The sequence below is a fragment of the Harmonia axyridis genome, chromosome 6, assembly GCF_914767665.1.
Source record: "Harmonia axyridis chromosome 6, icHarAxyr1.1, whole genome shotgun sequence".
Lineage (NCBI taxonomy): Eukaryota > Metazoa > Arthropoda > Insecta > Coleoptera > Coccinellidae > Harmonia > Harmonia axyridis.
The window spans coordinates 28,374,930-28,951,645 of record NC_059506.1 but is presented as its reverse complement, the minus strand read 5'-3'; the positions used below and the strand labels follow the sequence as shown (position 1 = coordinate 28,951,645).

Sequence of the window (576,716 nt, the reverse complement as noted above, 5' to 3'; positions counted from 1 at the left end):
ATCGGTTGCGTCACTGTTCGAATCGTGCCATTCGCTCTTCTAAGTTGGAAGAATCGTAGTCTTGCTTCAATTACAGAATGCCTTTTTTTCGTGCCTATTTTTGTCTAACTGACCGTGTGCGAAATTGAAACCATATGAGGATCAGGCCTATTTGAAACGAAAAATTAACAGAAACTTATTCTCCTCCTCGCTATTATATTATTTACTACTACTAACTGAGCTATTTGCTATTTTTTTTATTCTATGGTAGATAGTTATTCGATGCGTGCGTTATTAGCGGGACCAATTTTTCCACTTTATCGGTTGTGTCACTGTTTGAATCGTGCCATTCGCTTTTTTGTACTGGAAGAATCGTAGTCTTGCGTCAATTACAAAATGCCTTTTTTTCGTGCCTATTTTTGTCTAACTGACCATGTGCGAAATTGAAACCATATGAGGTTCAGGCCTATTTGAAAGGAAATATTAACAGAAACAGAATATAATCTTCTACTACTAACTGAGCTATTTGCTATTTTTTTTATTCTATGGTAGATATTTATTCGATGCGTGCATTATTAGCGGGACCAGTTTTCTCACTTTATCGGTTGCATCACTGTTCAAATCGTGCCACTCGCTTTTCTATGCTGGAAGAATCGTAGTCTTGCGTCGATTACAAAAGGCCTTTTTTTCGTGCCTATTTTGATCTAAATGGCTTCAATCTTATTTGAAACGAAAAATTGACAAAAACTTTCATCCTCCTAGCTATGATAGTATCTGCATACCAATGGGCTATTATCTATTTTTTCTGTGGCAGATAATTATTCGGAGCATACGTTATAGTTGTGCCAATATCCGAATCGCATATTTGCTATTTTACGCTAAAAGTGTGGTGGTCTGGGTTTCACATAGACTCCTTATTACAAAATGCCTTTTTCGTGCCTATTTTTTCTTTTGACTAACCGTGCCTAAAAATTGAAACTGGATGAGTTTAGTTTCATGCCTATAAGAAGCAAAAAATGAACTAGATATTATTATTCTCCTTAAAATCATGACATCAACATAGTAATTGAGATTTTGCTAGTTGTTTTGTGAGAGATATTCATTCGATGCGTGCCTTATTAGCTGGTCAATTTTTTTGGTTGCGCTACGATTGGAATTGAACCATTAGTCTCTTTCCTCTGATATATTGGTTAACTTGCATCGATAAACCTCTTATAATGAAATGCCTTTTTTCATGCCTATTTCTGTGGCTGACTGGCCGTTCCGATCCTTCATTATTCGCCTTAAGGCTCAATTCGCGAGTCAAGATTTCCACTTTATTGATCGAATCGAGGCTTTTTGACGATGATCTTTCAATCTAAGCCTTTTTTTCGTGCCTATTTTCGTGTCTTTATACCAAAATTTTAAGCGAAATAGGCATGCCTCTATATTTAATTTGTATGGAATGAGGCAATTTCAGAGTTCTTGTTGAAATTCCTACACAATTTCAATATTGAATACCACATAACCACCAACTAGAAAAGACGAATTGTTCGAGGAATAGTATATTGTTTTATTAGCAGTTGAGTGATTTTTTTTCTTGCTTCAAGACTGAATTAATTTCATTCTAACCTCAAAAAGGGGTAGAATATTTTGGATAGTTTTTGTATTATATTTTTAAGACCTGATCATTCTTCAAAGACCTTTGTTTTGAAAATATAATATAAGTTGTAGTAAGCTTTAAAATCGAAGCTCTTCTAACGAGCCCGGGTAGCTCAGTCGGTAGAGCATTGGACTTTTAATCCAAGGGTCCAGGGTTCAAGTCCCTGCTCGGGCGAAACGTTTTTGTAGGATACCTTGAGAATCAAAAATTTTCAAAAATGAAAATGGGTAGCAATAGTGCAACAATCGGTCAATACAAAATATGCTGAAATATAGAAACCCTTGACTTTGGGCATAATTCGATCTAATTCACTCTCATTTTGATTCGAAATTCATTATTATTATCTTTTAACAAGATAGAATTTTTGGGAATTTTTTGTGTTGCTCCATTATTTCTTGGAACTGATCTATCTTCAAAGACCTTCGTTTTAAATAGAATTTATGTACTTTCCAAAACAGAAAGCTTTGAAATCATAAATCTTCTAACGAGCCCGGGTAGCTCAGTCGGTAGAGCATTGGACTTTTAATCCAAGGGTCCAGGGTTCAAGTCCCTGCTCGGGCGAAACGTTTTTGCAGTGTACCTTGAGAATCAAAAATTCGCAAAAATGAAAATAGGTATCAATAGTTCAATAATCGGTCAATACATAATATGCTGAAATATAGAATCGCTTGACTTTAGGCATAATTCGATATAATTCACTCTCATGTTAATTCGAAATTCATTATTATTATCTTTTGAGAAGATAGATTTTTTGTAAATTTTTTGTGATATTCCATTATTTCTTGGAACTGATCTATCTTTGAAGACCTTCGTTCTGAATAAGATTTATGTTCTTTCCAAGAGAGAAAGCTTTGAAATCAACGGTCTTCTAACGAGCCCGGGTAGCTCAGTCGGTAGAGCATTGGACTTTTAATCCAAGGGTCCAGGGTTCAAGTCCCTGCTCGGGCGAAACATTTTTGCAGAATACCTTGAGACTCGAACTTTGCAGAAATGAAAATGAAGAGCAATTCTGCAACAATCGGTCAACACATAATATGCTGAAATATGGAATCCCTTGACTTTAGACATAATTTGATATAATTCACTCTCATTTTGATTCGAAATTCATTATATTATTTGAGGCAATAGAATACTCTGCATATATTTTTTGTTATTTCCAGATTTCTTGGATCTGATCTTTCTTCAAAGACCTTTGTTCAGAAGATATAATTTATGTTCTTTCCAAAAGCGAAAACTTTGGAATCAAAGCTCTTTTAACGAGCCCGGGTAGCTCAGTCGGTAGAGCATTGGACTTTTAATCCAAGGGTCCAGGGTTCAAGTCCCTGCTCAGGCGAAGCGTTTTTGCAGAATACCTTGAAAATCTAAACTCAGTAAAAACGAAAATGGGTAGCTATTGGAACTGCAAAAATCTGTCAATACATAATATGCGGAAATATAAAATCACCTGACTTTTTCCATAATTGGTTATCATGGGACACAATGTATAATTGACTAAGAAATGGAAATTCAAAGTGAATACATCGAAAACAGTTACAATCTACTTCGGAGGAACAACAGTAAAGAAAGAGAAAGCAGGAAACGTCAAAATAGAAAATCAGACGATAGAATGGAAAAAGAAAGCGAAATATCTAGGAGTAATACTAGATGAAAAAATGAAACTGATAGAAAAAAAAACAGAAAATGGCGAGACAATTGCACGGTAGACTGTACCCGCTGATCAATCCAATCCTTTCCTCAGAAAACAAGATGAAGATAATAAGAATAGTGCTAATGCCAAGCATTACGTATGCAGGAGTAACATGCTATAATACGAAAGACAATCGTAATAACATAACAAACATAATAAAGATCAGTTGTAAAGTACACTAAATACAGTAATCAGAACAGCAGTTGGCGTCCAATGGCAACCAACAAATCAGAGAAGGATCGAAAATTGTAACTATTGAGGAAATAGTTAAAAAAACAAAGAAAGAAGATAATAGAGACACTGAAAGAGCATGAGAATAAGGAATTAGGAAAAATACTACGAAACGAAATAAGAATTACAGATAAGAGGAAATAACTCTTTCAAAGAACCAAATAGAAGAAAAAAGTGGCATGCAGTAGGGAAAAAAGCAGTCGGACCATCTATAGTAGAAATCTACTTTTTTAGTAGATTTCAGGCGATCTATGGTAGATAAATTTTTCATAATAGATTTTGGTAGATTTCAGACTCGTTTGACTGTTAGGTCCAAGAAGGTACTATTTGCAATCCAAGCCTTCAATGACTTGATTAAAATTGATTGTTTTATCAAGTCACTGAATCTAAGCCTGGTTTCTGTCTAGATTCAGATTTATTTGTGATTTGTGTTAGATATTTGAATAGTTCGAAAAATGAAACAAGAGATGTGTTCATGTTCCCCAAAGAAGAATGGGAACAATTCAATCTTTTTTTTGACAGTAACAAGTACCTCTTTACTTATAGCCTTCAAATATGCGAAGACCTCTGAGCTTCTGAGTATGCTCAAAGCTGAGAGTAGATTTCTTAATTCGTGAAGTAGATTCAATTTTTGAAAGATGGTCACACTGGAGAAAAGTCTCCCACTTGGACAACAGTAGTAAATTGGAAAAATTAAAGTAGAGGCGTTGGGAATAAAAATAAAATTCTAGTCTTTGTACAGAAAGAAGACCTGACATTTTCCGACAACCTTATCAGCAAGAAACCTAGCTGAACGTCACTCCGTATGCACATCTTCACTACCTCAACAAGCTGAGGAATTGTCTCCAATCCGCCAACCGCCAACATTTCACAGACCAACATCATAAAAACTGGTAAGTCACCGATCTAAAAGACTTAACCGTACCAGAAAAAAACGAACCCACGTCTATCCGCGAGAATGTAACCACATCCTCGCCTCCTCTATCACAAGAAACCGATCTAGTAGCAGAAAGGAGCGGAAGCAGGGACATTTAAGAACGGTACAAGGCATAACCAATAACCAAATAATCTGCAAGGTGTTATGGGAGCAATTGAGCGTGTTGTTCGATTCGTATTCACAACCTACTCCAGATATTCCGGCTATATAGCAGGTGCATTGTAAGCACGGACGATTCTCATCCCAGGAGGCGTCGGACTCGGCATACCGTAACAAAACACACTCGTTTGACAGCGCGGCAAAACGTCCACGGCCGACTTGATACGCGTTCACGGATGGACGAGTCCGAGATGCCTGCTGTTTTCTGATAATCTTTCTCTCATGTTGCGTTTTCTGGATTTTTTTTTAAGAGTGACGGTGGCTTCGATTGGGGGATGGTGATTGAGGGTTATCGGAAGGAGCAGCAGTCGTCACATACTCGTCGGTTGATGTGTGGTGGACGTTGAAGGATTTGAAGGAACGACTGGATTCGATTGATTGACGGTGTATCTACAATTGAGCATCTTCAGATTTTTCGGACTTTCAATGTTTCCTTTTTCATGTCATAGAAGATCAATGTCCTGCTTATTTTTAGATTTAATTTTTTTTTTCGGTATACATTGTGAATCTATCAGCACCTGCTGTAAAGCCCTCTTTAGGCAAACTGCTGCCCTAGGCAGGGATCCAATTTGACGTCCTAACAGAAATCAACCCATTAATATTGAGTAATCGGGGTCTTCTACAGAAAGATGAAAAAATTGAAAGTATCTCTTATCATAGGGGAAAAATTCATTAACAAAAACCAGCAATTTCAAACAAAAATTAAATCCATTTTAGGATTGGTAAGAACAAATATACCTTTGTCCTGCCCATCATATTACTTGCATTATCGTATCCTTGTACTCTCATAATCTTGATTGGTAGAGACATTTTTTTTGGTTCAAAAGCACCTTCGGCCGTTTTTCCTCAAGGATCGAATCCTAAAAACTACTGCCTGATTTTCATAATTCCTCAACCTCCAATATTGAAAAAAAAAAGATTTGTGGAACACTTTGTTGGCATATCTACAAATATTTTCATAAATGCCATCTTTTCTACGTGGGTATTACCAAAAGCCGAAAAAAATTCTTGAAAAATAAAAAATTATAGAGCTAACTTTCATTTATACTCAATTCGAAGTCCTCAAATTCAAGAATATATTGAAAAATTAAGAGCATTCATTTTGAATAAACATACATCAAACGATATTAAAAAATTAAAAAATATTATAACTAATACTAAAACTTATATTTATTAAGAATGATAAGATGTAAATAGTGAAATGGAATCGTTTTTACAATGTTTGCATTCCACTGAAGAATCGACATTCTTAATGCAGAATTAAAAAAAACTATTCCTAAAACATCAAAGAGCCGCCCCAAAAACGAAATAAAAGGCGGTAAAGGTTATCAAAGAGAACATTGACACTGATGAGTTTTAGCGTCAATAATAAAAAGTACTATGAGGGGAATTACGCGTCATTTGAAATATTTATGGGTGTAATGCCACCTTAGGTAGTTTTTGATGTTAATAGTCAATAGCAAAAAAAGTGAGGTAATTCAAAAATTCGACCTTGGTACTGGATACCTTACCAAACCATAGAGTAATAAACACAGATACAGGAAGTACACGAAATTTTTACACGTCCTAACATGGTTAGATTAGGTCTGAATGTGATATATTTTCAAATCCACAATTTACCATATCAATATGAATGTTCATTATATTGAATAAAATATATTTATCGTAGAGATTCCCGATTAAATATGCAAATCGGAATATTTGGAATCCGATATTTTTTCTAATTGTCGAATTTATAATAACCAGAATATTAATTATTTTCTGTATCTACCTGCTGAAATCCAAGGTTTGGCAACTTTTACTCTCCTAGTGTCATCGGTTTTTTCACGTCGTTTGGCGCGCTTGCAGTTTGTTTTCTAAATTTCTGATATATTTAGGTATTTATTTCAATATATTTTGAATTAATATGGGACGTTGATTCACTATGGGACATACGAAGTGCGTTCTTTGTGGAGAAACTCGCGAATTGAGTGAAATATCGTATCACTGATATGTTTTCAATTCCGCGCGCTTCATGTCAAATTTGATAGTTCATGTTGGGGACAAAATTTGCTTACTGAAAATGACATATGCTCCCTCTATCTATGTTTACTACTCTGAGTACCAAACCTATGATCATAGCGCTACTAACTGATAGTGTGAGCTTGACAACCAAACTACTATGTAACTTTTCGCATTGCATTTTGTCAAATAATTCTGTTGTAGGGCAATATACGTTAAAAAATGCTAGGGCCTGTTGAACAAAACTATTTTGTAACTTTCCTTTCACTTTCCACAACGCACTTTCCATTTCTAAATATTCTGCGTGCAACTTGATTTATTTGAAAAGAATCATTCTGGTAGCCATCTCAATAACTGTTAACCCCGTCAACAAATCTGCCAGTAACCAAAACCATTGCATAAACATTAATCTTCATACAACGCCCAAACTATTCTTCACCAAACAACTACCCATGGTCAAAACAGAACAAGCACATATTTTGCATACTCCCCATAGACAAGCCACCTGTTCCCAAATCTCAACAAGGCCATCAATCCGCAAACACAAAAATTCCCAAAGACGATTCGCAACATTTTCAAATACCACATTAGTCACGTACATATCCACCTCAGGGTTCCAATAGACAAAAGGATGCCAATAAACTTATGAGGTACGACCCTCTAAGACCTATCTTTCTACAAAATCCCATACGCGGTACCTGTAATGTGTAGAAGTTGGTCTACCTGATGCCAGATAGGAAGGGAAGATAACATGCCCAAATACAATAAGAAGATTGCACGCTTTTTCTGCCACCTATTATGTGAAGCTGTCGGCGCCAGTCATGTGACAGCAGATAATTTGTTGCGTTTTGGTTAGAGAGGATATAGGGGATTTTGGGACACCGTGACATGTTTGGTTTTGGTGATTGAGATTGACTTGTTACGTTGTCTGCGTATGTTATTATTATGGACTGTAATAAATTTTTGGTATGATTTGGCTGATAAGTGCTTTTCTTTATATTTCGCAAGATATTTAATGATTTACAAACGTATCATTGTATTAATAACATTAAAGTTAAGACTTTATAATTGACTATATCTATATTCACCGCGATGGCCTATTAGACGTTTTTGGAAAACTAATGATAATTCTGAGCTGAATTTGCATGTTGGAGTTCAGTGACGGCTCGTGCCCTCGAGATGTGGGTCGGCCACACTCCGGAAAATTACGAACGTATATATCAAATTTATTAAAATTCATTAGTTCCAAAAAATGAAGTGATGAAATGTCTTTAAACCTTATTTCAATTTGAGTTATAATTAAATCCAGAATTTCACAAAAAGCCGTTTCATTGAGGAATTATCCGTGAGCTGAATTTCGGAATCTATTTTACGTTTTCGACGTCTAGCACTCGGTGGCATTACTTCTGGGAGTTTTTCTACTTCTGAATATAAGCGAATGAAATACTCATCTTCTGTGCGAAATTTTTTCAGAGTCGATAATAAAGAAGTGATTCTGGCGTTGCAATAAGTTATATCTGATAACTTATGCTGGATTATAGAAAAAACGGGATCTGTGTATGTAAAATCAAATTAAAAGAGTGGAGAATGAACAAAAATTCGAAATCATTCAACATTTTCCTCAGACCGGTAGCTTCACGTATTGTAATATCATCCCATTCATCTAAATTGTCGCTGATATGATCAAAAACTTCAATTAATTCTTCTCTCTTATCGAATATTGTTTTTACAGCGCGAGATTTGAAATTCCAATGAGTTTCCGAGCTAGAGGGTAATCTTTTTTTGCAAATTTCGTCTAGAATATTAGTGCGTTTACTTGATTCGACCTTTTACTAACATCGAAAAAACCCCAAAATCGTTCGGATATTTTACCTTCTCGAACGAAGCGGAAAATTACTGACATCTGACAAAAACATTTAACATCCGTTGTTTCGTCTATTTCCCAAGAAAAGCACGCAGAATTATTTATTTCCTCGCGAATTTTCTCCCTCGAAATTACAGAACTTTTGAAATCAGGATGTTTTCGGAGTTAGGAATATATTAATTATATTTTCATGATCAGAAAATCAATACCTAACTACTATTGAACGGCATAAATAAGTTCTTTTCTGATTGAGACGTAATATCCCATAATTAACCATTCATTTGAATATATTAATTATATTTTCATGATCTGAAAATCAATAGCTACTATCGAACGGCATAAATGAGTTCTTTTCTGATTAAGACATAATGTCTCATAATTTAATAAAAATATAAATAAATACATAAATTAACCATTCATTTAATTATCAAATATTTGAAATAAACTGTGAAAAGTTGCTGCTTGACGCTCTGCAATACGATAACCGGCCAGCCGACCCTGTGTATTGGGAAGCGACCTTACATCGAGTTGTTGTGCCGTTCTATTGAGTGGTCGTATTCTGGGCGTATGTCGTAGTATCTTTTCCTTTACGTAGCGCTCTCGGTAGCGCTGGTTCCGCCATCGGCTCTTGGCCGACCTAACGTGATGAGATGCTTTCAGTGACATTCCAGGGGTTGCAATTGTATAATTGTAACATTTGTGTTACATTTCAGACCTAATGTTACGGTGTTACGTACAATTCTGGAATAACCTGTTTGGGGTGATGTTACGAAAAGTAACCATTTACGATTGTGGTTTGTTACAATTTATGAAAGGGAATAACAACGCTGGATGCTTTGGAAATCGAATATTAGGTGGGTCCGAAAGAAAATATTGGCCGGTATAAGCTATATTTTCCTGTTCTGAGTGGAAATATTCATTACCGAGGGAATTTGGATATCGAAATCGATAACTCCGATTGAGTTTGAATGAATTGAATATCTAGAATTATTTTCTATTTCCCGATAATTTTTGGGTCGGCCCGGCCGACCCTGCCGACCCTGACGAGCCGTCACTGTTGGAGTTTGAGACAACGATCTGTCTTCCTCAATTTTCTTCAAATCTTCCGTTTTACCGGAAACAAACTACTATTTCCTCATTTCAAATGGCACACTCAGTATATTATTGCATCATTAGATAGCTTCTTTATTTCCACAATATGCCATACCTCGGATATAAACTCAACTGTTCATGAGTTAATAGGATTTTTATGAAAAAATTAGAGGCGACGTGACTCACAAATTTTTGAATATTTCTGCAGAAAAAGTTTTTTCGGAAAAGCCTTTTTCATTTTCGATTCTGCAAATACGTAGTATTATAAGACTGCGATTTGGACCAAAAATGTACAGGGTGTTTATCAGAAGATCATGAACTTGGCCAACTCAAATTCATCAAAACTCAAGATTTTCAAATAACCTATATTTTTATCATTTCATACAATTCTACTTATAAAAAAGAGGGGATTAACTTGAACAAACTCTATACCTAAAACGAAGCTTAAATGAGGAAAAACCGCAGATTCTAACTGTGGAGTAGTCTTTGACTTCCGGAAAACACAGAAAGAAACTTAAATTCGATGTTTTAATAACTGAATTTGATTTCAATATAAAAAAACACTCAATATTTCCGTGAAAACAAATCCATGTAGATTGAAATTTCGTGCTCAAAAGCAGAGATAACAGTAAATGATAAGCCATAGTGTAATATGTAGTTTTTTTGTCATTTTAATGTCTTCAGAATATTCAGGATCACATATCAATTCCAGTCATCTTCGATTTTGGGATGATTTCACATTTTATATGTTTCTGTGATTCTCTTTCGTACTTTTTTAAATTTTTCCATACATTCCTGCATTACATTTTGGCGAACATAACAAACAGATAAAGATAACAGATGGACACCCCGTAAATTGTCGGATTAGTTCTTCCTTTCAATTTTGGGTCATGAACTTCCAAGAAATTGTCATAAACCTCAGAAACTGTACAAACAGCAAGGATATCTGGAAGGTTTACCCTCTAGGGCCCATTATTTTACATTCCTCATTTCAAACAAGTCGAAACTCGAAACACCTCGATACCTTTTCAATATGGGTATATGATGAAGGAACGAATTAGACCAAAAGAGCCTATTTTGGGGTTCTCTGTACATATTCTGTTAGAATAAGTTGTGAATGGATACCTGTTCGATATTAGACAAAGTACTGACCAGATTTCGCCGAAATTTTTAGTAGGCTCCAGAACTTGGTGGACCAGTGGTAGTTTGAAAAAGTTAGTTAGTTTTGGTATATCTGCTACTGATTTAGAGACAAACATTTCAAATAATTCTCTCGAAATCCTCGGGAAAATTCAAATTAACATAAAAATCCAATCAATAAGCTGTGATGAGTTTTGGTACTCATTATCCAATATGTAGCAATGATTCATAAATATTCGATGTCTACACATCACAAAAATGTAGCACTACAAAAAGCACCCTGTATCTCAAAAAAAGCTTTTTCGGGCCCACGTTTGTAGGTCATTTCATTCTTAAAATTGTCCAAGGCATCTTTCATTCTCGTTTTCACCTCCAATTCAGAAACATTCTGTATATTCAAAATCAAACAATTTCACATGAAGCTCTCTTTTATTTTTCACAACTAAATTCAATATTACTTTCAAATCGAATTTGCAATTTGTAAAATTTCAAGTTTGTATGTATTTCCATTCGAGAGTTATAGTGTTCACGGACGGACGAACAGACAGAATCGAATTTGATACCAGAGTCGTGATCAGAGAATTGAACCTCATCGTTTGAGTCTCAAAATTAAAAAATTACAAACATTTTCACGAAATTATAGGGTGATTTGTTCAGGGAACGAGCGCTCAAAACGAGGAACCATAAAAAACTTCTACTGAATGACTTATTCCGACTTTCGATTGTCTCCACCCATTGGTTAAGATAATAACGATTATATGAGGTTTTGATTGATTCAACCTGTATCACACCTGTATCTGTGACATCAATCACCCTGTAAATCCGCCGAAAAACCCCATACCGATCACGCACGCAACCGAGACCTCATTATCTAGAATCGATTCCTTAATCGAAGGCAGACAGGTGAAACCTTGTCCACCGGTGCACAAAAAATCACCAGATCATGTAAGAACATATCCAGGGAATGAATGAACATACAATAGTGTCTCACCGCAAAAGGATGTACGGCTAAAGTCGGACATACGTGACTTCAACGATACTCTATGATGTGTGACGACCATTTACCGGTCCGACTCCTTTTTCCAGAGAAGTCGCTGAAGAAATTATCAAGAGATTTGTGTACGGGAGCGCCCGTGAAGATTGATTTAGGTTTGGTATGTTTTCGTCATTCAAATTGTTGCAGGAAAACACTCAAGGGGTTATTATATCCTCAGATTTAACAAAAAGTATCGATTCAAATGAAAAAATATACAGGGTGTCCCAAAGTCGATGGTCACTGGAAGCATCTCGAGAACTATAAGACTTGGAGAAAAAATCTTTAAGGTTCTCCGATCTCTTTTTTCGAAATAATAAGAAATCAGGAAGCAGATCATAGATATCTTGTTTCGTTCTTGAGTAACTGGGTGTTTCTGAAAAATTTCTGTTTCAAATATTTCGTTATATCTTGGTTTGTGTTTGAGACATTCGAGGAATTCTTAAAGGTTTTTTCAGTAATTTCATGATTCATATGATACTCATAGCAGATCATATAAATTAATAAAAGTTTTAGATATACGAAATGTTCCACATTTTAGGGCAATAACTTTGACATCAGATAGAACATCTTTTTTCATGAAAATAAATTGCTATTAACATTCATACTAACAAGCTTTGTTTTCGAGACAGGGTGTTGAAATTCGAAAAAAAAAACAGTTTTTCACTTATAACTATAGTATTATTATATTCATTGTTTTAATTTTTAGGTATTGTAGTCTTGATTATGTAATTATGGTGAATTAGGTGAGTGTCTCTGACCAAATTCATCCAGTGGCATAGATATAGCGGTGCGATGATCCTCTTCTCATTGAAAATCAGTCTTTTCTTCGAGAAAAAATTGTTTCCTTTCAGAAATGAGCAGATTTCCATAGAAATGAAAGGTCTCTTGGATGTATTTCATAGAATGTACCATTTTCGAAATAATACAAGTACAAAGCAAACATTATCCACGAAAATCTACAAAATTAATTTGTCAAATTTTCCCATTAGTGATAAAAGACGTAGTGTATTATAACGCTTTCAAATGACATTAAATTGAACATTTCAGAAGAAAATTTTGTCAGACACTCTAAACAACGAAAAATTTTTGCGAATATTTTTGATTGTATGTGTCTGATGAATGTTCTTTCTAAGATATTTAATTAATTGCCATCTTACTGCGTTAAAGGCGTGCAAAAAAGAATATAATGGTCTGATCAGTAACAAGTGCTCAAAAAAGCATCTAAGCCAACTGATCAATTTGATTCAAATTGGTCCGAATGTTGAAAAATAATTTCTATAATACATAAATCTAAAAATTCAGAACGTGTAAGTAATGATATGAGGATAGGCATTCAAATTAACTGCCACCAGTCCAATGAGTAATATGTAGATAAAATGATTGATATATCGGAATATCCACACAATTGAATCAATAAGCATAGTCATTACTTATAATCATTAGTAGTTATCACTACGCTTAATACATACACATGATTTCTTGTAGGTTGCGATAAGATAAGAATATGAATGTCTCATACAACATATTGTTAAACAAGACCTCACTTAACAATTGCAGTTGATGAATATCTTTCACATTCCAGATTTGTCAGATGGCTATCAAAAATTTTACACAGATTGTATTTTATTCTTTATGGTACTAAGGATTCTTCCGAAAAATAATCTTATGAACATCGATGTAATGAAATACAAAAAAATGCATACAAAACGAGATTTTATTCTATATTTGTTATTCAAGTTGTGGAAAGGTATCATTATCTTTTAATTCGATAGTAAAAAATGAAAGCGTGGCTACACGTTCAAGGCATTTCTCAAAATGAAGGTGTAATTTATCTAATTTGTCACTGATTCCATTTCGTCTACGTTGAATATCATAAAAATGACGAGTTTTGAAATGACGATGAAAAATTTTTCAAAATGATTTTAATACTGACTTTGAATTATTTTCAATTGCTTCTTTTTTACTTATTTCGTTTAGTTTCATAGATCGGCGAAAATATAACTTAGAAACCATTATAATATGACATAAATCTATAGTTGAATTTTATATTCAACTTTAAGATTTTTGGGGAATTATACAGAAAAATTTTTGAGAATTTCGTAGTTTAAAAATCATCGAAATTTTCATGGAATTTGAGATTAACTAATTAATTATTCAGTGAATACTTGAAGCGTGTCGGTTAGCGAAAGCAATAATTTCGTGACCTCCCTTACATCGAACTCATCTGACTATATTGGAGTAGATCGAGTGTGGAATTGAATCTGGATTTTTTTCACGCTGTTTTTAGCTTAATTGCTGAAGGATGACATTGAAGTTTCGCGGCGTATATTCGGTTTGAATTAACTGTGTTTTTCGATAATTCTTTATCTATCAATGAACTCATTGTTTTAGTCTCAGTCAATGGAGTATAATTTGTAGAATGTGTGGAAGAAATATACTAATCTGAATAGAAAAGTAAAGAATTTTACTAATATTATTTCGTTCTTCATTCTATACCGGTTATTCATTACCTATGCAGATAATAATAATAATAACAGTACTTTACTGCATATGCAATTGGCCATCGATCAAGGGTCCTTCAGCCTGTAATTTAACAACCTTTGGTACATTCAATTATTGTTTAAGATGAAAGGTTATTTCAATTTTTATATCAAAATTTTGATTTTTGCTAATAGTGGGAGTTCTGAATGTTTTCTTTTAGATGTTTTTCTTCTGTCTTCCTGGTATTGAGAAATCACTTCATCCAACTGAAGGACCTATTATAGAATGACTCATTTAGCCTGCTCATTCTTATCTCAATAAGCTCTATTCTGGTATTAAGATAAAGTAGACCGTTTGGAGGATTATAAAGTGGATTTTTAGGATGTCCCATTCGAGTTTTGGTTCTCAAAGCTGTCCTCTATGCTACTGTGAGATTTTTAATTGCTGGAGGCTCACAATTGCCAAACACTGGGTAGACGTATTCTAATAAAGGTCTACAGATAAACCTAAATATTATTGATGCCCTTTTGATGATAATGTCTTGCTTTAAGTAACGATGCAGATATATTACTGGAAAAAATTAGGGTAATATCGATGAAAATATAAACAACTAGAGCTTGTCAGGAACTACATTTTTTGAAAAATTGCCAAAGATTGTTTACCCTTTCACTAATTCACAGTGAAAGAAAATGGTAGGGATATTATTTTCTGGTTTTCATGAAGCAAAAATTGCTAAAGTTGGTATATTCCATAAGAAAATCTGATCTCTACCATCTTGTTTTTTTTTTAACTGATTGTCCCTCCAGAGCGATAAATGCATTAGAGGTGTAAATCGATGCCCTACAGAGGTTCAAATACAGTGAAATGGTTGAAATGCTCCCAAATTTTGTGTCAAGAATTACGTATTCGTGGTCGAATTCAATTCTTTCCGTCAAGCTATAACCACGATAAATCGCGAACAGAAAAACCAATGAACTCAAATTTTCAGGGTAGATTTCATAAATATGGCAGTTCTGAAATTTTGTTTCCCTGAACCAGAGAAAATTAAAAAAACATATCGGAAAAAATACTAAATATTTAAATGACAAAATCCTACTAAGTACAGATTTTGCGTGTATACAGGGTATTCCCAAATTGGAGGTACAAATGAAAATGAAAGATTCATCGGATCATTTGGCGAAACAAAAGTCCTTATACATTGGCCAAAAAACCCTTCGTTTTCAGATACAGAGTGATAAAGTCATAGATATTCCGATTCAATGTTTTCATCATGTGATAAGCTAGTTTTGAATGTAAATCTACAGCGTGATATTTTTTCTGGAACAGTGCCTGCTTCTTGTGGAACATTTTTTGAGGGACTACTGGTAATTGGAAAAATGTGAGAATAAACTGATCTAGTACTACACTTTTTGGTTTCTTGTAGTTTTGTTATATCCGCTACCGATTTCGAGAAAAAAGTTCCTAACAATTCTATAGTAATCCTCAGGAATATCCAAATTATTTCGAAGATCCAGTTTGTTAACTGCGATGAATAAATTCCCAATTTGATGCCCAATCTGTAGCGAATATAAGTAAAGATTCGATCAACTGGTTTAATCATCACAAAAAAGTAGAACTACAAGAAACACCATTTACTCGAAAAAAAGCGTTTACGGACCACGTTTATAGGAGTTTTTTTCTTAAAATTACCCAAGGAATCTTTAATTTTCGTTTATACCACCAATTTACTCTGAATAGTTCTCGATAATGTATTCAGGTGAAAATATTTATTTTTTTTCATCTGAAAATGGCGCCCCTTACGGGACAAAGTCATGATATTATTTTTAGAAATTGCACAAGAAATTCAAAAATGCTTTTTAGTTTGGAATACCTCAGTGGAATACCATTTTTTCCTTTCGAAAATATGAGAGTAATGAATCAATAGTCAGTATTAAAAAAAAATACTCCGTATCTCGAAATAGGAAGCATTTGCGCAAAAAGTTTAGGTCATCATTTTTTCTCCAAGTAGAATCGCCCTCTGAACAAAAAATACAGTTGTGCTCGTCAATCCCTTCAAACGAATTTCCCATATCAACACTCATTTACAATTCAAAACCGTATTTCACCCATGTCGATATCACATAAAAATCCTTGTCGACAAAATATCCATCCATCGACTATCTCCCTCTAAAATCAACGTACCTATATAACACCACGTGCCATCAAGGTCACGCAAACCGGACCCTAAGCCCTGCAAAATTTCACCTGAAGAATGTCAAATCCCACATATCGCCTTCGGCTCCATACGCGTTGAAGAAATGCAGGTAAAATCGCCGTACGGCTAACGCGCGAGGGCGCAAAGCCCTTAAATCTACCGTAAACAAGCGAGACATATTGTTATGTGACGTCATCAACTACGTAGGGTCGTGGCGCCACTTTCGCAGCCATGCATCAAAGAGACAGGTGAACATATGAGATCTTAAAACAGGTAGATGAGACATGGGATGAGGCATAAATAACACACGATGGGACACTCGTATATGAGTGATTTCGGCATCGGCCTTATCGGGAAGTAAATTGACAGGCACAAACTTGGAGGTAAATTGGAGGTACAAACGAAAATGGTAAAATCTCTGAAACATTTTAAGAAAAAAAGTCCTTCAAACGTTTTGTTTTCGACATAAATTGTGTTAAAGTTTGATTTCTTTCAAGTTATTTTGTCATAGCACCATTCCTTCACAAGATAGGTATTTAACTTAAATTTGGTATGGATATTCCAATTTAATGTTTTCATCATGTGATATGCTAATTTCGACTGCAAATCTACAAGGTGATTCTTATACCTTTCTTCCAGAACTTTTTTTGGTGGACCACTGGTTGTTAAGAAAAATGTAAAAAGAACTTGGATCCAGTAAAACACTTTTTAATATATTGTAGTTTTGTCGTATCTGCTACCGATTTCGAGAGTATATTTGTAACAATTCTCTTGTAATCCTCAGGAAATTTCCAAATATTATAAAGATTCAGTTTGTCAGCTGTGATAAAAGTTATTTATTTTACTAGGCAGCAAAGTAGTAGATTGACTGCCGCGGCTGATGGTTCATAGTCGAGCGTAGCGAGGCTAGGAATTCAGCCAAGGCAGTCACTCTACGTCTACGAGTACTTTGCTGCTGAATTAAACATATAAGATTTTCTGCGATTGTTTATAATGATACATGTAGGATATTGTGTTTGCAAATTATTACAATTCCCACAATCTTTTTATTTTTCCTGTAGTGATGAATTAAAACGAAATTTGATAGAAATCGAAATCGTTGGAATGGTTGGTTGCTATGAAAATGTATATGTCCATGATAATTATAGTTTCACAACTTATGAAATATCTGACAGTTTTTTTAAAAAATTTCGGATATATTCATATAATGGACAGAGACAGCGACTTAGAAGTACTTACTCGTCCAGAAATAAGGAAGGTAGCAAAAAATATTGATTGTCAGAAAAAGTCGAATGTTTTATTCGCATTGAGAATAATCACTTCGCTGCCTAGGCAGGAAAAGTGATACTTTGCTGATTGATATGTGTCTGCAAAATCGAAATTTGCTGTCATTCGGAGAAAAATAAATTAATTATAATAAGTTTTAGTAGTTATTTATCCAATTTGTATCGAAGAATAATAAAGATTCGACGAACTTGTATAATCATCATAAAAAGTATGACGACAAGAATGTATCTTAAAAACAAAGCATTTGCGTTGAAAGAAGTTTTTTCTTAGAATTACCCGAGGAATCTCTCATTTTCCTTTGCAACTCCAATTTAGTAACACGCTGTATGTAAAACTCGAATGTTCAATATTGATATTGATTTATTGTTACCTTCAATATGAGGAACAATGCTGAAAGTGGAATCGAAAAGAACTTCCAGAACATACATTTTATCCTTACTGACAATACAATCTCGAGGTACCTGGAAATCATAATGCATTGGTTGTGACTGAATTAGAGTAAGCATTTCTCATATTCAACTTGAGTCTGTCGAGTAAACAACAATGATGAATATACATACTGCAAACTGGGTTAGAGTAACATCAGATATGGAATATCACGTATCCGGTGGTTGATCTTCAAACCATCGGCATATGCTAGTGCTGGACAACCAAAAGAGACCAGGAGATCGTTCGAATAAATTATGAACAATAGCGGTCCCAAATTCGATCCCTGTGGCACGCCCCGTGAATGCTCAAATTCGTATGATCTAAAATCATTGTAGAACACATAAAATTAATTATTCCTCGTAAATAGAACTATCCAGAAGGTGGTATTAAAACGGGTCTTTATCATCCCAGCTACAGCTAGGAAACCATTGATGTAAACACATGAATGGGAAGAAAGAAGATGTAAATGGATGAAAAGATAAAAAACTGAACCTTTATATCGCAATAACGCATGAATTGATTGCAATATCCATCAAAATATAACAATTTACATCATTTCCATTTCAGCCAAAACCGGCACATAAAATCGAAGTTTATCAACAACGCAACCCATCAAAAACGTTCAAGAACGTCGTCAAGCCCTTTAGCATATCAAAAACAAACATCGAAAAGCAGCCCAGAACGCGAGCTTTCAACGGCCAAATGAAACTATTTCGTGACGTAATAAATTAAAGAAAAATTAACATAGTTGCAGTCCCGTAACGTAATCAATAGCATGGTTGTATAAGTCACATATAACTTTTTAAATATATGCCAGGCCTTAGACGGAGGTCTGGGTTTTCTACACGAGGTGCCACTGGGGCCCTAGCACCGTCTAGCTAGTAATTGCATGCCTCGGAAGAATTTGGGCTCTGAACTAATTTGAACTGTACGTTAAGGATCTTTAAACGTCCTCGTTTCTGGCTATAGATTTGTTATCCTATGAGCTTGATTAGTGGCTGTCCTTATTATCAGGGTTGTATCGTTTATGGTTCGATCAAAACGCTGGTGTTGATGGGATCTTATTTATTATGATGGAAGGGTTTTAGAAGAAAAAAAAATTTGTATAGGGTGTTTTTTTTCGAGGTATATAACTTTAAGTTGGCATTACTGTTCAAGATGGCGACCGATTGAGCAGCTGTCAAGTGATTTACTCTCAGTTCGGTTTGGCAATTCATCATGAATAGACTCACGCCTGAAAAACGCTTGCAAATAGTGAAATTTCATTTCGAAAATAATAGTTCTGTGCGGAATACGTATCGCGCACTACGTCCATTTTATTGTCGACAAAATCGTCCATCAGAGCAGTTAATTCGATTAACCATGGAACGTTTTCGCACCACGTTTACTCTTATTGATAACTCGCATCCCCAGAGACGCCGTACGGTGTACAGAAGAAGCTATTGCTGCTGTAGAGCGGAGCATTGAGGAAGACCCGAATGAGTCTATCCGCTATCGAGCACAGAAATTGGATCCGTGTCCATCCACTTTATGGAAGATTTTGCGGATCTTGGTTTGCGTGCTTACAAAATCCAACTCGTGCAAGAATTGAAGCCAAACGATCATCAAGTAAGGCGTAGATTCGTCGAATGGACCCAAAATGAGATTGCCGTTGTTCCCGATTTTCATAAGCGAATTTTGTTTAGCGATGAAACACACTTCTGGTTGAATGGCTACGTCAACAAACAAATCTGCCGCATTCGGAGTGAAGCTAATCCTCAAGTATATGTCGAAACACCGTTACATCCAGAAAAACTGACTGTTTGGTGCGCTTTATGGGCTGGTGGAATCATTGGTCCGTACTTCTTCAAAAACGATGATGGCCAGAACGTTACAGTCAATGGTGATCGGTATAGAGCCATGATTACCAACTTTTTCATTCCTGAATTGAACAACCATGATGTCCAGGAGCTGTGGTTCCAACAAGACGGCGCAACATGTCACACAGCTCGTGTCACAATAGATTTATTGAAAGACACGTTTGGTGACCGCCTAATTACACGTTTTGGACCTGTGAATTGGCCTCCAAAATCTTGTGATTTAACACCGCTAGGCTACTTTCTGTGGGGCTATGTAAAGTCATTGGTCTATGCGGATAAGCCACAAACCCTTAACCATTTGAAAGACAACATTCGCCGTGTTATTGCCAATATACGGCCACAAATGTTGGAAAACGACATCGAAAATTTGACGTCCAGATCGGATTACATCCGAGCCAGAAATCATATTTAAAATGTAATGCCACAAGATTATCTTGCGGATAAATAAAATTCATGTCAATCGAATAATCCATCGTTGTTTTATTGCAATTTAAAGTTCTATAGCTCTAAAAAACACACCCTTTATATTGCATTTTGACTTTGGAGTAGCAGGAAGAGGAGACTGCTGTCTCTCTTCCTCCTCTGGCGTCACTCAAAATATAGTCTCGACGAACTAGATGTACAAAAGTTTCCCGTGACATTTTCAATATTGGATGTTCACTTGATGAAAATTCAATTTAACCGAAATTGAATGACATTTCTTCTATTTCCACTATTTTATGATTTAAATATTAGGTGTACAACATCCGCCGTTTTGCAAAATAATGCTGTAGCGGTAAGTGGTAGTCGAAATAAGTAGATGGTAGATGTCATAAAATGATGTTAGGTATTTGAAAACATAACTCCATCGAAATAATAATATTCGATTTGTACCTGCCGAACAGGTTCCACCAAATACTCAGCATGACCTTGGATTCTTTTTCCTTGTCCATGTCAATACATGTCCTAGTCAATACAAATATACTAACTATTTGTCTTTGACATTTTTGAGTTCATTTTGTTTCAATGATGTTCTTAATCTCAGAATTTCGTTAATGGTAATATAATAAGAACTATAAATACATCGTAATTATCTCGTAGCGTAAAAATATATGGTATTACAGTAAAACAATTAGAAATATAATATAAAACAATACTCAAAGATGAACAATATATGTGATTTCTATTTCAAAAATCCAACCAACAACTGGCTTTAACAAACAAGTCTTTCTTACTGGCTTCAATTTTCCTCCTCCTTTCCTCCCAGATTCATTCTATAAATAAATCCAATTTTTCAACGTCAACTCTCGCGAAAAAAGACCAGACCACAAGCGCAATCCGAATAATAAACAAAGTCAATAATAACTTGACCTGTTAAACTGTTAACCCGCACTTCTTTCCCACCACGCTACCAATAAATAACATCTAACGTTAACTGCGAACGCAAAAAAAAATCCAAAGAGATTTACATCTCGCGTAGAACTAGTAGATTATATATCTAACAGTACCCTCACCATAAGGTACCTGCATCCAAGAGCACATATGCACTCCATCTCCTTTGTGAGCACAATAACGACAAACAGTAAATGAATGCAGAAATCATATTTCGCAGATGTTGATAATTTAATTGGTAGTTAATGCTATGAACCAATTAATCACGTGGAAAACTGTTATATGCCTTGTTGAATTGGAAGCTCGGCTATGCTGTAATGGATGGACTAGGCGAGGTAAGGAAGTAGGCTCAGTGCAAACATGGCTTAAGTCACGAATAAGTCATAACTTTTGGAAATTTCAGTGGGAAGTGGAGATAACGGAATTTCGAATTACATATTATAACAACTAATTAAATTAAACCCTATTTCACTACTACAAAATTGAACTGTTTTCAAAAGATGTGTCTCCGAATTTCTCTCCTTAACAATCTTAAAAGAATACAATTACTATCATATCAAAAAAAGCTTGATTATATTCCACTCGCTCCTTCGTCGCTCGTTTTCGAATTTCACATTCGTGTTGGAATTGCCTTCTGCAACGAGTATTAGACGATATTTTCTCTATTTCAGTGAAATTTTTTGTAATTGTGTCGAAATTCAATGAAAAATTCAGATTATACATCCTAGTGACTTTTGTATTGAATCTTGGCAGTTGGTGTGACTGTTACGAAAATTGACAGAATACGGAATTTGAATTTGTATCGTACGTGAAATAATTTACAATTACGCATAAAATTCGTGAATTACGTTTGACAAAATCGTTTTAACACCACCAGAATTCAGAGAAATCGCGAATTATGTTTCAAATCATTTCACCATATCCAAATTATATTATATTGACAATTGACGTGTGTTGAAATTTGATAGGATCGGAAGTCGGTGTAGACAACCAAAAAAAGAAAAATATAACTAAAAACAATGCTGTAATGAGTTCATTACAGCACTGTTTTTAGTACTATAATAAACTCATTAAGATACTGAAATAAAGAATAGTTATTTATAATACAAGTGCAGAAGGCATTGATATTCTTCCACGAGTTCAAAATTCAAAAACGAGCCACGAAGTGGCGAGTTTTGGAATGAACGAGTGGTAGAATGAGCCTTCTGTACGAGTATTATACATTATTTTCTCTAATTCATTGCATTTTCATTGAAAGTAATGAAATATTTCCATAAATATAATTTAGTGATTTTTGCATTGAAAAATGTTGGTTGGCAGAACTGATTTCTTTAAGGCAAATTGATGAATTGACAGATAAAGCCGTGGCGGAAAGTTCGGAGTACCAACATAGAATAATAAAATATAACCATGAAAACTGTGCGTTTCTGATATATTCTCACACGATTTTGTTCTACAAGATGTGGAAGAATGAACGGAATAACCACAGAATTAGAGAAATAACTATTATTCAACGATTCCGTTTGTTTTTAACCGAAAATAAAGAACCCAAAGTTCGGAAGAGTAGAACATAGGTGGGACCGAAATACCCACACACATTTCGCGAATATCTCGAGATGGAAATAATCTCCCCACCCCCTCCCAATTCTCGTCCTCCGCTTCTGCCATCCTCATAAGCGAAAGTCTTCTGGAATAATAATCAAGAGCTCTTATTCTCAACCAATAAATACGACTGTAGGATTTTAAACTCATCCGCAGCACAATTATTCAAGTTATAACATATTCCGCTCTTAATCCCCCACTCCCTCTTTGTTTATCAAGCGATGGAAATGAGTCCGTTTCTTTTCAACGCAAGCCAAAACTTTTAATGACCCGGCGGAGGAAACCTCTCCCCCCTTCGTCCCACGGCTCTGCCTGCCTCTCGGCCCCTTCCACCCCCTCTACGTTTTCTTGTCTTTACTTATTGCATGCGAGTGGAATAAGGAAGAATCCCAATCGATAATTGTCACGAGGTCCCCCGCTTTCATTCTTATTCATTTTCACATACTCTGCCCTGTTTTGAACTTGAGCCCCGCTGATTATTTCCAAGGATCCTGGATTGGGCCGAGGCTGCTGCGATCGAGGTCGGAAAATTCGCCACCTGAATTTTCAATCCGGTGTCGGCTCGTGGGTGGAGGAATTGGGGGAAAGAAAGCACTGGACATTTTATACTTCAGGTTTTTAGTTTTTAGTTTAGTACCCTTGTTACTTATAAAACTCACATAAAAAGATGAAAAACATAAAATTGATAAATTCGTGCCTTAATCGAAATAATATGTAGATATTCATTTTTTCATTGGATGTCATTCAAACAACCAACCACCCTCAGTGCTCTTCTGCTTTGTTTGTACGTCTCAACAACGCCATATACCGACACCTCTATGCTCAGGTATTTTCACTTCTGCAGGAATCATCGGTAGGTTCAACACCCAAGAGATATACCCTTGTCAATCTCTCCAGAAGAACATTGATAAAATTGGAAAAGCCAATCCTTGAGGAGTAAAACAACTCCATTTGAGCTGAATATAATTTGCAGAATTGAAAAGGGTTTGTCTTTGAGTTAAGTTAGAGAGATCTCCACGAGCCTATGGTATCCCCAACAGCGATCCCCTTAGACCACTCTTGATTACCATGCTATCGCCCACATATGACCAAGCTAAAGCCACAACATCAATGCTTCTACATTTCTACATGTAGAAAATCCGAAAAGCATCGTCAAGGATAATACATACTCTTAAAACTGAATCATATAAAACTGGAGCCAAATAACAAACTTGTGATCTTCGAATCACTCTCACACTTTTCTCCAGAATATATCAACTCTTCAAACTTCCTCTAACATCCAGTTCTTTCCAATTGGATGGAGTCGCTATAGGTTATTTCCTACGTCCTGCCATTGTCATTTAAAGAAGATGCCATACAAACAACTCAAGAGTGAAGCCTTCAACATGATGGATACGGTATATGTCATGCACATTTTGAAGGACAGTAGCAAAACTGTAGGCTAAACAAGTTCATTTAAGCATATCACCAAATTTATTCAACTCGGCAGCTCTAAATCTTTGTTTACTTCGTTTTTATAGGTATATAGAATTAGAAAGAGATGAATGGGAAAAAATAGATATGAAAATTTTGCTTTGGCAAAGTTTTATTACCTCATTCACCAACGTCTTTACCATCAAGACTGGATGAAGATCTTTTCCAAGGTACATTTGGTACATAAGTAAGAATGTTCAATAAAAACTTGAAGTATTCAAGAATAAATACTATAGACGTGTTGTAGAACAGTTTGAAGTCTACATGGTAAATGTTTGGAAGAAGTACAATTCACCAACCAGGCAACATAAGAATAAATCATATCAGATCACCAAATGCGAAAAGACAGATACTTCTATGGTCATATAATGGACAATACTCTCAAGAATCTGAGTTATAAGATTCTCTTATCAGTAAAAACCGGCACATCCAATGAACATATGGCAAACTAGCAATAACAAGCAATTTGTGAAATTTCAAGCAATTCCCTCGTTTGAGGTGGCACTCCTGCAATCAGTGCACATCTACTAATTTCGAATTCACCTGACCATGCAGTATCGATCACTGAAACTAATCGAATAACAGGAACCAGAAAATAATGTTGCGTTTAACCTGCAACTAAGAAAGTCCTCTCTATGCATTCAACCCTAAATCCATTCAAAATCTAGAGATCGTGGCCTATCGAGCGGATCCAGAGTCGAAGGACCTTGACGTCGACGGCTACTTGATACCCACATGTAATCACCTTGACAAACGGAAGGTTTTCGCTTCGTTCAACAAGAGGTGATTATATGATTGGAAAAAGTTGACCACAAAAGTGTTTGTAAATAGCAGACAATCATTTCGATTTCTACCTGGAGAATGGACTGGGATTTTTCGATCTGAATTCACATATAGGTACTTTGATAATTGTGTGATCAACAGCCTGTGACTCTGTGATGTCGGGGATAATTTTTTTAACGAGCGATGTATTCGATTAGTGAGGGATATCGAAGAAACCATCAGAAGGCAAAGCGTCGGAGATAGTTAATTTGGTCATCCATCCAGGGCTTTAATAATAAAGCTAAGTATATGTATGATACGAGTATGACAATCATTGCAGGTATTTGGACCTTTATGATAATAATTCGACAATACTTACATTTTGCAGTCTTGAAATGAAAATCGTTCAAAGGAATGATGATCTTGAAATAGTTATTTGTTTTACTAGGCAGCAAAGTAGTAGATAGGCCGATGATAGTTCATAGCCAAACGTAGCGAGGCTAGGAATTCAGCCAAGGCAGTCAATCTGCTTTGCTGCAGAGCTGAACAAATTATTTTTTTCTTCAATTGTTTGCATTGATATATCTAGGATATTGCATTTTCAATTATATTATATTGCTCATATTATTATATGATATTGCTCAATTGTATTTTCAATACTAATTCGACAATACTTACAGTTTGCAGTCGTCAAATGAAAATCGTTGAAAGGGATGATTATCTTGGAATAGTTATTTGTTTTACTAGCCAGCAAAGTAGTAGATTGACTGCCGCGGCTGGTGATAGTTCATAGCCAAACGTAGCGAGGCTAGGAATTCAGCCAAGGCAGTCCAATCTGCTTTGCTGCAGAGCTGAACAAATTATTTTTTTCTTCAATTGTTTGCATTGATATATCTAGGATATTGCATTTTCAATTATATTATATTGCTCATATTATTATATGATATTGCTCAATTGTATTTTCAATACTAATTCGACAATACTTACAGTTTGCAGTCGTCAAATGAAAATCGTTGAAAGGGATGATTATCTTGGAATAGTTATTTGTTTTACTAGCCAGCAAAGTAGTAGATTGACTGCCGCGGCTGGTGATAGTTCATAGCCAAACGTAGCGAGGCTAGGAATTCAGCCAAGGCAGTCCAATCTGCTTTGCTGCAGAGCTGAACAAATTATTTTTTTCTTCAATTGTTTGCATTGATATATCTAGGATATTGCATTTTCAATTATATTATATTGCTCATATTATTATATGATATTGCTCAATTGTATTTTCAATACTAATTCGACAATACTTACAGTTTGCAGTCGTCAAATGAAAATCGTTGAAAGGGATGATTATCTTGGAATAGTTATTTGTTTTACTAGGTAGCAAAGTAGTAGATTGACTGCCGCGGCTGATGATAGTTCATAGCCAAACGTAGCGAGGCTAGGAATTCAGCCAAGGCAGTCCAATCTGCTTTGCTGCAGAGCTGAACAAATTATTTTTTTCTTCAATTGTTTGCATTGATATATCTAGGATATTGTATTTTCAATTATATTATATTGCTCATATTATTATATGATATTGCTCATTCTTGATAATTCTGTAGTTGAATTCAATTATTTGCAGCTGGCCTACAAGAAGTATGATAATTCTCGAAGAGTATTTTAGGGTAGGTTCGGATCTCTAATGCCAATATTAAGTTTGTTGGTGACAAATGACTAGGAGTTCAGAAAATATGAACGGATTTCGATCTTTACACAGATTTCCATTGTTATTCTACCGCAAAAACTAGTATATGAAAAAAAACCCTATATTTTTATGACAATAGATTTGACTAAGATAAAATTATAATCTTATCACTCTAAAATGCTAGTCTTGAGTCTACCTACAAGTTCAAAACATTTTCCTAACACAAAATGATCAATTTGATTAAAAATTGAGGTATAACTGTTTCAAATTAATGTCTAATGTCTAATGCAAATCAAATAAACCTTAAATTACAACGAATTGCCTCCTGCAACATGAGACAATATTTTCACTCTTTTAGTCAAGTTTTGTGAAATATTGAAAAAAATCCAATGAAAAATTCAGATTATACATCCTAGTGACTTTTATATTTTATCTTGGCAGTTGGTGTCACTGTTACGAAAATTGACAGATTAGGGTATTTGAATTGTACGTTTCGAATTTTTGAAATAATTTATAATTAGATACGCATTAAATTCTTGAATTTTGTCGGACGAATTCGATTTAACACCATCAGAATTGAGAGAAATTGCGAATAATGTTGCAAATCATTACACTTTATCCGAATTATATTATATTGACAATTGACGTATGTTTAAATTTGATAGGATCGGAAGTCAGTGTAGACAACCACAAAACGAAAAATATAGCTGAAATTGATGCAGTAATGAGTTCATTACAGCACTGTTTTTAGCACTAAATTGAACTTATTACGATACTGAAATAGGTAAACGACTTTTTATAACATTTATTCACAGAATTGGCAATGTGAACGTGATAAATCAACAGTGCGAAATGTAGCAACAGGCTTGAAATTGTTATTGCTCGCAAAAACTCAACTCCATCGCTTCGAAATGGGCACATCATGATTTTCATACGTCCTATTCTTGCCCACAGAAACTTCTCTGACTGGCAAGTGAAGGCTATTACGGCATTTATTGAAATCTTATCAAAACATTCGCAGCACCGTCCTCTCCCATCAAAACTGGTTCTGTGGCGGAATCACGCATTCACACCACCCTTGCACAAGGAAGAAGAAGAAAGAGCCTCGGTCGTGATTGAACCGCGTATGGAAACAAGGCAGTAAATCCCGAAGCCGGAACACAAAATCGCATTTGTGCCTCCGTCCGAGAAGAATAAGAATAATAAGTCTGTGCACCGTGTACACTTATCGGACGAACAGTCGTTTGGTATCGGTACAATTTGTTAGATTTGCATTCACATGAGCATCGAAGACAAATTGCATGTTATATGTCTACACATCGTATTCTATGGTCCGCTACTTAGGAATTATTGCCAACTTCATGTTATTATGCATTGTGGGGTAACGTGCATTTAGCCTGTTTGCAAATAACCAATTATGTCCTAGCTGACTTGCATGTTCGAGTGCAATAATTTTGATGTATTACTGAAATTTGATCGTTTCAGATCTGCAACAAAACGACGAAATTTGACCTATGGTCATTTGATTTTATCAATGTGAACTAATGAGGAATGGGTTGAAAATTTCGACCTACATACTCAAAAAATAATTCTTACATTATAATTATTTATACTGATTTTTTTCACTCCGTCGTGACAGCTCCAGGAACTTTTTACACAACAATAATACAATTCCACAAACCGAATGATTCTGGAGAACTAATAACTTTTGATAAAAAAAATTGAAGAATATACAATATAGTTTCCAGTTATATTTCTAATTTATAATTTTCTCGAAGAAATAAAATGTTGATTAATCAATATACAGGATGGACGACTATTGAGTAACAATTAGACAATCCTGGAGAATAAGAGAGATTTGACATCTGAAAATTTGGATTTTAATATTCATTGTGGGCACTGGATATACTGTCAATTTGGATATATGGGCAATGTGTATCTATGGACAATGTGGATCTATTCGCATTGTGGATCGACTAGCAATGCGGATCTTCCGAAAATGTAGATCAATGAGAAATGTAGATTTATCGGCAATACAGATCTATGGTCAATGTGGATCTTTGGGCATGCAGATCTATGGGCAATGCGGATATATGGGCAATGTGGATATATGGACAACGTAGATCTATGGGCAATAAGAATCTATGGACTTTATTGATCTACCTACAAGGTAGATCTATGGGCTTACTAATTACAATACTAAAAACAGTGCTGTAATGAACTCATTACAGCATTGTTTTCAGTTATATTTTTTGTTGTCTTCATTGACTTACGATCCTATCAAATTTCAACACACGTCAATTGCCAATATAATATAATTTGGATACAGTGAAATGATTCGCAACATAGTTCGCGATTTCTCTTAATTCTGGTGGTGTTAAATCGATTTCATCAAACATAATTCACGAATTTAATGCGTAATTATAAATTATTTCAATATACGGAACTAAAAATTCAAATTCTAATTCTGTAGTCTGTCAATTTTCGTAACAGCCACACCAACTGCCAAGATACAATACAAAAGTCACTAAGATGTATAATCTGAAGTTTTCATTGAATTTCGACAATATTTCACAAAATTTGACTGAAATAGAGAAAATATCGTCTAATACTCGTAGCAGAAGGCAATTCCAACACTCATGCATTCGAAAACTCGCACTTTCGTCACTCGTTTTCGAATTTCACATTCGTGTTGGAATAGCAGCCCATTCTGCAACTTATTTCAGAATATACCATTGTCAAAATGAGTTGAAATTTTGCGCCTTTATGTAGAATAACAATTCCAAGCTTCATGCAAAATTTCGTGATGATGATGTTCAAAATCTTAGAATATTAAAGCGTAATAACGAAAAAAAATGGGGAAAGCACTGACTTATTTTTGCGTCTGTGTACCTACGTCTACAAAAAGTAACGACTCATTTTGCCTAACTTTTGCATAAGGTTGACACTAAAAACTTCATTCAAATATGAAATATGTAGTAGAAATGAAGTTCGAGACAATTCATTCTATCTCACGAAATAAATTCTTGATGTGGCTCATCATTCATACTCAAACAAATGCAATTGTCGAAATCTATCAAATCATCATTTCCAACCGATAGGTATCATCAAATTCAAAGGGAAACAGCCCACATCTAACATCCAATCCTCTAGACTGCCATCAACGTACATTCGATAATCACAAAGTACCTCAAAAAGACACGTTCAATTTTCCTAATGAAATATCTATAAATTTAATAACGAGCATGAACCCTAATATTCCTACATGACATACACTACGACCCAATACTGGAAACCCGACCAACCCTATCATTGCTTTCTGTAATTCGTCAGAATTATCCCCACATGGCATATGACGAACTAAATGAGCTCCTGAATTATGCAGTTATGATGATATAATTGAACGGTATATATTTTCGGTAGTTATCGGACTTCTTTTTGTATACGTCATGTCGAAATCCACGAGAACCGCTAAAGAAATTAGGTACAATTTGTTCGATAGTGGTGGGAGTTTCATTTGTTCGAGAAGGGTCAAGAAGTGGGTAGATGTGATAGTTTCAACGTGTTCTAAAAAAGAAAACTACCACTTTTACAGATTGGACCACTATATTTTACTATTTTAGTAGCTTCTTCATGTTGTGCCTTCTATCTACCATTGAAGATCCACAATGTGAAGATAGATCCACCTCAGTAGGTGGATCCATCTTCACATGTTGGATCTTCAACGTGTATTAATAAGGGAAACTACCACTTTCTACATAAAAATAAAATAACCTTGGATAATCTTAAGTACCTTCCCTGTGTTGTACCTTCTATCAATCATTGAAGATCCACCATGTGAGATGGATCCCCCTAAGTAGGTGGATTCATCTTCACACGAAAAGCAACTGTTTTCGAGGCAGAAATAAATTTGATTTGATGGATTTGAGTTGAAATCTTAGTGTTCAGTTCATTGAAATAAACAAAATTTTGTAAAGAAGTTCATTGGGTGATAAAAAGCTTGAAATAATATCTAGGTTTCCACAATGAAATGGTGAACGGAATAGTGAAAAGCATAAAAGGTACCTTATGTTCCAAATTTGACCATAAAATCCTAAAAACTATGGAGAAAAAAAAATTAATGCTATGTAGATTGTTAACATGTTAACGATGTACACAAAAATACACAAAAGTTTAATTTTAATTTTTAAAATGCATTTTTTTTATGTGTTGAAGAAATATAACTATCTTTTATTTCCTTTTCATCAAAGAATGACATTAAAGCTAATGATAATAATATTTGATTGGCGCTCAAGCTTTAAATACATTTTGAATTATTTCTAAAATTTTCAAAATAAGCTATGAAAATTTAGTTTTCGTTTATTTTGTTATATGATATGTAATTTTCCTGAATTTCCTCTAAATGAATTTTATCGACGTTGTGAATACGAACCAAACAGAACACTAGTGAGTGAAATTCTTCCACGTTTTTTTCAGCCTCATAACAAAATCGGTTTTTCTACAGAATGATGAATACCATTAATTATTGTAACAAGGAGTCGCTGGCTCTGGATTCACAACGGCAGGGAAGGGAAATGTAAATGAAAAATCCCCCAGTTTGGACGTAAAAAATCTCATATATAACCTTCAGACGGTAGCGTGGAAATGCACGTCGGAAAAACCACACGTTTTCTAAACTGCGAAACTTTACATACCAATATAGCAGTCGATAATTCATGTTTGGATATTATCGGAGAAGTCGGAAAAACTCCATTGGTTTTCCTATTGGCGAGATAGGGAATACTCTATTTTTGTAAGGAAAAGGGAAAACTTCGGGGTTTTCACATTTTTCGCTTTGGGGTAGTTCAAAGATTAATTTATCTAAGTGAATTTTAGTTAATTGTAGTTCGTAGATTTTGAATAGTTAAATATGTTTCGATTTCATTGATTTGTTGTTTATTTTATTTGCTTTTTACTTTTTCGTCTTGATGAATATTTTACACTGCAGAAATAACACAGTAGTAGCTCGTCTTTTAGTGGCAACACTCTCAATATTTACACATGTTTTTTCAACAGCAACATTTTGACAGATGTAATGACTTTTAATTCTCGTAAAATGAAGGTTTTTATTGAAAAATCTCGTCGAATGCTACTATAGGAGGCACTAGTGCCAAATTGGCAATAAAAAGATATTTGACAATGCCTACAAGCCTTTCAAATGATCAATTGTCGGTATTTTTTTGAATACGTCGTAGCTTGCGTACCTAACCTAACTCTTAATTCAAATACTTTACGTTTGCAAAGTGAACGGTTAGATGACCGAGTCCATAAAAGCTTCTCATTACACGTGAGTGTAATCTTCTTGTCCTTTTTAATACTCTTATTTTTATCATGCTCAAAAGCAGCGAGCATTTGCGACCTAGTACCTTGTGTTATTTATCATTCTATTGTAGGTGTATGTGAGTGATCATTTCTCATGATAATGGAGCATTCTCAACCCATTTACGTCAGGAAAATATCTGGTGTATAAATTGGTCAATTTCTTAAATATACGTAAGATTAAATCTGTAACGGGATCCCAACAACTGAAACCAGAAACCACAACAAACAGACATCTGGGTACTTATTGAATTGTATAACCTATTTTCTAGGTAATTCAGTGTATTTGTATAATATTAGGATAATTATATGATTGGGTTATCGGTTATTTGACCAGAAAGAAACTAGAGTGTATCGAAAGAAATAACAATTTAAATTTGTGTGTTGGTTAGAAGATTTTACAATTTTAGAATTCTCATGGAGTCACCTCATTGCGTTTCAAGAGTCATTTATTGACATTAAATTAAATTATGCCAAATTTCACTTGGTTTAATCATAGTTCAAGTCTTTCAATTCCACGTCTTCATTGTTTATTCGATTAATCGAGGCTGTGACATTGCCGCAGTTTTTCGTATTTCACTTACATCGAGAAGAAAATAATCCAATACAATATTTTTCGCAATTTAGATCAGTGGATCATCAGAATCAGATGATTTCGAGCTTCTTGGTTCGAAAAAAAATCGAATAATCTCATATTTATGTCGATTTTTGAATTAAATTTTGAAGTAAAAATTAGAATTGTTGCAGTTGATTCTTTGGGGATAATTCTTCTCCTCTCGATCTGATCCTGAATCTAGAACAGATATATAAAGCCAATTAAAAAGTCCCCGGTCTGATACACAGAATTGAATCTATATGATTTCTAGTTAGTACCAACCTTCAAACGATACGTGTCGAAATTTGACAGCAGTCCGACCATTAGGTTGTGAGATAATGCGTTGTGAGTGTAGCTACTTTTGCTATTTCAAAAAAAAATGGAAAAACAAGAAGATAAAATATTGCTCTTTGATGGGAGAAATACAGTTGAACCAAAATCTTGGCTAGATGAAGAGTATCCGGGGGCTGCAACAGTAAAATCAACCATCATTGATTGGAATGCTAAGTTAAAACGTGGTGAAATGAACACCGAAGACGGCGAACGCAGTGGACGCCCAAAAGAGGCTGTCACGGACGAAAGAATCAGAAAACTTCACGAAATAGAATGACCATAAAGTGAAGTTAATCAAGATAGCAGACATTGTGAAGATATCATCTGAACGTGTACATCATATATTTCACGAATATTTGTACATGAGAAAGCTATGTGCAAAATGAGTGCCGCGCGAGCTCAAAATCGATCAAAAGCAACAACGTGTTAATGATTCTGAGCAGTGTTTGAAGCAGTGTAAGTGCAATGAACCTGAATTTTTGCGTTGATATGTGATAGTGGATGAAACATAGCTCTATCATTTCACTCCGGATTACAATCGACAGTCAGCTGAGTGGACTGCACACGATGAACCGAATCCAAAGCGAGGAAAAACATAACAGTCAGCTGGCAAGGTTATGGCATCAGTATTCTCGGATGCGCAAGGAATAATATTCATTGACTACTTCCAAAAGTGCCAGACCATCAACAGCGATTATTATATAGCGTTATTGGATCGTTTAAAGGATGAAATCGTTAAAAAACGGCCCCATTTGAAGAAAAACAAGGTGCTGTTTCATCAAGACAATGCGCCGTGTCACAAATCAATGAAAACAATAGCAAAATTGGATGAATTGGGCTTCGAATTGCTTCTGCATCCACCGTATTCGCCAGATCTGGCCCCCAGCAACTTTTTCCTGTCCTCAGACCTCAAAAAAAGCTCGCCAAAACTGAGGCCTATTTTGAAGCGAAAGACAAATCGTACTACAAAAAAGGTATCGAAAAGATCGCTATAACTGCTGTATCGCCCTCGAAGGCAACTATGTTGAATGATTCAAAAAAAAATGTGTTTCACTATGGTAGACCGGGGATTTTCCAATTGACCTGTTATACTTATGTGGTCTCCAAGGGCGCAATAGGCACAAGAATTGAATAACCATCAAGTGCAACTCATTAGAGTTCCACCATCAACATTCGGAGCAAAATAACATCAAGTGGCGCAATTTAATGGAAAATCAAGGTACCTCTCTTATTATACATTCCATATGTACCTGAATCGTCTAAGATAAAAGATCATATCGTACGTACAGCGGGAGGCAAACGCGAACATAGAGAATACGTCGCCATCATCCCCGTCTGTGCAGTGGCTGAGACGCCTTAACTGCCTGAAATGAAATCGGCCAGATATCTCGAACTGTATAAGATTCGCTACATATTATAATGGAAATCGTTCGGCGTTGAGCACGCCGCATGTCATTCTCCTCGTCTCTAGTTTTTCGCCGCGTAGATATGCCTTCTCATGCGTCTCCTTACCTCCAAGCTCCCATTGTTAGCGATTTAGGGTGTGCTAATGTGTATTGTTGAGGCTTTAAGTGCCTGCCTGTATGCACCATTATGACTCCGACTTTATCTATTTATTGGTTGTATAAAACGGTTAAAATGTATCGGAGAGGCTTTGAGACTGAGAGGGTTTCAGAGATAGATGATTGCCATTATGCGCTTCGGATTGATACACGACGATATGTTCGTTGTGGAACGCTTTACACGATCTATTTCGCATTGTTTTGCTCTCGGTTTCTCCCAGTGATAATGGGCCCTTTGAGCACATACTAGACATTATGGGCCCATAGCTCATTCGCGGGATAGATCCTAATTATTTTAACGGAAAGAAGACACGGAGCGATACCTCTCGTCGAGAAGCTTTAAGATTGACTGTGACTTTACACTTATCTCATTAAGTTACGGGCCCAACTACTAAAAATTTTTTTTGGTGATAATCGACTCTATTTGTCAACATAGAGAGATATTCGTCTTTGCTCTCGAAAAACGTTGTAATTTGGCAATAAATTCATCATTACAGCCAAATTTCTTTCCTTGGAGTACCATTTATTCGTTTTTGATGGAGCAAAGTCTGAATAACACTTATTATTAGGGATTCATCAAACCAAGTATCTTGACATTTCAACCAGCTACTTGACTTGAAAGTCAAGCTCTGGCACTCATATCCATTTTTATATTAATGTTTTTTTAATTTAGTATTGCGAATTCCAAGAAAACAATTTTACAACTTTTATTGATAATGGTTACAGATGCGTAGCAATGTCATATCAATAAGTTCATAAACAAAAATTCATTTCATATTCCACAATCCACCAGTGGCGAACAAAACACAAAAAAGTTTTTGGGTGTAGACAAGGTGGTTGACCCCTGAAACAATATCTATCTGTAAATTTTTACAATCACTCGATATGGTGAATGATCCCTTAAAACGTAACATATGGAACATCTCAAAAAAAAAAGAAATACGAATAAAAAATAAAAAATTATTTCGTCAAAAAAATAAGCATCTATAATTTAAATAAATTCAATAAAATCAACATATAATGGAACATAGACGACAAAATAAAAATTTTTATACTCGTCGGACAAAGCCCAAAATACACATAAGCAGAAAGGTGGGTATTTCTTTTTTCTGGCACTATTTCGTTATATTCATAAATAGAAATCAGCTAACATCACAAAAGAAGAAACCCATTAACATTATGCGTTATACACCGAAAGAGACATTCCATATACATTCCTAACGGACAAATTGTGCATCTACTAACTACCTGTATACGGTATGTGCGCTGTTGACAAGTTGGTATCCAAATTATTCATTATACTAGTTCCACGAAGTAGAGAACACATGTTAATAACCATTGTACGAATATGTCCCAAGTCTTCATTGGAATAATTGCTTATCTGAAATATTTCTCTACTTCAGTCTGTAAATTGACGATATCATTTGGAATTCATTATCTATAAATTGTAAAATTTGTTAAAATAGTCATTTATTCTGCTTAAGACATATTTACAGACAGTTCTGTTGGAATAACATTAGTTAAACATTGCACTATGAATTAAATTATTATTCATTCCAAAACAGTCAACAAAATATTCGTTAGGTAACCAACATAAAATTCAAAGACTGTGACGGAATTTGAAAATACATAAAACAGGGTGTTTTACCACTTTTGGACCAACCTGTACAAACCAATAATTTAAGCTTATGTGCTGAGTACTGTCGATTCTGTCTGACAGAATGAGAATGATTTGAATTTTCTGATCATTCTCCTAGCACAAAATTTGGATGTGAATGTGGATTTGAAAATATATCACAATTCGACAACGTAATCTAATCTTACCATGTTGGGGACATGTATAAATTGCTTATACTCTCTCTATTTTTATTACTTTATTGGTCTCATGAAATAGTCTTGTCAAATACCATTCGCAAATTTAATTTTTCCTGTGAAAAAATCGAGAAAACACAATGCAAAGTAATATTTTTTTAACAAAAAGCATTCGTGCAGGTGCATTAGCACTCGTGCTTCTTGTTGAAATATAACTCAGCAACGTGTTTTTTCGATTTTTTTTCGGAAAAATTATATGCCCTTATGATATTACTTACGAAAAATCGGACCTGTAACCTGTAAAAGTTTTTTACCATAAAGGAATAAACATAGATAGAGGGAGTATACACAATTTTTACATGTCCCCAATATGGTTAGATTACGTTGTCGGATTGTGATAAATTTTCAAATCACTATATCATTATGACTGTATATTAAATTGGACGAGATATATTTATTTCAGTGATTCCCGATTAAATTGCAAATTTGAATATTTGGAATCCGATATTTTTCCTAATTCTCGAATTCATAATAAGCAGAATATTTATTATTTTCTGTACCTACCTTCCGAAATCCAAGGTCTGGCAACTTTTGCTCTTCTAGTGTCATCAGTTGTTGAACATCGTTTGGCCCGCTTTAAGTTTGTTTTCTGATTTTTTTTTATATTTAGGCATTGATTTCAATATAGTTTGAGTTCATATGAAACGTTGATTCACTATGGACATAAGAAGTGCGTTCTTTGTCGAAAAACTCACGAATTGAGTGAAATAGCGTTCACTGATATGTTTTCATTTCCGCGCGCTTCATGTCAAATTTGATAGATCATGTTGGGGACAAAATTTGTTCACTGAAAATGACATATGCTCCCTCTATCTTTATTTCGCTGAGGTTAATACCTACATACAGTTCTGTGGTCTCAAATGAACGAGCGTTCGATTTTTCCAGTTCAAACCTCGACGTTCTCGTCGAATGTGTGCTCCTGAACGATCCAAAACTGTCGTCAAACTGTCCTGGGACCCACGTCAGTTGTCCAAAAACCCAAAGCAAGGCTGGCTCCTCTTTCCACCATATTCGTCAAGTTTGTCTGCTCCGATATGATTTACGACCAGGACTGTTGATTTCTGAGTTTTCACCGTTTAATTTATGTGGACATCTTCGGTAATCACGAACACCATAATAAAAATACGCTTAGCGTGACTCGACGAAGTTAGGCGGTTAGGTTAGGTGGAGCAGTTTTAGATCAAACGTTTTGATATTATCCCATTATGTCTAAATATAAATACAAGCGGGCCGTGATGAGTATATAACAAATAACTGATTACTTTCCGTAGAAGGGTTATGTCGTCAAGATGAATTGATACTTGTGGGGAAAAATTATTTCACTAGTTAGTATTTCATTGTCGTTTATGGGGTGCTGTTATTTCAACCTGATGTCTTGAATATGCAAATTTATAGCTGAAACATTATAACAGTATAATTTTCAGTTCAAAATGCACCGCTACTCGACAAAATCTGCTCAATGGTTTCGAGGTTATGCCAAATGGGATTTTTTTCTGGAGGAACGGAAGGCTATCCTTCGCCCAAATGTCTGTAATTTTCGAAATATTAGCCAAGAATGGTCTTCAATGGTTGGGCTCGACTCAATGATAAAAATTTTGTGGTTAAAATAAATTCTGTCTGTCTGTGTAAGCAAAAACTATAGAAATAATTCTGCTAGAAGTAGTGCATTGATTAATGAAAGCTTTCGACTTTACGTCAGTGCTTCTTCATTTTTCTTTCTAAATTCTCATCAATCATCAATAACTAGACCGAATCAAGCAATTTATAAAAAATGTTTGCGCCAATTCAAAACACATAATATCACTAAACATTGAACGTTGAGTTGTTTGAAATTATAAGTCCCTCTTAAGATGAATAGTTATTTATAGAATATGTTCAGTTTCAAACTTCAGCTTGCGGAATACTATCAATTTTTTTTCGAAAATCGGAACGATACGTTCAAGTTCACTATCACGTCATTGTTCACTCAAAAAATGAAATGAATCCGACCTGTATTTTGGAAGTTCCAAATGTTGTTGATTAGCACTGGAATAGCATCGGTATGAACAAGGTATCGAACACCCTTAAGGAGTGGATCAGTCGAAGTGTGACCTAAAGAAGCCTCAGCGAGGGGCAAGGGGGCTGCCCCCTCTCGTGAAGGCAAAAAAAAATCGTTATTGAATTTTGTTACAGATATTAATAATTTAAGATCTTGAAATAACTATTTAAATGATAAAAAAATATTATCTCCAATGAAAATTATAAAATAAGGGAAATTTATTGTTATTTAATAAAATGTCACAACCATGTTGATCTCAATTTTGATCCTGGGTATGCCTTTGGTTGTAAACGTAGTAAGCATTGAAAGACTTTTGGCATGTGGCAATTATGGACTCGTTTTATTTTGTTGTTATTTTGTTAACCAAATTTTCAAATCTTCAATATTCGATTTTTTTTTTATTCTGCTTAGATTTTCAATAGTGCTGATGACAACCCAACAATTTGTACGAAGCTTGAAGGTGTTTTCAAGGAAATAATTATTCTTTTTTATTTTATTCTGGAATATTCTATGATTCTTATGATGATATCAGCTTGAAATGTCTCATGAGCCTTGAAGTTGTATTTTATCAACACAAAAAATCTCAACTTTTTTCTGGCTGAGAAATTTTCCTGTATTGCAGAATTCAGGAGACGCAGCATTCATTTTCAAAAAATTTGTCAATTTCAAAGAAAAAATCGATTTCATTCAAAATTACAGTCCTAAATGAGGAATATCCTTTTTCCTACAACTGCTATGAAAAGTAGCGTATTCTCCACAGCTTACTCAATTCCAAAACTATGTATTGCTCATACTGTGGGAAATATTATTCCCCACGGCACTTTGCCAACACCTCGCTTGGTAGACCAATGAAATTGGGCATTTGAGTCGTTTCTATAGAAACGAAATAAATTAGCACATACTGTCAACGAAGGCCATTTTGATTTGAATCAAGTCCATTACTTGAATTATCGAAATTTGTGCAGTTGTAGGAAAAGTATAGTGTGCAACATGTGGAGAAAGTCCATTTCTCGCTCGTGTGTTTGCGGCACTCGCCTTTCAGGCACGTGCCACAAACTTCCACACTCGCGAGAAAAGTTGGACTTTCCCCACTTGTTGCACAATATACTATTCTCTATTTTGGTACCAATATAATATCATGTCACAGACTGAATGAGAAAAAAATTAATCCTTCTTAGTTTTCGTTCCTTCGAGAAAATTATCACAAAAATTTAATAAGTAACATTGGCACAGATATACACTCCGAAAATTTTAGATGTGAATAATAATTTTAAAGAGCATGCAGAAGCTACAGCTTCACGTAAGTGCTTTTCTTATTGTTTTTTCTATATTTCGACAAATACGAATTCAATCGATTCAAAAGTCGAAGGATAGTATATAGTAAAATATTTCGAAAGCAAATATTTTTCTTCTAATTTCTACATCTCCATAACCATTCATCAGATTTGGCAGGTTTTGTGTGTCATCATCTTACATAAAAAAATTCCTGGTATGTATGTAGTTCCACCATTCTTGTCATGCATATCCAATTCTTGAAGTATTCGACACACTCCGACTTATTTTAATCTCTTACACTTGTGCGTTCATTGTATTCATGTACCATTTGTCTGAGGTTTCTGAGAACTCATGAGATCTTTATCAAAAACTTGGTTTGGTTTGTGCAGTAATTTGCATGAAGCCCAAAAGTGAACCTTGACGCTGCATTAGTCACAATGTTAACTTCTCTCGCAGTCACAGTTCATTTCAGCGGATTAGAGGGATCTTGCTTTTTCTGCTAAATAATATTATGATGGTATTATACTATTCTAAAAGTTCATCAAAACAAAATATAATTTAATTTGTATTTCATTTGAAATAATCGAAAAAAAGAGGAAGCAGGTGCTTTTGTTAGCCCGATCATTCATGCGCCAGTTGCGCCCTTTTTAGACCAATGAACTTTAAATAGGTATATGTGATCTCTTTTTGGCACATGATTGAAGGAGCGCTCGAACGCTCCCGACTTCATTTCAGTATTTTCCTCTTTTTTTTTCTTTCCAAATTCGTCTGATTCTGCATTCTGAAATTGTGCATTAAAAAGCTTGAAACTTTTATTTTTTATTCACTTGTTAAATTTCATCTATGTTGCATCCGTTGTGACAGAATTACTGGTTATTTTCTGATATCTTTCTTGAATTTTTATGGTGCTGATTACGCTTTTCCAACACAAAATTTTGCACGAAGGTTGAAATTATTATTTTCACGATACAAACAAAATCCCATTTCAATCGAATCTGTTGGCACAGAAATATTGAAATTCCTCTTCCAAAATTCTTCTTGAATTTCGGAATTGAAAAAAATTAAACTGAATACCTTCAAAAGAACACGATTCCCATACAAATATTGCCATATTGGCATTTTTAGCAATACAATTAGTCCCTGAAGTTAAAGGATTTTTTTTGAGAGGATACCATAAGCCAGACAAATTAAATCGAGATATTAAATTTGTTCAGAAATGAATTAGAATTTCAAAAATACTTTTTAATTCGAGAAAAAGCAGTGTCGTACAAATTTTTTTCTTCGAAAATATTCAATTAAGAAGCCATACAGACGCCACTGGAGTAAATAATAGAATCGTTTGTACATCAGAAAATGTTTCTTGATGCAGTGAAAACGTGTACCAAATTCTATAAAAATATACGCTATAGCACAATATTACTTATAAAAAAAATTTAGTGGAAACTTTTGCACCCTGTATTTCAAAAGTTAGCAACGAAGTTATTTTCTTAAAATGTCTTCAAGAATCGTCCCCTTGAATACTACAGCAATTATATGGTCTTCAATGACAAGGAGTCATTTCTGCCCTAAAATTTTTCGAATCTCACTTCATTGATCAGAACATTCTGACACCAGAACAAAGCTTCCAACCTTGACATCATCAAATATCGAGTTAAAACAATCATTTTTCCCTCCAATTCAACTAAACGATCCAATTCTTCAACATTGAATTATTCAAACGGAAAGTTTCAAACCCGAAACTGAAATAAAACTTGAAAAAAAAACGACACCCCCCTCTGTAATCATTATCTTCCACAATTCCAATTTTCTGTGATATATCACCGTCTATAATCATTGTGACAGTACGTGAGTCTCTAATTTCGGACCACCTATAATTCCAGCCTATTACAAGAGAACCGTTCAATTTGTTTAAAAGACATGAAGTTATTTGAACTGGTTTTCTTTGTACGTACGTATGTATTGCAGTGGAGAATCATCCATATCCTTGCCTGACCTTTACACCGAGCTGGAGTGAAAGGCGCAGCCAGCTTATGGAAAAATAATAAGAGAATATTGCGATTTGTCGATTTTAACTCACATGGTAGCGGTTAAGCCGACCATACACCACTATCCAAACAAAATTGATTCTATGTAATATTTTTTGATTAACAAATCGAAGCAGGCCTTTGGATATAGAAAATATTAATCAAATTATATACGATTCTCTGTGCTCTGGGTTCGGTGTGTAGGTATATTGAAAAATTAGTGGTGAGTTGAGCTTTAGATCGTGATGATTCAATTTCGGTACATTATTTATGGTTTTTCATTTAGTTTGTGAGATGGCGCATCATGAGAAGAACGTTTGATGGAAGTTGGCGGTTTAAAAGTCATTTTGGTGTATGACCGTTATCATTACACTTGGAATTTATGCTTAGGTTGGTCCATGGGAGAAGATGCATGGGAGATTATCGAAGGAATCAATCGATGAGATCTCGTGAATCTCATTGTTCTCTGTCGATATTACTCAATACTTCCAGATCTTATAGTTATCAATAGTTATTTATTCTACAGAAATATATCTCGTCTTTTATGGACATACGTGAAGAGCCTTGAAAAAAGTTATAAAGCTTAAAAGAAAATAAAAAAAATATATATAAAATAAATACTATTCACAATTCCAAACAACCATAGATTTTTGTTTCATTTTGGATATCAGAGTAACATTAAATAATGTAATAATAATAGATATTACAATGAAAGTTATAGAATTTCTGTAATTTTTTAATGTTTTTTATTATGTGAACTATAACATTTTGTACCGGTTTTTGGAAATGAGGTCAGGTATTGCCTGAAGGAATAGTGAAACAATTCGACTCTTTTTTGAGGTTTACCAGTATAGGCAACAGGTATCTTGTTGATTTCTGGCCAGATGTTGGGATTGGTGTTCTTTAGGTATTAAGAGGGGTTCATACCAAATGACTTTCTCGTGATCTGCCAAAGTTCAACTACTCCTCTCTACTCACCGTTTTTGAGATCTCACCACTTTGCAGGTTGAGTGAAGCAATCTCAAACGTTCCTCTGATTTACGTCTTTTCTACCACATGCAAGAATTCTAAAGATGGTTTTACGTCTTTATTTTCAATTTTAGAAAAAACGCATTTTCAGCCTTCGACAAGACTTTTTATATTACCTATATTGTTATGTGAAAATTCTTTACAAAATAAATGTTTGTAAGGAAAGTTACTGCAAGTATATATTTCTTTTCCTAAAAAAAAATCTTTTTTTTTCCATTCCAAAAAAAATATAAAAAGAACTTTCCCCAATGAGGATTTTTGAAATGAATAATAGTGAGATCGATGGTCTTCAGCCTAAAATAAAGCATTTAATTTTTGAACTGATCGCTGAATATAATCAATGATTATTATAAAGAAAGGAAAAGTTGTTGAAAATAAAGGATGAATATGGTCTAAACTTCGATTGTTCAGGATGTTCCTAATTTATAGGTACAAATAGAAATGACAGAATCCTAGGATCGATTTTTCCAATTCCAATTCGGAATATTTGTTATGTGATATGCTAATTTAGAATGTAACTCTGCAGGTTGAAAGCGAACACTATCCACAAAAATCTAAAGATAATAAAATCTTCAAATTTTTCCATTGGTGATAAACGTAAGTACAAATATTCATGTAGTGTATCATAAAGCTTTCAGATGGCATTCAATTTAACATGTCAGAAAGAAAATTCGTCAGGCACGTAAGCAATAAAAATATTCACAAAAATTTTTTATTGTTTGAGTGTCTCTTAGAAATTTCCAATCAAATGCCTTCTGAAAGCGTTTTTTTTTGTACTTTCATTCATCACTAATGGGAAAATTTGAAAAATTTATTTTCTTGTAGATTTTTGTGGATAGCGTTTTCTTTATACTGAATTATCTCGGAAATGGTATATTCTATGAAAAAAAATTCAAAAAACCTTCTTTTCGATGGAGCTCTGTTGATTTCAGAAATGTAACAATTTTTTCGAAAAAAAAGACAGTGGTGAAGATATTCAAAAGGAAAAGGATCATCGCACCCCTATATATACGCCACTGGATAATTTTGGCAGGAAACACTTACCTAAACTGAAAAATTACATTATCAAGACTATAATATGTAAAAATTAAAACAATGAATGTAATAATACTAGAGTTATAAGTAAAAACTGATTTCTTTTCAAACTTCAACACTCTGTATCGCGAAAACGAAGCTTGTTTGATATGAACTTTTTTTCATGAAAATAGTTGTTCTATTCCACGCTAAAATTATTGCACTAAAATCTAGACCATTCTTGATATATAGATTTTCAATTTGTAGATCGAACCTCATTTTATCATACCTAATCTAACCCAAAATTCAAAAATTACATAGTGACGAAATGAAAAAACACTTTGTTCAAAAAACGAACCCTAAAAGATTCGAAAAGCGATTGAATTACTGGCAATTCATTCTCCACAAAAAGATATGACGTATTTATTCGAGACGCCTATAAAAATTCCCCTGAAAAACCAAAAATAAAACACACATGGACTAACGTTGCCAACCTCTTCTGAGGCAGTATCACGAGGAGTGAAATATAACACGAAAATTGAGCACACAACACAATTAACTACCTAATTCGAAAATAATTGGGCCAATTTTCCCTCAACGACCGTAAATTACCCTCCAAGTATGTGACTTGTGCAAACACTTCTAACAATATGATGATCTTGAGACCCGAAGCCCATTGTGTTTTTCTGTTGATATTAAAACGAAGATTGAATGCAGAAATATCAAGTTTGACTTACAGAAATTTCCCAGTATGTGAATCCGTTGGTAATCTGGGCTGAGAAATTACAATTAGTCATTTATCAAGTCCTGAATGACAAGCCTGGTGTAATACAGGTGCAATTTTCCATTTCTAGAGGTTCTGATTATTTTCAGCCTTCATGGATCTTCTTATTGCATGAGGAGTGGAATTTGATTCCCTTCGCCTCTACTGTTTTTTTAATAGACATAGTTAGAGAGAACTTTTTCTTCTCTTCTTGTCATGATTTTCGTCATTTCTAATTTTTTTTATAGCTGTCTTTTTTTTTATTCTTATTATTCTTCTTAATTTGCTCTTATCGTGCTTCTTCAGTATTTTTATTAGCTTCTTCATTTTTTGTTTACTATATACTCAATAGTTTCAATTCTCTGTTTTTCTCTGATTTTCTGGTTGCTTATATGGACCATGAGGCACCAACCGCTGTTCTTATTGCTGCGTTTAGAATACCTTGCAATAATTCCCTTCTTAAGTTCTTATTATTGTACCAGGTAACTCCTGCATACATAATTCTTGATATAACACTGTATTTATGATCTTTTTTGACATTTTTCCAATGATAGTTTGGTGTTAGGGTACAGTAGCGGGTAGAGTCGCCATTGTCTCGTCTTTTTTCTGTATTCTTCTATATGTTTGCTAAAGTTCAATTTTTCGTCTAAAGTTACCTCCAGATATTTTGCTTATTTTTCCTTTTCATCGTCTATTTTTCTATCTTTTTTTTTGTTTATGTTTTTTTTCAACATATTTTTTCTTTATTTACTGTTGTGAATCAGAGGTAAAGTGCAACTGTTTTTGTCGTACTCACTCTGAATCTTCATTTCTTGAAATATTCCATTAGTTTATCTATGTCTATCTGTATCTGCCTGGTTATTGATTTTCTTGATCTACTAGAATAGTACACAGTGGTGTCATCTGCAAACTGGACAATCTAATATCTTTGAAATGTATATGGCTGAACCAAGATGCTCCGTGTCAAAGGTAGGATTGCAAACCTCTTCGTAGGTAATGACAAAAATATTAAAAGAAAAATAGTGGTATTCATAACTGCAAAAGTAAAATAAGTGCTAGGAGTTTGTGGTAAAAAATATTCTATTCAGTATCATTGTAGGGATACATAATTATAGGTTTTTATGTTTTCGAAAAATGTCTGTTTAATTTTGTTTTCTTCATTTTATTCTTTAGAAATTCATAGATCATGTTCATGAGCTAGGAGAATCAATGAAATGTAGAGCAAATGATCTTATAATTCCCGAGTTAGAAGAACTATGGGGTAATGGTTCCCAGTACACCCCCATATGAACGCCCTTGGGATCTATTCCAATCAGTTGCGGGATAATGATACTTCAAAACTATATCAACCAAAATCATTTGCAGAAAATTTCCACCTGTAAAAATGGAGTGTTAAGTAATTTACTCTTGAAAGATCTTTCAGGTAACTTCTAATAATCCGAAACTTTCTATTTTCGCAACCACAGAAGTCGTTTCGGGGCGCATGGTCATAGAAAGTGTTGATTATTAAAGTGGGAACCTAATTGGTCTCAACAACATTTCGGATTACTCCGAAAACAATTCATATTTCACACTTTGCTTTATTATTCATGTTTCAACAAGAAAAATCTCGACACTTGACTAAAACAAGGAGAATATCGATGTAAAAAAGGTTATTGAATATCTATTGACCGGATGAACCCGTGGTCATCATCCTAAAACAATTTTCTAATATTCATAACTCTAAAACTATAAGATGTTTGACTCATCGGTTGAAAATATTGTCTTCGATATCATATGATGATGATTTTTTTTACTTGATTTCTTGATTTTTTTTTAGTTCAAATGAATCGTTTTCTCGAGCTTTTGAGACTTTTTCTATCGTTTTTTTTTATTTTACACTTCAAATAATGAATTGTAAATCGACAGTTATTATTTTGCCACTTTTCATTTAATAAATTACAGTTGTTTTGCTACACAATAGCTTGTAAAGATTTTTTTTTTGTAATATCTCTAAAATCCGAAGGAGCCAATGTGTAGCCAAGAAATTGTATTTCATAGAATTCAAAAGTACAAAAATACCTAACAATTGTCATTTTATTTTTAAATTCAATAAATTGCTATTGTTTCATTACTCAGTAGCTTCATCAGATATTTCATTTACTCTTAAATCTAAAAACAATTGTAAATTATAAAATTAAACAATGGAAATATAATAATTGTCATTTCATTTTCGACTTTATATGAATTTTCATCAAGTAAAAACCGAAACAATACAATAGTTAATTGTAAACATTTTAAGAAAGATTTATCGTTATTTATTGAACAAGTCCAAAGATTTATTTATGAGTATACTCAATTAAAATGAGATGAATCAACACATTCTGAATATTAAATTTCAGAGCAATACTCGGTGCAAATCAGGTATGTGGAAAAATATTCAATTTTCTAGTAATGAGTTATAACTTTTCAATTGAGAAACATCTTATGAAATCTTGAGAATAGGTGAGCAATTAAGTTAGTAATTAAGGGGACTGCTATCTTAGAGGTACCTAACACAATTCGCACAAAAAACAATGATTTATTCTTTCCTCTTTCGTCATGGAAGGTCTCTGCACCAATATTTCAAAAATCTGAAACTATTCGCACTAGGACAATGCAGATCTAGAAAAAAAATTCTAAAAATTAGTTTGTTATTCCATTCACTAAGAATCTAAGAATCTTCATTTTGAATATTATCTTATCATCAGGAAATATCCTGTATTTGAGTTCACATTTACAAATTCTAATTACTCAAAATGTCGTGAGAATTCTATTTTCGTTATTCGAAAAGAAAAAATTCCTCAAGCATTCAAAAATCGCCATATTGCCTAACTCAAATTTGTGTACACCTATTATAGGTACCTGCATGGATTTGGCCAGTATTTGCAAGTACAGAAGGTATGTCGTGAAATATACACCTTCCTAGAAGTACAGAGGAGATAAACACCGTATTTGCCTATCTGTAGTATTTCTCTACATACCTATATCTATTTGTGAAACTCATGTTCTTAATTACAATGTACGATGTTATTGGTGGTGATTCACTGATTGTTATTTGCCTACTAACGAGTAAAGTTTTTGTAATCGACAATAGATCTGTTAATAGTAAATAATTTTAAACAACAAATAAATTATAATAGTTTTTTCTTTGACAACTGAATTTGAGATATTCGATAACTATGCTCTATTAATTTCATGAATTCCTTCATTTAAACATTGGAAAACATTCGAAACTAAGGGTTTATCATTATAAATAATAAGCCTTTGGAAGAGAATCAAATTAACAGCATTGAATACTTCAATAATGATAATGAAATGGATACTCATAATATACAGTGAATTTTCGTTTCTAGACATTTTGAATCGCTAAAGAAAAACACAATGATTGACCCCCTCAAAATTTTACAGCTCACGTTTTGGAGTTCATAATAGTGATTGAAAAAATTGTTCACATCAAGAGATACTCACAAGAAATTTGGTGAAAAATCAGTTATACTCCTAGTTCGAGAAAAAAAATCTGTGAATAAAATAATGTAATAAAATTGCAAAAAACCTCTCAGAAGCTGAACGACATTAAATCGAAATAAATACATTATTTTATTACATACGTTGTGACATTTTAAAAATTGAATTCGGATTTCAGAAAGAATGACACTCAAAATCGGCCGCAAGTTTTACAAAGTTTATTTTATGATTTTTCTCTAGTTATATTTTGCGATGAAAACTAAATTAATAACACAAATTATGAAATTTGTCGTGTTTTTCATTCAGACTTGATTTTTCATTTTTGAATTATTGTAAATTGTATTGCTAACGAATGGAAAAAAAGCATATTCGACCCTTGCTGGGTTGAGCTAGTGGGTCCAAAATGCTGTGGTGGGGGGTACAACAACGAGTAGGGATAATTGCTGAAAGTACGTTGACGTATCAGTCAAAGACATATATGCTTCAGTTGGTGTCTACACTAGCTAATAGTGTGTCTTGTGTTATTGAGTTTAATCAAGTGTGTGTTCGTTTTGGAGTACAACATATAAAATTATTCGTAAGTTCTCATTTTTTATTTTCATTCTATTTATTTTTTATTATCTTTTATTTTATGCTTACTTTCACCTCTTAATTTCATATTAGATTTTATTTTATTGCATTCAATTCATTATTGAGAAGTGTCAATTAATTGCCACTAAAAAATCTTCACATGTAAGAGAGGGTAGAGCATGGAAGTAGGGGGTTGATTCTCACTCTCTGATTATTGGTCAAAAAATCACTCATGTCCACATATGCAGACTAGAGTGGTGTCGACATTGTTGTTACTTTATTAGTGTGTAGATGTGTCTCTGTTAATTGCGTTTGTTGAATTCGGATTATGTGAGTTTACATTTTATTTATTTAACATTTTTCTGTTCATTCCTGTTTTTGTCACAATGGGTTTTAATTTCAGGTGATATTTAATTTCCATTCATTTCAGTAGATATCGGATTTAAATTTTATTGAAAATTTTCTGTTGAATAAATATTGGCTCAAAAAATTATATGTTGAATATTAGAATACGGTGATATTACATAACGGGTGAAAACAATTTATATTAACTTATTGGTATCAACGTAATAATTGAGTTTATTTGTCTTTAACTGTTTGTCTTTTTATGATAATCAGACCATTTTGTTCCGAATTTCAATACATCGCTTTTTCATTCGAAACACGATTGTACACTCACCCAAAAATGGCTGATAGGTTAATATAAAGATCGCCCAATTTTTTTTGTTTGTATTTCTTGAGTTTCTTGTCGCCAATACTATATCGGAATCACAAAATGCTGGGTTTTACTGGCACCAAACAAAATTTTTCAGAATATGACATGAGTAATTGACCGAACTACCTGGAATTTCGAAATTCGTTTGTAACCGTCACAAAATATCTTCTCACTCATTATACTAACCGAGTGTAAAATATAGCAATAACTCAATTCTAAATGTGTGTTCATTTCGGCTTCAATTTATCTAAATGGTTATGTGTAATTAGGTTTGATGATAAGGAGAAAGTTTCATCTGAGAGGCAATGCAAATTCAGAATTTTTGGATAGTTTAAACTGTTTCCTACTTATACTGTCTTTTCTGTTTAATATCATCAAAAAAATTGTATCTTCAAATCTCTCGCCAAAATTGAGAAATTGGTCACAAGATCTTGTGACACTAACGATGTTAATTGGTGTACCTAATTGTACCGCAATACCTCCAAAGTGGTCTCTCAATTTTGGCGCGTAATTGAATAATTTTACGACGCTTGTTGTATTTTGTCATAAAATTCGATTTATATTTACTGAATATTTCAAATTAATTTAATGAAAAAGATTCAATTCCTCGAGAAGATGGTTATCAAGTAATTAACTTTCAATTATGTTATTTCATATTTTAACTGAGCATGGCATATTATTCATAATCGCATGAATGGACATTTAATTGTTAGATTTGAGCAATAATTTCTTAATGCAGAATTGAATTGTCTTCATCTGTTCAAAATTTTTTGACAAAAAAACTCAAAACTACGTTTTAAACAGGTAATACACAAAAAATTATTACTTCTTCATACGAAATACATAAAATCCAAAAATTGTTCATAAAATCGGTCTATTTAAATTTGAAGTTTCTTCCTAGAATAAAAAAGCTATTCATATGAAATTACTACGAATATTTCAAATACCTGTGATTATCTCGAATTTATTTCGAGGGACGAAAATAACAATTCAAATTTGAAATAAATAATTTTTTGATATCTAATAAATTACTCAAAAATGATGGACTGAATATCGCATTTCTCACTTCAAACTTCACTTCACTTGTTTTGAATTGGAATGACAGTAGAGAAAAATTTTTGGATGTTCATTTATGATGTCAATTTTGTTGATATATTTTGTTATAAAAGGTGGAATAATGAAAAACCAAATTATCAAATTAGCAGTATTTTTTATAATTATTGTATGCTACTCTGTTATCATAACAATCGTTGAAAATAACACAAATACATTGATATAACAGACATATATTATGTAAGTCTCTTCTTTTTTCAATCATTTCATGCTAAACAATAGTATATCCTATCTAAAACTTCTCTTCTGATCGAATAAATATAGTATTGTTATTCAATATCAGAAATGAGGAATATAAGGCTCTAAATTGTTACATTCAAATTAAACCGGCTTAAAAATGTTTTGCTCATGGATTATGATTGTTATCTTAGTTATTTTGAATTACTGAGACAAGTTCACATAAACATGTCAAGAGAATAAGCTATAATAACAAATTTCACCCTCGTTTATCTGGGCTGAAACTGTAGTACCTAAAGTAATTATAATACATACGGGAGTGGAGGTAAATTGTTTACTTTCTTCATAGTTGATAAGAGTAGGTGCGTATAAGTAAAGCCATATATGCCCCAGTCTACAGTCAAGGCAAGTTAGTTGTGCATTTTGTGTTTCTAGTTTGTTGGTTTTGGACCTATACGATTATTTGTAAGTTTCCTTTTTCTTTACTTTCACTTTAATGTCATGTTATGTTTTATTATGTTCATACATGCTCCATTGTAGTATCATTATTTTCGTTGATGTGTTTTATGCTTAATGCTTAATTTTTATTGTGCTATCGGACTATTTCATCTTCAAATATCATTCTTGGGGTGAAATAACATAACATAAACAACGAGTGAAATCAAAATAAATTTATTTATCGGTGTATCTTGAGTGACTGAGTTTATTTGATTGTTTGTTGGTTTTGGACTTATACGATAAGTAAGTTTCCTTTTTCTGTACGTTCTCTTCATTTTTTTTTATGTTATGTTGTATTATGTTTATACATGCCATTGTAGTTTTATGCTTAATTTCTAATTGTGTAATGTGTTATCAGACTATTTCATATTCAAATATCATTCATGGAGTGAAATAACATAACATAATAAATAACATAACATAACAAGGAGTGAAATCAAAATAAATTTATTCATCGGTATCAACCTATAATTGAAAGTCTTACTTACAATTTGTTTTTTACGATTATAATAACATTCGGTTTCGAATTGTCGTTTATCTAGGTAGAGATTCTATTAGTGTAATTGTTCATACGCTAGGGGCATAGCGATAAGTGGGGATGGAATGTTTACTCTATAGTTAATGGTTGAGACTAGGTACGTATCAGTTAAGGTCATATATGCCTTAGTGTTAAACAGTCTCTAGCTACAGCTACTTGTGTATCTTGCGTTATTAAGTTTATTTGAGTGTTTGTTGGTGTTGGACTAATAGGATCATTTGTAGGTTTACGTTTTATTTTCGTTTTCTTTATTTATTATGTTAGGTTGAATTATTATTGTATTATAGTATATTATTGTTTATACTGCACTGTCAATTCTGTTTTGGGGCTATTTCATCTACCATTATATGCGAGTTTACTTCTTAATTATCCTATGCTTCACATTATTCCATAGTTAATTTCGTTCTCTTTATTTTTTATGTTAGATTGTATGTTCTTATACTTTCTAGTGTAGTATCGTTATTTCAATTTTATTTTTTTCCACTCAATTCTGTTGTGGGGCTATTTCATCTACAAGTAGATGTGCGTTTACTCCTTCATTATCTTATGCTTCATATTATTCCATAGCTTATGTTTCGACTTGTATTTATGAGATGTTATATTTGATTTTAATTTATTTGAACGGTTGATATAAATCATGCGAGAAAGCACTTTGGAGAATCAAAATTTTCTTCGCATTTAGAAACGAATGACGCATAGTTTTTCTATAGTTCTAGTTCAGATTTTCTATGATATAAAATTTATCAGTTGACCATAGAATAAAATTAGCATTCTTCTTTCGAGAGTGGCATACCAACGTATGATGATAGTTAATCGATGTCGTCTTCATGAAAAATAATCAACCGTTCGTCGAAGAATATTTTCACAGTTCCGGATGGGGATATTTGCATTCACTTAAGGTCTAGAAACGCCCCACCTCCCAACCTAAAAGTCTTATCCAGCGCCGTACCTCGCAAATGCAAATTACGGACTTGTCTTCGCGCTGGAGAAATCCAAGATCCTATACATGTCCACCGCGACTTGATGAATTCTTCTCCCTTTTTCCAGTGACGTCACGGGCGCCCCCACCCCTCCTCTAATGAGTGCTAGACGGAGACGGCCGGCTTTCATTATCCCGTCTCTGTCTTACCCTGGCATAAATACATGCAGAATCATCCACGCCACGGCGTATTTTCTTTTTTAACTAACGAAGAAGCTCCGGCTCAGCCTTGCCTTCTTTTTCTCACACACTCGCGCTTTTCTTTTCTCTTTTCTGCCCGGGGGGCTTTTCTTATTCTTATTTCGCGCTCTACGGCTACCCCCACCACTGGGCTTTGCATACACTGGGAAAGAGTTCGTTCATTTGCGTTCTGCCGTCTCTGTCGCGGCCGACCCTCCGTTTTTTCCGTCTCTGTCTGGTTTATGGCGCGTTTTCATCTTTCGATAATTATCTTTTAATATTGACGTTTTCTTGGGTAGACGTCCTGCTAGCAGTTTTCCTTCGGTTTTCTTTCAGGGTATGTGTGGGGTTTCTGCAGGGACGTTATCGCGATGCGGAAAGAGGAGGATGCTTTGTATTGCTAATTAGAAAGCATGGATGGATTTTTGAATGTGCCTGTCTTTGGGAGGATGAGGGAGATGAGGGGGGAAGGGGGATTTTTGACGGGGAGGATGTTGATGGTTGAAAATTGGCGATGAATAGTTTTTTTTTCGCTGTGGGATGTTCGAAAAACCTCATTAAAATTTAGATATTGCTGGTGGAATTTTGTTGGGTTGTTGTGATGAAAATGTCAAGGGTTGAATATTAGTCCTTACTATAAAATAAATAAAACGGCTGATATTTGGAAATGAATGATGAAAAGAAAAAGAAGTACAATTTCGTACAATATCGTATGATATTATTACTCTATTGGAAATTGTACTTCTTCGTCTTTTAGTCCTTACTATATTTTGCTTCATTATACAAAAATTTGAAATTATCATCTTGATTGTATTTATCTTATTTTCGTTGTGAAAAATCAATTGTTTCCTAATTCGATTGATGATTTATATATTTCTATTGCGAGCATATTTTTTTTTTGTTTTCCATAATCATTCTGAAAATATTTTCCGTTTTGGTCATTAAAAATGGAAAAACAATCGGTGTGTGAACTGATTGGCAAACCACATTCGCTTTTATTATTTTTTATCAATATCTATAAATGATTATATGATTTCATTTAGTTTTTTCTGTTGCGATGAATAGTTTTTTTTGCGGGATGTTCGAAAAACCTCATTAAAATTTAAATATTCCTGCTGGAATGTTCTTGATAGTTGAAGGCTTCTGTCTTTATTACACACAAAATTGAAATAATGATCCCAACCTATATATCTTATTTTCATTGTGGAAAATTAATTTCATTTTTCAGTTTTTTTTTTAATCTTTGAATGATTTATATATATTCTTTGTGGAATATATTCCTTTTCTTATTTCTTCTCTTCCTGAATATTTTTTTCGTTTCGACCATTGAAAAACATGGGAAAAAAATAAGGAAAAAGAATTGACTTATTCAATAATTTCTTCAATGTGAATTACAGTGTTTATATTGTTGAAAACCTCTTTAAAATTCCTGCTGGATTTTGAGGATCCTTAATATTATTTGATTGGTTCAGTCTTTACTATAGAAAAATTCATTTGAAACTATCGTCTTGATCTATACATATATCTAATTTTCGTTGTGAAACTTGTGTTTTTAGTTTCCTCCTAATTCTTTCGATTTTTTATTTATTTCGATTAGGGAGTATAGTCTTTTTTTATCTATACTCTTTCTGAAAATATTTAGCGTTTTGAAAACATAGTAATACTATTGGCGTGATTGGCTCAATTATTGTCGTAGTTTTTTTTTCTTATTTTGTATCAAGAACTATAAATGATATTACTACTTCATGTAGTTCTATCTGTTGATTCGAAAGTAGACATGAGGTACTTTTTATTTGTGAATTATACTAATTTCGAAAAAAAATGACAAACTTGACAATTTCAATATGGAATACAGTATCCATATTGTAACGAGATGTAATTTAATGCTTTTATAAATCTAAGCACTGGGATAATTGCGCTATAAATTGTCTCCAAATATTGTAACTTTGATGCCTTCAAGATTCAAAAGATTTTGTTTTCTCTAATTATAGTTAAATTCAGAAAACCTATTGAAAAGCAACTTCTTGTGCAATTTTATTCCGTAATTATGGGAACAAGAATTATCCATCATTGATTCTCAAAAACGAGTTTAATTCCATTATTTATTTATTAATGATAAAATATGTTAGTAAACTGTATCCTATAGTTCTTATCGATTATAAAATTAAAAGAATTGGAGTTCTCTGAAACCAAAACTCTTCCGAATATCAACAGTATTTATTTACCCTGCAACATCTGTTTCTTGCAATATACCGATGGTCCAATTCAATCTCGAATCTCAATTTTTCCTAAGAAAAATTTCTTCAAATTTGAAATCAAAACATCGGCAGATACTTTGCGATACGTTATCAAAATTACCAGAATATTAACAATCCAGCACGCTTTCTAATATCTGAATACACATAACACTGATATTATCGACAAGTAAACCAAATAAAGTTGTTGAACGTGGCGTAAGCATTAGTGATACTACTATGGAATTCCGAATCAACACATCATCTTTGTAAATACATTACGGAACATACATAATGAAACATATTGACTTGGTCAGTGTTCTGAATTTTTATTGCTCATCTTTTCAGATGATCAGTAATTTTCCGTTGATATAAATTGTTCAGAGTTCTTTGAATATATTCGTCTCATAATTAATAGAATTGGCTGGTTTCTGTATTGATAATAATTATTTATGCAACAAGAATATTAAGCGATTTACTTTGGAATTTTAAGTGTTCATCTTGCTAACAGATCTCTTTATCATTTTGTCACAATATTTGGAACGGAAGGACCTAGCATCTTGAAATTTTCAGGGTAGGTTAAGTTCTTGAATGGGTATAATCCGTCTAGGGGTTCCGTAAATCTTGCTCTTCAAAATGTTCTTTACCTGTTCATTTCAAAACAGAGTATTCGATCGAGAAAAGCATTTGCATTTGGATGTAGAATGATATATACTTCAAGCATCGCGCGTAATTTTATGTTGAACGCTTCAACAGAATCGTAGAAAATTCAAGAGGAATATAAAACAATTACCCCAATCATCACGATACCGATAGCATTGTGATTTTGGGTGTATTATGCATAATAATAATTCATGGTGTTGTTATCAAAAAAATACTGTGGAAATGTCAACATCCAAAGATACAATAATTCATAAAATATTAGAATAAATGTATATTTTAAGACGCTCATTCTACAACCTTTAATTTTAAAAAATTACCTATGGGCCTTGATTCAAATAGTTCTCTATTTCTATATTCTCTATTTAATTTTTGCGACACTCTGTATCGGTTTTATAAATATTCTCAAAAAAAAAATTCCCTTGGTAACACCACCACGTGTCAGCTCAGTTCAAAATGAAATTAGAGATAATTCTTATTATAAATTTTTATGGGATTTCTACATAATTTCTTCAAACAATAATCAACATTGTAGTATTTCAATATTTTTAATTTGCGAATAAAAATTTAGTTTTATTTGCCACTTATGAATTGGTGGTGAATAAAATTGAATAAAATAATAACAAATAATAATTATAAAAATAACAATTTTAGTAACTATTCATTTTTCGAGAAGAAATTTTTGATTTGGTATACCTACAAAGCACTGATATATTTCAAACATATTCCTGAAAAATCCTACTAATAATCATAACTAAAGAGGCAAAACTCTAATTTTGTGAAAATTTTCAAAAACACTCGATGATAGTTGGAACTATTGTAAAACTCCTAACTTCTACTGATCATTCAATCGTTCTGGCAACACCGGCGTTATTTTTGTCCCACATCCTCTTAGGACATAAGAAGAAGAAATACACTCAAGATATAAAATTATTTAACCAAGTGAATTTGAATCGCGGTCGCAAAAATAGCTTTAATCCTCTCATTAAAACGAACTCGCAGCCATCGGGCCAGATTTCTAACAAGTCCAACTAAAAATAACCTCTCGGTCCTGGCCGATTTTCTCTCGGTAGTCTCTCTATTAAGAAATAATATCGTTAAGTCAAAATAAAAGGCGAATTTTGAGGAGAACTTTCCTTGTACTGCTTCGCTCATAATTGTGAGGACCCCGTGCAGGAATTCAAAGGGTTCCAATAGCTTTGATCGTATGAAACAATAGCGCAGAATTTTAATTATTTATCGGGCACAGTGCGCCTTGATAAGTACCAATTACAAGTGTTCCTAACGGCATTGTACAGATCTTTTGTTGGCCATGTACGGGCACCATGCTCTGGGTACTCATTAAAAGTTGTTTTTGCTGCCGTTTCTGCAGAGTTTTGAGCATCGGTCCTAGCGAAATCTACATGCAGTCACAGGTGGAATTGATTGTGGAAAGGTGCTTTTTTTTCAATCCGCAAATTTTTTTTTTTTTTTGTAGTATGGCGAATTTTTCGAGTTGAGGTGACGCGTTTTGAAATGAAAAATTTAGAGTTTTTCGGGATGATCTATGGTTCCCTTGATGTATAAAAGTGCGTTCATTTTTCATTCATATCTTCGTGTAAATTGGCAGTTTATATCCTCGTGTATGTCAATTCAAAATCCGACATTTGTAGTTGCATTGAGAGATATTGTAGTGGTTTAATATTTTTGGCAATTGATTTACGTTTTGATGAACACTTTTCTTAATTTTTGTTTGAAGAGGTATACAATCAAAAAATTAGTCCATCTGCCATCCTCAACTTTTCTTCTCTGAAACTATAACAGTATTTTTTATTTGAAATTTTATATTTGATATTCGCTCCTAACTGTAGTATTAAATCATCGGATTTAGGGTAATAAACAAAGGTAGAGGGAGTATACGCAATTTTTACATATCCCCAACATGGTTAAAATACGTTGTCGGATTCTGATATATTTTGAAATCCACAATTTTACTATATCAATATGAATTTAAAATTATTCATTTGAGTGATTTGCGATTAAATATGCAAATTTCAATATTTGGAATCCGATACTTTTCCTAATTGTCGAATTTATAATAAGCAGAATATTTATTATTTTCTGTATCTACCTGCTGAAATCCAAGGTTTGGCAACTTTTGCTTTCCTTGTGTCATCGGTTGTTTCACTTCGTTTGGCGCGCCTAAAGTTTGTTTTCTGAATTTGTGATATGTTTGGATATTTATTTCAATATATTTTGAGTTGATATGAAATTTTGATTCACTATGGGACATAAGAAGTGCGTTTTTGTGGAGAAACTCGCGAATTGGGTGAAATATCTTGTCACTGATATGTTTTCATTTCTGCGCGCTTCATGTGAAATTTGATAGTTCATGTTGGGGACAAAATTTGCTTACTGAAAAGTACATAATCTCCCTCTATCTATGTTTATTACTCTCAGGAGTTAACTAATAAGAATAATGACAACTAGAGATGAAATCGCAAACATATTCTCGGAAAATTCATTATTTTTTTGGACAAATGCTTTGATCAAATCTCGCAGCAAAATATCTATCATAATACTTTTTAAGTTAAAGTTAAAATTGGCCTTTTCTATGATCAAATTCTACCATTGTTTTCAACTAGTTCTTCAGACTTATTTTCACTTAGCTTGATAGAAATAACTTTTCAGTTGTCGAACTTTGTTGAAATGTCACAGTCAGCTCGGATTTTTTGAAATACTGTATATATACCGTTATATTCTGCTGTCTTAAACGTTGATTTTTTTATTCATTCATCCATCCATATGTTTCTTTTTTCCGTTCTAAACCTCAAGGAGTACAGTAAACATAAGTTTCACCACCCATTCATAATAACCGACGCCTTCACCATTTTGCAACCTATTTTGCATTGCAAAAAATTAACTTTATTTAAATATTTCTTGCGGCGAAATTCGATCAAATATTGTACATGAATCTGTTTAGCTACTATACACTAAAAATTCATTAATGAAAAATCAGTAAAACGTGACTGATACAAAATTAATCAAAACAATTCAATTATTATTGAAGTCAGTATCACTATTTTCAATAGCAAAGAAAAAGTCAACTACAAATCCATCGTGATGAAATGCTAATTTTATAGTGTATACACTATCATCGAATTGATGATGTATTCTCAATTGTTCTGTAATCCGGATCACATGAAGCCTCAAATATCAATTTCATCAATTAAAACCTAACTACACTATAATTTTATCGAAATCGAAAAAGCTACACTATAATTATTCAAGTGTATGTTGCTTTCGCTATTTTATATAAAACGTGAAGTATCTAATACTCACCGAATTATAACTACATAATTATATGAAAAAGTGTTTGGTACCTATAAATGCTACACTATAATTAACATTCATATATGTAGCGCATTCGCCATTTAGTATGTATCCTATCGAAAACTTTTGGGGGTCAGTTCAAATCGTCCGTGAACCGATACATGTCAGTTCCACAAGTGTCAAACCGAATATATCCGTGACAGCGGTTATATGTTAATCGCAAACGCCAGTCGGAGACATGCAATCCAAAGGGAATAAGATATCATCCCGATCATTTATGCATGCCCTTCTCTCCCAAGACAACATACCAGGACTTCGCTCATGTGGCCGAAGACAGGTTACCTTAGCGAACAGCCCGGCTGACCTGTGCAATAAGATATCCTTGCATTTATGCAAAACCGGGAAAGAGAGAGCCGCCGGGTGGCGCCCTCTCTCTGTCTTCGGTAATTAGTGGTCGCGCGAGAGAGAGAGGCTAAATTTCGTGTGTGTGACTCGAAGTACAGGCCGCCCCTTAATTTATATCTAAGGGTAAAACAGTAAGAGTAAAGAACGGACCGTGGTGGGGGAAGTCTTACATGAGGGGAGTCCTAAGGAGAGGGCAAAGGCGCAAGCGTTCTTGCATCTTAGCAAGCTTTGTCTAATCGGATTCATTAACAGGGATCCAGGAATTATGCTTCCATTGCCAGTCGGCATATTTTTGAAGGCAGTCGGACTCGTGGACTTTGCAAGTAAACTTCCTGCGGAACCCCAAGCAAGGTGTGTATGGGCCCACGCGGTCCCCCTGTTTGATATGATATAGCGCGCGCCTCTCTCATCGCATCTAGTGTGCCATGTGTGTGAGTGTGTGAGGACCGGCGCTCAGCTGTTTCGCAGCCGACTGTGTTTTAGTGGTTCCGTGTCTTTCCAGTCACTTTGTAGTTTGATTTTCGCGCTCTCGCGACTTTACGTTACTGAAATTTCAGAGCGTGTTTCGTACGCCACTTTCACACGCATAATGTGCAAGCTCGACACGCTGTTTCGGAAACGTTGGACGGTTGAGGTTGTTGCTAAGATGGAAAACGCGCGTTTTTTAACTTAGCTGTTGTATAGGGCATGTTTTTTTGTTTGTTAACGGGGTTTTTGCGTTATGTTCACGGTTGGGTATGTGTGCTTTTGGTTGGTGTGAGAGTTTTGAGAATGTTTGCTGTGGAAATGGTAAGCTTTTACCTTTTTTCGTGAGATCTCCCGAAAGTTCTTTGACGAGTTGAAAAAGTTTTCTTGAGTCTGGTTTGACTCGTAAATATCTTAAACTTGCGAAATAATATTGACTAAATCAATTTTTCAACAAGTCTCCACTGTTTTTCATCTTGAAACATTCATCAAATTCGATTTATATTCTAAATAACGCCTTGGAATCTTCAATTCATCTTGAAAAACACCTTGTAATGAGTTATAACCAACCTAGATTGAAATGAATTTCAAATTCCTTAATTTTTTCCCTTATATCTTCTCTTTTCAAAAATAAAATCATACGCAAATCAATCAATTGAAGAAATGAATCCTAAATAATTTCATTATGAAATACAAGCAATTCTCTCAAATTCAGTTTATATTGAAAATAACATTTTGAAGGCTGGAGAAGAAATTCCAATATTCATGTAGAATTCCATTTCGAAGAATGACAATTCAAAATTATAATCCATACCTTAATTGAGATGAAAACATTATACTGAAATCAAAAAATGTTAATTTTCATTTCCTAGTCCGTTGTTTCCACTGGTAGTGTTTTGTTTTGGCGAATGTTCCATACCACGTGCTTTATTTCGGCATCATCAAAAGTGCCAGATAATTTGAAACAGAAAAGGAATTATTCAATTCAAAAATGTCAAGTCTCCTTGAAATTATGCTTAATCCGATATTTTTTTGTATTATAGGTATTGGTATATAATGTATATTCGAAAATTACCAAATTCTTGAGAATTATAGCAAAACTTCAAGACAGAAAAATATTTTCAACACGTATCCCCAAATTGTTTTCATGATCTGCATAAAATTCATAATGTTAATTTTATATTTATTTTTTATTACTTAGCTTCAATAACAAAGGAATTCGTCGTCGAATTCAAGTTCAAGTATTTTTGTCACAGTAAAAATCAAATCGTTTGCAATTTTATTTTATCTGAAAGCGTAGTCATTTTTAAAAAATTGCAGTGGAACTTTTGACAAACGCTAAGGGTTGTAGTAACCAATAAGATACATTAACATACATTTAGTATTCATAAAACGTATGCATCCTTGATTTGTAAGATAATAAATTTTTATGTGTCCTTATTCCAAATTTCTTTGGAAGAATTGAATCTAAATATTTCATTTCAATTAAAAATAACTTAATATTAACCAACAGAAATAGTCTCTCATCGTGAATATTGAATGAAAAGTAAATAATGTCCCATAAAAAAATTGTTACATAAAATGAGGCAATAAATGAAATTACGTTGATGTTAATTGTATGACTCTTTGGAATATTTTATAAAAATATTCCATGATATTTCCACAGTGGGCAATGAAGAACGTATCTGAATCCGAAAGACGATATCCTTGAAATTGAAATGATATATTTTATAATTAGCTTATTTCATCAAAAATTCAAGAAAATTTTCGTGTTGACAGTAAAGCATGCGACAACCTGTATACCCTAACTTCTGAGTAACGCTAAGGGTTGTAGTGACCTGTAATATACATTAAAATAATAGTGAATCAGTAGTAAAATAACAGTTCTGTATATATTATCCATTCTCCGATTTCGTAATCCGTTTTAGTGACTAATATGCATTTTCCCCGCAAGTGTAAATCTTGAAACGAATTCGCAGGTATCATTTCTGCATCTTCTAGTGAACTTTCTTCAAAACTTCCCGCTGTCATTAATCCCAGAGTCATACATCGCTCCGGTTAATAAAACTACGACAATATCCAATCCCAACCAATTCGTACTAAATCTCTCTAAAGTTAATTATGTTCCTAGATCAACTCCGATCATAATCCACCCACTAAAGCCCAGAGCACACGCCAACTATCCCCCGGAAAATCTAGCAATTCGCGGGCTAGTTTGAAATTTATATCAATCACTGAATATTAGCAAGACAACACGAAACACGGGAATAACAATAAATTATCTTGCCATAAACAGTAGCATATAAAGTTAGCGACCTGGATAGATATCATTATTTATATTATACGAATGCCCGGGAAAATGTTACATGTTGCCGGTGTCTGCAGCAACAAATAATTTAATAGTTTTGCGGTGTGAGAGAAGGTTGCGTCCTGTTCTGCACTGTTGCAGAAAACTAATGACAACATTATTATAAATAAAATGCGTAATCAAAGACACCTTGGATTGTTCTATACGTGGCGACAATTTATAGGTTAGATAACTATTAGTGATCCATGCAAGGTTGGGTCATATTATGTGAGTGTAACCTCCAAGGTTTCCTCAATTTATATAAAAATAAAAACCATATATTCCATCTGCCAATTGCAGCCAATGAAGCGACATATTTTTTTTTCGTGGGCGATCATGCGAAACTTGAATAATTTTCGGCGATGAAGAATTGGATAAGGTTGAAAAAATTTGTGATTCATTACTGAATCTGTTTGGTGCTTTGCTTGCTTTTTTGTTAATCGGTTAATTCTGTTGATTAGTCTTGAAGATTGAAGGTAATTGATATGTATAATGTTTATCGATGAAATGTATCTTTTGCCGCAGTTTATTTTCATTTAGATGTAGTGGATCTATGTCTTTTTTTAATCTTAAGAGTATCGTTTTTATAGAATTCAAAGACATTAATGACGTGAAGTGGATTCAATATTGATATTTCAATGATAACATCAACGATAATCATGAGGTAAAATTTAAATATGTTGAAAATAAATAATAATAAACTGCTAATTTCCACAAAATTTAAAATTTTGTGGAAATTAGCAGTTTATTATTATTTATTTGAAATGAATTTCCATCAAGTGAAGACCGAATCAATCAAATATTTAAATATATTGACCCATAAACTAAAGAGAGAATAAAATGATGAAAAGCGGTGTAATGACAATCACATATTGACAATCATTTGGCTTTTAAAAGTTTTCGAATATCAATTCAATGGTTCAAAGAAAAACATTCGTTCAATGTTTGGACAGTAAACGTTCTATTTTCTATTTACTGTTCGAATGTTCCTTATTGAAACTAATTTTCAGAATGAAATGTCTACTGTGTTTCAATCAAATTACTGAGATTTTTTGGAAATAAATCATGGTAACACTAAAGAACTCAAATCGAGACGTTTTCGCTCAACGAAATCAACTTCTTCTCCAAATATGTCAATTCAAACTGAATTATACAGGGTGATTATTAGCTCACCATGTTAATAAGAGGACATGTGGTTTCAACAAAAAAGCATTATGAGAACATATGTCTGATTTCAATTATTTAAGAATATAAATAGCTTCAAAAGTGTAAATACACTTGTCTATTCATTGCCAGTAGGTATTCTGATTGTCGTAGTCTGTTACACTAAAATTGTAGCAGAAATTTAGGACTTGGTACTAAGTTAATAAGTTACACTTTAAATGTAGCCTTACAGCAAGGAAGAATATGCCAATATCACATTCTTTTATGGTTATTGCAATAAGAATATCTGCTGACAATGAACTGACAAGTAAATTTACGCTTGTTGCTGAGCATACTTTTTAGTTATTGATGAATCATATCAATAGATATGAATGAAATTTTTGAGACCATTTATTTCCTGAAATATTTGAAAACAGGCATATGTTCCCATAATGTTTTTTTTTTGTTAAAAATTACATTAACTTTCATATGGCGTAATTTTTGGGTGAGCTGATAAATCACCATATGTGTCTAAACCTTAACTCTCTGATTAAGTCCCACATTATGCTCTTTATATTTCCAGAATATAACTATTCTTAAAATGTCTTCATCCTTGGTTTGTATGATAATTAGTGATTATGTGTCTTCACTTCAAAATTCTTTGAGAGAATTTAATCTAAATATTCCATTTCAATTATAAATAACTTAATACTAAGCAACAGAAATAGTCTCTTATTTTGAATATTGAATAGAAAGTAAATAATGTCCCATAAAAAAAATTGTTACATAAAATAAGTTAACATATAAAATTCCATCGGTGTTAATTCTTGTTTTGACCCTTCGGAATATTTTATGAAAATATTCCATAATATTTCCACAGTTGGTTATGAAGAACGTATCTGAATCCGAAGAACAAAATGCTTGAAATTGACGATGACTAAATAAATAAATAATGAATTTTATGAGGCAGCCTTTTTCGTCGATTAATCAAATGAATTTTCGTGTTGGCAATGGAACATGCGACACCCTGTATACCCTTCAAACCAATATTCCGATTAAATTAAATGAACAACCCCAAAAAATCACGAAATTGAAGGTATTCACCTACAAAACTCCACCACCCCGAAACCAACCCCTAAATTTCGAAGAAACACGCGTCCCTCATACACGACAAAGTAACAACCCCTACGAGCACACACACACGTTCGCGTATCGATCCCCCAGCCCCAAATCAACGAATGTGCGACGAAACAAAATCCGTATTCATTAGAGACATCTTTCCCCCCCCCTCTTGGCGTATTTTAATTTCGACGATGCATATACGCGCTTCTTCTTATTTGCCCTAGCCCCCCCCCAACCACCCCGCTACAGCCCTCACATGCCGGCTTGTTTTCCCGTCATTTCTCGATCTTCGAAGGAATCGCATCTCCCCTTTATGTGTTACTTTCCAGGTTGTTTCTCAGGGAGTTTTCTTAATCGCAAATTGAATGCGAAATCCGAGACTGGCGGACCAATATTTGAGATCTAAGCGAGAGGAGGGGGTGGTGATGTTGATGAGAATCGCGGGATTCGAGTCGAAAGGGTTGAAAAAAGTCGCGGTGCGAAATGCTGGTATAAGGCACGAGTGTCGGCCAATAGCGCGTCGGTACTCGAGTGGCTTGACCAATGAAGGGACGGCCGAGTTATGTCACTCGGCGGTCTGGCCAATGGAAGTGCGAGGAGCAATGACCTTGTGTCACATTGATAAAGGGACTTAAGTCGAAGTACGATCAATTAATTTCGTTTTCTATCGAAGCATCTTTTGAATGAAAATGTATCAAGTGTGAATTATACTTCTTACAAAAGTTACGTTGTAATATGACGGTTCAATTACAACATCAACCCTTCAGCATATAAATATGGTCTTGAATTATGCTAGTATAGATACTTAATCATCGAAAGTTACTCAAGAATATTGGTTAAATATTTGCTATGATATAATCAAAAGCACAATGATATCAATCACATATGTATACATTACATTACATATACATTATATTCTTGCTTCACGTTTCCTTTTTTTACCTCTGTCTTCTTCAGTTTTTTTTATTCGATCTCTTGTTGTTCTTTATGTTTTTATTTCAATTGTTCATTAGCAATTCCGCATTTCTCAATCTCTATTTTCTTCTTTAGTTTTTTCTTTGAATTTCACCTGTTGTTCTTTTTATCTTTTTTTCATTTTTTTTTGCACTGGCTTTTCTCGATCACTAGATTATAACCCAGCCACAAAAACTACCATATTCGAACCAAAAAGGGGTTTTTGATATGCAGAAACCCTACGATTACTTTCCTGATTATAATCAACGTATCAAGACTTCTAGCGCTTTCCGTCATTAGGACTAAAGCAAATGCGAAGGGTCGATTTTGGTCCTTTAAAACAGCTAACCGATAGAAAATACTCATCGTATACTTGGAACGAATCTGAATTTCATATATGAAATTGAGCACGAATGTGCAGGTAGCATGCAAGACGTTCAATCCTTTCGAGAACAGCGTGCGCAGGGCCGTATTAAGAAAAAAGTTGCGAATGTGGTCATCCTGGATCTTCCTTCATATTTCTGCAAGAAAAATATTCATTTGATTCTCATATCTAAATAATTGAAATATTACGAGTTATTTTTCTTAAATTATTCTTCAACTTCAAAAGCTTCTCTAAACCATATGAAAACATTGAGAATATTTCAAAATAATCCATCAGACTTCAATAAAATTGACATTCTATTGATTGCAATATAAATTAGATTTGCTGTTTACGTGAAAATGACATCGTTCAACATAATAGAATTATAACACTGTATAACTGTTTTGATTGTTATTTTTTTTTTTAATAATAATAATATTTATTTGCCAAAAATTTGAAATTAAGTATACAATATATATAATATAACAAATGGTGAATAAATATAAGAAGACCCACAAAAGTAAAACTTGTGCGTGGGTAGAAAAGTAAATTTAAAAATGATTATATTCTTAGTTGATGTAGCATGATGAAATTCATTATTAAATCAAATAAAAAAGAAAGTTAATAAGAGATTTATCAACTTCTGAATAACTATTCTAATCTCTCCATAGTTAATTATTTAATAATATAAAAATTGAAAATTAGAAAATTGAAATTTATATATCATTGAAATTATTTACACATTCACATTCATTAAATATCAAAATAGTACAATTATTTTTGCTCAACTGATCTCAAACAATAAATCAAATCATTATCTTTGATCAGTAAAATATGCTTATAGGACTTCTTACTTGATAGATACTCTTTTGGCTTATTCATCTATCGATATTAATATAATTATTCCAACAATAATAAAATTATAATATCAACTCAACGAAAAAATCAAATAATTATGCAGAACGACTATTCAAGAAGAAGTATATGAATGTTTTTAATTGTGTTAATTTATTTATCCGGTTTATTGAATTTTTTTTTGAATTGCAGTTTAGTTTAATTTTATTTTTTTCTCATTTTTAACATTGATTTTATTCCTTATCACTTTACACATTTTCATAATTCATTATTTGCTCTTAATTTTTTTGTCAATCAAAGCATCCCCAATCCAATAAAAAATAGTTAAATCCCTCCTGAATCCCTATCTGTGCCGGGGGGGGCCAGCGGATCGCGTGTGTGACATATTCAAGCACGTACATAATCGCTTAGTCGATTTAGAATAGCAGGCGTGGAAGAACAACGAACAACAGAACAGCTTGCCCCCCCCAGTCTTAATGGGATATGAGGGGGTTCGGTAAATGGAGGGGTGGGGAAACGTGGGAGGTTGGAGGCTAGAAATGCATAGGTGGGATTAGAATGCCTACGTGGGGAACACTTTTCTCCATTCGTTTCTTAATGGATGTATCCTCGGCAAGCACGGGTCCTGAAGGATTTAAATCAGTGGTATATACTCGCGTTTTAAACGTTTCCCACCTGATTCTCGGGTTTGCTCCCTGTATCAGTAATCTTAGGTTTTTAATTATTTTTGTTTTATTATTGTTCATTATTTTTTGTTTGTTTTTTTTTTCAATAAAAATCTATCACTATAATATTCATAAAGATCAATAGAACTACTCGTTAATCTTATAGATTTATAAAAACCAAAAAAAAAAGACGCACATAATCCGAAAATCTTTAACGAAAAAAGAAACTACCTCCAAAAAAACTCCTCAAACAACTACTTGTTTGTGAGTCACAGCTACTTTGTGAACTTTCAGGGTTTTTGATACAGAATCAAGTTTTCTATTATCAATTGATCAATCAAAATCAGTAAAAAAAATGGCCGAAATATCCCCTTGATTTTCTGCGCTTGGAATTATCGTAATGAACCGATTTAATGTCTCCAGTCACAATATGATGCAGAAATTCCTTTCGTCTTTACCTTGCAAGCAGCTGTTCGCAAGCAAACAAACGCCGTTCAACATCTCTCGGCTTCAACTCGTACAGCACCTAATTTCTTTGTTTCTGCATCATTCCCATGATTTTCAGGATTTTGAAGTGGCTTATTGCGTCACTCCCAACGATTCTGCCAATTCTTGTTGCGTTTGTTCGAGACGAGTCTTGATCAAGTAATGCCTCCAAATCTGCATCTTCGAAAACCTTCTCTCTTCCACCGCCATGCTGGTCTTCGACATCAAAATCACCGTTCTCGAAGCGTTGAAACCACTCTCGGCGCGTTCTTTCACTAATAGCGGCCACACCATAGATATTTGAGAGCATTCGAAGATCCTAAGCCGCAGATAACTCCATATTAAAGCAGAAAATCAAAACCTCCCGCAAATGACGATAATTTGGCACGTAAGCTGACATGTTCAATCGAGAATAACTTCGTGATGCAGACACAAATCTACTAATATTTCGATGGCCTTATGTTTACAAATACCTTAGCTAATTTTATGACATTTACGATCTATTTATTTCGACTACCACTTACGGCTACAGCCATCTGTTGCAAAACGGCGGAAGCGAAGTTGTACACCCAATAGGAGTAATAGAGAGCTTGCACTTGAATCCATAATAAAAAATGAGCTAAATCGCCTTTCCGTCAACATACGTTACAAACCACTAAAACAAATATCAAGCACAACTTATCTTCTTAACGCTGTTTTGTTCTTTATCATTTTTTGTTCGATTTCATTCTAACAAGTTGATTTCTGTTACAGAAATTCAAAATTCAGAAAGAGGAATATGATACATTCCTTCTGACCTTCGGCAATAAACAATCAAGACAATGTCAGACGCACCTGACCAGCAATATAGTCTCAAGTGGAGCAATCACCCCGACAACATCCTGAATGCGCTCGATACCCTCCTACAATCTGAAAACCTCGTAGATGTCACCCTGATCTGCGGCAAATCGTCACTTCGAGCCCACAGAGTAATACTGAGCGCCTGCTCCCCCTTTTTCCAGAAAATTTTCGCTGAGACACCCTGTAATCACCCGGTCGTGGTTCTGAACGAGTTCCAAGGAGCAGAGGTCCAAGCCTTGATCAACTTCATGTATAGAGGAGAGGTAAGCGTTGCCCATACGCGACTAGACGCTCTCATGAAAGCCGCTGAGAGCCTACAGATCAGGGGATTGGCGGATAAGAAGAATCCCGATCCCGTTCACGCTGTGATCTACGAAGGTGACGAGAGTGGCTGTGGTAGCAATTACCTGAATCAAGCCAGCGGTTTGGGAGCCGCTGCTGCTGTGAGATCACCTGCTGAAGGATCTACGCCAGTGAGAATAGGTAAGTTCATGAACTATTCTACCAAAACGGTTTGCAACTGGGTTAGAAAGTTCCGGACCTTCACCCTTGGTTTTGGTGCTCTTATCATAGAGAACTGCGAGTCCAGAACGTATCTTGGCCTCACTAAGAACATGCTACATCTCTGCATTGCCTTACTGGGCATTGTCACCTCAAGAGTCACCTTAGGAGAATATGCTTATCAGAAAGATCAGCTGGTCTAAAACCTTGTAGAAATGAAGATGTGAACTCTTTGAAGTCTTCCCAGATACTCAGAATTCATTGAAGCTCTGTGAATAGAAGGCTAGCTGTAGGGTGTGAATGATGATGCTACAATGTAGCCCTTACATAATCATCAAAGCTGAAGCAATTATTAGGTCTCTAGAAGGGGCTGCAGCTGAAGAATTAGGATCTAAAGCTTGCTGCATCATCATGGAACGCAAACCATCAAAGTGCAACTAAAAGGAACATAATTCTTCTAGTAGATAAGAGCAATGGAACAGTAATAATGGATTAATGTTGAAAACATGAGGAAATTCATCGAACCATCTAAATTCAGCTAGGAGTCTATTTCATCCCAGCTTCGACAAACTAAATCCTTGCTTCTTCGTGTGTAAGGGTGAAGCTATGATTTTCGAATCTCTATTATTCATAAGATTTATGAAGACGGTATTCATCTGAGTCTAGCTAAAGCCACATGGAAGAAATTCATGAAGTTTCATTCTAAAACTGAATCCAAATGGCATACTCGTGTTCCACTCCTCAAAGAATCTTAAGATTGCATATTATCTAGTTTAGAACCCAACTCTTGCTAAGAAGCCCAAAATTTTCTAACGCCGTATAAGTCTTTAGCATACGGTTTTCATAGTTCGCAAAGGGTCCTCTAACCTGTTCTCTATTCTATAGGTTCCGTATCACCATCTACATCATCGACCTATGACCATCCGTCAAAACACGTAAGGCAGTCATACATGGAGGTTCCTACGACAAGGGCGGTAGATTGTATATCGCCAACACCAAGGAGGAAACAAGCAAGGCCACGAAGGCGTTCTGGAGATAACTGCAGCGTGCAAGACCTGTCAACTAGCTCGCCCAGGTCGCCAGTACAGCAGGAAGAAGTAGCAGAAAACTTGTGTATAAAGAAAACTGAAGAGAGGCCTTTCCAATCGAAGAGAGAAGTTATCGAAGTAGCTGCTTCGTTGCCTGACCCACCACAGGCAGATGTAGAAATGAGAGATTACAGGACTTCACCGATTGTGCTGAACCAACCTCCGATGGGTCTTAATCAGGACATGGATAGTCATCCTCACATGCCGTTTCCACCAATGCCGTCTGTATCAGCTCTGGCTATGACCCCACCTCATGGAAAATGTGAGTAGAGAATTTTAGTCGATACATTTGTTCTTCAGAAAATAGCACAATCCAGGTTTATGAATTACATATGTCGACTAGACGGTAACTCTTGGTTACTGGTTTCTATACGAAAGGGGTTGTGATTTTACCAACTCCTAAATAACTTTCCGACGTTTCCATTAAAATACTTCAATCTTCAAAAAATCAAATCTAAAAATTTTCTATAATGGTATGATTTTTTTTTAGATTTTGGAATGGAGCCTCAGCCTTTAGGCCTGTTTCCTCCAGGTTTAGAGAACTGCAGGAATCCGTTGTACGAAATGGACCACAGGGCTCAGGATCCTCATGGGCTCGTCAAGAAAAAGAGTAAGTCCAGTGCAAACGATCTAATAGCAGGTTTAGAAAATTTATCGATCGGAAATAAAGATCCAAAAGATAACCCAATTTTGAAGAAAATTGCGAAAGTCGCACCCAAACGAAAACCCAGACCAAGGGTTGTTTCCAAGTTTGATAAATGTAGGTATTTTTTTCTTTTCTTTTCTTTTCTTTGTTTGAAGTTTTGCACCCAGACTTGCAAGACGCTGAGGCTCGAGACTCCAAGGCATATCTTGTTTGTTAGTAGGTGTTCAAAACGAGGTTATTCATTTCGATTTTGCAATATATTGTTCCCAGTTATGATATTTTCACAGTTGATTACTTTGATTCATATCTATTAAACTGTTTCAATTTTAAAAACTGAAAATATTCAACTTCAACCCGATAATTTAATGGATTCAGTCCTTACTTGGTGGAAATTCATATTGATTCGGTAAAAAAAGTTTCACTTTTGAATGCCAATTTTTTTTTATTTTTAAATATACATTTTTACAAAATTGGAATAAGATCGAACTGGATAACCTGAATTTACTTCTTTTTTCTATTTTATTTCTCTGCTTGATTCTACTTTTATTTTCTATTTTTATGCTAGAGTGTATCAGTTGAGAGTGCAAGGTTCATTTTAGATTGTTTGCCTGTCGGCCTTAATTGGTAACTTCCTACAGCCAAAAGTCCAAATAAAAAATGACCAAAGCGCGGTGATCTTGTCACCAAACCGCTCAGAAGTAACTCTATTTCATGGCATAGCAAGGAATGTCATTTTTTAAGTATTTGATTGACTTTATGGTTACTTTTTGGAAATCCGTTCAAATACGAGTTAATCTAATTTCCACTATTTTATAAACTAAATAGTGGACATCAGAATAGTTCTTAATCTGCTGAAAACGATTTTGTGATGAGGTCAATTACAGTTATTTCGGAATGGTTCGTTCATACAGGGATACGATCTAAATCTTGCATTCTTATCGACACACCCTTCTTTCTTTTTTTTCTTCCTTTTTCTTTCAATTATTGCTTCGTCCTATTCTGAAATTAGTTTTGTATAGGCCACAAATCGTCATTAAAGTGATGCGTAACTTCAATTGGATCTCCATGTTATAACAAAGAATCAAAAGCGGATTGAATAAAATAAAATTCAAAATAACCCCAAATACGAACTTCTCCATTCTATAACGACGTTTTTACAGTTGGTAGACCTAAAGGACAACACTCAGCACCGAGAGGAGGGCCCCCAAGGTCGTGGACCAACTCAGAACTGACGAATGCCCTTCAGCACGTGTGGAACAAGAAGATGACCACGAGCCAGGCCTCTAGGGTGTTCGGCATCCCTTACAACTCCCTCCTCATGTACGTCCGAGGCAAATACGGCAAGAGTCTCAAGCTGGAACAGCTGCGCAAAGACTGCATAGGCGCATCAAACCAAACTTCAGATCTGATGGCGGTGAACAGCACGAACAACAACAACACAGTCGTGAAGACAGAGAGGGAGGCAGAACCCATGCAGCCCAACACCAGGCCATCCAGCGTGGAGAGCCAACCCCCACCGCCAGCACATCCACATTTCTTGAACCCATTCTTGAACAACTTCTACCCCGAGTTCAACAATTTTCCCCTTCCCTTGATGCACCAGTTCATGCCGCAAAACGACAGGAGCAGGGAGCATTTTAACCAGCCGCAGCAACAACCACAAGCTCAGCTTCCTTCTCCTGAGGTGGATAACAGCAATTCTGAAGCCCTCGAAGAAGACACTGAGCGTTTCAGGTCGCCCACGCGATCTATCGACGAACGTCAGCAGAACGGGCAGGATTAGGAAGAAACCTGCTTCGACGCCAGGTTGGTCTCGTCGGGGTCCGCCAGATGGGACTATCATGTAAATTTGCTTCGTTTGTACAGACTTTATTTTGACATTATTCAAAATTGAGAAAATTGATTTTATTGTAATTCTGATGTTAAATTGGAGGAAGAGAGTAAATTGGGGCAATATTATTATAGTGACTGATATAGGTGAAAATTTTTAAGGAAGTTTTTAAACGTTCTCTTGTTGAACCGTGAATTTATTTGTGTGATCACTGCTAAGTGGCTCGTTGTTCATAATATGTTATTTAGGCTAAGGATTGTATGTGCTTCCTAATTTCTTTGTTCTCAATACTAAATATCGACTCTTGCTCTTGGAGCGAGCGTCGACTGTTGATGAAGTGGGGAAGAAACACTTCCTACGATTTTAATTGAAATAAGACTGATATACTAATTGCAATGCCAACATGATTCGTTCGAAATATATTTTGTTTATCTCACAGTAACAGTTCCTGAAGATATTTTACAGAAAGATTTCTACAGATTTTTTAACAGATATATCTACAACGATACGCTATATACAAGTTTTCGTTTTTACATATCCAAATATACAATATAATGAAGTTAACGTTGTTAATACTCATTTACAGAATGATCCGGTTTTGTTTCTTGATGGGAATTTTGGGATAATTTCGATCACGTGGTCACTCTCTAACGAACAGTTTACAATATTTGTAAAATCTCGATTCAAATGAATCGAAATTATACTGAAATATCCCAGAAATATTTCCATAAACAGTGGTACTCAAATCTTGATATTTCCAATATCAATTACGAAGCGAAATATCAAGCAATTTTTTTTTTCGTATAGAGAAACATTTTTAATAAACGATAGGATTTTTCACAGATTGAGATCGATATACCAATATTATTTGGCAATAGCTCAGATATTTTTGTACCTACCGATTCTAATGCAACTTAGCTATTTACATTCTTCAGTTATGGCGACCATTTCCGATTCTCTGATGTTCATCATTCATAAAAAAATTTCAAAGCGGTTTAACAACTTTCGACGTGAAAAAAAATTGTACAAAGTCTATGTTGACGCAAATTTATGTAAGAAATACAGGTTCAAGTAAAGTAGTTTCGATGTAATGAATATACAAATTGAAGAAATACAGGATATACGTGAAATTGTTGAAAAAAAAATTTGTAAAAATTATATTAAGGCACCCATTAGGTATACGGTCAACTTGTACAAATTTCGATATGATCGAAGGATTATATTTCTCGGAGTTCTTCGGATATCTGTAAATATTCTCTAGTTTTAATCCGGAACTGTTTGAAATCTACGGTTTGATCATATTTTTGGCGCCAAAATATAGCCGCTTTTTCACTCTTTGAATTACGGAAATTCTGATAGCTTTAGGATAGACATATGGTAACTCAATTTCAGTGCTTTTTTTTCTCACCAATCTGTAACGAACAAATAAGAAGACACATCACTAGTATAAAAATTTCTTTCTGGATCGTCTCAAGAGTACTAGAAATAATTTTTTCGACTCATTCAAGTGGAACGTTCAACAATGATTTCACTGTGAAAATGTGTTTCTACTCTTGAGATGACTCATCGAAGGCCTTTTCTAAAATGTTCTTTTGACAATTTGGCCCATCACTAGGCTGGAATTTTTCAGTTGGAAAACTTTCTCCTCATTCCCGAAATGACGGAGAAAATTTTCCATGGAAAAAGGATTCGATATCAGGAACATTCTGATGGCTGTTGTAACAGTATTTTTATGTCTATTTTGCTATACCTAATATTTTTAGGATTCTTGAAATGTGATAAACTCATCCCTCCTTGGGATGGACACTAGATACTAGATTTAGAAGAACACATTGGTTATTTTTCCTGTCTGAATCGTAACCAATGTTTTCGCTATAAGTTCAATATGTGTTACCAATTTGTTCTTTCTTTTAAATTATTTCACCTCTAATTCTTCTATATATTTTTGTACATTTTTCAATCCATAGACTGGTTGTGCTCATTTTGAAAGTTTTAATGACAGAAAAACAATCATAGCTCATACAATAGATCCGTACTATATATTTAATCACCTGAGAGCCACCTGCTTTTTTTTTTGTTCCTCGTTATTTTATTGCCAAACTCTTATTCTGCCAAATAGTTATCATTCTCAGCTTTAGTTTAACATAGTTTGAAAGATGTGGCAGGTCTGGCTCAGGGTCCAAGTTCCTTTTGTACAATTCAAAACTGCAAGGATTCACAACACTTGACACTCTGTTTTGTTGAAACTGAAATCATCGAGAGAAATACCGTGAAGAATCGATTTTATCAAGAAGAACTGCACAAGTCACTATATCTCAATATAGCACCTAGAAAATCTAATCAAAACATAGATTATTTCTTCTGTTGTTATTTCTCTGAATGAATTCGGATTGTTTTGGTTCTGCCTGTTGAAAATTTTCTAAAGAGTTATGAATCTTTGCCTTCATATTCAACAAAATGGTGCTGGTAAATTTTAAGTTGTACATAATACTAATCTAAACAGAGACATTCCTATCAAAGTATTATTATCATTAATTATGTTTTTTCCACACAATTCAATGTGTGTAACTGTATTTTATTTCTGTCAAGTTCCTCAATGTTATTTTAATTTGGAAAAATTAGAAACTCCGGTCCTGGATATTATTCACCGCTTGAAAATTCACAAATCAAAAATAGTTTATTTAATTGAATTGGCTACATAAAATAATATGTAATAGTGAAATTTTAAAGTTGTACTAACCACCGTTTTTTTTATTGTTTTTTGAGTTTTTGATTTTTCCAACTATAATTTTATTTTTGTGTTTTAGCACCTTGTCCTCAAATAAAACTTGTACACATATAATAGACAATATCGAACAGGGTATATTTTTACATTGAACCAACATAAGGTATACCTTTTTTTTCGTCTACTTTTGGTGATTATGTCTGTCTATAGTGCAATAAAAAAAATTAATTTGAAAAATTTGGATCTACGCGTCGGAGCTAGAAAAAATTATCACGATGTTTTCGAGAACCGACGCCTTGTAAAAATATATTTAATGTAAATTTCGAGAATTTTCAAAATTCTGAAAAAAAGGAACGTTACCCCTGGCATAATGTAAAAATTCAATGTTGCAAATCTTATAGGGTGCAATTTGTAAAAATAATTAGCTCTAGGTTCATAACGAAGGCGCCTCGTACCTCAGTTTATTTCATCAATCTGAAAAACAGGGTAAAATGAAAAAATATCCATAGAATTTATTTAGATAAAAATGCAATATATAAAGTATACAAAAAACAAAACGAAGAGAATACAGTATACAATAGAGTGCAATCATAAAAACGAATTAGTTTTTCATCCAACAAAAAAAAACAAATGGTGAAGAATTACTTCGTTTTAATGTACGAGGTGGCAGAAGCGTAAAACGCATAATGAAATTATATTAAAAATATTGTAGGTACTTACATTATTAAATTAGATATTTGATATATAGGTAGTACTAGTTTTTGAAGATGTTAAAATAAAATCGAATAAAGCTTCGTGAAAAAAAGCAACACTTCTATTATTTGTCTCAACCCTTATAAATAAAATGAATAATATTATATAATAAACATAAAAAGATTACAAAATCTACAATAAGTATTTTTATGTTTTCTATTCTTCAAAAATTTGAGTTCACCCCTGCTCATATTATTATTAGATTATTAATTATTATTATTATTAATTATTATTACCCCCTACAACATAAAATATCTGAAATCATTGAGAAAGTTGTCGAAAAATTGAAGAAATCTTAGACCTTCATTGATTTGAAACTAAATTTCAGTACAACTATTTGAATATTCTAAAATTCAAAACTACAAAGGCAGGTACTCAAAGGTAAAAAATTTTGTTTCAAGTATCGTAGTGTAGCAATACCTACATACAATAGATTCTAATATAAAGAGTGCGAAAGTTTTCCGGAATAGAATCCTTATCGAAAATTGAAGGGGGTATTTCTTGTAATAAAAAGCTCGTAATAGGCCTATCCTTAGAAAGTTATACGCTTCAAGAGAAAAACAATTCATTTCTTTAGTGGAATTACTGAAGAGTTGAAGAAAAATAATTGCATTTTGTAATCGTACCTACAAATATACAGCGTGCCAAAAAAATAACGTACCTCGTCAATAATTCTCGTACGAATAAATATAAAGCAAAATCCTCGCAACCTTCAATTTTTAAGTTGAAAACAATTTTTACTGTGCTTTTTTGAATTTGATATTTCTCACCCCCTACGCCCTGGACCCCTTTACTTAATGTTTTCAATCGGAATTTTCCTGAATAATTCTTCGTACAAGAATTGTTGACTATAGTTACTTCACTTTTTTGGCACGCTGTATAACAGGGTATATAAATTTCCATCCAACTATAGAAATGATCGAAAGTTTGAGTTTCATACGGTAAATCAACCAAATGCCTGTCTATAGTAATCTGTGAACTTCAAATAATTGAACTATTCGATAGCCAGATTTAACACCGTTAGATTATTTTCAATATTTCAACATTTTTGAATTGATAAATGTTGTTTTTCAAATTTGACCAACGGAAAAAAATTTAACGGTGTTAAATCGGGAGACCTTGGTGGCAGATTATCATAGATAGCGATTTCAAGCTGTTTTCAACCTTCCATGTTGATCGCGTCACCAGAACAATAGAAAATTAAAGCAAAATATTTCTTTTTAAATAATGACACTATGTGTACCTATTATTATCAAAGGTTGTAGTTACACGAAATGAAAATTGACTAGAATAAGATGAGAGCAAGCAATCAATGATTAATACTTTCGAAATAATATTTTCATGGCATTTGCAGAGCAACTAGAATTCTTCAGTTATCGATTGACTTACTGTTAGATCTGTATTTCACTTATACAGATCAATCGGTTAATCTATAAACCAGTATCGATAACCAGGTCCGTATTCGTAGTAAAGGTGAAATTTTTATATAAGATGTAACAACTTTCCACCTAATGGTGATGGTGATATTTCCAATAAATAAATTTAAAACATAAAATATTAAAACTAAAGAATAAAAATAGTTTTGCAGAATATGATCGAAATATAAAGACCATTAACTAAATTAATTGAAGGTTGCAGTCATAAATTAAATTAAAAGCATTCAATTATCCGAGAAATATGCTAATAAAACAAGAAAATGGAAAAATAGAAAATTTTATTTGTTTTATTGGAACACATGAAAATAAATATTTCAGGCCTGTTATTAGATATTATTTTATCATTTTATAATTAACAGTAGCCAACTACATAGAAAAAGATGAAAGAATTAGTATTTTTTACGATCTATTACATTGTTTTTCTCCTTTAAAACGATGAAGCTCCTAAAAAATCTTGGTATTTATCGCCTTGATTTATCAAATGATAAATCACTAGATTTGATCCAAATTGAAGAATACAAACCAATAAAATCACAACAATAAATCAATCAAGCATTCGTTGGCAATAAGATAAAAGAGATAAAAATTATTCAGAAATAATTCGACGCATCTAGTGATTTATAAGAAAGAAATTTATTGTGTGAAGGTTGATTGTGCATGCACTATATCTTCATTAATGTTGAAAATGACCATAAAAAAAAAACCACCGAAAATCTTAGGATAAGTTGAGTAAACTGAGAAAATTTTGTAGTTACTTTATATGTTTCAGTTGAAATATTTTTCACTTACTTTTTGTGTATTGAAAGACAAGTGCCCAATTTCAATATGTTTCAATGTGGTTTCATTTGCTTTATTCGAAAAAGTGAGATATTTTGATTCTCTACTTAAGAGAAAAACTTGAAGAAGAATTATAGGAAAATTTCAAGTCAATTACTACGTACGCGTAACAAGCCAAGAAACAAAACCCTATAGAATTTTTGTACAATTAAGCCATCCTATAAAACAATAATAAATATAGGTCGATAAGTTCAAATAAATCAGATGAAATGTATATTACAAATAAGGTATGTACAAGAATACACCGATTGCAATAAATAACACATATATAGTTTATCTAGGACAAATAATAAATAATATAATTCAAATAGAAGAAAACAGCTAGAATTGATTGATCACTCAGGTATTCTCCAACACTGTAAGTAATAAGCTTTCTGCAAAGGTCTTGATTTATAATTTCGTACATAGATGGAAAGTGATTATAGAGTATTATTCCATGATATAGTACTTCACTCCATAAGTCACTAGCCTAAACAGTAAATCCGCATTTTTTTCTTTAATTCAACTTTATTCGTCAACTTAATCACTTTTTATAGTGCTACACGTACTGCAACGGTCGTCTAACTTTTCAATAATGTTTCTGAAGAAATATTCGGTCTTTGCCATCATTGGAACCAAATTCTTCTTTCTAAAGCATTTTGTAAAAGGCCAGAGCTGGTGGTCAAGCCTTCAGAATGAGCTGGGTGGTCAAGCCTTCAGAATGAGCTGGGTGGTCAAGCAGTTGGAAGTTCAATTCGTTCAACTTGAGTATGTTTTTCATCGAATTATGGCAAGCAGCATTATCAATTTTGAAACTCGATTTATTCATTTTTCAAGCAACAACAAATGAATCGTCGCTTAACCTTCAATATATGATAATATATTTTTAAGTTTGGTTCCAAGGAGAAAAAAAAGTGATGTGGCACAAAGAATAGTTATTTATTTCACTAGGCAGCAAAGTAATAGATTGACTGCCACGGCTGATAGTTCGTAGAAATTCAACCAAGGCAGTCAATCTATTTTGCTGCCGAGTTAAACATATAATTTTTTCTTCGATTGTTTGAAATGATACATGTAAGATATTGTATTTGCAAATTATTACAATTCCCACAATCTTTTTGTTTTTCCTGTAATAATAAATTAAAACGAAAAATTTGATAGAAATCGCAATTGTTGGAATAGTTGGTTACTATGAAATGTATATGTCCATGATAATTATAGTTTGACAACTTATGAAATATCTGACAGTTTTTTGGAAAAATTTCGAATATATTCATATTATGGACAGTGATAGCGACTTAGAAGGACTAACTCCTCCAGACATAATGAAAGTGGCAAAAAATATTGATTGTCAGAAAATGTCGAATGTTTTATTCGCATTGAGAATAATCTCTTCGCTGCCTAGGCAGAAAAGTAGTTACTTTGCTGCCTAAGCAGATAAAGTATTAGTGTATCTTTTCTGATTGATATATGTCCGCAAAATCAATATTTGCTGTCAATCAGAGAAAAAATAAGTAGGGTAAATGCACTGGTTCTCGACCAGTTAACAGAAACATCGATTTCGAGCACGATTTTTTCACACATAAACTTATCAAATTTTAATGGTGTTGGTGTTCATCGATTCTTTGGCGAGTTTTAAATGATTTGTCATATAATTTTCAGCGTTCTTTCCGCATTTAACCTTTGAAATGTGAAAACATATAGAAAATCTCAATAACCTTCGGTTCTCGACCACGCCGCAGAGTTCTCGACCATTTTTGTGTTAGTTTTCGACCACTAATAATAGTGGCCGCTCCACTTAAAAATTTTATAAAAAACTTTAGAGCGAGATGAGTGATTAGTACTTACTTTCGTACTGTACTATCGACATCACTACCTATCACTCAGATGGGTTTCAGATGAGGTTATCAAGTAAGAAACACTCGGAACGTAAAAAAAAATTATTTTGCGAAAGTTTCCACTTTCTATAAATATTTCAAAATAGCAACTCATGCAACATTATTTGGTTATTTTGCTCTTAATATCTATTTAGAAACTAATGAGTAAATAAAATATAAAACACCGACCACCAGTGGTCGAGAATTAAGTGCAATCAAATTGGTTCTCGACCACGAATAAATAAAGGGTAGAAATAAGTGTTTCAACGTTAATTCGGTGGTCGCAAACTAATATTCAGAAAGTAGATATATAAATGAATCAGGGTATCGAAAAAAAACCGAATGATCCGACAGAAATATATTGGTTGAAATAAACAATTATTGGAGAGACTATTGGTTCTCGACCACTTTGGTCGAGAAATAAAAGATACAAATTTTTCAATACTAGTTCGCGACCGCTGAATATTGAACAAAAAAATATACATTTATTTGCTTCTTGATTGAAATACACTCAAAAATATATCTTATAGTTGATATAGAACAAAATATACACACATACTTCATTCAAAATAAGAAATAATTACTATTTTCTGGTCATATATCACAAAGCACTCTTCTAAGAGAGGACGAGAGAGAACCCTTTTCTATGATAGCCGATTATAAACTAATTTTTAGCGCGAAAACTTTGACCTATACCATAACTATGCAAACTATTTTGGAAGGGTAGAATGGTCGAGAACACTATATATTTTGCACTACATGATATATTTTTATTATTATTTTATCTCAAATCACGGAATGGTCGAGAACCAGTGCCGGTCGGCTAACCAGTGCATTTACCCTAGTTGATTAATGAAAAATATTCTTCAGGGTGAAGGTCTGATAAATAAACAAAACTCAAGTCCTGTCCTGCGCCTTGCAAATTTTCAACAATCATGACATCTGATTTATGGAATTACCCAAAATACGCACTGCACTCGATCAAACTTTTTATTGGGCATAATTTAGCAATGGATGTAAGGTAGTAGACGTATCAATCAAAGATGGTCCTCCACAATAAATAAAACATGGATTGGACGAGCTGAACGAAATATTTGACAGTAAAGATGGCGGCCCCGATGGCCAGACCACACACGGTAAACCGTTGAAGGCTCTGACTTTCGAGATTATAAGAAAATGCAAGAGGTTTTGCTGCATTTCATGGTGGGAACCACTATACTGGCTAAATTCGAAAAAGCCCAAGGGAACATCTGCTTGGGACGAAGACAATATTTCTCCTGTCGAGATGATTTGGAAGATGCACTAGTATCACTTCGAGCTCAACAAATAAAGGGTGTTTTTTTTAGAGCTATAGAACTTTAAATTGCAATAAAACAACGATGGATTATTCGATTACTTAATTTCTGACCTGTCCTATATAAATGTAAATTTGTCTTATGGGATGCAATAAATGATTATGATTATGATTATGATTGACATGAATTTTATTTCTCCGCAAGATAATCTTGTGGCATTATATTTTAAATATGATTTCTGGTATATCACCGCCACAGCTGGCTCGGATGTAGTCCAATCTGGACGTCCAATTTTCGATGACTTTTTCCAACATTTGTGGCCGTATATCGGCAATAACACGGCGAATGTTGTCTTCCAAATGGTCAAGGGTTTGTGGCTTATCCGCATAGACCAATGACTTTACATAGCCCCACAGAAAGTAGTCTAGCGGTGTTAAATCACAAGATCTTGGAGGCCAATTCATAGGTCCAAAACGTGAAATTAGGCGGTCACCAAACGTGTCTTTCAATAAATCGATTGTGGTACGAGCTGTGTGACATGTTGCGCCGTCTTGTTGGAAACACAGCTCCTGGACATCATGGTTGTTCAATTAAGGAATAAAAAAGTTAGTAATCATGGCTCTATACCGATCACCATTGTCTGTAACGTTCTGGCCATCATCGTTTTTGAAGAAGTAAGGACCAATGATTCCACCAGCCCATAAAGCGCACCAAACAGTCAGTTTTTCTGGATGTAACGGTGTTTCGACATACACTTGAGGATTAGCTTCACTCCAAATGCGGCAGTTTTTTTTGTTGACGTAGCCATTGAACCATAAGTGCGCTTCATCGCTAAACAAAATAAAATGGACGTAGTGCCCGATACGTATTCCGCACAGAACCATTATTTATTTTCGAAATGAAATTGCACTATTCGCAAGCGTTGTTCAGGCGTGAGTCTATTCATGATGAATTGCCAAACCAAACTGAGAATAAATCACTTAATGGCTGTTAAATCGGTCGCCATTTTGAACAGTAATGCCAACTTAAAGTTATATACCTCGAAAAAAAACACCCGTTATTTTTCGAAAATAATAACGCATGGTTTATTAGAGAAAGTGGCCCTCATTCAAAATGGCTGAATTTTTGATATGTTATAGTCCAAGTCATTTCAAACAAAAAGTTCAATAGGCACAAGTTTTTTTATAGGCTAATTTTGACGATAGAGGCCCCTGAAAACTCTCGTTTATTCTACATTGTTAAACAACACAAAATCTTATCCTGGAAAATCATCACAATTTTGAGTAATCAATATGTGAACTGTCATTAATATGAGATAATATTAAGAGCATTGTTCTTTGGTGTTGGTACATTTGGTCAATTCTCAGGGAAACAGCTGTTTTGGTGTCCAGATTTTTTTGGCTGAATCTATATCAATTTGATTTCCTGAATTCAAACAAAGTTACATTATTTTACCTCAAATCCGTAAGTGTAGTAAGCAGAAGTGGATACGTAGATTTTATTCTGGTTTTTGAACTCCAGCAGTAATCTGCCATCATGTGCATGTCCCATCTTCCTTGGTAGCGGTCCTCCATAACTTTAATATCTTGGTGAAAACTTTCACCTTGTTTCACACTCATGTATCCTAAATTTTCTGGAAAACGGTTTAAGTAGCTGTGTAAATTAATGAATATATAATAATTTTAGAACTCTCATAAATGAATCTACTGAATGAAACCTACATTGGTAGATAAGTTGATGTATCTAAAAAAGTAGAGCTGATAGAGAAAAACGGATTGCATGCACAGATTTAGCGTCCCAAAATATAGTTGAAATCAGCTCTAAAACCTCAGCACCAAAATAATTCAAATTAAATATCAACCTGGGATGTTTGAACTTGGAAATACCTAGTGAAACAAATATGTATACAATATACAACTTCAATAAGTCAAAAATTTAATTAAACATTCAGTGAAAAATTAAAAATCTTTCAATATGGCATACACATAACATCATGATCTATATGCCTTTCAATAAAAGTAAATAAATATCGTGCAATTTGTGTTTCTCATTTACAATTACAAGAATTTCAATTGAAAATTCAGTAGACAAAGTACTGATCCTCTGACAGTTTGAATTTCTCAATTTATAAAATGGCAAACGTAAAATCGAAAGTTTTTGAAGTTACTCTCATTCGATTGAAATAATTAAAATGGTCAAATTTCGTAAATGATTAAAATTTCATGATTCACAAAAATATCGTAAATACATCAAAGGAACGAGTCTAACAATGAGAAAAATTCTCGATACGGACCTGTTCCGACACCATCAAACCTTTCGTCAACTCTGCATCGATTAAGATGAATCTGTTCCATTTGATTTGAATATTTTTCTAATTAAAATGCTTTGTTACCTTTCATAATTTTTATGACAGCGGCGCGATATATTCGTAAATTCGTAAATCTGTTCACTCACTCAATGAGGTCCAAAAAACCCGTTGGATAATAGAGGGTATTAAATTGGCTTTAACTGGACCGTAAATAAGATGCTGTTTAGGGAATTGTGGAAGATTCTGGGTGATGTACAGGTGTTCGTAAAGACAGTCATGCCGTTATCCAAGTTTTATTATGTTGTTTTCATATTATATTGAAATGTTAACCCTTGACCTGAAGCATTACTCTCATAAATAACTGAAGATTTCAGATCTTTCTTCACAAGTTAACCAAACCCAAAACAATGATTCAATAATGATGAGATCATTCCTGGGAAATTATAGAATCGCCATTTTTGCTAATTTATTTACAACTGAGTTATCAATTCAAGATATTTTAAAGACCCATTGACAAACACCTCAAACGCTGGAAAGACTTCTAGATGTCTACATCCACTGAGGATTGAAATAGAATTTACAAGTCTCAGGCTTAACATAAGACGAAGAAGGAGAAGAAGATATTTTAATCAAGATTTAATCAACACTTTTATTTGTCATTTAGGTACATCAAAATTCTTTATAGCACAATGAATAGACTGAATGAACAACTCTGTATTTTCCACAAAAAAAATATTCCTTTATAAATATTTCACACTTCATTCAGAGGAATAGGCCAGCAGGACATTTCGAAATATCAATTTGCGCTGTTTGAATGCATTTGTTTTAGAAATATTTTGAAATCAACCGTTAGAGTTCACAAAAAGATATCTTGCCAAATTGTTTAATTCAAGGGCATACCCAGGATCAAAATTGGGGGGGGGGCAAACCATGATCGTTCAGGTTGTAGCATTTTATAAATAACAATAAATTACCCTAATTTCATAATTCATAAAGAGTGTAATTTTTTTATTATCAAAATAGTTATTCCAAGAATTTTAATGACTTCCTGCAACAAAATTCAATAACGATTAATTTTTTTGCTTCCAGAGGGGGCAGCTGCCCCTTGCCTCTTGCTGGGAACGACCAGGCTATGGTTGATTTTTTTCTTTCAACGCAAAATATCTCGACACGTGACGAAAAAAATCAAAAAAAATATCCATATAAAACAAATTTAAATAATTATCCAGCGACAGAAATTAAACCAATCAATTAAAAATTTCAATAATTCACATCTCCGAAAATAAATATGTTTTAGGACAATGCGGTGAAAAATATAATACATAAAATCATCATAGCAATTTCCAGTGCCATAATTATGTTTTATTTATTTTTTCCATGCGTTTTTGCTTCAGAAATTCATGCGATATAGAACCAATTTTTGTACCAAAATGCATCCAAATTGTGCTCTTATCATATATTTCCGAGATTAATTCTGAACGTCGAACGGACAGCTTTTTGTTATTAGATTATATAAGGGGTTGTCCATTAATCATGTGAGGCTTGAAAGGGGGGGGGAGGGGTTTGATAAAAATCACGAAAATATCACAAGGGGGAGGGGGGTGTAGTAAGATATCACGTGTATTTATTTTTTCGTCAAACGCGCGATTTTTAAACAAATATTAAGCGGCACGGCGCGGCGTGTAGTGACCTTGACTAAATTAAATATATTCATGTACTAGTACAATACATGTTTTTCCTATGATTACACTCTTCGTTTATTATTATTGTTATGGCAATCAAAAAAAACTTGCAACCTGGTGTAGACATTTTTATTATGGTCCTTAATTTCAGAATAAAATAAAATTATAGTTTATACCTGTATTTAAATTAAGATAATATTCAAAAAATTTTAAGATTCGTTGTAGGTACTAAAAATACACGTGATGTTGAGAAGGGGGAGGGGGGTGCTCTTAAACCTCACTACGTATCACCAATGGGGGAGGGGGAGTTAAAAAATGCTAAAAAAAGATCACGTGATTAATGGACAACCCCTAATATACAAGAACGTAAGAAAACGTTGAACGGGTTAATCGGTCTGTTCGTGATGATCCCGATCTTTCCATTCGGAAGTAAGTATGTACTTTGAATTTGATGCCCTGAACTTCCAAACTTAGCTGGCTATAACCAAAGAAAATGGTCCCGACATTATTTTCAAGAAATAAATGACCAAATAATGTATTTTTATTATTATTATTTTTTCAAATCGCTTTTTTACATATGAAATTTTTTTAGACACCTTGTAGGTACATTTCAAAACGTAAACTGTAAATTTCAGGGGAGCTGAAACTTTTTTTCGAACGATTCCACAGGTTAATTAAAAAAAATAATAAACCAACGCACGAAGTTTTATCGTTGCAAAAAACAACTTTAAGATTGAAGGTCACAATTATGACATTCGTTTAAACCCAACAAGCTAGCAGGTTGCCTTCCCATATTTCGGACCAGCTATACAGCCCGCCTAAGGGAGATATCGTTGTCAAGAATAATTACCTAATTTCTTACTTAGTTTGATGGTTTTGGACCCATAATTACGGAACCGACTCTACAATTTTGTCGAATAAAATTTAAGCACACTCGAAAGATATTATAGTATTCGAAAAATCGTTGCGAATTTCCGAAGGCCGCTTTTATTGGATGACAAAATTGGCGATCACATTCTGCACACCGTAATGGATATATCTTGATCTCGTTTATGACGCCTTGAAAATGCCAATTTTTGTTATTCATTTTTTTTTTTTTTTTGGTTCACTTTCGAACCACCGGCGACGTTGTGTTTTTGATTCTTGCAAAATCGGTGACAGTCAGACGGGTTGATCTAATTTTGACTCGAAGAAAGTTGGATAGGTGTGCCCCAGGAGGCGGGTTCGGGTCTCATTAAATTTATCATTTTTAGGATTGAAACAGAATTTTTCAAATTTTCCAGCGATTGCTCTCCTAGTAATATATGTTGTTGCGCGTCGTTTGGAGCACTTGAAGTTTGTTTTCTGAATTTCTGAAATATTTAGGTACTCATTTCAATATATTTTGAGTTAATACGGAACATTGGTTCACTCTAGGACATTAGAAGTGCGTTCTTTGTGGGGAAACTCGCGAATTGATTAAAATATCATATCACTGATATGTTTTCTTTTCCGCGCGCTGGGAAAAAATCTGCTTACTGAAAATGACATTTGCTCCCTCTTTCTTTGTTTATTACTCTCAGATTCGAACCAATAGCTTTCCATACTGATATAAAATTTATGAATTTTGGACCGAATCTAAAAATGAAAATTTTCCAAGAACTGGAGAAGCCCACAAAGGCTACCCTGTGGCGCTCCCGTCCTACATCGTTATACCTTGTATCAAAAAGGGTCAATCTCCAAAACCCGAATGTTAGTCGGATGTCCTGTGTAAATTCTGCAAGTGGCGCTGTTCAAATTTGTATTCCTTTACATTCCGATCCTTTTTTTTCGATACGATTTATATCTGCCAATGGAAACTTGTCAGCCACTTCTAAGAATCCAACCCGTAATGACCTTTTGAGATCCACACGACACCTACAAAGGTTCATTCAGGTTTGGAGCACGAAAAAACATATCGGCTGTTGAATTGAAGAACAAGAGTTATTTTTAATATTTTACCGATGGTATTGTGAATTATTTCCCGGCAACAAAGAGAAACTAAGATAAACAACGCTGCTTGAAAAAGGGAAACAGAGGCGGTTCAATGGCAAGGTGGGAAGAAATTTTTAGACATAAAATAAAGAAATATAGTATTTAATTCTCAGAATTTTCTGAAGAAGAATCCAAAAATGCATGTGGAGGTTCACAATTTAAAATAGCCATAATATACTTATTTGAAAAAAAAAAATTTGTTCAATTTGATCCTCCTACTGGATCCTAGAGACTTCGCAGAATCGATTATCAAATAAGGATCATAGATGCTGGATAACAACTGCAATTAGCAATTAATTTTTATAGTTTCGGAGAAGAAATTTAGAAGTGAACTGGATCATTTTTAATCGATTTTTATATTCAGCTTATATCAAAATATTAAACTAAGATAACGATTCAGAAGTTAATCATGAGAAGTACACGAAATTGAATAATATTTTTTTATGAATGCTTCCCGTAGGCAACACTAAATTATTTGGTCACGATGTCTGTATTTTTCGAATATCGAAGAAAATCCTGACATTAGTTAAAATATAAAAAAAATATAACAATTCCAAGGTTTATATGAAATAGCATGTTTTAATATGACTGGTTCTCCAGAACCATTCAAGTAAGAATAATGTGAAAATCATTGAAGTCAATGGCCAATTGCACTCTTGGAGACCACATATCTATATATAACTGGCCAATTGAAAAGTCCCCGATCTACCATAGTGAAACACATTTATTTGACAAAATTCGATTTTATTATTCAACATAGTTGCCTTCGAGGGCGATACAGCGATTATAGAGATCTTCCAACTTTTCGATACCATTTTTGTAATACGATTTGTCTTTCTCTTCAAAATAGGCTTCAGTTTCGGCGATTATTTCTTTATTGGCGCTGAATTTCTTTCCAGCGAGCATTCTTTTGAGGTCTGAGAACAGTAAAAAGTCGCTGGGGGCCAGATCTGACGAATACGGTGGATGCAGAATCAATTCGAAGCCCAATTCATGCAATTTTTCATTGATTTGTGACACGGCGCATTGTCTTGATGAAACAGCACCTTTTTTTCTTCAAATGGGGCCGTTTTTTTAACGATGTCATCCTTTAAACGATCCAATAACGCTATATATTAATTACTGTTGATGGTCTGGCCCTTTTGGAGGTAATCAATGAATATTATACCTTGCGCACCCCAGAATACTGGTGCCATAACCTTGCCAGCTGACTGTTGTGTTTTTCTTCGCTTTGGATTCGATTCATCGTGTGCAGTCCACTCAGCTGACTGTCGATTGGACTCCGGAGTGAAATGATGGAGCCATATTTCATCCATTGTCACATATCGACGCAGAAATTCAGGTTTATTGCACTTAAACAGCTTCAAACATTGCTCAGAATCATTAACACGTTGTTGCTTTTGATCGATTGTGAGCTCGCGTGGCACCCATTTAGCACACAGCTGTCTCATGTACAAATATTCGTGAATGATGTGATGTACACGTTCAGATGATATCTTCACAATGTCTGCTATCACGATCAACTTCACTTTACGGTCATTCAAAATTATTTTGTGTTATTTTTTCGTCGGTGACAGCCTCTTTTGGGCATCCACTGCGTTCGCCGTATTCGGTGCTTATTTCGCCACGTTTAAACTTAGAATACCAATCAATGATGGTTGATTTTCCTGGTGCAGATACCGGAAACTCTTCATGAAGCGAAGATTTTGCTTCAACTGTATTTTTTTCCTTCATAAAGCAATATTTTATCAGCACACGAAATTTTTTTCCGTCTTTTTTCAAATAACAAAAGTAACTACACTCACAGCGCAATATCTCAAAAACTAATGGTCGGGCTGCTGTCAAATTTTGACACGTATCGTTTGAAGGTTGGTACTAACTAAAATCCTTATGGATTTAATACTAGCACCGCCATCTGTGCATCAGACCGCGTACTTTTCAATTGATCTAATGTAATGACACTCAATACTAGTATGACAACAGATAATTTTGTTAACAAAATACTTCAGTTCACGTCAATACGATTCCCTCATTATCAAAAACCGATCCAAAACAGTTGAAGATGCGAGCGTGCGCCTATGCCTTGAAGATATTCCAAGATTACGAAGGTATGGGTGAGGTGTAACAATATTATATTACATTTTATGTCTCCTACTCTATTTCCAGCTTTCTGCGCGGTCTTTCGCTTAATCGTATGACAAATAAGACCTGTTTCAAATAAAAAATTTTACTCAACGTATGGACAGGAAGAGGAATGATCATGGATTCCCGATGCCGTTGTTCTCGGTGGAGTTTTACGTTATCGGGCATACTTTGTGTCCTCCAATTCTCGCACGAAGGGAAATTTCAGTGGAATAATTTTTTTACAATTAAAAAAAAATCGTCATTAACGTCGAATGTGTGTAATGTTAGGATTTTTGGCCGAAAATGGTTTTCAATGTTTGGGTTGGAAATAACTGATGAATAATTCGAGGTACAAATCAATTCTGACCGTCCATCTGGCTAGATACATTGTACATGATAACTCTCTAGATGTTAGATACTTCAAATTTTCAAGGTAGATTCAATATCTGAATTTAGCTCGTTGATAGACAAAATCTGTTATATTAGTCGCAGTTATACTGATATGAATTTTTTCAGAAATCTAAGATCGAACGAAGATTCCCGAAATAAGTAATTTTGTAAGGATCGTATCATTGGAAGATTGAAAAAAAAATTGTGAAATTTTATATCTGGTGAATCTCTCTGGCAAATTTCACTTTAATTTTGTGTGTATTCAAATGAAGTGAGTTATCCAAAAATTCCCATTTTCCCAATTTCCCATGGTGAATTGTAATTAAGTTTTTTTGATCTCATAACTCTCTTAAGCACAGACTATTTTTCAGAAAACGAACTGCTTCGTTTCGAATTTTTCATTAGTTGCTTGCAGAAAGGGTCAAAGAAATGCCAAGATACTGGTAGATACAAGAAAGTTGGAACTTTCCTGGAGTTCCGAATGCCCCCAAAAGGAACGCTGCATTTATTTTCAAAAAACTTGTAAATTTCAATAAAAATATCGATTTCATCCGAAATAGATAAATTGAATGCAAAACTTCCCACAAATTTAATTTGTGGATAGTAATTTTGTTTTATTTCATTTGTAAAAATTGAAAAATCACATTTTTTCGAAAGTATTATCACGTAATTGTATGTCTTCATGATATGACACTATGCAGTTTTATTAAGTAGTTGTAATTGTATTATTGTTGAGGTTGTTGATAAATTATATTGAAAACTAAGATCAAGAAGTTTTAAGACGAGATTGATGTTCATCAGACTAAATTTGCTTGTTCAATGACGGTTTGAAGATTCATACAGAATTTCGCAAAAAAATTGCGAATTTTAAAAATTATGCAAAAACTCCTCACTTCACGTTGGTGCTCATTTGTTTCATTCATCACCTTCAAAAATTTGGAGGTCAAATAGTCGAATAGCACCTTATTTTCATACCTACCGCAACCCAATAGTTCACAAAATAATCCATGTCAAATGAAAAATATTTGAATTTAGTGAATTGTGATAGAAATTACGAAATATTAAATTCTCCAGAACTAAAGGTACCCTCACACTCTTCCCTGTGGTACTCCATTTGCCGTTATTCTCGTGTAGCTATTAATTGATAAGGCACTTTTATAATTTTGTGCTGTAAATCCACAATCCACATTCTCTTTCTTTTTCCTTAGATACTATTGGCATTCCATGGATAAGATTTGAAGAACGTTTCCAGGGAAATTCACAGTGTTTCTTCCACTCATCCTTCCATCAAAATTAATCTAAAAATTGGATCAAACACTTTATCCTCCAAAGTCAAAAATAATTTGTTTGCATTCCATAATTTCTACATCTAAGTAACCACTATAATTTTATAACTTATTGATGAACTTAATTCTATCAATAATTAAAGTTGGTACGTTTTTTTTATATAGTATCGTCAAATTTAGTTTAGTTATTTGAAGATATTTTCAGGAAATTACAAAAACAAAAACCTGCTCAAGGTAATTCTATGATACAAATTACAATAATGTTCTCTTTTTATCTAATAATCACATATTTTCACAGAATATGTACATATATACAATTATACGCAACAGGTAGCTGGTTCATGGAAAATGCAGAGAAATTTGTATGGTAAAGGGTGATGACTCTGAGAGCTTATTATCAATCCTTGTTTTAGTATTTTTTTTTTTGGTGAAATTGTTAAATGACACTGATATTATATTGGTCAAAATTGTTTCACATATATGGTCTATAAATTCGCTTATTGTAGTGAACTTGAAGTTTTATTATGCGTGCATATTTATTTAGGTTGGTAATTAAACATTTATTTTGAAAAATTCGGTGTTGATGGAGAATCTGAGGTCGAAGATGGCAGTAGGTAGGTGCAGCATTTGTAATTAGAGATCTGATTATTGATTTGTTAATGAGGATTTCATTCTTTTGATTCAAACGACTTTTTCTGTATAATAAGCAGAAAAGAATTTATAATGCTGCGTAACTGTGAGCAAAATGAAAAGTTAAATCTATTATCTAGCTCTATACCTAGATAATTGAAAGTGTTTTTAGGAGTGATTTAATGATCATTCATTTTGAGTTTGTTGAGGTGTGTTGTAATGAGTGAACTTTCTGCTAAATACAATTCACTCTGTTTTCGCTAAGGTAAGGGTAATTTGTTACTTTTTATAATAATCTGCGATATTGTTTTTTTGCAAGTTGCCACGCAACATTTCCACATTTGTCCCAAACTCACCAATAGAGTCTTTATCGGAAATCCAAGTTTGATGGGCATTTTCGGAACATAAGTTGGCTATGAATGAATGCGAATGAAACGGGTAGGGAAGTCCATAGAGTAAGCGTTTTGTTGGAGGTGGGGGATTTAGGAAAGGAGAGTTTGAACACTGGCTTCTGAGATATAAGATTGTTAAAGCTCTCTCGGTTTCCGAAGCTCCGAAAGCTCAGTGGTTTGTTCCTCAGTGGTGTTGTGTGATAGTGCCGGACTAGGGAAAAATTTGAGGTACGTAAGGGTGAAAATATTATTCCATTTTAATCCATAGAATTTTTTTTAATTAAAACCGATCTAGTTGAAATAATATTCCAAATAATCAATGATATATTACAAGAAGTTATTTTTTTCATTTACAAGTATTTAATTTTCGAAAATTCACGAAAATTTCGATTATATGATTTATAGAACAATTGAAGAATTGAGTCTCCCATAATTCGTTGATCAATTCAATCAAATATTTAATTTGCAGATATACTTTCCCAAGATTGGAACTACCTTGATTCAAGTGCGTTAAAAACATAATTTGTAAGAAAAATAAATCGGTTCTTCAATTGTGTGTTCGAGCACTTTATTCCACAACAATTTTAGATAAAAATGAATAGTTTCTCAAATACAACATAGTTCCAAAACGCCCTTAAATGAACTTAATAAGTCTGTAAAATATAATATATAACTGTAAACAAAAGATAATTAGTCAATTTCTTCCAAATTCTTCAACAAATATAAGACGACAACTGAATGCAAAATCATAATACTATATGAAAACATGAAGCAGAAAAAGCTACAGAAATTTCGTCAATAAAATCCACAGTTAAAAAGACGATAAATCTTCGAAATTGTGCTATTTCAGATAATACTGTTTTTTCCTATGCTCGAAGAATTTTAATGTACAAATAGATGTTTATTCAAAAAAATTACTACCCAAACCAAATTTCACGAATATTCTCTTTTATTTGAGAATATATTAGTTATTTACAGAGAGCTGCCTATAAGGTTCTAAAATACCCAAATAACATATTTGTACCCATTCTTTACTGCAGCGTATTTAGGGTACCTTACCTAATGAAGTAGGTCCAATTCTTTATTTAAGTCTTCAATCAACAATTGAACGGAGTGAACACGCAAAGTATTTAGATGACTTTCATATATATTGTTTTTATTCATGGTGCAGAAAAATATAGAAATATCTTTGAAAAAAAAATTTTAATGAAATACGACTACAAATTTGCAAAAATCCGAAACTATGAGAGCTAGGACTTTTCGAAAAAGTAGATTGTATTCAATAACACCTTAGTAATACATGTTTTAAATTTCAGGTTGTCGAGTTTCTAAAAAAAGATTTTCTCGTGTTTTTTATGTTTCTCAATTCAAAACTCATAAATCATGTTCTCGAACTAGGAAGATCTATGAAATATAAATTTCGGTATGAAATTTTACGCAAATTATAGTAGAAGAAAAGTTATATAAGGTGTATAAACCAAAACATGAGTTTTTGGTAAATTATCTTTTATAAGTGGACATCAAATCTATTCCTTGAACCCTTCATTATTCCTTTCTCATTTGTTCATTTTTGCACACAGTTATAAATTCGAATTTTTCTCATCCTTCAGTAATATGCTTCGAAATTTTCAAACAATTACACTAAAACGGTAACAGTAATAACGAACTATACACTCTAAATTTCTCTTATTTCACGATGACTATTCATAATATCCAATTTCATTCACTATACATTATCTTGAAGACCAAACTGAGTTGATTTATTTACAAACAAATTTTCATATTGTTTGCTATTTTCTCTCCTAATTCACACAATATTTCAATAATATTGGCATGATCTTAATGACTCCGATATATTTCTGGAATTTAAGTTAAACTTCCTGGATGTTAATCATTGTTTATGAAGATATACAAAACGAAGGAATTCCGAATGAAATAGAGAAAGATGACAATAACAATCATTCCTCGTTTAGAAGATATACTTGAAGGTTTTGCTGAAAGGAAAGGATGTAAGAAATGGAAATGAACAAATTAGTTATTTGGTCCTTAAATTTTTAGGGCAATATATATTCGAATAAAAAATTGGACTTACTGCAAATTTTACTCAAGGATAGGTGAATTTTTCTATCAAACAAATCATCCCAATATTAGATATATGTACATAAAAAAAATTGTGTTAGGTTATCGAACATCATCGATATCACCACCTTTTCAATTTAAGTCTTGTAGATTCTGAATTCTTTTGAATATTAAGTTTTTCCTTATGGATCTAGGAGGATAAATACAATGCAACAAATTATTTTGATTGGAACTGCAATTTTCGAGAAAAAACTACATGTCTGATGAATGGATTTTTTTGGATTTGGAAACAGAAATGTTTGAAGATGAAAAAAATATATCTGAATTCCAAAGGGTCATCTGATAAAAACATCTTCTTCTATTTCTCGTCTGATTCTGGGTTTTCTTGAAACAAGCGCACATATCTCAACAGAATACCAGAAGCAAGTGCAAGATTATATTCGTATATGAACTGCAGTGCGAAAACGAAAATAATACTGAAGGATTTTACATTCCTATGTTTCGTATCATTATCTCAAACTCGTCAATCTTGTAGTCATTTGTTGAATAAGATCCTCTTTGTTTTAGGCAACAAGTGAATTTCTGGACTGTTAGTATGCCTCGAGATTAATTAAATTAATGCTTTTCACGTATGATAATTTTCGCGTTTTCAAGTGGTAAAAGTCAAAGAGTACTCATATAAAATAGTTCTTAGGTATTTCATCTTAAATGTAGATACGTCATGAATACTGTCAACGTTTAAGGCTTGTTTTTGTGATACGTTCAAATCAGGGTTAGAAGAATCATTGCCTATACCATAGGGTTTTCCAATAAAAGGTTTCATTTTGAATAACTGAGACACCAGAAAGTTTAGACTTCCAACTTGAGTTCAGAAAGCATACTAGAATATGTATATTGAAATATCTTGATGTAAGTGAACATTGAATCCTAAACACGATTTCGTTATAAAATTCAGAAATAATCAAAAGACAACTATAGGGGTGTTTCATTAAAATAGTACTTTTTGATATAAGCGATAATAGAGCAGAGCTAAAATATAGGGTTTTCCAACAGGCAGTATCATTTTGATATTAAAAAAAACGAGTTTATTTTGAGAGAAATCAATGGTTGTTTATTTCCTTCTGAAGAGAAAGGTATGTCATTGATGATGAGAAAATATATGAGCCAAATAGCTGCCACGGCTGCAGTTGCAGTCCCATTTACTTTTTATGAAATGTTCAATGACCAATTCGTACATTTACTGGTGTTGGTCCTCAATAACTTGACGAATTTCATCTTTAACGTCTTGAATCGATTTTGGACCATTGGCATAGACCTCATCTTTTACATGGACCTAAAGAAAAAAGTCTTAAGGTCTTGAATCACAAGATCTTGGCAGCCAATTGTGATCACCTCTTCAAGAAATAACACGTCCAGGAAACTTTTCTCGCAAAATTGCGATTGTTTCGTTGCTTGTGTGGCACGTAGTACCATCTTGTTGAGAATGAACCTCGTCTACATCAATATCTTCCAATTCCGGCCATAAAAGATTTTTCGAATGAGTGAGGTCCAATCATATCGCCATCTCAAGAACCGCACCAAACAGTGATACGTTGAGGATGGAGAAGCTTTTCAACAATCATTCTTGGATTTTCTGAGACCCATATGCAACAATTCTGCTTATTATGGTGAAAATGGTCCTCATCACCGATGATAAGTTTTATATGAAAATCCGAATCATTCTGATGCATTTCAAGGGCTCAATCAGCGAAGATACGACGTTACTGGTGATCGACCAGATTGAGTTAACTAAAATTTAAAAGCCTTAAGACCTAAGCATCAATCGACAAACCTGGGGCAACTCTACAACGTTGCTACAGCAGCAATATTCTCAGTTGTTCTTGAGCAAACCACAAGGTTACAATTCTTCTCTTCACTAACTTGCAACATTAGCTCAAATTTTTTCACCTGTTTCACTATTGCCGGCCAAGCAGGTGCTTCACGACGACCCAAAAGTGCTGTAGTTTCACGAACTGTAACTGCAAAATTTTCACTATTTTTGTAAGTAAATTTTAACAATTGCGTTTTTGGAGCGTATACCGTTTAATTTTTAGTAATGGCGTAGTTTGTACTTGTCAATGGTCAAAAGATGATAGCTTCAAAAGTCACAGCTACCCAAACAACAGTCTATTCAAAATGAAACCTCTTATTGGAAAACCCTATATTCTAGATCTAGAGAGCATTGGTCTAGGGCATAGAGTAAGTATATATATTTGTTCTATGATCTAGGGTACCATCAACCACGTGATCTCGAAGGCACAATTAGCGTATGAATAAACGAGCGCTCAAAAGCTCCTGACTTCATGAAAGTACTTTCCTAATTTTCAAAGTTTAACTGTGCAAAATGACGAATCTCCTAGATAAACACTTCCGATAACAGTTAATAGACAAAATAGACAAACACATTTGTATGCCGGAAAGGCAGATTTCTGAATAGCTCCTCATTAATCAAAGGAGAGCATTTTTCCCACAACACTCAGATGTAGATCTCTAAATCTCGCAGCGCATTCAAAACCTACCAAATGGTGTTATTATTGCGTATAGTTGAAATAAATTACATGACGTGTAGTCTAATATTTTATTCTTAAACGATGGCCGTTTGAGAAACGCTACCAACCGCTGGGACATTTCTATAAGTCCTCCATTTTATTGTGGATCTTTGTACAGATATTTTTTGTTGTTGTAGGCATCTACCACCGTATTTCAAGTTCGGTTGGTGACGGTGAACTGGATCTTGTTTAGTAATTTTGTGTGTTTATAAGTGTTTATAAGTGTTTATAAGTGTCAGTAATGGGATTCTGTATTTTTTTTTAAGATGCGCTGGGATGTTCACTGCTCTTTATCATGCTGGGAGAGATTAAAAAAATGAGTATGTTTGAGAGCTCCGATTAACCTAAAGTTTGGATTCGATACAGAGTTATAGAGCAAGAGCCCAAAACGGCCAGACCTTCGTTTAGGTGATACAGTTTCTTGTAGTCCTACTCTTTTGTAATGATTATACAACTTTATTACTAAACGACAGATTGGGAAAATAAACACCAAAATTAATAATCAATTTATTCATCACAGCCAGGGCCGGCGTTAGGGGTGAAACAGTCGAGCGACTGTTTCAAGCGCCTCTTTTCGAAGGCGGCAATTCAGCCTAGTTTGTGACCGCCCTATTTCTGAAAAAATATAGTCTTGATTCTTTAAAACAACATGGAGTTGGTCCGCTTTGCTGCGTTTATTAACATTCCCTGCAATAAAAGTCTTTACTAATCCGCCTGTTCAATAAATAACACATGGCAACCCAACCAATATAAGCAGCATTGCCTATTACCCTAATTGAATGAGGGATGGAATGTATTTCACAAAGACGAAAAACAACACTTCGAAGTGCTTTACACATTCAACATATGGAAAATTCTTACGATTCTGCATTCGGAACTAGTTACTGATAAATGCTGAATGTTTTCAGTGGAACATATGTTTTTAATCCCTTTTAGTTTTCAAAGCTTTGCATGCCTTACCGCCCTTTGTATCTTCTGGTGTGATAGGTAATCTTTCATCGATCTTGTGAATTTGAGAATCGAAAAATGCCAAAAAAAAAAGAAACCCAGTAGAAACAAATTTAGAAAGAAACGATAAGCAAAAACTTTAGAGAAATCAAAAATGGCCAATTATCATCGGGGCAGGTGATGTTTTTTGTTGGAGAGAGGTGGTATTTATTGATACTTTTTCAGCAGGGGCGCCAAAGAATTCTCTGCTTCATGCACCAAAATTGCTCGCGCCGGCCCTGATCACAGCTTGCTTACTAGATTTTTATGTTAATTTGGATTTCGAGAGATATGTTTTAAATTTTGACAGAAACTACAAAAAACGAAAAATTTCAATACTGTTTCAAAGAACCCTCCTATATTTTTTTAAAATTCTAGTAGACCGCCAAATAATGTTCTAGAGGAAAAAAGAGGGCACTGTTCCAGAATATCACCCTGTAGATTTGCAATGGAAATCCGCATATCACGTGATGTAAACTTCAAAAAAGAATATATATGCTAAATTTCAGTTCAATATATCTCGTGAAGTGTAGAAGCTATGAGAAAAAACTAGAACATCAGCCTGTATCTGGAAAACAAAGCGTTTGCGAGCCCATGTTGAACATAAATGAAGATTGTATCATTCCTTTTGAAAAACCATTTGGACAGAAAAATATTTTAACACAAAGCGAATTTAATTAAGAGAATTTCAGGCTTCCGAACTGCAGCATAATGCTACGTTATTTTATTATACAAGAGCAGAAGGCATTTATTGGGTGATATTCTTCCACGAGTTAAAAATTCAAAAACAAGCCTCGATGAAGCGAGTTTTTGAATGAGCAAGTATTAGAATGAGTATAATACGTTATTTCCTCCTAATCCTGAATTGTTATTGGAATTAATGGAAGATATCTTTTAGTGATTTTTGCATTGAAAAATCTTGGTTGTCAGAACTGTATTGTGCATCACAAATTAAACAGATAATAGATTAATTCGTTACAGGAGAGTTACCATATAATAATAAAATCCATGAAATCCGTGAGAAACTGAGATATTCCCGAACGATTTTGTTCTACAAGGTTTAGCAGAATGAACGGATTTGCCACAGAATTAGACAAACATTTTTCAAGATAATTCTATATGATTCTCAGCGTCTAAAATGTTGAAACTAACGTAGTTCATCCCAACGTGAAAAGAAATCAATGAATTTCCACCGGAATACACAAAATCTCTTCACGGTAATTTTGGTACTTTGAATAATTCTCATTTGAATATGATTAAAGGTAGGCTTCCCAAATTGAGCGCCTCACACACGGGGTTAGAGGGCAGACAGCACAATTTACCGTTTCTAAAAACGGTCTAGTGACAGCGTTAAAAATAGAGTGTAGCATAGATATACCGAGGTACATCGATCTTTCAATTCGACCTCTGCCTTGAAATTCACAATGGGATTAACTAAAATCGAAATAGGATTAGGATTAAACAGGAGATAAGGCTTCGATAATTCAACATTGTAGCACTTATTTGGGGTGTTATATCGGGTGATTGTCCTACGATTCGCAACGCTCCATTAAGGGTTTTTCAATAAGAGGTTTCATGTTGATATTTAAAGATATGTTTATTTCATTTTTAATAGGAAGGTATGCTATTGAGAGGAATTGCCACCACGTGGCTTTCCACGTGCCAGTCAAACCTAAGGTACCCTTATTTCCCCTCTGGAGCTCCTGCGATGACCAAACTTTGTACGGTATAGGAAGTTTATCTTCTTTCCCTTTACGAAGCTTATATGTAGAGGGCAGCACTGTACGACGGTCGATTACTTTTTCCCAAATTCACAAAACAAGTTTTGTTCATTGCTAATTGATCTGATTATATCTGAATAAGAACTTTTTTTTTTCAGATGATGCTGCCATACTTCAGAAAAAAATATATACTGATATTTCTACACCTTCTTGTTTTATCGAGTAGTGCCCATAGGAAAGCGAAGAAAGCCAGAGATTTAAAGATATCACCGCCGAAATATGAAATATACTCTAGTGATAAGTTACCTAGTGATGTACAAGTAACGAAGTATCTGCTCAAGGATCAACAAGAAACGTAAGTGTAAAGAAATTTTCTTTTCTGTGTCTAAAATTCCCCATATATTTGACCTCAATTATTTTTTGTTCAAAAATTATGTTGAAATAATATGGCAAATACAAAAAATACAAAATTGATAATTATATTTTAACATCTTATGAAGTTTATTCTTTCTGCTTTTTTTTTGTGCAGTTCTTCGCATGTCGGTCTATCACTTCGTGTAAAGTCTCCTTCATCGAATTAAAAAAACATATAGTAGTACTCATCAGTATGTAGTTTCATTTGAAGAAGCATATAATACAAAATTCGGTTCAAATTTCATCGTATATAATTTGTTCATCATTATGTTGCTTGGTTAAAGTTTATTGTCCAATAAACAATAAACAGATTCAATAAACGCCAGTCATTTCGAAAATTCAACTGAATGAACAGATGTTGTGAATCTTGTCCATATCAGATTTGTTTATAAATTTCCTCTAGAGTAAACTACTAAAGCGCCTCAATCAGTTTAAAGTAAACTGTGAAAAGAACCAAGAAGATTGAATGATGCGTAAGTTTGAAGTCAGTTCTTCAAATAAGGAGGTGAAACAAATGTAGTAAATGGATAAAAGAATGAGAATTTCATTTGACTTCTTTATTATCTCAATAATTGCACTTTCCTACTTACTCTTTTAAAGCACAAAAAAATGGAAACTTTATGATCCTCTAGAAGAATATAACCCAATATTTTTCAAAACTTCCCAAGGAAGTTCGAAAAACTTATTGAATAGTAAATGGATAGTAAAAAATAAAGAATATGAAGATTTATGTCCCTTCCGCTCATAACTTATGAAAATAAGATCGACAAACCCAAATGTTTTTTCGTCTACATTCCAAATATTGAAAGATGAACTTGGTACAATCAGTCATTTCAGGATTTTTCCAAAAAGTAATTATCGAACTTAAGTTGAATGAAAATCCAGTGCACACGTCTTAGAACCATATCTACAACTAGATGCAAAGCATCATTCGAAACTTATAAAAATCTTAGAGAGGACAATAATAATAAATATGCTGCTTATCAAAATTCTCATCAGATCATTCATCACATAAGTTGCAATCTGCTGTAATTAAGAGGACTAATCTCCACATAATTAACTGCAACAATTGTAATTTCTACTTTGAAAATTAATTAAAAGAATCAATGTTCCTATTTGAAAACTCTGAACTTAGTGTCCCCAGGATAGTTATTTTTATGGATTTTAAAATCATTATCAAATTATTTCGACTAATTTTCTCTTAAAATACTTAGTCATAACCAATAGGTAATACTCAAGAGAGTATTAGTAATAGAGGTATTACATAAGATTATTTTTCATCGAGAAGCTCTTATGTTTACAATTTGAAAATTATTTCATTCCTTAAATTAGATTCCAATTCATCTAATTTTAGTCTTCTTGTTTGAAGATGTTACAGAATACTGAAGTAAAATAACAACACAACAAACATTAGGGACACCTGTACTCAAAAAATCACTTCCCTCTTCTAAAATAGTTATGTTACTCTAAAAAGTCCACAAATGATGTGTTGAATGGATTGATGAATATCAACAAACTCTTGGCACTAATCGTAACAGCGAAATTATGCCAAGAAGAATCAGAACTAGTTGATTTCGTTTTCGTTTACTCTATTTCCAATAATAAACTGTCAAGATCATTCGAGGAAAAAATGATTCAAACTTTTCAATTAACGTTATGGGTTTTTATCTTCATTCATTTTTATTTTTAAGAGAATATATATAGTGGCATGCACGGCAGACAATTTTTAATTTTTCCCATAGCACTTTTCACAAGATATTCAACTCAAATTTGGCATAATTATTCCAATTTGAAGTTTTCATCATGTGATATGCTAATTTCAAATGCAAAACTACAGGGTGGTATTTTCCTAGAACAATACCTGTTTCTTTCGTCTAGAACTCTTTTTTGGTGGACCATTGGTGGTTTAGAAAAATGTAAAAAAACTTTGATCCACTACTACTCTTTTTGGTTTCTTGTAGTTTTGTCACTACAGATTCTGAGAAAAAAATTCTCTAGAAATCATCAGAAAAATGCAAATTATTATAGAGATCCAGTAAGTGAGTTGTGATGAGGATAATTATCAGTTTTGGTCAGCATGAACTATCAAATTCAACATGAAGCGCGCGGAAATGAAAACATATCAGTGATACGATATTTCACTCAATTCGCGAGTTTCTCCAAGAAGAACGGACTTCTTTTGTCCCATAGTGAATCAAAGTTTTATATTAACTCAAAATATATTTAAATAATTACCTAAATATATCAGAAATTCAGAGAACAAACTTCAAGCACGCCAAACGACGTGAAACAAGCGATGACACTAGGAGAGCAAAAGTTGCCAAACCTTGGATTTCAGCAGGTAGATATAGAAAATAATAAATATTCTGCTTATTATAAATTTGACAATTAGGAAAAATATCGGATTTCAAATATTCAAATTTGCATATTCAATTGAGAATGAAATAAATATATTTCATTCAATATAAAATACATGGATAATGATATAGTAAAATTGTGGATTTGAAAATATATCACAATCCGACAACGTAATCTAACCATGTTGGGACATTCAAAAATTGCGTATACTCCCTCTTTCAATGTTTATTACTCTAAGGTTCTGGGACCGTATTCTCGACAAGTGTCAAAACGTATACGTTCTTTCAGTGCTAAGATCACTGAATGAACGTATACGTTTTGGAAGATCACTTGTCGAGAATACGGTCCCTGATACTTATTCACACAATTTGTAGCAAGATTAATAAAGATTCGATAAACTGTTATAATCAACCCAAAAAGTAGGACTACAAGAAACACCATGTATCCAAAAACAAAGCCTTATCGGGCCATGCTTACATGACTTTATGGGCTTAAAATTATTCGAAGAATCTCTCAATTTCCTTTTTACCTTCTATTTAGGCACACCCTGTATATCCTTTGATTTCTGAGGTAGTAGATTTTCGGTTATTGAATAAGCAGACTCAATAATTTCAGGTGGAGTATTTTGAAATATGTTACAGTCCATTCAGGAATTATTGACATCCCGGGAGGCTTTGGAAAATCGAAATTATGTTGGTACTGGCTCATTCAGTAACATTTTGAATTGCAGATTTCGGGTTGGCATTGGAAATGTCATTGACAGGACGTTAGATTTCAGTTTGTGTTATTGGTTTTGATCGAAGAAATTTTGAAGCTTAAAAGTTGTATCAATTTCAAACATACATTGATTAGTTTATTTGAGTATTTCTCACAGTACTGTTTGAAAAGAGAAGAAGGCAAGTCATTACAACCTGGATTATTAGTGGAAGAAAACCTGTGCAATACGATTTCACCTTCAAAGAATCATTGAATGATTTGATTGTTACCAAAAGCAACCAATATATCAGTCTGGATAAAATTTGACCAAAAAGCATCTGGATTTTAATCAATCAACGTCAATATTACATAAACTTAATTGATAACAAATTCAAAACAGTTAATAAAAGGAAAATTCTTATTGATGAACAGAAAAGTTTTTCAAGTATATTCAAGGGTAAAAGTGGAAGGATTATTATTTTGAATGCTGGATATTTGGATTTTTACCTGGATGTTTTGTTTTGACAGTGGTGATCATGAGGATTATGAAGGGAGAATTATTTTATAATTCGGTTGCTAAACAAAGTTTTGGCATTGCATCTATAGTTTATTCATATTCTATATTGAAATTGAGTATTGTTATATCTGTGTTTTGTTCTTCAATGAGTAATCCAAAAATCTGATAAATTCCAATTACTTTATAGAATTTTTACTGAGTAATTCAACTGAGAGTAACTTCAAGAATTTCTTCACCTCTTACCCACTTGAAGATAATAATAGAATGCAATAAAATTTTGAAATTCACAAATTAAAAATAATTTCATGCAAAAATGCTTATAGTGAGTGAGTTAAAGCTGTTATGGACAAAATACTTTATGTAATTTAATAGTAACTAGCATTTCAATAAAAACAGAAAACTTGAGTACAAATAGTATCTATATTTTTCATACAAGTTTAATCAATCATTCATGTCATGAACAGTTTCAATAAATAGTGACTTTAGAAAGTTCCAATTTTGAAAGTTACAGTACAACTATGATGTCAAAATTTTTCATATAATAAATGGATTCTTTGAATTTTATTTCTGTCTTATTATGATATGGCTCTTCCATTCACTAAGCTACACTATTTAAATTTATCAACCAGTTTTTTCTGTTTTCTTCACCAGTTTAGACACCACAGTTAAAATGATCCATAAGAGTTATTTGATAAGAATTTTGCAAGCAGGTTGGTATCCAGTGTCCATCAGTAATGCAACAATTTTTGAAGAGCCTTTGGTGAAAAGGAATATGCATATTTTAATGATCTTCAATGGGATCTTTCATGGGCGACTCTTAAATGAATAGATATCTCTTCATTGGATTTCCTTGAAATGAGATAGCATTTCACTATATTTTTACGTTATATAATCTGAATTTCAATTTATGAAATCATTACTGTATGCGTCCCTTCGTAATAATCGTAATTTCGAAAATTCAGGATCTTTCGGATACAAAAATGATGAAAATAATTTAAACTGGTTATTTCTATGATGAACCATAGCAATTTTTAGTGATATTTTTGTAACCAGAAATGAAGCCGCGACTAGACGTTCATGGCCTACTTCGATGTCAATAATTCCTGAATGGACTGTATATGCTTTCGCAGTCATAGAGAAATGAAACTTCCGAAGACAATAGAAAAGTAAATGATCCAAAACACTCCAACATAAATCTCATATACCACCGAATATATATCCAGTAAATCTGGATATGGAGTAAAACACAAAAGCCTCGTCGATACTCTATTTTAGTATGTTCAGACCGAGTCTGAAAGTAATGATATATATGCTCATATAACGCCAGAGAAAATAAGTTGAAAACAAACAAAAGTAGTGAGCATCCCAACATATGTTAACCCAGACCTAGGACAACGAATTTTATGTTATTTTTAAGTACTCCAACCGAAGTTTTACTGTTAAGTAATGATTCATGTCATGCTTGTCGGCTTTTTATTCTTTAATCTCCTTTTTGATCTTGTGTCCATTCTGTCTGCGAATCCTGCTTTTTCGAGGTTTTCGGTCTATTTCTGTTTGTCTAGACGGAGAGATCGCCTCATTGGAAAAACTAGAACGATATAAAAAGTAGGTTCGTTCATATATCGACGATACGCCCAGATGAAAACTTGTTTGATCACTAATCCATTCTATATTATGTCTCATTTTAGCTGATATCCGCTAATAATCTGATATTTTTGATCATCAAGCGATATAATGGGTTAGATATCCAACAGCGATGATACAATTTAAAAATAAAAAAGAAAACAAGCCCAAATTATTTAGTGAGACATGAATTTTTTTTTATTTGAAAGGCCGCATTATGCCATTATATCTGGAAAATAACATCTTTCAAATATCCACCAACTTCTTCTATATATATTTATTCACTTCTTCTTCTTCAAAGGTGCTGCTTTTATCGGAGTTGCCACAGACTTGACTGATTTGGGTTTTGGAGCTTTCGGTTTCTTAGTTGGCGATTTCGCAATCTTCTTAGCTTTAGAAGGGGACTTGGCGGCTTTGGGGCTCTTCTTCTCGGTTGTTGCAACTGCTTTCTTCGTTTTCGTTACATGATAGTGTATTTTAAATAGTACATAGGCTTACAACTTTGCCTCCGCCGTTTTTTCCGTTTTACTGTAAAAAACCGCTTATACATTTAAGATTCAAAGTATTGTTCATCGCTGGCCACTACTTTCTCTCATCTTTCGGGCAGCGTACGAATCCTGCTTTGAAAAAACTGATCATCTTTTGAAGCGATCCACGAATCGATCCAAATTTTTACTTCTTCATAAGACCGGAAGTGCTGGTCAGCCAGGCCGTGTATCATTGATCGAAACAAGTGATAGTCCGTGGGAGCAACGTCTGAAGAAGACGGCGGGTGGATTAAGACTTCCCATTTCAACGTTTCCAAGTATGTCTTGACCACTTTCGCAACACGGGTTCGAGCATTTTCATGCTGTAAAATCCCTTTATCATGTCTCTCGTTGTATTGCGGCCGTTTTGTCTTTCAATGCTCAGCTCAAACGCATTAATTTGTTCGATAACGATCGCCTGTGATTGTTCCAGTCGGTCTTAACAACTTGTAATACACTACGCCGAGCTGGTCCCACCAAGTTCTGAACATGACCTTGGAACCGAATATTCGGTTTGGCCGTCGACGTGGAATCATGGCCGGAATATCCCTATGATTTTCTGCTCTTGAGATTATCGTAATGAACCTATTTTTCGTCTCCAATCACAATGCGATGCAGAAATCCCTTCAGTCTCTACCTTGCAAGCAGCTGTTCACAAGCAAACAAGCGCCGTTCAACATATCTCAGTTTGAACTCGTACGGCACCTAATTTCCTTGTTTCTGAATTATTCCTATGAGTTTCAGGCGTTTTGAAATGGCTTGTTGCTTTACTCCCAATAAACATTCCAATTTATGTTGCGTTTGACAAGAGTCTTGATCAAGTAATGCCTCCAATTCTGAATATTCGAAAACCTTCTCTCTTCCACCGTCATGCTAGTCTTTGACATCAAAATCACTGTTCTTGAAGCGTTGAAACCACTTTCGGCACGTTCTTCCACTAATAGCGGCCTCGCCATATTTATTTGAGCATTCGATGAGCCTCAGCCACATATTTCTTCATATTAACGCAGAAAATTAAAACCTCCCGCAAATGACGAGCATTTGGCTCGTAAGCTGGCATGTTTAATCGAGAATAACTTCATGATGCAGATACAAATCGACTAATATTCCGATGGCGTTATGTTTACAAATACCTAAACTTATTGTATGACATCTACGATATATTTATTTCTACTACTACTTACCTCTACATTATTCTATTGCAAAACGGCTAAAGCAAAGATGTACACCTAATACGTTCATTGTTCAGTTGTTGTGAATCAATAGAAAGAAATCACAATGACAGGTGAAGCCGTCTCGTTGAAACCACTTTTTTTCCAGATTATTCTCAACAACAGCATGAACAGAAAAATCATTCGACATTGTTCTGTATCAATCTCGATTGATTGTTACTTCTCGACCATTTTCTTCAACCAGTTATCTTTTTTGGGCCAATTACTCCTCTGACTCTTGGATGTAATGGTATCTCAAAGGTTTCTTGTGTATTTTCATCACTGCAAATTCCGTCTATTTATTATCATTTTCACTTTGTTCATGAATAAAATCAGAACATAAACGAAGTTTATGATGGTTTAAAGGCTTGAGTTCTTGAACAATTCTATAAGATTGTAAACTCAACTATTTTCTTAAAATTCTAAAAAGTTTCTTGGTCTTTCTATTCGAGCATTATCGTGTTTACGGACGGACAGAATTGAAGTGGAAAAAAAACAGACATCGGGACTAAATGATATAGTGATCTGTTCAAAAATAGACTTACTTCAATATGTAACTATATAGATATACCTTATATGTAAATGCTGTAAATGGGTAGGAATGGTTCCTACCTGAAATTTTCAATGCCTAACCAAACCCATGACTCCTCATATATCGAAGATGTGGATTCAGCAGATTACTAATAGAGATAAAACGCTATTTCAGCTACCAATCGACAAGACGTAGATTGTAGGAATGTAGGCCGACATAATTCTAACTAAACATTTTGAATTCGACAGATGTACCCGCATTTCTAAAAATAATGTTTTTTTACTTGGAACCGACCGCCATATCACGTTCAATTTCCTTGAAAAATCCTTCCGCAGATCGTTAACTTGTCACTCCAATAAAATATTGACGATGTTTTACACATTTGAGAAGTCATTAAAACAATATATTGATGTTTGATGCCAAAGCGCACGCTGAATACTGGTTTTATTTTCGGCATTCGCCGATGACATCGGCATCCATTCTTTTTGATCAAAAGGAGCGTTCATCTTCCTTTTGAATTTGATCGGGATTAGGAATTCGTTTCACAAACGGTCAAAATAATCCAAAAGAACAATAGGAGCTTTATTTACAAGAATGCATCTCCGGGAGAATCTCAAAATAATAATGAGAACTTTAAATAATAATACAAGATAAAAATATTATTCAAATGAATTTTTCATTATAATTAGATGTTGTAAAATTATTTTTCAATAGATAATTTTGGTTATCTGTATCTCGCGTTGTATGAGTCTGATCGGGTTCCACTAGATGGCGTTGAAAAGATTAGATTCCGTACTACAAAAACTATTCTGACAGTTGTGTGATTAGTTCACTTAGTTCTGTTTGAGCGTGCGTCAATGATGGACACTAACAAAGAGAAAACTCACTATATTTCACAGTTTCTCTTCGGTAAAGAGAAAATGCAAGCCAGAAAATGTGAATAGTGTTTATGGTCCTGATTCTGTAACAACTAATCACCAGTTATTTTGATTTTGTCGATTCCGTACTGGTAATTTTTATGTCAAAGATGCACCAAGCAGGATAAGGCCAATTATCGAAAATGGGCCAAATTTCCATCTGCGAATCGAAACAAAATAGACCTATTTTAAAAGCGGTTGGTGACTGATGTTGAAAAGAAGATCACTTACGACAACGTCAAGCGAAAACGGTCGTGGTCGAAACGAGGTGAAACGATGACCAAGCTAGGATTGACGGCCAGGAAGGTTTTGCTGTGTGTTTGGTGGAGTTGGCAGGGGATTATCTACTATGAGCTCACCTCATCACAGCTCACTAACTGGATCTCTATAATAGTTTGAATTTCCCTGAGGATTACTAGAGAACTGCTTGAAATTTTTATCTCGAAATCAGTGGCTGATACAACAAAACTACAAGAGACCAAAAAGTGTAGTACTGCTCCAAAGTGTCTTTTCACATTTTTCTAAACTACCAGTGGTCTATAAAAAAAAAGGTTCTAAAAGAAAAGGTGGAGGCTGGTAACCAGAAAAAATATCACCCTGTAGATTTGCATTCAGAATTATAATATCACAGGATGAATAGTTTAAATTGGAATATCTATGCCAAATTTAAGAAAAAAAATTAAACTTCAACACCCTGTATCCCGAAAACAAAGCGTTGGCGACTCAATGTTTATGGTCAGAAGAATCTGTCATTTTTGTTTTGTTTTGTTTGTTGTTTTTGTTGTTGAATCCATAGAGTAATAAATATAGGTAGAGGAAGTAGGGAGCAATTTTGATATATCCCCAACATGGTTAGGTTACGTTGTCGGATTGTGATATATTGTCAAATCACTCAAATCCACAATTTTACTATGTCATTATTAATGTACATTATATTGCATGAAATATATTAATTTGAGTGATTCCCGGTTGAATATGCAAATTTGAATATTTGGAATCCGATATTTTTCCTTATTGTCGAATTTATAATAAGCAGAACATTAATTATTTTCTGTATCTACCCTCTGAAATCCGAGGATTGGCAACTTTTGCTCTCCTAGTGTCATCGATTGTTTCACGTCGTTTAGCGCACTTGAAGTTTGTTTTCTGAATTTCTGATATATTTAGGTATTTATTTCAATATAATTTGAGTTAATATGAAACGTTGATTCACTATGGGACATAAGAGGTGCGTTCTTTGAGGAAAAACTCGCAAATTGAGTGAAATATGGTATCACTCATATGTTTTCATTTCCGCGCGCTTCATGTCAAATTTGATAGTTCATGTTGGGCACAAAATCTGCTTACTGAAAATAATATATACTCCCTCCATCTATGTTTATTTATCTGAGGCTGAATAGAATTTAAAACATAATTATCGTTATATTCTGCGATAAGTCAAAGGGAAACTGAATGTTCCTCAAACCATCGAATTCACAGAATCCGCTCACGATTCTTCTTCTCGGTACGGACTCCACCGATCAACCATCTCACACTCGTCATCGTTCTCGACATTTTTCGACTTGACAGAAGGTGTTTAGATCGTTCATTCGAATCGCGCTAACGTTACGAAAGGTGTTGTGTTTTATATTCGTATTCTTTTTATTTTTTCTGCGCTATTTTTCGATTAGTTATGCTAAACGCCGTCAGCGTAAACTGCAGGCGAAATTGGCGTTGGTGGCTCGAATAATTGTGTTTTGGCTTTGACTGGCAGGCCAACTATGTGGCCTGGGCTTTCCAGGAAATGCAATGAAATCGTGAGAACCTAAACAAAGAAAGCGAAATGGAAACATTGTTGAACTTGACACGGTGTGCGCGAGCTACAGCGCCCATATGCAGCCGGGCCGAAAATTAAGATTATACAGGGTGTTCCCAAAAAACGATCCATCTCTAAACAAGAGAATTAATTTATTATTGTTGTCGGTGATTTCATCGAGCTAATATTTTGTACAACTTGAAATGTAGAAAATTATCTATCTATCTAGAAGAGGGTTTCTAGTGATATAATCATCCTGAAATTCAGTTCAAACATTCGACTTTTCCATACAGAGTGTTCTTAAATTGGAGGTACAAAGGAAAATGAGAGTTTTCTTGCATACTTTCAATAAAAGAAGTCCTATAAACGTGAGCTCGCAAATGCTTTGTTTTCGATATGAAGGTGTTTCTCACAGTCCTATTTATTTGTTATGATTATACCAGTTTATCGAATATTTATTAATCTGAGCTGCAGATTGGGTAAATAAATACCAAAACTTATAATTAATTTATTCATCACAACTTATCATGCAACTGGATCTTCATAATAATTTGGATTTTCCTGAGAAATGAAGGGTGTTTTTTTTTAGAGCTATAGAACTTTAAATTGCAATAAAACAACGATGGATTATTCGATTGACATGAGTTTTATTTATCCGCAAGATAATCTTGTGGCATTACATTTTAAATATGATTTCTGGCATATGACCGCCACGGCTGGCTCGGATGTAGTCCAATCTGGACGTCCAATTTTCGATGACTTTTCCAACATTTGTGTCCGTATATCGGCAATAACACGGCGAATGTTGTCTTCCAAATGGTCAAGGGTTTGTGGCTTATCCGCATAGACCAATGACTTTACATAGCTCCACAGAAAGTAGTCTAGCGGTGTTAAATCACAAGATCTTGGAGGCCAATTCACAGGTCCAAAACGTGTAATTAGGCGGTCACCAAACGTGTCTTTCAATAAATCGATTGTGGCACGAGCTGTGTGACATGTTGCGCCGTCTTGTTGGAACCACAGCTCCTGGACATCATGGTTTTTCAATTCAGGAATGGAAAAGTTAGTAATCATGACTCTATACCGATCACCATTGACTGCAACGTTCTGACCATCATCGTTCTTGAATAAGTACGGACCAATAATTCCACCAGCCCATAAAGCGCACCAAACAGTCAGTTTTTCTGGATGTAACGGTGTCTCGACATACACTTGAGGATTAGCTTCACTCCAAATGCAGCAGTTTTGTTTGTTGACGTAGCCATTCAACCAGAAGTGCGCTTCATCGCTAAACAAAATAAAATGGACGTAGTGCGCGATACGTATTCCGCACAGAACCATTATTTTCGAAATAAAATTGCACTATTTCAAGCGTTGTTCAGGCGTGAGTCTATTCATGATGAATTGCCAAACCAAACTGAGAATAAATCACTTGACAGCTGTTAAATCGGTCGCCATCTTGAACAGTAATACCAACTTAAAGTTATATACCTCGAAAAAAACACCCGTTATCTCCCTTAATAAGCATTCTGGGTCATAAGTTCATCCATCAAACTATACTTATTTCTCAATGTACTATCACCCCCAGAAAGCTTGGTACATATTTTTGACTCACCCTGTATATTGATTTTGTTTTGAGGGTAATAACCTCACCTTGTAATGTAATAAATCACTCTAATCTCTTTCCAAAAATCTTCTCTTCTAATTCTTTTCAAATAATCAGATATAGGTTTTTGAACTCTTTCAAATATCTCACGCTATTACGTCGAACTAACTGTGCCTATATTTTTTTTTCGTAATTATGTATTAATTCTAGTCAAGTTTGTTAATGAACTTCGCATATTTTAAACTGATTATTGTTTCTATATACAGATACACAGATAATAAGTCCCAATTTAGAGCCAATTCTATTCGTTTTGTGCTGTAATTGGAAAATGGAAAGCAGAAAAAAAACTGCTAACAATATTTCACAAATATTTTGACGTAGAACTCCATTGAAAATATTCTGAATCAATTAGAGAAACTTGGGATATGCTATATTCAGGAAATTATAATACAAATTAATTCCTCGGAGATATAAACTTGAAATGTAGAATTGGATTCCTTTTATCTAATTACTGATTCGCTATCTATTTGCCGAATAAAGTGAAACATATTTTCGTGAAATTGAAGATGCAACATAGAAAGCACTGACGTATAGTTAGGAGTTTTCAAGAGTTCCTTAATTAATGCGCAAATTGTACGTTTGGAAACAATGAACAGTATTTCCTTTTTTTCGATATACTGGTTGAATATTCTATGGTTCTTACGTCGTTATGAGCTCGAAATTTTGGACGAAAATTGTTATTGTAATTCTTGAAATACATACAAAATTATATCGCTGGAATATTAGATTTTTTTTCGACACTATCCTTGAATTTACAATTTTTTGTGTTCCTTCCTCCGAATGTTATCAAAAGGATGGCCAAAATCGAATTCGAGTGAAACTTTAACGTTTGAGACAATTCCCGGCTCGAAATTACAAAAAATATGACGAATCTGACAACAAGCTCTCAAAAAATCACAGGCAAAATTCTCATTATGAGGATGATAAAAAAAAATTTCTACTTATGTATCTAGTAAAAAAATTTTTTGTTCAACTTTTAATTATTCATTTCTGTTTTAGATTCTCGTACTGGTCAACGTTGGTAAATGGTACCTTATCGATTAGCATAATTCCTTGCACCTCAATAATCCAATGGAGTTTCAAATATATCGGCGAAAATCCAAAAGCAGGTAAAATCTTTCAATTATGGAAATATTTATATTATTTATAAATTTATATTGCATGGAATTTTTTTCAGGTAGATCAAACTATGGAATCGATGATGTTTCCACTGATAACATCACGATGAAAAGTTTTTTTTCACAACAGGGTGCTTATGAGTTGAATCTAAAAGCGTTAAGAAATGATACATATGTTCATATTTACATAAGCACTGAAATTGGAGGTCCCCAAGCTTTGAGGTCATCACATGCTGACAATTTGAGGTTACATCACAAGGAGAGGAGAAAAAGTGCATCACTGAAATGGAACCAAAGGTGTGATATTATTTTTTTTATTTCAGTGAATAAGAGGAAACTATCAGAAACTAGCAGCAGAATTGTCGATATTATATTGGATTGTGTTAACAAAGAGACGTGAATTTAGTATATCGAGACTTTAGAGATACTGCCTCTATGATACCAACCACATTTTTCTAATATCTAAGTCTATTCATTAAAAACTTAAATTAGATATCTTCATCCAACATCAATTCATTATTCTTAATCTGCGTATTTTAATGTGAATTGCGTATTTTTTACTTTATAAGTTATGACCAAATATGAATTGCAATATATCAGTACAATTAAAAGAGTACAAACAAAAAACGGTTAAATAAAAAAAAGAAAGTAAAATTAATGGAGAACTATGCTACTTATTACCATAAGATAACAGAGAATATCCCATAAAAAATATCAAATTATTCATTTCCCTAAATAATGAATATTCTATCATTATTTCAAAATTTTTTGGGTTAGCAGTTTTTTTTTTGGATTATTTTACAGATGCGCGGATTTTTCCAAAATTTTCAACGGTAAATTGAAGCACCATAGATAATACTGATTATTTTATTATGCATCTTGCCTTCATGTAATCGAATAATGAGCTCATCGAATATATTCAAATACTTAGTTAACATTTTTTTTTCGCAAGATTCATTCTAGGCTATAATGTGTTTTATGGTTTATCAATATCGTTTTACTGCATAATCTTTTCATTCATTCCAGATGTAATTAACATTTTATTGAGAAAATTGCTGTACTAACCATGCAAAACGTTAATATTGTTAGAGAATGAATTATTAATTATTTCACCAGTTATCTCAGTAATAACCTTACTTTGTATAATAATGATTTGATATGATGACATTAACGCCTTGACAGTGTATGAGTACGGTAACTCCTGCATTTTCATGAAGAATATAGCATTCAGAAGGATATTATCGTTTATAATACTATACCAATAATACAGCACAGCATCTGGAATTGTTCAATCAACGAGAAATATGTTCCAACGTTTTATTCATTCCATTTTATTCCTTCAAGGAATAATAATCTGTTGCCATCGACCGGGTTCTACAAGCTCTATAACAAACTCTGACAAATTCACTCCTTCTGCAAATTGTTTTCCAATTTTTTCGTTCATAATCAAATACAGGGTCTTTCCAAATTAGGCGTGAACCTTGGAGGATGTGTTAGTATGACTCATTTGCTGTTGTTTGAGCCATATTCAATGATAACCAAAAATCAACAGTTTACGAGATTATTGAGTTCTTGTGATTTTTAAAAGATTTCTCATCTTACTTCATATTATGTCAATTTTTTCTACGTTGACTAAATTTGATTATAATTTTGGATTATCTTCGTGGCCAGCGAGAAGTCCGGATCTAACACCGTTAGAATAGACGAAGCAGCAGAGCTTTTTAAAATTTACAAGATGATAAAAAGTTTAACTATTTCAGTATCGTAATGAGTTCATAACAGTACTAAAAACAGAGCTGTAATGAACTCATTGTTTTCTGTTATTTTTTCTTTTTGTGGTTGTCTGCACTAACTTCCGATCCTATCAAATTTCAATACATGTCAATTGCCAATATAATATGGATGAAGTGAAATGATTTGCAACATTATTCGCAATTTCTCTTAATTCTGGTGGTGTTGAATCGATTTTGTCACAAATAATTAATGAATTTGATGCGTAATTGTGAATTATTTGAAAATTCGAAAGGTATGATTCAAATTCCGTAATCTATCAATTTTAGTATCAGTCACACCAACTGCCAAGATACCATACAAAAGTCATTATGATATACTCTGAATTTTTCATTGAATTTCAACAATATTTCACAAAACTTGTCTGAAATAAAGAAAATATCGTCTAATACTCGTTGCAGAAGGCAATTCCAACATTCATGCGTTCGAAAACTCGCTCCTTTGCGCTCGTTTTCGAATTTCGCATTCGTGTTGGATTGAGAGTCCATTCTGCAACTTGTTTTAGAATACACTATTATTTAACGTAAAATTCACCCTCCTCTCAAATTCAAACTCTTTTTCTTGCAACTGCGATATCTCAAACGCTTGCATCTCAGAAGCTCCCAGCATCCGTCGTAGCTGGACCCAAAAGCCGCTACTAGGGGAAAGAACTGAACTCCATGTAAGGCCGTTGGATAAAAACTCACTTGATAAAACTCTCGCATCGCTTCCTATAACAAATAAAGTCGCCTTTTTCGAACAAGAACTAATACATATAATAAAAAAAAACGTCTCCATAATAAACTAATTTCGATTCAGCGAATAACTGCTTTAGAATCGTAAACATCTCTACCACATTGACGTAGAATGCTGAAGGGCAAGGATCTTTGAAATAGCGGAAATTTTACATGAAGTTTGATTTTTTTTAATGCATTCTGTTTCTAATCTGCACGCAACACAATGATTTATCAGACTTCTCAAATAATATTTGTAGTGTAACATTTAATTTTGTATAATTACTGTTTCATTCAATGTATGCAACTTATCTTGCAATAATTTTATTACCATTACCCGATCAATTTGAAAAATGTGATTCTGAAGCGATTTACTGTTGTTAATCGATCTTTTCAATTTAAATGATCAATGATGAATTATACTGCTGGCTCCTATTCAAATACCCTCTGTTTTCATTTGATTGTCATCGATTTTATTTTATGCGATACTGATGAGCTTCAAAAAGGGCAAAATCTATCTATCGCTACTCACATTGATAGCAGCACGTTTCTTCGTGGTTAACATTCAGCGTAAATTTGGACTCGTTCGATTTTCTTGTTTAAATAAAGAACCATAAGCTAACTAAATAGCAAAAGTCCCCATATCTCTAAAATAAAATGTAGTACCAACTCACAATTTTGACAATCCCTTCATTCGTTTTTTTATATTATCAATTTTCGGTAGTTTCCTGGAACAAAATAAGTATACGAGGTGTTTGAGAAAACAATCGAAAATGGATCATTTCAAGATAAAAAAGTCGAATTAACATGAGCCCTCAAATGCTTTGTTTTCTAGAGACCGGTTGCTAAAAATCTGTAGCAAAGATCAATAAAGCTGTGTTAAACTGGTATGTCACAAAAAATTAGGACTACATGAATCACTCTGTATCTCGATAACAAAACATTTGTGGACCCATGTTTATATTGTTTGTAGGACTTTTTCTTAATTATCCAAGGAATCTCTCATTTTCCTTTGTACCTTCAATTTTTTGGAACACCCTATACTTAGTGCTGTTTGAAGTCAATGGACTTCAATTTTATCATCATTATTATCATCAAGAAGTTCATTCGAACCTGTGAATGTAATATAAAAAATGAACAAAGAAGCAATGACTCAATGAAAATACAAAATAACATTAGTTCATAAAAACAGAAAACACCACACAAAGGTAATAGAAAAACAAGCTATATACTGCAAAAAGGTGTCTGAAATAGTATAGCCTAGAAGTCTGGTTCAGGCTATAGAATATTCAATAAGTTAACTCATCAAATTTCAATATTTTCTTACCAACCAATCATGTAGACATATCAATAGTTTTCGTCCATTATACTTCACAAACTACGCCATTGGTCATGTTGAGCCATATGATGCTTCCAGTTCTTGACCTTCCTCAAACACACTAGAACACGAGAAATACGTGAAAAGAAAGAAACCAGGATCATGTATATCTAGTTGGCTTATAAATTCAATAAATTACAGATTTCGCCTTTTTACACTGTTAATCTCTGCGTATTTCTTGTCGCAAATGCTCTCAGTGACGGTGTACTTCTTCATAGACCGGCCTGTTGCACAATTCGTACCATAAATCATTGTTTGCTTTTCTTCAGGAAATGAGTGAGAGCCTATCTTCACTTGGATGTATCGGATATAAGGATAAGAGGTTAGGTTTTCGCTATTTTGATCCATTTCTTCTTAGAGAGACTCAAGTTTGTGACAAAAAATAATTTCCGAAAATTAAGATTCGTATTCTGAAAGCAACAAAAAAAAACTCTGTATTACTGTTGAAAAATCCTCGAATACTACTATTGAAAGAAAAGAAAAAATGCCTTTTTGAACCATCCACCAAGTAAGTCAATTTTGCTCTCATTCTGTCTCAATCCTCATAATTTTTTGATTTTGAGCTGAATGGAATGAATAATAAAAGAAATAAAAACCTCTGGCAACAGGAAAATCACTCAATACATAATAGTAAATCAGTTCCAATTATTTTAAAGGAAGACTCAATGGAAAAGTCTACATTTCTAGGTCATATTCTAGGTGATAACTCTCAAGGAGTGGTAATTTCCCAATATTATTGCACACATCATTACTCATTACATTAAATTTCTAATAGGTAGATTAGGTAATGGCCCCCGCGATCTTCTGACTTAACACCACTTGATTATTTTCTCTGGGGTCATCTCAATCTCAGTGAATGCTGTATGAGAAGCCAACCAATAACAGAGAACAACTTAGGTCTCGCTTAGACGGGGTTTGTAGGGAAATAAAAATGATTCCAATTCAATTCGAAGATCTATTACAAATGTGTCCAAAAAGGTCAACAAATCCATTGAAGCTGAAGTCAACATTTTGAGCATTTCATCATTTCATTAAGAATTTAGAATGAAATAACAAACTGAAAAAAAGTCTTGATGAAAGAAAATGTGTTGAAAATACAGATGTTCTAAACAATGGAGTAGACTGGTCCTCACTTCCAAAAAAAAAACAGTGATTTCAGCAATATATAAAGTGCTGTTTTTATTGCTTTCAGATAAAATGAAATTTCTGATTACAAACCTGGAAACGGACCTGGAAAGAAATTTAAAATTTCCATAATTTTTCGAAGACACTCTGTTTCGCAAAAAAAATAGTACCCAACTCACATAAATGTCTTCAGCGTTATACTACTGATCACAAGACACCCTGTATTTTCTTCTTATTATGATATTATTCGAAATATTCCGTTATTCGATAATTTGTCACTTCCTTGCTGAATATCTCTTTATATATTATATATTTATTTATTTATTTATATTTTCTATTTATTAAGAAATTACTTCTTTATTTTTCAAATTTTTACGCTTTAAAAAACTCTTTCTTTTTTATGAAATATCGATAATTCTGCTGTTGCTAATCACTTATTGATAACTGATTGAATACCTTCATTAAAAAAAGCATTTTGATAAAAGATTAAAGATTATGTTATTAAATTGGTTCAACCATTCTTAGTTATTAGTGGTAACTCACCTGATTTAATTTAATATTATTTTCATGAAGTAAAATCGGGTTAGTTGCCATTTATAAATCGATTTTGATGATCTTTGTTTCCGAATATCAAATTAAATGGGATATCACAAAAAATTAAAAAAAAGGTGGTAAATTGAACCACTATAGTCTCATTTATTTCTGAATAACATTCAATTTAATTTTGAAACTAAGATTCACTCCTCAAGATTAACCCTTATAAGATTTAAAAATTAAGTATTTTGTGTTATTCATAATTTCCTAAAAAAAATTGTTATCTTTGAATTTCATTGTTTTTCAGTTTAGTAGATCCGCAGTCCACAGATTACTGCCTAGTCATAAGTACAAAGAAACAGTTCAATTCGTTATGCTCAGCTCAAGCATCTAGACTCGAACTTCCTCCTTCACAAAATCAGATAAATCGAAGAGAAACTACAACTGAAATACAAACATTGAACAGATGGAGATCTAAGGATAAGTACACCGGTAGGTGTGTATATATGTATTTTTATTTCGTCTTATTAATTTATCTTGGGAAGTTACCTTTATGTGGCTGACTAAGGTGAAAACAACAAAAGCTTCAAGCCTACAATCCTGCAGAATCTTAATTTCACCTAAATCAATAATATGACTTAAAACTTGCACTAGTTGAGCATATTTATCCTTCTTTTAGTTCTTTTCCTCTCAAATTTCATTCTAGTATTTTATTCTGATAAATATTCTATTCATCTTTCATTGAAACCTAAATAGATTAACCAATTCTCGGTTTTGTAATAACAATAATTATTTCACTAGCAACTACTTTGCTAACAACTGGAAGACATAATCACCAAATTAAGGAAAATCAAATAAACATCTATACATCAGCATAGTAATCAACATATTATTCGTTTTACAGAAGAGACAGATCCAATGATTGCATGTACAGGAAAGAAAACGCAATACACCATATCGAATCTTAAAGAAGGAAAAATGTATTATTACAATCTGTTCGCTATTAACAAGCAATCAAATCTCACGTATCCATATGGATCAGTAAATAAAGTCTTCAAAGGTCAAATAAAGCCAGTTTCGCTGAAAAATGGATTTGGTCAAGCTGTTTTGAGGGGCTCTGAAGAAGAAGCCATATTCAGATACAAGGTAGGAATACTTTTGGATCATTTTATTGGGGTTTAGTATTGGAACACTAATAAACTAAGATATCTACCTTGCCTGTAGGTGAGCTAGATCAGCTAGCTTCTTTGTTTTCCTTACTATGTACATTTTGAAATAGGTGTCTTAAAACCGCTTATTTGAAGTTATGTTTATTGTTTCAGATTGATAAGAAGGCGGAAAATGATTTCAATATATTTGTAATACCTTGTGGAGGACCTGTAGACGTAAAATTATTGCTGAAGGGTGAACCTGTACTGAATGCTAGAAAAATAGAAAGTTTTCGAAAATTGACAGTGAAAAACTCGAGTAGAGGTGCGAGATACCAAATTAAAGTATTCACTAACAGCGGTGAAGAATACAGAAAAACTTCAGGAGTTCAGGTAATGATCTTTCTACCTCTCTTAGATTATAGAAGTTACATACAAGCATTCAAAATGAGCACAATTCTTTAAACAATCATTTTCTAGATTTACGCATCCAAGAGAGCCATATCAAAGATACCAATGATAACAGTACCAAAACTAGAAGAATACGAATCACTAAGGGAATGTCATAGTGTTACAGTTGGATGGATCTTGGTATCTGATCCAAAACCACTTCACTATTGTGTGAAAGCCAAAGAAGGAAGACTGAAAGAAACAGATAACTATAGGATTCCAAACCAATGTGGATTGGATAGAAGGAGAAAGAAGTCGGATGACTTTGAAACGAAATATTGTATGAATATCAAACAAGTTGAAATTGGGTAGGGATATTTCCTATATCTCTTCCTAAAAATTAATGAAGAAGGAGATCAAAATACTCCTCTTCCTTCCCTCCCCTCAATTATTCTTCAATTAATGACATAATGGTCAAAAATAGTCAAAAATTTACTCTCAATATCACCTCTCAATCTCAAAATGCTTCAGGTCAAGTTCACAGTATAACTCACAAGAGCATAAAATACTTTACAATGGACTTCTTTCGTTTTCACCCTTTTTTCATTTATTTTATTTAAAATTGTTATTTTCAACAATTGAGTGCTTTGAAAAATTAATTTCATTGTGTTTTTTTAGGAAAGTCAACACCTACAAAATAAGGGGACTTGAGTCAGGAAAAACTTACATTATACAAGTCACCGTCCAGAAACAAAGAGGAAAAACGTTGTCATACGAATTGCTCCAAGTGAACACTAAAAAATGTTTCAAACGTCTGAATTGAAGGAATATCTTAAATTTCTTGAGAATATTTTTCCGATCCAATATCTAAAACAGGGATTTTTGTCTTGATTTCATTATCATATAATGATTTTTTATTTATTTCAGTATTTGATAGTTCTTACTTATTGTTTTGTACTTTTATACTGTTAAGGATTTACTATTTATGAATAAAATTTGTTTCAGTTAATTGCGATCTTTCCTCTCTAGACATGATTTTCTCTTCATTCGTTTAATCATTAGTTCGATATCATATTCGATTTATAATTTTCCTAACAGTAAAACAGCAGTTTTTAACATTTTTTCAGAACCGAAAGCTTTTTGTGTCTGAAGAAAACAAACTCAGTAAAGGAATTATAAACACCGAGAACAACTAAAGGGTGTTTTTTTTAGAGCTATAGAACTTTAAATTGCAATAAAACAACGATGGATTATTCGATTGACATGAATTTTATTTATCCGCAAGATAATCTTGTGGCATTACATTTTAAATATGATTCCTGGCATATGACCGCTACGGCTGGCTCGGATGTAGTCCAATCTGGACCTCCAATTTTCGATGACTTTTTCCAACATTTGTGGCCGTAAATCGTTAATAACACGGCGAATGTTATCTTCCAAATGGTCAAGGGTTTGTGGCTTATCCGCATAGACCACATAGCCCCACAGAAAGTAGTCTAGCGGTGTTAAATCACAAGATCTTGGAGGCCAATTCACAGGTCCAAAACGTGAAATAGGGCGGTCACCAAACGGGTCTTTCAATGAATCGATTGTGGCACGAGCTGTGTGACATGTTGCGCCGTCTTGTTGGAACCACAGCTCCTGGACATCATGATTGTTCAATTCAGGAATGAAAAAGTTAGTAATCATGGTTCTATACCGATCACCATTGACTGTAACGTTCTGGCCATAATCGTTTTTGAAGAAGTACGGACCAATGATTCCAACAGCCCATAAAGCGCACCAAACAGTCAGTTTTTCTGGATGTAACGGTGTTTTGACATACACTTGAGGATTAGCTTCACTCCAAATGCGGCAGTTTTGTTTGTTGACGTAGCCATTCAACCAGAAGTGCGCTTCATCGCTAAACAAAATAAAATGGACGTAGTGCGCGATACGTATTCCGCACAGAACCATTATTTTCGAAATAAAATTACACATTTGCAAGCGTTGTTCAGGCGTGATTCTATTCATGATGAATTGCCAAACCAAAATGAGAATAAATCACTTGACGGCTGTTAAATCGGTCGTCATCTTGAACAGTAAAGCCAACTTAAAGTTATATACCTCGAAAAAAAAAACACCCGTTATAAGTAAATGCCAATGTGCCTCTTACCGTTATTCTGTATGAAATTGTATACAACTTCTAGACAACTTTTGTAATTACGGTCGCCCACCTTAATATATCACCCTGTATAAGAGCAATAACAAAAAATTGGTTCCACGTACGATTTTTTCAATTACAGGGTGAATTATGAAGTACACAAATTTCTTTTCGAATAATGTTTGACTCACCCCGTATATTACAATAATTTTTATTAAAGACCAATCTAAAATTATTACCTCAAGGGTAAGCAATATTTGTTGCGCAAAAGTATTTCATTCAAGATGTTTTCTTATGAGGAATGTTACTTTAAATAAATGCCACTTTCCAACTTCGATACCTAGTATCTCCAAAACTAGTCATAGGATTGAGTTGGACCCTTAGACTTTCTTGTTCAGCAGGTCATATTCTACAACAATTCAGAAGAATCAACCAAAAATCTAAAATTATAACATCAGATGTTCCGGAACATTTAGAACTATGAACTCATTGAAATAAACAAAAATAAACTACCGAGCTTCTGACTAGATAATTTTTATTATCAACGTATATCCTCTCTGGATTACAGATATTTGTAGGAAACACCGTAATAATTAGTGGGTAATTTGATTGTACTTTCTAGATAAAGCAGATATTAGGCATGCATCCTAGTGAAGTGATAACAGCATATGGCTTCGTCATGGTTCTGATAATTAATCTCATGTGTTCTTTGAATTGACACACTCAGGGTGATACCTTCGTGCATTTTTGATGCATAAATCAAGAGCATTACCTTTTTGTACTCATTTCTGCCAAACACTTCAAGAACAAAAAAATGGTGTATCGAAAGTTGTTGAATAAAATCAAAAACAAAAATATGATGTTAGTGGAAAAATAGTAATTACACTTGATAAGCCTTGTTCACAAAAACTAATCAGTGATCAAATATGTGCACAATACTTCAATCTTCCATCAGAAGCTAACTCTTTTCGACCTTATGGTGATCTATTTGTCTTCGGTTTGTGCTTTTGTGCAGACAAGATGTCGACTGATTACATACTTTCACATATAGAAGAAGAAACAAGAGTAAGATTCCTTATCCACATTTGAACAAAGCTCACAATATTTCTTATTTCAGAGCTTTCGTGAGGCACTGCTAAATTCTGATGCAAACAATTCTTCAGATGAAATTGTCAATATCATCTCTGACAAATCAATAAGGACTTTGACCGATACTGATAGACAGGTTTTCACAGGATTGTTTAGTGTTATTCTGATCATCTCAGTGATACTGAATTTGAAAGCTATAATAACGGTTACTAGAAGGTAAATAACGTAGGTCTCAAAAGTTTTGGCATACATTTCTTCATATGGCAATTTTTCAAACCCTACCAAATTAAGTTGGTTGTTATGTTCCAAACGATGTGGATCAAAGAATCCATTAACTATTTCAATCTTCTGCGTTTCAATTATTATTCAATTTTTTATTGGTGGGGCATGCCAACAAATTTCAATATTCAATTTTTCAGGAATTATAGATTCTTCCAGAAAACATGCATCATTTCTCTAGCCTTCTCTGATCTTCTCACAGTCATCGCATTCTCAACAAACAATCTAGAAACTTTTTCTCATCCGTTTATAAACTGGGTAAGTTTCAACAGAAAGCATACCAAAACGTTACCTCAATCATTATTTTCAGACACTCGGATCATTTATGTGTCATCTACTGCCCATGGCACAGTCTTTAGGAGTTTTTTCTAGCTCTATGGCTCTATTGCTGATTGCAATGGATAGATATAGAACCATTGTGAAAGCCATGAACAAGAGATGGGATCCTAGAATGATATATTGTATTTCTGGAGGCTTCCTCGGTTGGGTTTTATGTGCTTGTAAATATTTATATCAAGTTAATTCAATGATTTTAGCAGCATCTTTTGCACGCTTGATTCACACAACAGGCCAGCTTATACGCTTTCTGAAAGATTTCAGGGTAAATTTCAAGAAAACAAGCGTGCAAAAGTTCCTTACTTCAAGCAAGTTATCTCTCGAATTTTCCAGGTTTAAGCGTTCCCATGTACGTTTATTACACACATATATTGGTTCTGGTGATATTTCTAGACGAGAACGGAAACATACCAGATAATTACCAACAAGAAGTGCTCTACATGTGTGTTGTAGTAGACAAAGAACCATTGAGGAATTCGTACATCATAATGATCGTCTTTGTTTTTGTCCCACTTCTTGTGGTGTTCTTCTGGTTCTACTACAGCATTGCACAGCTCATTTGGCGTCACAGAAAACCAGTAGAAGCTGCAGCTACCTCAAGAACAGAAACGTCTACCACGGAATCAACTGTTACAAAAACTGCTGACAAAAATGGACAAAATGTGCTAACCACCAATCAAAATGAACAGATGAAGAAGAAACTGCGTACCTTCAAAGTGATTCTAGTTCTCATAACCACGTTTGTTGTGTGCAGATTACCTTTTTGGGCTTTCACTACGATAAAACTTAGCTACGTTGTTAAGGGTTATGCTGTCTGGAGAATCAACTGCTTGATCAGTGCCCTAAATTTAACGAGTACCATTTTGAATCCTTTATTGTACACCTACCTTAATGTCACTGTAAAGGTGGCTTCTAAAATTGTCAAAGAATTGAATACATTCTTATGTTGCTTATTTTCTGATGACGAGTTTGATGAATTCGAGAAGAGGAAAGTCATCCCTGAAGAAAAAAATGTGAAAGTTATACAACTGAAGAAATGTTGAGCTCAATACAATAATCATGAAGATGAAATGTATCTGTTATATCCTTCATATCAATTAGGAATACATCAAAGTGGAGTTCCTAACTAAGGGGCAATATTTATTTCTCTTTCATTTCAGTCAGAAGTAATAAAAGTTGACAACTTTCGAAGTTTTATTATTAACAAATTATTGTTTTCTTGATATAGGAGCTATAAGAAAATGCATGGTCAAAATAAACAGTTCGATAAATAGTTTTAATCATTTCTTTAGATCTATTTTGTTTCTTTCGATCCACCTATTGAACTCCTGAGTTGAAGTGGCTATCAATTTGTTCAGTTTTTCACCAGGTGGTGTTGTGAATTCATTTCTGAGAACTTCTTTGGCTTCAATCAGGCATTGGTTACACTCTTGTAAGAGTGTTATTATACCTTTAACTCTGGTTTTCATTCCAACGTCCCATTTCCTTTTTATCGCTATCATGTTGGCCAGATGGAGCTCATGAAGGATAACACCAGTGTATAAAGGCAATCTGCAACAAAATTATTTCAATGAAATACTTTTGCATACGAAATCTCAAAGAGTTTTTATTGCATTCATTAATTTTGCATAAAACCTCTTGGCTTCACGTTTTGCTTTTTTAGAATATTTGCTCAACTCAAACCAGCATTCTCCATTGGATACTATTCTCTGGCGAAGTATATACCTAGTGTCTTAAATACAGACCTTCAAATGGCGTCAAAAATATAATTTCAAATTAGGTGATCTTAGAGACCATTCAATAGGACCTCTATTTCTAATACTTCTACTACGTAAATATTCGGCGTTAGGCCACTCTGTGAGAGATGATTTAGGAAGATACCTAAATCATCTCCGTTTCGCCGACGACATTGTACTCATGAGCACTAATGCAGGGGAGCTTAGCAGTATGTTACTTGACCTGAAGGAAGCGTCACAAATAGTAGGCCTAGAAATGAACCTGCAAAAAACTAAGATCATGAGCCCAGACAATATCTGTGTCACTGTCGATAATAAGGTGCTTGAAGTTGTAGAGGAATATATTTATCTTGGTCACAACATAATGCTGGGAAAGAACAACCAGACAGCCGAAATAGGGAGAAGGATCAGGCTGGCTTGGGCGGCTTTTGGGAATCTGGCACATATCCTCAAAGAACCTAAAATGCCAATTAATTTAAAACGAAAGGTATTTGATGCTTGCGTGTTACCAGTCATGTTGTACGGACTCGAGACAGTTACCCTAACAAAGAAAAGCGCACAACGACTGCGAGTCTGCCAACGTGCGATGGAACGAGCAATGCTCGGGATCAGCTTGAGAGACAGGCAGACAAATGAAAATATCAGGGCGAAAACCAGAGTAAGTGACGCAGTAGAACAAGCTGCTAGAAGTAAATGGCGGTGGGCTGGTCATGTCGCGCGGAATGATGTGAAGTGGACGAAAATTATCATGCAGTGGAGACCACGACTGACAAAAAGAAGTGTTGGCAGACCCCTGTTAAGATGGCGAGATGACATTCAAAGGCGAGCAGGAAAGAACTGGATTCTCACAGCACAGTGTAGGACGACATGGAAGCGATTGGAAGAGGCCTATGTCCAGGAGTGGACTCAAACGGGCTGAAGAAGAAGAAGAAGAAGAAGAGGCCACTCTGTATTACCAAATTAAAAACTCTTACTCTGTACTTCAGCAACAAAGGAATTTATTTCAAAAAATTTCCTTACCTGCTGTTACCTGGATCTAGCTTCTTGGTGACATTTAGTAGCTCCCTACACATATTGGCTTTTTTGGTCAAAGTCTCATCAGTCAACTGAGCTGGCATATATCCTTGCTGATATCCATAAAGTTGAATCAAGGAATGTTTCACGGCATAACAATGATAATGGTTGGGATGCAAGAAAGTTGACATTTTTGTTAAAAGTGCATCCAATTCTCTAACTGTTGGACTTGATAATTGAACGTTATCTACTTCTTCACCTATTTTGTTCACCAAGAAAGCTATTTCGTTGTTTGTGAGTTTAACATCGCATTTGTTGCAAGACCATTCTGTATTGTCGTCCAGAGGATCTATAGGTTGATGAAAACCTAATAAAATGTAAGAGAAACGGTTCAGCCTGAGACTTTTGAGTTGAGTGTTATATCTTCACTTACCATCACAAGATTTTTCACTGGTCCCCATACAAAGAAAAGCACTGAAGTATGTACCAAGCTCAGTTGGATCGGAGCATCTCTTACATGAACACGAGAAGTACTTTGTCTCCTTCAAATGCTCCCTTCTAGCCTGCGTACCCCACAAAGCATGCGTATACATGGTACTTATGTGGTCGCCTTTTTTAATAGGCAAAGCTGCTCTGATGGTGATCTTGTAACCATCCGAAACGTTCTGGAAGGAGTGGTAAGTGTTAGGCACACAGTTGTGCTCCATAAGATAGGCTGTCGGGTAGAGTGCTGATATTTCTGCATCTTGGTTGATCTCTAGGGCGTTAACATCAATTATACCGCATATTTTGTGGATGGTTTCTTTGGCGGTATCTGGAAGAATGTTTTTGCCAGTTTTCATCTCCATACACTTCAATGGACGGAAGAAATTATCGTCGAGATAGTTGAAGATTCTGTTTTGCACATCACTGTAATATATTATGATTTTGATAAGACTACATCTCCTATAAATTTCTTTTTTAGATGATGAAGCTTTATATGTCTTTTTCAATGTAGGTACTTCGAATTAAGTTACTTACTCATATGCATCCGTACCTCTTCCTCTTCTTTCAAGATGTCCTTCCATATCCATAAGTTGTGCATACTTCTTAGGATGACGTTTTTGTAACAGCAAACATCTAAGAGCTAAGAGGGCATCTTGCCTGAAAACATTATCAAATTTTAGAGTGCTGCAGAGTTAATAATTTTTGATTAGGATGATTTTTTGATGTGTTGCTGAGAAGAGACGATAGAATTAAGAAATAAGCAATTGTGAAGAATATTTGTCGAATTAAAGTTAAAATTGAACACAACTACAGACATTATTTGATAAGAAGACGACGTAACAAAGTCGAAAAGTGAAAAATAGTATTTTATTATTCTTTAAGGTTTTGATTGGCTTATGGAGTATTGGCATAGACTTTCACGTGGCACCAAAGCAAAAAATCTGAAGGTATTTAATCACAAGATGTTGGTCAATTGTGATGACCTCTTGAAGAAAAAACCCGGCCAGGCAAGTATTCTTGCGAAATGTTTATTGTTTCGTTTCTTGAGTGGCAAGTAGTGCCGTCTTGTTGAAAATAAACGTCAATATCTTCCAATTCCGACCTAATTTCCAAGATCGACTAGGAATCGTCAAACCTGGGTTTTCGTGAATACTACAGGTTATAGCAGCAAAATTTTCAGTTGCTCTTGAGCGACGCACACCGTTTCGATTCCTCACGTCACTAACTTGTCCCAACAGCTTAAATTTATCCACCAGTTCCAATATATCCGGCCGAGAAGGTGCTTCACGTCTACCAAAAGTTACCTCAAAATATTTACCATTTTTGTAGTGAATTTCAACAATTTCAATGCATTTCTGAAGAGTATATCGTTTCAGTTTTAGAAATGGCATGATTTTTACTTTTCAAATGTCAAAAGATGATAGCTTTAAATGTGACAACTGTCCAGATAGCTGGCTATTCAAAATGAAACCTCATATTGTAAAACTTCTTATAATTTTAATATTCTCATATTTACCTATAGAAATCATGGAGTCCATTGATAGCACTTATATCTCTCAATCCTAGAATCATACATTCATGTCCATGTTTCTCCATATCATCCAGACCTGAACACGCTGGATCACAAACAGGAAACTCGCAATTCGGGCATCTTGGAGATTTTTCTCCTATTATGAGCCTGTGAATTCAGATAATTCATCAATATAATTGATAAAAATATCAAAGAACAAGTATTGAATACAAAATTGATTGTTTATTTTTATGACTTCAATAAGGCATAAAACAACAATTTAAATTATCACGATGTTAAATCGCGATCATCAAATGTTGATATGTTGAATACGTCAACCTCAAAGAAAATAAAAATTACGACTGAGAACTAAAAACTTTATTCAAATAGATCACGTTTTAGCCACTAATAAGTATTATTTGTTTGTTTGTTGAAACGTCGATATTAATTGAAATATACGAACACTACTCAATTCGACCACTGTTCCAAAGTTGAAATAAGAAATATTCTCATTCGAAATAAATTTCTGTTAATTCCATCCATAACTAAGAGATGATTGACGTGCTATATTTCACAAAAGATAATTAATTTTTTACAAATATTGGAGCTAACAATATTTACTCAGTGGATTGTCAAATTTAGTTTGAATGGCTTATGTGAATTTTTTTTTAATCGTCTTGTCAGGTTGGGAATTGCATTGTTTTATGCATTCTAAGAATTTTATTGTCAATGATTTTATTATAACATGAATGATTTGTATCGAATTATACCGTAAAAAATTCTAGGTAAATCGATTTAGTCAGTCTGCCTGGCCAGGGTCCAAATATATGGGTTGAATTTGTTAATGGGCAAAATTCGTATAATGGTTCAGAAGTTGAACCCATATATTAATATAATTTCTCGATAATTTAAAAAATAGCAATTTGATCAAGCTGAAATTTAAAAATTTATTGCAGAATAGTGAAACAAATGCTGATGCGACATTCATTTCCTGAGAATCTTACCATTGGAATATTAAAAAAAAAATCACATAAAATATAGATATCTCAAGGACTATACTTCAGATTCCACTGTATTTTTGTTTGTATAAGGGGAGAGGAACAATAGGGGGTACGAATGAAAATGACAGTTTCCTCGAGATCATTTCAAAACAAATCTTATAAACATGCGCTCGCAAACGCTTTGTTTTCGAGATACCTACAGAGGGTGTTGAAGTTTGTTTTCTTATTCAAGTTTTCTTTTCATACCGCTTTCTCTTCACTAGATATTTAAATCCAATTTGGCAAACACATTCCAATTCAAAGGTTTCATCATGTGTTATGCTAAATTTCATAGCAAATCTACAGGGTGATATTTTTTCTGGAACAGTGCCCGCTTCTTCAATACAGAATTTTTTTTTGGTAGACCACTGGTAGTTTAGAAAAATGTAAAAAGGAAATTTGGACCAGTAGGTACTACACTTTTTCGTTTTTTGTAGTTTTGTCGTATCTACTACCGATTTCGAGAAAAAAAATTCAAACAATTATCTAGTAATTCTCAGGAAGATCCAAAATATTATAAAGATCCGGTTAGTAAGCTGTGTTGATTAAATTCATAAAAATGTACCCAATCAATTTTTTTTTTAATTAATTATCCAAGGAATCTTTCATTTCCCTCCGTATCTCCAATTTAAGAACACCCTATATAAATTCTATCCATGCATAATAGTTATATATGTATAATACAAGTGCAGAAGGTGCCTATTGATATTCTTCCACGAGTTCACAATTCAAAAACGAACACAAGGTGACGAATTTTTGAATTGAACGAGTGTTAGAATGAGCCCTCTGTACTATCAATAATAATAATTATACATTATTTTCTCTAATTCTCCAAATTTTCATTGAAATTAATGGAATATTTCCATAAAACTCTTTTAGTTATTTTTTCATGGTAAAATGTTGATGGGCAAAACTTCTGAGAAAAAATGAAAATGATCGCTGAATTGACAGATAATAAATGAATATAACTATGAATCTATGTAAAACTGAGATATTCCCGCACGATTTTGTTCTACAAGGTATGGCAGAATTCCACTCGCAAAATGCAATTCAAAACATACTGAACAACACTGGTTTGGTATTTGTCTGTCAGTCTGTGAGTCCGCACATCCTTGCAACAGCCTTAACTTCTACAATTCTTATCTGATTTTCATGAAATTTGATATGGTCATTCAATTTGAGCCGTGAAAGGTCCCATAAAAGATCTTTCAAATAAAAGCATGCGCAACCGGGCAATTCGCGTAATTAAAAAAAAATGGAGTCTCATTATTTTTGTGTAGTGAAACATATTGTAGCAGATAGAGTCAATGAAAACACCCATACCTGCAACAACCTGGGCATGGTACAGGTCCTTCCTCAACCATATGGGGCCTAGGACCATAAACAAGGGGATGTTCGACTAATATCAAATCTCCTGGACTCAAATCTCTTGTTGCAACCAAGCATTTTCCCAATCCTTCATCCTCCTCTATCTGAAACGTAAAAAACGTAAAATGAACGCCAATTAAACCATGCTCGTGCCTTAATTAGGTCATTATGATTCATGCACTAGTCTATTTTAAACTTTACGTCGTCATATTCTCTTAAGATTTCTCCAATCGTTATTTTTACTTACATTGAACGGTCTGCATAACCCCTTATGTTCCTTCCAGTGCTTCTTCTGATGGTCTTTGCCGCAGTACCAAACAAGCTTGCATCCGGAGCACTTCAAGTCAGCCTTTTCTTGACACACAGAGCACTTGTTTTCGCCCATATTAAAGGGAGAAAGAGAAGAACTTTTTTTTCGATTTTGATATCTTCAAAAGGTAATATTTTCGGATTGTGTATTTTAACCTACATCTGAACAGGAGGAGAGGAACCGATCTCGTGGACCACGAATGAATGATGAATTTTATAAATAGAAACTATGTAGTGGGGAATGTAAACAGATACATCATGGAAAACTGCGAGTTCGTATAGATATTACGTAGTTATTTTGGAGAAATGCCAATGAAGTGAAATTATTACAAAGGGCTTAAAACAATCTGAAACACCCTGATTTTGGCAATTCTTAATTTGGTCCTGTATTCACAGAAATGATAAATTTCTTGGATAAAAAGTTCGACAAAATTTTCTCTTCAGCGCTCTTTCATTTCAGACCACAGAACTGAATTAATAACGGATATGAGATGTGATTTATTACGATTGTATTATTGTCATTTTGTTTGTCTATACCTTTCCAACTTCAAATTGAGACGAAAAAGAATCAAATTGGAAATTAACAAATTCAAATTGGGACTTAACACATTCAAATTGGGAATAATCAATTTATTCACATTGGAACGATATTTATTGCTTTTTAATTTGATTTATTCTATGAAATTCACACATCTTTATATGTCAAAAAAAAGGAGAGAACGAATCTATACCAAAGTTTACTTTTAAAAAAAGTTCTATATCAAAATGAAAGATACAGAATATTTTTCACTTATACAAAAAGTGATATAATGAAATCACATAGAAATGAATTTTGTCCTAATTTCAATATGTTCATTCTCAATTTGAATTTGTTAAGTCTCAATTTGAGGTTGAAAAGATTTTGATGGGAGTTCCAAATGATACTTTCTGTAGAAATTTTGCATGAATTTTGAAATTGTTTTTTATAATCACATAGAAAATATCAACTCGATCGGAACTGGGGACAGGGTTAAATTTACTATTTTTAAAAACATCCTGTATTAGAAAATGAGTAAAAAGACCAGAGGCATTTGCTAGAGTACAACAAAAATATATTGCAACAAAAAATCTCGAATATTACATAAAATATATAATCTCCACATCATATATATAATTCTCAAAAAATATTTCAGCTCATTCGCAGAAAAATTTGGGTTTAAAAAATTAGTTTTTACAAATCTACCATTCCATTTTCTTTCATCCATCCTATAAACTTAACCTTATTCAAACATATCACTTCATTCATCTTCTGACCAGTTAAAGAACCAATTTCATATTTCAGTGCATCAGAAGCTTCTTCCAACATTTTTCGCATAGCATCAACTTCTTCCTTGAAAACATCCTTAGATTCTTTGTTGAATCTCTTCTGCAGCAAACTAAACTTTCCCAGAAATAACTCATTCTGGAGCACTGCTAAATAAATACTTAACCTGAAATTAATAAAAAAATAGAAGAAACGAATTAATAATATGTTGGAAACTCTCAACCAAAAATCATCTTACATATAACGTAACAAGCTAACAAGCAGCAGTAGATGAAATAAGGTCTTATATGTATAAGCAACAACATTTATCTAATTTTTACCTGGCATTTCCAGGATCCAATTTTTTAGTTATCCCAATCAAATCTTGGCACATTTCAAATTTTTTCGTGAACTCTTCATCTGATACATCACCTTCACTTCTGGCATACAGTTGCACCAAAGAATGCTTCACAGTATACACATGATAATGATTAGGATGTAGAAACACCAACAACTTCTTCAAAATATCCTCTAGATCCTTCACACCAGCATCTTTCGCCAAAACTTTGTCCACCTCATTCCCCAAATGATTCACAAATTCCATCACATCATCGTTAGGGAGAGAAATCTTACATTTATCACAATTCCATACAGAATTCAAATCTGTCGGGTTTGACGGCAACTGCGAGCCTCCACAGGGTTCCTTTTCTGTCCCCATGCATTTCAAGGCGTTGAAATATGTACCAAACTCTGTAGGATCTTTGCACCTATCGCAGAAGCATTGTAAATATTTTTTCTGCCATAAGTTTCGTCTTCTTGCTGTGGTTCCCCAGAGGATATGTGTGTACATTGTGGTTATTTTCTCGCCTTTTTTTATATTTGTTGAAGCTCGTACGATTATCCTGTATTTGTTATCTGCATTTTCAATTGCTTGCATGGTGTTTGGTGTACAATTATGTTCGATAACACTACTTTTAAGGTAAAGTAACGCGGCATTCATTTGGCCATTAAGTTCTGTGGAGTGGACGTCTAGTATTCCATAAATTTTGTGCAATGTTTTTGTGTCTACCATAGGTATTATATTGTTTTTGGTTTCTTGTTCGTATGATTTTAAAGGGTTGAGGTAGTTTTCTTGTAAGTACTTCACTTTTTCATCCACAATTCTGCAGCAAAAGAACTGAGTAATATTAAAATAAGAACACTACGTGAGTACTAAATGAAATTTTGTAAAACGTATTATTTAGCTCAAAATGAGTATTTTGACTAACCTGATCTACCATTATCAAAATATGTTAGTGTATTTTACTGGATGATCTTAGTTAGATGGAATTATTGAAGAAGTTTCTAACCTGTGAATTTTAGTTCCCTGTCCTCTTTTGCCAAGATATGCTTCTAAATCCATCAATTCATCCCATTTTTCTTTGTCTACTTTTTGAAGAAGTAAAGTTCTCAAAACAATAAGTATATCGAATCTGTAAGTAGCTTCAATTATCGAAAAAAAAAATTATAGAAATTTATAGACTCACCTGAATTTTTTGTAGAACGATTCGTTAGAATTCAAGCCACCTTTGCTTAATCGAAGTATTTTACATTCTAAACCATGCCGTAAATTATCTCCAAGTCCTGGACATTTTTTTGAACAACAGGGCCACAGACATGCTTCGCATTTGTCTGAAGTTTCTTGGTTCAACAACCTAAATAGGAAATGTTTTAATTTACATTCATACAGGGTGAATTAGAAGTACAAAAGAAAGTGGGAGATTCCTCAAATTATTTTCAGATTAAAATTTTTTTCTCTTAACATTTGCACTTCAAATGTGATGAATAAATTAATTAGAACTGTTGGTACTTATTTTCCAGATTTGTAGCAATGATTCATGAAGATTCGATAAACTCTTAAAATTTCCATGAAAAAGAAAGGCTACAATAAACATCCTGTAGGTATCTTGAAAACAAAGCATTTGCGGGTCAATATTTATAGGAATTTTCCTTCTTAAAATTTTCCAAGGAATCTCTCATTTTCACTTGTACCTCCAATTCAAGAACATTCTGTATATTTTGTCATATTGAGACAGAATTCAAGTCCTTCACAAAATTGGATATTTCATGAATTTTTTACCTTTTTCTACTTTTTTTTTAAACTTATCTACTTATTATTTAGATCTTTAATAAACTGAACGTAAATAAAAATAATTAATCGATAACATTTATATCAATCATTTGTTACATGCAGATGATGAAGTTGTTTCAGTTATTTGGAACTGATAAAAAGTATCAGATTTTCAGAATTTTTTTCAGAAATATTTGGCACTTACTGTGAACATCCTACACAAGGGAAAGGTCCGTTATCTATCGGAGTTGGCTTTGGCCCAAATAACAAAGGGACTTCTGAAAATATCACTTCACCTCTCTCTAGGTCTCTCCTTGCTATCAAATGTTTCCCAAAAACATCAGAACTTTGTACCTGTAAAACTCAGAATATTTAAAAATTCAAATTTATTATGGCTTTAATTTTTACCTCATAACAAAAACAATTATTCTTGTGCTCGTCCCAGTGCTGCTTCTGATGTTCAAGAGAACAATAATGTATTACTTTGCAGGATGGGCACTTTTTTTCACCTGGATTATTACAAACAGCACACAGATTTTCTGACATCATTTTCAGAGGATTTCTTCGTTAATATCTGAAGTTATAATATTTTATATTATAACGATAAGAAATAAGATTTGAAAAATTGTTCATGTTATTCCTTTCACTATTATGAACACTATTATTTAAAATTATAAAATGAGGTTTGAAAATGTTCACTAATCATTACTTCCACCACTATAATCACTGTTGTTTATGAATATGAAATTTTAGAAAGCATGCAAGTACGAATCTAAACATTTTCAATCAACAAAGAACGTATAGATTTAGATATTGAAAATCCTCTCTGTCTTATTTCGTTCAGTGTGAGTATATTTTTATTCTGAAATTATAATCATTCCAACAACAGAAATTCCTCACATTTTCAATGGACTGAATTATGAAATATTTTGGTAACACAAAGGCTATTATTGTTGGGAAAGTTAATAAAATAAAACTTGAAACATGAAGTTCTGATCTCTGGTACATTCCTTCACTTTGTCTGTTCTTTTTCATCTGATTTATCTTCCATACTATTTCTATTCAAATATTAGAAAAAATATGACTAATAGGCAGTGTTGGAATGTCAAATGATCAACAAGGGCATTTAAAGATTTCTCGTGAAAATTTAATTTTTACTTAATTTTTTGTAAATCCTTTTTATCATATAGTGAAGTGAAAATCTTTGTTGGAAAAGCTGTGAGCTTTATTAGTCATAAAAAAAGTGTGTACTCATAAATTTTTTGGGTTTTATTGTATCTTATGATACAAAATCTAACAATTAAATAAATTGCATTTTCGATAGGTTGCTCATATTATAAGGGAATTAAACTTAAAGCTACTGATTTATTGATGACGAATTCCAATTTATTTGCATAAAAGCTTTAATTTACCTACAATCTCAGCGTTATTCAAAATTGGCAACCTCATCAGAACCAACCAGGAAAATTATTTCACTTTTCGTTATCCCTAATTTAAACCAGCAATCAATTCGGAATGACCTGGAAAATATCCAAAAAAAAATGGGATAATACACAATATGATCACATATTAATCAACTCTCTCTTCGTGAAAAATACTTTCAGGTTACAGCATGCGTTAAAATGAATTATTAGTGTGATAAATGTAAATTACAATTAACGTAGGTCGAGCACAAAAAATTGATACCTAATTGCACACTGTATTAAAGAAAAAAATAAAAGGAATTGGGAGTTAGGAACCAGTATTGGATCTCATCTAAAATAGATTTTATTTATTCCCCTCCAAGCTTTGCGCACAATCAAGTATGAACAACGGAACATTCTCAGTTCTAAAAATGCTCACACCGATATAGTCTATGTTGAAAATTTAACTAGAGCATCATCAAAAAGGTCATTTTAAAATGAGCCAATTTTGTGGTGTTTGTAAGAAAAGTGCCGTACAAAGCTGTTCAGCCTGTAATTCTATATATTATTGTGGAAAGGAACATCAAAAAGCACATTGGAAACACCACAAAGCTGCTTGTGTCCCGTTCAAGACTGTCAACGAAGAAAATGGTAAAATTTTGGTTGCCATAAGGAACATTGAACCCGGAGAAAAAATCATCACCAAGCTTCCTTTAATTGTTGGACCCATAACAGTGAAAGATGTTATTTGCGTCTCATGTTTCCGAAAATTAGATGAAAATTCTGCAGAGAAATGCTTAATTTGTGATCTCAAACTATGCTCGAAAACATGTGTATCGAAACAAGAACATTCCAACTTCTGCAATTTGTTCAAACAAAAAAATGTAAAGGCTGGACAGTGTCCTAACCTATTCACACATTTGGTTCCTTTGAAAATACTCATGTTAAAATCGATCGATTTCAAGACCTTCGATTCCATCGTGAGTAACTACGTCTACGATGAACCAAAAGAAAGACTCAGTAGCGTAGTTTTGGAATTGTCGAAATTGTGTGACCAACTCGGTCTTGCAAGTACTGATGAAGAACTTTCAAAAATACTGGTGATTTCCAAGAAGAATTTCGTAGGGATAAATTCTTCCAAGGATGGTAATATCAAAGGACTTTATCCTACCGTTCCTTTACTTAAACAGAATTGCGTTCCTAATACCAAAAATGTTTTTGTCGAAGAAGGAAATCAATTGAATATCTACGCTACAGTGCTTATAAAAAAGGGTGAAATGTTGAAGACTAACTTTTCTGAACCTTTGTGGGGAACTCTAGATAGACAAACCTACCTCAAGACTATGAAATACATTAGTTGTGCATGTGACAGATGTAAGGATTCTAAAGAATTGGACACTTACATCAGCTCAATTTACTGTCAAAAATGCAAGGATACTCTTCTAGAAGACATAAGTCCAAAAGTTGTGAGTTCAAACCCGCTGGATACTGATGCTGATTGGTTTTGTGAGAAATGTACAAATAGGATTCCAGGGAAACAAATCGCTTTTGGTAATAAGTCTTTACTTAGAGAAATAAGTGGCCCAAATATGAACCAACCGAAATCTTTGGAGCATTTCTTGTTCAAATACGGAGAAATATTGCATCCCACTAATTCTTTTAGTTTGAGGGTGAAATTTAGTCTGGTACAGCTTTATGGAAACACAGAATCATTCGAGTATAATGGTGAGATTTTTTTTTCAAGTTGCTTTTTACTCCATGAATAACAATGATATCTGAACGCTCGATATTATTTTCAAATCCACAATTTCACCATATCTTTATGAATATTTATTATATTGAATGAAATATATTTATTTGAGTGATTGCCGAATAAATATGCAAATTTTAATATTTGGAATCCGATATTTTTCCTTATTGTCGAATTTATATTATTTTCTTTATCTACCTACTGAAATCCAAAGTTTCGCAACTTTTGCTCTCCTAGTGTCATCAGTTGTTTCACGTTGTTTGGCGCGCTTCAAGTTCGTTTTCTGATTTATTTAGGGATTTATTTCAATATATTTTGAGTTAATATGGAACGTTGATTCACTATGGGACATAAGAAGTGCGTTCTTTGTGGAGAAACTTGCGAATTGAGTGAAATCTCGTATCATTAATATGTTTTCATTTCCGCGCGATTCATGTCAAATTTGATAGTTCATGTTGGGGAAAAAATGCGCTTACTGAAAAAGACATATGCTCCCTCTATCTATGTTTTATACTCTGAAGGTTTTTTCGATTTTCTGCTTCCACATTCTATGGTTCATATGATCCTATCCACATAAAATTTTGGACAAAGCTCGAAATAGTAGTTCTTTACATAGAAACAAAATCTCTAACTGAATTTGTTATCAAGGAAATATCAATATTCTTCTTCAATATCCATCATATCATATGAACATTCAAAAACTGAAACACGTCGATTTTGTAATCCCAGAAATATTGTGTAATTTTTTTCGATATTCTTCTTGAATTTTCTATGGTTCTGGTTATGCCATCATTATGAAATGCAACAAAAATCTTAAAGTTCCCATTTTTGATCAAAATGCAAATTTCACATCGAACCAATCTGCAGTTTTGAAAACAAAAGGAAAACAAAATTTCAAAAGTTCATTTTTACGGAACCCCTAATCAAATTTTGCTCATTAACAAATTTGATCATAGCATTGGAGATCTGAACCTACCCTGAAAATTTCAAGTCTCTAGGTCTTTCCGTTCGCGAGTTTCCATATTTTTTTTTTCATATTCATAAAGACGTTTGAGACCATTCGCGGCTCAAAATTCGAAAATTATTGATAGAGCAATCTGTTCGGCGACGAGCGCTCAAAAATAATATTCACAGAATTTTGTCGTTCCCATATTCTGCGTAAAATGGCATTTGATATCATAATATGACAAAAATCATTGTAATCGTTGAAATTATAATTTTACACATTTTAATCATTATCAATTCTTTCGTGATTATAGAATTGTACTTGTACCTTTGGGATGCCTGTCCCCCAAGGCCTTTCTTCACACTAAAACAGATTAGAAGATGGAGATGATAATTTTTTTCTAAGAAGAGGTGAACCGTTATTAGTGATATATTTTTGCAGATATGCCATTGGAACTTTTGGAAAGGAAAATATATCTTTGTAATGAATTATTGGAGATTGCAGACAAAATTGATCCTGGATATTCTCGATTCAGAGGAATTCTTCTTCACGAACTACAGACATCGATGGTTTTGCAAGCCAAAAAAGAATACTGCGGAGACCTCATCACCAAAACTGAAGCAGAGGTAAGATTTGAATTAAGTTATTTAACATTGTGTTAACATGTTGTTTTTCAGGACAAATTGAGAAAATCTCTGGATATCCTACAAGAATCATGTAAAATACTAATGGTAGAACCAGAATTCAAAGAAACTCTACAAGAAAAAATGCAAACATTGAACACCTTGCTCGAAATATAAATTTCAAATTATTCGATTTCTTCAGCGCCACCTCCTGGAGATACATCAAACTATAAAAAATTAAATCGTTTATATTATTACTGATTGATCACAATTATTGTTTTTATTACATTTAGTGATTAAGAATAAAAATATAGTGAATTTTATAGATAAAAATTAAGTTTGAAAAAGAATTCTTTTTATTTCTCGCAATTTATTTTCAGAGAAAACTTTAATGAGATTAAAGACATCTATACTAATCACTACCAGTAGTTCAATCTATTGGTTACTTACTCTACTCAAATTCGCGAAGTGACCTGTTTATATCGTAATTGTAAAAAAAATAAGTACTGAAGATGTTGGAAAATATCCTTAGATGAACTGTCCATTCATTCCTCTGTCGGTAAAAAGACATTGACAATAAGTGATGTTTCTTTCATTGACAAAAGTTGTGATGTGATTTGACGTTATCATCAATAGTTTTTAATCGTTTTATCTTAATTAATATAAAAGTATAATAGTTGAGGTGAGTATTAGAATATCAAGAACCTATATTTTTCAAAAGTTTAATTAAGTGCACCGACGATAAGACCTCTTGTCAGAATTTTTCTTTTAGGTATATCACCATGAGGTTTTAGGTCAAGAAAATTGACAACAATTTAGATTATCTATATAATTTTCTTCGCTTATTTCAACTGAATATAAAAGAATACCAAAAGAACTGTTTAAGAGTCAAAGAGTAATTTGTCCATTGTTGAAATGATATAATTCACCAAGAAAATCAGTGGTCAATATCAGAAACATATGATATTATTTATAGCCGAATTTTGCGGTACTTTGGGCGACATCTCGCAGATCCTAATACTAAAGCGACTCGATTCTGATTGGAATCGATATTTCATCTGCACTATTCTGTTTAAAATACAGGTAATAAATTACATTCTTTCAGGTTATAGGAATAACCTCAAAATTTGAAGCAAATATTGTCATTGTTCTCATTGTTTTGCAAAATCTACACTATCCATCGATTTCAATATGAAACGGTCTTTATGAAATCTATATTTAAATTTTCATCATGTGCCAAAACGATGATACTAGGTTTATTTTGTATGATCACCTTCACAAGTTCTAATTTTAACCTTCGTAGTTCCTTGCAAAAATCAGGTGTCATTTCCAGTCCCTATTTTCTTAGGACAAGTTCAAGAGGTATTCCGAAAATGCCTTTTCAGCCTTTGGTACTATGTAGTAAATTATTTTAACATTGCCAATTCTTGAATATACCTACAAAAAAAATTACTTCTCTAAAGTATATAACATGTACGAACATTGATACTCAGGTTTTGATTGTTTTATACTATTTTTGCGTCCTTATGTTTTTATTCAATTTGAAAAGTAATTCTCAATGAGTATGTGAGTTTTGATGGTGAAATTTAGATTGCTTTTAAAGCTCAAACTTCTGATAAGCCTTGACCTTTCACTATCTAACAATCATCTCATTATATTCGAAATCTAAACAATCATTAGTTATGAAATCTTTAGACAAGAATTTCAATATTTGAGCTTATTAGATTGCATTATTATCAAATTATATTGTTTGCATAGTCTTCTTGATTTGTAACTACTTATTAGAAATATTCAAGCTCTTCCATAAACTTTTTGAGTTTTATTATTTTTTTTATAGTGTTGTTGGAGAGCAATGCCAAATTTAAGCCCCGAAGGTCAGTATATGTCCAGCAACGGGGCAACGAATACCGAGAAAGTGTGTGTACTTGATGCTGGTGCCCAATATGGTAAGGTGATAGATCGTAAGGTCAGGGAACTCAATGTTGAGTCCCACATCTTGCCGCTGGATACTCCAGCGTTCAACATCAAGGAGGGGGGTTACAAAGCCATCATAATATCCGGAGGTCCAAATTCAGTCTATGCACAAGATGCACCAAGATATGATGCTGATATTTTTAGGATAGGCTTACCAGTATTAGGTGAGTCATGAAAAATTATAAATTATTCCTTTTAAAATAACAAAGTTGAAATTTGAGAGAAATCAAATATAGGGTGAGTCTTAAAGTTGTACATTAAATTCAGCCATAGATTCTTAGGTGAAAATATACAGGAAATTAAAATTTACAAATATAGTTTTTCCTTTGTACTTTTTTTAGTGTAAAGTTTTCTATATTCTTCAATTATCATCTTTTTGCTACTTCTAATGGTTTTCAAGCTTAAGCAATGTATGCCGTATTTTTTTATGGTTTATTATTGCACTTTATCTTAAAATTAGGAGTTTTTTATGTGAAAATAATCAATGAAGCACATTCTTATTTTCCATTTTGAAATTCTGAGGACTATTCTCCTCATTTTTTTGAATCTTTAAGAAGGTTACTTCAAACAATAATATAGTGAATAACTGATAACTCTTATACTGCAAATTCAGTTCAACTTTTTTTTAGGCATATGTTATGGAATGCAAATGATGAATAAGGAATTTGGTGGAACTGTAGTGAGAAAAGAATCTAGAGAAGATGGTCAATATACTGTAGAGGTCAACACGAAGTGTTTATTATTCAAGTAAGAAAAAACATGATTAATGAAATTTTGCTAGTAATTCTCTCAATTAAGTTAATGTTTTATTGTTTTACAGAGGTTTGGATAAAGTGCAATCTGTACTTTTGACTCATGGTGATTCAATCGACAAAATAGGTGACAATTTTAAATCGATTGGTGAGTACCATTAATTTTCATTTATAATCTTTGAGCGGTCTTCTCTGAATCGATCGCTTTATCATTTCTTTACAGTGTATGTATGTTATACATATTCGAATTTTGAGCCAGGACTGGTCTCAAACGATAAAGTTCCAATCACTAATGACAAATCTGTCTTTAAATTGGACAAACAATTATCGAAGAAAACATCTAGAAACTTTAAATTTTCCATGTGGGTTTGGTTCCCAAATTTGTAATTAACTTTCTAATAGACAAAATCCAAAACTTCTTACTCCATATCATTAATTTTCTTACTTTTTTTCTAAAGTTTATGGAAAAAATATTACTTAAAAAGCTAAAATAATATCCTAAAGAACTTAAAAAAACTATAAGTTCTAAAATCATTTCCAGGTTTATTCTGGTTGCTTAATAAATCTTGCTAAACAATTGCACAACTCAAAACTTTCAATTTCAATGAAAAATCATTGTAATATTCAATTATACCCATAAGTAATATCTGTTTGTTTTTTGTGATTTCATTTGAAATTCAGGTATTTATCTTTATAGTTTCTAAAAAACTAAACAAATTAAAATTATGACATCAAAAACATGTTATACAATACATAATAATGTAGTGTAAAATCTTGCCTCTAATAATTCTAAAGTTGTGAATCAAATTTGAAACAGATGTCATCAGCAAAAGGACAAGGACTATTCTGCATATACAGGGTGTTACCAAATAAGTGCATAAGTTTTTAGATGTTGAATCCTTCTCGAAAATTAAAGGGTGTCTTTTATGTAAACGAAAGCTCTTAGGCCTTTCCTTAGTATTGCTTACAAAATGAGAAAAAACAATTAAATTTTCGTTCTTGAATTTGCTGAATAGTTGAAGGAATAAAATTTTGTGATCATGTTTTACCAATGAAAAAGCTTGCTATGGAATATTTTTTATTTCTATTGTGATACAACATTGGATATGGTTCGTATATCTCCTTGGTTAGTATGGTTAGTAAGTTGGTGGTCCGTACATGTCAAATTCCTCAAAAACCGGTGAATATTTCTTCAAACTGCGGTGAGTTATCTGTCACCAGAGCAACCATACTTTTATTCTATTTAGGTTCGGTAACCATGCCCACTCGGCTTAGCAGTTGTCATTTTAATTTTCAGATTATTGTTTATGAACATTTTCTATGACTTCTAACACTCAAAAACTTTTTTATTTTAATTATGAAACAAATACCCTTCAGAGCCATTAAGAACTTTTAGTTGTTTACAAATTTAAAGAGATCAACCATTTATAACCTCCAAAATTCTGTCAAAGAGAAATTTTGTGACCAATGACAAGTGTCAAGCGGTCCGTAAATACGAAGCAGGTTAACTGAAACATTGAAAACCACTAGTAACCGCTCTGAAATTATCGGCGATATACGGACCATCATTGCTATGCATGTGTACGTCGCTGACTAGGTTGCTATTAAAAACGTAGAGAAATATAACGAGGAAACTGAAAACAATAGTAGTTTTGATACATATATTTCAAGAATAATAATACTGAAGACTCTAGTTTATTATGCTGTGTGAAATTAACAATTAAACGGACAAATTATCGAGTTTGTTATCGGAGGGAAATACATTTGAAACAGAAAGGAAATACATTGTTTACGATCGAGATTCTTATCTGTATAAGATTGGCAACAATGGCGACCGGTGGTGATTATAGTGGTGAATTGAGCAAGTTGAAAAAAGAAGTTTTAATAGAGATTATAATGTCAGGAGAAGTGCCAGAGGGAGTAGCATTGAGTAATAACCTTCGAAAACATATAGATTCAACTAGAGATCATTTTGTTGACTCCTTGGCGGATGTCTCGGAGAACGACAACAAAGTCGACAATGACTTGAATAGTTACTATTATGATTATAAACTAACCAAAGTGGAACTCGAAGCATCAAGAAGACTTTTGAAGCAGTTAGAGAAAACTATAACCGATAAAAACTATATAATTGAACTTCTAAAATCCAAAAGAGGTTATGTAAACAATGATAACGTAGGAAGTGGAACTAGCGGTGTTGCCGCTTTTGAAAATGTTACGGACTCAGAGGGAAAGAGTTCAGTTACTGACCGTAAAGAAAATAATCGTAATTCCAGACACAATCCAACGCGAAGAAAAGAGCCCACTGTGGGAACTTGTGACTCTTTACCCAGTACTGCAGATTCCGGCGCCTCTTTTAGTGGAGCTATTAAACGTGCATGGCTTTATGTAGGAAGAGTAGATCAAAATGCAACGGATAGTAACGTTAAAAATTATCTAACAATGAAGTTTCCTGGTAGAGATTTTTATGTAGAGAAGCTACCTAAGAGGGATGATGCTAATAGTGTGGCCTTCAAGGTTGCAGCGGACTTATCACTGATGAGTGAGTTACACAGACCTGAAACTTGGCCCAGTGGAGTTATGGTAAAACAGTTTAGATTTTTTCGGAACTGGAAAGGAAATAAACCAGGACAAAACATCACAGGTAACCACTTTACTGAATATTAACATAAATGGCATAGGGAATAAAACAAATAAAATACGAATGTTCTTGGAACAGAACAGGATTGATATTCTATGTATTACAGAACATTTTGTGCAGGAACAAAATGTTGATAATATTTTTTTACACGGGTACACAATGGGAGGTATTTTTGCAAGAGCTAGGTATATACATGGTGGGTCAATGATTTTGATTCGGGATGATATTAAATTTATTGAGATTGAGGAAATTAAATATTTATCTGTTGAAAAAGATATTGAGCTTGCTGCTGTTGAAATAAAAAATAAAAATTTAGTCATAATTTCAGTCTCCAAATGGTGACAGTAAGAAATTTCTCAATGTTATAGGTGAGGCTCTTTCTGTGGTAGACAATGGTAAGAAGATAGTTCTAGCGGGAGATTTCAACATAGATTTCAGAGATAAAAGAGAAAGTCATGATTTGATAGTTTTATTAGATACGTTTAACATGAAAATTACAACAAATGAGATCAATCGAATAAACAGCAAAAGATGTATAGATAACATTGTGGTTAACTGCGGAATGGCTGGATCTGCAACAAGAACAGTGAACATGCACATGGGAGATCATCTAGCACAAATAAGAAACTTACCTATAATAACTCTGCATGGCACAAAAGCTGAATTGGTTTTCATGAGGATATATGATTCTGTTGCTTTAGGTGGTTTTCAGGAGGCGTTGTCAGGTGTGAGGTGGAACGATGTTTTGTCTGGCCTCTCTGCTGAGGATGCATATAGAAATTTTCATAGCTATTTTTAACAGGCTTTCAACGAGTATTTTCCTGAAATTAAAAAAACAGTTCGATCATCTGGTTGTGGCGACGTAGGATACAAAAATTTTGAGTATAGCGAGAATCTGAAAATATTGAAAATTAGACTGGATGCCTTAGGTATTATATCTCAGGTGACGAAAGATAATTTGATATATCAAGGTTACGTTGACCTTAAAGAAAAATTCTTCAAAACGGTGGATATGGAAAAAAGGATTAAAAATGAGCAGTTCATAAATAATAGTGAAAACAAACAGAAGGCTGCTTGGAAGGTAGTGAATCGGGAAATTAGATCCACTAAAGCAAGAAAACAGAGAGTAAACTGCAGGAATTATCATGGTAATGCGGATGATTTCAATGATTTCTTCTTGGATGTCCCCAAACAGATACTTCGCGGCATTGATTGCAATTCCCTTGATGCTAGTATATATATGAAAAACTTCAGTTTGCGTAACAGAACTATGAATTCATTCTTTCTTAAGCCTACGGATCATTCTGAAATCAGCAGTATTCTGGCGAATCTGAAAAAATCAAAATCTGAGGACATATATGGTTTATCTAACGATTTCATCAAGCGACGCGATATATCCAGTATAATACTTGAACCTTTGGTGATAATAATGAATAAATGCCTTGCTGAAGGTATTTTTCCTAATGAGTTGAAACATTCAAAGGTTGTACCAGTTTATAAAAATGGTGACACTGAAAACTGTAGCAGCTATCGTCCTATCTCGGTTGTTCCAGTTTTTTCAAAGATTTTGGAAGTTATTATTAAGAAGCGTCTGGTGAACTATTTTGAGAGTCTTAAGTTATTTGTAGAAGAGCAACATGGCTATCTAAAGGGACGATCTGTTATAACTGCAATCAATGGTGTGGTTCAGAGTGCGATTATGGGCCAGGATGAGATGGAGTAGTTGATGGTGACCTGTCGAAGGCATTCGATACGGTTGATCACCGAGGTCTTCTTGAAAAATTATCGTTTTATGGAATCAGGGGGTATACCAATGGATCTTATGAAGTCCTACTTGGAATATAGAAGACAGACTGTGAAATGGAAGGGAAAATATTCAGATACAAAAGAAGTATTGTGTGGAGTTCCTCAAGGGTCAATACTAGGACCCATACTTTTCATTATATACATAAATGACCTAGTTTGTAATTTGGAGAGTGCTGTTGCCTACCTTTACGCTGATGATACCACACTGATTTTGAAGGATACATCAATTGATAAATTGCAGAAGAAAAACGAAATGGTTATGGAGAATACAGGCTTGTGGATGTCGTCTAACAGGTTAAAATTAAATAATCAGAAAACTCAAAGTTTGATCTTCAATCAGAAACCTGAGAAATCGATTAAATTCCTCGGTATGTACATTGATAGTGGCCTAAATTGGATAAAACATATTGAAGAGTTAACTAAGAAGCTTACCTCCGCAATTTTCAGTCTAAGAACCATCAAGACGGTTGTCACTGTGGAAGCTCTTAAGTCGGTCTACTATGCCAATTTTCATGGCCACGTCAACTATGGCATAATGTTCTGGGGGACGACATCGGGGTCACAAAGCATCTTCATCCTGCAAAAAAGAGCCATCAGAACTATGTTCAACATGGGTTATAATGAGTCCTGCCGAAAGGCATTCAAAGATAATGGAATACTTACAGTTCCATCACTTTTCATCTACAACGCGCTATGTTATGTGCATCAGAACCTTAAGGATTTTCCATCCAATTCTGAAAATCATGAATATGAAACAAGAAATAAAGACTCCTTGCCAGGGCCCCCGCAAGGGTCATCAACGCCCGCGTGCCGAAAATATTTTGGCGCCCCTTGAAGGGGGAAGTGGAGAAAAACGTCGCAAGATAATCGGCAAAAAATGTTTCAGTTTTTGTTAGGAATTTATTTGTAGAAGGGTTAAAAAAACTATCAGCAACCTTTATTGAATGCCTTATGAACTTTATGCTGTCAGTTGTTGCATAATACATTTTTTAAATGTTTCATTATTTTATTCAAGCATTCGATCAAAACCGCAGTTTATTTTAATTTTGTAATGAAACTGCAGAGTTTTCAAAACCTGAGCTTTATTCTTTTTTAAATTATTCATAATATTATATCAAAAGATTAATATTATTATTAATAATTATTAAATATGATTCCATACTCCCAGCCATCTTCTCCCTTTGTTGAAGTCTAGCTTTTTTTTGCTTTCGAAATTTTGCACCAGAAGGTCGTTTTCTCTTGTATGGCTCCTAGAATTTAAGAAAAACTTGATCCAAAATTGGTAAGGACATTCACCCATGATTTACTTTGCGCCATCCCTTTGAGAATAATCCATATGTTTTCATTTTTATGAATTTAAACCTTAAATCCGAGCCTTTAAACCTAAACGGAATTAATATTAATAATAATAATAAGTTAAGACCGATCTGAAGCACATACCCTGTTCCTGTTATAATAATTAATTTTTGGCAAAGGTGAAATATAATTTTTTTAGAATGTCAAACGGCTACGAACATCAAATAAATAATACAGATCCAGGGTGCATATTAAAAAAAAAATTAAGTATAATATGATGGTGGCCCCAGGTAACAAATTCAAAATATCAAAGTCGATTCAATTTTTTCACGATTACAAACAATACTTCCCTATTTGAATCAAATAAAAATAATATTATAGTATATGTATAGGTATGGGCTAATTTAGGATGTGCACCATTTTAAACAGAAAAAAAAATATCGAATTTTATAGATTAATAGAAATGCTAATACTGTAGGTATGTGGATAGGTACTTACCATTTCTTAAAATTTAATATAATCACAACAAGAAACAGTAAAACAAACCGCAATTACACAAAATACAAATCTTTCCAATTATCTGAGTATTTTAATTTTTTGCGTCTTGACCTCAACCCCTAAACGTTTCGAAACAAAATAACTATTCTTTGGATAGGTTTCTGCTGTTATAGCATATCAAGCAGATTTTGGTAGTTCAGAAATTCTCTGTAACATGTAGTATTTTTCCTACAGATGGTGGCGAAAGTTTCAGTAATTCCCCTGGCTAAAAGCTATCGCTTCGGTATTTATGATTGTTTATGTGTACCATATGCGTTTTAGTGATGATCGAAGAAATGGTGCCCGCCGTCCGGTGCAAGGTGGTCCATAAAGAAATCCCGTACCGACAAAGGGATGATTATTTATGATTTGTTTACTAGAAAAGAATCGTATAATTGCAATCTGTGGCCGAGGTTATTTTATAGGGATTGTGACGTTCGGGAACTTGTTTGGATGTGTAAAAGATGTCTTTGCACGTTTAAAATTGTTGAAAAAATAAAAAAAAAACTTTTTCAAAAATCTTTGGTCTTTCGGATTTTCATGCGGTCTATAAGAGATTTTGGCGCCCCTTAAGAGTGGCGCCCGCGTGCGGTGCACGCGTTGAACGCGCGGTTGCGGGGGCCCTGCTCCTTGCAGATTCCAATGCATCGTCTGAAGCGCATACAGCAGGGCATTGACTTCTGGGGCCCCAAACTATATAATAAACTTTGTTCTGAGTTTCATGGCAGGCCCCTAATGAACTTCAAGAGAGAAGTCAAAAGGTTGCTTTTGGATGAAACAACATATTCCATAGAAGAGTACTTGCTAAGAAAAAAAATGTGATACCTAGTGATTGTTTTATGGGTTATTGTGTTTGTTTGTATATTGTTACCACTGTGATATTTTATATTTATTACTGTCGACACCATTTGTAATTTTTATTGCAAATAAAGATCCATCTAATCTAATCGATTCTTGGATGTGGCGTCTAAAGGATTACATCGACGGTCCGAATTGTAAATTATGTCAAATACAAGTGAATTAGTCAAAGTGCTGAAACAAGAACTTTCCACACAAACCTCTATTCTAAGAAAAGAGTTGGATGCAATAAAGGAAAATATACGATGTGAAGGAGTGAGTACTAGACAGTGCATTGGTCAGATTGAGGGGAGAATGGGGAGAATATCAAAAGTTGAGTTAGACATTTTGGCTTTAAAAAGAAATATCATAAAGAATAACATTTATATTCAGATCTTGTGAAATAACATTATAGTTACAGGTTTACCTGTGGAAGCTGGAGGGCTGGTCGAGACCACAATCTCACAATTGAATAGTTTGCTAAACATTAATTTAACAATCAACAACATTAACGATTTATATAAACTTGGTAAGAAATCAAATTCACCAATAAAGATCGAGTTCGTATCATATATTGTCAAAAAAAAAAGGTAATAGAAAATAGGAGTAAGTTGAGGGGAAAAGAAATATTCATAAACGACGACCTATGTCCTGAGGATAGAGCTAAACAGAAAGTCTTGAGCGAGCATTTGCGAGAAGCTAAAAGAAAGAACTTCAATGCTCACATAAAAAACCAATTACTGTTCATAAATGGAGAAAGATTCACTTATGAAGATCTTAAGGTACAGAGTGATGAAATTGACATAGATGAGCAGGGGGAAGGATCAGCTGCAAAACTATTTATTACGGTTTAGTGCAGTCACATTTAACATATGGGAATGTTGGTTGGGGAGCTGCACACGCTGTTCATTTGGAGAGACTACACGTCATTCAGAGGATGATTCTCAAAACGATGTTTGGAAAACCATATTTGTTCCCCTCTGTAGAAATTTACAGAATATCAAGAGGTCTGAACATACAACAACTTTACTTTTTAAAATTGACTAGTCTTCTCCAGAAGGGAAAGATAAGACTACAATCAATCGATCACGAGTACCCTACTAGACATAAACTCAAGAATTTCAAGACGATACTTACCCAAAAGACGATTGGTCAGAGATGCTGGTGGTATTTGGCACCCAAAATGTTCGCTTTCCTTCCTATGGAATATAGAACACTAAAAAATCGTAGATCATTCAATAGGAAGGTAAAATTGTGGCTACTGAATGGAGATGCGAAGGTATTTAATGATTTGGGAATTCAGTGAGTGTTGGTGTGGATTTACTTACCTTATTATTAATATCCATCATGTCTAAACAGAGAGTTATTAAGTGCCCTCAAGAATAGTGACAAATATTTACTCATGATTAAGACCTTTTTACCCCGAATTGGACCGAACTAAGAACCAGATTTTGACAGTTTCAACCCGATAATAGACTTTTAGATTTTATATGATTCCATTTGTGTTATTGTTCATACCCAACGAAATTTTTTTTGTATACTGTTGTCACGGCGTTCAAGGAAGAGAATTTTTGTATTTTTTTTCAGAACTAACAGCCTCTGTTCATCGTGTTTATTTGCAATATTTATTAGAGTTGTGTTGAAAGCAAATAAACTTTATTATTATTATACCCTATGTGCATGAATGGATCTTCTCTGAATGCAATCACAAAAATCTAGTAAATGTCGGCCACGTTTTGTTTTCACAACCTCATGCTCGCAAAATTCCTTCAACTCTGCAGCAAGCAATTTCAAGAAAAAGATTAAAAAATTCATTTTTTCTCCTTTTTGGAAGCGTGTAACTTTTGAATAAAAGACCTAAGAAGATTTGGTAACACCCTGTATATAATCTTTGTTTACGTATTTAGCTTAATTCGAATACAGTCTCATCACTTTTCCTTCAACTTACAACAAACCAAACTCACCAAACCCAATTTTTTTTCCACGCAGCCCAGAGCAGCTCGTTTTGCGCCGGCATCTTCAACGAAAAACTCCACCTCTACGGCGTGCAGTTCCACCCGGAGGTCGATCTCACGCCCAACGGCCTCACCATGCTGAGGAACTTCCTCTACGACATCGCCAGCCTAACGGGCAACTTCACCATCCAGTGCAGGGAGACCGAGTGCGTCAAGTACATCAAGGACACGGTGGGCAGTAACAAGGTGCTGCTGTTGGTCAGCGGAGGCGTCGATAGTACCGTCTGTGCGACGTTGCTGCACAAGGCGCTCAAGCCCGAGCAGATAATCGCCATCCACATAGACAACGGTTTCATGCGCAAGAACGAGAGCGAGAGGGTACAGTTGTCGCTGCAGAAGATCGGGCTCGACCTGAGGGTGATCAAGGCGGCGTCGATGTTCGCGGAGGGCACCACGGTGGTACCGCTGGACAAGCAGAACGACAACTATCGCACAAACGTCACTAAGATGCTGTGCATGACCACCGATCCCGAGGAGAAGAGGAAGATCATCGGGGACGTGTTCGTTAGGATATCGGAGGAGATTGTCAACGATCTCAATATCAAACCGGAGGAAGTAAGTACAAGTTTAGTTCTATGGTCTTTAAAAATTGTTGTTACGTCACTACCAACTTTTTGGTAATACCTACTGAAGGGTTTAGCCATTTTGTGGTTACGAAAGTAAACGTGAATAAAACACAATATAATGCTTGTACCTTGCCGTTATGTGTGGAATACAACATAATTTAAATGTCCTCTCACAGGATTCGATCCTTGTGAGGTAACTTTCTATAACTCGCCGGCACATTTCTGTCAATATCTTACCAATAATTTGACGGATGTTGGATTTCATATTGTCACATGATCTTGGAGGCCAATTCACAGATATTGCTTTTCCTGCTAATTTCTCTTGCAATAAAGCCAAAACGGGTCGTGTTGTGTGGCTTGTTGCACCATCTTGCTGAAAGCACATCTCTTGCAATTTCATATCATGAATTTTAGGCCAAAAAATCTGTAATTGTTTGGCTATAGCTCAGAGTAATAAACATAGATAGAGAGAGCATATGTAATTTTCAGTAAGCAAATTTTGTCCCAAACATGAACGATCAAATTTGACATGAAGCGCGCGGAGATGAATTCATAACAGTGATACGATATTTCACTCAATTCGCGAGTTTGTCCACAAAAAAACGCACTTCTTATGTCCCATAGTGAATCAACGTTTCATATTAACTCAAAATATATGGAAATAAATACCTGAATACATCAGAAATTCAGAAAACGAACTTCAAGCGCGCCAAACGACGTGAAACAACCGATGACACTTGGAGAGCAAAAGTTGCCAAACCTTGGATTTCAGCAGGTAGATTCAGAAAATAATAAATATTCTGCTTCTTATAAATTCGACAATTAGGAAAAATATTGGATTCCGAATATTCAAATTTGCATATTTAATCGGGAATCACTCAAATAAATATATTTCATTAATATAATATACATTCATAATGATATAGTAGAATTGTGGATTTGAAAATATATCACAATCGGGCAACGTAATCTAACCTTGTTGGGGACATGTAAAAATTGAGTATACTCCTTCTATCTATGTTTATTATTCTATGGGCTATAGCTATGAGAATTGACGGTTTGAGTGACAAAGAAGTTGCAATATGAGGATCTTGATTCACCCATATACGACAATTTTGCTTATTAACATAGCCACCTAGTAAAAAATGTGTGCTTTGTCACTGAAGAAAATTCTATGTGAAAAATCGCCACCTAGCAATTAGCACATATTCTACACATTCCAAGGTCAGCTTTAGTTATTGTGTCATCTGAACCTTATAAGGATGAAAATGTAAAATACGCCAAAGCGTGCCGTAAGAGAGGCCCAAATGTTCTGCGCGCCGAGGAATGGATAAATTTGGATCTTCTCCAACACTAAAGACTGGCTTCCACATCCTCCATATTCCCAAATAGTTCTAAAACAGTATTCAAGTTGGCTTTCCAAAGATAACTAAAAACATTTATTTTTGTTCTAGATCTTCCTCGGTCAAGGCACCCTACGACCAGATTTAATCGAATCCGCGTCGTGTCTGGTCTCCAACAAGGCGGATAAAATCAAAACGCATCACAACGATTCCGAACTCATACGAAAACTGAGAGAGGAAGGTCGAGTGGTTGAACCGCTGAAAGATTTCCACAAGGATGAGGTCAGGATGATAGGAAGAGATGTGGGATTACCAACGGAATTGGTAATGAGGCATCCTTTCCCTGGACCGGGTTTGGCCATAAGAGTCCTTTGCGCCGAAGAGCCTTACATGGAGAAGGACTTCAGCGAGACCCAGGTCTTGGTCAAGATTATCGTCGAATTCGACCAAATGTTACAGAAGAAACATGCTCTTCTGAACAGGGTGGAAGGGGTGACTAGCGAAGATGAGAGGTAAGGATGTGGAGAATTTAATCTTGAATTTATACAATTGTCGAGTTTTTAATATTCATCAATGAAAAAAATTCATTATAAATTGTGTTTTTTTTTTGTATACTCTGTTAATTTTTATGACGGAAATAATATTGCTCACAGTTAATCAATGGTATACAATATTTATTTCACAACTAACTTACCAATATACTTTAACATCGATTTGACAAAAAAATGATTAAATATGCATAAAAACTACACTATTGTGTACAATAAAATATCTTCTTGTTCTTCTACAAAGATCATCGAAAACTCAATTAACAAACTAGCCTAAAACACATTCTTTAGATGTTGTGAATCATAGTAATCTTTGCGATTGAATACCAACCTAACCACACTTAACCTTTAACGTCCAATCTCTATGCTGCAACAAAGACATAAAACATTTTGATTTCAACATGTTCTCTCCACTTTCAGGAAAACTCTACGAAAGATATCTAGTAAACAAAAACTTGCTGCCACCCTCCTGCCCATAAGAAGTGTTGGTGTTCAAGGTGACTGCCGATCGTACAATTACGTTGTAGGTATTTCAAGTGAAAGAGAACCGGATTGGAACGACTTGTCCTTCCTGTCCACCCTTATACCTAGGATATGCAGAAATATCAACAGGGTCTGCTACGTATTTGGCGGGCTTGTAAAAGAACCCATTCCGGATGTTACACCAACGTTCCTCACAAACAATGTACTGAGTACACTACGACAATGTGATGATATTGCTACGGGGGTGAGTAGAATTTTAGCCGTAGATTATAATTTCAAGAACGATATACATTAATTTGAATAAAAAAATTTGTTAACTATGTAAAAAAGGTTACAAAAACTCGCCTTACTAAAAGAGACCAACTCACGATGATGTCAATTTTTAGTAAACACCAGCGGCATTTGCATATTCGTTCTTTTGTGTTTTGTGTCTTTCTGGGAATTTTGACAAAATGATAATATGCTGCTCATAATGACACTGGACAGATTATTTTTTTCTATAGAAAGGTCATTGAAAATTTAGTATATTTGAATTCTAACCTCAAACTTTATTACTTTTATATATGATTTTTCATCACTGTACTCTAAATAAATTCCTAAACGCTCTCGTTTATACTTCCAAGTGACGTCACCTTGTGTAAAATTGCATTTGGCGGCCTCTTTAAAATTTTAGTTTTCTTGTGCTGATTGAATAATTTGCAAAATTTGTCGAATAGGGGGAAGAGCATCCGTTTTATTCTTCTGTTTTTCAGGTACTGCATAACAGTGGTCACTCCCAGTCAATAAGTCAGATGCCTGTGATTTTGATCCCTCTTCATTTTGACAGGGACCAAGCCCTTAGAATTCCCTCATGTCAACGGTCAATTGTTCTGAGACCTTTCTGTACTCAAGATTTCATGACAGGTTTACCTGCTATGCCAGGAAAACAGTTGCCTTTAGACGTAAGTAGAATTATACAAAACAAAACAAAAAAAATAGAAAAGTCAAAAACTGCGTTCTAATTTGTATTTATGTAAAAAAAAATTACGAAATTTCGCGTGGAGATTTTTGCTTCGATTGAGTTTACTAAATACAGATCTGAAATAAAAAAAAACTTCGTGGTCTGTGACATGCCACTAAAACATAGGGTATGGTCCGTATATCGCCGAGAATTTCAGAGCGCTTGACACTTGTCATTGGTCTACCAAATTTTTCTTTGACGGAATTTTGGAGGTTTTTGGTTGATCTCTTTTAATTAGTAAACAACTAAAAGATCTTGATGGGTATTTGTTTCATAATTAAAATAATAAAGTTTTTGAGTGTTAGATGTCATGGAAAATGTTTATAAACAAGAATCTGAAAATTAAAATGACAACTGTCAAGCCGAGTGGGCGTGGTTACCGAATCTAACGAGAATAAAAGAACGGTTGCTCTGGTAACAGATAACTCATCGAAGTTTTTTGAGGAATTTGACATATACGGACCACAAACTTACCAACCATAGTACCTAACCAAGCTGTTAAACGGACTATACCCATAAAATGGCTCGTTTGAACAATTTTCTTGAGAAAAAGTAAAAAACATTTATATTAATCAAAATGCATGCTTGAAAGTTTCAACTTTCCACATTCTGCATTCAAATTTGTTCATTTTTGATAAAAACTTATCAGATCTTATTGAAATTTATAAATTCTTGGAAAATTATTTTTATATCTTGGCATTTTTCACCATTTCTGCGAAAAACTGACAAAATTCGAAGCAAATCAGTTCATTCTCCAAAAGATTTTTTTTTGACTCGGAAGATCCATAATCGAAAAGTGTTTCATAGTAGTTTGGTGCAATAAGCCCTGGATCAGATAAACTTTATTATTTTTTCCTGTGTAAAAGCTGCATAGCTGAATTTCTGGATAATTCATTTTTATGATGCACTTTATATACCAACTAAATTTCAGTGAAATCTTACAAATGGATTCTAAGATATCAAAAATTCATAAAAAAAATTATCTTCCTCGCAAAATTTTTATCTTGCAATCTAACCCTGTTTTTCATTTTAGGTGGTCCTTAAAATGGTCACGGAAGTTTTACAAGTACCTGGTATATCAAGAGTACTATACGATTTAACGTCCAAACCGCCTGGAACCACCGAATGGGAATGAGAGCTGTAAATTATTACCGATAATTGTGTAATTCGTTAGAAAAGAAAAAAGAACAGACTTTGAAAAGAGGTTTCTTGTTTTATAAATTGTACATCTCTGTTGTTATATTATACAATGTGTAACAATTTTGTTACTATTTTTCCTTTTTCTGGAATATTCTGGCACTGTTGTAGCTCAACTATTTATTATGCATTTTGAATTGTAATGATCCGAACGATCGATAATCGAAAATCTGGTTTTAATTTTGATTTTAACTATTCTTTATTGAATTTCACAGTCGCTATCAGGCTATTTTATATGTTGTATTTTTTTCAATTTGTCAATAAAAGACAGTTATATTATTAATAAAATAATAATTTCTCCATTTTATACCTCATTCTGTAAGTTCAATAAATAAAATACACGATTTAACAAAGAATTCAAATTTTGTAGTGCTAATGGAATTTCGAGTGATGAAGGACTACGAAATGTAAAATAATTCTATCAAAAAAGACAATTTATCCACATGTTAAGCCACTTTTTTTTTAATTCAGATTTTTTCTTCATTAATTAGAAAACAATCGTGAATAAAGTTTTTTTCATTAGATAAGGAAAATAATCAACCATTATGTAAAATTTTCAGTTTTTTTTAATTTTATTGAAACTATAAAATTGATGAACCATATTAACATGAAGTTTTATTTTCTTTATGACTCAAGTTTGCACAAATTTTTAGATAGTTTTGCACATTACACTAATAAGTTAAGAAGTATACTCTAATATTCACTCCCATCTACTCTTTTTTCGGGTAGGAGGAGCTGGCGGTGGAGGCTGATCTGCGCTTGCAGTAAACTGAAATGATTTAATCATAATTTATATCTCAAAAATTGGTTAATCGGTAAATCCGTATCACACTAGGCCTTTTTAGTGTTTTATTCCTGCCACAATTACAATTTTGACATTTGTTTCAAAACTTATTGCAGTGCTGCAAACCTTGAAATTATTTTTGAGGTTATGTTAATCTTTCATTTATAAATATTTGAGCAAAGAATATCACATTTTCTGTATTCATACAATCAACATAAAGTTTATTGAATGTATTTTCATGAATAAACTCTCTTATTATTATTATTATTATAACAAAACATGAAGTGAAATATCTCTTCTAATTCAAGTTATGTCACGTCAAGCAGATAAAAATTTGTGTTGGTCAACCTGCATTTTGACATTTCAGCGGATATGGACGCAAAAAAGGCCTAGTGGAATAAGAGGTTACAATCACATACTTGATTTTGATATTGTAATCTGAAAGCGGCTTTCATGGCTGATAAACGGTCAGTTGCGGGACCTCTTGGAGCACTAGTTGTAGATGAAGGAGTTTCGCTGCTGCTGCTACTATTGCCCCCCGCTGGGACAAACCCTTTCATAGGTTGACTTGATTTTTCCTTAAACCCTAAACCTATGCCACCAACGTTGGCACTTTCACCCTTCTTGCGGAACCTGAAAAAAAAAATTATACTCTAAAACTCTATTTTTATCCACCACACTAATTTTTTTTTATTACCTCTGTTTTCTATACCAAGAACTCTGCAAGGCCAAATCCAATACTTCCTGGGGCACATTCTGGTTAGCCATTTCTAAATTCTTAACGATGTGGCCTGCGAATTCTTTATCTTGCGGCGTCAGTAAGGTATACGCTGTACCTTGAGTACCTGCTCTTCCTGTCCTACCTATTCTGTGCGTATGTGTGTCTATGTCGCGAGATATATCGAAGCATATGACTGTTCTCACGTGTGGTATGTCAAGACCTCTAGCTGCCACATCGGTAGCAACCTGAAAAAATTCGTAATATCATAAATCGGTAAACCATCATTTCGTTCCAATTTCTTACCAAAAGTGAGCATTCCTTCTTTTTGAAAGACATAATAACCTGACTTCTATCACATTGTTCCATGTCACCATGCAGAAGAAGACATTCAAACTCCTTAACTTTGAGATTATGAGCCATCTAAAAAAAAAATTCAGATACTCAATATGAAAAAACCGCTAAAATCGATAGTACTCAATGGATTATGCCCCATACCTGCTCTGCGTCTAATTTTTTCGTAACAAACAAAAGAACTGATCCTGCAGATAACAGTTCTACCAATATTCCATACAACCAGTTTCTTTTTGCTTCTTGGTCTTTCAAAAGGAGAACATGCTGTGTAACATCTTCATTCGCCTGGCCCAAGATACCCTGTGATATCTTAACAGGATCTTGCAGAGCATCTTTTGCCAATCTTTCTACTTTCTTACGGAAAGTGGCACTGAAAAAAACTTTTAAGTAATTATGCCGTAACAAGTTGAAAAAGATCTCACCTGAAAAGTAATGTTTGTCTGTCTGGACGAACATGGTTACAAACTGACCTAACCTGAGGTTCAAAACCAAGTTCAAACATTCTATCAGCTTCATCGAGAACCAAAAATGTTACTCTTTCGAGATTTGTTGATCCTGTTTTGACGTGATCGATTATACGACCAGGAGTAGCAACTACAATATCTGCCCCCTCTTTCAGAGCCTAAAAGCAAAACTCAATTCACTAAAAATTCATGACTAAGCTATTCAATGTATTTTTCAATTATAAGAAAAAATTGAATATTGGCATAAATTTTTTTAAATTCTTACCAAACTCTGCTCCCATTTGGAGCCTCCACCATAAGTACAAATGACCCTTAAATCATAAACTCTAGCAAACTTCTTAGCTTCGTTGTATATTTGTAACGCCAATTCCCTGGTAGGGGCTAATATCAAAGCAATGGGTCCTTCTCCTTCCTCTACAGGAGTTTGTGCAGATACGTGTTTCAGAAGTGGCCAAAGAAATGCTGCAGTCTTACCACTACCTAAAAGTAAGAAGTTAAACAACCACAAATATTCATTCATCTAAACCTTACCAGTTTGAGCAATTCCCAGAACATCTCTTCCCAAAAGTCCACAAGGAACAGCTTGTGCTTGAATAGGAGTGGGAGATGAATATTCTGCTTTGATTATGACTTTTAGAAGTTTTTCATCAAAATTGAAATGGGCGAAAGAAGAGACAGGTTTTGGTGCATTATTTCCTGTTACTTTGATACCTAAAATAGTCAAATATTAGAATTGAATATAACTTGAATGCATCAAAATTTACCTAAAGCTTCTCTCAGTTCTTTCACCTGATCTGAAGATAAAGAAGATATTTCTGGGTGCTCATTATAGAAATTTTTTTGGAATGGCTTATATTCTATTGTAGAATGGTCTATAGGTGATAATGGATCAATAATCCTTTTTTTATCAGGAGCAATAGGGTTTCCATCTTCATCATATTCTACCTCTGGATGGTCTTCATCAACTGGAACTAATCCAGCATTTGGATTTTCTTCCATATATCGGTAATATGATTCTTCATCATCTTCCTCTTCTAAATCATTTCTTACCTGCCTTCGAGAGGCACTATTTGAAGCTTCTCTTTTCATCTGAAACAAAAGGAATTTTAGAATGAATTTTATATAAGAAATTTATTTCTTAATTTTCAATAACTCATGTTTTCAATAGAAAGCTTACCTGGTACTCAATACCAGCCATATACGCATCAAGAGGATCATCTTCTTCTTCTTCTTGCTGTTTCTTCTTTTCCATTTCAATTCTCGTTGGGCTGTCAGGAGCTGGAATATACGCCAAGTCTGGCACTGTTTCTTCTTCATCATCCTCAAAATACCTACAACATACATTTTCAAGGCGCCCTAAACTCCAAATCTCAAAACGTACTCATCTTCAGTAGCAGCTCTTTTCTTACTGCCACCCCAAGCTGCAGATAAAGCGTTTTGGCTAATAGCATTCATTGTTGAATAGCCCTGCTTACTCAAGCCACTTATAGATGAAGAAGGGCCACTTATCGATGAAGGAGGTGGCACTGCATTATGTCTTGTAGTAGGAGCTTTATTCATATTAAAGCCGGAATAGTTAAAACCACTCATTTTTTGCTTAATTACATATATCAATTTTTATCTTATTCACTATATGGTAAGGATTCTAAACTCAACCTTGAAAATTACTGAAGGAAGCCTTAATTCAAACACCAAATATATTCCCAATTTTGCTTCAATACAACCCCGATATTATCAATTTATTTATACAAAATATAAATGTCAAATACTCTTCAGAACTTACGATCTACCGAACCAACATGGTTAGAAGATCAACTGAACAACTGGTGAACTGATCTACGGTACTGTCATTTTATTGGGAAATGTCAGTCATCTACCGATTTATTTATAATTTGTGTTCAATATTAATAAATATTGATATTCTATTCTATGCCCTCAAGGCCTCAAACCTCAACCTAACAACGAAATCGAAGGAAGGCGTTTGTTGAAAATATTGAATATCTTACCTCATAAAAACGGCAAATTAAATGAAAAGAAAGCGGCAATCTTTACTAACTCAAAATGCGCACTCTTTTCATAAGTTTTTTTATCTTCGTTAATTTGAATGTTATTACTATAGGTGATAATATCAAAACAGAGGTATCACATTTTTTGTTATGATTATGCACCATATTTTAATATATAAAATTACAGCAAAAAGGTGATAAGACAACTGCTGTTGCCCCGGAAAATGATGATAGATTGTTACTTATTGCCACCTTAGATGGTTCTTTAGTCAATGTTGATCGAATAACAGGCGCTATAAAATGGAATGTGAAAGATCGTGAGTACTTGCGAAATTTGATAAGAAAATTCAGGATTTTTGCTGAGATAACAGATAAATAGATCTGCTAATTTTGTGCAATATGATAGCTTTCCTCGGCACATAACAGTTGTAATATTCTTCATAGAATTTCCTTTTTAAATAATGGAAAAGAATAAACTGCATAATCTATTGGAAGATTATAAATTCTTATTTTCCTTCAAATTTTTAACCCTATTCTCATTTTTAAAGGCCCTATAGTTGAAGTGCCTTTGAATGTTGAAGATGCAACAGTTCCAATTTTCTTGCCTGATCCTAGAGATGGATCACTCTATTTACTGGACAATAGCAGAGAACCAATTAAAAAATTGCCTTTTACAATTCCCCAATTGGTGGCTTCTTCTCCTTGTAGAAGCTCTGATGGCATTTTGTACACAGGTAGCTTGAATATTTTCCATTATTTTGGAGGAATGATTACTGAATTTTTGTTTTCCAGGAAAGAAAAAAGATGCCTGGTTCAAATTAGATCCTTCTACAGGTATGAAACAACAGATCATTGGATGGGACACTTCTAGTCCTACTTGTCCTGTAGAAACATCTTCATTTGTTTATGTTGGTAGAACAAAATATAATATAGCCATGGTTGACAGTCTTAATCCAGAGAAAAAATGGAATGTGACATTTTTTGACTACTCTTCAAAACCAGTAGCAATGGAAGATATGACTAGCTTCGGTATGTTATTCTCTATTCTTTTTTATCAAGCAATATTCAAGCCAACAATGATTGAACAAAGTTTCTAGATAATGGTGAAACAAATATCAAGAAAGAAAATGAAAGATCTTATCTTTTAATTTTCAAGGCTAAAAATCTATAAACTGTAAATTTCTTTCTATGTGACCTGAATTATAATATTCAATAATTTCAAGGGTTCAATCAAACTTTTTCATATTCAGCCTTTTTTCGTTTTTTATACAGAAGCTTGGAATTTTACACAAATTAAATTCATATCAATTTCAATAAATCATTAATACGCAACAATCGTTTATAATAATCACTCTTTTCAATGATGGTGAACTAATTAATTAACTCTTTTATGTTTTTATTTAATGTTGAATGAAATTGCAGTAATAACTATTCAACTTCTACGTTAGATGAAATTGTGCTTATATGCTCCATTATATTTTTCATGTCAACCAATTGAATAATAAAACACTCAGATATGCTTCACTTATTCTTGTAAAGAAAATAAGTCTCATTATGTGTTTATCACCTATCAGCATATCACCAATTATTATTTATTATAAAAAGAATTGGTTGATAAGAAACATTTCTTGAAGTTTTTTATGAGATAATGGCTAAAACCAAACTGTATGAATTAGGATAGTAAAACATACAATTTTGAAACTTTAATTAATGCAATATAATTTTCTTTATCAAACTCTCCCATCCTAAAATATTATAATTTGAGGATTTTATAAAATTTGCATTTTTATTTGGCATTCAGCTTATCTTTAAATTATTTCTGAAGGAAATGTTGATATATGCATGTATATTGTGAAATATTCATGGTGACAATTAACTTCTTTAAGTAGAAAAATGTAATTGATAATTATGAGGAGATATAAGAAATATTCAAAATTCTCATTAGGGTTTGAAACTAAAGAAATACTGTTGTATACAGAATTTTGATTTGCTTTTAGAAAATGATGTTGTCATCTTCAAAAATGTATGGGGCAAATGAAAATACTATCTATTTTTCAGGACTTGTATTATTTGCTTCGAGTTCAACTGGTAAAATTATAGCTTTGGATAGAAGGAGCGGGCACTTCTTTTGGGAATTAGAACTGGAAAGTCCAGCAGTTGGAATTTACCTTCTAAATTCCGAAGGACTTCTCACCGTTCCTTACACAATACTGGCAAATCATACAATCACATATCTTTCATCTGAACTATCGGTTGACCACATTTTCGATCAAAAGGGCCGTATAAAATTATAGTGAGTGTTTCTTTTTCAATTTCTTTGACATTCTGCACCCAAGCAATGATTAAATATATCACTTTTTTGTGTGATTAAATGAGACCTCAGTTTGACATGTAACTTCAAAATTAATGAACATAGAGCCATAGTCATCAGTTCGACAAATGTCTTATGTTCTGGAAATCTTAGAAGATTAGAATATTCTTCAAATTAATCAGTAAAGTTTATCAATCAAAGTTATGTACCAAAAAGTAAAATGAAATGTTTCTGATCTAGAAGCCAGACAGCACTGAGCACGGTCAGTATCTGGAGGTGTGGCCACTCTCTGATATGTATTTTCATGGAAGATTTTGTGTTTAATGAATGAACAACTGTTGACTTTTAAGCAATGCTTTCACCAAATTATTCAGTTAATAATTACAATTGCTTGTTTCAGTCCAACGTTATACATCGGCCAACACGAATCAGGACTATATGCTATACCTTCTTTAGTTGACCAAAATGTGGTGACAATAACTGCATCAGATGCAGGAAAACTACTTTTAACAGGTCCTTATGGCTCTGACGAGCCACAATCTTACCCTGACTTACCAATACCTGGCAAAAATTACCATCTGCCGTCTGGTAACATATGCTTTAAATGTTACAAAGAATGAGTATTAATGCTAAATTTTCAGATACAAAAGATGCCAACTCGTTTACTTTCCAAAGCATACCTGGCCTATCAAATCACATTTCAATTTATACAGGTCATTATAACGTTCCAGAATTTAGCAAGTTGCGTTTTATGCTCTTGGGGAAAACTGAACCTATAAAACTGATATCCGATGCGACCATTTCTAAACGCAAAGAAAAAAATTCAAATAAATATGGCATGGAGGTTGAATCGGTTGATATGGAGATGGAAGATGATGATGACGAATATTGTAATGTAGCAAATGATTCGATGAAGCATTGGACTGTCATGAAGTATATCAGGAACTATGCTGAAATATATCAAGATATGAATGACTTACAACGAACACTGCTAACCGTATTATCGATGCTTGTAGTTTCCTCTATATATATTATTGTAACGGTATGTTATTCTTTTTTATACTACATACACGTATGAATGCACAAATAACAAAAACAATCTTTATTTACAAATAGTAAAATTGAGAGTATTGAAGATAATAAAACATCTTTGAGGTTAGGCTATTTGACAGTTATAAAAAGAATTGTCATATTTATTGACATCTTCATAGGTTAGACTTTTAAGAAAACAAATTCATTTGTATATGATACTCGATTGTTTAGATATTGTGACATCATTGAAATTGTATTGTGGCATCCTCTTCGAATATTATATTTATGATTGTGCATTTCAGGTGTTCAATAAACATCACTGAATAATCTGAGAGCATTTGAAGAAATTTTTCAAATATGCATTTCAGTTTAAATTGATCTTGTCTCAATATGTCTGTTCATTCAAAACAATACAATTCTAATAAGTCTTTCAGTGACTTGTCCAAATATCCATTTCAACATTGTTGTTTTTAGGTACAATATTTAACTCGTAAGAAGCAGGACAAACATATTGAATGTCCATCAAAAGAAGGAATTTTGCAAATTGGTAAAATAAAAGTACATCTGAGAGATATCCTAGGTAGCGGTTGTGAGGGTACTATGGTGTACAAGTAAGTCTATTATATTAACTGTTTAGCACACTATGCTTCTTTCGTACCTATTTCTGACAATGGTGCTTGAAATGCACATGTCTTCAGGCCTAGTTTTGACTCTTGGAAGAAACATGAAATTCTATTGAACTTTTCCCCTGAAATGTCAAAATGCAGGTCGACCAACACAACACATCTGTCATAGTTTCAAGGCATAAACCATTAACCTTTCAGGGGAGTTCAAAAAAATTTCCTTGCTTCATTTATTTGTTGATTATGTCATGCATAACAGATAAAAATCGTGTTAGTGGACTTGACATTTTCAATTATTAAATTACTTCAATTTCCAGCATAGCTTCACTCCAAGAAATAACCCTGAAAAAATTGTATATTGTAACAGATTAACAATTTGGCAAAATGATTTTGTAATAATTTAACTTGCACAATTTTGGATCTATTTTGTTATTGTTTTCAGGGGTGAATTTGAAGGAAGATCTGTAGCTGTAAAAAGATTAATGACGAAAGGGCCTAAACAAATAGAATTAGTAGAACGGGAGGTAGCTTTGCTGAGAGAAAGTGATGATCACCCAAATGTTATAAGATATTACTGTACAGAGGAAGATGTGGCTTTTCGATATATAGCCCTTGAAATGTGCCAAGCTACTCTTACAGATTACATTGAGAACTCTAAAGGTCCCTTACCTATATCACCTTTACAGATTCTCCAACAAACCACACAAGGATTGGCACATCTACATTCCCTTGATATAGGTAAGCTTTCCGCAAGAAAACATGAAAAATCATCGTATTGTGTAGGGTTACAAAAATAATTCCGCTCTATATGCAAAACTTTTCAGTTCATAGAGATCTCAAACCACATAATGTGTTGATTTCAATGGAAGACACGTTAGGAAATGTGAAGGCAATGATTTCGGACTTTGGTTTATGCAAGAAGTTACAAAGAGGACGGACTTCTTTTTATTCATCTCGCATCGGAGGTACAGAAGGTTGGACTGCGCCAGAAGTTTTAGAAAAAGAACCTCAAAGGATGGTGAGATGTCAATCTGTGGACATTTTCCCGTAAGCTAATATTTGTTGTTTCGTTACTTTTTAGACTTCGTCGGTGGATATATTCTCTCTTGGTTGTCTTTTCTATTACGTTTTATCGAAAGGTGAACATCCATTTGGTGAGTTGATCTATAGAACTCCTAACATTGCCACAGGACAACCATGCAATCTGGATCGCCTACAAGGAAGTCAATGGGAAATCCATACTCAGCTTCCTTTAATTAAGTGTATGATTTCAAAAAATCCCAACGAAAGGCCAAACTGTAGTGCAATATTGATGCATCCGATGTTTTGGGACACAACAAAAATACTTAATTTTTTTCAGGTAATCTTTCCATATATTACGTATTCTGGTAGAGTCCATCATCAATAGATATTTGTTTATGACATTGGGAAATTTAAATTGTTTGTTGTGCTCAAGAAAATCTTGACCTCAACCTAATATACACATCAAATATTCAACAAAATAATGCTCATAACCCATAAAATCATATCCTGAAAATAGTCAGGTGTAATTAACGCTAAAGAATTGATTAATCTATATTTCTCTATTCGTACTTGAACAGTATAATGTTAGGTCATTTGAGGTTAGATCATTGTAGAAAGATTATATTTAAGATGTCTAGACTGGGGGGTCACCTCACTTTTGAAAGAGTTTCCTTTCGAATGGATCAGCCTTCTTGGATTCTATTGATATTTCCAGTACTTCACTTAATTTCCGCATCGATTCCTATATCGCTCACAATCTCAGAGTAATAAACATAGATAGAAGGAGCATATGTCATTTTCAGTAAGCGAATTTTGTCCCCAACATGAACTATCAAATTTGACATGAAGCGCGCGGAAATGAACACATATCAGTGATAGGATATTTCACTCAATTCGCGAGTTTCTCCACAAAGAACGCACTTCTTATGTCCCTTAGAGAATCAACATCTCATATTAACTCAAAATATTTTGAAATAAATACCTAAATATATCAGAAATTCAGAAAACAAACTTCAAGCGCCCCAAACGACGTGAAACAACCGAAGACACTAGGAGAGCAAAAGTTGCCAAACCTTGGATTTCAGCAGGTAGATACAGAAAATAATTAATATTCTGCTCAATATAAATTCGACAATTAGGAAAAATATCGGATTCAAAATATTCAAATTTGCATATTTAATCGGGAATCACTCAAATAAATATATTACATTCAATATAATATTCAATTAGGGAATATTGTATTGATAATTGGTCTTAGATTTAAGCTTCTATATGTGTTTATATATTTTTTTGTTGACTTATCCTATATACCTTTTGTATGGTGTCTTAAAGGATGAATAAACTTATTCTATTATTCTTATACATTCATAACGATATAGTAAAATTGTGAATTTGAAAATATATCACAATCCGACACCGACAAATATATCACATAGCGCCACCTACGGAGGAAAAGGGAAGTATCGGGAATGCCATCTGAAACAAAATCTAATCAGTGGACACACCAGTATTTTTACCTTCCAAATCATTTCTCTTTCTAATTTAAAGAAACTCATGAATGTAAATTTTTTTCTCTTCACCGAAATTCCACCTATTATTTTCCAGGATGTTAGTGACCGTGTTGATATATCCGAAGTCGATGAGTTTGTTCTGAAGAATCTTGAGCTTGGAGGAGATGCAGTCGTTTTAAATGATTGGGGAGATCATATTGATCAAGATTTAATCATTGATTTGAGGAAATTCAGGACGTATTTTGGTAGATCAGTCAGAGACTTACTTAGAGCTATGAGAAATAAGGTTTGTTACATTTCTTTCTTTCTAATAGGGAGGATATTGATTGTGTTCCTTTCAGAAACATCATTTTAGAGAATTAACAGAAGCGGCACGAATAGTATTGGGGGATATCCCTGATAGTTTTACGTACTATTGGGTAGAAAGGTTTCCATCCCTTTTAATTCACACTTACGTAGCTATGCAATGTGTAGCCGATGAAAATGTATTCTCTGTGTATTACCAAGAAGACTATACGTATCCTATGGAAGACGTCAGAGCACAAGCTTTAGATTATTGTCAGTCGAAAGGAGTGGTTATCGATGAGTCAAAACCACCCATGGAGCTCAAGCTTCAAAAAAGCCCTAAGAAAACCAAGAAATGCTACAAAAACGCGGGTCCACTTAAACCCAGAGCTAAACAAAAAAAACCAGCATTTAAAAAAGACGAACCAATACATTGGGATGTCAGCAATGCATAAGCCAGTTAAATATTATTTGTTGAAATTCTGTATAGTATGTTTTTAAAGTAGTAAGGGTATGGATTTGGTACTACCTATTTTCAGGTTGGTAATTTTTAATAGTCGTAATTCCAATTGAAAGTCTTTTGGAAGACCAGAAAAACTGCAAACACAATTGTGTTATTTATATTTTATTTGTAGACTGTAGATTTGTAGATTGTCTGGTGATCAACAGGACAACACACAGGTAAAGATTGAACGCATCTGTTTGAGTTGGGAAATGATATTTTGAGTCACCTCAGGTCTCTTGTTTCGAAGATACAGGTTATTTTCAAAAATTTTGAGAAATTTCAAACGCCTCTAACTCTAACAGGAAAATTAACAAGAAATTTTTGTCAAAAACTCAAATGTACAGTTTGGTGAATCATTCTCTTGATACACTTTCAACATATGAACAGAATTGAATTTTAACACAAATTCTTCAATAGTGATTTTAACCCAATCTGACCATTTTCAGCAAAAATACTGGCATTAATCTGATGAAATGGATGGATCTGCAAGTTTTTTCTGCTTTTTTGATGCCTGCATTCCAATATAATTCAACAATAACACAAAAAGTGTTGTTTTTTATCATTTTCAGAAAAACATAAATTCCTGATTACAGACCTGGAATTTCGGAAATATCTAACAAAAAATCACCAAAATCGGTGCTTGGAGCTGCTTGAAATTTCTCCACATTTCCGTAAAAAAGTAACTTGAAATAATATTTCCCAATTTGTAAAGATGCCCTCTATCTTCACCTGAACGTTGTACCACTGGTCACCAGACACCCTGTATAGTGAAGGTTCATTTTATTTTATTCGTTGGACGTGTTTAGCCCAAATATTAATTTAAATTATGACAATACGGTTTTTGAAGAAAGATTTGAGGAAAATCCATTTATAGGATAGGCTATTTGACAAATTTTTACAAAAATTGGATATATCTAGTGATTATCTAAATATAAATTTTACTTTGTTTACATTCTTACTATAGCAATCTATTTGCTAGAATTCATTGTTGTTTTAAATGTTTTCAATAACTCTTTTACGGGAAAAAAACCTGTACCAACTATAAAAAATACTTCATTGTAGAAATTGACAGTGAAAGCAAAGGAACGAAAAAAAAGGCAACAAACATGTCGAACTCAAATTGACGTCATCGTGAGTTCGCCCAATCCTGTCATTTGTCATCACGTGATAAAGGATATGAATTAATCAAGTTTTCAGAGCTTTTTTGTTGATATAATAAAAAAAAATTGTTTTGTTGGCTTAATTCCAATCGTTTTTGGAAGTCTAATCTAGGATGTAAACAAGAGGGTTCGATATTTTATATACTGTCAAATAGTCTACCACGACAATTTTTTAAGAAAGTAGTGAGGAATCATCATTAATAGAATAATTGTAAAATGAACTTAACACTGGTGTGCTCACTCTTGAAAAACCTTAAGATTGAAGTGGCGACTTTTGAAGGGACCAGTCTTCTTGGATTTTTAATGATATTGGTACTTTTTCACTTGATTTCCGCATCGTATCTTATGGCGCTCACGTCAATGACGTTTTGAGGTTAAATCAAAAGTAGAACAACAGAACAAATGAAAATTTTAAAAGGATGCCGATGATTGGTCAATTCTTTGTATAGTGCCACCTTAAGGAGAAAAAGGACCTATGCCGAGCCGAGTCGCCTGAATTATATTAAACGAAATCAAATCAGTGAACACACCAGTATTTAGACAACTTAAATAAACGTTGATGTGAATTTAATCTGTAATTAATTTTAATGATTTCAGTATTAAGTGTGTGGATGTTTGGAAATTTTTTATACTGTCATTATTTAATTGAATTAAATTTAAAAAATACTTTTCGAAGTCTAGCGATATAATTTGATTGTAAAAATATTTTTTTTGTCAATTCAAAAATATTTACTAACACATACATCCTTTTATTTTTTCACTATGCTAGTGATTAGATTTTATAACATAGATTTATGAAATATATTTCTTAGGAGATGATTATTTTATGTACAGAACTGATTTTTAATAATCAATAAATATGGGGGAAATTTTTTCACTGTGATATTGTGAATTTTTGCACTTACATTAGACAGGAAATGAAACCATGTAACTGTTAATGTTTAAAAAATATATTTTATAAGAGTTGATTTGTGTTTTTGCAATGAAGAAAATTCAATAAATTCGATACAGGTAGTATAAGTATACAGGGTGTCCCAACACTACGTGGCATATTCTTAGGTATGAATGAAGTATACAAAGACGAGACAAGAATGCCCTAATTTTTGTTCGAACAAACCCCCTCCCTGCGTAGATATGTCCCGATGCTATGATACTCCGAATTAGTTTTTTTTTGTGATAACTTCCGAGCGATTCTGCTAATTTTTTGAATAATATTTTGAGTCAATAAAAATAACACTAATGGTTACCTCCCTCACATAAATCTTCAAGACCGCCAGGAACGAACTTGCCTTAGCACTTGATGGTCAGATTTTTTTCATATCGGCGAAATTCCTTCATTTATTTAATTATTAATTCTGCAAAAAAAAAAAAAGGTGCAACATATAAATGATATACTTGCATCTGCACGAGTTTCCCTGATATCCTCTGTATATAATCAATGCATAATTGAATTTATTTTTTATCAGTAAATATGAATAATTATTAGTTTTTATATTGTTTTTTGAATTTTATATGTTCATAGACCAATTTCTCTTGAGATCATAGAAATGTGTTTCAAAATAAGAAGGAAGATCGATAACCTCTAAATTCCTTAAATTAATAAAAAGATTCAATTTTTATATAGCGTAATGTATATAGCAGGAATCTAAAAAGAGTTATTTTTGGTATTTAATCCTGACCCAAAAGCTGTAAGGGATCATGTCGAATACAGGCGATGGTAAGTAAAAAGCAATTTTTTTTTGTTTGCATTCAAACATTTTTTTTCTAGGTAGTTTTATACCTGCATCCCAAAGGCCAGATGGCACTTGGCGAAAAGCCAGACGTGTTAAAGATGGATATGTCCCCCAGGAAGAAGTTCCTCTTTACGAGAGCAAGGGGAAACAGATCTTGAATAGAGTTGCGAAGTCTCAAACTATTGTCTTACCTACAGGCCAAATAGCTCATCAAGCAATTCCTGGATTGTTTATTGTTGAAGATAAGAATAAAGACAAGAAAACTTCGAAAAAGAAATCGAAAAAGAGTAGGTATTTGAATTTTTAAAATTGATATTGTTACTTATAAATATCACTTTTAGATACCGAAATTGATAATTTGGCTACTAAAATAAGTAGTACCAATTTGAATGGCCAGAAGAGTAGCCCCAATAAAAACAATAAAGACAAAAAGGATGTAGAAAAAGTTGATACAGAAATATCAGTTGAGAAAAAAATCAAAAACTTGAAGAAGAAAGTCCGGGAAATTGAGGCCCTGGAAGAAAAACTCAAAAGTGGTAGCATAACAAAACCGGAACCAGAACAATTACAAAAAATAAAAAGAAAAAACGATTTACTCATGCAAATCCGTGAATTAGAAAAAACATTATGATTAAATATGGGGTGAATGCATTTTGTAATTTTTATAACTTAATAATAGTTTTAACTAGATATTTTGCCATTTTTTCAAAGTTCATTAGTTACTGAATTATGTTAAAACAAATTTTTAAGCAATAAACTCATGATCCTTGCAATTTTTTCTTTCATAAATTTTCTTGAAAAAGGTACAAAATTTATTTTAATCTACCATAATTTACAATATGTTTTATTTACAGTATCACAGTGAAAATGTTTATTGAAGTTTTCATTATTCAATGTTCCCAATACTCTGCTTTCTGCTGGCGCATGCTCATCAGTAAGGAACATCTCATTTTTTTCTTGAGTTTCACACCACATCTGAAATGTTTGTGGATTACATCATATTCAGTATTATGAATTTAATTTTTCTACCTGTGAGTAAGCTAGATAAAAAAGCTGTTCTTTAGAAAAAGTTTCTAAATGTGGAATCAATGTAATAACTTTTTGATTTTTCAGCTTTTTGAATGCCAAAAAACTGATTTCTATGCCAATATTATCAGCAATATTCTCTCCAATTGTTGAACGACCATTAACATTGAGGGAATCATATAAATTCTCGTAACATTCTACTTGTTTCTCATATCTCTGTATATCGTCTTCTATCCACCATTTTCCTATAATTCCATGTTTGTTTGCTTGTCTGCCTATGAAATCAAATTCACTCATGAATAATCAAATAATATGTGAAAAATTCCAGAAGAATACATTTTGACTTTATAATGGACTCTAGAAGTTTTTCTCAACTCAACTCTCAATTTTTTCAAAGTGAAAATTATTATCCTCTTCATCCTTCAAAATCACAGAGAGCATTTAATGATCAATCTGCATGAATTGCAGTCCATTAATCGGAATAATAGAGATAGAAATCAGCAACTTTCATTCTTAATTTGCTGCCCTTGATTTTATTGAATTTCTACTGAAATATTGAATATCTTACCGGATATATCCAGTGCATGTGATATTTCATGTCCAATCAAGCTGCCTAAAGCTCCATAGTTTAAAGCTCTATAAAAAATATTATTAATTTACTTTTTTGAAAATAAATGTGCCACAGTTTGAAGAAAAACTTACTCTGGTACGTTAGGATTGAAAAACGGCGGTTGTAGTATTCCTATAGGTATAACTAAAAAAATACAATTAAAATTGAAAGTACATTTGGATGAAGTACCGAGATATAATCATTTGAAACACCACCTAGAGGAATTGAAGATTTTTTTGTTTCTAAGTTACCACACCTTCTCTCTGTATGGCTTTGGTTCTTTGGTATTTTGTGTTTCAGTGATCAATTCCCATAATTTTTTTGAAATAGAGGTATTTGTAAAAAAATTCAACTTACAAATGGCATTTTGGAGTATGCTATAAAATGCATTAATCTCGAAGGATCCAGAGGGCCAACTAAAAATTCATTTGGTTATTTTATTATCAAACTTTTTCTACTATTATCGAATGAACAATTGTGTTGCTAATTTACTTACATTGGTTCAGTCAAGTTTGTTTTATATTTCAACAAAATTTTCTCTTCTAAAAAGTTTTTCATGTTAACCACATTACGAAAATGATTAGTAGTTACATTGACCTATAAAAAAATATTGAAAATTCCATTATTTTCGGGACTGGTTTTACCTACTTTCTCATAAAATTCATTGATTTTTGTTGAATTCTTCGCCCAGTTAGGGTAACCAATATATTCTTTCATGTATTTTATCTTTTCTATCGCCAAATATCTAGTTTGTTCGTTTAGCCAATGGCTTTTCTTTATTAATTTTATATATTCTGATTTGATGTTGTCCACCATAGTTTGAACACGTTGAAACATTTTCTCTGTTGAGTGTTTTTCTAAATACGTCGGCAATAAAGCATTTTGAAAATACTTGATGACACCATTCAAGCACTCATTTTTTGGTTCAATGTCCGATGTTACTCCTAGAACCGACCTATCTACCAAGAAATTCAATTCCCGCATTTTAGATCCAGTGTCTCTGGATAAATCTTTGACAGTATACCACATCAAGTAATTAGCTGAAACATATTTTCGATCAAAATTTCACTTTATATATTTTTTTGAAACTCACCGATCAATATCGGATCTATCCTCTGTAGAAAATTGAAAACATTCACGAAATACGAATAATTCTTTATAACCAAAGTGTCGTTTTTCTCAAATTTCATCCCTTTATCCAAAACCCATAATTTTAACGCACTCTGCCAATTGAAAGGAAATTTCTGATTCAAGCTGTCGAAAGTAATTCTCTCATTTTTCGATCTCTCAAGTAATTCAGCCAGTTTTGTTTCGAAATATATTATTCTCGATACATCCAATTTTACATTCCTATTTGTTATGTTGCCATACAAGTATCTTATCGTTTGGAGTATCCAGAACTTGTAGGCTTTCATTTCTGTAGGATGTTTTTTCGGTTCTTTCAAAATGTATGTTGGATAGATGAGATTTCCTGGTTCTATCTGAAAATAAATACAATCCGATTATGGTAGAAACTCCTAAGGAACTCTGTAGAGACATCTACGTGCGACAGAAGGTCGAATATTATTTCCAATAAACTAAAACTACATAGGGTTTTTCAATAAGAGGTTTCATTTTGAATAGCCCGCTGGGCAGCTGTGAGCTGTCATCTTTTGACATTCTACAAGTAAAAACCACGCCATTAATAGATATGAAACGATACACGTTTCAACACCTCATGGAAATTGTTAAAATTCACTATAAAAATTGTGAAATTCTGCAGTCACTGTTCCCAAAACTAAAGCATTTTTGGATCATCGTGAAGCACCATACAACTGGCAATAGTGAAACTTGCGGAAAAATTTGAGAAGTTGGGACAAGTTACTGATGTGAAGACTCAAAACCGTGTGCGTCGCTCAAGAACAACTGAGAATATTGCTGCTGTAGCACGTAGAGTTGACGAAAACCTGGGTTTGTCGATTCCTCATCGATCTAGGGAATTAGGCATTCTGCAAACACATTACACCGTATTTTCCAGACTCAAGGCTTTTAAAGTTCAATTAAAACCAATGGCGACGCCAGCTTTCAAGAATAGGGGGGGCCAGGATTTTTTGAGGAGGACCAAGATTCCAGGTCCATCTAGTTGACGTTGTATTAATGTTGTATTTTTTGCTCATGTGATATTTCAGCAAAACCACCCCCTTGGCCCTCTTCTAGCGCCACCACTGGTTAACATAAGAACCTCTGAGATAAGAACTCAAGCCGGTCGATAACCAGCAACGTTGTATTTTCACTGACTGGATCACTAAAATCTATCAAAATGATCCAGATTTTCATCGAAAATTCATCGTCTGTGACTTTTCACCTCGGAGGCTATGTTAATAAGCAGAATTGTCTCATTTGGGGCTTGACGGTGTGATTGAACCTTACTTTTTCGAAAATGAGGCTGGTGCAACTGTTACGTTGAATGGATTTCGCTACCAAGCTATGAAATATTTTTTCATGACCGAAATTGGAAAATATACTGATGTGACCGACGTGTATTTTGAACAAGACTGCTCTACGTGCCACACAAGCAATTTTAATAACCGTCTAATTTGTTTTCGATGGTATTTTGATTCGTTTTTAATGAGCGTTTGATTTGTTTTTAGTGACCTTTTAATTCGTTTTTAATGAGCTTCTGATTTATTTTCAATGACATTTTGATTTGTTTCCAATGACATTTCGATTCGATTTCAATGACTATTATAATGATGACGATAATACATATTTTGATTCGTTTTAATTAAGCTTTCGACTTGTTTTAAATGACTTTTTGATTCGTTTTTGTTGAGCTCTTGATTTGTTTTCAATGATCTTTTGATTCGTTTTTAATAAACTTCTGATTTGTTTTAAATGACATTTCGATACGATTTCAATGACATCTTAATCTGGTTTTAATGACTATATTTGATTTGTTTTCGATAATACATATTTTGATTCGTTTTAATTGAGCTTTCGACTTGTTTTAAATGACTTTTGATTTGTTTTTGATGAGCTCTTGATTTGTTTTCAATGACCTTTTGATTCGTTTTTAATAAACTTCCGATTTGTTTTAAATGACATTTTGATTCGTTTTTAATGAGCTTTTGATGTGTTGTTAATGACATTTTGATTTGTTTCCAATGACATTTCGATACGATTTCAATGACATCTTAATCTGGTTTAAATGACTATATTTGATTTGTTTTCGATAATACATATTTTGATTCGTTTTTAATGAGCTTTCGACTTGTTTTCAATGACTTTTCGATTCGTTTTTGATGAGCTTTTGATTTGTTTTGAATGACCTTTTGATTCGTTTTTTAATAAACTTCTGATTTCTTTTGAATGACATTTTGACTCGTTTTTGATGAGCTTTTGATGTGTTGTTAATGACATTTTGATTTTTTTCCAATGACATTTCGATTGGATTTCAATGAAATCTTAATTTGTGTCTCGATAAGATTTCGACTTTTTCTCAATGACTTTTTGATGAGCTTTTGATTTGTTTTGAATGACCTTTCGATTCGTTTTTAATAAACTCCCGATTTGTTGTAAATGACTTTTCAATGAGCTTTTGATGTGTTTTTAATTTTGATTTTTTTTCAATGTCATTTTGATTCGATCCTAATGACCTTTTGATTTGCTTTTTATGACCTTTCGATTTGTTTTTAAAGACCTTTTGATTTTTTTTCGCAAAGAGATTTGCAACGCAATTTCGCAAGAAAAGTTATTTGGGCGTGGTATAGGTGATCATAATTGGCCACCGAAATGTTGTGATTTAACACCTTTAGACTTTTTCTTTGGGACCACGGGAAAGATAAGGTGTTCCACAATCAATTCAAGATGGGATTCGTGAAGTTATCGAGGACATAGGTACAGCAGCAAATATGCGAATTGACCATGAAAATTTTCATGAAAGGTATTTGGTGCGGCAACCGCAAGTATGGCGGCCATTTAGCTGATATCGTTTTCCATCGTTCAAGCCATACCTTCCTCTTTACAAAGTAATAAACACCCATTGATTGAAACCTCTTATTGGGAAACCCTACATCATTATTATTATTTCCAACAAAAAAAAATCTTTTGGCAGATATGGTTAGTCTTTTCATAGCAATTTACTATTGGTAAAAAATATATAATGGTGAAACTCACGTATAAAGTATATAGAGATGTATTTTTGTAATCGATATTGACGCTAACTTTGAATATAGGATGGGCCCCTAAAAGCCTTGTTATTTTCAGGATATCCCTAAACCAGTTGTAATCCTTCAAGTTCACTTCATCATGGGCAATGGGCCAACCTCTGAGGTCTTTCACCAAGAGTCTCAAATCGTGGAGATATTTATCTTCCCTCGAATTTATATCTAAACATGCGTTATAAAACTTTGCTGCCTTCATCAAACCTATATTCCCATTTTTGGCTTCACTGTTCAGTATTCTTTCCACCCTGTCGTTTATTTTGGATGACAGTATTTGCCAATGGCTCCAAACTGGTTCAGAGTCCGGTTTTTTTGTGTTTGAGGCCCAACCATCGCAAGAAAATCTGTAGAAATTCTCACAAGGATCTATGGATTGGTTTAAATAGCGGGTGATCGATCTGCCTGGAAATTGTAAAATTTGGTCCTATGAAATAACAGTCTAAAAGGAAATTAATTTGGGGCTCAGTACCACAGTCTATAAGTCATGCAACATCTGGGCTTATGATAAATCTCGCAGAGGTCAAGAAAAATTCGAATAAAATAAACATTATACAAGCATTATCTCAATTATCTTCACGTATAAAGCTTTTTTCTACAATCGAACAGATTTGTAGTGTCCACCAAAATTGTGCGATTTAACAATGTTGGAATTATTCTTATGGCATTTTTGAAGAGTGAATTTTTGCATTTGATCATCAAAAAATAATGTCATATACATATAGTTAATATCATTAATTAAACCACAACCGTTTTCACTATATGTAAATATGATTTTGAATCAAGAATAAAATCTTAATGATTGATGCACTGATGAAGTAATAATGCCAAAATCTATTTTGTAGGGCTGCCGTATATGTTATAATTTGCGAGATAAATTTGCCAAAGACTGAAATTTTTAAGTTTGGCGATGATTCTGGAATTATTTCCATATGAAAATTTGTTTTGTAAATAATTGAAAAATATCAATTCGATCGAACGGAACATCTATAAATTAATTGTAAAAAATTTCGTGAATACTATCCTACACAAATTGGAGGGACCAAAAAATATTTTTTGTGAAAGTTTTTTAGTTATATTGACTAAAAATTCAGCTATGTAGCTTTTTACACGAGAAAAATAATCAAGTTTTTGTGATCTGATTAATATCTGAACCATAGAATATCTTTCGGAGTTTGTTCCAAATTTTTTCGGGTTTTGCAAAAAAATTCGAAGAAATGAAAAAAAAAAAATTAGTATCTATATGAATACGAATTTGAATTACAATATGCTATATCTTTACATGAATTTGTTAAAGAGTACTTACCTATTTGTTTACATTGCGGCGTACTACAATAATTTATCCTAAGAAAAAAGGGAATTTTGCACTCGATATGGGCCAAAAAAAATAGCAAGCACAAAAAACTTCGCGTAAAACCTAGTTCCAACATTTTACCGAGAATGCCTGTTTGAAATGAGTTTAATAACCCTATTAGATTATATTTTATCTGCATTCCTTTGTGTAGGCGAAAAAATGCGTTCTATAATGCCCCATTTCAACTGATAAATCGTCAGGATAAATATTTTTTCAGATGCCTCATATCGAAAAAATGAAAAATCAAGTGCAATCATATGATTGAACTTTTCCTCTTTATTGTTATGTATTTATATAAGTACTTGCGATGGATTGTGAAATGTTATATCCTTTATCAGATTTGGCAAAGGTTTATAGATAGATGCAAAGCGCATCTAACTCAAATAATTTCACACAAGTTCGATTCATCATTTTCCTCAGCAAATAAAAAACTGACGGAGTAGTTCCAAAATTCGAGCTTCTATAATAATACGATCTTTTCGATATAAGTACTGTAAAAAACGCTTTGTCACTTAACTATTTATCTTCATCAGAAGTCTAAAAATATTTATGTTGTTATGTTGTTCCGATTTCTGTCTCAAAATTCGAAAACATAGACTCTTTTGTTCGAGAGCTACAAATATAAAAATTCAACAGTGGCAATAAATATGAATCAATTCAAAAATTTTATTCCACATCGCTTTGAAACAACATGAATTAAAATATTCTTATATTATGACTCTTCTTTCAGATTATTGACTGCTTTCGATTTTGCTTCCAACCTATCAATAAAGGTCTTCGGTAATCTCGGAACAATTAGGGTAGGCCTTCCTCCATAGAACTTCGCCGTTGTCTTCTTCTTCTTCCTCTCCCTGGGCTGCTTCTTACTCATGACCATCTCGTAGGCTATATTCTTCCTCAGATTCCGAATTTGTTGGGTCTTTTTGTTGTACTCGTTCTTCACCTTCTCCAGAGTTTTTTCGTAGAGTTTTACCTCTTTCATGGAAGTCTCCATGTCTTGCAATAGGTTCGGTTTCGTCAGCAGACCAGATTCAGCCTTTAGTTTCATGGTTTTATTCCTTATAACGTCTCTTTCGGTTTTGTAGAAGTTGAGACGCTCTCGAATCTGAAGAAATTCACAAATGAAGGGAAAGGAAAGGAAACGTGCCTCAAAAAAAAAACAACTTATTGGCTTGAATATCTTCTGTTCAGCTCACGTTAACCCTTAATCGGATTGAAAAACCAAAATAAAAACCTACAGTCAGGATTTTTTACAAATTTCTGGTACTTTTTGACATAAGACCTGTGTACCTCTATATATTGATAGTGGACCTCTTCAAATTCTTCTTTCAGAACGTCCATGTCTGCATCCAGTGCTGCAGATTTTTCTCTAACGTGAGCCATTATTTGCACTGCGTTTCTACATTTTACTCGTAGTTTTGTGAGTTCCTCTTCTTTTTCTTCTAACTTGTCCGAATGTGCTCTGTGTTCCGAATTTCAGTAAATCACATTTAAGTCGATAATTTCTGCTCTTAGTCTCACCTATTCTCTATCTTAAGCTGTTCATAGTCCATCAGGGATAGATCTTCTCCTATGTTATCCAGTGCCTTCAACTCGGCTGTTTTCTCAGCCAGTTCGTCTCTCTTTGTTATAAATTTTAATCTCAGATCGGCTATCTGCTTTGTGGCGTTGACTTGTCTGCGTATGAGTTGCTCTACAACCTTTATGATAATAATTAATTTGATAGTGTTACAAAATCCCCAGAGAGTATTTTAACAACTGATTTAAATTTTAGAAAATTCATACACTCATTGAAAATTTAAACATTATTTTGATCAAGAATACAAGTAACTGGCCTTAAAATAATCATTATTTGAAAATTTCACCATATTATTATGTTACATAGGCGTACAACTTTGCTTTCACCGTTTTTTCCAAAATTCGAGGCTTTATTGTAAAAAACATTTATACATTTTATACATTTATGATTCAAGGTATTATCCACCGCTGGTCACTACTTCCTTCCATCTTTCGGGCAGCGAACGAATCCCGCGTTGAAAAAACTGGTCATCTTTTGAAGCGATCCACGAATCGATCCAGTTTTTTACTTCTTCATAAGACCGAAAGTGCTGTTCAGCCAGGCCGTGTACCATTGATCGAAACAAGTTATAGTCCGAAAAAGCAATGTCTTAAGATTACGGCGGGTTGGATATAGGACTTCCCATTTCACCGTTTCCAAATATGTCTTCACTTTCGCAATATGGGGTCGAACAGTGTCATGCTGTAAAATTGCTTCATCATGTTTCTCGTTGTTTTGCGGCCGTTTGTCGTTCAATGCTCGGCTCAAACGCATTCGATAACACTCGCCTTTGATTGTTTCAGTCGGTTTTAACAACTCATAATGAACAACGCCGAGCTGGTTCCACCAAATACTGAGCATGACCTTGGAACCGTGAATATTCGGTTTGGGCGTCGACGTGGAAGAAAGACCTCGATGTTTTTCTGCGTTTGGGATTATCGTAATGAACCCATTTTTCTTCTTCAGTCACAATGTGATGCAGAAACCCCTTCCGTCTTTGCCTTGCAAGCAACTGTTCACGAGAAAACAAACACCGTTCAATATCTCTCGGCTTCAACTCGTACGGCATCCAATTTATTTGTTTCTGAATCATTCCGATGACTTTCAGGCTTTTTGAAATGGCTTGTTGCATCACTCCCAATGATCCTGCCAATTCTTGTTCCGTTTAACACCAGTTTTTGATCAAGTAATGCCTCCAATTCTGCATCTTCGAAAACCCTCTCTCTTCCACCGCCATGCTGGTCTTCAACGTCAAAATCACCGTTCTTGAAGCGTTGAAACCAATCTCGGCACGTTCTTTCACTGTAATAGCCGCCTCATCATAGGTATTTAAGAGCATTAGAGTCTCAGCCGCATATTTCTTCATATTAATGCAGAAGATTAAAACCTCCCGCAAATGACCAGAATTCGGCTCGTAAGCTGACATGTTTATTCGAGAATAACTTTAAGATGCACAAATTGACTAATATTGCGATGGCGTTGTGTTAACAAATACCTAAGCTTATTGTATGACATCTACGACTACCACTTACTTACCGCTACAGCCATCTATTACAAAACGGCGGAAGCAAAGTTGTACACCTAATACATAACCCTAAAAGTGATCTATTTAGGCGAGGAGTTCTCGCCTATTTCGAAGGTGTGAATCTTTCTACAGAAAAGGCATTGAAATGTTAGAGAAACGTTGGAGTACATATATCACTCTTGAAGGTCACTAATGTGTTTTTACTGCTTAGGCTCGGCACTTGAGTGAAGTGTTAACGAACAGACTTAGAATTTCTCTCATTAACCTTATCCGGAATTTCCTTGCCAGTCTTCGTGCTGATCAGACCGATACCAATCTCCCTCTCCCTATTCACCGCCCTCTGGAAAAGCTGATCTCTCTCCGAGTATTTATCTTCTTTCTCCTTCTGCTGTATGTCCAACTCTCCCTGTATCTTCGAGGTCTCTGCGCTGTACATGGCAAACAAATCGGCCAAACGGTCCAACTTTTTCTCGTACTTCTGGAGAGCCTCGGTATGTATCTCATTTTCCTCCCTAAGGGCGTGCTCCATCTAAAGTGTTGGAAGACGAGGCAATGAGACAAAAATTTCAAGATGTCCTTCATCATCGAAACCAAGTACTTTACGCTTTTTGAAGAAATCGGCCATCTTGCGCTGGAGGTATTTATTTTTCATTCGAATGTAAGCGAGTTCCGCGGTCAGTTTCTCGTGGAGAGCATAGTTTTCTTCTCTGGTTAATGGTACCACTACGGCTGCGATTTCTTCCTCTTCTTCTTCTGCGACTACAACACGATGTTGCCAAAAATGAGTCTTAGGTGCTCCATCAACTTTTTCGATACTCACCCTTCTTTCCTTTCGCCAGATCTGAAAACGATCACGTAATGATTGAGCCGACTATAAAAACCTAGAAAATTTTTTACCTCTTCTGGCTCTTCGTTTTTTCTCAGCTGCTTCTTCTTCCGCCATCAATTTGACAGCAAGTGACGGTCTGGCGCTTTTTCGTCTAGATAGATAAAGGTCATCTGAAAATGTTGTATTCATATTTTCAACTACTTTCATGAACTAATATTATTGATGGCTAATAAAGTTCTCTCCAGATATATTCAAATATATCAAAGTTAACATAATGGTATTGGAAAGATTCCGTACGAATAGTAACAATGAGCACTTAAGAGCCACTTAAGATTCCTAGCGTTCTCTATATCTGCTTCCAGATGAATTCCTTCATGAGTTTCTAAAAGTAGGACCAGTTACTAAAGTAGTTCACGGCTAAGGACAATTCAGGGAAATAAAAGAACGGGATAAAAACACTTATTCAATTTATTTCCAACCCACTAAAAATGTGTGAAGAAGATGATAATTTGTCTAATCGATTCTTAGGGTCGCTGGTCACTTGGGTCGTTGCAGGTACTTTTTCGTCGGTGTGAAAATCTTTAATCTTCTCGTTGTCGGTGAAAGTGTTGAACATATGTTGTAGTTGTAGACTGGCCTGAACTCAATTGAATTATTCGCCCTGAAATGCCGAGTTTTATGGGCATTCAGGCTGTTTTCCATTCGATCGTTAGCAAAGCCTTTCTACGGATCCCTTAGGGGTGTGGCTTTGATAATCCTAAGTTTGTACACCGAATTCTTCAGTTCTCGGACTTAGAATATTTTCGAAGGAATCGATAGATTCCCTACACAGTAATGATGTCATACAAACAGTTCAAATGAAGCCATCAATTTGGCTGAGATATGTGAATGATATCTTTGTCATCTGGTCTCACGGTGAATATCATTTGAACGTCTTTTTAAACCATCTCAAACATTCTAACATTCCATTCACCATGGAAATTGAAAAAGATTTCTAGACGGTTTAGTAACAAGAAACTCAAAAGGTGAACTATGACACAGGGTCTGCAGAAAACCAACTCACAACCTGCACAAGGATTCTAACCGCATCAATCTTTATTGTACCTAAATATTAAGATTAACTGAGTGTTGAGAACGCTCGAAAACGAACATGCATACCACATCTCTACCATAAATTCGATATTAAATATACAATACCAACTGATGCTATTGAATAACCTGGGGACAGCTTTTCTAGCTATCCCAAACACTTACACATACACTTTTGGTTAACCTGAATGCATGGCAAGCTTATCAAATCGAAGAACGGTGATCACTGGTCACATTAAATTAATTTTTTAATCTCCAGTGCGTTTACTAAACTGTCACTATATACAGCTTACCGAAGGTCACATCCTTTTGTGAGTCATCCGGGGACTCGTATTCGAGTTCAGCTAAACCTCTTATTTCAGGAAGATCGTCTGGGTTGAGCGTTATATGGGAAGCCTCAGTGTCTAATACCACATCTAGAATATTCTTTTCATGAGAAGATTAGTAAATTCGAATAAACCCCAACTATCAGGAGATTTTGCGCGTTTGTTCATCAGCCCATTTGCCCTTGGAATTTTTCGTGAAAATTTCAATGCATAAATTAGCGGTCGCCTGTCCAGATATGGGCCCTGTTCAACGCTAGTCTTTTATAAATATGTATTAGGTGTACAACTTTGCTTCCGCCTTTTTCGAAATATTGGTCGATTTGTGTCTGCATCATGAAGTTATTCTTGATAGAATATGTCAGCTTACAAGCCAAATTCTCGTCATTTGCGGGAGGTTTTAATTTTCTGCTTTAATATAAATAAATCTGCGGCTGAGGCTCATCGTTTGCTCTCAAATTCCTATGTTGAGTCCGCTTTTAGTGAAAGAACGTGCCGAGAGTGGTTTTAACGCTTCAACGATGATTTTGACTTCGAAGACCAGCATGGCTGTGGAAGAGAAGGTTTTCGAAGATCCAGAATTGGAGTCATTACTTGAACAAGACTCGTGTCAAACGCAACAAGAATTGGCAGGATCATTGAGAGTGATGCAACAAACCATTCAAAACGCCTGAAAGTCATGGGAATGATTCAGAAACAAGAAAATTAGGTGCCGTACGAGTTGAACAGCGTTTGCAAGACAAAGACGGAAGGGATTTCTTCATCGCATTGTGACTGGAGACGAAAAATGAGTTGCATTACGATAATCCCAAGCGCAGAAAATCATTGGGGTATCGCGGCCATGCTTCCACGTCGACGTCCAAACCGAATATTCACGATTCCAAGGTCATGCTCAGTATTTGGTGGGCGTTGTGAACTATGAGTTGCTAAAACCGATTGAAACAATCACAGACGATCATTTTCGAACGCAATTAATGTATTTGAGCCGAGCATTGAGAGACAAACAGGCGCAATACAACGAGAGACTTGATAAGGTGATTTTACATCATGACAATGCTCGACCCCATGTTGCGAAAGTGATCCAGACGTACTTGGAAACGTCCTACCCCAACCACCGTATTCTCCAGATCTTGCTGGAGTCAGCCGGGCTAACCAACACTTCTGGCCTTATAAAGAAGTAAAAAATTGGATCGATTCGTTTATCGCTTCAAAAGATGACCAGTTTTTTCAACACGGGATTCATACGCTGCCGGAAAGATCGAAGAAAGTCAGGGCCAGCGATTGATAATACTTTGAATCAGAATAGTTATTTCTCTAATTCTGTGGTTATTCCGTTCATTCTTCCACATCTTGTAGAACAAAATCGTGCGAGAATATATCAGAAACGCACAGTTTTCATGGTTATATTTTATTATTCTATGTTGGTTCTCTGAACTTTCCGCCACGGCTTTATCTGTCAATTCATCAATTTGCCTTAAAGAAATCAGTTCTGCCAACCAACATTTTTCAATGCAAAAATCACTAAATTATATTTATGGAAATAATTCATTAATTTCAATGAAAATGCAATGAATTAGAGAAAATAATGTATAATACTCGTACAGAAGGCTCATTCTACCACTCGTTCATTCCAAAACTCGCCACTTCGTGGCTCGTTTTTGAATTTTGAACTCGTGGAAGAATATCAATGCCTTCTGCACTTGTATTATAAATGTATAACCAGTTTTTTACAATAAAGCCTCGAAATTCGGGAAAAAAACGGCGGAAGCAAAGTTGTATGCCTATGTAGTAAAAATGATAGCGAGGTTTTTTCTGAGAACAAATGCGCAAAAAAGACTTAGGTTGATTGTATTACGACGTTGGTAGTCTATTTCTGTGTCCGCCTCTTCGATAACTTTCGTTGTATCTATTTCCGCCAGTAGTTTTTCTCCTTCTGTGAGTTCTTCTTTCTCTGAAATCATAATTAGCTGGTCTGAGTATTTTTTTCAACTTCACAATACCTTCTGTTAAACCTTCTTCAGCTTCTCCTTCCTGGGTAGCATCAACTTCTTCTGTCGGTTCTCCCTCAATGGCTTGGTCTCTATCAGCTGTAAATTGTTATAACCTACATAAAAGTACCTAACTACCTAACCTAACTCATAGGAAGGTAGAGAATGGAAATTATTAATGAATGCCACAATATAAAAACGAAACTAATATTTTAATCCTACCTTCGTCAATTTCTTCTGCAATTTTCGTTTCATCGAAATCTACGTCTTCTGATTCAATACCTTCCACCTAGAAAGGGAAATATAAACAAGATCTTAAATTTGAAGTTGTCATTATTACTGAAATTTTTTTTTGTTGTGAAAAGATTTTGTGTCTGCTACAATTTTTGCAACCAACTAACCGAAGCTTCCACAGGTTTTGTTTCGTCATCGGCAGCCTCTACAGGCTTCTCTCCAGCTTCAGCTTCAACTTCAGTTTCACCTTCAGCTGTTTCGGTTGTTTCTTCAACTTTGGTTTCTTCACCTTCTTCATCATGAGTTTCAAGTGATTCTTCAGGACCTTGCTGTATTTCATCAGGTTCATTCGCTATCTCCTGGGTATCAGTAGCAGTAACCTCTGTTATTTCAGTTGTTGCTTCAGAAATAGGTTCATCGCCAGTTTGGTTATCTATACTTTCTGTATTTTGTGACATTCTCAATTTCTTTCAGAAAAAAAACCACACTGACATTCTCAATTCTCGTGAGAGCTTTCAAAATTATTTGACAAGATATTTTTCATTGATTTTTCTGAGCCCACTTGGAAAAAAAACTAATAATTAATCGAAAAGAATAATATTAAGCTTCTACTATCTCAAAAACTTTTAATCTGAGGAATTTTATGTTTTTTGAAAATTGTTATTCTTTTGGATAACATTTTCTATATTAACGTGATAAACTGGTTAGATTATTTTTCCTCGGACAATAAATTTTATTGAAGCATTAAAACATAGAAATTAATCTCCAGGCGTCTCTGGCCCAACCTAACCTAAAAAAATGTTTATACATAATGCTGGATTCAATTAGTAAAAAGTATAACAAGAAATTGAATGAATTCTAGAAATTGAATATGAGTATTAAACTCATTGTAAGTAGGGTAAATAAAGACAATTTATTATTGGTTCATATTCAACTTGAATAGAAATATTACAATAAAATTAGTTAATACTCGTCTGCATAGATGCCGCTAAATATGTTATATATACAACATTTAGATGGCGTTGACGATTGTAATTTTCCCATAAGCAGGTTTTTGAAAATTATTAAAAAAAAAAATAAATGTTGCAGATGATTTTTTTACCCAGATTCGTTCAACGTTTTACTATATCTACAAGAATAGGATTATCTTCGAATATTCAATTATTCTATAGGAAATGTGGTACAAAACCAGATGACCAAAATCGTGAAAGCAACTCCGTAGTGGAAGGATATAAAGCTATATATAAATTTCCGGCTATAAGAAACTTATCAGCTTTCAATAGGCTGAAGATATATCATACTGTTGCAACATTTCTAAGTGTTCCTGCATGTTTTATATTAGCCTCAGAAGGTTTAATAGATCCTGAATATCCTATGGCCGCAGCTCAAATAGGTATTTGCTTCATAATAGTTTATGCTCATTTAAAATTTTTCTTCTTTAGGTTCTAGTATAGCAGCATTTTTATTCATAACAAGTATTGTTACCAATAGATACGTTGGATTTATTTATTTCAATGAAAAAAAAGATACTGTAAAGATAGCATATGTAGATTACTGGGGTAACAGAAAGGAAAAGGAAGTTAAAGCGAGCGACATTGTACCTCTGTCTGACTTATCCACGAGTTTTATTCATCACGTATACAAACCAGTTCTACTGTATTCAGGAGAAAAACATTTAAAAATAAGTTCTAAGTATGGTGTAATTATTGATAAAGAGAAGTACAATAAGATATTTCTATTAGAAATAAAATAAAAATATCAACTGAGGAATTTTATTGAAGAAAATCCTAACACTTAACCCCATCTATAATGAGCATATGCTCTATTTGCTTCACATTGCCTATGTAAATCTTGTTTCTTCCTTACTACCCTTCCAGTATTATTAGCACCATCTATCAATTCTAGAGCCATTTGGTAACTAAATCTTGTATTGGCATCTTTTTCTTTTGCAGCATTGATAAGCCAATTCATTGATAGGAACTGTGCTCTTTTTGCAGATATTGGAATAGGAACCTAAAAATATTTTGTTTTATGAAATGGTTAACTGATGAAATAAAACAAAAAAACATAATTTTTTCCTGATTCACACTAACTAAAAATCAAGATCACAAACCTGATATTTAACACCTCCTCTTTTGACAGGTGTTAGGCACATGATTGGTTTGCAATTTTCTACAGCCTCATGAAAAATTTTCTTTGGATTCAACTCGATGGCTGCTTTATCTTCTTCAGTTTCACATTTGTTATATTTTGTGAGTTGAATCTTTTTTATATTTTTAAAAGCATTTTCCATTAAGGTCCGTGCTAACGTTTTATTGCCATCTCTCATTATATAGTTCACCATTAAACTGAAAATCAAAATACCACCTTGATATTTGTTTTGAATATTTCAAATTTATACATACTTCACTTTTTCATCATGTAACTGTGAACATGTTTGGTCGACAAGTGCTGCTCTTATAGGAACATGTACTAATTTTTGGATTTCACCAGTTTTGATTAATTCATTTTGAAGTGAAGAGTTATAGACTGGTTTCTCATAATATTTGGGATATTGTGACATTCCATTCTGTAGAACTAATGAGATACTGAAAGAGGTTTTTCTTTAATTGAAAAAATTAACTGCAAGATATTTTGAGATAATTTTTAGGTTAGATCTAATAAGAATAATCAAATGTGAGTGAATTAATCAAAGAGAGAAGATAAGGTTCAGTTCTAATATAATAAAAATGAATTTACGGTGTTCTACGGCCAATCCATTTGGTTTTACTCAATATATTCTGAATTGTGGCCATAACGTCCTATTTATTCCCTATTTAATATTCACACTTTCACAGGTTATCTTTTTTGTTATGTTCCAATTTTCAATTAACGATTGACAATTTTGACATCAACAAATGTTTTCACTGCGTCTGTACCTCGCGCTGACATAAGACAAGTTCCTCCAAAGGGAGTTCAAAGAAGTATTTTTATTTATATTTTGAAGAAATACATTCATTTAAGAAATGTTTATACTTTGAAAGTACATAATACTTCAGTAAAAAAGGCACTGATGTTGTATATACCACAAGGAAGTTGAATATTTTGACTGAGCAAATATATTTTCTTTTTGTGCAAAATGGCAGATTCTCAAGCCAATCAGTCAAACCAAAATCCAGGTAAATATAAAGGATTGTTCTCTTTTTCCTTGGTCCTGTTTTTAATCTATTATCATTCAATTCTCTGTTAACTTGGTTTTAACTTGTTAAAGTTATTACATTAATAGATAGATTTTTTAGGAAGGAGATTTGTAAAAATGGAATTGAATCTTCCCATTTCATCACCTCAACATCAGCATAATAATTTTCAATTTCGTCCTCTACCAACAACTTTAGGATCCACTTCCACCGACATTGGTTTTGCTACTAGTTCAAATAAACCAAATATGAGCTTACCTTCTATTCAAAAAACAACAAAAGATCCCCTGCAAGATAAAACAAGGTACCAATTAGTCCTATTACATTTTTTTTCTTCTATATATCCTCAGCTATTGATGATACTATGATTAGTTTAATTGTTCTACTAGTAGATAGTAACTTGCAGCTGATTTTACAATTACAGATATCGCCATAAGCATAAGACAAAGTCGAAGTCAAGGTAAAGCTGAGTGGAAAAAGTAAAACCTTAATTGATTGTTCTAAATAGTTACATAACATATTTTTTTGAATGTTTTTACTAACTTAGACTCTAGACATTTGTGCAGTATTAGAGTTGGCAACCTTATTGTATTATGTTATTAAAGTCGAAGTTATTAATAATTCTCATAATCATAATAATTTTCATTCTGTAGGATTTAAATGTTTATTTGGTTGAATTTTCATATCTCTGAAAAATCAGTGGAGTTCTTTTATAGATCTAGTTTTTAAATAAAATTTCAAAAATTCTAAGGCATAATCAAATTTTGAAAATATTTTCATTCTATTACAGTGCAGCTCCACCTGAAAATATTAAACCAAGGTAAACTGAAATATTCTAAATTTTCTCAATACGCCTTTTTTTTAATATATAAGTATTGTTTATTTTTGTATGAAGTGTAAAATTTATAAATATACCCTTACTCCATGTACAAACATTTTTTTTAATTCGCATCCAGCTAATATTCTAACGATTTTCAGGGATGCAAGATTCAAAATATGTCAAAACATGCATTCTACAGGAAAATTAACTTTTGACGGAGTAACTTATGATTTTACGTCGGATGATCTTCAGGATATGGGTGAGATAGGTAGAGGAGGCTTTGGAACAGTCAACAAAATGATTCATAGAAAATCTGGAATTGTCATCGCTGTGAAAAGAATAAGATCGACTGTTGATGAGAAGGAACAGAAACAGTTGTTAATGGATCTTGATGTTGTAATGAAAAGTAATGAATGTAAATATATAGTACAATTTTACGGAGCCTTATTCAAAGAGGTAATCATCTTTTGGGATTTGTATTATGTTATCTAGGGTCAACGGAGAGGATGTACTAAATTTCGCTTTTAGGGTGACTGTTGGATTTGTATGGAACTGATGGATACATCCTTAGACAAATTTTACAAATTTATCTATGAAAAATTGAGAAAACGCATACCTGAAGCTATACTTGGTAAAATAGCGTTGGCTACTGTGAAAGCTTTGAATTATCTCAAGGAAGAATTGAAGATAATCCACAGAGATGTCAAACCTAGCAATATACTACTGGATAAAGGTGGCAATATCAAACTATGTGATTTTGGTATATCTGGACAACTTGTCGATTCTATAGCAAGAACCAAGGATGCAGGTTGTCGTCCTTATATGGCGGTAAGTCAGTTGTGGAAGCCCCAAATTCAATGCAAAATAGTGAAAACGATTGTTCGTGCAATCGTATCATTTTAATTATTTTTTTCGATAAGTGTGTCAGCAATCAAAAAACCTTATACTCTATAAGTTTATTGATTAACAGAGGGCTTCAATACACCCTGTTTAGCTTGGTGGGGACTCTTCGTATACTGAATTGTTAGCCTGCATGCAAAATTTTGTGTAAAAATCCCATATATAAGAATTTGAACAAGCGCGCTCCTGATTTTATTTCGGTATTTTCAATTATTTTTTACAGCCTGAAAGAATTGACCCACAAGTGGGATCCAAGGGTTACGATGTTCGTAGTGATGTGTGGTCTTTGGGTATCACGTTAATGGAGGTAGCGACTGGTAGGTTCCCTTACCCTAGATGGAATAGTGTTTTCGATCAGCTACATCAGGTGGTTAATGGAGAGGCACCACGTTTGACCAATAATAGCAACCACAATTCTTTCACAGCCGAGTTTGTTAACTTTGTAAATACATGGTAAGTATTCTTTTATGCCAATTTCTAAAGTTTATTTTATTTGAACTATATTTTCTTATCAGAAAGCTATAGTATAAACGTTGAATTCTATTCAGTCGAAAGGTAATATTGTTTTGAGGTTATCTGAAGTAATCAGAAATTAGTGCTACCAACTGCAATTATCTTGGTTCAGCAGAACTGAGCCTCAATTTACAATAAACAAACTGTCTATTAACATGTTAATTTATTCAAAAGGATATTTGTCCTATAAAATACCATTGAATAAAAATAGGTTTATAACTTGCATCAAAATCATCATCATAAAAGTCAAACACTTTTATATATACTTCTTTGTTTATAACATTTTATTTGAATTCGTGGTCAAGAGTGCTGTGGAGAATTTAGAGTTGATTTTCTGTAATCACAAGTAGCGCTTAGCTTGTACCATATCACTAACATTTTGTTTACATCTGGGAAGAATATGGTACAAGCTAAGAGCTACTTGTGATCACAGAAAATCAACTTTAATTTCTCCACAGCACTCTTGACCATGAATTTTAATGAGCGCTCGTTACTTTTGTGTATTTTGCATTTTGTTGTCCTCTTTGAATGTAATTTCTTCAGAAATAGCCTATTCAATATCAATTAAAATGAAAGAATCTCTTTAATAAACTGATTATAACTATTTTCATAGCTTAATCAAAGACGAACACCTCAGACCAAAGTACAATAAATTACTACAGGATCCTTTCATTCTACGATCACAGAAAGAAGTGGTGGACGTTGCCGCTTATGTTTCAGAAATAATGGATGAGATGGCCAATAATGGAATAAGTGCATACACTACAAATCAACAATTTTAAGGTGGGTGAGTCTTTGTTTTGGAATCAGCTGGATCATTACTCAGGTCTCTATGAAAAGGTATATTTGGTTGCGTCAAAGTGTGAATTATTAGGTTTTCGATGATGATGTTCCATTTCGACTGGAGTTTCCCCTTGTTTCATTTCGCAGTGCGACAATATTACCAAGTTTTCTACTATTGTAGGTTAGAGATAACTGTGATATCAGCGGTTAATGATAAACCGTTTTTGAAGTTGTTGATTCGTTTATTTTTCCAAAACATTTTGTGAGATTGCATATGTTGAGCCATATTGAAGTAGTTCTGAAATCTTCCGCATAATTCCAGTCCTAATGGATATTAAACTTAGTTATTGGAGGTAATGTTGCATAATGTAGGAAAGAATATTTTGCCGATCACTATTGAATCCAGTTCGTTGTAAAATTAAGTAATTGATTTGCAATGAATATTTTTAAGAACAGCCTGACTTAATTCTGATTGAATAAAAAGTTAATTCAAAATTATTGATCGGTGAAAAGGATTATAATAATCAAGGGAAAAGAATATTGTTCCATGTTGAAAAATTTAGATTTACTTTCCAAAATGTAAGTCGAAATTGGTTTCATTTTAGACTTACAGGATATGAGGAGTTGAATAATACACCAATAATATTAGGAATGTGAAAATATATGTATAATAATTTATATATAGATTGTGAATACCGTTTTCAATCATAAGCCTATAAATATTCAAAAACAAATGAGAAGTGATAAAAAGAGAATTATGATTTATTTCTTAAAAAAACTATATTTGTTTGAAAGATTTGTTATTCTTCAACTCAGTTTTCCTGTTAGACTAATAAAACAATAAACTGATGAGTTCTTGACTAATGCAATATGTGAACTCATGAAGGTAAAAAAACCTAATCTGTACATGATGAATCTTTCTTCTTCTTTGTTTTTGAATGTTTTCTCAATCAGGTTTTTGTAATAATATTGTTTATTGAAAGAACTTCCTAGCATTGAATAGTTGAATTTACCTCAAGTAAGAAAAAAAAAGTCCTTTGTGATTTCTTTAGGCATTGTGATTAATATTTTAGTCATTCTCATTATTTCTCTTTGAGGATTGGAAAATGATGTGTTCCTCAATTGAATAATTTCAAGGTGCTTGTTATCCACATTTTCTTGCAGGATGTGTTTTCATAATTTAACTTATTTATTGATTCTAAAACTAGCAATATTCTTATATAAGTGTCATTGATATTCTATTCATTGAACTTTTATATAAAATTGGAAAGTATTTGTGTGCAAACAATTTTAGAACGTCCTGTAAATTTTGAATTGATCTAAAATTTAACTTGTGTCTTAAAAAGTTGCTTGTTGTATTTTATTGTACATATATTGAGTGTATTGTTAATATTAAATTATTTTGTACTCAATTGTTTTAGTGTATTGTTTGTTTATCAATAAAAATGTTGGTAAACTTGTAAAATAAACAAAATTCTCAGTACTATTTCTTTTCAATTAAGCATTCCACTTTTAATTTGATTCCTTCAACCCCCAATTTCAGATTACGATTGTTCAGTGTATAGTTTTATTAAACTATAATAGCTTTCCATCAGCTTCCGATTACTAGGCATTCAAGAATTCTGATTTCTTTAATAAATACTTGTGAGTATTCTAATGAGCATGAACAAAAGAATTTTTTTTGAAAAAAATTTTGATCATTCCTTAACCATTTGAAAGGCCTTAAATATTGTGTTTGAAACTAATACTACCAGCAGGATATTTTTAAACTCTTTGGATAAGGGACATTTATGAAGAGAAATTTATAGGGAACTTTGGTTAGACTGGTTCTAGAAATAATAAATCAAAGGTTTTCTTAAGAGAATGAAAGATATAAATTTTAAAAGTTTAATACAAAATATTGATTTGCTGCTGTACATATATCGAAAATAATTGTTTATATCTTTGTTACAAACAAGGACAATAAATTAGTATACTTAAATATTTAAAGGATTGTTTTGCACAGTGGCGCCATTCTCACATACTCTCTTGGAAATAGTTTCCATTTTGCTAAAATTGTCAAGATGCTTTCCGGAAGAAATTGCTTTGAGATAATTTGCTACTCTGTCTGAAGCCTCTAAAGTCCATGTTTCTGCCATTAATTTTTCATGTTGTGCAGTAGGAACGTTATTTTGGAGAGCTAAACTTGCTCTTGATATCACAACTGCACTGCTATAGATATCGAAAGTTGCGTTGGCTAACCTATTCAAGATAAATTGTTCATTCACAATTCCTTTACCGTATTTGATGAGTACCATTTCTACAGCTTGACCAAAAGTATCAATGTCTTTAGCTATCAAATTAGCAGATTTTGCAAGTTCTCTGTGTACAAGATGATCCATTTTAGGAGGTGATGCTAGCCCCACTTTTCTTACAACTCTCTTTGATGCTTCTCCAAAGATGAGCCCAAGATTTGCTGTTGGGTTCTTGAAAGCAGCTTGTAGTTCCTTTAGATGTGCACCTGCATATTGGATGCCTGTCAAAGCAACGAATAACCTCAAAATATCATTTGTACCCTCAAATATTCTGAAAATTCTCAAATCTCTCATGACTCTTTCAAGTCCAGTGTCTTTCATGAAGCCCATGCCTCCCATTATTTGAATAGCTTCATCACATACATTCCATGCTGCTTCTGAAGCAAAACATTTGGAGATGGCAGCTTCAAGATGGTAATGCTGTGATCCACTGTCCATATTTCCTGAAATCATGTATGCTAAGGATTCAGTCACATATTGCAACATTGACATTCTAGCGATTTTTTCTTGAATAGCACCAAATGAATCTATTTTTTTGCCAAATTGTGTTCTGGTTGTTGCAAATTCTACAGCTTTTTTGGTGCAAGCTTTCATTGTTCCAGATAAACAAGCAGCCATACCAAATCTACCATTGTTCAAAATATTCATAGCAACTTTGAAACCATTACCAACACCTCCTAAGACATTTTCAATTGGTACTTTAACGTCTTCATAATAAACTTCAGCTGTATTTGAGCATTTGATACCCATTTTTTTTTCAGGAGGGCCATTTGTTACACCTCCAAATGATCTTTCAACGATGAATGCAGTTACTTTATCTACTACTTTACCAGTTTTTGGATCATTTACAGGAGTTTGTGCAAATACTGTCATGATTTCAGCTAATCCACCATTACTGATCCAAATTTTAGAACCATTGAGGATATAATGTTTACCATCAGGAGAAAGAACTGCTCTAGTTTTAATAGATCCTGCATCTGAACCAGAGGAAGGTTCAGTTAAGCAGAATGCAGCATATTCCCCAGAGGTGACTCTTGGCAAATATTTTTTCTTTTGTTCTGGGTTGCCAAAGAGCAAAATTCCTTTGAAACCAATTGATTGATGGGCTCCTAGAGTAATACCAACTCCCAAGTCATGTGCCCCAACAATCTCTACCAACCTAGCATATTGGGTGTTTGTGAGTCCCAATCCACCTAAATCTTGGGGTACTTGTAGTGCAAAAGCTCCTAATTCCCATAAACCCTTGAGAGAAGTTTCTTCAATTTTTTCATCTTGGTCATTTTTTGCTGGATTGTTAACTTCTTCGAAAAATTTATTTACTGGATCCACCAACATTTCCAGTGTTTCTCTTTGTTCACTATTCAATACATTTGGATAGGGAAATAGCTGTTTTGTTTCAATTTGACCTCTGAACATATTCATAACAAAAGAAAAATCCTCTTTCACCTCCTTTGCTGGTCTTTCTGCTTTCTCCAATGTCTGGGCCTGAGCAGCTTTTAGATGGACCGTAGAAGTCACTAGCAGTCTTTGGGCACATAATTGGATACGATTTTGGTTTAAAATTACTTGTCCTACTTTCAACATGGCTTGAATATTAAAAAATTCAACACTACACTTGGAAGGTTATTCAGAACGTATTTGACGAGTGAAGGTTGAATGTGAACCTTTTTTGTTGGTAACGTAAATAAAAATATTTCTATAAATATTGGCGAATTATGAAAACAGAACTTTGTACTCTGTTTAAACCCCAAATTCCACTTGATGTTTGTACTTTGACCAATTTAACCCAAATAAGATGACGTTTCTAGATTAGTTCTAATATGACACAACATTTAATTGAAACATGAAATATTATTATGCATTGTATTTATTATTAAAAAATATGAAATAAAGAATTCAATTATTCTTATTTAATTCAACATGAATTGATGTCACTATTTAGGTTTATGAATGAAAAAACTGCGTAACGGAAACATTTCACAAATTTTTACTTCTATGATTCATTTAAGAAATCGATATTTTAAAAAATAATAATTGCAAATTCATTAATGAATATTTCAATTTGACTATAGATTGTGAATAATCTATTATATTGTAGATAAAATATTAATTAGAAATGTATTCTTTTCCATGTTTTCATTAGTATAATTTCCAGTCTATGCTATACTTGACAGTAAAGTCAATTTTTTTAGGTTGAAGTTATTTTTATTTCGTTTTTATACAAATTACTCTAATATAATTATAAAAAGGTTTCTGAAAACAACGAAATATCTGTTATTTAAAATTTCTTACATCATAAAAACATTGTATTATATTTCTTATATATTTCAATGATTCCCAAAAAATTAGAATTTAAATAATTTAATAGGAAAATTGAATTTATTTACAAGTTCCATATTAAAATATATTATGTACATATTTCTAGCATAAGAGAACAAGAAGATCATCATTGAAGGTTGGTGTCAGTTGTAAAAGTCTGAATTGCAAAGTCTAATATTGGGTTATCACATTTTATGTTCAAGTTTTGTAAATAATTATGGAATCTATTGTGTCTCTTCACATTGTTTTTGGCACGAATATTTTCTGTCCTTGCAATAGTCCTCAGGCATGGAAGATAGTCGAGTACAACAGATTTATTATCCAAAAAGTTAAAAATTGGTACAGGATTGAGGAGTTCTTCTTCATATTTGTGGTTATTTTCTACTATTCTGAAAATAGAATAAAGTACAATTATTAAAATTGGGAAATATGCCTGGTCAACGAAGAAAATGACATGGAGATATTTTAAACATTTACCTTGCTTTATCTAGTCCCGGAACAGCCATATTGCATAGTCTTTGGTTTTCAGAGAATTCATAAAGAAATTTCTTTTTACATAAATTTAAATAACCATCAGTCAAGTAGTGGTTCAGTTCGAGGATATCCTGATTGGTTGAAACTCCGCGAGATTTTTCCTCCACCTCTAGACTATCCTGTAGTTGACTATGCCATCTTTTCTTACATACCGGATCATCACATTTTAATTCAATTTTTCTATATAACACATCAAATCTTGCTGCACTATCATACATATTTGAAACTAACTTCAGCCTCCTTTTGATATTCTTGTTTGATTTCTTAGGAGATTTTGTTTGAGGCTTAGGTTTAACAGGGTACAAAAACTTTGGTATATTCCACCAGAGATTTTTTAGATCCATATTTGATGAAATATTATAGAATCTCTCAACCTGAAAGATCTCGAAATCTGAAAGAATGTTTGAATGCACACGGTAATTCTCAAATTTTTCATCAAACTCCTTCAGTGAAATGAATCGAGTCTCATCGGAAATATGAGATAAGCAGCTTTCATTATTCAAACTTTCAAGTTCAAATATTGGACTCAAAAAGGTTTTTTGTTTGTTCACTTGTCCACCACTCTGTACCCAATATTGAAGTTCCAGGATTGTCTTACGAAGGTCACCTCTGTTATATTCTAACAATTCACCAATAGAAGATAGGTCAACAAAAATACCTTCAAGAATGCATAAAATTTGAAGCCAAATCCCTAGATTGTTAACTGAAAATGAATGAAATCCAATTGTTTTGAAATCGTTCATAAACTTTTGAGCATATACTGAATCTTCATTAGTCGTTGTAAGGATTATGGGCCTCTTGCTAGTAGCAGATATTTGAGTGATGGAATTTATAAATCCTTCATCTTGATCAAAAACTATATCTATATCTTCAATCAAAAGTACGCACATTTTTTTCGATTTATTTTTTCCTTCATCTGGCATAAGTTTCGATTCGATCCCCTTTTTTGTGAATGAATCAAGTGCACCTTTATTTTTTCGTACTTGATGGGACTGGGTGGCCTCCTGAAGTTCTTGAATAACTTGCTTACCTTTAAAATAATATGAAAAAATGTGTTAATTAATTTTTTAATGGCCTAAAGTCTGATCTATAAACAAGCACACAAAAAAAGTCTAGTTATAATGTGAAATTTGTTAAATATATGGTAAAAAGCAAGTATTTGATAATGTTGAATATTTTCATTTGATTTATTGATTCAAAGTTTGTAAATTAGAAAAAATCAAAATACTATAAACTTAAAAAATACGAGCCAGAAATGACTTGCCTGTTCTTCTGCTGGAAGCATTCAACTCTAGAACGTTAAGACCCAATTCATTACAAACAGCATAAACAGAACTGGATTTTCCTGATCCACAGGGTCCAGCTAGAATAATTGTTGTTGATAGAGAACGATCATAAACACTTTCAGCGTCAGATGACATGAATTCTGAATCACTATCACTTGAACAATGTTTTCTTTTTCTTCTGCCACTTTCAAAAACATCTTTCCACTTCTCAAGCCATTTTTTCATGGTAGACACAGCTTCAATATTTCCAAAAAAATCTTCAGAGCTTCTTGGTTTGTATTTTTCAGTCCACATTAGATGCTTTATATTTTCTTGTAAGTCTATGTTTGTACACATGTCCCCTTTTTTCTCCAGCGATTTTCTTGATTTTCGTCCTTTCCTTGGAGTTGTTTTGGTGACTTGTTCTGTTATTAAACCATTTTTTTCTTTCAGTAATCTGAATGCTTTAAACACAGGATAACTAGCATATTTTGACTTAATATCCCTCATGATTATTTTCGTATATTTAATAGGATCAGATTCTTTATATCTTGATGATTTTACCGCAGTATTGTCTATCAAAGACTGACATAGGAGTTTACTTGGTTCATAAGAGAAAGGAGTATTAGTTATTAACTTCAAGTTAGCATCAGGGAGATTGAATAAAGGATGATTTTTCTCTTCTTGGTACACATGGCTCATTTTAGGGAAAACATTGAATTCAATATCAATTACTTCATTACTGTAACAAATAAAATCTTACATATTCTGAGAATTAAAAAGAGAAAAAAATAAACCAAATATGATAGAAAAATATAAACCACCACTTTTGAAGAGCTTCAATTATTGAATTATTACTAAAACTGAAAAATGCTCAATGGAATTAAATACAAATGAAGTTGTTAATTAAGTTTGATTATCTAATGTAAACCACCAGTCTCACCTTGGGTGTTTCTCAATTTTTTTCCTCAAAGAGTCTGGCATATCACTCATTAAAAATTTTCTTCTAGCTTCAAGAACTTCAGGATCCATTTTTGGTTTTGGCACTGCTTTTGCAAAAACTGGGGCCACTTTAACAGACTTATTACTTCTTTTTTTTTTTTCATCATCACTTTCATCTGATGAGTATACATAATCTATGTTTTTATTTTTGTTCAAAGAAGTCCTATTCCGCAGAATTCTGCTACAAGTGTTGTTTTCTTCAATTTCTTCATTTTTTTTCAGGGTATCTATAGATTCAATATTATTAGGTTCATTTTGACATTTTTTTCCATTTTCAGATGAATCTCTGATAGAATTTTCACTGTCATCTAAACAAATAATTTCATCTTCTAAATCTTTTTTTTTATTACCATCATGATCAACCAATTTTATTTTCATTCGCCAGGTAGATTTTGGAGTTGATGTTTTAGGAGTCCCTTTAGAATTTTTTTTGATTCTATCATTTCTAGATGCCTTTGGAGTACTAATTTCTATATTGTTTTCAACTTTTGTTTCAAAGTCATCTCCACTACTAAGACTTTTATTTAACGTGTTTCCAACTATTTTTGGGTTAACCTTATCTTTTCTTACAGTTTCATCTGGATTGCTTTTTAATTGCAATTTACTTGAATTTCCAGGATTTCCATTCAAAATCTTTACTTCTGTAGTTTTTGGGGATGGTTTTATTATTTTAGCTTCAGCATTTTCTGCCCCTTTTGCTACATCATCTATATTCAATAAGGATTTCAATCTTTTTTTTCGAGTATCCAATTTAACTTTTATCACTTTATCGATATCATCATCATTTAATTTTCTTTTTTTGGACTTAATAGAATCAGACCAATTTTGTAACAATCTCTTTCTTGCCAATAATTTTGGGGGGGATATAGAATTTGACACTTCTTGTTCAGGCAATTCCTTACCAGGGGAATTAGATCCTATAACTTTATTTCTGCTCATCATTAAAAACTGAAAGGCATTCAATTTTGTATTATCACAACCAGGTTTTTCCAAAGTAGCCTGTATTTCGAACGAATTTTCATTATCTTCTAACTCTGGAGAATTTTCGGTTTCCATTTTAGTATTTGTTTGTGATTTAGCCTCTTCTAACTCTGGAGAATTTTCGGTTTCCATTTTAGTGTTTGTGTTGTCTTTCCCTAGAACAGCATGAAATAAAATTTTGAATCCTTCTAGTGGGCTTCTTTTTGGAGAAATTTTTTTCTTACGTTTAGGAGTACTTTTGTTTCTAACTCTCTTCGACTTCGGTGTAGCTGGCGATACTTTACTTCCGTTTTTACATGTCTCTTTTGAACATCCAGTATTTGGAATAGGGCTCTTTATTATATTTACATTTTCTGTGGAATTTTTGAAATAGTCCGTTATATCTTTCATTTCACCAATAAGTACTCATTTTAAGAACTTTTTTCCTAAATAAAAGCACATAATAAAACCAAAGGTAAAATATCACTTCACATTTCTAAACTACATTGCCGTTGCCGCCAAACGAATCGAACTACTTTCTAAAAGACAGGTGAAAGCAGAGCACAGAACACTATATTGATTATTTGAACTATATGTTTTCCTACGTTGGCAAGAACACTGAGAAAATATGTTTTAAAGCTTTCCATTTTTTTGATAATGGGCGAGTGTTAAAAAAAAAATTTGCTGTGTATAGTAGGAGTATAGTTTGGTCATTTTGACTTTGCAAATTAGTCTTCAGTTTTATTTCATAACATCTAAATCATCAATATCTATGATCTATTCCTGAACTGTCAGTCGTTTCGTTAACCAACCATTAGCTGTCAAAAAGTCAAAACAGGAAAATTCATTTAGCTTAGCTTTTGCATAATTAATTTATTGGGATTTGGATTATATCAGCTACGTTTTGTTTATTTCATTTCAAATATGATAAATATTTTATACCATAAGATGTAAGTAGCTAATAAATACCCATTCAACTTGATTTAATAAAGCTGCATACACGTCAGTTTTACATTGTAGATAAATAATGGATTCCGAATTATCCAATATTGATATATGTAGGGTCTGTAGGTCTGAAGGCCTACCAGACAGACCTCTTTTTCATCCTTGTATATGCACTGGAAGTATCAAATGGATCCACCAAGAATGTTTGACGCAATGGATGAAGTATTCCCATAAGGAATATTGTGAACTATGTGGTTACCGATTTTCTTTTACACCTATATATTCTCCAGATATGCCAAGACGTCTGCCATTGAAAGACTTGGTTTCTGGTTTACTTTCATCTATTCTTACTACTGTAAAATATTGGTTTCATTATACTTTGGTAGCAGTTGCTTGGACAGGTATTGTACCCTTAACAGCCTGCAGAATATATAGAGCTCTATTCAAAGGATCAATAGATGGAATACTTTCTCTACCATTCGACATGTTGTCAACTGAAAATCTCACATCTGATACATTCCAAGGTTGTTTTGTTGTTATCTGTACTCTGTTTGCGTTCGCTGGATTAGTTTGGTTGAGAGAGCAAATCATACATGGAGGTGGACCAGAATGGATGCAAAGAGAAGATGACGATGTTAGAGTTCGATTGGCACCACTGAATAATAATGAGGCTGAACCTTTGGCATTGGTACCTGAACAAAATATAGCAGGTGAGCAATAGAGTATCTTTGGTAGATATATTCTAACATAAGATCATAAAGGTTGGTATCTGTACTTTGATTTATCTATAAGTTTTATCCGCATTTTTCAATTTTGATTTTTTAAGAAAGGGTTGTATGAATATTTCAACCTACTTACAATCTAACTTAAATGTGATCTTTCATTTGAGTTCCTTCAATAGGTTATATTTTAAATTATTATTTAATGAAAATGTACATCATTAATTTGATCTTTTTCAATGTTTTGTAAAGTTTCGGTATTGTTCTCAAAATAATTTCTTATCATTGATGATTATTTTGATTGTATTGTATTATTTTCTAGAACCTGAACCTGTTGCTGTAGCTCCTGAAAATCCTGAATTCCCTGAGGATGCTGAAATGAATGCAAATGAAGATAACAACTGGATACCAATGGAATGGGATAGAGCTGCTGAAGAAATAACTTGGGAGCGACTTCTAGGCCTAGATGGTTCTTTGAAATTCATAGAGCATGTATTTTGGGTTATATCCCTCAACACATTGTTCATTATAATTTTTGCTTACTCCCCATATCACATGGGTCTTTGGACCTTGCACATTTCAAACATGACTGAATATGCTTCTGCTAGTCATTTTGAAGGCCTTCTTACCACACTCGTCGGATATTGTTCTGTTGGATTTTTATTCTTGTTCTTTCATCGTATTGCCCATTTCTTAGGGTTTCAGAAGGCCAAGCGTGTGCTAGCATTGGGATATATAGTCGTGAAGGTCTCATTATTATCTGTTCTGGAGATAGGAGTACTACCCTTAGTTTGTGGTTGGTGGCTGGATATTTGCTCATTGTCGATGTTCGATGCAACTTTAAAAGACCGTGAGAGTAGCTTTTCGGCTGCTCCTGGAACATCTGTCTTTATCCACTGGCTAATCGGAATGGTATATGTCTATTATTTCGCCTCTTTTGTTCTCCTATTAAGAGAAATCTTAAGACCTGGTGTGTTGTGGTTTCTGAAGAATTTCAACGACCCTGATTTTAGTCCTGTTCAAGAGATGATTCATTTACCCATCTTACAACACATAAGAAAGCTGCTAATTTCTGCAGTTATCTTCGGAAGCGCAGTGTTATTGATGTTATGGTTGCCCATCAGAATCATAAAGTGGTTGCTACCTAATTTCTTACCATATTCCGTTTATCTCAACAATGAAACGCAAGTTAATGAATTATCCTTGGAACTCATGCTACTTCAAGTTATTCTTCCTGCTCTTCTGGAACAGAGTCACACTAGAATTTGGCTGAAAGGCTTGGTCAGGAATTGGTGCAGAGCTGTTTCATGGATTTTGGGCATACATTCTTATTTGCTCGGAGAGTCTGATGGTGTGGTCAACAGAGATCAAAATAATGAACAAAATAATCCCAATCAACAAGATGGTGGACTTGGCGCTGCTCATCAGGCTTTGTTCATGATGGAACCTCCGACAGGTGAGAAGAAACATTTTCCAACTATGAGTTTTGGTATAGTATCAGTCATTTCGATTTTTTTGGTTTGAACAGTCAATATTTCAGAATGTATAGCATCCAAAAGTCAAATAAGAAATTCTAGTGTAAAAGAGAAACTTATGAGATGAATTAAATCAAGAGTAGAATTTCATTAGACTATTTCACCAAGAGAAAGATAAAACATCAGAAATTCAGCAGAATTATTCTAAAATATACTAAGTGACCTTAGAAAGTTGAACACCCAAGATGAATGATTTTATTTCATTAATAATTGACACAAATATTTAGAATGGCCAATGATCTCTCAAAGCTAGCAATCTTAGGCAGTGGTCTTGAAGAGGTATTGTTCTGCCAACTTGTCTTGTACCTTTTGTTCTTTGTGTTCAGCCTTTTTGAAGCCATCCTGACATCTCACCACAATATCTAAACTATGTCTAGTACCAATATCGTTCTTAATCCAACTATTCATCATTGTTCATACTGTCGATTGGCGGTAATTCGAATCTCTTTGCACTCTGGGCATTAGTAATACTTGCAAACAATGTTTATTAACACGATTATCGACAACCCTAGCCATTCTGCTCTTTCAAATGCTATTTATTAGCTGTAAAATATTGAAAAATAAAACATAAAAAAATTACAAAAGTGACAACATTTTTTCATGTGCTGTTTTTTTGTGATGATAAATTTGTATGCAAAAATTAAATATTTTTAAATGAGTATTCAGGTTTATATGTTACTCAGTATAGGTATTTGACATGTCTCTTACACTGAAAACACAATCTGAAAAACCCATAGAGTAATAAACATAGATAGAGGGAGTATACTCAATTTTTACATGTCCCCAACATGGTTAGGTTACGCTGTCAGATTGTGATATATTTTCAAATCCACAATTTACTATATCGTTATGAATGTTATTATATTGAATGAAATATATTTATTTGAGTGATTCGCGAATAAATATGCAAATTTGAATATTTGGAATCCTATATTTTTCCTAATTGTCGTATTTATAATAAGCAGAATATTTATTATTTTCTGTATCTACCTGCTGAAATCCGAGGTTTGGCAATTTTTGCTCTCCTAGTGTCATTGGTTGTTTCACGTCGTTTGGCGCGCTTGAAGTTTGCTTCGTGAATTTCTGACATATTTAGGTATACATTTCAATATATTTTGAGTTAATATAAAACGTTGATTCACAATGGGACATGACATATGTCTTCTTTGTGGAGAAACTAGCGAATTGAGTGAAATATCGTATATTTCATTTCCGCGCGCTTCATGTTAAATTTGACAGTTCATGTTGGGGACAAAATTTGCTTACTGCAAATGACATAAGCTCCCTCTATGTTTATTACTCTGAGGAAAAACCCAGACTTGACAGGCCAATCAGTGTCAAGAATCAAGTTCAGATTTTCGATAATCCAAATATGACTTGAGCTCCTGATTGTCCATTTAACAATAGCGTGAAATGGTCTGAAATATGATATGTGAAACGAAAAGTTAACTATGTGGAGTCAGGAGCTTTTGCATGCTTGTTCGAACTCGTATTCATGTAATTACAAACCTTTGGGCAGAATCATAGCCCATTGCTGCCCTGGAACAGGCACACAAAACGGAATAACAAGATTTGACTGTATTTTTTCCAGGGTTTCAACCTTACACCAAACCGTCATTCTTCATGGGTCGTCTGGTCGGACTACTAATATCTGTATGCATCTCCTTGGTGATTGCCAGCGTTTTTGCCCTTACAGTGCCTGTTTGGTTAGGCCGTAAAGTAATGGCGTTATGGTTAGCTGGTGGACCGACAGTTGTCACCCTCATTGCGAAGAACACACCTCAGGAACAGTTGAACGAAGTCAAAGTCCACGAACTGTACACAGCTGCCTGCGGTCTCTACGTGGGATGGCTGACAGCAAGAGCTATAAGCTTGGTGTTGAGCTGGCTTCCACAAGGACGTGCTGCTATGATAGAGAGGCTGAAGCAGTGGTGTGTCTTAGGACTTAAAACTGTAGTGGCAAGTTTCCTGCTACTTTGGGTTATTCCCTTGCTATTCGGGCTTCTGTTTGAATTGGTGGTTATTGTTCCATTGAGGGTACCCATACACCAGACCCCAATTTTGTTCATTTGGCAAGATTGGGCTTTGGGCGTTCTCTACACCAAAATTGCATGTGCGGTAACAATGATGGGCCCTGAATGGTTCTTGAGGAACGCCATAGAGCAAGCTTACCGTGATGGTATCCGTCAAATGCAACTGAGATTGATTATTGAAAATCTTGCACTTCCAGTAATAGTTTGTTTTGGGCTTGCTCTTTCGGTCCCTTATGTAATAGCTCATTCTATAGTGCCACTCTTCGTTAGTTCTTTCCAATTGCGAAATTTGATAGCTAGGAAAATTTATCCGTTCCTTCTTCTAATGATATTTTTGCTGGTTTTCATATCTTTCCAAATAAGACAGTTCAAAAACCTTTATGAACATATTAAGAACGACAAATATTTAGTTGGACAGAGATTGGTAAATTATAACCATAGAAAAAAACGAGATTCAACAACGTAATTCTTCTACAACATTCTTATTGGTGCTGTTGTCGATTCTATTGTGTGTGTGTTTAATAACCTATAATCATTTACAAACTCAAATAATGATTTCTTTTGAGATAAAGACTAAGAGACTGTCACTCTAAGTTATTTTCAACTTAGGATAAATAAAGTTTTGTTTGAAGAAATTTATGATTTTTTCTTTTTTCATCGATTGTTATTCACTTGGGCAGTATTGGTATTTTTTTGATTTGATTTTTCAGTCATCATTTCATTTCATTATTTGATATTGAATTTCCGAACTTTGGAATTTATTGTGAATAAAAGAAACTGAAATTTTAAAATGTAACATTGTATGTGTTAATCAGTTTATGGAACAGTTGTACATATTTATATTCTTATTCTAGGTTTAAATAAATTATTAAGAAGGTTATTTGATTTTTATTCTAACGTCCATGAAATCCCACTGAATTGGAATCATCATTTTTAAGGCATTTTCAGAAATCAGTTGAAGTTCTAAAAGCAATTTACTTTTTATTTTGGAATAGAAATGGTTGGGAAGTTATTATAGAATATGATCATTTTGCTATGAAATCTGTTTAGTATATTTGGTCAGAAAATTGTTATAGACTTTCAAAATCTAATGTTCACTTCCCTTGAAATTCCATTAACAATAAAAATTAAAAAGTTAATTCTTTTTTTAATTGTAAAAATCGAAAAACACTATTTCAGATTAAATACATTCTGTGTCTTATTGATATGAACTCGACACAACAAGAATATCTTGTAAAGAGTATTCCAATAAGAGGTTTCATTTTGAAAACCCCTCTATCTGGACAGCTGTCACTTTTGAAGCTGTCATCTTTTGACATTTGTCCTGTAAATACTACGCCATTACTGAAAATGGAATGATACATGCTTCAACAACGCATTGAAATTGTTAAAATTTTGCAGTCACATTTTGCAAAACTAAAGCATTTTCGAGTCGTCGTGAAGCACCTTTTTGGCTGGCAATAGTGAAACTGGTGAAAACATTTGAGCTTTTGGGCAAGTCATTTATGTTAACACAAGAACTCAAGCCGTTCCATCACCAGCAACATCGTATTTTCAAATGAATCACAAAAAAAAAAATCAAAATGATCAGGATTTTCATCGAAAAACCATCTTCAGTAATGAGGTGCATTTTCTCTTCGGAAGCTACGTTAATAAGCAGAATTGTCGCATTTTGGGCTCGAAAAATCCCAGAATGATTGTTGAAAAGCCTCTCAATCCTCAATGTCTCACTGGTTTTTGGGTAGGTGGTGTTATATATTGGACCTGACTTATTTGAAAATGATGCTGGTGTAACTCTTACAGTGAATGGATTTCGTTACCGAGATAACATTTTTATGGCCGGAGTTGGAAAATATTGATGTGGATATAGTTTATTTTCAACAAGACGTCGCTGCATGCCACACAAGCAACAAATTGAATTTTTTTTTTGCTGGACTGCAGCATTATCGACCCCATCTTGTGTTACCTCTGACGGTTGATCATTGCCGGCAACGATTACAGTGGTTCAGACAACGTCAACATTGGAATGTGGAATGCCATCAGGTCGTGTTTTCTGATGAATCTTGATTCTCCTTGGGTGCACATGATGGCCGAAGAAGGGTTAGACGACGTTGGGGAGAAAGACGTGATCCTCAGTTTGATGTTGAGCGGCGTGATGTACTCCAGATAGTAGGCGTTATGGTATGGAGTGCTAGTGTACATGCAAGTAGGTCACCTTTAGTCTTTATTCGGGATACCATGACAGCGCTGCGTTACCTTCAAGAAATAGTGGAGCCATATGTTCTCCCTTACCTTAACCGGTTCGAGAATCCAATATTTCAGCAAGATAATGCTCGACCTCATGTTGCCAGAGTTAGTTTGAACTTTTTCAAAGCGACGAATGTGAATCTTTTGCCATGGTCGCCCAGAACCCCCATATCTTTCGCTCATAGAGCATGTCTGGGACATCATGGGTAGAAAGCTTAGAAATTTACCCCAGCCCCCACAGACTTTGGCGGCTCTGAGACATGAAGTACAGATAGCTTGGGATAGTATCCCTCAAGAAGAAATAGACCATCTAATTGGATCAATGCCGAGAAGTGTTGGGGAGTGTATAGATGATAGCGGCGGACAAACACATTATGGACAAATTTATTAAAAATAATTGTAAACCCTTAGTTTCTTTTCTCCAAATTTCAATCATTTACTCCTTGCTTCACTTTATATGTTTTACAAAAAAAAAATTGAAATTTAAACAGCTCCTTCTGAGTGTTGCAGTTTCTCTGCTGCAGTTAGTATATATACTCGTTTTCTTAATATCAAAATGAATCCACTTATTGGAAAACCTCATAAGTTGCGAAAAATAGAACGCCAATGAGTGTCACTTTAATGTCAAAATTAGAAAAACCCCTTCTCAGTGTTTGTTCCCTTGAACGTGAACAAAAAAACCTGAAAAACATCACTTCAAAGCTTTGACTAGCCTGAATGATAACTTATTCAAATAAGTGTCTTTTATTTTTTCTGTTCGTGCTCTACTTGATTGTATTTTGATGTGTATCCAGTTTCCGGATCCGGAAGCAATCCCTTGTTGCCTTGTGATTAATTATGCAGGTTCTATCTCTTCAAATCTCGCTGCTTGGCCGACTTGAGATCGCTCGCCTGCTCGCTGACAAAGGGGGCTGCAAGCAAAGGTTGTAATCGATTTTTACCTTGGCACACAGTGTTAGCGTCTTTGAGTTCGGCCAGACGGCTCTAAATTATTTCGGAGATCTACGCAGAGGGCTCATCTGGAGCTGTGACTGATGTACAACGATGTTGTAAAAACTCACAAAAGGAATGAATAAACGCTGGAAGCAATACTGCGAATCAGAGTGGCTTTGAATGCTTCATCTCCAACGCGTTGCAACAATGATGTATAAATAAGTCAGTGTTGTAATTTTCCCGCAGATGATGTTCTGTAGATGGTAGTGAAAAGGCTGGAAGTTTCACGCGAAGGTTTATTTTATCACGTTTTTGTTAGCTTCACCTGTATATGTACATTAGAATCCGTTTAGTATGACTCCTATATCTATGTATGTAGGTATATGTGTATAATTGAATCTTTTACCACTTATTATCACACTAGGCCTTTTTCGAGCCTATTTTGACTGCTATTTGTTATGTCTATTTCTGATTTCTGACAGAAACATCTGTCATCTGAAGTTATTTCTTAGAGCTCATGTTTATGTTTTGGTTATAAATATTCACGAGATTAATTTCACATTTTCTGTATCAATAGTCTGTACAACTTTGCTTCCGCTGTTTTTTTCGAAATTCCACTTTATTAAAAAAACTTGTTACACATTTATGATTCAAAGTATTGTCAATCGCAGGCCATTATTTTCTCCCATCTTGCCATTGATCGAATCAAGTGATAGTCTGAGGGAGAAACCTCTGGACAATACAGCGGGTGGAGTACGACTTCCCATTTCAACTTTTCAAGTAAGTTTTGACCACTTTCGCAATATGGGGTCGAGCATTGTCATGCTGTAAAATCACTTTATCATGTCTCTCGTTGTATTGCGGCCGTTTGTCTTTCAATGCTCGGCTCAAACGCATCAATTGCGTTTGATGAAGATCGCCTGTGATTGTTTCAGTCGATTTTAACAACTCATAATACACTACGCCGAGCTGGTCCAACCAAATACTGAGCATGACCTTGGAACCGTGAATATTCTGTTTGGTCGTTTCTTCCCTTGGGATTATCATAATGAATCCATTTTTCGTCTCCAGTCACAATGCGATGTATAAATCATTTCCGTCTTTGCCTTGCAAACATCTCTCGGCTTCAACTCGTACGGCACCCAATTTCCTTGTTTCTGAATCATTCCCATGACTTTCAGGCGTTTTGAAATGGCTTGTTGCGTCATTTCCAATGATCCTGCCAAATTTTGTTGCGGTTGACACGAGTCTTGATCAAGTAATGCCTCCAATTCTGCATCTTTGAAAACCTTCCTCTCTTCCACCTCAAAATCACCGTTCTTGAAGCGTTCAAACCACTCTCGGCACGTTCTTTCTCTAATAGCGGCCTCAAATCAATTTTAAGGTTAAAGAAAGCTAGGAAGTATCCTTCATCATATAGTCTGGATAGTGGCTCTTTACGGCGAGAAAAAGGATCCTTTTTGATCTATGACTACCAAATATAACCTCTCTCTGTTGTGTCGATTATACCTTCGTGACTTTCACTTTATACACAGAATATTATACCAATTTGTCTTCTTTTTGTCAACAAGTTCAATTTATATGAATTATTACCAAATGAAAGCAACAAATCATTAGTTCTCAGAATAGCCAACTCTAGAAAACAGGGTTACGAATAAAATAAAGCTTTCTCTGAAAATCGGTCGTATTTCCTTTATGGAACCGGAGTCACTTACAAACCTCCTTTAAAGGCTCCCTTTTCATAAAGGGATCTTTAGCAAAAGGAGCCTTTTTGCATCTGAAGATTGAATTTAATCCTACATATTGTATGAGAAAATATTCCCAGTTGAAACGATAGAATTTTCGAGAAAATTCAACCTCGAAAACTGAATAAAAATACGAGAATTTTAGATGCACCCCTTCAAATGATGAATCTATTCAAATCCGAGTCCATTCTCACAATATACAACGGAGATTTTGGACATCAATGCAAACTAATTATCAGAATTGAAACCAGGGTCTGGAACCGACTACGAACATATGTAGAACGAGGCTATCTCTCCGACCATGGGACGACCACCGACTAGATTTATTGGCTCTGAAAGTTGAGAGGTCGGTTGTTTCAGCTGGATATAACGCTGAACCCGGTTGCAAAAACGCTGGACCGGTGATTTTCTTCTCTATCCTTTGCAGGTTTCGACTGGAATGAACCGGTCACGTCAATTTGAAAGAAATATGGATTTCCTGAACCGAGAACGGCTTTTTTTTACGTGGGCGTTCGAAGTGTTTTGAATAAAATCAAGTGTTCGACCCCGAATTTACATTGACAGATGCTGTCGAAATATATCATAAATATACATTTGTCTTTTCGGTTGATTTTCATTACGTGTTTCGTAGGATAAAAAAGAAGATGGAGGTTATTTTGATAATCTGTGATTCAATCGTACGAAGTAATCTATGGCTTCGGTCTACCTACCTTCATTATATGAATACCTTATGATCAATATTTCGATACGTCCTTTTTGTACAATAGGCTAGATGACAGTACATATTAAAGAATCCAAGAACTAATAGTCTCATCTCTCTCGATCCAATTAACAGGAAAATAAACTTTCAAATGGTCAATTTTACGGAATATAATGTTAAAAATATAACATCATTGTACTGAAAAGTTCTGGCATAATGATGTCATAATTTTGCTATTTATATATATTACATTTCCTTCATCAAGTAGACTCATTAGACCATTATTATCTAAAGTAATCATATATTGATTAGTCACCATCAACATATTTTAATTGAAAATTTATGACTTGCATATCCATTTCACAGAAGAGTAAGAGGAAAGATGGTTTTACCTGTTGAGATTTCTATTTCTGTAAATCTTACTAGAGAAACTTTTCCTTCAGTTAGTCTATGGTGTCTCGAATACAAGTTAGTGAAATTAATATGAAAAGTTGTAAATTTGTAAATTCTGTAATTTTTTTGAACTATAAGACACTGATAAGGGAAAAATTGTATTAAAAATACAAAAATTATGCCCCTAACCATGCTTAACAAAGGCATTCGAGATACTCTGAAAATTTCAAGTTTCTTGCTCTTTTCGTTTGGTAGTTAGAAAATTAAACTAGCGATCTCTTCAGAGAAGACGCGGTAAAAAATGTTTGGCGAGGTGTTCTCGAACAATTTCAATTATGTGGAAAGGCTAACGAAGGTAATTGTTCATAAAACAAAGTATAAAAGGATAAGGACAGTCCCTCACAGAGAAGTGTTAACCGTAGACACGTGTTTCGGGTTTTCGGTCCTCATCAGTACGGTGAAAAAGTGTTAGGATGAGCAACACTTGAAAGAAACAACAAACAAACGAAGTCAACAACAGAATCCAGTTGTCCATTTGTGGTTTCAGCAGGAAGACCCAATGGGTTTACGGGAAACAACCAACATCACCACGTGGGAAGATATAGCTACCTACGTGACATCCGAGTCCAGGAACAATAACATGTGGAAAGGCTAACGAGGGTAATTGTTCATGAAACATAGTATAAGGACAGTCCCTCACAGAGAGGTGCTAACCATATTTTGGGAATTCGGTCCTCAGGAAGACCCAGTGGGTTTCCCGAAAACCCATTGGGTCTTCCTGCCGAAACCACAAATAGGGTTTATTTCCAAGGTGTGACATTCTGCCGCGTATTGCACAGCGTGGGGTGCCATCTCTCGAGGTAGGAAAGAGTTACCACAATATAATTATATATAATAATGAAAAACTCATAACTCCGAAGCGGATTGAGCTAGAAACTTGATGTAACAAAGATTGTATTGTATACAATTATTACAATACACGTTCGAAATTTTATAGTTCTGCTCAATCAATTCTGTGAATAAGAACTTTTCAAAATTTGATTCCTTCATATTTTGCCTCAAAAATTCATGATCTACAGTCTGCAGTTAGGAAGAATAATGCGATATAGCAATTGATTTCTGCACCAAACTTCATGCGAATAACTTTTATAGTTCAGGGGGAGGTTGATTTTTTTTTCGAACCTATTCATTCATAACCTAAAGAAATTGTAACAAGTTAAACTGATACATGGCATGACGAACAATTATATAAAGTCAAATTATAGATTTACACTAGTACAGGATGTGCATAGTCATAACACCCAAGATAGAGGTACCATCAGAAGTGAACTCAGGTTTACAAGGAAAGCCCAGGACTCCCCAAATTACCGAGCAATAGAAGCATTTAACCAAATACCACCAGAAATAAAGTATATAAGAACTAAAAAAAACTTTAATATTAAGCTTAAGTTGTACCTGAAAGATTTATTTTGTTTAGTTCAACTTTGTTGTTGTTTTGAATATTTTATAGTATTATTTTTTTGTATATTGTTGACTAGGCCTTGTCACCAGTACTTGTACTGTATTAGAGGTCAAGAATAAAGAAGTTAATAAATAAATAAATAAATATTATCACTAAAAATGATGAACCAAAAACAGATCAGACAAAACCAATACAGAATCCTGCCCTGTACACGACATACTCGTAACCCCGTAACAGCGAAATTGCTCTGCATGGCACAACGTCATGTACCCGTCAAATGTTTCCTGTCCAGTCATTATGCATGCCATTTTTTATGTCGCGTTGTTCAACAACAGGACGAAATTGATTAAAGGGTTGTACATCGACTAATATATTTGCGGATATGAGTTCGACTGGTTACACATACATCAACCTGAGTTTGAAGGCGTCTAGTTGAAATGTCCCGTCATTTTTTCTTTCCGTTTTTAATTCCAGAATCCAAACGGAGGCTTGTTCGGATTCTCCAGGATCAATATGTATTTATTACCAGCATATATCGTGATATGAGCAAAAATTATTCATTGCCAATAGTCTTTCGGTTTGAATATTCGAATTATGACATCATTGTACCAAAAAGTTTTGGCATGATGAGGTAATGATTTTGTTATATAAATATTAGATTGCCTTCATCAAGAAGACTCATTTGATCATTTTCATTTTAATATAAAGTAATCATATATTGATTGGAGTCACCAATTCTTTCAATTCAAATGTAAATTGGTGATTTGCATATCCATTTCGCAGAAGAGTAAGACTAAGAGTGAGAGTAAGAGTAAAAGTAAGAGTAAGAGTAAGAGTAAAAGTAAGAGTAAGAGTAAGAGTAAGAGTAAGAGTAAGAGTAAGAGTAAGAGTAAGAGTAAGAGTAAGAGTAAGAGTAAGAGTAAGAGTAAGAGTAAGAGTAAGAGTAAGAGTAAGAGTAAGAGTAAGAGTAAGAGTAAGAGTAAGAGTAAGAGTAAGAGTAAGAGTAAGAGTAAGAGTAAGAGTAAGAGTAAGAGTAAGAGTAAGAGTAAGAGTAAGAGTAAGAGTAAGAGTAAGAGTAAGAGTAAGAGTAAGAGTAAGAGTAAGAGTAAGAGTAAGAGTAAGAGTAAGAGTCCTTTTCCATTTTCTGTCATTTGAGGTTCCATTTAATATTCATCGTTCTGTTTGTTTTCTTTTGAATGTAGGTAAGCTAACCTTTTTAAACAAATTTCTTATATTTTTCATCTTATTTGTATTTTCGAGCTAAAATTTTATTTAGAGCATTTTTCTTTCTGCTAATGATAAGTTCAAGTAATTTAGATCTTTTCTTTCTTTATGTTTATTTTTTACCTCTGTTGCATTGTTATTCTTAGTTTCTTTTATTATGTTGTGTAGTTCTCTTAATATAAGAGCTTAAAGATGATCTTTTCATACGGTGAAAATGAAAACAATTTATTATTATTATCTTTCCCGTGAACCAGCGCTAAAAAATCCATCTCATACTTCTCAATCTCGTTGGTGCTTCTGAAATCACAAACATCTCCACCAAAAATTCCTATTAAACGTGACTACTTGCAGTGTTGCCAATTCATCGCGTTCCCCTTCACACTCCAGGGGCTCGCAAATTACTAACATGGTTCAGGCATCGACCACGGCACTGAAACGTGCCTTTTCAGGGGACTCACTACCTCTTTAAATATTTATAACCTTTTGTTGGCCTACACATCATCAGTCCGGGTCCTATGTCAACAGTAGGCTGGGATACAAGGAACTTCGACTCAACTTGGACACATCTTGGATTGACGACTGTCGAAAATTTAATTTAACTTCCTGATTGTGTTAGATGCTGTCTCCCATATTATGTTGGACGCCTGGTTTCCCCACATTCGTTTTTTTTTCGAGGTGGCTATGAAATTCGTATCGACGTGAGTTTTGGCTAGGGTGGGTAAAGAAATTGGGTCGAGGTCAAAGATGGCGGTTTTTGAAGGGAAACGCTGCAAATTCTTCATAAGGTTAGTGGTTTGAAACCTTTATTCTTATTTCATACCTTTACACGTTTTATTTGTTGTTGTTGTGATTTTAATTGCTTGTTTAGAGACGAATCGAACAGTCGAGAATCGCGAGATAACTAACGCTAACGAAATGAATTTCTTATAAGGAAATCTCTTTCATATCCTTTATTGATATTGCAGGACTTCGTTAAGAAAGTTGTTTTTCTGTAAAAACTTTTATTTGTACCTAACTAGTTGTACTTTCACTTGAACCTAATTAGCATTAGGTACGTTTTTTCATTACCTCATCTGACAAACTTATTTATTGAAAAACATCTAATAGGCTGAGGCCAAATAAAAGATGCATACAATGATAAAAATAAAGAAAAATACACCGATGATGATAAATCGGGTAGAAGAAAAAATAGGCTCCTTTAGAGCCAAGTTATTTGGAAATACTCAGGGTGTATCAAAAAAGGGTAAATGACCAAACATATGTTTTTTTCCATGGAACACTCTGCTCATATTGACTTCTCAGAATGCAAATTGAGTAACCTGTGAGAATTGAGGGATATGTTCTGAAATGTTATCTTTGCTTCTCAACAATTCCTCTTCTCATTTTTCCTTTTATATAGTTAATGTTCTGGACTCGGATGTCACGCAGGTAGCTACAGCTGCCCACGTGGCGACATTGGTTGTTGCCCTTTAGCTCTTGAAACCGCAAATGAGCGGCTTGCTTCTGTTGTTCATTCCATTCGTTTGTTTTTTTCACCAAGTGTTGCTAGTGTCTACCGTTGGCGCTTCTCCTTGCAGGATATGTTGTTAAATCTTATATTTGCTTTTATTTACAACCCTTGAGATGAATAGTTGATTTTTCCTTCACTGTTTTATGTAAAGTGTTATATATTAAACATCTTAACCAGACCCTATCTTCATAATAATTTGAAATACTGGGTTACATTCATCAAGACTCTACTATGGGTACCAGGGCACTGTGGTGTTGAAGGAAACGAAAAAGCCGATGAACTTGCAGTAAGTGCATCAAGATTAACACCTGCTGGACGAGCCTTTCTGTGGGCTAGGAAAAGACCAATATAAGGCAGCGGTCCAGCAATGGGAGTTGAATAACAGGATAACCCAGTGGACAAACATTCCTGGACTTACTCAGGCCAAGAAATTCGTGATGATTTTAACTACCTACGCCAGAAAGCTCTTGTCACGAGCCGAGCTTTGGGTGATGGTGGAACTGCTGACGGGACACTGTCGGTACAAGCATCATTTGTACCGTGTGGGAAAGTCAGCAGATGAGATTTGCAGGCTCTGTGGATCAGAAGCAGAAATAGCTGAACACATGGTATGCAAGTGTCCAGAGCTGGCTGGCCTAAGAACCATTCATAAGGGGTAGCTGATCCTGGATACCCGTGAGGTAACGGCCAAGGCCCCTAAGAAGATTGTCAGCTTTTTCAACGCCATTGACAAACTCCTTGGGTTTCCATGAATGAGCAGGGTAGAGATCTACATGGTCACTGAGCCACAATGACCCCAGGTCATACAGAGACCAAGAAGTGTCGGACTAGAAAACATTGAATCTCTCTTACTTATTTGCTTACCTTAACGTATTTTTGCGCATGGCTTATAAGTACTATGCTTGTTTACAGAATTCCGTTAAGAGGGAAGAAATTTTTCTTTTTTTCAAAGTACACATTCATGGAGGATTCAGATAATTTGGGCTTAGACCAAAACACTCAAAATTAATAGGTACTTACCCCAGATTTCACACAACCAATTCGTAAAAAACATCAATGTTACTAGAAAGGAAGAAGTTGACTGGCGAATATTCTGATATATTTTATCAATCAAAGGCCATTTGTATTTTATGTGGAATGAATTTCCCAGCAAGATTATATTGTATTAATAATTGATGATAAAATAATATATTCTCAGTAAAGTTTCAACAAGTCACTGTATTGCAATCATTTCAATATCTCTTTTTTAGAATGGCCAAGCGATATCTTTATATTTAATCATATTTGGGAAGCCTAAATCATTCGTTTCTGATGCGTTATTGTGGTGCTATCTAAAACGCTGTGTAATGTTGATATATACCGTCTCATCATATCGAAGAAGGTGTTCACATCAGTTTTGACGAGCTTTTTTAGTTTTGAGCTCAGTTGAATGGCGCTTGTCTACTGGTTGATACGACAACTAGAATTTTGTCGATGTTTACTTCAACGAAATACAGAAAATAATAGATTTTTTTCGCTTGTCATGTGATTTGACGAGATTCAATTCTTTAAGCACGGTAACAACCACAATCGTTGATTTAATTGATGATCTATAGCTCAACATTGTTGGAAATATGTGATATCAGCCTGACGTATTCATACCATGGCCTCGTTCACCGGATCTTAACCCATTACATTTTTATTTATACGAATATATGAAGAAGCTCGTCTATCCTGTTGAAATCACATCGTATCAGCAATTACTTGATACAATTCAAGATGCAGATGCTTCAAATTCTTGTAACTTTTGAACGAAAACGAATCGGACCTTTGTTCATTCAAAAAAAAAAATGTTCAGAATTAGTGCAGTTATCATCTGTCGAAGTTGTCATAGAGCTTGTAGTACACCCTGTATGTAGACCAATTTTGATCGATCGCTTCGAGCACTTTCGTAGGAATTCAAATTTGGATTTCCTATGAATTCTAAGCCTTTGTTTATTTTCCTTAACCTCCTGTAGTTCATCAACTTTATCGCCAGTTGTTACAGTAAAATTCAACCTCTTTGTTCTATCCACAGAGCCCCTTGAATTCCTCAATATCTGATGTCCCCACCCATTCACACAACGTGTATACGAGTATGTTGATAATATTCTATCCACATTGAAAGCTTCTATAATCTCTTGATTGAAACACAAATTTCGCCTAATTAATTTGACCAAACCATCAAGGGATTCACCCCCTTGGTAGAAGATTAGTGGTCTGAACATTGTGTATTAGAGCCCCTGAGGTCCTTGTGCTCTTCCTGTATTCCAGCTAGGCTTATAACCTACCTAAAGCTGTTTGAAAAGAAAGTAGGGAGAAACCGGGGGGAGAATTTTATTTTTTATGAATCAGTTGTTATGGCATGATTCAACTATTATTAGACACACTTTAATAATATATTTTTATATAAAAAATATATTCGAAAATACCGATACAAAATGAATTGGTTGAAAATAAATGTTGTTACAATAGGCTTACAACTTTGCTTCCGCCGTTTTTTCTGATATTCGGGGCTTTATTGTAAAAAAAACTGGTAATATTTACATTTATGATTCAAAGTATTGTCCATCGCTGGTCACTACTTTGTCCCTTTTTTCGGGCAGCGTACGAATCCCACGTCGAAAAAAAGTCATCTTTTGAAGCTATCCACGAATCGATCCAACGTTTTATTTCTTCATAACACCGGCAGTGCTGATCAGCCAGGCCGTGTGCCAATGATCGAAATAAGAGTTAGTCCAAGAAAGCAACGTTTGAAGAATACGGCGGGTGGGGTAGGTCTTCTATTTCAACGTTTCCAAGTATGCCTTGACCACTTTCGCAACAAGGGTTCCAGCATCGTCATGCTGTAAAATCACTTTATCATGATTCTCGTTGTATTGCAGCCGTTTGTCTTGCAATGCTCGGCTCAAACGCACTAATTGCGTTCGATAACGCAAGCTACACCAAGCTGGTCCCACCAAATACTGAGCATGACCTTGGAACTTTGACTTGGAAGCATGGTAGAAATATCCCCACGATATACTGCGGTTGGAATTATCGCAATTTTTCGTCTACAGTCACACTGCGATGCAGAAATCTCTTCTGTGTGTGCCTTGCAAGCAGCTGTTCATAAGCAATCAAACGCCTTTTCACATCTCTCGGATTCAACTCGTACGGCATCCAATTTCCTTGTTTTTGAATCATTCTCATGATTATCAGTCGTTTTGAAAAGACTTGTTGCGTCACTCCTAATGATCCTGCCAACTCTTGTTGCGGTTGACACTAGTCTTGATCAAGTAATGCCTTCAATTCTGCATCTCCGAAAACTTTCTCTCTTCCAACGCCATGCTGGTCTTCGACGTTAAATTCACTAATAGCGACCTCACCATAGGTATTTGGGAGAATTCGATGCGTCTCAGACGCAGATTCTTTATATTGAAGCAGAAAATTTAAACCTCCCACAAACGAAGAGAATTCGGCTTGTAAGCTTACTTGTTTGATAGAGAATTACTCTAAGATGTAGACAGAAATTGACTAATATTTCAATGTCGTTATGTTTAAAAATACCTAAACTTATTGTATGACATTTACGATCTATTTATTTCGACTACTACTTACCGCTACAGAGATCTATTGCAAAACGGCGGAAGCAAAGTTGAACACCTACTAGTTTTTTGAACTCGGAGAAACCAAAACTTTCTCCTCAAAAAAGTCTTACTTCTCGCCATCTATTGCAAAACGGCGGAAGAAAAATTGTACAACAATAACATTTATATTCATAATGTATGTCGTTTCTTTGTATTCTTCAATTAAATTGGGGTATTTTTTAAACTATTACTGAATAAGCGCATAGAAGTTTCAAACCTGACGATATTCTCTTCGAGTTTTATTTGGTTCATGAAAATTGCAGACTCCATGCCGATATGTTAGGAGAACGAGCGCGCGCTCAAAAATGAAGTATATAAAAGGTATATCTTCATTTTATCATTAAATTTGTATAAATTAAGCTTTAATTAAGCTCGTCTACCAAAATTAGAACTATACCTTACCCCTTTCACAGTTTTTGCTGCATCGTGTTTGTAAGATATTCACTCTTGAAGGCTGAGCAATGATACCACATGAAACACAATAACTAATTCAGCATCCCAGACCCCTTTTGGGACAGTTGGCCCCACTGTTTACGGCTTGTCAGCCATCATCAGTCCGCATGAAGGCATCAAAATAGCGGAAGCGAAAATGTCTGCATAATGTAACAGCCGGAAATAATTCAGCATGGGTTTGGTCTCGTTCATAATTTACGACCTTAAACTGACCTTGCCGGCATACTGCGGTTGCCGAAAATCGGTTCTGGCTAATATACTTTTATCTAAGGTACGCACGAGCGACCGTTCAAAGCGGTTTACTGCCTACCCTTATTCAATTTTGATAATTAGGGATGGAGATATATACGGACGCCGACCGAGCTATGAGGTATATAGGTCGGAGGTTTTATGTCGGTTCTATCGAATTTGCGACTGGCTCGTTTCACTTTTATCGGTCTTTGTTTCATGGTGGAAGATGTTTTGTGTGTAATCGCGGGTTGGATTGTTTGTTGTAGTCCCTGGAGACTGTCAGGAGTGAGAGGTGTTTCGGTGTTTTACGATTGGGATGCGATTACAGATTAAGGGATGTTTGAGTTGAAAACGAAACTTTGCGATCAACTCGTCGATTCTAGTTTCAACACTAGAGAATGTAAAAAATGTAATTATCGAGGATATACAGTCGCAAATGTGCGAATGATGGAAAATTTCATAGAAAGGATATGAAATTCGTGCTGTAACAGAAGCTGTGATGGTCATTTGGCTGATATCGTTTTCCATCGTCAACGGCATACCATCCTCTTCAAAATTAGATAAACATGCATTGAGTGCTCTTAAAATATACTCTTTTTTTTTATATCAAATTGAAACTCTCATTATATCAAGATTGCATCAATGAAAGGAAAATAAATAAGAAGAGTAAGTTATCATATGTCAGAATTCTACATAATTCTCAAATATCTATGTCACATTGTGAATCTTGAATCTTATTGATATTTCTTTTATAAATAAATAAAATAAATTATTCCTTACCTTTCATACCTTCTTCATAATCGTCCCGAAGTTTTGAGTGCTGAATTATGACTAAAAGTTTACAAATTCATAACATCGAAACTAGTAAAATAGATGTGATTCCTAAGGATTACTGTTAAACGACATAAAAAGTGACTTTTTTTTCCTGTACAGGTGCAAAGGTTGATTAAAAAAGAATTCAAACTTCGATCGATATCACATTTTCTACTAACTGACAACTACCAGATGTTGCCACATCTACTAACAAAATTGAATAGTAATCCTCACTTATGAGAATGAAAAAGATTTTGATCAATATCGAATATTAACATACCAACATGGAAATGTTTGTACAAACAGGCCTGAAGTCAGGTAAAAATAGCACAATATGTTCAATGATACCAAGGGCGTACCCAGGATCAAAATTAGTATGGGGGGGCTAATTTCATAATTTTCAATGGTGTAAGTATTTTTTTCATCATTAAAATAGTCATTATAAGAATTTTAATGAATTCCAGCAACAACATTTAATAACGATTAATTTTTTTGCCCCTCGCTGGGTACGCCCATGAATGATGCAGTGAGACCAGTGCAGTGGGGTAATAAATAAAACAAGAACGTTATTCTCAATATTTCTTTATATACCTTTTAGGTGATGCTTACCATACAAAGTGCAGATCTCTATCTAAATTACATCTAACCTAAATGATCATTCTTATATACACATACTGGGAAATATCAATATCTCGCTATGCTAAAAATTGGCAGTCATTAGTCCGAATAACATAACCTAGCATTTTTACATGGCAATTTATCTGAGGAAACGATCGGAATTTAAATATTTTTACATCCACTAATGGATCTTTTGTTTGTGGTTGGGATAGTAGATTTTTTATGGAGAGCTCTTTTCTCCATAGGCTCGATGAATATATAATATCTTTCGAACTGTGTTCCACAAAAACAACACAGAATTTCATTCCGAAATTCCAAAGTAGTTTATTTATTAGACGACACTACTAGATTTGAAAACTTTCATGGAATACATTCATACATTCAGTCATTCAAGAAAATATACAATAGAAAACAATCCCAGATATACACAATGCTAATGAATAAGGAACCATTTGGTACACAAGAAGTTTCTGGTGAAGATCAACGAATAAATCTTCTCTGAAAAATAAACTGGAAAAAAATTATGTGAAAGTATACAATATTATAACTTTATTCGTTGATTTTCATAGCTTTTTTTGATTCATCACTCAGAAAATTAACAGAGAGGTTTTTTTCTGAAATCTCATGTATTATTCAAATAGAGAAATATTGCGTTAATAAATGATTTATTCTCCAATACAATTGGGTAGTGTCGTCTGAAATACTGAAAAAATGAGTCAATAACAAACCAATATTATGGAAGGAAGACTAAAGTATTAGATGAATACTGAGAAGGTAACTAGGATTCGATTCATTTGAAATTCTCATTTCGATCAACACCATAAGATCAAATTCGCTAATACTCAGGAATTCGATGAAAAACATTTCAATATAAAATTATACAGTATGAACTTCAGTTTTATAGTCATCTAGCGTAGTATAGTCATATATTATAATCTAGAATTGCTTAACAAGTTAACTTATACATTTGAACGTTAGAAATAAATAGATCTATAAACATTATATACACAATTTATTTATTTACATACAGAAATCTGTCAACATCGTTCTAAAAAGTTTACCCAACAACAAATCCAGAACTAAGGTAAGAAAAATCGATTCAAATGCAATCACCTCTGTTCTGGTGTCTCGTACGTCTTTAAATCTGTTGTAAAATACAATGTTTCATTGAATTACACAATTCAATTGATGAAACATCGAGGAACATTGCTCTTGAAGTGACAATAATAAAGTTTATTTTATGTTAAGAGACTCTTGGAACTGATTCAAGAACACCTTCAGTATTTTGTGTATACTGATTTAATTGTAGATTTCGATATTACTGATGTATCTTTGTAATGAGTTGATGCTTTCATTGGATTCAGTTAAATTTAAAAAAATATATCATAACACTAAGAAATAATGAATTCATACATAGGAGAAGCAATATAAAAAATATTTAAGCGCATCCTCCATTTTGCAACTTAATTGAAGGAGCAAATCTGAAGGTAAGGACATCATCTTCTGAGGGTATGTAACTTTAAACTGAAGTTAAGTCATTATAAACAGTATTACACATAGAAATAATAATTTCTTCTGATTAATAGTTGAATAAAACACAAGATGTCTGGTGACTAGTGCAAGAATGTGAAGATAGATGTGTGAGTTGGAAAATGATGTTTACAGTCATCTTAGAACATTCGAGATACCAAAATTTTTGGAAAATTTAGAAGCATTTCAAACGGCTCTAACTTTCGAAGCAATCAACCGTTCGATCTTGGGTTTTTTGGAATGATTGGTGACATTATAAAGTTGAGTTTGTGACGAAAACTACTCTCCCGAATACCAGGTCTGTGATCAAGAATTCCATTCCTTCTGAAAGCAATGAAAACAAGACTCTGTATTATTACCAAGAAATACTCGAATACAGATATCGAAATACCAGAAAATATGCCATGCGATTTGATGGATGGTTCAGGAAGTATGCTCCTGATCTTTCACTATCTGCAATTATCAATAATACGAAATATCTGTTTTCATTGCTTTCAGAAAAATATAAAATCCTGATTACACACAGACTTGGAATTTAGGAAAGAAATTTTTGTTCCAAACTCGACACTCTAATGTTACCAATTTTACAAAAATCTCCAAAATCAGTTGACTGTTTTGAAAGTTAAAGCTGTTTGAAATTTCCTCGAATTTTCGAAAATGCCCTGAACCTATATCGAAAAATGGTGATTTTGAATATCACTTCCCAACTCACACATTTGTCCTTTATCTTCCCTTGAGAGTTGTTCCATTGGTCACCAGAAACCCTGTATAGTTTTTTTCTGAAATCACTTAGTACTACTTCTACAGGATGGTCCACAGAAAACATTGTCCAATATTTTCTTCAACTTTTCATTGTATACAGGTGCGATCCACGTATCAACAATAACTGCAAACTTATTAACTGCAATAAAAGTTCTTCATAATGTTATAGAATGTAAGAGAAAATATTGAACAATGATACAATTAATGTTTAGATATGAACGATAGGCAATTTCAAAATCTCATCGATTAAAATTTTAGAGCAATTAAAGCTATTCACCCACTACTTGAAAAGTGCTTTTCACATCGAAAAGAATTTCAAACAATGTTTTTGTATAAAACCATCCACCCCTATTCTTCTTTAAGATTCTAGTGGGGTTAAAGAATTATGTTCAGGTAAATTTTTCTGGAAGAATGATTCATGTATCCACCTACCAGAAAATATAGTGCTACTAGATGGAATATTCTTATCTTTGCGTCTTGTTAAGAATATTATTACTACTTCTCTGTTCTCAACTAAATCCACTCGCTGCCTACGAATAGACGTCAGTTGCTGTTTCTATTTGGTTACATTAATGCAATATCTAGGGTAGGTACGTTGCTTGCAGACAATTCTGGTGTATATACTCGAGATAACAGTGGCCCAAATGTTACGACAATGTCGAACGCCTTTGAAGTAAGCTCCGGGTTTGTCAATATTAGTTGTGTTGTGGCAGGGTGCCTCAGTAAGGTGAGAGGAATATGTACAGATAAGAAAAAGCGAATTGGGGAAACAGAGCTTGACAAAGTTGTTTTCGTCTGCTGTTTGCTCACAGTATTTGTTTCGATGTCGAGTCTTCCGATTGTACTCGTTAGTTGATCAAATAGTTTTTCACCTTGAAAAAGGGTAAGAATTCTGGGATGACGTGGTATTTTTGGAGATATCATCAATCGAACATTTTTACAACATCTCGAAAATTTAGATGATTCCTTTAGTAAAATGACTAACACAAATAACAAAAACCAGCTGACCATGTCATGAGAAGATCTGAAGGCAGCAATATGGAAAAAGTATGCAGAACAGGGAAATTGATGCGTATTGAGAAATATAAAATTCAATCTGAAATATTAATAATCAATGATTTTATTAATGATCTTTGAATTAATAAAGTCTTGGCAGGATAGGACAAAGTATCATTAATATTTATTGGTATGCAATGTATGTAGTGTTTAGGGATTCATCAAGCCAACTACTCAACTAGAAAATCAAGGTCGTGAAAAATTACATACTTGAGCTTGATTTGACTTGATTTTAGATATTTATTGCTTGACTTGATAGCAAGCTACTTGATATTACTTGAGTTTGATATGCTCGCGTCGCTCGGCATATATTTCTGCAATCTCGTGCATGCTTAGACTAAATAAGGGGATTTCTCGAGCGCCGAGAGACTGAAGCATTCGCCAGTGTGACTTTATTAGCAGTGTTCTCACATTTATATGAAATCTGTTAGTAGATTTTGATAGTTTCAGAAATATCATTTCAAACTTTTTTTATCAACGTCAGTATCTTCACCTCCTGTTGAAAGACAATTTTACAAAGCTGATTTCACAGTTTCAAAAACCTGCAATAGGTTAGGCGACATCTATTAGATGTCTCATGTGTATTTAATCCTGGATGGAAAATTATGAAATGAAACCTAGCCTGGAGGTTTCTCAATATTAAGAAACTTTATTTTTCATTTTGTTATGGTTTATAGTGATTTAATTTATGTTTCTATTTGCAAAAAGTTTAATAAATGGAAGTATTTTTTGCAAGGTTCCTTCCCATTCCATCATATTTTTATTGATATGACACTACACAATAAAACAGCTAAAAATCAAGTGGCTTGATATGATTCAAGTACTTGATAAATAAATACTTGAGATTGAAAAACTACTACTTGACTCGAGCTTGACTTGAAATCAAGTCATACTCAAGCCAAGTAGCTTGAAAAACAAGCCGAGCCATTAGACATGGGATTTCATTATAAATATTATTGTTTCCAATTTCAGATTGAAAATTGATGGAATGATTTTTATGTTCATCAATAGCTTTTGCATAAAAGTTTTATACAGCATTGTAGATTTATGAGTTTCTCATTATACTGTTGAAGAATGAATTAACCCCTATTACACTATGCTTTTTTGTAGTTTCTTTCTGGGGGTTATTACAAGGATGCAAACTTTGAACTTATTTTTAAGATTGTGTTTATGTTCAATTATACATATTCGGTAGATTAATATAAAGCTTTCTATATCAATAAAATAATTATGCAAGCATGAAGTGAAATTACGAAAAACATAAATTATAACTATAATTATAGACACTTTCCTCCTTGAATTGAGTTATGTCACATCAAACAGATAAAACAATTCTATTGACATTTCAGGGAAAAAATTTGGGTAGAATTTTACGGATTGCCTAAGAAGTAAAAAAAAAAAAATTGAAGGCATGCGCATTGAAAGCACAGATCATCAGAACTAGACATGAGAAAGGCCTAGGATAGGTTGAGACATTCTTCAAGCAACATGGTGATAATATTGATTTTTCGGGTGGGAAGTCTAGCTGAAATTCAACCAGTCATATATTATTCATTGAAGTTTGCTAACAGTTAAGCTGTTGTTCAAAGAGATACGAAGACATTAAGCTCTCCTCTGTCAAACTTGAGTAGATGATATGAAGACGACCTTGAGAGCCAACCATATTTAGATGATGTTATTTCGTAATGAACTCTGTAAATATATCAGAACTTTGGAAAAGTTTCATACAATGGAAGAGGAACTTCGTTTCATACAGGGTGAAAATTTGACTACCCCAGAAATCAGAAACGAAGAATTTTCGAAGATTTAAAAAAAAACAGGTCAACTTAAGGAGACTTATTTCCATTGGGTTATGTATAGAACATAAATAACTTCCAGATTAACCAATACTCAACATCTCTTCGTTATTTAAAAACTGTGGGTGGTTGATGCCACCTTCATGGGGTGGTTTTTTTCGGAACATACTCAAGATGAAAATTTGTCCCCTTCAAAAGAGAAGTTGAACTGTTTCCCAAAATCTCCAAAAATTCTTCGTTTCTGAGTTCTGGGGACGTAAAATTTTAGTTGGGTCACCCGTATAAGAAAACTATGAATCATACAAAATGGCGAAGGCGTCGGTTATAAGATATGATTACGAATAAACGCTGCAAATTCAATAGTTCTACTATATTTTTCGCAGGTTTATCACATCTTCCTACCATTTGTTATTTTACATCCCTCTAAACCTCATTAACATATTGTTAATTATCTCTAGTAGGCTATAGTCACGTATCATGCCACAAACATTTTATGGCTTATTGCGAGATTGTTCAAACCGTTCGTCTATATGCTTCTTGCGATCCCGTGAGATTGTTTCCCATTATGATAGGGCAATAAACTCCCTGATATATGTAGAATTTCAGTATTTACACAACCGATTTAATTTAGCAGTGCAAATATAATTACTCAGCAGGATTATTCAAGTAATAATAAAGGGTTGGTGCTTCTATCGACGTTCAGAACTTATGAAAGAGTGTTATGGAAGAATGTGGAACAACCTTCCTCCTTTCATTCTTCTTCTCCTTTATTGTTAAATTCATTTTTGAATTTAAAAATATGGTACACTGATAAATCATACAAGGGAAGTGTTGTGAGGGAACTGAGACTCTTTATGTCCTTGGGTAATGTAGCTTCTGTTTTGCAGGCGAAAAACAGTGCTTCAAAAAGAACTAACCCGATAGTCAGTAATTCTTGAAATCACATAGCAGAGTCAACTTGTAACTTGGAAATATTATTCTACCATGGAGCGAATTGCTAGAGTAACTGCTCGGCTTTATTATGGGTGCCAGATGACTGAAGTGTTGAAGGTAATGAAGGAACTAATGAACACGTGAAAAGTGCAAAACCTAATAGATCTGACAATTTCTGAGGCCTTGGAGGAGAACAATACAGGGCAACTGTCCAGCAGCAAAAATTGAAAATTAGGAGAGTAGTCTGTAGTAAGACTAGTTCATGTGGTATTTGTGAGTTATTTTAGAATCCCGAAGAAGTGGCATTGTTTTTGATTTCTTACAGGTTAGTAAGCTATTTCTTTTTATTTATTTTTATTTTATTTCTTTGTATTACTTTGTATAATATTATTTCTTTTTTGTATGTTATTATGTTATATTTTAAACTAAACAAAATAAATCTTACAGATTCAAGACATCAAATCGTCTATTTCTTTGATTATAAAAATAAGAATTGATTACATTCTTATATATGCTTTGAAAATAAACTTGTAGAAGTAAGGAAGAAGTCCTCTTGAAGCCATTAGAACTCTGGATCTGTAAGGCGAGTTGTAGATCATGTATCGATGGTCTCCTGAGGACTGTTTCAGCAGGATATCAGAACAAATAAGTGGTTCTGAAACAAGCGTTCTTATTTTTTGAAGAAGTTGAGTATTGTTGGGAATCTTGAATGGTGCAAGTGCAATTAATATAGATTCCCAAGAATATTATTTCGCTGTTATTAGCTTGATCTAGAAAAATGTTCACTCGTATAGATAAATATCTGTTGTTACAAGAATATTATCGACATTTACCATACCTGATGTGTTTCAGAGTTTCGAAAGAGGTTAATACACATCGCTGCATCAGTTGAATGATGTATCTGAGCCACTACAGGGTAACTTTTTAGCAGCAAAAGTTGAAAAATAGGATAGCAGTCTGTAGAAATGCAACCAGCTAATTTATTAGCTTTATTGTCCTAAATCAAGGAGCTCTTTCAGCTGATAGAAGACATATTTTCTGTGTCGAATGAACTTGGGTGAAAATGAAATTTGCAGAAGACATAGACACAGCTGAACATATACTGGCCAAATGCTTCTAATTGTCCTGCCTATGAAGCACAAATCAGATCTCATAAGGACAGATTGAGCAGGTTAATAGAGAGAATGATTAGTTTTTAAACGGTCGTAGACTTTTTTAGAAAATGTGAGTGCTATTGAGAATCTAGAATGGTGCAAGTGTCAGTAGGTATCACAGATTCACACGAATATTATTTCTCTGTCATTATTCTTGATTCCTGGAAAAATTTCACTCGTACAGATGAATATCTGTTGTTACAAGAATATTCTCGACATTTCCCATCCCAGATGTATTTCAGTTGAATGAGTAGGGTGAATATTGGGAAGAATATTCGGTATAGACTGATGGCAAACCAAACAGACCAACAGGATCTTCGACAAGCAGGACGATTTATTCCTGCTCTTATATTTTTTTTCGATTTGTAAGGGTTGACAAATTTCAATGTGTGCCATATTTTTCATCGTTATCGTTCCCAGCTAGCCAGTAGGTGCTTTCGGAAAATCCTGCATCATAAATTTTTGATAGCATCATTTTGCACGAACGGATGTGGCGCCCTCTGCCTGAGAAATGGCGTTTCTCCGTTTCTCCATTCTCCTCTAATGTGATAACTTTGTTTCTGACCGTTCTAATGGAGCAACGATGTGCGAATACGAGTTTTATATTATTTCAGTTTATTTGCCTCGGAGAAATCGCGTGGGATTTTATATTTGATGCTGTATACGAGGTATTGATCTAAATCCATTAGTTCTGCATAGAAGCGACACATATCATCGACACCTTTTCCAATTGTAGTTCAGAAATTCCAAGTTCAATATCAGAGAAGGGAACATGTATTTCAGAATAGAAAAGTAATTCGGGAAAGGAAAATTGGATTTTGGAATGCTTAATTTGATTTCAGAAAAACGAATTTGGAATTAAGATTAGAAAGTTGGAATTCAAAAAATCAGAGTTGTAATTCGAAATAGTGAATTGAATTTCAGAAACAGCAATTTGTATTTTAGGAAAAGAAAATGGTATTTCAGAAGTTATCAATTCAATTTAAGAATATGTAATTCAGAACAGTAACGAATGTGAGGTACCAGTACAATATGCAATACAGGTATAACATAAATATGGCTAACAGGGCATTGTGGTATTGAAGGAAAGGAAAAAGCTGATGAACTTGCGAAAAGAGCATCAAGGTTAACATCTGTTGGTCTTGAGCCTTTCTGTGGGTTTGGAAAAGAACAATATAAAGCAACGGTCCAACAATAGGAATTGAACAACACAATAACTCTTTTGAGGAACATTCCTGGTGTCGCTTAGGCAAAGAAACTTGTGAATTTCACCGATCTATACCAGAAAGCTCTTGAAGATACTACGAGCTGAGCTTCAGGTAGTGATGAACTGCTGACAGGACACTATCGGTGCAAATACTTTTTGTACCGCATGGGTGAATCACCAAATGACATCGGCAGACTCTGTAGAAAGAAAGTAGTAACAGTCAAACACATAGTGTGCAAATGTCTGGGGTTGGCTGGTCTAAGAACCACTCATAGAGAAAAGTCAGTCCTGGATACTCAAGAAGTAATAGGCAAGGATGTCGTCGGCTTTGTTAATAATATGAATTACATTTTTCAACATATTTTCATTCCTCAACAATTTTATTAGGCTACTTTTCTCTCCTGAGTTTTTGAGACTTCAAGACAGCACTAGCCTACGCAATGTTACCAGATCAGTACGGTGACGATTATTCTTCAAGAGCTTCTTGAGTTTATAGAGAGACCTTCTTGGAAACATATGCTTTTTGAATTATAATGAAATATTGCTTTATTATGTTATGTGTGTCACTTTTTATTCACAAAGAAATCTGAAAAATCTGTTAATAAGTTAAATTCTACGTCTCTGAATGCAAATTCCGCTTATAATTAGAGAAATTCTGTTGACTTTGACATGACAAAATAATAATTGGAAAAAATTATAATTCAACAAAATAATCAGAACAGGATCATGGAAAACCTATTGCTGAGTCTGTATTTTTTTGCAATAAGGACATTTTAAAAACCCATTTTAGAAATGCGCTTCTAGCTTATTATTTTGAATTGGGAAACAAACTAAAATGAAGAATTCACAGAATATAAAACATGGATTAGATATTGGAAATTACACAAAACTACAATCGTATTTCAAAAAACTGAATGAGGGCTATAATACCAAAAAGTCCAAACAATTCTAGACGTGATATTCTTCATCAATGAGCATTTCCAAATTAGAAAAATTATGTCCACGTTAATATAACATGAATAAGAACGTAAAAAGTAAAGGAAAATTTTGTTGAAAAAGTATTTCAACTGTATACAAAATTCTGTGAATAAATTAAAGATTCAATAAAAAAGTGCTTTGAATTTGTATCGTAGAGCCTGAAACCGTAACATTTCTCAATTAAAAATCATCGTTCCAAAATTGAACGAACATTTTCACTTTTCTTGCTGAATTCCTGGTAGCTTACTTCATTGTTTGACCATATCTATGCATTCAAAAATGTACTTTTTGTATCCTCAGCTCTTGCGAAAAAGTGAGACCAAAATTCGACATTATGAACTGATCTTGTTTGCGAAAAAATACATATTGATGTAGGTCGTATTATAATAGCAGTGTAGTGACTCTTTGCTTGCTCGGGAGATGGCGTCATGGACTGAACATATCTCGGAAGATTAGAACTGCTTGCGATATATAAAACCTGATCGTATTTAAGCAATTTGCAAAGTCACCATATTCAGCTATAGAGATTGAAGGTGTATTTGATCAAACTGCCAAACTGATGATTCTATCAGTTATTTCAGGATGAAACACCGCAAATCTCCGAGAGTTTGAAATTGGTTGTTCCCGCCAAAGAAAAATTTGGAAATGCAAATTAGCAAATGCGCAGATTTTAAGATGTGATGATAATACTACAAAAAAGAATATTTTGAATGGAAAATTTTGAAAGATAGCTGGAAAAAAATGTCACTTGAGTCGGTGATTTCTGGATTGGATATTATTCGCTATATAGTGGCCACGTAAAATTCACACCTCTAGTATTCGTTTGCAAAACCTATTTTTCTGGCCTTGCGGCATCTGAACAGGCATAAGCTTGGCGAAAATCGCCCCTATCGAAGCCATATTTCCAAATTCAACCACGGTCGCCGGTCCAATCGATAGAAACTCAATTCCCTGAGCGGCTAATTTCGAATATCGCTAACACGGCACAGGTCGAACGAAAATTTATGCCGGACAGAAAATGAATTAAACGACAAAATTAAAAAAAAATTGATTAACTTCCGGATTCAGTGGAATTTTCGGCGAATCGGATGTGGCCGACCTTTTTTTTTTTTTTCATCGTAATTTATTATTCTATCTGAGGGTTATCGATTCCGGCAGGAGAGAATGCTTATTTTTAGAAGCCACGTCGTTCGATGGCTGGCTCTTTCCTGGTTTTGTCAGTATGATTGGTATCGATCTCTTCGGATTATTCAGGGTTTTATTGAACGTCTGGACCAAAATTAGATCTTGTGTTTCCTACATGAAGTTTTGGATGAATATCCATCTTTATGATATTACTAAGATTAGTAATATCATAAAGATGGATATTCATCCGAAGAAGATACAGAAGATACAGAAGATTCTGTAATTACAACTTCTACTCGGAACAAAATCTTATCCACAGAAAATTTCCCAAATAAATTGCACTATTAAAATTGACGGTTAGAAGTTTTCTTCAGAACATCCACTAGGATATAGGATAAACTATTATTTTGCAGTTTCAATTCCAAAAGTGTATTGTTTCATTAATATTATGATTTTTTGTAGCAAGTCTTAAGAGGGATTACCGCCTCGTGGTTTTTCACGTATCAATCAAACATTAGGTACCTACTCTTTCCTTTTCCCTCTGACGCTCCTGCGATAACCAAACTTTGTTCAATGTACAAAGTTGTGCATTCACTTCTACTTCTTACTTTTTTCGAAACAAATAAATAGAAAGCAGTACTGTATGACAACCTAAACGAAATTATAGTTTTACCTCGTTTGTCATGATTTTTGAGAGGTTTTTGTTCACGAATATTTCAGAAATATATCAGTGCTTTTTATAACGTACATCATCTATTTTTTTTTGCGGAAAATGAAAAGTTACCAAAATTTTTTTATTTTTCATTCCCAAATGAAAAATATTTACTTTCTTCCATGTAGATTATTATTTAATCAAATCATGTCGAAACCCCATAAAAATCGGTAATGTGTTAGAAGAAATATATCTAATTTTGTTCTGAACTGGGCAGCCACGTAGTGGTGTTCCCTCCCAATTTTAAAAACTATAGGAGAAAAATTTGGTTGACAAAATCATTGTGAACCAAACAATGAGGAGAGATTTAATAAAAATCAAGATAGGATCTTATTCGAAGAAGCTGAATGAAGTTTAAACTATCAAATATGCGAATTTTTTGAGATTATTTTCTCGAACTCGGTAGCAGATACGACAAAACTACAAGAAACCGGAAAGTGTAATACTGGATCAAAGTTTCTTTCCACATTTTTCTAAATTACCAGTGGTCCACCAAAGAAAAAATTTAGAGGAAAGAAGCGGGCAATGTGCCAGAAAAAATTTCACCCTGTGGATTTGCATTTGATATTAGCATATCACATGATGAAAACTTCCAATTTGAATATCTATGCCAAATTCAAGTTCAATATCTTGTTAAGAGAAGGTGCTAAAAAAAAACTTAAAAAAAATCGAACTTGAACACCCTGTATCTCGAAAACAAAGTGTTTGCGGGCCAATGTTAATCGGACTTTTTTCTCTTAAAATGATCCGGTATATGTGTAATTTTTGTTTTAAACTCCAATTTAGCAACATCCTATATAAAGAGCGCTTTTAACCTCTCTTTTCACTTTTTCACGTTTGTGATTCTTAAGAGCTTTGTCCGTGCCCCGTCTCTTGTCAGCATTTTCATTAGAAACGTCCCAAAAACATATTCACGGAAAAGTTCCCCAGAGGCACCCTAGAAAACTGCTTAAAACATTCAAGTTATTTATGTTTTAAATTACTTTCCTATTGATCTTCGCTAATTACTATGCTAATTCACCCCACCCTTGTAATCCGGACGAGTTGGCCCGCCCAAAAGCCGACTTTCGAATTCCTCCCATCAATTTCAATCCGTTTCCTGGAAGAAAGCGGAAACAACGGGAACTTTCCCCCTTTTTCCCAAAGAAATTAGTCCGTTAAAAATTTTTTTGCCGCTCCGATACTTCCTTTTGTAGCCGTCATATTTTTATTTAATTGAAACGACGGAATATTACTGGGTACGCCTCTTTTCCCCCCCACCTTCGTTACGCGGCTCCTTAGGAAGTTTTCCGTTATTTAAATCCTGAGGACAATGCGTGCTTTACGTTCATTACTGCCGACCGAGATGTTGGTGTGTCTGGCCCCCTTTATTTTCGTTCCATTTTCGAGAAAATTGTGAGGTACATCGTTTGCGCTGTAATAATCTCCGATTTTCTCCTACTTGCTCTCTGTTATTCTCGAGATAATTGAAGAGAAGGAGACTAAAACCGATACAGGAGCAACAGGAAATCATCTCATCGGCTGGAAAATTGCAGAGGAAATTTTAATAGGCGCTGAAATTTCATATTTTGAAATGTTTTAATTTTACGAAGTGATTCAACGACATTTAACTTTTTTCTTTTTTTAAGGGGGAGGTTTCAGTCCACCCCTTATCCTACACCAATAGAGATTGTTTTAGGTCCTTAGATCTAGAGTGTTTCAAAAGTATCCTGCATTTCATAACTAGTTTAAATTCGTAGCTTTTCTGACGATGGTAAAGGGTTATTTTGAACATCTGTTTTATTATATCCATTACTTTAGAATTTATCATTTTCAGAGCTTCAAAATATTACCTTATATTCTAAAGGCTCGTGAACGCTAGACTTTCGTCATAGTATAAAAGCTTATAGAAAGAATGGCCAATGTGACAGTACTTGAGGAAGAGAATTAAAGTGGTATTGAAATAATATTACTTCCTTATTGTAGCATGGCGCAGTCGATATACTGAAAACCAGTTAAAAGTACCTAATATAATAATGCCAAATTCGAAGAAGTCTACAAGGAGATCGATCAGCTGAAGTTGACAACGTATTGGAACATTGGGGAGACTCCGTTGCTTCCAAAGAAAATTTACAAATACGAATAATAGAATCGTTCAAGATTATCGAATCTCATTTCACTCAGCAAATAGCAGAACTCACAACTGCTTTCGTTGAATTAGTGACAAAAATACTTAATTCGAAGGAGGCTAGAAAAGTGATTCATTTCAATAACGAAATATTACAAGATAAATATTGTTAAGTGGATTAAATATCCGTTTTTCAAGTAGAATATCTGGCCCAGCAAAATTTTTTGATAATTTAACATACTCAACATTTCATGTAAACTGGAGTGGTACTTCAAGAAAAAAGAAAATGGACAAATACGAAAACGTTAATTCATGAACAAAAAACTAGAATATTTCACAAGCAGAACCATTCCTGAATTTCCACAGGGAGGAACCCAAATTTTTTAAATTTACTGAATCTTTTTGACACTGCTACATTAAATGTTTAACAGATCACATTATTTTGGTTAAATTGAATAAATAAGGCTTTCAACTGATCGACCACCCAGCTTATTCTCCAGAACTGATTCCCAGTGATTACAGAGATGGTAATTTGGCTCAAAAGAGCATGTATCACTCTTAAAGGTCGAATTTTCAAGAAAAAAAAATGTCTTTACTGGTTAGTTCTGAGACCTTTTGAGTGAAATGCTAGATATGAGAGCTGAAAATCATAATATCTATTCGTCTACGTAACTGTCAAAGATATTTTCCTAAATAACAGACACTTTTATACTTATGACGTAATTGGGTATCAGATTTAATATTAATTAATATTCTTTTGTTCAAAATTGCGAATGCTAATAATTATGGCAGTTCATTGAATGGATGAATTTCAAAGAAATTTGTGATGAATATATCCTCTTCACATTTTCTAAAATGAAACGAAAACAGAATTTCTGGTAGGACAACATCTTCAGGGTTCCCTAGTTATATTCAGAAAAATTGTTTGGATTAGATGTGAACTCAACATAAGTTTATAGTGACTTTTACTCAACATATATCACCTCACGCTAAATGGTAATGATGAGCTTAAGGTAACACATGTGTAGATATTTCCCTGTGTTCAATGAAGAAAATATTTGCATATACTTAGCTGAAAAATCAGCAAGTGCTTCAGAATTAAACATTCTTCGAGAACGTGCAACAAGAAGTATGCCAAAAGTCTGCTTTCAACACAAGGAATAAAATTGTCTACATATTTATTTAGCTGATAGGGACTGTATCAGGGTAGTGCGTTGCATGAGATGCCATCTGTTGAGTGAGAGTTAACTCAAAGTGAACAATATGAACGAAAATAGATTACACGTAAAATAGATAACTCACAGATTAATACTGAAGGTGTTCTGAATCAACCCCAACAAACACTAATGCAATAATATCTACTTACAATTCATTACAAGAACTAGATAGAATTCTCACATCATACCTAGAAAATCACAATTTCGTCTCTGATAAACGGAACGACCAACTCCGAAGTAAGACCCGAAACAAACTTTGACACTTCATTTGAAATTGTTTCAAAAATCACTAGAAGGCACCAGGTTAAAAAAAAGTGAGCACTGGGACGGAAAAAACCGGCTGAACCCGATCTCATACGGTAGTCTCTCTGTCCACATGTATATATTCCACTGGTACCCCCTTATGTCAAGAATTCAAACTGTTATCGAATAGTCGTGGACCTGTGAGTAACTTTTTCTTAGCTAAACGCCTTCGTCGTTTCACTCTTAACCTATGGAGCGTGATGCAAATGATGAAGAGAAGGGTACTGATGACAGCAGCCGCTGCAGCCAGAGCCGCTGCTGGTAGCGATGTTAATAGTTTCGACGTTGCCCCACACTGAGACTCTGATTCATCCCAGCCGGATGGACAGTGGTCTTTACCATCGCACCACAAGGAGGGATTTATACAAGCGTCCAATTCAGGACACTTGTGGCTACACTCCAACTCCGTATCGTTGACACTTACGTTCACTGGAACTTGAAGCTGTTGGAGCAGGGATGACCTCGACCTTGATATCTCCAACCAGCTGAACGCTGAAATACCAGGCTCTGACCCTATCCACTCCACCAGGAAGTTGGGTGGACGTTGCTGTATGTGTATGTCTTCACCCCACCATTCCTCACTGAACACATGCACAGCCAAAGGCCTTTGGCCTGGTTCAGCTGGACAGACCACCCTAACCAACTTGGGCGGCTTACCAGAATAGATCATCACCCTGTTGGTGGTAGGACACCTGGTTGGTTCCTCCGGTCGTGGTTTCAAAGACAGAAAAGCCCCCCAACTCAACAAGAACAGACTTCTGTTGAACCTTGCCTCCACCAACCAAGGCAAAGGTGAGCATAGCAGCTCTCCACGGTCAGCAGGAGGTGTGTTAAACTGCACATCACCTCCATAACCTCTAACCCTTTGCTGTCTAGGACAACTTGGCATTTTGATTATCTCGAATGTCGCGTGAAAATGAAGAATTGTGAAATCCTCCGTCATGTTCATTTGTTTGGCAGTGAAATGCAGCTCTAAATGTCTAGATGAGGATACAAAAACTAAAGGTTTACTTGTTAGAGAAGTGTTATCACAAATGCAAGCTTTCGAAAGCTCGATATCCGTCCAGGGCAAGTCCCAAACGCTGAGTTCAACTATGCGGTTTTTGTTGTAGTGATCACAGATTAAACGATTGGAATGGGGATCTATGTTGGTTTCGCAGGTGGGATTCAAGCCGAAAGAAGCGTTGTTCAGTATGACTCTAACTCGTTCTCCAAAGTCAGCCTCAAACCGATAAACGCATTCAATTTCTCTGGAACCTCCACGTCCATACAAAAATATATTTCTAGGGGACGTAATTTCCCCTTGGTGTGGGTTGCGAAAAACTCGATAACACCTCTTGGACTCATCTTGCTCTGGCCAAGGTTCCCCACCAAGCCTAGTGTCCACAAACTCATACTTCAATTTGAATGAAGCCGGGTGCAACGCTGTACCATCCTCTGTATAGTGCTGTATCACCAAACTCCTACCAGTCGACAGGTAGCTTTCCTCTAAAGTACAAGGTCTAGTTACCCTCGATGAGTTGCTGAGAGCACTATGATCGCATAGTTTAGGAGGCTCATCACATTTGTCTTCAAGAAGAAGGTTACCATCCCATATCCTCAACCTTGCAGAACACTCCCCACTCAAAGAGCTGTTGCCTAGTAGAGCATGCGCGCTCTCCCCCACCAGAAGAGCTCGCTGGCTATAAGACACGAAGCTTACCCAGACTAGATCTCCAGGGTAACCCATGAATTTATACGTGCAAGTGGTGTTAGGTGGCAGTGAATGTTTCGGACTTATAAGTCTTCCTTTTCTTCCCCTACCAGTCCAAATTTCATCGCTGTCTGGATTTGTAGAGTTCACGTCGAATTCGCATTTAACAGCAGCTCTAGAGTAATCCAACGAATCTGAATCGGCGAATATGACGTCAACGTCAAGCTCAAACCCTCGTAGAGGGGAATGGGCTTGAGGCGAATGAAGAGGTATGCTGAATGGTGATGAGTGGAAAGCTACCAGCATTTCGGGTCCTCTAGAGACTACTCTTGGTAACCAATCACCTCCGCAGTATTTTGCGAGCACTGGGTCGTTGGTGGAACCTCCATCGTAGAATATTAGGTGATCTCTTTCTCCAGTGCAGTCCCTCCACGCTCTTAACGCTCTGGCAGTTTTGTTCAACCCAGCGACGTTTATGGATCTCTTCATGTGCATCTTGTGTGCCGCTTCTTGTCTAACAGCTATCATAGCATGCTTGCACTTTGGCACAAACTTCTGGCGTAAGCTCCAGTAGCAAGAAACGTTCCTTGGGTACATCCCGGGGTAGTTTGGCGATTGTAGTCTGCATGGTCTTCTGTAGCACTCTTCGAACTTTCTGGTGCAGTAGGTACCTGGAGCCACTTGGCCTCTCTCCAAGGGTGATGATGGTGAACCAAACCTAACTACAGCTTCTCTTCTGCTGACAAATCTGTACCTAAGGCTGAATTTGAATGGTAGCTGGGGTGATCCGAAGAGTTTTACGGAGACAGTTACGGTGGATGTTTCGCTGTAGTAGGCTGCTGGGCCTGAAGAGGTGCCACACCAAGATCCTCCGGTGAAAGGTCGGCCTAGTTCACTTAGTTGCATGTAACCGTCTGGGCATCCATCTAAGGCTGAGGCTTCGTATCGGCCTAGTTTGAACTCGTCGAAGATCAGCTGGAATGAAGAAAAAATAGTTAATTTTTGATGAAGATTTTTATTTTAAAAATCAATTGTACTACCGGCACGAAAATTAAATTTCTTATAGGATACCTGCTGGATTCACTCGTCGAGTATATTCATCATTATAAAAAAAATTATAGACACAACAACCGACCCTTGAGTAACCCCCCATCACCAATTGAATAGACGTCAATTCCATCAGGAAATTCAACCGAAAACTCAATCAACCCAATTAACGTAGATGATCCAGAGCAGAAATGATCCCCCTTCAAATCGGTAGATTAAAATGCAGGCGTCAAAATGAATTACAAATTCTCTGCCCCCCCTTCCCTCCGTTGGGAGTTTCAATAAGGCGGAAATCATTCTAACGACATCTCTGAACTTCCGCCCATATTGGAATTAGAATTTATTTAGTCGTAGGGCATCTGATTCAGTACATTTAACTTTTGAACACGACCAGGGGCGTTATCGTTCTTAAATTGGTTTTCGGCAGAGGCAACGGACGGTGGTATTGGTGTTTGGCGCGCGCGTTTTTTTTCCATCAGGCCACTACTCCAGAATTGGATCCGGGATCTCATCAGTGGAAAATAAACATGTAGTCGAGGATTTTAGGGATATTGAAACACACTCGATAGAGCGGAACTTTTATCCTAGCAGGTATTAAACGAAATGGAGCTATGAAATTCGTTGAAGAATTCGCTTTGAGATTACTGTCAAATCTATAAAAGTGGTAGTCGGTAACTAAATGTCTCTCCATAATAGAATTTCAATTGAAATGAGACTTTTGTAAGATTTGAAAGAAGCTAGTGGTAAATATAATTGCTTGGTTACGAGTGAAAGTGAGGCTTTTTGGGGCGAACTGAAAAAAAGAAGTGCATTTGTTCGAATGAATATGAATATGTGTATGATATAATATTGAAAAAAATGTAGACCTTATTTATGTTGACGAGTATTTTTTGGAAATATCCAACTAACCTAACCTAAGCTAACTTAATTGTCAGAATTATACGAAGCCTAACTCTAATACCTATTGACATAAGCACCTTCATGAGCGATTGTCAAATTTTGAAGGATCCGACAAGAGCAATTTTCTTTTACGGCCAAATGTTAATGTAAAATAGAATGTGGTGTGGTGGAACTAATGTGCGAACATGCCTTCATCTCACGGTTTAATAATATAATGATGTTGCATTATCAGTTTTTTGCTCAGCATCGATGTTTTCTGTCATAACAAATGATTTTGGATGACCTCTTCACAAAATGAATTCATTTTTGAGCAAACGGCGACCCCTAATCTTATTTGAGTAGTTGGCAGTACGACTATTAGTTTGTGAGATATTGCGTTGTGAGTGTAGCTTTTGTTATTTGAAAAAAGAAGGAAAATAAAGAATTTCGTGTGCTGATAAAGTATTTCTATTTGAAAGGAAAATATACGGTTGAAGCAAAATCTTGGCTTGATGAAGAGTTTCCAGGGTTTGCACAAGGAAAATCAATCATCATTGATTGGAATGCTAAGTTTAAACGTGGTGAAATGAGCATCGAAGGCAGCGAACGCAGTGGACGCCCAAAATAGGCTGTCACCGACGAAAAAATCAAAAATCAAAAAAGTTCACGAAATAATATTGAATGACCGAAAAGTGAAATTGAACGAGATGATAGATATTGCGAAGATATCATCTGAATGCGTTCATCATATCATTCACGAATATTTGTACATGAGAAAGCAGTGTGCAAAATGGGTGCGCGCGAGCTCACAAACAATCAAAAACAACAACGTGTTAATGATTCTGAGCAGTGTTTGAAGCTGTTTAAGTGCAATAAACCTCAATTTTTGCAAGATTAACCGAATCCAAAGCGGGTAAAAACACAACAGTCAACTGACAATCAGTATTCTGGGATGCGCAATGTATAATATTCATTGATTACCTCCAGGGCCCAGGCCATCAACAGCGATTATTATTTAGCGTTATTGGATCATTTGAAGGATGGAATTGTTAAAAAATGGCCCCATTTAAAAAAAAAGGTGTTGTTTCATCAAGACAATGCGTCGTGTCACAAATCAATGAAAACAATGGCAAAATTGCAAGGATTGGGCTTCGAATTGTTTCTGCATACACCGTCTTCGCCAGATCTGGCACCCAGCGACTTTTTCCTGTTCTCAGACTTCAAAAGAATGCTCGCTGGAAAGAAATTAAGTGCCAATGAAGAAGTTATTGCCGAAACTGAGACCTATTTTGAAGCGAAAGACAAATCGTATCACCAAAAATGGTATCGAAAAGTTGGAAGATTGCTATAATCGCTGTATCGCCCTAGAAGGCAACTTTGTTGAATAATAAAATCGAATTTGGTAGACCGGGGACTTTTAAATTGTCCTGTTAAATAGCTTCAACCTGAAATTAAGTGCATCAATGCATTGTTGTTGGAAACAAAATAATTTGCACCCCGAATATTAAAACATTCTGAGTCAATTTATGCTGAAAAAAGTGATGGTAACGTCGCTTTTAACATTGGTTGCAAATTCCTGATACATAAGAGGCAACTCTCGTAAATCATAACAAAAGGAAAGAGGAGAAAAAACGTTGCTACAAAATTCAAAGGAATTTTTAATAATTATCGAAAATATTCGAATGTTGTCTGAACCTATTGCGAAAAAATGTGATTGCTATTTCATTTTGTGGACGGTTTATGTTGTAATCGATAAACAAATTTCACCATAATATTCGTATGATTGTTCGTCACGAAATAAATTGGATATTATCTTCTTTTCGCGTATATTTCATTCCATTCAACGTCAAATGAATTGATCCTTATACCAGTGAATGGAAAAACAAAGAGAATATCAAAAACATATTGCTTTCAATGAAAACCCCATCATACCCATACAAACGTAGTTTATCCTTTCATTTTCCGCGAAAATATTTGAATAATTCCTACATTATTGCATTCCATACACTAGCCCCGAACAACTTTCAATTTATATTCAAATATACATTCGGGATATATTGGGAAAAAAAAACGGGATCCAAATCCCCAGAGTTCGTGCAAAAAATAATAGCTCCTGTGTAAACCCGATCTAAGGAGGTTGTAAACAGAGATCTGTGCATGCATGTATCGCATCCCCTATTGTTGGGAAACGCTTTCGATCCCCTATTTATCCATGGGCTGTTCCTGTTCTCGGGCGAAAGATAAACCAACTCCCATAACTTATATATACGAGTATATCCAACGTACTGTTTAGCTTCCCGAACTAACTCTCCGTTTTTGCGCAATAAACTCTCGGTGTAGTCAATTCGGTCTACGTATATAACTTCCAACAAGATCGTTCTTCATATTCGGATATTGTGTTTCCTTGTTCTACTTCAGTCGAGTGTAGGACCCACACTCAATTTAACAGCGATCTCTTCGTTTGAGGGAGATACATAATTGGAATACCTTTTCCAGGAGCTTCACTCTGTTATGAATATCAGACTGGGAAAAGGTAACGCGTATCATGAACCTTTGCAGGGGTTCTTTCGGTTCACTTCTCATAGTTGCACTCTTGAAATTGTTGGAATATCCATCAGTCAGAAAGCGATGCATTTAGACGACTTATTACTGGAGGTTTTCGATCGATGTTGGTTATACGTTGCGAGCAGTTTAGAGTTTTAGGAGAAGAGCTCTTACTTAGCTGTTGAGCGTTGTTGTTCATTCGTCCATGAATTGTGCTCTTGAAGACTACAGATACATGAACCGACCACTAAAAGAAATAGTAATCATATTTTTTCGCGAAAGGTTCATAGAGTATAAGGATTTTATACCAAAACATTTCTTCTTCTACTCTTAGAATTCTGTTCTATCATATTCAGTTCAAATTGTTGCCCACTTCTTCATTTGTGTTTCCACTTTCCTGCTATAGTGCGCAAAAGTAAAAAGTAACAGATAATTCTTTTTACTTCTAACTAACCCAGAACGCTACACAGGCAACATTTTCAAATATTGTTCCCTCAAGTGGAGATTTCAGGATAATCTCATTTAGAGATTTGTGTAATGTTGGAATTTTGGAAGACTTCAACATAATACTTCACCCAATAAGTTTTAGAATGGTCATACTGGCTTCAGATTCTGCAAGAAGAGTTCGACTCGAGGTTCGACTCAGATAGTGACTAGTATATACTTTCAGGATCTCACAAACCCAGATATTTCGTGATGCAACATTCAATTTGTTGAATATAACATAACAATTTTTGGTGTATGGAATGTTCACTATCTTATCACTTAAATGAAAACAATAAATCAACAAAAAATGTTTCTTCTTCGGGAGAATACAGGTGTATTCGAAGTTGATTAGTTTTCAGTGAATAGCGAGAGTTGTAATATTGAGAATAGTCCGTAGAAAATGCCGGGGCATCCAATTTCTCGTTTTGAACGGGCTAGAATAGTAGCCCTACATCAAGGAGCTTTGTAGAATTAGATTGCATAACGTTTGACTATTCCACGTACTTTAGTAGGGAGCACAGTGACCCTTTTCCTGGCAGCGTTGACCGGAGACCAGTGCCTGGTCGACCCAGATTAACATCTGCTAGGTAAGACCATTATATCGCAAATGATACTCGCAGGTATCGAACGGTATCTGTAACAGACCTTCGAAGTCTTTTTTTGGGGACCTATAGACGGTTGGTCATAACGATTACCATGAGGAGATGGTTGCATTCCTCAAATTTAAGGACAAGAAGACCTTTAAGTCCCCGGCTATCATCTGGACGTAGAGCTACAATGGCCAGAACACCAGCAAGCTTTTACACAATGGCGCAAAGTACTTTTTTCGGCAACCGTCCGGGAAGTGCTCACTTCCCGTCCGCTTTTTCTCTGAGAAAGTAGCATTTCCCGGCCTAGTCCGGAAAGTACGTACTTCCCGGACTAGGCCGGAAAAGAATCACGTCGTTCGTGTCATTGTGAATATGAAAATCTTGGAAGGTATATTTTTAATAAATGCAGTTGATCATTACCATAGCAACCGAGATAACGGCTGACAGTTCGACTGAAATTAGTTGTCAAAAATTTGTATGTTTTTTGGTCGCAATCGCAATAAAATATGGAAAGCAGCAGCGATAGTGTTATTCTACACGGTTGCCGAAAAAATATTGTACGCAACACGCCCGAAAATCGTTTTTTTGGACTCACAGACTTCCAGGACTCGCTTACGCTCGTCCTGGAATTTTGTCTATTCGTCCAAAAAAACCCTATTTTCCGGACTTGTTACGTAAATTACTATTTTCAGAATTGTCAATATTCGGTTTACAAAGTGATAGTCCACGATGCAGGGTTTGGAGAGGTCCAGGCAGACTAGAGCGATTCAATTTCGGCTGGGAAGTTGGGCCCTTTCAAGACAGATTAATAATGTTCTGTAACCCTCTTATCATCGTTTAACTAATAACGACTGGTGCCATTGACCCAATCACTGTTCCTCTGCGCTTAGATTTTGGGGATACTTTCGTTTATCAGGATGATAACGTCCCACCACACTGCACACGAAGGGTTCAAAACATTCTCCAAGAGAACAATATCCAGAGAATCAACTAGCCAGCAAACTCACTAGACATTAATCCAATTGAGCACGCATGGGATTACTTAGGGAGAGCAATATCCAATGGACAAACCCACCTTCAACTTTTCAGGAATTGAGTTTAGCCCTTCAGGAAGAATGGAACGAATTGCTTGAAAATTTCAATAATGACTTGATTCGTGGGATGTCTAAACGTATTGAGCAGTTGATTGAAAGAAGAGGAGGTACTATGGACTATTGAATTTGAATTCAGTTGTGGAATAACTATATAAATAATCGATAAATTTAGATTTTTTCTCATTTTTCCTATTTTGTCCCATCCTGCATAGAGCAAAGAGTAACAAACAAAGATTTTCTATCGAATATACTGCAGTTGAGAAAGAAGACCATATTCATCTCATTTCCAGGACATGATTGTTTACTTATTGAGAAACCTAGAGGGGCCAAGACTTTTGATGATGTGTCAGCTTCAAACTATTCATTTCGTCTTCTTCAAAAATTGTAGTTATCGGACATTTGTCAAAAGAACTGACTTCTTATCTTCTACGTGAGTAACTGTAACATATTGACAAGTTCATGCCATCGACATCCACCAAATAAATTGCATGTCTTCACCCTTGGCGCATAAACATCAACTTAATACCCTTGCTACAACCACAACTATCATCAAATCAATGTGATATTATTGCCCGAAACTATTGGCGCATAACTAATCAACCCTTGTCTACAACTCCACACACCCCAAATGCCGAAATGCAATCACCCCCAAAGGGGGGATGTTCCGACACATCGTAAATCGACGAATTTTCCGGGGCACTTCCGCAAAGTCTTCCCCAGCCATCGGTATGCATCTGCGAGATTAACAACAGGAAGGGCAGGACGAAAGATGTTTTTTATGATTCCGCAGGATTTATTTCGTCAGCCATTAGTCGGTCCTCGGGGTAGGGGTGGATTTTTCCGATTCTGCCGGTGGTGCGTGGATTCCTGCTCGAACAAAACATTGATTTATCTTGATCGACCTTGGTCTCGGGGACATATATATATGTGTGTGTGTGTGTGGTTTCAGATTATTTCTCTCTGGGAAGGCAGATAGGTCGGTACAACGGAAAAAACGTCGGAATAAATATCGACGATAGTGCTTTTTTGCGTGTTTGTTCCAGGGAATTAACGGGTTATCATTTCAACCTAATGTCTGTGATTTTCGCATTTTGAATCTTGGGAGGGAATACCACCACGGCTCAGTTCAAAACGAGATAATAGATATTTTCTTCTACAACCTCCAATTTTGATGGGGTTTTTACATAATTTATTTAAACAATATTTTCGAATGAAAATGAAACTTTCCGTTTTTAGCAGAAGAATTGATACTATACTTACTGACAAAGAAACTGCTAGAAGTAAGTAGATACTACAGTAAGGAGTGAATGATTGAAATTTGGAGAAAAAAATGAAGGGTTTACAATTTTTTTTAATAAATTTATTGGTAATGTATTTGTCCACCGCGATTATCTATACACTTCCCAACACGTCTCGGCATTGATGCAATAAGATGGTCTATTTCTTCTTGAGGGATACTATTCCAAGGTACCTGTACTTCATGTCTCAGAGCTGCCAAAGTCCGTGGGGGCTGGGGTAAATTTCCAGGATAGCCTTGTTCTTCTAACCACTCATCAGCTCGCTCATCAGCCAAAGATAGAGTTATCGCAAATCGGTCTCTAATGACCATAAGTCTTAGACTTCTTGAATTTCATTAGTGCCCCTTCGACGTCCGGTGCCTACTCTTCTTCGATTTTGGCCATTATCAAACCACACTCGACAACATCTCATAACAGTAGTTGGATTTCTGTTCGTACGGTTAGCGATTTCTCTAAATGACAACCCTGTCTCCCGTAGACCAATAATTCGACCTCTTTCAAATTCTGCATAACGTGCTCTAGGCATTTTAACAACAACTAAACATCGACTTCGGATCTCCTCGAATAGCTGCTTTGTTTTAAAATTCAAAAAATTTGAAAAAAGACTACAATACTCAAGTAACAAAAATTGTTTGTATGAAATAACCTTCATGATTTTTTTTTCAGAATTCAAACATTTACTCCTTGCCATAATATCTATGAATGAATAATGGTTTTGCGTCTGTATATTAATAACATATCAAATTGATTTCACGGCGTTCAGACAATTTTTCAGTTCTGGAAAAAGTACCTCCCCGAGCGGAACTCGAACCTGCAACCTCCGAATTACTAGTCAGATTCTCTCGCCGTTCAGCTATCGGGGGAGTTGAAGATTCTCCGCAATGAGGAACCACTCATCCTAGAACTGAGTGCTAATATACCTTACGAACAATATATATAATTCGCAAGGGTCAAGGAAAGTTGATGGAAACAACATAACAATAACAACCTCAGTGATCATTACGATTAACCTAACCTAAAAATTACAACTCAAACAGCTCCTTCTAGGTGTTGCAGTTCCTTTGTCAGTCAGTTTAATTTCAATGTACAAAACACTGATATATTTCTAAAAATATTCGTGAAAAAAAACCTACCAATCATGAAATTTGATAGAGAAGTAGAATAATTTTTTGATCGTCATGTCAATGTCTAATATTTCAGGTATTTTTCAACGTGTTGCATATATTGGATTGACAAAGGTGGAAATTCGCCTAATTTTGGTAAATTCACGTTGATAATTTCATATTTTTCAGACACGTTCCGAGATGTTTTGCGTTGAAAGAGGAATTAATAAATTGTAGGGTAAAATTTGCAGTCATTTTTAGAATCGTAAACTTTAAACTACCTATTACTAGATACGTCGACGACAAATTCATCTCTCATCCTTCAGTTAAAGTTTCTATTGTGCTGCCCCGTACATCCAAAAAGTTTCAAGAACTCTTCTCATTTACATATTTCTTCCACGCTAACAAATTAATTTTTTTTCCACTTCCCTTCACGATTATTTCAATTAGAAACTCATGAAAAAACTTCTTAAGCACTTTCCAAGCCGTTAATTATTAATATCTCTGGGAAAATCTACACTTTACAGCAGATATCTGATTTTAATTTCCTGGAATTTTAACAGATTCTTGCACGCGCTAACTATCCATGCATGAAAAGGGTAGGAAAGAGTTATCCGATGTTGCCAAATGATGAAGGAAGGGTTGATGTCAGGAGATTCTGCGTTTGTCTCCAAATTTATGATCAAATAATATAAGAATATTATTATCAATTCTTTGCTGAAGCGTATATCTTTAATTTTTATAAATGGCATAGTTTTTGATTCTCAAAAGCCAAAAGACGAGAGCTTCAAAAGTGGAAGCAGATAGCGGGCTATTCAAAATGAAGCATCTAATTCCTTATTTCTTTATGAAATTTGTTTTGCAATTTGAGTGTTTCTGCAATTCTAAATATTCAAGCAGAATGTTTTATACATAATCCATATACACTGTGTCCGTAAAGTATGCAACAAATTCATTTTTAGCTAAACAGACCATTTTTGAAGAAATAATCCTGAAACATGTCGATTTTTTATTTTAATTTACCGTATTTCAAAACAATAATCTAATATACAGGGTGAATTACTTTCGAGTTATGCGTTACCGTCATTACATTACATTACTGCTGAGCTGTTTCCAAAAATGTATCACATGTTGATTCCAATTGGTATAGGATGGACAAAAATACAATAGTTTTGTGTGTGCTCATAAAGTAACGCGTAACATTCTTCATTAGTTAAATTAACAATATATCAAAAATAATTATTGTCTAGCGGTAATATAACACCCTGTAGTTTGTTACATTTTCAGATTAATAAAAATGAGCTGTTTCAAAACATGTTTGGTACTTGTGGTCTGGTAGACAGAGTATGAGCACACACAAAACTATTCTATTTTTGTCCACCCTGTACCAATTGGAATGAACATGTGATATATTTTTGGAATCAGCTTAGCTAAAGTAATCGGAAAATTGAGACGAAATGGGGGTGTTCCATAAAAAAAATGACGGTGACGTCATTACTCGAAAGTAATTCACTCTGTATATTAGATTATTATTTTAAAATACGGTAAATTAAAAAAAAAATCGACGTGTTTTAGGATTATTTCTTAAAATGGTCTGTTTAGCTAAAAATGAATTTGTTCCATAGAATAGAATAGCCTTTATTGGTGGTGGCATAACAATATAGTTGCTTTCACAAGTCATAAACAATACAATTAATAGGTGAGATTAAAACATTCAAAATATATATGAAGAGCACAAGAGCAGCCAAAAGTCATCAAAATTATAAATGATATGAATACATAAACAATATATCCACACAAAAATACACTATAAAATACTATACATAAACAATAGTATAATAAATAATAATAATAGATAAAAAATAATAAGTGATAGATAAAATTTGCATTTCATAAGAGCCAGACAACCTTAAAATTTATATTTAAAAAGTTTTCCAACGAATAGAACATTCTTCCTAACTAATTCCTCCTTCATTTCATTGTTGAAATGTTCAAATGATAAGTTCTTGAAAGAGGAGGGTAAAACATTATACATTGATGTTGCCCAGAAGGCGGGAGAGTTCTGGGATCTACTAAGTCTTAGAAAATCCTTTCTAATGTGATCTTTGTTCCTAGTATTGTAATTATGTACATCAGATTGTAGATGAAAGGAGTTTTTATTTATTACTTTACGGACATAGTGTATATACATTATATACATTTTATACATATACATAATACAGCAAACCCCGTACAACGGACTCTTCCACTTCCAATCAATCCCGCATATCGCTCCAACTCCTCGCTCTAATACACCGCAAGCATTCCCTCCCCACCCATCTATCTCGAAAATCCTTCAGCGTCGGAAAAAATTGAAGTGCTCGATATGGCTCGCGACTGCTCCAGCGCAAAGAAATATGATGAATTAAATCAGATCGACTTTTAGAGAGGCGGCTGCCCCAATTCTTAGCCCCCCCTCTGGGTCCCCCGAGAACCAGCCGGAAAGATAGAGGGCCGATCCAAATGCGATTAGAGGCCCGGAATAGAAGAAATATTAGGAAAATTGAGGGCTGGCGTGGAGACGATGTGCACCAGGACCTCGCGCGCTCACATGCCGGGGACAAATACATAAATTGGACGTCTTCTTAAAGCGGAAATCCAGCATTCGATCGTGAAAAACGGTGCTTAATTTGAGAGATAATCGAGAATGGGGGAATGAACCGATTTGGGATGACATATGGGGGGATGTTTAAGAGGATTCGGCGGTTCCAGGGAGTTCTGCTGGCGAAGGGAGAGATTTGGGGGGTTTTGAGAATGCAATCTTGCGTTTTGGAGGGTCGTATGGATGTACGTAACGTTTTGATTGATTGTGGTTGCGTTTGATGTGCTCATGGGCAGTTATGGATGCAGTGGGGGTACGACTCGTGTAATTTACATGTTGAAGGCTTCCATGACTTGATTTTTTGGAATAATTAGAATATTACGGGTATTTTAGCTATGGGCTAGTTGGGTCTTCACTGACGTTTCACTTACTGATGCGGTAAGCATCTTTAGAGGTTTCTAGGCTGTAGGTTGAAACTCGACGCTGGGATTTTCTGATATGAATGACGCTTTCTATCTTATAAAGCACTCCTCATAGACCAACTTCCCTATAAAAGGCCGAACAGTGTGGGACTCCGCGTTTGATAATCACACTAAACCTAACCTACCGTTTTCAAGGTTCTGAAACTCTATTTGCAAGTAACTTTTGACTATTTTTTTTCACTCTATGAAGATGTCTGTAGTATACCGTCATTCATAGCAGCGAAAGTATCGTCTTTTTAATAATACATAGGCGTACAACTTCGCTTCCACCGTTTTTTCCAAAATTTGAGGCTTTATTGTAAAAAACTGGTTATACATTTATGGTACAAAGTATTGTCCATCGCTGGCCACTACTTTCTCCCATCTTTCGGGCAACGTACGAATCCCTCGTTTTAAAAAACTGGTCATCTTGTGAAGGGATCCACGATTCGATCCAATTTTGTATTTCTTCATAAGACTGGAAGTGCTGGTCAGCCAGGCTGTATGCCATTGATCGAAACAAATGATAGTCCGTGGAAGCAACATCTGGAAAATACGGCGAGTTGGGTAGAGAACTTCCCATTTAAACGTTTCCAAGGTAAAGTCTTGACCACTTTCGTAACATGGGGTCGAGTATTGTCATGCTGTAAAATCACTTTATCATGTCTCTCATTGTATTGCGGCCGTTTGTCTTTCGATGCTCGGCTCAAACGATTTAAATGCGTTCGATTACGATTGCCTGTGATTGTTTCAGTCGGTTTCAAAAACTCATAATACACTGCGCCGAGCTGGTCCCACCAAATACTGAGGATGACCTTGGAATCGTGAATATTTGGTTTGGCCGTCGATGTGGAAGCATGGCCAGGATATCCCTATGATTTTCAGCGCTTGGGATTGTCGTAATGAATCCATTTTTCGTCTCCAGTCACAATGCGATGTAGAAATCGCATCCATATTGGCCTTGCAAGCAGCTGTTCACAAGCAAACAAACGTCGTTCAAGATCTCTCGGCTTCAACTAGTACGGCACCTAATTAGGTGTCATGGAAATGATTCAGAAATAAGGAAATTTCCTTATTTCTGAATCATTCCCATGATTTTCAGGCGTTTCGAAATGGCTTGTTGCGTCACTCCCAATTATCCTCTCAATTCTTGTTGCGTTCAACACTTCTTCTTCGAAAACCTTCTCTATTCCACCGCCATTGTGGTCTTCGACGTTGAAATCACCGTTCTTGAAGCATTGATACCTCTCTTTGAGAGATAATTTGAGAGCATTCTATGAGCCTCATCCGAAGATTTCTTTATATTCAAGCAGAAAATTAAAATCTCCTGCAAATGACGAGAATTTGGCTCGTAAGCTGACATGTTTAATCGAGAATTACTTTATGATGTAGACACAAATCTTCTAATATTTCGAGGGCGTTATCTTAACAAATACCTGAGCTTATTGTATGACATGTACGATCTTTTCATTTCGACTACCACTTACCGCTTCAGCCATCTATTGCAAAACGGTGAAAGCAAAGTTGTACACTAAAAGTCTGTATAGATATATTGTTTCTTTCGAACCACGCCATATTCATTGCAGCTCCATGCTGCCAATCCACATGTTAGTTGAAGTCTTACAATTAACACACTGCACCTTACTATGGCACATCCTGTATTCAATACCTGCAAGTGCCTTCCATCCAGTATCAGTTGCAATGTTATCCTGATAAAGCCACAATATGTTTCAATAAATTGCAGAAAAAATGTAACAAAAACGGTAGACTTACGGAACCGTTACCATTGATGAAAGACATTGCCATAAAGGTGTTCATTATCGACAGACAAACTGTTAATTGGTTCTTCATTGTTCAAAAAGCTAATCGCAGTAACTTATAGTTCTCAAGTAACTGAAGATCAAGAAAACCTCGGCAAAGCGAAAGACACCTAGATCTCCCCGGAGTTATTTATATGGGACTTCTAATTCCCGGGCTGGATGAATTCAGATCATTTGCTTTAATTGAAAAAGTTCCAACTATACACGTAAGCAGATAATCAGGAAATCTTGAGAGAAAAGCGATCTAATAGTTTCTCGAAGAGATTATGGGAAAATCCTAAATACCCACTCATAAAATACAGTGATTCCAAGTTCGTTTTCGCTGCTCCTTCCGAAACTGGAAACAAAATTGTGATGGAGTTTTCCAAGAACTTCTATTCGGTAAGAACTCGAGCTGTCTATGAAGACGGTCTTCTTTAATTCGCCAATTAAATTGGAAAATCCATTTAACCCGTTTTTGGGAATTGATGATAGGGTTTTATCGAGGGTAATAGTTGAAGTTGTCGTTGTCTTCTACTATCGAGGATAAAACTTTAGTTTTAAAACTCGACATTCAAGTTTGTAAAGAAGACCCAACCTGTAAAGCTATAGTTTTTTATGTATATGTTATCTGAAGGTGAGAACATTATTTCGAAGCGTACTAGAATGGGAGCTTATAACTTCTAATGAGTTCGTTGGAAAATGAACTTTTTGATGGTAGATTCCCAGTTCACTAACCCTTGGTATTGCAGTGAAGTAATATTTTACTACGCATTTGAAGTAATTTTGAGAATGTATTGGATACTAACTGACAAAGAAACTGCAAAACCCAGAAGGAGCTTTTTAAATGGAATTTTTTTTTGGTAAAATATAGATGGTATATCAAGGGGTAAATGATTGAAATTTGGAGAAAAAATGAAGAGTTTACAATTTTTTTCAATGAATTTGTTAATAATGTGCTTGTCCACCGCGATTATCCATACAATCCCAAAAGCGACTCTACAGTGAAGCAATAAGATGGTCCATTTCTTCTCGAGGGATACTATCCCAAGCATTCTGAACTTCATGTCTCAGAGTCACCAAAGTCCGTGGAGGCTGGAGTAAATGTCCAAGCCTTCTACCCATGATGTTCCAAACATGCTCTATCTGCGAAAGATCGGGATATCTGGACGGCCATGGCAAAATATTCACATGGGTCTCTTCGAAAAAGTTTGAACTAACTCTGGCAACATGAGGTCGGGCATTATCTTGCTAAAATTTCTATTCTCGAGCCGGTTAAGGTGAGGGGGAACATATGGCTCCACTATTTCTTGAAGGTAACGCAGCGCTGTCATGTTACCTAGAATAAAGACTAAAGGTGACCTGCTTGCACGTGCAATAGCATCCCATACCATAAGGCCTACTGTCCGGTGTACACGACGCTCAACATCAAACTGAGGTTCACGTCTTTCTCCTCGACGTTGTCTAACCCTTCTTCGACCATCATGTGCACCCAAAGAGAATCGAGATTCATCAGAAAAGACGACCTGATGCCATTCCACATTCCAATGTGGACGTTCTCTGCACCACTGTAATCATTGCCGGCGATGCTCAATCGTCAGAGGTAACACAAGAAGGGGTCGACAATTCTGCAGTCCAAAATACCTTATCTGGCGGTAAACCGTTCGGACAGTTACAGGATGGCCTTCTTCTCCTAACCACGCATCAGCCAAAGATCGAGTTGTCTAAAATCGGTCTCTAATGGCCATAAGTCTTAGACGTCGATCTTGAACTTCATTTGTGCCCCTTCGACGTCCGGTGCCTACTCTTCTTCGATTTTGGCATTATCAAACCACTCTTGAGAACATCTCATAACAGAAGTTGGAGTTCTGTTCGTACGGTTAGCGATTTCTCGAAATGACAACCCAGCCTCTCGTAGACCAAAAATTCGACCTCTTTCAAATTCACATAGCTGGCATTTAAACTACAACTAAACATCGACTTTGGATCTTCTCGAACAGCTGGTTTGTGGTAAAATTTGAAACACTTGCAAGAAACGACTACACACATGAAAAAACCTTTCATTTTTTTCAACAAATTCAATCATTTACTTACTATACTATCTATGTTTCACCAAAAAAATTTCAAATTTAAACAGCTCCTTCTGGATGTTGCAGTTTTTTGTCAGTTAGTATTTTAAGAGATATATTCAAAGTTTCCTTTATATACTTTGTTACATAAATGCAACGTCGTGCAATGTCAAGTTGTCGACTTTAATGCGGCATTAAAGTTTAATTAAGGTTTCAGCATTTGAGTAATAGTCGAAGATAAATAAGAACAATAATAGATCAGGTTATTGATATGAGGATTTATTGAAAACCCAATTTTCCAAGAAGATTGATAAAAGTTGATTTCCGGTCGATAGCACATTCGAGTATCGTGATGTTAACTGGGTGAATCATGTATTCATTGAACGCTCGTATAAAGCTACTCTATTCCGAACCTAACTTAACCTATGCCGAACACAATTCCGATAGACATCCATCAGATGTTGTATTCAGAACTTTTTTTTATCTCCACACATTCATTCAACAAATAGCGTGCGGGAAACAATGGCGGTTCACCGAGACCTATTGTTGTATACCAGCCGTTATGACGCGGCTTCAATCTAACCTATAAATAATTTTATTATACGTGATAGCAGCTTTATAACTGGATATTGCAGCTTGATGCCAGTTGCTATGGTAAATCAGTTATCAGTGCGGTTTCACTCCGGTTGACAACGTCAATAGGCAGAGGTTTGGCTTCGCTTTTATTCGTGTCTGGGTGTTATTGGTTTTAATAATAGGGAAAATGTTGATATCCACATCGAATTAGCGATTTATTTATTTATTTATTTATTTAACATAAACAGGAATCCGAACAGGAATAACCCAATTACAAGGATTCACCACAAAAAAGAAGATATTTACAATTGAGAATGAACATAAACTATAAGAAAAAACATATCAACAATATCAAAAAAAATAAACAATTCAGTAATTTCTACATATATACAAATATTATTCTTCTCTAAAAGCAACTTGAGAAATATTGAAAATGTCAATAAAAAAAATGTGCCAGTTATAAAACCGCATGATTCTCAAAAAAATGGAGTTATAAAACAACGACGCGATAAAAGATACAAGATTTTCATTGATGTCTTAGCGTTTCCCCCCCTGGTTTCAAGTCCCTGGCCTTACTTGTAAAGGGTGTTTTTTTAGAGCTATAGAACTTTAAATTGCAATAAAACAACGATGGATTATTCGATTGACATGAATTTTATTTATCCGCAAGATAATCTTGTGGCATTGCATTTCAAATATGATTTCTGGCATATGACCGCCACGGCTGGCTCGGATGTAGTCCAATCTGGACGTCCAATTTTCGATGACTTTTTCCAACATTTGTGGCCGTATATCGGCAATAACACGGCGAATGTTGTCTTCCAAATCAAGGTTTTGTGGCTTATCCGCATAGACCAATGACTTTACATTGCCCCACAGAAAGTAGTCTAGCGGTGTTAAATCACAAGATCTTGGAGGACAATTCACAGGTTCAAAACGTGAAATTAGGCGGTCACCAAACGTGTCTTTCAATAAATCGATTGTGGCACGAGCTGTGTGACATATTGCGCCGTCTTGTTGGAACCACAGCTCCTGGACATCATGGTTGTTCAATTCAGGAATGAAAAAGTTAGTAATCATGGCTCTATACCGATCACCATTGACCGTAACGTTGTGGCCATCATCGTTTTTGAAGAAGTACGGACCAATGATTCCACTAGCCCATAAAGCGCACCAACAAGTCAGTTTTTCTGGATGTAACGGTGTTTCGACATACACTTGAGGATTAGCTTCACTCCAACTGCGGCAGTTTTGTTTGTTGACGTAGCCATTCAATCAGAAGTGCGCTTCATCGCTAAACAAAATAAAATGGACGTAGTGCGCGATACGTATTCTGCACAGAACCATTATTTTCGAAGTAAAATTGCACTATTTGCAAGCGTTGTTCAGGCGTGATTCTATTCATGATGAATTGCCAAACCAAACTGATAACAAATCACTTGACAGCTGTTGAATCGGTTGCCATCTTGAACAGTAATGCTAACTTAAAGTTATATACCCCGAAAAAAACACCCGTTACATAGACATACAACGTTGCTTCCGCCGTTTTTTCCGAAATTCGAGGCTTTATTTCGGAAAACTGGATACACATTCATTATTCAAGGTATTGCCAATCGTTGGCCACTACTTTCTTCCATTTCTCGGGCAGCCTACGAATCCCGTGTTGAAAAAACCGGGCATCTTTCGAAGCGATTCACGAATCGATTCAATTTTTCACTTCTTCGAAGACTGGAATTGCTGGTCAGCCAGGCCGTGTGCCATTGATCGAAACAAGTGATAGACCGAGGGAGCAACGACTGGAGAATACGACAGGTGGGGTAGGTCTTCCTTTTTCAACGTATGTCTTGACTACTTTCGCAACATGGGGTCAAGCATTGTCATGCTGTAAAATCACTTTATCATGTCTCTCGTTGTATTGCGGCCGTTTGTCTTCTAATGCTCTGCTCAAACGTATTGAGTGCATTCGATTCTTGTTGTGTTTGACAGGAGTCTTGATCAAGTAATGCCTCCAATTTTGCATCTTCGAAAACCTTCTCTCTTCCACCGCCATGCTGGTCTTCGAGGTCAAAATTACCGTTCTTGAAGCATTGAAACCACTCTCGGCACGATATTTCACTAATAGTGGCCAGACAGTAAGTATCTGAGAGCATTAAATGAGGCTCTGTCGCAGATTTCTTCATATTGAAGCAGAAAATTAAAACTATCGACGAATGAGGAGAATTAGGCTCCAGGCTGACATGTTTAATCGAGAATAACTCTATGATGCAGACACAAATCGATAGATGTTTCGAAGGCGTTATGTTTTTAAATACCTAAGCTTATTGCATGACATCTACGATGTATTTCTTTGGACTACCTCTTACCGCTACAGCTATTTATTGCAAAACGGCGGAAGCAAAGTTGTACATCATAAAATACATTCTTCCTTAAGAAATCAATTCTTTTAGGCAATATAGACTCCAACGCTCCTCAAGTTTTTCTGTATAAAGATTCCCCTTTGCTTTCCAAATAAGCCTCAACCTCGGGAATCATTTCTCCATTACAGCCAAATTTCTTTTCCTGGAGCATTCTTTTCAGAACTGCAAAAGCCAGTTACCACTGGGTGCCAGATCTGAAGAATAAACTAGGTAGAAGCGCAATTTGTTCATCGATTCCTGACAAGGAGCATTGTCTTGGTGGAAGAGAATTTATGTTGCATTTGAGTATGTTTCTTCTTAATTTCTGCACTCAAACAATTCGAAAAGTCATGTAATATTCAATGTTGTTGGTTTTACTTTCATCTGGCGATGTGGCACGATAGCAAAAACCTATACCTATACAGAACAATACAGATTCTCCTAACTGGCACAAGCTTTAATCTTTTGAGAGGTCTCACAGAGGCCCAGAAGAGTTGAAATAGAAAACCTACAAAAACATATTCCACTCAAATGCAATGATCTCGAGATTCGAGGCTGTAGATTTTGTTACGTAAATAACTATGGTTCGGAGTAATGTACTTCATATGGCTCTATCGAAACCTTCTAAAATTTAGACAATATATCAGTCTATTGCTGCATTAAGTGTGAGTTGGGTCTAGATATTTCCGCCATGGGTGGCTATTAGCAAGATAAAATACAATACTAGTTTAATCTTACACCACTTAGCGTTTCTAGGGCATATTAGTATTCTACGTTATTATTGATGTTCACTTCCGCACTTTTACACGCCCAACAGCGAATTAAACGAAGCCCAACCTGTACAGACAACTACTGTAATTCGAGGGGGTAATATATCTTCTCGATCACCTTCAACTGCAACTTCTTGCATGCAATTCGCAAGAATCCCCGATTCGGACAAAACATGCATCATCCTGAGCACCCCTTACTGCAATTTCTTGTATGTTTTCTCCGAAACCGGCATGATAAATAAGCTCATTCATCTCTGCAAATTCAAATATGATTACGGAGATTAATTTAAATCTGGCAACTCGGGAGAGAGGGAGCGCATTAACCAAAAGTTAGAAAACGAATTAGGGCCACCGTACGATAAAAACCTGGTAGCAGTATCAGTCCTGAGGGTTATTAGGCAAATAATTCAAAAGACGCCACAAGACGGAGGTGGTTCCGTGATCTCCGCCGTGTGATTGATGACTCTTTTTCCAGAATAGGCTGTCATATAATTGTCTTGTGATTTATCAGGGATAATGGCGCGGGTTCTCAGATGGAAATAAAAGATGCATCTCGGATCCCAACCCTGCAAATCTGTTTATGCTGCTCGGGATCTCCGATTATGGCACCGAGCGAAATTATTCAGAGTGATTGAACTTTTTGTGGTTGCGGTATAAGTGGCGTGGAGGATTTGCGAGATTAAAACAGACGCTGGGGTGCTCGATCTTTGTCGGCAATGGAGACCGAACTGGTTCAAGTCTTTACTCAATGAACAGGAGAAATATTTTATGAAGATCATTCGTTTTGGTTTTTATATCTAGTTGATTTGAATTTTCTTTTTCGAACAGTAAATGTCCAAATTTATTCAGTATTAAAGTGAGCCTATAGGAAGTATTAGAAGATCGTCGAAGTTTTAATGACTGCAGACAAAATTAACCAGTTGATACATGATAAGCAATGTTCATTCCTCTATCTGCTTGACTTAAAATAGAAAATGCAACACCAAGAAGGCTTTGAATTTTTTCTACCGAACTTGGCGAAATATTTAACTAATCAAAGGTGTCAATTGATCACCACCACCAATCTTATTAGTTTGACACACACACCCTTCTTGGCTTCCATCGAGTGATCGCATCCAAGACAATCTGTGATTTATGCCGAAGAGTTTCCAGTGTTGGTGGAGGATTAGCTAATTTCTTCAGTCTTCTAACAATCATATCCACACATGTTCGATAAGTGAAGAGTTGGGAGATCTAGGGGGTCACGGCAAGATATTGACATCAGCTTTTTTTGGAGAGCTCCATTGAATGCCTTACAATATGGGAACGAGCATTATCCTGATGAAAAAACGGGTCCTTTAGCCCCTGAACAAATGGAAAGATCTGGGGTTCTATCAGTTCTTAATATATCGGTGAGAATTCATATTCTCCAGGAAGAAGGCCAATTGAGATCTTCTGCTCATAAACAGAAGCACCCCATACCTTCACTCCTTCATTGTGGACGCACATGCCAGTCAACAGAAAACTGCAAATTGGACATCTATGTCGGAGCAGTATTGAGATTTCTCACTGAAGATCATCCTGTGCAATTCAAAGTTCTAATCCACAAGTTGTGTTCGATAGGATTGCAAGCCTTTGACGAGTTAGAGTTTTTGATCTTAACGGTAAACTGTACTACGTGTTAAATTATATTGAAGAGGGTTGCATTGCACTGCGACCTAAAGGTCTATTTTGCCTTCCATTAGAGCTATTTTTGCCATTCTACAGGTTGCCAGTTCCAGAGTATTAATGACCTCTTGCATCTGGAATGGCTTCAGGGAGGCTACTTTCACACTTCTACAAGTTTCTTGTCTTTAGCATATTTTACGTTGGCTAGCGATGACGAGGCATTCTGTCACCAGGTGATCTGAACTTTTTTCTCCTTCCAGGTTCTCCAGACCCAGGTGCTTTTTGAGGCGACAATGTCCTGTGAAGAATCCAGTGAAGAGATGTAGCGTATTCTTGCTAAGATCCAGATACTTCTTAGATCTCGCAGTGTCAAAGAGTTTCCAGAGAAGAGTTTTGGAGAACCTTTTTGGAACGATCCAACCTAAGGAGATTTCTCCAAGGTTACAAGACGTCCTTCATTTGGAAAAAATAGCTCGGCATTGATCTTGTACTCGAGAATTACTATTGATTGCTGCCCTGGACCTCATTATTTGTCTTGATCGTGCACTTTCTCGTCTTATATTTTCTTGGCCTCTACTCTCAGATAAGATTGCAGAACCTGGTCCTGCCATCTTGATGATAAATTCTCTGTATTCTGCAATTTACTCAAAATATCATACTGTTATTTTGATTGATATTCTGCTTTTTTCGATTAAGACGAATCCAACGAGTTTGAGATTATAAGAATCGGTTAAGCCGTTATTGAGTTATGTATAGTGTGACTTTCCTAATAACTCAGTGTTTTTTTTTTCTGCTGGAATTATGAAATTATATTCAGTGAAAGTATTATTTCATGTTTTATATCGATTGAAGGCCTTTCTTGCCTCATGAAGAAATAAGGCTTATTAATAATGTTGAATAGATGAAAAAACATGGATACGCAAGAACACCAAGCAGATTCCATAATTCCAGCTTAATGCGGGAAAATTAAACAGCGCTAAAATTATCCCGAATTATACCCCTAACTGCTGAACGCAGATCCTTTCTCAGAGTAAATAACCCTCTCAAAGCTGAAACGGCAAGATAAATAATACGGAATTTTCAAATTACCCAATTAAGATAAGTTCCAATCCGTTTTTAGGACTATCTAACCGAAAATTTCAATAGGAAATATCGGAAAGACAAATTGATGTCGAGTCTAAAAACTTGCGACAGATCTTAGGAGAATAGATTGCTTTTCTTCGGGTGTTAAGTTGGAAATTTTCGGATGCCAGTAGCGTAACATCCGTCATGCGAACGGAAATTGAAAGGAAATTTAAGAATTTTCTTTATTTTAAATTGACCAAAAAAATTTGAATATCTAGGCAGAAAGTTACCGGTTTGTTTCAAATGTTAGTATTGTTTTTTGTACACATTTGTTACCAAGCTACAGATGTGTAATTTCATCATAACTTTTGAACCTGGGAACAAATTTAAAATTTTTCAAAAAACGAAGAATATTCTAGTTAATAGCTAAGGATTTTCAATGTTTTAGGGGTATTTATTGTATTAACTTATGAGTCACATTACCAGGCTGAAAACGAAACTGCTTAGTTGTTTTGTAAATACGATGTTTCATTTTTATTATCCGCTCATCATTTCCTTTTTAATATTGAAGGCTGAAGAATATAATAAGAGCATTCTTGAATGGCACACTATGAAACAAGTCTCTCTGCTCTGATGCAGGATTCAGCGAGTATCATCGGCTACTTCCTTCACCTTTTTTTTTTTATCATTCATTATTACTATCAACTTGATTGAAGGTCTTGCACGGTGATTTGTGAGGTGGCATCTTGAACATTTTTCCAGAAAAGCTTTGGAAGAATACTTCGTTTTCAGTTTATGACGCGCATATCCCAGAAACGGGAAATGAAAAATATTATAATATAATGGAATGTGGTATGAAATGAAAACACTTCTCAATATTTCTTGAGCTGGATAAGGTGGAAATGATGAAATGGAATCGTTTCTCGTATATTTTGCATTCCATTCTGCGAATCAATATTCTGTTTGAAGAATTGGAAAGAAAAATAATCAGAAGCTGCCCCAAGTGGCAATAAAATTCGGCAACGTTTAGCAAAGCGAACGCCGATAAGCCTGATGAGTGAATGTGTCTTTTTAGAGTCACGCAACATCAAGATATTTATGTGTATAATGTGTAATACAGCACCTTTGATGGTTTTTGATTTGTATTAAATTTGTATTCTTTTCTGTTGTTGCTGACCGAATTGAATCTTATTTGGTACTTTGAATTTCTGTGATTTCTGTTGATTAAGCTTGAAATGTCGCCCTAGGCGAAGATCCTGACCCTCTTATACCCATTTTTCTGAAGCACCTTCAACATCAAATCCAAAAAAACGCTTACATATAAATAAAGGGTGTTTTTTTTTTAGAGCTATAGAACTTTAAATTGCAATAAAACAACGATGGATTATTCGATTGACATGAATTTTATTTATCCGCAAGATAATCTTGTGGCACTACATTTCAAATATGATTTCTGGCATATAACCGCCACGGCTGGCTCGGATGTAGTCCAATCTGGACGTCCAATTTTCGATGACTTTTTCCAACATTTGTGGCCGTATATCGGCAATAACACGGCGAATGTTGTCTTCCAAATGGTCAAGGGTTTGTGACTTATCCGCATAGACCAATGACTTTACATAGCCCGACAGAAAGTAATATAAGTAATAATAAATCGATTGTGGCACGAGCTTGTTAGAAACACAGCTCCTGGACATCATGGTTGTTCAATTCAGGAATGAAAAAGTCAGTAATCATGGCTGTATACCGATCACCATTGACTGTAACGTTCTGGCCATCATCGTTTTCGAGGAAGTACGGACCAATGATTCCACCAGCCCATAAAGCGCACCAAACAGTCAGTTTTTCTGGATGTAACGGTGTTTCGACATACACTTGAGGATTAGCTTTACTCCAAATGTGGCAGTTCTGTTTGTTGACGTAGCCATTCAACCAGAAGTGCGCTTTATCGCTAAACAAAATTCGCTTATGAAAATCGGGAACAATGGCAATCTCATTTTGGGCCCATTCGACGAATCTACGCCTTACTTGATGATCGTTTGTCTATTCATGATGAATTGCCAAACCAAACTGAGAATAAATCACTTGACAGCTGTTAAATCGCTCGTCATCTTGAACAGTAATGCCAACTTAAAGTTGTATACCTCGAAAAAAACACCCGTTATTATCGAAGATTTGATTAGGAGAGCATTTATTTTGCCAATTTCAGTTCGAAGCCTTTCCACGCCAATGGACGTCATGGCCTACTCCGCTAGCCGAAAACAAAGGATAGCCGTTTTATCAGAGTGCACTAATCCTTTATACAGAAACGGCGCAGGGAAAAGGAGAAAAAGGAGCCTTCTAATCTGGCAAGGACGATTAAGTGTTTCACTGATTCTCGACAACGACAGCTACGGTTGTCCTTGTGTCAGTGAGTAGAAAGATATTTATCCTGACTTGAGGAAAACGGATTACCAATCTATGAAAGTCAATCCAGTATTTTCAGGTTTCGGGAACGGTTACGCGTTCGGGAAAAATAGATTAATCAGAGTCTGTCTTTGGACTTATCAGAAAATGGTATTGATATATTACATCTTGCGGAGTTTAGTTTTGATGCAGTGGTTGCTGCTGATTGTTTCCAATTCTAGCTGATATATGAAGTTTGATTTTTGTCGGATAATGCAAGGTTGTTTACTCACTGGAACAGCTGTATGAAAAATCGAAGCATACTGGATATTATATCCGAAAATTTTTTTCTACAATGGCCATTCGAGATTTCAGAAAAGTTATTTTTAGCACACTATAATATATAATCTGAACGGTTGAATTTTGAACGATGATGCAATTAAAACTTTTGATCAGGATGTCAGTTTTACAACATATAAAAATTTCAATTTGATGCAGTTAGTGGTTCTTTCGATTCAACCCTGAATACATTTCTTTTTCTTTCTTATTATCAATTATTTTCAATCTTGGTACCTCAAGATTCGAAACTGTAAAGTTTGTGGTCGTTATATTCCTCTCGGAGTTTCCAGTTTCTCTTGGAAATATTTTTTCATGAATATCAGTCATGTTTTATTTTATTTGTGCATCTTTGAAACTGCATCAGTCTTCTCAATCAGTCTACCTATTCCTTATAGCTTCGGAAGATTTCAGAATCAGGAATTGATCCTTACAATTTATAGATATATAAGGTGTAGTAAAAACTAATACATTATTTTCACATGAAAAGCAAGACTTGAATTATGAAAATTAGAATGATCTGATTAAGATCAAATATGCGTTGTTTTATTCGATAACTTGTTGTCATTTCGAAGGAAATATCATTATGCCTCTCTCATAGAAGCTCTCGTTCCTATTGGTAAAAAATTGAGACAGTCGATTTTCACAAGCATCTGTTGAAGCGAACTTTTCACTAGCAAAATTTTTCGTCTTGAATAGAAACAGATTGTAATCCCTTGGTGCCCGGTCCGGACTCTAAGGTGAATGCATAAAAACTTCCCAACCAAGCTCCCTGAGCTTCTAGTGAGTCATTATCGATGTATGTAGCTTAGCGTTGTCCAGATGAAACACAATTCCTCTCCTATTGGCCAAAGCTGGCCGCTTCTGGGCTGTAGCTCCCTTCAGACGGTAAAATTGTTGATAGTACAGTTTCGAGTTAAAAGTTGAGCTGAAAGGGAGCAGCTCATTATAGATAATTTCCTGCCAATACCACCAAACACACAGCAAAACCTTTCTGGCCGTTTACGCCAGCGGACTGCCTTTCGACCACGACCGTTTTCGCTTGACGTTGTCGTAAGTGATAAACTTTTCATCACCAGTCACCAACCCCTTCAAAAAGGATTCGATTTCGTTGCGATTCAGCAGTGTTTCGCGGATGGTATTTCGGCCCATGAGGTTTTTCTTTGTGTTAACTCGCGTAGTACTCATACATCGAGCTGCTTCTTGAAACTTGAGGTTTTTTGTGCAATCTTTAGCTCTTGGGCAATCGAAACAGTGCTTATATGATGGTCGGACTCGACAATGTCCATGATTTCATCGACATTTTCGAAAATTGGCCTTCCAGTGCGTAGTGCGTTTTTGACATGCAAATCACCGGAAAGGAGCCCATGGATCCAAACTTGCGCATGATTGGCTGTTGCAGTATCAGGACCATAAACACTATTAACATTTTCAGCCGCTTTCAGTCTTGCATTTTCGCTTTTATTGAAGAAAAACTGTATACAGGGTGTCCCGTAAAGACCACGTCAAACCGAGGGAGAATGTAGATCAAAGGATAACCCGCTTAGTATGACAAAATTCCCATTATAAAAGTCAGCAAGACTCGTCGCTCCAAATGATCTTATTAAAAAAATCTGGATCTGCATGATGTTTTCCGAAATTTCTCGGCAAAATTGAATTTCGTTAAGGTGAATAATTATGCGAGTAATATTTTCGCACGTAAACAATTGCCATTGTTCACTAAGTAATGCAACATGAAAGATTTCTTAACAGAATTGACAAACTTGATTTTGTCAGAAAAAAGATATGGCTCTTTTTATCCAAATGAGTACGTTCATTTGGATAAAAAGAGCCATATCTTTTTTCTTTGAATATCAAATGACTTGTGTGATACCTCTTTGAAATCACTAAAAAATAGACAATTTATTGGTGTATTGTGCAGCAGTAGCTCGGTACATTTTTTTTCCACTACGATGGGCTAAACTTCATGAATAAAATAATCCACTACCAAAATTTCCAATAAAAATATTTCTCATAGTCCCCCTTCAAAATTTTCGGAGGATGTTCTCAATGTGAACGTTAAAATCATTCTTCAGCAATATTTTACTGAAAAAATTAACCAGAGAGATGTAAAATTGTACCAACCGTAAGGGCAAAACTATTGAGAGGGACAACAATTCATTATTAAAAAAAAAAAACAAATATCTCGAAAACGGTATAATGGGAATTTTGTCATAGCAGGTGGGTTATTCTTTGATCTACATTCTTCCTCGGTTTGACGTGGTCTTTACGGGACATCCTGTATAATCTAAGATTCGCTCAAACTAAACTGAGTCAACTAATCACAAAACTGTCATAAGGGTTTTTGTAGTACGGAATCTCATATTTCTAACTTAGTGGAACCCAATAAAATGCGAGATATAAATAACTGAAGTCATCTATTGGAAACATTATGGATTTCTTTTACTACACTCAATATTAGCTGACTCAAGTAATTATCACTATTTTCAGTACAGAATGTTATAGGTCGCTCACTATTTCACTGGGGATCAAAATAACGTATTCAGCAGCTACCATTAGAAAAAATATGGAAAGATCAAAGGGAATAGACAGGGACGCCGCCAGACATTTTAGCGCCCCGGGAAAATAAAAATAGCTTCGGCTGATTCATATGAATTTTTATTGAAGGACCTTCTGTTATTCCTCTCAGTCATCTTTTAAATTTCATATGAAATCATATTTTTTCAATTGAAATCACTTTATAAAATTTACCAAACGACGATTTGTCATAAAAAAACTTCCTGCATTGTTTAAAAGTATGTTGTTTATAAGTTTGGAGTAAAAAGACGACGTAGTATTAACTGACATTGCGCCCCAACGAAATATTCGGTTTGCCATTGTAATAGGAACATATCTAACTCCCTTCAACGACTACTGAAGTCAACGAAAAATCGCAGGCATCTCGCAGTTTCTCTTGTCGACTCACAAAACACCAATCAATCCGGCCACCTCCTTATCACGACCGAACGAACCGACACCCCAGGACAGATTTCCCGTTCCGAGAATTAATGACAAACCGGCATCATCCTCACCTTACGCCATCCATTACTTACCGCCGGAACGGTAAAACTCCGGAGGCCCGGAGTCGAACCAAACACCACCCGACAAGACGTCAACACTTCATTTATCACAACCCCTACCACCTCTCCCCCACCCTCTTTTATATGAAAATACAATGAACAATCGGACATTGACATGGGCCTGTAGATACCATTGTGTCCGATTGTACGGAACCCCTACGTCCCCCCCTCTAAGCCCCGCACCTGTCGCGACGGTATAAATCGCGCGTTTCCAGCGGCCATTGTGCGGATTTAATCCGGTGGAATCGATACGGCGATCCGTCCGTAATCCGTTACCGTCCGTATCGAGTATCGGATACTCGTAGGCCCGTTTCGGGAAACACGGGGATTTCGGTTTGGTCGATATCCGGTTCGGGATGTTGTTATAAGGGAGGGTGCTGTTGCAGGGTTGGACCTAAAGTGCGTTTAGTTTGAGAGGACGTTGATGTTTTTCCTCGAATATATCGATAATGTTTCGATTTTTGTATTATAAGATTATTTCTCATGGAATTCCCCAAGGCGACTGGCTTGTCTCTTGATTATACTTAAAAATTCACCTTCCATACAGAATGAATCGAATCTATAGAATATTTTACATTCGGATTTCAGATGAGAAAATGATAGATACTACTGCACACTACACAACTAGTTAAGTAGCTCAAGATTTGAGCTTTTGATGATATCACGAAATCCTAGCATCGAGATTCCACTAGAAATCTAGAAATCGATAATGATTCGACTCTTCAATACCATTAGGTGTACAACTTTGACCCGTAGTTTGGAAGAAGATGGTGTTGCGGTAAGTGGTAGTCGAATTAAATCAATCGTAGATCGTAGATGTCATACAATAAGCTTAGGTATTTTTAAACAGAACGCCATCGAAATATTAGTCGATTTGTGTCTGCATCATAAAGTTATTCTAGCTTAAACATGTCAGCTAACGAGCCAAATTCTCGTCATTTGCGGCAGGTTTTAATTTCTGCTTCTGGATTTTTGGGAGTGAAGCAAGGAGCCATTTCAAAACGCCTGAAAGTCATGGGAATGATTGAGAAACAAGGAAATTGGGTGCCGTACGAATTGAAGCCACGAGATGTTGAACGACATCTGTTTGCTTGTGAACAGCTGCTTGCAAAGCAAAGACAGAAGGGATTTCTGCATCGCATTGTGACTGGAGACGAGAAATGTGTCATTACGATAATCCAAAGTGCAGAAAATCATGTGGATACCTTCAGTAAAATACTATGCCCACAAAATCTTCATGTATGTAACACAAGTTACATGAAGTGATGAGCTAACCAATGAAATACTCTGCAAAAAAAGAGATGAGTTGGAAGAATTTCCAAAGACGATTATTTATTTAAAAACTCTGATAGTGCAAGATCCAAAAAGCAAGAAATGTGTGGCTTATAGGGCATTAACACCTCAGGAAGCATTTAATAAAAAGAGCGTTACCAGAAACTGACAAGTGATGATGTAACCTCTTTTTAGCCATTCCCAGATACTGGAGTTCATTAAAACTCTTGAACTGGAATAACGAGCTGTAGAGGAAGCAGTGTTAAAAACAGCGCTGATGAGGGGTATAATAGACCTCAAAGTCTAAAGGTGCAATATAGCAGTAATCAGTAAATAGCAACTAACATCAAGAATTTGAAAAGAGTCTATCATTCCATTCAAGGCATATCGATATTGGCTCTGATTCTGATAAAAGAGCTACATCTTTTTGAATTCTCCAAGACAATATCCCTGATCGTCTAATGTGCTCCTATATATTTCTCTATAACCTAGATACATTCCAACGGTTTTACTGGTTTGAAACGATTTGAGCTCCATTTCTTGGAGTTCCCCAAAAGAGTATTTATAGATTATATAAATCTCAATATAACCACAAAATAACTAGAGTTTGTATTGAAGTCATAGTTATATCACCTTCACACAAAAATCATATTCATTTTGAATTTCGAGCAATGTTTGAAAATATTTGTGAAGTTTTCCGAGACCTTTCTCAATTCCAAATGAAGATTCAACAATATTTTTCCATCCACAAATATTTGCCCTCCCATTTTCGAACATAAAATCTGGAACAAACTCAAAATGTGCAATTTCACGTGACTTTACGATCGCCGTGTTCAAACGACGATCGGAAAAACTTTCATCTGGTCGCATGAGCTTTTGTTGTCGCAGACATCAATCCCTCTCGGCCTCCCGTTCCCCCAACTGTATATCCCCTCATCAGCGCTGCGTACAGTACCGCCCGAATGTAAGGAAAAAGTTCGCCGACTTTTTCAGCGAACGTGTTTGCGTTTGATCCCGCTTTTTACGGAGAATGTCCCGGACCGAATGCGGATAGCGCAGGCGGCCATGCCATCAATCAGGCAGCGGCCAACTCGATTGTTCGGCAAGGAGAGAGACATACTTACAGGGTAGTCGGGCGAAAAATGAGTGTTTTATTGAATTACGGCCGAGGCCGTAGATTAGCCAGATCATACGCGAATTTTCGACGATTTGCTCGGACCTCTGGAAATTGATGGCTGATGGAAGGGCGATCGTAGGTGGCTTAAATATTCGTTGGGGGTGTAATTTCAGATGGGATTACCTACGTCCAGTTTATAGGCATTGATGGGGTTTAAAATTAATGTGTTTTTTATGTAGGGAATCGAGCTCCTTTGTGAGCTACAGAGTGTGTCACTGTTGGCTCCCACATTTACAAAAATCACTGTGGGAATAAGTTTGTTCTTAGAGGGGTGGGGTCTTGTTCGGAGGAGTGGATACTGTAGTTTTCAGCCTTGATCAGGATAGTAGCGAGATTTGAAAAATGGTCTACAGCTTTATCTCTCTTTCTCTGCTTAATGCCAGCCACTTTTTATCACTCTCTTCTGATAAAAACAGCTCCAAAACTGGAAGAGGCACCCCAAAAGACTACTCAAGACTCAAGACCTCAATCGAGATGAGATATCTAGTTTCAGGAAAGGAAACAAATTGAAATAAGGATCTCACTGAGATTCTCACAATGATATCTTCAATTTTGATGCTCATCACTATCTATGCCAAGTATATTGGATGTTCCAATTTAGTTCATTTTTGTTCATCTAAATTTGGTTTTATATTCATTAATTCATAACATTATTATTATTATTATTATTCACTGAATCGGGGTCGTTGAGGCTCCATTAGCCTTTCGGGACCTGCGACTTTGATCTTTTGTTCTTAACTCTACCTATTCATACAAAACCAGAGAGGCTTTCGATACGGTTAACGAAACTGGCGACATCTTAAGGAGTTTCTGCTATTACTTCGTGAGTATCCAGAACTGACCTTCCCATTTGGTTCTTAGGCCAGTCAGTCCCAGACATTTGCCCACTATGTGTTCGGCTGTTTCTACTTCCTTTCCTCAGAGCCTGCAGATATCATCTGCTGACTCGGTATTTGCACCGACAGTGTCCTGTCCTGTCACCAATCCCACCATTACCCGAAGCTCAGCTCGTGGTAGCTCCAAGAGCTTCCTGGTATAGGTCGGTGAAAGCACCTTGAATTTCTTTGCCTGAGCAAGACTCTATAGTCCCACTCCCATTGTTGGACCGCTGCCTTATATTGTTCTTTTCCAAACCCACAGAAGGGTTCAGGACCAACAAGTGTTAACCTTGATGCCCTTTTTGCACGTCAAAAGGCATTTTCAGGCCTTATATCCTTGAAGGGGTTACAATCACCGTTAGTGTGGATTTTGACCAGTACCTACTGCTGCTCTAAAAACCGCTGAATCAACTGAAGACAGCTTCAGGTTTCCGAGGAACCATTTTACTACAAAACACAAAAATTTCCAGGCCACATGATCTTTTTGTACGAGCAGTTTAACTTTTCTCCGCGCTTCCCAGATATGAGCTCCTATGCCATCAATCTCAGAGCCGAGGTTCTTAAGGGATGAAGAGGTCTTCAAGGGCATAGGAAGACCTGAAAATTGCACTTCACACGATACTTACACGATCAGCTAAATATGTGGATTGCCAATAGAAGCCATCATTTCGAAGATGCAATTCTCACAACATCTTTCTGACTTAAAATTGTTTTTCAATGTCTCCAACACTTATTTAAGAGCCTTGAGTAATGTTGATAGTTTGCTCGCTAGCTGGTGATCAGTTTGAGAATAACATCAAATTTATAGTTCCAGAATTATATATAGCTCTCTTGCACCAGCATTCTATTGCATTCATCAATACTAATGTAATTATTGAACTTAAAACATGTTTGATTTAAGACAACTGATTGTGTTGTGTCTACCATCATCTCTTTTACTATTGAAAGCCAAATTTGAAATATATGATTGGTTAGGTGCTAACTTGATTACTGGATCGCCACCTTCCAAGGAATCCCTGTTTTCTGAACGATAATAAATGCTCAAATTGCATGTTGATCGAAAAGTGAAGAACAGCCTATGTATCCGGAATTTTCATTATCCACTTCATGATTATGTTATTTTTGATGATTATGAATCTTTGAAATTCATAGATATGTTGTTCATCAAGCTATTACAAAACTCCCCAAAAGAATTCCATAAAATAAGCTCTAACAGTTTCCTAGAACTACCAATCAATTTAAAATATTTACTCACATCAATTTCCACCAATATGTGCGAAAAAAAAACTACATTGAATTATTCGTTATAACGTTCAATATCAACAAATATCAATCGTTCGATTAGTCTCATTTCATTATATAATTCAGGATCACCGCTCTGTCTGCAATTTATGGAATAACGTCCCAATTTGTATTGTTTATCTTTAATTTTCCATTTGATGGATATAAAACATAAAAGTGTATGCTCAAAATTATCATCGTTGGCTAATTATATAACTTTGAGGATCGATGGTTATTATTATTCATAATTTGGAATGAAACAACACACTGCTCATTAAAGTGTAACAGGGGCGGTTTTAGGTCATGACCGCGTCGGGGGAGGGGCTATTACCTCATTTACCTCCCATGAATGCACCCATGTAACTAATAAATATATCGCGAATGTAACCGAATAATATTATAATGCTTCTGTTCCGAGCATCAACAAATAATTTTAATGGGCCAAGAATACAGGGTGTGTTTATGAGTTTTTTTTTCTCATAAAGTGAAAAACTTTTTTCATTTGCCATTTTTATGAATTCGGCGTGGAACATAGATAGTATAGCAAGGAGTGAATGACTGAATTGAGAGAAAAATAGTGTAGGTTTTTTCATAAAAATAAGTTTTGTCACTTAAATATTGTAGTCGTTTTTTGCAAGTTTTTCAAATTTTAGAACAAACCAGATTCTGTTCGAGGAGATCCAAAGTCGATGTTAAGTTGTTGTTTAAATGCCTAGAGCACTTGTACGCGGAATTTATCGCCAGCTAAGTGAATTTGAAAGAGGTCGAATTATTGGTCTACGGAAGGCGGGGTTGTTATATCGAGAAATCGCTAACTGTACGAACAGAAATCCAACTACTGTTATGAGATTTTGTCAATGCTCAAAATCGAAAAGAGTAGAAACCGGACGTGGAAGGGCACAGATGAAGTTCAAGATCGACGTCTAAGATTTGTGATAACTCGTTCTTTGGCTGATGAGTGGTTAGGAGAATAAGGCCATCCTGTAACTGTCCAAACGGTTTACCGCCGGATAAGGTCTTTTGAACTGCAGCATTATCGACCCCATCTTGTGTTACCTCTGATGTTTGAGCATCGCTGCAATGATTACAGTGGTTCAGAAAACGTCAACATTGGAATGTGGAATGACATCAGGTCTTCTTTTCTGATAAATCTCGATTCTCCTTGGGAGCACATGATGGCCGAAGAAGGGTTAGACGACGTCGGGGAGAATGACGTGAACCTCAGTTTGATATTGAGCGTCATGTACACCGGACAGTAGGCGTTATGGTATGGGGTGCTATTGCACATGGAAGTAGGTCCATTTTAGTCTTTATTCGAGGTTACATGACAGCGCTGCGTTACCTTCAAGAAATAGTGTCCTCCCTAACCTTAACCGGCTCGAGAATTCAATATTTCAACAAGATAACGCCCGACCTCATGTTACCAGAGTTATTTTAAACTTTTTCGAAGCGAACCATGTGAATCCTTTGGCATGGCAGCCCAGATCCCCCGATCTTTCGCCCATAGAGCATGTTTGGGACATCATGGGTAGAAAGTTTGGAAATTTACCTCAGCCCCCACGGACTTTGGCGGGTCTGAGACATGAAGTACAGGTAGCTTGGAATAGTATCCCTCAAGAAGAAATAGACCATCTTATTGTATCAATGCCGAGATGTGTTGGGGATTGTATAGATAATCTCGGTGGACAAACACATCATTAACAAATTTATTGAAAAAAATGGAAAAGCCTTCGTATTTTCTCCAAATTTCAATCATTCGCTCCTTGCTATACTATCTTTGTTTTACCAAAAAAATAAAATAAAATTTAAACAGCTCCTTCTGGGTGTTGCAGTTTCTTTGTCAGTTAGTAAATATGAATTTTGTATTGCTGGTACAAGGGTATGGTTCATTTTGGTTTGTTTGAGAGCTTCCCAGAGTTTAATAGTAGGAATACCTTCATTATGTCAATGAACATAAGGTGAACGTCTTGGTTTACATCCACTTTCCTTTCTATTACCATCTTCAGAGTTACCACATTATCTTTGCCCATAACCCAGATGTTCTTCTTCTTCCAGATCTTTCAATATTCACCCTATATATAGCTTTATTATCATCGTCAACGTAATGCCAAACAAGTTGAGACCCCGACGAAGCCCATGGGGACCCAATAATCCAAAAAAATTGATTAGGACAACCTCGTCGGTCCGTTGTCCTTTCGGAACTTGTGTCAGATTTGATAGATAATTTACTATCGCTTCTATCTGGGTGACGATTATCTGAAAAATGGCCCGTTCGTCATTCGCTACACGAGGCATTAACTTCGGAATTTACGGTTTCGCTACCACTTCACATCATTAATCTCATTTTAAATTGGTTCTATTTTGTATCATATCATTTTAATTTGGGTAGATTGTTTTATGGCGGATTCCCGCTGATGGTGCTCGTTTTGGAGCAGGGATGGAGTAGGCGTGTCGCTATGCCTGTCAGTTTGATGAGAATTATTAGTTTTGGAGATGAAGTACGTATTGATTTTTTTTTTTGATCGTTGTATTTTACTTTTATGATAGGCGCTGAAACCTGAATTGAGATTTTTTGTGGAATGAGAAAAATTATAGAATTATTTTGGAAACGTGATGTTTGAAGAGCAGTTATCAAACAAAAATCTTCTTTGCATTTGTGCCTGAATCATTAACCACTATAAATACAATTTTTTTAGTTAAAAAGCTTCAACTTCGGTAATCACTTTTATCCATGGAGTATCCTTTTGAGGTCTGCAAAAAAGGCATTATTTACTGGAGACCAGATCAGGAGAATAAGTTGAGTGGTCAAGTATTGGTGTACAACTTTGCTTACGCCGTTTTGCAATAGATGGCTGTAGCGGTAAGTGGTAGTCGAAATAAATAGATCGTAGATGTCATACAATAAGCTAAGGTATTTGTGAACATAACGCCATCGAAATATTAGTCGATTTGTGTCTGTATCAGAAAGTCATTCTCGATTATACATGTCAGCTTATGAGCCAAATTCTCGTTATTTGCGGGAGCTTTTAGTTTCTGCTTTAATATGAAGAAATTGAGTCTGAGACTCATCGAATGCTCTCCAATATCTATGGTGAGGCCGCTAGTAGTGAAAGAACGTGCCGAAAGTGGTTTCAACGCTTCAAGAACGGTGATTTCGACGTCGAAGACCAGCTTGGCGGTGGAAGAGAGAAGGTTTTCGAAGATGCAGAATTGGAGGCATCACTTAATCAAGACTCGTGTCAAATGCATCAAGAATTGGCAGGATCAAACAACAAGCAATGAGCTATTTCAAAACGCCTGAAAGTCATGGGAATGATTTAGAATCAAGGAAATTGTGTGCCGTACGAGTTGAAGCCAAGAGATGAAGAATGGCGTTTGTTTGCTTTTGAACAGCTGCTTGCAAGCCTCAAATTTTGGAAAAACAAATGCGGAAGGAAAGTTGTAGAAAATGCAATTCGATTTGACCATGGTATTCATCGATTTGTGACGAGGATCATTGTCTTGGTGAAAGATAATTTTTTTCTTTCACATTTAAGGACGTTTTATCTAAATTTCTGTACTCAATCGATTCAATATGGTTTAATATTCACTGTTGCTGTTGTTCATCTTGGTCAAGTTAATCAAGGTAAAATATACCATACACGTCTCAATATAAGTATGCCAAAATAACCTGGCCAGCTGATGTTCAAGATATTACTCGCTTTGGACGGCTTTCACCGACTGCTTTCCACTCAGCTGGTGCTTTCCCCGAATCTGGAGTATAGTGATGAATTATTGTTTCTTTCACTTTTACACATCGATGCAAAAACTGCTGTTTATGCCACTCAAACAGCTCCAAACAGCGTTTGGATTCGATGATGCTCTGTTGCACTTTATGAGTGGTGAGCAAGTGCAACATTCATTTCGAGCAAAGCTTTCTCATGGACAAATTTTCATGCTAATTAGTGAAAACACTGTTTTCTGATATCTTCAGCTCCACCAACAGAGAGTTCAGCATGGTCGATGGTTATTCGACCACGTTTTTAAGTCAGCACAACACTTTCTAACCGTTGTCGTCGATGGAACACAGTCTGAATAATACTCATAAAGCTATTGCTTTGCTGGCACAGTATTTTTTCCAATCAGAAAACAGTGTTGACATAAATAGAATTCAGATTTTCTGAAGTTTACGGGAAGAATCATGTTCCATTGTATATTCGAATCTTTCAGCCAGTTTGCGTATCATTGAGTTTTCAGATCTCATTTCTGTGAAGCGAATTAATACATCCTTATCAATCTCGAGTATAATCAGAAATTTTTGATGGAGAAAACTTCAAATTGCAGTCAATTAGAATAAATCCAACTAGAAGTGATTCCCGCTCAACCAATTCCACCGACAATAACCTCAAGCCACAATAACCGGAAGCGGACCAATAAATTGTTACAAAACTTGCAGAGCCCACCAATCCGTAGGGAAAAGCCATCCTTTGACCTATTCCGGTCTACACACAGTTCCGCTCATAAATGTACAAAATCCGCCGGTTTCATGTGTCAAACAAACGAAATTAAATCCGTGGTAAATCATTTGTGAAATTGGAATACCAGTAGGCGGGCATTTTCAATCATTATGAATGATGGGATAATAAAAATTTTGCGGTTTGCAAAATGACCCTGGATGGGTACTCTATTGGGGTATTCGGAAAAATTCGTCATAAAAACGGGCGTCGGTATTCGTTTTTTCGGAATGATTACAATCGATTGATAGATGAGGTTGGTAATGGGTTGATGGGTGTATATTGAAAAAGTTCAAATTCATAGGTCGTTTGAAACTTGGGGGTTATTAGTTTATTTTAGGTTTGGTCAAAAACGCAGCGAATTCTGAACAAATGTCGGGTGTTTGGCACGATTTTATTCAATCGAATATGTGAAATTTTTTCATGAAAATAAACGATAAAGTACAACCAGTTTATTTTCTTGGATTAAAAGTGTGACTTCTCTCTGAATAAAACATGTCACTCTATTTTGAGATCCCGCTTTTTAAATTAGGTGTACAACTTTGTTTCCGCCGTTTTGAAATATAAGTAGCGGTAAGTGGTAGTTCAGATAAATAGATCGTAGAAGTCATACAATAAGCTTTGGTATTTGTGAACATAATGGCGGTGAAAGAGAGAAGGTTTTCGAAGATGCAGAATTGGAGGCATTACTTTATCCAGACTCGTGTTGAACGCAACAAGAATTGACAGGATCATTGGGAGTGACGCAACAAACAATTTCAAACCGCCTAAAAATCATGGGAATGATTCAGAAACAAGGAAATTAGGTGCCGTACGAGTTGAAGCCGAGAGATGTTGAACGGCGTTTGTTTACTTGTGAATAGCTGCTTGCAACGCAAATACAGATAGGATTTTTGCATCGCATTGTGACTGGAGACGGAAAATGGACTCATTACGATAATCCCAAGCGCAGAAAATCATGGGTGTATCCCGGCCATGTTTCCACACTGACGGCCAAACCGAATATTCACGGTTACAAGGTCATGATCAGTATTTGGTGGGACCAGCTCGGTGTAGTGTATTATGAGTTGTTAAAATTTACATAAACAATCACATGCGATCGTTATTGTATGCAATTAATGCGGTTGAGCCGAGCATTGAAAGATAAACGGCCGCAATACAACGAGATCAGATAAAGTGATTTTACAGCATGACAATGCTCGACGCCATATTGCGAAAGTGGTCAAGACATAATTGAAAACGTTGAAATGGGAAGACTCTGTCGCCGTATTTCCCAGACGTTGCTCTCTCGGACTATGACTTGTTTCGATCAATGGCATACGGCCTTCCAGGTCTTATGAAGAAGTAAGAAATTTTTTCGAATAGTGGTTCGCATCAAGAGATGCCCAATTTTTTCAATGCAGGATTCGTACGCTGCTTGGAAGATGGGAAAAATTAGTGGCCAGCGATGGAAATATTGTGGATCATAAAAGTAAAGCCAGTTTCTTAAAATAAAGCCTCGAATTGCGGAAAAAAAAACGGTGAAAGCAAAGTTTTACGCCTATGTATGTTTTCCTTTAGTGGAATTCCTGACAAGTGCAAACAAATATGAATTGAAAGGCATGATTCAGAACCGAATATAGTAGAACGTGAATAGCTTGTGAACTTGTATTTGAGAGACTTTGTTATTTAATTTGTACATAATTAGAGAGTGTTTAAATTAGGCACCTTCATGTAGAGCCTATCAGAGAAGACGTTTGGTGAAGTTATCGAATCATATTTCTTAATGACGGACAAAACCGAGCCTACATACATGTAGGATCCAGTTATTGTTCCCTGTAAATAATTGAGATGGTCAACCGGATGCTTGGAGACCTATTAGTTTCTTCAAAGGTCGAGGGCATGACAGTTTCAATGAATTTACAGGGAACGAATTGTTATTGTACATATAATGTAAAAAAGATCTTCGAGGTGTCGAAGATATGTCATGGAGTTGTAAATCTTGAAGAGATTTATTGGGGGGTTGATAAAGTTCGAAGACAACACGGTCGTACCATATGTGTCACATCTGTGTATCAGGTTCTAGTCCTTCTAGAATATTCGATTTCCAGGAATCCGCGAAGATCTTTGTGGGCGGTACGGCAAAATTCTTGTGTGGTCAAGCCGAAAGAAGGGAGGTCGATATTCGAGACAGGGTAAGTTCCAATCGGCAGAGAGACAGAGTCAAGTTCGGTCGGTCAACTTAAGACGTAAAACAAAAAGACGTTTCGCGGACTAGATTGAGATGAGTCGCGAACAAGTTAAAGACGAGACGACCGAAAACTTGAAGTACGACAAAGACGTGTTAATCGAAGACGTTTCGAGTAATTAAAACTAGAGTTAAAGACGAAATTCAGTACCGTAGTGAGAAACTTGTAATAAGGACGTTATTAGGATCTTCTCAATACTGAGTTTGTACTGTATAATCGTGGCTTTGTAAAGAGTTTAATTATTACAAATCCAACAAAGTCACGGAGAAAAAGACGAAAGGCCAGGTAATCGAATCATACCTCTAGACGATCGATTAACCAAGCCTACATACATGCCTTCGTAAACAAAAAGTTTTAGGGGGGTTTGAAATTTTTTTCTTTGAACGATTTCAAAGGTTCATAATGAAATGATAATAATTTAAATAATAAACTTCACCGGTACCTATATCTCAATACGCATCCCGAACCCTCAGAAATCTGCGAACGTAGGGTCGGAGAGAAGACCGGAAACATCCCGCAAATCCGCAACAGAAACTGGGAATCGGCAAAATAACCCGATAAATCGTGTTTGTTCCAGCTAATTACAACTGCCGTATTTCAGCGTGACCGTCACCGCTGTCCACACAAAATCACCAAGAGTTCGACCAAGATGAAAACAAATTATTCCAATAGGAGGTTCGGAAAAATAGCAGGGGCGCACGTTGACCCGCACTTGTCAGGGGTGATGGAATTTATGTCCGGCAGTTGTTTGTTAACGAGGAACTGAGGTTTGGTCGCGCCGGACCGCATGCGAGACTGAGAAATACTGCCAGACGGTTTGGGGCTGCGTTAGTTCGAGTTTCTGGGGCTTATAAGGAACTTGGGATGGTGTTGGCGGTGTTCTTACTGCGAATTCTAGTCGGCTGGGGTGATGAACTATGGACCTTAGACAGACCCGGTGGGTAGGTTTTGATGAAAGAAGTCTGTTGTAAAATACGAAGAAAACACTCATGAAATGGATCTGAATTACAGACATGCGGAGTTGAAAACCATATAACAATGTTTTGACGAATAATGTGTTCTATTTTAGATCTTCTCTTCAATTTTAATTTTGTATGAATATTTGTTAAAATACAAATAATAATAAGTTATGAAGTAATGTAAGACTACATTCCACTCCAGAAAGAAGAGTATTTTGTAGAGTAAGAAGAAGAGGAATAACTTTCAAATTAGTTCATTCATTTCTCTAGAGATGACAACAATCGAATGCAGCTTTACGTCCTATATTATATTATATATTTGAACATATTCAATTCATATTTGGGAGATAATAGACTCTTGGACTGAACACGACGGGAAAAGTTATGACAGTCGATGCCATAACTTTTTCAGAGGGGGAAGTAATTGTAATAATCGGGAATTGTAGATTTTCGATGATTTGGTCATCATTGTCATTGAACTTTTTTCAAAGGAGATACGAAAACAGGTACTCCGACACTGTAACTATCGATACGATTCATTCGTTATATTTGGAGAAAACGGAATATCGATTTCGAGAAAGTATATGCCTATAGTCACAAGCGATAAGAAGGTAACTCAGTATGTGATAGATACTTATTTGGTCAAAATGCCGTTCGTCAGAAGCTACATTCAGGTTCAGCGACAAAGTCCTGATGATTTTGTTCATAGTTTCTTCCAATCAATGCGTCCGACTTTTTTTTAGAATGCCCTTCATTCCACTTCTCCAAAGTTCTTATATTTGCCAATATCTAATCTTTGACTGATATTTGGTATTGATTTCTCTATAGAATATCGGATCTATATCGGATTCTGTCAACTATATTTTCGAATGAATCATAGAAGTTTATAAATATTCGACGAATAAACGATATCAACAATACTTATTATCATAACTTCCTGAGAAGCTATTGTTGCTAAGATTTCATTAGTTCTCATCCTTATACAGTTGACGCTGTCTCTTGTTTGAGTGGATAAGGACTTTTTCTGAATATTAAATCATTGACTGATGTGAAATTCTAGTGTTGTACCAAACCAATGAAATAAAAGGAACTTCGTTAATTTTGTCCAACTTAGACTAAAATGTGAATTATTTCCACTCTTGAAGGAGCTATATCCAAATTTCTTTATATTATTATCTTTTTCGTTACAAGGTTATGTAGATTAAAATTTCTAATAATGATGAACTTTGGCCGCAGTGATATGAATACTGCGATTTATTTCACAAGAATATCACTCAGTTTTGAAAAAAAGGGCAGGGTTCTCACCTGTACTATGTCACCATGAGTTTGTCCATTAGCAGTGAACGTGAGATGGCACAAGAAAGGCAATCGATCATCTCTGGATTTATTGACAGCCAAATCATAGGTTTTACCAACATCACCGTAGTAGGTACGATTGCAAACTGAAAGAAAATATTGTGATTAATATACATTCAATTTATAATCTAACCAGGAGGTATGTTTCGATTTAGAAGATTGAGCTTGTGTGATTTTCAGAAAATAATGCACTGAATATGCATTTTTTATAAAGCGCGCCCAATATTATATTTATTTATATATTTCAACGGTATTATAGAGAAATATTCTGAATAACTAATTTCAGCTCACATTGGCTATGACTCGAACGCAGCAGACTGGACGAAGACAACCTCGTTCAACAGTTCCTGCTAAACGATTTGAATCAGATATATTTTCTAGAATGATCATTATGTAGAAATATCTGCGCTTTCGACTGATACCGAGTGTGAAATTAACGATTTCGTATGTCAATAACACCGAGATACATATCGTAATCATGACAGCAGACGCGTCAACATGTATCCACACAATTCACACACAACTAATAAAGTAATACATCTCTAAGAACCCCCTATTCTCCTCTCACGTCTCCCCAACGTGACACCTCCCTGGCAGACATCGAACCTGCAACATTGTTTGCCACCAGGCCTGCCAACTTCGACTCCGCGCCATCCCCCAAATATGAATCTTCATCATCAAAGATAAGCGTTTCTCGCATTCAAAGCGATAAATCAGCTCATTTGACTAATTTGACTTTCACTTGTCCGGAATGAATTTGAACAATATTAATTGATGTTAGTGGGATGAACCTCTATTCCAGCTTCCCTTTCCGCGCTCTTCCTTCCAACTCGGCTCTTCAATTTTGACTCCGTTGCACAATGCGCGACTTGATTGGTTCAGGGCTGGCGGCTCGTGGCGCGTCTGCCAAAACTTTTTCAAAAGGGGAAGTAATTGTAATAATTCAAAGTAAGATCGTTGCTACTTCCATTCGCCAATATCTAATATATGTTCGATATTTTGTATTGATTTCATCATGAAATATGGGATCTACTTGTTGAACTGTAAAGTTTAAGTTGTCAATTCACAAAAATGAACACATTCAAAAGAATTTGTGATGTTTACGCATTGATCCATTACTGAATGAGAACGAACAGAGACAGTTTTGAGCTCTGAACGAATCTGACAATAATATTGTTGAATTGTAAAAGTAACCATAGAAGTTTATAAATATTCGATGATTGATCGATATCAACAATACTTATTACCGTTATTTCCTGAGAAATCATTTATGATAAGATGATAACACAAGCGTTTGTTGATATTTCATTAGTTTCCTGACATCGTTAACTATTTATTTTGTATAAGGGGATAAGAATGTATCAAACCAATGAATTAAAAGGAATTCCGGTGTTAATTCTTTCCTACTTACACAAGAATGTGAATGATTTCCAATTTTGAAAGCGCTAGATCCAAACTTCTCTCCAAGTAGATTAGGACTTTCAATTATGATTAAATTTTGGCGTGGTGATAGTAACACTGCGATTTCTTTCACAAGATTAATTCAGAACCTCTATTTTCCTCGTACGTCTCCCCAACGTTACACCTCCCTGCCAGAAATCGAACCTGCAACCACGTTTGCCAACTTAGACTCCGTGCCATCCTCCAAATATGAATCTTCATCATCAAAGATAAGCGTTTCTCGCACTTAACACAATGAATCATCTCATTTGATTAATTTGACTTTCACTTGTTCGGAACGAAATCCAACAATATTAATTGATGTTAGTGGGATGAACCTCTATTCCAGCTCTTCTTTCCGCTCTCTTCCTTCCGTCCCAGCAGTTCAATTTTGTCTCCGTTGCACAATGCGCGACTTCATTGTTCCAGAGCTGGTGGGTCTGCCATGACTTTTTTTGAGGGGGAAGTAATTGTAATAATCGGGAATTGTACATTCTCGATGATTTGGTACTCATTTCTCAGGAACTTTTTCAAAGAAGATGCGTAAAACAGGGAATAAGAGGCACTTACACACTAAGACTATGGATCCGATTTATTCGTTCTATATCTATGGAATCCTGGACAAAACGACGGAAATATCGATTTCGAGAAATATGACGCCTACAGTCACGGGCGATAAGGTGGTTACCTATTTTGTATTATTGTAATTTATTAGTCGAAGTTACGCACGTCAGAAGGTGAATTTGTTTTCAGCGGCGAAGGCCAGAAGATTTTGTTCATACGTACAGTTTCTTTGATTCAATACTACTTTTTGTGAAATGACCTTTATTATTCTTCTTAAAAGTTAGATCGTAGCTACTTATGTTTGCCAATATGTAATCTGTGTTTGCTATTTGTTATTGTTTTTTTCATGATATATCGGATCTACTTGTTGAACTGTTAATTTTTAGTTGAGTTGTCAATTCACAAAAATGATCACATTTGTAATGTTTTACTCATTGATCCATTACTGAATATGAACGAACAGTGGCAGATTTGAGCTGAGAATGATTCTGACAATTATATTGTTGAACTGTAAAAGTAACCATAGAAGTATATAAATATTCGATGAATGATGAATAACAACAATACTTATTATTGTATTACTCATCAAATTTTGGCGCAGTGATATAAACACTGCGATTTCTTTCACAAGAATAATACAGAATGATACATCTCTCAGACCCCCTATTCTCCTCGCACGTCTCCCCAATGTGACACCTCCCTGGTAGACATCAAACCTGCAACATTGTTCGCCACCAGGCCTGCCAACTTCGACTCCGCACCATCCCACAAATATGAATCTTCATCATCAAAGATAAGCATTTCTCGCGTTCAATGTGATAAATCAGCTCATTTGACTAATTTGACTTTCACTTGTCCGGAACGAAATCCAACAATATTAATTGATGTTAGTGGGATGAACCTCCATTCCAGCTTCCCTTTTCGTTCTCTTCCTTCCGTCCCGGTAGTTCAATTTTGACTCCGTTGCACAATGCGCTACTTGATTGTTCCACGGCTGGCGGGTCGGGGCGCTTCTGAAAATGCAATTGCCAGATCCAGAACGGCGTTTCCGCAATTGTTTCGACGGTTTTTCAGACGAACCGAGACCCATTCGACCAAACCGGTCACCTGATTCGCAGTTGGCGATGCGCAATTATCACGTCGGATAAAGGGGAGGAGTGGGAGGTGGGAAAATTGGATTAACGCGGCGTTTCATGCAGATGCGGAATCAAGATTATCTAATTTTTCTTGATGGACTATTGGTTTTTTGCGTTTGCTGCTGTTGATTGCGGTTAATTCGTAACGAAAATGCTGTTTGGTCGTATTGGGGAAGTTTCTATTTGTTTCTGTTTTTGGGAGCGATTCTAGCTTTCGTGATGGGACCAATATCTTAATTCTATATTACTGAGAGTACAAGTTTAACATTCAATTATCTCTACTAATCGTTAGTAAGGTATTGAATACATGTGACGTCGAATTTAGGCATTCCAAGTAACTAGTCGTGAGTTTGTTGGTATAAACTTATGATCTCAAATAACGCAGTTTATCACCAAGTCAGGAGATGCAACGATCTGGAAACAGATCCTATAAAGACGAAGATGCTCGTGACAACAATCACACAAGAATGTAGTGTTGGGCTTCCACGATGTCTTATGCACTTAGTATTGTACTTGGGCATAATCCTGATGAGATGACCGATTTTCTCTTGAGGTGTCTTATCCAATGCTAATTATACTTCGTGCCATGAAAAATGAAGCAAACGGAATAATCTTTTTCTCTGATTGACATCAAGTATTGATTTTGTAGACACATATCAATCTGCAAAGCATTACTTTTCCTGCATAGGCAGCAAAGTAACTACCTTCCTGACTAGGCAGCAAAGTGATTATTCTGAATGCGAATTAAACATTCGACAATTTCTGACAATCAATATTTTTTGCCACCTTCCTTATTTCTGGAGGAGTAAGAACCTTGGCTGAATTCCTATGAATGATCTATCAACCGCGGTAATCAATCTACTACTCTGCTGCCTAGTAAAACAAACTAACTATTTTCCCATGATGTCCCAGACGTGTTCAATGGGTGAAAGAAAGGTAGCTCCAAGAGACCAAGATAACAAATCGACTTGAATTTCTCAAAAATGAGTCAAGGTATTGCGGTATATATGTCGTCTCGCATTATCTTCTAGAGAAAGTGTTTTTTAGCTGCATAAGAAGTTTATATAGTTGTTGTCTATAGTTTGACAGTTGGGAAGAACGTAATGTGTTAACATGTTTGTTGAGTAAGGTTTGACAATTCATCATGAATCGTTTAACGCTAGAACAACCCTGCCAAAAATTTCACGGTCAACATAAACAACCTAGTGAGCAACCAATTCCTGCAGTTATTGATCGTTTTCGCACAAATTTTACCCTTTTTGATTCAAATCTATCAATAAGTGAAGGAAATATGGGTACCGAAGAGACTATTGCATATGTAGCGCCAAGTGTTGAAGAAGACGCCGAAATATATAGCTCATGATAGAATTAAAGCCAAATGACCATTGTTCAAGTCGAATTTCTGCTGATTGGCCTAATTTGAAACTGGTCGAAGATGAGCATTTTTACCGGAGAATTGTCTTCAGTGAAGAAGCTTCGTCAATGAGCAAATTGCCGCATATGGAGCAAAGACAATCCTCAAATCATTAACGAATCACCATAACATCCATTAAAATTGGCTGTTTGATGCAGTTTACACGCTGGGGGCCTTATCAGTCCTTATTTCTTTCGAAATAAGGAAGGAGGCTACGATTACGGTGAACGGCGAGCGCTTTCAAGCCAGGCTGACTGATTTTTTGTTTCCAAAAATGAATCAGCTAAACATCAACGACATACGGTTTCAACAAAACAGCGCAACTTACCATAGATTAACCATGAATTATTTGCAAAATCCATTTGGTGACAGATTCATTTCCACAAGTGTATCTGTTAACTTTTCCTCTCGTTCGTGGGACTTGAAGCCTCCCGATATATTTTAATGGGGCTATGTTGATTCTTTCGTTGATGCCAATAAACCTTCAACTCTTGAAGCATTGAATGCTGATATACAGGCCATCATTGAAGCCTTTCAGCCAGATTTATTGCAAAAAGTATTATAATAATGAAAAATTTATTTCAAGGATACTTCTGTATTGTATTATCATTTGAAGTTCTCAAGCTCTCAAGGAAACACCCATTACATGAGTGTTTAAGACATCTTAAAGGCCCAAAACATCAATAATGTTCAAAAACTGTGCCAATGGTTGGATTTTTCTATAAATTTTATCAATTACTAACCAACTCTGAAAGACATATGACAAAAATTTCGTTATAAATTAATTATAACAGGATGTTCATTGTTCTGTGTCACTCAAGTAGCAAAAACGCCCCATACCGGTAAAAGCAATAGGAACCACCCCCCACCATTAGGAAACATGCCCCACCTTGTACAACACGCCTAATCTCGCAGATTGGAAATTGCGGTGTCCCGAAAATCCTGCAGAGAGTTAGAATCGAAACGTGACTGCAATCTTAACACCTTATTAATCTTATACTCAAGAGAACACCCCCGTTTGGTTTCCCCAATTCCGCAAAGGAATTTCTCTACTGGCAGTTATTTTCGAATTACAACATTCCCAGCTCATTTACAGCGGGCTGAAAGCGGTTCATTTCTTCCTGCTGAAAGGATGTGGGCTTCGTCGAACAGATTGAGATAGCTCGGCGAGATCCTATTGGGGATTGGGCCATTCACGCCAACGGGAAATACGGGCTTCTGTTTCTTATTCGGTTTATTGTTTCTGATGATGAACTCGTGGAGAGGCGCAGAGATTTGGCATTTTCAATCCTGCGGGATACAAGATACGTTGGAAAACATATTATCGGCATTACTGCGGGCTTACAGCTGTTCGGAACATGAAAATAAATGTAGCTTTGTGATGGTTTTATCGGCTTAACGAATGGCTTGGTGATTTGATGAAACTTAACTGCATGTGTAAAACGCGTTCTGCTGGTTTTTATTGACGATGTAATTTTTGACGGCTTCTTGATGAATATGTTTCATTCAGATGGAGCTTGACTTGGTCATGGAACAGGCTTTTATTTGTTACATGTATTGATTTATATACCAAGTGACAGAAAAAAGAACAGCCAGTAATCATTAGTGTATTATAACAATTTGCTGTTTAGATGTAGGATCCCAATTATTGAAGCCTGTGAATAGTTTACATATGTTCACCAATATGCTTGGAACTTTATCACCACCTCAAAGTGTCGAAGATATGCCGTTTTCAGTCGATTTACAATTGAACCAATTCCTGTAAATCTTAAGAGGTTAATTAGGGTTTGTGAGAACGCTCGAAAATGAACATGATGCGTACCACATGTTTTCAATATAAATACCACTTCCAAGACACCCTCAGATCGAGAATATCTCGTGGTGAAAAATCACCTGAATTTTTGAGAGTCAAAAAGTATTTTGTAGGCGGGGTGGCGAAAGGTTCTCATTGGACATGGTGGCCCCTGGTACTTTACCCGATACTGTGGCGATGCTAAGAGTGTGGCCCAGATGGAGGAGGAAAAACAGATGAGCATGGCTGAGTTAGACGAGAGGACAGTTAGAGGTCAGTCAAGAGAGTCAAGAGTCAGAGAGACAAAGTAAACGGAATAATCTCCTCACTAAAAAAGTTCAAGACATGTTCAATGGGTGAGATATTGGGTATATAGTAGGCCAAGGGTAAAAATCAACTTGATTGGCTTGAAACAATAGGCTAACGTAATTCCGTCTATAAGTGGTCAGTGTGACCACTATTGATTCAAGGCAATCGAGTTACTTTATTGGAAAAGTGGGTTGGTGGGTGTCCGCATAAAAGACTAAATAAGCCAGGCATGATATGCTTCTGGTATTACACTGGTCAAATAGCTGATGAGAGCGTATCATTGGAGGCTTTCTATTCAGCAGTCTACGATAACTCAGAATATGGTGTCGAGAAAGAAGAGATCTGAGTGTTATTGAACAATGGACTCTATACATTCATTATTGTACAATTTCTTCGTGTATGTTGATGACGGTTACAATTTTTGTTTTTCACTGAATTTTGCTCTAGTTAATGTATATTTGTATAAATGTTCTCTGTCTGTTATTGGCCTTGTAATTGAACTGATTCGAAATGAAGATGATTTAAGCAGAACATAAAATCATATTGTACACCGTGAATTTCTTCTTTCTTTTCTTATTCTCTGAGTTGTATGCTTGCGCAATGGTATCATGGTGCCTGCACACTAATGAGGTAGGGAAGAGATATTCTCTATTGTATCTTCCTGAGAACCTTATGAATGAGAAATTTGTATGCACGAGTACCACGAAAGACCATTGTTACACCAATGCGGGTACATTAATATTCAGTATTGTGACGATAATTTCGGCTAGACATAGACATTATGTCTAATTGCTTTTTATCGCCACAAATATACTAATGTCTATCAAATTGGCTCTAAGCTATATTTCTGCAGCTTGACACCGATTGTCAGAGTCCCATGACCTTGGAAAATGATCTATCCTCGACGTCCTCTGTCATATCTATCGCAGCAGCTGAGTCGGCCATATGGGTGGTTAATTCTCTATTCGAGACGGGTACAGATCGAATCTAGCTGAATGATGATTTTTTCATTGTTTCTCTATTTTTCTGTACTAAGTTCATTCTTGTATAGATAGTGTTGGTGAGGGATTCAATGAATCCTTTTTAAAGATAATATTTCAATCATCGAAGACATGCTAAGGTTTACCATTGAAATTATCAATCACAATTTTTCTTCTGAGCACCATCTCCCCACAAAACGACAATGTGTACACATCACCACGAATTTCAATTTCAAACAACCAATTTCGATTTTTCAATCCATAATCACGCGACACGTAGAAAAGATCAAAAGCCTCCTCCTCCCCCCAATTCCGTCTCATCTCCATCGGAATTGGTCCCGGGTTCATTAGGGTGGGGGAGGGTGTACGAAGCGGGGACGTCCGTGACATAAATTTGAAACAAACAATCCGCCAAATACTCTCCAAATTGAACGGGCGCCCGTTCTATATGTATGAAATATTGTTAACGACAACGCGAATCGTTGGGCATAAACGTGATCAATCTTATTTTCCCAAAATCATTATAATCGTCACGTAGGCCGTGCCGTCGAATTTTCAGTGGAGGAATGCCGGGATTTCGGGCCATTTCGTGGCGCACCTTCGTGCTGAGTGAGTCGGCATTTAGAGGCTCTTCGATTGGGAAATTGGTATTTCTCACAATGAGAAATTGGGGATTGTGTTTTGGGCGTGACGTTATCAGACGATTTTTATGTTACGCCCTCTATCGGAGATTGTGGTGTTTCACTGATGGAATCTTCAGAAGGTTAACTCAGTGATTCCCTGTCATTTACACCTACCATCTCTGTAGCAGGGCGTGGTGACTTTGTCGTAGAACAGTTGGATTTATGCCACCAGCGGTGCCGTTTTTCGGATAATTGCGTAGACGTCCACGCCATCTATTGGTATATCAAAGAGCCACCACATTATAGTCTGACCAAAGTCAATTGACTAATGTGAATTATAATGAAGTTAATTGAAAGTAATATGACTGTCTTCCTTTATAATGATGATTCAACTAAAGGTTTTCCTGTCCACATTTTTTTCCCGTGAAAATTTCAAAATTTACACTATGCTTAATTATTTTCTTTCCTTTATATTTCAAATCATTTAAAGAGTGGTGGAAGAGAGAAGGTTTCCGTAGATGCAGTATTGGAGACATAACTTAAACAAGACTCGTGTCAAACGCAACAAGAATTGGCAGGATTATTAAGTAAAACAACAACTCATTTCAACGTGTCTGAGAGTCATGGAAATGATTCGGAAATTGGGTGCCGTACGAGTTGAAGCCAAGAGATTTTGAACGGCGTTTGCTGGCTTGTGAACAGCTGCTTGCAAGGCAACAACGTATCTCATTGTGAGTGGAGACGATAAATGGGTTTATTACGGTAATCTCAAGCGCATAAAATATTGGGGATATCCCGGTCATGCTTCCATATCAACGACCGATCCGAACTTTCACTGTTTCAAGATCATGCTCAGTATTGGATGGGACAAGCTCAGTGTAAAACAAGTTTTTTAGAATAAAGCCTCGAATTTCGGAAAAAACGGCGAAAGCAAAGTTGTACGCCTTTTCAGAATGAAAGAAATCTTTTCCAATAACGCTAGCACCTTCAGCTATTCCAAAGAAATAGGTTCTGCCAATTCTGAAATCAATTACGGATCAATATAACGTTAGAATCACGAATAATCAGCTGAAATGCTGAATGCTTAAATAACAATTTTGAAGTGAAATTTTTAGAACTGTAACGTTATTGCTTGGTACTTGATACTTCTTTGGTTGAGGAGCAGATTCGAAGTGGTAAATTCAATCCTAGGATTCAATCACTCAAAAAAAATTCAAGAACTTAAAAGGGTTAGAAATAGATTGAAGAAATCTAGTTTAGACTAAAGAGCAAATATGAATATCAGATGTGCAAGACCTGAAGATCTTATGAACATGCAGCATTGCAATCTACTGTGTTTACCTGAAAATAACTAAATGAAATACTATTTTTATCATGGTCTCAGTTGGCCACAACTTAGCTATGTTGCTGAAGATGAAAAAGGAAATATAGTATGATATGTTCTTGCTGAAATGGAGGAAGATACAGAAGAAATGAAGCATATTACTTCTTTGGCAGAAAGAGATCTCACAGAAGGCTCGTTCTCGCTCAAAAATTTATGGATCAAGCTTCAGAAGCTATGGTAGAATGTTTTGATACAAAATATGTTCCTCTGCATGTAAGAAACAGTAATAGGGCAGCATTGAATCTACACAAAAATTCTTTGAAATTTGAAACTGTCGAAATTGAACCTAAATATTATGCAGATGGAGGAGATGCTTATTCGATGAGAAGAGATCTTACAGAATTTGCTGCTAAGATAACCAATGAAGTTGTAAATAATGAAACTTCGTAGTTTACAGATAATAAATATGTAGAATAATTTTCGAGGGAAGAAAATATTTGATTGTATTTAGTGTATATATTCAGTTCACATCTCATCCATAAAATAGAATGAATTATCCAGTGGCTAGTTTATTAATTCATTATAAAAAGCATAATATATTCAGGTAAAAGTCGGGACCCCAAAATAAGCAACGTATATGTATAGTCCATAACTTGGTCATAGCGTATGAAAAAACCCTCAATCCAAACACTCCAAGATACGATCACCTGCAACTCACCCTGCCAGTTTCCCTGCAAACTCCACCTCGAGAACTCCCCTCCCAAGACGGACCTACTCAGCAGCCATAAAATAATATTTCTGACTCGTTGGGCACGTAGTCACATTGTATAAAAATGGCGCAGTAAAAGAGATCCCGCGAAAGGGTCGACGGTTGGTTCGGTCCTTGAAATAATATTGCAGTATTTTAAATTTTCTCTCGCCTTGCGGCTCCCGTGCTTTAGAACAGCACTAAATAACTCAGACTTGCAAGCCAACTACAATTTATGTCACAATAGCTACCCCCGTGTGGTGAAAAATGACACTCCTGGAGAATGTTCGTCTACGGCAACCAGCTGCGAGATGAATATATTCTGTCTTTCTGTTCGTGTATTGTCCTTGCTATACGGGATAAAAATCGAGTTTGTAGCTAGAGTGTACTGAACCGATATTTTGTTTTGGATGTTATTATTTTTGCGCGGGTTGGTGCTCCGGAGAGTTTTGGTTTGTTGGAGCGATAACTTGTTCAGGAGCGCCTTGCTCGAGTAGTGAAGGATACTGGTCCACCACGCTCGGATCTGTTAACGTGGATCTATAGCTGAGGTGTTTTTGAAAGCGAAATTGAAAGAACATAGACGTATAACTTTACTACCGCCGTTTTTTCCGAAATTCGAAGCTTCATTGTGAAAAACTGGTTATAAATTTATGATTCAAAGTATTGTCCATCGCTGGCCACCACTTTCTCCCCTCCTTCGGGCAGCGTACGAATCCCGCGTTGAAAAAACTGGTCATCTTTGAAAGAATCCACGAATCGGTCAAATTTTTTACTTCTTCATAAGACCGGAAGTACTGGTCAACCAGGTCGTGTGCATTGAGCGAAACAAGTGATAGTCCGAGGGAGCAACGTCTGGAGAATACGGTGGATGGGGTAGGACTTCCCATTTAAACGTTTCCAAGTATGTCTTGACCACTTTCGCAACATGGGGTCGAGTATTGTCATGCTGTAAAATCACTTTATCATGTCTCCCGTTGTATTGCGGACGTTTGTCTTTCAATGTTTGGCTCGAACGCATCAATTGCGTCCGATAAAGATCGCCTGTGATTGTTCCAGTCGGTTCCAATATTTCATAATATGCTACGCCGAGCTGGCCCCAAAAAATACTGAGCCTGAGATTGGAACCATGAAAACTCGATTTTGCTATCGACGTGGAAGCATGGCCGGGATATCCCCATGATTTTCTGCGCTTAGGATTATCGCGATGAACCCATTTTTCATATCCAGTCACAATGCGATGCAGAAATCCCTTCCGTGTTTACTTTGCAAGCAGCGGTTCACAAGCAACAATTTCCTTGTTTCTGTGACTTTCAGGCATTTTGAAATGGTTTGTTGCGCCACTCCCAGTGATCCTGCTAATTCTTGTGGTGTTTGATCCAGTGATGCGTCCATTTCTGCCTCTTCGAAAACCTTGTCTCTTCTACCGCAATCCTGATTTTCGACGTCAAAATCACCGTTCTTGAAACGTTGAAACCACTCTAGAAACGTTCTTTCACTGATAGCGGCCTCACCATAGATATTTGAGAGCATTCGATGAGCCTCAGCCGCAGATTTTTCCATATTTAAGCAGAAAATTTAAACCTCCCGCAAATGACGAGAATTTGGCTCGTAAACTGACATGTTTAATCGAGCATAACTTTATGATGCAGACACAAATCAACTAATATTTTGATGGCGTTGTGTTAACAAATACCTCATTGTATGACATGTCATTGATATCATTGATGGAGCACTCATACTCCATCAATGAGTCTGATCATGATAGATAACATTTTTGTTTCAAAAATAGAACAAAAAGCGAGGATCCGTTCAGTTTCCTGGATTACTAAGGGTATATACTAAAGGTTATATCTGAAATAAGTTAAATGTCAAAGTGTTAGGAGTCAAGTATTATAGATATCATATAAATAATATATAAGGAATACTGTATATTTAACTGTGCAAAACCCACGCGCAACTTCAGTTTTAGTGGGATTTCAATGTTCATTTACATCTCAACTATTCTTTTGTTATCTATGTAACACATTTTTTGGTCTTCTTCTTCGTCTTAATTGAAGCTTAATTTAATTTTTTTGGTGAATAAACTTCATTTTTATTATTATCTGTTACCAAGAGTCTTCCTTACTAGGCCAAAGGCGTCGGAAAATTATTTCTATCTACTGAAGGGTGTTTTTTTGAAGCTATAGAACTTTAAATTGCAATAAAACAACGATGGATTATTCGATTGACATGAATCTTATTTATCCGCAAGATAATCTTGTGGCATTACATTTTAAGTATGATTTCTGGCATATGACCGCCACGGCTGGCTCGGATGTAGTCCAATCTGGACGTCCAATTTTCGATGACTTTTTCCAATATTTGTGGCCGTATATCGGCAATAACTCGACGAATGTTGTCTTCCAAATGGTCAAGGGTTTGTGGCTCATCCGCATAGACCAATGACTTCACATAGCTCCACAGAAGGCCAATTCACAGGTTCAAAACGTGAAATTAGGCGGTCACCAAACGTGTCTTTCAATAAATCGATTGTGGCACGAGCTGTGTCACATATTGCGCCGTCTTGTTGGAACCACAGCTCCTGGACATCATGGTTGTTCAATTCAGGAATGAAAAAGTTAGTAATCATGGCTCTATACCGATCACCATTGACTGTAACGTTCTGGCCATCATCGTTTCTGAAGAAGTACGGACCAATGATTCCACCAGCCCATAAAGCGCACCAAGCAGTCAGTTTTTCTGGATGTAACGGTGTTTCGACATACACTTGAGGATTAGCTTCACTCCAAATGTGGCAGTTTTGTTTGTTGACGTAGCCATTCAACCAGAAGTGCGCTTCATCGCTAAACAAAATAAAATGGACGTAGTGCGCGATACGTATTCCGCACAGAACCATTATTTTCTAAATGAAATTGCACTATTTGTAAGCGCTGTTTAGACGTCAGTCTATTTATGATGAATTGCCAAACCAAACTGAGATTAAATCACAGTAATGCCAACTTAAAGTTATATACCTCGAATAAAAACACCCGTTACTTTCACATAATAATTATCATTTGACTGGCACACATCTAAATGTCATAATATCCTTCATTACCGCACTAGTGTCATTTTAGATTCATTACTAAACTAGTAGTGTGGTAATGGTTCACAATAGAATCAATATCTTGTTCTTCTTGTTATAGGTTGAGTTAAATTTCTTTTTTAGTATCTGATTTTGATGTGAAACCTTTACTTCTCCAAAACTTCAAATATTATTTGAAATGATGGAGTATTCGAAAGGATTCCAAAAGAGGTCAGGGGATATTTTCGACGAGTGTCAAGGGGAAAATCCATTCGAAATTGCCTTCAACCCCGATGTTCATCCAGCGCCTAATTTCGGAAGGAGCAGTCGTAATTAAAAAGAAGCCAATTCAGTCATTTACGAGTTGTTTATGGGGTGGAGGGCTGACATTTAAATGAACATTTGGACCATCTGAGGGCGGAGATTTAGATCACTAGAAAGTTATAAATATCTCTTTCGTTGCCACTTCTACATGGTTGTTATGGATTAATTAGGAAGTTTTTCATTTTCTGCTCCGGGATTTCAGGATCATATCGTTTTAATCTCCGACGTATGGATCATTTTCATGAGGATGTTCCTATAGTGACGCTTGTTTCACATTAATAAATTAACTCCAATGTGAAAATGTCATATACCTGGAATTGTTATTGTCACTTTGACATCGATAAAAAAGGTGCATCCTTTTTTATCGGATAAAAACTTCTCTTCCTCAATATCAAGTAAATCTGTCAATTAGTCTCTCAGATTTTTGAATTTTAAACATATAGTGCTTTCAAATAATCGAATTTTATTGTATTAATAAAGATAATTATTGTTGTTGTTCATACATATATTCTGTCGTTAATTTATCTTGCAAAAAACACTCAAGCTTTTCTTTCATCAGATAAATTTATCTTTAACTCAAAGTTTTGCCAATCACTAAATTTGCTCGAGAAACTGACATTAGATAAAATCGCTTCACCTTCGGTGTCGCGATTTTATCATGTCAATTTTTCTGGTGAAATTAATGATTGGCAAAACTGTTTCGTTGCAAAGAGAAATTTATCCGATAAAAAAAGCTATTGTGTTTTTACTGTTGATAAAATATGCTTGCCGGTAAAACCAACAAGTTGGTTTTTTAGTGATAACATTTCGACATTTCCCAAGAGTCAATTGTAGATCGCACCTAAAATGTCTAAAATATTGGTGTATTCACTGATTAGATTCTGGTTAAGATAATTTTGGCTATTCAGCTCGGCATTGGTTCCTTTTCCCTTCACTTCCTCAAGGTGGCGCTATACAAGGAAGTAACCAATCAACAGCATCATTTCAAAATTTTCATTTGTTCTGTCAAAAGTAGTTCTTTATCAATTTTTTAACCTCGAAACGACATTGGCATAAAGATGACGTGAGCGCCATAAGAAACGATGCGGAAGTCAAGTGAAAAGGGATAAATATCATTAAAATCCGAGAAGGCTGGTCCCTTCGAAAGTCGCCTATTTGATCTAAGGGTTTTTCGAGAGTAAGTGAGCACACTGGTGATTCAGACTTCTCATTTGCACCATAAACGTATTTGTCAATCATCAATTCGAAAAATGAGTCACTAAGAATATATGGAAATATTTTCTCGAAAGAAATTCAGAATGAACTTGCCGAAATGGCACCTCTAAAAAGCATAAAAACAAGAACGTCTGTATAAAATCAGCTTTTGGAACGCATTCCTGCTGAACAGAAACTACTCCAGAATAACTTGCAGGAATATAAAAAGACTACGTTTTTGATATGAAGAAGAAAAACTGAAAAACGTCGAAGATTATGAGAAATTTATAATTAAACTCTTCGTGTAACATCACTGCACAGATAATTCAAGGATATATTCTTGAAGAAAATGACAGAATGAATTATTCGTTTCAAAAGCTCACTTTTTTAAATCAACTCGTTTGTTAAGCGAATCAGAGCGCAAAAAGCAGCAAACTTTAAAAGAAAAAAAAATCCAATTCCAAAGCTCTTTCCACCGGAAAGTTCTGAGAAAGGTCATTTGTTATGATTAAGATAAGCCATCAGATGAGCTGCAAAAAAACCTTTTTCATATATGCTTCTTCGAAATGGCATTGCGTGGCAGTGAGGTAGCTGCTTCTTCTCAAAATGTCATCTTCTCATTGAAGGTTGGCTAAAATTTCGGTAAATCGTTCACGATATTGTGCCACCCTTAAAAATGTTTCTGAACTTGAAGCAGTCCAAGCTCCCAAATTCTTAAGGCACGAACGTTGTCTCCTAATAGGCCCCTCTTTTGTCCACAATTTTATCCTTCATTATCAACCACAGGAACTAATATTTCCTTTTTTATATACGTGTCCCAAAGAGCTATAGAGATAACTGAAAATATGGTATTGGCGGTAATCTGGACTAAGAGTTGACCACTGAAAAACTTGTTGTCATCGAAGGTGAGTAGCGATATAAGAGTTTCGCTCTGTCTTGATTTTAAAAAGATTACTCCATTGAATAAAAGTGGTGAATCAATTTAGTTATAAGAGGTTCCAAATTTTTTCCACGAACAATTGTAATCAAATTCGAACGTCAGAGAAAATTTTCTCTCGATATTTCTTGGAACTGGATTGAATGACGATCAGCTTATTCCCGAGTTTCTCCCTTATAATATCAGCCTTGAATCCATGCCTTCCACGGTATTAAAGGAGGAAAGAAAAAAAGGATCTCAAGTTCCGAATGATGAGTCTTCTTCATCATTATATCAAGTGTTCAAAGTAAACAAATCGAAGGAACTCTCGAAGTCTCAGACGACAAATTAGAATCTGATACGACTTGTTTCAACTTGAATAGACCTTGTTAGGGAATATGATGCCGGTTTAACGTGTAGCTTGCTTTCATTCATAACGCACGAAGCGAAACAAATTGGTTCATTAATGAATAATCTGTCTGGATGTGGTATATATGAGTAATAGTGAAAATGGAGACAGCGCTGTTCGTTGATATTGAAAGGATGAACTTAGAAAAGCAAGAAGAATACTTGAATGAAAATCGGAAAATCCACTGTCGAGGAGCCAGGAGCTCCAGGAGATGATGAAAAAAAAATAATTGCTGCCCCCCTTGGAAATGTCATCCTTCTTGTATATTCCTGCATCAATTTTTCTGTTCATGCTCAATACATTCGTAACTGATCAGCTCTAAATTAACTCCACAGTTTTTCCACAAGGTAGTAATGATGATTTCATTGATAACATTCTGAGCTTATATACTAATATGAATGGTAACAGTATTGGTCACTTGATTTTAGGTCATACGCAGTCCCTGCCCTAGTGTCGGAGGAATTTCCTTCTGTCAGAAGGCTTTGGTTGGCCATCCCATGCAAGTTGAAATAAATTAATCGAAGTAATTTTCCATTGTGAATTGAATATTTGGAAATATGTTGGAATTTCGAACATTACCCCAAAGGCCGAAGTCTTGCAGGCTCTTGTTGTGGCGTCATGAAAACAGGTGACTTTTTCATCGAGTGCCATTCAATTTGTTACAAATTTGTTAATCCAAAGTTGAGCTCATATTCTAGTTTGCAAGTTGTAATATGATCCCTTTTGTGCTTGGTCACGAACTAATGATGTTGTGTTATGTTATGAGTACAATCTAAGCTTATATAGTAATTTGAATGAGAATATTATTGGTCGTTCGATTTTACGTCATCCGCAGTCATTTCTCTAGTTTCAGAAAAGTTTCCTTCAGTCATCAGGTTTTAGTTGGTCCTACCATAATATTCGCTTCTTAATTGAACGAAATTAACCATTTTCCATTGTTCGAATTTTGAACAATCAAGGAATTAATACTCTTACACAGCAAATCACAACAAAGCGAAAACTAACCCGATTTCTCGCTTTCCGAATAGTGCACAATAATTGCAGTTCACCCTGCAGCATCGGCATGCCTCAAATCTATTTTTAGAAGCCGCCTTCAAAGGCATAGGAATATTCTGGATTTCTCGTCGCGCCAATAAAGATGAAGCGCCAGACAAGGAAGCTCATTAGGCATACCGCAGACCGTTTACTTCTTTAAGACGAAGTGAGATGAGTATACAAGAATCGAGAGATGGATATTATGGAACAGAAACCCAGTGCCGTACTGAATGATGTGGGGTTCTCATTTCGAGAAATCGATAACCAAACGAACAGAAATCCAACTATTATCATGAGATGTTGTCAAGTGTGGTTTGCCCAAAATCGAAGAAGAGTAGGCACAGGACGTCGAAGGGGCACAAATGAAGTTCCCAATCGACGTCTAAGATTTATGGACAACTCGATCTTTTGCTGATGAGTGGTTAGGAGAACAAGGCCATCCTGTAACTGTCCGAACGGTTCACCGCCGGATGAAGTCTTTTGGACTGCAGCATTATCAACCCCATCTTGTTTTACCTCTGACGGTTGAGCATCGTCGTCAACGATTAGAGTCGTGCAGAAAACGTCAATATTGGAATGTGGAATGACAACACGTCGTCTTTTATGATGAATCTCGATTCTCTTTGTGTGCATATGATGGCCGAAGAAGGGTTAGACGACGTCGGGGAGAAAGACGTGAACCACAGTTTGATGTTGAGTGTCAAGTACACCAGACAGTAGGCGTTATAGTATGGGGCGCTATTGCACATGTAAGTAGGTCACCTTTAGTGTTTATTCGAGGTAACCTGACAGCGCTGCCTTACCTTCAAGAAATAGTGGAGCCATAAGTTCTTCCTTACCTTTACCGGCTCGAGAATCCAATATTTAGCAAGATAATGCCCGACCTCATGTTGCTAGAGTTAGTTTGAACTTTTCGAAGCAACCCATGTGAATATTTCACCTTAGCTGCCCAGATCCTACAATCTTTCGCCCATAGAGCTTGTTTGGGACTTTATGGGTAGAAGGCTTGGAAATTAACCCCAGCCCCCACGGACTTTGGTGGCTCTGAGATATGAAGTACAGGTAGCTTGGGATATTATCCCTCAAGAAGAAAAAGACCATCTTATTGCATCAATGCCGATACGTATTGGGGAGTGTATAGATAATCGCGGTGGACAAACACATTATTAACAAATTTATGAAAAAAATTGTAAATCTTTCGTTCTTTTCTCCAAATTTCAATCATTTACTTCTTGCTATACTATCCATGTTTCACAAAAAAAAATAAAATTTAAACTGCTAGACTAGGAAGCGCGTTAGGCATGCCGCAGATCGTTTACTTCTTAAAGAGAAAGTGAGATGAATGTACAAGAATCGCGAGATTGAGATGGATATTATGGAACATAGACCCAGTGCCGTACCGAATGATGTGAAATTGAGGTTGAAATGGAATTAATAAAATACTCAATTAATTTGATCAATACCAGAACTTATTTGTCATAGGACAAGCCGTCACTGCTCCTATCTTTTTTTTTTTCACCGCACCAACCCCACCCTTCACCCTTCATTCGGCAATATCGAAGGAGGGGGGCTGCCGAAATTACCGGTCAAAAATTCAATTTCTCCGAGGAAATATTTTCGTTTGATATGTTAAAAGGGTTCGCCCCTCGACCTTTAAACTCTCTCTATCCGACCCCAATTATGCCGCCCCCTAAGAAGCGGCGGTTTCTGGAACTACGCCGTCTGTATTTTATCCGGGAGCATGCACGGGAATGCAATCGTATCCCAGGGTCTATATGGAAGGGGGGGCCAAGGGGTGCCTTCGGTGTTTTCAATATTGGGGAATAACATGAATTCCTCCTCAAAAACTGGTCGGTCGAATCCTTTGCGGCGCGGAAGAGGTTGAGGGGGAGTTCGATAAACTTTTCAATCTCCTCTTTCGAGAGGGTATCAGGTTGGATCGCCCGTTTCTCGGGAGATGCATCACGCGAATGCGGTATTGTGTGGTCGGCTTTAGGTGGTGCTCCCGTTTTATCGGAGATCCATCAGACTAGATGGTTTTGGTTGTTTTTTTTTATTTTGATGTATGAAAAGGAATATTTCCGGGTGGTCGTTCACCGAACAGATGGATCTATCATATCGTCAGGATGTCTGGAATTCTTTAAATTTCTGGTTGAATTCACCGATGACGAATTGGTCCTCATATAAGGTTTTATCTGTTCGTCTGTAAATACGAACTGTAAACACACGAACGGAAAAACCTAAAAACTTCCCCAAGGACCAGTCAACAGCTTATTGGACAAATTGTCACCGGTTACTTTTTCTGAATTTTTCGTATTTTCTAGAATATGACCTCCTGAAAAAGAAAGTACATGGGTCCAACTGAATCATATGACTAGTTTTCGAGCTGAAAGGTGTCGAAGTTGGAAAATTGCATTTCTTCAAAGTTTCGGTGTAAGTACAACTTTGCGTCAGTCGTTTTGAAATAGATGGCTGTAGCGGTAAGTGGTTGTCGAAATAAATAAATCGTAGATGTCATACAATAAGCTTAGGTATTTATGAACATAACGCCATCGAAATATTAGTCGATTTTTGTCTGCATCGTCTCGATTAAACATGTCAGCTACAAGCCAAATTGTAGTAATTTATGGGAGATTTTAATTTTCAGCTTTAATATGGAGAAATCTGCGGCTGAGGATCGTCGAATGCTTTCAAATACCTATGGTGACGCCGCTATTAGTGAAAGAACGTGCTAAGAGTGGTTTCAACGCTTCAAGAACGGTAATTTTGACGTCGAAGACCAGCATGGCGATGGAAGAGTGAAAGTTTTCGAAGAATTAGAGGCATTATTTCATCAAGACTCGTGTCAAACACAACAAGAATTAGCGAAACACTGGAAGTGACTCAACAAGCCATTTCAAAACGCCTGAAATTCAAAGGAATCATTCAGAAACAAGAAAATTGGGTGCCGTACGAGTTGAAGCCGAGAGATGTTGAACGGCGTTTGTTTGTTTGTGAACAGCTGCTTGCAAGGCAAAGATGGAATGGATTTCTGTATAGCATTGTGACTAGAGATAAGAAATGGATTCATTACGATAATCCCAAGGGCAAGAAATCATGCAGATATCCCGAACCTGCTTCATCGTCAACGACCAAACCGAATATTCACGGATCCAAGGTCATGCTCAGTATTTGGTTGGACTAGCTCGACGTAATGTATTATGAATTGTTTAAACCGAATGAAACAATCACAAGCGATCGTTATCGAACGCAATGAATGCGTTTGAGCCGAGCATTGAAAGACAAATTGCCGCAATCCAACGAGACATGATGAAGTGATTTTACAGCATGACAATGCTCGACCCCATGTTGCAGAAGTGGTCAAGACATACTTGGAAACGTTGAAATGGGAAGTCCTACCTCACCTGTCTGTTTCTCCAGACGTTGCTCCCTGGGACTATCATAGCACATAGCCTGGATGACTAGCACTTTCGGTCTTATGGAGAAGTTGAAAATTGGATCGATTTGTGGATCGTTTCAAAAGATGAGCAGTTTTTTTTACCACAGAGTTCGAACGCTGCCTGAAAGATTGGAGAAAGTAGTGGCCAGCGATGGACAATACTTTGAATCATAAATGTATTACCAGTTTTTCACAATAAAGCATTGAATTTCGGAAATAAGGAGGAAGCTATGTTGTACGTCTAAGTGGAAGAAAAACCTTAGAATTGAAATGAAAAGTAACCAAATTTTTCAGGAAATCTTCTTGTTCTTCAACCAAATCATTGGAATTGATGCAATTATTGAACTGAACTAGACTAGATGATCTGGTTCAGTTGGTATTGAAAATTATTAACTTAAAAAATTTCTGAATCTTTTCAATACAGTTTTTCTGAACGAAAACTCATTTCCCCTTCAAGAAAATTCTCCCAAAGACTCTTTGAATATCTCCAATTCGGCCCTGCTGAGTAGTAAGGAAAGAAGTCTGCCCTGTCTTTGTGGAAGATCGATCTGACATGCTAATTTCGTGTTACAAAGATATTTTATGCGAACGTCAGATCGGCAGGGTATTTGCCCCTTAGAAATGGAGCAGATAATTCTGCTCTTTCAAATCCTCGAGTTCTCAGCGGATTATTACATGCGATTGTGACTGAATTGATTTCGAAATGATGTGGGCTGTCGGAGCCCAAATTGGGTAGTGCAGAATCGGAACGGGATGCTTTCATCCTAAGACACACTCCTTCGTCCTATCAGATTGTCTTTTTTGTATAATTTTTTAGATTTTTGAGTGCTCTATCGTTTAGTCAAAATTTCTGTGTTTTTCGAAATCTGAGCCGTAATTGGTATTAAATTCAGAGTAACAAACATAGATAGAGAGAGCGTATGTCATTTTCAGTAAGCAAATTTTGTCCCCAACATGAACTATCAAATTTGACATGAAGCGCGCGAAAATGAAAACATATCAGCGATACGATATTCCACTCAATTCACGAATTTCTTCACGAAGAACGCACTTCTTATGTCCATAGTGAATCAACGTTTCTTATTAACTCATAATAAAGGGTGTTTTTTTTTAGAGCTATAGAACTTTAAATGGCAATAAAACAACGACGGATTATTCGATTGCCATGAATTTATTTATCCGCAAGATAATCTTGTGGCATTACATTTTAAATATGATTTCTGGCATATGACCGCCACGGCTGGCTCGGATGTAGTCCAATCTGGACGTCCAATTTTCGATGACTTTTTCCAACATTTGTGGCCGTATATCGACAATAACACGGCGAATGTTGTCTTCCAAAGGGTCAAGGGTTTGTGGCTTATCCGCATAGACCAATGACTTTACATAGCTCCACAGAAAGTAGTCTAACAGTGTAAAATCACAAGATCTTGGAGGCCAATTCACAGGTCCAAAACGTGAAATTAGGCGGTCACCAAACGTGTCTTTCAATAAATCGATCGTGGCACGAGCTGTGTGACATGTTGCGCCGTCTTGTTGGAACCACAGCTCCTGGACATCATGGTTGTTCAATTCAGGAATGAAAAAGTTAGTAATCATGGCTCTATACCGATCACCATTGACTGTAACGTTCTGGCCATCAACGTTTTTGATTCCACCAGCCCATAAAGCGCACCAAACGGTCAGTTTTTCTGGATATAACGGTGTTTCGACATACACTTGAGGATTAGCTTCACTCCAAATGCGGCAGTTTGGTTTGTTGACGTAGCCATTCAACCAGAAGTGCGCTTCATCACTAATGGACGTAGTGCGCGATACGTATTCCGCACAGAACCATTATTTTCGAAATAAATTGCACTATTTGCAAGCGTTGTTCAGGCGTGAGTCTATTCACGATAAATTGCCAAACCAAACTGAGAATAAATCACTTGACAGCTGTTAAATCGGTAGCCATATTGAACAGTAATGCCAACTTAAAGTTATATTCCTCGAAAAAAACACCATAATAAATATTCTGCTAATTATAAATTCGACAATTAGGAAACATATCGGATTCCAAATATCCAAATTTGCATATTAATCGGGAATTACCCTGAAAAATATATTCCATTCAATATAATATACATTCATAACTATCGTAAAGATCACAATCCGACAACGTAATCTAGCTATGTTGGACACAAAATCATCCGACGTGTTTCGGGAAATTTCTCCAGTCGCTATGGGATAAGAAATATACGAGGTGGCTCTATATTTGCGACGAATGTTGTCTGAAATTCAATTGTTTTCCTGATGTATCGGAACTTTGATTCAGAAGGACGATGCAGTGTAGCAAACTGATTACTCTACCAGAGTTGATTCTCGTTTCCGAGAAAAGCTTATGTAAAATAGTACCTACATATTTAAATAAATAACAATGAGATAAGAGATGAACGTTTTGAACAATGGAATTACCTAGGTTGACACTGAAGAATAATTGACATTGATTAATGAATGTTAAACATTATTATCACACCATATAACATGGAGAATTATAGAATAACTCGCTGTATTAAAAAAATTTCGAGTTCTCGTAGGTCATCAGTCGAAATTTCGAAAACATGGCCTACCCGAAAACAAACCTGATAAAACTTTGAACCAGCTGCTGAAATAATGAATATATTAATACTATCGGGAAACCGGGAATCCCCTTCATTTCAACCTTGGTATTCACACGTAATGCAGTCATATCCCGAGCGCTAATTCAATCTTCTGTAAGGAATCCCAGATCAGGACCGCATTAGGGAATTTTCACTTGTAATATAGACGCTAACGATTTTTGCGTGCTTGATCCTGAGGAATAGAGCGATATTATTTTAACCTTATGTAATTTATTTATTATAAGGGGTGTATAATTATTAGGTTCAAGTCATTGATGAAGAATTACAGATCAAAATCTTTTCCATCCGGCCGGTTTGCAAACGATAACTCCTAAACGGATATTGGTAGAGATTTGAAATAATTGTACAATGTTACTAGTGTTATCAGGGCGTGTATCGAAACACATAATCATTTCTTTTCCGTTTGGTGACATTGTTTTTCTTATCTCACATGTAAGGTTTCCAGCTTTTTTAGGGAAGCAACTCAGTTTAATTGTTTTGGGTTTATGTCATATCTGTTTTTTTTCGTAGATATTTTTTTCAATGAACCATTAAAAATTCTCTTTAAACTGGCTCTTTATGAAACAGTAACTTATTGTGAGTATAATTCATTAAAGCCACTAAGTACTCGTTCATCATCATATTCACAATCATCATTTGACACTGTTTTTGTGAATTTCTAAAATATATGTTGATGTTTACTATATCTAAAGCAAGCGAAACAAAGTAACTTTACTATATACCTAAACTGTCAGAGGGCTACTCAACAATAAAAACTATATATATAGTTTCTTATCACTTCAATTACGTTTCCATTAAAATTATTATTTCTTTTATAGTCTTGGAGTCTGTGAAAAAACCATAGATGTAAGTAAACTCGGTAAATAAGCATATTTTTTTATATCTTTGATTTTGGAAACATTATAACTACTGGCCATTTTCCTACTGTTAATTATTTAAATTGAAGAATAAATATTAAATCTTTTGACCCAGATGCTAAAAATTCAAAATAAAAATATTGGATTGAGTTTTGTCCCTTGATTATATTTTTTGAAAGTCTTTATATTCATATACAAAGTATACCTGCAGTTATAAAATTCTTATCAATAATTAATTCAATCTGCTATTAGCTTGTTATTTAATATGAATTCAATCGGCAGTAAATAAGTCGAATTATATCTATAACGACTACTCAGTTGACCTCAAAGCAATAAACAACACAGGGTTAATTCGATAGATAACGTAGATTTTTTCCAATTTTTTCATGTATTTATTCGTCCTATCACAGAAAGAATTAATTTTCGCATTTTGAAGAAAAAAGTCGTCATAAAAAATAATTTTAATGATTGTTTCTTCATGAAGTGAGTTTGCAAGCAAGTATGATAACTTAGGAAGTTGAAAAAGTAGTGAATGAATACGATAAATTCGAAATGGTAATTTACGTTTTCGAAAAAAACTCTGTTGGAGCCACATCAGGGGAATACGGAGGTCATTCGTTGAGATCTCTCCGCTAGGATTTATTGGCCAGAAATTCATCATTGTAAGTATTATATACTTTAGTTTTTGAGCGCTTTTTCTCAGAATTAGTAGATTTACCCCATCAGGATATTTGGTATCAACAAGATGGGGCTCCTCCTCACTTTTCCTGGAAGGTGGATACGATGTCGAGGACCTATTGAGTGGCCATAACGTTCCCCAGAATTGACTCACTTAGACTTTCGTTGAGGGGTCATTTTGAATCAGAGGTTTATTTTAATAGGTGAAATAATTCAGAAGAGTTTTTCTGGCAAAGAATTCGCTGAAGTCCTTGAGCGATGTGTACCAAGTTTTCCCACAAGTATCAGTGCCAAATAATTAATAGAGAAAAATTTTAATATTTGCGTTAAATTTTGTCTGTTTCTTGGGTTAAATGAGGATTTTCTTCCATCAAAGTTTCATTTTGAACTCTCATAGTAAATGTTTTATTTTCTTAAAAAAAATTGTTATCTACGGTATTAATTATTAGAAAGTCTGATAAATCAGCAAAAATGAATTGCGGTAGTCATTTAAAAAGATTATTGAATGAATTACGTAGAAATGAATTGAATTTATTTTTTACTTTATCAACACACTGTATATCAAGAACCCATTCTTTCAAACGCATTTTGTGATCTTCAAGACAGACTTTTCAGCGTTTCTTTATGTATTGTATAAATCGCCGACTTTCTCCAGAAGATTGATTGTTGCATTCATTCAGATGTTTCGGCAGTATCTATCGCAAAATTTACCAGTACAGTCCTTCATTCGCAAAACTCACATTATTCACGTCTGATCTGCGGGATTTTGCATCCTATATAAAACAATCTTACCCAACAAACTGACATTTTATCTTTACCGCTTAAAAACGAATGACCAATTTTTGAAATATAAATATGAGTAGTGCACCGGTCACTAAAGTTGTGAAGGATGCTTGGAAAATATCGATGGTTGATGGTGATTTACGGAACGACTTGATGAAATATTGGCGAGGCAAAAAGTTTTCAAGCCTATTAGAATTTCCGAATTGAATTATCTCATTTTTTAGGTGAAAAAGATGGGTTTGTTCAAGTCGGTACAAAAAAATGGTTGTATCCAGTGAAGTATGTGAGGTTGGCGGAGGAATATAAGAATTTTGAAGTGAGGCTTGACGATGTTTGGATCACCGGATTTCCTAGATCAGGTACCTTGATGCACTTTATTTTATGAACTGCTCTTTTACGGAATTCGATTTTTCTGTGTTTATGACTTCAATACTTGATATTCGGTTTGAAAAAAGAAATTCTAGATGAACAATGAATAAATAATTTTTTCTTTAAGATAGTTCAAGAATTCTAACATTCTAGGTGCAAATTCGGACCACAAGATAATCTAATCAAGCGTTTTGATCCGTTGCTATCCAACGAATTTTCTTAAACTGTTTTCGGTTTGGAATTGTTTTTTTTCCGGCCTAGGTCGTCAAATTTTATCACTACTGTTTTGTTTATATAGGTACAGGGTGCCAAATTCGATGCTTACTGAAAGTATCCCAAAAATTGAAAGACTTAGAGAAAAATTCTTTTAGAATCCCGAGATCTTTTTTCGAAAAAATAAGATATCAGAAGGCAGATTATGGATATTTTGGTTCGTTCTCTACTGGGCGTTTCTGAAATATAATTGTTTCGAATATTTCGCTATATCTTGGATTCTTTTCGAGATATTCAAAAAATACTAAAACGTTTTTGTTTTTTCAGTAATTTTCATGATTTATATGATACTCAAAACATAGCATAAAATTTAATTACATTTGTCGTATTCCGTTTTCGATTTTTCAAAAATATCATCCGTTTCGAAGATATTGAGTTTTTCGACTTCATTTTTTTGTGGGACACCTAATATATAAATATGTTTCATTTATTTCAAGATTCAATTCATATTATTGTAATTCAGTTATAAAAAAAATGCCTTTGTTTCGACGATAATTGCAATTTGATAAAAGTTTTTTAGTTTTTATGCCATTATGACTTAGTTTTCATACATTTAACAAGGTGTTACTGTATATTTCCAATATTCTCTGAACTCAGAATAATTCATCTGTATTCGACTGAAAGAACTTGCTTTGATTAAGTCTAAATATACATATATCTAAACGAAACGTTGGCTTAGTCCAAATTGGTCGACTTATTTCAAAAGTCCTTACCTTGCAAATCGAACTTCAACTTAGTAAATTAAATGCAAGCAATAGGCACCAATGTATGAATTTTTTAAATTCATTAATTTTCAATTTTTTGTAGCGGGTTGGGAAGATTCATTCAGCTTATAGTATATTATTGTTATTTTTATGAAGGCGATCTGCAAAATTGCAAAAGAAATCAAATTTGAACGTGGTTGGGTCATGTTGGTAAACAATGTCTCGAGAATAGCAGTGTATCAATAATCCAATACATACTACCTCTGAACACCTGTCTGTGCTGAGTCGTAGTATGATTTGTCTGGGCAGAGAGAGAGCATTGATTCAGTCATTCTTTACCGCGTTGCAACAGCATGTATGCGTAGTAAAGAATAGTAAACAATGCCAATACGCGTCCGCAAATCTGAACATCATATTCGCTGTCCATTTCGAATGTTTTATTCGACTTTAAACCAATATAAGTAATGATTATCTGACTTTTGTCACATTAATGAACGAATCGATAAACAAGGAAACGATTTCATGCAATGACATTGCAATCAAAAATCGTTTTTTATTGAAAAAAAATTTAATTCATGATAATGTTGATTGCGATTTTCAAAGAAATAGTTTGTGTACCTCAGTAAAAGCACATTCTCGAATTTCAACCAACGTTTATTGCTCTCGGCTTAATGCCTCAGCCAATATTTTATATTTTCATTCGGAAAAGTGTTGCTTTTATTACCAGGTACATAATATAACATTTTTAGCAATGTAAGCTTGAAATTGAGTTAGGTAGGTGAAAGTAGATTTTTGTGCACTAAATACTTGAAGTAATACAAATATCAGGAAAAACCCCACTATTCACAATTTCATCGGAAGTGCAGAATGACTGAACTTCCTTTTTCATGCAGGATGTTCGATATTCCAGCTAAATATTCTGTTTGATAAGATTCCTTCTGAAATTCCAAAAATACGTATACTTTCGAGTTGACTCGATTCATATCATTGCACATATCTTCGTGAATTGAATGTTGGCATGTTCATTATTTGAAAGATCTCTTTGCTATTGGAAGAATAAATAAGTTAGAACAGAACTAGCGTGAAGTTGAGTTTTAGGGTCATCGTTCGAATCAAAATTTCATGTAATTTTTTACGAAATTCTTCACGTAGGTATCGATTCTTGTTTCAATATAATTTATTCATGAACACAAATCTGAAATAAAACCTCAAAACACATGAATTGAGTCACTCAAAATGTGTAAAATTACATATCATGGAAACGCAGAACAATTTTCTTGAGAATACACCATATGGAAATGATAAATGCATTCTTAGAATATTCGATATACTTACAGGGTGGGTTTTTCAAAAACTCGCCATTGGCAAATCTCCGAAGTTATAAGTGTTATATAAAAATCATTAATTAAAGACCAAGTCAATCCAATGTTTGGATCAAGTCCATTTTTCCGTCATTACGACTAATTTTAACAAAATTAAAAAACTATATTTTGCAGGAACCACAGTTACTCAAGAACTAGTATGGCTTTTATGCCATAACTTGGATTTTAAAGCAGCTGAAGAAGACCTAGATGAAAGAGTTCGATATTACGAGTAAGTGTATAACGTTTTTCAACCTTATATTGAAGAACTTCAATGTTCTTGTGAAATTTCTCAGTATCATTCAAATGCAGTTTATATGAATCATCACAGCAGTATGTTCTGGCCACACCAAATATTAAGGCAACCTGAATGGTAAACCCTATATTTGAATATCTAGGTAACTTTTAAATTCTTCAATACTTATATAGTTTTATTCATTCATTAAGTTTATGCGATAAGGTGCTCCTTTAATGAATGGTTTGTTCATCATACAAAATTCGAATTTTTTTCAAAAGCATTCGCGAAAAAAAATCTTTTTTGCCATAAAAAGACACTCTACGTACCTTATGATGAAGGACACTTCAAAGTCTTGAAAATATTGAGATATTTCCTTTTTTTTTTTGCAGATTGAACTTAGTTTTTAATGACAAAACAACAGAAGAACGTGTGAAACTATTCCCAGAAGATGATGAACTGCCACGTCTCACCGAATGTATTGGCAACACTTTGAAGCTTCTAGATGAAGATAATAAAAGAAGAATAATGAAAACTCATTTACCTTTCGAACTTCTACCTGATGATATAATGAAGAAAGGATGTAAAGTAAGTTGATATTGAAGTGAATTCTACAATAAGATCATAAATATAGTATATTTGAAATATGTTCATTAGGCTAAGATAGGTTGGCTATCGAAAATTGAAGAGTCTGAATATATTTAATTTATTTAACATAGTATTACAAACAGAAGGCAATATTTAATAGTCAATATATAAAAAAGTAATAACTATAATTTGAAAAAAATGATGTATAAAAAACATAATAAACATTTCATAATAGAGAAAAAACAAACACCATGATAACATTGAGTGGACTGGATCAATCCGTTGTGTTCATAGAAAGAATTCATCGAAACTATAATTAAATCCTTGGATTGAATATTCTCGAAGTCTCCGCTTGAAAATTTTTTCATTTTTCAAACATATCATTATCCTATGTGGATGCCAAATAAATATTTTTATGATAAGCTGACTTCTCCAAATTCAACCAATTCAATATTTTCAGGTGATTTATATCTGTCGACAGCCAAAAGATGTTGCTGTTTCCTATTATCATTATGAGAAAGGATCATGGCATTTAGACTACAAAGGTGATTTCAAAAGATATTGGGATCACTTCAAAAACGGAGAATGTGAGTAAGGATGAAAATGCTTCAATTGTTACACAACCTAAGAGGTTTTTCATCAATATAGATTAAGATTTCAATCGAAGACGTCTTTTTTTCTATATTCTGTCCACAAGATGAAATTCACATGTTTCTGACCTATACTTTAACATTTCAGGTAGTTTCGGTCCATATTTCGAACATATCAAGCAGGCATATGAGAAAAAGGATGAACCAAATATACTTTTTGTATTTTATGAAAACTTAAGGAAGGTGAGCTAACTCCTGAAACTTCTAAGACTTACATCTAAAATTTAAGAATGACACAACATAAATTTCGATAATACCAAATAATATATTGTTTTGGTATTGATACAACAAGCAGTCAAGTCGAGAAAATTCAATCCAATAATACCTAGTAATTATCCTCTTTTATAGGATCTCGCAGGCTACATCCAGAAGATCGCAAATTTTCTTGAGCGTCCTCTCAACCAAGATGAACTCTACAAATTGGTAGATCATTTGAAATTCGAGAATTTCAAGAAGAACCCTGCCGTTTCCAAGAACACCAAAGATGCGGACAATAATGAGGTTGAATTTGTGAGAAAAGGAAAAGTTGGAGGTTGGAAGGAACTTTTCACCGTTGAGATGAACGAAGAAGCTGATGTCTTCATCGAGAGGAAAACAAGAGAAATCGGTATAACTTGGCCAAAATGACCAAGTATCTCCAAGATGAGAAATTTCTATATATTGTGATCATATGACATATAAGTATTCAATCTAAATATGAAAATAAGAAAACATTTTCTACTTTTATAAGTATTTATCATATTTCTTTTTGGAAAAGCCGAGAGTACAAATATGGAAATCAATTAACTGCCATTGAGTTGAATTTTTTTCCTATTGGCAGGTTGTTTTTAGAAGGTTTCAAAGAAATTCAAGGAATAGTTTCTTGTGTTGAGAAATAACATGAAGTCTTAATTCTTTCATAATAGAAACCATTCAAGCTCAAAGTAGCTCAAAAAAGTTAACTTCAATACCAGGAAGAGCTGAAAACAGAAAATATTTGGCTACACTGTATGTCACTCCATCCGCTTTGAAAAACTATCAGTAGAAAATAAAAACCTGATGAAGACAGATTTTATCGTTCCTTCATCGAAAAAAATGAATTTTTTCCATATTGAAAATTGCAAATTCAGAAAGAAGTTGTTGAAACCCTGAATCTGCTTATTAATTAAGATAACTACTATTTATTTGTTTTTTTTTTGAGTTTTTGTCGATTATACAATTGCAGATAAAGGAGTGTTTAATTACCAGGTTGTCCCATAGGAATTAAAGGAATCCTTAATTTTTTTTGTGTTTATTTACCCTAACCGATACAATACTCTTAAAATGGTCATAAAAGAACCAGAGAAAGCTAATAAGAATATCGCAAAAATATTCAATATTTTAGTTACAACAAAAGAGATCATAGAGTTATGAACATAGACAGAGGAAGTATACGCATTTTTTACATATCCCCAGCATTTAGTCGCTGGCATGTGTTCTCCCACTTATCATTCTTTTTCTTTGCGATCATATACCTAATCTTTTTCTGATATATTCAGGTATTTATTTCAATATATTTTGAGTTAATTGACGTTGATTAACTATGGGACATAAAAAGTGCGTTCTTTGTGGAGAAACTTGAGAATTGAGTATAATATCGTATCACTGATATGTTTTCACTTCCGCGCGCTTCATGCCAAATTTGACAGTTCATGTCAGGGACAAAATTTGCTTACTGCAAATGACATATTATGCTCCCTCTATCTATGTTTGTTACTCTGAGGATGAGATCAAAATCCAAGCCTTTTGAAAATTTCTTGGTATCAAAAACATAAATAATTCAAGATTAATATCGATATCGAGGGAATCATCATGAAAACCTCTAATATGAATAAAATAACTGGCATCAATGACATCATAAAAAATCAAGTTCCATACAAAGTCCTGTGGTATCATATAGACGCATGAATGAACCAGTGCTCTCAATATTAACTGCCGTCAAGACAGCTTGTTACTGACCACCATGATTCTGAATAATAGTACGATGACATTGATTCATTTTTTTACACACTAGCAGAAAATTAAGTAAATATGTAGTTTGATTCCATTGTCTATATTAGAATTAAAAATCGTCGATGAACAAACAAAGAAAAATAACAATGAAAAGTTTGAATTATATCTGTTATCAGTGGATTGCACAAAGCAAATGAGGTAAATATTGAGAATTTTCCACAAAAAATTGTTTCGAGAGAAGTATATTTAGCTTCTTAGTCCATGTTACTTTAAAATTAGTAATATCTATTAAAATCCACCACCAGAGTTGAATTTTTTTGGGAAAAATCTGTAGAAAAATTATTCGAATCGACAAGTAAGAGTGAAATGTTCGATATTAAAGATGTTGAAGACAATCTTAATTCTGAAATGTTGCATTATTTCAGAGGTAAATTGATACTATAAAATTTCTTTTGAAATGCACAAATTCACATCTGCATTTTTAGGAGAAAGAGATGGATATGTGCAAGTTGGAGAAAAAAAATGGTTTCTTCCTGTGAAGTACAAAAAGCTCGCCGAGGCATACAAGAACTTTGAGGTTAGATCTGATGATGTGTGGATTATAGGGTATCCAAGATCAGGTAAATATGAATGTTCTCGTTACTATGTGTTTTCTTCTAGATTGATCATCTTTCAGGTACTTCACTGACAGAAGAGTTAACCTGGTTACTCACCCATAATTTGGACTATGAAGGCGTGAAAGATTACAGAGCCCAATTTTTCGAGTGAGGAATTTACATTTTTTATGAAATTTCATTCGAAGCCAACTGTTGACTTGAAGAATATCTCTCCTTCTTCTCTTTCTTTCATTATTTGAATCATTACTTGATTTTATTCATGGTCACTCCGTTAAAAAATTTCTATTGATAAAAATGGGATAGGCAGAAAGGATAATTTCTGAAAAAGTTATATTCATAATTTGCAACGAATCACTTTTCCTGTCTGCTGAGCAAATATGATGCTCTAGTTCGTGAAATTTAAACTAAAATTAACTGTATTGACTTCTCGAAATTTTTTATGATGTTTATAATATGAAAAGGTTAGCAGATAGCTACCCCATTAACAGTTATGGATTCTTTAACTCAAAATCTAAATGAAAATATTCTGTAGATCGAGGCATATCTTCTCCACTGACCCAATTTAATTCTTTATGTTCTATTATTTAAAATTTCATTACAATTTTACGCTGAAGTGCATGTCTCAACAACTTTTAAGTCATTCAAGAAGTTATAAAGGACTATAAATTTTGCGGACCTGACTGAAATAGGTTCTCTACAAGATAATGTGCACTTTCATTTCCCAGAAACATGCTCCAATAACATTTTTTTTACTTCACATGTGAGACATCGGAAAGCTTATAGTGTAACATTTAATTTTTTCGGTCTCTACTTGACAGAAGTTCATTCAGAAATGATAAATAAAACCAATATTTTAATTTCTCCAATTTTATTTCTACGATAATAATTATTTTCTCATACCATAATTTTTTTCTGGAGAGTATGACTGGATACGCAAGTAAAATATTGGTTTTAATTATAATTTGACACAGAAATGATGAAATTATAAGGATTATATCAGTTTCGTTTATTATTCAATTTCAAAATTTTGAAGTAAACAGCAATAATTGACTCTAGTAAATTATTAGACCCAATGAAATAAAAACTATTCTTTCTTTATTTTCACAGGAATAATCTTGTGTTAAACGAAAAAACAGTGAAGGAGATCATTGAAAAATTTCCAAATGAGGAAGACATTATTCAGAAAAAAAAGAATAGTTTGGAACTCCTGCGGAATGAGAAGAAGAGAAGAGTTATAAAAACTCATTTACCATTTGAACTTCTGCCTGAAGATGTTTTCAAGAAGGGATGCAAGGTTTGTGAAGACAAGATTTATATTTGATAGAATGTAGTTGCAATAATATTTTTCCAGATAATATACATATGTAGATATCCTAAGGATGTGGCAGTTTCCTATTTCTTTCTACAATCATCGATACGGCATATCGATTTCTGTGGGGATTTATCAAAATTCTGGCAGTACTTCCGAAATGGAAATAGTGAGTACCTACTTTAGTTTGATGGAATCAATTTCTTTATGAACTACTTTATGATTTTTTTGTAGCTATGTTTGGACCTTACTTTGATCACGTAGAGCAAGGATTCAAAAGAATAGGTTCGAAAAATTTCCTTTTCATATTTTATGAGGAATTCAGGAAGGTGAGAAACTGAATAATTTTTCAATTTTTTTGTTAATTTGAATTTTTCAAGAACATGTCAGCTTTCATAAGAAAACTAACAGAATTCCTGGAAATTACCTTATCTGAGGAAGACTTGACGAAATTGAAGAATTATATGGATTTCGAAAACTACAGAAAAAAAGAGATCAATGTCAAGGATAAGGACAACAACCCTGTTAATTTTTGCAGAAAGGGAGTGGTAGGAGGTTGGAAGGAACATTTCTCTGAAATAATTAACGAAGAAGCTGAGTCTTGGATAAAGATGAATGCTGAAAGGATTGGAATAAAATATCCTGAAATGAAATAATTATAAGATTTCAAAAAAATATTTTCTTCTTGCTTTCATTTGACCTTTTCGATTATCTCAAAATAATATACTTAAATGGTACACATATTTTTGTACTCTTTTTTTCAATTAAACTATTTCGATCAAAATTAATACATACGAAAATATTAACTATTTATCTTGACACTAAAGATTAAACAGGAAGTAATTGATTTAGCGTATTATTATGCAAATTCCAAAATATTTTTCCTATTTCCATTTCCTATTTGTGATATTTGAACATTGGAGGACCCTCTTGAGAGATATTACCAGATTATTTGAGCTATTTTCTTTATTTATGGGAACCTATATAGGCGTAGGTACAACTTTGTTTCCGCCGTTTTTTTCTCGTAATTCGAGAGTTTATTGTGAAGAACTGGTTTTACATTTATGATTAAAAGTATTTTCCATCGCTGGCCACTACTTTCTCTCATCTTTCAGGCAGCATACGAATCCTGTGTTGAAAAAAACTGGACATCTTTTGAAGCTTTTTGAAACTTTGCTTTCGCCGTTTTGCAATACATGGCTGTAGCGGCAAATGGTAGTCGAAATAAATAGGTCGTATATGTCATCCAAAAAGCTTAGCTATTTGTAAACACAACGGCATCGAAATTTTAGTTGATTTGTGTCTGCATCAAAAAGTTTTTCTCGATTAAACAGGTCAGCTTACGAGCCAAATTCTCGTCATTTGCGGGAGGTTTTGATTTTCTGCTTTTATATGAAGAAACATGCGGCTGAGGCTCATCGAATGCTCTCAAATGCCTATGATGAGGCCGCTATTAACGTGCCCAGAGTGGTTTCAACGATTCAAGAACGTTGATTTTGACGTCGAAGACCAGCGTCGTGTCAAACGCAACAAGAATTGTCAGGATCATTCGAAGTGACGAACAAACCATTTCAAAATACCTAAAGTAATGAGAATGATTGAAAAAGGAAGGCAATTGGATGCCGTACGCGTTGAAGAAGAGATATGTTGAACGGTGTTTGTTTGCTTGTGAACAGGGCGAATACATCGCTTTGTGACTGGAGACAAAAAATTGGTTAATTTTTTGTCCCAAGCACAGGAAATCATAGGGATATCCCAGCCATGCTTTCACGTCCACGGCCAAATGAAATATTAACGGTTCTAATGTCATGCTCAGTATTTGATGAGACCAGCTCGGCGTTGTGTATTATGAGTTGTTAAAATCGACTGAAACAGTCACAGGTGATTGCTATCGAACGCAATTAATGCATACGAGCAATATTACAGCATGACTATGCTTGACCCCATGTTGCGAAAGTGGTCAAGATAAACTTGGAAACGTTGAAATGGAAAGTCCTACCCCACCCGCCGTATTCTCCAGACGTTGCTTCTTTGGACTCTCACTTGTTCTGATCAATGACACGGCCTGGCTGATCAGCACTTCCAGTGTTATGAAAAAGAAAAAAAATTGGATCGATTTCTGGATCACTTCAAAATATGGCCAGTTTTTTCAACGCGGGATTCGTACACTGTCTGAAAGATGGGAGGAAGTAGTGGCCAGCGATGGACAATACTTCGAATCATAAAAGTATAACCAGTTTTTTACAATAAAACCTCGAATTTCGGGAAAAAAAACGGAGTAAGCAAAGTTGTACGCCTATTTTTTTTGATTTTCAGATAGCTTTTTTCATTTGGGGGTATCGTTCATGCTCCAGGGGGGTTTAAACCTCCCTGGTACCCCGTGATTTGAATACTGGGCCAGTGCTTGCCATAATAATAACAATAATAACCTATATTCATCATCATGTCCTGAATCTCTGTCTTCGACTACCTCGGTAGTATGGTCGACTGGGAGGTTGACTGTGGTGCCGAGGGTACCGGGTTCGAATCCCGGCTAGGTCATGGATGTTGTACATGTCTGGTGGTGGACAATGCATTATCTTATATTACTTGATTATGGGTACATAGCATTACTGCTGAGCCCAAGAAAATAGAAAAAAAAAATCTCTGTCTTCCTTGGCTTTCTTTGAACGAGAGCGACTTGACATGAGCAATTTTTATTGTCACATGGCTGGCTTAGTGGTACCTGTCAACATAACGTTAATACCGAATCGGATTTGAAAACTGGCCTTGCTAATAGGAAAACAGCGGCATAGTTGGGAAGCAGCTTTATTTCAAATTTGCCGTGTTTTTCCCTCAACTGCAAAGATATGTTTTTATTGATATTCTATTTTCGGTTGTGGAAAATTGTAGGAATTAAGAAACTGGGTGTTATTGATATAACACTACCAAGTGTTGTTGACTTCGTGGTTTTTTTCGAATAATATTTATTCTGAACCTTATGAAGTGTGTAATCAAAGTAATCTTGAATATTGCGTTTAGATATAAACGTGGTAATGTAATATAAAAACCGACAATTACTCAAGATTATAACTCTTATTACGAAACAATTGAGAATGAAATTATTACCAATTCATTGAAATGGAGATCCATGATGTTGACGAAAACCTCAACGCTGAACTTGTGAGCTTTTACAGAGGTTTGACTGCAAGAACTCATTCCGTCCATTTCTGAATATAAAGTAATAATTTTCTAGGAGAAAAAGATGGATTTGTTCAAGTTGGCGACAAAAAATGGTTCTATCCCAAAAAGTTTAGAATCCTCGCAGATGAATTAAAAAATTTTGAAGTCAGATCTGACGATATATGGATCACAGGGTATCCAAGATCAGGTGAGTGGTGAGAATTTGTAATACAGATCGATTGAACTCAGGGTTTCTTGTAGGGACTACACTTACTGAGGAACTGTGCTGGTTGATCAGTCATAATTTAGATTATGTGAAAGCTAAAAAGATACCTCTTGGTACGAGAGTGAGGTTTTTTGAGTAAGAACTATTTTCTTCATTATCCAATAGAAATCAAGCAAAAATGATCGAGTTGAAAGGGTGAACGATACAATACGAGTTTTATATTCTCAGTTAGATTATTTTGAATCAGGAAATATAAAATTCCATTCAACGTCAATAACGTGACAAAGCTTTGTTTTGTAAAAGTTGCATTAAATTTTATAACTGATGCTTAAACGTTGCACTTTCAGATTAAAATTCGAAGAATGCTTACATTGTGACAAATTGATGATGTGATAGTTTAGGTGAACGATCCCTCAAAAACAACAGAAAACAAATTTTTGAATTTTTTGGCATTTCGTTACTGAATTCTTGAATCTCAAAATGAATATGGCAGAATTGTTGAAAATTCTGAATCAGATTGTTTTATTAGAAAAAATGTTTATAAGAAGAAATTCTTGAACTAATAAAATGTTAAACGCAAATACTAATTTTCATCCACAGAAGTAACATTGTAATAAATGAGACAACTGTTAAGGAGGTTGTGGATAAGTTTCCTAGTGAAGAAAAGCAATTTCGAAATATGAGAAATACCTTGAATGAACTGAAAGATGCAAAAGAGAGAAGAGTTATCAAAACACATTTACCTTTTGAACTTCTTCCACCAGATGTCATAAGGAAGGGATGCAAAGTGAGTATATCTTTTGTTATTCCACTCGCAAGGTTTAACAAATTTTTTTATTTCAGATTATATACGTTTGTAGATACCCAAAAGATGTGAGTGTGTCCTATTTTTGCCTGCAATCATCTTCCAGGCATATAGATTTTTGTGGTGATTTTCAAAAGTACTGGTCATATTTTCGAAATGGAAAGTGTGAGTTATTATTGTATGGCTTATTTGTAAGGTTTTTAGTCTGTTGGAATATAGGGATTCGAAATTCAGTTAAAAAAATGAATAGGTTTTATTCAGTTGTAAACTATACCTACAGATAACCATCTCTGAAAACATGATTATAAAAGAAAGAAAATAATGAACAATAAAAACCAGAAAAAACTGAAAATATTTCTTGTAGGATTGTAGAAATTCCTATATTATATAGTAGAATAGTTTTCTTCGAAATAATGTAGGATGACTGATAGAACATTAGTGTTCGGTCTTTTTCGATAAACTTTTCGCCTCGCTTTTTTCATTCTGAATTAATATTATTTTTAGGTATGTTTGGACCTTACTTTGAACATGTCAAACAAGGATTCGATAGAATAGGTTCTGAAAATTTTATGTTCGTCTTTTATGAAGACTTCAGGAAGGTGAGGATCTAGAATTCATTTTTATATTTTTAACTGGCCTCTTTCAGTGAAAATATTAACCCTCCATGAACTTTCACAGTTTACTATTTGAAAGGTATATCTTGTATATTGCTAAAATTGCCCCAAAAAAAACTATATATTGATGCAATAATTATAGGTGTCCCATTTGAAATAAGAAAGTAGTAATCTGTTTTCAGTATAACCGGAAGTTGTAGAGGTCTGAAAATATTTCAGGGGGAAACATTGTGTCAAACCCCATCATGAAAATTTTCAGTGGAAAATTCTTTATACTTTCTTAACTCACAATGTAATTCTAGAATAGAAGAGGATATATAACGAAATTATCTGAATTCCTCGAAAATCCTTTAAATGAAAATGACCTGGACAAACTTGAGAACTACATAGACTTCGATAATTTCCGTAAAACCGCTAAAATTCAAGTGAAGAATAAGAACAATGAGGTAATGAGTTTCATCAGAAGAGGTAAAGTTGACGGATGGAAGGATTACTTCACAGAGGAAATGAATAAGGAGGCTGACCCTTGGATCCAGATGAATACTGAGAGAATTGGTATCAGATTTGCTCAACAGAAAGAATAGTTTTACTGTAATAAAATAATTTGTATGTGACACCCTGTTTCTATTTATTTAAGAAGAATTACCTCTTCGTCCTTCAATATTGTAAAAGGTCTACTCAAAAATCAAAAAGTATTGATATTTCTTGGATCGTTTTCACTGAAACGCTCAGATTATGTTGAATCTGCTTCAAAGTCACTGAACTTTCCTCTCAAATGAAAATGCTTTTGTACGTTAAAAAAACCGAATTTTATGTTCGACACTTCATAATAGTTCATCGAATGAAATATTTGGATATAGGTCCACAACTTTATCAAATGTTGAGTACTTTAACACCATTACATACATTAGATATCTTAGAGATCTTGAATACTGAACGAAGGTTGTGAAAAGTCAATATTGTTATTCTTATAGCTTCATTTGAAGGTTGATACATTGTTTCTAGACCAGAAATAATCTCAATTTGTAACGACAAGCGGAAAGATGGACATTGTGAACGTTGACGAAACCATAAACGATCAACTGCAGAAAGATTACAGAGGTCTGTTTTATTTGATGATACTTCACAATGAATTTTTTTATTGTATACCGTCAAATTTTTAGCACAAAAAGGAGGGTTCGTACAAGTTGGTGAGAAGAAATGGTTCTATCCAATCAGGTACAGAAAGCTGGCTGCACAGTTTAAGAATTTCGAAGTTAGACCTGACGATATATGGATTACAGGGTATCCTAGATCAGGTTAGTTGATATTTGAAATAAAGTTGAGTTTCAGGAGACAAATTTCAGGAACGACGTTGACTGAAGAATTGGTTTGGCTGCTCACCCATAATTTGGATTTTGACAAATCGAAAGAAGTTTCTCTTAGTTCTCGTGTTATATTTTTCGAGTAAGAATTATTTTTTCTTAATCCTTTTTATTTAAAACTTAATATTCTTTTCACTCTATACTTTTTTTTCACTTAATATTTCTTTCACTTTCTTCCCTTTTTCTTTTGATTAATCCTTTTTTTTACTCAATACTTAATGTGTCCATCATAGGTAATATACTTACGTCAACATGAAAAAGGGTTTTTATAGAAGCCTTAGATGATTCATTTAAATTTTACATTCACAAAAAGCATATTATTAAAAATTTGTGTGAAGCACTGAAGTCAGGAGCTTATTATTATATTATTATAGATATTATTTTAGGAAAGAAAAAACTGATGAGCGTAGGTCCGCAAATGTTTTCTCACCAAAATAAAGTGTGCAACTATACTTTTTTCTTTTTGGTTTGAAATCGAACGCATTGATTATACATTTGAAACATAAAGCATTGCGTAAAACTATGGTCGGCTAGGATTAAGAACCATATCCCTTTTTATAAAACTATGTATTGAAAAGATGAAGTTTATTTTTTTTAAAACGCTCCCAAATAAATTGAAGACATCATGGTGGTACTGAAGGATATAGAGAGTATATCTTCAAATAAAGAGTTCTCAAGAATGCTTGCAGCAATAACTACTGAATCTGGTTTTTATTCACAGAAAGCATAATAATATAAAATCATAATAACCAACTGGTGTGACATAATAGTAATTTACGTAACAAGTCCGGAAAATAGGGTTTTTTTGGACGAATAGACAAAATTCCAGGACGAGCGTAAGCGAGTCCTGGAAGTCTGTGAGTCCAAAAAAACCATTTTCGGGCGTGTTGCGTACAATATTTTTTCGGCAACCATGTAAAATAACACTATCGCTGCTGCTTTCCATATTTTCTTGCGATTGCGATAAAAAACATGCAAATTTTTGACAACTAATTTCATATGAACTATCAGCCGTTATCTCGCTTGCTATGGATTCTATGATTCTTTTCCGGCCTAGTCCGGGAAGTACGTACTTTCCGGACTAGGCCGGGAAATGCTACTTTCTCAGAGAAAAAGCGTCCGGGAAGTGAGCACTTCCCGGACGGTTGCCGAAAAAGTATATAATGCTAACATGAAGTAATAATATAAAAAAAAATAACAATAATAGTAGGGCTTGATGAGATAGGATACTTAGAGATGAGTTGGGTTTTTTGAAGGTTGGATATGCTCCTGAATGAAAATACCGAAAAAGAACAGAAATTCCCAGAAGTACTGAACACTTGCAAGAGGGGCAGAAACCATTTGAATAAATTAAATGAGGACAAACAAAGACGAGTAATTAAAACTCATCTACCTTTCGAATTATTACCTCCTGATATTTTGAAGAAAGGATGCAAGGTAGGAATTTTACGTTCACTTAAATTTAATCAAAAACTAATTACCAAAGAGGTTTGACATTCCAGGTTATATATGTGTGCAGATATCCTAAAGATGTGTGCGTATCGTATTACTTACTGCAGAAACAAAATCAATTCATGGATTTCGGCGCTGGTTTCGAAAAGTATTGGAGATATTTTCTCGAAGGGAAAAGTGAGTCCCAAAGTCATTCCTTTTCATTGAAATAATGCTCATTTGGCTATTCCAAAAATTTTCCAATCTTTCAGGTATATTTGGACCTTACTTCGAACATGTGAAACAAGGATTTGAAATGATTGGTTCCAAAAATTTCTCATTTGTATTTTACGAAGAATTCAAAAAGGTGATATATAATTTGGCCGAATTCTTCTGAATTTGAAATGTTAACATGTTCGCTTTAAACATATATTGGAGGTAACAGTATTCAATTCCTTCAATTGACAGAAACGAATGAAAATATCAAAGAAAGTTTAGCTTCATTTTCAATTTTTTGGAAACCTGATAGGGTTTTCCAATAGGAGGTTTAATTTTGATATGAGCTGACATTCGCTCAGATGGCGTGCTATCCAAAACAGAACCTCTTATTGGAAAAACCTATATATGATGCAATTTTATTCAATCACCATATTATATTATTCACCACTCTAAAAACGTAACTTCTGAATGCTCACTGGTTATATTGACTATTTTCCTATATTTTTTTGACTTTCAGGATACCAGAAGTTATTTGATGAAATTGTCTGAATTCCTCGAGATCACTCTCTCAGAAAAAGAAATAGAAAAAACGGAAAATTTCATCGATTTCGACAATTATCGCAAAGTAAATAATATTACGGTCAGGAACACGAACAATGAATTAGTCCCATTTGTTAGAAGAGGAAAGGTTGGTGGTTGGAAAGACTATTTCACAGAGGAAATGAATAAGCAAACTGATGAATGGATAGAAAAAAATATTAAGAAAATTGGCATAAGATATCCTCAACAAGAGGAATGATATCGACAATTTTTAAATGAAGATAAATATTGTCTATGATTTTTAGATTATTTGTTCGTTCATCTGTGCATCAATATTAAAATTGTCTTTGAAATTTACCTTATTTTTTTCGCAAAATACCTATATAAAAACATTCAACAACACACATATAGATTTTATGCATTATTGCATTCAGGGAATGAATAAGTTGAGAAATCGTTTGAATTACAAAAACAGATATGTTTCAATCATAAACTTTGGAATCGTTGCACAAACCATTATTTCAATCGAATGACTCGAAATAATTTTTGTTAAAAATTATTATTCAAATTGAATTATTCGATATAAATATGCACTAACTAATCTATCCATTCGAAAAACATCAAGTATTCATGTGGTGGGTAATATGTACCATCCTGGAGATATCTGAATGAAACAAATAATACAAAAACTCATATTCTGTTATATCGTGCAAACGAATTGATGTATTATATCGATTCGTTACTTATTTAGCTGAGACTTTTACTTTGCGTGAATTTTCCAACGAAGCACATTTTCAACCTACTGTCGATATTGGTGATTGTTGTCAATATCTATCAGTCACAATATTCAATTAGTTAGCATTTAGTTCTGAGCACAAACACGTAAGAATTCTATTATACTTATTTTCTAATCTCCGAGAAGACAAGAATATTTTTTTACTCTTTACACTTGGAACTTACATCTATACTCTGTGTGTTGTGGCTCAAACTGGATTCATTTTAATCGAAGAATCGATGATAACATTCCCATAAAAAGTAACTAAAAAGTTGCGGTTTGATAAGATCATTTTTGATACTACTAGGAAAAAGTTCGAGCATTATCACTGAACATATTTATTCTGCTAAATTCAAATATAATTCATCATAATAGTTGAAGCGGAAGGAAAATAGTAATTTAATCCCAGTCTTTCTCGAAAATACAAAATCGTTGATTGCACTGCTTGTTGAATCTTGAACGGCACACTTAGTAGCAGTTTGTTTTCTGAGAAAACCGTGAAAATGACTGACAAGATGAAATATCCTTATACCTTCGAAGATTTGACTCCAGAAGAGAAAGAACTGGCCAAGAAATATTTGGATAGAGGTAAAAATACCGAAGAAAATATTTTATTTAGCTGACAAAAGTTTTTTAGATCTTGTGAGAGTTTCTGGTACTAAGTTCACAACCGGAAGGCCTGTAGTGAAGTATGGTGTTGAACTTTACAATTTCAAGCCGAGACCTGATGATGTTTGGTTGATTGGATATCCTAGATCAGGTAAGAATAAGATCCAACAACAAATGTAGCGTCACTTCAACCTTCAATATCTAGATCTATCTAACAAAAAAAAAAAATTGGTATTCACAATAATATTCTCCATCCTCAGGCACCACAATGGCCCAAGAAATCCTATATCTCTTAGGAACTGATTTGGACTACAAGAAAGCGGAATCGACTATTATGGACCTCAGATTTCCTTTTTTGGAGTAAGTATCTCTTGAATATTTTTGAGACTCCTTGTATCTCATTCATATTTAGGTCTGTACTGATACGAATTGGCAGAGCAGAGGAGATTTACCAGAAACTGTTGGCTGAAAAGAGAAAACCAGTAACCACTGAAGAGATAGACTCTGTACCACCACATGTTAGATTAGCAGAGACTAAAGAAAAACGGTTCATAAAAAGTCACTTAACTTTTTCATTCTTTCATCCTGAGCTGTTGAACGTTGGTTGTAAGGTGAGTTCCAACAGAAGGTTTATCATGCTGATACACCCTAAACAGCTACTGAAAATTTTTTGTTGGATTTTTAAGTGTATATGAAAGAACACTGGTTCAACCTCATTTTTTATATTATAACTGTTTTTTCAGGTAGTGTATATTGTTCGAAACATAAAGGATTGTTTCGTCTCGAATTACTTCTTCCCTCTTAAAGTAGAATATGAAATGAGAAAAGAAGAACATATGCATGAATTGCTACGAGTCTACATGAAAAATTTGAGTGAGTATCCATTATCTCATATTTTCCGTGATAATTGAAAAAATGTTCTCGTGGAAAGAGGATATCATATATTTCCATGAATAGTTACAAATCTAAATCAAACAAAGAACAGTATTTCAGTTCAATTCGAATAAACATGTTGTCTACTTATTTTCCGTTGAGTACTTGAATTATCTATTCATATTTACTTTCCCATTTACAGAGTATTGTTTTGAAAAACAATTCCGAAGGGAAACAGATTGAGGTTTCATTTTAGGAATCACTCACGAATACCACAATCCTTTTCGATTCTGAATTAATTGGGAAATGTAAATGATGATTCTCAAAAAACTATATTATTCCATTCCAAATCAACCTAAGAACTCAATAACTGCATATCGAGCATTGTCTGGAGCTTTTGAACGCTCCTTTATTTCTGCGTCTATTGTGACCTTTGACACCTTCAAAACGACCCATCTGAAATTAGGCATGAACATTTGAGTGATTATTTTATATTTGAAAAATAAAAATTTTTGGTTAGTCAATCTGTTGGTTTGGGATATTGGGTTAATTTTTTCGATATTGAGTATGCAATTGCTATGATTTTGGTGATGTGATCAACATGAAATCTTTCATCAAGCTTTGAATTATTATACATCTACACGAGAAATTTGAACTGGGATTTAAACTCAATGAAATCCTGATTTTTTTGGTGTTCGACATTCCGCTAAAATTTTCTTTAATTCTGATGACCTAACCAACAAAAATTTTGGATAAAACTTGAAATTGTTATTTATATTATTATGAGATCCACATCGACCGAAACAGCACAAGTCAACATAATAGAAGAAGCTCGGCCAACGCCGTTCTTGGAAATGTGCGCGATAGTGCTGAAGTGCAAATTCTCTCTGTGAACTCATAAAGCTTTCTTTGTAGATTTCAGGACAGACTTTAGTTAGTTATGAATCAGACTTAGAACATCAAGCTTCGTTTTGTAACTCACGTTTTTCCCAAATCTTAATCTGTAGAATTATTAATTATTTATCCAAGTGTTGTAATTCTTAATTCAAAATAGAATAAATCCCTTTTAAAAACAGACTTTAAGATACGGAAAACATAATTATATATACAGATGTATTGAGAGATTTTTTTTTGATATTCATCTTCAGTTTTTCACAGCTGGACATTCTATTCTACACCTTAATGCAAAATATCATTTCCATCGAATTCATAGTTTTGAAATGGTGGAAAAATAGTGGAAAGTTTTCCATTAATGAACATTTTAGATGCAAACCCCCCTTAGATTTCGAGGTACTAGGACTTTCGACATAATTATTGAATTGAATAAGAGTTCTCCATGAAAAAATGTCAATTAATTGTTGTTGTTATCTATTGATGCTTTGTTGAGGATTATTGAAGTTGGAATGCGTATAAACAAACTTTAACAACTTTGAATATTGCAGGTTTATGGGGTAATTACTTTGAAGGGTTAAAGGAAGCCTGGGAGAGAAGAAATAACAAGAATTTATTGTTTTTGTTTTACGAAGAAGTCGTTGCAGTAAGTTATTTGGTATCATTATCTCCTGCCAAATGGTTATAAAGAGTGATTCAAATAACTGATTCATCAGTGATTTATAGAGAGTTTTTATAGAAATTCAAACACTGGTAATGAATGAGCTAGTTGGATTACACTGCAAAGTACATAACTATTAAATTTGAATTGAAATTGAGCCTGAATAGATTTTCTTAGATATACATACGGTAGAGGTACCACGTCACTTAAAATTTTGTGCTACATTTATGCATAAGCTAATAATCATCAATAACATTGAGAAGTATTGACTTCAGACAGAAATAATTGGTTTCGTTCTTATGCAATTTCTCCTAACAACTTGTAAAATACACCTATTATTATAATAATATAAGCTGCACAATTCCTTCCTGAAGCATTAACTGGTAAACTGAATTTTTCAAAGAAGTAGACAATTCTAGAAAATCAAATTTTTTTTCAGAACCAACAAAAGATGCTCTTGAATATGGCTACCTAAGGCGCATCTTTCATTTACTAACAATTTGAAAGCGTTAAAAACCTGAAATAAAACATATGTGAACCCTAAAAATGTTGATAATATTTGTTATTTGCAGGACAAGAAAGCCGCCATAAAAAAAATTTCAGAATTCATGGGCAAAAAGCTGACCGAAGATGAACTCGATAAACTGGTCGACCATGTCAGTGTGGACAATTTCAAGAAGAATAAATCAGTCAACAACGATCACATGGTCAACAAGGGAGTGTTCGTTAAAAATGAGGAATTCTCCTTCATAAGAAAAGGTGGTAGTGGAGGTTGGAGGGAGAAGTTCAGCAAAGAAATGAACGATGATTTCAACGAATGGATAAGAACAAGTCTGAAGGAGATTCCAGGATTTGAGATTCCGGAATGTTGGAGGAAAGCCATGGATTTATGATGACTTGAATCCTCTTGTTTTTTTTTTACTTCTGAATGGAACAGTCACATTTAAAGTGCCTATCTATACTATATTATAATATGTAATTAAATCTGTAGGTACACATTCGTTGGTTCATCGAACCAAAAAGGAATTAAAACAAATATCAATATTGAAATCGTTTTATTATAGAGGGTGTTTTTTTAGAGCCATAGAACTTAAAATTGCAATAAAACAACGATGGAATATTCGATTGACATGAATTTTATTTATCCGCAAGATAATCTTGTGGCATTACATTTTAAATTTCTGGCATATGACCACCACGGCGGGCTCGGATGTAGTCCTATCTGGACGTCCAATTTTCGATGACTTTTTCCAACATTTGTGGCCGTATATCAGCAATAACACGGTGAAAGTTGTGTTCCAAAATGGTCAAGGTTTGTGGCTCATCCGCATAGACCAATGACTTTACATAGCCCCACAGAAAGTAGTCTGGCGGTGTTAAATCACAAGATCTTGGAGGCCAATTCACAGGTCTAAAACGTGAAATTAGGCGGTCACCAAACGTGTCTTTCAATAAATCGATTGTGGCACGAGCAGTGTGACATGTTGCGCCGTCTTGTTGGAACCACAGCTCCTGGACATCATGGTTATTCAATTCAGGAATGAAAAAGTTAGTAATCATGGCTCTATACCGATCACCATTGACTGTAACGTTCTGGCCATCATCGTTTTTGAAGAAGTACGGACCAATGATTCCACCAGCCCATAAAGCGCACCAAACAGTCAGTTTTTCTGGATGTAACAGTGTTTCGACATACACTTAAGGATTAGCTTCACTCCAAATGCGGCAGTTTTGTTTGTTGACGTAGCCATTCAACCAGAAGTGCGCTTCATCGCTAAACAAAATTCGCTCATGAAACTCGGGAGCCCATTCGATGAATCTACGCCTTACTTGATGATCGTTTGGCTTCAATTCTTGCACGAGTTGGATTTTGTAAGCACGCAAACCAAGATCCTTCCGCAAAATCTTCCATAAAGTGGATGGACACAGATCCAATTCCTGTGCTCGATCGCGGATAGACTCATTCGGGTCTTCCTCAATGCTACGCTCTACAGCAGCAATAGCTTTTTCTGTACGCACCGTACGGCGTCTCTGGGGATGCGAGTTATCAATAAGAGTAAACGCGGTGCGAAAACGTTCCATGGTTAATTGAATTAACTGCTCTGATGGACGATTTTGTCGACGATGAAATGGACGTAGTGCGCGATACGTATTCCGCACAGAACCATTATTTTCGAAATAAAATTGATGAATTGCCTAACCAAAAAAAAAATATTTATTGATTTTGATTATGATTACCATTTTTGGTGAAATTCGCGTACGCACAACGCGTGATCCGCTGCCGAGAAACGCTCCATAGAGACCATAGAGTCAGGCTACCGATTGACATATCCTTTGCGCCCCTTCAAATCCTGACATTCACGCAATAAGTGAAACAAATATATATTTTTTGGAGATCTTGTATTATGTGAAATTTGCAGTATTTCAAAATCACGATTTTGAACGGCTGACAGAAGTTCTATCAATAAAAAATACCCATTGTGCCAAAATCCAATTGGCCCATTTGTTTCATTCAGACAACCCTTCAACGTGTTCTCCCACTCAAAACTGAAACAATAATAAAGCTATCGATTTTCGAGAACCATCTGGTTGACGATGGAATTTGACTGGAAAACTTGGAAATTCTCATTTGAAAGGCATGAAAAGTATGAAGGGGTGTGTAGATGAATGGGAAGTTTGATGAATGGGGAAAACTTGAAGGTTTTACCTGATACCCGGATGAGTGGGCTAGGAGACATATGGGGGCTATATTGAATAACTAATTCGCAAAGTTTTCTATTTTAATCAACGGTACTTTGAGCGCTCGTATAGTTTAGTCACAATATATGTAATTCTCCAGTTTTGAACAAGGAATGGTCAAAAACGATAAGGTTGGACTTAAGGATGATGAATCCATCCTCAAATTCGACTATATCTGGCCGTATACAAGATAACTCTCGAAAGAAAAGACCTTGAAACTCGAATTTTAGGATACATAACAGGCCAATCGAAGTCCCCGGTCTACCATAGTTAAACACATTTTTCTTTGGCAAAATTTGATTTTAAAATTCAACATAGTCGCCTTCGAGGGCGATATAGCGATTATAGCTATCTTCCAACTTTTCGATACCATTTTTGTAGTACGATTTGTCTTTCGTTTCAAAATAGGCCTCAGTTTCGGTGATTACTTCTTCATTGGCGCTAAATTTCTTTCCAGCGAGCATTCTTTCCTGGTCTGAGAACAGGGAAAAGTCGCTGGAGGACAGATCTGGCGAATACGGTGGATGAAAGAGCAATTTGAAGCCCAATTCAGGCAATTTTGCCATTGTTTCCATTGATTCGTGACATGGCGCATTGTCTTGATGAAACAGCACCTTTTTTTTGAATGGAGCCGTTTTTTAAAGATATCCTTCAAACGATCCAATAACTCTATATAATAATCGCTGTTGATGGTATGGCCTTTTTGGAGGTAATCAATGAATATTATACCTTGAGCATCCCAGAATACTGATGCCATAATCTTGCCAGCTGACTGTTGTGTTTTTCTTCGCTTTGGATTCGGTTCATCGTGTGCAGTCCACTCAGCTGACTGTCGATTGTACTCCGGAGTGAAATGATGAAGCCATGTTTTATCATTCAATTCAAACTAATTCTATAATACGGATATTGAACTGAATATCTTCTGAGTAAATATTAACGATAATAAAAATAAATAATTTCTATTATGCAGTTATCTTTCACATGTTCTTAGAATGTCTAATACATTATCAATATCGAATTCAATATTATATTCAATAGAGCGGTCCTAGTCAATCTCTCACTTTCCCATTCTTGCCTACGATTTTAGTCTCTTGAGGATAGAAAAAGTTCTTCCCAGCATGGCCGCCAATAATGGTAATGTACAAAATATTTTTCGTAATTCTTCCACATTTTGAATTCACATTCAGTTTTTATTTTGTTGGATGTTTTTAAATCCATTTCATATAATTTTGTTGCTTTTTTCAAAGCAGTCCTTTTTCGAAGTATTATAATTGCATATTTTTTATGAAAGAGCAATTTCTGTATGATGCGTGCAACAATGATATTTGACACAAATAAACAATAATATTTCTTTGACACATGGTTTTCAACTACTGAACTACTACCTGGTGGCAATGAAATTCGAAATTCATGGTTATCTATGAGAAGCAACCTCCAAGAAATAATTTCTCTGTTGAATAAATAATGCTAGGTTATAAATAATGACATACTTGTTGGTATTTTTGGTATTTTTTTGGGGAGAGGGGGGGGTGTGTTGTACGTCTGCTGCCTCAAAATCCTCCTTTCCATTGAGTGTTCAGAAAACATTTCTACAAGTCAAATATACAGTTGAAATATCTTGTCAAGGTAATAATTAATTTATAGAAATTTTTTTTGAAATATATTATGATTATTCGCGCCCGCAATTTTACCTACATTTTATTTATTATTATTAATCTGTTTTCGTAGTGCTAGAAGTTACATAAAAATAAATCAGCACTAAGTTATCAAGCAATTTCACGATTTAAGATAAATCTTTTCTATTAAAACTTATCTGTAAAGATCAACAAAAAAAGACAAAGGATGCTGCAGATTCGTCATTGGAATCAATCACATTTCCATGAAAAATATTTGTTTTTATAACTCCCACCGTATTTACAAACGCATAGGAAGTTTTTCATAATCGTTAAAATTATCCCACAATTGAAAGACAAATACAGATAATTGTCTTCTAGAGCATCGGGTACATATTTATGTTAGAAGTGTGTATATAATTGTGTGTGAGGTTTCAACACTGATAAGATTACCATTTCATGCGTTGATCTGGTAGAAAGAACACTATAATTCATAATTGAAACACGATGGACAATCTGCCCTACCCATACACTGTTCAAGAGTTAACAGAAGAAGAACAGAAAATATGTGGTAGTTTGAAATATTGCGGTAAAGAAACATATTATAATCGGAATTTTTTTTTTGATACTTTTTTTTTTCTCGGTTGCAGATATGGTGAGGATAGCACCTACTCGAAATTGTGCCCCAAAGATAGTCGAAAAATATGGACCTGAATTATATAATTTCAAACCAAGACCAGATGATATTTGGCTTATTGGATATCCCAGATCAGGTATGAAATTGAAAAAAAAATTTTTTCACTACTTTCTATTGGTTTTCACGTTGAACTTGAAATTTTTAAGGAAAAATTTGTATTTTGAGCGTCATGATATCTGTTATCTTAAAATTTAGAGTCGGGAATAGTCTCGTTTATACAGGGTGAGTCTTTGACTTGTACATATACAGGGTGGTTCACCGCGATGGCCTATTAGACGTTTATGGAAAACTTATCATAATTTTGTGCTGGAAATTTGCATGTTTGGGTTTGAGACTGCGATCTTTCTCCCTTAAATATTTTCATGTCTCTACAACTTCCGGTTATACCGGAAACAGACTACTACTTGCTTTTTTCAAAAGACACACCCAGTATATTCTTACATCATTAGATATCTTCTTTGATGGCAATTTCAGCAATATGCCATACCTTGGGTAAAAACATAATGGTTTATGAAATAATGGGATTGTTATGAGAAAATGGCGGTTATTTTTTAAAAAAACCTTTTATCTTTTCGATTCTTCAAATACTTCGTATTATTAGACAGTTTGCAGTTCGGATCAAAAATGTACAGGGTGTTTATAAGAAGATCATGAACTTGGATAGCTGAAATTCATCAAAACTCAAGATTTTCAAATTAGTACCTATATTTTTTATTTTTTCAGTCAATTCTACGTACGGAAATAGTGGGGGTTACTTGAGCAAACCCTAAACCTAAAATGCATACTTCAAGAGTTATCGAGGAAGAAATTTAAATGGGGAAAAACCACAATTCCTAACTGTGTGGAGTAGTCTGTGACTTTTACATCTCTTGAAATACAATTAATTTTTCTTTGGGATTTTTGAGAAATCCATAACCCAATACATTTTTCATTCACGAGTAATTTCTTACAATTCTTGAAATGCCAAATTTAGTCCTCGAATTTTAGTTTTTCTCTGTGTTTTCCGGAAGTCACAGACTACTCCACGATACGATGTTTTGATGAAAAATCTACTGTACCGGATTTTGAACCATAATTTGACCCCCGCCTTCAAATTTGTTACTAAAAGAGGTACAAAAAAAATGTTTTTTACAAAAGTTTCACGAAATCGACGATTGTTTTTTAAGATGATTTCACCAAACGAAATATATACAGAGTGGGCAACATATAGATTGCAACTTCATTTTTTCAAATAAAACACCCTGTATATTTTTCTATATTTCTCCCCTGATTTCTAATATATAACATATAACAATAATAATAAGTTTATTCGTTCGAAAACTACAAATAAACTTGAAGAATACTGTGGAGTTATTCAATGACAACATATGTTTGGTCTATCTCTCTTATTCTGAGTACCACAGAGTTTCAAATTTTAAGAACCACCTGGCATGCTCAGTAATCAGTTTTCTAGTAGTAGGCTGCGATAACTCGAAATGTCCTTTTATGAGTTATCTCGTTGGCAACGTTATGACATACGCTTGTCACTATAAATTGAAATTGGATTTGGATGCAACTCCATATATTCTCTCCTTGTAGCTTTCTTATTTTTATTATTCTTCACGTAAAGTGAAAATATATGTCATATATCGTTGCCAACGAGATAACTCAAAAAAGGGCATTTTGAATTATCGTAGCCTTCCACTTGCAAACTGATCACTTAGCTTTCCAGGTGGTTCTTCAAATTTGAAACTCTGTGTTACTCAGTATAAGAGAGATAGGCCAAATATATGCTATATATTCGAAATCAGGGGAAAAAGAGATACTCAAATAAAGAAAAATATACAGGGTATTCCATTTTGAAAAATGAAGTTGCAATCAATATGTTGCCTACTCTGTATATATTTTGTTTTGTGAAATCATTTTAAAAAACACAAGTCGATTTCGTGAAAATTTTGTAGAAAACATTTTTTTGTACCTCTTTTAGTAACAAAGTTAAAGGGGTGAAAAACCCGGTACAAGACAAACAATGAATAAGTGTTACCTATTTAGACCCTATCCTATATCGACATCGATCAAAATGAATTTCTTGTATGTATTCCAGGTACAACCATGACTCAAGAAATTCTGTATCTGCTTGGAACCGATCTAGATTACAAAAAAGCTGCCTCGAAAATTATGGATGATAGATTTCCTTACTTGGAGTGAGTATTGACAGTTATTTTTTTGAACATCCAATTAACTATAAACTAAACAGGGACGTCCTAATGAGATCGGAAGAAGATGAAAAACTCTACGAAGAATTATGCAAGAAAAATAAAGAACCTGAAACACCCGAAGAAAAAGCTTGCATACCACGTTACAAGCAATTGGAGAAAATGAAGGAAAGGAGATTCATCAAGAGCCATATCGGTTTTTCACATCTGCATCCTCAATTGCTGGATGTTGGATGCAAGGTAAATTATGAGAATTGAAAGAACACCTTGAAAAATAAGAGAAATTTAGAAATAATCAATGAACGACATTACAGTTCATCGACTCACTATTTGTCATATTGTAGATACATTTGAAAGTGGTATCAAGTATGATAATAATAATAATGTATATTCATCCTTCAAACCACATATTCACAATCAAATACATTTGGCATAGGACCTGTCATCAGAAAAAAACAAATGACTCAGTACTTTGTAATGGCATTCTCGTATTGTGTAAATTCATTTTCAAATTTGTCTACAACATGACGATCACTTGAATATTATCGTCCATGAATTATTCTTAAATTTTCCCCAGTATTCACAGATAAATACTGATTTGATGAAAGGATTAAAATATTCCTTAACGTTGTTGAATAGTGTATATTTCCATGATCGAATGTCATAACCTACTGAACACGAATGACATAAGAAATGTCAAAGAAATAAGAGGCAGAACACTCTGAATTCCGTGCCGTAGTTAGGAACACCCTGTATATCTAACATTGGGTTAACTACGGATATAACTTCGTGTAAACTGATAGTTCATTGAGTATTTCATGTAGTGTGTGGGAATATTTTCATATTCCTATTCTTGTCTGTTCCAGAATGTATTAAATTTTATTACTCGCTGATTTAATCATCTCAGAAAAACTAAACAATCTAAAGTAACACTCATTTCTATTTGACAAGATTGTGATACAATCACTTCTCTTCTTCTAAAACAAATATCGTAATCAAAACTTAATTAATTGGGAGCTCCTCTACACATCTGAAAACATTTGCATTTCACTTTTAGCCTCTCCTACCTACATTTCAACATTTAATGTTCGATATAAAAAGTTCATCCTTTATATTTTCGATATTTTAGGTTGTCTTTATAGCCAGGAACTACAAAGATTGCCTGGTTTCCTCATTTTTCTATCCTTTGAATGAAGAAGAAAAGAAAAAGAACGGTATTTACAGCCTCTGGAAAATTGAACAGAATGATTTAGGTAAGTGGTCAGATTTAGTAGCATTTCATATAATTTCATTATCAAAGTTATAATTCCATTATTAAAGTTAGCTATATCCAAGAACATTTCGAATACGTTTACTGATGATAACGATGTTGCAATTTTAAGAAAAAAAGAATGACTTTCCAAGAACATCACTCACTTTTTCACGAAGATGACAGTATCGCTAAACGTATAAAAATATTTTTTGATTTGAGTCTAGTTACTTCATTGTGAAATACCATCAATCCTATAATGTGCTAAATACATGGTGACTTTCAGGTATATTAGGAAATCACATGGAACTCTTGAAGGAAGCATGGAAGAGAAGACATAACAAAAATCTCTTGATATTATTCTATGAAGAAGTTAATAAGGTAAAATAAACATTGTCTTTCACCGTTCCGAAACTCATTGAGCGAGATCCTCACTTCGAAAATATTGTATATAGTACAGTCATAGCATTACATGTTCAAAATTTCATAATTCTACTTGGCCAATGTCTACGTATATGAATTTCATGCGAATATACTTCATATGTAGTTAATTCTTTGGTATTTAAGGCACTGCTTAGTATTGCACTGTTTAGTATAGGGTAAAAAAAAATCAGTAAGAAATTCGATTCCATTCATTTTCATTCAAAGCTTTGATTTGTTCTTATAATTGCAATGAAAATTAGATGTCTTAAAGGTGCCATTATATTAAAATATAATTTTTTCGTTCCAGGATAAGCGTTCTGCTCTTCAAAAAATAGCCAAATTCTTGGGAAAAACCTTGACAGAAAAAGATTTAGAGACTTTACTCGATCACATCGATATCAAGAAATTCAGGGAGAATAAATCAGTAAATAATGATCATCTAGTTGCATCAGGTCTTTACGTGAAAAATGATCAATTTTCATTCATAAGAAAAGGAAAAACTGGTGGCTGGCGTGAGATGTTTTCGAAGGAAATGAACGAAGAAATAAATCAATGGTTCTTGGAAAAAATTAAAGACATGCCCGACTTCAAAATCCCCGAATGTTGGAAGGAGGCCATGGATTTGCAGATCTGATCATTTTGTCTCACTATAAGGTTTTCATTGATTTTTGACATTAATTAAAATGGTTGCTATTCCTGCAGGTTTTTCATCTAAATCCCTATCAGATTTTCAGAATTTTTAAATCCTAAAATTCATTATATGAATAGGAAATCATAGTATAATAAATGAATGAGTTTTGATTTAGAAGGTCGAATATCGACAAAAATAGATATAATCTGCTAAATGGAAGTGGGAATATACTTACTTGCCGATTTTTCTCAATTTATCGAAAGATACTAATAACAGCAATATTTTTGAATGATCACTCAATAAAAGTAGCTCCTCAAGTTGTAGAACTTTCACCCGAAAACATATGTAAATCAGATTTAAATATAGCAGAATATAAAGCACAAATGACAAAAATTACATATATTGAGTTATATCCCAAAGTACAGTCCTTATTCTCTAATTGACTAGTTTCCACCTATACAATTTGTTAAGATCCCCTGATCACATCAAACCGTTGACTTCTTCTCATAAACACCTTCTTCATCTATCATATCATCATCTTCCTCCTCCATCTCTTCCTCCTCCTCATCTTCGTCTACATCTTCTTGCTCAGCTTTCTTACAATCATCAAATTTAACATTGTTGTTGTTACCTCTCTTTGAAATAGCTTCTTTCAAAATATTCGTACAGTTACAGTTTATGTAGTTATCCGAAAGTATTATTTGCTTAGCTTTAATTGCTATTTCTACAGGAATACATTCCAAATTATTTCTAGTCAGGTCTAGGGTACCCAGATAATTTGTCGTTGCGAACATATTTGGCGACAAATTTTTTATCTTGTTCTTCTTGAGGTTTAAATTTACGATGGATTCAATTTTGAAGAACAGGGTGTCAGGTATTTCGGTCAACTTATTTCTGTCCAGGAATAGGCCGTTCAATCTCACCAAACCAGACAAGGCAGAAGCATGGATTGTAGTAATTTTGTTACGGCTCAGGTATATACTGGTGGTATTTTCATCCTCAACATGTCCTACTTGCAGTTTTCTTATATTTTTGAAAGCGTTCTGCTGGACGTAAGCTATGTGATTCCTTTTGAGGTACACGCTGGTGAGTTTTGGAGTGTTCAAAAACCAGTTGGCATCCCATTCCTTAATCTCATTCTTATTCAGTTTTATAGTGTGCAGATTTGGCATGTTGTCGAAAGCTCCAGTTTCGATGTACTTTATGTTATTCCTGTGAAGGAAGAGTTGAGATATGGTGAGGTAGTTGAATATGCCATTCACTATATCTGTCATGTTGTTGTCTTGAAGTTGTATCCTATCCAATGCTGGAAGATTCTTGAACGCTTGTGGAGCAATAGACATGATCCTTAGAGCCGGAAGTTGTAACATCTGTAGATTTTCCATGTTTCGAAAGGAACCTTCGTGAATATAAGGTAAAGAACCTGTGATAACTTTGAGATGCGTTCCATTTACTAAACTGTTATCGAAATATTTGAGGTTTTTCACTTTCCTGATGAGGTAAACATTGTTGGTTGTGGAGAACCTGATCTTGCCGTTGGTCATCAAAACATCGTTTTCTTGAGCTAACACTTCCACCGCTAAGAATAACGTTAAAAAACACAAGCACTTCATGTTACTGCATAGAACACTGTTGAGAACTGAGTAATGCAAATTATTCAGGAGTTATCGGTTATCGAAAAGTGGGTCAGCCTCAGAGGTCAGATATTGGCATCATAGTCAAGATACGATAGTAGTTGTCTTTTCAATATTTTGAATATGCATGAAGTTTGTTGTCCTTGATTAGTTTTGTGAGTGTTATTTACGGCATTGTTGTTCATCAGATAGAGTTTCCGAGAACAATGTGTCGATCGAAATATGACTGTACAAATAAACTGATCGTTCTTGACTCAATTTAGTTTTTGGAAATTATTGCGTAGCAAGAATATCAATTAGAAATTGAAAAAGGTATATTCAGCTAAAATATGATAAATAACCCGAATCAGCTACTAGACGAGATGAAGTAGTAACAATTATAGCAAACATTGGCATTTATCTCACTTCCTACTACTAAAATTGATGAAATATATTTGAAGAAAAGAAAAGAGCAAATCAATATATTTTTCCTTTAATCATTCGTTGTTGAATACACTTTGGAACAACCAAAGAGAACTGATTAGCGCTTCTAAGTAAGAATACACACACAAGATAAAAGGATAAAAATTATGTATTCATTGTCTTGCTTAGTATTAGTTTTGTTCACTATAGGAAGTTCGAACTTTCTTATTGGTTGGAGTTTCTTATAATTGTTAATTGTGTAGGTTTTTGAAGGACGAAATTAGAAAGGATGTTTATGAACTACCATCACATCAGCAAAGGCGAGGATGTGATGCAATATTTACTGATTATAGTTTTACTTCGCCAAGACAGTCGATGAACAATATACTATGCACTTCCTAAAATATAGATGGCATAACCTTAACAGCTAATATTTGTGATTTTGGTCTCTTTGGACAGCTTCCATATATTGATTTTCACTCAGATGACGCTCTTTCTAACTCAAGTTTTCTCATGGACAAACCTTCACGCAAAATTGTGGATACACTGCCTTCTGATATCTTTTACCCCAGCGTCATCTCAAGTAACTTCAATTTGCGATGGCTCAAAACCAGTTCGTGGCCTTATTTTGTTTTCTGACACAACTAGAGACTCACGGATTGTCTTAATATTCAAGTTACTTGGCTCAAGCTCAAGTAGTTTGAGCTTGACTTGAAATCAACTCAAGTCAAGTAGTAGTTTCTCAATGTTAAGTCAAGTATCAAGTACTTAATGAATAAATACTTGACTTGAACTTGAGTTGATTTTAAGTCAAGCTCAAGATAATTGAAATCGAGCTTAAGCCAAGTAGCTTGAATATCAAGTTAAGACGTGAACCCCTAGACGCAACTGCTGAATTCAGCATTATCGGTGATTCTTGGACCCCACATTTAAAGTCAGCATACCACCTTTCAATAGTTGTTGTCGAAGAAGCAGAGTCTAAATACTACTTCTCAAGCCATTATATATTGCCATTGATTTGCTTGCACAGTATTTTTTCTCATCAAAACAGTTCTTTCTTCTTCATGTGTTGTTCATTCGATTAATATATGTTGATTCAAGTTCTATTCAGAATCCAGTTGTTAATATCCTTGGTTCTGCATGATTCTCTCATAATTTCGTTTCATTCTTTGCCCAACTGTGTTTTTACAGCAATTCTTCAGATTACCCACACCGTTTGGTCGAGTTTCTGCGATGTGAGTCATTATTAGTTTTATTCTTGCCTTATATTTCTGGATTTCGTTTCTTTGCAAAAGTGTTTATTCCTCCAAAATGAGTTGTTGAGACAAACTACTATTCTAGAGGCTTTGTTGGTTTGCTCTTGGACTCCGGCTTCAACGTTACCATGTATCGATATTTCAATGACGAGATATTTGAATTTTATAACTTGTTCAAAGATTTCGTCATCAATAACTAGTTTATAACGTGTTGGATCTCAATCGTAAGTATTCACACCTTTTGAAGCTTGATACTGAAGACAAAAATTGGTATGACGCTGGCAGTGCCATATGTGCCATCTTTGGAAAGCAAACGTATTGTGATTCATAGGATATAAGTCAACTATCAGAATAAAACGAAATGGCTTTTCAAACACGCTTATCTTATTTATCTATTAGGAATCTCCAAGCTAAAAAAAACACTCACCTGTGCAGAACTTAGGCTCATCCGACGTATCCTCGCAATCGGTAACACCATCGCAGTACTTGTTGAGGCTAATGCACCTGCCGTTCCTGCAGGGGAACTCGGAAATCCTGCAGGCCGGGCCGGTACTGGCGCTGTGAAGGTAGCCGAATATCAGCAGAGTCATCGCTAGGCATGGCCACATCCTGGAACAAGAACGGCGGTCAGCTCTATCGAGATCAAACGGCGTAACGTTTTCCGAATCCTGCTGCCCAGCAGGACGCAGGAGAGCGTGACGACGCGGGGGCCGAAAGTCGAAATGGATATCGGGCCAAACTCACCGTGAAAAAAGTCGGTCAGCGTCGGTGAAACATGACTACTAACCAGATTATGATCTCGTAATTAAATTCTAGTGGAATCTACCGACGAGCCCGTACTTGTTTGAGCCTGTTGCAACCTGCGGGCGGTGGCGCTAGGATCTTCCGGTCTAAGTCCGTGATTAGGTGTATAGGATTTCAATTAACCTGATTGTGATTCGTGGATTCGGAACGGGATAAAGTCTCGAGTTTCGTGATGTTAGCGGACGCGTTGTGAATCTGGTGAATGAGCATTCTGGTTATTGGATTTGATTTACGGGAAATACGAAATGATTATTGTTTGAAATGCGTGGTGGCCGATTGAGCGCCACTAGTTGAGGATGTGCCATCTAGCGTTTGTAGTTTGGCGTAGTTCTGGCAACACTTCCGTCATTTTTGTTAAGGCTCAAAGTTCCTTATCTGACATTATGGAAAAGGGTCGATTTTACGCTTGAAAAACTGGGATGTAAAGTTTTTTTTTGAGGAGCTTGATAACTTTCGATAATACAACACAACAAAAATATTGTTGGAAAGAATTAGAAGAGATTATCTGGTAGATAATTTCAAGACATTCAATTCCTGCATATGTCTCGGTGACGAGTTACACTTGTTCCGATAAATCTGGTTCTATAGCGTCAATGGTCATTGGACTCTAATGCTTCAAGAGTTGCTGGTTTGTCAGGATGAACCGATGGCTCAACAGAGTCCCATAAAAAGTAATCGAGAGGCGTCAACTCGCACGAACGAGGGAACCAGTTAACAGGACCACTTCTGGAAATAAAGTTGTCACCAAATAGATTTTGCAATACATTGAGGGTAAGTTGTTGAAATCAAACAGCGGGAATGTGTTGTGAGAACAGCATTCACACGAAAAACACTGTCACGGCTAATCTTACCAAACCTGAAACCTGATAATGAAATTCAAAGAACCAACAATTTATTACATCAAGAATCATGTAAGTGTGGCAGAACGTACATTGGAGAGACCAAATGCCACCTGAACATAAGAGTCAAAGAGCACCAAAATCTATCTCGACTGGGAGAAACCGATAAATCCAAGCTAGTCCAACATGCTTGGCAAGAAGATCATAGGATCAAATGAGATGAACCTTTCATAATATCAAAGGCTGGAAAATCGAAACGGAGTAAGCTCAAGGAAGCAGCTTTCAAGGCTGAATCCCATTAGTATGCCGTTTCAAGAAATCAAGGAGGTCTGGGCCTCAATTATAATATTCAAGTCGAGTACGGTTCAGGTTGGAGCAACTGACAGCCTCTCGACACCACCATCTGCATCTGTAGACTAGTAGTGAGAGTTGATGATTTGTAATGGAGCTAACCTGCGTTCAAACACTAATACCCTCAATGCGAGGTTATGCTTTTGAAAAATATTGAAAATAAAAGTACTGCAAGACTCTGAGCCTTTTATGAGGAAATAAAAAAGATCATCTACCAATATCTACGTTGGTTTGACTTTTTCCTTTCTGTCACAAATCCTATGAAACGAAAGTTCATAAATACCTTCATAATTCATGCAGATCTAATTAAACGAATAGGCCGAGGTTCTGCTATGTTGATAAAGGACTGAGAATGTGCCAATGCCACACAAAATATGTATTATTCATCTAAATTCGTTGTACCTTGTCTGAAAATAGGTCATTTCGGAAATGGGTCATTAACCTATGAATAATTCGATTATCAAAACATTTTGAACACATTTCCAAGGAATTGTCTTTCGTACTCGATGCTTGGTATTAGGTATTTTTATTATATTATTCTTCACACTTGCAACTTTTTGGCAGATTTCAAATTTCTATGAAAGCACAAATGTGAGTTCCAATGATAGCTGCAAAAATTCAACAACAAAACAATTTCAACAACATTTAAGCGGGCTTTTCACATGATCAAATCCTGGTACTGTAATGTGTCATCTGAAAAAGACGTAGAGAGAGAATGAATCAGATTTATTAATCCTAGAATCGATTCAAGAAAGGCACAAATAATTCAACGAGGAGAAAATGCAGACTTCTTCATTTTAACAGTAAACAGTCACAGGAATGAGGCTAACCACCGAGTTCTTCAATGCAGCTATACTGATATAAACATATACTTTGGAGAAAGAGATTCACGGCTTGACTTGATATTCGAAATACTTGGCTTGATCTTGACAGAAATCAACTCAAATTCAAGTCAAGTAGTAGTTTTTCAATGTCAAGTCAAGTATTTATTCATCAAGTACTTGACTTAACATCGAAAAACTACTACTCGACTTGAACTTGAGTTGATTTCAAGTCAAGCTAGAGCCAAGTTGCTTGAATATTGAGTCAAGTAGCTTGAATATTAAGCCAAGCCGTGAATCCCTATTTGGAGAATCGCTCTGGCTATCCTCTCGTTGGAAATTTCGATAAAATCATGGTGAATATGAAGATAGACCCACATGTTGGTAGTCATAGCATCGCCCAAGAGCTGGACATCGATCAACAAAAAGTTTTGAATCATTTGAAGTTCGGGACAAAAAGTTCTATATTTGGTTCAGGACGTTCTGACGCAAAAAACCTCATGGACCAAATTTCAATCTGCGAATCGCTGCTGAATCACAACAAAATCTATTTCTGATGGAGATAGTGACTGGATATGAAAAATGAACCACTAACGATAATGTCGACAAGTGACAGGTACTGGTGGAAAGCTAAAGAAGCAGCCCAGATCTTGAACAAGCCAGTATTGATGGCCAGGAAGATGTTTCTGTGTGTTTGGTGGGGTTGGCAGAGAATACTCTACTATAAGCTCAATTATGCTCTCTACTGTGATCAACTCGACCGTTCGAAGCTGGCGATGGGACAGAAGTGGCCACCAAGCCAACCAGGTGAATAGAAAAGGATTTGTGTTCCAACATGATAATATCAAGCCGCACACATCTTTAATGAAGTGACAGAAGCTTCGGGAGCTTGGACGGAAAGTTCTTATGTATTCGCCATATAGTCCGGACCTGACACCAAGTGATTACCACCTATTCCTGTCTATGGCCAAAGTCTTTTGCTAATAGAGACAAGGGCTTCTGAGAGAGGCGCAAAATGAAGTCGGACCCTCTTTGGCAGCAAGTCATCTAACAGAATGGCGCATATTCGACCTAGGTTGGCTGATAGTAATCCTTTTTATAAAGCATTGAATCAAAGCGAGAAATCACTTTTTTCCTAACCTCATTAAGCTAAGAACAATCCTTCTAGAACATATAATATAGGGTTAATACATCACAAGAACCACTCTAAATTCTGCGCTGCAGCTTGTCTGGAATCAATCTATGGTCGGGGAGAATCTCCGGTCAGTATCTGGAGCGTCTTGTTTAATTTACCATCCGACATGGTGAAAAATTGTAATTGCTTTATCTCCACTCTGCGATATATTGGTCTTGCGGGATCGCGTCCGTGATGCAGTAGGAGATATATTCCATTCCAGAGCATTAGGTCAGAATTTAGAGTAGGGTGTTCGCATATATAAATCCTCGGTATGATATTCGCCTTTGACTGGCGACCAATCTAAATTTTCGCGCACAAAGGTATTTTATGCACGTGACGCCTGCAGTTGTAAAAGGTATCAGACAGTTCCTTTTATTACTTTGTCCTTTTGAATTGTCTGAAATTTCGTTTTATGAGAGGATGTAAAAGCTGAACAAAAACTATGAATTTCAAAATTAATAATTTCGCTTGAATTCGCCTGTATGAAAATCCAAGATAGGAATGTCTAACGCAAAATATCCGATACGGCTCTGCATTGAATTATAAGATCAGTAATTGGACATTGAACGTTGCACATTTGTTGTGATATTTAATCCCAAGATATCAGATTAATTCAAATTTCGTTATGGTTTATGGTGCGTGTAGAAAGTTTGGCGAAATCCACGTTAGAAACTATGAGGCAAACAAAAATAGTTAAAATGTGCGTTTTCCACAAAATGCTCAAGATTTCTTGTACAAATTAAGTGTTGAATGAAAGGGCAAATGCAGATGGAGAGTTTTTAACATCCATTAAAATGTGGCCTACCTCGGATACGTGTTGCAAGATTATCAATACCAAATGGTGCAGTAGATAATAAAAGGCAAATTAGAGGGAAAACCAGGACCAGAAAGGAAATGACACTCTTGGGTCTCTTGGATGAAGTATTTGAGTAAACTGGAGAGGAATGAATGTCCAAACCGCAGTTTATACCAATCCGAAAGAGGGACGAATTTGCCATGGTTGTCGCCAATCTTCACTAGAAGAGACTTTAAACGAAAAATCTTGAAAGTGTCGGTGGATCTATATTTTTTTTGGTGCTTATAATTATGAAGAACCGAGTAAAGAACCGAATAACTCTGAATACTTTGTGATTTAAAAAAATCGAAACTCAGCAGAAGAACTTGAAGCCGCATGGCCCGCTCTAAAAGAGGGGCGGTAAATATTGGAGGGTGGCTTTTTCTACTTTTTCCAAAAAAATCGGAATTCCTACAAGAATGGATTGGAAAAATGTCCATACGTTTCACATAAATGATTTATAGTGATTGAATGTATTTTTTTATTTCAAAAAAGTTGTTATTTTCGGTTCTTTTATACAATAACCTCAATAAATGAAAGTGTTTTTAGCAGAGTTTCTTCTCTTTCCTTCATTTTTTATTGATGTGACACTACACAATAAAACTGCTACAAATCAAGTAGCTTGATATGATTCAAGTACTTGATAAATTAATACTTGACTTGAGCTTAACTTGAAATGAAGTCGAGCTCAAGACAGGTAGGTAGCTTGATAATCAAGCCGTGACTCCCTAGGTACTGATATGGTTTTATCAATCAAAAATTTTAGAGTCATTAAAAATTCAAGTGAAATTGGAAATAATTCGAAATCTCAGTTGGTTTCAAAGATATCCTTGATTTTTATACATAATAATCAGATTTAGAAATAGTTGATATGTTTGTTATTAAAGTCAAGTTAAGTGAGAAAAAGAAAGGGTAGTTGAATGACAGTATCGTAGACAGTGGCATAGATGGACTGTACATAGAAAATGAGAACATGGATTGGAGAATAGAGAGATGAAATAAAAATCCACGATAGTGGGAGAAATAATGGAATAGAGACGTCAAGCGGAAATTATTAGAGAAAGAGAAGGAGATTTTTTTTGAGTATTTAAATTCGATATTGATAGAATTGAGGAAAGTTAGGAGTTTGAGAAGAAAATATATAAAGAAGTGAAAATTATAATATTAAAGAGTCGAAATTGGAATTGGAAAGATTATGGAATTTGGAGTTGTAACGTCGAAGTAGTAACGGAATAGGATTTTCAGTTTTCAAAGAAGAAAATACAGAGCTGCACTGAATTGAAAACAACAATTTCTTAGATAAGTGTTTCCAATTTTTTTTTGTTGAAAAATTTCATTTCAATAGATAGGTAATTAGTTAGGTAGTTAGGTGGATAGGGTTTGTTGTTTGATAAAAAAAAAAATTATATATTTTTTTCTGAACCCACCTGATAGAGGGAATTATTTCCAAATAAAGATTTAAATTTTTGGATCTAGTTAAGAAAATTTTCAAAATTCAAATTGAGAGATCTATATCAGTACCATCACTAAAGAGCGGTTCACACAACCGAAACAACACTTCACCAACTCCTCAAATCTCCACCCTTCCATCAACAGAGACATCCCAGCAATCCCCAAAATTAAAGGCACAAACAATGCGAATCCCCACAAAAGGTGCGTCCCTCCCAATACATCCCGGAAAATCCCAGCGTCGTCCCCTCCACAAAAAAAATTAGGTATTCAAATTCTGAATGATAACAAAGTTACCCAGCCTCCCTGCCACCATTTGAATACCGCCGATTTACTCATTATACACCCCTCAAAAACTCCCCCATTCGAAATAATCTCCTTAACAATTTGCCAGTCAATAAGCCGCGCGAAAAACTAAGCAGGGGGGCTAACCCTGCCGCCCCCCCCACAAGAACCCGACTTGATCGATTTTCAATTTGGCCTGGATTAAGTCGACGCGATCCCGAGTGCTTGAATAATGAGCCCAAATGGGAGGCCCCTGTCTGGAGGATTTCCCCAAATATTTCAGCTGTAAAACGGGGACACCATCCGGGTATCAGAGAAGGCGGTGTGTCGATGTTGTAGCAAACGGCCCGAGATTTATTGTTCTGTTTTCGAGCGGGGGAACCCCCGTTCTTGGAGAGGCGACTTATTAAGCGGTTGTTGTCGATGCGGTGAAGAGTCTTATTTCGTCGAGTGGATCCGATTGAACTCGAGGGAATCGAAGGGATCTGCTCGAGTAGAACATTCGATTCCTGTTCTCGTATCTTCGTTATTGGTAATATTGCAGGAGGTAGCGAAGTGGCGGTTTTGGGGATTGGTTTTGGCGTGAATCGATAGTTGCATATTGCTTTAATTGCATCAGAGATGTCAGACGATGGTGGATGTTTTTTTTGTTATATAATGCAGAAGGTATCAGTTCTGCATCAGGATTAGACAAGACATCGTCTGAGGTGCAATATTAGGCCAATTGAAAAGTCCCCGGCCTGAGGCACAGATGCCGGTGCTAGTACTAAATCCATATGAGTTTTAGTTAGTACTGAGATGCATAGAATACCTGGTGTGTTTACTGATTCGATTTTGTTTCAGACTTTTCGAGAGACCCACCTGTTGCTCTGGTGGTCTGCTTCACCAGAGTGCTGTAAGGTGGCGCTCTTTAAAATTTTTCGAATTCCCGCATCTGCCTGGTGCCGTTTAAAAAGGAAATACTGATTTTAGACACTGCAAACATTCACAATAAATTACAATTCAGTTCATATCGAATTTTTACTCAAATGAATGGGATATAATGACAGACCATAGAATATAAAATATTATTGTTCTATACTCAAAGTTCACGACAAGAGCGTAGAATAGGGGGATACTGGGGGTAATTACACGGTGTTCCTAAATTGGAGATACAAATGAAAATGACAGATTTCCGGATCATTTTAAGGAAAAAAGTCCTATAACATGAGTCCCCAAACATTTTGTTTTGAGATACATGTGTTAAAGTTCAAGTTTTTTTCTCGTATAACCTTCCCTTCACAAGATATTTAATATGAATTGGCCATAGATATTCTAGTTTAAAGTTTTCACCATGTGATATGCTAATTTTGAATGCAAATCTACAGGGTGTAATATTTGCTGGAAAGATGCCTGCTTCCTTCCTCCAAATTTATATTTTGGTGAATGGCTGTTAGTTTAAAAAATTGTAGAAAAAAAACTCTGGTCCAGTACTACACTTTTTGGTTTGTTATAGTTTTGTCGTATCTGCTATCGATTTCGAGAAAAAAATTCTAGTAATCCTCAGGAAAATCCAAATTATTATAAAGATCCAGCTAGTAAGCTCTAATGAATACATTAATTTTAAGTTTTGGTATTTATTTACCTAATCTGTAGCGAAGATTAATAAATATTTGATAAACTGTACGACACACTAGAAACAACCTGTATATTGAAAGCAAAGCGTTTTTTGGGCTCATATTCATGAAACTTTTTTTTCTCAAAATTATCCAAGTAATTTCTCATTTTCCTTCGTAACTCTTATTTGAGATCACCCAGTATAAGGTAAGAACAACCGAATTAGTAACAACAAAAATTTTTCGAGTAATTTGGTTCAAACTTCATTATCAAACTTCTTTTTCTAACATTACAGATATGAATAAAAGTTATCGTCAAAAATTTTTTTTTCGATTATCCCTCCCCAAGAAAAAAAAGATCTACGCCCTTGGTTCACAAGAGTCGAGAATTGAGAGAAATGTCAAATGTAAACGATGTATGCGCCATCTGAAACAGACCGCGATCTCTCGAAATCAAGTAGGTATAAATCTGAAAAATCTCCCGTTTTGTCTGAAAGTTTTACAGGTATAAGTAGACACACCAGGTTCTCTATGCATCTTAGTTAGTACCAACCTGCAAACGATAAGTGTCAAAATTTGACAGCAGTCCGATCATTAGTTTGTGAGATATTGTGTTGTAAGTATAGCAACTTTTGTTATTTGAAAAAAGACGAAAAAAAAAGAATTAAGTGTGCTGATAAAATATTGCTTTTTGAAGGGAAAAAAATACAGTTGAAGCAAAATCTTGTCTTGATGAAGAGTTTCTGGGGTCTGCACTAAGAAAATCAACCATTATTGATTGGTATTCTAAGTTTAAACGTGGTGAAATGAGTACCGAAAACGGCGACCGCAGTGGATGCCCCAAAGAGGCTGTCACCGACAAAAAAAATCAAAAAAGTTCACAAAATAATTTTGAATGACCGTAAAGTGAATTTGATCGAGATAGCAGACATTGTGAAGATATCATCTGAACGTGGACATCATATCATTCACGAATATTTGTACATGAAAAAGCTGTGTGCAGAATGAGTGCCGCGCGAGCTCATAATCGATCAAAAGCAACAACGTGTCAATGATTCTGAGCAGTGTTTGAAGATGTTTAAGTGCAATAAACCTGAATTTTTGCATCGATATGTGACAATGGATGAAATATGGCTCCAACATTTCACTCCGAAGTCCAATCGACAGTCAGCTGAGTGGACTGCACAAGATAAACCGAATCCAAAGCGAGGAAAAACACAACAGTCAGCTAAAGGTTATGGCATCAATATTCTGCGATACGCAAGGTATAGTATTCATAGATTACCTCCAAAAGGGCCAGACCATCAAAAGCGATTATTATATAGCGTTATTGGATCGTTTAGAGAATGGAATTGTTAAAAAACGGCCCCATTTGAAGAAAAAACAAGGTATTGTTTCATGAAGATAATGAGCCGTGTCACAAATCAATAGAAACAATGTCAAAATTGCATGAATTGGGCTTCGAATTGCTTCTGGATCCACCGTATTCGCCAGATCTGGCCCCAACGACTTTTTCCTGTTCTCAGACCTCGAAAGAATACTCGCTGGAAACAAATTTAGCGCCAATGAAGAAGTAATCAGAAGAATGGGTCATGACACCAGAAATAGAGGACAGCTCATACTATTGCCGACCTCATGTGGGACAAAGGGTCAGAGATCACACCTGTTCCTGGCGCCTCGAGTCTATAATGGTATCCCTCAAGTTTTGAAGATTCCTAGTATAATGACTGCATTTAAGAAGAAAATAAAAAGTTGGATCCTGAGTCAGTCAAGACACTTCATAGCCAGTATAATCGACATAAAGAACACCTATAACATACCGAATCAGTAGTCCTGGAGTCGTCAGTCTACTCGTGTTGCACCTTTAATCTGCCGTCTGTTGAGAATTCGTGGAAATTACGTCAAGACCTTTAAACTTGTACTTTTTTTTTTTTTTTTCAATTCTCACACAAGGTTTAATCCTCCGGGAGCTCACCTTCGAGAAAATTTGATTTCTGTTTGTATCATGTCACGATTTTTTTTGTTTTTCTTTCAATATTTTCTTACATTGTAAAATGACTGTATTTTGTTTTGAATGTAGATTACTCATGAAATAAACATTATTATTTGTTTATTATTAATCGCCGAAACTGAGACCTATTTGGAAGTGAAAAACAAATCGTATTACAATGATGGTAGAGAGAAGAAAGATAGCTTTAATCACGGTATCGCCATCGAAGGCAACTATGTTGAATAATAAAATCTTGTTTTGCCAAAAATATGTGTTTTACTTTGGTATACCGCAGACTTTTCTATTGACTCGTTATTCTATAAAATTAGCCTGTGACAATTTCACCATTATGCCGCTGCCTGGTCCTTTGTATCTTCAATGATAGATAAAACATCATTTCGATCATAATCATTCTTCCTATATCAAACTTCAATATCATCTACACATATAATGCCCACTATAACGAAGTAATTGAGTGTGAACAAACGTCCCATCAACACCAAATCACAAATACATCGGTAACCAATCCTATTTTTCCCAATATACATTCGATTCATACAGCAACAACATATACCCGAATACGTTCTGCCGACTTCGCTGCATCCAATTTTTCCACGATTTCTATGGCCGCGAGCGTATGCGTCCCTTTGAGCCGGCCCCTTTGACGCGGTTTTCAATGCTCTCAATACCCATTCATTGCCAGGGATAGGCCTGGAAGCGGTGCAACATCGCCCCCGCGTTATTTCTTTATACGTGAAAAAAGGGTTTACGGAATCTATGGTCCGATTATTGGATAACACATACACTATTCTGTGTGCGAAAAAGACGACTCTCTGTCATGTTTTCCAATTGACCGCAGGTATTCATATGAGGAGTGATCGTTATATCGTTTGGCTTTTGTTGTTCCTGTGTTATTTTTTTTTATATCGGACTCCCACAAGAATTTTTCGCATTCTACATTGTATGTAACATCTCTTTTTGTTTATTTTTTGAAAGGTAATGTTATACATTAATTAATACGTTCTGAATTATTACAGGTCACGAATTCACTGTGATTGTAAATAAAAATTCATAATTATTGTGTGTACCTATGTCGGGATGAATAAACCCTATTACTATTATTCCATTGCTTCGAACCAATCATTAATCTTTATTTGTTGTCCAAAAAGAGGATATCCATTACTTCTCAAATAGATGGCTTTAGTTATTTGTATCTCACGTTGAATGAACTCGATCGGATTCCACTAAATGGCGTTAGAAAGATAAGGTTTCGTACTACAAAAACTTTCCTGACAGTTTTGTGATTAGTTGACTCAGTTTAGTTTGAGCGCGCGTTGAAGATGGACACTAACAAAGAAGGTTTGAGCTATGTTTTACAGTTTTTCTGTGATAAAGGCGAAAATACAAGCCAGGAGGCTGAAAATGTAAAAAGTGTTCATGATTCTGATTCTGTAACAACCAATCCCCCGCAATTTTGGTTCCATCTATTCCATTCTGGTAATTTCGATGTCAAAGATGCACCACGCACTGGAAGGCCAATTGTCGAAAATGTCGATAAAATGATGGACATTGTCGAGCCCGATCATCATGTAAGCACTGTATCGATAGTCCGAATGCTGAAGATTACACAAAAAACGTCTGAAACCATTTTCATAAGGCTGGTCTCAAGAAGAAGCTCGAGGTATGGGTACCACATCAGTTAACTCGAAAAACCCTAATTTCCATCTGCGAATCACTGCTGAATTGCGACAAAATTGAACCAATTTTGAAGCGATTAGTGACTGGTGATTAATAGTGGATCACTTACGACAACGTCGAGCGAAAACGGTCATGGTCGAAACGCAGAGAGCCGGCGGAAATGGTAACCAAACGAGGATTGACGGCCAGGAAGGTTTTGCTGTGTGTTTGGTGGGATTGGCAGGGCATTATCTACTATGAGCTGCTCCCCTACGGCAAAAAACTGTCGTAACTGTACTGTCAGCAATTGGTCCGTTTGTCAGCAACACCCAGAAGCGGCCAGCTTGGCTAATAGGAGAGGAATTGTGTTCCATCAGGACAACTCCAGGCCATATACATCGATAGTGACCTGTCAGAAGTTCCAGGAGCTTGGTTGGGAGATTCTTATACATCCACCTCATAGTCCGGACCTGGCACCAAGTGATTACAAACTATTTTTGTCCATGACGAAAAATTGTGCTGGTGGAAAATCCACTTCAACAGAGCGACTGTCTCAATTTTTGCCAATAGGGACGACGACTTCTATGAGGGAGGCATAATTATATTCCCTTCAAAATGGCAATGAGTTATCGAACAAAACGGCGCATATTTGACCTGAACTGGATCATTCTGACTATGTTAATTAAAGCCTTGTTTTCCATGCAAAAATAATGTATTTCTTTTTACTACACCTTCTATTATGTGAGGATATATACAGTGTGAAAGGGTATACGACTTTTTATATCAAGATCTTCATGCAAAATAGAAAGAAAAAATGCTGGAAGAGGTGAACTATGGTCCATATGTAGGTGCACATTTTATACGATTGGTTCCAATCAATTTCCATCAACCCTCTCAATGAGACTAAAATCTTAAATGAAATTACACTAACGTGTATTCAGTAGCTTTTGGGCGCTCGTTATTCATTCACCAATTGTACCCTTGGAGGCCGCATATATCTTTATACATATTGTGGTCCCAAAGGCTGAATTTAATGTAACGAGCGCTCGAAAGCTCCTTCCTTCATGTCAGTGATTTATTTCTCTTCATTTTCAATATTGGCTTGAATATTCTATAAATCAAATGGAAACCTCTCTTCCCTCATAAGAAAGACTCCTAATTATTTTTTGGTAATGACCGTCATTGTCCACTATATCACCCCTTAAAATCACTTCAATCTCTCACGCGCCACGTTGTTGTGATGATTAACAATGGGTGAAACGTTCTATAAAGCCGAGGCCCCGATTTGCATATTCAGACCCTAAAGGGGTCATTGTTTTCACTAAATAGTTTCCGCTCCCGAAATCTTGATTTGTTGTCAGGGAATTCATTTAGGATATGTTTTGATTAATTCGGCGCTATAACTGTCCCTAGTTCGCACGGCAACAAACTTCAATGTGGCAAATTTTGTTTATTGAGGTTTGTGGTGGGGTGTCGAACCGAACCTTGTTAATCTCTGGAAATTAGGCTTATTGTCGCCTCTGATTTCGCTGAAATGCCCATAGAAGTTGAAGAAAGTTGTCATTATCTATGATCTTCATTCACATTTTCGTTTTTTGGGCTCAGTAAAGTGCTGGGCTTATGCTGTTTTCATATTGCGCAAAATTGAACAGAATTTTCAAGATCTCTCAATTATACATAGACGTACAACTTTGCGTCTGTGGTTTTCTCCCGAAATTCGTGCCTTTATTGTAAAAAACAGGTTATGCATTTATGATTCAAAGTATTGTCCATCGCTGGCAACTACTTTTTCCCATCTTTCGGACAGCGTACGAATCTCGCGTTAAAAAAAATTTGTCATCTTTTGAAGTGATCCATCCGGAACTGCTGGTCAGCTTTGCCGTGTGCCATTGATCGAAACAAGTGATAGTCCAAGGGAACTACATCTGGAGAATACGGCAGGTGGGGAACGGCAGGTATTGCGGCCGTTCGTTTTTCAATGCTTGCATTATTTGCGTTCGATAACGATCGCCTGTGATTGTTACAGTCGGTTTCAACAACTCATAATACACTACTCCGTGCTGGTCTCATCAAATACTGAGCATGACCTTGGAACCATGAAAATTCGGTTTGGCCATCGATGTGGAAACATGGCCGAGATATCTCCATGATCTTATGCGCTTGAGATTATCGTAATGAACCCATTTTTTGTTTCCAGTCACAATGCGATGCAGAAATCCCTTTAGTCTTTGCCTTGCACGCAGCTGTTCACAAACAAACAAACGCCACGCAACATCTCTCGGCTTTAATTCGTATGACTTTCAGGCGTTTTGTAATGGCATGTTGCGTCACTCCCAATGATCCTGCCAATTCTCGGCTTTCACGACCAGATTGCTCAAAATAATTGAAGTATTTCTGGCTTTTTCAGTCAAATTAGCACCTGGCATTTCGTAAACTTCTGTGACAAGCATCTTCAGAAAGTTCTAGGCTGTAGATTTTGGATTCGTCCGATATGAATGTCGGTCTTCTGTTTGGATGCAGTAATTTTCTCTCTCCACCGGAAAGGTGGAAATCAAGTTGCAAGTGAATCACTTGCTTCTGGAGGTATTTTGGCTGCCATATACGTCAGGCTTATTCTACAAGTTCCTTGATTACTTCTTATTGTCGTTTTACATGCTGATTAGAAACTCTTTGCAGATATATATCTGTGTAAGTTGATTTTCTCTAATTCTGTGGTTATTCCGTTCATTCTTCCACATCTTGTAGAACATAATCGTGCGAGAATATATCAGAAACGCACAGTTTTCATGGTTATATTTTATTATTCTATGTTGGCACTCTGAACTTTCCGCTACGGCTTTATCTGCCAATTCATCAAATTGCCTTAAAGAAATCAGTTCTGCCAACCAACATTTTTCAATGCAAAAATCACTAAATTATATTTATGGAAATATTTCATTAATTTCAATGAAAATGCAATGAATTACAGAAAAAAATGTATAATACTCGTACAGAAGGCTCATTCTACCACTCGTTCATTCCAAAACTCGCCACTTCGTGGCTCGTTTTTGAATTTTGAACTCGTGGAAGAATATCAATGCCTTCTGCACTTGTATTATAAATAACTATTCTGTTGACCTTGTTTCCTAGTTCACCTCCTAAGTTTTTGTTACTCAGACGCCTAGGCAGGGTGAGCACTTTCTATTTCAATGTCCAAAATGAATTGAAATGAGGAAATTCAAGTAAATACGATGTTTCTCTAATATCTATAAGCTCGAAAAAGTTCCTCAAATGTGCTGAGATATTTGAATGATATCTTCGTCATCACCACATTGAACCATTTTGAACCAACTTAATTCTAGACAGCCTCAGATTCAGTTCACCATGGAAACTGAAAGAGATAGCGCACTACTATTCCTTGTACCAAGAAACTCAGAAGGAGAACTAGAATGAAGGAGCTAAATAAAACCAACTCACACATTTAGATATTTGCACAAGTACTCTGATCACCATCTACAACAAAACGAAGAGTAATCAAAACACGTATATATGAACCAAAAAATCTCCAGGAGAAATTGAATCACTTGAGATTAAAGTTAGAATGAAATAGTAATAGTAATAGTAATAATGTTTATTTCATGTTAGAATGAAATCGAACGAGTATTTAGGCCACGATTAAACTACAAGACAAAAATTTGAGTTCTATTTTATGTGAGACAAATAAGATTTTTTTTTTCTCCTTGGCCTCGAGTATATTGCGAATATCGAATAAAGAAAAGAAAATTATCCCATCAGTAAACTAATCCCCTTACTTCAAAACATAACTTGACCGTGTCCAATTAGAATTCAAGAAACACAAATGGGGTGAATTTCTTATTACAAGAATGATACATTTATTTTCTCCTCGCTATGAGGAAAAGTACAAGGTGTCGGAGGTACAACAATTACGACTTGTTTGGTCTTGTTTAATTAATTTCCACCCTCAGCATAAATGCAAATAAGTCGCTATAATTAATTCCGACTCAATTTGAATGTCAGAACGAGCTTGGGAGGGAGTTATCATCAAGGTTCTGGTAGGGGGAGGTTTTGTTAGTTCGCGTTTTGTTTTCGAGTAATCAATGCGGCCATCTGACGAAAGGGTTTTTTGCAGGTTTCTCCTTGTTGTTGCTCAGTTTTGGGTTCAATCTTCGAGAAATTAGGGCTCGATACTTCGGCTTCGACTTTTTGTTTGTTTCTGTAGAACATTTTTTCTTAAAGTATGAAATCGGAATTGATTTGGTCATATTAGTCAACATTTTCAGACTAGCACCCTCCGATTGAGCCAAACCAAAAAAAAAAGTATATTATTCAACGACCGGTAATGTAGGTCATAACTCACGCAGAATTCATCAAGTGAGTTATGAACATTACTACAAGTTGAATACTATACTTTATTTAGGAATATAAGAATAAATACTAAAATGCAAAAATAGAGAAAGAACTTTATCGACAAATCGCAGAAGTTACCTATAAACGTCAAAATGATCAAAATGACATTCCTCCCCGCAATAACAATAAAGGAATGTTCCTTTTCGACCAATCGAATAGAAGCACAGAACCATCTTTTCCGATTTATTATAGTGAGTTAAAGCAGTAAGTTATTATAACTCACGCTGTTTGTTAATAGATACTATTAAATGCTCAAAAGCAGTTGAATAATGAATACATAATTCAATGGATAAAAGCATATTAAAGTTGATGTCAACATGACGTTTTCATGGTAATTGTAGTTTCTAATTTTTTTTTTCGAGAATATCAACAATGTCACTTAAAACGTATAGTGTTTGTCTATTCGTATTGAGATGGATAATATGCTACTTAATGATATATGACATAGTTGCCTTCGAGGGCGATACAGTGATTATAGCGATCTTCCAACTTTTCGATACCATTTTTGTTGTACGATTTGTCTTTCGCTTCAAAATAGGCCTCAGCTTCGGCGATTACTTCTTCATTGGCGCTAACTTTCTTTCCAGTGAGCATTCTTTTGAGGTCTGAGAACAGGAAACAGTCGCTGGGAGCGATATCTAGCGAATACTGTGGATGCAGAAGCAATTCGCAGCTCAATTCATGCAATTTTGCCATTGTTTTCATTGATTTGTGACATCAAACATCATCTTTGTTTTCTTCAAATGGGGCCGTTTTCTTACGATCTCATTCTTAAAACAATCCAATAACGCTATATAATAATCGCTGTTAATGTCTGGCCTTTTTGGAGGTAATCAATGAATATTATACCTTGCGCATCCCAGAATACTGATGCCATAACATTTGCCAGCTGACTGTTGAGTTTTCCTCGCTTTGGATTCGGTTCATCCGGCATCCATTTCGCACACAGCTTTCTCATGTAAAAATCTTCGTGATTGATATGATGTAAACGTTCAGATGATAACTTCACAATGTCTGCTATCTCGATCAACTTCACTTTACGGATCTCTTTTCAAATAACAAAAGTAGCTACGCTTATCTCACAAACTAATGATAGGACTGCTGTCAAATTTTGTCACGTATCGTTTGAAGGTTGGTATTAACTAAAAATCATATGAATTTATTACTAGCACCGCCATCTGTACATCAGACCAGGGACTTTTCATTTGGCCTAAATTGTAAATCATCGTTAGTGTTAAAAAAACGTTGAATCACGTTATTTGATTTTTTTATTTAAATTTTTGTCCGATTTCGTGAAAAATTTGGTGACATTCATAAATTTTAAGAAAGCTATTGGGTGTACAATTGCTTCTACCGTTTTGCAATGAATTTCTGTAGCGGTGAGTGGTAGTCGAAATAAACAGATCGGAGATGTCATACAATGTGCTTAGGTTAATATGGATTCTTATTTCTCGTCCTCCAGTCACTGAAAAATAAATAATATCTGTTTTATTACGTAATTCTCGGTATTTGAAAAAAGTATAAGGTACGAGGTGTAAAGGAAGTAAATAACCTTCAAGTCCAACTCTCATTCCAGTTCAAGTTCTTCATTGCGCCAATCAGAAATGGGAGAAGCCCGTACAAGACCTACACAAGCAACAAAAGTTAACGGAAAGGGAAGCAGAGACATTGTATGTTGACGACTTTTCTCCTATGCCAGATTGGAAGATTAGATTCTATTGAGATGACCTACACAAGTAGCCGAACGGACCGGCTTTTTCCAAGCCGACCGAAAGGTCCTTTCTTTTATGGCAGACGAGCATCTCGCCTAGTCCTTTGTTGCAGGGAAGAAATGGCCAAAGCGTTATTCCCTTTTCCATTTCGGTATTATTGGGATCAATTGAAAATACCTCTTTTCGGTCGGAACCTTCTCGTCTCATTTTCGATTTGATCTTGAGTTGATATCTCGAGGAAAGTGGTCGGCTGTTAGCTTTGCTACATGGGGTGTCCATACTTGAATGTTTTCCTTTTTGAATCTTTTTGTTATCGACTGACCAATTAAGGAAGTGAATGTAGAAAAATCTAATATGAATAATGCATTAATGTGTTAAACTTTCTATTCGGCATATTATTTGCCTAGAAATGTCAATACACCTGACGAAAGAATACACAATTGGAAAAAACAACAAAATTATCCATAACTATACAATTTGATGAAAAAAGTGATGAATTGATTGAATGAATTAACAAAGATTGATCTACGTTTAAAAGCAGAGCAAACATTCAGTTTACGATATGCCTCAAAAGATAATCACTGAAACTAAAGCGCAAATCCTAAGTTTGCGAATTCAGTAAGTTTTTTTGATTCATGAAACACGTTGGAGGAAAAATTGAATTCAAGAATACAACATTCTGGAATGAAAGCCCAATTTTTTTTAATTCATTCATTTCATTGATGACATAGCTGCTTTTTTGATTTCAACAGTTTTGGTGATTTTGTTTTTATATTCTCTTATTATGATCTTGTATCAGCTGAAATTGTATTTCTCGGCAAATAAATACGCATATATCAATTAGATGAATAGGTTATTCCGAGTTCACAATAATGGGATAATTTGATATTTATATAAAATATTTTGATATTTATATCAAATTACCTTGATCAAGTAGACTTCTTGAATTGAATGGAAAAAAAATATTTAAGTTGCAATAAAGACTCAAATGAATTTTTGTTAGTTTTAATTTTCATACATTTGAAGGTAGAATCGAATAAGAATGAATTGAAACTATGAAATATTTTGATCAAATTCCAATATTCCACCATACAAATGAATATATTGATACATTGATATTGAACCTGAGTTTGTCCTAATTTTTGAAGATGACTCGATGGACCTAATAAAGTGAATCATACGTTCCAATAATTAATCAATTCTTTTTGGTATTTCGAAAGTTTTAAAATATTGAAATTATTTGTGAATACATAAACCACCATGTACCTCGGCGATAGAGTTGATCAGAGCTATCATTTTTACCACAAAAAGTGTACATATCTATACCGCTAGGGGGCGTAATAGCTGTAGTCGAGTAGAAAAATGAATTGATGAAGAAAAAGTAACATCACTGTAATCCTTGTAAAATTCTCTATCTTTTTGAGTTGTCACTTTCGATTTTACGACATCAAATAAGAATAGGAGAAAGGGAGAAATCTGACTGATTGAAATGCCTTCAACTTCAGGTTGGCTCAACATTTTTGAGCAAATTAGATCTCGTCTGAGAGATAATATCTTGTTGATTGAGGACAAAATATACTTATGATAAATTTATTTTTGCTGCTTTCGATAGGGGGCGCTATGTCATAAGTTCATTGTTTTGTTCATTTTAGTTCGAAATTCCAAATATAACGATAGGATTCTCTTAACTGAAACAGGAATTCAATCAAATTTGCATGAAAAAAACCTGCAGGTCGCAAAGCGATAGTTTCAGGCGTTCTGAAGTTATGGCCGAAAGAAGATATTCTTCAACTGTTGCACTGCGAAAAACCGAATTGTGTCTTCAAGTTCTGACAGAAACAGAAATCTCATCAAATTTGTATAAAAAACTCAGAAGGTCGCAAAGCCATAGCTTCAGGCGTTCTGGAGTTATGGCCGAAAAAAGATATTCTTCAACTGATGCACTGAAAAACTAAATTGTGCCTTCTTTCGGCCATAATTCCAGAACGCCTGATGCTATCGCTTTGCGACCTTCTGGTTTTTTCATACAACTTTGATGGAATTTAGGTTTTTGTCAGAACCTAAAGACACAATTTGGTTTTTCGCAGTGCATCAGTTGAAGAATATCTTCTTTCTTATTTTACCGCAAGTCTCTACGATGAGTGGATCCTGAGATATAGCTGCTTACCTCGCTTATTTGATCACCCTGTACAACATTTCAGAAAACCCAAATGGATTTGACATCGCTGATAAGTTGAATGTTGTATTAGTTGAACAGTCTTTAAGAAACCGGGGGTAATCACAGAAATAAAGAGGTATATAAATAGAATATTTACATCTACATATAAACAGAGAATAAAAGAGTCAAAGAGTAACTAAAATGGACAGTGAAGAAATAAAATGTTCACATCAAGCATGTATACAATAGATAGGTAAAAGAATAAATGAATGAAGTGAAGACATAGGTAGGTAAGTCATATAAACAGTAAACAAATCGAAAATTTTATATAATCAAAGGATAAAGAAAAGATGAGCAAGTTGAATAATAAGCTATTCTGTAATCACAGTAAGTACATAAGTTCCTTAGTAGTTTGAAGTATAATAGTTGATAGTTAACATTGCTAGTCTACACTGCTCCCTCCGGCGGACGGAAAAGTAACTCATCGTTGACATAGCAACACTTTTCGCTCCGGCGAAGGAGAAGAAGAACTTTTTGATGATCTTGACGTTGTTATTGTACATTTGAAAAAAAAATCTGTACTTATGAAAAAAAAATCAAGTTGTCGCACTTAAAACGTTCCATCACTTACTTCTTCCACCACCTCCCACTCCCCCACGCAAATTTGGGATTAATTACCGCTACCTCCGAACCTCGCGTGGCTGAACCGACGACAGAACCGGAACTCATTCACAATTTAAACTTATTTGAACTGTCAGTTAAATATGCAAGCCGCGAGCTGCCGCTAAGCCGAACGCCGCGCAAAGGTACATCTCAAGATTTGAGAACCCGCGAAAATTAACGGTCGCAGCATTCTAGACCGGAGGATTTAATGATGCCGTTCCACCCACTTTCGGCTTATTTATCATAATTAAACATCCGCCTTCCGTTGCCCCGAAATCCGGCTTTGGTTACACCCGGAGAAAAATCGAGGTACCTGGGTATGGCGCCGCGGAGATTGAGATGAGATTTCGTCGAATGCCTGGAGATTCGTTGCTGTCACTGCGAAGATTCGTCGGCGGTTTAATCTGAAGGAAAATGTAGCTTTTAGAAAGAGTAAGTATTCGTATTGATCGCGCCGCTGGGATAACAAGATCTTTTTCTCATAATGCACGTTATTTATTTTTCCAATTATGTGGTTAACACGTTGAGAGGGATTACCTCCACGTGGCTTTCCGCTCATCAGTCTAACATTAGGCACCCATTCATTCCCCCTTTGGCGCTTCTGCGATGACCAAACTTTGTACGGTGTACGAAGTTGCACCTTCACATAATCTTTTTTCTCTTTACGAAGCATATAAGTAGAGGACAGTACTGTACGACAACTTTCACGAAATTATAATTTTATCTCGTTTGTGATGAATTTTTGTGGTTTTTTCACGAATATTTCAAAAATTTATCAGTGCTCTGTACTTATTATACATACCAACATTTTTTTTCATTCGCAAATTAAAATATTGTCGTAGCTTATTGCGAAATTATGTGAAAAGCCCATGAAGATCGGTGGTTGTAACAGGAGAAATCAATAATTTCGATTTGAACTGACCCTTAGAAAAAAATCATGCGGAAATATCTCAGTTCCGCAGATTTCGTGATAATATTCCATTACTCTCCTGTCACGGATTTATCTATTATCTGACAAATATGTTACACAGGAAACAGGCCAGCCAAACAACATTTTTCAATTCAAAATTCACAAAACGATATTTATGGAAATATTCAATTTTTCTTCTTAGTGGCTATCCAATTTGGATGTTGCCTAGCATGATAGTGACACGAACCTTATGAACTGCTGCCAGAAATAGCCCTGTGGTTGTTGAGTAGAACAAAACTCGCAAATTCTTCAACCACACTACTCATCGTCGTCCAATACTTTTTTCCCAGGATTATAAGTTGTAGAAGTCGATACCTCTTCATATTTCTCATAACATAACCAAAGTATTCAAGTTTCTGTTGTTCCACCCGGTACAAAATAATATTCTCATTGTTGAATCTCCTGAAAACTTCTTCATTGTCGATGTGGTCTACCCTTGAGATCTTTAGAATACGCCGATATAGCCACATACCAAATACCTCCAACTTCTTGCAGAACGATTCTATTAATGTCCATGCTTCGACACCATACAAAAGTACTGTAAAGATATAGCACTTCAATAGTCTTATTTCAGTGTTTCTGCAGGAAGGCACTTCGAGCTTTCTCGATTCAACACTTTACTTCTCGCTTTACTTTAAAGAAGTGATTCCATTTTCATTGATGTTCGTTCCCAAATACGTACAATTGGTGACTCTCTGTATAAATCTGTTGTGGACCTTCAATCGAGCAGTAAGTTGTTTATTTTTCGATATATCATATATCATGAATTTTATTGTTTTTACGTTTATATGTAGCCCATTCACTTTTACTATTTTGTAATTGTACACTGCACAGTACTCCTCGGGTGACTAAAATATTTCGAAAGCCGAACTGAGTGTACCCTATTTGATCTTCAAAAGTTTATACAGAAACTTGTAAAGAAGGCTCACTCTAACACCGGTTCATTCAAAACCTCGCCACTTTTGCACTTGTTGAATGAAATGCACCATGATTCGTCAGCAACGAAGTATACATGAAGACCTGCAAAAACATTAATTGATGATCAACTAATAGAACTAAGTGCAAAGATCTTCAACAAATATCGGCTGCTTGGCACAGAGACTATATAAGTAGGAATTATACAACCACTTTTTCCTGGCTAACGGCCACCTACTAGAACAGGTTTGAATATTTCACCAGAACTGATTAACACAGAAATGATGCAGTAAAAAGCAAACGTCCTGGCAGCAAAAGAGAGAGAAGGTCCGTCAGCACCTGTGTGATATCCTCTCCATTCAGAAAAACAGTTTAATTGCTCCGCTTATAAGTGTGGAAAGAGTGGAAACGGAAAGAGATACACACATTTTTTCTCCCATACGGTTGGATCAGCAATTCAATCATCTTCCCATATATCATAAAAGGAATACTCACGAATACTAACCGAATGAACCTAGAAACTCATTTCAATTCCAGCTACGTAATCACCAGAAAGAATCGGATGAGGGTATAAGGGAGTTGGGAAACTGCCTGTCTCATATTTTCGAATGAAAACACTGCGATAGTTCCAGTAGGAGAGGGGGGGAGAAGGGATGATATCTCAATTTTTGAGCCCTCTCTCTCGTCTCCTACTCAAGGAAATTTATATCATTTAATCGGGTAGTGGGGACCAGCAAGAATATGGCGAATAAAGTACAGCGGAATATCATCCTGCAGATTTAACTAGTGAATATATGTGACGTTTTATTGAAATTTGCTCCGCGTATTCGTGTGCCAGAAGCCCGAGTGTTCTCTACTCGGAATAAATATCATACGTATCTGATGGAAATACTGGAAGTAATGGGATTTTTCGGTTTCGACTTTGTTTATGCTGTGTTCTCTTGAGCCACCTATTTTTTATGCGGAACGGTCGTTGTGGAACTGGCTGAAAAATGTACATGGGTTTTCTTCCTTTTTTTGCCGTCTCGTATTTCTGGCAGGGTAAAGCACTGGGATGGAGGAATTGCGAAGGGAATTCTGTAATTGTTGCAGTTATTAATCTTTTGCGACCTTTTATTCGAATGGCATCATGACACTTACGAAAAATGATTTGCTTATTCAATGAGAATATAGTCACCGAGATAATTAATCCAAGCTGGATCAAAAAATCACAACTGCAGACATTTGACTCAAACAAGATGAAGTAACAGCGTACACATCAAGGATGTCGATTATTTTTTCAAGAAAACACTGCTTGTAAAATTGGAACTGGCCAGATCACTGTACTGATTTGGTTTTTTGTGACTTTTTCCTGGCGTTCAAATAGAAAATAGAAGCGTTTAAATCAATTTTTTTCATCTACTCTAGCCCTGGGCGCTCACGGTTGTAACATTCAGAATTATGGGTGAATAACATACAAATTGAATTTTAGAAGGCGAAAACAATGATTGCAGTGCATTCAGTCTTTGCAAGCCCGGGAGGTGGCGACGAACGCTGCGCAATTCTCAGTAGAACGGCACCGCTTGGCACAAAAACTGAACAGTTCTGCAGCAAAGTCTGGTGTATATGGTGGGGACTGGGTTTTCGTACTGATGATTCCATTGGTAGTATCCGGATGAAACAACGCAATCCCCTAAGAGAGAGAAAGGAATTTTGAAGACTTCTTAATAAATCTTCAATTTGCTTTGAACAAACAACACTTAGATATTCAGCAGATCATTATGTTGTATTGATATTTGAAGATGTTCGAAACTACTTCATTATGACTTTTCCTCAACTCCACCATGCTCCATGGAATAAAGCCACACTGTATATGAATTGAACTCAACATTCATTAGGAGAAGAATGCCTATCATTCAGAAAGACGCCAACAACCTCTCCGAGAACACTTCAAACAATATCTTCAACGAATTTTTCCTGCGCGAATACTGTAATGACATAACATTTCATCCCCTCTTATTACCATCCCGATGCGTACAATGGGAATCCCATATAATGAAGCGCGATAGGCAGAACAGACAAAGTCCCTGCTGCCATCTCCACATGAAGAAGAATCGTAGATTAAAGGCAAGTTCCCGAACAAACATTTTTCAGGAAGGCTTGAGGGTCATCAAGGAGGCGCTGAACCTCATCAGTCTAGATCTAGTCTCCAGGGTTGCAGCGCCACCTCTGGGATACGAAACGAAGTTCGGTCCGACCTCTATGCCCTCGGTTCTTGTTCGAACTCATGCAGATATGGATATTAATGATTCGAACTGTGACCTTCGATCTCCAGGAGTATTTTACGCGTTATGAGGTATCGATATGATTTATTGTGGTTTCATGGGGATGGATCGAGTCAGGATGGGGGTCATTTGGTATTCATTACATCCGCCGGGATTGATAGTGATATAACGGTGGGAATTTTTGGATCGTTGTGGTGAACTGTGACGGTCTACTGATGAATGTTCGGTATGTCCATGAAAAATGGAGATGGATTTTTTCTCCTACCGCTTTCAGGTTTAATGGACGATTTTTGTTGTTTCATTTCTGGAATACAGGAGCAGGAGGAATGAAACACAGTCGATAACATTAAATGAATCTGTAGCCATTCAAATTATTTTTGGATTGAAGAGTGGTCCAGTCTGTGCTTCTCATTTTTGTTGAATAATGAAGTTTCTACTCTGAGATGTGCCAGATGAATCAATTATCAATTATTATTTGATTCATTCTTGCACTTTCTTGCATCTTGAGATCAGGGGAAATCCAGTACAGCGACCGCAAGTCGGAAAGACATTGGGATTGCGAACTTTTACCTACCTTGCACCGGTTTTATATAGCATCTTACCTTCAAACCTAAGGGCAGTAAATTCTCGAACACTTTTCACCAGAGGAGTCAAGACGTGGATCAAGTCACAAGATAATGAATTTTGGAAAAAAATTTTCAACAGGGTTAACTTTGTTTAGAACATTTGTTTTGTTGTACTTATATTGTATTTGTTTCATCTAAACTCATTGGTAGTTGTTTTTTTGGAGTTTATGATTGTTATATTATTCCCCCACGAACAAGTATATACTTTTGTGGGTTATAATTTGTTTATTGATGCGTACCTTACAAATTGATTGTATTTCAGAAACTGTTTTTTGTTATATTTTTTCTGCTTCAATAAACTTATTTATTTGCTTGCTCATACTAAATCACAATGCATCTCAGTATTGGTCTGGATCTACTGCTTTGTTAACGATCTGTTGTAATATACATATACTTCTTAGCCATTCTTCGGGTCTTCTGGTTTCAAGGATATCATGCAAGATGTCCTGGAAGAACCCTCATCTAGGTATAATCATTTTGTGACAGGAAAACTTCAATTTCATCTTCATTAATATTTGATACAATATGGTGTTTTCCTTGTTCACGTATTCATCTGGGAAACTACGTTGGAGGCCTTGCCAACTCATGAAATAGCATTTTGAATTAACAAAGTTGATACCATAAAGTTAATTGTGTTTTTCAGGAGAATTTATGGAATTTATTCATTTCTTTCATTCACCATATTATTAATGAATACAACTGAAGATTCCTATATGTTATCGGAATTTTAGAAGGAATTCATTGAAAAATTTCAGGTTGGTATGATTATAGGTCCGCTGGGAAGATCCTTCTCTATGATGTTGAGGAGCAAGAATGTATTTTTAGAGACCTTTCTCACCTGGTATGTAGCCAAGTGTTATTGAGCGAACTCCACAAACTCGCACAAGTACGTGAGACTCCACTCAGAGCCTAAGGTTTCATCTTTCAGAAAATAAGTTATGACTCACAGCTCTGGGATCTTGCTTTATAAGTTTTGTTATTATCTCAACTTTTGTAGGCTTCTGTGAAATCTCTCAGAAACTAAGAACTTGATTGACACTAATGGTTTCTCAAAAAAACTCAAACATCCCTAACATATGTGAGTCCACAGCTACAACTACAGGACTAGCAGCCATTGGGATGTTGGTTGAGAAAGATGGATCAAAAATACATTTTCTGTGTACATATTAGGTGTATAACGTTGCTTTTATCGATTTGCAATAAATGGCTGTAGCAGTAAGTGGTAGTCAAAATAAATAGATCGTAGGTGTCATACAATAAACTACAAACATACAATAGGTATTTTTAAACACAACACCATCGAAATATTAGTCGATTTGTGTCTGCATCATGAAGTTATTATCTCGTCATTTGCGGGAGGTTTTAATTTTCTGCTTCAATATGGATCAATCTGCGGTGGGGACTCATCGAATGCTTTCAAATACCTATGGCGAGGCCGCTATTAGTGGAAGAACGTGCTGAGAGTGGTTTCCACGCTTCAAGAACAGCGATTTTGACGTCTAAGACCAGCATGGCGGTAGAAGAGAAAAGGTTTTTGAAGATCAAGAATTGGGGACATTACTAAATCAAGAGTCGCATCAAACGCAACAATAATTGGCAGGATCATTGAAAGTGATGCAACAAGCCATTTCAAAACATCTGATAGTCATGGGAATAATTCAGAAACAAGGAAATTGGGTGCCGTACGAGTTGAAGCCGCGAGATGTTGAACGGCATTTGTTCGCTTGTGAACAGCTGCTTGCAAGGCAAAGACTAAAGAGATTTTTGCATTGCATTGTAACTGGAGACGAAAAATGGGTCCATTACGATAATCGCAAGCGCAGAAAATCATGGGGATATCCCGGCAATGCTTCCACGTCGAAGGCTAAACCGAATATTCACGGTTGCAAGGTTATGCTCAGTATTTGGTGGGACCAGTTCGACGTAGTGTGTTATGAGTTGTTGAAACCAACTGAAACAATCACAGGCGATCGTTATCGTTATTTTCTTAATTTTTTCACCCCTAACAACCCATAACCTAAAAGTCAAAAACCATCAACACTCCAGCTCATGATTATCGAAAGTAATGAATGAATATTACAGATTATCAGAGCCGCCGAGAAAAGCGTATACCTAATTCAAACCAGAACGTCAATAAACAGCGAACGTAATTTGACAAATTCAAAGTACCCCGTTACGAACTAACCGCAGGCTTATTGCCCCCGCTCACACGCGCGTATAAACGAAATCAGAACCAGCGCGCAATATGTTGCTTTGATCAGCGAACTACTTCAATTAGCAGGGATTTCAATAAACACGGATGTGGGGATCACCGAAAACAATCGCAGATATTTCGGTGTGCGGTCCCGGCTAATCCGACGTTATTTTCACTATTTCACCCCTCCCGACATCCCCTTGGCGCTACCGAGTATAGATATGGCTGCCTTCATTTAGGGCCGGCAACCCTTTTATAATCAGTTTTATGTCCTATATACGAAAACCTTCCTATTTCATCGCAGTGTGCTCTGATCAGAACTTTGGCAATTTACAGAAGCGTTACTTTCTACCTTGTTATCACGGTAGGCAGTGTATCCAGTTGGAGATAGTGTTATAGCAAGCCTCTAGATTAGGGTTAGTGTCGTCGTGTTCATGAAGGGTAAATTGTTAGTCTGTTTGGTGCTGGTGGTTCGGCAGGGTTTCGACGAAAGGGTGAATAATGGTGCAAGAGGGACAGTTTAAGAATAATTGTTCATTGCATTGTTGATGCTGTGTGCGCTGAAGCCGCATTATCGATAGGTATTGTTCCTTTCATTAATGCAATCATGTTATTCTTCTATGTTTTCATTTGATTATTCTACAGGATTTTGCCGAATGTTATCGTCGAAATTAATAAGAATTTCTCTAATCTTCTCGATGACTGTACGTTCGTCGGTACGACTCTCACCAATAAGAGCGATTAAATTACCACGAGGTAACACGAGCAATGAAAGTGACTAAATCGACACATACTATTTCGATGGAGGATCAACTATCATACTTAGATTAATTCAAAAGTACTGGTGAGACAATAAATCACCCAATAAATTTCTGGAAACGCTTGAATATTAGAAATATTCTGGCCTAAGTGACTTCCAAATGAAACGAAAAAATCAGTAACACAACGAATTAAAACAGAGTAAAAAATGTTCATTTTATTGATCCACCTACTACTGGTCTATGCAAAAATTATAAAGAAGTTATAGATGTGTGTTGCTTGAGCCAATGAAAGTAACCAAATCGGCATGAGGTGGAACGTGGACTACTTTCGCCAATATAAATAACCAAATCGACACATTCTGGTTCCAGAGACGAATGGCTATAATACAGGGGTTCATTCGAAAGTACTGTTTGGCAATAAATTCTCTGCTCAATAATACAAATATTCTTTTGTGATCTGATCAGGGCATCATACACTCCAACGTAGTATGCATGAGTACATATATAAACCTCAGCAAAAACTCTGGCTCCCTGTATAGGTGTAGTGATTGGTTTGCATATTGGTTTACAGAATGAGCTGGACTTATTTTCAATTTTGAATGGCTTCCTCCCCATCCAAACAAAATCCTTTCCATCCTTCCTCTTCACCAAAAGTTTACGACATATATATGGTATTATAATTAAATTTGAAATCAAAAAAGAAAAGCACTATGAAGGAGTAATGAATGTAGTAGTTTCATTATATCGACCTAAAGTTAGCGACCCATTCTAAAAAAGGAACTTAAACTGAATTTATAGCTTGAAAACGACCATGAAATTTAAAAATTGGACAAGTATTCACCAAGTGGTCAATGGTTTCTTCTACACCACACTTACATAGTGGGCTTTCAATAGAATGCCATTTGAAGAGCATGCTATTGCAACGATCATGCCCAGTCCTCAATCAATTCAAAATACAGCAAATTTTCCTAAGAAGATTGAAAGCTTGAACTTTCACTGAAGGATCAACGATAAGAATTTTGTTAGAGGAATTACGAGAACTCCATTCCTAACGCCAAATATCCTCGCCACTTTCATTCTATTGAAGGAAGATATCAATAATAATAATAATAATAATAACACCCTTTATTAGCTAAATATACTATTCACAAATAATGAAATGACAGTTATACTAAAAAAAAATAATCCATAAAGGTTTGATCTCACAGTTCTGGGAGGTAAGATACAGTTGGAAATAAGTTCGGGTAGAAATGGAATTCATCTCGAGATTTCTTGACTGCAAACCTGTCTACGAATATGACGCGGAAGTATATGTAAAAGCACTGGTAAATGAATTGTTGGAAACTTAGATAACCCTCGAATAATAGAAATATTCTGGCTTTCTCCAAGTGACTTTGGATATAACGATACCAGAAATGATCTTCAAAACAGCGTGAAATAAAACCCCAAATATGTATTTAAATTCGAACGAAGAAATCCTGTCCGATCCAATAACCGAAATCTACTGCGTTTTCAAGGGAGTCAGTGCCATTGCCTCTATCTCTACTCAGCTTCTCCTTCTCTTCCCGAGCTGCAGTTGTTCCTCAGACAACATAATCGGGTGTAACTTGAGTTTTAGCTCCGAGAATGAGGTCACCTATCCACCCTCGTAATTGGATTCGAGCACAGTGTTTCCCCCACCCCCGGTCTTAAATAATTCATCGTTTTCACTCCTTGAAACTGGTTTGCCGACGATGTACGTCGCGGATTTGCATATCGTCACCATTATCCGTTATGCCTTCAAGTCGAGCAAATCTGCCGTGTATAGGAGCCTCGTCCGCTGTTGCCGGTCTCATAAATAAACATGGGACAAATTGAATTGAGGCCACGCGGCGATTTATATTGCCTACAGGAGAGGCAGACGAGAAAAAAACAGTAGAGAAAGGAATTGGCGAGATCGCGAAGTAGGCTGATGAAAATTCAGAAGTTCCCGATGAATTTCACTGTGATTAATGTTAATTGAATTTGTCCGTCTGCCGTTTTTTAATTTATGATATGCGTGTGAAGACGGAAGTTCTTTATGGATAGATTTTATCGCAAAATATTGATCTTCAGTTTTTCTAACATCTCTTTCATTTTCTCGGTGACTATAGAATCATTCGTCGGTGTTTGATTAAATTTTATTAGACATCTCTTGATATCTACCCAAATCAGTTCTATTCTTGAGATGAGGAAGATGACTACAGCTTCCGTCAATAAGAGCGATTGAATTGGCACGCTTTAGCCATTTCGAGCAATGAAAGTGACTAAATCGACTCGTACTATTTCGATGGACGATCAACTAGCATATTGAGGTTTATTCAAAAGGACTGGTGGGAGAAAAAATTCCCTGCTCCCTAATAAATTTCTGGGAACTTTTGAATAATAGAAATATTCAAGCCTACTCAACTTTAAGTGTCTTGGCATATTCAAATACAAAGAAAAACTCAGTCATACAACGAATTAAAATCGAGTAAAAATGTTCATTTTTTTAATCCACCTACTACTGGTCTATGCGAAACATAAGAAAGATTATGAAGAAGATATAGATGTGCGTAGCTGCAGCCAATGAAAGTAACCAAATCGGCATGGGGTAGAACGTGGACTATTTTCGCCAATAGAAATAACCGAATCGACACATTCTGGTTCCGGATTTGCATAGCATCACCATTATCTGTTATGCCTTCAAGTCGAGCAAATCTGCCGTGTATAGAAGCTCTGTCCGCTGTTGCCGGTCTCATAAATAAACATGGGACAAATTGAATTGAGGCCACAGGGCGATTTATATTGCCTACAGGAGAGGCAGACGAGAAAAAAACAGTAGAGAAAGGAATTGGCGAAATCGCGAAGTGGGCTGATGAAAATTCAGAAGTTCCCGATGAATTTCACTGTGATTAATGTTAATTAAATTTGTACGTCTGCCGTTTTTTCAATTGATGATATGCGGGTGACGGACGGAAGTTCTTTATAGATAGATTTGATCGCAAAATATTCATCGTTAGTTTTTTAATACCTCTTTCATTTTCTTGGTGACTATAGAATCATTCGTGGGTGTCTGATTAAATTTTATTAGACATCTCTTGATGTCTACCCAAATCAGTTCTATTATTGAGATGAGGAAGATGAGTACAGCTCCCGTCAATAAGAGCTATTAAATTGGCACGCTTTAGCCATTTCGAGCAATGAAAGTGACTAAATCGACACGTACTATTCCGATGGACGATCAACTAGCATACTAGATTTATTCGAAAGGACTGGCGTGAGAAAAAATTCCCTGTTCCCTAATAAACTTCTGGGAACTTTTGAATATTAGAAATATTCTAGCCTACTCAACTTTAAGTGACTTGACATATTCTAGTATAAAGGAAAAATCAGTCATACAACGAATTGAAACCGAGTGAAAATGTTCATTTTATTAATCCACCTACTACTGGTCTATGCGACACATAAGAAAGATTATGAAGAAGTTATAGATGTGCGTAGCTGCAGCCAATGAAAGTAACCAAATCGGCATGAGGTGGAACGTGGACTATTTTCGCCAATAGAAATAACCAAATCTGGTTCCGGATTTGCATATCGTCACCATTATCCGTTATGCCTTCAAGTCGAGCAAATCTGACGTGTATAGAAGCCCCGTCCGGTGTTGCCAGTATCATAAATAAACATGGAAAAAATTGAATTGAAGCCACGCGGCGATTTATATCGCCAACAGGAGAGGCGGACGAGAAAATAAAGTAGAGAAAGGAATTGGCGAGATCGCGAAGTGGGCTGATGAAAATTCAGAAGTTCCCGATGAATTTCACTGTGATTAATGTTAATTAAATTTGTACGTCTGCCGTTTTTTTAATTGACGAGATGCGGGTGACGGACTGAAGTTCTTTATGGATCGTTTTTTTTCTTTCAGATCCTGGACGGATAATCGGATTTGCGAAGGGATGATTATGAGGGCCCATCTGGGATTTTTCAGGTCCCGGTTTGTTTTCTTGTCTCAGGGATTAGATGGTGATCTTCTGAGTTTCGTCTCTTTGATGGTTATCAAGAAGTTTCCTTTGTGTCTTTCTACTTGCTAATGTTCGGGACGAGAGAGAAATCCATATGAGTGAAATTGGAGGGAAAAGTCGGCATTTAATGAGGTATCCACTTCGAATCAGCGTAGCTTACATAAGAAAGTTGGCTGATCCACTTTGCTGGCAGATTTACATAGTGGGATCCATAAGAATAGATCTACAAAGCCAAGAGACCAGTAGAGTTGAATGATGGAAGATGCACTAAGTTGGTTAAAAAAATTAGTAGCTCACGTTTTAATGAGATATTCACTCTTTAACAGGGTATATTACACAAAAAAATTCTTAGCTACATAGTGGATATGTCAACAGCTGGTAATGCAGATCGATTGAGGAAGATCTTCAGCACTAATAGATCAGTTGAGCTGATAAATTGTAGACTCACAATGTCGATTAGAAGTATAAGTAGCTTAGCTTTTAAATCAAGGTGGGTTACACAAAAAATTTCGTTGATCTACTCGGCTGACAGATCCATTTAGTGGATAGCTGCTAAATCAAATCAATTAGGAAAGATATACAGAGGTGCAGATCAGAAGAACTGATAAATTGTAGATGCTCAAAGTCGGTAAAAAAAAATAAGTAGCTAAGATAATGAGATATTTACTTTCCATCAAGGTGGGTAACACAAAGAATTTCGTTGATCCACTTGGCTGACAGATGTATATAGTGGATAGGTCAAGCGCTGATAAATCGGATTCACAGAGCCAAAATATATTTAGAGCTAATAGATTGTAGATGTACAAAGTAGGTTCGAAAAATTAGCAGCTCAGCTTGAAATGTGTAACATCTGTAAGGGAAGACCATTATATAGCAAATTTTACTTACTTGAAGGAATCGAACGGTATATCTGTAACAGCCCTTCGAAGTAATTTTTTGAGGAACTATAGAGGGGTACTCTCAACCAGTACTATAAGGAGACGGTTGCATTCCTCAGATTCAAGGGCAAGAAGACCTTTAAGAGTACCTTGGCTTTCACCTGGACATACAGCTACCCGTCGGCTATGGACACTACACCACCAAGACTGACTTTTATCACAATGGCGCAACGAATTTTTTTCGGACAGGTCACATTTCAGTTATAGTCGACGAGAAAAGGTTTGGAGAGGTTCAGGCAGTCTAGAGCGACTCAATTTCGCCCGGAAGGTTGCACCCTTTCAAAGCGGATCAATAATGTGTTTGGGTATGAAGTTCGGTCACTTTATTGGCTTTTATTATTATATTTTATTAATGACTTGATTCGTGGGATGCCAAGGCGTATTGGGCAGTTGATCGAAAGAAGAGGTGCTAATACGGACTATTGAATTTAGATTCATTTGTGAAATAACAATGAAAAATACATTTAGTTTTTTTTCTCATTTTTCCTATTTCATCTCATCCTGCATGAATCAAAGAGTAACAAACAGAGATTTTTTTATCGAATATATTGCAGTTGAAATAGAGGAACATATTCATCTCTTTTCCAGAACATAGATTGTTAATTTCTTGAGAATCCTAGGAAGGCCAAGACTTTGACGATGTGTTTAATTCCCAAGCAATTTCAAGCTCAAAATATTTTTATAATTCGATTCAATTCATAGATCTCATGACAGAACTTTCGAAATAAAACAAAATAATTGTTGAATATTTCATTTGTCCGTAGAAATGGGAATATTCTTGAAGTTATACGCAGTTCCACTCCTTCTCACAAATATTCCTGAGTAGATCCACAGAACGAACACTTCCAGAATTGCAAAACAAGGGTCGGGTCAGATTTGGGGCCATACTTTCAATTGGATCAATTATGGGTCGAAACGAGCTGTTTTGACGGGCGTCACTGAAATGAATGGCAAATTTCCGGTTGCTCTAGCGCCGGGTCCGATGTTATTTCCGGCCCATTCACGCCAACGATGTTGGGTCGTCATTTCTTGCTTCACAGGGATTCCTGTCCCGGAGGAAAGGATTTGATGGTGTGCGTCCCAATCAGCACGGTTAGGTGAAGGATTTGCCGGTAGGGAGAAGAAATCTAGGAGATAAATCTTGTGTTTACTTCGACAAGTTGATGATATGATTTATAGTCGACTGAGTTTTTATAAAGGGTGTTTTTTTTAGAGCTATAGAACTTTAAATTGTAATAAAACAACGATGGATTATTCGATTGACATGAATTTTATTTATCCGCAAGATAATCTTGTGGCATTACACTTTAAATATGATTTCTGGCATATGACCGCCACGGCTGGCTCGTATGTAGTCCAATCTGGACGTCCAATTTTCGATGCCTTTTCCAACATTTGTGGCCGTATATCGGCAATAACACGGCGAATGTTGTCTTCCAAATGGTCAAGGGTTTGTCGGCTTATCCGCATAGACCAATGACTTTACATAGCCCCACAGAAAGTAGTCTAGCGGTGTTAAATCACAAGATCTTGGAGGCCAATTCACAGGTCCAAAACATGAAATTAGGCGGTCACCAAACGTGTCTTTCAATAAATCGATTGTGGCACGAGCTGTCTGACATGTTGCGCCGTCTTGTTGGAATCACAGCTCCTGGACATCATGGTTGTACAATTCAGGAATGAAAAAGTTAGAAATCATGGCTCTATACCGATCACCATTGACTGTAACGTTCTGACCATCATCGTTTTTGAAGAAGTACAGACCAATTATTCCACCAGACCATAAAGCGCACCAAACAGTCAGTTTTTCTGGATGTAACGGTGTTTAGACATACACTCGAGGATTAGCTTCACTCCAAATGCGGCAGTTTTGTTTGTTGACGTAGCCATTCAACCAGAAGTGCGCTTCATCGCTAAACAAAATTCGCTTTTGAAAATCGGGAACAACGGCAATCTCATTTTGGGCCATTCGACGAATCTACGCCTTACTTGATGATCATGAGTCTATTCATGATGAATTGCCAAACCAAACTGAGAATAAATCACTTGACAGCTGTTAAATCTGTCGCCATCTTATAATCGCCATCATATAACTTAAAGTTATATACCTCGAAAAAAAACACCCTTTATTACATAGGCGCACAACTTTGCTTCCGCCATTTCTTTTCGAAATTCGAGACTTTATTGTGAAAGAACTGTTTATACATTTATTATTTGAAGTATTGTCCATCGCTGGCCACTATTTTCTTTCAAACTACGTACGAATCCCTCGTTGAAGAAACTGGACATCTCTTGAAGCGATCCACGAATCGAACCAATTTGTTACATCTTCAAAAGACCGGAAGTGCTGAACAGCCAGGCAGTGTGCCATTGATCTGAACAAGTTATAGTCCGAGGAAGCAACGTCTGGAGAATACGGTGGGTGGGGTAGGAATTGCCATTTCAACGTTTCCAAGTATGTCTTGATCACTTTCGCAACATCAGGTCGAGCATTGTCATGCTGTAAAATCACTTTATCATACCTCTCGTTGTAATGCGGCCGTTTGTCTTTCAATGCTCGACTCAAACACATTAATCACCTTCTATAACGATCATTTGTGATTGTTTCAATCGGTTTTAACAACTCATTATACACTACGCCGAGCTGCTCCCACCAAATACTGAGCATGACCTTGTTATCGTGAATATTCGGTTTGGCCGTGGACGTGGAAGCATAGCCGAGATATCTCCATGATTTTCAGCACTCTCGGCACATTCTTTCACTAATAGCGGACTCACTATAAATTTTTGAGAGTATTCGATGAGATTCAGCCCCAGATTTCTTCTTATCAAAGCAGAAAAGCATATTGAATGACATGTACGAACTATTTATTTCGGCTACCACTTACCGCTACAACCATCTATTGCAAAACGGCGGAAGCAAAGTTGTACACATAATATTTTGCATGATGTTCTTCGAAATCATCGATGCAGGCCAATATACTTTTTCCTATCATCTACACCATCTTCAATGGTGGAATTATTTGGCTATATCATATTGACACCAAAGGTCGCTGTTAATTTGAAAATACTTCCCTTTAAATAAAAAGAATATTGGGAATATTGGACACGATTTTATTCTATTGTTTAATTTATAACAACGCCGACGTTTTGAAATAGTTCGTTTTTTTTTCAAGGCTAAAAAAATAAATAAAGATATCAGGCATACAATATGACATAATATGAGAACACATTGATGTAAAGTTAAAGCTGTTAAGCTTTTACATCAAATGACTATGGGCCATAAATTTGATTTTGATAATGTACAGATTCTTGATAGGGAAGAAGATGGCTATAGAAGAAATATAAGCGAAATGATGAATACATAAGTAAATTACACAGGTAATCATAAAAAAGATGTACACCTAAGCACGATTTATAACAATATAATTAGAAGATGATTGCTGGCCACATCAATAGTGTTAAGTCCATTCAATATTTTTTATCGTAATCGTATGTTTATGTCATTGTCATATTGGAAATAACTTGATGGATGTTCATGTTGATTATCTGCAGTGTGAAAGATTTTTGATTTCTTGAAAAATTGTCTTAATGATTTTAATAAGCATACGATATTGTTTGACGTAACTAGGTAATGTGTTCTCATATTATGTCATATTTTATGCCTTATATATTTGGTCATTTAAAAAAAAAGAAACGAACTGTTTCGAAACGCCGGCGTTGTTATAAATTAAACAATAGAATGAAATCGTGTTCAATATTCCCAATATTCTTTTTATTTATTGAACAACAATGGATGATAACCAAGTAATAATAATTCCCTTTGTTTGATCAACAACAAATTTTCGAACTTCCTCCAACGGCGGCGTATCCACGGAGCATCCATAAAACAGCTAATTCATCAGCAGCAATAACAAACGTGTACTCAACCGGAAAATTTCCAAATTTCCACTTCATTAAATCGAAACGACGGTGGCTCCCTCTGGAAAATATCAAACGGGGAAATAATTAGAGGCGAACGAGGACACTTTTTCGACTCCCTATCAAATATTCAGGAACGCCTCCCCTGTTCAAAGTGGAATAATCTTCTATCAAACACGGAAACGTCCATGCTCGACTAAAAAAAAAAAAAAAACGTTTTGACATGCCTCGCGTAGGGCTGATGGACCTGATGGTTTGTCAACAGCGGGGGGGGGGAAAGAGCAAATTGAACGTGACATCTCTTGATAGATTGAATATAGACGAGTCTCAGTTCTGTATGGACACTTTGACTTTGATACGACGCCCGCAACTGTACTTTCGAATTGAGCCGTTTCAGATAAAACGCTGTCGAGTTTACATGAAGTTGAGAGGTTTCCACGTCATTTCAATACTGGTTTTTAGCAAATGTTCCAACGGAATGATCGAGTTGGTGTTCGAAACGAGTTTTATTATATCCTGGAGAAGATCCATGGTTTTGCTTCAGGATTATCCTGATCCAAGTGTTTACCATTGTTGTAAAGATTCATTCACTTAGTGAGAGAATCAATAGTTGGATGTTTTTCAATTTTTGGGTCAATGAATAACTCAATGCCTGCCTTCAATGTTCAACTGACAATTGATGAATAATACCTATTATAGAATATTTATTGACTTCTTTTGGTGAATATTTATTATGAAGTTGCTCTTATAATAATGATTCCAGTTATTCTTTGAATATGATTTCAAGAAAATATTCGCCGCTGCTATGTGTTACATAGTCTATTCTGTAAGTCCTATTTGTCACTACTTTTCACAATAAATCTGATCGTATGACTCCAATGGTGGCTTGAATATTGCCTTCCAATTCTTCAGAAGTTGCTATTTGATAAATTGGCAAAAAAGCCAATTCTCTTTTGAATTTCAAGATCCACTTGGAAAATTTACTTGGAATTGAAGTCTAGGAATAAAATCCTTCAAAAATTAGATAGAACTGCATGAAGTGCTGAAGTCAGCACTCTTCGTACCCCAGTTCTGGCCTTGGGTTTTCTGCTGCTGAATACTGTTGTTCTGTTTGGAATTATAGTGTTCATGTTCATGAAATTAATGCACAGTTTAACCTTCTATAAGAATTATCAGTAAGACTATTAGATCCACACCTTTACATTGGTAACAAGTGCTGTCACATATACTTCCGCCTCATATTCGTAGACAGGTTGCAGTCAAAAAATTTTGGGATAAATTTCATTTCTATCAGAACTTATTTCCAATTGTATCATACCTCCTAGATACTAGAACTGCCAGATGAGAGTCACGTGAACCTTTATGGATTGATACTTTCCTTCAATCTAATGAAAGTGACAAGGAAATTTGGCATTCGGAATGGATTTCATGAAATGTCTTCAACAAAATTCTAATCGTTGATTCTTCAAAGAAAATTCCACGTTTCAATCTCTCTAGGAAAATTTGGTGTACTTTAAATCGACTTAGGACTGGTCATGGTCGTTGCAATAGTTTTCTTTTCAAATGGCATTCTATTGGAATACCACTATGTGAGTGTGGCGCAGAAGAAACAATTGACCACTTGGAGGTCCAATTTATAAATTTCATTATAGTTGTCAAGCTATCCATTCAGTTCCAGATTCTATTTCAATGGGTTGCGAACTTTGAATCAATATAATGGAAACTTAAAAATTTAATACTCCTTTCTGCTTCTTTTTATTTTGTTTTCAGATTAAATTATAGAATATGCTTCGACAACTATTGCTGAAAAAGAAGAATGTGAAAGATTTCATTTGGATGAAGAATAGCCCTTCAAAATAAATAATATAGGTTAGTCTGTAAACAGATACACAAATCAATCACTACAGCTATATGGGGAGACAGAGATTCTGCTGAGTTTTTTATCTGTGCTCTTGTATCATATGTTCCTCTGCTTATACTGTGATTTATCTGTACATGCCACTTCGTTCGAAGCTAACAATTCTTTGAATTGAATTGAATATATAGAAATAAATATATTGTTTTTCTCATTTTCAAGTTATAATTTCTTTTTTCCAACTCAAACATAACCTTATGAAGGAAATACGTGAAACATAAATTAAAACCAAACGGTCACCTCCATCTGCATTCTCCATAAAGACATGACCAACACCCTTCCACACCGGATAGGCCTAAAAATTCCAACCCAAAAGAGATCACCGTTCCGAAAGATCCGTTGAAACCGTCACGATCTCTTCTCCGGCAAAAACCAGGCCTCCTCCCCCAATTTATATGCAAATAAATCTACGAAACCGCGTCAGATTCGAACCTGCATCCCTTTTACTACTTCCGTACACGTTCCAAATTAATTCGGCCTTTTGGAGTTCTGCTATCTGCCCACCGGGTCGCTCTGGCAACGCCGCCGATCCGCACGCTGATAAGTCCTAATTGAGTCCTGTGCATAATGGAATTTTGTTTATAACTGGCCAATTGAAGAGTCCCCGGTCTACCATAGTAAAACACATTTTTTTGGCATAATTCGATTTTATTATTCAACATAGTTGCCTTCGAGGGCGATACAGAGATTATAGCGATCTTCCAACTTTTCGATAGGTACTGTTTTTGTTGTACGATTTGTCTTCCGATTCAAAATAGGTCTCAGTTTCGGCGATTACTTCTTCATTGGCGCAAAATTTCTTTCCAGCTAGCATTATTTTGAGGTCTGAGAACAGGAAGAAGTCGCTGGGGGCCAGATCTGGCGAATACGGTGGATGCAGAAGCGATTCGAAGCCCAATTTATGCAATTTTGGCATTGTTTTTATTGATTTGTGACTCGGCGCATTGTCTTGATGAAAAAGCACCTTCTTTTTCTTCAAATGGGGCCGTTTTTTAACGATTATATCATTTGAACGATCCAATGACGCTATATAATAATCGCTGTTGATGGTCTGGCCCTTTTGGAGAAAATCAATGAATATTATACCTTGCGCATCCCAGAATACTGATGCCATAACATTGCCAGCTGACTGTTGTGTTTTTCCTCGCTTTGGATTCGGTTCATCGTGTGCAGTCCACTCAGCTGACTGTCGATTGTACTTCGGAGTGAAATGATGGAGCCATTTTTCATCCATTGCCACATATCAACGCAAATCTTCTGGTTTATAGCTCTTAAACAGCTTCAACCACTGCTCAGAATCATTAACACGTTGTTGTTTTTCATCAATTGTGAGCTCCCGCGGCACCCATTTTGCACACAGCTTTCTCATGTACAAATATTTCATTCCACTACGTTTTAACTTTGCATATCAATGAATAATGGCTGATTTTCCTGGTGCAGACCGTGGAAACACTTCCCCAAGCCAAGATTTTGCTTCAACTGTATTTTTCCCCTTCAAAAAGCAATATTCCATCAGTACACGAAATTCTTTTTTTCATTTTTTTTCAAATAACAAAAGTAGCTACACTCACAACGCTATATCTCACAAACAAAGGTCGGACTGCTGTCAAATTTCGACAAGTATCGTTTGAAGGTTGGTACGAACTAAAAATCATATGGATTTAATACTAGCACCGCCATCCGTGCATAAGAACGGGGACATTTCAATTGGGCCAATAACTGCTGAGTCCTGTACATAATGGAATTTTGTTTATATCCGGCAACCCTGCGCGCCGTGTCAATGAACAGTGTATATTTTTCCGGGCGAAATATGGAGATTCATTAAGTTGATAATGGTCTTTTGTTCAAGGGTAATTGACGACTGTTAGCTGTTACATTTCACTCGAAACTGCCCCATTAATTTCATCAAGATTTAACCATGCTCAGTCCAAGGATCCTCGGTAATTGAAAGGATAATAGATGTTGAATGGAGATTATGGGGCTTAGTCTTAACTGTCACTATCTGAGATCTCGTTCAATGAATTTATTAATCATTTCTTTGTTCCTGGTTGGTGCTTGGAACGCTTGACAGTTCGATTTAGTTTTCTTTGTGAGGTTTCTATGGGTTATTTGAAATCTGGAGTCGATGCTCTGAGATAGATAACTCGGGAAAATGAGTTTCAGTAGTTATTTTCTCTAATTCTGTGGTTATTCCGTTCATTCTTCCACATCTTGTAGAACAAAATCGTGCGAGAATATATCAGAAACGCACAGTTTTCATAGTTATATTTTATTATTATATGTTGATTGTTGGTACTCCGAACTTTCCGCCACGGCTTTATCTGTCAATTCATCAATTTACCTTAAAGAAATCAGTTCTGCCAACCAACATTTTTCAATGCAAAAATCACTGAATGATATTTATGGAAATATTTCATTAATTTCAATAAAAATGCAATGAATTAGAGAAAATAATGTATAATACTCGTACAGAAGGCTCATTCTACCACTCGTTCATTTAAAAACTCGCCACTTCGTGGCTCGTTTTTGAATTTTGAACTCGTGGAAGAATATCAATGCCTTCTGCACTTGTATTATAAATAACTATTTTGTTGGAAAAGAATATACAATCCACTGGAAGTCAATATGTTGTCTCATCTCCTGGATATATATCAAGTAGTGATGCGGATAATCCAGTTCACGAGACAATTCGATTCTTGGGAGAACTACTGAAAGCATCATGTTGCATGGAGATTATGGGCTCAGTCTTGACTGTCACCATCTCAGATCTCGTTCAATGAATTTATTAAGAATTTCTTTGTTCCTGGCTGTTTCATGGAACTCTCGACAACTCGATTTAGTTTTCTTTGTGAGGTTTCTATGGGTTATCCGAAATCTGTAGTCGATACTTTTAGATAACTCGGAAAAAATGAGTTCAGACTACATGGAGTACGAACTTACTCCTCAAACTCGGAAGCTGTTTAAGTGCAATAATACTGAATTTTTGCGTCGATATGTGACAATGGATAAAACATGGCTTCATCATCTCACTCCGGAGTCCAATCGACAGTCAGCTGAGTGAACTGCACACGATGAACCGAATCCAAAGCGAGGAAAAACACAACAGGCAGCTGGCAAGGTTATGAATTCAGTATTCTGGGATGCGCAAGGTAAAATATTCATTGATTACCTCCAAAAGGATAAAACCATCAACAGCGATCATTATAGTATTCATGGATCGTTTAAAGGATGAAATCGTAAAAAACGGCCCCATTTGAAGGAAAAAAAAGTGCTGTATCATAAAGACAATGCACCGTGTCACAATATTCATTGATTACCTCCAAATGGCCATACCATCAACAGCGTTTATTACATAGCATTATTGGATCGTTTGAAGGATGAAATCGTTGAAAAACGGCCCCATTTGAAGAAAAAAAAGGTGCTGTTTCATAAAATTAATGCGCCGTGTCATAAATCAATGAAAACAATTGCAAAATTGCACGAATTGGGCTTCTGCATCCACCGTATTCGCCAGATCTGGCCCCGAGCGACTTTTTCCTGTTCTCAGACCTCAAAAGAATGCTCACTGGAAAGAAATTTAGCGCCAATGACGAAATAATCGCCGAAACTGAGGCCTATTTTGAAGCGAACGACAAATTGTACTACGAAAATGGTATCGAGAAGAAGTTGGAAGATCGCTATAATCGCTGTATCGCCCTCGAAGGCAACTATGTTAAATAGTATAATCGAATTTTGCTAAAAATATGTGTTTTACTATGGTAGACCGTGGACTTTTCAATTGGCCTGATATGTATCAGGCCAATCAGCTGTTTTGAAAAATTGATGGAGCTAATTAACAATTGGTTAAATCATAGGCTCTGATCTATTCAGACGTTCAATTGAAAACCTATTTTGAGGTTTCAACATATAGATTATAATCATAAGCTCAATAATATTGAATATGTGAAGAAACTTCTGCCCCACATCATTGTGAACGTACTTTTGACAAATTTCAGCAGAACAACTCCTACTGAAATCATAATGATCTCATAAGGTACACCAAACCACGAAAGTCTTGTATAACCACCATTCAAGTTATTCGATACGTCCTCATTCCATCTCGAGTATGCCAAACACACTCCTACCTCTCAGGCCCTGCTCCCTCTGATTTTCACCGGACAGATTCTGCGGCAAATTATGTTACAGGCTCCCCTCTCGATGAAGATGTACAAACAACCAATCTCTCCACTTCAGGGCCCCCGCATCCCCGAAAACTTCCCAGATCGATTATGTCGTTCGCCTCTAACCACAATTTAGTAAGAAAATCACACATTTCGCTTTCAGCCTAATACACAGCCGAAATTGAATTTCTGAAAGGGCAGGTTCACTTAGACTCAATCGTCTGAGGTAATCGCCGTGTCAGGAAAAATCGCTTTTCCATTAGAGGAGGCTGCCTTCCTCCCCCACTCCTCCGAAACGACGGCTGATTCTCCGTGGAGGGCGGTCATGTGAGTTAGGCCCCGTCTAGACGTTCAATTTCCTAATTATCGACGATTACGAATAAAATTGATAGTTACGATCATGTTCAACGTTTAGGATGTGTCCCGTTTTAGCGTTGCAATCCTTGCATTTTTGTTTGGATTTCTGACGTACAGAGCCATCTGGTGAGGTGTTTTTAAGCAAATTTTGAACTTTGAGAACAGTCGGGCTTATATCCCGAACGTTTGCAATCTTCCAAGTGATGCGAAGCTTACGGCGCCATCTCTTGGGTAAGCAAAAATTGCTACACACTCCCCTGCCAGTAACTACGCGCCAATGGAGGCTGTACGATAGTAGAGCAAAAACCAAGGTCTAGCGTACCATCGGCGCTGTCGCTGCGAAGCCGCATCATTTGGGAATTGTGAATTGTGCTCTGCGCTGCACTTGTCGGTCATATGTGACTGATCAACACACCAAGGGCCATGACGTTGAGCAGGGGAGTGAGTCACTACAGCGCTTTGGCACCCCATGTCGGGGTCACCACTTTGGCTAATCGTTCTCAAGCCACGTTGGAATCATAACCTAGAAGATTTGATCGCCAGACTCTCTTCTGAAAAAATATAGTATCGATAAATTTTGGTTTATTCGAAAGATTGTATACACCTGGAGGAATTATTGGAGCCTCAGGTTTCAGTTTAGCTCAGAGATATATGGCGAAATGAGACAATAAGGTAGATGTTTTTCGGATTAACCAATATTGGCGAGATTCTTTCGAAATCTTCGCACTAGGCTTAATATTGTCATTCTAGATCCAAATGCAAATTATTATCCCGACGAAATCTGTAGTTTTGAAATTAACAGGAAAACATCAAGCCAGATTATGCTTATTCATGAAATGAACTTGGAGATCCGAACCTAACCTTATTTTCATTATTACTATTTTGAATCGTTGTCGTTTTTGCTCTATCAGCCTTCCGTGAACTGCGACCACACGAATCTTTTGTTCTTGACCCTCCCAAGTCATACAAACCCAAGGGTTCCGTCGATACTGTTAATAAAACCGGCAACACCCTTAGGCTATTACCTCTTATTACACAAGATATTTGCACCGATAGTGGCATGATAGCAGTCCATCAATTACCCGAAGCTACGCTCGTGATTGCTTCAAGAGTTTTCTAGTATAGGTCGATGAAAGCACCAAAATTTTTTCACCTGAGCAAGAGTGAGAGTGTTCATCTAAAGGGGTTATTCTATTGTCCTACTCCCAATATTGGACTGCTTTTTTTATATCGGTCCTTTACAAGACCAAAAAAAGGCTCACTTCCAACAGGTGTTAACCTTGATGCTCTTTTTGCATGTTCATCTGCTCTTTAATTTCCTTCAATGACACAATACGTCGGTATCCATAGTAGAATTACTCTATTGCTTCGGTTCAGTTGCTTCATGGTATTCCTGAGGCTTCGAAGAGTGCTTACCTGTTCCGATTTTGACCTGAACCTAAGACTGAGATTCCTATAGTGCTACGTTTGGTCGGTGCTTCTTTATGGTATGGAGGGTTGGACATTGAAGGCGAGCACAGTGAACAAATTGGAGGCTTTTGAAATGTGGCTATACCGCAGAATACTTAAGGTGCCGTGGAAGGCTAGGATGACAAATGAGGAAGTTCTTAGACGTGTTAATAAACAACGTGAACTGTTTGAAGTGATCAAAAAGAGGAAAACAGCATATCTAGGGCATATAATTCGAAACACGAAATATCAGTTCTTGAATTTGTTAATTGAAGGCAAGATCGAAGGTCGGAGAGGAATCGGATGGAAGAAAATGACTTGGCTGCGAAACATCAGGCAATGGACCGGACTACGCGATGTACAGTCATTGATACACACCGCCAGAAATAAAGAACAAATGGAAAATGTTATCGCAAACATCAATTAATGGATATGCATTGGAAGAAGAAGATTATACTCCCATTTCAGCAGAGACCCCTGGATATGTGATTCCACATATCTACTCTATAGGGCTGTCCTTTTCGAGGTTCCTTTAAAGACACTCTTAAGCGCACGTATAGATAGTTGATGTCTCGTTTTGTAAAATGGGGACTCACCTTTCAGGGCTGTAGAGATCTCCAGCTTAGGTCCGTTTACCCCAATGCCTATGCCTCTCTGATTTTGATCCTTTGGTACACCATATGGAGGACTTTTTGTCTGACTATTATGAAGACAGATTCGTTATTAATGAATGGAATATTATAGTTTGAGAACACTCCTGGTTCAGAATTTGTAAACGACACGCATTGTGAGGAAATTAACTATTCAGAGAACAAGCACTCAAGAAGTATTCCTATCAAATGAGACCTCTCTAATATTCATCGTCAGCTAAACTGAAAATGAGGAACCAATAAGTTATGTAAGAAAATAAAAAAACGAGCCAAATTATTACATTACTTAATACCGCTTGTAATCTGTTCTGACCTGGCATCAGTGCCTTTCATCCTTTGATGAACCATACTCCAACACTTCCTCGATCTCAATCACCACCATTCTCCACCAAACTGCAATCCCGCCATCCAATACATTCCATTCATCCCGCAAACGGTCACAGTCCAGGCAATCAGAGAACACACCGAGGGTCTCCTGCCCCCATCTATCTTACCCCCTCCCCCCGACAATAAAACAAGTCCCATCCAGAAAGAAACGGAACCCTATTCAAAGCGCATAAGTGACCTTTCCAACAGAATGGAGCTAATCGGGGGAAATATTGCACTAACCCCTGGTGTCGCCGTCCCCAATTCCATAGCCACGAAAGGCGCCAATTTTACGCTCTGCCGATGGGAGTGAAAGCCCATCCCGCACAAGAAAAGGTATGTCGCCCCTTTTGCAACAAAGGGGTGGTCATCTGTTCTCTCGTGTTCCCGTCGCGTCGGTTTCGTTCGCTGTTAGCCGCACGCGGGGACGGTGTTAAGTTCTTTATTGTTATCGCCGCCGCCGGACAGTGGATTTGGGCGGTGGAGGACGTATCTTCGAAGGTCTATACACAATCTGGGACATAGCGGCGTTTCGTATTTGTTTTTATGGACGTTTCGGACGCACTTGGGGGAGGAGGTTGTATCGTCTTTTGAGTATGATATTGACCAGTTGATGAAATCGCCGATTTAGTAGTTATTTTTGTTGGAAAAGAATATACAATACACTGGAAGTCGATATGTCGTCTTATCTACTGGATATGTCAAGAAGTGATGCGGTTAATCGAATACCAGTTCACGAGATCATTCGATTCTGGAGATTTCTAGATGAAAGCAGCATGTTAAATGGAGATTATGGGACTTAGTCCTAGCTGTCACACACTGAGATCTCTCTCGATTAATTTATTGATCATTTCTTTGTTCCTGGCTGGTGCTTGGAATGCTTGACAGTTCGATTTAGTTTCGAATACCAGTTCACGAGACTATTCGATTCTTGTGTGTTCTCGATAACCAGGTAAATGTTCTCGAGAACTACTGAAAGTAGCATTCGGTCATACGTATCAAAAAAAAAATGTGTAGACTGGATTAAGAAAACAGCGGAATGTAGTACATGGTCTGTACGCTGAACAGTGTTAAGTTCTTTATTGTTATCGCCACCGCCAGACAGTGGATTTAGGTGGTGGAGGACATAGCTTCGAAGGTCTGTACACAATCTGGGACATGGCGGCGTTTCGTTGTTTGTTTTTATGGACGTTTAGGGCGCACTTGGGGGTGGAAGTTGTTTCGTCTTTTGAGTATGATATTGCCAGTTTGTGAAATCGGCGATTTGATAACAGAGACTCATCTTTTTGTTGGGAGTCAATCCACTGGAAGTCAATATGTCGTCTTATGTACTGGATGAATCGAGTAGTAATGTGGATATTCGAATAACTGTCCACAAGACCATTCGATTCTCATGTGTTCTTAATGAGCAGGTCAAAGTTGTTGAGAACTTCTGGTTCTCAGGGTGACTTTTGGTAATGAATTCCGTGAATTAGAATTCGAAAACAGCGAAATGTAGTGAACGATGCTCAGTTCTTCATTATTATCGCCGCCGCCGGACAGTGGATTTAGGCGGTGGAGGACGTATCTTCGAAGGTCCGTACGCAATCTGGGACATAACGCCGTTTCGTGTTTGTTTTTATGGACGTTTCGAACGCACTTGGGGGAAGAAGATGTTTCGTCTTTCCAGTATGATATTGTCCAGTTGGTGAAATGGGCGATTCAGTAGTTATTTTTGTTGGGAAAGAATGGAAGTCGATATGTCATCTTATCTACTGGATATATCAAGAAGTGATGCGGTTAATCGAATACCAGTTCACGAGACCATTCGATTCTTGAGTTTTCTCGATTACTACTGAAAGCAGCATATTAAATGGAGATAATGCGACTTAGTCTTAGCTGTCACCTCTGAGATCTCTTTCAATTAATTTATTGATCATTTCTTTGTTTCTGGCTGGTGCTTGGAACGATTGACAGTTCGATTTAGTTTGCTTTGTGAGGTTTCTATGGGTTTTTTGAAAACTGAAGTCGATGCTTTGAGATAGATAACTCGGAAAAATGAGTTTCAGCAGTTGTTTTTTGTTGGGAAAGGATATATAATCCACTGGAAGTCAATATGTTGTCTTATTTACTGGATATATCATGTAGTGATGCGGATAATCGAATACCAGTTCACGAGACCATTCGATTCTCATGTGTTCTTAATAAGCAGGTCAAAGTTGTTGAGAACTGGTTCTCAGGGTGACTTTTGGTAATGAATTCCATGAATTAGAATTCGAAAACAGCGAAATATAGTGAACATGCAAGACATTCCTATGATCGCAAACGCGTGTTAGATGATGAGATGAAAGTTGCAGAAGGTTCAACAGGGCAAGCTCAATGGCTGATCCTCTCACCGACGAAGATGAATCTAATCCAATTGCTCCAAGTTAACTACAGCAGAAAGAATTGCATCAAACTTAACTAGCAGAACATCTAATTCAGCAGAACCGTCAACCTGGAAATTACCGATGATAGTGACGGATATTAGTGAGAACTGTCTCCGGCAACTAGTTGAATCGCTTCGACATCCAGATAAATACACTTACTTCCCCAACATCTGCCGACGAGGCTTGCAATAAATCTCGGATGCGCATCTGCAGTAATCGCATGAAGACAATTAGAGATGGTACAGCAGCGGCGGTGGCAGCGTCAAAATATGCATAATAGAGAGGATCCCGAGCTGCGGAGTAGACGAATTGACATAAATCCCATATCATATGTAAAATGTGCCTATTTACTTAGTGCGTGGATCAAATTCCAAAACTGTGCAACTTAAGTCTACGATTAATTCATCGATCTACACTCAAAGTGGAGTCTGGTGTCAACTGACTGTGTTAGATGCCTAAAAAATACATGTTGATCGAAATCATAGGTGGATCCATTATATGTATAATCACTGTAAAAGTTAAATAGTGCATTTTATACTTTATAGAAACTAAAGAAGGCTTTCCCTACAGATTCAATAGCTGGAATCTATTACAGTATGTTGTACTGTATTTAATGTTATAATGTTATCTTGTGGGGATCATCGGTTGATCCTGGCTGAGTTTTGATATGATGAGTACAATAATGGATCTTGGTCCCAGCTACTAGGAGGAGATAGTGAAATAGGAAGCTCGACTTCTGGCGTCTTATACATCTATGCTGGTGGAGCTATTTCTGAGCTTAGTCAAAGTCCGTTGTAATTCTCATCATCGATGCAGAAATGGTGGCTGCTAGTGAAGATGCACAAGAAAATTAAAGGCTAAAGCAATTGTTCGAAGAAATACTCAGTTTTCAGTAAGTTCCAATATTGATTATTGATAACGAAGCTGTTATCAAACTGAATCTAACCCAGAATTCCACAAATGCACTGAATATGTAAGACATTCCTCTGTTCGCAAACTCTTGTCAGATGGTGAGATGAAAGTTGAAGAAGATTCAACAGAGCAAACTCAATGGCAAAACCTCTCACCGACGAAGACAGATCTAATCCAATTGCTCCAAGTTAACTACAGCAGAAAGTATTGCATCAAACGTAACTCGCAGAACATCTAATTCAGCAGAACCGTCAACCTGGAAATTACCGATGATAGTGACGGATATTAGTGAGAACTGTCTCCGGCAACTTGTTGAATCGCTTCGACATCCAGATAAATACACTTACTTCCCCAACATCTGCCGACGAGGCTTGCAATAAATCTCTGATGCGCATCTGCAGTAATCGCATGAAGACAATTAGAGATGGTATAGCAGCGGCGGTGGCAGCGTCGAAATATGCATAATAGAGCGGATCCCGTGCTGCGGAGTAGACGAATTGACATAAATCCCATATCATATATAAAATGTACCAATTTAGCCGGTGCGTGTATCAAATTTCATAACTGTACAACTCAAACCTTCAATTGACATTCTAAGGGAAGTCTGGTGTCAACTTACTTTGTTAGATTCCAAAGGATACCTTTTGAACGAAATCATGTTTAAGACTCCTGTGAAAAGTTAAATAGCGCATTTCATAGTTTTTCGAAACTAAAGAAAGCTTTCCCAATAGATTACATAATTGAGATCTATTACTGTATGATGTACTGTCATTTGCGTAATTATTTCGTTCTGTGACGGTCATCGGTGGATGCTGGCCGAGCTTTGATATGATGAGTACAATAATGGATCTTGGTCTTAGCTACAGAGATGATATAGTGAAATGGGACACTCGACTTCTGACGTTTTTTGCATGGATGCTGGTGGAGCTATATCTGGGTTTAGTCAAGACTAGTTTCAATTCTCACAACCGATGGAGAAATGGTGACTGCTAGTGAAGATGCACAAGAAAATGAAAGGCTGAAGCAATTATTCGAAGAAATATCCAGTTTTCCGTTTTGCTTATTGATAAAGAAGCTGCTATTGTGCTGAGCCAAAACTCAGAACTCCAAAAACGGACTATACATGCAAGACATTTCTATGTTGTCAAACTCGTGTAAGATGGTAAGATAAAAGTTGAAGAAGATTCGACAGAGCAGACTCAATGGCAGAACCTCTCTCCGACGAAGACAGATCTAATCCAATTGCTCCAAGTTAACTACAGCAGAAAGTATTGCATCAAACGTAACTCGCAGAACATCTAATTCAGCAGAACCGTCAACCTGGAAATTACCGATGATAGTGACGGATATTAGTGAGAACTGTCTCCGGCAACTAGTTGAATCGCTTCGACATCCAGATAAATACACTTACTTCCCCAACATCTGCCGCCGAGGCTTGCAATAAATCTCGGATGCGCATCTGCAGTAATCGCATGAAGACAATTAGAGATGGTATAGCGGCAGCGGCAGGAGCGTCGAAATATGCATAATAGAGAGGATCCCGAGCTGCGGAGTAGACGAATTGACATAAATCCCATATCATATGTAAAATGTACCAATTTAGCCGGTGCGTGTAGCGGTGGTCGGGTCGCGCACTCAGAGGGCCTCCCCTTAATGAAAATACCTCGCACAAACTCTCGATTCGGCTCAATTTAATTACGGCTCTAACCCCGGCTGATTGTAGATTTATACGCGAGCGGCTCCGCAGGCGACTACCGCGATTTTTCAACGTCATCTACTATTCCGGCCTAATTAAAGGACTGAGAGGCCTTCTTCTAATTTTTATCGTGAGTTAACACAGTTCGAACGGGAAAAGTTTGAAGCATGAATTCGCTGGCGGTTGTCGGGAATTGCCTCGTTATGGCGGAAGTTTGGACGATTGTTTGTGGAAAAAAAGAGGCCAATTTCGAATGGGAGGTATTGGTGGTGGTGTAAGTAACTGATAGACACGTAACGAAGAGAGATTATGAACCATAAACAAAAGGCAAGGAACTGCTACATATATGATGGAAAAATGATAGAGAAATTGATATTAACTAACAAAAACCTAAAGAATCAAATGAGATCATGAAATGACATCTGAAAATATTCCAGAATTTCGAAGAATATTTCACTGAAATTGAGGAATATTTCACGATTATCGAGGAATATTCCACGAATCTCAAAGAATATTCCACGAATATCAAAGAATATTCCACGAATATTGCGATATTCCTATATCACGAATGTCTCTAACTCTGCCAAATATTATATGGCAGAATATTACATGCTAATTGAAGATTAGTTCACAAATATCGAGGAAAATTTCTCAAATAAAAGAGAATATTCATATATGGCTGAATATTTCACAAAAACAAAGGAATTTGTTGTTAAAGGGATGAATTTCCTACGACAATTGTATCCGGCCTTTTGAAATATTGTCATTTCACGCATCCAACTTGGAAATCTCTCCCTTGATAAAATGTTTTACTTTTCATGTAAGAAATCAATGTTGAAGACTGTTCACAGATGACACATCACCTCATTCTTATCGATTAACATATTACGGCTTACGTAAGAATGTGTAAGTTGTTAATGATAGAAAACCAATATCTTCATTAATATAACAGAAGAACAACCACTGGTGGTCTGAACTCTGAACCAAAAAAAAAAAAAATAGCAGAAATTATTTGACCATTTGTGAATCATATTCCTTTATGGTAGTCATTGTAGCTATGGATCAACGATAAGAGGAATTGGTATTGAATATTAGAAGACAACAGCAAGCAATATTTTGTAAAAAACAAAATAAAATTAACAGCACCCTAAAATAGAACAATGTGAGGAAAAGGCTAATTGAAATTAATAGGTACTCTTCACATGAGAATACATCTTGAAAATTAATGGATGCAAAATTTGCACAGTAGAACCTAGTATCATAATAATAATAACCATTACTCGCATATTATGAAGGTGATTAATAATTACGAATATTATATCACCATCGTTCTGATTTGAACACCAGTTAAATGGATCATAATTCCCAATGACCTCGATTAAACTTCGTTTGATGTTCGTGAAATTGATTGTTAATGACCAATATCAAATATAAATTCTTCCATTAATACTTAATTGCCTGATCTGATAGCATTCCAGTCGAACCTTTTCGTATTCCCTACTAGCTGGTATCCAAGTTTTCAACATGCACTATGAGAAACATTAATGGAAAATGAAAATTATTCAGAATATTGCTCATTTCTTATTGCAGATATTCAATCTGAATATAAATTCTAATCTCAATCAATTGATAATAATATGGATGAGTTTTCGAAATGATTTTTGATGTATAAATAGAAGAGAAGAACATGGAAACTCAAAGCCTGAAGTTGGTTTTGAAAGGGGAAACACAAGGAACAAAAAATCAAAGCTGATAAAGAGTCGGACCTTGAACTGAAGCCTGATATTATGAGGAATAAATTGTGTAGCACATAAATATAACTTAGGAAGACAAGTCTGGCAGGATTTAGATAGCAAATGTTTTATTGGAAATTGCGTTTTATCCGCACAATGTTTCTTGAACTGAGATTGAATTTACATTGAAATGAGATCAGATGGAATTAGATGTCGAGTGATTTATGGCCTAGAATGAGATCGTTCTCTGAACGGCAATACACCTGTTTGTTTCGGCTGTGAGTTTATCTTTTCCGATAAAATTCAGATTTGAATTTCGTTCTGAGCGTTTGTTCTCAGAACGTCACATTTCGTCACAAAGCATGTTTTTTACTAATTTTGAGCCAGGGATGGTCCCAAATGAAGAGGTTCGAATAACTGATGACCAATTTCTCCGTCCATTCAGTTTTGGAGTTGGCGTTTTATCCCCTTTCTCCAAATTTTTTTCCAATGGGGAAATATTCATGGTGATACATCGCTTGAAAGGCTACAAATATTTTCAAATAAAAAAATGGATTGGGCTAGGGAATCAGGGAAATAAACCTATAACTTCAAATGCATGGATTCATTCAATTTTGGAAATAGAAATCGACGTGTGTGGATTCATCTCAATAATCTCATTTGCAAAAAAAAGGTTGTTAAGGTGAGAAATATAAAATTAAAAAATTCATAGCAAGGTTTGTTTCGGAAAATAAAAATCGATTCGAAGATTCTTCTCAATAATTCTTCGTACAAGAATCAAAGGTTAGTTGCGTTACTTTTTTGGTATGCTGAGGGACAAACATATCGAACTGCAAATTAGGTGTCGATGGTGATCAGAACTTTATAAAATTCAAAAACATCGAAGAAAAATCTAATATTTTAGTATCAACATGTTGATCGAATCTGCAGATTCGACCTAGTAAGAGTATATGAAGAAAAACAATTTTTCTCCGATTGACAGCAAATAACAATTTTGCAGACACATATCAATCAGCAAAGTATTACATTTTTGCCCAGGCAGCAAAGTAACGACTTTTCTGCCTAGGTATTAAAATGATTATTCCCAATGGGACTAAAACATTCGACATTTTCTGACAATCAATATTTTTTGCCACCTCCTTTATTTCTGAGGGAGTAAGTACCTACTTCTAAGTCACTATCACTGTCCATAATATAAATAAATCCGATATTTTTCCGGAAAAAAGTCAGCTATTTCATGAGTTGTCAAACTATTATTTTTAAGAACATATAGATTTCCATTGTATCCAATCATTCCAACAATTGCAATTTCTATCAAATTTCGTTCTATTTATCACTATTGGAAAAATAAAAAGATTGTGGCAATTGTAAAAATATGCATATACAATATCCTACATATATCATTATGAACAATCGAAGAAAAAATTATAAGTTTAACTCGGCAGCAAAGAAGATTTTGACTGCCTTGGCTGAATTCCTAGCCTCGTTACGCTAGGCTATTTCCTTTGTTGATTTTTTTTTCTTGAAATTATCCGAGATATCTGTTATTTTTGTTTGTATTTCCAATTTATAAATACTCTGTACGCTTAAAGCAGGATAACAATAAAAATAATCAAGAATATACAAGTACATATTCGTTTAACGATCAACCATTCAATTACAATCAGAAATATACAACGAAATAACATAATAAAACACGAAAGTACGTTGGAATTTTTTCGACGCAGACTACTCCCCATAATTTTCCACTTAATTGAATTATGAAGTTCAAAACGATCCTTTCCAACTGCGAGTATGCGAAATTCCAACGCCACTGCAGCGTCTCATACTCGAACTTTCCCGAAAAAGGCTGGGAACTGAACACAGCAAAAAACAGAGTAATTATGAACTAGAAACTTGGTTCATTTCACATTGCCGAGGGCACAATTCATTTTCTGAGACGCACGGAAAAACGCTGCGAGAATAATGAATGCAAGAAATTGAGGAAAACGAAGTGTGGAAATCTTTTTAAACGTCCTGACCCTCTTACCGAGATTGTAATTAGAATATACGCAAAGAGGGATTTCTCCTATTCTGTTGCTGTTGGAAAACAGCGGAGTTTTATTGGTATTATGGTTCATTTCTTTCTCAAAAGGATACGAATCATTCACTGGACGGAAAAAAGAAATTTATATTTTTTTGATTGTACGCTCAATTTATCCACGAGACCATAAATGTCATAAGAAGTACCATAACTCTTCGTGAGACTTCCTCTCATTTACTATAATGTATTGGTAAAATATACTCAAGTGAATATTTGACGAATATTCAAGAATATCTCCCAGATGCTGAAAAATATTCCCAGAATGGAATAGAATATTTCACGGAATTGGAATAACATTCTATTGTGTAGGTGTTTCTTCAAAATTTAATTATTTTCGTAAAATGTTCCTACTTATGTGAATATTTCAGAAATTCAAAGGAATATTCACCACAATTCGTAGAATATTCCACAGAAAAAAAATATTCCACGGATATTCGAAAATATTCCACAGATAGACAAGAATATTCCACGGAACAAAGGGATTTTTCTCAAAACTGAAGGAATATTCCTTCAAATGGAAGAAATATTCGTATTTCATGAAATCAGAATAATATATTATGAAACTAGAGTTGTATTTCACAAAATTGGAAAAATATTTCAAGGAACTGAAGGAATATTTCCCGAAATTGGAAGAATACTGTAATATATGAGTGGTTTTCACTTCAATTCAAAAGATTATTTCTCAGATTCTGAAGAGTATTTCAAAAGACAAGAATATTTCATGGAATAGATTTCAAATAGATTAAGAAATTAGTTGTTACTCTATGATAACAAACTATGTTTGATTTACAGTTTTATATTCTAATAAAAAAATAGAGAAATATTTCTCGAAATCGAAGGAACATTCCCTGAAACAAGAATAATATTCTACGAAACAAGATGAGTATTTTACGAAACTAAACTAATATTTCACGGAAAGAGATTAATATTTCATTATTTCAGTTTGTTGATTGATTTTGAATCAAATTGTTTAGGAAATTTTTTTTTTGCAGAAAATAAATAATTCGGAAAAATATTCCACGAATAGACTAGAATATTTCACGGAAGAGAGGAATATTCCACGGAAGAGAAGAATATTTCACGGAAGGAAGGAATATTTCTCGACACTAAAAGAATATTTCCCGAAACTGATGGAATATTCCACTAAACTAAAATAATAATATTTCACGAAACTTCATCAAATATTTCATCAAAATAGACAAATATTTCAGTTAGTTGATTCAAAAACAAATTGTTAACCAATTCTGAATTTCATTGCAGATAATAAATGTTCTAAATACTTCAAATAATTTCACAGTTCCTATCCAACCATATTCGAAGACGGAGGAATAAAACTTTTGAGGAAACGAATGTTCATTCCGAAGCCTTACCCCCTATAGCGATAAGTTTTAGATTTCTCTCAGAGAGATTAAAATCTCGACTTGAATCACCCCAATGAAAGTCATAAGCCTTAACCCAACAAAGATTAATCTCATTACCGTTTTCCAGTCTACGACATCTATGAAATATTCTTCAAAAGAAATATGACGTCCAATTAGGTACGAGAGCCGAAAGACAAAAGAAAGCTTCGAGTCCCCACTCGAGAAATAAATTGAATGGCTATTCCGAGAGTAAACACGATGGGGCTTGTTCCGGATAGTTTAAGACAGACTTTGAAACTCTTCCGTTGTTCATGTTTGCCCAACTAAAAAACGATATTCATCTTCCAAATTGCAACGGGCAGTTGCCAAGACTTTATTTTGAGACGAATCACTCTTCACTTCGATGGCTGGATTCTGGGAGATTATCTCAGAGATTTTCTCCCCTTTGGTACTGTTCTAGAACGTTCGCCATTGATCCAATAATGGGAATTTATGAAATGACTAACAATATTAAATTATATTTTTAATGTAAAAACTTGAATTCAACTTCATGTCCTGTAGCTTGAAGGCTTATGTGAGATTTTAATTTATTATTCTTTCCTTTATTTACTCTCGTGGAAACGTAAACCAGGAATAAATATATAGATACCAAAAAGCAAAAATCGAATGATCACTAATCTTTGTACTTATGAGGGAACACCACCACGTGGAATTCTCGAGATCTGTCCCAGATGCGCTGTTGCCTGAACGATTGAATGATTAGTAGGAGTTAGAAATATTACAATAGTTCCAACTCTCGTCGAATGATTGTACTTTAGGAGTCTTTTATATAAACATTTTCTCAAAATTAGAGTTTTGCCTCTTTTGTGATGATTTTTGTGGGATTTTTTATAAGAATATATCTAAAATACATCAGTGTAGGGATACCATATCATCAATTTTTTTCGCAAAAAAACGAAAATTAGGTTTGTTTTCATTCGCAAAATGAAAAAATATTGAAATACTACAATGTAAATTATTGTTAAAAAGGAATTCATTGTGTGAAAACTTCATAAAAATTCGTTATTTGTAAGAAAAATTATCTCTAGTTTCGTTTTAAACTCAGCAGTCACGAGATGGTGTTCGCTCTCAAGGCCATTACTCAGTGAAAGAAGAATTCTTCTAAGAAAAGATGGACCAACTGAGAAAAATTTGGTGCATCTTGTATCGTTATACTCTTTTAGTTTCATGAAATATTATCCATAGAGAGTAGGTAATAAATGAAAAATATATTATTCATTCAACATTTTACGTTAATCTGGTATGACTTTACTCACGTAGTATATATTTATTCGTGACAGAGTTTGAAAATATTATTCTTATTTCATGGAATACTGCAATAACGATTCCACCTTACCCTTCAGATAGGAGAAAGAGGCTCAATCGATTGACACGAAAGATTCTCTCCATTCAGTTACCTGGAACAAATGAATAATAATTAATTATTATATTGAGAAAATGTTATGATATTAAAAATTATTTCAATTCGAGCACTAGTTGCTTAGCATTCTGAAACGTAGAATGATAAAATATCAATATCAGCAATCATATTATAATGTATTTCTTTATTCAAAAGGAATATTTTCATATAGCTGAATAAAGATTATTTTTATTATTATATTATTATATTGTTGTTTTGTCCCTGGTCAATGAATTTATTTATATAGTTTACATTTATTGATTTTTATATTGGCAAGAATAATATCAAGATGCACCTACGTACACGGTGCAAAGGTAAGTTATGACTTCCCAATGTTATAATTTTATTTTGCCAATATTACGGCCAAGAATCGAAGAAGAAGAAATTGTTCTCTATATGAAGAAGCATAGAGAAAGTTTACCAAAACCCTTGGCGGGCCACCCTGTACACGCAAATACAAAAATAGCTTGTAAGTCCAAACACGCCCATGAAACACAATGACAAATAAGTGTTAGAGTAAAACCAACTGAGGGTTAGGTATATTCCATTATATCGCATTAGTTGGACTTCGAATTCTCTTCATTATTCTCTTCATCGAAATGTCTTCATACTCAACTCTAATTATTTTTTATATGTTCCACTGGCTTAAGATAGAAACTTAGTATAGGGCTGCCATAAATGTTGGAACATCGACCGGGACAAGAGACACAGAAATAGGTTGAAATACTACACAAAAATTAAAACCTCATCTGAGAGGTATTCATTTAATAATAATCCAGGGTTTTTGCACGTTGAATTATAACACATTCTCCAATAAAATAAGATTCATTCGGACATATCTCAAATAATTTATAAAGAACAAAAATAATATCAACTCGCAATAAAAACGACATAAAGTCGCAACAATGAACAAGTTGGTATGGTACCGATTTTTTAGGCTTAATCCTCAGTGCCATTTTTTTAGCCCATTTATAAATTTCAAAGTTTGGGCCTTTTCAAGTAATTTTTTTCTCATATAATTATAATATTCTACGTATGTCATTTTATAATCATGAATAACTTGAATTATGCTCTCCACTGTGCTTACTGTGCTTGATACATTTCGTTCTTAAACCACTGTCAAGATCTCATAGAAAAGAAAACACCCGTTCCACATGAACATTGTGTTCCAGAATTGCGAGAATATATAGGCACATTTAATGAGATTCGTTTTTATTTCATGTTCTCTTGTTTTATTGAGAAATGACATCTATTTATCGTTTTTTAGCTTCCCACTCATCTGAAATTTCTGCGAAAATGAAAGAATTCAAATAGGTACTTAAATTTTTCATAAACGGAATCTTCGAGCGTGAAATCTTTTCCATTCAATATACAACAGATTCTTCTACTAGATTTAATTAAGGAACAGCATTCAAAAACATTTATACAAATATATCGAATTTTGTCATTGGCCGAGTCCATTATATTCGAGATAACAGGTGTTGTGAAAAATCTTTGACTTCACTGTCAAATTTAACTTATTGCATTGTATTCATCGTGCTAGCATTCTTCAGTTTGTTATAGACTTGTCTTGTTTGGTTCCCAAAACATTCATTCAGTAATATTCCATTCAACTCTTAGTATCTATCCTTTCAATTAATTTTTACTTTAATAACAGTACCTAATTAATGATTTTCCAATGCTTTCAATCGGTTTGTCAATTAGAAATGCTTGACTGTGTAGAAAATGAGTATAAAGTTCTTATAAAGAGTAAAAAAAAAATCGGTTACAGCTTTAAAGGCCTTTTTTTCAGCTAAGAAAATTTTTTTCAATGACACCCAAAGCTTCAGCAAGCGTTCAATAGCTAGAAGTAGTGAAAGCCATCGAATTCTAGAATAAGAAGGAACATTGCTGTAAGTTGTTCTGCATACTCACGAAAACCTTTTAACGTTCGACCCTTACAGAAAATATCGAAAAATATTTGAAAATTTTAAGACCAATAGACTGCACAGAAATTGGCATCATATCGGCGGAAGTGGAAGCAGTATTGTGAAGTCTATGCGCTGGACAACCGATAGTTTTGTTGCCTTCGGAAAAAATCTCTTCTAATTAAAAAAAAATTACCTTTATTTTACTTCGAAATAAGTACCTATTTGTGTTATCCGCACTGACAGCGAAAATAATTTATATGGAAATATTACGGTTTTCTAAGGATTCAATACAAAATAAAGTGATTCTATAAGACGATTTATTTGGCTATGTGTCCAATTTTAATAATTTTATTTTCAATCCTTCGGTTTCTGAAAAATAATGTTTGAGCAACAGAAACAGCATTTCAGATTAATGATTACTGGAATCCGTTGAGATTCCATGAAAACAAATTTTGTCTCACCTACTCTATATAAGCAAATATGAAACTCATAACGGTCAAATTACTGACCGGGACAATTGAATAACTAACCGGGACACGGGGACACAATGGTCCAAACCGGGACATGTCCCGGCGTACCGGGACGTATGGCAGCCCTAACTTAGTACTAATTCTAATCAGCTGATTATTCAGATAAACTATAATAAACTGAATGGAAAAGCAACGTCATATGTTAAGCACAATGGACGAATATCAGAATTTCAATCTACACAGTTAAAGGGCGAAAAAATCAAAACTACCTATATCCCTTAGTTAGCAGAACGAGCAAATTGGACAAATGGCTTAAAGTGAGAATTTTTAAATCATTAATCAGACTCACAATGACCTACGGAAGCGAAATAATACCGATGAAAATAAAAACAAAACAAAAGTAATGAAAAGATAATGAAGTTGAAAGGAGCCATCAACCTAAAGTAGTGTGCCATAAACGATGAAATGAGAACTAAATTTGAAGAATTCATGATCCACCAGCCTATGAAAAAATGAGAGCCTTCGAAAACAGTTGTATAAGAGAAGCGTACGACTACCAAGAAGGAGGAAAAAAAGAGTTAAAATAGTAAAAACCAGATAGCGAAAAGACCTAGATGAAATAAGGAACCAATGAAATGAAAGAAAAGCTTCACCGTTAAAACTTCATAACAAATTGAAAGCGTCCAAGAAAGCAGCGAAAGAACAAATATTCTAGTTTGCAAAAAACTGAGCATTGGATTAGTTATTTTGAGGAAGAAGATGATTGTAGGTACCTACGTTTCTCACAAAAATTACAACCAGTTACTCATGATTTTCATACAATGAATGTCTTGATATGAAGTGAAACAATAATTGGTCGTTAGCGCAATTGTTGATGCTTCTACCAGAGATTCAGAGGTCTCGGATTCGAATCCATCAGAGAGGAATTCCTGAATTTGGAGGGGCTTTCTCAATATTACAATTCTGGTGAAAATTTTGGCAGTCTAAGAATTCTCTCTTTATTTCCAATAATGAAGCAAAAAATCTCTAATTCACTAATTTGAGGTCCTTATAGATGTCTCGGAGATTTGGTATCAACAAAAAATTCAGCTTTTCTTCGAATTTCCCATTTTCTCCACATTTCTGTCTACCTCTTACTTACTCGATGGTAATATTGACAATTCCAAATGTTTCTTAAAGGAAATAATAAACTAGAATAACTATATCATATTAAATGCACCCTCCCGCCAAAAACGAAGGCTCAGATCTCCTCCGAAACGCCGCGATGAGTTGATGTATGTTTCCGCTCAGCAAAACCCCTTGTCAATTCCGTATTCTACAGGCAGAAAATCAGTTTAACGCTTTCATAGTGATGCTTGCGTATTCCGTTAGAGGGGCTCAGATAGGATCTTAGTCGCTTTGAAATGCAGGAACTTTTCAGGGACGCCATGATACGCAGACATGACAAATGGTGTTTCCAGATTGTTTCCTTCCGAATGGGCTGGAGGATACCGAAGAGGAGGAGGAGGGGGGAGAAATGATACCTGCTTCCGAATACATGAAAGATAATAACCAGCAATGACATCTATTCGACAAAAGAGAGTGGCCTGGATACCGTGTGTTCGGGATTGATTAATGAAGGAAAAAAAGAAATATCACCTGAGATATCTTTCTTTGGAATTCGAGTGTACCATCTCAGAATGCTGTTATTTTGGATATAGGCTCTGGAGGAAGTAGGGCATCCCTGTATATGAATTTCAGGGAGTAGAATTCCTCCTTCATGCTTCCATGCCCATTATATTGAAATAAATGTACCCACAGTTGGGTGTGGAAATAGCTTTCGCTTAATGATTCACTTTTTGTTATACCAAGCTTCGGCTCAACAAAAACTCTCTCAGGATTCTGTCTTTCTTATTCTAGAAGGTTAAAATCGAGTGATTGGTTGTAATAACATTCTTCCAATGTTTCTCCCTTCTAGACAGTTTCAGCTGGTTTTCTCTGTCTAATTGGTTCTCAATTTTTTCTAATATGTGCAATAGTTCATCCTATATTCTCATTTCTCTGATATCTTTAATAGACTTTTGTCATGGCCTATCCCATTGATCTTTCAATAGAATAGATAAGCTCATCTGTTTCTATCGGCCAGGTTTCATGAATATGCAACCGAATACTCGTAAGTAATTGCACAAGTGCATCAAAATTACCGATAATTTTGCATGACAGCGTGTTGTCATGAAAACTGCATGAGTTCATTTTCATTTTTGGAGAAAGAGCCCGACACCAAAGGTGCCCAAGAGAAAAACATTCGAGCTGGAAGGTTAAAATTCCTCTTGACAAAGGAAATGGAAACCACGTGCACAAACATAAACTTGATCAGAATTCTCTTAAGGAGTTCGAAATGACTGAATATTTTCAGCTGAAAAAGTCTCACCAATATTTATCACACATATCATCTGCTTAAATGTCTGCCAACTTTTTTCTAACCAAACTGCTACTCATGTCAATTATATTGAAATCATTTAAAAAGTTTGCAGACATTTGAGCAGATCATCCAAGCATTGTATAATGATGAGACGTTTTCAGCTAAGTATTTCCGAATATTTTTATGATTTCTTTGATTTAGCTCATCTTCAATTGATATCATAAGTAAGTATTAAGTAGAGCTGGGTATTTTTATTCTTTCGAAACTGTGTGCGTGGACGGTATACAGCTCAACGTTTCTGTGAGAATTATCAGTTCTACTACTTCTATTAGATCTACACGTTTACATTGGTTACCAGTGATATCACATATACTTCCGCCTCATATTCGTCTCAGTCAAGAGATCTTGGGAAAATTTTTATTTCTACCTGAACTTATTTCCAATTGTACCTTAACTCTCAGATACTAGAAGAGTAACATAGACCTTTATGGTTTAATACCTTCCTTCAGCCTAAATGAAGTGACAAGGAAATTTGGCGTTCAGAATGCAGTCCATGTATGTCTTCAAGAAAGGTCTAATGGTTGATTCTTCAGATAATGTTCTAAGTTTCAATCTTCCTAGGAAAATTTGGTGTTTTTCAAACCGACATAGGACTGGTCATGGTCGTTGCTATAGTATGCTCTTCGAATGGCATTTTATTCAAAGCCCATTATATGTTGTATGATGTAGAAGAAACCATTGACCACTTTGTTCAAAGTTTCTAATTTATAAATTCTATAGTAGTTTTCAAACCATCCATTCAGTTTCAGATTATTTTTTAGAATAGGTTACTTACTTCAAATTAACATAATGAAAACTAACATTCATTACTCTTTTCTGGTTATTTCCTTTTTTATTTTCAGATGCAATTATAAAGTCGTCAACCGTTCGTGAAGAGAAAGGATGGAGAAGATTTTGTTTGGACGAAAAGGAAGCCCTTCAATTTAAATATGTCAGCTTATTCTATAAACAAAATCCAAAACTGCATCTATACGGGGAGACAGAGTTTTTGCTGAGGTTTTTAATTGTGCTCTTGTATCATACGTTGAAATGTATGAGGCCCCGTTTACATTTCCTCTGTTAATACTACTACGAAGCATCTACACATTCTGGGTTGTGTGGAGTTGATACTCGTATGTATTGAATATACATACTGCCCATTAGTGAACTCTATCGCTGTATTCAAGATCTGAACCTAACCTTCAAACGTCACGATTCAAGGTCCTTCCCTTCAAAAGTTGTCGTGTCTCAAGACGGATAAAATCGAATTTGGAAAAGAATTTGTCATCATTTGAAATTCAAAATCCGAAAATTCGTTTTGACGATTCATTCGGTGAACTGATTGAAATAGTCATTGAGCAATACACGAGAAAAAATAGTTAAAGGTCGACATACCCTCACAAACATCTAGCCAGTCCTCAATGGAATCACACCTACACCAAAATTAAAGAAGCGACAGAAACAATCATATAACTACACGAATCCGCAATCTGCGCTATAATCTCAAATCCCCACCAATCCATCCAACCCCACCACCCCCTCCACAGCCTACGCCGAAAAATTTCCAATTAAAGGTGTCCCTCGACGCCACGACTTCTCTCCACCTCGCCGAATCCGGACGACCTGAATGAGAATCGCGAGGACGCGCGGAGATCGTCCCACAGGGCAATTAAGAGCGAAAACTTTCGAAAAGGATCATCCTTGCAATTATTCAGGTTTCTTCCGGCCTCCCAAGTCGACCCCGTAGGTGACGAGCCGTGTCCTGGCCTGGCTCTCGAGAGGTCTAATTGCCTCGGTAATTTTTCAGAAACATAAAAGAGCCGGAGGACTCGCGGGAATATATTGCACATGTTCCGACGTTGATGCCGGCTCGTATCCGGCAACAGCACGGTGCGGAGAGGAGCACTTTTGATGGGGCTCGGAAAAAAACGAGAGGTGGGGGGGAGGTTCAAAGGTAATTGAGAAACTCCGACTCCGTAGTCGCGTTACTTTCGTTTAAGTTAATGGAGAGGATGACGGTGTTGAAAAATCAGCGTAGGTTTAGAACGGACTTGCAGGATCAATATTCACCTCCATATATTGCTTGCTAATGTATTACGTTAATCAATGGAGCTTCACGGCTTGACTTGATATTCAAGCCACTTGACTTGGCTTGATTTTAAATCGAATCAATTACATTCAACTTGATTTTTTTCGAAATTTGAGGCTTTATTGTAAAAAACTGGTTATACATTTATGATTCAAAGTATTGTCCATCGCTGGTCTCTACTTTGTCCCATCTTTCGGGCAGCGTACAAATCCCACGTTGGAAACAATGTTCATCTTTTGAAGCGATCTTGTCGTCTAGGAAAGATATCGAGATTTTTAGTGAAAGTAGTAGTTTGTTTACGGTATAACCGGGAGTTGTAGAGATCTGAAAATACTTCAGGTAGAAAAATCATTATGTCAAACCCCAACATGCAAATTTCAGCTCAAAATTATGATAAGTTTTCCATAAACGTCGCGGTGAATCATCCTGTATACGCATGAGCTCAAGCGACGCGTCACTAGTTTTAGTGAGGTATTCGTTCAGTTAGTTGCCGCTGTTTTTTTTTTATAACCATAAATTCGCACCCAGCATCAATATTCGACGATTGATATCACTTGGGTGTAATAAAGAAATATCAGTCGGCGTGCTACCTAATTCAATGTGGAATATTTATTAGATGACGTAACGTTATTTCCCTTTCATTTATCTCTAACAAATCTAAATTCGGGGAACCCCACAACACAACGACCCCATGTTGAAATTGGCAGCATTGTCCCCACAGTTTCAAACGTGAAATTTACGCAGCGCAAGAAGATGTCTCCTTTCTTATCAGCATGGTGCATTTACTTCCTACCGAACCCATTGTTTGTTGATCCCGCTGCCGATCCATCTACAGACTGTGTTAACGACCGATCATTAACCCCAAAAATGAGCCAAGAAGATGTTTAATTAAAGTAATGAAATATAAACCTGTGAGCCTTAACAACCCTATAATTCTGCTCGTGGAATTTATGGCCGGGTGAAAGAACACGTTCGGCTCCTCGCCTCCCTCCGAATTAATAAATCACAACGGGTATCGCTTCAAAACGTTGTAATAAACAGATTCAGGTGGTGGAGGTTACAATAAGACTCGGTGGGAGGATATGAATGGTTTTGTGAGGACGCTCAGGAAGGGAGCTGTGCGGTTTATAAACAGGCCTAATAAATGAGGTGATCGATTCAATTTTATATAAAGCAGTTTACTAAGAAGATAGATAATAATCCGAGAGATGGCGTCGAGGGCTGCCCATCTCTCGAAAGTAAGGCACCTCTTAGGACATACATACACTCTATGGCACTATGACTCTTTTCAGGGTCAACAATTACAAGACGAATTCAGGAGGAAACACCCCGTTATGTATGCTTCAAATGTATTAATTACATTCAAGAGAACACGATATTCTTCTCAAATTGTTTCAGGAAAACTATTCAGAACTTCTACAAATAGATTGTTCACAGTACATACATATATTTTGGATATTTTTGTCATGTGTACATGTATGTAAATAAATAAATGAATGAATAAATGAATAGGTGCTTCTCCACCTCCGAGTATATAACCTTAAGTTAAGTTAGGTTAAGTTAGGTGCTGATGACACTCAGTTCTATCTCAGTTTTGATGCTGGTGATGTTGACGAAGGGGTCAGGAAGTTGAATCATGACCTTGCGACCATCCAGGAGATATCTGAGCAACACAACCTTTCGATTAACCCCAGTAAATCTTGTGCAATACTTTTCGGCAATGAGTCTGTATGTGATAGGTTAAGTGAGAATATCCATTTTTTCATTGGTGGTGATGAGATTCCTATTGTAAAGAGTGTTCGTAACCTGGGTTTGATAATGGACAATTCTTTTCGTTTCAGGTTACATATCGCAGGATGTATTAGGCGCTCGCTGTATGCCTTGAGGCTTATCTATCCTCACCGCTCTATTTTGCCTGTTGAGGTAAAGAGGACAGTTTGTGATTCCTTGGTATTGTCCAACTTCAATTATTGCTCACAGGTTTTTTTTTCCTGCTTGGATCAAGTGACCTTGAACTCTATCCAGAGAATTCAAAATTCTTACTTGAGATTCATATATGGAATTCGAAAGTTTGATCATATAAGTCATAAATTGGTGGATGTCAGGTGGTTGAACATGCGTAACAGATTTCTGGTGGGAGCTTTAGTCTGTTACCACCGTATTCTATTGTCTAAAAAACCATCGTATCTGTATCGAAAGATAACATTCAGGTCTGATGTGCATAACCTTAACACAAGTAGTAAAGGACTTATATCCCCTCCTCCTCATAGGCTGTCACTATTTGAAAGATCTTTTAGTTTTTCCATTTACAGATTTTATAACAGATATATTTGTAATTCATTTGTAGATTTGTCTGTGTCATCTTTCAGAGCTAAAGTCAGGGATGTAGTTTATAGGGATCAGTGCGGGCTCAGTAATCAGTAATTCTCTCTTTTTTTTTTCTGACACATATGACTCACTTATAATTAAATTTTGAAATCAGAGAGTTATTGACATTTTTTCTTTGAGTTACGTTATTTTTTTTTTCTTTTTCAATCATTGTTGTCTCGAGATGTATAAAGCTTTTTTTCATATATTTTTTGTCAGGGTTTGAGTGGAAGAGCAGGGGTGTATGGCTTCATCACCATCTGAACTCCGCCCTGTGATTGATTTTTTCTGATGTTTTTTTTTTGGAATTGTAATATTTTTTATTCTCTTCAATAAAGGCATTATTATTATTATTATATAAAAATATATTCCGTGAACCATATAAGAGCAAATTCCCCCAGTCGAATGCATCCTCAGAAAACAAGACCTAATTCACCGTTGCCAACAAAAAAATCCCATCAAACTGAAAACCGACCAAAACGTTATTCAGGAAGCAACGGTTAAGCACTTTCGATCGTGAAAACAAAGCAGATCGTATAACGCGTCGGGGCGGAGGATAGGGCTTCGGAAAAATAGATGTGTTGCCAACTGCGGCAACTCAAAATAACTAGGTCCGTTCTGAAGTGCACCACTTTACGAGGTTACTTATTGAATGAAATATAAGCCAACTGCTGCTGTTTGAGATATGAAATATACGGAATTAGCCTTTCGAAACCTGGCTGCATAAAGGACCGTAAAATGTGAAAAAGTGTAGGGCCGCCTGCGGATAATAGGGAGCGTGGAATATGCGATGAGATCACTCGTAAATGAAGGAACATTCTGGTGTTGTTTTTCACTTCCGGTGGATTTCGTTCGGTGATTGGGGGTATAAGGGTTCTTTCCGGAATAAGGTATGAAACATAATAGCATTATGTATTTTGTAGCCAGCGTGTGGACGAAATTGTTTGAATGATTGCAACAAGCTTCAAGCTATAATATTGTTTTTCTCGATTTCAAGTTGAGAAATATATTAGAGTTTCCACATTCAAAAACGATAATTTAGTTATCAGTATTCAAAGTTCCTTGATTTCCCAATCAATAGATCTCTTTTATCTTGAACATAAGTATGTAAACAGTTAGTAAACAGCTGCTGAATGTATATTTAAGGCATTTATGTGTGTTAATCGTGCATCTTTATGGATTAATACTTTCTTTCAATCTAATGGAAATGACAAGAAAATTTGGCGTGCAGAATGGAATTCTTGTAATGTCTTCAACAAAAGAATAATCTTTGATCATTCAGGGAAAGTTCCAGGTAACAATCTTCTTAGGAAAAATTGGTGGATTCAAATCGACTAAGATCATGATCGTGGCAGTAGTATGCTATTCAAATGACATTCTATTAAAAGTCTTCTATGTATGACGAAGAAAAAACCTTTGACCATTTGGTGAATACTTGTTCAATTTATAAATTACATGGTGATTTTCAAGCAGTCCATTCAGTTTCAAATTCTTTCTTGAAATGGCTCGCTAACTTTGAACCAATATAATGGAAAATACTAATAACATTTATTTCTTCTTTCTGATTCTTTGCTTTTTTGTTTTCAGATTTAATTGAAATAATATACGTTGTCAACTTTTGTGGAAAAGAAAGGATGGTGAAGATTTTGTTTGGATGAGATACTTGCAATGAAAATATGTGTGAAAATCAACCTGACAAAAAACTCAGAAATGTGATAAAGCCATACATTCTGATAGTCAGGCTGCAATCAAAGCACTGAGCTTACATACAATCGATTCTAAGATGTTATTGGAGTGCCGAAGGAAACTTTCATTGAAAAAAAAGGGTCTTTTTAGTCTGAGTTTCCGACCACTCGGGAATTGAAGGGAATAAAGAGGCCAACACACTTGCTAGAAAAGGAGCACAAACTCCCTCGATTGGCCTCGAACCTTTCTGAGGTACCTATTAGCAAATCTTAAGAATGAGTTTCAGGAGAAGGGAAAATTCGAAAAAGAAACACTCGACGGAATCTTTCCGCGAGGTCCAAGGAGTATCTGGATCTCAGCGAGAATATACTACACCTCCTTCCTGGATTCTTCTCAGTTCATTATCGTCTTAGGAAACACCTCATGAATATGGGTCTAGCAGAAAATAACGAGTGCAGATTCTGTGGAGGGGAGGAAAACACTCCCCTCTTTTGTCACCTGGTGACAAAATGCCTCTTCATCATTGGCCAATGCAAAATATGATTTGGACAAGAAACTTGTAGAAGTGTAAGTAGCCTCCTTGAACTCAGCTCAGATACTGGAGTTTATTAAAACTCTGGAACTGGAAGGCGAGCTGTAGATCATGTTATGGTGACAATAACTCTAATGGGGGGCACAATAGACCATTAGGTCGCAGTGCAAAATATTCATAGTTACAGATTCATAGAGAAGAAGTACAGAATATGATATAGCGAGTTTAGCTAACCCAAGATATACAAACTTGTATAGGTATACTAAATTATTATTCGTACAAATTATGAATGCCAAGATATTTTGCTCTAATTACTTTAATTTTAACGTTGAAAACTGAGGTAAAATAGTTCGCTAAATCCACAATGCACCATCTCATTTCACCTCCAATTTCAACTGTGCCAGTAATTGAATCAGGTGAAGTCGAGGCGTGCTTCAAAGACAGACCGACGACAAAAATGCAAAACACGTCTATCTTCCAAAGGCAATTTAGATGTTAATAGTCGGGGAGATTGACCTAGGACGTGCAAGTTTTGTAATTAGGAGTAGGGAACAAAAGGGAGAACGTTCCGAAAAATGTGTTGGATAAACATCAGGAACTTGGAAGATCGCAGTTGTTGCACCTCATCGCGTCTCGAAGACGAAAGAATGGGAGGAATTTTAAGGGGAATCTTGGTTAGGTGTCTTTCGCAAATTCTCGGTATGAAATTGAGATTGTTTGGAGTTTATTCGAAGCTCAGGGTAGATATTGCTTCATAGAGAAACATTCTGTTTTTTTCATTCCGTTTTCAAGTTTCGGGTTCAGTCTTTAAATTCATTAAATTGAATACAATTTACTAAATTTGTTTCAATCAGTATTTGCTGCTCACAATCCTACTTCAACAACATCATCTGAAGTGGAATATCACTGCATTGACATTCTTCTACTGTTGTTAATTCATAAATGTTGCTCTTAAGAAGTGCCTATTAGAACAAGGTTCTACAAATCGTACATAGTATTTATAGGCACACAGTTACAAAGGAAGTGATGAAAAAATCAATGACTGACTATAAAATTTGGTATTGAAGGAGAATGAACATTTTGGAATAAAAGTTATATTTGTTCATTCATATTTTTGAAACTATTCTGTTTACTAGCTAAGGAACTCATAAACTCATGATTAAATTGTGTTTGGGTCTGATCGATTATTATTCATTGAATAACAACGATCACCATAGTAGCATAGTAGTAGTAGAAGTGGTAATAATTGAGTTGTATCATTGTCATCGCTACCAGTTTTGAGCCATGAATTCGCATTCTTCTATTGTTGATATTTATACTCAGATATGTTGTTCATATACACAATTACATCAGAACAAGACAAGCATCATTGTCGTTGATGATTGCCAATGGTGATAATGCATTGAGTGATACTTTAAGACGCTGCCAGTATTAAACGGATAAAAGTCATGAAAGTAGCTCCAATTCTTGATGAGGCAGTAACCAAGTTTAACTCCATGCTGTAGTTATTAAACTCCAGTTGAATCTTAAAATTTTTCAATTCAATCGTCTTGTTTTCAAAATATACCGACAATACCACAGCATTACAAAATTGCATTTGTTTTGCCTGAAATGTAGCAAAATAACGCGCTCATTGCCTGATCTCTTTGTTTGGACACCATATCAATTAAATTTAAACCCCAAAATATCCATCAAAGGCAAATTCGGCAGTAGTTGACACAATACAAACTGAATAACCATAATAAAATTTCCCAAATATTATGCTGCAGCTCAGTTTCACGCGTGGGTTGGATCCGAAAACAATTTCCATACGGGTATAATCGAAATATGTCCATCAAAAATGTTCATATGAACCCTCTTCGAACGGTTAAACCTATAAAATAACCAGAGCCGGCATACAAAATGGAGTACAATGTCATTATAGGTTCGAATTATAAGTGACCACAGGTCATTTTGTGCAGTTAAACTAAGTTAAATCGTTGCAGTACCAATCAAAATATCCATTTGGTGGGTAATCAATACAATTTGCGAGCAGTAAGTATGCTTCCTGCAAAGCTGCCTCAAATATGATTAAGGATTCAGGGCATATCAAAATGAAAAATTATCGCTAGTTCCTATATGATCTGATGGGTATCATGCTTTTAATGAGGACATACAACTTCACCTCTTTGCACCATATTAAGGCAAGTGAGACAATAGAGCTTAGAGATATAGTTTTCAATAATATTCAGTTGTGGAGTGATGTAATCCAACTCCACACTACTCCAATATTAGAAGAGGCACAAAAAAAAGAAGAAGAAGTATTCAGTGCGCCATATCTCTGCGTCGCTTCCTCGGGTGCACTTAGTTCATAACTTTGGTAGGGCAAATTATTGCTTACCCAATGTGCTTGTAGTGTTATCCAAATTGAAAAAAAAGTGCTTAACTGCAATAAAAATTGAGAAATTTCTATACGATAAAATTAGTTTCAGTTCTTGATATTCATTTCGATGCTTTCGATCTGATTCAAAGCAAAATGTTCAGTTTGAATAAATGCCGAATGCGCTTGTATAAAATTACTTCAAATTCATTCTCAAAAATTCATTTTGTTATTTCACTATGTCGAAAACCTTCGTGGAAGTTTCATAGTGATCAGATGAATAGTTAAATAATGCATAAAGGACAAACACATACTTTTTCAATAATATAGATTATATTTTTCTCTATACATTGCTGAAATGTGATGTAGACAGAATGAATGAGTCCATAATTATAGGAAGAAAACTGAGGAAATTTCCCCATATTCATATTGAAAATCGGCATTCAACTCAAACCCAGAAAAATTGCGGAAAGCTTCGATATCGCTATAAAAACGTATTAATCCAAAGGGAACGTGGTGAATAGGGAAAAATTTCACCATTTCAATAATACCATGCCCAATATTTCCTCCTTTCTTCGGAAAGAGAGATGCATAAATTTCTTATTCCTCTTATTATTCGAGATTTAAAGATGAATGTAGTGTTATCCAAAGTTGACTGGCGCTTAGAATATATACGATTCATATATATCCGGATATTAGATTTTCCTTTGATGGGTTTTCCGTTAACCTCCTTCATTTTTCTTCCACAGATCGGGAATGCTCGCGGATAGCATTCGAATGAAGTTTTTCGGGTAGATTTATTCCTCCCAAGTTTGGATTTTATTGGTTTTCTTTCGCGCTGCAGTTCGGTGTCCGGTATTGACTGTTAGACAAGAAGTTTAGTTCATTCGATTGCGCTCTATTTCGATTCGTTTATTGCGGAATTGATTATTCTGTCAACTTATGTATTTATGCGATATTTGCGATATCAGAATAGTTGAGATGCATAAAAAAAATTAAGAGTCAGAAATGACGAGAACAATGGCGTGAAGTCAGGAACTTGTGAATGCTCATCATGCTTGCGCCAATTGGGATCCTACCCAATGGGCACACGTACGTATTTTCAACGTTGTATCGTTGAATTTCACGTTACCGATTGAGTTTTCAACGTTGTTATTTTGGTTTCAAAATTTTAAGTGTTTCTTCAACGATAAGTTTTGAAATCAGTTTTCTAATAACTATATTACATCATTTTATATATTTTATTAATATACTGACATTGGACATTATTTCAAAATTGGATTGAAACCATTCAATAACCACTTATCGATAGAACACGCTAGTTTTACATTTTTCAAAAATATCTTCACGTTACCATCTCCTTGCTAGTCCAGCAAAGTTACCCATAACACGATGAAATTGTCAGTTCATATTAGGATACTGGATGCAAGCAGCGTCAAACGTGTCAAACAAGTTGAATACTCTGTCAACTTATGTATTTATGCGATATTTGCAATATCAGAATAGTTGAGATGCATACAAAAAATTAAAGAAATGACGAGAACAATGGCGTGGAGTCAGGAACTTTTGAATGCTCATCATGCTTGCGCCAATTGGGCTCCTACCCAATTGGCAAACGTTAGTTTATTCAACGTTGTATCGTTGAAATTCACGTTACAGATTGAGTTTTCAACTTTGTTATTTTGGTTTCAAAATCTTAAGTGTTTCATATACGTTTTCAAGAAATTATGTTCAACGTATTTCTCCAACGATTAGTTTTGAAATCAGTGTTCTAATAACTATATTATATTATTTTATATTTTTCATTAATATACTGACATAGGACATTATTTCAAAATTGGATTCAAACCATTCAATAACCACTTATCAATAGAACACGCTTGTTTTACATTTTTCAATAATACCTCCTCGTTACCATTCAATATATACATTCATAGTAACTCTTTGCTAGTACAGCAAAGTTACCCACAACACGATGAAATTGTCAGTTCATATTAGGATACTGGATACAAGCAGCGTCAAACGTGGTTAGAATCTGGATGAGTAACCGCTTAGGAACACCGCGTGTTATAAGCTTCCTTAGGCAAAGTCCTCCGCTATAAAAATGAAAGGTGTATTTGGCAGGCATCACTGTGTTCCAAACTAACGAATTTAAAAGTGATCTCAGGATGGAACAACGCAATACCCTAAAAAAAATAGCTTTGAGTCGACTACGTCCCGCTGAATATTGTATTTGATATAGTCAGAATAACCAGAACTATAACCAGAATGAATAATTCATACGTCTTTATTTTTGTTATGTAGAATACTCAAATATATAAAAAATTGTTTATATATTTAAGTGTTTGATCAACGTTTCTGTTGATATTATAATGAAACCGTATTTGTACGTTCAAAAACAATGTATAACGTTTAATACTTTGAGCAAATAAACCTCATTGCTCGCTTCATGTTTAATGATATGAACCAACCATTTCCCAAAGTTATATCAACGTACCTGTGCCTATTGAATAGCCTCACTCGTAGCTGTCAATATCTCTAATTAATAAGTTGACACGCCATCTAGACATTATTGCTTCAGCCATCTCGTGAATATATTGACTGACGTCATCGTTGTGATGGAGTTGCCAAATTGATGATGGTCAAATGGTCTGTAAATTTATTCAATACGCTAATATTGGTTTGTCACCTAGGGATGATGTATAAGCCCTTGTTGGAAGGATGAGACACAAGACATAAATTCATCGCTTTCGACAATGTCACCGTAAGGTCAGCTAGCCGTGAATTTAAACCCTATGTCGATAGTGGATGATCCGACCTTCAGCAGTGTTGGATCATTTTTGTTCATTTCGTCACTCTATTTTGAGTCGGGAATGGACTCAAACAATGGAACTCGACTCACTGATGACGAATCCGTATTCAAATTCAATTTTTCATTTTGTTTTCCAGTTGATGCCGAAACTGCTTATTAGTTAGAGCAAAAATTTGAATTTATTGTCGAGGTTTTCACATTCGCTTCAGGATTCATAATTTGCTAAATGTCTGCAGAAAGAAATTGTTGTAGGGATTACCAATGACATAATCTCATAGCGGAAGTGTTCTATAGACTTCTTTTTCAACTTCATAACCAATGACTATGGACAGAAATTTTATGTATATTATAGTCAGATAAGCCAGTCATGATTCATAGAATTAACAGCAGTATTGCATCCATAATGGAATAAATGCTATTGTATTTCACTTCTATTCCTCTTTTAAAATCGTAGCCTCAAATAAAACCATTTTACCGCTTCCAATATTATCTTATTAATTTTAGAATAGATTCAACATGAATATAATCCTTGGTTATTGAGTTGTTCAAACTGTGAAAGGCTTTGATAATCCTTTTTGTCGGTCATTTCGTACGTTATGGAAATTGAATCTGTTAGGCTCCTCTAGTATATATTCACTAAGTGTGTAGGTAGAGCGTTAAGTGGTGAGCTATACAGCATCAGACCATAATTATTTCAAGTGCGTCGTTCAAGGAAGTACACGCGCGTTGAGATCGGGCAGAAAATTAATATTTGGTTACTTGGAGCCTTGGCAAATTGGATATATTATGGGGGGATTAGATCCCGCATGGATAGAGTTTGCTTCTTCGGCCTCACCTCATTTCTTCATGAGAAAATTGATTTTTTCGAACGATAAATACTTCAAGCTTGATAACCTGAAATTTGTCTTCTTGTTTTGAGAGAGATATTGTTAGCGAAAATTGATTATTGAACAACAGCAGTAAATATATGTAGATACATTCCTATCATCAGCTTATTAGTAAAAACACGCAGAAAACAGTTCCGTGATTAGTTGACTCAGTTCAGTTTGAGCGTGCGTCAAAAATGGGCACTAGAGTAAATAGAAAATACGCAATATTTTGAAATTTTTCTTCTTTGAATGCGAAAATGCAAGCCTGGCGTCTGAATATGTCAATGGTGTTCATGATCCTTATACTTTATCATCATCATTTTATTATTTTAGCCAATCAATTCTGGTTTCGTTGATTCCGTTTCAATCATTTCGATGTCAAAAATGCAGCATGCACTGGAAGGCAAATTGTTGAAATTGTCGATGAAATCAAGGAGATTATCGAGCCTGACCGGCATGTTAGCACTGTTTTGATTGCCCAAGAACTAAAGATTGCACAAAAAAAGTTTGGAACCATTTGCATAGGGCTGATCTCGAGAAGAAACTCGATGTATTATACCACACGAGTGAACGCAAAAAATCAACAAAATCAACCCATTTTCGAAGCGGTTGGTGATGAAAAGTGTATCACTTAATACAACGTCAAGTGAAAACGGTCGTGGTTGAAACGCGGTGAGCCAGCGGAAATGGTTGCCAATCTAGGATTGACGGCCACGAAGGTTTTGCTGTGTGTTTGGTGGGTTTTGACGGGAAATTATCTACTATGAGCTGTTCCCTTACGGCAAACTGGCATCTCAGAACTGTACTGTCAACAATTGGATCGTCTGAAGAAAGCAATCGCAGAGAAGCGGCAAGCTTTGGCCAACAGGAGGGGAATTCCATCAGGACAAATCTAGGCCACACACATCGATAGTGACTTGTCAGATGCTCCTGGAGCTTGGTTGGGAAGTTCTCATACATCCACCTTATAGACCTGTCACCAAGGGAGTACCATATGTTCATGTCCATGGTTTACAATGTTGCTAGTGAACAATTCACTTCAACAGAGGCTTCAGAAAATGGACTGCCTCAAGTTTTTGCCAATAGCAACGTGGGCTTCTATGAGAGAATTGGATCATTCAAACTATGGTAATTAAAACCTTGCTTCCCATGCAAGAATAATGGATTTTTTTTGGCAACATAACAGTTTTATTTTGTCTGAAGTCTTCTTATGAAAGAAATGATGAATAATAAATAACATCGAATTGATGACAAACAGTAAGAACTTAATAACGTAATGGATTCTCGAAAAACTGGGTCGTATCCTCACAACTCCAGAATATGAATACCTGAGCAGCCACCCAATGAAAATTTGATATTTCCCCCGAAGATATTCCACAAAATACTTCCCGCTCTCACTCCCAGCCGAGGTGAAGGCACGGAACCTATTGATTCCGAAGTGCAGAACGTGCCTAATGACGTAAAAATGAGCATGAATTCCCGTTCATAATGGAGGCAAAGCCGCCCTGGATCCTTGGAGATCACACCGTGCTCTCCGGCCGGAGAATATTCAAATAACCTTTTTGCGTCGGATATATCGAACATTTATGGATCCGAATGTACTTTAAATCCCGCTCCGCAGATAGTTGAGCTCTTTTCAATTTCACTCGGATTCTTGGGGTGGTTCGAAGACGAGGTTCGTAAAAGACAGATGGTGCGGTTTCTCGGCATGCATTACAGAGTATTTTTATGGGTGTCTGATGTCCGTATCAGTATCAAATTTGGATAGAAATTTGTTTTGCTGCGAGCGAATTAGAATATTATTTTTTTTTCTTTTTTTTTATTCTTATATGTGCTTGACTTTCTCAGCCTTCGACACAACGAACATTTCATTTTCCATTAAGACTCTTTCAAATTCATTAATAATCACAGACATGTACAACATTCATGACCTAGCCAGGATTCGAATCCGGTACCTTCGGCACCTCAGTCCACCGGACTACAGACGCAGTCTAGAATATGACTTATCATCGAAAAACTCGATGGAAAGTTTGATGTGTGTTTCGCGAGAAGACTAATCTTCCAATAACATAACACTTTCCCTCCAGAAATAGTATCTTTCTAAAATACTATAGGAAAAACAAGTTACTCAAGACAACACATAAAATATTAAGCCCAGGATCGTTAAAACGAAGAACTCTTCGTGAAATAGTTATGGTTCAAATGAATACAATAAAAAATAGTTAGTAATATGCAAAATACCAAAATAAAGATGAGGAAGACGGAGAAGTCAACCATTGAACAGGAACCCATCTTGAGAACATTGAGTACAATAAAAGAAAATTGAATTTGTTGAACAACAAAACATTCAAAAGAATCAAAGCTAAAGTTATTCGTGAACAGCAACAAAGGAAAAAAAAGGACGATAAAATCAACTAACGGATGTTAGAAGTTCCGATGGTATTTGTCAATGGTTTGAAAGTTGTAAATATAAAACTGTGTTGACATTTTCATTCAGTAAGTTCTGGCAATTCATCTGGAATCGTTAAAAAGCCAGGACAACGATTCGAGATTGTAGAAATGAAACAAAAAATATATATGCTCGCGTAGTTAATAGAGCACTTCAGTTGGGGCTCATTGATTGCAGTAAAAATACCTATCGTAAGGGCGCTATTAGTGAAAGAATGTGCCGAGAGTGGTTACAACGCTTTAAAAACGGTGGTTTTGACGTCGAAGACCAGCATGGCGATGGAAGAGAGAAGGTTTTCGAAGATGCAGAATTGGAGGCATTACTTGATCAAGACTCGTGTCAAATGCAACAAGAATTGTCAGGACCATTCACAGTGACGCAACAAGCCATTTATTCTGAACACCTGAAAGTCATGGGAATGATTCATAAACAAGGAAATTGGATGTCGTACCAGTTGAAGCCGAGAGATGTTCAACGACGTTGTTTGCTTGTGAACAGCTGCTTGCAAGGCAAATACGGAGGGGATATTTGCATCGCATTGTGACTGGAAACGAAAAATGAGTTCATTACGATAATTCCAAGCTCAGAAAATCATAGGGATATCCCAGCCATGCATCCACGTCGACAGTCAAACTGAATATTCACGGTTCCAAGGTCATGCTTAGTGTTTCGTTTGACCAGCTCAGCGTATCGTTTTCGAACGCAATTAATGCGTTTGAGCCGAGCATTGGAAGACAAACGGCCGCAATTACAACGAGAGACATCATAAAGTGCGAAAGTGGTCAAGACATACATGGAAACGTTGAAATGGGAACTTTTTCTTTACCCGTCATATTGTCCAGACATTCTCCCTCGGACTATCACTTGTTTCGATCAATTGTATCGATGCGTCGACTGTTTCAAAAGATGACTAGTTTTTTCAACTAGGGATTTGTACGGGTTCCGAAAAATAGGAGGAAATAGTGGACAGCGATGGACATAACTTTGAATCGTAAATGTGTAACCAGTTTTTTACAATTGGGAAAAACGGCGGAAGCAAAGTTGTACGCCTATATTTGTTCAGAAGAAAAACTTCATACTGCATCGTAATTCCAAATTTATACCTAGAATCTCATTGATAATAATGAAAAAAACTCTTCAGTAGAATAAAATGAGTCAATAAAACGAAGTTTAAACAAATATCCTGTATTTGCATAGAAAGATAATTCCGCTAGGTGATTCACTGACACATTAATACCTGATGACCTAAAAATAAACAAAACCCCAGAGGGTATTGATCACATCAACTATTCGAACCTGACCCATAAAAAAATTTTCGATTGAAGAACGACGATTCTACAATTTACGAAACGAAACCAGAATCATCAATGGCCCACAAAGAACCCACAATTGTCTCTGTATCGATCAGTCAATCCAGTAGAAAATTTAATAAAAGAAGCTAAACCAAATATCCTGAATCTCAAGATTTGCATACAACGATAATCTAGCTACGTGATTCACTGACACATTCATTCCTGACGACCTAAAAATAAGCATAACCCCAGAGAGTATTGATCACATCAACTATTCAAACCTGAAAAAAAATTCGATTGAAGAATGACGACTCTACAATTGACGAAACGAAACCAGAATCATCAATGCCCCACAAAGAACCCACAATAGTCTCTGTATCGATCAGTCCCTTTCTATCTCTCCTTCCAATTAGGCGCCGAAAATTCAAGACGTGGAAACACAAACACTTTCATCTTATGTCCGTTTTATCTGCCGTAAGAGGTGGAAATTCTGGAAATACATATTTCCAATTAAGCCAGACGAAATGCACGGTCGGATGGTTTTGCAGATGATAAAATTGGAGCGGGAATATTCAAACTCTCGCCTAGAGAACGGGATCAAAGAAACCCGCACTGTTATGTAATTAACGGTGGGGAAGACCGAACGCAAGAAGACTACATTCCGGTATTGCTTGATTTGCAGGGACGTCGGCATAAGTTGTATCTTACCGGTGGCGTTTAAATCTAATTTGCTATGCGCTGTGCTCAGTTTGATATTCGGATATTTTCAATTATAGCTACTAGTTTGATGCAACTGGCGAAGGAGGATGATATGGAATTGTTTATTTGAACTGGTTTCTACTTTTTTGGTTTGAATATTTGAGTTTGAATGTATTGTATTTCGGTTGTTCCAAGGATGATTCCAATTCGACCTCTAATGATGAGATATCAGAAACTACATCGTCAATTGACGAATGGATGCTCCATTCACAAGCTCATTGTCGAGAAACAGAAGAACCTGAATTACACATAGCGATTTTTTCTCTCATTTTCGATATATGAACGAAAATTGAAATTTTCCATTTTCTTCATATCTTCCATAATCAACTCATTGGGGAATGGAATAGGATTGGATAGGAAAGGAGAGGATATGATAGGAAAGGAAAGGAAAGGATAGGAAAGGAAAGGATGTGATAGGATAGAATTCAAATAGAATTGAAAAAAAAATATAGGAATAGAAAGAGTTCCTAATTCACAATTCATTTATTGAATATTGCTCCACTTTCAGAAGTAGTGGAAAAATCCTACTCTTGAAAGCTTGAAGGGTTGTCTCTGCTCTTATTTGGGATGACAGTTTGTTGAAGACCGTTGTACAGCAATACTCAGCAGCTAGAGTCAATCTAAGTCTTGAGTCATTGCGAAAATGGAGGATGATGGAATATATACACCACTAAACAGTAGCGCAGTTCGAGAACATTCGATAAATCGAATGAGAATGAATTAAAATGGAATTTTAAATAGAAATAAAAACTTGTAGCAAAATCAAAATGCGCATTCCCAGTGAATCTATTATTTAGGAGATTCACTGATCTAGCTCCACCAATTTCTAACACCATAATTCCTGAAGAAATGAGGATAGTTTTGCAATTTGAAAATTCTATACGAAGCTGAAGACTTGATAACCCATTTTATTTGGATAGAGACGATACTGATGCTGAAGGCTCAAGTTGAATTTTGTTTTATTCAGGTTTCAAGTTGAAATGATGATGGATAAGGAGACTAAGATAATCAAATATTCATCTTCCAGTTCAATGTCTACCCTGTATATGTTAAGTGGTCTTGAAAATTCATTTAAAAGTAAAATGGATGTTATAACATGGTCGTAACTTTACAATTGCCCATCACACTCTAAGACTGATTTCTGGGGGTGGTTTGGATTATTTGGCAACAAAACTTCCGCCCAGAATTTTACAAATTTAATGAAATCAAAATATACAAAGATCGATCCTTTTCACTTTAAACATATAATATTGAAATAAAAACTTAACTTAAATCAGTTTCTAATGAACTACTGTGCTATTAGGATGGAACCTTTTCTGTAGATTTTCTGCAGCTTTTTAAACACCAGATCATAGCAGGAAGCTATAGTAATCTAATTCCCATTCAGCGAAGTTGATGTGATAACGCCAGGTCTTACGCAGGTATTCTCTCAGTTTCAGGAACTAAAGTGGTTCAACGTGCTGTTCCAACTTCTATATCTCAAGGAAGTACTTCTTGATATTATTCAATTCCATGAGAGGTTTCTGTAGTTCCATTTTCACTGGAGGTGCGAGAATCCCGTCACTATTCTCGCCGAAAAATTGAATTCTTAATCTCAAATTGAACTAGTAACGGCTGAAATCTCAAACAAGCTACGTATCTTTTCTGAAGTCTCGATAACTATTGAAAATCTTTCAGAAAATTCTCTGTTTCTTTCTCCAGATACGCGCATCCGTTGGCGCTTCATGAGCGACCAATCACACACGATGAATGGACAAATTACCTTGTCTTTGAAAATTCCAATAGCATTACATGAATTGAAGCGTTCAAAATCGTTGCATGGACTTGTAAAGCTAGTTAGATTTGTAAACGCTATGTGTCTCTTTTGTTTTTTTTTGTAACGCCAATCTAGCGTCATAGCAATAAAGAATTAATCAAAATCTCAACGAAATCAATTTTTCTCTGACAAAGTCGCTAACAATGTGAAAATTCTTCTCAATTGTAATTAATGCATTAGCAGGAAGGATTTTATTTACTCTTAATTGGAATGCCAGTGTGTTGAAGAATCTTGTTCAGCAATATTCTGTTATTAGAATCGATCAATGTCTTGGGTTTTTAGAAGAATGAAGGATGTAGGAATGAGATTAACGTTCAGCATTCGATGAATTGAATGAAAATAAAAGTTAATAAAATTTTTTATGTCACAGCATTCAAATAGAAACAAGAAATGTTTGTGCTAAGTCAATACATGCAAGTCACGAGTAAAAATTGAGGAAGCACAAAGCTTTTTTTTCAGTTTCAATATCTGTTTGATAGCAATAGCAAATAATTCAATGAAGCGAAACAACTTTTTCAACAGTAAAGAAAATTGTATTTCCTATCGAAAATCTGCATAAATGCTCGAAACGAAACCTCGAGGCATCCAAACAAATAAAAACAACGTCGGGAAGTGAAGCGTGAAGAGTAAACATCTCTCCAAAGTTCAAGTTGCCCAAGTTCCGCGGCGTGTCAGCAATCTATATTCACATCAAATCAAGATTTCCAATCGAACTCAAAACCCCTACCCGTTATTCAATAACTTCAATACCTCACTCCCTGTTATTCATCCTCTATTTGCAAACCGAGAACTCGGAATCTTGAATAGATCTCCGAGATGTTACATCGAGACGGGAAAAAGCCCCAACTTCTTTAATGTTCCATAACAAGGTTTACCGGAAGCTGCGGCGATGTTTATCTTGCATTTTCCGATCTTGATATGCCGGCCAGTCCCTCGAATTTTGCATTCAGGACACCGGGGGTAACAAGGTAACGGTAGAGAATGCCGAAAAACTTTGAACCTCCCCCTCCCGTTTTGCTACCCCTTAGAGGCCCCACGTAAACGACTTAGTTACAAAGTGAAGGGGATGAATGTGAATGTTTTCGATATAATCTGAGTTATTTAGTCGTGGGGAGGCCGAATCTTTGTCGTGTAGAGATGGGGATAATTGAAATGTCTAGGGTGGAAATTAAGTGGCTGTTTTCTTGGATGACATCGATTTCGGGAGAAAATGCTTATCTGGTTAGGTACCTGAATGAGTGTTTGCATTATTTGATGATCGATTAGATGTTTTTTAATGTTTTATGTAACGACATACTTTCTTTTTCACTTTCAATTATGAAATGGTTGTGTTTGAGTTTGTCACTGAAGTGATGGAAACTTGAGAAGAAATTAAAATGAGTCTACTCTTGATGAAGGTTTTATATAACAAATATTATGATTTGTGTGTTTTTGTTCTTCCTTTATTAGAATTTAAATTTCTCTCGTTATGAAGGTTTTATTGGGATATAGCTTCCTGGTAGATAGAATACGTTTTTCCAGAAAAAATATTCAGTATCATTCAACAATAAAAACTATTGCATGAACCAAAAGAACAAATCAAATAGATCTTGAACTTGTAGTTTTAGACCATTTCATTTCTTCCTTTGGTTGACATAATATCTTTTCTGTCATTGTATTTCTCGACAACGTTTTAATTATGCTTATCGAATTTGAAGCCAAATTCAATAGTTCAATAATTTCATTCACAAAAAGATCGAAGCAACAACATTATTTTCAAACACGCTACAATACAATATAGAGTGTGACACCAGCTCTTTTACTATTGCTCAATATTTTGAGGAGAAAACCATTCCCATCTCTTTATCTTCAAGTTACCGACTCGAAAAATATTTGAAATATTTCCTAGTGAAAAATTGGTGAGAATCTATTCATTTCAATATTGAATAAAAAATTTTAATTTTCTATTTCCAGGAATATCATCAAAGGAATTAATGAGTTAAACTCTACAAGTGCTCAAATATGAATAACGACAATTTCCAAACAACCCAAGAAACGAAAAACGGAGAAAAAAACCCTAAAAAATGCTCAAAAACACTCCTAGAAGACATTTGGAGAGAAAATTCAAGTTGTTTGTATTTGAAAGCTCTAAGATATTGGTTTGGTGTATTCAATGCTGCGCTTAGACTCACCAAAAGTAGAACAAATTCACCAATAATTTCTGGAATATGCATTACATATTATTTTTCGAGAAGGTTCCTGAGTTGAATGTGTAAACATTGAAACATGAAAAGTCTCTAATAGATGTTGGAATGTTGGAAGGCATATGTCCAGTTACGAAATGATCAAATCGAAGTATTGAATTATTACAGTATTTTGTGAATCCTGCTTTCAAAATTCGAATATGTATATTCAATATTAATGATAATGGTCTCTGTCGAAATTTGTTGTTAGTTAGTTTAAGGGTAGGGGCCATCCAGAGACTTGTCAAAAGTGAAATTCAATGTGTTTGCGATCAGCATAATGTTGTTTGTCATAAGAGTATATAGTTGTATTATTACGTGTTCAGCGGTTTTTCTGTTTATTTGTTGCAAATAATTCGAGCTTAAACTAAATGAAAATGCCTTAAAGCTATATTAGTTGGCTGTGGATCTCGTCATGGTAGAGTTAGTGACCATCTTCACTTTCCTGGTACAAGTGTAAGTGGTCACAAAGTATAAATCTGAAAGATATATTCTGTGCTGTGTCAAGTTTTTTCTCATAGAAATTTCCCCACTAAACTTGATTTTAGCATAAATATTCCAAGTTTTTATCAAATGATGAGGTAATCTTGAATGCAAATCTAATAGGTGATATTTCTTCTGGATCAGTGCCTATTCATTCCTCCAGAACTTGGTTTGGTGGACAACTGGTAGTTTAGAAAATGTAAAAAAAAACTTTGTTCCAGTTCTACACTTTTTGGCTAATTGTGGTTTTTTCGTATCTGCTACCAATTCAAAAAAAAAAAAATTCAAACAATTCTGTAGTAATCCTTAGGAGAATCCAAACTTTTGAAAAGATTCAGATAGTCAGCAATCATGAAAGAATTAATTCATAAGTTTTGGTACTTATTTACCCAATCTTGTGGAGATCAATAGAGATTCGATAAACTGTTATAATCATCAAAAAACAGTAGGACTACAAGAAACACCCTTCTCAAAATTCTCCAAGGAATTTCTCATTTTCCTTCGTATCATCAATTCGGGGACATCCTGTACAGTTTTTAGTGTTGTTATTGTATTTAATCACAGACTTTCTTGATGTTTTGTATGACAAACGTAAGCTCATCATTAGATGGAGAAGTGACGCCTTTGAAATGACTTATATAGCCGATGTTCAAGGAAAAAAAAAATTAAGTCTATTCGTTCTTTATACATTACAAACCATTTCTACAATCACAACGGAACTTTGAGGTGTTGTTAAGTGAACTACTGCAAAGGTTTTCGGTATGATGTAGCGCCAGAATAAGGCTTCTTGGAAATTTACCCTGTCACCTGTCATTTTACCATATAAAACTAAAAAAGTCTTCAGAGTTTGTAGCAAAGCGCAACGGGTAATCTAATTATTACATATTCCATCTGAATTCAAACTTCTCCACGATCCGTGAATCGAAATTAAACGTCAGGTTTGAATTCACGTTCCTTCAGGGTATATCATAGACTTCCCACACCGAAAACCAATTATGAAATTGAGATCCAACAGATGGCGTGAAGAAATATTCCCCCCATTCTGACACAATTTGATCGAACACCAATTAACTTATAAGCTATGTGTCTGCATTTTCTTGGTTGCAATAAACCAGGTTACACGTTACCTGCTCACCTCAAAGGGCATCAAAGGCTGCCGCGGGTACTTTGTAATAATTGTAGGTCCCGGCATTATCGACAGTCTTGCAAACGAACCAAAACACCTGCAACGTTTGCGCTTAATTTTCCTTTGCTACATGGAGTCGACGAAAATTTTGTGCTTTGGCTCTTTGCGCTGCTGTCGTTCCCTAATTCTCGAATGGTCGGATGAATTTGTTAACATCCAAGGGAATAGTTTCGCTAGATGCGGAAACTGGACTTAGAGTACCTACATATTGTAATCGTTTTATTTTGAATGTTGGGTTTTGTTGGGTAATTACGGGTCTATACACTATTCATTGGGTGGATGTAATAACAACTATAATGGATATTTAAGCTGTTTACATACCACTATAATGAAAATGTATGAAACACTTCGGTGGAACACACTAAGTTTATGATACGTATATTTAGAATTAACACCAAGAATTAATTGTTTGTTTGTGCATGTCCAACACTTAGTTATCCAGAAAGCGGAAAACCTATATTGCAACCCTTATTTAGTTTCAAGAACACTTTCTGACGAAAAAAAAATCCTCAATTCAACTTTTCAACTCGTATGTTGTGTTTATGAAAGCAAGAGTCTCCTAATAACATTGTGAACACATGCTTAAAAAATGCCAAACCTTCAAAGTTTCAGCTATTCCAAGAAAAAATGAAAACTATTTTTGATATTTTTGGAAACGTGTAACTTTCGAAGAGAAAGCCAAATAGCCTGCGCTTACAAGAACGTTCGAAAAAGATTTTCCACATTAAAACTTTCGTACGTAACACCCTGCTTATCATACCTAAGAGTGAAGTAATCAGAAGAAAAGATTGAAAGATGTTACTATAAGGTTGAGTTGATGTTTTAGTCGACACCTTTAAAGATCTAGGTGTTTTAAGGGAGCATTTGTGGACTATATTCCAAAGAAGCCCTTTACCTGAGGAACTCTCATTTTCATTTATAGGTATACCTCCAATTTAGAAGCACCTTGTATTCATTGCTATATGATAATCAACAATGATTATCTATATTCATCTAAAATAATTCATGTTTTTTACAACAACAACGTTATTACAACCTCCAAGAATTTGAGGTGGAGGACATATTAAGTACTAATTCATTCCTTCAATCTCATCAAAGTGACAAGAAAATTTGGCATTCGAAATGGAGTTCTTGTAATGTCTTCAACAAAAGTCTAATCGTTGATCCTTCAAAAAAAGTTCTAAGTTTCAATATTCCTAGGAAAATTTGTTCTATTATAAATCGACTCAGGGCTGTTCAAATGGCATTCTATTGAAAGCCCATTATGTGAGTGTGGTGTGGACGAAACTATTGACCACTTGGTGAATACGTGTCGAATTTATAAATTTCTTGGTGATTTCCGAGCTATCCATTCAGTTTCAAATTCTTATATTATACCCCAAAGAAGCTCTTTATCTGAGGAATCTCTCATTTTCGTTTATACATATATCCAATTTAGAAACAACATGTATAATTTTCATTGCTATATGAGTATCAGCAATGATTATTTATATTCATCTGAAATAATTCATGTTTTTATGACAAAAACCGTTTTAACTATATCAACAAGACAAAAAAAAGTTTTCAACAGTGAATACTGATAACTATTGTCATAACAAATGTAGGATCCAGTTATCGTTCCCTGTAAATAGTTGAGATGGTCAACCGGATGCTTGGAGACCTATTAGTGTTGAGGGCATGACAGTTTCAATGAATTTACAGGGAACGAATTGTTATTGTACATATAATGTAAAAAGGATGTGTGATTCTTCGGGGTGTCATGTCGGTTGTAAAACTTAGAGATTTACTGGGATTGGGAAAGTTCGAGAACAAGACGGTTGTACCAGATGTGTTACATCTGTGTATCAGGTACTAGTACTTCGAGAATATTCGATTTCCAGGAATCCGCGAAGATCTTTGTGGGCGGTACGGCAAAATTCTTATTGGACTAGGGGATGGTACTTTCCCTAAGGATGTGGTCAAGCCGACAGAAGGGAGGTCGATATTCGAGACAGGGTAAGTTCCAATCGGCAAAGAGCACAGTTCAACTTAAGCCGGAGACGGGTAAAGTTCAACTTAAGACGAAGACGAGTCAAGTTCGGCCGGTCAACTCGAGACGTAAGACGAAAAACGGTTCGTGGACTAAATTAAGACGAGTTAGGGACGAGACGACCGAAAACTTGAAGTAGGACGAAGACGTGATAAACGAAGACGTTTCGAGTAATCAACAAACGAGTTAAAGACGAAATTCAGTACCGTAGTGAGAAACTTGTAATTAAGACGTAATTAGGATCTTCTCAATACTGAGTTTGTACTGTATAAGTGTGGCTTTGTAAATAGATGTAAATAATTGAAAAGAGTTTAATTATTACCAATCCAACAAAGTCACGGAGAAAAAGACGAAAGGCCAGGTAATCGAATCATACCTCTAGACGAGCGATTAACCAAGCCTACACAAAATAGTATTTCGTCCTCAGAAGAGATACTAATGAATGGTGAATGGATTGATCTACGAATATCGCAAATAATGGAATCTTACAGCATTGTGTAAGTTCTCGTCTCTTATAAAACCGTGAAAATTATCATATAACTCCGTCTTCGTTGGAAATGAAAACCCAATTTCGTAGAATCTTTCCTTTGAGTCCCTCAAATGCGAAACAATTGGAGAAGGAGATACCGTAGCGAGTCGTATTTCCAGGAGCGAGAAAATTCAAACCAAGATACGTAAATCCCCGGTATTAAAATTCAGTTATTGCGATTTGATTGGGGAAATCGTAAACAGAAGAAAAATATTGGAAATTGTAGGGTCGTTTGATATTTTTATCGCATGAATATGGGGGCTGTTTTATTCATAATGGCAGTAAACAAGGTTGGACGTTTTATTTCCATCGTATTTTATTCTGACGTGAAATTTATTCGTTGCAGTCAAGGCAATCGACAATCGGAATAAAGACATTTTCGAGGTGAATTGTTGAGGTGCTGGGTTATTTTTGAGCGCTTGTTCTCCGATCGACACGATTTCTGTAATTTTAGAATTTCGAGCCAGGAATGGTCTCGAACGATGAGGATCGACACAGAATAATTCGTGATCGATTTTTATTCTGTTTGATATTAAACTATTCTGATTAACATTTTTTTTAAATAATCAATTTTATTCGTCCACAAACTCAACATCAACAGTAAAACGTGTAGGTGTCCCACAGGGTGTCCTAAATTCGATGTTCACTGAAAACATCTCGAGAAGATATTAGAGAGCAGATATATGGATATCTTGATTCTGTCTCAAGTTACAGAACGACTCTCAAATATTTCCCTATATCTTCCAAAAATCTTATTCTTTTCAGTATTTTTTTTGGTTTTAGTGGAAAATAGAATAGAAGAGAGTTTGTGTTCTTTAAATGGGAAAACCTACTGGAAGCGTAATTTTACCATGTTTTTCATCAATTTGTGATAAGGAGCAAAAATATTCTGAACATTTTCCAACCGATTGATGTAAACATGGGTTCCGAATAACTGATCCAAAGGCTAGAATACTTTGCACATATGCTTTATACAGAGCTCGGATGGACTGGCATTGACGGAAATTTTTGCAAAATCTTATATTATGAATCCTAGCATCTTATGAGCTCTTTTGGAAATGTAATTGATGTAGGGATCGGAAATTAGCTTTGAGTCATATAAAATTCCAAAATCTTTCATTACAAAGACTCTATTCAATTTATTGTGTATATCTCATACTGGGCACTGATGATGTTTTTTTCTGCGTGAAAATGTGAAATGAAATTGAGAAAAAGAGAGTTTTCACGGCAAATTTGAAGAGTCTATTCAAATCTTCCTGAAGCTTGGCCGAATGGCATAAAACTAGATATGACACAAAAAATCTTCAGGTCGTTAGCATATACCTATATTTGAAACCTATCAAATCTGAAGCACTGCACAATGTTGTTGACATAAATATTGAAGAGCAAAGGTCTCAAATGAAAATTTTGTGGTACTACTGTGGTACAACAGTCACCGATTACTTCTAATTGACGTCTGTTGTTAACTTAAGAAGTTATCCATCTCAGTAGACTACCATGTACACCAACCTCAGCAAGCCTTCGAAATGAAAAACTGTGATGAACCAGCGTTCATCCGCTCAAGAAGGAAATTGGTGTACCTATAAAAATAAGTTGGTCTCAACAAAACGTCCCTTCACAATCAAGGCTGCCTTCCAGATTGTCGGAAAGCAACCTTCACTCAGAGACTTATTGAACAGCTTGTGGAGAGAAGTGAAGAGAGCAGTAGCACAATTCTTCAATAGGCAGTATTTATTACGCCTAAGCATGATGTCAATGATAAAAGTGTAAAGGAGTAGGGGTGAATATGGAATATGCGTACCTCTTCTTCCAATTTTGCTAATTTTATTACAGATTTTTTTTGAATATTCGAAACAAAATGATCCCTATTTGCACATACTCCTCTTTGCCTCCCGATATCAATATAATTCAGATAAATTACCTCATAACACTACAAGTAATAACTCCACATATTCTGTTGGCATCTAGCGCAAAAAGCCTTGGCGAAAATTCAAACCATACCATTACAACCTCATACCAACTTCATTTCCCTGATTTTCCTCCTTTTTATTCCACGTTTTTCACGCATTAACATACCTAACTCAATTAACCCACATTGTAGGCTGCTAAGCCAGATTTCACGCTGCTAAAGCAATGAAGATTATACACAATAAACCCCATCAAAACATGAAACGATATGATCTCCATAATGGCCGAGTTTTCTTCATCGTTAGTATAATGCGAAGAGGCCTGTGGAAATTGACGATCAACACAATTATTTTGGCACCGGTTGTAGTTGGCCTTGGACGCCGATGGAAATTCACATCAGAATGGCGAAACTTTCGATGCGGCGGCGTTTTAAACGGTTCTGACAATATTGAAGCTGTGTGTGTAGGAATACAGGTTCATATAATATGCTGATATTGTGGGGCTGACCCCTTTCAACTCTGTCAAGTTCAAAGGTTGGGTTATTGACATATAAATCGATTTTTTATGCACATAATTTAGGGTTAGGTGATATATGGCTTTACGATACGTCGAAGTGATGTTATTGGGGATATTTGACAACCTTCAAGAATTTGAGGTGCATAGGAGAATGATCATTCGTATTTATTGCAACGAATTCGCAATCCCTTCGCCACTGCTTCTTTCTAGAAGGTACTGGACGCACCGAGAGCTCGATAGAAAAATCAAGTATCTTCTGGGGAGAGATGCCAGCGGTATATAACCAATGAAAGCGTCAGAGGAGAGCAGTGTCGACGTAAACGGCAGTCAGTGCCGTACACTCAAGTTAGTAGTAGCAAGTAGATATAAAGAAATAAATTGATATAGTAGTGGAAATGAATTAGTGTAATAGTTGAAATAAATTATCTGTAAATAGTTGTTTATGGTTGTGTATCTGAAATAAATCTGTGTTAGTAAGATTTACCAATTTAAGTGACCGAAAATCGTTACAATATTAAGTACTGATTCATTTCTTCAATCTAATGAAAGTAACAAGGAAATTTTACATTCAAAATGAAGTTTTTGTAATGTCTTCAACGAAATTCTAATCGTTGATCCTTCAGAGAAATTTCTAGGTTTCAATCTTTCTAGGAAAATTTGGTGTATTTTGAATCGACTTAGGACTGGTCATGGTCGTTGTAATAGTATGCTATTCAAATGGCATTCTATTGATAGCCCACTATGTGAGGGTGGTTAAGAAGAAACCATTGACCACTTGGTGAATACTTGTCCAATTTATGAATTTCATGATGTTTTTCAAGCTATCCATTCAGTTTCAGATTTTTTTTTAAATGGGTCTCTAACTTCCAATCAATATAATGGAAACTAACATTTATTACTCCTTTTTGGTTCATTTGGGGTGCATATTAGTTTTCTAAGAATGATCATTCGTAGATATTGAGTACTAATTCATTCCTCCAATCTAATGAAAGTGACAAGGAAAGTTGGCGTTCGAAATAGAGTTCTTGTGATGTCTTCAACAAAAGTCTTACGTTGATCTTTTGGAAAATTTGATGTATTTTAAATCGACTTAGAACTGGTCATGATCGTTTTAATAGTATGATCTTCAAATGGCATGGTATTATTGATAGCCCACTATGTGAGTTTGGTGTAGAAGAAACCATTGACCACTTGGTGTATACTTGTCCAATTTATAAATTTCATGGTTGTTTCCAAGCTATCCATTCAGTTTCAGATTCTTTTTTAAAATGGTTCACTAACTTCAAATCAATATCATGAAAACTAACATTCATTACTCCTTTCTGTTTCCTTTCTTTTTGTTTTAAGATTGAACTCTAAATTCGTCGTCAACCATTGGTGACGAGAAAAGATGAAGAAGATTTTGTTTGGATGAAGAGAAATCCCTTCAATTTAAATATGTCAGTTTATTCTGTAAAAAAATACATAAACCAATCACAAGTCCTACACGAAGAGACAGAGTTTTGCTGAGGTTTTTTTTGTGTTCTTGTATCATACGTTGAAATGTATTATGTCCCGTTCACATTTCCTCTGCTAATACTCCGATTTCATCTACACATGCATCATTATTTGAGGTTAATAATTTTTTGTACTGCGCTATCTCCAAATAATTCATTTATATGTGACCATATAATTTAATGACTAACAGCATCGTCTCTGGAACCAGAATGTGTTGATTTGATTATTTCTATCGGAGAAAAAGTCCACGTTCCACCTCATGCCGATTTGGTTACTTTCATTGGCATTGATCGACACATGCTTTATTGTTTGAAGTTAACAATGTTTCTTATTGCTCTTTCTCGAAAAAATATATACTTTTATATGACATATTAATTCCCATTACGTCAGTGTTTTTTCTGGTTAGGCGTGGAAAAAATGAACATTGCAGTTTTCCTCGAATTGATCAATTATTACTCGGTATACATCATCGATGGTAACTATGAATACAACTAGTTTTATATTTCCAAGAGATTAATCAAGCCACGTACGTTAATGCGCGAAAACGCAGAATAAAAAGGTGGAAAACCTGGAAAACGCGGATTAGCGCTTGTGCGTACCTACTGCACACAGCGGAATATTCAGAGATTCGTTCATTCGGAAATTGCTTTGAAATGGGTTAGAACAATGGCCAAGACGGCCAACGGGGATGTATAATTCATGCAACCGAAATGTATCATTGTACCGACGCGTATAAAAGAGGGGGAGATATTCGAATGTGAGTTTTATGTTTGTCAGGGGAAAAAGCTTTCACGATCTGGACACCCTTGTGGGGGAAGAAGAACGTCATTAGGACGAGCTCATCCAAACAATCATTTCTCGTGATGAAAGCGGATTTCTTCTACTTTCATTTTGAGGATTTTCGTGTAGTAGACATATATCTCTGGTTTTAGATTAACCGTGTACATTGCGTCTGGAGATGAAACGGACAAAACTTATAGGAACTTGGAGGACACCCTCAAACTCATTACTTATCAAGATATTGGAGGTGAAGTGTTTTTTTATTTATATAAGCAGGAATACATACAGGTGATGATCACCCAACACAGTATCCACTATTTGGAATCTCAAAGTGTGCTAAATTGCTTGATTAACTTAATTGCAAAACAAAAATATAAAGATACACATATATAATGAAACAGTATGAATAAAAAAGGAAAACCAAAATATAGTGAGACAATAATAAAAAAAGAACAATGATATATATTGAAACAGCAATGAAAATGATCAAAAAAGAAAAAAATCTCACTGACTCAAATACAACCTTTTGAGTCTCTGTTTGATTAAATTCTGACTCACGTGGAATAAATCTATATCACCTAAATAGTTACAGCATCGCATCATCCTGCAGAGAGGTGAATTCATCGCGCTATTAGTTTTGCGAAAGGGAATATGGAACAATTCGCTATTTCTGAGGGGACGGCACGGAACATGGAGAGTTATGGAGGAAAGGAGGTCAGGGGAATTAAAGATATTATTAAGGAGCTTATATGGGAAAAGGACATCACTGATTTTTCTTCTATTTTCTAGGGAAATGAAACCAAATTGAATCAAACGAAGATTATAGTTTTCGGGATTTCTAGGTGTTAAACGAAAATTGTACTTGAACGAAATAAACTTTAAGAATCTATTCTGAATTCTCTCGAACCTGGTAATATATAGTGCATATTTTAGATTCCAAACTACAGATGCAAAGTTGAGCTTACTGAAAACATAGGAGTTATATAAAATGGTGAAGGTTTTCAAATTTATAAAGTGTCTACTGTTTCTTGTAACAAAGCCCAAAATTTTACAACAGCAACTTGCCAGTTGATCGATATGAAGGTCAAAAATCAGCTTAGAGTCAAAAACTACCCCCAAATCTTTTATGTTATCTACCCTAGACAAGACAGTATCTTCAAGATCATAAGGATAGATAATTTTATTAATATTGCGCGTGAATGTGATTACCCGGCATATATCTAAATTCAAAAATAATTGATTTTCACCACAGAAAGTACAAAGGACATTCAATTCAGACTGCAAAACTAGGCAATCCTGTTCGGAGCTTATAATTTTCATTATCTTTAAATCATCCGCGAAGGGGAGGAACTTACATTTGGTAAAACATTTAGCAATATTATTGATATATATATATATATATATATATATATATATATATATATAAAAGGAACAATAATGGTCCTAAGTGGGAGAAGTGTTGTTTGAAAGAAGAATATAAACAGGTTTCGTGTATTGATGCAACATTATTTTTGATAGGAAGAATACTGTGCAAGCAAAGCAATGACTATATTTGATAATCAGCCTGCAATCAAAGCAGTGAGCTCACAAATCATTGATTCCGAGATGGTATTGGAGTGCAGAAGAAAACTCAATGAAATAGGCAGGAATAACAAGGTATTTTCACTCTGGATTCTTGGCCAGTCGCGAATCAAAAGGAATGAAGAGGACAACACACTTTCCAGAAAAGAAGCACCAACACCAACATTGGCCTGGAACCCTTCTGTTGTAAAGCCAATATACCTACAAGGAAGAGTTTCAAGAGAATGGGAAAACCGAGAGAGAAACACTCTGGTGGAATCTTCCTGGGTTGGATCATTCCAAAAACTTTCTTCGGAACTTTGATACTACGAGATCCAAGAAGTATCTGGATCTTAGCAAAAATATACTACACCTTCTCACTGGATTTCTCAAAGGGTATTGTCACCTCAGGAAATGAGAATTGGTCTAGCCGGAAATGACGAAAGCAGATTATGTGAGGAAGAGGAAGAAACTCCGGAACACCTGGTGACGGAATGCCTCGCCATTGCTAGACTACGCAAAATCTGCTCTGTAAAAGAAACTTGTAGAAGTAAGGAGGTATTCTCCTCGAAGCTATCCTATATACTGAAGTTCATTAGAACTTCAGGTGAGCTGTAATTCTTGTAATAGCGAAAATAATTCTGATAGAGATCACAATAGACCATTTATTAGGTCCCAGTGCAATGCCCCATCAGCAACAACCATTTAAAATTGGTATGCTCACTTTAAACTTGGTAGAAGATCCACAAATGAACGCACTAGTGCCTGAATTCGGAAGTTGTTTGAGAAAACATCAAATCAGTCCACGAAATGATTGAGTGATCGTGAATTGAAGTCATGTGAGAAAGAGATGAGTTGATGATATCACTATTTTGTGTGAATATTTTTTCATGAGAAAGCTCTGCTTGAAATGGGTGCCGCTCTTGCTCTCCGCTGCTCAAACGCATCTCTGTTTGTAATGTTTAAGCGGAACCAACAGGAGTTTTTGCTTCGGAATATAGCAGTGGATGAAACATAGATTCATCCCTACACTTCTGAATTGAAGAGAGCTTCAGCTGAGATAAATCTCCAACATCAGCTGGCAAGGTTATGGCATCCCTATCAAAGCGTTCACAATCAGGACAAAGGTGAAACTATCAACAGTGAATATAACATTATGTTATAGGATAGATTGAGTGCAGAAACTAAGAAAAAACGTCCTCAAATGCAAAAGAAAATTTTTTTCATCAAGACAATGCTCATTGTCACAAAGCTCTACCTACTGAATGCTATTTTTTCTGGATCAGTGCTACCTCTTTCCTCCAGACCTTCCTTTGTTGAACCACTGGTAGTTTAAAAAATTTAAAGAAAAACTTTGATCCAATACTTCACTTTTTCATTTCTTGTAGCTTTGTAGTATTTGTTACTGATTTCCGAAAAAAAATCAAATATATCTCAAGTAATCCTCAGGAAAATCCAAATTGTATTGAAGATTCAGTTAGTAAATCGTGAAGAATGATTTAATTTTAAGTTTTATGATTTATTTAGCCCATCTATAGCGAAAATTAATGAATATTCGATAAACTTGTACAATCATCACCAAAAAAGGAGGACTACAAAAATCAGCCTGTACCTCGAAAACAAACGTTAACGTTTCGAATGTTTGAAGCACTCTTCTTCCTTGAAAATATTCAAGGAATCTCTGATTCTTTCCTTTGTACCTCCAATTTAGGAACACCCTGTATATCTCTGAATGAAAACAATGAACTTGGGAAACACCAGTCACAGTCAATATCTCATTCATATCAATTTATTGTCTACTCGATAATAATCTCATCCCGATAAAATGAATTATTCATCAACCTTTCTTTTCAGTTTCCGAAACTTCAAGTGTATACTCAGTTTCCAATGTCTCCCTAAGAGCATCCAGGATATTCTGTATATTCTCTGATATAGTTTTTATTGACTCGGAACGATGTCCACGAAGTGGCAATTTCCATCGAGGATATAGTGGAAATACCCAGATCAGGCAAATACGCTGCTTCTAGAATGATATTATTCACTCGAGCACAATGAACAAACAATTTAGAAGACGGTCTATTCAACCCCAGAGAGTATCAAAACTATCAATCGTAACTGAAGAGCTTAGTTTCGATTTCGTGTCAATATCCACCTATTTATTGTATATTCAATTCTAGTGCCCAGAGCTGAAGTAGGTTTCCTCTATTTGGAAAATATCGAGTATAGAATGAATGAAAAATCTGAAAATTACAACCATTTGTGCACCTTGTTTCAACTTAAACAAGCCTAAAGAAAGGTTATTATTATTGAAATTATATTTATTGAATCAGATATTATCCCTAATTATCCCTACTTTGGCTCTTTGGTCGTATGATAATATATGTAGGATCCAGTTATTGTTCCCTATAAATAATTTTGATGGTCAACCGGATGCTTGGAGACCTATTAGTTTCTTCTTAGTGTCGAGGGCATGACAGTCCTTCGAGAATATTCGATTTCCAGGAATCCGCGAAGATCTTTGTGGGCGGTATGGCAAAGCTCTCATTGGACTAGGAGATGGTACTTTCCCTAAGGGTGTGGTCAAGCCGAGAGAAGGGAGGTCGATATTCGAGACAGGGTGAGTTCCAATCGGCAGAGAGCAGAGTTCAAGCCGAAGACGGGTAAAGTTGAAGTTAAGTCTAAGACGGGAGACAGAACAAGTTCGGTCGGTCAACTCAAGACGTACGACGTTAAGACGGTTCGCGGACTAGATTAAGACGAGTCGCGAACAAATCAAAGACGAGACGACCGAAAACTTGAAGTACGACGAAGACGTTTCGAGTAATTAAACTAGAGTTAAAGACGAAATTCAGTACCGTAGTGAGAAACTTGTAATTAAGATGTAATAAGGATCTTCTCAATACTGAGTTTGAACTGTATAAGTGTGGCTTTGTAAATGGATGTGAATAATTGAAAAGAGTTCAATTATTACAAATCCAACAAAGTCACGGAGAAAAAGACGAAAGGCAACGTAATCGAATCATACCTCTAGGCGATCGATTAACCGTGCCTACATATATATGTAGGCTTGATTAATCGATCGCCTAGAGGTATGATTCGATTACCTGGTCTTTCGTCTTATTCTCCGTGACTTTGCTCGGATTTGGCCATACCCTTAACATCACCCCGATATCAGGAGAAAGTACCACCTCTAGTCCAATAAGAGTTTTGCCGTACCGCCACAAAGCTCTTTGTGGATTCCTGGAAATCTCAGCCATGCATTCTCGAAGGACCAGCACATGATATGCAGATGTGAGATCCGGTAAGATTTACAATCGACCTGACATGTCTTCGACGCCTCGAAGAATAAAGACTTCCTTCACACATTATTTACAACAATTGCATTCCTTTCCTGTAAATTCATTGAATCTGTCATGCCTTTGACGCCTAGGTATTGGAAACTCATTACCTGATTCACTGTCTGATCGTACAGATATTGACCACGCTTTGCTTCCTTGGATGTTGTAAGGGATCAGTTTTATGTAGAGATATACTCAGGTTGAATGTATTCGATGCTTGCTGGAATTTGTACAACATTATCTGTAAATCGTCTTCATTCTCAGCTATAAGAATGCGTAGTCAGCATAGCAAAAATTTTTACAGCTTAGTGCTCCAACTTGGTCCTCTTCCTGCGGATTCAACCTGAGTGATTATTTCGTCTGCATCGAGATATTGAAAGTGATGGCAATAATAAATGATCAAAATGATCAAAGTTAACCATATCAACTTTGTAGCCGACGAAACCTTAAAGCAGAGTAACTAGCTGAATAGTGTTCATGTGAAGAATGCTGTTTTTATATTATTTTGCCTTCATCTCTTTAATAAAAATAGCGAAATAATGAAGAATGATAAAAATAAACCATTTTGTGTGCAAAACAGCTGAGCAGATTTGTGTTCCGCCTAGTCATGTAACTCATGAGTAGAGACGATAGATATTCCTAAAAATTAAAAAACCTTAAAGAATATTGGAGAATAACCTTTCCACATGAAGTAAAAGAAAAGTAGTGAAAAATTATTCAAATATGGTTTAGAAGTTATGATAATATTACAATTGTAGCTTTTATCGCTTCCCATGTCATTTTAAATATCCCACAACTTGGGAACCAGCATTGACCAGAGTCTTCTGCTTCAGCTTTTCTCATCATCATCAAAAGGTCTAAAAAAACAATACTGACATTTTAAATCAACCAGAAAATATATTTCATATATGCCTTCTGCTTTCGTAGAATCAAAACAAACTTTTTGTTACAAAATAACTACATCTACCTCCGATACATACTTAGATTTTTATAAAGCACATCTTCTCTCACCGCACCCTTCAAAAGGGTTGTCAGCCTACGAAATTTGCTCCCCGAACAGCCGACATATTGACATAAAAGTCCCTAACTTTGCCACCAGAGGACGTTACTGGGAATTCAGAGTTCCTTAGGTGACTGAAAATTTTGAATATGGAATAATCCCGGCTCAGAAACGAGATATTTAGTCGACCATCAGGCAAACACGAGGGATTTGTGTTGCGAAGCACGTCCCACCAGAGGGCTCTGCTGCATATTGAAAGAGGAGACGCTCGCTTGATCGTTGCGGTAGAAAATAAGGTCTTGATGCAGTAGTTTGTCAAAAAACAGAAATGTTTCCCGCTATCAAGAATCGACTTCGTTGAATTTTAAGGAGGCCGGGGTTACAAGTGTTGTATTTTTCGGATGACCTGGGATAAAGCTGGGATATTGATGCTGGCGATAAAGATGTTCGATATATACCCTTTATATTTGAGACATGTTTCCGAAAGATTGTCAACTAGCAATTGAGTTTCTCAAAGCATGAGTATTAAATTAATTTGACATCGTATCTTATACGATGTCAAATTAATTTCATCAGCTAGTTGATAATATGTTTATCAGTTTGCATAGGTTTCAGCAGATGATGAGATGTCTGAAATACTGATTAGATTTTGTTTAGGATAATTTTGGCGACTCAGGTCGGCATGGATCCCTTTTTCCTTCACTTCCTTAAGGTGGCACTACAAAGAATTAACCAATCAACGGTATCATTTCAAAATTGTCATTTCTTCTGTCAAAAGTAGTTCATTGTCGATTTAACCTCGAAATGACATTGACAGAAAGACGACGTGAGCACCGCCATGAGAAACGATGCGGAAATCAAGTGAAAAGGGATCAATACTATTAAATTCCAAAAAGGCTGGTCCCTTCAAAAGTCGCCACTTTAATCTTGAGGTTTTTCGAAAGTTAGTGGGCACACCAGTGTTTCAGAAATCTTAGTAATGATATAATTGATACTAGATATAGTTGATCATAGACTCAAATTATGTCAGAACCTCTGTTAAACAATTGACTTGCATAGAATAGATTTTCTGAAAGACTGAACCTAGCAGCATTGATGGAGATTGACAGTCATATGCTTTAAAGACAAGAATAAATCTTTTTAAATTTATAATGGCGATGAGTTCAATATCGATAGACATCTGCCTAATTACAAGTATTTAATTCAATAGCATATACAGGGTGATTCATTAATAAATGAGCGGAAGCTAAGGGTTGATAGAGGACAATGTGGCGAGTCAGAATAATATTTATTTGAAGGGTCTTTTTTTATCAAGAGACCGAGATATTGGCTTGGCAATTTCTTCAATTAGTTCCTTTAATTTCTTCAATTAGTTCCTTTCTGTGTTTTACAGAAGTCACAGACTACTCCACACAGTTTCAAATTGCGGTTTTTCCTCATTTAAAGTTATTCCTTGATAACTCTTAAGGTATTCATTTTAGGTGTAGGGTTTGCTTGAGTAACCCCCACTTTTTTGTGCATAGAATCGACTGAAATAATAAAATATAGGTTCCAATTTGAAAATGTTGAGTTTTGATGAATTTGAGCGGTCCAAGTTCCTGATCTTCCGATAAACACCCTGCTTATCTATTCATACATGTACAGTGTGTGAAAATAATTAATTAGTGTCATAACTAAGTGAGTGTTGTACATGATGAATAGTTGTCGTCAACTAATACATGACTTGTCAAAAAAGTAAAATACAAATAGGAAGGCAAAAGCCAATATTGACAATGGACCAAAAAGGTGAGTATCACATAATAAATACATCACAGATAAATAAACATATTATATAAAATTCTTCAAGTTCATAAATAATCTTTCTCAGCTGATTTTCAGGTTATTCGAACTTTTCAGATTTTCAGGCAATTTATTCTATAGTTTCAGTGCGATGTGATTTGCTCCCTGCTGCGCTTTTGCTATTTTTAGTCCTAACCGCACAGATTATTATAATACTACGTATTTGCATAATCGAGAAAGAAAAAAATTTGTTCGAAAAAAGCTTTTTCTGCCGAAATATTATAAAAAATGTGAGTCCTCATGGCTACAATTTTTTTTATGAGAATCTCATGAACCGTTCAGTTTATACCCAAGTTATAGCATATTGCGCGAATTGTCATCAAAAAAGTTATCTAATGAAGCAAAAATAAACTGAGTGTGTCATTTGAAATAGGAAGGGATCATAGGTAGAGATCATAAAATATTCTAGGGAGAAAGATCATTGTCTCAGATCTCAATATGCAAAGTTTTAGCCCAAAATTATGATTTATTTTCAATAAACGTCAAAAAGACCATACTGGTGAATCACCCTGTATTAATAGTGTCTCATTTCGACAAACATATAGAGTGATCAAAAAGGAAAAGAAGGACGATTTCAAAGTGTACAAAATATCATAAGATATTACTTATCTGGTTAATGTTTCGGCAAAATGCCATCCACATAACCATTGTCAAGCAGAAGATTTCCACGCAGCAAACAAACTGCTTTGCATCTGCCAGCGTTCAATAAGTTGCCTGCTATTTTGTCAGTTCGTCATCTTGGGTTGAGTAATGCGGTACTGATGATCCCTAACAACTATTTATCGCTACTCTTCTTCGATGACGTGCATTCTCCTTGGGTAACTTTCGATTTGATTCCTACATAATAACGTGGAAATCTTTTGTTTGATAATGGTTATGTGGATGGCATTTTGCCGAAACATTAACCAGATAAGTAATATCTTATGATATTTTATACACTTGGAAATCGTTTTCATTTTGATCATTCAATACACATATGCTTGATTGTTTGAAAATTAATATTTTGTATTGTTCTTTCTCAAAAGAATATATAATACCAAGCGTCAGCCATTCTATTTTTTAAACATATAGAGGTCCAAAAATTTTGGCGATGTGTGTATAACTCACCAGACCGAGTAAATCCGCCCGTCTCTTCACACCCAGTCATAAACAACACACCACGCCATCTACCGGCATCGATTTCGCATTCGCCCCCCACTCTTCCATTCCGCCAACGATCATCCGGCAGACCGATCGGGTCAACTTGGGAAAGTAATGGGCAAAAACTCCTTTCGGAATAATGTAACCATGTAATCCGCTGCTGCCGAGGTGAACAAAGGTCTGGGGAATCCGGTTCGAAGCCCGGCCGAACACATTGTCCACTTGCCGGCAATTCGGTGTCATTGTGGGGCTTCAATTAGCTTTTCGCCCTACTTGCGCCGCAACTGCGAAAGAACTTATTGTCTACAGATAATTAGGTGTGTCGTTCCCGGTTCCCCCGATGTCTCCCTTATCCCTTGTCCTGTGTACGTTGTTCCCGTCTGTTCGCGTCTGGAAACGGTTCGTCCGGACGGTCGGTCCTTAATGGGGAAAAAGGTGGCCCTGGAACGATGGTCGTCTTTTTTATTTCTTGCGTCGGAGTTTTTTTTTTGGATGGCGTGTTTGAATTTTTTTTCGTTTGGATTTTTATTGTCGTGGGGGCGTTCATTAGAGACTTTTAGGCGCGTTTAGGGATAAATAAGGTTGGGACGATTTTGGTTTATTATTTTCAGTGATAAAACTCCTGGAGAAATATACAATCCCTCCTGAAATTTCCACAGTTCAAAATACAAAATTGAATATACATAGGCTAACAACTTTGCTTCCGCCGTTTTTTTTTCGAAATTCGAGGGTCAATTGTGAAAAACTGGTTATACATTTATGATTGAAAGTATTGTCTATTGCTGGTCGCTACTTTCTCCCACCTTTCGTGCAGGGTACGAATCCCGCGTTGAAAAAACTGGTCATCTTCTGAAGCGATCCTTGAATCGATCCAATTTTTCACTTCTTCATAAGACCAGAACTGCTGGTCAGCCAGGCCGTGTGCCATTGATCGAAACAAGTGATAGTTCGAGGGAGCAACGTCTGATGAGCAAGGACCTCCCATTTCCACCTTTCCAAGTATGTCTTGACCACTTTCGTAACATGGGATCGAGCATTGTATAGCTGTGAAATCACTTTATCATGTCTGTCGTTGTATTGCGACGTTTTTTAATGCTCGGCTCAAACGCATTAATTGCGTTCGATAACGACCGCCTTTGATTCTTTCAGTCGGTTTAAATAACTCAAAATACACTACGCCGTACTGGTACCACCAAATACTGAGCATGGCCTCAAGGTCATGCTTGAATATTCGGTTTGGCTGTCGACGTGGAAGCATGGCCAGAATATCCCCATGATCATCTGCTCTTGAGATTATCGGAATGAACTCATTTTTGTCTCCAGTCACAATGCGATGTAGAAATCCCTTCCTTCTTTGCCTTGCAAGTAGCTGTTCACAAGCAAACAAACGTCGTTCAAAATCTCTCGGCTTCAACTCGTAAGGCACCCAATTTACTTGTTTCTGAATTACGTCACTCCCAATGAACCTGCCAATTCTTGTTGCGTTTGACACGAGTCTTCATCAAGTTATGCCTCCAATTCTGCATCTCTGAAAACCATCTTTCTTACGCATTCATGCTGATCTTCGTCGTCAAAATCACCGTTCTTGAAGCATTGAAACAACTCTCGACACGTTCTTTCCCTATAATGGGCCTAACTATAGGTATTCGAGAGTATTCGATGAGCCTCAGCCGCAGATTTCTTCATATTGAGCCGAAAATTAAAATCTCCCGCAAATGACGTGAATTTGGCTCGTAAGCTGACATGTTTAATCGAGAATAACTTCATGATGCAGACACAAATCGACTGATATTTCGATGGCGTTATGTTTAAAAATACCTTAGCTTATTGTATGACCTCAACGATCTATTCATCTCGACTACACTTACCACAACAGTCATCTATTGAAAAACGGCGGAAGCAAATTTGTACACCAATATATAGATTATGAAGAACGTAATGAAGTATTTTCAAACATTTCTTGTCTGGGTATTCACAAATAATTGATTGACTTTTTCTTTCGTGAAAATTCTTGAATTTTTATCTTCATTTTCAATATTTATCATCTTCATATACATTATCAACTTTCCATACTACTTAATTTTCACTCTTTCTGTCAAGTTTAAGCAAGCCCGTAAATCCGTGACATGGAATATTTTGGCAATAAAAGCGGAAGTGCATCTTCCTTGCGAGTTTAGCACATATTATAAATCGCATAAGAGTCTCGTTATTTTGATAGCTATTATAATTCCTAGTACCTACTTAAAAACGTGAATGCATCAGGGAAAATCTTGATAAGGTTTGCTGTCTACATTTGATGACATATAACTTCAATTTAACAATCAGAAGTGGAAAAACTTCAGCTTATTCTTCATTGTTAGAATACGTTTTTGATGAGCTTCGTGGAAATAACAACTCTTCAATTATTAAATTTCCATATTGTATTCTAATGATACAATAAGTATGTCATTCAAAGTTGAAGATTCTGAATACGATATTTGCTTATTGTACTCAAAGTGTCTAAGAAGAATTGATGGAGAATCAGTTATAATGATTTCTAGGGAAATATAAAAAAAGCATTCTGGTCTTTTATATATCCTTTTCGTGGAAGTTTCACAATAACACTTCAGAGCTTTCCTTGGAAATAATTAAAGCTTTTCGGATAAAGTGCGCTACAAAAACTGGCTGTACAGCATTCATTCTTCTTGATCCATGAATTTTGAGGGGTCGGTATAAATTGAATCATAAATATGTTTCCATTTATTGTAGAAATACCAATGAACAACAATGAAATCTGATGAATGTCGTGCTGAATTTATACTGCTTAAAAGATCCCTCAATCTATAGTCTGACCTTAATTGTTTCGGAGTAATGAGTTTCTGAGGGACCTCAAAAGCACACAGGAGGTGCAGCGCTGTGACTTCCAATATAAAGAGGTTTCATAGTATATTTTGCTGATAAAGGGTGTTTTTAATACATTATTATATTATGTCCTTGATAACTTCACGAATCAAGGTCTTGAATCAATTGTAAAGCATTGGCATAGACCCATAGCCCCAAAGAAAAAAGTCTAAAGGTGTAAAATGACAAGGTCTCAGTGACCAATTGTGATAATTTTTTCGAAAAATAACACCGCAGGAAACATTTCTTGCAAAGTTGGGAATGTTTCTTTGCTCGAGTTGAACGTAGTGCCATCTAGTTGAAAATAAACGTCGTTCACATCAATATCTTCCAATTTCGGCATTAAAAATCATCAGTCATACGTCGGTAACGCAATCTATTCACCGTAATAGTTGTACCAACTTTATTTTCGAATAAGTAAGGTCTTATCTCACCACTAGCCCAAAAACCGCATCCAACAGCATTTCAACAATCATTCTTGGATTTTCTGAGTCCTATAGATGTCAATTCTGCTTATCGAAGTCGCAACCGAGGTCAAAATGGCTTAATCGCTGAAGATGGTTTTTCGATGAAAATCCTGATCAGTATGATGCATGATGACCCTGAAGTGAGCTTTGCGAACTGCGACTGCAACATTTTCACCAGTTTGTAATTGATATTTAGTCATTGCGTAGTTTCAACTTGTCTAATGTCAAAAAATGACAGCTTAAAAATTGACAGCTCTCTAAATAGCGGGCTATTCAAAATTTGTCCACCCATTGCAATACAAAATGTCATCCCACAACATTCTTATATTTCATAACCAATTTTTCAGTTGAGGGGTAATTGAATCTGAAATTTATTATTTCATCATCATAATGACTATGCCTAAGTTATTCTACATGCTCAAAACCATCTTGATCTCCTCTATCAGGCATATTACATACCTACCTCTAGAAATTAATAGCTTCACACGAACCCGCAACAAATTTTATCCGACCATAGACGGACCATTTCAGACTAGCGAAACATCAGTTTCTGCTCGATCCATTCGAACGAAAGTCAAGGTAACCGATCCGTGAAAGATATAGGGTTCAGCTTTGGCAAACTAAGGGGCGCGCAGTTCTCTTTGAGAAGTTATGTTTATATTATTAGTCTACAAGTTTCGGTTAGAAGTTTGTCTATCGATTACAGTTAGTAACTAATTCTACATGGTTTTAGGGCTAATTCGTTCGGGACCTACCCATCGAGAATTCGCTTCATGATATTGCATCTAATGAATTCCCTGAATCATGAAGTGGAAATTTCAATGATCCCGAAAAGGTTGATTGGACGGAACAGGAGATTTAAATGGGTCAAAAACAATTATAGACAGTTCTTTTGTAGGTAGGAAATCTAAGCAAGATCGTTCGATTATTTATACAGGGTGGCCATTTGAAAACGAAACAGACGAGATTACAGACGAAATAAAGTTTTTCGATAGAAATGCTCGGACAGGTCGATTTCTGTTTCGAGGGGGACAACTTAAGATGTAGGTAACGGACGCATAGCGCTTCAACCCTTGCTACTACAACCCTCACCCCCAAATTTTGAATAGGGAAGATGGGGTGAGTGATACCTCATTTGAAAGGTATTTTTATACTGATTTCAGCACAGTAATTGTTTTTTCATTTTATGCATTAGTTCTCGAAATATTCTCAACTAAGTATTTGAAAATGAAGGGGTGTTTTCATGGCACTTGTAGTGTTTTGTGAAAAATCGACATTTTGAGCTTCAAAACAACCATGACTGTGGCTTCCTTCCTAACTAACTAACGCATGAATATTTCGAGAACTAATGCATAAAATGAAAAAACAATTACTGTGCTGAAATCAGTATAAAAATACCTTTAAATTGAGGTATCACTCACCCCATCTTCCCTATTCAAAAATTGGGGGATTTGTAGCAGCAAGGGTTGAAGCGCTATGCGTCCGTAACCTACATCTTAAGTCGTCCCCCTCGAAACAGAAATCGACCTGTCCGAGCATTTCTATCGAAAAACTTTATTTCGTCTGTAATCTCGTCTTTTTTGTTTTCAAATGGCCACCCTGTATATAATATTGTGGAATGATATATTGTTTTCCGAATAATTTCAAAATTATATATCAACTGAGAAACTGCAACACCCAGAAGCAGCTGTTCAAATTTAAAATTTTTTCGGGTAACATAAATAGTATAGTAAGGAGTAAATGATTGAAATTGGAGAAAAAAATCGTGAAGGTTTTTCTATGTTAACAATTTTTGTTACTTAAATATTGTAGTCGTTTTTTGAAAGTTTTTAAATTTTACAAGAATCCAGCTTTTTGAGGAGATCCAAAGTCGATGTTCAGTTGCTGTTTAAATACCTAAAGCACGTGTACGGTGAATTTATCGCCAGCTAAGTGAATTCGGAAGAGGTCGAATTATTAGTCTAAGGAAGGCGGGGTTGTCATTTCGAGAAATCGTTTACCGTACGAACAGAAATCCAACTTCTGTTATGAGATGTTGTCAAGCGTGATTTGATAATGCCCAAAATCGAAGATTAGTAGGAACCGGACGTCGAAGGGGCACAAATGAAGTTCAAGATTGACGTCTAAGACCTATGGCCATTAGAGACCGATTTGCGATAACTCGATCTTTGGCTGATGAGTGGTTAGGAGAACAAGGCCATCCTGTAACTGTCTGAGCGGTTTACCGCCGAATAAGGTCATTTTCGACTTCATCTTGTGTTACCTCTGACGGTTGAGCAGCGCCGGCTGCGATTACAGTGGTGCAGAGAACGTCGACATTGGAATGTGAAATGGTATCAGATCGTCTTTTCTGATATACTCGATTCTCTTTGAGTCCACATGATGGCCGGACAAGGGTAAGACGACGTCGGTGAGACAGACATGAACCTCAGTTTGATGTTGGGCGTCATGTACACCGGACAGTAGAAGTTATGCTATGTGCTATTGCACATGCAAGAAGGTCACTTTTAGCGCTGCGTTACCTTCAAGAAATAGTGAAGTCATATGTTCTTCTTCACCTTAACCGGCTCGGGAATCCAATATTCAAGCAAGATAATGCCCGACCTCATTTTGCCAGAGTTAGTTTGAACTTTTTCGAAGCGACCCATGTGTATCTTTTGCCATGGCCGCCTAGATCCTCTGGTCTTTCGCCCATAGAGCATGTTTGGGACATCATGGTTAGAAGGTTTGGAAATTTTCCCCAGCCTTCACTGACCTTTGAGGCTCTGAGACATGAAGTACAGATAGCTTGGGATATTATCCCTGAAGAAGAAATAGACCATCTAATTGCATCAATGGCGAGACTTGTTGGGGAGTGTATAGATAATCGTTGTGGACATAATTAACAAATTCATAAAGAAAATGTGAACACTTCGTTTTTTTCCCAAATTTCAATCATTTACTTCTTGCTTATACTATCTTTGTTTCACAAAAAAAAAAGAATTAAAATTTAAACAGCTCCTTCTGGGTGTTGCAGTTTCTTCGTCAGCTAGTATATATTCAGTGGAGATGAAAATCTCATCATTAATATAATGAATATCATCGAAATACAATATCTCAGGAAATTTTTTCAAAAACTTACATTATTTTCAAGTTCTTCAGATTTTATGTTTATTATATCTAATAACAATCTTTCTTATTCAGTATCATGGCGAAGATAATAGCTAGATGAATTTAAAATTGAGATGTTGATTCTATCAAGAGATAAGAGATTGTGAAGATGATTCAAATTGCTCAAACTAGTCGAATTTATTCATACACATAACCTAATACACAAACATTCAATTTATCAAATCTTAACATCAATATTCAGTCAAAATATAACTCCCTCTCTCTCAAACGAAATTCAAAAGAGAGAAAAACACGGAAAAACGTGATATTCCGATTATCTGATCCAGAAAATTCCAAGTGTGGAAGATGTCCAGTCCAACTCATACGTTCTCACAAATAAGTTACGAAAAAATTCTCGAGTCACGCTTGTGTCCCCTTAAAGTCTCTACGAGATATATGGGACGGCCATATATCAAGCATCCTGGATTATCCGTATCTTATTTGTTTCAGCTTTCAAAAGAATGTCCGGAAGTTTCCAGTGATTTACAATCCTGAGATTCGTACCGAAATGAAAAAAGTATTATTCAGAGATAGTTCGGACGAGTAGAAGTTTTCTGTTCGATTTTTCCTGGCTTCTACTGATAAATCTGTGTCTTTTACGTAGAGATATTCGCATGTTTGTTCAGAACTTGAAGCGGCAAATTGATTAGTCGAATTCAACGTGAAATTTTTTGGATAGTCAGGATAATAGGTTAAAATAAAAATTTTTTGAAAGATTGTTCTATTCTAATTTAACGATCCGTATGAAATTTCGCTGAGGCTTTCATCAAGTAGACTCATTTGGCCTTTATAATTCAAATTTCTCGAAAATTGTTTTTTCCATTGTAAATTGGTGAATTGTATATCCATTTCAAAGAAGAGTAAGAACGAAGATCTACGCCTCTGATTCTCTGTGAAATTGGTAAAGGTAGTGATCTTTTCAGTTAGCGTAGCTGGTTCTCAACTGGAAGTTGGTGAAATAAATATAAAAATGTGTAAATTCAGTTAGTTTTTTGGTCTATAAGACACTGATGAAAAAAATTATATTGAAAATGTACATCTCTCTTCGTATTGATACATTTGGTTCATTAGCTATTTACTCAATTGTACAGTTTTGGATAATTCATTTTTCTCTTGGTAGTGTTTGATATTGAAGTTTGTAGTTTATTTTCTCTTGAACCTTCTGGCTGATTTCAGCTTCATTTTTTCAATTTGTGGCATGATTCGTTGGGAACATAACTGATGAAATGCCGTCCTCAGTTACATTGTTTTTTGTTGAATACAGAAGTGAACAAAACAGAATGAAAAGTAAGGTTTTATTCAGAACACCTTGTGCTGTGAATTGTCGACAGACAGGAATGTTCAAGAACACTCAGATTTTGCCTCATTACTTCTGAATATTTTCTTTTTTTTTATTAATTGCGATATCTTAATTTTGAAAGAAATTACATCAATTTGATTGGTTTCATTCATTAAAATTTCTTCATTGTATTGGTTGAATCATTAACTTGATTTGATTGATACGAGTTTTTTTCATCAATATAATAAAATTTCATTCATTAACAAATACATCCATTTATATTAGTGTACAACTATGCTTCCGCCGTTTTGCAGTAGATAATAATAATAATAATAATAATTATGTTTTGCTATAGATGGCGGGAGGTTTTATTTTTCTGCTTTTTATTAAGAAATCTGTAGCTGAGGCTCATCGAATGATCACTAATACCTATGATACCTATGGTGAGGCCACTATTAATGGTCTTAACGCTTCAAAAACGGTTATTTTGACTAGCATGGCGGTGGAAGAGAGTAGGTTTAATGCAGAATTAGAGGCATTTCTTGATCAAGACTCGTGTCAAACTCAACAAGAGTTGGTAAGATCATTTGGAGTGACGCAACAAAACGCTTGAAAGTCATGAAAATGATTCAGAAACAAGGAAATTGAGTTGAAGCCGAGAGATATTGAACGGCGTTTGTTTGCTTGTGAACAGCTTCATGCGGGCAGAGATGGAAGGGATTTCTGCATCGCATTGTGACTGGCGACAAAAAATGGGTTCATTACGATAATTCTAAGCGCAGAAATTCATGGGGATATCTCGACCATGCTTCCACGTCGACGGTCAAACCGAATATTCAAGGTTTCCATGTCATGCCCAGTATTTCGTAGAACCAGCTTGGTGTAGTGTATTATGAGTTATGAAAACCGACTGAAACAATACCAGGCTATCGTTATCGAAAGCATTCAATGCGTTTTAGCCGAGCATTGAAAGACAATCGGTCGAAAAACAACGAGAAATATGATAAAGTGATTTTACAGCATGACAATGCTCGACCTCATGTTGCGAAAGTGGTCAAGACATACTTGGAAGAGTTGAACTGAGAAGTCCTACAAGTTTCACTTGTTTCGATCAATGGAACACGGCCTTGGAGACCAGCACTTCCGGTCTTATGAAGAAGTAAAAAATTGGATCGATTCGTGGATCGCTTGAAACAGATGACTGGTTTTTTTTAAGCGGGATTCGTACGCTGTCCGAAAGATGGGAGAAAATAGTGGCCACCGATGGAGAATACTTTGAGTTATAAATGTATAACCAGTTTTTTACAATTAAGCTTCGAATTTCGGAAAAAAACGGCGGAAGCAAAGCTATACACCCTTGTGAATAATCTCGTCTATCAACTAATCATTTCACAAGGTGTTCTGAATGAAACCTTACACCTGAAGGAAATGAACAAAAGCAGCATTTGAACAGTAATAATCCTTGAAACCAAGCTTCAATTCAAAAAAATAATTGCTGAAATCAGCCAAAAGTATCAAGAGAAAATGGGATACAAACTAATTTTATCGCTGTGTATATTCACAGGGAACAAACATGACTCACGCTAATTTCTGAACACTTACACATTTCCTAATCTCTCAGAAGTCGAAAATCCTCGAAAAAACATCAGGTCACGACGCAACTCCATATTCTTTCACTCGCAACCTCCCGTCTTCTGCAAAACCATCTGGTTCTTTTTTGCGCGAGTTCAGTCAGTTCTTTGACGTCGTGTTCTCGTGGATAACTCAAAGGCTTCCAACCCCGAAGACCTGCCGTGCAGGGTTTCCTCCTCGTACGCTTTTGGAGTATGTTTGTGCAGATACGGGCAGCCACTGAACCGAACCGGGGGCGAACCAACGTTCTGCCCCCGGCGGATCAACCCCCTTGGATTGCATTACCCCATCACGTCCCATCTCCTCCCCTCTTAACGCTATCAATCATGACATTTCGAGGTTGAACTGCCTGCAGACCCCGTATATTTAGTCAATTTTTTTTTTGGTCGAGATTTCTCTCGATACAGTCGGGAATAGGACAAGGGATGTTGAGGTGGAAGAGGGGGTGGAAGAAGACGGGATAACCGGGATAATTGGTAATGAATATTCTGGTTGCGGCGTCGTAGTCTATATTGGTTACACTGGCTGTGAGGACGATAATGAATCGGGTCATGAGACAGTTCCAATATGGCTGTGGTGGTAGCGTGGGAAACCGCCGATTGTTCTGGAATGTATAATTTGTTGATATACGAAATTGATTGGACGGTACGGCGAAACCTGCCAAGTCCGTGACTTCTTCATTTTGTATGCATTATATTAGTTTTTTCTTTTCAGAGCCCTGATGAAGACTTTGAAATGAAGTTGAAACTAGTTGACCTTTTCACGAAACACAGAAATCTGTGAAAAGTCAATCATTAATAGTATATTACTCAACGAGCGGTAATATAGGTCATAACTCACGCAGATTAAGTTTGCAGCACGAGCCGCAGGCGAGTGTTGTTTTTCATCAAGTGAGTTATGACCATTACCGCCAGTTGAGTACTATACTTTATCCACGACTATAACAATGAATACTTAGAAACAAATACAGACTTAGAATATAGATATAAGGAACGGAATGTCAACATTAATCGTTTTCAGCGAAACATTCACAATAATTAGATATCAATTTAATTTTAAAACGTCAAAATTATTTGAGTGGAATTCCCTGGGACATTCCTCCCCTCAATAACAATAATGGAAGGCTTTCTTTCGGCCAATCGAATAGAAGCAGAGAAGTTTAGAAGCACAGATCCATCTTTTCAAATTTATTATAGTGAGTTATTATAACTCACGCTTTTTGGTTATAGTTACTATTAATTGCTCAGAAGCAGTTGAATAATGAATATATAATTCAATAGGAGTAAATAAAATAATATTTATGTTTTGACATTTGTTATCTTTCGATATTGGACAAGCAAAAACTAAGATATTTCTGAAACTGGAACGGAACACGCTGTTGAAATTGTTAATAGTATATTCTAAAACAAATTGCAGAATGGACTCCTATTACAACACGAATGCATGAGTGTTGGAATTGCCATCTTCAACAAGTATTAGACGACATTTTCTCTATTTCAGTCAAGTTTTGTGAAATACAATCGAAATTCAATGAAAAATTCAGATTATATATCCTAATGACTCTTATGTTGGATCTTGAATTCGTGAATTATGTCTGAAGAAATCGATTTAACACAAACAGAATTAAGAGAAATGCGAATAATGATGAAAATCATTACACCCTACCCAAATTATTATGTATATTGACAATTAACTATTGTTGAAATTTGATAGGATCGGAAGTCAGTGGCAACCACAAAACGAAAAATATAACTGAAAGCAATGCTGTAATGAGTTCATTACAGCACTGTTTTTAGTACTGTAATGAACTCATTATGATACTGAATAAGAGAAAATTCATTACAAAATGGTGAACATTCAGCAGTCACAGTTTGCAAAACAAAAGCGAATAAACGCTATAACACTAAAAATATACATTGGACTACTAAGTTTAGTGCAATGTTCTTTTTTACAACTAATTGTGAGGCTATTTCACGCAACAAAAAAACACAAAGATTTTTTCAGTTGGAGAATTTTCACCTACATGAGAGCTCTCAGATATGTATGGACAAAGACCGACGGAAAAATATTTGGTCTATTTTCATATTTTTTCATTTCTCTTCCAATTGAGAGTTCCACGACAATATCAATTCCATATTATATTATCTTGTTAGGCTGAGATCGGCTATGGTTTTTGCACCTTATTATTGTTTGAATAAAAATAATAATAAGGTGCAAAAACCATAGCCGGTTTTTGCACCTTAGTATTGTGCTTCCGCTTGAACTCAAGCGACGAGCCTAACATTATGATATTGTATTATAATTGGATTTTATTTTTTAGAGTTAATGTATTGAACCCATTCAGTCCAATGTTTTTATCATGTAGCTGATAAAAGCACTCGAATAATACACATATTTCGTTCGAGAACCGCAAAGAGATGTATCGCATTATAAATTCGAGAGTTTAGATGACTCCAGATACACATCTCACGTTTCCACCTCATATTTCAGTATTTATAAAGCGCGGGCCCCACACGCCGACCCGAAATAAAGCAAGGGACCGACGACCCGATGTTATCTCCACCCGAAACAAATGAAGAGCCATCTCCGTTGTCAGCGACAACCGCGCAATAAAATCGGGAAAAGAGGGAAAATCCGTAATGGAAAATAACCGACATACGCCCGGAACTGGAGTCGTACATAATATATATAATGAAAGTTCGGTGTGCAAAATCCGATAAAAGAGATGAATGCTTATTATGTGTCGCGGCGCTAAAACGAATATATTTAATAATTTAACGATGTGCGTTCCGTTCGGGCGGCCGCATCGCGACGCTCGGCGTTTCAACTCCCGTTTTTGCCCCCGGTTTCGACATATGCTGCCGCACGCGAGGGATGTAATTGAATTAGCGTCGTGACGGCCCGAAACGAATTCGGCCGCAAACAATACGGACGCGCGACTGTCGCGACATCTATTATATGACGTTCGAGTTGTGGAAATAACGGGAACGGATGTTTTCCTTTCGTCTCTGTTGTATTTTTCGCCCCGCTTTTGATGTTATCATAGAATAACAGTCGGATAAACTAAAAATAAATACGGTGAACACGTCGAGTGTTTGAAGTGAGCTGTGGGGTCGAGTTGACGACGTTTTTTTTTTTTTGAGGGGTTTATCCGCTGTTAATTTTCGGTCTGGTAATTGGATTCCGTATATGTGCGGTCTGGTGTGGTGAAGTCGGCCGTGGAATTTTGTGTTGCCACTTGTGAATAGTTTGAAAGGGGGCGGGACGAGTGATCTCGTAATACTCATTCTGTTTTAGTGGTTTTAATTCGGAATTGAGCATATTCACACAGAAGTTGAGGTTGAATGAATATTGTGAAGTCGGAACGAATGAATATTCTATTTATTGTAGAACTTGATTGATCCATTAAATTGGCCAGTTTACAATAGGAGTAGTGATCTGTATATGTTATTATATTATGTGTATCAGGTTCTAGTCTTTCGAGAATATTCGTTTTCCAGGAATCCGCGAAGAGTTTTGTAGGCGGTACGGCAAAACTCTTATTGGACAAGGGGTGGTACTTTCCCCCTATATCGGAGTGGTGTGAAGGGTGTGGTCAAGCCGGAAGAAGGGAAGTCGATATTCAGGGGAGGTTGGTAAGTTCCAGCGGGTAGAGAGTTCAAGTTCAGGTCAAGTCTAAGACGAGTTGGGTGCAAGTTCGGTCAGTCAACTTAAGACGTAAGACGAAAAGATGGTTTGCGGACAAGATTAAGACGAGTCACGAACGAGTTACAGATGAGACGACCGAAACTAGAATAAAAGACAAAGACGCTTCGAGTAATTAACACTCGAGTCAAAAACGAAATTCAGTACCGTAGTAAGAAACTTGTAATTAAGACGTAATTAAGATCTCCTCAATACTGAGTTTGTACTGTATAAGTGTGGCTTTGTAAATAGATGTAAATAATTCAAAAGAATTTAATTATTACAAATCCGACAAAGTCACGGAGAAGAAGACGAAAGGCCAGTTAATCGAATCATACCTTTAGACGATCGATTAACCAAGCCTACATTTCTTAAGCCAATAGAAAAGTCCCCGGCCTGATGCTCAGATGGCGGTACTAGTATTGAATCCATATAATTTTAAGTTAGTACCAACCTTCAAACGATACATGTCAGAATTTTACAGCAGTGGATGCCCAAAAGAGGCTGTCTTCGAAGTTCACAAAATAATTTTGAATGACCGTAACATGAAGTTGATCGAGATAGCAGACATTGTGAAGATATCATCATTCACGTATATTTGTATTTGAGAAAGCTGTGTGCAAAATGGGTGCCGCGCGAGCTCACAATCGATCAAAAGCAACAACGTGTTAAAGATTGTGAGCATTGTTTGAAGCTGTTTAAGTGCAATAAACCTGAGTTTTTGCGTCGATATGTGACAATGGATGAAGCATGGCGCCATCATTTCACTCCGGATTCCAATCGACAGTCAGCTGAATGGACTGCACACGATGAACCAAATCCAAAGCGAGGAAAAACACAACAGACAGCTGGCAAGGTTATGGCATCAGTATTCTGGGATGCGCAAGTTATAATATTCATTGATTACCTCCAAAAGGGCCATACCATCTACAGCGATTATTATACAGGTTGTTTCTTGATTGAATGTCATTATTGATGGGGGTTATGTTAGGGCCCATTTCAAGAAAAAAATTCATATGAGCATGTGTCCTAAAGGTCCTACCTTTTGAGAAACAGGGTCGTTAAGTTTTCAAAAATAAATCATTTATTATTAATATTTACGACCACTTCGATGCCCCACCAAATCTCGAGCAATTACCTGTCAAAACTCGTCAATCGGCTCTGCACCCTGTATTTCACTGTATAACCCCTCTTTACTTTGCATTGCGTTTTTTCTATTTTTTTTCACGAGAAAAATCAAATGCCCGAATGGTATTTGACTAGACTATTTCAAGAGACTATGGTTACTTGATATCAAAGGTAATGTAATTTCAGGTGACAACAGCTGTCAAGTTTTGCCGCAGGCGAACTCGAAAAAAGTGCTGTCAGGTGCTGTCATATCATTCTTCTATTCTAGAAACCATTCGATATTCAGAATTAACCGTTTGTGGTTGGTGAAAATGAAGACGAGGAAAATAGTCATACCTAAAATCCATGTAATTACATGGATTTTAGTGACATCACTCAGAATAAACAATTTTTCATAGAATCATAGTTCAGATTACCACATATTGATTGATCAATCCTTTAGAAATGTGCTTGGGTTGTTGCCATCTACACATGAAACAATCTGCCACACAAACTCTAAAATCACAAAGTATTTTTACAATTTCAACTTCACAAACGCTTCAATATTACTTTTAAAAAGACTCTTTCGAACTATAGAGCTCCAAAATGGGACGTGAGAAAAAGTAGTCATTTCACGGTGACGATCATTTTAGAACCGATTACCACATTTTATTTTCTCATCCAGAACACAAATCCAAGATTGTCGACCACAAAAAAACACCCCTATAACCAACAACACCTCCAAAACTCAAAACGTTTCACTTACCTATCCCACTTCCCAATTCCGCAGATTCACCCCTTTTCCGTCACTGAAATCCTTAGGGTAGCAGAGGGGTGATGCAGGATGCTCATATTCATCCCCCAATATCTCAGCAAGCCGCGAGAATCGGTCGAACGGTGACACCGGCGTGAAGACGGGGCCTAGGCTGCCTGTCTGTCAATATACGGGGATGCAATACATAACTTCCGTCTTATTACCCCGTTCAAGGGGTTGATGGAGGCCCCTTCAGCCTCCATATATCAATCTCGAAGGGGATGCTGCGTTTGTCAGTGCACCGTATCGAACCGGAAATTTTCTCGTTCCTTTCTTGGGAGAGGGGCTGGGGGTTGTGCTCGGGGTTGAAATCGATCGATATCTTTGTATGGTAATGAGGAAGTGAGGTCTTAATCGCACGTTGATTTATTGCCTTACGGTCGAGGAGATCCTAGTTGGCCTCGTCTTCCGGACTCTCGATTAATTCGTCTTCGTGGTTAGGTTAGGGGATGATGGGGTAGGAAGTGTTGTCGATGTATGCTTGAAAGGGTAGATAGGGTGATTCGACTTTCGATAGATGCAACCTTGATTCTGTTAGGTCAATGTGGAGGGGAATTTGGCTCATAAGAAGATACATCTACGTTGATTGGCAAAGAATTTGACGACTAGATATTTGTACAGTATATTTGGCACCAGGCTGTACAGAGTGTACCCCAAAAAATTCAGATAGATAAAGAAAGTATACGCATTTTTACATGTCCCCCAACATGGTTAGATTACGTTGTTGGATTGTGATATATTTTCAAATCCACAACTTGACTAAATCGTTATGAATGTATATTATATTGAATGAAATATTTTTATTTGAGAGATTCCCGATTGAATATGCAAATTTGAATATTTGGAATCCGATATTTTTCCTTATTTTCGAATTTATGCTAAGCAGAATATTTATAATTTTTTGTATCTACCTGCTGAAATCCAAGGTTTGGCAAGTTTTACTCTCCTAGTGTAATCGGTTTTTTCGCTTCGTTTGGCGCGCTGTTTTCTTGAATTCTGATATATTTAGGTATTCATTTCGATATATTTCGAGTAAATATAAAACTATGATTCACTATGAGACATAAGAAGCGAGTTCATTGTTTAGAAACTTGCGAATTGAGTGAAATATCGTATCACTGATATATTTTCATTTCCGCGCGTTTCATGTGAAATTTGACAGTTCATGTTGGAGACAAAATTTGCTTACTTAAAATGACATATGCTCCCTCTATCTATGTTTATTTCTCTGAGGCATATTGGCACCAGACTGCACAGAGAATATCCTAACAAACTCAGCTAGAATCCATAGAGGTCTACGACAGGGTTGTGTACTGTCATCACTTCTCTTTCTTTTTAGTTCTGAGGCCATTTTTTTACTGTCCTTATTTCTAACAGCAGAAATGATCTATAACAACTTGTTAACATAGTGGGAGATCACAGCAGAAACATGGGTCTTCTTTTTTCTTGAACCGGGTCGGGAGCAGGGATTTAGCCTCAGCTGGTGAATGTGAATACATTTTTGCATCTAGAAACAGGCGACAACGATGTGTTGGAGACACATAACCACCTATGGTTCTTGTTTCATATCTATGAATGTCTGAGTGACATTCCTCAAGCGTTCTGATGTCCTCAATGTCCATACACTCAAGTATTAGTGATAAAGGTGTTATAAGAATACATTTCAAATGTTTTTCATCAACCTTTCTACTGATAAGACTCTTGACCCTTGACACTCAAGTACCATTGAGCTATGTAATGTGAGAATCTGTTATACTCTGAATGCTCTACTGATTCTTCTTCTATTAATTATCTTTTGATTATCTATTGATAATCCACATTCACATGATAGTTTGTATGTTTTTTTCATACCGTCAACATCTAGTTTCACTATTATCAGGCTTTGAATGATTCCGTCAATTATATTGTTGAATATTCTTTCTCTAATTCTGTGGTTATTCCGTTCATTCTTCCACATCTTGTAGAACAAAATCGTGCGAGAATATATCAGAAACGCACAGTTTTCATGGTTATATTTTATTATTCTATGTTGGTTCTCTGAACTTTCCGCCACGGCTTTATCTGTCAATACATCAATTTGCCTTAAAGAAATCAGTTCTGCCAACCAACATTTTTCAATACAAAAATCACTAAATTGTATTTATGGAAATATTTCATTAATTTCAATGAAAATGCAATGAATTAGAGAAAATAATGTATAATACTCGTACAGAAGGCTCATTCTACCACTCGTTCATTCCAAAACTCGCCACTTCGTGGCTCGTTTTTGAATTTTGAACTCGTGGAAGAATATCAATGCCTTCTGCACTTGTATTATAAATAACTATTTTTTAGCCTTGATATTCACAACAATAGTAACCTCAGAAATGTTTTTATCTATTTATATCAATCAGCTTTGCTGAATGTTTTGATGATATAATCTTAATTATATCATTGTCATTTGTGGTGACAACATTTTGTTTCATTTAATTTAGTGGGTCAATAATAAAACAAACCTTAATTGAACCTTACGGTCAAAAATTGAAGTTGAAGGAATAATCCTCTAGCAATAATCATAAGCCAGAGTTTACCACTTCCATGGGACCAGTGAACTTTCATCTCCTTTCTCAATATAATCAGTACCAGCCATTAGCATCAGAAGAAGAACTTGCTAATAAGCAACCTCGCTTCAATAAGTTCAATACGTACATGAAGCACAGCGAGAAATTCCGATCAATAATGAATTTTCCACAAGTATTGAGTCTAAGTCCATACTTAGTGTCAACTTATTGGTTAAGTTGCAAACTCGTTATTTTGAGATTGAAAACTTCAGTAAAACATTTCTTTTTGTGACTGTTTTGATCATTAACAGTCACGGAATATCTAACATTGGTTTCGTTATATTATAACAAGCGCAACCGGCGGATTCAGACCTTGAAAAGTAACCTGAAAATTTCAAAATTTTTGTGTCGAAAGTAATCATGTTTGAGACATAAAGTTCTGCAAGATAAACGAAGTCAGAGATAATGTACGAAAAGATTTGAGCCAAAGAATGAAGAAATCATCGTTGAAAAACTTTCCAATCTTGAACGTATCATAGAAGAAAGAAGGAAAGTGAACGGAGAATGATTTGTGAAAAGGAAAATAGCTATTTCGCAAACCCACAATCAACGTTATGCTGTGCTGAATGTCTCATATATCAATGTAATCGTTATAAAGCTGACATCTTACAGAAAGGATCATTCCTTGGCAGCCTACTCGGGGTGTTCCTGGGTTAAACTTCAAGATCCCGGATTACACATACTTAATATAAATTATGGTCAGGATGGTGTGAAGCACGTTGACCTCATTAGCAACCGAAAGAATTTCGAGCAGGGGATGAATACGGGAGAGAGGTCCTGGGTTCACTTGAATTTCGGTCAGGAATTTCGACCTTTGTGTAGGGTTAGTTTGGGAGGGTCATAGGTATTTTGAGCTGTGACCTTCCGTCTGGTTATTGGCTACATATAGGGGTTGCGTTCTTCACCTATGATCAGCGTAGGTGAGGGTGGTGTTTTTTGAATTGTAGCAACGTTTTTTCCATTTCTAACTTGTAGTTTCTTTTCTTTTCTCACATCTCGTCGTGAGAGACTCGTATTTCTGCAGTTGATGTGAAGCTCCTATGTAAAATTTATTTTTATACAGTAATTTAAAATTATATTTTCTCACAAAAAGTAGTAGCCATTGGATTCTACATACAATATAAACATCAAATCCATTTCAAGATGTGTATGATTTAAAGGGAAAACGTTCAAAACATTACACAGAGTCTAAAACATCTAGTTCAAGATTAATGGAACATGCTACTACAGGAGCATCACAGCTTTTTTCCAAATTTTAAAAAGGTATCAGAGTGGCGTGGAAGTTAACATCATTTTCCAGAAATATTATCCAACATGCCACAGTACCTGTAAGAGTGTAATTCAATGCTGACGCCACAAGAAATTATGCTCCTATAAAGCTGAAGCAGCACACCAAATTGTGACTTTTAGACTATGGAAGGAATTCTTAGTGTAGATGTTGATGGTTGTCAGTTACCTATACTGCTTGGTAACTAAGCCTGATAGTTATACTAAATCTACAAACAGCATGATTTGAAGAATCGCCGGGCTATAGTTAACATGCTATTCTCAGTCTCTTTTGATCAACTCCTGGAGTAGTAAGAACTTGTTTGAATCTGATCTCAATATGGAAAATTCAACTAGCTGTAGTGCTGGAAATCCGAAGAGCAGAAACATGTTTTCGTGCAAATAAGCATCTCTTTCTGGCTTTTCGATAGACGTCCTTACTCTAGAGACGTTTTGAAACCTCCTGACATTCCAGAACTTGTTTCTAGTGTGCTCACTCAAGGTAAAATGGTCAAAAGGGTAGGAACACTCGCAGACGACGATGAACTCTATCACATCCAGACTACTCTCTATGTAACAGTTATTATTATTATTTGAATTGCATCTCGGTTAGCCTTCCGGGAATTGGGACCATGTGGATATTTTGTTCATAACCCTACCCACTCGTAACAATTGAAGGAGTCCATCGATACTGTTAATGAAGACTACAACATCCTTAGGATCATTAGCTGTTACCTCGTGAGTATCCAAAACTGACACTCCCATTGAGTGGTTCTTAGGCCAGGCAACCTTGGACATTTGCACCATGTGCATCATGTGTTCATCTATTTCTACCTACATTTCACAGAGCTAGCATCTAATGACTTTTTCATGCGGACAAAAGATATTTGCACTGATAGTGGCCTGTTGGCAGTCTCACAATCACCTGCAGCTTCAACAGCTTTCTGGTATAGGTCGGTGAAAGCATCACAAATTCCTTTGTCTGAGGATTGTTCCTTCAGAGGATTATTCTATTGTCCAACTGCCACTGTTGGACCGCTTCTTTATATTGGATTTTTTCAAGCCCACAAAAAGGCTAAGTGTCGACAGGTGTTAACCTTGATGCTCTTTTCGCAAGTTCATCGGCTCTTCAATTTTTTTCAATACCATAATATGCTGGTACCCTAAGTAGAGTCAATTTATCGCCCCTGGTCAGCTGCTTTATGGTATTACGACACCCTATGTCAACACAGACCTCTGACCATGTGATTTCAGCGACCTCAGAGTGACCTGGATGTCCTTAGAGTTATAAGGATGGGGTTTCCTTCAAAACACTCTTGAGCGAACGTATAGATAGCTAGTGTTTCCATGTGACAATTACAAAATGGTCTTTTTCTGTTAAATTCGTGAAATCCCTCTAGTCTAGTGAACAACACTGTCCACTCCTTCGAAGAGGTTCATTTCCTCTCCTCTGGGATCACTAATTTCACCACAGTTGCTTTTTGCAATAGGGAGCTAGTCGGGCAGACATTGATCATTCGGTTTTGTGGTGCATACAAGAGAATTCAGATAATTTTTGATATTAGACAAACAAATTAATGTAGGATCCAGTTTATTGTTCCCTGTAAATAATTGAGATGGTCAACCGGATGCTTGAAGACCTATTAGTCTCTTCAAGTGCCAAGGGCATGACAAATTCAATGAGTTTACAGGGAACGAATTGTTATTGTACATAATGCGAAAAGGATGTGTTATTCTTCGGGGTGTCGAAGAATGTGTTATGTCGATTGTAAAACTTAAAGGATTTATGGGGTTGGGAAAAGTTTCAGAACAAGACGATTATGCCAGATGGGTTACATTTGTTTTCTCAGGCTCTAGTCCTTCTAGAATATTCGATTCCCAGGAATCCGCGAAGATCTTTGGGGGCGGTACGGCAAAAGATTTCATTGGACTAGGAGATGGTAGGTACTTTCCCCTAAGGGTGTGGCCAAAACGAAAGGAAGGGATATTCGAGACAGGGTAGTTCCAATCGACAGAGAGCACAGTTCAAATTAAGCCGAAGACGGAGACAGTTCAAATTAAACCGAAGACGGGTACAGACGGTATAGTTTAACTCAAGTCTAAGACGAGAGACAGAACAAGTTCGGTCGGTCAACTTAAGACGTACGACGTAAAGACGGTTCGCGGACTACATTAAGACGAGTCGCGAACAAATCAAAGACGAGACGACCGAAAACTCGAAGTACGACGAAGACGTGATAATCGAAGACGTTTCGAGTATTAAAACTAGAGTTGAAGACGAAATTCATTACCGTAGTGAGAAACTTGTTATTAGGATCTTCTCAATACTGAGTTTTTACTGTATAATTATGGCTTTGTAAATAGATGTAAATAATTGAAAAGAGTTTAATTATTACAAACCCAACAAAGTCACGAAGAAGAAAACGAAAGGCCAGGTAATCGAATCATACCTCTAGACGATCGATTAACCAAGCCTACATTAATGAATACTCAAAAATTAAAGAAACAATTCCTCTTGGAAGTAGCACTTAAAACGTCATCTCTGTCGATTGTTAACATTAATTCAAACGCAGTAACACACATCATCAATAAACACATAGCAGTTATTTCAAAGCCGATCAATGCGATTACCTTCACATCCTCACCCTTCTTGTAATTGATTGGCGAAAGGAAAACATCATAGTCCTTTTTGATCCCGGCTCAAACGAGGCGAACCGTCTCGAATCCCCTTGGGAGGTGCCCAATTGGTTTGCACCCTGTGCAGATTTCATTTGCACGGGGCGCAAAGGCGGCAAAGCGCGAATTCATCTGATACGATATTTATTCAAAGAGTCCTTTCACCAATTTTTTCTCGGTGAGGGTGAAAAATCGCGCGCGTGGAAAACACAAGGATGGCAGACGACTCAAAGCCTACCTGATCGCCAGTGCGCGTAATTGACTTCTGCAGAATTTGAAGATTGCAAGATTCAAAGGTTCGGTGAAACATGGTTTTATGTAGCGGGGCGTTTTTAATATTTATCGGGTTATAAAGGAGGTATTTAGAAGTATGGGGTTTGAATGGCGCATCTGTGAAAAGGCTTTCACATCGTTGGCGTAATTGAGGTATAGGGCAGTCAAGCGTAGTGTCGGTTGACTGTCATTTTGCAGATGATTGTCTTTTCTTTTTTCATTGTCCTAACTCTTCTAGGCCTCTGTGAGAGCTCATGATTGAAATATAACATCGAGCTTTCTGTATAGTAAATCATTGTTAGATTAGAGTTTTCCAGATATTGTGAACTAGATTGTAGATATTGTAATTAGAAGTTTCATTTTGTTTAAAAAAAAACAGGTATATATCAATAGATGCTTATTTAATTGTGAAGAAGAAGGTATGCCATTGAGGATGAAAAAAATATCAGCCATATAGCCGCCACGGCTGCATTTGCATCACCATATCCTTTTAATTAAATTTTCCATGACCAATTTGCACATTTGAGGCAAGTATCTGCTCCATAACTTCACGAATTCCTTCTTAAAGGTCTAGAAACGGTTGTGGAATAGACCCAAAGTCCAAAAGCAAAAGAAAATGTTACAAGATTAAGGAGGCCAATTATGATCAATATCTTCGAGAAAAAACACGGTGGGAAAACTTTCTAGAACAATTGCGATTGTTTCTTTGCTTGTGTGGCACATAGCAAAATATGGTGAAATCTGATTTGTAAAATTCCTAGTTTCCAATATCGACGAGGAATCGACATTCCTGGGTTTTCGTCAACACTAGGGACTACAACAGCCATATTTTCAGTTGTTCTGTAGCGATGCACACGGTTTTGATTTTGCACATCACTAACTTGTCTCAACAGCTCAAATTTTCCCATTACCTTTACTATTGCCAGCCGAGAAAGTGCTTCATGACGACACAAAAGTGCTTTAGTTTTGAGAACTGTGGCTGCAAAATTCATATAATTTTTTTAAGTGAATTTTTATTCAATGCGTTGTCGAAACGTGTATCGCTTCTTTCTTAGTATTGACGTAGTTTTTACTGTCAATTATCGGAATGACAGCTTTCAGAGAGACAGCTGCCCAGTAGTGGACTATTTAAAATGAAACTTCTTATTGAAAAACCTCAAACAAGTAAGATTTAGATATAGAGATTTCACAAAATTGTCTTGTTTCGACACAATGATCGAATATAAAACCTGGAAGTTTGAGTTTGCTGAAGGCCAAAGGCAAAGTCTTCGGTGACGAATGTCGATTCTGCTTGGAAATCCACGATGGTGCTATGATGTGCTTACGTAGATATGGAAAAGGCCACAATATGCAGTATTCTGTTGAGCATCAAGTGTACTACACTGCAAGGGTTATGATATGGGGTGCTACTGTTTATGGAAGTAGGTATCAATTAGTAGTCATCCGAGGGGATGTGTATAGCCACCGATAATGATAATGTTAATGAATTGATATAACTACTCACATCCTGCCATTCATTCAGGAGCTGCAGGGCCCTATTTTTGAACAGCAAAATACTCATCCCACACATTACCTTCCGAAGAGGCTATAACGTCAATATTTTGCCGTGGCCACCAAAATCTCTCGACTTTTCGCATATCGAATATGTGTCGGATAGATGGGTAGACTAAAGCAATTAGCCAATTCTCAACAAACACTACAAGCTCTACGACATTAATTATAGATTATCTAGGATGCAATACCCCTGGATGAAATCGATTTACCTGGTGGAAACCATGCAAAGAAGGGTGCGGGAACATCAATTGCTATCTTTGACTAGTTGAACGTTTCTCCCAAGTATGGTTGAGAAGCTTCAAATAATTATTGATGTTGCGTTTCTTATGTCACGTTGTATGTAATATAGGGTGAAAATAGAATTATTTTCATTTGATTTGACTGGATTTCCAAAGAGTGAAGATTGAGTCAGTACAATTTTATAATCAGGAATAATATCTTTCAGAAATTAGCTGGTTCTTTATGGGATGCTGATGGCAGCAAGGCAGATTTGGCCTTGGTTCTTTCTGCTGCTGAATAATGTTGTTCTGTTCGGTTCAAGAATGCTCATGTTCATAAAATTGATGCACAGCTTAACGTTTCTGTGAGAATCATCAGTGGAACTATTGGATTGGACCTTTACATTGATTACCAGTGCTATCACATATACTTTCGCGCCTCATATTCGTAGACAGGTTGCATTCAATGAATCCTGGGATATATTTAATTTCTACCCAAACTTATTTCCAATTGTATCTAATCTCCTGTATACTAGAACTGTCAGATTAAAGTCACGTGAACCATTATGAATTAATACTTTTATTCAATCTAATGAAAGTGAGAAGGAAATCTGGCGTTCGGAATGGAGTTCTTGTAATGTCTTCAACTAAAGTCTAATCATTGATACTTAAGAGGAAGTTCTTAGTTTCAATCTCCCTAGGAAAATTTGATGTATTTTGAATTGACTCAGGACTGATCATTGTCGCTGCAATAGTATAATCTTCAAATGGCATTCTATTGAAAGCCACTTTATGAGTGTGGCGTAGAAGAAACCATTGACCACGTGAATTTGTCCAATTTATAATTTTCATGGTGGTTTTCAAGTTATCCATTCAGTTTCAGATTCTTTTTTAGAATGGGTCGTTAACTTCAGATCACTATAAGTGAAACTAACATTTATTACTACTTTCTGGTTCTCTTCTTTTTTTATTTCAGATTTAATTATGAAGTCATCAACCGTTGGTGAAAAAAAAGAATGGAGAAGATTTTGTTTGGATGAAGAGGTAGCCCTTCAATATAAATATGTCAGCTCATTCTGTAAACAAATACACAATCAAATAACTGCACCTATACGGGAAGACAGAGTTTTTGCTGAGGTTTTCTGAGGTGCTCTGCATCAAACACATGCTTGTTTGAAGTTGATAATTTTTTGTATTGCTCTATCTCAAAAGAAAATATGTATATCAGGTATTCACTTCCTAAGGATGACCTGAGTTCGAGTCATAGAGTAATTAACATAGATAAAGGGAGTTTACGCTATTTTTACATGATTCGATTACGTTGCCGGATTGTGATAAATTTTCAAATCCACAATTTTACTATATCGTTATGAATGTATATTATATTGAATGAAATATATTTTTTTGAGTGATTTTCAATTTAATATGCCAATTTGAATATTTGGAATCCGATATTTATCCTAATTGTCGAATTTATAGTAAGCAGAATATTCTTTATTTTCTGTATATAACTTTTGCTCTTCTAGTGTCATCGGTTGTTTGGCGCGCTTGAAGTTTGGTTTTTGAATTTCTGATATATTTAGGTATTCATTTCAATATATTTTGAGTTGATATGAAATGTTGATTGACTATGAGACATAGAAGTTTTTCTTCGCGGAGAAACATGCGAATTGAGTGAAAGATTGTATCACTGATATGTTTTCTTTTCCGCGCGCTTCATGTCAAATTTGATAGTTCTTGTTGGGGACAGAATAAACTAACTGAAAATGACATATGCTCATTATTCTGAGGTTTGAGTCCACTATTTCACGATTTTTGAAATTTTTTCAAATTCTCTTTTCAAGAATTAATGTGAATTTCCCTGTGTTTTCCCATTTAGGTCCAACAAAGTAGTCACCATCTCCCAAATGAATTTTCCCCAATGACCCCCTTCAGAATCTCACGAAAAGATGGTCGACCTCTTCTCCGTAGCCGTTAATTCACTCTCGGCGCTGCAACCCAATTTTTGGGGCAAAACAAGCCGGAAACATCGGGGAGTTTATTGAATTAAGCGTAACAGCAGAAAGGACCACAACACAAATTAGAGGCGACATCGTTGGCAGAATAGACTTAGCGCTTGTTTCCGGTCCTGGAGGACTGACTCTAACTGTGGCGTATTCAACAGACGTGGGTAATTCCGGGGACAAGTTCTGGTTACGTCGATTTTCGATGAGGCCATTGTTTCGGGTGCAGGACGGCCGAATTTGTGTTCGGTAATGAGTGGTGTGGCTTTAGCCGATATCGTGATGGAAGGACGCATCGGTGCCTTTGGAGGGCCAGAGCTGATAATACGGACTGTCATAACGTATGAACCTACTCATCCAGTCTACGTGGAATTCAGGATTTTTGGATTAACAGACGGCAACACTGTAAGTTATGGGAATTTAATCGTTTGCGTTTGTTAGTTCAAATATGGAATTTGTACTACAAGAACAAGGCGGAATGATTACAAATTATTATCAAATAAAGTAAGAATCACGTCCTTGGTTATTCATGCTGAGTACTTTGACAGGAGCTAGGACAGGTGTTGAAGTACAAGACTAAGTTGAATTAAATGCCGACGTTTCGTCCGTATATTCGAACTTTTTTAAGACTGTATATAATAAAGATACAAACATTCATCAGTACAATCCAATAAAATAATCAAAATAACAGCAAATAACAATGATAAATTGCATAAATACAAAATGATGCAATCCAGATGAATTATGGTATAAAACAAATATCAATCAATAAATAGATAAAAAGAAAAAAAAAGTCATAATCTACAATAATAATAATAAATACAATTAGGTAAAACTGTGGTACACAAACTCATTGTTTTTATATCGCGATTCCCGTGTTCCGGCATAAAAATCATTCATATGTTTTCATTGTTTTCATGTGATAACATTTGCTCTCGATTAATAAGTAAACAAGTTCCAATGGTAGTTACGATTTCAAAGTTTGAATTGAAAATTGAGAAAGTCTTGGCTTGGTTGCAATTTTTCTGACTATAAGTAGAAATAACAGCTTTTATGTCAGACAGAATGAACTTTGTAAGTTTGTGTACCACATTTTTACCTAATTTAATTATTATCTTTGTATATTATGTGTGTTATTGTCTATTCATTGATTGATATTTGTTTTATATAGATTGCATCATTTTGTATTTATGCAATTTATCATTGTATTTTGTATTTTTGTATCTTCCTTGTATACAGCCTGAAAAAATTTCGAATATACAGACGAAACGTAGGCATTCAGTTCAAGTTTGTTTTGTTCTTCACCACCTGTCCTAGCTCCTGTCCAAGTACTCAGCATTATTATCAAATCAAAAAACTTTCAAAAGTTTTGGCCGCACCTATCGTTTTTCAATTTGTTGAATGTAACATGAAAATTTTGTATGTGTAAAATCTCCACATCTTATCACTCCAATGAAAACAATAAACCAGCAAAAAATGTTTCTTGTTCGGAAGAATACAGGTGTATTAGAAGTTAATCACTTTTCAACTAACAACGAGAGTTATAATATTGAAAATATTCCTTGGAAAATGCCGGGATATTTTTGAGTTTGACCGGGCAAGAATAGTAGCACTACATCAAAAAGCTTTGTCGAATCACCAGATTGTTTGAATATTCCACGCACTAAAGTACGGCGCATTGTGACCTTTTTCCTGGAAACCGGTAGTGTTTCCCAGAGACCTGGTCGATCCAGAGTAACATCTGCAAGGGAAGACCATTTTATAGCAAATTTTACTCGAGTGAATCAAATGGTATCAGTAACAGCCTTTCGAAGTCATTTTTTGAGGACCCATAGAAAATTAATCCCAACCAGTTTCTTGAGGAGAGGGTTGCATTCCTCAAATTAAACGGCATGAAGACCTTCAAGAGTACCTCGGCTATCACTTGGACATAGAGCTATCCGTCGGCAATGGGCAGAACACCACCAAGACTGGCTTTTACCACAATGGCGCAACTTTATTTTTTCGGACAAGTCACGATTGGGTTCAAAAAGAGATAGTCGATGAGAAAGGGTTTGGAGAGGTCCAGGCAGATTAAAGCGACCCAATTTCGCCCTTGTGCCCTCCCAAGGCGGATCAATAATGTGCTTGGGTCGCCGTACCCCTTTTATTATCTTTGAACGAACAATGACTGGGTGTCATCTACGTAGAAAACATTATTGAAACAAACATTGTTCCTCTGCTCAACGAATTTGAGAATAATTCCATCTATCAGGATGATAATGCCCACCACACGGCACATGAAGGGTTCAAAACATTCTTCAAGAGAAGAATATCCAGAGAATGAACTGACCATCAAACTCACCAGAAATGAATCTAATTGAGCAACACTTAGGAAGAGCAATATCCAATCGGTAAAAACAACCCTCGACTTGTCAGGAATTGAGTTTAGTTCTTCAGGAAGAATGAATCGATTTCATTAATGACTTGATTTGTGGGATGCTTAGGCGTATTGTGCAGTTGATTGAAAGAAGAGATGGTATTACGTACCTACTATTGAATTTGGATTCAATTGAGGAATAACTATAATGGATTAAAAATAAATAATCGATAAGATTTGTTCCAATTTTTTCTATTTTGTCTCATCCTTCATGAAGCAAAGAGTAACAAACAAAGATTTTCTATCAGTTGAAATAGAGTAAAATATTTATCCCATTTCCAGAACGATAGATCGTTTATTTTTTGAGAAAACTAGAAGGCCAAGATTTTTGACGATGTGTGTATATTGAGTAATCATTTCATTCATTTCTGCAGATTCTTTTCTTGATATTATATTCCAAGAATCGTGTGAAATATTGTGATAATACCTCAACTGATTTTGTGATCTGTATTCATAAAAAATAATTATTTAAATCTTCGTGTCGATAGCGTCAAAAGAACTATTGAAAATTCAAGTAGAATAACCCAAAGACTATCTCATTATTCTATTTTGTATTGACGGTGTGATCAGATTCATAAAAATATACAATTCAAGCTTAATCGAGAAAAAATTAAGCGGAAAACACTGACGTGATGTCCTTAGCTTATATTCTCTCATTATCCATGCGTCAATTGCTCCCTTATCATCAAATTGCATTAGTATTCTATTATGTCGTCATCATAAACATGATAATTCCCGAAAACTAAGAAAAGTACTGACATGAAGCCAGCAGCTTTTGAGCGCTGATCAGTCAATCAAACACCATCACAAATAACAGAATACTAATTCATTTCGACGATTATCCAGAAAACGTTTAGAGCTTTCTCCAGAAGCACGATATTCCACGTTAAATAACCCGTGAAAGACAAAAATATTCCCGTACTGTTTTATTTATGATACCCGGAGAATAACTGTAAAAACATCATTAAACTTTCATAGAGGGATCGAAAAATGTTCCGGATACTCGAGGGATGGCTATGGGGTTTTCGGAATGTTGCAATCGTTAACGAAAAGTTCGTGAATAAAAAATGTCGCAAGAGGCAAGGTACTATAATATTGAAGTTGGAGAGGGCACCAACTTGTTTTTGGGGCATATGTTCCTCATGAAACTTCGCCATAAGTGCGGCAATTTTTCCTCTATCGTGTCGGACGGAAGAGCCTCACTCGGTTTCGAGTTTTTAAGTTTTCTTGGAATCATTTCGCATAATGGTGCTCGTTCTTTCTGATACCCTCGAATCTCCTCCAGAAGGAATAATGATCAAATTTATATTTCTCATTCTTTATGTCGGTTTTTTTGATTATCCAAACCAATGGCTCGATAATTTCGTCACAATGTCTGCATTTGTAGATTGGTTTGATGAAATTAATAGTATATTATTCAACAAGCGGTAATGTAGGTCATAACTCACGCAGATGAAGATTGTAATTCATCAAATGAGTTATGACCATAACCGCAAGTTGAATACTATACTTTATCTACGACTATAACAATAAATACTAAAGAACAATTACAGACTTAGAAGGAACAGAAAGTAAACATTTGTGCTCGATCCCGAATGCAAGAGGGATGGAAACTTAGTGTCGCAATCGAACTAGCTTCGGCTAGCTCGAATCCAGTACAGGGTACAGAGATAAAATTTTATTGAAAAACCTTAATTGTTACCTATATCAATGCTATACAAATTTTATGTTGTAATTGGTCATTTTGTTCATTGATAAAATAAAGTGTAAATTTTGAACCACCAGTAAAAATTTTGCCTCTTTAGTTTCTGTAATTGACCTTTAAGAAATTACGTAATTACGTAATTTCAAATTCTCTACATTAATCCCATTATTAATGTTGAGTGTGCTTCTTAGCAGGGAGTGGAAAATCCATAAAAATTAAAGACGATGCTTTATATTTAGTGCTGAGTTCACTAAAATATACCAAAAAACATTCCCTACTCAATTTTAAAACGTCAAAATTATCAAAGTGACATTCCCTCGAACATTCCTCCCCTCAATAACAATAATGGAATGTTTCCTTTCGGCTAATCGAATAGAAGCAGATAAATATAGAAGCACAGATCCATCCTTTCCGATTTTCATAGTGAGTTATAGTAGTGAGTTATTTTAACTCACGTTGTTTGTTAATATATACTATTAATTGCTCAAAAGTACTTGAATAATGAATATGTAAGATCCAGTTATTGTTCCCTGTAAATAATTGCGATGGTCAACCGGATGCTTGGAGACCTATTAGTTTCTTTTAGTGTCGAGGGCATGACAGTTTCAATTAATTTACAGGGAACGAATTGTTATTGTACATATAATGTAAAAAGGATGTGTAATTCTTCGAGGTGTCGAAGATATGTCATGAGTGGTAAATCTTGAAGAGATTTATTGGAGGGTTGAGAAAGTTCGAAGACAATACGGTCGTACCAGATGTGTCACATCTGTGTATCAGGTTCTAGTCCTTCGGGAATATTCGATTTCCAGGAATCCGCGAAGATCTTTGTGGGCGGTGCGGCAAAGCTCTTATTGGACTAGGGGATGGTACTTTCCCCTAAGGGTGTGGTCAAGCCGAAAGAAGGGAGGTCGATATTCCAGACAGGGCAGTTCGGAGTATACAGGGTGTTCCGGGTTATTTTGACATTCAAATCTCATTCCTGTGTGCGCAATTTGGAAGTACCACGACGAAAAATCTACTGAGGGTCACAATATTATATTTAAGGTTTGATGTTTTCTTCAAAGATAGAAATTTGATAATCTTCCTTTCAACCATTTTAGTCAAAATGAAAAGTTATTTGCATGAAATATTATATGAGCAGGGGCCAAATGGGAGGTCCTAGGAAAAAAGTCATATGGATTACATCTCCTAGAATCAAACGAGTATACAGAGTGAATCATCTAAAATCAGCTCACGATCCTGAATGTCCTTTTGGAAGGTTACCCAGTGAGGGATCTACCGGCATAGTGACGGCGTCCAAGGAGTGGAGCCCCTTCGGCGAGCAAAGCGAGTTTACTCAATTAACATCTTCAAACATATAAAGAAACCCAACAAAATATTTAAATTCGATACATCATGTCAAGGAATTTAAGATGATTGAGTACTACTTCCCAAAAAATCGTCAGGATAAAAAAAATCACTGTGTAATGTACAGTTCATACAGGCAAAAACCAATTCCTTCATTGAATAGAAAGAATTTGCTTTGTAATATTTAACCCATATAAAAATATCAATATTCATCATAGAGTTCAATAGTTTTGGAGCTTTCAGTATAAAAATGTGGGTTAGATTCGAAAGAATGATAGGACTATGTATTAAAAGGATTATGGAAACAACCCAGTACCTTAAAAACTTACATTTATTACGTTTTATTGGTCGGTTTAATAAGTTAAAATAATTATGTTATTATTATTTTTATTATATATTATCATTTTTGTAGTTGTTCTCGTCTTATATTCGTGTGTTCATAGGTATGTCACGTACAGGTCTGACCTTTAGTGACTTCTTCCTCAGTTTATTTATTATCTTTACAAATACTTTACATTATGGGAGATTATTTATTTATTTATAATGAATAAATTTATTATTATTATCACTATCTGATATATTCACACCCTGTAAAGCTTCAAGTCGAAGCACTCAAGTATATTGTTCCTGTTCATTTCCAATATCAGCTCGCCCACGTACGAACTAACATAGATTTCTCGGTGGGTAACTTCGAAATTTCCTATATAATTATCCGATGAATCTCCTTGTTTAACCGATCGATATCCAATCAATCACCGACACTGGAATTCAATTGCTGATTAGATGTAAATCATGGTCAATATATCGAAACATAACCTGCCGCTTTCAGGAACATTATCATCTGTTGGTTTGTAAACGTTTCAATCCGATACTTGCATATCAATATTGACAAATTAAACATGCTATCTACAACAGGTCTTCATGGATTAATTATGTCAGTGGACTGGAGATGATTCATTGATATGAGCGAATGTTGAGGCGGGAGGTTTTATTTGAACTGTTTCAAATGCTTCAAGCGTGAAATTCGAAAAATATTCTGCCAAAAAACCGGATTCAATCTGAATGTTTATTATTGTATTTTTGATTTTCATATAATTTCTCCAACAGTGAGTTTTTTTTTTTTGAGGTAGAGTTGGATATGGGATTATAGAGTTCCAATTGGGAAATGTAAGTAGTATACAGCGTGCCCAAAAAGTAACGTAACTCGTCAATAATAATTCTTGTACGGAGAATTATTTAGGAAAATCCTCGCACCCGTCGATTTTCAATTTCAAAAACAATTTATCCTGTCCTCTTTTGAATTTGATATTTCTCACCCCCTATGCCCAGCAATCCTCTACTTAGTTTTTTCAAATGGGAATATATGGATAGTGATACATCAAATGAAAAGTAATTTGATTACCTTCTGAACGGCGAATGAAAGGAAAATTAATTGCGCCAATGTTTTTTATTGAAAAATTAAAAAATAATCAATTGGGCATGGTTACTTGCATTTTGAAATCAATGAGTTTCTCATTCAAGGATGGAAAATAATTTTGATGTATCAAATGTTCGAATTGAGCACCGTTGATTGCTTGACAATGTGCTCAATGAATTAGTCAACGCATCAACAATATTCTTCCGACTTCTCTCTGAATTTTAAGTAGCAGGTCTTCCAAATTATCTGGCCGTTTTTGGTAAACAGTACTCTTCAAATGACCCTCAGAAAACAGTCGAGAGGGTTCAAATCTGGAGATCAGGGTGGTCATTCAACTGATCCTCTCTTACCAAAGAATTTCTCAGGAAATGTGTCATCAAGATAACTCCTCACTTCAATTCCATAATGCGGAGGCGCACCATCTTGTTGGAACCAAATATTTGGTACCAAAAAGGATCAGTTGAATAGCAACCCCGATCTCCAGATTGAACCCTCTCGACTATTTTCTATAGGGTCATTTAATATCGAGTAAATAATAACAAATCTGCACCGACATCGGGAGAGTTTTTTCAACCAAAACTGATTGTCCCAGCGAAGATTTTTCGATTCCTCTGGTACACTAGGATCACTGCAGGCCCCTTATATTGGGGAATCATTTCCCATAGATTTGAACAGATTGAACTCCATTGAAATAATGTTACAAAAATTCATAGAAAATATGACAACTTTTTGACAGATAATGTAACAGGCCAATCTACCATAGTAAAACAGATTTTTTGGTAAAATTCGATTTTAAAATTCAACATAGTTGCCATCGAGGGCGATACAGCGATTATAGCGATCTTCCAACTTTTAGATACCATTTTAGTAGTACGATTTGTCTTTTTTTCAAAAGAGGCCTCAGTTTCGGCGATTACTTCTTCATTGGCGCTAAATTCCTTTCCAACGAGCATTCTTTTGAGGTCTGAGAAAAGAAAAAGTCGCTGGGGGCTAGATCTGGCGAATACGGTGAATGCAGGTGCAATTCGAAGCCCAATTTATATAATTTTGCCATTGTCTTAATTGATTTTTGACACGGCGCATTGTCTACATGAAATAACAGCACTTTTTTTTTAAATGGGACCGTTTTTTAACGATTTCATCTTTTGAACGATCTCATAACGTTATATAATGATCGCTGTTGATGGTCTGGCTCTTTTGGAGGTAATCAGTGAATAATATATCGTGCTCTTCCCAGAATACTGGTGCCATAACATAACCAGCTGACTGTTGTTTTTCCTTGCTTTGAATTCGGTTTATCGTGTGCAGTCCACTCAGCTGACTGTCGATTGGACTCCGGAGTGAAATAAAAGCCATTTTTCATCCATTGCCACATATCGACGCGAAAATTCAGGTTTATTCTACTTAAACAACTTCAAACATTGCTCAGAATCATTAACACGTTGTTGCTTCTGATTGTTTGTTGCACCCATTTTGCACACAGCTTTCTCATGTATCAATATTAGTGAATGATATGATAAACCCGTTCAGATGATATCTTCACAATGTCTGCTATCTCGATCAACTTCACTTTACGGTAATTCAAAATTATTTTTTGATTTTTTCGTCGATGACAGCGTCCAAAGCGTTCGACGTCTTCGGTGCTCATTTCACTACGTTTAAACTTAGCATACTAATCAATGATGGTTGATTCTCCTTGCGCAGACCCCAGAAACTCTTCATCAAGCCAAGATTTTTCTTCAACTGTATTTTTTCTCTTCAAAAAGCAATTTTTATCAGCATATGGAATTCTTATATTTCCCATCTTTTTTCGAATAACAAGAGTAGCTACACTCACAACGTAATATCTCGCCAACTAATGGTCCGACTGCTGTCAAATTTTGACACGTATCGTTTGAAGGTTGGTACTAACTAAAAATCATATGGATTTAATACTAGCACCGTCATCTGTGTATCGGACCAGAGACTTTTCAATTGGCCTAATAATAATTAAAAGAAGAAATGAAATACCAAGCCGCACCTCCGTTCCTTTTATAATTTTTCGGAGTTTACAAATGAACTCAACTGACAAACTGAACTGAAACGGAAGCATAAATGATATGATGGTAAGGAAAGCTCTTCAAGTCAATGCTCCTCCAAAATTTTCGGAAACTCATTCCTATCGCCTTACCATCTTATCAAATCGAATATCTCTCACCGCAACCCTAGATTTCAACACTTGGTTATTAAACACGAATAATCGATACCATCCCCTAAACCGTTTCACCTCAGCACCCCGCAAACTTCCCATCTTCCCATAATACAAACTCGCGACCGCTGAATCCCGAACCGGGAAATTCTATCGGGATGTATTTCATCTCGTAAAAGCTCGAAATCCGAAATATTGTTTTTGCTCTTCGACCCAGTTATCCCCCAAGTCAGAGTCCGTATTTTATCTCTTGGCAATATAACAACTCCCAGGAACAGAGGCTCTTAATTTGGCCTCTCCGCTCTCTGCGTGCTCTACTATACGTTCATATATGCGTTTTCTTCCTTTTTTTTCTGTTCTAGCTTTTCTCCTCGCCCTTCATTTCCCATGAGAAATGTCGCTAAAGCCCCCTGCACGGGGGGATTTATCGATGCTGGAGTTTTTGCCGTATTTGGGTTGGAGAAATCACGGAGGGATAAATGACTTTTGATTGGTCGGTCATTGAGCTGCGGAGATGTAGTTTATCGTCTTCGATGGGCTTTGAGGGGGTGGATTTCAATTGTCTTAGTGCGTTATGGGGTGCTTTCTACGACTAGCACAGGCTGTAAAGCCTCTGCGATCAATGTTCATGATACAATAAAGGACATTATTATTATATAAGTGTTATATTTGTTTCTGCACGTTGATATGTCAAATTACTCTCTTAGGGATTAATTGAAGAAGAGGGATTTATACTTCCCATTACTTCATCGTATCTCACCACAACACTTCTGATATTAATGATACCATGAGGTCAAATTCAACATACCCAAAGGGTTTAGTGACAAAATGGTAGCCTTCGTTTTTTTTATTGATATTTTGGTGTGGCGTTATCAATTAATTTTTGTAATGCGCCCTTTCTTCGGAAACTGCGGGGTTTCATCATGGAACCACTGATGGAATCATCAGTATGGTAACTCAGTAGTCCCAACCTCCATAGCGATGCCGTTCTGCCATTAATGACGCAGAGTAAGGCGTCAAACTAAGAAAGATGCATCACGACAAAAATGAAAACCTCAAAAAATTATGAACCAGACATTTGCCTTGTTACCAGAAACATTGAGATTCATTCATAATGAAACGTGCGCTAGTTTCAATGAATTTTAATCGATTAGAATAGATTATTATTGGCGTCGATTGGCTAGAGCCCTTTTCTTCAGAACTGCCACCATTTTTTTAATCATAATTCTAAAGCCCTGATCAAGGTCTTTCTTAAGTGTTGGCAAGTTTGACAACATCTGCAGGAGCCTTGGCTATAGCATCGTGAGATCAAGAAATGTGTGTGGTCCTTAGACCTGCCAGAGAAGTTTGAAATTGTAATTCATCATTTACATGAAAATTTAAACTCGATCAGTTTGTTTTCAGTAGTGATATCCCTAGGACATTGATAATAGACAAGATTTTATGACAATCGAAAGCTCTTACCACAGATTACAGATAATACTGTGGCTCTTACTTGGTAAAATCCGAGAGCTGTTACCAAGATACGAGCCTCAGATTTTTTTTATGAAATTATGAGACATTTGTCAATGCCCAAGGGATATTCAGTGGAAAATTCTTCGACATTAAAATTTAACTAAACACTAGATTCGTTCCTGTTCTTTACTATAGATGATCTAATACCATTGTATCGTGGGAATCTTGGGCTGGTTCAAAAACTATATTGTTAAACGGGTCAATCATAATGTTAGAGTCGTTATAGTATTTTTTTGCAAGAGTCTGCACAAAACATTTCACATTGTCTTCTCCTTTGCTTATTTATATTCGGTCCCTTCTTTCCTTCTTATATTGACTGTCAAATCTTCTAGTATCAACGTCAATTCAACAAAGCTCCTATGTTCATTGAATTTATATTTTCGTTCGTAGCAAGATTCCTAAAATATTCCCCAAATATATTTGTTACTGTATTTCTGGAAGCGCATTTTTAGTTTTTCATACTTTAAACATACAAATTGCCAAAACGTGACGTTTGGAAATGTGTTTGCAATGAATTTATCAGTGTGACGTTGACATGATTGAGTAAATTTGTTTTATATGACATAAAATGACGAAATTTGCTTCGTTGTTAGAACTGTCCAGAAATTTTCGAGAATTTTGTTTTTCGATATTGTACTTGAAATTTTTAAGGGTATGGATATGCAATCATCATGAAATTTCGTGCGAGGTTTAAAATTATCATAATCTCATAAAATCCCATTTTGAAGTGTTCACTTTGTGACTTATACATATTTCATCAATGTTTTACCATATGACAATGGAACCCTATAATCAATCTTTAGTTTGATAATGGCGAATACGCCGAAACATGTAACCGGATAATTCAATATACAAAGTTCCAACAATAGAAGTGTTTATAGACTTTTCCTTCAATTTTTTTAAAATTATTTAGCAACCCTCAAATGCAAATGTTCATCCCGATCGAATTTGCAGTTTGAAATGAACAAAAAAAAAACAAAATTCGATATCCACGGAACCCCTAGTCGGATTTCGTCCATTGGCAAACTTATTTGTGAAATTCAAGATCCTAACCTACCCTTAAAAATTCAAGTCTCTAGTTCTTTCTGTTCGAAATTTATCGAGTATATGGACAGATAATCAACTTTGAGGACCAATGAGTCGAATTTCATTGTTCTCTGACTCAAAATTCGAAAATAACAAACATTATGACGAAATAATAGCCCGATAGGTTTCGAATACAATCGTTCAAAAATCGCAGGTGCTACAAATTAATCCAAATAGACACCGAAGCCTACAATCTATTACCTGCACCGCCGACCTTGATACGCCTCAACGCCGAAGAAGCAAAAAGCGCCCATTATGTACAAACCGATAAATCTTCTTTTTCCCCGACAAAGCCTGATTGACGCGCTTCCCTTAATGACGTAATCCCCCCGAATCCCGTCAAGCTACAAACGGAAAATCTTCCTATAGATTCTCAGGTTTTCCACGGAAGATTTACCGTTTTTCTTGACGACGATGCCGCCACCGACGCCTTGAGTGCGACTGCCCCAACGTCCCGACGGAGTTGGTCGGGATGTTTATTCAACTCGGAATAACATCCCTGATGGTCCCCGGGAACAATATCTGGGGGTTGCGCTTGTTTGTGGATGAATTTTGTCCGTCGACGGTTTTGCCGGACGTCTAGTTCATCCGGTTTGAGTGTATGTCTATAGGGAGTTCTTACCTTATTTTCAGCGAATCCTCCATGTTTCACCAGGCGGTGGTTTTCTTCATTGAATCTGCAAAAGAAAGTCAGGGATTTATTCTATTGATTCGGTTTTCATTGGTGGATGTTCAGTATATATAGGTATATTAGCGCAGCTAGGGCACCCAAAAATACCGACATTTGAGAGAAAGTTGGTCAATGGAAAGACTATTATGTTTCTAAAGGATTTTCGTTTATTTTTCATAACCCAGCTTCGATCGGCAACTTCAATATAAAAATAATTCTTGGAGTTTGCTTTTATTGCCATCAAGTAGTAGTTTCGTATTTGGACACTGTGTTACAAATAAATATCATTATTCCCTTGTATCAACCATCATGTCCTACAAAAACACTTCCTGCAATTATTCTACTCGCAAAAGGTTCTGAAGCAATAAAAATTATCTAGCTTCAAAATTTTCGACTTAGTAACAGATTTCTCAAATATCTTATCCTTACAAAATTACATGATTACATGAACAGATAACAAAATGAAAATATTGAAGGGCTTCCTCCTCATACAAACAAAATCTTCTCCATCATTTCTCTTCACTAACGGTTGACGGATTCATAATTATCTCTGAAAGCAAAAAAGGAACGAACTAAAAAGGAATTATAAATGTTAGTTTCCATTATATTGATTTGAAGTTAGCGACCCATTCTGAAGAAGAATCTGAAACTGAATGGATAGCTTGGAAACAACCATGAAAATCATAAATTGGACAAGTATTCACCAAGTGGTCAACGGTTTCTTTTACACCACATTCATATAGTGGGCTTTCGAGAGAATGCCATTTGAAGAGCCTTCTATTGCAACGACTATATCCAGTTCAAGTCGACTTTAAATACACCAAATTTTCTCAGCAAGATTGAAATCTAGAACTTTTCTTGAAGGATCAACGATTAGATGTTTGTTGAAGACATCCCAAGAACTCCATTCGAATGCCAAATTTCCTTGTTACTGTTCTTGTTCTCCTAGTATCTGGGAGATAAGATACAATTGGAAATATGTTCGAGTAGAATTGAAATTTTTCTCGAGATTGCTTGACTACAACCTGTCTACGAATATGAGGTGGAAGTATATGTGATAGCACTAGTAACCAAAGTGAAGGTGTAGATCTAATACTTTCACTGGAAATTCTCCAAGAAACGTCGAGCTGTATATCAATTTGAATCATTAAGCACTATTGAAACAAATTATTCTCTTCAAGAGATGGTGTGGCAGCTGGCAGTCTACATCGCAGTTACTTCTGCAGAACTGAGCATTAGATTTAAAAGATCGTCAAGAACAGGCATAAGGCCTAACATAAGAAGAAGAAGAGGAAACAGACAAAACAACAGTATTCAGCAGCAGAAAAAACCAAGGCCAAAGCTGCCGTACGAAGAGTGCTGGCATCAGCACCCCATGAAGAACCATGAAGGATATTTTCCTCGATTTCAATTTCAAACGTAAATTTTCCAAATGGACCTTGAAATTCAGAAAAGAATCAAGTTAAGCTCCAAAAAATTTACGAGTTCAACTACGATTCACGACGGAATTATTAAAAGGTACTTTCAATTTTCTATATTTTGTTGATTCATCAAATAGTCAATCAACACGTCGAAAGCTTCTTTTCCGCGACATTCTTGAATGTTGTTTTACATTCTCTTTTCAAACTCCAACACTAATCTGGCATCGTGTGCATGTCCCATCTTCCTTGGTAGCGGTCCTCCATAATTTTAATATCTATGTGAAATCTTTCCCCTCTCATGTCTCCTAAATTTTCTGGAAAACTGTCTAAGTGACTGTGTAAATAGTGTATTTTAATACTCATATTGCATATAGAAAATCTTCTACAACTGCAACAATTGATGTCCAAGCTTCTCGTTCAACTTGATTCATTGAATTTATGAAGGCAGGATCCTTAATAAAATGTCTTATTAGTGGGCCGTCAAATATTTCTGCTTTGAGCTTTTCTGTGCTCAACTGATGCATTTTTCCCCTATATATGCATAACATGACCCATTTGTATAAAAAGGCTTTACAAATTGCTTCATTTAGCCCAACTTTATATGAAAACGAGGAAGTATGATTTTTCTCTCACTCAGACTCTTACTTACGAGTTAGGAGATTAAAAGAATCAGTTCAGGTACCTGATAGGCAATGGTTCCACTATTTATAAATTTACCTGGAATTTACTCAATTACAGACTGACAATAAAACCATTATACCTTCATCAATGAATATATAATAATTTTAGAATTTCTCCAAATTGGTGTTTGAGTTGATATATCAAAAAAGTAGAGCTTTTAGAGAAAATTGAATGAACAGATTTAGCATCCCAAATATATAGAAATCAGCTCTGAAATCCCAGGCACCATAAAAAAAACAATTTTTTTGTTGCCTTGTGATTCAAATGAAATAGGAAACTTCTGCTTCATTTGGATTAGGGCTTGAGCGCTTGCAAGAAAATAATTTTCCATAATTTTTAGACGTTCATTTGAAGTATTTTCAATAAAATCTGTATGATGCAACAAAAGATCGGCATAGATAAATTTCCCTGATAAGCTAACAGGGATGTCACACAAGTATAAATTGAAAATTATGGCAGACAAAACCGAGTTGGGAGACAATTGCAATTGGAGTACCAAACCACAGAAACTACTAACGTTGACCTTCAACAAAAGGCACATAGATTCACCCCTAAATCACCCTGACCACCCTTAATTTTCCGAGTGCCGTCCTGCCTCGTCGACCCTCACCAACGCGCCAACCAAGCCACTGTCATTTTCATTTCGCCTCTCTCCATAATTCCGGTAAATTATGCCAGAGCGCCATCAAAACCTTCCAACTAGACAGTTATTCCACCTACCAACCCTTCTGCTAATTCGGACCACGTCGAAACGACAGCGTTTTCCGGTTTTCCAGACTTTATAGATATGGATTTCCATTTTCCCTCTTCAACGTTTCACTTTCGAATCAATGCGGAAGGCTAAGCTGCATGAAATTGCTGCCAGCTTTGGAATGATACCCTGTAACCGTTCGTGGTCTTGATATTTCATCCCCCTTCGTTGAATGGGGCTTTGGACGTTATCAGAGGTCGAAATCCCTTCTCACAACATATTTTTCCCGAGATTTCAGTGTATTCTACGAGTTATGGATAGGAACGTTTAGGGTTTTTCAGATGATGGGATTCATCACGAGGCGTGAAGATATTTTTTAGCAGTTAAATGTATCTTTCGACTTTTTTCAACTCGAAATTTCCTGAAGCTTCTTTTGGAAATGGCAATAATATAAATATCTCCTTTATGTTCAAACCGATTCATCACGCTGAGAAATATAAAGTGTATAAAGAAGGTAATACACAAAATATTGTCACCAGTATGCTTGGAAATTTAAAGTTCCTTAAACCTTCGAGGGCTTGATCTTTCCAATTGATCTACAACGGAACCAATTTCTGTTATAGATTTCAGAGATTTATTGAGGGTTGAGAAAGCTCAAAAACGACATGATGCGTATCACATGTCTTCCTTGAAACAACCACGTGCGAGACACCCTTGGATCGAGAATATTCCATAGCGAAAAACCACCTGAATTTCTAGGAACTACGATGTTAAGAGTAAGCGATTTGATTCAAAAGCCAGCTTTCAGAGTCAGAGTTGAGATGAAGTCCAGAGTTGTTCAAGGCTTATAGTCAGACGGGTCTAGAAAAAATCAATCACGAATTGAGACAAGATGTTATTTGTCGACGGTTTTGTTATATTGACAATTAAAAAATGAAGAAGAAAATCAGTAGTGTGTTGAGACAGTTATATCTTTCGAACTTCTATGAAGAGAGTATTTTTAGTGACGAGTATTGAATTCAAGGTTCAGAAAACATGTGATATGATGAACGACTGGTAAAATGAGCCTTCTGTATGAGTATTATACATTATTTTCCCTAATTCATTGAATTTTTATTCAAATCAATGAAATATTTCCATAAATATCGTTTCTCTATTTCAGTATCGTGATAAATAAATAAATAAATAAATAATAAGTTCATTCGTTCGAAAACTAAAAATAAACTTGAAAAATACTGTGGAGTTATTCAATGACAACTGTGTACAGATATTTGAAATCAAAATTAAATTCACTCAAAAACTAAACCAAAATGAACAATTTCACCATATTCCTCTCCAATTTCCATTCAAATCATCTTTTTTTTCTGTCATCATCGGTATTTTCTTTCTCTCATTATCGGGTGTGTATCGTCTTCATCGGTGGTAGGTACATGTTTGGGAATTTATAAAGAATCCTATTTCAGCCTGTGATTTCTGCATTTGGGTGATTCCTGTCTAGATTTGACCAGTTAAATCTCAACTAGAATTGATCATTCTATGGAACATGTATCGATACTCTGTTATAAGCCATGCTTTTATTTCTTTTTTGAATCTGTTCACGCTTCTCAGTTCCCTGATTTTCTGCGGTACAATTGGGTACATTCTTGAAGCTATATAGGTACAACAACATTGGCCAATCGTTTTTTCCGCTTTTTTTCTTTCATAAGTATTTTGTTTTTCTCTAGTACTATGCTCCATTATGCTTCATTACAGTACTAAAAATAGCACTCTAATGAACTCTTCTTAGCATTGTTTTCAGTTATATTTTCCGTTTTTTGGTTGTCCTAACTGACTTATCAAATTTCAACACACGTCAATTTTCAATATAATGTAATTTTGATATAGTGAAGTTTGAGCTGTGTGGGCTGTAGTGCCATCCTGCTGGAACCAGATGTCACCTAGATCATGTTCTTCAGTAAATTCTTCCAATTCAGGCTGTAGGAAGGTTTCCAACATTGTCACATAACGTTGGGATGATACTGTGACGGTGAAATTTTCCTCCTCGAAAAAATGAGTGCCAATCACTCCAAATTGAGACACAGCACACCAAACTGTGACTTTAGATGAATATAGTGATTTTGTTTGCAGATGGGACTGAAACGTTGACATGAATGATGGATCGCGGTACAAAACGGTTATTTTCGTAAAACGTGCCAACGGCAAAGCCTTGATAATCTCCGGTCCAAATCATGATACTGACTAAAAACGAATAACTCTAAGGAACACAAAGACCCCTTCTGCACCTACCTGCCCCCATCACATCCCGAGCAATGACCTGTCAAAACTCGTCAATCGGCTCTGCCGCACCCTGTATTAGTAATTTGTGTATTGAAATATGTGGGTTAGTGAAGCAGTTTTCTGTTTAACAAAGGACCCCGCACGTTTAGTATGGGAAATGGCTTTCCGTGAATTTGGCTGAATTTTTGATATGTTATAGTTCTTGATTAACTGATCAGAAAAGTCCTTAGCCACAAAGCTCAAAAATGGATAGTTTTCGAGATATGGAGCTTTGCAAATGGATTTTTTGCAATTTTCGGGGTTTTGCTCATCAATCGGGGAGCTCTCATTTCTGGTTTTGATGGAATTTGGATGTTCGGCGGCCAGAACCCGACTGAGAAATGATCTTCCTTGGTTATATTAGGCACCGCCATCGATATTTTTTTATACACTGCTCCACATAAGCTATGAAATGAGATACAAAATCCAAGATCTTCCATACATCTTTTCATGCCACAAGATGACGCCAGCATAATTCACATGACCGAGAAACGACATATTATGAGATTTTTTTAAGAGAGACCATAATAACTGAATCCTCATATATATGATGTCCAATAATATCAAATATGTTAGCCAAAATGTTCATAACCAGGCACCGCGAGCTGTAATGGGGGAAAATGGGAAAATCATAATCATATATCCTCAGGGATAACAATTGTGATCTCAATTGATGTCATTTACATATGGTATGTGATTTGTTTCTCACAAATCTCGATAATCTGACAATGGGGTGCCAAGACATTTTCCTCAGAATGTCTCGAAATTGATGATAGCATCTCACAGACAAACGAATCCGTGAAAATGTCTGCAGTTTTGATGAAATATAGTACTATACGGGTAGAATATAGAAGTCCAAGTGTTGGAAGCTAACTATGAATGGAACTTCCGATATTAACCCACGAATTCTTGAAAGTTCCAAGTACCAACATATAATAATAAAATATAATCATGAAATCTGTGTGAATCTGCGATATTTTCGCAAGATTTTGTTCGACAAGAAGTGACAGAATAACCGGATTAGCTACAGAATGAGAGGAATAACCATTGCCATAATCTTCTTGAATTTATATATGAGTCAGATAGAAAGTTTGCATGAAATTGTTGTTTCATATAAACAGTCAGAATCTCAACTCCGTCGGTTTTGTGGTCAAGGTAATACTCGGTAATTTTTTGATCAACATGAAGTTTGCAAATGGCTTCAAATTCTTCAAAATCGAATTTTATCTCGATCGAATTTGCAGTCTTGAAAATAAAGGGAAGACAATATTTCAAACAATCGCATTTTCAGATCATGCCAGTAACGAAAATGACCACAGCATTCGAGATACGAATCTACCCCACAAGGGATGAATGAACCTATCTAGAAGTCTAGAAAATTACAGGATGTCCTCTTGAACGTTGACAATATGTCAAAATTCCAACTGAAACCGGATCTGTGCGTCGTCGATATACAGCAGCGCGCAGTCCATGGAGCGTGATATTTACACTGAGGCTTAGCCTCTAATATTAATGTTTGTTTGGGAAAGTCGAATACGTGACGAGCTCGTGACAGGTCACGAAAAAACAACCGGAATTAATGCCCTCTTCAATACATAATTTCGGTAATGTGCGGACACAAACAGAATTCTGCCCAAGTTGGTGACATGAACTGTGATGGCATTTTTTCGTGTTTTCATTGGTTGGAAGGCTAACGAGTTGCTATCAGAGTGAATGATTTCAGTTATATAGGCATTCAACTCTGCTACCGCCGTTTTTTCCAAAATTCGAAGCTTTATTATAAAAAAATTAATGATTACTAATAATAATAATGAATGATTTATTCAAAGTATTATCCATCGCTGGATAATGCTTTCCCTCATCTTTCGGGCAGTGTACGAATCCCGCGTTGAGAAAACTGGTCATCTTTTGAAGCGATCCACGAATCCATCCAAATTTTTAAATTATAGTGATACTACGAGGGAGCAACGTCTGGAGAATACGGAGGGAGGGGTAGGACTTCCCATTTTAACGTTTCCAAGTATGTCTTGATCACATTCGCAACATGGGGTCGAACATTGTCATGCTGTAAAATCACATTCTCATGTCTCTCGTTGTATTGCGGCCGTTGGTCTTTCAATGCTCGACTCAAACGCATTGATTGCGTTAGATAATGATCGCCTGTGATTGTTTCAGTCAGTTTTAAACACTCATAATACACTACGGCCAGCTGGTTTTACCAAATTCTGAGAATGACCTTAGAACCGTAAATATTCGGTTTGGCCGTCTACATGGAAGCATGACCGGGATATCCACATGATTTTCTGCGCTTGGAATTATTGTTATGAACCCATTTTTTGTCTCCTGGCACAATGCGATGCAGAAATCCTTTCCGTCTTTGCCTTGCAAGCAGTTGTTCATAAGCAAACAAACGCCGTTTAACATCTCGTACGGCACCCAATTTCCCTGTTTCTGAATCATTCCCATGACTTTCAGGCGTTCTAAAATGGCTTGTTGCGTCAGTCCTAATGATGCTGTCAATTCTTGTTGCGTTTGACACGAGTCTTGATCAAGTAATGCCTCCAATTCTGCATCTTCGAAAATCTTCTCTTTACCACCTGGTCTTCGACGTCAATATCACTATTCTTGAAGCGTAGAAACAACTCTGAAAAATTAAAAAACAAAGGAATCAATTGAAATCACAAAAAAAAACGACCGTCAACACACACCGGTTCGCCACCAAGTGTCTAAATTTTTCTTGAAGGAGTTGTCACTAGATGCGCCAACGACCTCATCAGGAAGACTCTTCCAATTATGGAATATCCTATTGGTAAAGAAAGATTGTCGTGGTTTACATTTGAATCTTTCCCGTCACAACTTGAATCTGTGCCCTCTAAGTTGGCTGGTAGTCGCAAGGTACGTCAAACATATCACCCATGTCGACCCCAAATCTCTGAGTTAAAGCTCGAAAGGCAACGATCAGGTCACCACGATCCCTTCTAGTCTGAAAAAGGAGAAGATTAAAAAGAGCCAAGCGCTACTCGTATGTCGATCACACCATTCCATATAGTATCCTAGTGGCGCGTATTTGTATCGACTTCAATAATTCTCGCTGTCAAACCAGATTCGGACACCAGACAGGGCCTGCCTATTCCAAAATGGGTCTAATATGGGTCTTGTAGAGTTCAGAACACACAGAGAGATCACAAAAACGAAAGGTATGTTCAATCAACCCAAGCATTCTTCTGGCCCTAGAAGAAATATATAAAATATGCTCCGACCATGAGATCCTCAGTAACAACAACACCTAAATCTAGTTGACTCCTGGTAGTGGTGAGAGGGATGCCATCAATATAGTAAGCTGTTCTTGGATTTTTTTTCCCAAGTGAAGAACCCTACTCTGTATACTTTATTCTACCAACTATTCATCGATCTAGCTGACCTGCGGACAAAATGAGCTCCAGAATAAAGTTGCCAGGAATCAATCTTATCAGAGATACGGAAGTAACGACCCGAATGAATGTCAGTATCACCGGATTGAATTACAAACATAAAAAAGCTCCGAAAACTTCGTTCCCGAAAAACAAAACGATAACAACGGCCACGTGATCAGAAAGGCAAGGAGCGAGGAGGAAACGGGACAGCAATCGTCTCTGGCCCCAGAGATAAATATGTATGCAGACCGAACAAATAACCATAGCCTCATTGGCGCTCATAAATAATTCAAACGTTCGAAAACGAGGGATTCCATTGGAATATTGAAAATTTCCTAATAAAATACAATGTTAAAATAGACGCGAGTATTGTTGGGTATGATCGAAAATTGCATTTTCGATACATTTTTCGCTTTCGGCCGTTTTTTTCGATATCGATTATGCAGAGGGGCAATTTGTGAACGACATGTAACGAAGTGATTGCTTTTTTCGTCAGGTTGTTCTGGTTCGTTATTGTGTTTTGCATAATGTATGTACGTACCAAAGGGTTGGAGGTATGGAAGAACCCATTCTCAATCTGGACTTAATATTTAGAAGATCAAAATTTGTTTTCAGTTTGTATGTCTCTGACAATCTCGAAAATTACAGAACTAATTCCTGAAATATTTTCAGTTATTGAGGAAGCAAAATTTTTCTCAAGATTTTTGCCTTTTTAAATTTTGTTGAGAATTCGTTATATGTATGAGTTTGAAATGTTTTCAAAACATGAGATGCAAAATGGTGAAAGCGCCTTTGGTCACTTAGGAAATCATTCAATTCGATGAAAAAATGCGCTCATTCAATGGATAAGTCACATCATGTTAGGGAAAACAAGTTTTCAATTCTAAATCCACCAGTTTTGAAGTTACATGGACCTTCATTCATCAAGGGAAGCGAGATATATACACATTCATAATTTATTGAGCACAATTTTAACAGAATCTTTTCTGAAGGTAAAACAGTTATAAAGCTGAATATTATCAAAATTTCAGAAAACAGTGAGTTATTATAAATCACAACGTGAGTTATAATAACTCACCTTTATAACTCACTATAATAAATCGGAAGAGGTGGTTCTGTGCTTCTATTCGGTTGGCCGAAAGGGAATATTCCATTATTGTTATTGAGGGGAGGAATGTCACTTTGATAGTTTCGACGTTTATAGGTAACTTTTGAGGTTTGTCAATGAAGTTATTTCTCTATTCTTGTATTGTTATAGTCGTAGATTAGGTATAGTATTCAACTTGCGGAAATGGTCATAACTCACTTGATGTATTACAGCACTCACCTACGGCTCGTGCTGCAGACTCCATCTGCGTGAGTTATGACCTACATTACCGCTCGTTGAATAATATATTATTAGATGTTTGCGTGGAACTTAAAATAAGTTCAAACTGCGCGCTTACAAAATGTGATTCCAAAATTGTAAATATCCAATTTTTGTTAATGAAAACAGGAATTGTTTTAATCATAGCCCACTACCGATTATTAGCGGATGAAAAATTTCGATTTTCTTCTATTTCACATCATATTGAATTTCCAACAAGTAAGGACCGGATTAATTCTAAAGGGTTTTTCTATATGGGTTTTCATTTTCAATAGCCACCTATCTGCAGCTGTCAATTTCAAAGGTGTCATCTATAGACAGTTGATCAGTAAAAACTACGCCATTACTAAAAATTGAACTATAAATGGTTCAATAACCAACTTATTTTTTTTTAATTCATCACAAAAATAAAAATTTTCAAGAACTAAAGCACATTTAGCATCTTCTCGTCCAGCAATAGAGAAACTGGTGTAAAAATTCGAGCTGTTGTAACAAGAGAGTGATGTGAAGAAAAGAAACCCTGTGTGTCGTTCGAAAACGACTGAGAATATGGCTACTGTAGCTCGTAGTATATTTTGCAGAAAGACTTAGGTCTTAGGGCTTTTGAAGTTCAGTTAAGACAAGAAGTCGAGCAGGTCAATTTCCAGCTATGTCCTGGCTACTGTCGCCAATATACATAAATATCAAAACTTTCAAAGTTCAGTTAACAGAAGAACTCTACCTGGTCGATCACCAGCAACGTTTCATCTTCGCTGATTGGGTCCTCGAAATGGATCAAAATCATCCGGATTTTCATGGAAGAATTATCTTCAGTGGGGAGAACTATTTTCACCTCGCAAGCTATGTTGATAAGCAGTATTTTGACATTTGAAGCACGGAGAATCCAAGAATGAATGTTCGAAAGACTCTGCATTCTCAACGTGTCTCAGTTAGATGCAGTATGGTCACATTGTTTCAAATGATTCACATATGTTGAGAACGAACTACCAGATGTATAACTCTTTGAAGTACATTTATCCTTTTTTTTTCAATAAAATCATAGGACTTTTTCAATATTCATGTTATTCATTCGGAAACTTATTACAGCAAACCAAGTTCCTTCTTATATCATAACCAAGGGAACTCTCAACCCATAGTTTTACATTTATGGACGGACGAACACTTCCCGATCTAGCCATCGCATCCGATCCAATCAGAGGACACCTTCAAGGGTCTTCGCTTTATATCGAAGAATAAACTTTTTATGACGTGACAATCCCTCCGATCGACAAGATGGACTTCAACAACGACATCGCAGCTCCATAATCCTTTGCCCTCGAGGAGTGAGACACTTCAATCGGAGAACTGCAAACGTTGAAAATTACGAAAGTCCTCCAGTTCTCTCTCCGTTTTCTCGACGGCGAATTATCTACAGACCCTACCAGACTTGGGGTAGGGGGTTGGGGACAAAAAGAGACGCGTGACATACATTTCAGAACAGATTGCTGAAAATATCGCGCGCCAGAACAAGGCGGTAGGTCGTTGCTTGTGCCGATAAATGAACAGCACTACAACTTTATCACACCTCCAAGATTGGGGGGAAGGCTTTGGTGGCACGGAGTCGGGTTGAGATAAGGTTGGAGGTTGGGGCGTGCTTCAAATTTTTTTTTTGGTCGGGCTGGGATGGTGATACGAAAAATTCGCTTGCTTGCAAACGATAACTTTTCTACATTTTAATTTTTTTGTTGGTAGAATATTCGGAGCAAATTAGCTTGTGAACATAGAACAATCTTCAAGAATTTTTTTTAAGATATTCTAAAAATGACACGTGCTGACAAAAAAACAACTGTCAACACCACCTTCGCATTTTATGAACTCTGACCTCTTCATTCCTGTTGTTGGAAATCACTGACATATTCTGGATAAATTCAGATAAAGATAGTTAAACAGTGAATATTACATAACTTTTTTTGATCGATTGAGTGATGAAATTAGGAAAAATCATCTAATACTCTTTCATAAGACAAAGCTCTTTGTCATGGTGAAATTGAACGAATTGCACTTCTAACTGCTTGATCACCTAGCTTATTCTACAGATCTAGCAATCAATGATTACTTGCTTTTTGTAGACCTCAGAAGAATGCTCCAGAATAAGAAATTTGGCACTGATCACTGAGAAGTGATTGGCAAGGTTAAAACCTATTTCTAGAGCCAGAATGAATAATTCCACACGTTAGACGAGCGTTATAGTGTATGTATCACTTTTGAACCTCAAAGGGGCGCGTATTTACATAACTACGGACATCCAGGGCACGCTGAGATACCTGGAATCATATAAACAGTGTTCTCTACTTACATGGGAGTGCCATAATACCATGAAGAAACTGACCAGGGGTAATAAAGTAACTCTTCTATGACCCGGAGCATAATGGTATTGAAGAAAATGAAGAACGAGATGAACTTGCAAAAAAAAACATCAAGGTTAACACCTGTTAGTCCTGAGCTCTTCTCTGGGCTTGGAAAAGGCCAATATAAGGCAGTGGTCCAACAATGAGGGTGGGATAATAGAAAAACCCACCGGAAAAACATTTCGGGTCTTGCTCAGGCAAAGAAATTTGTGATAATTTCACTGATCCATACCAGGACACTCCTAAAGCTACCATAAGCTGAGCTTCGAGTAAAGATAGTCAGCAGAAGAGATCTATAGAATCTGTGGAGAGGATATAGAAACAGGCATACCTACATATAATGTGTAAATGTTCGGGGCTGGCTGGCCTAAGAACCACTCACATGGGAAAGTATGTTCTGGATACTCATGAATTAATAGCCCAGGCTGCTAGGTATGTCGTCTATTTCGTTAACCGTATCGACAGCCTCTCTAGGTTTGTATGAATAGGTAGGGTTAAGAACAAAAGATGAAATTAATAGTTAATTAGGATCACGAAGAAGACAACACTCTTGAAGAAAGTATATAAGACACTGGACAAGAATGGATGTCCAAACTTAAGTTCACAGGTCCCAAAAGAGACAAATTTACCATGGTAGTCGACAATCTTTCATATTTTGTTGAAAACAAGCTTTAGTTGACCAGACAAATAGAGCACTATAAACCTACCTAAAAATTTATTTTTTCAAGTGATGAATAAAATTTACAGTTTTCAACTAAGACGAAAACTACAACTCTTTCTTTCTATTCAGCCTGGAAAATAGCGCAGTTCAAGTCAAGCGTGAAGAATATGCTTTAATTCCATCAATCTAATCAGTGGTGAGTCACGTCATAGGCGCAGGAAGTGGTGCCTCAAAGGAAAGAAGAACACCTAAAAAACCCATGCAGCTCACTAAAGCTTGATGAAAATGTCCAGAGCAAGAAACAACTTCGGTTTATGTCTGCGCTAATGATGTGGAAGACACAAAAGCCCAACGGTCAAAAATAATAATGAGATCATCTAAACGTAAACTGCAATGCCATTGATTCAGGTCATATAACCGACATGAGATGAAACATTTCTGTCAACCCTCTTTGGATTTGCCGCTGATTGGAGAATTCGCTTTATGGATTACACAGATCTGGACGTGGGAAGGAAATGTAATTACCAATCGGGGCTAAATGAATGAATACAGGCAAGAGCGTTGTTACCCACGATTGGAATCCCGTATTAACTGTTTGCTGGAAGAACAACAGTGATTTCTGAATTAGTGATTTCAATGCATTTTGTGTGTGGATATTGTCCTAATTCAAATAATTTATTGAAGATTTCTTATGATAACAGCACCTAATGATGAGATCTCAAATGATTTCACACATGATAACGGTTATTCAATATAATTATTAAATTAACAATGCCTCGAAATGTTTCAAATCATTGCACTTCCAACTACTTGTCCACCCACTTTATTCTTCATACTTAGACCTAAGTACTTACTGTCTGTTTGAGGACCTCAAAAAAAAGGCCTACATGAAGAAATTTGGCTCTAAGGAAAAAGTTATTGTCGGAGTTGAAGCCTATTACAATGTGAGAGACGAATCTTTTCAAAAAAAACTACTGAAGAGTTAGATGAGCGTGGAAGTACATGTTGATGAATGCAGTCTAATTTTCAAGAGAAACTCCCGGTACTTAATGAGTTATGTGTTACGTTTCGGAGTTTTGGGACCAATTTGCCCTTCAGAGTCTTAAATTGAAAAAAATCTCCCAATCCTAAAACTAAAACCTCATATTTTTTTACATATATAGGTGAATTTTCATTATATTTTCCATGTTGATAAATTTATCAATGTTTTATTTTCAGTATTTTTCTATTATCTATTGGTGGTCAACTTTGTTTCCGCCGTTTTGCAAAATATGGCTGTAGCGGTTAGTGGAAGTCGAAATAAATAGATCGTAGATGTCTTACAATAAGCTTATGTATGAGCCATATTCTCGTCATTTGCAGAAGGTTTCAATTTTCTGCTTTAATATGCAGAAATCTGCGGCCGATGCTTAACAAATGATATCAAATACCTAAAGGGAGGCCGCTATTAGTGAAAGAACGTGCCGAGAGTGGTTTCAACGCTTCAAGAACAAGAATGGAGATAAGGTAGTATAAGAAGCAGAAGTGGAGGCATTACTTGATCAAGACTCGCGTCAAACCCAACTAGAATTGGCAGGATCATTGGGAGTGACACAAAAAGCCATTTAAAAACACCTGGAAGTCATGGAAATGATTCAGAAACGAGGAAATTGGGTGTCTTACGAGTTGAAGCCGAGAGATTTTGAACGGCGTGTGTTTGCTTCTTACAAGGTGAAGACGGAAGGGATTTCTATGACTTAAGATGAAAAATGGGTTCATTACGATAATCCCAAGCGCAGAAAATCATGGGCATATTCCAGCAATGCTTCCACGTCGACAGCCAAACCGAATATTCACGGTTCCAAGGTCATGCTCAGTATTTGGTGGGACCAGCTCGGCGTAGTGTATTAGGAGTTGTTAAAACCGACTGAAGCAATCACAGGCGATCGTTATCGAACTCAATTAACATGTTTGAGCCGATCATTCAAAGACAAACGTTGGGAAGTCCTACCCCACCCACCGTAATCTCCAGACGTTGCTCCCTCGGATATCACTTGTTTCGATCAATGGCATACGTCCTGGCTGACCAGCACTTCTTATGAAGAAGTAAAAAAATTGGATTTTCAACTCGGGATTCGTACGCTGCCCTGAAGATGAGAGAAAGTAGTGGCCGGCGATGGACAATCCTTTGAATCATAAATGTATAACTACTTTTCTACAATAAAGCCTCAAATTCTTGAAAAAAAAGGGCGGAAGCAAAGTTGAACGACTAGGCATATTATCAATATTTTATGTGTTTTATATATTTCATTTCGATCATTATACATAAATCAAAATGTATTGCAACTCAAGTTATTCTTGCATTCGGACCAATTGTGAAGTATCTGATAGGAAGAGACCTAAATATGTCCCGCCACTGAACCGGACCAAACCCAAATTCACCCCCTCCCCCCTCACCCAAAATTACCCAAACACCCCCGCTCCCGAATGATGCATACCCATCATCTCCCTGCTTACACATGTTAACCGCAAGCAGATGTATGGACGTTCTCATCGGAACGTCACCTCAATCACCTCATCTGACCGATTGCGCATTCCGTGGAGGCGACGCCTTAATTAAGCCGACCACGTATAATCTATTTGCACGGGGCCAGTCCGACCTAGTCGATTTAAATCAAATCGGCCGTGCATACAAGAACGTATACAGTGGCAGTTAATGCCTTATCGGCGGACGCTGGGCGGTCGGTGTTCCGTATATGGGTATAAGGATGATCCTCAGGATTCCGGTAATCGTACGTTGTACAGGCTATCTGAGAAAGGCGACGGTGGCGCAAAAGTGGATTCGTTTATAATCTGTCTGTGGGTATGTGCTTTAAAGAGGTGGTTAAGTTCAGGTGGTGGATTAGCTGATAGTTTAGTTGGGTGTGGGATTGAGGTAATTGAATTGGTTAGGTTAGTTGTTGGTGACAACTTCTTAGAAAGAATGAATGATAACACCGAGTACTCGTATAAAGGTTGTTCCTCTTTATCCATCGTCTAGGAATCAATTCGAAAGTTAGCGTTAGAAAATGCTGTGTTCATCGAAATTCATATCTTATTGTGAAGATCAAACATTACAAAGAGAGTGTCACGACTAGATCCTACATTTTACAAGGCTCATAAAGACTAAAAATTTGTATTTGACTAGAAGATTACAAATGCAATTTTCCGAAGTAATGTTTTGAAAATAAAGCGTCGAAATGGTAGTCTTAGTTGGTAAAACACGTATTGAGAATTTCAGAGAAGTTTCAAAGGACAATCCCGATAGTTACAGAGCTTATATGCGCTATTTCTACCTCAATTTAAGGCACATATCTGAACTGTTCTGGACTAACGTTCCCATGTTTGGACCATTGCACCTAAACATATCCTAAAACTATTGGATTCTATCCAAAAAAGGACAAGTCGTCTTATAGATAATAATAATAATAATAATATATAGTTTATTGAAAAAGTACAATTTGTATAAAAAATCAATAACATTTAAAATATTGTTTCAATAAACCGCAAAAAACTCACTAAGGCAGATTGCCTGTGCGTGAGTTGTCAGGATTTAAGATATTGGCTGCCATACTAATACTAATTCTATTTTAAAAAATGTGTATAAACAAAATGTAGACAAGGAACAGATACAATGTAGATAAAAATGTCTAATACTTATATAAATAAAATGTACAAACAAAACATTGCACACCTACAAAGCGTGCACAGATAAAATGGTATAGATCAAATGTGCACTAATGAAGGCATATATATATATACAATATAAAACGCAAGATATAAGAAGGTACCAACATAATACAGTGTCACAAATGTTTATTTTCTCATGTCTATTATTTTGACGAGTTCATTTCTCGGGTACTTTGCAATAAATTCATTCAATTTTTTCCTGAAGAGGCGTAGATTATGAAGTTCTCTTAGACTTTTGGGTAGAATCTGATACATTCTCGGTGCCAAATAAGCAAAACTGCGTTGGCCAACTGTTTTAATGCCTCGTTTACAAACTCATTTCTCTGGAACACCGTAGAAAAGTGGGCCATCTGGCTCTATTGCATTCATATCTCAATGGGCGATGCTATTCTGAAATATGAGCAATCAATCCTCTGCTGGCAGTCTCATTGAGATCTACCAGTAGAGTTCAGACTTCACACTCTTGGAGGCCTGCAAAACATCTCTTTTTAAAGACTCGTTCATCTAATGAACAGCGAGGCTTTGGAACACATTGACCCCTGATACATGAAACCTCCAGAAGCTCAACCAATTCCTACCATTTTAACCGTGGTTCTCTGAACATTACAGGATACCGTGTGAACTAGGACATAAAAAAATTGCAGGTGTTTTGGCTTGGACTTCACAGAGAAAACTCCCAAGAGCGGTAAAGCGTTAAAGTTCATGGAGCGGATTAGTTTCAAGTTCTTTGAATGGTCGAGTGCAGGATAAAGATAATTGAAATCGTTAGGGGGCTTGTTGGGGCCAACTTCTTGAGAAGAATGACAGATAACAATGACTGTGGAGGCGATTCCTCGTTATCAATCGTCAATGGAACAATATGCACATTTTCGAGCTCTAAAAAATCACGAAATTCTATCATTTCAAAAAGCTCTACGAAAAAATGTGTGGGATGTTTGGATCTTCCAAATCCTAAGAGGATATTTGAAATTCTCGACTTCTAGGTGACCTTACAGAAAAATTCACAAGTGCTCCCCAATTCAGTGCAAGAAGTACGAACAAAATGAGCATGTTTCTGTACAGAACGTAATTTAGACGTCCTCACCTTAGCAAAGTTTTCAGGTACTTTGAAGGTAGAAGAGGGATTGTTCCTCTGTTTTGTTGTTTCACTCACCTAAGATATTCTTTTCTGTTCAGGAACATTCACAGATGACGAACAACAATACCATATGCGTAGGGTCATCTGTGTGGTAATCACAGAATGGCCATTTTCAACGAGAGTATGGATAAAAGATCCATGCTACTCCACTTAACGAGACCAAATCCAACTCAGTAGGTGAAAATTCACTCTGTTCAGAAGGCTATTTTTATCGGTGTTCGAAAAGGCTGACGATAGCAATGATAGTCATAGAATTTTTGAAAAGTTATCAAAACTTTTGAATTTTTTGTTGCAAAAGGTTTGATTTCGGTATAAGAAAATGTGAAAATGTATTACACGTTTTAGACTGTTGAAAATCCACTTTTCACTATGCTATATCAAGTTGAATATTGAATTATCCAGTACTTATGTTATTTAATTTTTTCGAGTTTTCGAATAATTTTTTAAGACCAAATCGATATTATATAAATATAATATCAAACATACTTTTTTTTAGTGCATTATCTGCCTGATATAACGGTTGGACTGAATAACTGGAAAATAAATTTCGAAATAATTGTAATACACAATTTGAAATCCATTCAATTATGAAAGGGGTATGAGATGCATTTATAGAATCGATTTTCTGCATCCACAAGAGATTTGTGCAACCGCATGTGAAGTTAATTTCATAATAATTCACCAAATGAGATAAATATAGCTCCGTTTGAAAATGTATCCATTTTCGAGTTGGAGTACGCATATTCCATATGGATTAAATAATGATGGATTAATTTTTACTGAACGTTCAGATAGTCAACGATATTAGTGTAATGAAGAGCGCTAGAAATAGATTATGCGCTATTCTGATAGTTATAATTACACGTTAATTATCTTACTCGTTATGTCGTGATCAATTTGCATAAATATCTCACGAAAATTCGAAATTGTAATTAATTCATTTTCATTCTCGACCGGTTCCAGAGCGATAAATGAAAAGGCAGTTTTCAAGAAAAACTTTAACACCCTATATATCGGAATACGAAGCATTTGAAAACAAAAATTCTTCTGTAAACTATCCGAAGATGCTGATGTTGGAGCTTCTTCGGATAACATAATGACAAAATGTAATCAAGAGGCCAGAAAGGAGGAGCTCAGAGAGAACAAGCCATCAAGTCTGTCAAAGAGAAAAAGAAGAGCCAAAAGGCTTTCAAGAAGGCTGAGGCTCCTCATGAACTGCAAGATCTAAGAAGTATCTAGATCTTAGTGAGAATAAGCTACACCTCCTCACTAGATTACTACTAGAGCATTGCCGCCTCAGAAAACACCTCATGATAATGAGACTATCAGAAAACGTTGAGTGCAGATATTCCTTAGAGGAGGCAGATCACCTGGTGATCATCGGAATGCTTCGCCATCGCTAGACAACCCAAAAAATTCTTTGCATAAGAGACTTGTAGGAAGTAACCTACTTGAAGTCATCCCAAATACTGGAGTTCATTAGAAATCTGGAATTGGAGGGCGAGCTGTCGAATATGATGTCTAATGGCGAGAATAGCTCTGATATGATGGGCACAATAGACCATAATGTGGAGGTGCAATGATACCCCTCCAAGGCAGCACCACATGTTGAATGCAGACATTAATTCAAGATCTTTAATTACTTTCTCATGCAAAATCACTTCTGAAGTTTGTCGCACTTTTTCAGTAACACTTACACTTCTAATTTATGTCTGAATGGATGAACTCCCACTCAAGTCATCGATTCAAATGGAATCCTTTTAATTTCAATCCCTCTGTTACTTTTCTGATATTTCAATGGTATATTCTAAAACAAGTTTTAGAATGCAATTGCCTGCTGTAACGAGTATCAGACGATATTTTCTCCATTTCAGTCAAGTGTTGTACAATATTGTCGAAATTCAATGAAAATTTCATATTATACATCCTAGTGACTATTGTATTGTATCTTGGCAGTTGGTGTGACTGTTACGATAATTGACAGATTACGGAGTTTGAATATGAATCTTACGTCTAGAATTTTTAATTCTATAGAAGTCGTGAATAATGTCTGACGAAATCGAATTGACACCACCAGAATGAAGAGAAATTGCGAATAATGTTGCAAATCATAACGCTATATCCAAATTATGTTATATTGACAATGAACTAGTTTAGTGATGTTGATAATACTATATTTGACAATATAGAATTAAAATATAGAGCAAAACTGATAAATAAGTGAAAAAAATTTTGAAAATCCATCAATAAATGACTGAGAAATAGATTATTTAAATTTACGTATTTTAGCGCGGAACGTCTTTGGTCTGTGACGTCACGGCACTTGCCTGTGATCGCTACACCATAAATTACGTTTGAATACTTAGCCGCGCCAAGGCTCTCGCGCTGTTTGTAGTTGTACAGTGTAGTTTTAACTCGAGTTTTGTTTTTATGTCACCATAATGGAAGAAGGCTTCATGAAAGGACAAAGTGACAATTTGCCTAAAATTGATATATTCGCAGTGATGGAGTTTTTTTCTTCAAATCCATCTTATGTCAGTGCAGAAATAAAAGGAGTTAAACTTTTCAAGTAAGTATCTACTTTTGAGTTTGCTTCATCATGGTTCAACTTATAACGATGATTTATTTAAAAAACGTTTCATAAACAGTTTGTAGTTGAGTACTGGTTGTTGACGTCTATCAATGGCAAAACATATTTATGTGAGGAGTAAAAAGTAAAAAGAGAATAAAGTAATTTATATGTATGTATATAGCAAGTTATTTCAGCCATCGTGTAACGAACTAAACACGACACGAACGACACAAGTGATTGTAAACCAATGAATTCGTAAGCACTCTGCGAATACCAGTCGTCTAGTGTGTGACGTCACGACACTTACACGTACTATGAAATTATTCTTCCAAGTGCAACTTCAAAGTCCCATAACTTTTTCATTTCTAGAGATATTTCAATGATTCTTCCACATTTTTGTTTCATTTCACTTAAATTTTCAGAATTAATCCTTAAAAACTAGTCCACTCACGTGTATTAAAATTTGATAGAAATGGAAGTGTAGAAAACCACAAAATGAAAAATAAAACTGAAAAAAATGCTGTAATCAGTTCATTACAGCACTGTTTTTGATACTGTAATGAACTCATTGCGATACCGAAATAGAGAAAACTCATTATGAAATCGATAAATAAGGTCGGTCCAAAAGAAGACCGACGTAGAAAACGTCAGTCGCATCGACAACTCGTCACTCTCGAAGAAGACGTTGCAAAATACCGGGACAACCTGCTCGCTTTCATGTAGATGTAAATTACCGAAATCCGCTTGGCCGATAGACACGTCTCGTCTTTGCGATCCAGACTGACTGGAAATCGCTTCTACTTCTCGGATTGTTCGAGACTGCTTCCGATATAAGTGGACGTTAATTGCACCAGCGAAATTCTCGTCTTCCAGCTTCGATTTCAATCTCATCGCCACCTGCTCTCCTTCTTTCTATTCATCCGTACAGAGTTATTGGAGGAAAACTTCTGGGATAGAATGTAGTTTTCTTAGACAACATCGTTTGGCTAGACGCGGGGATAGAAAGAGATATATTCTTATTGGAAATACGGAGAGAAGTTTTTATACCTGTGAAGGTCGCGGAGATTGTAATTTTTGTCTGTCTTATCTACATAACACGTAGCTCAATCCCAGTTGCAAGTCTGGCGGACAGATAGAACCACCAATATCATACCACTATTTGTTTTCATCAGTACCAAGCATCAAGAGATGCGTGTCAATATTTTTGGATCGAGATATTGAATTTTAAATGACTCTTCAATTTTGGTTGTTTGAAAAATGGATATTAGTCTCATGTATTGATGAAACAACGTTTCTGATTTTTTGAATGAAATGAGTTTACTGGTAAGGCCTAGGATTTATGGATGGAAGTGATCCTTTCTAACCTAATGTGAAGCTTGAGTGCTTGCCAAATATAAACAAGTATTATTTTTTCCAAGATGGCTGGCACAAAGGTCCTACAGTCACGGAAAACTCCTGGATTAGAGTTTTTTTCATCAAAACATCTAATAGAACATCTCACAGCATAGAAAAAAATTCAACATTCAATATTGTGTACCCTGAATGATGGCAAACACAGTTTTTCAATTTTTTGTTAGCCATCAAATATTATATTATCATTAATTGATTATATTATATATTATAATTAATTTTTGACATCAAACATTTTTCCTTGAATATTAATTTTGGTTTGTCATTGGTAATCTTAAAAATGACTCTGCTAACTTAACAATGCTGATGAGTCCCTTATGGTACTACTTTTTCAGCTTGGTAGGATATATTTTTTATGAGGTCGAAAATAATATTTCATCAATCGTAAAATGTTTACAAATGAGGTATTATTTTCATATATTTTACTGTATAGAATATAATAAATGGGGAATAAGTGATTTTCTAACTTAATGTAATGCTTGAGTGCTTGCCAAATATAAACAAGTATTATTTTTTGCAAGATGGCTGGCACAAAGGTCCTACAGTCACCGAAAACTCCTGGATTGAAGTTTTTCTCATCAAAATACCTAACAGAACATCTCAAAGCATAGAAAAAAATTCAAGATTCAATATTGTGTGCCTAACAAACAATTTTTCAATTTTTTGTTAGCCATCAAATATTATATTATCATTAATTGATTAAATTATATATTATAATTGATTTTTGACATCAACCAATTTTTCCTGAATATTAATGTTGGTTTGTCAATGATAATCTTAAAAATGGCTCTGCTAACTTGACAATGCTGATGAGTCCCTCATGGTACTACTTTTTCAGCTTGGTATGCTATGTTTTTTATAAGGTCGAAAATAATATTTCATCAATCGTGAAATGTATACAAATGAGGTATTATTTTCATATATTTTACTGTAAGGGGAATAATTTCTTCCGGAAACTGGATTCTTTGTTACTTGTAGAAAGATAGATATATCAATATTGGACAAAAAATGTAATTTACTGCCTTAAGTAGGAAAGTGAGGTAGTTGTTGCGTGAACAGAAATGTCTGAATAATGGACAAGACATAAGAAGTTGTTTCTTTTCTGTCTCAATGAAAAAAAAGTTCGAAAATAATAAATTAGAATGAGCTCGAATCGAATTGTTGATTTTCACTGACTAGTTCGCGAATGAATTATATGCTCACAAAACCGAGTCAAGAAGAATATACAAATGGAAATGCTGATAAAATATAATTTATTCCAAATAGAAGAAAATGCAATTGTTCCACGTTTACGGGATTAATTTTCCGCAAACCATTATAACCCAATATCAACGACTGGAAGTTTTCATATCTGATGACCTTTTCTAGTCTTATAGAAATTCTATATAACTCCGAGAGACGCGAATTACCATAAAATACCCGATCTCAAAGCCATAATCTCTGAATTATCGTCCCCCCAATTTTCTACCTGAGCCAGAATTCCATTAGTTTATGAAATAATTCCGCTCCCTGTCCTTGATATCGCAGACTCGGTTGATTCTCCGACGTTTCGGCACACTGGGTCATCCATAAAACATAATTTCAAGGTTCGACGGGCAATTTGTTAATCCTTTAACGGGAAATTCCGGGTGCAAGCCCACGAAGAAATCTCCGAGATCTCCGCTGATCCCACCCAGGGTCTCAATGCATTTTAATGAAATTATTATTTTTTTGTAGGTTATGAGTCACCCGCCCTGGTTGGAGGTCATGCGCGTTGCGTTTCGCGGTGGAAAAACGTTCATTAGATATCAGGATGGCTGGGCAATTAAAACAGAAACTTGATTAAGGTTCGGTCAGAGGAATTGCTGCTACGCGGGTTGGTTCAATCTGAAACCTGTTTGGTTTGATGTCGTATTGGATTAGGTGGGGGTAATGAATTACTCAATTACCTGTTGGTGGGAGGACCTTATGGAAGATTTGGCAGTTATTCACCTTCAAACTGCAAAAAATTGAATCTTATTGAGGTTACGAAAGAGTATAAATCTCATAGAGAAGTTTTCATCTCTTTTAACTCACAGTGAAATCATGACAAAGCTTCGAAAATTAAAATACGAGTTGAGGCAGAAAAATCATTTTTGATGTGTATTAAAGTTTTGGAACGGTTGCCTCAAAGTTGTTGTTTGAGTTTCGAAAAATGAAGAAAAAAGATAAGAACAGTTAGAGATCATTTTCAAGAGAAATATAATGGTACCAGAGGGTTGATTGAATGACTACCACACTACTCTAACTTGAAATCTTCAGATTTTTTCCTCTGATGACATTTGAGAATAAAACGAACCCTCGTGATGGGGAAAATTGGAAAATAAAAATAGGCACAATATTCCGAGAAATTCAAGTTGAAGTTTTCCAAAACGTCTGAATGGCTACCTTTGAAAATCATGTATGGTGAAAAATTTTTCATTATTTCCATGTTTCATTGCAACTCTTGTTCTAACAAAAAAGATCAGGTTTATGGCATTTTTGGAAAGCCAATCGAATGATCTTCAAAGTTAAAAGGTGTCACTCAACGCCCTTACCACTTAATATTTCAGGGGTTGCTGTCAGAATTGATACAAATACTTGGACGCGACCGTAAAAAAAGTCCTCTACAGATCAAAGTATACTGTGTTTTGTATTTTTCCTGATTCTGACGAGATCGAGATATTGAGGGTGGTACCTCTTCAAATTGACACATTGTATAAGTGATCAGTGCTCCTTTTGTATTTTTATAGATATTCTACACATTCTTCGATTTTCATGAAATTCTCTAGAATCTTGAAATTGCTCTTAATCTTATTGGATCTCTTGTCGAAAATATAGTCTTTCTTTCCAATGTTCTTCGTTGATTTCCGGTTTTAATGATGTGATCTGCTAGGAATTCCATACATTACTTGAATTTGTTATTTTATATCTACAATCCCAACTCCGTAGGTTTCGTGGTCACGGACATATTAGTTTTTTTTTTATATTCATCTTGAATTATGTCTAACTTTGGTGACCCGATCATACATGAAGCTTGATATTATCATTTTCTGTAAGAATGTCAAATATCGAAACGATCTCAAAAACAAAATTTCAAACATCCATATTTACCTCTAGTGTGATTTTGCTCTTTTACCAGATTCAAAATCTCAAAATTCCAAATTTGAAACCTTTGAAACGTTTGACCATACTCGAATTGAAATTTAAGAATTGAAGACATCATGACAAACTGATAAAGTGATATATTCGTAAATCGACCACACAAAAATGACCAATAATTTTAGTAATATACCAAATAGTTTCATGTTGATTCACTGTCACGCAAAGAACGTTGAGAGACATATGGATTAGAAATATAATATATGAATATGAAAACAAGCTCCATCAAAGGTGTGATGGATTGCATGACAAAAAAATCTTAATATTTACGACGTAGTTGAAATCATCGATCACCTAAATGTCACGTCAGTAACAAGAAAGCAATTTCCATAAAGAATTCACGTCAATAAGCACACTGCCGAAAAATATCGTATTTGGCCTCATTATAAGAAAGGTATTGGCATTGGGGAGAAATAAGAGGATATTGTCCCAGGCTATTAGATAATCCTTCCACGATATTCGATAATATTTTTTTTTTATTATTGTAACTACTAATGTAGCCTTTCATTGTCACAGTATTCATTTTTCAAAAACCATTTTTCCCTACTTTTTTTTGTGTCATAATTAAACTCTAGTGTTCAACATAACCTGCGAATACTTTCTATATTGTAAATAAAATATGTTTTTTTGAGGAATAATTGTTGAGGTATTGTATTTCCGAAATAAATATCAGGTGTGTGAATAAGTCTTTCCCGTTTTTTGTAAGAGATGGCGCCACCAATACTGTGCGAGTATTTAATGGTTACATATGTCATAATCAAAGCTTATTCATTTGTCAACAATTCCACACTAACACATTAGTTGAAATTTTTTCGCATCATAAATTTTTGAAATCGTGAAAATGTCGAAATTTGAGCCGAGTCGACGTCATTTGCGGGAAGTTTCACTTTATTGGTTCAATTTGAAGAAATCTGCTGCCGAGGCGCATCGGTTGCTTCAGGAAGCTTATGGAGAAGGTTGTGTCGATGATTCAAGTGTTCGTGGATGGTTTCGACGCTTCAAAAGTGGCGATTTCGACGTGGAAGACAAGGAGCGTTCCGGGCGGCCGCAAATCTTTGAAGATCAAGAATTGGCGACTTTGCTTGATGAAGATTCGTGTCAAACGCAAGAAGAACTTGTTGAAGCATTGGGAGTTGACCGAACAACCATTTCCAAGCGTTTGAAAGCCATGGAAATGATCCAAAAACAAGGAAATTGGGTGCCGTACGAACTGAAGCTGAGAGACGTCGAACGGCGTTTTTTCACTTGCGAACAGCTGCTTCAGCGACATAAAAGAAAGGGTTTTCTGCATCGTATCGTGACTGGCGATGAAAAGTGGATCCGTTACGATAATCCGAAGCGAAGAAAATCATGGGGACTACCCGTCCATGCATCATCATCGACGGCCAAGCCAAATATTCATGGCGCCAAGCTCATGCTCTGTATATGGTGGGACCAGCTAGGTGTGGTTTACTATGAGCTTCTGAAACCGAATGAAAGGATCACAGGCGAGGTCTATCGACGACAATTGATGCGTTTGAGCCGCGCACTGCGAGAAAAACGGCCACAATACTCCGACAGGCACGACAAAGTTATTTTGCAACATGACAATGCTCGCCCACATGTTGCACAGCCGGTGAAAACATACTTAGAAACGCTCAAATGGGAAGTCCTACCCCACCCGCCGTATAGTCCAGACATTGCTCCGTCTGATTACCATCTCTTCAGATCGATGACGCATGGCCTGGCTGACCAGCACTTCCATTCCTACGAGGAAGCCAAAAAATGGGTGGATGACTGGATAGAGGCCAAACCGGTCGAATTTTTTCGCAACGGGATTCGTATGTTGCCAGAAAGATGGGGAAAGGTTGTAGCTAGCGATGGCCAATACTTTCAATAATTCATTTGTAATCATTTTTTCACAATAAAGGCTCAAAATTTGAAAAAAAACGGGAAAGATTTATTCACACACCTGATATTATCGGTTCCAGAACAGAACCATATGGCGCACCATACTAAATCATTTTCAGTGGAAAAAATTGCAACAGTATTTTAAATGCCTCTAATTATTTCTGAAATTGTTTTCACCCTAGCAGACGAACGGAAATTTATTCCTTGTTAAATATTTAACATCCATCGCATCGTAAAAAATTTTCAATTAGTCTGACGAAGGAACACCATTCAGAATGTATGTAATGCTTTAAGATCGCGGTACAAGACCATGTCCTGAATTTATCCAACATCTTGCTGCCAGTAACTCGGGTTCAAACACGTTGTTATAATGTTCATCTCGTTGTACGTGTTGTAAATTTCTTCGTTATGAAAAATCCTGCTGCCTTAATAAGCGATATTTCTCACGATAAGAAAATCTCTTACATATTAATGCATGCTGTGCAGGATTAGGAGTTGAAGGGATCATTTACACGGGGGAAGCTCATTTATCCTCGGATTATAATCGGAAAAATGGGGAGAATTAGGAAGCTGTCAAGAAACAGTAGTTTAATAGTAGGATGTGATGAGATTCGGCTTCACACTGCACGATCGGAGAGAAAAGATGAAACGTAAAAAATAATACTTTGAGACATGGTATCTCGTCTGTAATTTGACCCTCGATAGCCTTTCCACATATCTTTACCAGGACTAGGTTTTCACGCAGGTAGCTATAGCTCCCCACGTGGTGATGTTGGTTTTTGCCCGAAAACCCATTGGGTCTTCCTGCGAAAACCACAAATGGACGGCTGGCTTCTGTTGTGGACTCCGTTTGGTTGTTGTTTTTCTTCAAGTGTTGCTCATCTAACACTTTTTTACCGGACTGATGAGGGCCGAAAGCCCGAAACACGGGTCTACGGTTAGCGCTTCTCCTGAGGGCATGTCCAATATTATTTTCCTTCCTAACATCAAAGTACCTTCCCAATGATGCATAAAAAAGGTTCTTACATTTGACAGCCTTGTGGTAGCTGCCCCTATTTATTTTATTATTTTTTTAAAACGAAAAATTCATCTACTTCTCATATGTGAAGTTTGTACGAAAAAAAAGAAGATTCAAAATAGAAATGTTTTTGTTATTAACAACAAAAACATTTATATTTCGTATCATCTTTTTTGTTTTTTTTTGTACGAACTTCACATATGAGAAGTAGATGAATTTTTTGTTTCAAAAAACCGAGAAATAATAAGATAAAGATTCATTTTGAACACCTGCTCTAATATAAATGTTTCCTCGTTCTTTGAATTGCACAGTAGGTATTTTGGTAGCAGTTCATACTTCACAGAATGTTAATGTTTTTGTTGTTATTAATGACAAAATTCCGAGTATGTGATATCGTTGTAATCGAAATAGAATGCCACGCAATTTTCAAAATATACAGGGGGTGCCATGTGAAAATAAAAAGTTAGGGGTAGCTACTATAGTTCTGTCAAATGTGAGAACCTTTTTTATACATCATTGGAAAGGTACTTCGATGTTATTCAAAGGAATTATTTTATTTTTTTTTGTCGAATAAGCTAGATATTGCCTTTATACGATAACTTCGGACACCTGGTATAGTGAAACTTCCAGATTAAAGTCACGTAAACCTTTATGGATTATGAAGGAAATTTGGCGTTCGGAATGGAGTTCTTGTGATGTCTTTAACACAATTCTAATCGTTGATAATTCAGAAAAAGTTCTAGGTTGCGATCTTCCTAGGGATATTTGGTGTATTCTAAATCGTCTTAGGACTGGTCATGGTCGTTGGAATGGTATGCTGTTTAAATGGCATTCTATTGAAAGCCCACTATGCGAGTCTGGTGTAGAAGAAACTATTGATTACTTGGTAAATACCTGTCCAATTTATAAATTTCAGATTCTTTTTTAGAATGAGTCGCTAACTTCTAATCGATATAATGGAAACTCACATTTATTACTCATTTCTGGAATTCTGGAAAGCTGAAATTTGTGTTATGGATTATCAATATCCTCTTTTTACGCGTACTAAAATACGTCCCTTATCATACATGGTTGTTTTTTTCAAATGGAATCACGTGCATATCATAAAATGAATTGAAAAGGTTTTCATAATTGAGTGCAAATTTTAATACCAATGGCAATGTTTTAAATATCCATGAAATGTCATACAACATTCAAATTATGTGAATAGTTCAACGTCTGTGTGTTAATGAATGAAATTTCACGGCATTCAGACAATTTTTCAATTATGAAAAAAGTACCTCCTCGAGCGAGACTTGAACCCGCAACCCCCGAATAATTAGACCGACGCTCTAGTCACTTAAGCCATCGGGGAAGCTGAAGAGTCTCCTCAAATTATGATAATTCTAGAGTTTTCAAAGTATTGAGTTTTATCGTGTTTTCGAAGTCGGTCAACCAGTACCACAGAATTCTAAAATTATGTCGAAATGTCATTTCTCCAAATTCACAATTCGTTTATAATATAGAGACGTGATTATCTAGAATAATCAGTTCCAAAGCCTCATGAACTGCCTTGGATCCTAGTGCGGAACCAGAATTGTATTCTGTATCAGTCGACGAACCCACGCAGAAAGCTGCGCCTTGTGCGGTCCCAACCAACGATGCCTGAAGTCTGAACTTCATCAAACAACGCTGATTTCGGCACTTATCTGGGAGTTAACTCGTTTAATCAGAGGTGTGAAATAAGTTCAGCAGTCTGAATTAAATTCATCAAAAGTAATTGTACCCCTAGGACCGCCGCCTGCAGAGTTGGAACACAAGAAGTTGCCGTTCTCCTTGCTGTGAAATGGATTCCGCGGCTTGTTCTCTAGATGGCGGTGGGTAATTTTTCATATTAAATATTTGAATGAAGCGAGATTATGCGGGAAACTCAACTTTGTACCTACAACTTTGGAAAACAAGAAGAGTTCTGCGAGTTTCACCCCCGTCTTAGACGTGTCTTCGTTGGGACGATTGTGATTTATGTTCTTGGTGTGAGATGGAGGAATTTCTGTTGGTTGCAGCATATGCAGAATTCTAATGAGTGTGTGAAGAATGTGAGGCAGATGTGGGAAGTGAATAATTTGGTTTTAGGAGAGGGTTGGTGCATGTGATGCCTTGTGTGGGATCAATATTTTGCTGCAAAAATTTCGAGATCAAATGAAGGATGCTTCGTCGATTTCGAAAAGACGTTCGATCGAGTGCCTCAAAACTATAAGAATATCTGATGAAACAAGGTTTGGACGATAGAAAAATCAACATCGTCAGAAATCTCTATTGGAACCAGAAAGCAAATATCGAAATATAGAATCGAACATATCAATGGAAGTTGGAATTCTAGGAAGCTGAAACTTTGGGCATGGATTACCAATATCCCATGTCTAATTTACTTGTATTAAAATACTTCATAATTATACAGGACGTTCAAAATCACAGACTTCAACGATACATAGTAAAATGACGAAAAGTGCGTTTTTTCAGATGGAATCACCTGCAAATCATGAGTTGTATTGAGAGAAAATTAAATTTCTGTTCAGGAGATATAATAACTGACAAAGAAACTGCAACAACCAGAAGGAGAAGCTCTGAAGGAAACACGTGAAGGTTTTTCATCTAAACAATTCTTGTTACTCAAATAGTGTTGTTGTTTTTTGAATTTTACAACGAACCAGCTGTCCGAAGAGATCCAAAGTCGATGTTTACTTGTTGGTAAAATGCCCAGAGCACGTGTACGCGGAATTTATCGCTAGTTAAGTGAATTTGAAAGAGGTCGAATTATTGTCTAGGTCTACGGGAGGCGGGGTTGTCATTTTGAGGAATCGCTATCCGTGCGAATAGAAATCCACCTACTGTTATGAGATGTTGTCAAGCGTGGTTTGATAATACCCAAAATAAAAGAAGAGTAGGCGCCGGACGTCGAAGGGGCACAAATAGAGTACAAGATCGACGCCATTAGAGACCGATTTGCGACAACTAGATCTTTGGCTGATGAGTGGTTAGGAGAACAAGTCGACCCTGTAACTCAGCTCAGCTCATCAGTGCAAAGATCACACTGGTGCAAAGAACGTTAACATTGGAATGTGGAATGGCTCTTAGCCTCTGCGATTATTGTTTATGATTCAATAAACTATATTATTATTATTATTATTATTATCAGGTCCTTTTCCTGATAAATCTCGATACTCTTTGGGTGCACATAGGGGCCAAGGAAGGGTTTGACGACGACGGGGAGAAAGACGTGAACCTCAGTTTGATGTTGAGTTTCATGTACACCGGACAAAATGAACCTCAAAGGGGCGCATATCTACATCACCACGGACAGCCAAACCACGCTGAGATCCCTGGAATCGTGCTGTCAGGGGTCTCTGCTGACTTGGGAGTGCCGTAACACCATAAAGCAACTGGCCAGAGGAAATAAGGTGACTCTACTATGGGTACCAGGGTACTGTGGGGTTGAAGGAAACGAGAGAGCGGATGAGCTTGCAAAAAGTGCATCAAGGTTAAGACCTGCTGGACCTGAGCCTTTCTGTGGGATAGGAAAAGACCAATACAAAGCTGCGGTCCAGCTATGGGAGTTGAACAGTAGGACAATCCACTGGACTAACACTCCTAGACTTGCTCAGGCAAAGAAATTCGTGAAGATTTCACCTACTTAGACCAGAAAGCTCCTGAAGCAGTCGCGAGCAGAGTTTCGGGTGATGGTGGGACTGCTGACGGGGCACTGTCGGTACAAACATCATTTGTACGGTATGGGCAAGTCAGCAGACGAGATTTGCAGGCTCTGTGGAAGTAGAAACGGCTGAACACTTGATATGCAAGTGTTCAGAGCTGGCTGACCTAAGAACCATTCACATGGGCAAGCCGGTCCTGGATACCAGAGAGGTAATGGCCAAGGCCCCTAGGGAGGTTGTCAATTTTATTAACGTCGTTGACGACCTCCCTGGGTTTCTATGAATGAGTAGGGTAGTGAACAAAAGATCTGCATGGTCGCAGTTCCCGGAAGGCTTACTGAAGCAAAACGACCACAGTTCAAATAATAATAAATAATAGTATATTATAATCACTGAAGTTCAACATTTCCTGCTTAATTGTTTTTTATACTCTTTCGTGGGGTATGAAAAGTGACGTTCGTGAAATCAAACTTCCACTATAGTAACTGGCAAACAATAAAGCCGACATTCACGTTAACGGTTAAACATTTTTCCCGATAAACCCCGAACTTTTCATCGCCTGTATTTCCCCGAATAGGCTATCATGAACAAGATCGCCTGAATACATATCAGTCCACTCAGATCCCCCACACGTAACTGATGACCACAACGTGATTTTTGCCTCGACGCGGAGCTCTTCCGAAAATTAATCAGTTTTTATCTCTACGGCAATTTGTCTGCGGATTTGAAAGTAAAATAGATGAGGAAATCGTGTTGTGGCCGGGGCAAAACTTCCTTGGAACTCCGCGGACGGTTCAAAACAATTTATCGTGTCGAAAAAGTGGAATAGCCTGATTGGGATTTATGCTCGCCCCCCTACCCGAAGAAGTTTATCGCTAATTCCGATCGTAGCAAGCTACGTCGACCTCTGAAGTGCCCCAAAGTTGGAATTGACAACCGTCGACTGGAATGGATAGGACTTTTGTCGAGGGGGGAGTCGATGGAAAAGAAATATTCTGGATGTCGACTGGCCACTTCGGCGGTTTTCTTTTTCTTCCTTTATGGAATTGTAGTCGTCCATGGAAGTTTCGATCGAATTTGGGTTCGTGGATCTTGATAAGGTAGCGACTACAATCTTTATTTACATGGTGCGCCACTGCAATCGGCCATATTTGGAAAAATCACAGTGGAAGAATGGGCAGTACTAGAGGGGTGGAAAAAACTATTTCTGCTAAGATTTTCGATACTACACTGAGGCGAATTTCGCATACTAATTCCTACTAGAAGCTGGTTGTCCAAGATTTATCCTCAAGACCTAGTTCTTGAGTTGTCGTATTGTCTGCTGACAGTTTATCTCCCAATAATTTTTGTTGGCTTCGACTAGAGGTTACCTCAAGGCCGAGGATTTCATCCATTCAAGAATACTGGTTAACATGAAGATAACAATTGAAGAACAGAATCAATATGTTTCTGCTCTAGTTTCGAAGAACACATTATAATATCAGCTTTTTGATAATAATTCTGATAATGTATTTTCTTACTATCTCTCACGGTATTTTCAGGTGAGCTTTGAATTGTAGGACTGAAGCATAACTCATCTTGTATTGAATAACATTCATCAAGCCATTGATTTGCATGCACAGTATCTTTTTTTCGTCGAAAACATTGTTTTATCAATATACGAAACTCGTGCTCATCCATTTTTCAGACAACAACAAATATAGTGTCACTTAGTCCTCAATATCTTCATCCAGATTCGAGTTTATGATCCGACCTTCATATACGCATCTTTTGAAACTTGATACTAACAAGACAAAATCTGCAACAGCTATTTGTCATTTTTTGAGCACCTATAGACGGATAGTCTCAACCAGTATCTTGAAGAGACGGTTGCATTCCTCAAATTTAAGGACAAGAAGACCTTAAAGGGTAGCTCGGTAATCACCTGGACATCAGCATGACACACAACTGGTTCAAAACATTCTTCAACAGAACAATATCCAGAGAATGAACTGTCCAGCAAACTCACCAGACATGAATCGAATCGAGCACGTATGGAATACTTGGGAAGAGCAATATCTCATCACTAAAACCCACCTTCAACTTTTCAGGCATTGAGTTCAGCCCTTCAGAAAGAATGAAACGATATGCCTGAGAATTTCAGACTTGATTCGTGGGAGCCTTGAAGTATTGGGCAGTTGATTGAAAGAAGAGGTGGTAATACAGACTATTGAAATTGCATTCAGTTGTGGAATTAATTGAAAATAATTGATCGAAAATTAAGAATTTTTCTCATTCTTCCCATTTTGTCTTTTCTGCATGAAGCAAAGATTAAGAAACGAAAAAGGAGAGTAAATATTCACCTCATTTCCAAATCATAGATTGTTTATTTCTCAAGAAACCTATGAAACCTTGACGATGTGTTTACATCAATGAAAAAAAAAACATTTTATCATAAGTAAAATCGAAAGTGAGCAAATACCATTTCCTTTCCATAGCTCGTCTCATTGCAAAACAATGGAGCCCAACATAACGCCATGAAAAATTCATGGCCCTTAACGTGATTATTAACGAAATCCAATTCCAGCTATCTATCCCGCAGCATCCAATATAGGATGCAAATTCCCGTTTGATTCAACAATTTAGCCCGTCTATTTTGAAATTATCACACATTATTGCTGAGCCATAACAAACTAAATCATTGCGAAATGCCGTGATGCATGCCCGCGTATGTGCGGCATAGCGGATAGGATATGGGAATAGAATACAAGACGCCAATCAGGCCTGTTATTGCCGGTTTAATTCTGTCTAGATGCCAGTTAATCGAGCGTTCCACAGTAGGGTTCAACTGTAAAATCGAAATCGATTCGTTGTCATGTTCGGTTGCAGCGCTGAAATGGGCGTGTTGAAAAATTTATTCAGATTAAAAAAGTTAAATGAGTCTATTTGATGAAGGTTATTCGAGGTAATTAACGAAAATTGACAACATTGTGCCATTTCCTACACAATATGATATATCTAAATAACTCGCTCTGCTCGCCGAAGGGGCTCCGCCCCTTGGACCCCGTCACTATGCCGGTAGATCCTTCACTGGGTATCCCTCTAGAAAATAAAAGATTTTTTTCGGAAACCATGTATCGTTAGCTGATTTTAGACGATTCACTCGGTATCCTATGCTGATTCTAGGGTAGAATTCTATAAGACTTCTTTCCTAGAACATACCGGTTCGCCCTTGCTCACATGAAAATATTTGATGCAAATAACTTTCCATGACGACAAACCAAGGGCGGTCCTAGCCTTAAATTTTGAGGGGGTTCGCCGTTAAGGGTTTCGAGTTTTTCTATGGGACCAAATCCCAGATTACACCGATATCGAGCTTAACCTCTCAAAAATATTTATATTTAGATATTTATATGAATATTTATACAGGGTGTTTCAAGTTCGAAGGCCTATTAGACGTTTCTGGAGAACGGGGCCGATTTGAAATCTGAAAATTCAGAATATGACATTGTTCATGATGACCTATTCAGCTGAAATATCTTAGAAGTTCTGGCACTTCCGGTTATACAAGAATTCAAAAAAAAATTCTTCGAAAAAAATATTTTTTTTCATTTTGTGTCTCAGATATTATAAAGATTTCCATTCTCAATTACTCTCTGCTGAAATTATTGCGTTAGTTCTCATAGTTTTCAAAATATTAAGAAAAAACCGTAAAAAAGAGAGAATTTCCATAGTCACTATCACGTGAATTATTTTCACTGTGAATATCCTATGCGTATACTCAACTCACTTTCACAAACTAGAATGATGTTGGAATATCGTGCATATCTTGAATTTGAAAAATATCATCACAGGGTGTTTCAAATATTGTGCCAAAAATTGTGAACAAAATTTGATCATAACTTTCGATTTTCAAATCAGAACCCTATTTTTTTGTGATTTCGTTGAATTCTATGGTAAAAATAAGGGTAGTGTTCAAACATGATTATGCTCTCAAATTCAATAATTCAAGAGTTATTCCAGATTTTATGAATTTATGTTATACGTAGGGTCAATTTCATTCAATCTGTTTCTAGAGTGCGTTTCAAATATTCAATTATTTCAAAGTGACAGGTGTACTCATTATTGAATCTAGTAGATTATAATTTGATGATATGAATCCCCGTTATTCAAATAATGAAATTCTGGATCTATTCCATATCCACGGTGAATGCAACAGAATTGTTTCGAGAACTTGTCGAGCATTCAATCAGAAATATCCACATTTACCACCAATTGACGAGAAGATAATTCGGAAGGATGTTTCAAACTTTCTGTTACTCCCTTTTCATCACCACGCTGATTTTTTCCTGAATTCATAAAATGTATTCTACCGCTTTTTCATATGAATAGAATTGGCACACAGGAGTCCTGCATGATTTTATTTCATTTGGTAGGTAGAGGTTTTTTTCTTCTAGGTAGGTACTCCATCCAGTATAATGGATATTCATGAAGTATGCAACATCCTTTCAAGTAGATGAGGAAATTTCTGATTTAAAATTTGATGAGTTCTACCAATAATTCTATTGCATTCATCGTGAATATGGAATTAGATATTTATAATACAAGTGCAGAACTTATTGATATTCTTCCAAGAGTTCAGAATGACCGAGTGGTAGAATGAGCCTTCTGTACGAGTTTTAAACATTATGTTCCCGAATTCACTGCCTTTTTATTGAAATTGACGGAAATTTCCATAAATATCAATTAGTGATTTTTGCATTGAAAAATGTTGGTTGGTAGAACAGTTTTCTGTATCACAAATTTGACAAATAATAGATAAATCCGTTCCAGTCTATTTTGTTCCACAAAATGTGCCGGAAAGAACTGATTTGCCACATAATTAGAGAAAAGTATATCCAGAATTTTGTCATTTGAATATCGGAAATTCAATTCGTGAAATCAAATTAGTGAAGCTTTGATAATGAAAATACCTGTCACATGTAAAGTAATTAGATATTTAAATTTCTATGGTCATAGAGTATTATTGCTAGTCTGTCTGAAAACAGATCATTACGATAATCCCAAGCACATAAAATCATGTGGATATCCCGGCCATGCTTCCACGTCGACGGCTAAACCGAATATTCTCGGTTCTAAGGTCATGCTCAGTATTTGGTGGGACCAGCTCGGCGTAGTGTATTATGAGTTGTTAAAACCGACTGAAACGATCACAGGCGATCGTTATCGAACGCAATCAATGCGTTTGTGTCGAGCATTGAGAGACAAACCGCCGCAATACGACGAGAGAGTAGATGAATGGATTTTACTGCATGACAATGATCGACTCCATGTTGCGAAAGTCAAGATATACTTGAAAAAGTTGAAATGGGAATTCCTACCCCACCCGACGTATTCTCCAGACGTTGCTTCCTCGGACTATCACTTGTTTCGATCAATAGCACACAGCCTGGCTGACCAGCACTTCCTATCTTATGAAGAATTAAAAACTTGGATCGATTCGTGGTTCGCTTCAAAAGATGACCAGTTTTTTCAATTCGTACGCTGCTCGAAAGAAGTGAGAAAGTAAAGTGACCAGCGATGGGCAATATTTCGAATCATAAATGTATAACCAAATGTATATTTACAATAAAGCCTCAAATTTCGGTCTTATCTATTCAGGTAGAAATTAAAAAAAAATTGTAAATCTATTGTTTCATATGAAAAAAAAGAAGACAATTGGCAAGTATAACACAACATCAAATTTGGTCTGTGAACCCTTTGAAAACCTTGTAATCACAGCGTCCTCGTCAACATCAATGTCCCTGTATATGTTCAGGAGTACTAAACTGAATCCGATGCCAATATCGAAAAAACCAGAATAACACCATATGAACTACCATTTATTCATTTCGAAAATAAACTTGCCGAATTTTCTGCTCGAATAGCTGTGCGAAAATTATGAGTTTCCATACAGTTTATCTATTAATATGAATTTCCACCAAGTAAAAAACCGATCCCATCAAGAAGATCTGGCATACAGGCAACGTTGCAGATTATTAGATTATTAGACCTAATATTAGGTCTATGCAGCTGACAGACGTTACGTATTAAACATGATGGCCGCCGCCATATATAAACAATCGATAAAATCATCGATTTTGACGAAAAAAAGGCATTTTTATTCCAGGGAAAGCTTGAAATGTGATTAATTAATCATTTCTAACGAGAATCAGTTAATAAAATACAAGAAAACTAGCTATTAATGTGGATAACCTCACCTTCATTAGGCCAATTTCACAATTAAAAAAAAAAAACTAGCTGAATTAATGAATTTATGACAGCGGATTCGTAATCTAAGACCCAAAATATGTAAGTCTGCGAAATTTCATCACTTTTGAATCATTATTAAAATTAATTCTATATAGTAAACATTGTTTTTCTTTTCAGAAGATGGATTATTTTCGTTTGGATGAATAATTATACAGGATATTTATTTGTCGAATATCAATTTGAAGTATCTAGAGATGTTGGACCAATTCAAGTCTGAAAATTGAGATTAAAGCTTCAAATTATTAACTAATTTGTAAAGAAATACACAATATTTGATCAACAATTATATAGGGTGTATATATATTCGAAGTAGTAATTAGACATTTTGAAATCTGAAATTCTCATTTCTCTAGAAATGGCAATTCCTTTCTTCTTTGAAAAATTTGGGAAAAATGCATAATCAAAATGTGAGAGTTATTATCAGTCAATAGAAATAATACCTGAAAAAGAAACTGCATTCAATGTTTATTTTCAGTTTTGACAAATATTGAATTTACATAATCATTCGATAAGATCTATGAAAAGACCTACAGTGAAATTTTGTTTTAGGGATATTCAGTATAGCTATAATAAACTAAAAAGGGGCAGAATGAATAGATCTACCTTTCAAAAACCCATGGCTAATGTTGCCTTACAAGCAATCATAATAATATCAGTAACATATTTGAGAAATCAGGTTATGAGAAGTCCCTCATTTCCGAGGTTCATCAATACTTTTTTCAGTTGAGCAACAAATTATTCTTCCATTTCATAATTTATTAAGAAATACAAGGAAGGACACCTTTTGAAATCTAAAAATTTGGTTAATAGTAGGTTATTTTCCATAATTTATAATATTGAAAGACCAATTGGACATTCCTGAAGAACTAAGGCGTTTTTAGAATCTGAAAATTGTATCGATGAATTTTGCATACTCTTCTTGAAGGTATATGGACAAAAATGATTTTTGTGGGTTCTGGTGAATGATCAAAGGGATACAGGTAACAATTTCATTAATACCAGTCGAGATGTAGTGATCATAGATAAGAGATGATATAGAAATTTCACTAGATAATTCTGATTCAGTGGAGGACAGCTGAATTAAAGCTTAATCGTGATGGTTCGTTACGTTATAGAGCAAGCTTGTAGCTCTGGGTTTTACTCAGAAGTAAATTGAACAGGGAAATATATATAGTAAATGAAATTTTGACAGATATAAGTTAAAAAAGATCAACAATTGAGCATTGTATTTACATAAAATCAAAAAATAACTTGCTAACTGTTGTTGCATTGTACGTGGATGACTTTTTTGTTTTAACAAATGTTAATTCTGAATGAATATATCTGATAGAAAATTTAAGTGATAATTTCATCATAAAGAATTCAGGGAAAGCTAAAAATGTTTAGGGATGAATATCACTAGAAATTATGAAAAAGGTAGTATAGTAATTGTTTATATTCTTCAAGTATGTATTGCAATAATTCAGCATGTCTAATTGTAAACATATGAAAACTCCTTTGAAAACTTAATTGAAATTTGATTCAACAAAAGAGAGTTGTAATGATGAACCATATAAGAAATTAATAGGTTTATTAACGTCTTTAGCAGTATTAACTAATCCTGATAAAGCATACTCTGTTAATCTCTTGAGTCAATTTAATAATTATCTCATTATTGAACACTGAAAAAGTGCAAAATTCATTTCAAGATGCAAGTATAAAGTATTTTATACCTACATTGAATTGCTGGAAAATTTATACCAATTTCGAAAGTAACTGCCATGTCAAAATTCTTCATATACTGAATGATCCTTCAAATTTTATTTCTGTTGTAACATTTTGACTAGTAATTAAAGTGAAAAATTTGAACTGATTTTATATATGTATATAGTATAGCTATAAATGAACAACCTGAAAAGAGACAGAATGAATAGACTTGCCTTTCGAATACCCATGGCTTATGTTACCTCATAAGCAAATTTAATATCTAGGTAGAACCTTTTTGAGAAATCAGGTTATAAGTTTGAGAGTCTCTTAATTTCCAAGGTTTCAGTTGAACGACAAATAATATTATGATAATATAACAGGGTATATATGGTTGAAATTATTCGTATGAAAGATTTCACAACGATTTGATTTCTTCATTATAAATTCAACAGCACTGCACTCAAATTCTTCAAAAACTGATAGGTCACTTATATTTTTGCACTCTTCAGTCGTAAAAGTGTATATTTTAGATATTCCAAAAACACATGGAAATTTTTGAATGTCATCTGACTAACTTGGCTCTTTTTCCAGTAATAAAGCCAATTGTGAATTATCTATAAGGAGTTTTTCTATCTGTTTAATACATGATCAGATGAAGCTTCTGTTCTCTTTTGTAGTTCCATCTTCTGTCGCAATAGATTCAAATTCTCACGAAAGAGAATGTAGTTTTATAGTTTGTGGAAAATAAACGAAAAATTCCTGAAATAAAGTAACATTCATATCCAATTGAATGATACAAACACTTAAAACAAACCTGAATTGAGGAAAATGCATTCGATGATATCAATGTTCATTTCCAAATTTTGACAAATATCTATCGAATTTTCGATTCGCCGAAAACTTTGCATTTTATCTGTCGGCATTTATTTAAATATTGAATAACAATTTTGGAAACTGCAAACTTTTTCAAGAACTGTCATATATCGAAATGGAATATTTATTATTAACATGACACTGACAGCCAAATTGTCCACAGATACCACAGAAATATGGGACTTGAAATGTCAAAATGATCCGAAACACCCCGTATACTCGAAAACCGCGGGGAGAATCGAAGGTTTGGGATTTTTCCCGGGATCTCCAGACGATTTTGAGGGGGGTCTTATTCTTGTCATTTTTGCTCTAGATGGTCCCGTTTGGGCTGTGATTTTACGTTTAAAGTTTGACGTATATGTGCAAGCGGTTTTATATATACTTAGATATAATACGATTCTTATTTCGAATATAATTTCCAAAAAATGATAAATATTAATTCGGATATAAGATCCCAAAAACATCGAAGAAGTCAAAACTACCCCAAAAATTGTTTTTTTTCCAGAGTCAGATAAAATATGCCAATTTTCTACGAGTGTTTGAGCCAGAACAATCTATTGAACACAAAATGGACTTAATGGAATAAATTCTTAGAAAATTTCATATACACACTAAATTTCTCAAGAAATAAACAATGTTTATTTTGGAAATGAGATGAATATATTCCCTAATTTCAACTGCAATTCATCTGATAGAAAATCTTTGTTCATTACTCTGCTTTATGCGGCATGAGACATAATAGGAAAATCCAAAAAAATTCAAATTTATCAATTATTTATTTTTTATTAATTATAGTTATTCCACAACTGAATCCAAATTCAATAGTCCGTATTACCACCTCTTCTTTCAATCAACTGCCCAATACGCCTAGGAATCCCTCGATCAAGTCATTAATGAAATTTCTAAACATATCGTTCCATTCATCATGAAGGACTAAACACGTTTCCTGAAAAGTTCTAGATGGGTTTTGGCGATTGCTCTCCCTAAGTAATCCCATACGTGCTCAATTGGATTCATGCCTGGTGAGTTTACTGGCCAGTTTATTCTCTTGATATTGTTCCCTTGAAGAATGTTTTGAACCCTTCGTGTGCGATGTGGTGGGGCGTTATCATACTGATGAATGCAATTCATTGCGCAGAAGAACAATGATTGGTTCAATAATGTTTTCTACGTAGATGGCACCAGTCACCGTTCGTTCAACGATGATAAGGGAGGTACGACGACCGAACATTGTACCCCCCAGCACTTTATTGATTCGTCTTGAAAGGGCACAACTTCCTGGGCGAAACTGATTCGCTCTATTCTGGCTGGACCTCTCCAAACCTTTCCTCGTCTTCTATCACTTTGTAAACCGAATCGTAACTCGTCCGAAAAAAGTTGTGTCATGGATGTAAAAGCCAGTGTTTGTGGTGTTCTGCCCTTTGCCGACGGATAGCTCTATGTCCAGGTGATAGCCGAGGTACTCTAAAAGGTCTTTTTGCCCTTAAATTGAGGAATGCAACCGTCTCCTTATGGTACTGGTTGACACTACTTGTCTATAGGTCCTCAAGAAATGACTTCGAATGGCTGTTACCGTTCGATTCCTTCGAGTAAAATTTTGCTCTATAATGGTCTTCTCTTGCAGATGTTACTCTGTGTCGACCAGGCACCAGTCTCCAGGCAACGCTGCCGGTTTTCAGGAAAAGGCCACTATGAGCCTAACTGAAGTCCGTGGAATATTCAAACGTTGAGCAATCTGATGATTCGACAAAGCTTCTTGATGTAGAACTATTCTTGATCGGTCAAACTGAGAAATTGGTATTCCACAATATTCTCAATATTAGAACTCTCGTTATTCGCTAGAAACTGATGAACTTCGAATACACCTCTATCTTCCCGAACAAGAAACATTTTTTGCTGGTTTATTATTTTGATTTAAGTGATTAAATAGTGAAGATTTCACACACAAAAAATATTTGTCATGTTACATTCAACAAGCCGAGAGTTGATAGGGGGGATTCCAAGACTCTTGACGATGTGTGTACTTTGATTATGTGATTTCGAAGTGTTTTTTTTTATAACCGTAATATTTTTGATACACTAACTTTAGTGACAACCACTTCTACCTACACCGAGGCAGTACCATGAACAATAGGAATAATTATACGTTTATATTCAATGTGTTTTCAATTACCTCCAATTCCTAATTTTTGTGAAATTGAATATTTTATTCTGGAGACGCTTTTGGCCTGGCAATCGCTAAATAAGGCTTACCGCCCTGACGACACCTACCAGAGTAAGCCAGAGGACTGAACCGTATAAAAATAAATTTGTCGACATTTTTCTCTAAAAACTATCGAATTCTGCTCAGATCTGAGTTGTCGATCTCTCTCAAGATCCGAGAACGTAGATAGAAAACCTTCATGTGTGGATATTGCAATTTAACCTTGCCATCGAGAAAAGCTCGGCAAACGGATTCCTTTATCCGATCTTACCGCGCGATGTGAAAATTCGAATTGATATCTTATTGGAAATTCCATTTCCAAGCCGATGAAAATTTCATCGGTATCGAGACCGGCGACTGAGGTCGTAATGAAATGGTGGAAAACCACGCGTATAAATATTCTGAAATTTCCCACCTTCGGACACAAATGAAATGGAATAAATCACATTCAGGTCGATTTGATGTGGTAATGGAGCGTGATATGAGAAACAGTTTTATCTGATTTTTATATGTTGGGAGTATCGTTTTCCATCATTAATGGCGTAGCTTCCTCTTTACAATGAAATAAACATCCATTGATTTCTCCAAAAATATACTCGAAATGAAACCTGTAATTGGAATAGGATATTCAATGTCACGGTTAGAATTAAAATCCGATTCGAGTCAATTATTGAATAGGATTTTCATTCTAGTCGAATGTCGAATAACCGACTATACTTTTCTCATAGAATTTTTTCAACAGATGGTTTCAGTTATCTGTATCTCGCGTTGCATGAGTCCGATCGGGTTTCACTAGATGATGTTAGAATAGTTATTTATAATACAAGTGCAGAAGGCATTGGTATTCTTCCACGAGTTCAAAATTCAAAAACGAGCCAAGAAGTGGCGAGTTTTGGAATGAACGAGTGGTAGAATGAGCCTTCTGTACGAGTATTATACATTATTTTCTCTAATTCATTGCATTTTCATTGAAATTAATGAAATATTTCCATAAATATAATTTAGTGATTTTTGCATTGAAAAATGTTGGTTGGCAGAACTAATTCCTTTAAGGCAAATTGATGAATTGACAGATGAAGCCGTGGCGGAAAGTTCGGAGTACCAACATAGAATAATAAAATATAACCATGAAAACTGTGCGTTTCTGATATATTCTCGCACGATTTTGTTCTACAAGATGTGGAAGAATGAACGGAATAACCACAGAATTAGAGAAAAATAATATTTCATACTACAAAAACTTTTCTGACAGTTTTGTGATTAGTAGATTCAGTTCAGTTTGAGCGCACATCAAATATGGGCACTAGCAAAGAGAAAATACACAATATTTTACTCGATAAGGGCGGAAATGCAAGCTAGGTGCCTTAATATGTAAATAATGTTTATGGTCCTGATACTGTAACAGCCAATCATGCGCAATTTTAGTTTCGTTGATTCTGTTCCGCTAATTTCGACGTCAAAGATGCACCACGCACTGGAAAGACAATTGTCGATGAAATCATGGACATTGTCGAAACCGACAGTCATATAACGACTGTTTTGAATACCCAAGAGCTAAAGATTGCACAAAAAATTGTTTGAAACCATTTGCATAAGGCTGGTCTAAATAAGAAGCTCGATATATGGAACGCCAAAAAACCTCATCAACCGAATTTCCATCTGCGAATCGATGCTGTATCGCCATAAAATCAACACATTTTTTTTCAAAGGAAAGGTGACTGGTGATAAAGAGTGGATAACTCACGACAACGTCAAGCAAAAACGGTCGTGGTCGAAACGCAGTGAGCCGGAGTAAACGGTGGCCAAGCTAGGATTTTGCTGTGTGTTTGGTGAGATTGGCAGGGAAATATCTACTATGTGCTGCTCCGCTACGGTTCAACTGTTAACTCGGAACTGTATTGTCAACAATTGAACCGTCTGAAGAAAGCAATCGCTCAGAAGCAACCAGCTTTGGCTAATAAAAGAGGAATTGTGTTCCATCAGGAAAACGCCAGGCAACACACATCGATAGTGACTCGCCAGAAGCTCTGGGAACTTGGTTGGAAGGTTTTCATGCATCCACCTTATAGTCCGGACCTGACACCAAGTGATTACCATTTATTTCTTTCCATGGCGAACAATTTTGCTGGTGAAAAACTCGCTTCAACATAGGCTTGTGAAAATCGACTGTCTTAATTTTTTGCAAATAGGGACGAGGGCTTATGAGAGAGATAATATAATGATACCACCTTCAAATTGGCAACATGTTATCGAACAAACGGCGCATATTCGACCTGAATCGTATCATGGTAATTAAAGCATTGTACTTCATGCACATTATATTTATGATGGAGGGCTTATTCAATACAGGGTTTGAGCCAGTTATTGAAAAGTTCAAAGTATTAGCTATGTTAATCCAATGTAGCATTGAATTGCCAATGTATCCTTCCATCACAGAATAAATCATGAAAATATATCAGCAACACGTCTTTATTGCTTCTTTCCAGTCCATAAAATGGGTATAATATTTTTCAATTACGTATATCCTTCGATTTCTGAGGTAGTGAACTTTCGGTTATTGTATGAGCAGATTCAATAATTACAGGTGGAGAATTTTGGAATTAGAGATCGAATTCGCTTGGTGCATCAGTTTTTGTCTGTTGTAATGCTAAATATTGAATCATGTATTTGAAAAATTAAATGAATATCAAAATCAATTTGGATTACAAATAATTTTGCTTCTCTAAGTTGAGGAAATAGTTGCTTTATAATCATTTCGTGGTGACAAAAACAATTAAACATAATGTCTGTGTTTAGCCGAATTATTCGTCACAATACTTAATATAAACCTGCATTAGTTCATTTCGTGGTACTTGTGCATACAACTTTCTCATTCATAGGGTTCTCAGAAAGATACATTCGAGAATATCTTTTCCCTACCCTAATCAGTGTGCAGGCACAATGATACCATTGCGCAGGCATACAACTCAGAGAATAAGAAAAGGAAGAAGAAATGCACGGTGTGTAATATGATTTTATGTTTGGAATCCAGGTATTCTTCTTTCTGTGCCATCTTCTACCGAAGGTTGGTAACCATCATGTGATAGGTTTCTCTGTTCTGCGCCGCGTGAAATACAGTTGAAGCTTCTGGTATTTGGAACCACTCACGCAAGTTTTTCATCCAGGATTGTTTCTTTCTGCCCAATTCTCTTCTTCCTTCTATCTTTCCCTCCATGATAAGTTGCAATAGACCATACTTGCCATCACGAAACACATGGCCCAGGTAAGATGCTTTCCTTTTCTCAACAGTTGCAAGCAATTCTAGATCTTTCTTCATTCTTCTTAGTACCTCTACATTGGTTACCCTTTCAGTCCATGGTATTCTTAGCATGCGTCTATATAGCCACATTTCAAGGGCCTCTAATTTTCTAATCGTTGTCAACTTTAACGTCCACCCTTCCACACCATAAAGCAACTTAGAGAGCACGTAGCATTTCGTGGCTCTCCATCGGGTACCAATGCTTAGGTTTCGGTTACTCAAGAGCCAGGTATGACCTTGGAAAAGGAGAGTTCAGTAGGATAAGTAACGAGGTGATGACCAGTTGAGTTAGTAGAGTGTTCAAGGATGTTTCCAAATAATGTATCACAATAAAGTTCTCGTCTGTCGTTCATCAGTGTTTTGGTAATCTCCACTTAAACGTGATACCCTAAATTTCATAATGAGTGATCGAATGAAATTCAGTAAAAAGCCTACGAAATCAAGAGTTCTAGAATGCAAGTGATGGAACACTAAGATTTTGTAACCAAATTTGAAATAAAAAGATCTATATTCTACAGCAGTCGTGTAGAAACCCCTAATCATTTCTGTGTTTGAAGAAACCAATTCAAACTAGAATTTTCCAAACCATACTCAACAAGAAAGTCAACATGTTGTTGAAACAATAATTGTTTCGTTGAATAAATATTCGCAGGCATAAGGTTATTTTTTTCAATTAATATCAAGATGACTTTACAAAAACCAAATATCTGAATGACCATGCTTCATGAGTGAAATATAATGCACCCCTTTTCTTAACAGTTTATTCGTTCAATATCATAAAGAAGAAATCTTGATTTCTATTATTCCAGAATAAATAGAATAATTGCCTGCCTTTCACATCCACATAACATTTTTCAGAGAGCATCCCATAATACTAACTAAGTAAATACTGCCTACAAATCATTCATGGAACAACGAACCCAACTCCAAAATCTCTGCTTCCTCCCGCCACTCCCACCACTCATCCAGATCCACACCTTTTCCTCTGCTACCAAACTGAATTACACACTCATAAATGGCATACACGTTGCCAGTAATTGCTGGCGAAACCAGAAATTGCATAATAGACACATTGGCCGTCTTATATTGCACACTTTCCTCTGGCTGCGTTCCAGCGGCAGCAATTCCCAGTAATAGTAATATGTTCCCCCGTTTATTGCTGAAATAAATATCGAGGGAACACTGTTCAAATGTGATTATCAAAATTATCGGAATTCAGCCTGGGATTCCGCTGGCGAACGTTATAGAATCAGATGTAATGCTGCAAATTTGAACGAATATGCTCGAATGTGAGAGACTCGTAGATATCGGATGTACAAATGAATTTTAGTGCTACGATAATTGGCGTAGCTGCGTATTTCTATGCAGGCAATTTGCAGTATGAGTATGGTAGGAAGAGGTGGATAAAATTTAGGGGTTCTATCGGGAGCAAACATTGGCATATTCGTTTCTGGTGAGTGTGTTAGGCTTACGAAACATAGTATGGATCCATCATTCACAAATTAAATTGAATTTGACATGTCGAAGGCAGAAGAATATTACAAATTCACAAACTGAACCAACAATTCTTTTGAAGAGAATAAAATAAAAGAAATCCCAAAGGCCCTAAGCTATCAAAATTTATTTAAAAATATATTCAGGACCTATTCCTTCTCGTTGACTACTAGCAAATATCCTTAGGAAATATTCCAAGTGTTCAAGACAAGAACTTTAGGAGTAAAACTTTGCTTCTTTCGTTTTGCAATGGATGGCTCTAGCGGTAAGTGGTAGTCGTAATAAATCGTATATGTCATACAATAAGCTTAGGTATTTGTTAACATAACGCCATCGAAATATTAGTCGATTTATGTCTGCATCATAGAGTTATTCTCAATCAAACATGTCAGCTCACGAGCCAAATTCTCGTCATTTGCGGGAAGTTTTTATTTTCTGCTTCAATATGAAGAAATTTGCGGCTGAGGCTCATCGAATACTCTCAAATACCTATGGTGAGGCCACAATTAGTAAAAGAACGTGCCAAGAGTAGTTTCAACGCCTCAAGAACAATGATTTTGACGTGGAAGACCAGCATGGCTGTGAAAGAGAGAATGTTTCGAAGATGCAGAATTGGAGGATTACTTGATCAAAACTAGTGTCAAACGCAACAAGAATTGACAAAATCATAGGTAGTGACGCAACAAGCCATTTCAGAACGCCTGCAAGTCATGGGAATGATCCAGAAACAAGGAAATTTGGTGCCGTAAGAGTTGAAGCAGAGAGATGTTGAACATCGTTTGTTTGCTTGTGAACCGCTGCTTGCAAGGCAAGGACAGAGGGGATTTCTGCATCGCATTGCAAGTGCAGACGAAAAATGGGTTCATTACGATCATTCCAAGCGCAGAAAATCATGTGGATATCCCGGCCATTCTTCCATGTTGATGGCCAAACCGAATATTCACGATTCCAAGGTCATATTCAGTATTTGGTGAGACCAGTTCGGCGTAATGTATTATGAGTTGTTGAAACCGACTGACACAATCACAGGCGATCGTTATCGAATGCAACTAATACGTTTGAGCCTAACCATGAAAGACAAACGGCCGGAATGCAACGAGAGACATAATAAAGTGATTTTACAGCATGACAATGCTCGACCCATGTTTCGAAAGTGGTCAAGACATACTTGGAAACGTTGAAATGGAAAGTCCTACCCAACCCGCCGTATTCCGCAGACGTTGCTCCCTGAACTATCACTTGTTTCGATCAATGACACACAGCCTGGCTGATCAGCACTTCCGGTCTTATGAAGAAGTAAAAATTGGATCGATTCGTAGATCGCTTCAAAAAATGACCAGTTTTTCCAACGTAGGATTCGTACGCTGCCCGAAAGATGTGAAAAAATAGTGACCATCGATGGACAATACTTTGAATCATAAATGTATAACCAAAGTTTCACAATAAAGCCTCGAATTTCCGAAGAAGGCGGAAGCAAAGTTGTACGCCTATGTACTTATATTTATCTTGGAGATTACAGCAATGATTGTGGATTTAAATACTTCAAATTTAATTAGAGAAAACAGGACTCCCAACAACAATTTGATATGGTTATTCACCTTTCGCACGAAAGAAAGTGAATATCTCTATTTGAAGTGGTAGCCCTTGTCAGCACTTCTTTATCCACTCCATATCAACTTCCAGCTGAAGCAAAAACAGGGACTGAAGGTACATAAAGAGACGAGTTTTCACACGAAACTGCCATAAAAAAACAATGACTTTTTATGAGGGAAATAGCAATCCTCCTTTAGAACAATATTGCTGTGAGATGTCAAGAAGTCTTGCTTTTAATATTTCAAGAGATGAAGAATTCCTTTGTTCAGAGCGGAAGATAGAGTCGAATAAGAAACGAAAACGCGAGTCGTTCCTGTCCAAATATTTCGAGACGGATGCTGAGGACTCTCTAATTTTAATTTAATGACGATAAGAAAGGTTCATTGTCTTCGTGTTAGGATAAATAAGATTCAGTGCTTCTGCCTCGTGAATGACGAATCTGTTTTCTAGAAGAGGAGTTAATCTAGAATAGAGTGAATGGACTACCTTGAGAAAATTTTATCATGTGAACAATTTTTGTTACTCAAATATTGTAGTCGTTTTTTGCAAGTTTTGTTGAAACTTGTTGTTACAACGAACCAGCTGTTCGTTCCATGTGATCCAAAGTCGATGTTTAGTTGTTGTTAAAATGCCTAGAGCACGTGTACGCGGAGTCGGGGTTGTCATTTCGAAAAATCGCTAACCGTACGAACAGAAATCTAACTACTGTTATGAGATGTTGTCAAGCGTGGTTTGATAATGCCAAAAATCTAAGAAGGGTAGGCACCGGACGTGGAAGAGGCAAAAATGAAGTTCAAGATCGACGCGACGTCTAAGACCGATTTGCGACAACTCGATCTTTTGATGAGTGGTTGGGAGAACAAGGCCATCCTGTGACTATCCGAATGGTTTACTGCAGAATATGGTCTTTTGGACTGCAGCATTATCGACCCCATCTTGTGCTACCTTTGACGGTTGAGCATCGCCGGTAACGATTATAGTGGTGCAGAGAACGTCAACATTGGAATGTGGATAGGCATAAGGTCGTCCTTTCTGATGAATCTTGATTCTCCTTGGGTGCTCATAACGGCCGAAGAAAGATTAGACGACGTCGGGGAGAAATACGTGAACCTCAGTTATGCTGAGCGTCATGTACACCAGACAGTTTACGTTATGGAATGGGGTGCTATATCACATGCTACTAGGTCAAGTAGTCTTTATTCGAGGTAATATGATAACGCTGCGTTACCATCAAGAAATAGTGGAGCCATATGTTCTTCCTTACCTTAACCGACGCGAGAATTCAATATTTTAGCAAGATAATGCCCGACCTCAAATTTTTTCGAAGCAATCCATGTGAATCTTTGGTTATGGCCGCCCAGATCCCCCGATCTTTCGCCCATAGAGCATATCATGGGTAGAAGGCTTGGAAATTTACCACAGCCCTCACAGACTTTGGCGGCTCTGAGACATGAAGTACAGGTGGCTTGGGATAGTATCCCTCAAGAAGAAATATCATATTATATCATCCATACCGAGATGTGTTGGGGAGTGTATAGATAATCGCGGTGGACAAACACATTATTAACAAATTTATGAAAAAAACTTGTTAACCCCTTTTTTTTTCACCGAATTTCAATAATTTAATCCTCGCTATACTATGTAAGTTTCACCAAAAAAACAACTCCTTCTGGGTATTGCAGGTTCTTTGTCAGTTATTATATGTTTATAAACAATTGGAGAAAAAAATATATCTGCAACTCGGCTGCAAAGTAGTAAATACAAAAGAGGTATTTTCATCTTAGTCTTGGTTGATAGTCACAAACGTTTGAGATGAAGTTAATTGCATTGTATTTGTTTCTCAAAATCTGTCAAGGAAAATTGATGCAAATCACTTTTAGTTTTGTTGGGAAAATCTTTCGAAACCGTACAGTGAATAGACAGATTCTTTACACGATTTAACATTTTAACAAACATTGATTTTCGAGAATTTCAGGACTGATTCATTTTTTAGTTATTTTAGTAATTATTCAGTTAGAAACAGCAATGTGAAATATGTAAAGTAACGAATGAAATAAATAGAATTTCCACTAAGAATTTTCTCTCGGTTTACAATTCACCTAATGAACGGCTGTAGTAGCTACAAATATTTCAATTACATCCCAAATTCACCTGCTTTCGAAACCACATACATAGATGTTATCACTTATCCCACTCAGCGTTTAATATAGGGAAAACTATTTCATTTTCTTCCTCGGTTACGTGAGTATTTCGAGAAATATTTCATATTAGCCGGATAGTATATTAAATACGCTGCACAAGCACACATTCAGCGAATCTCCCAAAGCGGGGTATATTAAAAATTCCATCTGAATGTAACTATTTTTGTACGGAAGGATTAGCTGCTATCATTTGCTATATCAAATATTCTGGCAGTCTTGAAATTACTGCTTGCTGAGCGAGATATGTGTGATACAGCGTTTTCTTCTTATTTTGGGTAATAATTTTTCAGTATGACGATTGAAGTGAAGTACACTTCCATTCCTGAGAGTTATAGAGTGTTCCAAGGTAAGCGCCTAAATTTTCATATATGTAGCAATATTTAATATACATTGTAGTAGGTGCTCTATTAACATGACTTCTATTTCATTTTCAGTAGCTCGACAATTTCGTTTCTTGAATTCATTTCATGTCAAATTGGTGCTAATAGTGAATCAATTAACTTTTGATATATTTATTTTATTTCATTCGATGAGGAATTTCTATCGAATCCATGAAGTATTCACATAACTCCATTTTTTTATACGTGAATTTCTTTGAACATGACAAGTTTCAGCAAGATCATTAAAAAGCTGATAGGAACTTTCAACACTGTAGGTATATCAAAAAAGGGAACGAGTAGGACGAATGCTTATTTTTACCTCAAGAACATTTTCTTCAACCTTGGGTAACCCTGTATGATATATCATTCGTATCACTATTCACAAGTCTCATAACGAACTGTCAATTATAACAAACGTATGAGATGCAATGCACGAGAGATATGATGAAGTGATTTAACAGCATGACAATTCTCGACCCCATGTTGCGAAAGTTGGCAAGACATACTTGGAAACGTTGAAATAGGAAGTCCTATCCCACCCGCTTTATTCTCCAGACGATGCTTCCTCGGACTATCACTTGTTTCGATAAATGGCACACGACCTGGCTGACCAGCACTTCCGATCTTATGAAGAAGTAAAAACTTGGATCAACACGTGGATCGCTTCAAAAGATGACCAGTTTTGTCAACGTAGGATTCGTACGCTACCCGAATGTTGGGAGGAAGTAGTGGCCAGCGATGGACAATTCTTTAAATCATAAATATATAACCAGTTTTTTACAATAAAGCCTCGAATTTCGGAAAAAATACGTATCAAAGTATTCATTGTTTTAATTTTAGGTATTGAAGTCGCGGTAATGTAATGTTTTGAATTAGTTAAGTATCTCCTGCCAAAACTTTCCAGTGGCGTAGATACAGACATGGGATGATGCTTTTTCTATCGAAAATCCAGACCACAGACAATTATTCTGTTTCTGAAATCCATAGAGTTTCACGGAAACAAAGTCTGTTGAATTTCTTTCAGTGAAAATAATTTTATAGTTATTATATAGTTTTTGAGATATATTCAGTGAGCATCGAATCTGGGACACCCAGTACAGGGACACAACCTTTGTTATTATAAAGAATCATCCCGAATCACCACTTCTTGGAACCATGCTCCCTCACAAATCCATAACCTATTATTTCCTAACAACCAACCTCAGCTCTCAACGAAACTCGACTTCTCAACCCCGTCTCTCGCCAAAAAAACAAAAGCCCGACCGCGCGATGGATCCGAACGGGCGTAATAATAGAAATTCTAAATCGTAGCGCTGCTCAATGGGGAATTAGAGAAAACAGCATTCCTTATTCCCCTAATGCAAAACCAATCGCGTGCAGCCGACGTACACGGTATGGAATGTAGGTCGCTCGGTTTTCGTCAGCTGAAAACACCGAATATGTAATCAAGTGCAATATGCAACGGACCAGCGGCGGCTCGTCAATGTTTATCCACGGGACGCTCTGCTATTATTCCACTTCAGCCTATCAAGCCAGACGGATTTCTCCGTGGTCGTTTGGAATAATATTATGACGATTGAGCTAGGTCCGCTTGTCCGGTAATCGTTGCCTATCTACCTCATCTTTCTTTGAATTCGTTAGCTGTGATTCGCAGGTTATTAGTTGAATTACATAGACGTATAACTCTGCTGGCTCGTCTGCTGGTTCCACATTTTTAATTCAAAGTATTGTCCATCGCTGGTCACTACTTTCTCCCATCTTTCGGCAGCGTACGAATTCTGCGTTGAAAAAACTGGTCTTTTGAAGCTATCCACGAATCGATCTAATTTTTACTTCTTCATGAGACCGGAGATGCTGCTCAGCCAGGCCGTGTTCCATTGATCGAAACAAGTGATAGTCCGAGGGAGCAACGTCAGGAGAATCCGGCGGATGGGGTAGGACAACTCTAGCTATAAAAACATTTATTATAGCTAAGTAGCGCAATTTATTCATCGTAACAGTCGCACCAACTTTTTTTTTGAATAAGTGAGGTCCAATCACACCACCTGCCCAAAAACCGTAGGAAACAGTGACACGTTGAAGATGGGGAAGCATTTCAACTTTCATTCTTGGACATTTTTTGAAAGTGATGTCTTGGAAAAGCGTGGGCTCTCAAAATCTTGTTATAGGAAAGATCTATCTTTTCGTACGAGCATTCACGTCCTGAATGTTGTCCCATGAATTCAGGAACACCCTCCATGTCGATTTCATAGAAACTGGTTCTCCTCAAAAAATTCGAGTATACAATTCTATCCAGTTACTCCAGGTGTCTGAGAGCAATCGAGCTGGTTGTTGGTAGTTCTACTGGTTCTACCTCTGTTGAGGGACTGGATAGATTCAGAGCCTTTCACGTGTCGAATTTGAGGCCAGATACAACTGAAGATAATTTAAAAAATTTTCTAAAAAAAAACTTTTCAAACGTCATCTGTGAAAAGTTGGTATCGCGTTATCCGGAAGAATATGCTTCATTTAAGGTTTTGATTCCGAGATCTGAATATGAGAAAGCACTTGACAGTGAAAACTGGCCGAACAAAGTTAATGTTCATCATTTTTTTCATCGTCGCAAAATCCATCGACCGCAAATAGATTAAAGTCTGTCGTGGATGATATTTCACCTGCTGTCATATTTAGTGTAATGCAGTTAAATGTTCAGTGTCTTTCAAATAAACTGAATAGTCTAGAGGTGCTGTTAGAAGAAAAACATCCTGATGTGCTCAGTGTCTCAGAGCATTGGTGTAAAGAGGATGGTGTTACGTCTATGGTATTACCAGGTTATACACTGGCTGATTATTTCTGCCGCTCTTCGAGGGAACATGGTGGATCGTTGCTGTACACGAGGAATGGGCTCGAGGTAAAACGTCTAAAGGTGTCTGAATTCTCTGTGGAAATGCACGTGGAAATCTGCGGTATTGTGGTTACGGTTGGTGACGCAAGTTTCAGTGTTTTGAGTGTTTATAGACCCTGCACAGGTGACATTGATCTGTTCTTTGAAAAAATGTTTTGTTCGTTGCAATTTTGTATGTTAAATGTTGATTTCATTTTCTTATGTGGTGATCTTAACATTGATTCACTTACACCAGGTTGCAACAAGACTAAACTTCTCAACGAGTTGTTAGATTGCTTCAATCTCACTAAAACGTCTGAAGTTGCAACCAGAGTCTACACTAATATAAATGGTATCACTTCCACATCCAAGGTTGATTATATTATCTCCAGTTCAGATCTTTGTAATTATAAGTGTACTGTATTTGAGCCTCATATAAGTGACCATAAGGCAATGTTGTTAAAAATGTCGTTAAAGCCTATATCTGCTCCAAAGACCAAAATTTCCATAAGAAATGTCAATCAGAACAACCTTAACAAGCTGAATGCCTGCATATCCGATAGTAATTTTGTAGATCTTTACTCGGAAAGTGATGTTGACCTATGCTTCGAGTCATTCAACAATGAGATCTTGTACTTTTTGGAAGTGTGTTGTCCTGTCAAACATATTTTTGCAACTAATTCTCGAAAAAATTGGATAACATCTGAGATCAGGCAGAGTAAACAGAATTTGACCAATTTATATTGGCTTCATTCAGTCGTACGTTCACCGTCCACTTTATTCAAATATAAAAATGCAAAACTACAGCACAATTCACTAATAAATGAGACTAAAATCAATTATTACAGTTCAAAAATTGATAAATCTGATAATAAGAATAAAACTCTGTGGAATATTGTTAATAAGTTTACATGTAGGAAAACGAGGGCACATCACCCAGTTAGTATCATTTTAGATGGTGTGAAATACGATAGTCCTTCGGTGCTTGTTAACATATTTGCTAGCCACTTCACCTCAATGGCAAAATCTAAGTTGAAGAGTTGTTATGGCGACAATTTGTCCATTTCTTGTACCACAGCATCTTTGGTTGATAATACTTTTTACTTTTATCCGGTAACTAAGTTAGAGGTTCTTGATGCAATTAAGAATCTAAAAAATAAAAATTGCGTAGGTTTACATTCCATCTCAACTAAAATAGTGAAAAGCATCTCCGAAACCATAAGCGAGCACTTTGCCCATGTCGTTAACCTTTCTTTATCAACAGGTAAATTTCCTAATACTCTCAGGGAGTCCATAGTAATCCCGATACACAAGGGCGGCAACCTGGATGAGATCACCAACTATCGTCCCATTTCAATCATAAGTGTTTTGTCAAAAGTTTTCGAAGGAATCGTATTTACAAGAATGTTTAAATTTTTAAATAAATACAAAATACTAAATCCAGCTCAACACGGCTTCACTAGTGGACGGTCAACTCAAACGGCTGCACTAGATTTCATTGAGTCCGTGTATGGGTGTTTGGATCGCAATTTACATGTAGCTGGATTGTTTTTTGATTTGTCTTGTGCCTTCGACACGCTTTCTTTTGAATTCATTTTGAATAAATGCTACAGCTTGGGATTCAGGGGAATATTTCTTGATTGGTTACGTAGCTATCTCCATCAGAGAACTATGCGTGTTAAGGTTGGTTCCACTTATTCGACTAAATTTAAAATCGATTGTGGAGTTCCTCAGGGCTCCGTGCTGGGACCACTATTGTTCTTGTTGTTCATAAACGACTTGCCCATCCACTTGGCTCTATTTTTGGTGGTTCTCTTTGCCGATGACACCTCCGTTGTGGTCTCAGCGGAGACTGCTGAGGAGCTTCGTAACGCGTGCGAGGCGATTATACGCCAGTTCGTTGCTTGGTGCCGGTCGAATAGAGTGATAGTGAATGTTAATAAAACAGTTTGTATTCACTTCGGTATCAAAAATAATCCTGTTGACACTTTGGAAATTTATCATTCTAACTTCTTGATAAAATCTGCTGTGAGCTGTAAATTCTTGGGTGTATATATCGATAGGACCCTTAGCTGGTCCACGCATATTGTTATGCTCTGTAAAAAACTCAATAGCTCATTTTTTGCCATCAGTAGAGTAAGGGATATGCTACCACTCAGCTCATTGATTCAGGTCTATTATAGCACTGTTTATAGTTTACTTTCCTACAACATCATACTCTGGGGTAACTGTGCCGACATCAATAGAGCTTTCATCGCTCAGAAACGCATCATTCGTCGAATTTTCAACTTATCTTCTCGTACATCCTGTAGGCCAACTTTGATCGCAAATAATATTTTATCTCTGCCATGTATTTACATATTTAAATGTTTGCTGTATGCAAGAGAAAATGAAAAAAGGTGGACCAGATTGTCAAATAACCATGAATATGGAACTAGGAACCAAGATATTTTACTTGTGCCTAAACACAGAACTCAAAAGTTTGAAAAGTCCCCAATGTATCAGTGCATAAAAATGTATAATTCTCTTCCTAAATTTCTGAAATCTCTCAACTTCTTAGCGTTTAAAAGCAAGGTGAGAATTACATTGTTATCTAAGTGTTATTACTCTGTACAGGAATTTCACCAGGATTGTCCCCATATAGTTGATGTAAATTGAAATGTATATATATATTTGTATTTGACTTGTCCCATACATTTAGGTGTCTTGAGGGACCAATAAAGATTATTATTATTATTATTATTATTATAGCAACTGGTCTGAGATGGAGAAAACGTTTAAAACACTTAGAGACTTATTCATTTCTTCGAAAATGTTCAATTTCGTGATCATATCAACATCAACGTGTATCGTTTTTCCTTCTCTGCCTGATACGTCTCTGAAACAACCTACTATGTCGATAATTCGGCACATCTCTATATTCCTCGAGCATTTGGCCTTGACCAACCGACGACAATTGGGAATTATCTCTGGAGACAAGAGAGCTTGATAGTTCCAACGTGATTCTGTTATAAGCTGATACTGCTGCATCTAAATTTGCCTGAAATTCCTTTTTCGTTGCACCTATCTCGTTTCATTTGTTAGGAGTAAAGAATATTGTGATTTGATTATTTTTCATTTATTATCTCTAAACTATCAGTTTTTCTTTTCATCTGTATGACTTATTTTTCTTTTTATCTGTATGACTTATCCTATACATTTATTTGTCTCAGAGGATTAATAAATTATTATTATTATTATTATTATTATTATTATCAACTTCAATATGCTTTATTAACTGTTTAACAGGTCACGATCCATTTTTCCTGTTTACCTCTTTTTATTATCTCAAGCCTCGGAGTTATCAGAATTTGTTTTGTTTCAATCATCGAGTTATATTGATCCAGTGCCTAATTTAACAAGAATAACAAGGTCTGACAAATCTGGGTTTCCAGTCCCTCGGCATTAAAGGAAATGAAGAGGCCATCACTCTAACTAGAAAAGAATCACAAACTCCATTGCCTCAGAACCTTTCTATGATGATTCACCTAGAAGAAAGAGTTTCAGGACAAGGAAAATTGAAAGAGAATCACTCTGTCGGAATCTTACTGGTTTGGATCATTCCAAAAAGTTTCTTCGAAACTTTGACACTGCGAGATCCAAGAATTGTCTAGATCTCAGCCAAAATATACTACACCTCATTGCTGGATTCCTCACGGGACATTGTTGCCTTAGGAAACACCTCATGAGAATGGGCCCAGCAGAAAATGATGAGTACAGATTCTGTGGGCGAAAAGAGGAAACTCCGGATCACCTGGTGAAGGAATGCCTCGCCATCACTAGCCAACGCAAAATATGCTTTGGACAACAATCTTATAGAAGTGAGAAAGTAGCCTCTTTGAAGGATCCCAGTTACTGGAGTTCATTAGAAATCTGGAACTGGAAGGCAAGCTGTAGATCACGTAATTGTGAGGATAGCTCTGATTAGGTCATATTGAAATAGAACCCCCTCAAATCAAATCTTTATCGAAATCGTCTGCTATCTCATTCGTTGATCAATTATTGACTTCAACCCTTTCCAATCTGAAAGAAACCAGAAAATGGCAAAAATATTCCGGAAACACCTTTGAGATATCGCGTTTTCGTGGGGACTGTTAAAACACTGATGGACGACAGACCAGAACTTCATTGTGGTACAGCACTTGGATATATCCTTGAACACTCAACTGGTCATCACCTCGTAACTTACTCCACTGAACTCCCTATTTCCTAGTTTCATACCTGGCTAACAAACATAAAATCATATTGCACACCGTGAATTTCTTCCTCCTTTTCTTATTCTCTAAATTGAATGCCTGCGCTATGGTATCATGAGAACGCTATGAATAAGAAAGTTGTATGCACAAGTACCACGAAAGACTATTCTTACAGTAAATAAATCTCCGAAAGTTGAATTCAGTTGTGATTTCTTCATGTCCCAACAATTTCATCGATAAAGAAGAATCGGAAGTCGTTCGTTTCGAAAAGTGAGAAATTACACAACAATACCCATAATAATACAAAACGCTGTCGTGTCAACGGCCGATATCGTCGATTCTCATTAAAATGGCGGTTTGAAAAGTTGCGATGAATGTTATGGATTAAATTTATGGCCGCCCACTTTACGGGCGTGTTGCGCTCAAACGTTCCGACTTTAACGCCCATAATTCACGTCCGAGCCGTTAAAGAGGTTAAAGTCTAGCAGGAAATTACCACTTTATAAAAATTTTATTTCTCGATGCCGAGTCTTACGACGTTTTTACTAGGATAATGTGTGGATCGAAGGATAAACGGATTATCCGTGTTTAGCTTGTCGCGATGGTTATTGCGATGGCACAGGGGCTTACTGCGATTCATGACATGTGGAAAGGCAGCTGTTGGAGGAGACGTTGTTGCAAGTCTCGTCGATTTTGTTGATCTATGAGGGGATTTATGGAATATCGAAAAAATAATCAGCAAATATGTATAAGTCGCATTTTTCAATTACGATGTTCATACAGCCAGATAACATAACAATTATCAATGAAGATAAGGACAGACAGAGAGGAGAGACAGAGAACAGAAGGAGCTGTTTAAAATTTAAATTTTTTTTTGGTGAAACATAGACAGTATAGCAGGGGGTAAATTATTGAATTCCGAGAAAAAATCGTGATGGTTTTTTCATGTGAACACCTTTTATTAAATATTGTAGTCGGTTTTTGCAAGTTTTTCATATTTTACAACAAACCAGCTGTTCGAGGAGATCCAAAGTCGATGTTTAGTTTTTGTTATAATGTCTAGAGCATGTGTACGCGGAATTTATCGCCAGCTAAGTGAATTTGAAAGAAGTCGAATTATTGGTCTACTGGAGACGGGGTTGTCATTTCGAGAAATCCGTACGAACAGATATCCAACTACTTTTATGAGATACTGTCAAGCGTGATTTGATAATCCCCAAAATCGAAGATCGACTTCTGAGACTTATAGCTATTAGAGACCGATTTGCGACCACTCGATCTTTGGCTGATGAATGGTTAGGAGAACAAGGCCATCCTGTAACGGTCCGAACGGTTTACCACCGAATAAGGTTTTTTAGACTACAGCATTATCGACCCCATCTTGTGTTACCCCTGACGGTTGAGCATCGCCGGCAACGATTACAGTGGTGCAGAGAATGTCAACATTGGAATGTGGAATGGCATCAAGTCATTTTTTCTGATGAATTTGGATTATACTTGGGTGCACATGATGGCCGAAGAAGGGTTAGAGAAAAAAGTGAACCTGAGTTTGATTTTGAGCGTCATGTACACCGGACAGCAGGCATTATGATATGGGGATACTTGCACATGCAAGCAGGTCACCTTTAGTCTTTATTCGAGGTAACCTGACAGCGCTGTGTTACCTTCAAGAAATAGTGGAGCCATATGTTCTCCTTTACCTTAACTGGCTCGAGAATCCAATAATTTAGCAAGATAATGCCCAACCTCATGTTGCCAGAGTTAGGTTAAACTTTTTTGAAGCGACCCATGTGAATCTTTTGCCATAGCCGCCCAGATCCCTCGATCTTTCGCCCATAGAGCACGTTTAGGACATCATGGGTAGAGAAGGCTTGAAAATTTGCCCAAGCGTTCACGGACTTTGGCGGCTCTAAGACATATAGTACAGGTAGCTTGGGATAATACTCGTCAAGAAGAAATAGACCATCAATACATCAATGCCGAGACTTGTTGGGGAGTGTATAGATAATCGCGGTGAACAAACACATTATTAACAAATTTATCGAAACAAATTGTAAACCCTTCGTTTTTTCTCTAAATTTCAATAATGTACTCCTTGCTATTCTATCTATGTTTTAAGAAAAAAACTTCAAAATTTAAACAGCTACTTCTGGGTGTTGCAGTGTCTTTGTCAGTTAGTATATGTCAGCTTATTGTGTAAACAAATACACAAACCAATCACTACACCTATATGGGGAGACATAGTTTTTGATGAGGTTTTTATCTGTGCTCTTGTATCCAATACTGAAATGTATGATGCTAATACTGAGATTATATCTACACATGCTATCTCAAAAGAAAGCAGCATGTTTTCCTGTGGTTAACTCCCAAGGTAGACGAATCTAAATTATTATAAAATGTCTCATTCACGCCTTATACGAAAACAAAGTCATTTTTGAGGACCATAGATTTAACTGTCAAACAATCAGATGTCAAACATTTTTTGGTCTGAAATTGATGACCTTGTAAGGAGTTCAAGATCCTTTTTCTCTTCTGTGGTAACAGCAACAGTACACGTCGTTGTTCAGACATATCCTTGCAAATATTTCAATTCAAGTAATAGAAAATAAATGGCAAAAATAACATTGTTCTCTAATCTGAAAGCAGGGTACATAAATCCTTCATGAAACATTAGTATTCACAGATCTTGTGTGTTTTATTTGTGTCTCGGAGTTTTACATCAGATCCTTCGTCGGAACACCAAGCGCAGAGGGTAACCCAAGGTGCAGAACAGGCCGATTGTAATCCCCTATCATCATATCGAGACGCGACGCCAGAAGTTACCGAGAAATAGGCGAGGAAAATGGCGAACATCTACGTGTACAATATCAATTGACGATGCAAACAATGGCCGCCTTTTCACGTCGCTCTCTGAAATATTAAAATCCCAGCGCTCGACATCACGCGGCTTGCTGAGATTGCAGACGTCCCAACAGCAGCAGCAGCCGAAATTCAGCAGAGCGCCTTTCTTACGTCGCCATGGCAACTTATTATTTTTTTCCCGGACCCGTCGAGGCCCGCTTCATTATTTTTTAATAGAGGAGGAATCATTGTTCACCTAACAGATAGGGTGACAAATGAGCGAAAGAAGGAAATGAGATTAACCGAAGGAAGAATCTCGGATGTTTTACCGTTCTTCTCGAAACAAGGTGGGTTTTTGATGAAGATTCCTTTAATGTTTCGGATGCCGAAAGTAATTTGGCAGGGTTTTTTTTTAGGTAGGGCGTTCGCTCGGTGAAAATATTGGCGTTGGTGTATATCTTGATGATGCCTGAAGTCTGGAATTCCATGAAAAATATGTCTCTTTTTTTTTAGATTCCGGAAGGGGACCATTCAGTTAATAAACAACCTAAGGATCTTTTATATAAAGAATAACATCAATGATATTCGCTCATGATGCTGGAATGTCATTGTCAACTAATGTGTATTAGATTCAATTTAGATCAGATTGAAAGGAAGGCGATAAGACCATGTTATCCTCACGAACAACAGTCGGGCAACAATGTTCCAAAACCTTGACAACCTTCGTAGGTGCTACTTTCATGATGCACAAACCAATTAGTAGTAACATTTTCCTATGGGCAGATTCACAATCACGAAGCAAGTGTTCAAATGTCTTAGGACTCATTTTCTCTGTGACAGTATTCTCATCAAAGTACTTTCGTGATAGTTTCCTTGATGAAACTCATTTTCACGATTATAGTACTCTCATAGAAGTACTTCTGTCGTTGTCTAATGGCCCATTTTCATGATGATAGTACTCTCACGATAGTGCTGTCATGATAGTTACTATCGCAGAAACTATCACCATATAAACCATGGAAAAAGCGCCTGAAGACACATTTCAGTTCTGTTGTTGAGAAGCCTCTGAGACAGCCAAACATTTGATATGCGAATGTGAAGCTGTTCATCGGAAAAGGCACTTGCTTTTTAAAATTGAAACAAGTGATGAATGTGGCCCCCCGAAAGGTTATAATTGATACACCATTGCTTGACTAGTAAACAGCGCCGGGATGCACAATAGATCTTTAGGTCAAGGTGCAGTGATCTTTCGCTCCTGCTGTAATCTAATTCAATCTTATCTAACAATAAGGTAATTTTGTGGAGCTAGTTCCTGTGATTGTTGATGTAAGGACAGTTACTATCGCAGAAACTATTATCTTGAAAATGAGCCTTTAGTGGCATCTAGACAGAAGCAAGAGGTATCTGCTGGAACCTTTCTCATGTTCCGCAGATGCCAATTCACAGGATATGTCCCATGAATAAACCAACAATTTCCTCAGTTCTGGAGGTTACCTCGGTCAAGCTCTTCGAGTAAGATAGAACGACTTTTCTGTTTTTTTCCGCTGACCATTAGCCAGAAGGTGAGATTCCTTTTTTGTTAGCATTCCTAATTGTTTTTGACTAATGGCGGGCTAGGAAATCGCAGAAAGGATCTGATCGGATGTAGGGAGTTGCCCCACCTTTTTTCACCATTGCTGATCTGCCATTTTGTTACCTTGCATCCCAGAGTGACCACGCACCCAAAGTGAGTCCAAGTACGTTAAATAACATTTTGTACTACCAGACTCGCAATGACCAAATTCTGTGCTCTCTTTCAATTACAAAATATGTATTGTTCTTTTTCTCTTTAATTTGCATTATACACGTTCTGCTTGAGTTTCTGCCTGGAATACTGGGGGAATAACTCACAGTACATTTCTATAGTATCTATTGAGTAGTCGTTCGCCACTGGAACATGCTTCTGCTGTTCAGATTTCAGGTACTAGATGTAGATAGGATTTTGCATGTAAATCTCAAGATCCTCAAGGCATAAATAAAGAAATGAAGTCAATAACCCCTGCCACTCTTGAAACAAATCAATAAAAAATTACAAAAAGGTCAATGTGTATGTTGGTTGGCGAGACCATCATTCGAATGATATAATTTTCAAAGAAAAAATAACCTTCAGGCAAATTTTTTTTCAATGTCCTCCCTTTTTTAATACACCTTTCTATTTATTGAATTACTGAAATCGTTCGTTATTTCGTTCAGCAAGTCTGAATTCAAATTTGTTCAGGAAAATCCTTTCAACAGTTTTCAATTGAGGCTTTGTATAAAACTCAACATTTTTAAGAATAAATGTACCTGAAATTTGTTTTTTTTTCGTGATTCAGATGAAATCAGACCCAAACTTCTACTTCTAACGTCTTTTTATATAGCATCAACTCCAATTTTAAAACTCCCTGTAGTAGCAGATGATCCGAATCCTACGCAACAAAATCCAAACCAATCGTTAAATCCCAGAATTCTCTCATTGCAGAACAATCATCTCCAATACCCAACAGGGCATCTATAAAAACTTCCCTAACAAAAGAACACCCTTCAATTGAAGAGAACTCCCAGCCTTTGAAAGACAAGGCAATCTGAAGATTGTCGAGCTCCAAACATGGGAGTATTATTTCAGCCTTAATAGAACCAGCGTGAATCGAAAATGATTGTCTACTGGAAAATGACTTAATCACCATTGGAGATAGCTGTCTTGTTTTCCTATTTGTGCCACTCTCTCTTGATTGGTATCAGGGATGTTATTGTAGCTGTTGTCATCGAGTGACGTTTTGAATCGATTTCTGTTTTTACACTCCTTCCAGGTCATATAAGCATGATTCATCCTTCCGTTATTATAATTTGAAAACAATTGTATGTGACAAAAAAGATATATTCTGTTATAATATCACAAGAGCATAGACAATATTCGAATACTCGAATGATGTTTGGCGAACTACGTCGGGTGAAGAGGTTCGTATAATCGAAATATATTGTCTATGCTCGAGGGGTATTCGTTACGATTATATAACGAATAATTTCAATAACTAGAACCAAAGCACTGCATTTTGATAATTCAATGACATTCCACTGAGCTTGACTTTTATTTTTTGGCGTCCAAGAATGTTACTATGCAATTGATCATAATATGGCAGGAGGCGAAACACCAAAACGATTATACCACGTCGTCACGTAGTATATTCACTCATCAATACGCCGTAACTATGGGAAATTTACGGATTCAATTGGTTCATCAGAACATGAGTTGTATAATCAGTAGAAAAGTCCAAAAAGAATGACTTCTTCAACTTTATTAGATGTTCCCGCCTTTCTTTATGAAAATGCTACTGTATTGTATGAAATGGTTATAAATTCAAAGTGTTGCCAATTTTGAGCTACAATTTTTTGATATATTTCTGTTAAGGGCAAATACCGTTACTGTAAATAGGCAAATCACTTGAGGCTATCCTTGAAACAAGCCTTTCTTTTGATATCTTCATATGAGTGGAACGACTGATCAGGCAGGCCATGTGCCATCGACCGGAACAAGTAATAATGTTGAATGGGGTAGGAAGTCTCATTTTAGCGTTTCCAGATAGGTTTTAACAGCTTTAGCAACGTGAGGCCAAACATTGTCATGCTATAGAATCACTTTATCGTGTCTTTTTCCGTATTGTAGGTAGGTTTTTGCGCAGTATTCAGCTCAATCGCATCAATTGGAGTTGATACTGTTTTCCGATGATGGTTGAACTCAGTTCCAACAACTCATAATAAATAACACCGACCTAGTCCTACCAAATATACAGCAGAACCTTCACAGCGTATAAGCATGACCGGGCAGTCCCAATAACTTTCTTTGGGTAGCTGTAAAAGATCAATTTTTCATCAACCATCACGATGCGATGAAGAAAACTCCTACTTTTTTGCCGCTGATGCAGTTGTTCACAGACGGAGAAGCGATATTCAACGTTCCTTGGCTTCAATTCATAAGGAAACCAAGTTTCCTGTTTTTGAATCATTCCCAACGCATGGAGCTGCTTGGAAATGAGTTGGCGGGTACTCCTACTGCTGAAAGAAGAGCTTTTCTTGCATTTGGCATGGATTATCATCGAACAATACCTTCAATTCAGCAGCTTCTAGGTTATCATCGAAATCTCTGTCTCTGAAGCGACGGAACCAATCACTGCGCATTGTTAAACTCAGAGGAGCATCTACGCAAATTTTTTGAAGCTCTCGATGTGCTTCAGACGTCGTGTTCTTCGAATGAAAGGAAAAAATCAAGACTCCCCCCAAATGACCATTATTTGGGAACATAATCAGTAATTTTTTCAAACGATTTGTTTACCGCATGTCTAAGGTTGATTCATGACATTTTGCACTTACTGCTGGAGCCATCTATTGCCAAATAACGAAAACCTAGTTAATCACCAAAGAGTTTGATACGCAATTATCCTTAAGAGGAGTTTATACCGTTTCAGCGATCAGTTCAAAAATTGATAAAAACGCTTTATTTTACGCTAGAGACCATCGATTTATACGAGGTTTCCACTATTATTTATTTGAAAGGGTTCGTCATTGCGGAAAGTTCTTATTCATAAATTTTTCAGAAATCAAAAAAAAAGAATGAGATAAACCTTTTATTGAAGAATCAATATATGCGAGATATAACTTTCCGAACGAACATTCTTTTTTTTATGAATTTTCACATAGAAACATAATACAGAAAGTCTTGTCAAAGGCTGAAAATCCATTTTGACTAAAATTAAAATTAAAAACTTATTTCGTATTCTTGCATGTGGTAGAAAAAGACGGTAATTCATCAGAGGAACGTTTGAAATTGCTTCACTCATCCTGAAAATTGGTGAAATATCAAAAACAATGAGAAGAGTAGTTAAACTTTGATAGATCAAGAGAATGCCACGTGGTATAAACCCCTCTATCTGCCCCACCTCCCACATCCAAGACGATATTCCAACGGAAAGAACCCGAATTGCGAATCACAGATTAATTTCCCACCCGCCGACTAACCCTACTCCCAATCTCCCACCACCCTACCTCCCCTCGAAGATCTCGACGTGTCGCCTCGTTCCAACACCGCGCGACGTTCGACGGGACGGTTGCCAGACCGGTCACATAAATCCAGCGCGGAGTGGTGTACGAACCGCGGACCCTGGCAACATCTTAATTGAATGTACAGGGAGATAGAGGGGGAATTTATCGCGACAGGGGGCTCCGGCAAATCCCCTCTCGTTGCCGTCGAATAACGTGTATGCATTTTGTGTTAGGGAACGCTCGAACCGCGCCAGGTCGCGGCAGATCTTATCCGAGGGAATTTATTGGCGAGTACATGTGACATAACGTCTTGTTACGCGGTCGGAATAGCAGATTATTCAGTGAGAAGATTAAATGTAAGATTTCTTCAGAGATGCGTTGCTTTAGTAGCTCTTGAGTTGCGTTAACATTGGCGAAACTCACTCGCGAAAGTCTTACAAAGTTTTATTTTACAAGGTGCGGCAGAGCCGATTGACGAGTTTTGGCAGATCATTGCTCGGAATGTGGTGAGGTCAGGTAGGTGCGGAAGGGGTCTCTGTATTCTTTAGAGTCGGTAGTTTTGAGTCAGCACCATGATTGGGACCGGAGTACATCAAGTCTTTGCCATTCGCACGTTTTACGAAAATACCCGTTCTGTGATCGCAACCCAGCGGAAATTTCGACATTCCTGTCAACATTTCAGTCCCCTTTGCAAACACAATCAAAACATGAGGAAACAGAAAGTACACGACGAGGTTGGGGACATGGACGACCGAGAACGGTAAGAACACCCGAAAATGTACAGACTGTTCGAGAAGCAGTCGAGCATTCACCAAGACGCTCTGCATGGAGGCATGCGATAGCTTTGGAAATGTCAGACCGATCTTCGAGAAGGATTCTGCATAAGGATTCATCATTTAACCCCTGTAAAATGATGCTTGTTCAAGAGTTTAGTGCTGCGGATTATGTGAACCGCAAAAATCATTGTGAGGAAATGCTTCAGCGCATCTCCCCACCCAAGAGCAACTTTGTTCAGTAGTGATGAGACACATTTTCACCTTTCTGGAACAATGAATAAGCAAAATTTCGGGTACTGGGCTGCATTTAATCCTCTTCAATTCCATGAAAGACCATTTCAGCCACCTAAAGCCACAGTTTGGTGTGCTGTGTCTCAATTCGAAGCGTTATGAGTCAATGTTGGAAACCTTCCCAAAGCCTGAATTTGAAGACCTTGCTGAAGAACACGATCTGGATGACATCTGGTTGTGAAAGGATGGCGCTACCGACCACACAGTTCGAACTTCATTAGCTGTTTTGAGACAGATGTTCCCAAGGAAGCTCACTAAGAGGTGACGTGGTCAGCGTGTTCACCTGATTTGAGCATTTGCGACTTCTTTCTTTGAGGCCACCTTAAAGATAAGGTCTTCAAACATCGTCCACACACCCTTCAAGAACTCAAGCAGCGAATAAGAAGGAATTCTGGTCATACCGTTCGAGATATTCCGAAAAGCGGTTTAAAATTTCCAAAATCGACTACATCTGTGTGTCGCAGCTGACGGCCGCCATCTTAGTGATATCGTTTTCAAAACTTGAGCAAAAAACTATATTTCTTAGTGCTTCAAATGAATGAAACCGTTTTTCTCTGCTTTTACTATTTTTTTTAATATCTCTCTGAAACTCGTCAGACGCATCTGCCGCACTCTGTATTATTTTGGTACAATGAATGAAGAAAAGAAAAACGGACATCCCTCTAGGAAGAGTGCTGACCGTAGACAAGTAAGACACAGGCTTTCGGCCCTCATCATTACAGTGAAAAAGTGTCAGGAGGATCACCACTTGAATAAAAACAACTAACATACGAATCATTCCGAAAACTCATTGGGTGTGGAGGTGTAGCACATCCTTACTAAGATCCAGATACTTCTCAGATATCAAAGTGCTAAAGTTTCGAACAAACGTTTTGGAATGATCCAAACCAGAAAGATTTTGCCAGAGTGGTTCTCTTTCGGGTTTTTCCTTCTCCTGAAACTCTTATTTTTATAGAAACGTTTGCCTATACCACACAAAGGTTTCAGGCCAATAAAAGGAATTTGAGCTCCTTCTCTGGCTAGTGTGTTGGCATCTTTACTTCCTTTAATTCTCGAGTGACCGGGAACTCAGACTGAAAAGAACTTGTTCATCTTGCCTATTTTGTTGAGTTTTATTTGGCACTCAGATACCAACTTAGAATCGATGATAGGTGAACTCAACGCTTTGGTTGCATTTCGACTATCAGAATGTATTGCTATATCACAATTCTGATAGTTTCTTACTATGTTGATTTTCATACGTCTTTCTATTGCAAGTATATCTGACTGAAAGATTCATATACAGCTGCTTAACGATAGTTAGCATTTGGTTTCAGTTCGGAATACTTCACCTTCAGTCCCTGTTGTGGTTTTAGAACCATCTGTATACCATTTAATGTTGAAAATTTTACTGTTTGCCTCATTTTTAGAAACAGTGCTGCAGGTCCAAGTCACCAGTCACAACTGTATTGTAACACACCATTTAACTCAATCGTATATGTTAAGTAGATCATTTATTTTCCTGAAACTAAAACCTACATTTTGAAATCTCTTATTTCACCACTAATTTCTTCTGTCTACTTTCGCACCTAAGAAAATCGAAACAAATAATTGAATCAATAGATTTTCCCAATCTCGCACTTTATTCATTTCCCAATTCAGCTAACCACCAGCCGAACATTTTCCGAATAAAAATTCCCTCATCCGACAATTTTCGCGAAATCTCAAGGATTGAAATACAAATTAAATATTTCAATTTCGCTCCATCCGGAACGGAAAAAAAATTGCGGATCAATCAACCGTAAACACGAAATAAATTCGTGAAAATCCAATTCCATCTCGTCGAAGATTTTCAATTTCTTCGACTTGTCGGCCCCATACAATTTCCTGTAGTTCTTCTAATTTATGAGCTTTTAAACTGAAAGGTTTCCACTAATTGCGATCCACTCTAACGATGGAAAGTTTGAGTTGGTGTAACCCCTGTTTGATATTAATTTGAAGTTCGAAGAGTCCTGGAGTTTCAATCTTCATTTGAATAAAACTGCGATGAAAATTGTTCGGAATGATTATTTCCATTTTATGAATCCCTCTGCAGAGAGATATCCATGGTAAAAAAGTGTATACATCATTTTATTCAGCTATCAGAGGTTACCTCATTAAATAAGGAATTTCTTCAATGTTAGTAATTTTTTCTCTTCACTTGACGATATTGCATGTTGCAGTTGAATATCTCTCCAGATTCAATAAAATTATGTATGTAAGCAATTACTAATTTAATACTCAGTCTATGTAATACTGAGACCATCAAATCCTAAGCACATCATGCTGAGACCATAATTGACCGAAAAAATCATGTGTCTCTATGATCGAACCCAACCACAGGCCAGATACCAAGGTACTCTCGCTCTAACAAGGATCCTGCTCTAACACACACTTAAGAGACACTGGTAATACTTCGACTCAAATCCTGTATAGTAAGTTAGTTCAACTGTGTTTGTTATAATAAACTCTGCATCCTGGGTGATGACTTTATTTGATACCGACCATAGAGTAGTAGAGGGGGTATACGCAAGTTTTACTCGTCCCCAACATGGTTAGATTACGTTGCCGGATTGTGATATATTTTTAAATCCACAATTTCACTATAACATTATGAATGTATATTATATTGAATGAAATATATCTATTCGAGTGATTTTCAATTAAATATGAAAATTTTAATATTTGGAATCCGATATTTTTCCTAATTGTCGAATTTCTAGTATGCAGAATATTCATTATTTTCTGTATCTACCAGCTGAAATCCAAGGTTTGGCAACTATTGCTCTCCTAGTGTCATCCGTTGTTACACGTCGTTTGGCGCGCTTGAAGTTTGTTTTCTGAATTTCTTGAATATTTAGGAACCTATTCATCTCAATATATTTTGAGTTGATATGAAACGTTGATTCACTATGGGACATAAGAAGTGCGTTTTTTGTGGACAAACTCCCGAATTGAGTGAAATATCGTATCGCTGATATGTTTTACACAATTTTGTAAACAAACAATAACGTCACTCAAATTTATGTAGGAAGATCCTAAACATGATCTTACTTTCTTGTAATCATACTCAAGATTTCAGGAGAACCAGCCAAGATACAAAAATATTGCTTATTTGAATTATTCAATTTGAAAAATTTTTCAGAATCAGAAAGCTCTGATTCCAAACATATGAGACGCTGATTTATTCACCTCTCAAAAAAATGGCGAAAATGAAATTCAAATAACCTTAACTTCATTCCTCTAAATTGTATCATATAGAAGCTGATCAATAAAAACAAAATGTTTTCACAAATTACGAATGGCAGTAACTAGTAGACTTACAGCTATGAAATAAAATAAGGATCACCCTTTATTGTCATCGATGTTTAACCTCCTGAATTTTTTTGCATCGATCCAAAAACACTTTGTATACTTCAAGGAAAATCTCGAATGAGTTGTTTTCAAAGGTGAAATTTCAGCAGGTTTATTTTGATTTTTTTACTTCATTTTTCATTAAAGCCCATATAAAAGCAGTAAAATTTATTCGAGAAAAATGAAAATGTTTGGTATTACCTTCTTGAATAGCTGATGGGAAGTGTCGATCTGAAACACAAAAATATTCCAATTCAAAGACATATCTTCAGTTATTGAAAAAAATATATATTCCTCATATAAAACACAGTCAAAAATTTAGAAAATATCAAGAACTGCTCAATCGAATATATAATATTTGTTTTGTATTTCACCATATGTATTATTCAATCGGTGAACAGAATTCCATGACGGGAAAGATACAACTGTAATTTATACACCAATTCAACTTCCAAGCATATAAATCGTCCGAAATGCTTCCATCAGTCCGGTAAATCTGTTGAATATACACTCGTATGCTCAATTCAGAACATTAAGATAGGATATATTGAGATTCGAATCGTATATCTTCTGTGTTGCCCTATTCCTCATGCAATATTCGCTCAGAGGGTCTGCTGCTTTTGGAAGAACACGCTAAATATAAACGTTTTAAATAATGATAATAATAACATAGTAGCCATCCTCAGCGATGTCTTCTTGGCTGGGGATAAAAAGAAGAATGAATAGTTCAAGTTGAATTTGGAGTTCAAGATCGTATAATTCTTGAAAATATTTCTACATTGATTTTAGATCGAGTTGTGAAATGAAGATCGCTCATTTTTTTTTGGTTGAACATTTTATGTTACGATAATAGTTTATGCTATTAGTATTCACAATCTAAAATACCTGCCCATTCCATCTTTTCAAATAGATTTTTGATGAACTTGGAGACACCCAAATGTTTTCAATTCAGCTTGCTCAATTTTGATTAGCGACACTAAGCACTGATATGTATTCAGTGATTTTCTACCAACGAAAATTTTATTCTCATTCGGTTCATTCATATTCTGAGATTACAACTAACATTTATCCAAGGAAAATGACGGTTACAAGACGGCTAAGTTAGTTTTTGACAATGGTAGTTGTAGACACAAGGGCAGAGAATTTCGTGCTTTTATTATCTGAAGGTGAGGTAAATTTTTTTGATATGTATACACACATCGTCAAAAATCTTTTAACAAGACCTTTTTTGTGTGTGGAATCTTTACTACCTTATCACTTATATACTTATACTTATGTGAAAACAATAAACCAGAAAAAAATGTTTTCTCTTCGGGAGAATACAGGTGTATTCGAAGATAATCAGTTTTCATTGAATAACGAGAGTTGTAATATTGACAATAATCCATTGAAAAATACCGGGACATCCAATTTCTCTGGCAAAAATAGTAGCCTTATATCAAGAAGCTTAATCCAACCACCAGATTGCGCAACGTTTGAATATACTACGGGCAGTAAAGCGCATAGTGGCCCTTTTCCTGGAAACTGGCAGCGTTGCCCGGAGACCGGAGTATGGTCGACCCAGAGTGACATCTGCAAGGGAAGACCATTATATCGCAAATTTCACTCGAATGAATCTAACGGTATCTGTAACAGCCCTTCAAAGTCATTTTCAAGACGGGTAGTCTCAACCAGTACCATAAGAAGACGGTAACATTCCCCAAATTTAAGGGCAAGACCTTCAAGAGTACCTCGGCTATCACCTGGACATATAACTACTCATCGGAATGGGCAAAAAACCACCAAGACCAAGTGCCATCTACGTAGAAAACATCATTGAACCAATCATCGTTCAACTGCGTAACGAATTTAGGGATAATTTCATTTATCAGGATGATAACGCCCCACCACACCGCACACGAATTGTTCAAAACATTCTTCAAGACAACCATATCCAGAGAATGAACTGGCCTGCAAAAGCACCAGACATGAATCAAATTGAGCACATATGGAATAATTTAGGGAGAGCAATATTCAATTCCCAAAACCCACCTTTAACTTCTCAGAAATTGAGTTTAGCCCTTCAGAAAGAATGGAACGATGCATGAAAATTGATGACTGAATTTGTGGATTGTCTACGCGTATTCGGCAGTTGATTGAAAGAAGAGGTGGTATACGGACTATCGAATTTGAATTCAGTTGTGGAATAACTATAATAATTTAAAAATAAATAATCCACAAATTTAGATTTTTACTCATTTTTTCTATTTGTCTCATCCTGTATAAATCAAAGAGTAACAAACAAAGATTTTCTATCAACTATATTGCAGTTGAATATTCATCCCATTTTCAGAACATAGATTCTTTATTTCTTGAGAAACCTAAGGGGCCAAAACTTTTGACGATATGTGTATCTGTCTCGCCATCTAGACTGCATAGAAATAAAACAAAATAATTCTTTAAATCAACATGTTACTTGAACTCTTCGAATTGTCTGCAGAACGCCATCATAATATTTACATAAGAATTCATCGGACTAGGTCACCCATATACTCCACTTCAGTTAACCCAGGTACGAAACACAAACGATAATATTGTCTAGATAAACTCGATATAGTTCAATATTCGAGCAATGAACAGATAGCTACCACGAATGTAAAGCGAAACATCACATTTCACATTCGCCAAAGCCATCCTCCATAACCCTCCTTCCCCTTGGGCTGTTTGTATTATGTACCATCCGAAGCACCTACACTACCACTACACTTGTTTAGTTAACGTATTTCATCTCAGCCTGAAACAACAATGAAGACGGTTCCCAAGGAAACTATCTTGACGTTCAAATCGACTGCACCGTAGGCGTCTCTTGCAGATTCCTATATTGCTCTACAAATATGGATGGAGATCGGGTCACTAATCTCTGATGAGTTTGGTTTTAGTATTCCACCTGAGGGGCTCTGGATGTGGCTGCTAGGGTCCTTGGAGCGGTTGCAGCTCGAATTATATCATTAATATTGACAATTACTCTTATCTGGAGAGAGGTGAAGTGTGTGTATACTCTGATGGTGCTGTACGATTGTTGAGAATATACAGCAACAGTTTAGGACTGTGTATCGAAGTTGAACAATAATTTCAGAATATTGTCTAAGCTTCCAGGTTCTGCAATTATATTTCTAGAATATAAGATGGTTGAGTTCTTGATCTTATTTGGGAACGCAGAGCATTAGAAATAATTTTCAAGGAGAATACATACGTGCTTAAGTGACTGACAACATAAAAGAGATAGCATCAAACCAATTTTAAAACCAATGCAAAAACTGGAACCAGTCTTAAGAATTGATAAGGATAAAGCTCCATATAGCTAGCGCTTTTAGCATACGTTGGGATTTCTGAAGAGTTTACATTGGGGCTACAAAAAAAGTATTCGAACCCGAATGGTGTTGCCGATTGAATCAATCTGTAGGTCTGCGTTAGCCGAATATGCTTTAAACGACGGACATAAAATCTTTTTTTAGAAGACGAAAAGTCTAAACATCAAGGACGAATATAAATCCTACTGAAATATACAAGCATTCCAATAACATGAACAAGAGAAAAGAGTCACTAATCATTCACAACGCCTGGTTACCAGGGATAGGCTCAGAAGCAAGGCACACAGAATATTCTCTGAATACTCATTCTGATGACTGAAAATGACATAAATAGAAATACTTCTAGGAAAAAATTTAGAACCTTGAATTTCCAAATTCAGTAACTGAAGTGAACGAAAAATCTCAATAGCAGACGAAAAGTTTCAGTAGTTTTAAAGAGAGTATTTTTCTCTAGATTTTATCACAGTCCTCCATCTCCTAGAATTCTGGAGTGATATATTCTGCCAAAAAAGATTTCATGTCTTCCATGAAATTAATTTCGACCTTGACTTAATCTTCTTTGTAGCATATCACATGCATGCTCGATCAGATTTGAGTCTGGGTATTGTATATGCTGCAACCTTTCAGCTTTTCCTGGCATTCTAGGAACACGAACACTTCTCCAAAGATTTACTCAATAGAAAATATTACTTTCGACCAATTACCAATCTGCATATTCTTTCAGCCCACTCTAACCTAGCTGCACAATTTCTCCTTGTTGTAGGTTGAGATCATTCAAGGACTTCTGGAGTGTAGGAAGATTTTCCATAACTTTTTTCTAATGGCTCTACGTGAAACACTAAAACCTTAGTTTTGATATTGTTACGTTTTTCGGTTAAGTAAATCGGTAATCCTTACTGACACTAATTTATTTCAGATACACAACCATAAAAACTATTTACAACTACTACATTAATTCATTTCCAAAACTTATATCTACTTGCGTGTATGGCACTGACTGCCGTTTACGTCGACACTGCCCTCCTCTGCGGCTTCCATTGGTTATATACCGCTGGCATCTCTCTCCAGAAGAAACTTGATCTTTCTATCGAGCTCTCGGTGCGTCCGGTACCTTTTAGAAAGAGGCAGTGGCGTAGAGCTTGCGAGTTCGTTACAATATAATTATCATAAGTAATTGCACAAGTGCATCAAAATTACCAATAATTTTGCATGACAGCGTGTTGTCGTAAAAACTGCATGAGTTCATTTTCATTTCCACCTTCGGTGTCGGGCTCTTTCTCCAAAAATGAAAATGACCGAATGCAGTTTTTCAAAGAAAACACGCTGGAATGCAAAATTATCCGGTCATTTTGATGCACGAGTGTAATTCGGGGGAATATTTCCCGAATAAACTGTTACATCACTTGTCAAACTGATGTAGAATGGAATTGCCATAGATTCGAACTGTGTAAGATGCATAGAAACTATGCATCTATGAACAGGACAATTATCGCAGTGCAGTTTCGCTTCCTACAATGCAATTATCGCTGTAATTTTCGATAATTGTTCTCCAGATACACAGAATTTTTGACAGGAGGGAAATATTCCATATTATTGAAGATAAGGAATACGACAGTGTTAGATTTAGTAGAATATAATTATCTTCTTAGCATATTAGACGTCACAGTGAGTTTGTTCAAGAAAAGCTGTTTGTTTTGTACTTCCTTTGCGGTAAGGAGGTTAAGAGTATTACGTTTCCTTACTTCTCCTGGGTCAGTTTATCCGGCTACTAAACGTGAGATAACACTGTGACTAGTATTGAGAGCTTTGGCAGCATGTAACTGTCTGCTTGATCATGCTCTTTTAATTTGAACAGTATTCAAATTATTTCAATGCAGTATTGTAAAAATAATGAAAAACTATGCCAGAAGTTGAAATATTTTAAATTAGCCATGAAACATCCTGCAAAAAGCAGTAGGAGTGAACGAATTCGAAAATACTCGATCCACATTTACATTCCACATTTGTTACACCAGCGTATATTTACTAACGTTCATTCTACCAAATTTGATGATGGAAGAGGTACTGAGGGTTTCATAGAGATCGAATGTTGCCAAACAAGCAATATATCGTTCAAGTAAACCTCAGATACTTATGCAAGCATCTGAGGTCTATACATACATTTTTTTCTCTGCCGGAACGTCGAGAAGTGTAGAAATTCCTCCAGACGAAAATCGTCCGGTGTATAACTTCGCATAATCCTCCACACCTTCCCTGATATAAAAGGTGTTTGATTACTAATGGAAGCAGGCTGGGTGAAACTCCATCGAACAATGCGGCAAAGATTTATCACACAATGCCTCTCCGACGGCGTTCTTAAAACTTGTACATTAAAACAATCCATCAAGACGAGCCGGAGAACAGAACGCAACAACGCATAATTCCTGCGAGTCTCCGAAGACTCTTGAGCTCCTCCAACTTTTCACGGACCGGTAAAATTAATTTGCAAAGTTCTTGCGAATTTTAATTGAGACAACATTATGTTTCACCCGTCGTCGTTCTGGATGCGAGTTTGATTGGAATTTACTTTCGTTATAAACAGGCGATGCGATGTTCCTATTCGAGTCATCGGGGTGTCAGTGGCGTGTCTGGAGTCTGGACCTTGGGGAATATGGGAGCTGTCCTGACTTTCTTTCAATTTCTCGAATTTTATGGAAGTCTCATCACACAGACTCGTGACAATATTGATCATAATTCTTTGTAACAGGCCATTTGAATGAAAAGTCCCCGGTCTACCACAGTAAAACACATTTTGATTTTATTATTCAACATAGTTGCCTTCGAGGGCGATACAGCGATTATAGCGATCTTCCAATTTTTCGATACCATTTTTGTAATATGATTTGTCATTGCTTCAAAATAGGCCTCAGTTTCGGCGATTACTTCTTCGTCAGCGCCAAATATCTAGCCAGCGAGCATTCTTTTGAGGTCTGAGATCAGGAAAAAGTCGCTAGGGACCAGATCTGGCGAATATGGTGGATGCAGAAGCAAGTCAATGCCCAATTCATGCAATTTTGCCATTGTTTTCATTGATTTGTGACACGACGCATTGTCTTGATTAACAGCACTTTTTTCTTCAAATGGTGCCGTTTTTTAACGATTTCATCCTCAAAACGATCCAATTACGCTATATAATAATCACTGTTGATGGTCTGGCCCATTTGGAGGTATTCATTGAATATTATACCTTGCGCATCCCAGAATACTTATGCCATAACATTGCCAGCTGACTGTTGTGTTTTTCCTCGCTTCGGATTCGGTTCATCGTGTGCAGTACTCAGCTGACTGTCGATTTTGCTCCAGAGTGAAATGATGGAACCATGTTTCATCCATTGTTACACATCGACGCGAAAATTCAGGTTTATTGCACTTGAAGAGCTTCAAACACTGCTCAGAATCATTAAAACGTTGTTGCTTTTGATCCATTGTGAGCTCGCGCGGCACCCATTTTGCTTATAGCTTTCTCATGTACATATATTCGTGAATGATATAATGTACACGTTCAGATAATATCTTCACAATGTCTGCCATCTTAATCAACTCCACTTTAAGGTAAATCCAAATTATTTCGTGAACTGTTTTCGTCGTACGCCGTCTTCGGTGCTCATATCACCACGTTTAAACTTAGCATACCAATCAATTATGGTTGATTTTCCTGGTGCAGACTCTCCATCAAGCCAATATTTTGCTTCAACTGTATTTTTTCCCTTCAAAAAGCAATATTATATCAGCACACGAAATTCTTTTTTTTCCATCTTTTTTCAAATAACCAAAGTAGCTACACTCACAATGCAATATCTCACAAACTAATGGCCAGATTGCTGTCAAATTTTGAAAGGCATCGTTTGAAGGTTGGAATTTACTAAAAATCATATGTATTTAATACTAGCACCGCCATTTGTGCATCAGACCGGGGACTTTTGAATTGGCCTAATAGTTGCTGAAAGCTTTCCAATAGTGCCGTTCTTAGTAGAAGACATTTTTTCTCTCAGCATTTATATTTATATCATTTATACAATACGTATAAATGATATTTTGCTGAGATATAATATATATTAGATCTGTTGAGAAAAAGGCAATGTATGATCGAACTTTGAGGGATATTCATATACATTCCTCATTTCCATATGGAATTTCGTTTGGCTACGCGAGTCTAGGATCAATCATCTAAATTCTGTTCGTCTTTCATCGGACTTTTTTTGTTTCTTGTTAAATTTCTATTATTAGTTGTTTTTAGTTGCTTATTTGATTTTTTGTTTATTCTAGCTGGGCAATATAATCTGTTCCTTTGAAAGATTGATTTGATGGATTGAGGAAAGGGACCAAGTCTTATATAGAATATTTTCATAATAATAATTTATGATTGGCTGTTACAGTATAAGGACCATATATACTTTTTACACTTTCAGGCGCCTGGCTTGCATTTTTGTCTTCATCGAAGAAAAACTGTGAAATATAGCGTATTTCCTCCTTGCTAGTGTCCATCTTCATCACGCGCTCAAACATAACGGAGTCATCTAATCACAAAACTGTCAAGTAAGTTTTTGTAGTACGAAATCTCATTTTCCTAACGCCATGTAGTTGAACCCGATCAGATACAGATAACTTAAGCCATTTATTGGAAAAATAATAGATTTATTTCCACTACACCTGATGAAGAATGAATTAATATCGAGATTATTCTGATTTTCCCTACAATTTTATAAAAATAAAATAATCACACCATTGCTTTCGTCACAAACAGGCGATGGGATATTCGCGTTAGAGTTACCGGAAAGGCGGAGGGCTTGTTGCCTGAGTTTCCATCAATTTCGGGGGGCGACAGGAGGAGGAGGAGCAAGTTCGGTAATTCCATTTTTATGTCGGACACGTTGCAATAAAGTTTCGCTGTTGTTTAGCCCGGACCAGATTCGAAATTTATCATGAATGAACTTTCGTTTTGATGCTCTTTCTCCGAACTTATCGACAGTCGCCGTTTCGGGGGCTATATAAATCGAATTCTCTCACGAACGGATGCCGTAAACTCGATTTTCACGATTGGGTGGTCGTGGGAATCGAAGATTCCGTCGAGGAATTGTCGAAATGAAGATTCAAAGCGTAAAAAGAATCAATAAAAGTGTCTACGACGATTTTCGTACTAGAAAATGATTTGTCATAGACTGAATGGATTTTCGGTAATGTTTATGTTTATGATTTTGTTTTTCTATCCCTACTATCTCAGGCCTCTGTAAGATCTCTCGAAAATATTCGATCTCAATGAAAATTCCGAAAAGAATCAGCTGTTTTAAATAGGAAAATTTTAGTGCAACATCCCATGGACGCAAGGCATAAGCATTCTTTCAATACTTGCATCAACATCATCTCTTGAGAGGGGTTTATACCACGTGGCATTCTCGTAATCTGCTTAAGTTTTAAGGATGAGTGAAGCAATCTCAAACAGTCATATGAATTTCCACCACATGCAATAATTCAAAATACGTTTTAACGTCTTTATTTTCAATTTTTAAAGAACCGAATTTTCAGCCTTCAACAAGACTCTTTATTTGATATTTTGGCGAGTCATAGTTGCACCCTCTCTGAAGGAATTACGGTGTTTCGTCCCGAGATCGCTGGTGGACTCATCAGTTGGGCTATCCAGCTATCTCTGCCCAAGACACACCCTCTCACACCTTCGTGGAGAGGCGACTATGCTGCAACGCTGCGAAGCCTATGAATCCGTCGGGGCCGAAGTGAAGTGTGGCGCGAAACCCGAAACGCCATCTTTTGAGCAGACATAGTCACTACAATATTCTTTTGTGAAAATACATAAATACTGATCGCTGAAACGGTATAGACCCCTCTAAAAAAAACTTTTCGCCATCCAAAACTAGAAAAAAAAAACATTATTTCCATCTTTGATTTCCTTTTTTGATTATGCGGATGTTGTTTGTCTGAATCTAACGATGAATTATTTGAACACAATTGAGGTCTTGTAGAATACTGGCGTCAAAAATTCATCTACAATTCGAGGAACTTCAGTCACATCAGTCAGTTCAAGTCAGTCCTAAATAAACCGAAACCATAAAGCAACGCTGCATTTGTCAAACGTTGCTTTTGGGATAAAATATTCCAAGATCACGGGACCCTACTTATTTATGTAATCTGGTTTTGATTTTCGTCCAACAAGAGTGCTTGGCAATTCCATTTTGAGAATACCTGCACATCTCACAAATATTTCCCATAATCGTTATTTAATGTGATTTTTTTCTGATGATTACTAAGCTCTAAACTCTTTCAAAATCTTATGGTTACACTAAAATGCGTCGACGCCTTGATACCTTGATAGTCAGTCCATTGAAATCTGCTGTACAAATTGAAGAATGTTTAGGTATTCTTCTGAGTCACCTAGGTGAAACTAATAGAATTCATTGTTCTATTCGATGCAATAAGTTTTGGAGCACTCTGAAAAGCTGAATGATTTACTCCAAATATCACACTCAACTCTAGGGAGAACTAAATAGAATATCTAATAAACATAATGACTCCAATAGCCTCTGCTCAGACAAAGCTCAAGAAAAAGGAAATTCAGAACCAGCTAAATATATTCGGAATACTGGCATTGAAGGTTCAAATAGGAGACTTCAATCATTTTTGAAATAAAAGATGATGTGGATGATGCTATCTGAGCAACATTTTCAATCCACCAATTCAAACTTCGGTGTTTTTCAGCGATTGCTACTGATAGCAATTATTAATGAATTATTACAACAATTACAGCTAGAATGTTGAAAGATAGAAAATCTTCTGTAATGAGTCTTTCTGCCAAATTCATGGATAAGATCTTTGATTTTGAACATACAAAAGTCATTCCACAAGAGAGATTCCAAAATGCTTCACAGTCCTTCTAGTCGCTTCTCCAAGAACTTAATGTTTCCAGTTTATAAATACTGAGATATTCGAAACTTTAAGAAACAGATTTGACGATATTGAAAGAATTTCCATTGATAAAAAAATTATTTTTAAAATATAATACCCTTCATTTGCATCAGTTCCTAATAAAGTGCTTAGTGCTCGAAATCTAAGATTCCTCCTTCAAAGTCTTTCATGGAAATTGGTGCTTAGTGTTCTTGCTTCGAGAACCATTTTTATTGCTAAAAGCACTTTCATTCATTGCTCATCACAACTCTGATACTAGAACCAATTCACACAAATCCCAACTTGGCAAATCGAAAGCAAAAAAAAAATTCTATTGAATCCGCCATTTCTAATAGAAATTCGAACACCTGATACAGTCAGAAAGTGTACATTGAATGGGGTCTCTCCATTAGGTATTCCGCCAGATCCCCCTCGACATTCAGGAAGGATCAACAGCGAATGCACCGAGCTCGTTTTCGAATGCATTGGACTCTAATTGAGTTGGAAAGTAGCAATCCAGATAGTTTCGAATACGTTCTCAGTATTTCAGGGCATATTGAAAGCCGATCTCTTGTCTGAATTGCCGCAGATATTTGCCTGTTGACGGCCATCTTCTGTTCGATCTCCCCCTTGTCGAACTGTGCAGTTGTCGGAGGTAAAATGAGAAATTTGTTTCTGGAGTGTTGGCGAAGTTGGCTGAGTCTTAATAATTGGGGATTGGTTCACGCTCTTGAATGGTCGTTATCTTTAGTTGAATTGTCTTTTATCGTTGATTCAGTTTTGCTGTCATTAAGGGCGGTATTCGCCAGTTGTAGTTTTAGAAATTGATTCAATGTAAATTCGTCCAGTTGAACAATGCAATTCCTGATGTAGATTATGATGCCTCAGTTAAGAAAACGTTAAATTCTTCAAGGTTTTGAAATGATAATGGAACAATTGTTTAGTGACGCAGTAGATGTGAACACTTTTAGAAAGTAGCGGAGAAGAGGTATTCTTCAAACCTAAATAAAGCATATCCAGATATAAAAAATTCATCCGAATTTGAATGTTGGAATATCACGCCTAATAGTAAAGAGTTATCCAATAAGAGGTTCATTTTTTAATCTCAAAAAACTCATGAACTTCATGAAATGTGGAATTTAATTGTAGTAATAAAGAATTAGTTGTTGGTTTCCGGTATAACCGGAAGTTTAAGAGGTCTTAAAATATTTGAGACAGAAACATCATTGTCTCAAACCCCAACATGCAAAATTTTCAGCACAAAATCATTATTAGTTTTCCATAAACCTTCAATAGGCCATCGTGGTGAATCACCCTACCGAGAAAATGGCCACCACTACAATTAAAATCTTCACTTTTTACCCATGATGGCCGTAGTTCGTCATCTATTAGCTTACAGTTATTCTACAAACCCCAAAACCTTCAAATCCAACCTTATATTCTACAAAAAAATGATTCAAATTTCAATGTTGGAATATTATCCCTAATTAGGGATAACCCTGTACAATTGTAAAGGGTTATCCAATGAGAGGTTTATTTTTATATCAAAAAAACTCAAGAACTTCATAAAATGTCGAATTTAGTTATAGTAACAAAGAAGTAGTAGTTTGTTTCCGGTATAACCGGAAGTTTTAGAGATCTGAAAATATTTTAGACAGAAACATCATTGTCCAAACCCCAACATGCGGAATTTCAGCACAAAATCATTATTAATATACCATAAATGTCTAATAGGCCATCGAGGTGAATCACCCTACCGATAAAATGGCCACCACTCCAATTAAAAGCTTCACTTTTACCTAAAATGGCCATAGTTCGTTGTCTATCCGCTTACATCAATGCTACAAACCCCTAAAACCTCCAAATCTTGCCTTATATTCTACATATATCTATAACAGACCGAATTTCTCCCAACACACATAAATTATCTCCATCGTGTCTCGTGTTTTAGCTCTTTCATATCTCGTACAAGCCCCGGAATCATCGAAACTTTCCTGGGGGCGAATCCTCCATCTGCGCCATCCGAATATGTCACTCTGGAGATCAGCGTTCAACCCGGACCCCTTACCGGCAGCAGCCATCAATAAATTTTTTACGAGTAATGCAATCTGAAGAAGCTGAATAATACATCTGCCATCGCATCATATCACGAAGTACGTATTACAAGAATCTCCAATTGGCCCCCTCAATAGAGCGCCGGGTCGAGTGTTTGTCCCTTTTTGTCACGTATAAAATGGTAGAGATAAGGACGCGATTTCTATGATCGTGCTAGTCTGACAATGGGGCCCTGATTGGTGTAAGTGATGGGACGAATTGTGTTTAGGGATAGGAATGAAGGGAATCATCTTCAGATGAATTGTTCGGATGTTTCTGATGTTGATTCATTTATATTCATAGGAATGTTGATGGGAAAGATACTAAAAAATATGTTTGAAATAAAAACACTTAACTGTAGGTATACTTCAAGATTTTCACTTAACCTTAACCTGGGGAGGACTGAACTTTCTCAATGTGGAAACTTGTTAAATTACAACTGACTTTCTCCTGAATGAAGAACGATTATTAACAAAAAATACTGCTCATAACTTTTCCGTAGGCAGGTTCAGCTATCTTACCGATGCTTTCATCCGTGTTAACATCGGTAGAATTACGTATAAAATGAATTTATTGACATGAACTTTTCGATTTGAGAAGGGCCTTATAATTGAAGAGCAAAAATATGTGTCAAGGAAATTTTCTGTGAGGTGTTTAATTGTTGAAAAACATCATTCTCGAATACTTCATTCAGCTGAGATTGATATCATTTCACCAATTGAAGATTATAGATGGAGTTGTGCCAAATTTTATCTGGAAGGAATACGAAACGAAGATGTTCTAGGGCAACTAGACAGATTTGTTCGATTTTTTAAGTGATTGCACATTGAATATCGCTTTTTATAATATTACTCCTACAGTAGTTCGACCTTGGTAAATTTTTACTATTTAAAAAATAATACTACTAGTAATATTGGTAACTTCGTTTGGTATTACTTATACAGTAAATTCATCTTAGCAGGTAAATGATGTTATAAAATATTTTTCAGCAAAGTGGCTAGACTGAATGACATACCAATAATCACCAAAATTTGTTATATTTCAAAAAACTGTGAAATTTGCATGGTATTGTATCATTTGAGATATCAAACCTTTTTCAAAAGGATGAAATGAAAACGTCAAACAGCAGGGCAACAGTTTTGTGAACATTTTAAGCAATAGGTTTTTAGTTGGTACCAAAATCTCACTAGATGTGACATCATTTCATACCTAAGTTATCATTTCGAATGGTTTTCCGACGAAACTTCATTTTCATTCCTACCTACTTTGTTCTTTCTTTCACAGCAATGACCAATCAATATCTTACATCAAAAGATACATTTTGCTTCTTGAAATAAGGTCTGAGCTTCATATATTTTCCAATATCAAATCTATTCTTCATAAAAACTGATAATAACAGAAATATTGTCGCACATTTCACTGAAACTTTAGGTTAAATGCCAATTTTCTTCTAATTTTCCTTTTAATTCTGTAGTTTCAAAGTCATTTCCGAAAAAACTTGTTTCCTTCGGAGCTGAATACTTTTCGCGACTCGATTTCAATTGTTTAACATTCAGTATCGCAACAGTATTTCATTTTTCAGAATACAGTATTTTGTTTTTTCACTCCAACATACATAGATACTGATAACTGACTAACAAGAGCAAAAATATGCGACGACACCCTTGAAGATACTAATATTGTCACGGCTCGGCTTTATTTTCAAGCTACTTGGCTTGAGCTTGACATGAAATCTGGTGAAGCTCAAACCAAGTACTTGAGCTTGACTTGATTTCAAGCTCAAGTCAAGTATTAGTTTTTCAATCCTGAGTCAAGTATTTATTTATCAAGTACTTGAATCATATTAAGCAACTTGATTTTTTAGAAGTTCTTATTGTGTAGTGTTACATCAATGAAAATGAATGAGAAGGAACCTTGCGAAAAACACTTTTATTTATTTAACTCATTGTGTGAAAGAACCGAAATTATCAACTTTTTTGAAATAGAAACATAAATTAAGTCACTATAAAACATAAAAATGAAAAATAATAGAAAATAAAGTTTTTTAATATTGATAAGCTTCTAGACTTTGTTTGATTTAATAATTTCCCATCCAGGATCAAAGACCAATGAGGCATCTTTATAGCTTTTGTAACTGTTAGAGCAGCTCTAAAAAATTGTCTTTCAACAGGAGCTGAAGATGCTGGCGTTGATAAAAAATCCTTGGCCAAGTTTGGAAAGCTATGCCTGAAATAACCAAAATCTACCGAAAGATTCCATAGAAATGAGAGAAAACTACTAATGAAGTCACACTGGCGAATGCTTCAGTCTCTGGGCGCTCGGGAAATCCTTTTATTTAGTCCTCGATTTAGTCTAAGCACGCATGAGATTGCAGAAATATATGCCGTGCGACGCGTGCATATCAAGCTCAAATAATATCAAGTAACTTGATATCAAGTCAAGCAATAAATATCTAAAATCAAGTCAAGTCAAGCTCAAGTATGTAATTTTTCACGAGCTTGATTTTCAAGTCAAGTAGTTGGTTGAAATGTCAAGCTACTTGGTTTGATGAATCCCTAGTCTCAAACATACAGAACAAAAGTAAAATTTGGCATACTGGATCAACGAAGAAACCCATAACATCAACCATCTGCAACTTCCAAATAATTTTCCAGCAATTATCGAACAAATTCCTCGGTAACAATCGCTAAATCTTCAAACTGATGAATATTCCATTCCATCTCCTGTGGTAACTGCGTAACCACGTTGTTTCAATTCCACTCTCACTCTCAGCCTCATTTAAATAGGTCTCAGACGAACTTCCTAAGTCTCCAGAGGAGTTATGAAGTTCCTTTAATTATCCATGTCGAAAAATATCGCCGGTTAATCTTAATTCCACCACGGGCAACTCAACAACTTACAACTCCTTCGAGAAACGTCCCGGAATCCATTTATTCCCAGGGCTTCTCCTTCCTGCTAGCATTCTGGCACGAACTACTCAAGATGAATAGTTTGGATGAATTCATCTCCTTGAATTCCTAACTACGCCATTGGATTTAGGCCAGAGCTCTGGCCCCGCCGTGAGCTGCAGGATAAGACCTGACCTTTCCTGGCAATTTCATTTCATGCCAATATAAAGTTGTTGCTGTTTCCTGTTCTAAAAGTTCCACCGTATTTATCCTGGAAACGAATAACATTGATCGAGCAAGTTTGATGTTTGCATGATGTAAATTCAATATTGTGCAGCTATAAAGTTGTCATGTGCTGTTGATTTAGGTAATAGATTTTTCGAGGGGGGAATATCTGGGAAGTAATAAAATATTTCATGAGTGCTTCGTCTTCAAAGATGTTCACGTCAACATTTTGTTTTGTCAGCTATTACTGAGGGAAGTGCTTCTGTTTGTCGTGGGAGGATTGATTTAGGTTCAACTGAAATGGTTTTGAATCTTTTAGAGTTTTACTTCATTTTAAGGCTAGTTTGTGACGTTGAGTAACTTTACAGAGGTTTATGCTCATGTCTTTATTCAAATAATACAGAAGTTTTCTGTTTCTATTTGAATAATTAACAAAAATTTAGAAAATTGAGAGTAACTTTCAAGAATTCCGTCTCGAATCATAATTATACTACCAAATAGCTTGGAGTTGAACTTGATTCTTCTTTGAATTTTAAGATTCACTTGGAAAATTTACGTTCGAAATTGAAGTCGAGGAATAATATCTTTCAAAAATTAGCTGGTTCTTCATGAGGTGCTGATGCCAGTTTTTTTCTGCTGCTGAATACTGTTGTTCTGTTTGGTTCAATAGTGCTTATGTTCATAAAATTGATGAACAGCTGAAAATTTCTATGAGAATTATCAGAGGAACTATTAGATCTATATCTTTACATTGGTTACTAGTGATATCACATAATATAGTTCCGCCTCATATTCGTAGACAAGTTGCAGTCAAGAAATCTTGGGATAAATTTCATTTCTACCCGATCTTATTTCCAATTGTATCCTATCTCCCAGATTCTAGAACTGTTAGATTAAAATCAATCAAACCTTTATGGATTTATACCTTCCTTCAATCTAATGAAAGCGACAAGGAAATTTGGCATTCGAAATGGAGTTCTTGTGATGTCTTCAACAAAAGTCTTTTCGTTGATCCTACAGAAAAAGTTTTAGTTTTCAATCTTCCTAGGAAAATTTGGTGTATTTTAAATCGACTTAGGGCTGGTCATGATCGTTGTAATAGTACGCTCTTCAAATGACATTCTATTGATAACCCACTATGTGAGTGTGATATAGAAGAAACCATTGACCATTCGGTGAATAATTGTCCAATTTATAAATTTCATGGTGGTTTTCAAGCTACCCATTCAGTTTCAGATTCATTTTTAGAATGGGTCGCTAACTTCAAATCATTGTAATGGAAACTAACATCAATTACTTCATTTTGGTTATTCTCTTCTATGCTTTTAGATTTAATTATAAAGTCGTCAACCGTTGGTGAAGAGAAACATAGAGAAGATTTTGTTTTGGATGAAGAGGAAGCGCTTCAATATAAATATGTCAGCTTATTCTGTAAACGAATACACAAACCAGTCACTACACCTATACGGGGAGGTTTTATCTGTGCTCTTGTAACATACGTTGAAATGTATGATGCCCCGTTCACATTTCCTATGCTAATACTGAGATTCCATCTACACATGCTTGGTTGTATGAAGTTGATAATTTTTTGTATTGATCTATCTCAAAAGAGTATATTTTATATCAAGCAATCAGGTGATCTCAGTGAATAATTTTCAGCGATGTTACCGGTTACAGTGGGTGTCCAACAAGGTTCCATCTCATATCAGTTATTGTTACTTACATTCATAAGCGATTTTCCTGATCACATTGAAGAGTATTTGAGTAAATTTCCTCTGCTTATACTCAGAATACGTCTACACATGCTTTGTTGTATGAAGTTGATAATTTTTTTTATTGCTCTATATCAAAAGAATATATATCAAACAATCAGGTGGTCCCAGTGAATAATTTTCAGCAATGTTACCGGTCACAGTAGGTGTCCCACAAGGTTCCATTTTATGTCAGTTGTTGTTACTCACATTCATAAACGATTTTCCTGATTACATTGAATATTATTTGAATCTGTTGTTTGCTGATGGTTGTACAATATCTACATTTTGTGAGAGTTTACCAGATGCTGAGGATCTTTTCGGGAACATGGAGTCGGAGAACACCTAGGCAGCTCACATCGGTTTTCTATGTGAGAAGTTGCCAAGGAATACATTTTCTAATAGAAATTTGTCAGCTATTGTTTCATTAAAAAATGGTTAGGTTAGGTTAGGTTAGGTTAGGAACATGGAGTCGAAGAAGACCTAGGCAGCTCACATCGGTTTTCTCTGTGAGAAGTTGCCAAGGAATACATTTTCTAATAGAAATTTGTCAGCTATTGTTTCATTAAAAAATGGTTAATGGAATCAGATGAAGTAACCGTTAATAATGATATAATATTAGATCACATCTCTTATGGAACTAAATACATTACTAATCATTCCTTCCCTCGAATTTATATTCATGAATGAGATCCTCAGAGAATATGATAAACATATAAAATTCAGTAACATGCATGCAGAGGAAACAGATACAAAAAATTGTAATCCCAAGCTTGAAACTCATGAAATTTATAAGCTGATAAGCAGAAACCCTTTCAATGAAAATTTCAGCATCGCCCAAGGATTTTTGTGCGGTTTTCCATCCTTTTCCAACGGAACCCCGAATTCCATCCCATATTTATGACCTGGTTTCTTTTCCCGATACTCGAATCCGAGATTTCCCGCTAAAAATAGCAGACGAGAGAGAGAAGCATCCACCTTGCACAGATTGGACTTTTTGTCGGGTTACACCACTGGAGAATGCGCTCGTGAAATTTTATGAATAAGCACAATTTCCCAGGTCCTACTGCTCCCTGGAAAATCGCCGAAGTTACCGGAAAACTCGTGTTTGGCCGTAATGTTTTGCATAATTCAGACGAGACAGGAAGATATTCGGGAAAGCTGCCTTCTGGTGACAAGAAATGGTCGTTTTGTGAGATTCGAAGCAGTCTGCATGTACGGAACGTCAGATGCTCTCACGTGAAAGGCGTCTAGGGGTATTTCGTGACGTCTGACCCAGGTTGGCCTAGGATTGACCTTATGTTTTAGGTGGCAGTAAAATGGAATGCAGAGTGTTTTTACGCAGATTGCTATTGTTTAATACGCTTTCATCTACGACTCCTATAGAATGTTATTATTACACTTTGCACTATAATGCCATAAGAATATTAAAATTGATTTGGTGATTCATAAAGAGCGATTAATTGGCCTTATTTCCTTTTTTTTCAGCATTACTAAGATTAATAATACCATTAACATTGATATTGAAACGTTTGTAACTTGTAGAGAAAAAACTACATATAGGCGTACAATTTTGCTTTCACCGATTTTTTCCCATATTCTAGGCTTTATTGTGAAAAACTGGTTATACATTTATGATTCAAAGTATTGTCTATCGCTGGTCACTACTTTCTTCCAAATTTCGTGCAGCGTACGAATCCCGCGTTGAAAAAACTGGTCATCCTTTGAAGTGATCCACGAATCGATCCCATTTTTTACTTCTTCATAAGAGCGGACGTGCTGATCAGCCAGACTGTGTGCCATTGATCGAAAAGAGTGATAGTCCGAGGGAACAACGTCTGTAAAATACGGCGGTTGGAGTTCACTTTTCGCAAAATGGGGTCGTTATTAACATGATCTAAAATCACTTTATCATGTATCCCGTTGTATTGCGGCCGTTTGTCTTTCAATGCTCGACTCAAATGCAATAATTGCACTCGATAACGATCGCCTGTGATTGTTTCAGTTCATTTTAACAACTCATAATACACTATGCCGAGCAGTTCCCACCAAATACTGAGCATGATCTTGGAACCGTGAATTGTCGGTTTGGCCGTCGACGTGGAAGCATCTCTGGGATATTCCAATGACTTTCGACGCTTGAGATTATCGTAATGAACCAATTCTTCGTCTTCAGTCACAATGCGATGCAGAAATCCTCTTTGCCTTGCAAGCAGCTGTTCAGAAGCAAACAAACGCCGTTCAACATCTCTGGCTTCAACTCGTACAGCACCCCAATTCCTTGTTTCTGAATCAATCCCATATTTTGATTGATTGATTGATTGATTGATTGTCACAAGTCTTGATCAAGTAAAGGCTCTAATTCTGCATCTTCGAAAACCTTCTCTCTTTCACCGTCTTCGATGTCAAAATCACTTTTCTTGAAGCGTTGAAACTACTCTCGGCAGGTTCTTTCCCTGATAGCGGCCTCACCATGGGCTTTCGAGGGCATTCGATGAGTCTCAGTCGCAGATTTCTTCATATTAAAGCAGAAAATTGAAACCTCCCGCAAATGACGGAAATTTATCTCGTGAGCTGAGATGTTTAATCGAGAATAACTCTATGATGCAGATACAAATTGACTAATATTTCGATGGCGTTATGTTTACAAATACCTTAGCTGATTGTATGACATCTGCGATCTTTTTCTTTCGACTATCTTTCACCGCTACCGCTATCGATAGCAAAACGACGGAAGCAAAGTTGTACACCTAGTAGAGCCAGCAATTCTTTCGAAAGGAATTCAGAAAATTAATTATATGCTATCAGTCTCAATCAACTGATCCATGTAGTGGCGGGTCATCTTCTGGTCTATTAATTATAGCAGTGGGAACGAGAGTAAAGACCCTATTTTTTTAATTGGATCGATAATTCCGTTTGATATACCTATTAAAAATGGGAATAATTAACTGTGTCATCTTCCAAGCTAGCTTTTGTGTCATATATCATTCAGGAATATGGATGGTTGGTAGATTATGTAATTGGTCTAATTATTGAGTGAACCTCTCTTATTCGCCGATGGAAAGATGAAAGAGATACCCTCAGTCTTATCCAGTTTCCTATGAACAACAAAAGCATCAAGACATCTGATAAACATCTCCAATCAAGTAGAAGTGGCCATTCTTTCAAGAATAAATAAAGGAAATTATCTGCAATCTGTCTCCATGAACTGATCCTTGTGTCGACAGCCTTATCGTCTAGTCTATTAATTTCTATAATAGAAAAGAGGTTGTCTCTTCATTATTGAAACAAGAATGTTGATATTCCTATCAAAGTGTAAATAGTTAACTGCATCCTTATGTTCAAGCTATTTCTTGTGTGATATATCCTTAACATTCAGTTGAACAATTCACTCATTGAGGGTTGATAGATCATGTAATTGGTTCAAGTGTTGAGTTAACCTCTGAAATGTTTTGTTCATGTGGTGAAAGAGATGATCTTAGACGTTATAGCAATTCAACGTTACCTCTTTTCCATCGAAAAACTAAAGACCAAGACAAACTGATTAACCTCCACAATCATAAAGAACCGACCAGTTCCTCCTAGAAAAAATTCGTAAAATTCATTATCCACAATCAGTCTCAATCAACAATTCTCCATCAAGCCGTCCACCAATATTTTCACGTCCAATCAACCGATCCCTGTGTCGGCAGCACCATCGTCCAGTCTATTAATTTCGGCAGTAGGGAAAAGAGGAAAGGCCCTCTATCTGTAATTGGACCAATAATAGCTTAATATTCGTATTTAAAGTGGAAATGGTCAACTTTGGTGTTATCTACCTCATTAGCTCCTGCGTGAAAAATCATTATCATTCTGTACTACAATCCTCTCGATTATGCATTTGGTCTAAGTATTAGTAAACCTTTCAAATTTGCCCATAAGATGATTTGCCCAGATGAAGAAGATACTCTTAAAATTCGACGTAAAAGCCTTATCTTATTTGCATTGAATAAGGAAAGACAAAACAACCTGATGAAGAACTATAGCCAGCAATTAGTTCAAGAAGCAATTCTGAAAAATCATTATCTGCTATCAGTCTCATTCAACTGATTCCTGTGGTGGCTGGTCATCTTTTGGTCTATTAATTATAGTAGTGAGAAAAAGTAAACCTAGCTTTTGTATGATATATCCTCTTCATTCAGTAAAACTATAGACTTATGGATGGTTAGATTGTGTTATTAGTCTAATTATAGAGTAAATTTGCTGATGAGTAGATGAAAAAGATAGTCTCAACTTATACGAATTCCCATTGAACAACAAAAGCATCAAGACAAACTGATAAACATATTGAGTCATGAAGACTGGCTATTCTCTTAAGAATAAATTTAGAAAATTTATCATCTGCAATCTGACTCCATCGACTGATTCTTGTGTAGAAGCCTCAGCGTCTCATTTTTTCATTTCGATAATAGAGAAAAAGGAACCAGGTTGTCTCTTGGAATAAGAAGGTTAATATTCCTATCATAGTGAAAATAGTTAACTGTGTTCTTATGTTCCAAGCTATCTCCTGTGTGATATATCCTTAACATTCAGTTGAACAATTCACTTATTGAAGGTTGATAGATCATGTAATTGGTTCAAGTGTTGAGTTAACCTCTGAAATGTTCCGTTCATCAGTTGAAAGAGATAATCTTAGACGTTACATCATTTCAACGTAAACTCATTTCCATCAAACAACGAAACCACCTTGACAAACTGATGAACCTCCACAATTATGAACAACCTACCAGTTCCTCCTAGAAAAAATTCGGAAAATTCATTATCCACAATCAGTCTCAATCAACAATTCCCCATCAAGCCGTCCACCAATCTTTTCACGTCCAATCAACCGATCCCTGTGTCGGCAGCACCATCGTCTACTCTATTAATTTCAGCAGTAGGGAAAAGAGGAAAGGCTCTCTCTTTGTAATTGGACCAATAATGTGTACTGACCAGATCGCCCGGGCGTGAGGCCCTTACTAAACAGGCCCCGAAAACGGGGTCGAGAAGATCGGGGGTGGGCCAGGCTGGTAAGGGGGGTTGTATTCGTTTCAAGTCAAGCTTGAATTCATGGGGTTCAATCGATAGGTGAAACGCGGAAGACTGCCCGGGGCAGGACGGCACGGATGTAATCGGACCGTGTATCCGTATCTCGTTATTTATTCGAGTACCGAGTAACAAAGGTGCGAGAGATTCGGTCGGATCAGTTTGTTCATTAGAAAAAAACTCGCGGAATGCCCGGACTGCCCGACTGGATTCGGGGAATTCGATTTTAATGGGCGCACGACTGGCGTGAAGATTTAGTGAGGGTGGGGGTTGGAGCGCGTTGGAAGGGTGGCGTGTGAAAATCCGTTCCAGGTCTTGTTTTGGGGGTGTTTTTTACTGTTGGAATGTTTCAATGGTGAAGTTTTATATAAAAACATAAGGACAAATCATACACACATCATCAAAAGTCTTCTATATTCTGGGAATTAGATGAATATTTTCCTTTATTTCAACTGCAATATAAACTGCTCCACATGAGTTGGGGATATTGACTCAAATTGCAAAAAAATATAGTTTAAATGAGATTTTTGTGATGAAAATTCATATTAATATGATTTCAAGTTGCAAGAAAAAAAATTAATTTTAGCCTGTAGCTCTGCAGCGTATACAGGGTGGTTAAGAAAAATCGAGTAAAATAACGAAATTTTATTTTCAGAGAATTCAAGCATTTTAAGACTATCAATACAATGTATGGCCTCAACGGGCATCAATAACAGCTTGACATATTCTTTGCATACTACACACGAGGTTGTTGAACATTTCTTGAGGAATTTGTTTCCATAAACGGGGCAGAAACTCTCTCAGATCATTTAAGGATTTTGGGGTAGGTTGATGATTATCTAATCTTCTTCGGAGCATATCCCATGCATGTTCTATGCAATTCAAATCTGGTGAGTACGGTGGTATTGGTAAATGTGGAATACGAAGCTACTCGCGCGCATTCTCAACTGTGGCTGCACGATGCGGTCTAGCGTTATCGTCTAGAAATTGAAAAATTTCACCAATAACAGCGTGAAAATTTAGCACAACACTGTCAATGACATGCTTCCTATAGTGTAAGGCGGTTATATTCCCAGGACAAATGTGTAGATCTGTGCGCCCGTTGTAACATATCCCGGCCCATACCATAACACTACCCCCTCGGAATGGATGGACATAGCTACGAATACGGGGTATGCGTGGGATTGTCCATACCCTTTTTTTTCGAGAATCTGAAAATCGTCCGTATCTGAATTCATCAGTGAAAAGGACACTACGCCAATGATCGTTCCAATTGATATGTTGCCTTGCCCTTTCCAGTCTTTGACGCTTATGGTCATGTGTTAATGGAACTCCTCTTAACGGACGTCTAGAACCTGGATTCGCCTCTCTCAAACGTCGTCTGATGGTTCAGATGGAAACTTGAACTCTATCTGCATTTTGAAGAGTATTCCTAGCATTCTACACGTGGATGTAGGGTTTCTTCTTGCTGAAACGGTGATGAAACAATTCTGAGCAGGTGTTGTTTTTCGTCGTTCACCAAGCCTTGGCAGAGGCATACCCAAGGGGGGGATAAGGGGGATATATCTCCCCCAAGAGGAATATCCATTATATGTAACAACCTTATATATTGCCATCTTATAATGAGTAAGCAAACTTCTTTGAAGAACTTCTTCAAAAGAAGGAAAATTTGAAAAAAATTTTTCCTTATCCCCCCCAAGGCTTATGTCTGGATACGCCACTGAGCCGTCTTTCCAAGACGGAGCCTGTCTCTCTAAACCTATTCCAAAGTCGAGATATCACACTTTGGCTGACTTGGAGCCTTTTTGCTACAATAACATGAGTAAGACCACACTGTAGCATTCCGATAGCCCGCCCTATTAGCCTCAGTGTTTGTTAATTTACGTCTTGTCATTTTCAGAGAACTAGGTTCAAATCGCAGACGTTGATAAACTGACTTCACTTCAAAATAAGAACATTCATGAAGCATATGCAAAGAACCAAACTTCAGAAAAAAGGCGACCAGATTGACGAAATGTCTCATACTGATTTTTATTGGATCGATTCAAGTTGTTGAGTTTTAAATGATTTCACAGCGATTTTCTCGAAGATTACATACTTTTCGAAACGATTGAATACGATGTCTCTAACTCTTGTGGAGCAGTATATTTCATATTTTCCTTTAATGGAATTCCTGACAATGAATTGTAAGGCATGATATTAGTAAATGAATAAATACTCAAGATTATTAGAGCTACTTCCATCAACAATAAAAATATTCAGATTACACTACCCCTCCTCATTCACTTACATCAACATAAAGGTAAACCCCCCTAGCATATTTGTACTCACATAATCTTCACCTTCCTCCATATCACAAGCAAAACCATGAATTATTAAAAGAAACCTAAATCCTCCTCCAAACACCGAATGAAATACAAATTGATATAGCCGTAAATGTAAGCACCAAAACACACAAGGGTAAAAGGTTTGTGTACTCTCTCCACCGGCCAGTATAAACCCCAGACATGTATGTAGCCTCTCTATTTACTCATAAAACAAATGTCGCCGGTCATATTTTTTATCGACATAACTGGAAGATTTATTTGAGTAACCCGGAACAAACTGGGCCCCTATCCTATTATTTTAGATCCCTCTTCGGTCGCCAGACTCTAGGCCCCTGGACGTGTCGGCTTCAACCGGAGTGAAACGGCCTCTGGAAGCTCACCTCTTGAAAATCCCATAAAAAAAAACATTAATCCTAGAGCACGTGCGATAAAGACACAATAGGTGGACATCCTGTCCGTCAGTTTCGCTATTACATCGAGGTTGATGTTGTTGCTTGATCTCATTTCTTTCATTGCCGTCACGTCTTTCAACTTCTGATTTTTGTCAGTTTACCCCCACTCCACTTACGGACCAGTATTGGGGCGTTTAAGTTTTTCCCTGTGCTTTCTAGATGATCAGTATGGATTCCGGATCTCTGCAAGGTGGATGTGGGGAATTTCAAGTTCGTTGCGTTCTTTGGAAAGAAGGCTTTCGTGGTGGTATTTCGGATATGTGGTCTGCTTTGTTTTCTTCGAATTATTCTGGTTTTACCACCTTAAGCTTCTCATAGTTCGCGTTTTGGGAATCGAAACGTTTATAATATGAATTTCATACAAATAATATTCCAATCAGAATATTTTGATGGATGACTCAATGAGCCATATTAACAAAAAGAAGGAAAAGTTTTTACTTACAAGAAATTAAACAAATTCTTTTATAAGTGTTAATAAAATATAATCAAAACCGTCACTTCGATGTAAAAGGTAATATTTGGAAATAAAAGGATTTTCTCAACACTGAAGTGAATGGTTATTGATGAAAGTTACCATAAACTTTTAGTAAGAAGCAAATGCATCAACTATTATGTATCTGGTTATCTGTTGGAGTACACACAAAGTCATAAAATCCCGAGGTGGTACTCTCACTTCAGAAAAATCAATGAAGGTATGGTTGCAATGTCTAGCTAATCCAGGGTACTAAGAGGAACTAGGGGTATCACAAAACACCATAAATATCAAAATTATTAAGAAGGCTCATCAGTGGATAAATCTTTCCACTACCCTTGATCAAATTGTTCAGGATAAGGAATTATGGAAAAGTGAGTACCTTTTCCCCACAGCTATTGAGGTGAAACCAAAAGATCACGGGACGACTACAGAAACTGGAAAAAAGCCTACATACTCTCAATGTCCAAGTGACATGTGACTTTAAAGAAATGGCCACAAGCGTTGTTGTCAGTTGGCCTGGATCATTGTATTTGGAAAAAAGTTAGAGAAGTTATGCATACTAAACCTAACACAAAACTAATAGAGAATGATGGATATGGTTTGGTGATGACACCCTTCCTAGATACAGATGATGAAATAGAGAGGAAATCCAATAAGCTGATGCTGCGATTTCCAATATTGCAGTATATTTTTGCTGGATAATGCAAAGTGCAATTTCACATGAACTCATTTTCAACTTTTACTAATCCGCACACAGACAGATTGATTGGAAAATTAATTAGGTAATGATAATTGATTGAAGGATATGCTTTTCCTTCTACCTTATACTAGAAGCGAGAGTTTCTCCTCATACCTTCTCCTTTTAAGATAATCCTTTTTTTATTAATATGACTCAATGGAATTCCGCAGTATTAGAGCGTACCAAAAACATGCTTCATCAGCCTCTAATAGATATTTGTTAGGGATTCAAAAATATGATGAATTAATTAGTTTCAATTGGAGTTTTGGTTGATATATTCAACAAAATACTCTTAATTAGGACCTGGTCTTCATCAATGCACCTATTTCTAAGTTGAGTTGAATACAATACTCTGTTGATTGATATGACAGCACTGCTAAGATAAATCATGATAATTCTACTGCAAACTATAGAAACGAAAAAAGTCAATTGTTTCAACTCAAAAAAAAAGAACTATGCAAGATAAGTTAATCGAACAGCTGTGAGATAAGAGCGAAATAAGAAATAGTCAAAAATAGCCATCTTTTGA

At 35.6% G+C, this 576,716-nt stretch overlaps 26 protein-coding genes, 3 non-coding genes and 1 pseudogene across 48 annotated transcripts in view; 21 read left to right on the top strand and 9 right to left on the bottom strand.

Moving 5' to 3' along the window:
* The window catches only part of LOC123682270 (protein jim lovell), a 105,149-nt gene extending 28,684 nt beyond the window's left edge, over positions 1-76,465 (top strand). The window contains exons 1-5 of one of the 4 annotated variants that reach the window (XM_045620812.1): positions 59,893-59,979; positions 68,783-69,352; positions 70,256-70,720; positions 70,949-71,218; positions 72,265-76,465. In XM_045620812.1, coding sequence (XP_045476768.1) covers positions 68,851-69,352; positions 70,256-70,720; positions 70,949-71,218; positions 72,265-72,887 — 1,860 coding nt within the window. In that variant the 5' untranslated portion in view covers positions 59,893-59,979; positions 68,783-68,850 and the 3' untranslated portion in view covers positions 72,888-76,465. Of the gene's footprint in view, positions 1-59,892; positions 59,980-60,217; positions 60,418-68,782; positions 69,353-70,255; positions 70,721-70,948; positions 71,219-72,264 lie in introns of those variants that run through there. The other 3 variants (XM_045620813.1, XM_045620814.1, XM_045620811.1) reach the window with 3 other exon arrangements.
* On the top strand, positions 1,723-1,795 carry Trnak-uuu. Its single transcript has one exon. It is a non-coding gene; the product is annotated as a tRNA-Lys (tRNA).
* Trnak-uuu lies at positions 2,110-2,182 on the top strand. Its single transcript has one exon. It is a non-coding gene; the product is annotated as a tRNA-Lys (tRNA).
* Positions 2,497-2,569, top strand: Trnak-uuu. Its single transcript has one exon. It is a non-coding gene; the product is annotated as a tRNA-Lys (tRNA).
* Positions 76,466-92,763: 16,298 nt separating the features above from the next.
* On the top strand, positions 92,764-121,499 carry LOC123682797 (protein NDNF-like). Its single transcript, XM_045621584.1, has 9 exons — positions 92,764-92,890; positions 100,196-100,392; positions 113,293-113,402; positions 113,471-113,708; positions 119,260-119,444; positions 119,857-120,098; positions 120,275-120,493; positions 120,581-120,858; positions 121,169-121,499. Exons 2-9 carry the CDS (start codon positions 100,196-100,198, stop codon positions 121,311-121,313), a joined length of 1,614 nt encoding a protein of 537 aa, XP_045477540.1. The 5' UTR covers positions 92,764-92,890; the 3' UTR covers positions 121,314-121,499.
* A 1,871-nt stretch (positions 121,500-123,370) lies between these two features.
* LOC123682648 (neuropeptide Y receptor type 2) lies at positions 123,371-125,425 on the top strand. Its single transcript, XM_045621394.1, has 5 exons — positions 123,371-123,698; positions 123,751-123,938; positions 124,142-124,259; positions 124,312-124,501; positions 124,671-125,425. Exons 1-5 carry the CDS (start codon positions 123,654-123,656, stop codon positions 125,378-125,380), a joined length of 1,251 nt encoding a protein of 416 aa, XP_045477350.1. The 5' UTR covers positions 123,371-123,653; the 3' UTR covers positions 125,381-125,425.
* Positions 125,426-125,518: 93 nt separating this feature from the next.
* LOC123682644 (SET domain-containing protein SmydA-8-like) lies at positions 125,519-132,271 on the bottom strand. The gene is made up of 7 exons (XM_045621388.1): positions 131,739-132,271; positions 131,447-131,595; positions 129,090-129,251; positions 128,108-128,230; positions 127,521-127,996; positions 127,094-127,454; positions 125,519-125,888 (listed from the first exon to the last, which is right to left on the bottom strand). Exons 1-7 carry the CDS (start codon positions 131,874-131,876, stop codon positions 125,618-125,620), a joined length of 1,680 nt encoding a protein of 559 aa, XP_045477344.1. The 5' UTR covers positions 131,877-132,271; the 3' UTR covers positions 125,519-125,617.
* A 603-nt stretch (positions 132,272-132,874) lies between these two features.
* LOC123682645 (SET domain-containing protein SmydA-8-like) lies at positions 132,875-136,932 on the bottom strand. Of its 4 annotated transcripts, none has more exons than XM_045621391.1 (8): positions 136,879-136,921; positions 136,605-136,712; positions 135,601-135,766; positions 135,398-135,546; positions 134,609-134,776; positions 134,432-134,554; positions 133,424-134,245; positions 132,875-133,269 (listed from the first exon to the last, which is right to left on the bottom strand). In XM_045621391.1, exons 3-8 carry the CDS (start codon positions 135,739-135,741, stop codon positions 133,011-133,013), a joined length of 1,662 nt encoding a protein of 553 aa, XP_045477347.1. In that variant the 5' UTR covers positions 135,742-135,766; positions 136,605-136,712; positions 136,879-136,921; the 3' UTR covers positions 132,875-133,010. The 4 variants fall into 4 exon arrangements, with proteins under 4 accessions (XP_045477347.1, XP_045477348.1, XP_045477345.1 ...); XM_045621392.1 differs by lacking the exon at positions 136,879-136,921 and adding an exon at positions 136,846-136,864; XM_045621389.1 differs by lacking the exon at positions 136,605-136,712 and having other exon boundaries at positions 136,879-136,932.
* Positions 136,933-137,009: 77 nt separating this feature from the next.
* LOC123682647 (SET domain-containing protein SmydA-8-like) lies at positions 137,010-140,264 on the top strand. The gene is made up of 3 exons (XM_045621393.1): positions 137,010-138,320; positions 139,733-139,917; positions 139,969-140,264. Exons 1-3 carry the CDS (start codon positions 137,093-137,095, stop codon positions 140,089-140,091), a joined length of 1,536 nt encoding a protein of 511 aa, XP_045477349.1. The 5' UTR covers positions 137,010-137,092; the 3' UTR covers positions 140,092-140,264.
* Positions 140,265-140,438: 174 nt separating this feature from the next.
* LOC123682640 (GMP synthase [glutamine-hydrolyzing]) lies at positions 140,439-157,211 on the top strand. Of its 5 annotated transcripts, none has more exons than XM_045621384.1 (9): positions 140,439-140,596; positions 141,752-142,052; positions 142,518-142,635; positions 142,709-142,788; positions 151,747-152,327; positions 153,793-154,193; positions 154,650-154,956; positions 155,465-155,653; positions 156,746-157,211. In XM_045621384.1, exons 2-9 carry the CDS (start codon positions 141,767-141,769, stop codon positions 156,845-156,847), a joined length of 2,064 nt encoding a protein of 687 aa, XP_045477340.1. In that variant the 5' UTR covers positions 140,439-140,596; positions 141,752-141,766; the 3' UTR covers positions 156,848-157,211. The 5 variants fall into 5 exon arrangements, with proteins under 5 accessions (XP_045477340.1, XP_045477338.1, XP_045477339.1 ...); XM_045621382.1 differs by lacking the exon at positions 140,439-140,596 and adding an exon at positions 140,792-140,997; XM_045621383.1 differs by lacking the exon at positions 140,439-140,596 and adding an exon at positions 141,128-141,276.
* A 246-nt stretch (positions 157,212-157,457) lies between these two features.
* Positions 157,458-161,062, bottom strand: LOC123682641 (ATP-dependent RNA helicase DDX42). Its single transcript, XM_045621386.1, has 11 exons — positions 160,611-161,062; positions 160,407-160,560; positions 159,994-160,318; positions 159,761-159,940; positions 159,495-159,709; positions 159,188-159,387; positions 158,910-159,135; positions 158,718-158,834; positions 158,391-158,659; positions 158,113-158,326; positions 157,458-157,678 (listed from the first exon to the last, which is right to left on the bottom strand). Exons 1-11 carry the CDS (start codon positions 160,817-160,819, stop codon positions 157,610-157,612), a joined length of 2,178 nt encoding a protein of 725 aa, XP_045477342.1. The 5' UTR covers positions 160,820-161,062; the 3' UTR covers positions 157,458-157,609.
* An 81-nt stretch (positions 161,063-161,143) lies between these two features.
* LOC123682639 (serine/threonine-protein kinase/endoribonuclease IRE1) lies at positions 161,144-170,653 on the top strand. Its single transcript, XM_045621380.1, has 13 exons — positions 161,144-161,368; positions 161,423-161,552; positions 161,784-161,969; positions 162,028-162,264; positions 163,294-163,528; positions 163,947-164,134; positions 164,188-164,588; positions 165,053-165,189; positions 165,644-165,939; positions 166,026-166,219; positions 166,283-166,561; positions 167,830-168,021; positions 168,077-170,653. The coding sequence occupies exons 1-13, from the start codon at positions 161,291-161,293 to the stop codon at positions 168,473-168,475; spliced, it is 2,952 nt and encodes a 983-aa protein (XP_045477336.1). The 5' UTR covers positions 161,144-161,290; the 3' UTR covers positions 168,476-170,653.
* A 555-nt stretch (positions 170,654-171,208) lies between these two features.
* Positions 171,209-172,192, top strand: LOC123682649 (partner of Y14 and mago). The gene is made up of 3 exons (XM_045621395.1): positions 171,209-171,402; positions 171,454-171,705; positions 171,760-172,192. The coding sequence occupies exons 1-3, from the start codon at positions 171,384-171,386 to the stop codon at positions 172,047-172,049; spliced, it is 561 nt and encodes a 186-aa protein (XP_045477351.1). The 5' UTR covers positions 171,209-171,383; the 3' UTR covers positions 172,050-172,192.
* Positions 172,193-172,217: 25 nt separating this feature from the next.
* Positions 172,218-178,898, bottom strand: LOC123682642 (neprilysin-1-like). The gene is made up of 10 exons (XM_045621387.1): positions 178,560-178,898; positions 177,210-177,658; positions 174,148-174,535; positions 173,703-174,094; positions 173,551-173,651; positions 173,412-173,470; positions 173,147-173,198; positions 173,013-173,080; positions 172,448-172,719; positions 172,218-172,393 (listed from the first exon to the last, which is right to left on the bottom strand). The coding sequence occupies exons 1-10, from the start codon at positions 178,744-178,746 to the stop codon at positions 172,241-172,243; spliced, it is 2,121 nt and encodes a 706-aa protein (XP_045477343.1). The 5' UTR covers positions 178,747-178,898; the 3' UTR covers positions 172,218-172,240.
* Positions 178,899-179,259: 361 nt separating this feature from the next.
* LOC123681933 (coiled-coil domain-containing protein 96-like) lies at positions 179,260-186,689 on the bottom strand. 2 transcript variants are annotated; one of them, XM_045620303.1, is made up of 12 exons: positions 186,321-186,689; positions 186,142-186,208; positions 185,932-186,018; positions 185,787-185,882; positions 183,902-184,024; positions 182,588-182,689; positions 182,511-182,531; positions 182,289-182,449; positions 181,956-182,219; positions 180,129-180,307; positions 179,898-180,069; positions 179,260-179,712 (listed from the first exon to the last, which is right to left on the bottom strand). In XM_045620303.1, exons 1-12 carry the CDS (start codon positions 186,609-186,611, stop codon positions 179,320-179,322), a joined length of 1,956 nt encoding a protein of 651 aa, XP_045476259.1. In that variant the 5' UTR covers positions 186,612-186,689; the 3' UTR covers positions 179,260-179,319. The 2 variants fall into 2 exon arrangements, with proteins under 2 accessions (XP_045476259.1, XP_045476260.1); XM_045620304.1 differs by having other exon boundaries at positions 185,944-186,018; positions 186,321-186,688.
* A 208-nt stretch (positions 186,690-186,897) lies between these two features.
* On the top strand, positions 186,898-187,915 carry LOC123681936 (transmembrane protein 186). Of its 2 annotated transcripts, none has more exons than XM_045620314.1 (3): positions 186,898-187,042; positions 187,243-187,546; positions 187,596-187,915. In XM_045620314.1, the coding sequence occupies exons 1-3, from the start codon at positions 187,025-187,027 to the stop codon at positions 187,904-187,906; spliced, it is 633 nt and encodes a 210-aa protein (XP_045476270.1). In that variant the 5' UTR covers positions 186,898-187,024; the 3' UTR covers positions 187,907-187,915. The 2 variants fall into 2 exon arrangements, with proteins under 2 accessions (XP_045476270.1, XP_045476269.1); XM_045620313.1 differs by having other exon boundaries at positions 186,901-187,051.
* LOC123681935 (28S ribosomal protein S7, mitochondrial) lies at positions 187,836-189,030 on the bottom strand. The gene is made up of 4 exons (XM_045620312.1): positions 188,893-189,030; positions 188,559-188,741; positions 188,267-188,501; positions 187,836-188,166 (listed from the first exon to the last, which is right to left on the bottom strand). The coding sequence occupies exons 1-4, from the start codon at positions 188,946-188,948 to the stop codon at positions 187,948-187,950; spliced, it is 693 nt and encodes a 230-aa protein (XP_045476268.1). The 5' UTR covers positions 188,949-189,030; the 3' UTR covers positions 187,836-187,947.
* A 21-nt stretch (positions 189,031-189,051) lies between these two features.
* Positions 189,052-193,828, top strand: LOC123681934 (dual specificity mitogen-activated protein kinase kinase 4). Of its 6 annotated transcripts, none has more exons than XM_045620306.1 (8): positions 189,052-189,311; positions 189,432-189,633; positions 189,754-189,789; positions 190,120-190,149; positions 190,308-190,605; positions 190,678-190,977; positions 191,273-191,502; positions 192,176-193,828. In XM_045620306.1, exons 1-8 carry the CDS (start codon positions 189,272-189,274, stop codon positions 192,342-192,344), a joined length of 1,305 nt encoding a protein of 434 aa, XP_045476262.1. In that variant the 5' UTR covers positions 189,052-189,271; the 3' UTR covers positions 192,345-193,828. The 6 variants fall into 6 exon arrangements, with proteins under 6 accessions (XP_045476262.1, XP_045476261.1, XP_045476263.1 ...); XM_045620305.1 differs by having other exon boundaries at positions 189,423-189,633; XM_045620307.1 differs by lacking the exon at positions 190,120-190,149 and having other exon boundaries at positions 189,423-189,633.
* A 390-nt stretch (positions 193,829-194,218) lies between these two features.
* Positions 194,219-196,482, bottom strand: LOC123683005 (very long-chain specific acyl-CoA dehydrogenase, mitochondrial). The gene has a single exon (XM_045621900.1). The coding sequence runs from the start codon at positions 196,221-196,223 to the stop codon at positions 194,322-194,324; it is 1,902 nt and encodes a 633-aa protein (XP_045477856.1). The 5' UTR covers positions 196,224-196,482; the 3' UTR covers positions 194,219-194,321.
* Positions 196,483-196,984: 502 nt separating this feature from the next.
* LOC123683003 (ATPase family AAA domain-containing protein 5) lies at positions 196,985-201,362 on the bottom strand. The gene is made up of 5 exons (XM_045621897.1): positions 200,965-201,362; positions 199,701-200,895; positions 198,757-199,499; positions 197,436-198,522; positions 196,985-197,347 (listed from the first exon to the last, which is right to left on the bottom strand). Exons 1-5 carry the CDS (start codon positions 201,128-201,130, stop codon positions 197,086-197,088), a joined length of 3,453 nt encoding a protein of 1,150 aa, XP_045477853.1. The 5' UTR covers positions 201,131-201,362; the 3' UTR covers positions 196,985-197,085.
* Positions 201,363-201,527: 165 nt separating this feature from the next.
* On the top strand, positions 201,528-206,829 carry LOC123683004 (E3 ubiquitin-protein ligase MARCHF6). Of its 2 annotated transcripts, none has more exons than XM_045621899.1 (4): positions 201,528-201,669; positions 201,727-202,374; positions 202,706-203,839; positions 205,510-206,829. In XM_045621899.1, the coding sequence occupies exons 2-4, from the start codon at positions 201,747-201,749 to the stop codon at positions 206,415-206,417; spliced, it is 2,670 nt and encodes an 889-aa protein (XP_045477855.1). In that variant the 5' UTR covers positions 201,528-201,669; positions 201,727-201,746; the 3' UTR covers positions 206,418-206,829. The 2 variants fall into 2 exon arrangements, with proteins under 2 accessions (XP_045477855.1, XP_045477854.1); XM_045621898.1 differs by having other exon boundaries at positions 201,529-201,669; positions 201,740-202,374.
* A 29,210-nt stretch (positions 206,830-236,039) lies between these two features.
* LOC123683290 lies at positions 236,040-478,926 on the bottom strand. Its single transcript, XM_045622226.1, has 4 exons — positions 478,870-478,926; positions 339,595-339,776; positions 280,339-280,475; positions 236,040-239,475 (listed from the first exon to the last, which is right to left on the bottom strand). Exons 1-4 carry the CDS (start codon positions 478,890-478,892, stop codon positions 236,911-236,913), a joined length of 2,907 nt encoding a protein of 968 aa, XP_045478182.1. The 5' UTR covers positions 478,893-478,926; the 3' UTR covers positions 236,040-236,910.
* Positions 289,922-290,439, top strand: LOC123683297 (annotated as a pseudogene).
* On the top strand, positions 306,078-311,520 carry LOC123683293 (sulfotransferase 1E1-like). The gene is made up of 7 exons (XM_045622230.1): positions 306,078-306,250; positions 306,306-306,440; positions 308,924-309,020; positions 309,416-309,611; positions 310,072-310,198; positions 310,350-310,444; positions 310,610-311,520. Exons 1-7 carry the CDS (start codon positions 306,154-306,156, stop codon positions 310,886-310,888), a joined length of 1,026 nt encoding a protein of 341 aa, XP_045478186.1. The 5' UTR covers positions 306,078-306,153; the 3' UTR covers positions 310,889-311,520.
* Positions 312,466-315,005, top strand: LOC123683296 (sulfotransferase 1 family member D1-like). Its single transcript, XM_045622234.1, has 7 exons — positions 312,466-312,659; positions 312,718-312,852; positions 312,909-312,996; positions 313,957-314,143; positions 314,201-314,327; positions 314,393-314,487; positions 314,539-315,005. The coding sequence occupies exons 1-7, from the start codon at positions 312,599-312,601 to the stop codon at positions 314,812-314,814; spliced, it is 969 nt and encodes a 322-aa protein (XP_045478190.1). The 5' UTR covers positions 312,466-312,598; the 3' UTR covers positions 314,815-315,005.
* Positions 317,174-319,579, top strand: LOC123683294 (sulfotransferase 1C4-like). Its single transcript, XM_045622231.1, has 7 exons — positions 317,174-317,336; positions 317,394-317,528; positions 317,582-317,681; positions 318,147-318,333; positions 318,390-318,516; positions 318,856-318,950; positions 319,268-319,579. Exons 1-7 carry the CDS (start codon positions 317,279-317,281, stop codon positions 319,547-319,549), a joined length of 984 nt encoding a protein of 327 aa, XP_045478187.1. The 5' UTR covers positions 317,174-317,278; the 3' UTR covers positions 319,550-319,579.
* LOC123683295 (sulfotransferase 1C4-like) lies at positions 319,924-322,856 on the top strand. Of its 2 annotated transcripts, XM_045622232.1 has the most exons (7): positions 319,924-320,066; positions 320,129-320,263; positions 320,312-320,411; positions 321,586-321,766; positions 321,832-321,958; positions 322,033-322,127; positions 322,497-322,856. In XM_045622232.1, the coding sequence occupies exons 1-7, from the start codon at positions 320,009-320,011 to the stop codon at positions 322,776-322,778; spliced, it is 978 nt and encodes a 325-aa protein (XP_045478188.1). In that variant the 5' UTR covers positions 319,924-320,008; the 3' UTR covers positions 322,779-322,856. The 2 variants fall into 2 exon arrangements, with proteins under 2 accessions (XP_045478188.1, XP_045478189.1); XM_045622233.1 differs by lacking the exon at positions 322,033-322,127 and having other exon boundaries at positions 319,967-320,066; positions 322,497-322,677.
* LOC123683291 (sulfotransferase 1C2-like) lies at positions 323,226-327,384 on the top strand. Its single transcript, XM_045622227.1, has 7 exons — positions 323,226-323,882; positions 323,932-324,054; positions 324,164-324,263; positions 324,316-324,514; positions 324,647-324,776; positions 326,219-326,313; positions 326,901-327,384. Exons 1-7 carry the CDS (start codon positions 323,798-323,800, stop codon positions 327,219-327,221), a joined length of 1,053 nt encoding a protein of 350 aa, XP_045478183.1. The 5' UTR covers positions 323,226-323,797; the 3' UTR covers positions 327,222-327,384.
* On the top strand, positions 331,048-335,941 carry LOC123683292 (sulfotransferase 1C4-like). The gene is made up of 7 exons (XM_045622229.1): positions 331,048-331,269; positions 331,331-331,453; positions 333,461-333,560; positions 333,614-333,812; positions 334,702-334,825; positions 335,108-335,202; positions 335,552-335,941. The coding sequence occupies exons 1-7, from the start codon at positions 331,188-331,190 to the stop codon at positions 335,876-335,878; spliced, it is 1,050 nt and encodes a 349-aa protein (XP_045478185.1). The 5' UTR covers positions 331,048-331,187; the 3' UTR covers positions 335,879-335,941.
* Positions 478,927-533,130: 54,204 nt separating the features above from the next.
* On the top strand, positions 533,131-540,968 carry LOC123683137. Its single transcript, XM_045622034.1, has 4 exons — positions 533,131-533,464; positions 533,576-534,711; positions 535,054-535,347; positions 540,909-540,968. The coding sequence occupies exons 1-4, from the start codon at positions 533,131-533,133 to the stop codon at positions 540,966-540,968; spliced, it is 1,824 nt and encodes a 607-aa protein (XP_045477990.1).
* Positions 540,969-576,716: the final 35,748 nt, after the last annotated feature.

Bases quoted from the DNA above. Each gene is read 5' to 3' on its own strand.
- LOC123682641 (XM_045621386.1), bottom strand. From the start codon at position 160,819: ATGAGTGGTTTTAACTATTCCGGCTTTAATATGAATAAAGCTCCTACT. The intron at 160,561-160,610 runs GTACGTTTTGAG...TGTATGTTGTAG, and splicing joins AGAGCTGCTACTGAAGATGA to GTATTTTGAGGATGATGAAG. The intron at 159,941-159,993 runs GTAAATTTTGAT...TGACTATTTTAG, and splicing joins AGAACTGAGAGAAGCTTTAG to GTATCAAAGTAACAGGAAAT.
- LOC123683137 (XM_045622034.1), top strand. From the start codon at position 533,131: ATGCAGTTAAATGTTCAGTGTCTTTCAAATAAACTGAATAGTCTAGAG. The intron at 534,712-535,053 runs GTATTTACAAGA...GGAGTTCCTCAG, and splicing joins CAAAAGTTTTCGAAGGAATC to GGCTCCGTGCTGGGACCACT. The intron at 535,348-540,908 runs GTGAGCTGTAAA...CTTTTTTTTTAG, and splicing joins ACTTCTTGATAAAATCTGCT to ATTCCGGAAGGGGACCATTC.
- LOC123682640 (XM_045621382.1), top strand. From the start codon at position 140,875: ATGATATTATTTATAGCCGAATTTTGCGGTACTTTGGGCGACATCTCG. The intron at 140,998-141,751 runs GTAATAAATTAC...TTTTTTTTATAG, and splicing joins CTATTCTGTTTAAAATACAG to TGTTGTTGGAGAGCAATGCC. The intron at 154,957-155,464 runs GTGAGTAGAATT...TCTGTTTTTCAG, and splicing joins GTGATGATATTGCTACGGGG to GTACTGCATAACAGTGGTCA.
- LOC123682648 (XM_045621394.1), top strand. From the start codon at position 123,654: ATGTCGACTGATTACATACTTTCACATATAGAAGAAGAAACAAGA. The intron at 123,699-123,750 runs GTAAGATTCCTT...TTCTTATTTCAG, and splicing joins ATATAGAAGAAGAAACAAGA to AGCTTTCGTGAGGCACTGCT. The intron at 124,260-124,311 runs GTAAGTTTCAAC...CATTATTTTCAG, and splicing joins CTCATCCGTTTATAAACTGG to ACACTCGGATCATTTATGTG.
- LOC123683003 (XM_045621897.1), bottom strand. From the start codon at position 201,130: ATGAAAGATATAACGGACTATTTCAAAAATTCCACAGAAAATGTAAAT. The intron at 198,523-198,756 runs GCAAGTCATTTC...ATTATTTTAAAG, and splicing joins TGCTTCCAGCAGAAGAACAG to GTAAGCAAGTTATTCAAGAA. The intron at 197,348-197,435 runs GTAAATGTTTAA...TTCTATTTTCAG, and splicing joins CCGGGACTAGATAAAGCAAG to AATAGTAGAAAATAACCACA.
- LOC123683292 (XM_045622229.1), top strand. From the start codon at position 331,188: ATGGACAATCTGCCCTACCCATACACTGTTCAAGAGTTAACAGAAGAA. The intron at 331,454-333,460 runs GTATGAAATTGA...TATGTATTCCAG, and splicing joins TATTGGATATCCCAGATCAG to GTACAACCATGACTCAAGAA. The intron at 333,561-333,613 runs GTGAGTATTGAC...TAAACTAAACAG, and splicing joins GATAGATTTCCTTACTTGGA to GGACGTCCTAATGAGATCGG.
- LOC123682647 (XM_045621393.1), top strand. From the start codon at position 137,093: ATGAGCCAATTTTGTGGTGTTTGTAAGAAAAGTGCCGTACAAAGCTGT. The intron at 138,321-139,732 runs GTGAGATTTTTT...ATATTTTTGCAG, and splicing joins AGAATCATTCGAGTATAATG to ATATGCCATTGGAACTTTTG. The intron at 139,918-139,968 runs GTAAGATTTGAA...GTTGTTTTTCAG, and splicing joins TCACCAAAACTGAAGCAGAG to GACAAATTGAGAAAATCTCT.
- LOC123682644 (XM_045621388.1), bottom strand. From the start codon at position 131,876: ATGGGCGAAAACAAGTGCTCTGTGTGTCAAGAAAAGGCTGACTTGAAG. The intron at 131,596-131,738 runs GTAAGTAAAAAT...TTTACGTTTCAG, and splicing joins GGTTATGCAGACCGTTCAAT to ATAGAGGAGGATGAAGGATT. The intron at 128,231-129,089 runs GTAAATATGAGA...TAATGTTTTCAG, and splicing joins GGACTCCATGATTTCTATAG to GCAAGATGCCCTCTTAGCTC.
- LOC123682642 (XM_045621387.1), bottom strand. From the start codon at position 178,746: ATGCAGATAAAATATAATCTAATAGGGTTATTAAACTCATTTCAAACA. The intron at 173,199-173,411 runs GTAAGTTGAATT...GTATTTTTTTAG, and splicing joins CATACTCCAAAATGCCATTT to TTATACCTATAGGAATACTA. The intron at 173,081-173,146 runs GTAAGTTTTTCT...TATTTTTTATAG, and splicing joins TTCAATCCTAACGTACCAGA to AGCTTTAAACTATGGAGCTT.
- LOC123681934 (XM_045620305.1), top strand. From the start codon at position 189,272: ATGGCAGATTCTCAAGCCAATCAGTCAAACCAAAATCCAG. The intron at 189,634-189,753 runs GTACCAATTAGT...TTACAATTACAG, and splicing joins CCCCTGCAAGATAAAACAAG to ATATCGCCATAAGCATAAGA. The intron at 190,150-190,307 runs GTAAACTGAAAT...AACGATTTTCAG, and splicing joins CCTGAAAATATTAAACCAAG to GGATGCAAGATTCAAAATAT.
- LOC123683004 (XM_045621899.1), top strand. From the start codon at position 201,747: ATGGATTCCGAATTATCCAATATTGATATATGTAGGGTCTGTAGGTCT. The intron at 202,375-202,705 runs GTGAGCAATAGA...ATTATTTTCTAG, and splicing joins ACCTGAACAAAATATAGCAG to AACCTGAACCTGTTGCTGTA. The intron at 203,840-205,509 runs GTGAGAAGAAAC...TATTTTTTCCAG, and splicing joins CATGATGGAACCTCCGACAG to GGTTTCAACCTTACACCAAA.
- LOC123683291 (XM_045622227.1), top strand. From the start codon at position 323,798: ATGACTGACAAGATGAAATATCCTTATACCTTCGAAGATTTGACTCCA. The intron at 324,055-324,163 runs GTAAGAATAAGA...CTCCATCCTCAG, and splicing joins GATTGGATATCCTAGATCAG to GCACCACAATGGCCCAAGAA. The intron at 324,264-324,315 runs GTAAGTATCTCT...ATTCATATTTAG, and splicing joins CTCAGATTTCCTTTTTTGGA to GTCTGTACTGATACGAATTG.
- LOC123683295 (XM_045622232.1), top strand. From the start codon at position 320,009: ATGGACATTGTGAACGTTGACGAAACCATAAACGATCAACTGCAGAAA. The intron at 320,067-320,128 runs GTCTGTTTTATT...TCAAATTTTTAG, and splicing joins ACTGCAGAAAGATTACAGAG to CACAAAAAGGAGGGTTCGTA. The intron at 320,412-321,585 runs GTAAGAATTATT...GGTTTTTTGAAG, and splicing joins TCTCGTGTTATATTTTTCGA to GTTGGATATGCTCCTGAATG.
- LOC123683005 (XM_045621900.1), bottom strand. From the start codon at position 196,223: ATGTTGAAAGTAGGACAAGTAATTTTAAACCAAAATCGTATCCAATTA.
- LOC123681933 (XM_045620303.1), bottom strand. From the start codon at position 186,611: ATGTCACAAAATACAGAAAGTATAGATAACCAAACTGGCGATGAACCT. The intron at 182,450-182,510 runs GTGAGTATCGAA...ATCGTGTTGTAG, and splicing joins TCTGGCGAAAGGAAAGAAGG to TCGCAGAAGAAGAAGAGGAA. The intron at 179,713-179,897 runs GTACACAGGTCT...GAATTTCTTCAG, and splicing joins TCCACTATCAATATATAGAG to ATTCGAGAGCGTCTCAACTT.
- LOC123682645 (XM_045621389.1), bottom strand. From the start codon at position 135,741: ATGATGTCAGAAAATCTGTGTGCTGTTTGTAATAATCCAGGTGAAAAA. The intron at 134,777-135,397 runs GTAAGTGCCAAA...TTTCCTATTTAG, and splicing joins CCTTGTGTAGGATGTTCACA to GTTGTTGAACCAAGAAACTT. The intron at 134,555-134,608 runs GTGAGTCTATAA...AGCTACTTACAG, and splicing joins TCGTTCTACAAAAAATTCAG to ATTCGATATACTTATTGTTT.
- LOC123681935 (XM_045620312.1), bottom strand. From the start codon at position 188,948: ATGGCCACAATTCAGAATATATTGAGTAAAACCAAATGGATTGGCCGT. The intron at 188,502-188,558 runs GTATGTATAAAT...TTTGATTTTCAG, and splicing joins TTACATGATGAAAAAGTGAA to TTTAATGGTGAACTATATAA. The intron at 188,167-188,266 runs GTTTGTGATCTT...AAATATTTTTAG, and splicing joins GAGGAGGTGTTAAATATCAG to GTTCCTATTCCAATATCTGC.
- LOC123682797 (XM_045621584.1), top strand. From the start codon at position 100,196: ATGATGCTGCCATACTTCAGAAAAAAATATATACTGATATTTCTACAC. The intron at 120,099-120,274 runs GTAGGAATACTT...TTATTGTTTCAG, and splicing joins AAGCCATATTCAGATACAAG to ATTGATAAGAAGGCGGAAAA. The intron at 120,494-120,580 runs GTAATGATCTTT...ATCATTTTCTAG, and splicing joins GAAAAACTTCAGGAGTTCAG to ATTTACGCATCCAAGAGAGC.
- LOC123682639 (XM_045621380.1), top strand. From the start codon at position 161,291: ATGCGCACTCTTTTCATAAGTTTTTTTATCTTCGTTAATTTGAATGTT. The intron at 161,369-161,422 runs GTATCACATTTT...ATAAAATTACAG, and splicing joins GTGATAATATCAAAACAGAG to CAAAAAGGTGATAAGACAAC. The intron at 165,190-165,643 runs GTAAGTCTATTA...TATTGTTTTCAG, and splicing joins GAGGGTACTATGGTGTACAA to GGGTGAATTTGAAGGAAGAT.
- LOC123683294 (XM_045622231.1), top strand. From the start codon at position 317,279: ATGGAGATCCATGATGTTGACGAAAACCTCAACGCTGAACTTGTGAGC. The intron at 317,682-318,146 runs GTAAGAACTATT...TTTCATCCACAG, and splicing joins ACGAGAGTGAGGTTTTTTGA to AAGTAACATTGTAATAAATG. The intron at 318,334-318,389 runs GTGAGTATATCT...TTTTTATTTCAG, and splicing joins TCATAAGGAAGGGATGCAAA to ATTATATACGTTTGTAGATA.
- LOC123683296 (XM_045622234.1), top strand. From the start codon at position 312,599: ATGTTCGATATTAAAGATGTTGAAGACAATCTTAATTCTGAAATGTTG. The intron at 312,660-312,717 runs GTAAATTGATAC...CTGCATTTTTAG, and splicing joins AATGTTGCATTATTTCAGAG to GAGAAAGAGATGGATATGTG. The intron at 312,997-313,956 runs GTGAGGAATTTA...TTATTTTCACAG, and splicing joins TACAGAGCCCAATTTTTCGA to GAATAATCTTGTGTTAAACG.
- LOC123682649 (XM_045621395.1), top strand. The intron at 171,706-171,759 runs GTAGGTATTTGA...TATCACTTTTAG, and splicing joins GAAAAAGAAATCGAAAAAGA to ATACCGAAATTGATAATTTG.
- LOC123683290 (XM_045622226.1), bottom strand. From the start codon at position 478,892: ATGGAGGATTCGCTGAAAATAAG. The intron at 280,476-339,594 runs GTGAGTGTTTTT...ATTTTCTTTCAG, and splicing joins TGAGCCTAAGTTCTGCACAG to TTTGCAATCGTACCTACTAC. The intron at 239,476-280,338 runs GTGAGAACCCTG...TCTTCATTCCAG, and splicing joins CTCATGGTGACATAGTACAG to CTGATCTTCGACGAGTTCAA.
- LOC123683293 (XM_045622230.1), top strand. From the start codon at position 306,154: ATGAGTAGTGCACCGGTCACTAAAGTTGTGAAGGATGCTTGGAAAATA. The intron at 309,612-310,071 runs GTAAGTTGATAT...CAATATTTTCAG, and splicing joins TAATGAAGAAAGGATGTAAA to GTGATTTATATCTGTCGACA. The intron at 310,445-310,609 runs GTGAGCTAACTC...CCTCTTTTATAG, and splicing joins TTTATGAAAACTTAAGGAAG to GATCTCGCAGGCTACATCCA.
- LOC123681936 (XM_045620313.1), top strand. From the start codon at position 187,025: ATGAGTATTAAACTCATTGTAAGTAGG. The intron at 187,052-187,242 runs GTAAATAAAGAC...TAAATGTTGCAG, and splicing joins TTAAACTCATTGTAAGTAGG to ATGATTTTTTTACCCAGATT. The intron at 187,547-187,595 runs GTATTTGCTTCA...TTTCTTCTTTAG, and splicing joins TATGGCCGCAGCTCAAATAG to GTTCTAGTATAGCAGCATTT.